A 576,716-nucleotide genomic window follows, 5' to 3' on the forward strand; every position below is an offset into this window, starting at 1 on the left:
GTGAGGTGAGGGTAGCTTAAGCCTGGAATGGGATGGCTAGGGTTATGGGCAAGCTATTTAGAAGCTTAAAATGTCTTCGCATCAAGTTCTACTTTTGCTGTATCAAGTAGAGACTTCTGGGGTGTTTGGGTGTTTGAGATCTCATAATTTTTTATCTTAATGCGGCAAGAAAGCTTTATCAGCAATAAACATTTCCAGAGTGCGAGAACCACACTGTGCTAGGCTTGGCTGAAGCTGGCCTATCACCCGATGGCATGCCTTCCTAGAAATCCAGAGAAAGAGATGGCTTCTGCCAGATCAAATTCCTGCAGAAATTAGCTAAGCCTCACAAGCAGTGATGATCTGGTGAACTGCCCTCAGGTGCCATGCAGAACCCTAAGATCTATAGGGAGACCTTCGCTGCTTGAGTAGACAGATGGAAAGGGCAGCGGAAGAGAGTCAGAAATCTGGGTACGAGGGTGCGTGACCTTTTTTTGATTCCTTTTCTTCAGGTCAGAAGGCAAGAGGAAGGAAGAGTAGGAGGATAGAGGAAAGGACACTGGATAGGGGTGAGCTAGTGTCTGTGGACCATCGCCTGCCTTTCCCACATCATCTCATTCAATCCTCACGATATCAGTCAAGGGTAGACCGTGTTGCCCTCATTTAAGGGAACCCTGAGACACGGAAGAACTTGATCAAAGTCACAAGTTGACTAACAACGGAGTCACAGTTTTCTGAAGCTCATAGCATAGTGCTCACATCCGCTGAGAGAAAATGGACTGCTCGTGTGGGCAGCACAGCTATGAGACTGCAAGTTATATAGACAAGGAGGACGGGGAGAACCTTGAAGGTTTACCTGTCGTCCACACTGGGCTCAGGAGCCAAGTGGGAGAGAGCAGTTGTGGGAAACACTTTACTAGCAATGAATTGACCAGTGAGCAAATGGAGACATCGGTCTTAGGTGGAGAAGAGCCCTCAGGGGCCCTGGCTCTGCCTCTACTTGGTCCCAGGACCACAGGGACTCTAGGGTGTCACCCTGTTTCTGTAAAACCAGATGTGTGCTCTGGTGGAGCTTAGGTCTTGTGTTTTTCAGCTCTGACAGTCAGTCTCCATTTAAAATATGATTTCCACTGGGGAGCCTGGGCGGCTCAGTCGGCTAAGCGTTTGACTCTTGATTTCAGCTCTGGTCATGATCTCACGGTTTGTAAGATTGAGCCCTACATTGGGCTCTGTGCTGACGGTGCAGAGCCTGCTTGGGATTCTCTCTCTCTCCCTCTCTTTCTGCCCCCCCCCCAACTCTTTCTCTCTCTCTCTCTTTTTCTCTCCCTCTCTCAAAATAAACAAACTTAAAAAAAATAAAAATAAAATATGATTTCCACCATATGTTAATTTGCTAGGGCTTCCATAATTAAATACCATGGGCTGGGTGGCTTAAACAGCAGAGATTTTTTCTCTCACAGTTCTGGAGCCTGAGAGTCCAGAGGGTTTAGTCTTTTTTCTTTCTTTCTTTCTTTCTTTCTTTCTTTCTTTCTTTCTTTCTTTCTTTCTTTCTTTCTTTCTTTCTTTCTTTCTTTCTTTCTTTCAACATTTTATTTATTTGATAAAGAGAGAGAGAGAGAGAGAAAGAGAGAGAGAGAATGAGTGGGGGAGGGGAGGAGAGAGAGACACACACACAGAATCCGAAGCAGGTTCTAGGCTCTGAGCCCGACGTGGGGCTCGAACTCACAGACCGCGAGATCATGACCTGAGCTGCAGTCGGACACTCAACACTCTGAGCCACCCAGGTGCCCCTGTTCTTTTTTTTTTTTCCCCATACATTACAATTTTATTTTCATGTACACGTTTATTTAACAGTCACTGAATCTCTTAAGCCAGGGCCAGGTAACTGAAGAGGCTTTATACTTCGCTTGTATCGTCTAGACTCAGGGTCTGCTGCAAACGAAGTCTGGAGCAAAACGGGAAATAACACCTTTCTAAAGCCAGGCTTAGAAATTCTAATCTAGTAAGTTGTTTCCTGTCTCTGGTGTCAGGGCTGATTCCTACCTGGCCGCTAGGCCTCCATTCACAGGTATAGCCAAGAAAATAGAGTACAGACCGCCAAAAACAAGACCAACCAATCACCCTGTGTTGTGGTACCAGCTTGACAGCTCAAGTCCCCTGTATTCAAAGGTAGACTTACAAAGCCTTCATCAGCTGTGTGCGCAGTCAAAAAGGGGATCGCTGCCACGGGTAAGCCAGCAGCTACAGGAGCCTGTGTCACACTTAAGAGGTGTCAAAAAACTATTTGCTGTTTGACCACAGGAAGCAGCATTGTGTCCAATATACGTTCTTCCATGTTCAAGTAGATTCCTTTCTGCTTCTGGGAGTTGGTTAATTTTTCTGGTTATGATATAGAAAATTAAGTTTTCCTTGACAGTATCATCTGGTTCATGATTTTCCATCTGGGGCCTTATATTCTCCTCACAACAGCCGGTGCCTCCATTGGGCTTCCTCGGCCACACTGGGGCTCACTCCAACCTTTGCTTGACTAGCCTGAGTGCAGCCATCTTTGGCCGACATGTGACTTGGGTCCAAGTTTAGTTTCTTTTGAAGCTTGTAGATGGCCGTCTTCTCACTGTGTCCTTAAATGGCCCCTCCTCTGGGCTCACACTTCCCTGGTGTCTCTCCGTATTCTCTAATCTCCTTTTCTTATAAATATACCAGGCATATTGGATTAGGACCTCATTTAATTTAATCGCCTCCTTAAAGGCCCATCTCCAAATATGGGCCACAATCCAAATTTTGAGGATTTGTAGTTTAGGGCTTCAACTCAAGAATTTTAGGGGGGCCCAATTTGTCCATAACACTGTATAATGCAGAATGTCCTAATGTGTTTCCCAAGTTTAGATGTCAAAGGATATAGCATTTGTATGTTAAAGGACACAGCAAAAGTATGGAAGATTAGTTAAAAACTCTTTCACGGAGCACAAAAAAACTTCCAAACACTTTGGAAACCCGATAGGAAATATGTACCATTGGCCTCCACATTTGAAACAAATTTAAACTGGGAAGGTGAGTGAGGAAGATTCCTCTCTCAGTGGTGACCTCGCCAGGGCTCAGATTAGAGTTTACGTCAGTCCTGGAGGGCTGGCCTGGCAAAGCGAGCCCAAGCCTAGGGCTCTAGTTAAACAGGGGCTCCAAAAGGTTTTCATTTGAAAAAAAATGTGATGTTAAGGAAAAAAAAAAAATTGAAGGGAATCACAGCAGTAGGGGGAAAGATGGAAATGGTTAGACTTCCTCAAATTTATTTCAATATTTTTATTTTAATATGTACGGAGAAGACAAGGCATCATCAACGTCTCAGAGCTCCTGCTCTGGTTCCCTGGTTCCCCAGCACTAAATGCCTGCAACGCGTGTCAATAGCTGAATGGCAGGCCCGCGCTGGTTTCTAGACAAACCACAAAGATCAGTGAATGCTGAGAATGAAGGCGTGCGTGTTCTTTGACTATCTAGATTTGGGGGTGAAAAATGGGGCTGGGGGCAGAATCTTATCTTACGTCTGGGCGACAGTTCTGATTTTTAATAACAGCTATTGAGTTTCTTATAAATTTTCGATGTGGAATATTGAGGGAAGTAAGTATACAAAACAAAACTCTTAGGGACCACATTTTTATGTTTCCATCTTGATTATCTATGGTATGTATGTATAACAGGTTTACATATGTGAATATAGGTGTATGTGTGTGTATATACAGTTTTTCAGACAAAAACATTCTATCCCATTCTCCTAATCTGAGTACTTCCCGCACCATTAACTACCATTTGAAAACATGATACTTAATGGCAGCTTAATAGTCTGTTTCATTTTATGAATGGAACAGGGTGTATTTAACCAATTATTTGTATTTGGACCTCTGTGCACTTTCTTCTTTTGCTATTGCCAATAACCCCATGATAAATATACATGGGCATAAAGCTGTGTGGCATCTCTCACCATTTTCTTACAGCTGCATATTCTTACAAAGATGTACATTGTGCGAAAGACAACGCGTCTGCTTGAGGGTAGGCACACTGTGTTTGTGGTGGAACAGAAGCACTTTCTGCCATAACACAGTGGTGCATATAGCTGGTTTCAAAGGTCTCCTGAAAATTTGGCAGAGTTCTGATTTCATTCTCTGTCAGCTAACCAGCAGTCAGATCCTCTAAGCCCAAAGGCCTGACTTTTCCATGCTAATGGGCGTCAGGCATGTCTCTGTCTTTTCTGGAGGGGCAATATTTTGCCAAGGTGTCTCTAAATTCTTCCCATATGGCCCAGGGTAGACAGCCCCGAGGATAGGAAAGCTGTATTAATTGGGAATCTTTTGCATATAAGTGACAGAGACCCAACACAAATGGCTTTGGCAAAAAGGAGCATCTCTACCCAGCTGGGCAGCCCCAGTGAGCACCGGGACGGGGACTATTAGCACTCACTTCGTCCCTCACCTTAGACTTCTTTGTGTCCACTTCATCATCTCAGACCGGCTAATTCCACACAGCTGCTGTGGCTGCTGGTGCCACCTGGCTGACCCCTGTCTAGCTCTGCTGACAAGGAGGAAAGAGACTTCTCTTTCTTCTAATTCCTCAAGGGCTTGGGACGGCTTCTAAGGTGATCTCAATTCATGTCATCTGTCCCCCACGCTACGAGTCCTCACTGTAGCCAGGGAGGAATTGATCGGCTGGGATCAGGGGCCTCCCAACCCCAACAACATTTCTGTGCTGACAGAGGTGAACCCCGTGAGACGGTAGTGTCCGTTGAAGACACAATAGCAGGGGAGGTTGGGAGGGACAAGAGCAGAATCTCCCAGAAAAGGACATAATGCTGGTTCCAGAAGTCCAGAAAGGAGCTGGCCAGGCAACAGTAGAGGTCCTCTGAAGTAATAACTGTGTCCTTTCCCTCTCCACCCGGGCCCCCAGGGAACCAGGGCGGTGACAGTTTGCCTCTCAGTTCTTGAAGGGCCAGCTGACAGCCTTTTCCTGCAAAATGTCTGGTTGTAAGAATAGTCCTTTATTATAGAAGATGAAACGCTCCAATTTAGTATTTTGCCCGACCCCACAAATCCGTCTAGTTGTTGAAGTGAATAGCGATGTTCTCTGGGCATTCGTTATGGGCCGGCTGTGCTGCTAAATGCTTTGCGTGCATATCATTGTTTATTCATTACCAGAACCATAATCCTTATTTTAGAAATGAGGAAGGCGGAACTGGGAGAAAAGGAACTAATTTGCCTAAGTATATGTAACTTAGCAGTTGCACAGCCAGGATTCGAAGCCATGTTCTCCGACTGCCGAGCCCACGTGTTTAACCTATCCATTACACAGTCTTGAAACACTAGAAAATGAACGGGCTCCGTTTCCTTGATCTGCTTAATAATAATTATTAACTGAATACTTTCTATGTGTAGACCTATACCAGGTGCTTCACATATAGTCTGTCTATCTATCTATCTATCTATCTATCTATCTATCTATCTATCCTTAATTATATTTTATATAAATGTACATAATATACAGTTGATCCTTCAACAACGCAGGTTTGAATAGTGCAGATCGACACATAATGGATATTTTACAGTGCCCATAAAATGTATTTCCTCTTCCTTATGATTTTCTTCATAACATTTCTATCTAGCTTACTTTATTTTAAGTGTCAGCTAACCAATAGTCAGATCTCTAGCTTACTTTATTGTAAGCTAGAGAGAATAGGGCATACAAAATATATGTTAATTGACTGTTGATGCTATAGGTAAGGCTTCTAGTCAATAGTAGGCTATAAGTAGTTAAGTTTTTGGGGGAGGCAAAAGTTATACACATATCTTAGACTGTGTGGGGGTACAGTGGGTGGGGGAGGAGGGAGTTTGGTGCCCCAACCCCTATTTTGTTCAAGGGTCAATGGTAGAGTCTAATTATAGGTATGATAAATAATATATATAACTATACTACATAGTATCATACTGTATATAATACATGGTGTTTATATAAATTTCCTTTTATATACATACACTGTGTACAGTATTTCTATATATACTACAGTTTTAGGTTTACAAAAATCTGAGGGGAATATATGGAGAATTCCCATATACTCCCTTACCCCCCATTCAGTTTTTTATTATTAACATCTTGAATTAGTGTGGGACTTTTGCTATAGTTGATGGGCCAATATTTGAACTCTTATTATTAGCTAAATTTCATAGTTTATATTAAGGTTTACCCTTTGTGTTGTACATTCTAGGGATTTTGACAAATGTATAATAACATGTATCCACAACTACAGTAGCCTTTAAAGTAGTTTCACTGCCCTAAAATACCCTGTGCTTCACCTATTCACCCCTCTCCCCTCTTCCCCCCACAAGCCCTTGGCAACTAATGATCTTATTATTGTCACCATAATTTTGCTTTTTCCAGAAGTTGGAATCATACAGCATGTTGCTTTTCAAACTGGCTTCTTTTACTTAGCAATATACCTTTAATGTTCCTCCTTGTCCTTTTATGCCTTGCTAGCTCATTTCTTTTTGTCAAGAAGTAGTATTCCAGGGGCGCCTGGGTGGCTCAGTCGGTTAAACGTCCGACTTCAGCTCAGGTCACGATCTCGCGGTCCGTGAGTTCGAGCCCCGCGTTGGGCTCTGGGCTGATGGCTCAGAGCCTGGAGCCTGCTCAGATTCTGTGTCTCCCTCTCTCTCTGCCCCTCCCCCGTTCATGCTCTGTCTCTCTCTGTCTCAAAAATAAATAAAAACGTTAAAAAAAAAATTAAAAAAAAAAAAAGAAGTAGTAGTATTCTATTGACTGGATGTACCACAGTTTATTTATCCAGTCACTTATTGAAGGGCATCTTGGGTGCTTCCAAGTTGTAACAATTACAAATAAAGCTGCTATAAACATTCATATGTAGGTTTTTGTGTAGACACAACTCACTTGGGTAAATACCAAGGAATGCAATTACTGGCCTGTAGTTTTGTGAGAAATTGCCAAAGTGTCTTCCAAAGTAGCTATTCCAGTTGTCCCTTGCCAGCATTTGGTGGTCTGGCATTTGGGGTTTTTGCTAGTCAATGACTGTGCAGTGGCATCTCATTGTTGTTTTAATTTGCAGTTCCCTAACAACGTATAATGTTAAGTATCTTTTCATATGCTTATTTGCCATCTGTATATCTTCTTCAGTGAGGTGTCTGTTCAGATCTTTTGCCCATTTTTAAAATTGGGTTGTTTTCTCATTGTTGAGTTTTAAGAGTTTTAAGAGTTCATTTAAGAGTTTAAGAGTTCTTAAGGCCAGTACTTTATCAGGTATGTGTTTTGCGAAGATTTTCTCCCAGTCCATGGCTTGTCTCTTCATTCTCTTAACAGTGGCTTTTACAGAGCAGAGGGTTTTAATTTTAACGAAGTCCAACTTACCAATTTTTTCTTTTGTGAATTACGCTTTTGGCATTGTACCTAAAAAGTCATCACTGAACCTAAAGATCACTTAGATTGTCTCCTCTGTTATGTTCTAGCAGTTTTACCGTTTTGCATTTTACACTTAGGTCTATGATTTATCCTGAGTTAACTTTTGTGAAAGGTGTAAGGTCTGTGTCTAGATTGTTGTTGTTGTTGTTTTGCATGCGGCTGTCCAGTTGTTCAGTACCATTCGTTGGAGAGACTATCCTCTCTCCATTGGATTGCGTTTGCCTCTTTGTCAAAGATCAGTTGACTGTTCTGTGGATCTATTTCTGGGATCTCTTTTCCGTTCTACCTTTATACGTATTTTTCTTCCCCCCCCCCCCCAGCTTTCCTGAATACATATTTTTCATTCTCACCACGAAGTTGCACGTATCCAGCAGGTAGTAAAATCCTTACTTTGAAGTTGGGGAAACTGAGGCCGAGAGAGGACAATTTCCCCCGGCCAGCAGCTAGCAGGAAGCAGAGGTAGACGTGAAAACCCCATCCGTCTGACTCTGATTCTCTGCACTTTCTATGTCTCCCTGCTGCCTGATGGTGCTAGGCTGGGACCTGGTCTGTCAAGCTTAACTTTCTAAGATGCTTTGCAGGGCCTAAATTCAAGCATCTCCTTTCCTTAATGGTCTCTGAAATCATGGCTTATTTGCTCCTTGATTCTAATCAAGGTTGCCTGTCACTCATTGGTCCCTTTGGGCCTGCTGTGTGAATCCTAACCTGCCTGAAATTTAGCTTTACTGAAAACATTCAGCCAGTTTGTTTTTTTTTTAAAGCTTTTCCCCTTTTTGCTGAGACCTTGAGCATATTTGTTCTTTCCCTGGTTCACATTGAATCCTTTTTGCCAGGAAGTTGCTTGCTTATGGGCCTTGTCATTGAGGGTCTCCTATTGTCCTCCTGATGACAAAGCCTGCTGGGTTGGATTGCTAAACTGAGCACAGTGCTAAAAATCCCCTTGGATAAGTTCTCCCCCATCAGGGCCTGAAATACTTGCTTTTAGAATGTACACATCTTAACTGTATGTACCCTCTCTGTGTTGTCCAAGCAGGGCACCTCTACAGCCTTCTAAATTCTGTTTTACTGCCAAGAGTCTTAAAAAAAAATCCCACAGTCATATTTCAAACACTAAGGGATGGACTTCTGATAAGAATATAGGGTTTAAAAAAAAAAAAAAAAGAACATAAGGTTTAGATGCTCCAAACAGAGGTGGAATAGCTCAAAGAAGACCACACAGCAAATGGTAGAATTCAGATTCAAATCCAGATCTGGTGCAAAGGCAAAGAGGATGGTCCCTGAATCACACCAGGCTTCCTTCTGTGGGAAGGGGACATCCTTTGATGGCATTATCAGCAAGTGAAGGAAGCTGTGTGGGATTCAGGAAGAGCTCCAGCACGGGAGACCTCCATAATGCAACCCCAGCAGATGGTTTCAGCACCGTACAGCTGAAACTGAAATTCGTTTTGAAACAACACACACCTAGTTGCTTATTAGGACACCAAACACTGTTCACAGTGCATTACCAGTATTAGCCCATTTCTGTGTGTTCATTAAAACCTTTCTGAAGGGGGTGTGTTTAGAAGGTGTGGAAAGGATTCCAAGGTCATGAACACTGTGCTATCGTTTTTCTGTTTTCTTACAAAGTTAGGAGGCTGGCGGGATTCTCTGACCCGTTCATGCCTCCCGTGTCACAGATTACTGGATCTTTATAGGCTGTGATTCTTGCGTGGGTTTTTGCAGCAAAGAGAGACAGTAAACAGGGAGCTTGTTAGGTGAGCACTGTGGGGTTCGGTTCTAAAGTTTTTGCCATCTCCGGAAGAGAAACTCTGGAAGTAAGCCGCTGGGATCAAGCCACCCGGTCAGGTGTGCTTGTCCTACTGCTAAGGGACCCAGGCAGATTCAGGCTTCCTGGCAAAGGGTGAGGATAAGTTGCTTATTAAAAACACAGGAAGAGCAAATGATAAAACAATCCAATGACAAATGAAGATTTATTAAGAACAAAACAAAACGAAACCTTGAAGCGCCTCTCACACGTTTCGTTTCTGGAAAAGGAACACTGGACTCGAGCTCGGTGTCAGCTCCGCTCGGGGTGGCACTGCAGAGCCTGCGGCACCAGCCCTGGCCCGCGCGGACGGGCTGTCAGAGGACGGGAGGATGCGGTCGCGCCGCGGGCTCCGATTGGCTGGGCTATGGCAACAAGAGGGCGGGGCAGCCGCGAAAGCTCCAGGAGGCACCGCCCGGCCGGCCCGCCCGCCGGGGGAACCCCAGGTCCCGGCGCAGGGCGCGAAGACGCCCCGCCCCGCCCCCCGCCCCGCCCCGGCCGCCGCCCCGGGCCCGCCGCCGCCACCGCGCCGCACTCCCATTGGTGCCCGGCGGTGACGCGCGCGAGCGGGCCCGAGGCTGCCAGGGCCCGGGGGCGGGCGCTAGGGGCGGGGGGCCGGGCGCACGGCTGATGAAACCCGGCGCCGGAGCCCGCCCGCCCTCCACGCTCCATTCAGTCAGCGCGGGCAGGTGTGAGCCTCCGGTCATCTGCGGCGCGGGGCGCGAGGCCAGCCGGCATCCGCTCCCCGCAGCTCCCGCTCCCCGCGCGCCGCGCCTCCGTCCGAGCCGCCGTCGTCCGGCCGCGCGTGCCTGAGTCCCTCGGAGGACTGGTCCGCATCCTGCCACCGGCAGTCCGCCCGCCCGCCGCCGCCGCGGTGAGTGCCCGGCCCCCGCCGGCGCCAGGGCGGCTGCCCGGGTCCGGGTCACCTTGGAGGGGCCCCCGGCGCCGCGTGGGGCCGCGGGAGGGCGGCGCGGGGAGCGGGGAGGGGCGGGCGCCCGGGGCGCCGGCATCCTCCGGGGTGGGCGAGGGCAGGGCGGGCGCGGGGCTGTGCGCGCGGGGCCGGTGCCCATGCGGCTGTCTCCTCCACCGGAGTCCATTTTGGTTCCCTGAAGGCGCGGTGTGGTGCATGATGCAACACCGAGTGAGTAAGCGTGGACGACCCGGCGCCGCCGTGATGCCGGCCGCGCGCGCGCGCCGGCCGGCGACCCCGCGCCGGGACGCTCGGGGTGGTCGGAGTGGGCAGGGGGCGAGAGCCGGAGCGGGCACGCGGGCCGGCCCGGGAGGCATCCGGAGGCCTGCCCTTACATGGCGCGGAGCGGAGCACCCCGCCCCGCCACGAGGTCCGCGATGTGTCATCGCAGCGGTGGGAGCCCGCCCTGCGGCCGCGGGGGGGGCGGGTGGTGGTGGTCCCGCGGCAGGTGGCCCGCCTGGGGATAGCGGTTCACCCCCGCACCCTGCCTGCGGCGCCCACCTCTCTTCCCTAGACCTCGTGTCACTCCCCGGCCCGTCGACACCTCTTGTCTGAGTCTCCAGGGTTATTTCGGGCAAGTTCCGCCCCCCCTGGGTGGGCTTCCTCGTGACTAGATTTGACCTGCGAAGGCTGAGTTCTTCAAGCCTTCCAGATGGTCTGGAGCGAGAGGAAGTTCTTCCGGCTTAATAAAGACAACCTATTCGCAGTGTGTTCCTTTCTGCGTAGTAGAAAACGTCCCAGACTGAGCAGGTCAGGCAGGCGTTCTAAACCCGTGTGTACACAGAGCAGCCGTGAGGCTGTAGTACTACAGCAGCGTGCTATTTTATTTTAGCTCCTTCCTCTTTTCAGCGAGTGTGGGAGATAGGAGTGCTGTTTGACTTGTTAAGATTAGGATACAGACATGTGCCTTCAGCAAGAAAACTACACCTCCCAATACACAGGGTCAGGCTCTCCTATAGAATTAACCTACGGTTGTGTTTTATTGCAGGTTTAGGTACAGGAGGAGAGGGTTGGGATTTCAGTCCCTGGTGTATTTCCCTAAAAATGTGCTCTTTAAAATTTGACCGGGCAGAACTGTGTACGTTTGGCCTGTGGTTGAATTTCCTCGTTGTCTTTAATTGGAATTATAATTTATTAGGGAGTTATCGTAACATTTCTTGTCCTTTATGTTTGGTTCAGATAATAGGAAACCATGATACATTTATTCCCCTGATATTTTTAGTTGGTCTCAGTGGAAATTATCGTTATTTTTATATGAACACACCCTCTGTCATTAAAACAAAAGGTCTCATTTAAGTCACACACAATCAGAATAGAAGTTAGGGAACAAAGTCAACAATGGCTTAAAATAGTTTCTAAAGGTTTAGCATATTAAGATCAGATTTGGTCATTATAAAGAAATCTAAAGAGTGTTGAGGGAGTTCTGACTAACAGGACAAAACTTCATAGAGATCAGAAATGTACACGGTTGTTTGAATCTGGATTTGAGCCACCTGAGTGCTCTTATGTGTATAACTATTTGCTGTAGCGGAAAAGGCTTGGAAGACAAGATTGCTGACCTTGGGGAGCTTGAATTCTAAGACACATATTAATTATATTCGGTAAAGATACATGTTTATTGATTGTTCTAGTCTGGAGTTTCTTTTTGCCTAAGGCAAGTAAAAATAATGTAACTATGTTGGAGAGGCCAGCATTGTGTCTAACTGGATTCATCCCTTTTCATTACTATGTATTTGGAGGTACTGGTTTATTAGTCCTAGGGAGGAATTTGAAATAGGAATAAGTCCGTCCTTGTTATAGAGAGAAACATTTTCCTCTAACCCATAGGCATCACGTAGTTATTCATCATTCCACCTGGTTCTCGGTCCTCACTCCAAGCAGGACCTGTGGACGGGACCCTAGTGTTTTTCTGTGTCATTGGCTTCTTTGGGCCTGGGGGCTGTCTCTACCACTGCCTTGTTCCAGTCGAGGGCAGATCTCATGGACCATGAGGACTCTGCTTTTACTTTAGATGAAGCGGAGAACCATCAGAGGTTTACTTGAAATGTTTGTGAAGAAGAGACAGAGGTGGGGGGGGGGGGGGAAGTAGGCAGGCATAGAAGCCTGGAGACCAGTTCAGAGACTTGTGTAACTTAAGTCTGGAATAAAATCCAGCTCCAGGTTATTTGTGCAGAAGAGAGAGTGGCCATATGTCGTTTCCTTGAGAGGTGGTGGCGACGTGGACTGGGGTGGAGGTGGTAGAAACCGGAGGTGGTTGAGTTCTGCCCCAGCTCTAGACTTAGCTCCTTGTTCCATCTGTAGATTTTAAAGGGAGACTCAACAGGCTTGGCCAGTGGATTCCACGTGTGGCGTGAAAGAAGTTAAATACAATTCCAAGGAGTAGAACTGCCGTATTAACGGGATGGGGAAGGTAGAGGAAAGAGCATGTTGGGAAGGACCTTTTTTTTTTTTCCCCCCCCCTTAAGTCACAACTGACCGTTTTTAGGTATTTCCATCCTCAAGGGGCAGAGCTGAACTAGATCTGTCCTCTTGGGGCCCCTTCTCACAAATGCATGACTGTGTCACAGCCACCTCTTCCAGGTTGCTGACCATCTTCCTTTTCACCTAGCTTTCTTGCTGGCTCACACCTAACTGGGGGATCTCTTTGTGCTTGCAGACTCCCTGTGCTTCCCTACCACCCTCCAGTGGACACCTTGGCCGTGGGTTCGTCCCACTGCCGGGATGGGGACCTCTGCCACGTGGGGTGTGCCTCCTTTTTCATTCGTGGGTCTTCAGGGCACCTGCCTTCCAGGGGTTTCTCGTGCCTTGGGTCGCTGGCATCGGATCCCCGGCCAAGGTTCTATCCAGCACAACGATTTAGGTCAAACTTTAGGGGCTTTTCTTTTCTCTTTCTCCATAATCCACCCCCCCCCCCCCCCATCCCCAATGCTGACTCCAAAGAAGCTTTGAATATAAGCACCCCTGCAGTTGTTCAAACTGCGCCCTGATTTATCACGGGAGGTTTAGTGCATTTGCCACCTGTGGGTCAGAAGAATGGGCAACAGATTGGTAAAACGATTTGGTGGACTGCTAAATGTGTTCATTCCATTCTAAAGGCATTCCTTCAGATACGCATTGGCAGCGCTGTGAGTGAAGCCCTTTACGTTACCCATTGGTCTGGATTCATTCCTCCCAGAAGCATAGGCTGTAGGAAAGACCTTTCTGGACATTAGGATTGATTCTGGCATAGAGTTGACCCATCCTGCCACACCCAGTGTCTGTTCTTTGGCTTTCCCCCTCTGTTGATTGTCAGTAACTGTTCGGACTACCAGATCGTACATTTGGTGAACAAACTGTGTAAACAAGTTAGAGCCGTGTGTGGTTAGAGGCCTTTACAGCTTCAGTGGAGCCTGAGATGATGTGCCCTGAAGGAGGTTGCTTTGGGGAGCCCAGGACGAGTAGTACCAACCCTAGGCTTCTGGAGTCCTCGCTTTGCTACTCTGCGTGCAGCTCCCAGAGCATTTAGACTCTCCCAACTCAGTAGACCTGCTCCATCCACAGACTGGGGAAGCCTTCCCTCGGCCTCACAGTAAAGAAGCTCACAAACTATGACTTCCATAGTGTACTTGAGAAGAGTCAAGGTCCCAAATCAATACATTTAGATTTCTTCCGTGGAGTAAGTTCTGTCTATTACCAGTCTGTTATTCTGATTATGGGAACCAGAAGTCAAGCTCAGGGAAGCCTTCAAAGGCTGCTGCCAGGTGGACGTTTCTGGAGGTAGAAGAGCGTCCCTTAGTTGGGCCGTGTGTAGTTCTGTATCCTCTCTCCCTTTTTCCTGAGTGGATTGTCAGCCTTTTCTCCCTTTTTCTGGAGGCGCAGAGGGCATGGGCGGTTGTGTTCCCTTAACGTTCCATATTTCTGCTATAGTGCTTTCTCCAGAATATTTGTTCAGATAACGTTCTTGACTGTGAGAACAACTAAATATTTTTCCGTTTGTTTAGGAATGGGACCTGCATGCTGTGTTCTCCATGCGTAGCGAGTTCTCCATTGTAGAGACCACTTAGCAGGTGGTCTAGAGACTCTGGCTGCAGGGGGGTAGCCTCTGCTCTGCGTGGCCACCCTGAGTTCCCCACGGGGCCATGCACTGCGGGGTCAAAGGAGATGCCATGGATCTTGTCATGCAGAAAGTTCTGGGTCCTGGAGTGCAGTCTGCTTACAGGATAAGTGCCTTTCCTATCGTATTTTTCATACTTAAAGTCTTTTCCATATTGTTGGCGTAATAATCGGCTCTTAGTGCCAACCTTGTAGGATTGAGAGGATTTAAATGAGGTAATCTATGTTATGTACTTGACACGGCTTCTGGTACATACCAAGTGCTTCAAATAAATGGTAACTATTATACTGGAAAGAAAGCTCAGTTCTTTGATTTAGGTGTGGAGAAAAGTAATTCCTAGGACAAGTTTGTTTCAGTCTCCCATTTTGCCAGGGGGTTAAAACATAGTCCCTTTCCCTTGCAATTGTGTCTGTATTGCGGGGCTCGGACATAGTGCCAAGGTTTTGGGGGGACATTGAGCTTTTGAGGCATCTGCTGACCCAGGTCTAGGATCTGTGGATATGACCTTAGTTCCTGTATCATTGTCCCCTTTAGACCTGGAGGGCGGTCTCTACCACTGTCCTTTTACAGTTGAGGTCATTCTGTGGCCTTTTTGCTACAATGGGGAAGGGAGATATGGCGGGGAGGAACCACGGTCTCTGGGGCTGTGTTGGCTCTGACTGCCTCGGTGACCTTGCAACCATAAGCCCTCTGGGGATCAGGGACTGCTCTGGGTGTGTTGGAGGTCAGGTTCCTTTAGATGTCAGATCCACGCACTTTGGGTTTAGCCACTCCTTGTCCCTCTGGAAAGCGGAGCTCACAGCCTCATTCTCGGTGCTTGCTGGTGTGTGTCCGTGTGGGCACGCGTACGTGAGTAACAGTGTGGGTGTGTGTGCGCGTGCGTGCTGGGGTGATCTGCCCTCGTCAGTCATCCTGATCCCCCACATATTTTGTCCAAATTACCCTGACGGCTTTGAGTTTGAAAACCATAGCCAAACAGTTAGAGCCATCTCTGTTTTCCACCTTATTTCCTCTCTTCCTTGAGGTGGCAACGTGGGATCCCCTAAGTGCCTTGGGGTGGAGGTGGTGGACGCTTCGGAGGGGGGGGCAGCAGTGGGAGGGAAGGGCGCAAACCCGCTCTTACCCGCTCTTACTGTTGCTTCATCGCGGTGTTGTAACTGTTGTCTTCCCATCTTAAGGTCAGCTTGGAAATGTTCTTTTCTTCTGTGTCTTCTTATCTGTCTACCAAGTACCATTAGCCAGAGTCTGTTACATCAAATAGGAAGGAAGGGAGAGGCCCAGGGCAGGGTAAGATGAAGAATCACAAGCGCGTGGTGAGTACTCACTGTGTACTTGGCATTCTAGGTCTTTACGGAATCCTCACAGCCGCCCAGTGAGGTTGATGCCACTATTTTGAGAGATGGGAAACGGAAGCCCTGAGAAGTGATGCAAGTTGCCCACAGGCACGCGCTCGGGCAGTCGGTGGCAGAGCGAGGATTGGACCCCTAGGGGCCCGGCTCGGAGTCCCGACCGTCAGTGTGCCTCAGGGCTGTTTGCGGCAGCCTGTACGGGCCCCGGCCTCTCCTGGGACCGCGTTCTGGCACGCACACGCAGCAGGCAGTGCCAGGCCTGAGGTTTCAGCCCGTGCACCCGCGGCCGCTCAGCCCCACACCCCCCTTGTTTCTGAGCGAGTCCCGGAGCTGCGGAGCCCGCCGTGCCACTGGACGGTGCCCTGCTTTTCCTCCACTCCCGCTGGCCTGGAACACAGCGCTTCCTCCCCTCTGTGCCCAGAGCGGAGCCCTGTGTTCGTGGCACGGCTGGAGCTCTGGTGCCCCGGACAGCTGTGCAGGGAGGTGTCCAGACGGGGAGCCGGCGTGGGTGTCGGACGTCAGGAGGGCCGCAGTCTCCCTGGGTCGCAGTTTGGCATCCTCGTCACTGGAGCAGAATGGATATGGGACTTGCCGCCCAGGCCACGGGAGAGCCCTGTTTTACTCCTGCACGTCCAGCCGTCTTGGCTCGAGGAGAGCCCTCTGCGGGAACCAGGGACGGCGTGTGGGACGAAGTCGGCCGCCTTCTGGAGACCCAGGTCTTGACTCTGTTGATCAGTGTGCTGAGGCTGGCTGTCCCAGGCAGGGTAGCAGCCAGGGCCATGAAGCTGGCAGGTGGAGGGAGGGAAGTGTTCCAACCCCCTCCTGCCTTTCTCCATTTCTCCTGTGCTCTCCCCACCTTGTTTGTATAATGTTTCAGACTTAAAAGTTGCAGTAGTACAAGGAAGCCCTGTGTACCCCTTTCTTAAATTAACCCATTCTTTAACTTTTTCCTTCTATTCTTCTATGTAGGTATCTATGGCTTTATCTCCATTGATCTGTCTGCACACACCTATATGCGTTTTTTTTTCCCTGAGTGATTTGAGAGTAAGCTGAAGACATCATGCCTTTTATTTACCCTACCCCTACATCCTTCAGTGTGTATTTCCTAGGAATAAGGATGTTTTCTTGCATGACCACGGTGTGTTATCTGAATCAGGAAACTGAACATTGATACACATTTGATATACGTTGCTATCTAGTCCACGGTCCGTATTCAACTTTCACTTGTCCAGATAATGTCCTTTATAGCCATCTCTCTCTACATATAATTAATGTGTAGATGCATAAAAATATATATGACTTTAGTGTGTATGGGAGGGGATCTTTCAGAGGAACTGTGGTCTTAATTTCTCATAAGCCTCTTTTTAGAAAATGTTTATTTCTGGGGCGCCTGGGTGGCTCAGTCGGTTAAGCGTCCGACTTCAGCTCAGGTCACGATCTCGCGGTCCGTGAGTTCGAGCCCCGCGTCGGGCTCTGGGCTGATGGCTCAGAGCCTGGAGCCTGCTTCCGATTCTGTGTCTCCCTCTCTCTCTGCCCCTCCCCCGTTCATGCTCTGTCTCTCTCTGTCTCAAAAATAAAACGTTAAAAAAAAAAAAATTAAAAAAAAAAAAAAGAAAATGTTTACTTTTGAGAGAGAGAGTGCACACAGGACAGGCCTGGGGTTGGGGGGGAACAGGGGATCCTAAGCGGGCTCTTGCTGACAGCAGAGAGCCTGATGCGGGGCTCGAACTCACCGGCCATGAGATCATGACCTGAGCCAAAGTCTGACCCTTAGTCGACTGAGCCACGCAGGCACTCCAATCTCATAAGGGTCTTTAAGAAAAATTGTTTCTGAGTGTTAGAATGCTCATTGTGAAAAATTTGGAAACCAGAAAAATAGAAGAGAACGGGAAAACAAAAACCATTTGTTATTCCAGTGCAGGAGCTTAGCGCCAGGCTAGGTAAGGGGCTTGCAGAAAGGTGAGTGGAAGACTTCCACTCAGGGTGACCTGGTCACCCAGACCTACACCCCAAACACCCAGGGCAGGAGCCCATGGCATCCTTGGGCTGTGAGGAGGAGCGGGCTCCCTGTCTGGAGCTGGGCAGAGTGGAATCTTTCCTGCTCCTGCCCACTTCTTGGGCGGTCGCCCCCCTGAGCAGCTGAACTGAACCACCTCGGGGCAGGCGAGAGTGGAGATCCTTAGTACCCAGAACTTGTTCAAGACTTGAAAAGAAATGTTGCAGGTCCTCTCTTGTCCGCTATGTACCCCTGACTTCCTAGACTTGGCAGAAGGGGAGGTTGGGTACGGGGCCTCGATCCAAGAAATGGCACTGGCCGCTTGGCAGATAATTTGTGGTTATTTAACATGGTTGTTAGGCTTGCCTGTTGTTGAACCTCTTGGGCCCCCACGAGTGGGCCAGTGGAGAAATCGGGCCAAATTCTTCTTCTTTTTTATTTTTTAATTTATTTTAGAGGGAGTGCACGGACAGGGGAGAGGGCAGAGGCGGGGGAGAGAGAATCTTAAGCAGGCTCTGTGCTCAGTGTGGAGCCTGATGCAGGGCTTGATCTCACGACCCTGGCATCATGACCTGAGCCAAAATCAAGAGTTGGACACTCAACCCACTGAGCCACCTAGGCTCCCAGAGGTGAAATTCTACATTGTGAATTTTGCTCTTTGTTAGTAACTGTGCTGCCCTCAAGTTTCTAGGGGAAAGTTCCAAAACTTCCATGTGAAGGGTGGATCTTGCTCCCGCGTTTCATTTATCCAGGCCACGCCCTTAGTCATTACCAGCAGTAACTGAAAGGGGCTCACTTTTTCCTGGCCCCGAAGGGGACTTTGCTGAGTGGTTTTGTTCCAAGAAGCTGTGACGTCCACGGCTTCCCATCCTTTGGACCTCAGTTTCCCTGAGCTGTAGACCTACATTATGTGTGAAAAAGGGCTTCTGAAGGGCGTGATCAAAAGCCTCAAGTGTTTTTCCATGTGTTTATTTTTTCTTCTCCTGCACCAGACCCTCTCCTTGAAGGAGCTGGCCTTGAGAGTGACACGGTGGGCAGACGCCCAGATGGTGGACGCCCCGCTGAGGCCACGGAACTCCTAACCTGGATGGGCCAGGACCCGGAGGGCTGCTCTTCAAAGAAACCCTTTGAAGTGCAAACATTTCCTTTCCTGAAAAGAAGGGAAATTGAAATGAAAACGTATTGTTCTGTGCAGACAATGTTCTCTTGGATCAAAGAGGGAGTGAGGCTTATAAAGGGAGATTCACAAATTAGACCTTCATGTGGTGCAAGGTGAGGAAGGTGTCGCCGTGTTGACGTCCGCTGCCCGGGGTCTGTGAGTTGGTAAGATTGTATTGGTCTCCCCTACCTAAGGTCCTAAATCTAGGTTTTACATGCTATATTTGACTGTGTCTCTTGTTTGTATTTTTGTCTTGTGGTAAGCATTTAGAAATGTCTTTTGGTAAATTATGACACCATGTAGGATGGAATATTACGTAGCCAATGAAAATTTTTTTTTTTTTTTTTATGTATTTATGTATTTTGAGAGAGAGAGAGAGAGAGAGCACAGGAGAGAGGGAGAGGTAGAGAGAAAGGGAGACAGAATCCCAAGCAGGCTCTGCACTGTCAGCACAGAGCCGGATGCAGGGCTCTAATTCATGAACCGTGAGATCATGACCTGAGCCGAAATCAAGAGTTGGACGCTTAACCGACTGAGCCGTCTACTCGCCCCCAAAATGGTATTTTCTTTCTTTCTTTCTTTCTTTCTTTCTTTCTTTCTTTCTTTCTTTCTTTCTTTCTTTCTTTCTTTCTTTCTTTCTTTCTTTCTTTCTTTCTTTCTTTTTTTAATGTTTACTTTTGAGAGAGAGACAGAGACAGAGACAGAGGGTGAGCAGGGGAGGGGCAGAGAGAGAGCGAGACAAAGAATCCGAAGCAGGCTCCAGGCTCTGAGCTGTCAGCACAGAGCCCGATGTGGGGCTCGAACTCACCAACCGGGAGATCATGACCTGAGCTGAAGTCAGACGCTGAACTGACTGAGCCATCCAGGTGCTCCCAAAAATGGTATTTTCAAAGAATATTTGATGTTATGGAAAAACTTTGCTGTCAAAAGCGAAAGTGAAGTCTGGATACAATTTTCTGTGTTCAGCGTTATCTTATCTGAGGTCTATGTATTTGCGCAGAAAGAAAACACTATTAAAATTGGACTTTGGTTTGTTCACTGCTCTGTACGTAGCACCTAAAGTGGTGCTCTACAAGTATTTGTTAAATAAATATTTTCATAATTAGTGAAACAGTAGTGTTCTAAAGGAGGAAATGTCTTTGGGCTAAATAGTAACATTTTGGCAGGTGGAAAGAATAATAAATATTTAAAATTTTTATTGTACTTTTGCCCTGGCATCTCTGTTTGGGGTTTATTTTGGGGTTTTTTGGGGTACAAATATGTGCCACATTTTGTGCTTCAGTACCAATCAGGCTACGAATGAGTGACTTTGACATTTCTAGTTTTCAAATAATCCTGTTGTGTTGAAATTAGAGTATCAGAATATTAAATTTTTCCTGGGTTGGCTATTAGGCACTTTCACAGATGGGGTAAAATTACAACATCTTTTTACATACTCTGTAGCTGATGTACCATCAGAGTGGCTTGTCCTGTCCTGTTGAGAATTTTTACCTGATTTGTCTAGGATGTCTCATCTTTAAGCATCAGTCCTACCGAGAGACACCTACACGATGTCCTGATTTCTAATTTATAAGTTCTGTAACGACACAGCGTCGCATTCTTACCTGCAAGGTAGGTTAGCTTTGAAAATGGCCCTGATGTCGTGATTTTTTTGCAGGGAGGATGCACGTTCCAGCTGCCCATACCTCTCTCTGGTGATATCGTTTCGTTCTTATCAGAAGGACACAGGTACTTAGTTTTCAGAGCTGTGCTGGCCGCCTTTCCACCTGCCCTCCACACAGGGTTCTGGAAACCTGGTCTTTGGGAAGGCTTCCTTCAGGCTGTGTCGTGCCCGCACAGTGGTTCTCCTGAGGGTGGAGGCTTTCAGACTCCTCTGGCTGCAATCCACAGTAAGAAATCAGTGTATCCTGTGATCAAGTACACACACGGGCACATACACGTCTATAGATCTAAATGAAAGTTTTTGTGAAACAGCACCCATTCTTGTACCTGCGGTGCACTCCAATACTTTCTGTTTCTCTTGCATGAAAAAAAAGTGCTGGTGGCAACTTGCAGTTTGCAAACACTGTTAGGCTTGGGCACGCTAGCCTGCGAACCCACCTGCCACTCCGCCTTGATGTCCTGAATTTCAGGTTCCCTGGGCTTGGGCCTGGGTGTAATTCTCTGTCCAGACTGGTTTGGACAGAGACAGCCAGAGGGTAGAGGTTTCTTTTCGTGGTGGCGTGGGGGTTTCTAACCGAAGTGGACATTTCTTGTGTGTGACGATTCCCAACAAGGTGAATGGGGACACAGGGCAAGACCTGTATGAATTCCTCCTGTGGTTTCCTGCTGATGCAAACTAGATGGCTCTTGCCTTCGCTGACCTCACATGCTGGTGGTTTTGAAGGTGGCCCGGTCAGGCTGTGTGTGAATTTTCAGAGATGGCTCAGAGTTTGTTAGTTTCAGCACTTTGAAAAGCCTTTTTTTTTTTTTTTTTTTAATTTATTGTATTCATTATGAGTTGAAGAAGAACCTATCTGAGCAATGAGCCTTTTAGAGTTAAGGATTTATAGGAAGAAGAGGGAGAAAAGATACTCTAATAGAAATATTAATTTTTGGACTCTTAAGTCTGATGGATTAAAATTGAACAGTGTGTTATAACATTAGCCATAGCAATCGTGCCATTAGTTTTCCTTGAAAAGTTAGAATGGGTTTTACGTAAACGTCAATCTTACCTGAGAATTGTTTGAATTTTTTTTTTTTTTTTTTTTTTGCCTAGAAAATAAATATTTTTCAGGACAAGCCTGTGTATATAATCCTTAAAACAATTATAAATCAAGGGAATTGATTGTAGGAACAAAAGCATGGTAAAAGAACAGAACCAGAAGATAAATTGCCTACTTTGTTGAAACATTGTACAAATATCTGTCCTTGTTTCTTGTAAACTTCTTTTATTTATTATGCTCCTCTATAAAAGCATATAGAGCGCTTAGTTTACAGTCTTTTAAAAACTCTTCGGCAGGATGCAGATATTACCACCACTGTTGATACTGTTTGAGAAGAATCATCATGAACTTGATTTTACGATCTTAGATATGTTAATATTATGCGAATTAGGGGATAATCTATGATTTTAATGGCTTAACACATCCCCCATAAATCTATAATCTCAAATTTGTAGCAGCTAGTTTTGCTTTAAAAAAATACTTTTGTTGGAAGACATTTCTTTCTTTCTAGAGGGCAATTTTGGATGATATTAGGCAAGACCATTCATTAATTCTTTGGGCTATCTGAATTGAACTGGGAAGAAAGTCTTCCTAGTGTCAGAGTTGGGTACAGTCAGAATTTTGGAAAGTTACCAGGTGTAGTTTGTGGTGGGATTCTCTCAGGTCTATGTCTGGTGAGTCAAGGCAGGGGGATTGCCATTCTGGATTTCTTGGGTGACTTCGAATGGGGGCAGAGGCTGGGCAGGAGAACATACTCCGGACGAAGTCCCAGCACATTCCCGTTGCTCCCGGCTGCCTGTTGACTGTTTTGCCTTGAGGATCGATCTGCAAGGGAGCTCTTGCTGAATCACCCTGGAGAGCCTTTGAGCTGGTGGGAGATTTGGGGCCTCTTAAGGGCTTAGGGGTGTTGGCCCCTCAGGAGGGGTCTCTTTCCAGCTAGGTATGTGGCTGTGTGCACAGGAAGGAAATACCATTTGCCCTGGAGAGACGACGGGAGCAAGGAGAGAGGGATGGGAATGATCCCTCCATCCTGATGCGTTGTGGGAACAAGCAATGCAGCCCCAAATTCAAAGGAGCAGTGATTCAGAAACTGTGGTTCCCTCCCCTTCTCCCTAGAATTGTTCTTGCTGCAGGACAACAGCTGCTCTTGAGCTAGCAGGACCGCGTGGTCCACTTTGTTACGTGTGTGGGCATGGATGTAGGCTCCTTTAAAATTCCACAGCCTGGAGGCTCACTTGGTTGAACGTCAGACATCAGCTCAGGTCATGATCTCACGGTTTGTGAGTTCGAGGCCCGCGTTGGGCTCTGTGCTGTCAGCCGAGAGCCTGAAACCTGCTTCAGATTCTGTGTCTCCCCCCCCCCCCCCCCCCGCCCTCTCTGCCCCTCCCGTGCTCATGCTCTGTCTCTCTCTCTCTCTGTGTCAAAAATAAATAAACATTAAAAAAAACAATTTTAATTCCATGGTCTGAGGCCATAGCCCTGCTAGGCCTAGACTTCACTGAAGGCCTGCACCTACAGATGCGGTTGTACACTAATAAAATAGAAATTTGAACCTGGGGTTGAGACTAAGCATGTAGTATTTTGTTTCTGGAAATGTAGTACCCAAAGCAAGAGACTTCCACTGTCACTGGATTTTGCGATACGCCCCTTTGTTATTACTTTTACTCCTCCGTCACTATCTAGAAAGCATGGAGTAGGTACACACATATGGATTGGGCAGATGTAATGGGGCAGGCATTAAAGACAGAGAAAAGGAATACGTTTCAGCAAGCGTGTAAGTGAAATAAAATAGAGGCTTTCATAGCCTAAAGTCAAACTTCAGGTGTCCTTTAACCACCCGGCCCAGTACGTGCACAGAGATCCTCCCCTGGGGAGCCTCCCTGAAAAGCAGGTCCGGGGTGGGCGTGTCTAACCAGCTCCTGGGATCTCTTGGACTAGCAGGCATCCATAAAACTGCCGGAACCTGGAATGAAGCGAGGAGACCTCCAGCTCCCCAGGACAGGGCCCGGGCACATGTGGCTCCAGAACCTGGAAGCGGTCCCTGGTGTGGAGCAGATGCTCAGAAGACACCTTTTCAAGAACTGAGGCGCCTGTCACAGAGCTGCATGCTTCAGTGCCCTTGGGGCGGGAGGGGTGTACTCAGGTCTGACTGGCCTGGTTACCTGTTGACAGCCGACTGCAGGTAGGAAGTGGTAATCGCCAGCAGAGGTGGGGCTCCTCACCATGGGACAAGTGGCAGCTGAGGCCCTGGCAGCAGGAGAGGGACGGCACAACATGAAAGGAGATGCAAGAACTAAATAACAGGGGCGCCTGGGTGGCTCAGTCGGTTGAGCGTCCGACTTCAGCTCAGGTCATGCTCTCACAGTCCGTGAGTTCGAGCCCTGTGTCGGGCTCTGTGCTGACAGCTCAGAGCCTGGAGCCGGCTTCAGATTCTGTGTCTCCCTCTCTCTCTGCCCCTCCCCTGCTCATGCTCTGTCTCTCTCTGTCTCAAAAATAAATACAAACATTAAAAAAAATAATTAAAAAAAACCCACTATGGTTTAGGATGCTTCCGCAAGGTGGCCAGCAACCCGACCCCATTTCAGGAGGTCTGTGTGCACGACCGTCTGCAGCTCCGTGCCTCAGTTTCCCCATTCAAAAAATGGTGAAAGTGACAGTCCCCAAGTCGTAGGCTGTGTTGAGGATCACAGAGGTAAAGTGAGTTTAGAACATTGCCCGGTATTCAATAAATGTGAGCTATGTATTTTATATCAGGGTTGGCTGGCCTATAAAGGGTTAAGCTGCAGTAGGCGTGGGAGGGTCCTGCCAAGTGAAACATCCAGTTCCTGAGGTTGCACATACATGTGTTGTTACTTTGCTGGTGGAGGAGGAGGTGTAAATTAACACTCAAAAGTGATTCCTCCAGAAGGCTGGGGAGTGGTGCACGTGGGCTCAGGAGGGGTTGCTACTTGTTTTCTCTTAGTCAGCAAATTCTTCATGCAAGAGATGGATGTCAGGCGCTTTCTAATTAAGGGGTGGGGGGAGACGTGCCAACGGACGGGGCATGGCGGTGCCAGAGCGGCTGCAGGCGGCGAGGTTCCGCGTCCCCTGCTCGGAAGACCTTAAACCAGGATGCCACTTGGCAAAGGAGGGCCCGTGTCTGGGCGGACGCTCAGGGGTTTAAGCCCCCTTGCGGTTCCGTGTGTTTGGTTTTAGGCAGTCGTAGGAATGGATGGCTGAAGGTAAAAGGGGTGCTTGTCCGTGAATCCTGTCCGCCTTCGGCCTCCCAGAGGCGCTGGCTTGGCCAAGGGGAGAGACTTGGAATAGTTGGGGGAGAACTTACCTGCTTTTGACAGTCTTTCAGTTAGAAGGTTTGTGCTTAGTACACGTATTTGCACTGGGACATTGAAAGTAGGAAAGAAAGCAAGGCAGAACGGTTCCTCCAAAAGCTCTGATATGGTCCTGTTTCCCCATGTTTCACTGCAGATGGGGTGAAAACATCCAGAAGCCCTCCAAAATGTGTTGATACCTTTTCACAAGGATACAAAAGCGTGGGGGGGGGGGGGGGAGGCGTGAGGAAGAAGCAACAGGAATTAAATGGTATTAAATTCAGTGAGTGTGAGTTTTATTTTTGCTGTGTTGTCTGGTTCATTAATTCATATGCTCATTAGAAATCTTTCTGTCAAATGGTATATAAAAGCATCATTTACATTTTTTTTCCTCTAAATTTGGGCTTGTAATCGCTTCTGTAAAAACTCGTGAGCCAAGACCGGACTCTGTAGGGAGGTCCGGGAACGGCGGTGGTGATGGTGCGGTCAGGGTGTGGAGAGGACTGACCGCTGCCCCACACTCCATGCCCTCTCGTACCTTCTGCATTTTGCCTTCTGCATGAAATCCCATGACGGCATCGTTTCTTTGCGAAAACCAGCCTTAATTTATGGCATCTCATACGGGGGTGTAGAGGGTGGTTTACACTTCCCAGTCTGTAGAAACCTGCACGTTGCTTATTTGTCTCACCAGGCCTTCAGATGAGCAATGAATTACCCGGGGGAAACTTTGCAGCTGGGCCTGTGAATAGTCAACCGGCTCTGTAGCACTCATCGCCTTGGCAGAGACAGGGCTTTATAGTTCAGCAAAGCGGCCAGGTAAGGAAATTAAGACCTGTTTCAAGGTATAAAAACGCCTTGTAAAGGAGAAGGCTGTGTATACCATCCAGCGCATGTTCTCTCCATGCCCATCTGTGTGTTGTCTGAATACGAGGGGTAACTTGTAGAATACGGGTTTTGGTTTGTTTTTTTTTTAATTTTTTTAATGTTTATTCATTATTGAGAGATAGAGACTGAGCATGAACAGGGGAGGGGCAGAGAGAGGGGGAAACAGAATCCAGCAGGCTCCAGGATGCAGGCTGTCAGCACAGAGCCCAATGCGGGGCTCGAACTCACAAACTGTGAGATCATGACCTGAGCCGAAGTCGGACGCCCAACCGACTGAGCCACCCAGGCGCCCCAGAATACGGGTTTTTTTTCTGAATGTGCAAGGACGTCAGACGTAGAGAGGAAGCACGGGCTCTAAACATGGCTTGATGAGAGGTGGTTAGCGCCGAAGGTCCTTTGTCTTTTGCTGCCCAGCCGCAGGGTCCCCCTGGGGATTTATCACGTCTTCCTCTCCAAGGAAGGCCACATTTTCTGCTTTCGCATTCAGATGAGATTGGACTAGGAGACTGTCTTTGGGGTTTCCGGCCCTAAGCAGGAAGTTAGTGACGTTCCATGATTATGGAGCTGCTAAAGAGCTCCGTGCGGCTTGGTGTCCATACCATAAAAGTGGGTGTGGAGTGGGAACGGTAGTAATCTGATGTAGTAGAAAACAGATGGTTTGGTGTTAGGTTGGTGCAAAGGTCTTGACTAAGAAGCGTCCCCTTGTCTGTATTAGTCCAGAAATGATGAGCCGGGTGACTACTGCAGCCAGGGGGAACACAATGGCTCCTGTAAGAAAAAAAACAGAAGGACCTGGTAACCAGCATCCCCACGGTCCACCACACTCTCACCCCTTCCCCCTTAGCAGTCTTCCAGAAGAGCCCGTGCTGGTCCGAATTGTGCGTTCCCTAAGTGCATCTCAGGAAAGAGTGAGGAGTTTGGACCAAGTGTTTCGAGGTCCCGCACGGCACTTGTGGATGTTTACCCTTGGGCAAGGGCAAGAACTTTCCAGCAGGGGCAGCCGGCCACCGGTGTCAGGCCCTTGGCAGCAGTGTCCTCTTGTGCGGGGCGTCTCCTGCGGAGGTTCTGGAATGTCGGGATAGGTCATGAGCAGCCCAGTCCCACACTATCTCACCAGGGAGGAAGCTTGAGAGACGTGATTTTTCCCAGGACTCGCCAGCCATACACGTCAAAATATATACAGCCCCCATCAAAGGAAACAGAAAGCAAACTCGCCCGTTAAGCCACCCTGCCTGAGTTTAGGGTGAGCCCTTCAGCAGCAGCAGCAGCAGCGGACGCAGAGCCCCTCTGAGGCTCCGTGTTGTCGTCTCCAGACAGTGGTCTTCTGCTGCGGAAACGGTGTTTATGGAAAACCCTTCACCGTGTTCTTGCTTCTGCTTCTCCCCCACCTCCTCTGAGAGACTTATTTCTCCTTAGTGGAATGAAGAAAAAAGTCTGAAAGAGAAGGGACAGGTTCTTGCCTGCTTCCTCGCATCACATGCAGAGAAAAGGGCACGCGTGACTCTTTTTCATGCTGCTTTTGACAGGCTGTGACAGGGAGCCAGTATGGGGGGTATCGAAGGGTCACTGCTTCTCCGGCGGTGGGTCTTCAGACTGCACGGAGCACCTGACGTCCAGGGAGAAATAGCAGTGGAGGGCGGAGGGTCCCGGACTCGCGTTTGTCTCCTCTTGGGGCAGCTTTCCCTTGGTGGCTGCTTCCTGGGGCAGACCCGCCTGGGGACAGATGGCGGGACATTGGGCACCTTTCGCGGGCTTCAACTTCAAGGACTCCCCCCCCCCCCACCCCCCCTTCTTAAGGGTGTTCTGTCCAAAGTCCTTTAGATTTGCCTTAGTGGACGTGATCCGGCTGATGATCGAGCTTTCTGATTTAGATATGCAGATGTGCGTATATAAAAATAACACACCGGTGTATCAAACAGCACACTCCGCTGTGCCACCGGGTTCATATAAGGTTCAAAGGAGGACAAAGGATGGCAAAGAGTCAAATTTGCAAAAAAAGATTTCACTTGTACAGCTGAAGTTCAGAAGTCTTAAATATCTGCCCTCTGGACAGAAATCCGATAAGGGTTGTATTACAGAAGAGGGGAAATTTTTAGTCTTTGAGTTCCAAAGGCTTTGGCCTTGTTTGAGAATGGAGGAGAGTTTGTAGGAGGGTTTACTGGAAGATTTGGGACTGCCCAGTGTGGCAATACCAGGAAAAAGAGGTGTGACCAGAGTTTGAAGCTCCTGTAGGCCAGGGCAAAGTGAGCCTGCAGATTTATCAGCCATTTCTGGAAGTCAGAGGCTGTCCCTTGTCAGGACTTCAAAATGTCTTAGGATAAATACAAAGCAAATAGTGCTTGGGGCTCTTGGGTGCCTCAGTCGGCTGAGCGTCCAACTCTTGATCTCAGCTCAGGTCTTGATCTCAGGGTCGTGAGTTTGAGCCCCACGTTGGGCTCCATGCTGGGTGCGAAGTTTACTTAAAAAAATAAATTAAAAAATAAATTAAAAAATTATTCTTCAGTAAGAAAATTAAAAAAAAAAAAAATAGTGCTTTCTGCCGCTGGTAACAAATGGACAGAACCAGAGGCAGTAGAGGCAGAAAAGGGCAGCGGGCTCAAGAAGAATGTCCTCTTGACAGTTGGATGGAGCCAGGGATGCTTGGGGTTTATCACCGATCTTTTGCAAATGCTATCGTGGGACGTGCCTGCTTACAAAGCTTGCTTTGTGTGCTTCTCTGAAGACAGGACTCTTGTCCAGAGCACGCCAAGTTTGACTGAGATGTTATTTCTTACGTTCTCGGTTCTCCAGATCTGGGCTGCCTGGCATTTTGGACAGGAGCAGGACAGACTTTGTACCTGGGAGGCCCATCTGAGTTGTCTTTTTTTTTTTTTTTTTTTAATAAATATAATTTTCTGTCAATTTGGTTTCCATACAACACCTAGTGCTCATCCCAACAGGTGCCCTTCTCAATGCCCATCACCCAGTTTCCCTTCTCCCCCACCCCCCATCAACCCTCAGTTTGTTCTCAGTATTTAAAAATAGAGTCTCTTACAGTTTGCCTCCCTCCCTCTCTGTAATTTTTTCCCCCCCTTGAGTTGTCTTACTTACATTCTGTGGTTCTTGTACAGTGAGTTGCAGCCCCAAGATGGACACAGCCCCCTCTTGGAACCAAATTCCAGGAGATTCCTTGGCTCTCTCCTGGGTGTTCTCCACCTTGCCCTCCCTTACCTGGGACCGCAGAAGGCCACCCCCATGCAGGCACTGCTGCCCTGCAGTTAGTGCCTGTTCCTCACTCCTCTGGCTGCTCCGTGCCCTCCACACCCTCTCCCACCCCCAGTGGGGTACTTGCTGCTGGCTCCTGCATTTGGCTCTGACTGTGGGAGCCATTGAGAGAGGTGCCCTGCTCTGACTAACCCTGACCCAGTTGGGTGGCAGCATGGAGTTACAGCTGGAGTGCAGCCAGCTCACTGGCCAGAGCTGCGGAGAAAGCCCAGGATGCCATCAGGAGTGGTCTGCCCTGGAGGGAGGGTGGCCTCAGAGAAGAGGCACAGGCAAAGGGGAGCCTTCAGCCCCATCTGACTGTCGAGTTCGCTGTACCTTTAACCAAAGCAGACTTGTTTAAAAAAAAAAAGAAAGAAAAGAAAAAGGCTACATTATGTTTGGAACTTTATTCGAATTCTAGAATTGACCTGTGTTTCACTGTTGATAGTTTATAAAGTTTCATGTTGGCATTTAAATTTAGGTCATTAATTTAAAAGATCAGCCGTGGATACAAGGGCAGGGACTCTTCTGACCTAGAGCTCCCTGGATGACTTTGGGTCCCAGACAGACCTGGGTTTCGACTTTCGCTCCAGACACGGGGACCTGTACCCAGCCTCGTTCTGCTCATCCTTCAGGCAGCTCCCAGCTCCCAGGGTGTCTGAGAGCCCAGGCAGTGGCTGACCCGTGGTCTCAGCTGCACACTTAGCAGTCGGGCAGTAGATGTTCATTCCCGGTGCAGATCACTCCCTATTTTTCTGTTTGCCTTCTAATGGTGGTAGAGATGATGCATTTGTTGTCCAGGAAAACCCCAGCCCACTCCTCCAACAAGGTTCCCCAGCAAATGAACGGGTACGGCAGCCCGTCAGTGCAGGTGTGTGGCAGACGGCCCTGAGCAGCTCAGCTCCGTTCCAGCGTGGACACTGTGCAGGTCCACAAAGTACAGGTTTGTCGAAGGTGGTATTGTTGGTGTGCCCTTTGGAAGGAGGGAGAGTTTGGGACCCTGGGGAAGCACGTCAGTTGCATGCATTCCCAGCTGTGAGAGAACTGGTCCGTCTTATCTGTCGGAGGCAGTTGGCGGTGCTTTCCACCTGCAGAATGCATAGCGTTTCCTGCCTCTGCCGGGCTCACGAGTTAATGCTCTCATTTACGGCTGCAGTAGGCAGCATTAAGCGTCAGTGATGTTTGGTGAAGAGGATACCAGAAAGCGTACCTTCAGCTCTGCCTCGGGAGCTCTGGAGCCCTTGCTTGGAAGTCACAAGGCAGTGGCAGGCGGCCAGAGCTGGCACCAGTGTCCTCCGTGTCGGGACGCAGATCTATTCCTTGGGACCAACTTTGAAAAAATTAGTACTGAGAACGTAGACTCCGTCTGGCATTTAAACCTTTCAGGTGCTGGTACGAAAAACCTTTGGTTTAATTTGTACATCAACTTCCTTCAAGCCTACGTCTTCTAACTCTGTCATTAAATACCTGAAGTCTGGCGGCAGAGCTATTGAGCGTTTGTTTTATGCCAGGAGTTAGCATATCCATAAGCTAAGTACAGCTTTCACTTTGTCCAGGCAAGGTTTGTTTGTAAATTCTAAATTTGGGGCCTTTTAGCAGAATGGAAAGTTCCACAGTAGCAAAGCAAATAAAGCGTTCTTTTTAAAAATTCAGAATATACTGGGGATTTATCCCAAGTTAGAAGCAGTATACATACAGTACTCTTTATGAAAATATATGTCATTTTTTTTTTTAAGTTTATTGTTTTGGTAAGGCGTCCCTGGGATTCCTTCCAACACAGATCAAGGGAAATTGGTGCAGGGTTGAAAATATTTTTATGTTTAAATAAGAAAATTGTGCTGTTTTTAGATGTTTGTTTGATTAAGCGCTCCTGTAACTGAAGAAAACAGTTGCAACGGTTACACAAAGGGGCCTAGAAAAAAAATTGCGCTCTGAACCAGATTCACTTCAGTTTGGGAGGTGGTGGCCTTTCTTCTCTGCTTGATTCATGTGAATCTTAACATGTGCTTCATCAGGTGGAGTAGCAGGTGTTTTTGTTCATTTGTTTGGTGTAGGCCCAGCACAGACCCTTGTGATCAAAGAGCAAAGAATATTAGCTGGCCACTGTGGTGACACTGCCATGAAACGTTCAGATTTACCCTAGACTCGCGTTTTCGATAAACGTAAGATTTCCAAATTTAGAACAAGCTTTTTGAGAAGTGTAGAGTTTATGCATGCATGCATGCATTCATTCATTCATTCATTCAGCAAGCGCTGTTTGCGTGCCTGTGGGTGCTAACACCGAGTGACCCAAGTGCTTGCCCGTCTGGGGCGTGATTTCTTGGGGTTCTCTGCAGATACTGTGAAGGTGGAAGCAGTTGGCTGGCACCCCTTTTTTTTTTTAATGATGAAGCTAACTAGAGTGAATGTCATGTTCTCACCACCTGCTTTCGCCTGAAAAGTAGGCTCTTATTATTATACTAAAACTGCTTTCCGTTGCCTCTTTTTTCCAGTTAGATTCTGTGATCGGTCATCAGTGCTCACGCCATGTTGTCTCTCTGAAATGTATAATATGGTTGGTCATTCCTTTTTCCTGCAGAATCTCTCCTTTTCTGGGTCTGTTGCAGCAGGCTCCCTGCACTCACAGTGTGTAAGGGGGAGTCCCCCCCTCTCTGCTAGGACTGTGGAAGAGCCTTTGCAGAGAGGTAGTCTGGAAATCAGGGCTGATGGCTGAAGGCAACAAGGTGAGGAGCTCAGACCCGAGCCGTCATCACCAAGCTAGGCTTCCTGGATTTAGCAAATAAAAATACTGGCCGCCCAGTTAAATTTGGGTTATACATAAGCACTGGCTACTTTTTTAGTATCCCGTTTTTTTTAACCACAAAAAGTATTTGTTGGCATATTTGGGACACAATTATGATACATTTAGGACATACTTCTACTAAAGCATTATTCTTTCTTCGCATGAAATTCAGATTTAACTGGATGTCCTATGTCTGATCTAGTAACTCTCTGCCAAGCTGGCATGAATACCCTCCTCTGTGTTGTGGCTTCTGGCCACAAGGTGATGATGTGGCCGGCAGAGAGATGCATGGAGCCGCACCCCTTCCTCCTAGAGGGTCCGTAACTCTTTCTGGAATTGCTCTTTTCCTATTCACTAGTGTGATGCTCCCTCCTTGTCTCCCAGGGACAAGGCCTCTCCCTGTCAACACTCACCTCTCACAGGGAGGCCTCCATTTCGGACTTGCACACGTCCAGCTGTCTGCAGGTAGGCCTCTGGGCTCTGCTGGACACACAGGTTTGATCTGAGGTTATTTTGACTCTGCGAATGTACACATTTTATCAGCAGTATCATCCCAGGTAAATTTTTGATGAAAATTTTTCCCTGAGTGCGCTTCAGCTCAAGTCAGTTATGTTTTTTTGGAGCGCAGATAAGCCACCTAAGTTTTGCAGTTTTCAGAAATTATTCTCATCAGGGTAAATTATTTTCCATTTCCATTTTCAGGAAAGGTTTTTCTGCACACGTCAGCCCTTATCTATAGCAGATTTCACTCCGTTTAGCTTCTGCCCCTCTTTGTTCTGTGCATCTCGTTCCATCCACGTCTGACTTTTCCTAGATCATGGTTTGCAGAGTTGAAGTTTTCACTGAGTTGGCTTCTGTGTGTCCGTGTCAGGTGTTTCTAGATGGTATCCTCGGTCTATTGTGTTGCTAATTCTCTTCCCTCATATGCTTCTAACCCCTTAGTATATTATGAACCAGAGCAAAGAGAGAGTGGCAGACTCAGACCGTCAGGGCCACCTCATCTCACCTCACCTCGGTGCTTCCAAACCCAGACTTGGGATTCGCTGCCCACTTTTGTTTCTGGACATCGCTTCTCGAGGAATCCTCAGTCTCCCTGTCAAGCAGGCTTGCGGTTCTAGAGTTCACTCTATCTTGCTCTCACCTCCTGCCTCTACGTTCAATGTTTCGTTGCATCCCGTTGGCCCTTCCTTCCCCCTCACCACCTGCAACTTCCTTCCTTTCTAGTCCCACTCTCCTTTGGCAGTCCCCTCCATAGGGGTGGCTCTCAGCTCCCCAACCCTCTGTCCTTCTGAAATCCACCTTCGTGTTCTCTCTCTACGCTTCTTCATATGTCCTTTCTTCCCTGTTAAATTACAGGCCCCCCTAGCGCAGGGACCCCGTAGCTTTCTCTGTACCGTGCCGTTCCTAACAGAGTGCACGTGTGATGGAACGCTCAGGAAGTGCCTCTTGGATGAAGGGTCCTACTCTGCCCTGAGGGCCGGGGGCCAGGGCTGGAGGACAGGGCTTTCTGGGGCGTTCGATGAGGTGGTCCAGCTGTGGTGCCTCTTTACCTGCCTTTGGCACCTCGTTGCACACCCCACAGGTAACCTCAGCGCCGGGAGCCGGTGCCCGCCTGGCCTCTGGCCATCTGGCATCCTTCCCGGTGACATTTCACTTTGACCTTTCCTTTGAAGAAGGGTTTTGAAGCAACATTGTACACATAAAGGTCAACAAAGAAGAGTGGATGATGTGCCGACAGAATGTGAGTTAAAAGGCAGGAAGCGAGGCTGCTTGATACAACCAGGTTGGAGGGGATGAGCAAAAAAAAAGCGTCCCTGAAATATTCTTTAATCATTTGTCTTTAGAGACGTAAAGTGGGACATGGAAAACAAACATTTCCATTCAATGTATACACAGTTTGGCAAAACAAATAACTGGGCTTTGTGAGTGTCCAGACCTCCTGGAAGGAGGAAAGTGGCCTCTTGACTGGGCATTCTTTCCCGCCTGAGTTCAGAGTGGAAGAAGTCACAGGAGCCGCCCCTGTGGTAGAGCAGGTGAAGGAAAGCATTTTATTTTTCTAAATGGAGGCGAAAACTTCCAGGTTTGGCCCAAGAGCCAAATCGACGAAAAGGTCTCTGGCTGGTGTGGCGTTGTCCAGGGGGAGTGACACACGGCCTGAAGCATGTGACCTGCCCACTCCTCAAGGGGCACTCACTGAGCATTTCCTGGCACCTCAATGACGCAACTGAGATCTAGAACGGCTACGGTCACTGCCAGCCCCCAACACACACGCTGCAGAGAACATCGGTCTTAGTGCTGCAGAAACCGGGATATTGAAGTATTTTAAAATAAAAGCGAGTGGCTAAAGACCCAGTCATTGTTAATTATATTGCTTATATATATATAATTAATATATTTATATATAAATATTTAAAAGAATTTTTTTTAATGTTTTATTTATTTTTGAGACCGAGAGAAACAGAGCATGAACAGGGGAGGGTCAGAGAGAGTGGGAGACACAGAATCTGAAACAGGCTCCAGGCTCTGAGCTGTCAGCACAGAGCCCGACGCGGGGCCGAACTCACGGACTGTGAAATCATGACCTGACCCGAAGTCGGACGCTCAACCGACTGAGCCACCCAGGTGCCCCAATATATTTATATTTTTAATAGTTTTAAGCCAATTTACGTATTTCTAAGCAATAGCTCTGGAGTCTTTTAGCATCTGAATTAGAGGGTAGATAGAAATAAATCAGACTGTCAACCTATGTTTTAGGTTTTAACCTATGTTAAACCTAAACATACATATGTTAAACCTTAACAAACCTATGTTAAACCTAAACCTAAACATACATAGGTTTAACCTATGTATGTTTTAACCTATATGTTTGTTTTTGTTTTTTAATTTTTAAAAAATGTTTTTATTTGTTTTTGAGACAGAGAGAGACAGAGCATGAGCAGGGGAGGGGCAGAGAGAGAGGGGGACACAGAATCCGAAGCAGGCTCCAGGCTCCAAGCTGTCAGCACAGAGCCCGACGCGGGGCTCGAACTCACGGACTGTGAGATCATGACCTGAGCTGAAGTCGGACGCTTAACCGACTGAGCCACGCAGGCACCCCTTACCTATATATTTGAATAGTGCTTTGTCAATTACCAAATGCCTTCATATAATAAATGCACAGTTATTCTGAGTACTTAATCTTCACATTGCTTCACGAGTTGGCTCTTAATGAGACCTCTTGTAAATTAAGGAACTCATAATAATAGCAAAGATACAGCACTTACTATGTGCCAGGTGCTCTTGTGTGCATTGTACATTTTAATTCATTTGAGCCTCCTCAAACTCTGAAGTAGCTATTATTACTATTCTCTTCATCTTGCAGAGGGGAGGAAGGAAGCTCAGAGAAGTTACTTGCCTACCAAATTTTGAATCCAGTTTCATCTGAGATTTTCATTTCTATCTTGCCTCTGTCTTCCTTGATTTTTCACGGTAGAGAAGAGGCAGCGATGGGGTGAGGTGTAGGTGAGGTAAGTAGTATCCTTATCCCAGTTCTCAGGTGATAAGACTGAAACAGAGAAGTCAAGTGACTTGCCCAAGATCACACAGCTAGGGCCAGGCAGGCCTTCTGATTCCTCAGATCAGTGAGCAGATATAAAATCGGACATAGGAAAATTACCTTCCACTCGGTGTGACTTAAAGTCAGTAATGTAGCTTGATAGGAGTTGCCAGGCCTTCCCACCCAGGTGCACGGAGTCCTGGCATTGTCTTCCAAGCCCAGTTTGTGGGCAGAGAATGTTCAGAAGAGGGACCACTGCACACAGCAGCCATTTCATTTTATACCACAGAGACATTGTGAAGGCACCTGCCTAGGGATTCACACTCAGGTTGGAGGTACCAGATATTTTCACCTGTTGGCTGTCCCAGGGAATGTGGTTGTGTATATGAGGCTGTGAGGGAGCTTCCCTGTTAGGTCAGAAAACTTGCTGACCCTGGTCCTGACCTTGTCTTTCTTGTAACCTGATTTGTGTAATGTGACTGGGCTGGCTGTGGATAGACTGGAGGGTGGCCTTGCTGTGTTTCCTGGTGTGGGCAGGGATGGTGGGGGGGCGGGGAGGGGATTGCTGGCCAGCCAAGAGGTGGGTTTAGGTCGGGGCCTGGCTGAGTGAAGAAGGTGGGGACGACTCTCACATCAGCCACTTAGAGCTCTGGCAAGTACCACAGACTCCCTTTGAGGCTCAGTTTTCTCATTTATAACATGAGGATTGATTGTTGATCTTCTGTGTGTGTGAAACGCCGAGGGCAGTGTCTGTGACGTAGCAGCTGCTCAGATTTTATTAAATTAAGTTGAAGACTTTAAAGAAAAAAGCCTTTTTACAGTGCAGCGTGTTGTTGGAAGTAATCACTAGAATCTCTCTGGGCATTTTTGAGATCACGCAAGGTCTTGGACAGCTCGGGTCCAGCTCGCTTTGGAGGAGGAGGGTGAATCCGCAGGTGGTCCGTGACTCCGTCCGGCTGTGCAGTTCTAGAACAGAGGCATTGTGCTCGGAGTAGGCCTGGATGCCCACATGCCCGAGGTGGCAGAAGCAGCTGCAGGCGCCCGGAGTTCACTGCCCGTGAGGCTGGCGTCATCAGGGCTCCTGCAGGGAGCAGATGGCCATCTCAAGCTGGGTAATTGGCGGCGAGTGTGGTAAAGCCACTGTTTACAAAGGCAAGGCCAGGGTTGGGGTGGTCCGACGGGTTTAGTGGCCTGGGATTGTGAGGGGGTCCTGAGGGGCCCAGCACCCTAGGCTTGGAGGGGCAGGAGAGGGTTTGGTGAGCACAGCTGGCTGTGTGTGTGTGTGGGGGGGGGGGGGAATGTTCCATCACAGAGCCACCCGCCTCCTGCTGGCCCCAGAGAGCTCAGGGTGCACCCAGGTGGGCTCCCAGGGTGTGGTGGAGGAGGGTGGAGGGTGGCTCTGGGGCAAACAGAAGAGGAAGTGATTCAGGCACTGGAGGACAGAGACCATTTAGGTCAGCTGTGCATCCTTACATTTTAGTTTGCTTTAGACGAGGCTCAGTTCTTAAAATACAGTTGAAGTGACCGGACAGAGGCCCATTTTGAAAGGGTCTACACTCATGGCTTCTTTGGGAAGATTCCTTCAGTTACATAGAATCCTGAAGACCCGCATGCAGGTGCTTCTAAGTCATTCAGATGTGGTATTTTGAATAATAATCTTTCTCTTCCTCTTCTTCTTCCTCCTCCTTAAAAAGACAGGGGTGGGGGAGAGAATGACAGACTTACCAGTGAAAACCATTTTGAATTTGGGATTGATACAAAAGTGGGCCAAGTGCCATAGTTTGCCAAGTCATAGATTTGGGCCGCTGTTTTTCGAAGTGCAGCATGTATGTGCCCTGTGTGCAATTTTAGGGAGTGCACAGACATTTTTATATTAATAGGTATGTTAAATGGTAACATAGATTAGAAAAACTAGAGACCTGATGTGTCCAGAGCTCGCTACCTGTACGGCTGTAGCCATCAGGGACCCTGCAGGAAACAGATGGCACTTTTCATTGGGTAATGGAGCTGAGTTTAATGTTTGAGTTCAGATCATTTTTGGTGGTATTCCATTTGGGAGTAATACAAAGCTTTCTACAAAATAATATTTGATTTATAAAGCGGTGGATTCCTTAAAAAAAAATTTTTTTTTTAACGTTTACTTATTTTTGAGACAGAGAGAGACAGAGCATGAACGGGGGAGGGGCAGAGAGAGAGGGAGACACAGAATCGGAAGCAGGCTCCAGGCTCTGAGCCATCAGCCCAGAGCCCGACGCGGGGCTCGAACTCACGAACTGTGAGATCGTGACCCGAGCTGAAGTCGGACGCTCAACCGACTGAGCCACCCAGGTGCCCCTGGATTCCTTTAACAAACAATGTTATAAGTAACAATATGCATGCTACAAAGATACAGCAAAAACTCCCAAAGCAGGTGTGAGAATAGACTGGTTTGGATGTATTAGATGGTCCTGTGACTCTTTCCCAGCACTGGCATTCCTTGATGGTTTCTTATTTGGGGACCATCTTACACAGATGAAAATGTTTTCAAGAAGTGCCTCAAGAAATTTTGTCTAAGTTTATGGGAGGAAAGAGAACAGAGCCATTTTTAAGTGGAGTCCCAACTGATACATGGCAGGTGTGTCTCGTGACCCGTCTGCCCGTCTGCCTGGCCCCCCCGCTTCTCCTGGGGAAACCTGGAACGGTTTCCTGGGTGGGAGCCCCGTGGAGTCATAAATCATTCCTTGCACATTAGGTTTCCCTAACTGTGCTCCTGTGTAGGATTGCAGCAACACAGCCAGCTATTTAGCCCCAGGACAACAAATTAAGTCTATCAAAGTACAGAAATTCAGAGGCTGAGGCCTGCAAGTGCCTGCTTAATTCCTTCTGGTAATCACTGGGCTGGCGCAGGCAGGCTCTTCTCTCCTGGATGTGGGCCGCCCTCCTGGCCACATGCAAGGCTCATTTGTCTTCATACGCTTCTTCAGCACTGCCGTAGGGTTGGGGACACATCTGTGGGAGGGTAGGGGCGGGCTGACACCTGTCTGCAGGGAGTTGTGTACCCAGGGCTTGTAAATGCCCCGGAGAGTAGCATGAACTCACCTGTCAGGTGTGCCTGGGCAGACAAAAGGCCGCCACCAAGCCTCGAGAGCATTCCGAACATTCAGTGCAGAAAGTATCCCGAAATTTGCTTCCCAGGCAGTTTTCCTTCCAGCTCCCCAAGTTGGGCATGTCTTCTCCCTGCCTCACTGGTGATTTCTCTGTCCTGGGAGTGCACCTTGATGATCTTTGGAAATTCTTTGCTAGTGCTAAGAGACCTTCTTAATTTTTTACCGCCTGATGATCTTTTACTTCTGATTACCTACTAAAGCCTTCCTATTTTCTTGAGATCCTGCGCACAGAGAGGCATTTCCTGTCTCCTGTATCTTGAGTTAAAAGCTTTAAGTATGTCATTTAAACCAACAAATGCTGCGCTCTTCCTCGGCTTTATTATTCTGTGCCCTGTCACGATGAAGGATCTTTGCTGTGTGTTAAACCTGGAACTTATGTTTGCAGTGGAACAGAACAAGAAAAGACCCAGAGCTTGCAGGGAGGGTGTATTAAATAGGAGTCACTTTCACCTTGGTGAAATGCTCAAAGCAAAATGACTGTTACACATAATAAGTGGCTTGTGCAAGGAGGTGGAGCTCCTCTCACAACTGCAGCCGGAGCTACAATTATTGATTTCCGGGACGGGGGGGGGGGGGGGAGAATTTTGACTTGAAGCGGAATTAAAGTACACGGAGAACATGCTGCTGTTGCACAGAACTTGTGTAGAGGTCCTGGAATCGGCCCAGGTGCCGTTAATAGAAAACCGTGCTGCGGTCTCTGGCGGATTGGGCTCTTCTTAGCTTTTATTATTTTTTAACGGCTTTATTGAATATACTTTAATACCATAAAGTTAATCCATTTAAAGTATAAATTCCGTGGTTTTGATTATATGCACAGAGTTAAGCAACCATTAGCACATTACGGAACATTTTATTCACCCCTACACGGAAACCCATATGCAGTAACAGTGACTCTGCATTCCCTCCTCCATCCTTAGCCCAGCCCTAGGCAACCAGTAATACACTTTCTGCCTTTATCTGAGACGTTTCATACAAATGGAAGAGCACAATACGTGGCCTCTTGTGCCCGGTTTCTTTCCCTCAGCATGGTGTTTTCAAGGTTCATCCATGTGGTGGCTGGTGTCAGTGCTTCACTCCTTCTAAGGGCTGAATAATATTCCATTGTATAGATATTCTGTGTTCTGTTTATTCATCATTTGATGGACATTTTGGTGGTTTAAGCATTTTGGGGCTATTCTCAGTCATGCTGCTGTGAACATTTGTGTACACATTTATCTTGGTTATAGATCTAGGGGTGAGTTGCCAGGTCATATGGTAAGTGTGTTGTTTTTTGAGGAATTTTCTTGGTTTTAAAAAAATGATGAAAATTTTTTTATTGTACGTTTCAGTGGCATTAAGTACATTCACAATGCTGTGCGGCCATTGCCACATTCCTCCTCCTAGGTTTTTAGGAAACAAGCAACACCATTTCTTGGCCCCCCCGAAGAGAAGTAACTTTAACTTTGATTTGGCAAAGGGAGGGGGACAGATTAGTAAAAAGCCTAGTCACTGTTACTTCCTTTTGAGAGCTAGAACGGGTGAAGGGTCCTTGGCCCCAAACCGTAGGGTCTGTCTCTGCATGGGTGCTACCGCTTTAAAAAATGTTGGTTAAGACCAGCAGCGGGGGGGGGGGGGGGGGGGGGGGGGTGTAACTTGAAGAAGCTGCCCAAGAACTGGGAGTAGGGGGCTAGAGAGGTGGGCTGCTGCCTGCATTCTTGGGGTGCCTCCCGGGTACCTCTCCAGGGCACACAGCAGGAGTACAAGAGGCTTATTTTCCTAGTGGATCAACAAGTCTACCTGGGCTCTGACAGGTGGCCTCAGGGAATCCTGAACGTAAGCGATCACGAGTTCTTTTTTTTTTTAAATTTTTTTTTTTTCAACGTTTTTTATTTATTTTTGGGACAGAGAGAGACAGAGCATGAACGGGGGAGGGGCAGAGAGAGAGGGAGACACAGAATCGGAAACAGGCTCCAGGCTCCGAGCCGTCAGCCCAGAGCCCGACGCGGGGCTCGAACTCACGGACCGCGAGATCGTGACCTGGCCGAAGTCGGACGCTTAACCGACTGCGCCACCCAGGCGCCCCGCGATCACGAGTTCTATTCACCGAGTCTCCATCATAGAACTAGAAGAGATCTTGGAGAAGGTTTGTGTAGGCTGTGGGCAGCAGAGCCCCGACATCCTTCTGCCCATGCCCTGGCAGGCCTGCCCCCTTGCTCTCTCGGGACCCCCTTGTGCTTGTCCATGACTCCAGCTTGCGTGTTGCTCACCCCCCGTCTGAGGAGTGCCTGCCTTCTTCCCTCAGCCTTGTCACGCCTTCACCTTGGCCGCTGCCTCCCCTGACCACTCCCTCCTGGGTCTGTTGCTCCCAAATTCCCCCATGCCTCCTTTCTCTGCTGCCCATTTGGAGAATGCCCTGTAGTGTTTGTATTGTATTCGTATGTTTCACCTCTTTTTTTTTTTTTTTAAATAATACGTCACTTGCTCACTGGCAAAGACTATTTTATTAAACTCTTAAGGTTCAGTTACTGGCAGACAGAAACATCGAATGACCAAAGTCAGGGTAGGTGCCACAGCCTACCCCCTCAGCTTGTTAACGAGATGATTCTTTTAAAATATTGACAAACCATGTAATTAAGAGCCGATTATTCACACATCAAACAGTTGTTCACTTGAACTGGAGAATTTCTTAAAATAGCAGCTCCCCCTGGCTGCATTTATCTATTTGTGTAGCTCATTAGCTGTTTGGCAGAGAAATTTCAAAATGCCACGTAGGAACCAGTGCATTTGAAGAACGGTATGAAATGAAGAGGAAGTATTTCTGAAATATGTCACTTACTCAGAGACAGTCTCCCAGGAACGTATTTACGCTCAAAAGTGCATGATACGTTTATGTGGCTAAATATATTTATTGTTGTTTTTAAACAATTGCATGAGCCTCACAGTAGTTTCCTCTTTGGAGAAGTGAGCAAACTAAGATTCAGAATGATTTGCCCCAACCCATTCACCTGGTCAGCATTTGAGCAGAGATTCAAACCAAAGTCTGTCTCCTTGAAACCCTCTGTGCCCTCATTCCTTTGCATGTCACTGTGACGTGGGGGATCCTCCTCGTGTCTAATTAAAGTCTTGCTGTAATCACGTTATGGCCCATTGCCCTGGGGGACCTATTATAATCCCATGTAGCGTTTCAGTAGCATTAAGCATAATGGAGCATCCAGGTGGGTTTAGAGTCGGATGCGCCAAGGTTTGCACCAAGGCTCTGCTTTATAACTACTTTACACAGCTGGCTTGCCCTGAGTGAAGGGGGTGTGACAGCTGTGTAAACTTCAAGGCCTGGTTTGAGTGTTAGATGGGGTTGTACACATACATACCGTGCCTTCCACGGGGGTGTCGGCACATGGTAGACGTTCACCATGAACGTTAGCCGTTCTTACTGTTGTTATTGCTTATGAGGGGTATGGCTGGCTTCGGATGCGTGTTTACTACTCCAGACTCAGAGGCAGAATTCAGAGGCTGGTGGGTGACAACTGGGAAGGGGGTGGGGGGGCGTGGCTGCCTGGAGCGTCACTTCTTCATGCCTGCCTTCAGTAGCCTGGCTCTTCCTCCCTCCCCCATTCTCCCCTCTCTTTCCTGCCCTGATCAGTGTTTCCTGTGACAGCCTGGGAGGATTTCTGCATCAGATGTGGGATTGGTCCCTTCCGACTCTTAGAACTCGTGATTTCATTTTTTGAATCTCGGGCATTAAAAAATAGATGTCCGTGGCTCCTTGGAGGGCAGAACGTTTCTGGGAGAGGGAGAAACGACCTTCCTCATAGGCTGGACGCTGCCTCATCTCTCTGCTTTCTCGGAACCACAGTGGAGATGTCCTTCCCACTCAGACGCTGAAACAGTGTGTTTGGCGTAACAAGAGGACTTTTTAGTAAAGTGGCCGTGGGCTCTTTCTGTTGTCCTGGTCACTGCTGTTCGGAGCTTCTGTGCCTGCCCCGTGACCTGGGGATGAGGCCTTCTCCCTGGGGGACCTTGTGATCGTGGTGGGGCTTAGCTGGTTGGCTCCTTTCCCTCACAGGGGCCCTGCCTGGCCGTCCCATCAGCCCTTCAAGGTTTGACCTTCACCTTCCAGGCAGAGTCATCAGAGGGCGAGGGTCTCAAGCCTTCTACAAGATACCAATTCACCCTCAGAAGTGAGAACTCAGATTAATAACTCAGATTAATGTCTTAGTCCACACGGCGTTTTTTAACCGTTTACTTTTTCCCTTCGTCTCCTTGCCTCTTAGTTATTCTCAATCCTGGTTTGGGTACCCTGGAGGGTTCTCCAGGGATATGGTGACAAGGTTTTGCTCTCTTGTGAATATGTGCTTGTTTTCAGACACTGTACCTTTTGTTGTTTTTTTTTTTTGATAGAATTATTAAACCAGTTCACTTAAAAAAGAAAATCTATGGAACACTTTGCGGTCTGCAGTTTCACATGTAAGGCAGGCTTTCTCCACCCCAGTGCTCCCGAGCCTCTCTGTTGGAAGGCTGTCCGTGCGGCAGTCCTGGCCTCTGAGCAGTAGATGGCAACGCCTGCTTCCCTCGGCTGTGGCCACCGGAAATGTCTCCAGGCACTGCCTGATGCCCCTTGGTGGGAGCGGAGTCACCCCTGCTTGAGAACTGCATCCCGCAACCTCTGACTGGCCCCCGCTAGCTTCTCCTGCCACCCCTCCTCTTCCCTTGGCATCACCAGGAGACACGGGCCGATGGGGAAGAGCGCCCTTCACTGGCCCGTTGCAGCGCAGAGCAAAGAAGGGGTTTGTGGCCTTTTCCCGGAGTATTTTGCATCTCAGAGGAAGGTTGAATCATCAAATTGTGAGCCCAGCGGTCTTTTCCTTGGTGCAGAATGGCTGGAGTAATTTTAGTTATCAAAGGATAGGGGGTAGGATAAATGTCTTGCTGTTACTTCCTTGACCATGTTTCCTTTAGAGTTTGTCATTTTTTCCCCCCAGTAAGTTTTGTAGAACCACAGTGTGCGGTCTTTCGAACAGCATTTATGCTTAAATGCTATTGCCGTCTCAGGGAGTAGACAGAAACTGGTATAGGTCCCAAATACAGGCGGGATCAGGACGGACGTTGGAAATTGGAAGAAGAGGTGAGTTACTCACATTCTGAGATGGATGCTGGAATCTATTCTGCGAGTTTTCCTGGGGAGCTGCTGAGTAGCAGCTGTAAATCCCATGGTCACGGGTAGAAGACACCCCCCTACCGTTGAGGAGCTGGTAAGCTAGTGTGTGTTGTGCTCCCGTGGAGCTGTGCAAGTCAGGAAGTGTGGGTCCAGTGGAAACATAGGAGAACATAATATTTTGGATGCTGGTACCCTCCAGATCTGCCCCTTGAGGGTATGTTGTTTCAGTTAATAAGGGTCTGATCATTTCTGGGTAGATCTGAAGTGCGGGGTTAAGGCTGGGAGGCCGAAGGAGAGAAGGGATCACTCCCATATTCCTGTGGTTCTCTCAGCGGGTTGCAGGTGCAGCCGGGACAGTCTGGACTGTTCTTGATGCGGTTCCTACAGTGCCCATGCAGCAGGCTCCCCAGGGACCAGGAGAGCCTCTGAGCTCAGTTCTGGATCCTTTCGTGATGCCCGGAAGCCTGCCCTGCTGGTTCTGGGGACACTGCAGGCTCCTTCCTGTACTTGCGGCTTTGGTTCCATCCTCCCTGTCTTTCCTGGAGCAGAAAAGTGGTTTCTGTTTAACTACTCAGCCTCTTAGCCTGTGCTCCCTTTTAACCGACAGAAATCTTATGCTGAAATTTGAAAACTATTCATGCCAAAGAAAACAATTAATTATGATTTGCTTTTTTCAACCACCGATGCTCCCCTTTCAGGATTCTGACAGCCCACACATCCGCTGGAGAACTGCCTTGGGCGTCCCATAGGTTGCTGGGCCTTCCCAGAGGAGCTCCGTTCTTGCCAGCATTCTCGGCGAGAGTCCGTGGACTTAACAGAAATCCCCCGATCGCCTTGAACTGTGCTGTCTGTAGCTTTGTTCCTTACAGTAACCATAACATCTGACCTTCCCGTGTGTAGTTGGGGCTCATCTTACTTCTGGTAATTTCATGCAGTTGCTTTAGGAAACCAGAAGCGTTCTTCCTCCAGTGAATATTTCGTCCATCCTTAGTTTTCAAAGAGGGATTTCCAGTGATAGACTTTAAGAAGTCAGAGATTTTGGTCCAATAAAGGTCACTGCCGCCTCTCTGGTTTCTGAAACTGTATCTGGCGCCCAAGACATTTGTGGAATGAATGGAATAAAATCACATTCGCAGGCAAAGCAGGTACTTAAGTTGCCAAAGAGCTGGGGGTTGTGTCTCATAAATGGGAAAGCATTTTTAGTGGTTCATCAGTGTACTTAATGAAAAGACCTGATTCCCTTTGATGTGTAAATTACTCAGTGGAAGTATGTTTGCTGGTGTTTCCATGTTATTTTACGTACATATTTCCTGTCAGTGTGCCAGGTGCTCCCCGTTACCCAGAGCCACATGGTGTCATAGCCACACCCTTTCAGTGAAGCTTGTCAGGGGTGGTGTTGAAATGTTGCTTGCTGTGTTTATGACACAAGTGAAATTGAATCCTTAAGGTCTGAAGTGTATGTAGCATTCTCCTTCCTTGGTAAAAAGTGAGTCGCCGGATCTGTAGGAGTAGAATGGTCGGTTGGAACATTCTTGGATTAAAGAAAAGCAGTTATAATGAGTTTATTTGCTATGCATTCCAACCCCATTAATCCTGATGAGTTCAGCCTGGATTAACGTATGGCATGCTTTTCTTCCTGACTTCCAGCTTGAGCATTAACTGCTTGTATACCGTGCCAGGAGAATGGGAGCAGAGTGGGGATCCCCTTTAGGCTGCTTCATCATGCCCAAAGAAGCAGGAGAGGACTTTGTGTGATGTGAGCATATACCCAGCTTGGTGCTGTGTTCACTTGATTGGGCGGCCCATAAGGGAGCGGTTCTCAAGCTGTTCGGTCCCAGAACCGCCTTGTGCTCTTACAGACTATTGAGGACTCGAAGGAACTCTTGCTTATGTGGGTGGTATGTATCTACATTTATCATCTTACAAATTTGAGTTTGGATCAGCTTCAAATATTTACGTACTAATCCATCTAAAAATAACAATAAACCATTTTCTGTTAATGTATCATTTCTATGAAAAATAACTAGTTGCTAAATAATTTAATAGGAGTAGTGTCATTTTACATATTTACAAATCTCTTTAATGCTCAGCTTAATAGAAGGCAGCTTGTTATGTCTAATTATGCATCAGTCGGTTTTGATGTCTGTTTTAGTTGAAATATATAAAGAAAATAGTCCTCAGGTAGATACTTGGAAAAGGATAGTAGCCTTTTTGGATAATTACGAGTGTTCTTTTTTTTTTTTTTTTTTTTTAATGTTTATTTATTTTTGAGAGAGAAAGACAGAGTGTGAGCAGGGGAGGGGCAGAGAGAGAGGGAGACACAGAATCCGACGCGGGCTCCAGGCTCTGAGCTGTCCACACAGAGCCCGACGCGGGGCTCGAACTTATGAACCTCGATATTATGACCTGAGCCGAAGTCAGACACTTAACCGACTGAGCCACCCAGGCGCCCCTGAGTGTTCTTTTTCGATACTGCACAAAAACTTGAAAGGAGGTAGTTGGTTCCACAGTGGAATCTAAAACCATATTGACAGGCTTTTTGTACTTGAAAATGTGTCTGTTTTGTACTTTTTTCAAAAATTCCGCTTTGTACTTTGAATCAGTCGTTTGTCCATGTTTCAGTGAAATACTGTCTTACTGAATTATGCAGATCTTCAAACGTTGACAGATTTCATCATGTAATTGTTTTCTAAAAATCGCATTTGTTAACATCACCACCAGTGTCATCAGGAAACTGTTTTAAGTTTTGGGAATCTTTTGAGTTCTTGGTGACGGATGCAAGTTTTCCAAAATTCTATTTTTTTTTGTTTTTTGTTTTTTTTGTTTGAAAGCTCAAATTTTATCGTTGGCAACAAGCATTGTTAGTTATTTTCCTTCTAGCTTCTGCTCCTTTTATTTCAGAGTTTTATTCCTAAGATACAGATCCGATCATGGCTCTTGGCTGTCTCTCCCTTCCCGGAAGAACAAAGTGTAGTTTTCTTGGCTTGGCCACAAGGACTTGGATGAATTTGCCCCCATCTCCCAGCACTTTGATAGTTTCCAGCCTTGTTTCCAGCCTCTGTGTTTTTTTGTTTTTGTTTTTTCATTGGCTTAAAACAGCACACATTTATTGCCTGATGGTTCTGGATGGAGGTCAGAAGTCCGAAATACATCTCACCAGGCTCAAGTCAAGGTGGTGGCAGGGATGTGTTCCTTTCTGAGGACTCTTGAGAGACAGTCTAGTTAGTTCCTTGTCCCTCCCAGCCTGCCTGCCTTCCTTGGCTCCTGGTCCCCTGACACATTCAAAGCCAGCAGTGGCTGATGGTGTCTTTGTCACATTGCATCCCTCTGACACTGACTCTCCCGCCCCCTCTTCCACCTGGTGGACCCTCGTGACTACATCAGGCTCGCCACAGGAAAATCTTCCCATCTCAAGGTCAGCTGATTAGCATCTTTATTCCTCTTGCAACCTTAATTCGTCCTTGCCATGTAACCTAACATATTCACCGATTCCTGGAATTGGGATTTGGATGTTTGGTGGGGGGACTGTATTATTCTGGCAGCCACATTCAAGCCTGTCTAGTTTCACAGTTCAGTTCCTGCTGTGTATATGTTGGCTAGACTTGTCCTTTAGGGCTTCACTGCAAAGGCCTTTCCTCACGTCTTCAGGTGGGGCCAACCACTTTCTCTTCAGCCAAGACAGAGACTCACATATGAGCCACACCACCTCAGTGCCCTTGTCCCCAGTAAGGCATCTGTAGGTCAGTCTCCCCTCCGGGGCCGTGACCCTCTCAGTGCCCTTGTGGTACCTGGCATATGGTAGAGAAAGAGCAACACGCTGTCAATTTGGGCCGTGTTTTAGATGCCATCGACTGCATTTCAGTTTCTTGCTGGAGATGTTGTTCTTAGGAGTGACCAAAATAGAGGTCAAGTGTCACGGTAGCTATTATAGCTCACTATCAAATGGTTCACGAGAAAAGTTTATATAAAAATAAAACGAACATGGCAAAATGAGAAATGTCGGTAAATGTAGATGAAGGGCATGTAAACGTTCCTTTCGTGTTTCTGTAGGTTTGCACATTTTGCAAATAGAAAGCGGAAAAGAACGAAGCCTTGAGTACAATGAGCGTACAAAAGGTGTGGGTCGGGATAGAGTAGGATCTCCGTGGTTGGAAATCTGGTTTGCTGCTGTGGAAGTTCCAAAACTCTGTTGATTAGCGTCTTGACGTGTGTCTTTGGTGTGATGATAATCCGCTCTGGGTCTCATTAGTGCAGATCACGTCAGGAGACTTTAATTAAACCTCTCCAGCTCCTGGGTGAGCGCGTGAGTGTGTGCAGAGTAGAAGTGGTAGGATTGAGGAGACAGAGGACTTTATATCAGCAGAGGTAACTTGCTTTCGGATGGGGGGGCTCCGGCCACTCGATCCCATTCCTTGTGGGACTGCAGGCCACTCCTCTAGGCTCATGGTGACAGCGTGCGTTCTACATTTAGAGCACCCTGGCCCATCCTGAAGTCTCCAGGGCAGGCGTATGTTTGTGCCCATCTGTCAGCCGGTCCAGAGAGTCTTTGGCAAGATGGCCACTCACAGGTGGAGTCTGACTGTTTCCTGAGGGACCCAGATAAGACTTTCTGCCCCCACCACTTTCAGTTCTCAGTGCGGTCGTCAGAGGTGGGGAGGGGGGGTGGATTCTCTCCCCACACGGCTTTGTGCCTTCCCATCTACCACCCATCTACCTTTGTGCCCTAGGTCTGTGGAGGGAGTCTGTCTGGGTGATGCTTGTTTGAGATTTGGTCCTCGTTGGTGGAGGTCACATGGTAAGATCTCTGGTTCGGAGGACATCTCGTCCAGTTTCCCGTCTTGTCCCCTGCCCAGTGGTGCTTCACCATATGCCTGTTCAGTCCCCGTGAAGGGACCCTTACCTGCCTGGCCTCTGATGCCACCTACCTTTGCTTGGTGTTATAGGTCGGGTGTCTTTTCTGACTCCCGAGCTGGACAGAATCATCCCTCGCCTCACAGCCACAGGCATGGAGGTTCTGGGGCCCAGGTGGGTGGCGCCTAACGTCTCTTCTTTGCTTCCCAGGAGCCGGAGGTGCCCATCTCATCCCTCCTGAGACGTCTTTGCTCCAGGACCCAGGCGATCCTCGAGTGACGAGTTGACAAGTCCTCACATCCCGTTCCAGGTACAGTCTGCCCATCTGCACGCTGGCAGGGCAGTCTCTTGGGCACTAGAATGGATTGTCCGTTTAGACCTTCAGTTGGCTGTTGACTTTATAAATTAACTGACAGCTACACCCTGCGTCATCATCTTTTAAAGCTTATCTATCACTGCTCTGCCCCTTCAGAGCCCTTAGCAGTTCAGGCCCATCCCCTCGTCAGAAAACGCGAGTGCCCCTTCACTTTTGCGGGCTTATTAAATTTCTGCATTTCCTTGAGACAGAACTCCCAATACCCTGCCCAATGCAAGGCTTGGGAACTGGGCGGGGGAAAGACCGACATCCCAGGTGAAATCTATGTCCATCAGGGCAGCTGTGGAGAGAGGATCTGCCGAAGCCTGCCGCTCACTCCCGGTGTGGATGCACGGCTGCTGCGTGGTGTGTAGCCCTTGGTGGCCCTCGCTCTGGGCAGCGGCCCCTGGTCTGTCCGTGCTGGTGTGCAATGCCGTGACACTTACGGTTTGCACTGCGGTGCTGCCTTTGACTCTTGGAGCCTTGGTGCTTCTCAGGGTCAAGGGCTGGCTCCAGTTTCCTTCCTGCTCCCAAGCCTTTCCTCCTGCTCCTATCTCTTTATTCCTCTGCTTTCCCCCCCTTTTACTTAGGGATTCTCCCGTAGCTTATTCTTAGGTTCAGGTGCTGTAGTGATCTGCTGTAGGCCAGGGCATTTCAGGCTGGGCCTTGGAGCCGCAGAGTCCTGAGGGGGGGCCAAGGAGCCAGGCAGGGAGGGCGGGGCGGGGGCAGGTCAGGGCTAGCCAGCAGGGCTCAGTGGCTCCCATCTCTCTGTGTAAGAGAGGCTCCACTTTTATTTGATTCTTACATTTGGGTTTGGCAGATGTGGTTTGGGAAAGATGGGTTCCACTATTAAAATACTTGAAAGCTATTACTCCTGTTAGCTTTTGATTAAAATAACAAGTTCACTGAGTATGGGCACTTCATTGTTATTGTTGCTATTTTATGCATCATCAAAAGGAGGCAGTTTTTTCAGGTGTGTGTGTTTACAAAAGAACCTCCCCTGACTTCTCTCCCTCCCTCTCACATTCTTACTGTCCTTTGCGGCCATTCATATTCTTAATTCCAAAAATAGCTGTATTAAGAATGCACACGTAGGGGCGCCTGGGTGGCTCAGTCAGTTAAGCGTCCGACTTCGGCTCAGGTCATGATCTCATGGTTTGTGAGTTCAAGCCCTGTGTCGGGCTCTGTGCTGACAGCGCAGAGCCTGGAGCCTGCTTTGAGTTCTGTGTCTCCCTCTCTGTCTGCCCCTCCCCGCCCCCCAAAAATGAATAAACATTAAAAAAAGTTTTTTCTTTTAATGTTGAAAAAAAGAATGCACACATAATCAGGGTCAGCAGCCCATGCTATCCTTCATCAGAGGAACTTTGTGGGGGATATGGCCAGCGGCCTCTGCCGCAGGTAGGCGTCTTTGAGCAGTGACCTTGAAATAAGAAGGAGGGGCCAGACTCCCCAAAGCTCCTACCGCATAGTTCATAGGGAGGCTCACGGCTGGAAGTACACCGCGTGTTTATGAGGCCCTTGCAACTGTGTAAATGTCAGAAACAAAGGTGCACAGTTACCAGGTGTCCTTTCCCAAAAGACGGTAAATAAAACTGGATCCTTGCCGGCAGGGAAGTGCGGCCGGGGAGGGGGGAACATCCTGTGTGGTGCCAGAAGCCATGGTGAACCTTGAGTGTCCTTTTCTTTCCTCCTCTTTTCAGGGCCTGTTTAGTAAGAGTGCTTAGAGTGAATTCATTCTGCATTCTTCCTCCCCTTCCTGCAGTCGTCAGATGTGTCTCTGCTATCTCAACAGACTAGTTTAGAAACCCTTCCTGTTACCTAATACCAGGGCTTGGCACGTGGTGCTGAGTGTTCACATCGGAATGAAAAGTCTATATCAGATCTGTTTCTCAGGATCAGGATGCTGTGACCGAATGTGTGGGGCAGCCATCGATGGTTCTTAGGTCCTCCGGCACAAGTCCTGAACTGCAACTAAATCGGGGGAATTCACGACCTACTGGAAACCACCATGAGGTTGCCCCTTCTTGAGTGAAGAGATACAGACCAGGTGCCAGATGGCGGCAGAGGTGGTGCATCCCCGGGAGGCTTTTTGGTCTCTGCCATACTTGTTTGTGCGCTTCAGTTTATCATACTGTCTTCCTGCCCAGAGGGCGGACGGCTTTGTTCCGTTCCCTGCGGTTTCATCAGCACTTCGAAGCGGGGGAGGCCTCGAGTAGGCTTAAGGTAACTATTTGTCGAATGGGTAGATGGTTGCTTTAGTCTTTCTTTCCAGACAGTGCGCGCTCTGAGCACAGGGACGGTGCGCTGCTCACCTTTGTAGCTCCCGTAACTCCCAGAAGAGTGACACAGGGCAAATACGCAATTTTGTAAACAATGAAATAATAGTCATTTAGTACCTACCGTGCTTCCAGGGGAGGAAATTGCTTTCAAATCGTTCATCCTTAACCAAGAAGAAATAGCTTCAGGTCCAGAAGAGGTTAACTCCACCATTAAAACAGAGGAGGAGAAATGTTGGGCTCTGGTTTTAAGTCCTTGAAGGTGTAAGAGAGAACGAATGCAGACCCACTCACTGTCTCATGACGGGGCCACGGAGGAGTACTCTGTCACCGCACAACGATCACCACAAACATAGAGACCTAAACAACACACATCTATTGTTCCATTGCTCCTGTGGGCAGAAGTCAGGGCCCGGCCTGGCTCACGAGGCTGCAGTCAACGTGTCGACTAGGGCTTGGTTCTCATCTGGAAGCATGGCTGGGGTAGAATCTGCTTCTACGCTCCCTCAGGTTGTTGGGCAGATCCATGTCCTCATGATTGTACGACCCGGGGCCCTGGCCTCTCTCCGGCCGACCTGGAGGCCACATTCATTGCCATGGGTTTTCCTGGCGTGGCCGCCGGGTTCATTAGGCTGACGAGGAGGACGCTAGCAAGATGGAGCTCACGTAACTTACGTAAGCTCCGCGGAGTGACGGCCAGCACCGTCGCCATGTTCTGTTGACTGGAAGCAAGTCCCGGTTCTACACACACTCCAGGAGATACTGGGAGTGGATCACGGGGCCACCTGAGAGGTCGCGTACCACTGAATGCCTTTCCTTGCTCCTTGAGGAGTGGTTCCCGTCTGCTATCCATTTTTGTGGGAAACTGTTTTGCTCCTTTCTTTTTTCCACGGTGATCCACGATTTTAAATCTGTTAAAGGATCACGACCCTAAAGGGTCCATTTATTCTTCTAACCAATTTGGGTATTCTCCTGCCCTCACTGTCCCTGCCGGGTGGTGGATGCCCAGAGTGCGTGGTTCTACATCAGGAATGTTGGCTTAAGTTGCTGCTGTCTGTGACCCGCCTCGGAACCCAGCTGCAGTTTTCTGGCGTTGTTTGTAAAGGAGAATGTGGTCCTGGATAATTGGATGCTGTCGTATTGACAGGCGCTGGGGTTGAATTCGGGTAGCGTTCTGTAGGACAGTGCGGTTACGGTATTGCTCTGGGGTCTTGCGTTACAACACAGCAGGTGGCACTGCCTGTGACGGACGATGCACCTGTGGTCTGACATGCTTAAAGAGCCCCTGCACACCTAATGCTGCCGTCCAGCTCTCTTGCCCAGTGGGAGTAACTCCATTGGTCCGACTTTGCGGGCTGCTTTGTCCACCTCTGACTTTGGCCTGACCCTCTGCCAGGCCTCCCCTGGCTTTGACCGTTCGGTCCAGCGTTCTGGTACGCACACACCCTTGCGGCACTGGCCATTTGCTTCTGGTGCCTCAGAGTCATTTCAGGCCACGAGAAGCACATTCTCGGCTGTGCTGTCTGTGCTGAGACTGTTCTGTCACCACGCACTAGGGTGTTTCCTCCCAACATATGACATAAAAAAAAAAAATACCTCGTGGTCGAAAAACGCAGCAGGTAGTTGTTTGGACCCAAGACAGGTGAGGTGGCAAATGACACGGGAAGGCTGTGGTGTTTCTTTCAACTTTTACATGCTTTTCTTTGGGGATGAATGCCTGAAATTTTGGCTGCCTGTGAGATATGGGTGTAGGAAGCCATTTCCTGCTTAGGGATTATTTGTGCATGATACACCACATAGATAATTCCCATGGTAACTTTGGGTGTGAGGAGCGTGTGTATTTCAGGGCTCTTTGAGGAAAAAACAGGGAGCAAACGGCAGGTAAATATCAAAGATTATAGCATTTGTTTGCTCAAAAGTGCTTTATTAGTTGGATTAAAATAGCATGCTCAAAAGACAAATATAATTGAATTTGTCCCCCAAAGAAAGAAGGCTGAGCCACGAGCAGTGAGCTGTCCTGGTGCTGTTTCCCGCTCTGGTCTGTCCTTCACAATAAGACCAGATCAAGCCTCCCAAGAAAATACTTCTTTGATGTCCTTCTTTTGCTTAAAATTTTTAGGTCTGAGTATAAATCCCTCAGCTGGCCGTGCAAGACTCCTGTAAATGGACTGTCCTGCCCTGCCCTCCTGCTCTGCTCCGCACAGCCAGCCTCACCTGCGTGGTCCCTGCGGTTCTGCAGGCCTGTGCTTTACCTCCCCTGTGGGGCCACAGCCCGCCCAGTGGTGACAGATGAACCACGACACTGTGCTTGTGTCCCTCGTAGTGTGCAGCACAAACACAGGCTACAGGCCTCTCCCTTTCCCTACAGGTGTCTCTGTTTCAGCAGCTGCCAGCTTCTGAATAACCTACGAATCACTCCTTGTTTCTTGGAACTGTTCTTTGGAACTCAGGCTCCCTTTTCTGATTTCAGTCTCATTCCCCGTGTATGATACAGACCCAAGTCTACATAGGAACGAGACTGCCAAGAGGTAAGACCAGGCCTGCCGATTACGGATTCTTTGCTCTAGGCTGTTTTTATGTAAAACATAGCTGAATACTGATGCTTTTATACGTTTCAACCTAATCCTACATAAAAGACTACTTAACTAATATGTGGCCATGGCTAACAGTGCTGAGGGGCTATCCTGGCCCTGATACAGGTTGTTGAAGCATTTCCTCTTTGTTTTCTGGGTCAGCCCTGGATGAATTCCTTTCTTTTCACATTCACTTCTGGAAATTCCCAAATGTGCACAAATGTAGAGAGAAAGCATAATGAAACCCCGTGTACTCAATTGTCCACGTTTCCAGATAGACTCCTGACATGGTTCAACTTGTCTTTGGACCTTATGCCTTCCTTTTTTTCCACTTACTTGTTTGTTGGTTTTATTAGAATATTTCCTTCTCCTTAACTCAGAAGCAGTACCACACTTCTAGAGAAAATTGTCAAAATGCAGAATCTAAAAAAATGCCCTAAGTCCCCTGTTGAGAAACACCTATTTTAGTTTTCTTTCTAGACCATTCTTTATAAAAACTCATATTCAGTATGTTATTATTTCTCAGGGATGCTATACATGGGTTTTTGTGGGGGTTTTTTGGACACTTTCTCTCCACTTTTATCAGGATGTAATATCTCCAGCATAAGCTTAATCCATCTTCTTTGGCTGGTTGTTTCCTTTCATACTTTTCTAAGCCTTGCTGTCTGTGTGCTTTCCGGAATGCTGCCCGAAGCCCTGGTTGGGCCCTGCAACCCAAATTACTCACTTTTCCTTAGATAAAGCTCCTTATTGACTCGAAGCCAGTGGGTCTTGGCCAATGGGTGGAGTCCGTTGATTCACTCCACCATGTGAATAACTGACTTAATTTTTGCAGAGGAATTATCATTCAGGAAGAGGGTGTCCCTTAATTCTTGTGAATCTTTTATTTGTCGGACCAGGTGACACATGAAGAATCGTCGGCAGCAGGGGGGAATAGGCCTGGTCAAAGTGGAATCCGTTTGGCAGCTGGCATAGAGTAGGGCTTCTGGAATCTGGTGACCTAGGCCAAATCCTGGTGACTGTGGGCAACAGGACCTGCCGCCTGAACTCCACTCTTACTCTCATGAGAGGAGTGACAATCGCTATTGATGGTCTCTGATGTGGATTAAATGAACTCGTATGTGTCTTTTGAGGAGCTGGTGTAGAATGTTGGTTGCTTCCGGCGGACCCCAGCCCCCTGTGCGGCTGCTCTCCAGCTCAGTTCAGGGAGCTGGACCTGGTTTTTCACCGCTTCTTTGTCTGTTTTGGAACCAGCGCGTTTTCTAGAAATTCCAGGTTATTTCCACACAATTGCTTGTGACCATGGGAAGATGGGGGAGGGCGGAGATTACAGGAGCTTGGAGTCTAAATCAGTGAACTGCCTGGCTTTGTCGGGTGGATGCATTAGTAAACGGAAAACTATTGGTCTGGGTGAACGTGCGGTGAAAGATGAGTTTTGCGTAGGATCCTCTGCCTTGTGGTGGTTCCAGATGCCAGTTTTCCTTGTGCTTTTGGAAACAGAGGATGCTTCTGGAAAGAGCCATGGAAAACTCTTGTCTTTCAGGATACCTTAGAGGCCTAGAGAATTAAAGAGGCAATGTTGTGGTAGTAAGTCTGAATTCTAATCTGAGGGGAACTTTCTTTAAGATATTTCTTTTCCATTCGAGAGCCAAATGTACAACAGTTTTTAAGGCCCAAATGAAGTGCTTTACAGCTCATATAAAGCCAATTTCATGAACTCTCCTGCTCCTTAGGACCAGGCTTCTGTTTAGTTCTGGTTTATCAACACTGTACTAGACAGGCAATGGCAGGTCTCCCCCTGGACCTGCCCACAGAGTTTGTAGGTCACCTGGCTTCAGATTGCAGATCCAGAACGCTTTCGTTACACACTACAGAAGTAAGTGTGATTAAAGGCATGTGGCAAAGAAGCTCTGACCTCCCGAGAGAACACATGTTTTTGTTGTAACGCAGTTCTGTACACAGGGTCAGGGCATCTCTCCTGATACAGCACAACCTTCCTGAGTGATGGAAACACCATCCAGAGACCCAAATACTGTCTAATCACATCCTGCCGGCTTAAGAAGGAGCATTTCTAGATCGTGTCTGGGTTTTGTGAAAATGTCCCTAACAATTCTCCCATTGGCTTCTTGTTTTTTATGTCCTTCTTCAAGTTGAGTGGACAATGTTGAAAAGATTTGAGCCTAGTGAAGAAGACAACAGCATCTGTGGCACAGCCTCCGCTCAAGAGGGACAACAGCTGTCGTGACGGGAGCCCTTCACTGATAGGGTTGTCTGCTTCTGCTTTCGGAGGCAGAGACAGCTGACAAACCGAGATGTTGAAGAAAGATTAGAAATACGAGGAATTAGGGCCTACCAGCGTGGCAAAAACAGGAGCTCTTGGCATTCGAAGAAGAACGAATTTGGCCTTCCAGTGTGTTCCCTAATGCATCATCTCATTTGACCCTCATTAGCACCCTGTGATGGTAGGACAGCAGTACTGCCTCACCTTTAGATGTGGAAACAGAGACCCCAAATCCTGACTTAAAGATATGAATTTGGACCTCAGAAAACCCTAGGCAGAGGGTGTCACGGGTACTCAAGCTGTCCCCCAGTGGAGTGGGAAAGCTGTCCTCAGCTGGGGCGAGAAGGAAGGTGGGAGATAGAATACACCCCATAGCAGAAAGTATCTGTGAAGAAAACGGGAACTGTTTCAAATTAGTAAACAAGACTGTGCTGCTTAGGGTGGATTTTAACCCAACTGGCAGCTTTTTACATTTATATTCGTTTAGAGAAGCAGAAAGGTGCTCTTTAGCAAGTGAAACCATGAACTCTTCAGCCAACAAAATCTCCTTTGATTGAGAGACCCTCATAAGCTATTGATAGTTATGGTGGTGATTACCTACGATGAAGTTTCCTGTCAGTTTCTTACCATTTAAGTCAGCCGATGCTTCCCGCGTGTCCCCTGTGGGTGCTCTGCACGTCATGATGCCTCCTGGGTGCTGGGGGACGGAGGCGGGTTAGGATGCGGCCCTTCAGGTGGGACGCATCGGGGGCTCTCCTGTCCGCCAGTCAGCTGGGCCATCTGTCCCCACTTGTCTACAACCTCGCCACGCCCTCCGCGCCCCTCCCCTACACCCGGAGAGCCCGCTTCAGAGGACAGTGCGGGGCTTTGGGGCAGAAAGACTTGGGTTCGAGCCCCGGCTCCATCTTTCGCTGACTACGTGCCCTTGGGCCAGTTACCTGGGGGAATGTGACAGAAGTGACTTAATCTGTGGTAGGCCAGGCGTCGTGGTTTATTTAAAAAACCTCCCCACGTGATCCTCCTCTGCAGCCAGGGTTGAGAATTCCTGAGTCTGGTAATGCTGGCTTCCCTTTTTTCTGGAATGCAGAGTATTGCTGGCCAGATAAAGTGGTGTGAAGGTGAAATACGTGAATTTATGGAAGGGACCTTTCGTTTGGCCAGTGCCCCAAACGTTAGTCGTTATTACTATTGTTATTTTCTGCTTTAAAAAGTAGCACATCTCATTACAGATAGTATGGCAAATACAGAAAAGAAGAAAACAACCCATAATCTGAAAGGTAATCTCAGTAATTTGGTACTTTACACATACACCTCTCCCCCCCAACATACTCACTGGGACAATATACGTAGTAATAATAATACACTTGTTTGCTTGATGTTTTCCCAGGACATTAAAGCTATTGAAAACACTTCTCTGCCTGCACACCATTTCGGCAACAGTTTTGTACTTGACAGATCTTGTTTTAGTTCTTTGATTAACAGCGTTGTCCATTCTCAGCCCCAAGGGTTATCTGCTTGGTCCTCTGCGAGGTGCGAGCTCGTGGGGTGGTGACACCACTTATGGCCCCCGTGGAGCCAGGTTCCTCGCTCCTTAGTGCTTCCTGGCGGGCTGCGAGGCTGGTGCTGTGCTCACGGTCAGTCTCTCCATCCTCGTTTGCCTTGTTCTTTGCCGTTTCTGCACTGGAAGCTCCTTGAGTAGCGTGCTGTTCCCTGGCTGCCTCCCGCCCTGTGCCTGGAAGCTGTCCTGCCCGGATCGGCATGCACCTGAGTGGGGTCCCCGTGGCCTCCTCCTTCTGGGCCTGTCCCCCTGTTGCCTGGAAGTCGGCACTGAGGCAGAACCTCTGCCTTCCTGCCTCCCTGCCACCCCTCTGTCCAGCAGCTCCGCTCTGCAGACTTAGAGCTTATGGCCGTGTGTCGGGCTGTGTACATTGCTGTTGACGGGGCCTCTGGCAGCTTTCTGCATTTAGCCCTGCTGCATCAGTAGAAGGAGGTAGGCCATGGGTGGCAGGTCTGCTGGGGCTTTTTCTGAGATGGCCAAGGTGTTAAAGTCACCGAGGTCTGGAGGACTGTTGGGCACCGTGAGATTCGGCGATCACCTTGGATCTTGTGCCCGCCCGTGCCAGTGAGAAGCCACATTAGCTGTGGGTTGTGATAGAAAAGCATAAAGCATCTTTCTGACTGAGCTTCTGATGGAAGCAAGCACACTCGTAGGCGGACCTGTGGACTTTATGCCTCTGTCCTTGCTTGATGAGACCACACCTCTTTTCCCGTGAAAGCACAGGTGTCCCACACTCTTTGAAGGTTTGCATTGTGCATACATACGCTTAGCCGTTACGAGGACCTACCTGGTTTTTGTTAACCGTAATTGGAAGAGTTTTGCTTATACAAAAGAAGGCGAAAAGCCAGAACAGCATTCAGCATTTGTTTTGCAGCGAGCTGTTACAGAGGCTGCTCAGATCCAGAGTGCCCAGAGCCACGCTCTCCCCAGGAATTGTCCCCTGCATCAAGCCTCACCAGAGCTCTGAACCGTGTCTGTGAGCATCTCTGCTTTATCTTGACCTACTTTGTGCATCCGTTAACAAGATGTGTCCTAGCTAGGGTGTCAGAAAAGCCTAACAGAGGTGATTCTTTTGGGTCTGGGAATGCTCAAAAATTTTTCCATAAAGATTAATGGTTATTGTTTCTTTGCTTTAACCCATTTCACTCACGAAAGATTCCATAGGAACGGATAGCAGGGGAAACCTGAAGTGGCCTTTGAGGTACATTTCTACCTCCTCTGGAGTCCCGTCACCCTGTGGGCCCAGCTCCCGGAGCCGTCGTGTGTGCTCATTTCTTCCCGCCCCCACACTCTGCTTCCTGGAGTAGGACTGTAGCTTTCTGCATTTCCATAAACCCTGACTGGGTCGAGCACAGGGCATCAAAACAGTGTGAGATCAGTGATCTTTGGTGGAATTCAGTTAGATCCCCCAGCATGTCCCTTGTTTGCCTGGGGGCTTTAGAAGAGTCCGGGTTCTGAAGTCATCTCTCACCGCAGGCTGATGGACTCCCACTTCCCCCAGGAGGACGCGTGGTTGTGAGTCAGCCCCTACGGCAAACCCTGACCGTCGCCTGCTTGCTGCATCGCTCGTGACCCACCACCCGGCCCCATACTTCTGGTTCGGTTCTGTCATTTGCACCTCGTTTCATGGCTCCATGCGTGCTTCTTCACATCTCCATCTTTAGTGGTCTGCTGGTCCTGTTTACACTCTGATTTTGTTTTGTTTTGTTTTAATGTAACTTCTTGTTTCTGGGTCTCCTAACATCTGGGGGATGAGGATCCGACGTTGAAAGCAAGAGTACTTCCTCCAAAGCAGGTTGTTTTCCTCCCTGGGAGTCTCGTCTTCTCCCACCACAGCCCGCGTCCTAGAACGCTCTTTTCTTGGACCTCTTCTGCTGCCTGGTTGCAGGTCATGGTTGTGAGCAGTCCGTTCGTTCCCTTCCATGTTGGACTTGCAGGCCCTCTGTCGCCCGCCAGGTGCCTTGGGGCAGCCACCACCACCCCCCCCCCCCCGCCGCGTGATGGGCCAGCTGCTCACGCTTTAGGGAAGCTGAAGCCACTTAATAGGCTCTGTGTGCCCACCCGTTAGTGGTGCCCCACAAGGCCAGCACCTGGCAAGGACCTTCTGCCTCTAGCCTGCTATGGAGGCAGACCCCAGTGTGTGTATGTGGTGTGGGAGCGGTAGATTTCACATGGATTTCACTCTGGATGGCTCCCCCTGGCAGGGGCGGGGCGGGGGTGGGGGTGGGGGTGGGGGTGGGAAGCAGATCATCTGGGGCCCCGGGCCATTCTGAAGACCACTGAAAAGGGGCAGTGAAAGCATTGACCTAGTAAAGATTTCAGTGCTAAGATTTTCTTCAAAGGACGGCGTTTACGAACTTAGTATAAAGGCCTATATCTTATCCCTTCCCTCCCTGCCTCAAGCCTTAATTAAGTTTGAGACTGAAAAAAGTCATACATTCCTATCTGGCCACCTTTATTGGACCTCTTCAAAACAGCGTTTATGTCCACAATCCTGACCCACTGGATCATTTTACTCCTATTGCTACACAGTGATTACTAGAATACAACTCGGAGTGAGAATTTCCATGGGAAAGAGACACATTTTCTTTGCTTTTATTAGGGGATGTACCACCTGAGGTAAGTGCTCTTTAGTAACAAGTGAGCAGGGGGTAAGACAGATCTGAGACTCTCGCTGTTGCAAGATTTCTGTCAAAACCTCAAATAAAAGTGTAGGTGTTGACCATTGTGCAGATTCCTCCCCACAAGAAAGGATAGCCTAATTTTCAGGTAATGCTTTCCAAGCACTGTGGCAAGTTTCTGTCTAAGCCCCCACAGCAGGAAGGCCATGACAACCCCCATTGCAGGGAGTTGAATGGCTAGATTCGTTTTGTACAGATAAGTATTATTTAGTCTCACTGTTGGTTGGATGATGAGCTTTAGGGTCTCAGCACGAACGTAAGTGGTAGCATAATGTGTACAAAAATCCTGACAGATGATGCCACTTGGAGAATGTAATTTTATGCTACTTCTAAGGAGATAGGAAGGATATTTCTTAAAAATAAACATGGACATAGTACATTGCGTGTCAACTGTCCTTCAGTAATAAAGACTGAAAAAGAAGAAAAGCAAAGCAAAGTAACCAAGGTAAAAATAGTGGGATGTTGGTGTCCTGTCAGGGTCCACGCTGTGCTCCCCACGCAGTGGTTCACAGACCACTTTCCCCAGGACTGCTGGGGGCGAGGAACAGCTGAGGACTGTCCCCAGAGAAAAGAGCCACTGCGTGCCTATTTAAAAGAAAAGAACTGCGTCTGTCTGCTCACGTTTTGTACTCTCAACAGAGTTCTCTTTCCACGTTATGTTTGAAAACCAATGTCTGTGTCTAAATTTCTGTGTGCAGTAACCTGCCCCCCTTTGTTTTGAAGACGGTGCTGAGCTCCCAGCATTAGGAAGTGAGTTCTTGGAGCGGGTGTTTGGCTGGCAGACGCGGCCCCCCCCCCCCCACCGGGTGCTGGCGACACACAGGCACCCGGGGCCCCGGGTGCAGCTCCGCACGTCTTGGTGGGTCACTTCGGTCTGAGGTGATCACTGGGCTCTCGTTCGCCTTCCGTCCTAAGGAGGTGCAGAGTGTGTTCCTGGCTTGTGTCTGGGCTCCAGCAGCCTTTCCTCCTGCCCCAGACAAGAAGCTTCGGAGAAAGGAGTGTAAATTACAGAGACAGATGTGTCTGTCCTTCAGGGGAAGGCAGGCTCGTCATAGCCCTCTGGGCCCCCGGGTTGCTTTGCGAGGCCGAGGAGAGAGGATGCTGTTTAAGTACGTCTTTGCCTCGCACTGGCTTTTATTGTTTGGGGGAGAGAATCTACTTATTACTAACCAGACTACATCTAGTTGGGGGTGGGGAGCAGGGAGGCGCTCTCTACATGTCAGTTGCGTTTACCGATCAGCTTGAAAACCGCGCAAGTGCACAGCAGTCCAGGACCTTTCACACTCCGCTTCCGTTTGAGATTCCTGTCTACTTCACATACTCCCCGCCCTGCCAAAAATGATGGCGAGAAGTTATTTTACAGGCATTCTGCACAGCCCCAAGTGCTGCTTTTTCTGCCAGCAGTGGTGTTGAAATGGTGCATCTTTAGTTCATTTTCTGAGCAATCGTTTCCTAAAAGCTTTGTTGTGATTTACAATCCGAGTTGAGTAAATCCAGCTAAATCCTATAAGGAGGAAAAGAAAAGGTGGGTCGGGAGGAATCACGCCCTGGGCTCTCTCAGCAGAGCTGGGACCTTCTCCAGGACCTGAGGTCACTGAGGGCCTCATCTTGACTGTCTGGGAAACCTGTCTTGCCCGGGTATCGCTCGCTGCTGTCCTGGGGCACCTCGGAAGCAGCATGTGGCCTGAAACAGACTGGTGAGCCACTGGTCTCTGTGCCTGCTCTTCCCTTGTTCGCAGCCCCTGCCCTTTTCAGCTCCTGTCACACCCTGGTGTCTGGGGCCTTCCTGCCCCACTGTGGCTCCACAAATAATGTCGTGTTTCCTCATTTCCTCCCCACATCCTCCCCACCTCACTGCACAGTGATGTCATTTCCTTCCCACCTGGAATGCTGGAGCCCTAGATGAGCACTTGGGCCACTGTGCCTTCCCAGCGCCATGACCCTGTTCGACCCTTGGCTCTCTGAGTCATTTTTCTTCATCTTTAGAACAAGGGGATCAGAACACGTGACTGTTACTCCTCATCCTACCTGAAAACTTCCTGAGTCCTGAGATCAACATTTTTTTTTTTTTTACTCTTGGTCGGTCAGATGAAGTATGGAGAGGCCCACCCCTGTTCCTGTGTGACGACACAGAGGGTCCTGGCTGGGGCCGGGGGGGTGCCAGACCAAACTGCGTCCGGAGGCTGAGGTCACAGGGTGTGGGTGAGCAGGTCAGGTCTTCTAGGTGGTTAGGTGTGGACTTTGCTAGGTCTGCCGTTTTCTGTTTAGGTTATTTTGTTTTCCGGTGACTTCATTGTAGCAAGGTTGGGTCAATAAACGCCAGTTGATGATAAAGATGAAAAAGCAGTGATATTTTTTTTGTACCTCGGTAGCTAAAAGTCATGGTGATAGCTTCTCTCTGCACATGGTGTTTTTTAAAAATAAACTCTCCAGTTTAGAACAGTTTTAGATTTATAGAAAAATTGTGAGTATAGAAAAAAGAGTTCCCATATACTCCACACCTCTGTTTGTTTCCTCTGTTGTTAGCACCTTGCCTTCATGTGGATGATCGGTTATAACTAATGACCCGATATTGATACTTGTACTTTATTTAGATTTCCTTAGTTTTCCCCTTACCCTTTTTCTACTTCAGGATCGCACATTACATTTAGTTGTCATGTCTCCCTTAGGGCTCCTCTTGGCTGTGACAGTTTCTTGACCTTCCCTTGTTCTTAAGGACCTGACAGTTACGAGGAACACTGGTCAGGTGTTTTATAGAACGTATCTGTCATTGTTCTGATATTATTCTCATGATTAGACTGGGGTGATGGGTTTGGGGAGAAAGATCAGAGAGATCAAGTGCCCTTCCCGTCACATCACCTAATCAAATGTTTATCCTTGTTGACCATGGCCCCCTGGCCGAGGTAGTGTTGGTTAGGTTTCTCCACTCTTTTCTGCCCTTTCCAGACTGCCTTCTATGGAGGGAAGTCACGTGGGCAATCCCCTTAAGTCTGGGGGGTTACGTTCCATGTGTTTGAGGGTGGGCGCTAATATCCTGGCCAAGTGCCCGCTGGCCCTCTTTGCCCCCTTGGGATGAGCTGCCCAGGCAGGATTGGCCTGTGTGTTATAGGAGAGGGATTGGAATGCTGGCCTGGGATGCTGTCCACGATGTGCACTCATCCTGGGGCCCCACACTGGGCTTGTTCCGGGTGAAATAGGTTGGGGGACATAAGCCATTGGTGAGCACGTGCCCTCTCTTGATCTGTGCTCAGAAGCGTATCATGTAGCACATTTGGCCGATATTTTGGCCCAGAAGAAAAGGGCTTCTTGGAGTGGTAACAGTTACAAAAAAAACCCTAACTTGTAATAATTCAACAATTTTTTCTGCTCTGTACCTAACTCTGTGTTAACTTAAAAGTGGAAGCAGCTTGGTTCTTGCCCTCGGGATCTCAGAAAGGTCTGAAAAGGCATCGTCATTGCTATTCAAGGCCTCTGGGTTTGGATCGGTTTGCCTTCCGTAGCATTCCACTTGGAATAATATCTTCTTTTTCATGGTGCATTGTGTGATTAGTGAGGAAAAGAACAATGCCATTAATTTGTGTTTCTCATACTGTGTAATTTCTGTCCATAGAAGGCTGTCAATTGAGAACTGAAGTAAATGTGGAAGCTCAGAGACCTCAAAGTCCAGGCAGCTGGGTAGACTGGCCTCCGGGGCATTTCTGTCCATGCTGGGTAAGCCTGAGACTGGGCCAAGTTGCCGGTGGATGTTCTGACAGCCGGCTGTGCAATTCTGAGATTTACAACATTTTAGCAGTAAATGAGAGCGAAGGACATGGTGGCCGTCTGTGTTGTGATAAGATGAGGTTAACGGGTGGAATGAAAGGCAATAACGAGCGCTTCCCTTCTCTTTCTCCCGCAGATTTGATCGGCATAATGGGGTGCAGAGTTCTGCTCGGCATTGGCCGTCAGATGCTGCGCCGGAAGGTTGTGGACTGCGGCCGGGAAGAGAGCCGGCTCTCTCGCTGCCTGAACACTTTTGACCTGGTGGCGCTCGGGGTGGGCAGCACGCTGGGTGCTGGCGTGTATGTCCTGGCCGGAGCTGTGGCCCGTGAGGACGCGGGCCCTGCCATCGTCCTCTCCTTCCTGATCGCAGCGCTGGCCTCAGTGCTGGCCGGCCTCTGCTATGGAGAGTTTGGGGCTCGGGTCCCCAAGACAGGCTCGGCCTACCTCTACAGCTACGTCACCGTCGGGGAGCTCTGGGCCTTCATCACTGGTTGGAACCTAATCCTCTCCTACATCATTGGTACGTCCCAGGAGGCCTGGAGCCCGCTCCCTTACCCCTCTGCTGTTTTCACCTCCAAACGGCGGGCCATACTCTGCTTTGCTCTCCAAATGGACTGAGTCTAACTCCTCTCGAAGAGTCTAGCATCCTCCCTTGACTGTTGTCGTCGTACATGTTCCCTTTCCCTTTTATGAAAGGAGGGGGCAGCCTTTGGGTATCGCTGCTCTTTCTGGTCTGTGCCCCTGTTTTTAACTATCAGGCGCACGGACTGTTAGTGACGATAAGCCACACCAACCAGGAGGTCAGTCCTGTTAACACAAGAGATGTAGAATCAATGGGAAGCTGTTGTTACTGAAAAGAGCGTAGTCCCTGTTAGTACTTTTGATTACAATTACTAGCATAAACATACCACTGATAGAGAAAACTTGGGAAATATAGAAAAGCGCAATGCAGAAGGTAGACATTGCCCAGTGTAACAGCCCAGAGAAATTAATTCTTATTCATTCATTCTTTCAACGAATATTCATTGAGTCCATCCCCTGTGCCAGACATTATGCTAGATATTAGGGACCCAAGGGAGGAATAAGACAATCTCTGTTCATAAGAGTTTAGGGATCTAGCTGTCGTTAGTATTTTTGTAAACAGAAATGTATTTTTTTTGTCCAGTATATCTCTTGACTGATAAAGCAATGTATAGTGAGCATTTCTTACAGTGTTAAGGATTTTTCTGCAGTATTATTCCAAATGAGTATATATCCTTATATAGTTTTCTCTATATAGCATAATTTTTTAGATGTCTTTGTAGGGTATTTAGATTGTTTCCAGTTGTGTTATTATTGTTGTAAACAGTTAATCACTTAATGTCTTTGGGCATAGACATGATTTCTTTTTCTTTTAAAATGGTCTTAAGAAGCAGAATGTCTAGGTCAGTGGGCTGCATATTTTAAAAAAATGTTTATTTTGAGAAAGAGAACACAAGGAGGTGAGGGGCAGAGAGAGACGGAGAGAGAGAATCCCAAGCAAGCTCTGTGCTACCAGGGCAGATCCCGACACAGGGCTTGAACCCAGAAACCATGAGATCATGACCTGAGCTGACTCAACTGACTGAGCCACCCAGGTGCCCCAGGCCTGTGTATGTTTTTTTGGTGTTGAGCATGTCAGCCGTTCTTTTTTTCCTTTAAGTTAATTTATTTAGTTTTAAGAGAGAGAGAGTGTAAGTGGGGCAGGGGCAGAGAGAGAGGGGGACAGAGGATCAGAAGTGGGCTCTGCTCAGAGAGCCCAATGTAGGGCTCGAACTCACAAACCCTAAGATCGTGACCTGAGCCAAAGGCTGGCGCTTAACCAACTGAGCCACCCATGCGCCCCTTAGGCTTATATATTTTTAAGGCCCGTGTTATCTGTGATCCTCCAGATGGCCAGGGGCCCCTTTCCTCACGTACTTGCTGACTCTGGGCACTGACATTAGAAACAAGAAACCAACAAAGACACTAAAAATATAAAGTCTTCTCAATTTGGTAGGTGAGAAGGTGTTTCTCTTTATGTTGTTTGTATTTTGAGTACAACCAGAGTTGAACATACCAACTTAAAAGAGACAAACACCTGAATATAAGAATAACCAAAGGATATGAATGGCCAGTTCCTAAAAGTAGAAATATAAATAGCCACTAAACATTCCACCTATATTTCAGCAAGCTTTCTGTAATATCATCAAAACACAGGAGGATGTGGTGAGTGGGTCCTAGCTCGCTCCTGCGTCCCCCGCACTGGGAATGTTGTAGGGGGCCGTGTGCTGCCCTCTGGGTGCTCCCCTCGGCCCCCACTGCCACTTGCCCAGGCCAGCTGGCAGAGGGCTCCCCCCAGGCTCTCTGAGCAGCACCTTCCCTTTCTTTTCAGTGACTGTGGTACCTAACGACAGCCACAACAGCTCACGCTTCTAAGTTCAAAAATAAAATTCCTAATAATGTGGGTTTTTTTTTTTTTTCTTCAGTACAAGAGCACAACTTACAACTGCAAATGCTCGTACAAGCTCAAGTCTCTGAGTGGGAACATAGCTGTCTGAAATGGGCTGTTATGCTCCCAGAGGATTTACCTGGGCCTAAAGCAAAATCACGGGCATGAATTGTCCACGGCTTCCACACTGACAAATGAAAGATTATTTGCCAGAGTGCTGTTTGCTTGTAGGGGACTGACTCATGCATGCGAACTTGTGGGTGATTCTCAGCTTTAACTTTTAGGGAAGGGCCGTTTTTCCTAGCAAATGTGTGTGTGTGTGTGTGTGTGTGTGTGTGTCTCTCTCTCTCTCTCTCTCTTTCTCTTTTTTTTTTAGCCATGTTTCAGAGATAGGGAGTGGGGTAGGCCAGGAAGGAAGGCTGGGCAACCCCTCACCCTGCACAGCAGGCTTCAGAGTCTGATCAGCAGAGAGCTGGCCTCTGTCGGGGAGGTGGTGGGGAGACCAGTTTTCTTCACTGGGGCTGTGGCCTTGATGGACAGAAGTCATAATAGACTAGATGCTGAGGATGAAGAAACATGGTTAAATTTTTGAGTCGATGGAAAAATACTCGGCAAGATAGCAAATAACAACATCGCATCTCTGTAGTTCCCTTTAGCCAAATCCTCTGGATGATCCAGACCACAGTCACCAATAAGGCCCCCTTTGAAAACAAAGGAAAATGCTCTATGTGAGTACTGGAATTTTAGTGACATTTCCTGGAAAAGCAGTGACTTTACTCAGGTTGATAGGAGGAGAGCGCAGTCAACAGTCGTTGGCATTTGTGGGGCCACATCTGATTGTGGTCTTCATGGCGGGGGCGTGGAGCTGGCGTTGTCTGTGGTCAGACACCTGGGGACCCGTGGCCCCCGAGTCAGGCGGTGCGAGTCCAGTCTGGGCACACAAGTGGCAGAGGCGGGTTGACGCCCGCTCCGGGGTGAGCCGGTGACTTTGTCGCTGAGCGTGAGGGTCAGCCTGGGTGGGTCCCCTCCTGCTGGGAGAACAGCGTTCACCTGTGGATGGGGGACCATCAGCTCTGTTGTCCCAGGGTCTTGGAAAAGGAGCTTCCTGAGCCGGGTGTCCCCGGCTGCCGACCGCACCCCGTGAGTGGATCTCAAGATCGATGCTATGGTTTGCCACCAGTATTTCTTTCAGTAACAAAATAAAGTATGTAGAGTTGAATACATACCATCAGAGCGTGTCTCAGGCGATAAGGGTCATAACGCCGTTTTGTAAAACGTTTGTTAGTCAGTCGTAGATTTGGGACACAGTATACGTGCTCACATTGGGTTGTGATGGGAAGTCGTGTTTCTTTCCAGGCCCGTGAAGCCTGCCCTTAAAGCTTCTCACTTCGCTGCAAACACTAATCGAGTCTCATTTCCGAGCTAGCACAGATCGGGGTCCGGCTGCCACCGCCAAGTTCCAGCGCGTCATCTGTGACCCCCGCGCAGAGGCGGAGCTGAGCTCGATGACAAATACTGTTAATCGTTCTTCTTCAGTTTCCTCCGGTACCTGTGTTTCGTGGCAGGTACTTCAAGCGTGGCGAGGGCCTGGAGTGCGACGTTCGACGAGCTGATTGGCAATCCCATCAGAGAGTTCTCACGGATGTACATGGCTCTGAATGCCCCCGGAGTGCTGGCCGAAAACCCAGACATATTTGCTGTGATCATAATTCTTATCTTAACAGGTAAAGCTCCACGGTCACACACACGTCAGGTTGCAGTGAGGGGCCTGAGGGGTAAGACAGGCTCCCATTAGGTCTCTTTCTTCCCTTTCTCTTTCTCCTTTTCCCTCATTTTCTGTTTTTCTTTCTATAACGAATACAGACATCTTTTTTGTCTTAATGGCTTCTGGTACACACAAGGTACTTTAATAGCTGTCAAGGCCACATGTCATTTAATTAAAGGGGAGTCTCGGGTGTTTGTGTAGTGGTTTGTGGAGTAAGATTTTGTGAGGGCCACAAGCTTTTTGTACAAGTGACCCAGGAGTGCAAATTCCCTTGATTCAGTGGATGAGCATCTGGAAAGGAAAGTGGCATTCTTCAGCCCGGAAGATGTAGGGGGTGAGGTCGGTGTGGAGCACCACCGTGTGCCTGGGGTGTTGGAGAAGTCTTAGATGGTTTTACACCGAACAACTGTCAAAACGCCCTTTAAATAGGTAAGTCTCCTGACAGAATTGTGGGTGCAGAATTTTAAAATTCCAAATATTGCTTGAACGCAGCGGATGGCAGCTTGTTCTTAGCGATGTTTGTCTGTGTCTCAGCCTTGAGGATGGGAGTTTTGTTCTATGTGGCATTTACGGTGTAAGCATTAGACTGAATGCAGATAAATTCCCCTTTGAGGTTAGAAAATCTTGGATGGGTTTTATTTTATTTTTTTCAATTTTTTTTTTTTAGTTTATTTTTGAGACAGAGAGAGAGCATGAACGGGGGAGGGTCAGAGAGGGAGACACAGAATCTGAAACAGGCTTCAGGCTCTGAGCGGTCAGCACAGAGCCCGACGCGGGGCTCGAACTCATGGACCGTGAGATCACGACCTGAGCCGAAGCCGGACGCTTAACCGACCGAGCCACCCAGGCGCCCCTTGGGTGGGTTTTAAAAACAACATGCCTTATTTTATGCACCATGTAATTGAAATCATCTTGCACAGGCCAGTCTCAGCAGTATTCTGGTCCAGCTGGCAGAAACACGTGTCAGAAATCAAGTTCGCACTAGTGAGATTTTCATAAACATGAGAGGGAGGGACGCCAAAGAGAAAACAGGGCAGAACACGATGAGGTGTTCGCCGTGATTAATGGCTCACTTCCCTCCTATTGCCTTCACTTCGGAATTCAATCGATTGTGAAATGCATTTTGTATTTTAAGTGTAAAAGGTGTACGTGGCAGGGCAACAGTTTTAAGTCATGAGTGGTGGTCACCTGTCGCCTGGACGCCTTTCCAGGCTTTTCTTAGCTAGCCAGGAGTTTAACCACAGAAGTCCCCAAATGGCACGTTCACCCCAAGGTGATCCTGTGGCCTATATAAGCCTCAGAGACCGTGTTGTCATATGGTTCCTGTGTATTGTTATCACTTACCTTTTTTTTTTAGTGTGCGTTTATGAGCTATAATTAGTCTAGCTTAGACGTTGTTTTACATGCACTGAGTCTGATGACGAACCACATGATCCGTGGTTCCCTAATCATCAAGAGTTGTCATTGCTAACATTCCAAAGTGAGTCTGAATAATTTTCTCATCTGAAGAACTCCCTTCATTCCGCCAAGAAACTGAGCAAAGTGTCTCCTCCTTGGAGAAAAACAATCCTGCCCCACTGAGGCGAGTCCCAGGAAAGTACATTAGTGAGGAGGAGAGGGTACCAGGAGGGGCCTTCTCTTCTTCCCTGGGTGGGGGGCTTGCTCTCCAGGGTGGTTGGCCGTGGTGCTCCCCATCTCTGCAGTCCTTTGGTGCCCCCTGGGTGACATCCTCAACTCCAGAGGGGAGTTGACCTGGAAGGCCAACTTTGACAGCTTTATGAACCACCCATAAAGTAACTTTGGTTATTTTGATACCTACCTCTAGAAAGATTACTGACTCAGCCCCATTCCCAGAGGATCACAGAAATCTTGGGAGGTTTGGTGCCACTTAGATTCTTCTTATAAGTCACCTGCTCGTCCGATCCCCGTTCCTGTCCCAGGAAGGACTTGCCTGGCCCAAAGTCAACACCCTCAGGCCAAATGTTCTTGTTTGTGTGGTTTTTCAGGACTTTTAACTCTCGGTGTGAAGGAGTCAGCCATGGTCAACAAAATATTCACTTGTGTCAATGTTCTGGTCCTGGGCTTCATAATGGTGTCAGGATTCGTGAAAGGATCGATTAAAAACTGGCAGCTCACGGAGGAGGATTTCAAGAACACATCCCATCATCTCTGCCTGAACAAGTGAGTTGTTCGTCTTCCTCTCAGCACGTGACAACTGATTTGTACTTAACAATACACACGTGCATTTGGGGGCATGTAATCGGCTAGAACATATATATGCCTTTTCAGCAAATATAATTTGAATTTGAATTAATTTTTTTTTTTGCAGTAAAATAGCTGAGAATGTTTTATTTGTTTGACATTTGTGTTAGGTTTCATTTCTCTGAACTCGACAGAACATTGTATGATGAGGCTATTCAGGAAAACAAATTTCATTCTAATTCTAAAATTACACGTAGTTGGGGATCTTTGTCAGACTCCGTAAGTTATCTGTTTTTCCTCACATTCTGTTTCATGACCAACCTCTAAGTTTTACATTCAGAGAAGATTTTCTCTGCAAAACCATGGTGATGTCACTTGACCCTGAAATGTCTTCCTATTAATAATGCGGAGGGAAGAAATATGTGAAACTTCTATCACAGGCTTTTATCAGAGGTTTTCAGAATGACTAAAGTGTTGAAATGTGATTATCATGGTCTCTTTCTCCCACCCTCGACTTGGGGTACACCAGCCCTGAAAGCCAGTGGCCCCATCTCCCTTACAGTCTCTGACTCAAGATGCCCAGGATGGGAGGCAGGTGACAGGCCTGCTCTCGGACCTGTGCTCTTTCAGGGCCCTCATTGAAGCCTCGTCAGCAAGCTCAGATTACCTACGAAAGAAAAGCCAGCCAATTAGAATGTTCTCTTTTTGATCTTTTTTTGTCAGATTTTTCAGGTAAATCTTAGGGCTCTAGGATGGACAAGGGGGGAGTGAGGTTTTCTCTGTGATTCTACTTTAATCATGACCAAAGGTTAAACTGCTCTGACAAGGAGACCCTCTTGAAATGCAGTGGCTTTAAAAGGATGTCTCAGATCCTGACATGAGCACACGAGGTTGACTGGCCATCCTGTCTGCACACAGGCTTTCAGGAACCCTGGTCGTCGACCTGATTGTTCTGTCATGCCCTAGGATGTTGTCCTCTTCTGCATGGTCAGACCTGGGCTGTGGGCACAGGCAAGCTCCAGCTGTCCCAGAGGAGGAAGGGGGTGAAAGAGAGCATGCCCAGGGCTCTCAAGGGCAGATCCGGAAGATCCGTGTCCCCTCTGCCAACATTCCACTGGTGGGAATCCAGTAGGTGGCCACATCTAGCTGCGAGGGAGGCTGAGAAACAAGGTCCCATGCTGGGGATCCGAGCGGTCGTGGGGAACTTGGTCTCCGGTTAGGGCCCGGTCATATCTTCCAGTGGTCCGGTCACTGGATAGGCATTGATGCGTGACTAGTTCACTACAGGAAACTATTGAATTGAATGCATGAAATACTATGTGGTTGATGGTTCAAATCGATTACAGAGATATGAGGATTTTTAATTGTTTTTTAAGTGCGCTCTCTGCCCGGTGTGGGGCTTGAACTCATGACCCCAAGATCCAGAGTCACATGCTGTACTGACTGAGCCAGCCGGGCACCCCTGAGAAATGAGGATTTCTAATGTAGCATTCCTGAGCCGCATTTACGCCGCATTTATTGGTGCTCGTTAACTCAGCCTGGAGTGAAGCCAGTTCCAAATACGCTTGGAAGTAACAGTAGATTTCTGAGACGTGGGGGACTATCTTTCTGGTTGCTATTTACAGATCAGGAATTAAATACAGATGGCAGGTCTTATTTCCTGGCTGTCGATCGAGGTGTAATTTTATTGTGTTTACGAAGAGATGGTTTGCGCCAGCTGATGGTATTTATTAGCATTGGTTGTCCTCACAGCCTTTGTGTCCTGGTGGTGATGAACTGTGCTGGCCCCAGCCTCGGGAACACTGCCTCTGCAGTAGAGTGCTGCGGGTCTCGGGTGTAGCTTGCTCTTTCATTTTATTAAAACCTCTAAGCTGCTTTCTCTTCCCCGCCCCCCCCCCCCCCCCCCCAGCCGTAGATTTGTACTTCTGACCATGGCCATGAAATTGCTTGTCTCTCGGAAACGATAGGGCGTTTCCCGACCAAACCACTGAGCGTGGCGGAGCTTCAGCCTGCGTGGCTTTGGTGGCCGTTTGACCACATCGGGTTGTGAGTTTATGATGCTCTCTCCGTGACTGGCTGTAAAGGCCCCCGTGAACCTGGAGTCTGTCTCTTGGTCTGAAGTAGGAATGTCATGCGACAGTCTGGCTGGTTCCCGACTGCCTTCGCCACGTGCTCCCTCTGGCTTTCTTCTCCAGAGTCCGGTAGATGGATAACAGATGTAGTAAGTGTAAAGATACAGCACTGCATAGAAACCTCCTGAGAAGGTTTGGTTGGATAGTCTGTCTTCAGTTGGGATGAAAACCCCAAAATAACATTGGCTTCCACAAGATAAAGGCGTACTTCTCTTAGGTGAACGTCTGCAGGCAGTCCAGCGTACTGCTTTGGCGGTTCTTCCGTCTGATGGCTCTGTCCACGGCCCACATTCCCAAGATCACCCCAGGGTCCACGATGGCTCCCACCAGCAGGAAGAAAAGGGGAAAAGCAGAAGAGCAGCCTTGCTCTCCACTTCACCTGCCTGATGTTTCTCAGGACTTGAGCCCACCAGGCCTGCTTACATCAGGTGGCTCCACCTTGTAGCTGGAGAATCTGAGAAGCATGTTGTTTGTCTTTGTTCTTGGTGTTCCCATGTCTGCCTAGAAGAATTCAGTTTTAGGACTGTGGAGAAGAAGGGGGTGTGGCTTCTGGGGACAACCAGCAGTTTATGTCAGGGTTGGTGGGTGGAAGTGACAGCGGTTGAGTCTTGGTGAAGGATGTTTTCCACTGATGTCGTGGGAAAAGGCCACACAGGGGGAGGACCCCCCCTCACCACCATGGAGGCTCCGTCTCAAGTCCTCACCCCAGGCTCAGGGATGTTTCTGAACACGAGACGTTTCTTCCTTCCTTCCTCTGCCAGTTATTTGCTGACGACTGGGTAACCGGTTGAGTGGGATGCACAGGAGCCGGTCACCCTGGCTGCAGGGGAGGGGACACCGATCTGAGATCTGGCTTCAGCCTGCTCTGTCGCCAGGCGACGTTCGCCACGTGGTGGCACGATCCTGCCTCCCCATTTCTTCGTGTGTAAGTTGCCAGATGCCGAGCGGGCACGACCACCGCTTGCAGATCACGGGTTAATTATTGATCTCTATAAAGAGCCTTTGCAAAATGTTTTGGTTCGAGGCAAAGTAGAACGGGCTCTTTGGTGGTTTCCCAGCGATACGCTGCCACCGAGAGCAGAATCCCCACACTGTTCTTAAACGTTGAACTTAATTTTTTGAGTAGATAATGTTTTCACGTGGTTCGTATGTCATGATGTTATAAAAAGGTTTACACTGAGAAATTCTGTCCCATTCCTTCATCTACCTCACTGTCCCCCTGCCATAGGTGATCATTTTTACTATTTTTTGTGTAAGCTTTTATTTATATAAATACAAGCAATTGTAAGTATACATTTACATTTATTTTGAAACTCATACACGTAATTTATGCGTATATTCCCCTCTCTTTTCACATAAAGAGAGGTACATTCTGCACCTCGCGTGCTTCCCTTGCTAGCATATCCCGCAGGGCTTTTCGTACGCGAGGACCTTGTCCTTTGTTGTCGATACGTGGTGTCCGAGCCCGTGTGGCCAGTGAGTCGAGAAGGGCCCCGGCTGGGGGGGACACACAGTCGGTGGCAACCTGGTTACTCTTGCTGGTGGCCCCGGGAGTTTATGCAGGGACAGACTTTCTGTGTCGCTCCCCTTCCATCGGAGTCCTGCCCCGCTGCGGTCCTGAGGGGGGAGGGAGGATGCCGTTCTTGTGCTCTGCTAGGCATCCCCAGCTCCGCACTCGGTGGTCACCGCTTCGCCTGTTCGCGTGACAAAGGCACGTTCTGGCCCTAGCCCTCTTCTGCGAGGCCTCTTTCCAGGGTTTGATGTTTGTAATGTCCTGCACTTTCCTCTTCCCTTCAAATGGAATTCTTAAAACCTTTGTGGGTGCCTCTGCCTTACAGTTGTTAAAGCAAACCCGTCAGTCCTAGCGCTCATTTATTCTTATTCGCGGCTGTTCCATAGCCCTTGATGTTAGAGGGCTCCGCGGAGGCGGGTAGGCATCTGGAGGCCTTCCACACCTGTCTGTCTGTCCTGGCAGTTACAGGGAAGCTGGGTCTTGACGAAGACCTGAGGTTCTAGCCATGTTTGGAAGTCGAAAGAGTCTTCCGGGAGCCCCCCAGAAGCCCTCTCGATGGTGAGTGCCCCTCGTTTATCTTCTCATCCCTCTCTCCTGAGGGATTTGGCTGTCAGCGGTTTTGTTCTGGGCTTTGGCCTAAAATTTTTTATAATGGGCGTCAGCCCACCAGGGCATTCTATGTTCTTTGTGATGTGTGGATGCAGTGGCTGCGTCCTGTGGCTTCTGACTGACTTGTCCTGGGCTGCCGTTTTTGTACTTGGGTCGTGGGTTTATTTTAGTCCTAGCTTAAACTGACAACTTCCCTTTGAGTCTGGCAGCAACAATTTTTCCTGCGTCTATCACTTGTGTGTTTCTTGGGGTTTCCCTCACGTTGCTACTTACTGAACGGTAGTAGGTGCCAGATTGAGGACTGGCTTCACGCTCTGACTTCCAGTGGCTCAGTGGCAGGTTGTTACCAGGAACCCTCTAGGAATCCGTACCAGGCTCAGTCTTTATTAGGAAATATTGGGTCCAAAGTGGCTGTCTGTTTTATTAGTTGATAAATCCCTCTGAAAGCAAATTTGGCCAACAATTTGCTGACCCAACTGTAACATCTGTAGGACTGGGATATTCTATATTCCTCTTCTTATGTTTGGAAGTCAAGTGGTCTGGGGCAGCTTGCTCTGCAGAGCTGGACAGTTGTCCTCTGGGACTCTGTATTAGGTGACCATGTGACAGAAAGCCTGCAGCCTGGCAGCCAGCTAAATGTATGGCTGATGAAGGGGGCTGGGAGTTCTGCTGATTTTCAGGCGGTGGCAGAGGACCAGGGCGAATGAGGCTTAGAATCACTTGGTGACAGGCAGGGCCTGGAGGAGCCATCCAGGATGATTTGAGTGATGGCCAGCCCCGGGCTCCGTGTGGCTGTTCTGGGCCTGGACACACTATTTAGAGACTCACGTTTCACTTCCTTGGAACTATTTTCTGAATCTTAAAGGACTTACGACATGTGTTGGACTGGGTATTTGTTACCTTGGCAGATATGTCCCGAGCCCCGCCCATGTGCCCGAGCCATGTAGGCGCTGGTCCGCACCCACGTAGGCATCCCTGCTTACCATGTGCGTGTGGGGGCTTAGGAGGCGCTTTCGTCGACTAATAACACAGTTGATTTTTTTTTTTTTAACCTCAGTATCTCTGCTGCTTTTGAGACCTGAGTTACTGGTAAATATGGGAAACTTTTCACATTTGGTTCCTGGGGTGGGGGGCCCTGCACCCAGTTGGCAGCTCTGTGTTCTAAAGTATATGTTGTTCGTTTGAGTGTCCTGGGGGAGAGGCCTCACTTACTGGTTTCTTCCCGCTTTCCCGTTGGACACCCCCCATCTCGTAGTCCCTACCCCCTCCCCGAAGCTGACATTTAGAAGGTGCTTCTGGAAAGGGCTTAGCGACTGCGCCTGTGGCTGGGCCTCACAAAGCAGAGGCCCGTGGCCCACCGGGTGACCGGTGGGGTGACAGCTGTCTCGGGAATCATTCACTAAGGGTCTGGAGTGCCCCTGCCCAGCAGCGGGTGGGGTGACTGGAATGGCTTCTCTTCAGGACCGTGAAGTGGGTGTTCATGGTCTTTGGCTCTTTTCTTCCAGTGACACGAAAGTAGGGAAACCCGGTGATGGTGGATTCATGCCCTTCGGATTCTCTGGCGTCCTCTCAGGTGCAGCAACCTGCTTCTACGCCTTCGTGGGCTTTGACTGCATTGCCACCACAGGTACGCCGCCCGCCGTCCGGAGCCCGGGCGGAGGGTCCTCCTTTCTCGTCAGATGGGCTGGACTGACTTTACCCACCGGTTGCTGTTTTCCTTCCTGCGGGCATGTGCCGGCTGCAGCTCTTTCACACATGAGTACCGTGTAGATTTGTAGCTTCCTGCTAATCTTCCCCCCCCTTTATCACTTCCCCAAGCGGCAGCGCCTGACAGGAAAGTCTGCATCATGAACGTGACTAACCGTTCAGCCGTCAGAATGGGATCATGACAGCCGTAGCTGCAGCCTGATTTCATATCTGTGCATCATCCGGGAGAAATGAGGCCATTAAAAATATTGTTCTTCTTGTGATTGAATAGGCTGGGCTCTATCAGGCCTCCTGAATTTTCTCTGCCAAAGAAAACAAGTCTTTTCCTTGGCTGAACCACGGAGTAAAGGCCTAGAACGCCATCCCTGGGCGTCTGGGTCTTCTGGTCTGTGTTGGGAGAGCCGCCCCCCCCCGCTCCCCGTGGGTCCCAGAAGCCCGAAAGACCGTGTTTCCCACTGGGCCGAGCACTGCAGGGTAGTCATTCATGGGGGGCACGGGCTCTCCGGCCACTGAAAGTCTTCAGGCGTCTTCTGGGTTCGTGGGGATGCCCCTCGCTGGCTCGCCCTCCTGGGCCTGACTCCTTGCTGCTTCCAGGTGAAGAAGTCAAGAACCCTCAGAAGGCCATCCCCGTGGGGATTGTCGCTTCCCTCCTGATTTGCTTTATTGCTTACTTCGGGGTGTCTGCCGCCCTCACACTCATGATGCCGTACTTCTGCCTGGACAAGGACAGCCCCCTGCCCGATGCCTTCAAGCACGTGGGCTGGGAAGGTGCCAAGTATGCGGTGGCTGTCGGCTCCCTCTGTGCTCTCTCTACCAGGTGAGGCCTCTGAAGCTCTTGGGAAGGTAAGCTGCAGCGGGCCGTGTGAGGCCTGACGCACAGGGGGTGCTGTTCGCGTCACTCTTTGCCCTTGAAGTCGAACCAGCACCCCAACCCTGATGATGTGGTTTCTCCCCTTGTTATCCACCAAACCGCGAACTGTTATTGATCTTTCATTCTGGAGAGTCGGGGGCCCACTTTCTAACATCATCTGCTCAGCAAGGCTGGCTTTCTGTCCCCAGCTTTGGCCCCTGGACCAGGCCACCTCTTTGAACACCGTAATTTGGCCATAGAAGAGAGGCTCCCTTGAGAAAGGGAATTGCCTTTTAATAAGAAACATTTTGCCCCTGGAATTCCTATTAGCCTGTATATATAGGGAATATTTGGTAAACATTGATTAACCACAGAGAGATCCTCGTGAACGCAGCAGTCCTTTTATTTTCTGTTTGAACTCGAGTTATCGTGGGAATGAATACAGAATTTCCCTTTCATAAAAATTATGACTAGACCCTACCCTTGTTTACGTTAGACATTTGCAATTCACTGACTCACAGCCACCGTAAGTGCTTTTTCCGGGGTTGATGTATTGAAATTTGTCTTGTAGCCGTGGACTTCACCTGGTTTGGAGGGTGGCAGCTCTTGGCGAGAAGTTCAGGGCTCCCTCTCGGTGGCGTGCGTCATGGCAAACCACACAGTGGTCACATTTGGTGCCTTTTTTCCCGATGAGTTGGTGTCACAGGTGCGCTTTGCCTCTTCCTCCCGTCTAGTCTTTTAGGTTCCATGTTCCCCATGCCTCGAGTTATCTATGCCATGGCTGAAGACGGACTGCTGTTTAAATTTTTGGCCAAAATCAACGATAGGACCAAAACACCAATAATCGCCACGTTGACCTCAGGTGCCATTGCTGGTAAGAATTCCACATGCCAGTATTTTAACTGTTGAGTCCTCAGGGAAATATCTTGAGTTGTATTGGTCTGTGAGAAGTTGGAACTGGCCGTTTTCATGTTTGGTTTTCACCGTTGGAACCTGGATTACTGCCAGATAACTGCCCTTTTGACTTAAGGGGGAGGCCGGTTGTACAGAGGATGTGATGGAATTCTCAAAAAGTTGAATTATTTTATTATTATTGCCCTCTGGGCAGGGCGTGGAACACGTACTGTTTCTTCAGAGCTGTTCACATTGCCCCTTTTCTGAATGTCCCTGAGTAGACTTGGGTGGGGTGACATCTTCGTGCATGGTATAAGCCAGGTGACTTTCTTAGTCCTGGAAAGTCATTGTCCGGGTATCTTCGCCTGGGAATTCTCGGGGAAATGAGAATCCCTTAGTATCAGTGTCTTATGAAGTGTGCTCCTATTTTCCAGGAGATATCAAGGGTGTTGCTGGGGTCAAGTGCCGTATGAGTTTATAAATATTGCAGCCTCAGAGGCTCAGAGGAGATTATCAGGTTATCTTCTCAAATATCAGGTTCCTCACCAAGAGGACAGTTTTGAAGCTGAAATCAGTGCCCACAGAACCTTTGGAGTGATGTGATATTCCAGGGGCTCCTGATAAACAAAAGGGGAGCCTCGAAGGAAACTTACATGCATATACACCATGCTGTTGGTTTTCTGTATTTTCTCCTTTAATAATGGCCCCTCCTAGCCCCATGGGGCAGGCACTATCCCATTGCACAGAGATGCGAAGTGAGGAGGTACACCCACACCCAGTAGATCTGGCTCTTGGTTCCTGGTTTGTCTTTCTGCCAAAGTGGCTGGCTCCTTCCAGGGTGTGAGTGGCGCAGTGGGTCTTTTTGGTATAGTAGGACACGTTCAGTCTGTACCGCGGGGATTGCCATATAGCCATTGGTAAGACATTTGACCACCTTACATGAACGAATTGTTGTTAGTAGTATTTATGCCCTTAGCGAAGTGGGCTTAGTCGTGTGGATTAATGTTATATAATGAAAGAAAGCTGGTGTTTCATTATTTAACACATTTGTTGTGTCATTGTACAATCTTGACAGTGACCTCAGTGGTTAGGTTAAGGGACACCGTATGTCAGGATGTGACCAGTATATTTAAGAGGTTAAGGAATTGGAAATAGCAAATGTTTTTTCAGTATTTACATGCAATTTGATTATATTGAAGACTGGCCTTTAATTTCCTTCCTGTGCTGATCAAGGGAGATCAAATTATAATCTTTCAAGTGACTGGAAAGCACATGCGTTCACCAAACCGGGGATTTGCTCCTTCTTTTCATTTGGCGGGGGTGGGAAATAAGTGTGTGGTTTTCGAAAACCACCCCACGTGGGAACAGTGTGGCTTGAGTTTCTGTGTGAGTGGGAACGTTGGCATCTGCGGCATGCACGGTCGGGTACTATTCTCGTTGTCCATCAGGCCCGGCATTGCTCTTTGATCCTGTTGTTGAGCCCCGGTTTAAATTTCTTGTAGTCGGAGCGATCTATAGGGGCTTGAGAAGCATTTGTGGAAAAGTCATGGCTTTGTGTTGATGTTTTAACTTGCGTTGTTTGCATGTGATATTTGAAAATATCCCAAAGTAGATCTATCCAAGTTTGTTTTTTTTTTTTTTTTTTTTAACGTTTATTTATTTTTGAGACAGAGAGAGACAGAGCATGAACGGGGGAGGGTCAGAGAGAGGGAGACACAGAATCCGAAACAGGCTCCAGGCTCCGAGCCGTCAGCACAGAGCCTGACGTGGGGCTTGAACTCACAGACCGTGAGATCGTGACCTGAGCCGAAGTCGGCCGCTCAACCGACTGAGCCACCCAGGCACCCCTCCAAGTTATTTTTTAAATGGGAAACTTTCCATGTATACCCACATAAATAGAGATATATACTCTCATAAAGATTACAAAAGATTTTCAAATAATCATGCATGCTGTATTTTTTTTTAAGTGGGGGTCATGGTAAAGCTAATGCTATTGTTTGTGGAAGTAACACTGCTTTCCATGCTCATCTGTCTGGGTTAGGAGCCCCTGTGAGTCCTCCCAGAGCACTGGACTTGACTTCACCCACCTGCTCATTACTGTTGCCTGCTGATGCCTAAGTCTTAGATGATTCACTCAGGGAGGCCAGAGACTATCTGGTCTGCCCTGTTTGTTGGTGTACATGTAGTGCTCATTGACTGGCACACCCTCAATGAGTGCTGGGTGGATGGATGATGGATAAGTGGTTGGATGGCTGGCTAGATGGATAGGTGATGGGGGATGGATGGATGGATGGATGGATGGATGGATGGATGGTGGGTAGATAGATGGATAGATACACCTGACTGTGAGTCTGCTTGGTACAGAGAAAGACACCCTGGACTCAGAGCCACAGGCACCTAGCTGAGATCCTGACTTTTCCACTTCCTGCCTATGTGACCTTAGAGAAGTCTCCCAACGTGTTTGACTTCAGTTTCTCCCATCTGTAGAGTAGGGATAGCTTGCAAAGTCGCCGTAAGGATCAATAAAGGTCATGTTGATCAAAGTACTCTCTCTATAAATGTTAATTATCATCACCGTCTGCTGAGGACTGTGTGTGTGATTTAATTCTGAGCTTTTCTTCCTTTTAAGCAATATCACCATGTTTTTGCATGGAAAGGGCTGGGGTGAGAAAGCAAGTAAAAGCAACATCCCCTGTGTGGCCTGGATCACGGATGGGTGGTGGTTCTGGCTGTAAGTGTGTGTAGAGGGCCATCCACGGATCCTGATGTTTGTCTCCTCCCCAGCTGTGATGGCCTTTCTCTTTGACCTGAAGGACTTGGTGGACCTCATGTCAATTGGCACTCTCCTGGCTTACTCTTTGGTGGCTGCCTGTGTGTTGGTCTTACGGTACGTATGGCTCTTCTGGGTTCCGTGGTAGAAAGGTGCCCCCTGTTAGCCTTTTAAAAGATCAAGTGAATGGTTTATACAGTGTAAATTTTAGGTTGTTGGTAGCTCCTTTGGGAACTCTCCTGGAGAGGGTGGGATTTGGTGGTTGAGAGCCTAGTTACAGAGAACGTCGTTGAAGAGGAAGAGTCAGGGCACCCGCCTCTCACTACTATGTGCCCTCATTTTTCTGGTGAGATATTGGGAGGATAGAGACAGGTTCTCCGCCCAACTGTTGGGCCTGGATCCAGGGAACAGAGTTTTTGAAGGCTTAGGGTAATGGTTTCGGTTCGGTCCAGGTTCTTAGTTCGGAGGGCACTGGCACGGGGGACTAGTCTTGGTGGGAATTGGAGGAATCCAAGTTGTGTGGAACTGAGGTCAGTGTGGTGCTTCTCTAGCAGCATTGCACTACCACTGGAGGAGTGAGCTGCTGTGTAGGGCGTGGAGCGGCCAAGGTTGATGATGTTCAATAAGACTTTCCAGGTTCTGGCTGCTTTAGCCTTGTGTGGTCCAGACCAGCCCCAAGGATGGCCATAATAAAGCAGCTCTGGGCCTGGGCTTGGTGTCCCCTTCCCAGCTGCTGCAGTGCCCTGCTCCCAGAGCACCCCCCCCTCCCCGACTCCAATTTTCCTTGCTCTGAAAGGACAGGGCTCTCCTTCCTCACTACCAGGAGTGGCTCAAGGGAGCACTTAGCACGGGAATATGGAGTCATGGAGACTCTCAATGGTGGTCACCTGGAATACCTGCAAGATCGTTAATCCCATTTCTAACGTGCTTAGCATCATAATGTATGTCAGGCCTCAGTTGAGCCTCAACAGGGGCTGTGTAGAATCAGCTGAAACTAGTTTGCTAGTTTTCTGACCACGTATTCCTTCTTAAGGGCTCAACACTGGCGTCTTTTCCGAGGTCCCCTCACATTCTTAATTGACTGGTGTTAACATAAGTGAATCAGTGAAAAACCGGTTAAGTATCTTTATGTTCACTCTTACATTATATGCAAAATAATTCCGCAAGCACTCTTGTTTTTCACAGCTGGTAGAAACGATTTGAGCTCTGTTGTTTTGGGTGGAAGATAAGGAGCCTCATTTAATATGAATGCTTTACTTGCAGGAAGCGTGTGTCTTGGAAATCAGGCCACAGGCTCAGTCCTTCAGCCAGCTGTATAAAGTTATTTATTCTAAGGCATTTGGACTTTTAAAATAAATTGATCCAATTAAGTCTCACAAACAGAATTTCTCAAATCCGTCAGCGTGCAGACACGTTTCTCTGGCTCTCTAGACCAAGTGGGATCCTAATGTTACTGCGTTCTATTTCCGTTTGTATTTTTAGTTCCCTTCAGCCATGGTTCTGTTGGAAGTGGCCTAATATCTTAAGCATCCAAGGGCCAGTGCTACTTCTCAGAGCAAGAGAAACCACGTCAGGACATTCCTCTGGGCTGGTTCACGGGGGAGGTCAAATTGTCTCAAATCCGAGACGCCAAGGAGGGTGTTGCCCGGAAGCGGGAACAGAAGGCGGGGACTCAGCTCCCCTCCTCTGGATCTGCTTGGTCAGAGAATGCGTCATCCTGACCATCTTCTTCCCATTTTATGCTTTGTGTCCTGGGCAACTTAGGACTTGAGTTAGTGTGTGTCCTCCTGCCCTTCTAAAGCACATTTTGGCGGTCATGCACTGCGTTTCTTTACAGGTATCAGCCAGAGCAGCCTAACATGGTATACCAGATGGCCAGAACCACCGATGAACTAGATCACGTGGACCAGAATGAATTGGTGAGCACCAGTGATTCCCAGACAGGCTTTTTACCAGAAGCAGAAAGGTTTTCTTTGAAAACCATACTTTCACCCAGAAATATGGAGCCTTCCAAATTCTCCGGGCTAATTGTGAACATTTCAACCAGCCTCATAGGTAAGAGCCTGCCCTTCCCGTAAGGTGTTTGGGGTCTTGCTCGTCGGCATTGTATGGTTTCTTGTCGCTGGTGGTGGAGGCAAGTGCAGGAAAGGATAAGCCTGTGTCTTGCTGCTGGACCGTGATGGTGGTTGATGGCTGCAGAAGTACAGCCTCCCTCTCCATAGGTTTTGGGGAAACTGAGGATATCTGTGGGGATTTGAAACAAGATTGAATTGCGCCTCTCTCTCTCTCCCTCTCCCCCCTCCTTAGCAATTCTTATCCTCACCTTCTGCATTGTGGCTGTGCTTGGAAAGGAGGCACTGACAAAAGGGGACCTGTGGGCAATCTTTATGCTCACCATATCTGCCCTTCTCTGCTCAGTGGTGACAATCATCATCTGGAGGCAGCCTGAGAGCAAGACCAAGCTCTCCTTTAAGGTGAGCAGCTCTAAGGGGCCCCTAGGGAGCCGCCTGGCAGATTCCCGCACATGTGCCACGGACCGCGGGCTCTGCCAGGCTTGGGTATCTGCGGGGGGGCTTGCCGGCCAGCCTCCGAAAACATGAGACGCAGACAGTACCTGCTGAGGGGGGCCGGTCCTGAAGGAAGGCACCCTTCCCTGCCCTGCCTCTCAGGTGTCACAGCACACCTCTCCGCGGGGGCTTTTCATCCATGGATCCAGCGGGATCGCATGGCGTCACCAAGCCTTGGAGGTGACACAAATAATAAAGCAGTCCACTGTTGGAGATAAGTGGAAGTCCCTCTTCTAGCCCTTTCTTTAGCAGGAGAGTAGGAAGGGGGGGGGGGGAATCAGAATAGAGCTCACTTCGGCACTTAGTAGCTTAGAACCAGACTCCCACCCGCGCTGCCCGCGTGTGGGCACGTCTGTGTGTGTGCATGTGGGCTGGGCTACGCTCACTCCCTCCTCCCCATGTAAATCGCACAGTCCGTCCAAATCTCGGGGACGCTATCGTTTCCTAGGTAGTTTCGCTAAAGGACTCAAAAGGCGTCATCCCCACGCGCCCCTCTCCCTGCAGACTTGACACTCACCTGGTATCTTTGCAGGTGCCTTTCTTGCCCGTACTTCCCGTCCTGAGTATCTTTGTGAACGTCTATCTCATGATGCAGCTGGACCAGGGCACGTGGGTCCGGTTCGCAGTGTGGATGCTAATAGGTACGTGAGATCTTGGATTGCACTGTGACGGCGTCTCTCAGAGCCCCCCCCCCCCCCCCGCCCCCCCACCAGTCCCCAGAGCCGGTGCTGTGCTGCTCAGTCCTCTTTCCTGCAACTTGGCTGGGTGCCTCTTGTCATTGAGCCTCCTTCCCTTCAGATTTCAAAACGTAGTGAAAACACGTCGTCCGCGGTTTTCTCTCAAAAAGGACCTTCTAGTAGATTGTGGGTCCTCCTCTCCCCTTCAGATGCTTTTCATTTTAATAGCTCTTGCCTGAACTAGTTATGTCATTGGGCGCAAGTGGAAGGTAACAAGAGCGAGGCTGTGAGTCTGCTGTTGACAAAGCACCGATTCACCTCCCCTGACACGAGAAGGCCTGGACCGTGCCTCCCCCGGCCCAGCCAGTAGCTGCCCACTGGCCCATGTGGGCTGTGCGTGTTGGTGGGGTCTGTGGGAGGCTTGGGGGTGACCGTGTGGTTGCTGGCCCTGCTGGGGGCTGACCGTGGCCCTCCCCCTCCCTGAGCGTCCGACACCAGGGACTACGGAAAATGGACTCAGACTCCGTCCTTGGCACTGATACCTGGGGAGCGGGCCTCGTCTCTCGCCCCTCGGCGTCCCCGGCAAGAGCAAGGACTCCAGGCCTGTGTTTTCTGCCAAAGCCTTCGGCCCTGCGTCACCACACTTAGGGGCAGATAGCTGCCGCCTCACAGTCGTGCTCTGCAGGCCCCACGTCTGCACGGTGTAGCCTGAGCTGGTTCCACAGATGCCCCCACAGAGCCTTCCTGGGAGAGAGCCGGCTCGGGGGGAGCCGCTCATTCCCGCGTCCCAGACGTGAGCTCCCGGGATGTGCTCCAAGCCGTTGGCTTCTTTCCAGGGCTTTTGGTGGCTGAGCCCTTCCTTTAAGGCCCGCTCTCCTTGCGTCCCTGACATGGGCCCCAGTCCTTAGGTGGCTAGTTAGAAGCTCAGATCTCTGGGCCCCACCACAGACCTTTGGAGCCCCCGACACTGGAATGGACTGAGAAAACAGAGGCAGTCAGGGCCGTGGAGGCCACACGAATAGCCTGGGGAGCCCTGGTTGGAACAGTCCCACCCCTGTTGGAAATCCCACCCTTGCTGGGAACAGTATGACTGCTGGAGCGTCCGTCCTGTCCCCTCCAGTGGCCGCGGGGCACCAACTAGGTGGTCAGTGGATGAAGCTGAGGGACCAGCACCCCTCCGGGGACCCCCAGCTGCTCCCCCTGCTCAGGAACTGCTCCCGTGTGAGGCTGCCCCTGGAGTGTGCCTTCGCTGCCTGGAGGGGCGAGACCGAAACCTTTGCAGGCTGGAGCGGAGGAGTCCCGTGTGTCTCCAGATACAGAAAGTGAGCCCACAAGGGCTGCTTGCTGTGGGCGCAGGCCTGGGTCCGGCAGCACGGAGAGACTTTCCCGCGGGGCCACGTGACTCCCCCAGAGCTGCTCTGCCCTCTGCCCTTGAGCCCTGCCTGCCCTGTTCACTCCCGGTCTCTGCTCTCGGCCCGCAGGCTTCATCATCTACTTTGGCTACGGTCTGTGGCACAGCGAGGAGGCGTCCCTGGCCGCCGAGCAAGCAAGGACTCCTGACGGCAATCTGGACCATTGCAAGTGACACACAGCCCCGCCCCCAGAGGTGGCAGCAGCCCTGAGGGATGCCCGCAGAGGTCCGGGAGCACCTCGCTCTCTCCACCAGTGCATCAGGACCCCCCCCCCCCCCGCATCCAAGCCCCACCGCAGCAGAAGGTGCAGCTACTTGAAACACAGCCTCGGCCCACAGCCCGTGTGTCTTGCACAGACTTGCCCCGTGGCAGGTGGCACCAGGTCCCAGTCACCTCTCTCAGCAACCCGGCTGGGGCCATTTGGCTGTGGTTTCCACTGTGTCTCCTGACATCCCTCTGAACAAAGAGAACAGCTCCCGTCCTCGCCGGCTCTGTGTCCGTGCTGCTGCGGCCACAGAATGGCGGCCACCTTTTCTCGTCACCTTGGGAGTCCAGGCCCCCCCACCCGGGACCGCTCTGGCACTGAACACGTGCATACTCCACACTTTCCGCAGCCACCTCCCTGCTCAACCCTGATGGCCGACCGTACACGCAGGAGGAGTCCCCCAGACAGTGCGTCCCCAGTAGTGCTCCCCCCGGAGCCAAAGGACAGCTTAGAAAGGAGAAGCAGGACTGGTTTCCTTCTCCCACTCCTGTCCTCTGTGCTTCCAGAAGGGGTTGTGAGGAACGTGAGCCCTCCCTCACTTCCTCTTCCTGGCACCGGCTCTGCCCCGACAGCTGACGGAACCCGGCCCGCTCCATGGTGGCACCGAGGCCCTCGCGGGAACCAGGCGGAAGGACCGAGGGCTGGCCGGCTCCGTTCCTCACGCCTGAGCACAGGGCCCTCCGCCAGCTGTACTCCCTCCGGGCCCAGGCCAGTTCTTGCTGCTTCTGGCGTCTTGCACGAAGGCGGCGTGTCCCGAGCAACCCGAACGTGACGCTGCGCTTACGTAGGCCTGGCCTGAGATCAGCAGAGCTTAGAGCGCTGTTCTCTGTGGGTCTCTGTCAAGTGCTGACTCCCTCCCTCTGGCGCGTGCGGGTCGGTTTCTCGAGTGTTGCCAGGCTCCCAAGGCAGGCGTCCACTCCTCCTGACGCGACGGTGGCCGGTCCTCCCAGCTGCTTCTGGCCCCTGAGGTGATCTCTTTGGCCCTTCTCTTCTCTGTAATCAAGCTGAGTCCCGTTAGCATCTGTGAATCGCTCCAAATTAAGTTGGCGCTTAGTATTAACTTGGAAAATGGCCAAATATTTACTCGGTGTGGGGTCCGCGCGTGAGAATTTGGGGTCCTGTTGCTGTCCCTGTCGTGTATCTGTTGTCCACAAGCTGCAGGTTTGTATATGGGTTTGTAGCCCGGGCGCGGACCTCCTGTCTCCGTAAGTTTTAAGCTGGAGAGCCAGCTGGGGTCCCTGTACGCAGCGTGCCCCCTCCCACGCACTGGAGCACTCCATGGCTCACACACTTCTTGCCGATAGGAGCCTGAGGAAACATGAGCCCTGATTCCATCTTCCTTCCCATTCGAGTGTGGCTCAGGAGCCAGAAGGGCTCCCTGTTGATGGCAGGTGAGGGACACAGGCATGTGGATCCCCCGGAAAATGTAAATGCTGCTTTTGAAGCCCAGACTCCCATTTCTTCCCCTTCTGGCCTTTGACACAAATATGGTAGAACGAAGCCTGATAAATCGGCGGCACTTGTCTCCTCTCCCTCGGTGGCTCCTTGAAGAGAATTGCAGGAATTCACGAAGTGGCCAGGTGGCAGGGTCAGTCGGTGGGGGGTGGCGGCCCGCCTCTGCTCTAGGCCCCAGTCGCCTTGCCGGAAGCTTTATTCTAAATTATCGTTTGTGAATGTTACAGAGGGAGGGGCCTAAGAGCCCAAAGTGTGGGTTTCCAAAGAAAGATATTTAAATTTATGTAGATTGGTGCTGTACAATATTTTGATAAATATTAACTTATTTTGTTGGGGTTCTTCTTGTCTGCTGTCTTTTAGGGTTTGTTAGCTATTTGTTTGCTTGATTCGTCTGTTGTTTTTCCACATAGGCAAAGAGAACTTGAGGGAAAGAGAGTGCCCAAGACGGAAGGCGGAGGGAAGAGAAAAAAAATTTTTTTTTAACTTTAATTTCTCTTTCTGAAATGTCTGTGCAAGAGAGCACACAACAGACTGTGTATACAGTTGACGTTTCAGCTGGCATCGTGGATCGTTCTAGCAACCGACAAGGTGTGTTTGCCTGATAACAGACAACATGCCGCGGGGTGAGGGCCTCCTGGCGCGTGAGTCTCCCCCTTCCTCACCCCAAAGCCGGAAAGTGCCTCAGCAAGGCTCACCCGCGCGGTGGTGAAAAGCCCCCGCTGCCTCCCTGTCAGGGCCAGGAGCCTGCCTCCCGTTTAGGACAGGACACCTGAGGGGGCATGGATAAATAGTTGGCGAGGTCACCGCGCTTCTGTTGAGAGTAGCTTCTGTGCGGTTGCCAGAGCTTTCCTCTCCTGTACACGAGGACGGTGATGTCGCGAGTGCCGTTTGGGGTAAGCCTCCCCCGTGTGGACAGGCTTTTTCTTACCCCAGCCTTCATGCCTTCTCCGCAAATACACACACACACACACACACACACACAGGCAAGAAATAACCACCAGAAGCGCCCGACAGTTGGCCTTCCCCCCCCCACCCCCACCCCCACCTCCCCAGTCCAAGCAAGACTGATTCTCAGTGTCCTGGCTTGGCCACTATTTTCCTACATCATCAGAAATCCCACACTTCTAGAGATGCCCTTCGGGGACGTTGTGTCTGCTTTTATCTGTGGCCCAGCCCCAAACAACCCACGTTGGAAAGACCCTTTTGTGTTGAGTAAGCAGCCCTTCCTGCCTCCCGTGGTCCCCCCGCCCTACGTGTTCTCACGACCCCGTGAAGACTCACAAGAAGCGAGCCGTGGAGCCCCAGGACCTCTGCTGAAGAGCAAGGGGCCGCCGGGGAGGCAGTCGGGCTCCGTGGGTGGGGGAGGCCGAGCCTGCTTCCAGGAGGACCGTCAGCAGAAGATTGGGCCTCTGCACACGCCTCAGCCTGCCCCACCGGCTCACACCCCTCAGCCCAACTCTGGGCCCCGTTTGTTTTTCCAAGCCAATAGCGGGGAGCGATAGGGCCATCTTTCCCAAGCTGTTTCGGAAGGACTGCTGAACTGATACTGTTGCCAGAGCCCCTCGGCCCCCTGACTCGTGGTTTTGCTCCACTGAGTCACCTCTGTCAGGACATGGTCCCAGGTGCTGGTGCTGTGGTTCGGGTATCACAGCCCCCCTGCCTGCCACGTGTCCACAGGTGACCGCACCGCGGTGGGGGCTTCACCCACCCCGAGCTCCTCAGGCCCTGGCCCACTCCCGTGTGCACACCCGGACGAGGCACCTGGCGGTCGTTCGTGGGGCTTCCTGCGTAGCTGTGGCCGCGACCTGGGCTCTGCTGTCTCCCCGCCCCTCCGTCCCTGCCATCCCCACCACTGAGCAGGTGTTCTGAATTGACTGAGGTTGGCAGTCTGCCCAGGATGGCCCCGAGCCTGACACCGGTATAGCACAGGGGCAGAATCTGGGCTCTTTGGGGGCGTGTGGGCATGCCTCGTAAAGGCCCCACCTGACTAGGTGGGCTTGTGGGCATTTCAGGGGCCTCGCCAACCTGCTGGCTCTGTGCCAGGACCCATCTTCTGGATTCACGTGTCCTGCTTTCACACATCTAGTACGAGCCGATTGCTCTGTCGGCTCCCTAGGGCCATCTCCGTGCCAGGCCCCGTCCCCGAGGAGTTCTGGCACGGATGGAGAAGTGTTTCCAGGCACGTCGGCACTCTGCCGGACACAGGTGTGTGACGCTTGTGTGCGGAACTGTTACAGAGTTACCAGCAGATGGAACTGAATACATGTTACGTATATTTGTCACGTATAATTTAAGATAGGTGTTTGCCATCATCACGAGAGTATTGTAAGTAAGGCTCCTTAGGGAGAGTGAGAGACCTTTTGTTGGACTCTTGTGGACTTTTTTTTGGTATGAAGTGCTTTATCCAGTGGTGCAAGAGGATGCACTCCGTATTTCATCATCAGAGTTATGATGCCTAATGGGTTTGTAAGGCAAAAAAAAAAAAAAAAAAAAAAAAGTCAACTGACTTTGATACTATATTCATCACTAGAATCCAGAGTGTTTATGTGCCTGTCGCTTCATTGAGCGGCAGTGCTCTCTTTCAAGAGGGACAGGGACCAGCCAAGGGTCTCAGGGCACAGTTATCAAGGACCCCTCCTGGATCACCCTGTAAGTGTGTTGAACTGCCGGCTGAAAAACCCACATGAAATAAAGACCTTGGCTGTGAAGTCCAGATTGAATTTCTCAGGGTATGAGCATGTCCCACAGGGTCAGGAAGATGCGCTAAGACTTTGTTAAATTATTAACAAGGTATATGACTTTGTGTTTCTTGATGACAGACTTTTTTCTTTTTTAAAGTTTGGGATTTATTTTCCCGTTTGAGAAGTTGTAATATATGTATTTAAAATAAGTTTCCCGCTTAAGTTGTGCCTTTCAGCGTCGATGGATCTAAGAAGCACAGAGGGTGATGATCCTGGTGAGGGCTGGTTTATTATCAAACCTGAAGAGCTGTGGTTTCTCCAGTAAACTTTTTCTTCTCCTGAACGTGCAGCCGTTGTTAAAAGAATTGTGTTTCTCATTCTGTAAATTGTATAATGTTTTTTGCTTGTTTGATGTTCTATTTTTCTAATAGTTTTCTTATAGTTTCTTACAATTGTGATACTAGATTAAGATTCTGACACCCAACTGCAAAGCAGCCTGTCTCTGCTGGCCCCTCCTGGTTTTATTTTAAGGACAAGCATATAGGTCATCCATCACCTTTAAAAAAAAAATGTGAAACTCTGCTCTGTATCCCATTTTTGCTGACAACACTGTATGTTGACAACCTTCTACTATATGTTGTAAAATCAAACTATTTTGTGGTACATTATCTCATGCTTCTGCAAACTCTAATAAATTCTGTCTACGGCTACAGCGTGTTCTCAAGCATTGTGGCCGCTCCTGGCTGGGTCCCCAAGCCTGGCAGTGCCCCATAGAGAGTTCCAGATCTCGCCCTTTGCTTCTTGAGTCTTTTCCCGGTTCCCTACAGCCGGATGTTGTAATGCCCCGTTTTCCTTCGGCCATTTGGTGGAAAGCCTCATTCCAGGAAACAGCACCTCAACCAGGGAATTCCCCCCGCCCCAGCACTCATTTAGGATCCCCTGCGGCTATCTCCCCACCTCCCACTCTTTCCAGACTTGGCTTGCGTTTGGGCGGGGAAGGCTTCCCACCAAGGTTTCCGCCAGCCCGGGCGTAAAGCCGCTCATCAGCCCAAGCACTTGGCGCCAATGTGGCCCAACCGCCTTGCATTGCGCACCTTAGCCCGGCGCTTCCCAGGAACTGCCCCTTTCCCCCCCGTTCCCCCCCTGAGGAAGGAAGCATTTGCTTGCACAGGAGACAGATTCGGTCCACTGGCCTTAACTCTCAGACACTACGATGCAATGATTTGGTGATCACGCTGGGAGGTGTGTTGCCCGGGGAAGACAAGGCCCGGCCTTGGCATCTTCTCAGCGGACACCCTGCACCCTAGGAGAGGAAGGGCCAGGGGGCCGCTGCTGGTTTCACATTAGGATCTGGCCGCAAGACCCCCGGACCATCTCGGGCCCCATCCGCCACACGGCGCACCAGGCCACGGAGCTTGGACCTTGCGCGGCATCCCCGCTCCGCACCCGGGGGTGTGCAGTGTGGCCCGGCCGCGGGCAGGCGGGAGTCCCCTTGGTCGTCCCCCGGGCGACTCCCGGCGAGCGATCTCTCCGTCAAAGGCTCTGCTGACAGCTTGCGGACGCCGGGGAGCGCCGCGCGGCAGCGCCCCGCGGTCCCGCACCCGGCGAAGGTCACGTGGGCCGGTCCCTTCCGGCTCCTTTACGCCACCGCCGCCGAGAGGCCGCCCCCGGGAGCGCCAGGCGGAGCCCCGTTCCCGCGGCGCCGCAGCGCCACCTAGCGGCCGGCACGGCGCGGGGCGAGCGGCCCGAGGAGTCCCCAGCCGGGCGTCAGTCGTTTCGCAGGAAAGCCTGAGCCCACAGGGGATTCCAACTCGGGACGCCTGAGGGGGAGCCCCCTGGAGCAAGCCGTGCCTCGCACGGTTTGGTTACGAGACGCTTCCGGCGAATCGAAAGCCGCCTCCGAACAGCTGGGCACCGGCAGCCACGAGGAAGCCTCCCGAACTCCTCGCCGGCCTCCAGCTTGCGGGGGAGGGCGGGGGGGGGGGGCGCGGCCGCCTATTCCAGCGCGGCCCTGCTCGGCCACCGAACAGAGCCGGCGACGGCTGGGCCACCAACCGTGGGCCGCCCTGTCCGCCCCTCTTCCGAAGGGAATAGTTTCGTCTTACAGAGTGCGGCTGCCCCGCGAGCCGGAGACGCCGCTGTTGACGACAGTGCCACGTGGCGGGGGGAGGGGGTGGGGGTGGCGGAAGTGTCGCTGCGTCCGGCACCTAAATCGCGGTGGCTCCGTGGAGGTTTCAGATTCTACTCCTTGGAACGATGACGTTCCGAGCGCCTGCTTAGATGGCAGCCCCCTGCAGGGTGGCGGGAGAGGGGGGACCGGGACACGACCCTGCCACATTAGTGTGGGTGCAGTTAACCCAAGAGACCACTGTGCGCACAGCAGGGGGGGCGGCCCGTGCAGGGGCAGCGTGCTGTGCTCGGGGATCTGGGAGTGTGGGTGCTCCTGGCAGGCGGCCGGGGGGGGGGGGGGGGGGGCGGGGCGGGCAGGACGCACAGAACGCCTGGCGGGGGCCCTCGGTCACGTGCAGCCCGGTGGTCCCAGCTGAGAGCCGCGCATCACCCGACCCCCCGCCCCCCACCTCGTGGTGCCCACACTGGCAAAACTTGCGGATGTGGTGGTGAGGGAGGCCAAATGCACCTGCCCTTCCCCAGCACGTCTAACCTCCAGGCTGAGCGGGAAGAATGGGCCCCCGGCTGTCCTGCCGTTGCCTCCAGGAGTTTAAGAGAAGCCACCTGGCTTTTAAATAAGTGACTCAGCAAACCTCAGTGAATTAACTCCGTCTTCACAACGGGGACAGCTTACCAGCCTTTCATGATTTTTTTTTTTTTTAAGTATTGGACCCAAAGTCTCCGGGACTCTGACTCTCGATGATCCCAGAGGCAATGACAGGGTGTGGTCCTCGAGTCGTCGCTTGGTGGCCGGCCACTGATGCTCCACGATGCAGCACCAGGCGCGGAAACAGCGTGCAGCTCCCACCGGCAGGTGCGAAGTATCCAGCTCTGAGGTTTCTACCCGACGTGAGCTCTTCCATCCCTCCCTTCTCTGAGATGATCCATTTTTTCCTTTGCTTACCTCATGTGTAGGGGCAAGGACACTGGGGAAGTGGTTATTCTGAAAGGGGAGGACCCAAGACACCCCGGAGGAAACTAACAGGTTAGGACCGGTTGACAAGTACCATCGTTAATAAATAGGCAGTTGTCCTCAACAGTCTGGAAGCACGGGTGACCCCGAGGGGACCTGTGGTGTCCCTCTCAGGTCTCTGAGTGACTCGGGATGGATCACTGCAAAAAGTCTCTGGTTCAGCAACTGTTCGGGAGAGCAGACTCGAAGTCTCTCTAAATAGCTGTCCCTGCCACATGCCCTGCAAAACCTCCACGGGGAGCTGGCCTACCCGGGGGGGCTCCCTTGTAATCCCAAGAAGGGGGGAGGCCCCCGTGGACACTCCGGGGTCCGGCTGGCCAGCCTGAGGCCGGGGGATGGTGGGGGCAGGCGCTTTCAGGTTGAAATGAGAGTGTCCTGGCTGCCCTCGGGATGTTGCAGGGAGAGCTGCAGAACTTTCCGGGGTCCTGTGTCCCGCCCCCACCCCCTTGGGGGAAGAAAGCCCAGGATAGGGAATTGCTGTAGCTGTGGACATTGCCACTCAAGGGAAAGGTCAGTGATGATCCAGATAAAACTGGTTGGGATTTAGGACACATCAAACCGTCTGTGGGGTGGAAACATACCCCTGTCTGGGTCTGAATTTGAAATCGATGCTGAGGGGGACTATATACTCAATTTTTTGTGTCCCTTTCCAACCCACTCCAGCCCCCCCCCCCCCCCCCCCCCCAGCCCACCGAAGATGGCCTTGCAGAGCAGAGCCTCCGAGCTCTCTCAAGTCCAGGGCAGGGCTGCTGGAGATCGGGGCTGGGAGACAGCTGTGGGCACCCTGCACCTGCTGCGTCCGGGGAGAGGGGCTCTCGGTGACAGTCAGCTGACCCTGGCACACGCCGAAAAGGAACCCAGCCTGCGAAACACCTCCCTGCCTCCCTGCCTTGGATCCCCGGCCTGAATTTCCTGAAGCCTGAGAGGGCTAACGGTTACATCAAGTGCATGTCACAGAAGGTCCCTCAAGTTAATTTTAATATGCTTCAAACACAAATATGCAACACAGAAACTGGAGGGGCCAGATAAATAGCGTGTGGCCCCATCAAATACTCAGCAAGTGTGCCAGCCCGTCAGCCCCCTCCCCTCCCCTGACACCGCACCCACCCCCCCCCAGAACCTCATCCCACTTGTGGTGGGCGGGGGTGGGTGCAAGGGCACGGACATGTCTCCTGAACACCGGGAAGAGGCTGGTGAGGTTTGGTGGGTATGAGGCAGGCGGGGAAGGCTGCAGCATCCGTATGTGGAAACCATTCCAGCCTGGGAGGGGGCGCCGGGGGGACTTCCATGTCAGAGGTCCAAGTCCTAATGGGTGGGAGGGATGGGGTGGGGGGGGGACGGGGCACAGCGGCTGCCGCCCCCCGCATTTCAGGATAGGAGCGACACGTGACGGGCGTCCGGGAGGAAGGAAGGAGGCCAGAGCAACGTGGGAATTCGCTCAAGTACCCGAGGTCGGGGCCGGTTAGGGCAAAGCTCTAGTCCACCTAGCGAGGGATTACTTAGTTCTAACGTCTCTACAACTTTGCAGTAGGCTACCACGCCGTCTGTCGCACGTTCTAATGGAACACTGAAACGCGTGTTGCCGTGTAACTGCCGTGTTTAGCAGGTGTCGTGATGGAAGCAGTTCCTGACTGGCAGCGCAGGGCTGCTGAACCGTCCTCTGCAGGTGGCACCTGCTAATAGAATAAATAATTGTGTCTTTCGTCAACGTGGCAGGATCTACTCTAACGGAATGCCCAACTCAATATCACAACATCATGCAGAGCCACCAAAGGAAAAAAGAAATGTTTCTTCAATGGGGATCCATCGTGTGGGTCCCTAGGATGGGCAGAGACCCTTGGAGGTTTGCGAGAAAGGAGATGTAGCCGAGGCCAGCCAGCCTCGACTCATGCAAGGACCGCGACGGGCCTGTCTTCAGGCGGGCCGCGTGCGTGCCGAGCAGGTCCCCCCACCCCCACCCCGCAGGCCATCTCTTCCCGGCCCGGAGCATCCCTGCGTGAGTCTGCTGGCCTGGGGCAGGCTCAGAGGCAGCCCTGTGCTCGGGACGATTTTGAGGGGCCATTGGGAGAAAGCGCGGGGTCTTTGTCACCAGCGGGAACCAAAGGCATCAGTGCCGTCACCGTATCGACCGTCAAAACTACGTCTTTCTTTGTGTATTCTGCTCCTATACCTCCATAGCACTTACGGGGACAGCTTGCACGGTCTAAGTCTACCGATTCCGAGATGCATGCCAGTCCAGGAGCCAGGACCGCTGGCTGGCGGTTTCATGGGCTCCTCCATTGGGAAGAACCTCCTGGGCCTAAGAAGGGACCGCCGTCGGCTGTGGTACTGCTTGGTCGTCCGGCAGAAAACACGCCTGGCTTTGCGGGAGGTCATGTGATGGTCTAGCACAGCTTGGAACGGATCCCCCAGGATGGAAGGGCTGGCTTTCTGGAAGCTCCTGCCAGAACCCCTGAGCCACCTCAATGAACAGTGAGGGGGTTGAGTTACAGAACCGAAGGTTGCCTATGACGTGGGGGCCCAGGGTCCCGTTTCGGTGGGTTGACCCTTTATGGAATCGCATGAGAGCAAACGACACGGGGTGCCAGAGGACGCTTTCCTACTCTGTGCTCAGTCAAGATACAGATCGTACTAGCGGTGCTCCTTCCTGAGGATGGAGTGCGGATGGTCTTGGCCAACTCCAAGGCCATCCTCCCCCTCACTCTAGAAGGTCAGGCTCTTCCACATTTTCCCAAGGGTGCAAGAGCGTGACGACGGATTCCAAGATGCCGCTTGGGTAAAAAGCCAAACTCGTGTTTACGAGACTGTAGATGAGCCACTGTCATGAGCGCCGTCCACGAGAAAAGCCAAACCCCCGAGGGGCTCCCCCCACCCCAACCCTTCGCCACTCACGACAGGAGTAGTGATAGTTAAAACTTGTGAATGGGATAATAGTGACCTCACATCATGTTGACTACGAAGCTGACTGTTCCGAAGGCAGTTACCGCTCACAGATCGCTGGTGTTTGTGTTAGAGGACCACTTGGTGGTAGGTTGCAAGGCGCTTCTTCTCTGTATCTTTTTTTTTTTTTTCCTTTTTCTATTTTGGGTAGAAATATTCCTGGGAAGCTAGATAGAAATGCATTTTCATTTCCCAATAATTCTTAGGCACAAGTTAGAAAACTGCTGACCTTCACCAAAATATGTCAGCACTTCGTGTTATAAAAAATGCAATTCAGAACCGCTGCATGTGTATATACGTGTATCTAAATATACACACAGGTCGGTGCAGTACACAAGGATTATTCAATGTATATTCAAAACTGAGCTATTTGTAGCTAACCTGAAATTCTGCAGTGAGAGTTCATTGCTCGGGAACAACTGGAGTTTCTTTCTTTCTTTTGGCTCTAACTACGGTCAAACGTTTGCACATCAGACACTACCGTTTACGCTTTCCTAAGCGCCAACGCCAGGACAGTCTTACAAGAGGATCGGAAGAGGACTTGGCTTAGAATGCAGCTAGGCAGCTACTGAGCATGCGTGCAGGGCCAGCCCCGGGCCGGCCCCTGGTCAATTCTCCCTCCAGGTAGGAGCCCTGGGTGGACAGGAGCCACGGCTCCCGCAGGCGGCGTGGCGGCGGCGTCATCTGGGCGTCGTGCTGACTCTGGCGGGAGAGGAGGGCCCCGAGGAGGAGCCGCGGTAAACAGGGGATGTGGGGGACAGTTTAACCGGGCTGGTCGGGTCCCCGGTTTGGAGCTTCCACAGCAGCTCTTCGTTGGTTCGGCTCAGTCTCTTCTTCTCCTGGGTTTCTTTCTCCACGTATTCCTGGAGATTGGCATTTTCCTCCGACAGTTGTCTGCGGGAAGAGAGTAGGAAACGATCAAGTGGCGATCACGCCGGAAGGCACCTACCTTGAGATCCGCCAGGCCAGTGGGTTTGAGGCAAGCGAGGGGGCTGTATGCGGGGGGACAGGGACAAGGGGGACCACGGTGACCAAGAACCTCGGGTTGAAACGTGAGTTCCGCTCATCCCACGGACACGTCTGTTCCCAGAGTCTCTCCGTCGACACCCGGTCGGCTCCCAGTCCCTCTGCCCGGTCAGGGGGAGGCGCTGGCTGTCCGGCGGACAGAGCAGATGCCAAGCCAGAAGAGGACGGGAGAGGAGTGGGGGGCTGGTGTGGGCGCGCCGCCCAGGAGGCTCACAGACAGTGGCGACCGACAAGGACAGCACAGGGACGGTGCTGTCGGCCTCGGAGCAAATCTCGGCCTCCCTGCCCCTGGCCTGGGTCTCCAGGAGAGCAACCTGCCTTCCCTTTTCCCTTGCTGCAAATGCTCGGTGCGTCGGCCTGCCTGCTGGGCTAGGCGCCCTCGAGGACAGGGGCCACAGCCTTCTTGAGTCCCCGGCGTCCAGCCTGGGCCCTGGCCACAGCAGACGCTCCGTGAACGTCTGCTGACGAGGGACGCCTGATGGAGAATGAATGGATGCGGTCTGTGCCATCTGCCATGAAGTGTGAGTTGCTTGCTCTGTGGCATTAAAAACTGACGGTGCCTTTGAGGACCTGACCGGGATAAGGACCCAGCTGTTTTGCAGCTGGCTGGACTGAGCCTGGGAAGTCACCTCGCTCGCGTAAGGCCCGGACTTGCTCTTTGGACCGGGGTGCCTTTGTGATTTGCAGGGGAGGCACGGGGCTGCCCCGGGCGGGGAGGAGGCTCTGGCTCCCCCCACCCCCGCCCCTCCCCTGCTCAGGCTGTCAGCAGTGGGGTCTTGCCGCCCCTGCTGGAGGGGAGGCCACAGACCTGCTCCCTGCAGTCTCCCCCGTGAGCTTCTGCGGTGGTAATGAAATGCCAGCACCAGGAGCTCAGCTGTGGACACTGTGTGTGCGTGCGTGTGTGTGTGTTTCATGTGTTCTTTTCTTTTCTCTTCTTTTCTTTTCTTTTCTTTTCTTTTTTAATGTTTTTATTTTTGAGACAGAGAGAGACCGTGAGCAGGGGAGGGGCAGAGAGAGAGGGAGACACAGGATCCGAAGCAGGCTCCAGGCTCTGAGCCATCAGCACAGAGCCCGACTCGGGGCTCAAACCCACGGACTGTGAGATCATGACCTGAGCCGAAGTCGGCCGCCTAACCGACTGAGCCACCCAGGCGCCCCCATGTTTCGTGCGTACTGACTGTTCTGTCCACCAGCCAGACGCTCCCCTGTCTCCCTCCCTCTCCTTGGGCCTCCCTGTTCCCCAGGACACGCCAATATTGAAATTAGACCAGAGAACGACCCTACAGTGGCCTCTAAGTGTTCAAGCGAAAGGGAGAGTAACACATTTCTCACTTGAAGTCAAAAGGGTAGCGAGGAAGGCACGTTGAAAGCCTCGACAGGCTGAGAGCTGGGGCCTCTTGCGTCAAATGGGCAGCCAAGTTGTGAGTGCAAAGGGAAGGTTCTTGAAGGGACATTAGAAGGGACACCCCAGTGAACACAAATGATAGGAAAGTGAAACGGCCTTCTTGCTGATGTGGAGAAAGTGTGGGTGGTCCGAATAAAAGATCAGACCAGCTGCAACATCCCCTTAAGCCGAAGCCTACTCCAGAGCAAGGCTCTAACTCCCTTCAATTCTGTGAAAGCAGAGAGAGGTGAGAAAGCTGTAGAAAAAGAGTCTGAAGCTATGGAGGTGGGTTCATGAGGCTTATGAAGGAAGCCATTGCCATAACCTAGAAGTTCAAGGTGAAGCAGCAAGTGTTGGTGCAGCAAGTTACCCAGAAGGTCTGGCTAAGATAATTCATGAAGGTGGCTACACTGCACAACAGGTTTTCAGGGTAGACAAAAGAGCCTTCTGTGGGCAGAGGATGCCATCGAGGACTTTCACAGCCAGAGAGGAGAAGTCAGTGCCTGGCTTCAAAGAACAGATGACGTGCTCGTAAGAGGCTAACGCAGCTGACGACCCGAGTTGAAGCCAGCGCTCACGGACCATCCCGAAAATCCTGGGGCCCTTCAGAATCATGCTAAATCCACTCTGTGCTTTATAAATGGAACAGCAAAGCCTGGATGACAGCACATCTGTTTACAACACGGTTTACTGAATATTTGAAGCCCACTATTGAGATCTGCCCCTCAGAAAAATGATTCCTTTCAAAATATTACTGCTCGTTGACGATGCGCTTGGTCACCCAAGAGCTCTGATGGAGATGTCGAACAAGATTAATGTTGTTTCCGTGCCTGCTACCACAACATCCATTCTGCAGCCCATGGATCAAGAAGTCATTTTGACTTTCAAGTCTTATTCTTGAAGAAATGCGTTTGGTAAGCCTATAGCTGCCATAGGGAGTGATTCCTCTGACAGATCTGGGCAAAATCAGTTGAAAACCTTCTGGAAAGGATTCACCATTCTAGATGTCATTAAGAACATTCACGAGTCATGGGAAGGGGTCAAAATATCAACATGCACAGGCGTTTGGAAGACGTTGATTCCCACCCTCGGGATGACTTTGGCGGGGGGGTCAGGACGTCAGTGGAGGCAGTCGCTGCGGATGCGGTGGAAACAGCGAGAGAACCAGAACTAGAAGCGGGGCCTGAAGGTGGACGGTGTTGCCGCGATCTCGTGATAGGACGTGATCGGGTGAGGACTGCTTCTCGAGGCTGAGCAAGGAACGTGGTTTCTCGAGATGGACTCTGCTCCTGCCGAAGATGCTGTGAAGCTTGTTGAAGCGACAAGGGATTTGGAATATTACACAAACTTGGTAGATAAAGCAGCAGCAGGATTTGAGAGGACTAACTCCAGTTTTGAAAGAAGTTCTACTGTAGGTGAAATGCTATCAAACAGCATCACAGGCTACAGAGCAGTCGTTCGTGAAAGGAAGAGTCCATCAAGGGGGCAAAATTCACTGTCGTCTTAAGAAACTGCCACGGCCACCCCAGCCTCCAGGAAGCCCACCCTGATCGGTCAGCGGCCATCAACATTGAGGCAAGACCCTCTGCCAGCAAAAAGATTCTGAGTCACTGAAACTTTAGATGATGGTTTGCATTTTTTGGCAATAAAGTATTTTTAAGGTAAGGCATGTCCGTTGGGTTTTTAGACACAATGGTATTTCACACTTAACAGATTACAGGAGAGTGTAAACTTCCCTTTTATACGGACTGGGAAACCACTCATTTGGGGAAAATTCATTTGGCTGCTTCCCTGCGACACTTGCTGTCTTGGGGTGGTCTGGAACTGAAACTACAGTATCTCCGAGGTATGCCTATAACCTCCTGCTGGCCGACCGAGCCCCAACCCTGCTTTACTCCACATCCTTCCTGGAGAGTTGGAGCACCTCCGAGCAGGGGACTGAGAGGGGAACACTATTACCCAGAACAGCTAGCTGCATTCGGCTACACGGCTTCCCTCTGGCTTCTGCACCCCCCCCTGTCCGCTGGCCGGGCGGCCCAGGAGAATGGCTCAGTGGCCGAGGGCCCCCCACAGGTCTGCCCAGCTCCGCTCAGGGGCTGCTTAGGTGGTTCTTCTCCTTTGCCTGGGGACGCTCAGCTGGCAGTTCTCTCCAAAACGCCCAGAAAGGAACCTTCCACCTCCCAGCTGCGTTGGAGACCCCTGCCACGCATTTCTGCCGATTTCGCTCGTTTCCCCCAAGGCGGGGACAACCGAGATGCAGACCCAGGGCACAGGCCGGGTGGCAGACGTGGTGGTGTGTTTTGTCCTTCTCTTCATACGGGAAAGGCCGAGAGCCTGCGTGGGGAAGGCCTCACAGCTCGGAGGAGTGAGGCAAATTGGATGCTGGGACAAAAACAGAGCCCTCAAAGAAGTGCTACGGCAAAGCCACTTTGTAGGTGACACGTGCTTTAGGAAGCTCACACAGCCGGGCCCCCCTACCTTGTGACAACGGTGTTCTGGTCGATCCTTGCTTTGAGGTCTTCGTTCTGCTGCTGGAGAACCTGGATCTTTTCTTCTAGAATAATGTTCTTTTCCGCCTATAAAAGACGCAGTGTTAAGAGGTTCTCAGCAAGGCTTCTGGGCTTTGGTTGTCAAGAACAGTGCTTGGCAGACTGCAGTTTGCGATGCCTTAGTGATTACAGAATCAGGTTAGAGGGATGTGAGCAGCCTGTGCCTTTTAAACAGAACAGGACAGAAAATACCAGAGTGCAAACCATACGTAGTAATAAAACTATTATTGTTACACATATTTTAGATATAAACATTTTTTTACCTCTACTGTGCACATGTGTGCGTACATCAGGTTCCCGTGTAGAATACATTTCTCGTGGGGAGTGTCCCTGCTGTCAGAGGGGAGCTGCGAACACCGCTGGGACCTAGGGTGGCTGACGGGTCCCCGGGTTCTTCCTGACGGGTCAACTGCACTACATCACAATCCCTGGCCCGGCGTGTTTGCACAGTATGACATTCTGAATTAACGGAGGGGTGGGAATACAAATGGCGCGGATGCATTTTTTCCTTCTGAGGGTCCGGGCAGCCAGGAACCCAAAGCCCGAGACTGGCTCGGTACATTATCAGAAACTAACGCCATCGATGGTCAGTATCACCCTGCAACTTACACCTTTTTCTCTGTCCGTGTGTCCCCCCAGGGCCCTGCTGAAGTACAGTTCCATTCTAAGATAAATTCAGAAATAAATTTTGTTTTGAAAAGAAAATGACAAATTCACCGCTGGGTAGTTGATCTCGGAAGAGAACGGTCACCCTCCCACGAACAGGGCTGGGCGTCAGAGCCAACGGGCTGGGCTCTGTCGTAGCTCTTTAGTCAGGCCCTTGCCTTCAGCCTGCATCTGTGCTCCCAAGGAATGGGAAGTGACTAAACTGGTCTTTTTTTTTTTTTTAATGCTGAAAGGTTTCTGCAAGGAGAAGTCACGCATGCTGGCAGAATGCCTGGCACATGGCTAAGAACAGCCAAATAAACCCCGAGGCTTGTGGGTGACCAGACAACTGAATGCGGATGGCCCAGCCTGGGGGCGGAGGGTCGTGGGTCTCCGCCTGAGCCGGGCTGCATGGCACGGCTCAGAAGGGCAGGGCTCTGACATTGCTGGGAAGCTCCGTGTGGTCACCATCACCCAGGATGCTGGCTGTGGACAGTCCCACCCCAGTCTGCCCCCATCCTACGCCATACAGCGAGAGACACCTCACAAAGCAGAAGTGCTAGAAAGAGAGGACATGATGGCCGAATACGGCACGTGGTCCTAGATCAGCCCCTGGTGTGGGAAAAGCAGCGGCAAGGGATATCTCAGAGACAAACAGGGACAAACGTTCAAAGGTAAGATGAGATGATCCATCACCGAGACGGCAAGTTAAAGGTCTGCTCGCTGGAAGAGAGCAGGATATGACCATCTGCACGTGGCGGGGGGGGGCACACCGTACAGAGCAAAAACTCTGGAAAGCGTTAGCCGTGGCTGGAAAGACATCTTAATCTCCTTATTTGCGTCTATCTTATAATTTTTTATAATGCACGTATTTTCTTTCTGCAGCGTCAAAGTTAATTTTGAATATAGCAATCAAAAAGGAAGAACATCGGTCTGAGACCCCGAGGCCAACCTCCACCTCCAGACGGTGTCTCCTTGGAAGCACGCTGCTCTGCTTAGTGACTCTGACGACTGTCTCCAGCTCCAGCCCTTGTATGACCCTTGTGCCTGCAGGGGAGGGGAGTGAGCTCTGGGGCGCTCTGTTTCTCCAGCGGGCCCCTTTGCCAGTTCCAAGGCAACCGGGCTGAAGGGGGAGGCAGAGGGCCTCGAGGGCAGGGACGGGAGCCCTGGGGTCAGGGCTCCCGCCCGGGCGGGCCACTTACGGGCTCTGGGTGAGATACACCCCCTTCCTATACATCTGCATATACGTCTGTGAAATGAGGCTCCTGACAACACCCGCTCCAGTGGGTCGCTCCAGTGGGTGGAAGAACCAACATATGGAAAGTGCTCTGCTCAGTCTGGCCACCCATCCTCCCAGGGAGGAGGGAGGAAGCAGCACTCCCCCAGGGCAGGAAGGCCGGATGGGGGGCTGGAGACAGGCCATCAGGAGGGCTCCCAGTTGCACAGAATGAAGCCACTTCAGTTCCCTTATTAGAACTCCTGGCTTCCCAGGGGCGCCTGGGTGGCTCGGACGGTTGAGCGTCCGACTTCGGCTCAGGGTGTATGATCTCGCGGTTTGTGAGTCGGGCTCACTGCTATCAGCACAGAGCCTGCTTTGGATTCTCTGTTCCCCTCTCTCTCTGCCCCTGCCCGCCCCCTCAAAAAAAAAATACATATTTACATATACATATGTACATATACACACACACACACACACACACACACACACACATATATATTAAATAAAAGAAACTCCTGGCTTCCTAAGAAAGGCCTGGAGACCAACCGTGGCGTTTCTGCTCAGGTGTAAGCAAGGGACAGGGAAGGGCCCACCGTCTGCAGGCTGTGAATCCATGATGCCAGTAAGGCATACCATTCAGGTGACTGGAACTCTCCCAAGGACGCAGGCCGACTCACCAGTTTTTCTAGCTCAATGATCTTCTTTTCCTGCTGGTGTATTTGCTGATTCTTCATCTCTAATACCTGCTTCAAACTCTTCATGTCTTCTTCCAAGTGCTGATAGGGAGCCAGTGCAATCTACAGCGGCAGAGAGCGAGAGCCGGTCACCGGCGGTCCCAGCACAGCCCAGTATGCACCGGTGCCGTGAACCCGGTTAAATCTGGCCTTCCATAACAAGCTTCCCAGGAGGCCCCGGAGTGTCAGCATGGGCGCATTCACGGCCTTCCTTGATACAGACGCCCGCTGCTCTCCCCCTGGAAATGCCAGGAGAGACCCAGCTCTCCGGGGAATGAGAGAGGTAAGGCCATCATCCACTGACCAGCCCGGAGGCTGGGATGGTTGGAGGCTGCCAGCCCATCCCCCAAAGGGAGCTCATGGAGGAAAAAGAGCAAACTCGACATTGACTTTTAACATTGGCCCAGACCACTTCATTCAGCAGACAGGTCAGGAGTCACAGGTCTCCCCTGTGTCCACGGGGAGTTGGGGGTGTGTGTGAGGGAGGGATTCTTGCATAGGAAGTCAGCAAAGTGGTTCTGAAAGCAGAAAAGGCATTTCAGAAAAACAAATGCTAGAGTAAGGTTGCCAAGAGGTAATAACTCAACAACAAAATACCGGACATTGAGTTAAGGTTGAATTCCAGATACACCACCTTTTTTTTTTTTTTTAAGTGTCAGTATCACATGGGATGTATTTATGTTAAAAAAAAAAATTCACTTATTTATAATTCACATTACACTGGGCGTCATATATGTTATCTGGCGACCCTCCATCAGAGGGAAGGAGTTTTGCCAGCTTTTCTGGAAAAAACTCCCCTCAAGGTACCAACGCAGCCATCGGGGGTACCTCCTGTGCGGGCCTAAAGGACAGCTGGGGGCGAACGAGTGGAGGGGTGGGTCCCAGCCGGGGGGGGGGGGGGGGGGGCGGGCAGAGAGCTCCCAGGCGGGGTGGAGCCCAGCTCAGGGACAGTGGCTGCGGTGTGGAATCTGGCAAGAAAATCATGCCAACGGAGAACCCCACAGCCGTCCCCTGTGTCAGGACAGAGGCGTTGACGGGGACGTGCCCCGGCCAGCTGTCGCTCCAGCAGTGGATCGACACAGAGGTCCTGTCACCGGGGGAGACTGCAGAGGTGACTCCTGGCGGGGGGGGGGGGCGCCCCGTGGGAGCCGCAAGGCCGGTCGGCGTGGGGAGGGGGGAGGGTATGACTACCTCCAGCTGTTCCTCGGCGTTCTTCCTCAGGGCCTCCTCAAAGCGTCTGGCCCGGTCCCGCAGAGACTGGCTCTGGAAGGTCAGCATGTGTACCTGGTCCTGCGAGGCATGACAAGAAGGCCAGCTTGGTCCGCCAGCTTGGTCACGGCCCGGGGAAGCCGTGAGGCAACGGCCACCCCGCCGGGCCGCAAGGTGGAGGCCGCTTGGATTGCCTGTCCCACGTGGTAAGAGGGGGGTCACGTGGCACCCATGCTGCACATGAAGGGTCCCGACCCCGGGGGAGAACTTGGGGGCCGGCAGCCTGACTCCGAGCACCTCCCAAGATGAGAACACTGCCCCTCGTCCCCAAATAAGGAGCCTGTTGGCGGGAGGCATTTCGTGATTTAATATCTGAATTCATTATTAAGCTATTATTAATTACTTAATATCTGATTCAATGATCTGATTTAGTATCACAGAGGCAAACTACCACCAGAGGGAGGCATCTAGTCCCTGACTTTAGGAAGAACAAGATACCCACCTCAACGGAGAGCTGCCCTCGTTTCTACACCATTGAACCATCCTTGACCTTCACCGTCTGCCTGAGACCCCTCCTCCCACCACCAAACGCACTAATTTCGGGGTCAAGGCTCGAGTCCCGCCAATTCCACCGGCGTAATGTTCCTGGGGTCCGCAAGCTCTCCTGGTCCCTGTCCCTGAAGTTCAGCCACGCGCTGGGCCCTTTCCTGCACCCGGCGTCTGGGGTAGGACCCTTCTGCCTTCAAGGTGGAGTCAGGGGGAGCCTTCGAAAGCACAAACCCGACCCCGTCACCCCCTCCGTGTAAAACCCCACTGGCATCAAGATGAAGCACGGACTTTACACAGTGTCCGTGCATCTTCCGAACAGCCTTTCTTGTCTCCCGGCTCGCTCAGATCTCACTGCCCCCTCCAGCCCCGCCTTTCGTTCCAGCTCTCCCACCAGCGGTGCCTCCACTGGCCAGCCCCCTCTCCTGCTCTGCTCGCTTCTGGCCTCCTCCCCTTGGCCTTCCTGGGCCTCAGGGCCGGATTGCACGTCCCTGGCATGGGCTGCTGTGTGGGCGGAGTCTTTTCCCCTGTGGAGAGCCTCTCCCTGGCTGGACCAAGGCTCCCGGCCCCCGGCTGTCAGGGCAGATGCGACTACACTCAACCTCGCTTGCAACCCCAGCCTGAGCACGGCAGGCGAGCAAAGGGTGCAGGGCAGTGGGCTTTCTCGCGGTGCCCCAGCGCAGCGAGCGACGGGGCCTCGTCCACGCAGCGTATCCCAAGATACTCTGCCCAGTGACGCCGCTTCTGTAACATTAAAACACAGGGACTAGGGTCTCCCCAAGGAACTCTGCCAGCATGAGAAGTGACCTCACCCCACTGATACGAAGAGCTAGGTATTGTAAATGATATAATTCCACATGAAAATACCGTAACGTAGGAAACGCTGGCTTGACTGCTTTCTTCATTTCGCCAGAGGACCCTGTTTTACAAACCATCTTTGGCGGCTTCCTTTTCCATTTTTTGTGTTTTTTTTTTTTGGTTTCCAGTTATTTCCAATTTCATTTTTAAGGCATAAAAGCCCCCACGGTGCCATTAAATGCAAATGCTGGTCCATTCGAGCAATATAGTTATCAGTGGGAGTCTGTACCCACAGGAGCTGGTGAGTGGAGATCACAGCCCCGGGCAAACCCGGCTGGGCCCTGGCACACAGCCATTGGGCAGCCCGGTCACCTTCTAGAACATGCCTCTAAAAATGTACCGCTACGTGGCTCCTATCCCAAACCCGTCTGCGCTGTCGGAGGAAGCATTTCTTTCAAGTCTCTCCCCGTCCGTTAAAAAAACAAAACCGTGAAAAGACGCATCAGGCAAACGCCACTTAGGATAGATCTAAAATGTCAAACTGTGTATTTTCTGCCTTCTTCACCATTACTCAAAACAGATCGCCAGGCACACAACGGTGCCACAGCAATCAGACAGAACGGACTATCTTTCAACTTGGGTTCGCTCCTTTTTGTCCAGCTAAGAGGCAGAAAGGCCCAGCACGGTGACCTGGTGACCTGGCCCAGCACGGGCCACTCAGGAGTTAACCAATGGCATGATAATAATAACAGTAAATGCAGCAATGCTTTAAACTATTATAATAGCAATAGCCACTATTGTTTTTGTATTTTATTTTTTTTAACGCTTATTTATTTTTGAGAGACAGAGCACGAGAAGGAGAGGGAGACACAGAATCCGAAGCAGGCTCCAGGCTCCGAGCTGTCGGCACAGAGACCGACGCGGGACTCGAACTCACAAACTGTGAGATCGTGACCTGAGCCGAAGTCAGACACTCAACTGACTAAGCCACCCGGGCGCCCCTAATAGCTGCTACTTTTTAGCATTTACCTTGAACCCACCTCATGTTAGACACTTTACATACATCATTTCCCTTAATCTGCTCACACCTTGGGGGAGGTCTTATTATCATCCCCATTTTACAGATGAGGAAAGTAAGGTTTACAGAGCTTATGTAACTGTCCACAATTTCAAAGCTAGTAAGAGGGGGTACAGTGGGGATTTAAACTGAAAGCTCCAATCTCTTGCCCCAGACCTGGTTCTCTAGCCACCAGTAGCCCAAAAAGGGGGGCTCGACAATTCCATCCTCTTTGCACCAAATAATCTCCAGCCCAAATGAAATCTGCCCATGGAGAATCACAAGTAAAATACGCGTAATTCATGACGGTTTAATGTCAGCAGCAGCGTGAGGACCCACATATGAAACTAAACTCTCAATTCTTTCTGGTTGTGGACTGGATGGGGTTTTTGTTACATCACAGTATGGTCCTGGTTTGTGCACCTTAGGGGGCGTGCACCTGATGGTGTGGGATGCGGGGTACCCGAAGGCAGTTTGGGGTTCGCGTGCCGAGGATAAGCCGCGTGACGACCGCGCAGGCGACCATCGATGGATCGATGAGTCGGGGGTCGGCTTGCAGCAGGCGGTTTCCCATTTTAACTTCTGAACAGAATGCTCAGTAGTTGTGAGACTGGCTATCTGCACAATCCTGGATGCTCTTCTTGGGGGGCAGGCTCTGGTCAATGAACATTGCCAGGGGAAAGCGCGCCATCAAGGAAGCAAAATCCCCACCTTTGTGTTGCGGTTTTGGTAATCACCTCCCACAATTTCCCCACGTGAGTGTCCCTAATATTTAACAAGTAATCTGGTTGTGATGGTTGGGAAGGGAAGCAGGGCCACCGACCTCACCCCTGCTTCCCAGGCAGCTCTGCCCTAGGGCAGGGGGTGGCCGGGGTCTCTAGAAGGCAGGAGGGAGATGCACGTAGTCTGGGAGACCCTTCATTCTCCCGCAGAGATCAGCAGGAAGCCAGGCGGCTCCCTGGCCTCGGAGACCCACATTTTCTGCAGGTTGGTGGTGGAAGGCAAAGAAGGTTCTTTTCATCTCACCCACTTCCAGGTGATTAAAGTCCCTTCGATAATTCCCAGAACATGTCCTATGATATCTATCCTTCACAACGGGATACCGTTACCCCATTCCCACTGCCTGGAATACTGTCCTCAAGCACTCCCTTCTCCTCAGACACAGCTCAGGTCAGACCATGGCAAGTGGGGACCATCATCTCAGAACCTCTGTGGCGCTCACTAATGGTAGTATTCACTGGGTGTAAGTATTTACCTTTTGTGTTGTCTGTCACTGTTCGGGTCACAGCTGTCTGAGTGGACAGTGACTTCCCAAAGGGCAGGGCATATGTCTCATTTACTTCTACATCCCGATGCTTAGCACAGGATCCTGTACACAGTAGGTGCTAGATAAATGTCTGTGGACAGGCATAATGACACCGCCATCATCGTGAGACCAGAGTGAAGAGAATGAATACTGGGGCACCCGGGTGGCTCAGCTGGTTAAGGGTCCGACTCTTGACTTCGGCTCACATCATGATCTCACGGTTCATGAGATCTGCGCTGACAGCGTGGAGCCTGTTTGGGATTCCCTCTCTCTCTCTCTCTCTCTCTCTCTCTCTCTGTCCCTCCCCTTACTCCCTCACACTCTCTCTCTCAAAACAAATAAACTTTAAGAACAAATGCACCTTTAAGAGAATGAATATTAACCTGTAATGACAGCCGCAGCTTTTCAAAATTTTCTTCCAATTCTTTCTTTTCAAGCTCATGGGCAGACATCAGTTCTGGAGAGAAGAGGTCAAACAGTTAATGTGGTCTCTTGAAAAAGATCAAACAAGACCCCGACAGACTCAGGTAAATAAGGGACACTGGTATATAGCAGGCTGAAGCCTAAACAGACTTCTCCATTATTTTGAAACGATATGCAGTCCCATTTAGAAGACAGCGAAAGAAGGAGCAGGGGAATAGGACAAAGAAAGACAAAGAGGGAAAGAGCAAAGAAACGAACGAGGGAAGCAAACAGCACAGTCGTGCTCGTGAACACACGTCCCCATACACGTGCGTACACACACGCACCATAAACGCACGTGCGCACGAAACACACACACACTCACACACACACACACACACACACACACACACACACACACACGATTCCTACAACCTGCTTTACCACCACCCTGGCCAAGTTGGATTCTTCACGCACAGTACTCATTGATTCTCCAAGCTTTCCTGGGCCATACTCTGGAAACCACCGATCTCTAGGATTTGCTTGAGCAAAGATTCAACATTAAGAAGCTCAGACAGAAGGAAGGACTAATTGGACTGGTTCCTGTCAGACAGTATGGAACAATTCTGTCCCGTGAAAAGTGTCATTCTGGTAATAAGTTGCAAGTTAGGCAGAAAGAGATGTCATGTAAGAGTTATTAAGCGAATGGATTCTATTTTCCTCCAGATGGAAAGAATCTTATTAGCTGGGTGAAGCGCATCTCATTCTGGCCACACAAGCAATTTGTTTTCATGTTATAACTGCAGTGAGGAAAGGTCTCATTAATCAGCCAGGAGCACATGCTCAGAACAGGAGAGCACTGGAGGCCAGCAATTATCATTCGGGCTGGCATGAGCTGCAATTAGGAAAGACTTTGTGGTTTCCATTGACCCAAATCTTTTAAGTAATGATGGCAAAAGCCTCTAAGAAATCTAGTTGTTTATAGCTGAAATTTGCATTCGGGGGGGGGGGGGGACGTCTGTGCTGATTTCATTGATATAAAGCCATGTGGCCTTCTGGTCTACCTGGCTCTGTCTACATGATTAGTTTTAATAGTCATTGAAAGTATCATCCTGACCATAGTAATGCATTTTGGGCTATCATTAAATACATTTACATTGCCTCCACATTTATATATAATTCAAAGGTCTTGGATATGGTGTCTAAGTGAGATTTCATCCATCACAAAAACCTACCAGGTCTATTTTTTACGAAAATACAGAAACAAAAGGCAACCCAATAGCCTTAAATAATTTTAAGGGGCGCCTGGGTGGCTCAGTCCGTTAAGCATCCAACTCTTGATTTTGGCTCAGGTCACGATCTCATGGTTCATGAGATTGGGTCCCACGTGGGGTTCCATGCTGACAGCATAGAGCCTGCTTGGGATTCTCTCTCTCCCTCTCCCCCCACCCCTCCCCCACTTGCTCTCTCTCTCTCTCTCCCTCTCTCCCTCAAAATAAATAAATATTTTTTAAAAATTAAAAAAAGTTTAAACTCTAATGTTTAACTTTCAAATTCTTAAAATTTATTAACCTATGTATTACATTTCATTGTTTTTAACACACTTTTCACAGTCAGCGGACTAGGAGAAAAAAAGGGAGGGGGGTTGAAATCGAAAAAGAAGTTGTAAATATTAACGTACACGCACGTCAAAAAAAAGGTTCCTTGGCAAAGTCAAAATCCTGGTAGTAATTAGTAAATGTTGTTACTGTTGTTACGACCCACAAAAACCTCTACGTATTGGAAGATCATTCAAGTTACAAAAATGTAGAAAGAAATCCCACCGTCTGGAACTCTGTTTAGCCCACGGGGCATACGGTGCGTGGCTATGAGGTGTGGAGACGCAGATCCAGAGGGGCGCTGCTGTGGCCCTGAGCACACCACAAACGTGGGCAAGTGCACGGACCTACAGCGGCTTGCCATTTTGTGTTGAGAGGCGACGAGACAAGGTAAAGCCCAGGATTTCCAGGCGTACTTGGGAATAGTGCTTCTCAAGATTCGAGACCCCATCAGAACCATCTCAGGAGCTCTGAGCCATCGCGACGGCCAGCAGCAGCACCCCAGAGCAGCCACCGAGGAGCCCCAGCTGGGACCCGGGCTGGGTGTGAGCCCCTGGGACGGCTCCCTAGGGTTCTCGTATCCAGGCAGGGCTGAGGGGGGGCTGCTTCTGAGGAACGAAGTGGTTACCTGGATGGATCCTGGATTTCTAGCTCTTCTTGCCACAGGAAGCGACACGGAAGACAGACCGGAAGGAAAGGAAGGGAAAATGGGAAGAGGAGCACGAGAAGAAGGATGGCAGGAAAGGTTGGGCTCACACGACCCACCCCGAAGGGCCGCACATATGGCGGCCGGTAGCTACCTTGGACCTTGTGGTGGTGGTCGTCCTGCAGGATCGCGATGGCTACTGTGTGGTTATTCTCCATCTCCAGGACAGCAGCCTCATGGCTGGCCGTGATGTCTTCTACCTGAAGGAGGCCATGGCTATGGTTACACACAGAGTGGGGGGAGGGGTGGCAGCAGTGTCCTTGCTGCCTGGAGGACAGGTGGAATCCCAACTAGAAAGGTCCGTGGCCCGAAACGCCAAGGACAGGTCATTCTGCCGAGATGACGGCTATCTCGGCCTTGTGCCGAGGCAGGAGAGCCAGGGTCTGGTGATGACGTGGCAGTCCCGGAATCGGGGGAGGTCACGGGGGAGTCACTGCCACAGTCACAGCCCGGCTGTCCGCAGGAAGATGACAGCTCCCCATGGGGGACGGCTGCCCGAGTCATCTCTTCACTGCCCTGGGCCTGGCTTCCGGCCCATCCCCTTCCTCCTCCCATTCCTCCCCCTTCACCAATCACTATGAGGTAATGGTGCCTAAGGAAAAGAAGAGGGTCCTCTACTGGATGCTCTGCTCTCTGTTGCCCAGTGACAGGCGGGAGCGTGAAGGCACAGGGTACGTTAAGTGAACCGACCTCTGTTAACGCACCTGCTATTGGTTACTGCACTTGGCTCTCACAGCAGCATCACGAACCAGGTGTTTTTACGCCCATTTAACAGACAAGGAGACCGAGGCTTAGGGAGGTCTGAAATGTTTTGCCAAGGGCTCGTAAACGGCAGAGCCGGCAGTCGGCGCAGGTCCGTCCGACGCCACAGGCGAAACTCTCTCCAACACACCGTGTCGCCTCCCCCAGCAAGACCGCAGCGAATGTGTCGGGATCCTGTCGCCAGCACCGAGGCAGGCCGGCAGATCTGTGCGTGCTCGCTGCACCTGCTTCCCCGTACCCGTGCCCTCCAGATTACCACCCGGATCTCCCGCCCAGGCAACGTGGAGCTGCTCTGGTTTCTCTGGCTGATTTCCAGAACGTAATCGCAGGTGGTGCAGCTGGTTCAGGATTTTAATTTTCACCCTTCCCGATCGCTGCAACCCAGCACTCCCCACACGTTTACTGTGTTTGTTATTGGTGTGGCTGTTGCTTTAACTTCAAATACACGGCTTTCAGGAGCGATTGCAAAAAAAACCCCCGCCTCTCCTCCTAGTAGCACACCAGGAGAACGTTCTTCTAAATTCTTGGTCCGTGACCCACCGGTAGAAAACACCACAGTGTGTTACATCACGCATGGGCGTGCGCACCCGCGAAACCAAAGTTCCACAAAACAGCACCTTCTCTTCCTATTTGCAATAATCTGGCTTTAACATTTCTGCCTTACTTTGTGTTCCAAAATGCCAGTTACAAACCACTAAATTCATTTCACAACCTACTGTGTCAAAACCTGGCATTTGAAAAACACTGGACCGGGAAATGGGCCCGGGTCCTAAAGCTCTTCGGTGGACCGGTGGCGAATATGTTGCTTCTAGCCAGTCATATTCAGCCACCCGCTTAGAGGGGAGTCTAGGTCCCTCATGTGTCTGCGGATAATTCACAAGCCGACCTCTGCTCTGAAGGGAGGAAGGGTTCTGCACAAGAAAGGAAGCCCACTCGTGAAGTGGAGGCATTGGAGTATTTTTAGTTTTAAATGGGGCCGATTCCTGTTCTGGATACGATAATCGCATAGGAGAATTTGCCTGACTTCTCTCTCCTGCGGAAAATGAAAACTTCATCCGCTAGAAAAGAAGTATCTCTGGCAAAACCAACAGTGAACTCCGCTGTGTGAGGAAAGCTGCCTTATCATAGGAAAACGGACATGGTGTGCAACGATTCTCTTTTATTTACTGGCCATTCTTGGTTAAACGATATTTTCCTTAAGGCTCAGAGCTCTGAAGCCAATCAGCACAATGGCTGATTACCACATTTGTTTAATTGTCCAATTCCTGTTTATATGAGGTTTTTATGGCATCATTGTCCAAAGCCTTTTAGTCTCTTGGAAAAATAAATCCCTGACTTTTTAAAAAAAAAAAAAGGAAATATCTTTTCTTTCTGCTTTATTACTGATGTCAGTGAAGCCCATAGCACACTGTAGAAACAAGTACCCACACATTATTTGGAGTGATGTGACCCGCTTCGGTATAAAGAAAAATCTTTCATCAGACCTTGGTATGATTCAAATGTATCAGGCTCTTCCAGAAACTGCCATGGGTCGTTTCAGGAAAGAGAGATGGATGGAAGGGCTGAGTTCCAGAAGAGTCCCATGCATCCCTGGAGGGGGATGTGCCCTGACTGGCAATGCTACATTATGTTTGTGGCCAGATACCTGGCCCTCTGGTCAGGTGGAAGGCAGGTCTTTGACTTAGTGGTGATAAAACACTGCCCCCAACATGTTAGGAACGGTGGAAGGGCATGATCTAACTGCTACGGCCCCTCAGAGGTGCTTTTACAAATGAATTAGTAAGTCCCTAACTCTGAAAGCCCACATGCAATGAGAGGAAAGCCCAGTAGGTCTTGAAAGAACCCAAGGAGAGCCACTGAGCCCAAATGTGGGCACAGTAATCCTTACTCTTCAGTAATTGAGGTTTCTGTGTGTCTTTATGGGTTTTGAAGAATACGAGGCAGGGGCTGCCCGCTTTTGGCATCCTCCCTCTTGTCATATTAATCCCCGTGACATTTCCCACGGCTGCTGGCTGCCTTCTGGAGCACGGGCTCACGGTCCCAAGGAGCCAGTAAGGGCTCTCAGCCTGAGAAGATGCGAAAACTTCTCAAGGCACGTGAGCAGGTTCAGCCCAGCTGAACCGAGGGAAACGCAAGCTCCTTTCACGCACCGGCCGCCCAGTCAGAGGCAAAAGGCGCTAAACTAGACAGCCCACGGCACACTTGGGCTGGGTGAGGCATCCTTCTTCTCCTTTTAGAACCCCGGGGTAGGGCCCCCCTTGAACCGCTGCTGGACCGCCCTCCTCCCTTCTCCAGGGAGAGGGGGCTGAGGGCTGTGCCACAGGGGCGTCTGTCATCGCGTCCGTCCAACAGTCGCCGTCATGCCGAAATGCCATGTTTACTGTTCTCCAGGGCTCTCTTAATGTTCCTCCCTAGGTAACGAGGAGCCCCCTCCTTCCCTTCCCTTCCATCGCTGCCACAGTGTCCTGGGCATCGACTCAGGGCAGCCTCACGTTCACGGGTGAGCCTCTGTCCCTCTGCAGCTCAGCACGTGGGCACCTGTTCACAGAAGCCCCTATCTTCCCGGTTCCGCCACCCCCCCCGGCGTGTGGGGGCTCTGGTGCTGGAAGAACAGAGGGCCCCCGGGGACCTCATTCTGTCTGATTAGGGAGAGTGTACTTTCCGCTGATGGGAGCTGAATGCCTGCCGAGCAGGACCAAAGAGACATAATGCAAGATGATGGACAAAGCGGCCTCTGTACGTTCTGATTAAGCGTGGGGGACGCTGAGCCTGCCAGCAAGCCTATGAGGATGATTTCTTCGGGAAAGGGCGGAAGGCATGTCCTGGACACGAGACAGAGCGGGCGGAAACTCCAAAGGGCGAGCACCACTGCTCCTCAAGGAGGGCTCTGCTCCCGCTTTGTGGAGCGCAACCCATAACGCAGGTAGGAGCCAGCGGCCCCGGACTCGAGACTTCCGGGACGGGTCAGGGAGTAAGACAGACTGCCAAAGGGTCTTGGAGCAAGGGGGTCAACGGTCACAAATCCGATCCCTGAACACCGGACTGTGTGGCGAAGTATCCTTGGGCGACAGCCACAGGCAGCCCAGAGAGGACGGCTGCAAGCTGGGCAAAGAAGGAACTACGTCTGGGGCGGAAAGGGAAAAAGCACGTGTGTTTACAGTGAAAATCGGTTTTGCATGCTTCGGGAAAGCTCTGGCAAGCTGGCTTCTGTTAATGTGCAGCTGGCCACACATAACAGAATGAGAGGTGATGTTAATGAAACACCTTTTAGTCCCACGTGAAAAGTAAAAGTCGTGCCGTGTCCTGAAGTCACAGAAGAAAGCCAAGGGGTGAGGCCATGCCCCCTGCTCGTGCCCCGAAGCAGAGACCGCAGGACAGGGCCCTGCACGTCCCAGGACACGTGCGGTGCTGGGCCCCGGGAGCCTTCACAAACCACCCCGTGGCAGGACCCACTCAGCAATTCTGATTCAGTTCACGTGGGCCAAGGACGATGAGGTGTGTTTTGTCCCAAGTCGTCCCAAGTGATTCCCATGTGTAGGCAGGGACAGTCTTTGCCCCTCCAGGTGACGGAAGGGCTGGATGTGTCCTGAGGGAGACCCTGCGGTGAACTGAGAGGTCGGCCTGCCTTAACAGTGAGCTCCCGACCTGAGTAAAGCCTCTGAAAACCCCGCACGTCAAAGCTGACGCCGCCTCCCCCCTGCCCGCCGTGCGGCACGGGGGCACGAGGAGAAGGCAGATGGGCTAGCTTGATTTTGAAGGCTCCAGAAGCCCAGAGATGCCGCTACCTGTGGAGATAGCCCTGCCAAACGCAATCGTCCCTGATAAGGAAGACCCACAGAGCGCGGAGATTCCCGCACGGGTAACTGACGCGGGGAGTGGACCATCCAAATCTCCGTCGCACTCATACACTTGACTCTCACCCTGCCCTGAACACATGAGCGTTTTTTCTGTCCGGAAATTGGAATCACTGGACTGAGGCGCGTTTCGCCTTCTTCCTCGCCGCCTGCATTGCTCTCTGCTGGGGAAGGGATATGCAGCTGCAGAATCGGGACCCGAGTCATTCACAGATTTAAATCACCACCCATCCCCCCGCCCCCACCAGTGGAATTTCATAGGCAGGGTTTGCTCACACAGGAAGTCTCGAGACGCTATTTCCACCATAAAGCGTTCCCTTATCTTCACAGCTGGAAGTAATCTAAATTCCTCAACACATCCTCCGTACTTCTCACCCAGTATTACAGCTTCTCGGGCACTTCTGTCGGGACTTTCCCGATCTGTAACCTGAGGGAGTAAATCCACACCTCCCACATCTTGGCATCTCTCGCGGTGGCCTGCCATAATGCCTTGCGGACCGTGGCATTCACTAAATATCCTCTGCCTAGATGAATAAATAAATGAATCACTAGCTGTCTATTCTGAAGGATCAAGGACAGAACTCAGAGCCTTCATAAGACAGAGCACTTCTTAAATACACATAGGTAGCTTACGTAACTCGTCCTCAAGTGGGAAAGTCAGGGCCTTTCTTTCTTTCCAGTAATTCCCAGCATAAAATCTCTACAAGGCTGCTATGTCCCAGCTTAGAAGCCAGGCGAGAGCACATCTCCCGGCATGTGTCTCTGCACTAGTGACACTCGAGTGAGGCCCCAGGTGGCGCCCTGCTGGTGGACGGGCCCGCTAGGCTGTGGCTTGTGCTCCGTGGTTTCCATTCACCACACCCCAACACGAGCTTTTGCTCAGAGGGCTCCCTCCAAGCACCTTCTCCTGCTGGTGACCACAGATCTTCAGACCAGAAGTCTTTTAGTGGACATGGAGGAAAAGGCACTCTGCGTAAAAGCGGGAATGAGCAGCCCACACAGAGGCACAGAACTAGTTGATACCTGCACACGTTTGAGACGTATTGAGGGGCCGGGAGATCGGTAAGGCTACAGCAGGTGCAAACGTCGACTCACGGGAGCTCTGCTCTGCATGCTTAGGAGGAAAGACGCTGGGGCTCAGTTTCTAATCTTAGCAGCAGCAGGGTAACTCTAGCTGTAAGCTATTCTGTTCTCTGATCTCAAGGTCTACAGCACCGCAAGCAGGCAGGTGTGTCCGGTTTCCACAGGCCTCTAGAAAAGGAGAATGCTAACCTGAGAAGCTGAATAAAGTGTTGTCCAAGAGGAGAGTCTAAAGGACAACAACAGTACTTATCATAACTCTGGCCTGGGCCTGGTGCCTCCTGAGTTCCCAAGCCCCCGGGGACCGCCACCATCCAGGATGTTTATTTGGAAGCAGTCCGAGGAGGGCAGCCTGAATGTTCATGATCATGAACGTTCGCAATAATGGAGGGCCACTCAGCGCTCGCCCGAGATTGAAAGGGCGCTCTTCACAAATGCCAGTTTACTTTTGGGATGTCACAAGCAGACGACGTGAAATAACACACCCGTTAGAAGGTGGGCATTGGGGCATCAGAGGCTTGGGGACTTGGAAAGAAGAGCCAAGAATGGGGCTGTGCAGGTGCTCCCAGAAGCACAGCGGACCCCTGTCTCCTTGCATGAAAGGCAGTCCTGGGAGCGGGGAGGGGAGGGCAATGGCTGGGACGGGGGGCAGCACAACCCTGGGCGTCCTCTGTAGTTGCTCTGGGATGCACTGCCCTCTCTGATAAGACGGCCGGGCTGAGGTTAACCAGCGGGATTCATGCCTTCATTCAGCAGGTGCGCGGAGGGCAGGCACGGCCAGGCAGACATCTACCGCTGCCTAAGCAGCCTGGAGGACAACTCTAATTTCGCGCTGGAGAGCACGCTCTCTGGAGCCAGGCCGGGTTCCACCCTGGCTTTTCTGTGACCTCTGGGTCTCGGTTTTCTCAGCCATAAGATGGGGACGATAATGGGACCCACCTCGGAGGGCTGGTGTGAGGACTAAATGAGTTAGTAGAGGTAGAGGGTTAAGAGCAGTCCCTGGAGCCTCACGAGGGCTAGACGTGCGTCTGCTTGTGATTATCGCTGCCCTCGCGGAATACGCAGATGAGAAAGAGAAGACCCGAGGAAAATTAGTCTGTTCGACCGCGATAAGCGCTGAACAAGGAAGGGACACGAAGAGTGTGTAGGCGGGGGTGGGGGTGGGAAGGGGCTGTAATTTTAGACAAGGCAGGGCCTCACTGAGAAAGCGACTGGAGGAAAATCCGGCTGAGACGGAAAGAGGGAGCCACGGAAGGTCCAGAGGGAGACCATTCCAGGCAGAGGGCACAGCAAGTGCGCCAGCGCCCGGAGGCGGGGGGGGGGGGGGGGGGGGGGGGGGGGGGGGAGCCCGCCTGAGAAGAAGGGAGAGGGAGGCCAGGGCGGCCGGAGGAGAGGGAGAGAGAGGACGGCAGGACGCAACGAGGTCGGAGGGAGGGTGAACCGCGCAGGGAAGCTCACCTACGGAGCGGGACTTCTCGCGGGGGGGGGCAGCGCTGGCTCCCCTCCACCTTCCACCTGCGGGTCCCAACAGCACAGCCGGAGCCCGAGCCCGAGACACTGACCTGCTCCTGGTGCTGACACCGGATCCGCAGCAGCTGGGCGTGGTGCCCCTCCTGCAGGCGCATCGCCTCCGCCTGGAACCGCACCTGCAGGCTCTCCTCCAGGTCCTGGAGCTCCGCCTGCTGCCGCCAGCCCAGCTCGCGCACCTGCTCCTCAAACCTCCACTCCAGGTCCTCCTTCTCCTTTTGCAGTTTCTCACACTTGGCCGCGTTGAAGGCTGGTGCGGAGGGGGGAGAATGACATCTTTGTGACAGCTGGTTCGGGGGCAGCCAAAAGGATCGACCCCGAGGGTCTTTAATACCCGCCGGGCGGATCACCGAGGTCAACGTCTGCAGAGCTCCGCGGTTTGCAAAGCGCTTCGCCTCCTACCCCGCTGGATCCTTGCCCCAAACCCCGGGGGTTGAGGTCGAACCTGAGCCCCGGGGAGCTCTGGTGACTTACCCGAGGGCCTTCGGGGTGCGGAGACAGAGCTGCGGAGGCAAACCCGGGCTTTCCGACCGCAAGCCCCGGGTTCCCGCACTAGAGCCGGCTTCCTCTGAGGGTCCGTGGACCCGAGGCATCAAAACATTGGGCATTTGTTCAAAGTGCTAGGTGCACCCTCAAAATATTGGGCATTTTGCTAGGCGCACCCTGAGTGGATTAGAACCCCGAGGGGGAGGGGCTCAGGATGTCAACTTTTCACAAGGTCCCAGGCGACTCTCCTGCCCATCAAGGTTTGGGACCAGGGTGTACCTGGGGGCTGGAGACAGGACAGGACGGGAAGGGGGCGGTGGGGTGAGGGCAGGGGCGAGGGAGGACACGGATCCTTGAAGGCTGTTCCCTCCAGGCCGCATTGCCCGATGGGACTATCTCAAGGCAAGATCGAGGTGGGGACAGTGACGCAGTTTCACGGACACCATTCTTCTCCACCGGAGGGACTATAACCGCTCAGAACCCCTCTGCATGGGCTGCCCCTGCAGCCGCTCTGGCTTAGCGTCTATGCCTCCCCCGGGCTGCAGGCAGGCATGACTGCTTCCGTTTTAAAGACGGCTGCCTCGACTACGAACGGCTTCCAAGAAGGAGAAAACACCTGGACAACCCACCATGGTCAGTTCAAGTGGAGTCGCTAACACCCAGCTCGTGCACACAGATGCCAGGGTGCACGTGCACCCCATGTGCCTTCCACAAAGACTGGGTGCGACCGTGCTCTCCGCTCCGCGCTGCAAGCTGGGGAAACACTGCCATTTACTTTGTAACTGAGTGCGTGGGTATGTGTGCTGGTTAACTGGGAGGGTGGGTTAGGATCAGGAATATACACCCAAGGCTGGTCACACAGCCTTTGAAAACGCCCGAATCAGAAGTCCCTCCCCCCCTGACAAGGCGGCTCATTCAAGGGCTTCTTTGTCGCATTTGGCTCTTAAAAAATTATTTAATTAGCATGGAGATGTTTATTTATTTGTTTTGAAACAGAGAGTGAGCACAAGTTGGGGAGGGGCAGATATAGAGGATCCCAAGCAGAGCCGGACGCAGGGCTTGAACTCACAAGACCACGAGATCATGACCTGAACTGGAACCGAGAGTCAGATGCTTAACCAAAGGAGCCACCCAGGTGCCCCTAGCACGGAGATGTTTCAAAACGTGTTTTCCTTGGTAAAATGAGTGGCGGTTGGCTGGAGGTCACATAGGCACGTTGTCCTGTGTGAACCATGTGTAAGAATCTGGCCAGCCCCGCAGCCTAACACCGTCCCCATGGCCTTCCTGTTCTAGTGTTTTCCCACATCCCACCATCTGATGGAGGGTTCCAGTGCGCAATCTGGAGAGGCTGTCTGCACGATTTACCAACGTGATCAGGGTATACCAAGGGTAGGTCGGTGGGTGCCATCGTGTAAGCTGTCTTAGAGAATTTAAAAGCAATAACCGAATCAACTTTGAAAGCCTTCTCCTTTTTGTTACCTTATACCAGCAATTCTGAAGAATGCCTGTGAAAAATAATCCTCCTCAAAAAAGTCTTTTGTTGGCCTAAGTTCTAAATAATTGCTACAATTACTGTGGAGGTTTTGTTTTGTTTTGTTTTGTTTTCATTTTGTTTTGAACGTTTATTTATTTTTGAGAGACAGAGAGGGACACAGCATGAGCAGGAGAGAGGGGCAGAGAGAGAGGGAGACACAGAATCCGAAGCAGGCTCCAGGCTCCGAGCTGTCAGCACAGAGCCTGACGTGGGGCTCAAACTCACGAACTGTGAGATCATGACCTGGGCCGAAGTCGGACGCTTAACCAACTGAGCCACTCAGGTGCCTCACTGTTGAGGTTTTTAAAAATAGTTTTTGTATTTAAAAAAAAATTACAGACAAAACTTGGCTGTACAGTACAAGTTATTATACATTATTATATAAATGACTTTTTCCTGCTGAACCATTTGAAGTTTATTTTAAAGTTTTAAAAAATATTTTATTTATTTTTGAGAGACAGAGAGGGAGAGAGAGAGAATGAGTGGGGGAGGGGCAGAGAGAGAGAGAGGGAGACACAGAATCCAAAGCAGGCTCCAAGCTGCCAGCACAGAGCCTGAGGCGGGGCTTGAACCCACAAAGCCTGAGATCATGACCTGAGCCGAAGTCAGACGCTCAACCGACTGAGCCACCCAGGCGCCCCTTCCGGCTGAACCATTTGAAAGTAAGACACCGACCTGCTGTCACCAACCCTGAATTCCTTAATGTATATTCCCTACAAACAGGATATTCTCCTCCATAACCACAATAGAATCACTAAAATCGGGACATCAACACAGATCTGATAGTGTTATCCAACGCTCAGACCCATTTAAATTTCACTAACTGTCCCACTAATAACCCTTTCCAGAAAAAAAGGATCTGGGTGCAAAACACGAGTTACATTTAGCTGTATGGTCTCCTTACTCTCCTTCCGTCTGGGGAACTCCTTGGTCTGTTCTGGTCTTTCAGGACCTTGACACTTTTAAAGACGAAAGGCCATTTCTTTCGTAGAATGTCTCTCCATCTGGTTTGTCTGAGGATTCCTCACTACTAGATTTGGGTCACGCGTGTTTGGCAGAAATAGCACAGAAGTGGCACTGTGTTCTTCGCGAATATTAATAACGTGGATCATCTTTAAAACGAAATTTCTTTTTAACGTGTTTACGTAGTGAGTCAGGGAAAGAATGCTTATTACTGATTATCGCAAGGTTACGTTGCAAGTGATTCTGCAGGAGGCCGCACTCCAAATGGCCCATCTAGAGTGTCAAATATGCTAGCGATGCCCCCGAGTGTTGTTGTCACATCTGCTGTGAGTATATCTTTTAGGTGAGGTTTACCTAAGGGACAGATTGCTGGGGGTGCACTGGGCTGACCATCGGGTAGGAAGACGGCCTTTGACTGCTTGCTGATAAATACGAGAATGAATAGTAGACTCAGTGCGAGGCTTTCTGGTGCCTGGCAGTGAGGTTGTGGTGGAAAAAGGTCGAGGGTTCACTGGAGGCGACGGTCCCTGAATGTGACAGTAACTAACAGCCACAGGGGCTCAGCAGCAGTGGGACAATGCCTGCGCCCACAAGGTCTGGCTCCCTGGCTTTAGCAAAGCTCCAGCTTTTCCCAAAGACCCTCCAGCCAGGGAAAAGTTGTTAGGGGTCTCACCGGGGACTGTAGCTGGTGAAAAAAGCTATCAGGATCCACAGGCTAGGTAAGAGGTGCGTATATAACGACAGGTTTACCCGGGGTGACTGGATTTTAATAGCACAGGATGAAGACCATGGAATGTGCATTTAATAAGAGTTCGTAGCTGGTAGATTGAGACAAAGTCAAACTGAGGCAAGCAGAGGGGCAATAATTTTACCTAACGCCCGGGGAGCCCCCCAGTAATGAGCCCCAGGGTGGGTGTCCGGGTGCACGAGGCCTCTCTGGAGGCTTCTCTTGTTTCTGTAATTTGGATGAACTGACTTCACGGTGGTCTTTGCCCCACGTACCACGCACCCGTGGATGAGGTCAAATGAGGCAATGACCATACGCTGCTTGTATTTAAAGTAGGTCTACAGAGCAGGGCACACATAGGTGATCCAAATGACCAAAAAAAAATATACAAATAGATGGCCAGCACCATTCAGGATTAAATACGTGCACACCAAAGCAAAATGCAATTTTTCATCTGTCATCTGTGAGGCTGAGAAAGGTGAAATATTTTGATAACACAGGATGGGTATGAGAAAAATGGCACCCAAAGGACCATTCGTGGGAATATAATCGATTAGCCGTTTTGGAGGGCGAACATAGCTTTCAGCTTTACATGAGAGGGACAGGAGCATTCAGGGGTGACAGCTAAAGAACACGGCATTTCTTTTTGGGGTGATAAAAGTGTTCTAAATAGACCGTGGTGACAGGTGCACAACTCTGTACCAAAACCACTGAATTATACACTTTACATGCTGAACTGTGTGGTATGAAAATTATATCTTGATAAAGTTTTTACAAAAAAAGGGAAAAAATTAAAATATAACATGGGGCGCCTGTGTTGCTCGGTCCATTAAGCATCCAACTCTTGGTTTCGGCTCAGGTCATGATCTCACGGTTCCTGGGTTCAAGCCTCGCGTCGGGCTCTGTGCTGACAGTGCAGAGTCCGCTTGGGATTCTCTCTCTCTCTCTGCCCCTCCCCTGTCTCTCTCTCTCAAAAAAAAAAAAAAAAAAAAATATATATATATATATATATTATGGCAGGGAAAACACCTTAGAGGATAAATGTAGATGTCTTTATAGAAGGAAAGGTCATACTCTGATTTGAACACTCTTTATAACAATAATGAGGATATATGCTGGCAAAATAAAATGAAAATGAAAACCCCACCACTATGCTGTCCTATACACACATACACACATACCCGGATACATGTGGAATATAATAGAACTTCACCATTTTCACCACTTCTTAACTAGAGATAGATTGAGCATACAAAACTCAAATGAAAATAATAAGAAATGCTAATCATGTATTTTGGCCTTGATAAAGTACTACTTTCTCTGAGAAAAAGTTTATATATTACATAGTCATATCAGTATCATTAATTCCAGAAAATCAAGGCAGTAAGTTGACTCTACAGATTGTGTCGACGGAATGAAACAGATCAAAAAGTAAAGAAATAAATAAAAGGAGGGGTGCCTGAGTGGGTCCCTCGGTTAAATGTCCGGCTTTGGCTGAGGTCATGATCTCACAGTTCATGAGTTTGAGCCCCGCTCTGGGCTCCATGCTGGCACTGCAGAGCTGGCTTGGGATTCTCTCCCTCTTCCTCTCTCTCTGTGCCTCCCCCACTCGCACTTTCTCTCTCTCTCAAAAGAAATGCACTTAAAAATTTTTTAAAAAGAAACAGAAGCCCCTTAGTTACGCTGGAAAAAAGAAATTAAATAGAGCATGTCTTTGAACCCAACAATTTCACAAGTGCAGAAAAGAAGTTGATCAAGGAAGATTACCACCACATGATTTGCCTTAGGAGGAAGTGTGGGCTAGTTAGATAAGTGATAAATCCGATACGCATGAACAGTGGGGTCTAGGTAACCAGCAAAAAGATAAGGTAAATCGTTTTGTGCCATTACGGAAGGATATCTGCAACGTGTTGTTAAACAAACAAACAAACAAACAAAGGCAAGATGCAGAAATAATGTGAGAGTGTAATCCTACTTGTAATGAAACTGTATCTATATTTCCACCTCTCTTCCCTCGGGAGGTTGTGTGCTTAATCATAGGACTCACTGTCCAATATGCATTTAATAAACAGCTTTATGATATGTTTGCGTGTTTTTTTTTTAGATGTTTATTTATTTTTGACAGAGAGAGAGACAGAGCACGAGCGGGGGAGGAGCAAGAGAGAGAGGAAGACACAGATTCGGAAGCAGACTCCAGGCTCCGAGCTGTCAGCACAGAGCCCGACGCGGGGCTCGAACTCACACACCGCGAGATCATGACCTGAGCCGAAGTCAGAAGCTCAACTGACTGAGCCACCCAGGCGCCCCTGTGTTTGCATGTTTTAAGAGTTAAAAAAATGCTGAAAAAATTACTATCATAATTAACGAAAAGATGGGGTTTGAAAAGGTTATGGTATCCAGTGGTCAGAACTGACAAGACTCTGATCTTACTTGCTATTTCATTTATATTAGTGACAGGACGATTCACGGGCCTGGCAATCTGCCTGGGGGCTCAGAAACGATTGTTTTCATCCCAGGGCTGTCCCTGACCTGCACTGTTGCCTTAAATAAATGAGCTGTAAAGGCCTCGGTTTTGCTGTCTATAAAGTGGCAAGGTAATTTTTTTTTTTCACAGCTCCAATCCCCAAATTCCTGGTTGTTATCACATACAAGAGGTGAGACTTCTGTTCTTTCCATGCCTCCATGTTGTAAGGCCCAGGCCTGCAGAAGATATTTACTCGGAGGAACAGCTGGGGCCCCAAGGGGGACGGCCCCAATAATGGAGTCTCTAAAGAAATAAATAGCCTCTCTCTTCCGGTAAATCTTCAAAAATGTACCTATTCAGGCATTCTGCGGACAGATGAGTGCCGGCTAATTTAGCAGCCTTAGACAACATCTGGAGTCTCACTCTCCTTCCTTCCTTCTTTCTTACTATTCGTGTGGAAGCAGTTGGTACTTTATAGCGAGACGCAAACACCGTAACAATCAATCCATAGAACCTAGGAGGATAAGAAAATAATTTCAAAAATATCAGGGTTTTGGTTGGCCAAGACAATGTAACGCTTGTAATTCATGAAGCAATGGTTTGAAAGCAAAAGCAGGATTAGAGTCTGTTGTGCAACTTTAAATAATTGAACATATGTATGTAAGAATATATATAGTGGTGTGTACGTATATACTATATTATTAAAGCTGAATTTAGCACATCCTGAGACATACATAATACACAGATACCCATCTATCAACCTGTGAGCGTAACACATGAAGATATGGTGATCTCCGGGACACTGGCAGAGTAAAATTGCCGTGGAACCATTTGTAAAACGAGCATCATCTTTACCACAGTTCATAAATCCACCGAGAGGGGAAAAACTCAGTGAGGAAGATCAGTTTTTATTTTTATTTTTTTGCAAGACAGAGAGAGAGAGAGAGCGCGAGAGCCCTCGTGCACGTGTGAGTGGGGAGGGGCAGAGAGGGAGAGAGAAAATCTTAAGCAGACTCCACGTCCAACATGGCCCTCAACGCGGGGCTCGATCCCATGACTGTGAGATCATGACCTGAGCGGAAATCAAGAGTCAGACGCTTAACCGACTGAGCCACGCGGCCTCCCCAAGATCAGTTTTCTTTAAATAATTGCCCCGAACGTCATTGGACTCGTTACAACTTTTACTGGTTTGCCAAAGAGGGAGCAAACGTGTAGTTACAGCACTGGCTCTGTGATCACGAGAAAAGCTTAAGGGAAAATAGGATACTGCCTTTTGCATCATAAGGAGTGCTTTCGTTAGAACAATTTGTAAAATCATCTAAATATAAAGAGGCAATGCTCTATATAAATAAATGCTCCTATTATAATAGTCACCGAATTCATATGTTGAAGTGTTAACCCCCCAGGACCTCAGGATGTGGCCATGTTTGGAGATAGGATATTTACAGAGGTAATTCGGTTACAACGATGTCATTAGGGCTGGCGCTAATCTAATATGACTGGTGTCTTCATAGGACACAGACGCCTATGGAAAGAAGATGATGTGACAGGGGAAGCCAAGAGGGCAGGGGCCTCAGAAGGAACCGACTCTGCCAACACCTTGATCTTGGCCTGCTAGCCTCCACAGCTGTGAGAAAATTGATCTCGGTTGTTTGAGCCACTCAGCCTACAGGCCTTGGTCACTGCCTAGGAAACTAACCTAGTCACTATCGTTACGTATAGATGGAGGGAGATCCCACAGTCACACAGAAGGTGGGGAATAATTAAACGGACATAATAACTTCCAAGGAAAAAACTGAAAAATTGCCCATCCTCTCGCTACACAGAAAAGATGAAATTTTCAACTGCATGATCGCTTCATAGCTGTTGCACTGGTGTGGATTCTTCGTATTCTGTTAGGCGCTTTCCTTGTCTTTGTGCTCAACATTTTTATGGCTACCTCAGATTCTCACGTTGATGTACCATAATTTACACGCCCTTATTGCTGGAAATTTGGTTCACGTCACCCGTACACTATTTTGATTTTTTCACTGGGATAAATCCCCAGGAGGGCAGTTACAGGGGGTTAAAGTTTATGAGCATCGTTAGGCTAGGAAGTTTTTGTTTTTTGTTGTTGTTGGTTTTTAATGGCAGTGATTCTGTAACAAACCAGTGCCCGCCAGGGGGAGCTATAATGCCTGAAAAATGCCCTTCGGTGGCAACTGCCTTTGTCCACACTTGTCAGATCACCGTGACAAGCAGGAGGCAAACAGGGTCCGTCCACAAACATGGTGCCTGGGATTTGGCCACACTGTCCTCCACAGCCCTGCCCTCGGTTTCTCTCTAAGATCTTCCTTTTGATGAAAATGTCATGGAGAAAGAAAAGGCGGGGCTGGAAACGGAACGTGAAGGGTTCAGGTACTGAGTAGAAATGAGAGAGAAGGAGACAAGGGAGAGAGTCCTGGGTCTCCTATCATCTCTGCAGGTCCGGCAGCATCTCCAGGGCCTGGGGACAAAATGGGCGTTTGTGCAGTTACCAAGTGCCTCCTAGGTGCCAACCACCTGATGCACCTGCCCCACCTGGATAGGTTCTGGTAGCAGCCTGATCTCCATTCGCAAGGGACCAGGCGGGGGCTGAGAAAGGTCAAGGACCGGATCCAAGGCCACCGTGTGAGTGGGCCAGGCCACACAGAGCAGGCGCTGGAGCCCTGGCCGGTGCCTCCCCATTCCCACTGTCCCTCTGGAGGGGGCCGCCCCGGGGGGCCAGGGTTGTAAGATCTCGGCTGTAAGGCAAGCCCCTGGCATTGCACCCTTCAAGCACTCACTGTTTTGAATTGCAGTACATCTCTTGACCTGTCTGTGTCCCTCACCCGGGGGATAGAATCCTGTCCACAGGCAGACCCACAGCCAAGAGGCAGTAACGGAACTTACCGAGCACCCGCCGTTTGCCACACCCGGAAGTAGGCACACTGTGGACAAGACACACTGTCATGGGGGGCAAACAAATGAGCAAGACTTTTACATAGAACTTTAGAGAGCTGAAGCTTTCTTTCAATAGCTGCAGAGAAGTGGAAGAAGGGCCATGCTGGCAAAGGACCAGGGAAAGGGCAGGTTAGTTTGAGCTGCGATGGACAAGGGAGGTCCCTTTAGGAAGGCAGCACCCGAACAGCAGTGAATGATGAGAAAGAGCAGTGCATAGAGAGCTGGAGGGAGGGAGTCTCATGCAGAAGGTACCACCAGTGCAAAGGTCCTGAGCCTGGACCCTTTCGGAGCACAGAAGGAACAGAAAGACTGCCACAGGGTTCGAGTGTCTGTGACGGAGAGCATGGGGGAAGGTGAAGTTCAAGAGACAGACGGGGTCAGATCACTTAGGGCCCACGGTCCCTGGGGAGGAGTTAGGGTTCTACTCTGGTACAGGGGGATGTCCAGATAGTACCAAACAGGGGATAACAAGAGCGAAGTAAGCTTTTGCAAGATCCCTCTGGCGGCTGCATGGACGACAGACTGTAGGAAGCAAGAGGCGGGACAAGAACAGCAGTGAGGAGGATGTATTTGGAGCCCAGGCAAACCTCATGGTGCCTGGGACTAAGGCTATATAATAGGCTGAGGAACGACGGATGTGTGCTGTATTTGGGAAGCAAAGCCACCTTGACCCGCTCGTGGATTAGAGGAGGGAGAGGAAGGAAGTCAGGAAGCATGACTCAGGATACTGGTCTGAGCAACGGCTGGGGGGGGGGGGGGGGGGTCTGCCATTTAAGGAAACGGGAACATAGAGTTAGGAGTTCCACTGGGGAGAAATGCTACGCATTAGGCACCGAACAAACCTCTACTGAACTCACACGTGAATTTATACACATATGAGGGTCCACAGTTCACAGATGCTATGGGGGGATTTTCCTCTGGTCCATGGTACTCAGGAAGGGCTTTCCCGGATGTTGTTGAAAAACACAAAACTCGGGACTCCTGAATTTTGACAAACCCACTTAGTGATTGATGATGGTCCTCTGTATGGCATTGGTTCCTATGCTGTGATCTATTTTATTAAAGTGTTGAGGTGTTAAAAGCCTGAGACCTTGATAGACCCTAGTTATTAAGTCTCTCCCAGCAAAGCAGGGGCAGTTTGACAGACGTGTTTTTCTCCCTGCGGGTGTGTAAATGGTTTCTGGAAGAATGCACAAGGTCTGGCTGCGGTAAGGTAAAGATTTTCCAGATGCTAGGAGTTTTGACTGCTACGTCACAGATCCAGAAAGATTTCTTGTCTAGGAGTGTTTTAAAGTGCACGAACATTTTACTTAGCTGTTCGTCAAATTTTGGGAACACAGCCCCCCAGACTGGATGACCATATATAGGAGACTTCAACAGAGGTCGACCAACAGAGGTCATTATGTGCTAAAGATGCTTTCGCCCAGGCCGATATTAAATAACTCTTTCCACACCCTGATTCCTGAATAGTACAGTTTCCACATGACAGAAGACGAGAGTGGGGGCTGCAGGAGGTGGGGGGAGATATGAAAGTCCAGGGGGAAGGAGAGAGGACACAGGTAGCAAGGAGCCCTCGAGGTGAGGTGGAGGGGGGAGGAACACTGGTCTCCAGGCAGGCCTCTGCTCCAGCCCGTTGACACGGGCTGTGGGAGTTTTAGCATCTCACTCAACCTCTCTGGGCCTCAACAGTCTCATCTGTAAAATGAGGAGGAATGGGCCCTGTTCTGGGCTGAATTGGGTCCTGACCCCAAAATAGTATGTTGAAATCTTAACCCCCAGTACCTCAGGATGTAACTGTTTTGGGAGAAAGGGGCCTTGAAGAGGTGACTGAGTTAAACCAGGGCCATTAGGGTGGGCCTTAATCCAGTGGGACTGCTGTCCTTATAAGAAGAGGAAGAGAGGGGCGCCTGGGTGGCTCAGTCAGTCAAGTGTCTGACTCTTCGTTTCCACTCAGGTCACAATCTCACGGTTCGTGGGATCAAGCCCCGAAGCAGGCTCTGTGCTGACAGCGTGGAGCCTGCTTGGGATTCTCTCTCTCCCCCTCCCTCTGCCTCTCCCCTGCTCACATTTGCTCTCTCTTTCTCTCTCAAAATAAATAAATAAAAACTTAAAAAAAAAAACTGTTTACTAAGAGGAAGAGACATTAGGGATACATGCTCAGAGAGGACACGGGGAGAAGATGTCTGTCTACCTTCAAGCCAAGGAGAGAGGCCTCAGCAGAAGGCAACCCCGAGGCACTCTGCCCTTGACTTCCGGCCTCTGGAAGTGTGAGAAAATAAGCTTCTGTTGTCTAAGCCCCCACGTCCGTGGCGTTTTCCTACAGCAGCCTAACAGACTGATTACTACAGGCACTTTGAGCGCTACGTCCCCTTCGTGTCCTAGCCTTCTAGAATGCTATGGATGTTGTAATGGCGGCACAGGTTGTCAAGAAGATCTTCCCTTGAAGAAGACAGGGAAGCGTATATCATTTGTGTAATTACAATCCCCCTCCCACCCCAAATGGTCCCCTAAAGAGGTCAGTTTCGTCTGCGGAGAAAATGTGCACCATCGGTCATCCCCATGACCTGAGACATGCATAGTGAAATCAGTGCTTGGCATTGGTATGTGCTTTCACGATAAAGTTCTCTAACACACAATACTACCTTGTTTAATCTGCCCAGCACATTTCCTAGTGGGGCAAAATGGGCATTTTTGCTCTGACTTTATAGAAGAGGAGACAGAGGCTTGGGGGGTGAAGTCACTTGTCCGAGTGGACACAGGCAGAGAGGGACAGCCAGGATTCAGTCCATGTGAATCTTGGTAGTGTTCTTTCCCATAATAATAGGGCTGCCATTCTGCTTTACATTTTGGAAGGGAAACAAAAAAATATAAGGAAAAAAAAAATCCATAAAAATCCCAACCCGTGAGGTTCCTTCACGGTAATAAATACTTGGTACCATTTTTATGGGTTCTTTAAGACAAAGGACAAGCATTTCAACCAATGGATAATGACTGATCCTGCATGTGAATATAATGTGCAATGCTTGTAAGGAAGCTGGGTGTGAGAGGAGAAAAACACAAGGATGATTTATGGAGGCGAGAGACGAAATGGAATTAAGAGGATGCTTAGAATCATAAGGTTTGCAAAGCAAAACGATGTGGTCCACACGAGAACTAATAACATCACTGCCCAGATTGAGGAAATGGCTTGATGGGGAAATGGTTTTGCACAGTCGTGCTTCCTTTCCTCCAGGTTAATTTGGGCTTGCAGAGCTTCAAATGCATCTCCACGGCACATGCTCATCTCAGATTCCATTGGGACCATCCTGAAGGCCCAGGCTTCGGACAGCACAGAGAGCATGGCTTCGTGGGGGTTGCAGTGAGTACTGATTGCTTTTAATTTTTTTTTTCTCCTTGCAAAATGGCATTGAGAAGATGACCCTTTAATTTTATCTGAACTTAGCACCTGTTACCTAATTGGTACAAGTCATATCCTCTCCGTGTTGAACATCCCTTTTAGAAGGAGCTTAAGGGACTTTAATAACATCCTGAAAAACGTTTCAATAGAGCATAAGCTGAAGTTCTGGGCTGCCATTCATGGTAGAGAATTTGCCTTACGGAGGGTTCTAGAAAACGAATTCCCAGGACCCCATCATTTAGGAAGCTCCACCGCACGGAGTGGCCCTATTCCACAGCATGGTGCTAGCTTCAATCCTCTGTCCCAGAGCGTGGGTGGCCCGGTCCCCCTTATTTGATCCTAGGTGGGTATGGAGACCAACCGACTGCTAGATAATACATTTTAATGCATTCGGTGGTAGGAGGTTTAAATATATTCCTTCCTTCCTTCAGGTTGTCACATGCAGGCATGCCTTGTGTATGTTGTGTTCTCCACAGGATTCGGGAGATACCTCTCTGAGGCTTTCCCAGACCTATGATTACCTTCATTTCCTGTCCAAGGATTTACTGCTTTTAATTTTTCATGGGAAAGGAGGATTAATGTTTTAGATCTTTAGGAGCTGATGTTTTCAAAGTTGTGCGTTTCCCTATCAACTCCTCTCAGCCTCTCTCCATTACTACCAAATCCATCCAATCAATTCCAAGGAACAATTCCAAGGAACAGTTGTGCCCCAATGCAGGAGCGAACCTTATTGAATTAGTAGCAGTGTCCCCTGGGCCGTGTCTCCAATAGAACAGCCACCTCACTGCTTCCGGGGGAATCATTACTTCCATGGTGGTGGCTTCCTGCCCACATGCAGACTATCGTAATTTATTTATACAGTCGCCAAAACTAAGAGAACATTCGGAGAAGTGACCTTCGACTGAAAAATAAAGACAACTCTACCTCACAGAGTAGAGCCAGGATTAAATATGTGTTTACGTGTATGAAGCACCAGCACGGTGTCTGGCTGGCTTGAGGCCAGCCCTCACTGGCTGTGTGCGGAGGCCTTCCTGCTCACGGTGTGGTCCATACACTCGGGGCTTGTTAGAAATGCAGGAGCCCAGGCCCAGCTCAGACCGACTGAATCAGAAACTGCATGTTAACGAGATCCCAGGAGCTTCCTCTATGGAGTCTGAAATCCATGGGGTACCTGACAGCACGGGGGAGGCGAGATGTCACCCTCAGTGGCTCTCCTCTCTCTGAGCACACAACCGCTAGGTGGGTGAGGAACTGGCTTCAAGACTACTAATAAAATCAAAATTCTCAGGGCTGAAGGCCTACAAGCACATCCTTTGCTCACAGTTAGCCTTCAGTGAGGCTGTGTGGTGCGAAAGCAGCCAGGCTAAACCAATACACCTGCACCGGGGCTGGAGGATGGGAGGTGGGCTGGGGGATCAGCATGGAGGGTGGGGTGGATCTGGCTTCACGAGCTGGTCAGGTAAGAGGAGGAGCGACTGATGAGCTTCTGAGTATGAGGATGGAAAGACAGCAAGTTAGAGAAAATCAAATCTGCGACCAGATGATGAATCACACTGACCCCTTCTCGGGGCAGGAAATAGGGGCTGGGTGTGCAATCCCAAAAAAGAGCCAAACAGAACCGTGAGAAGGTTACAGGTTTAAGGGTAGCCGACCTGTTTGCAGGTATGAAATGTACAAACAGAGACACCTGCCCCTCAGGTGACATTTCATAGTATAATGCAGAAAATACCAAGACAGTGGTGTTGCTGGACAATGTGATGTGAAGGGGGGTACTTTTACCTTGACTTCTTGCCCTGCTTCCCTCTGCTGCTCGGAGACTGTGGAGGACCCTTGTGCATGGGCACAGTCCCTCCTATTAGAGAAAGACAGAAGACTCCTTGATGATGGCGATTCGAAGGGGTTACTACCTCTGGCAATAAATAAGGAGCAAGTCGGGTTGTAGGAGCCTGCGCAGTGCTGATGATACACGACAGGCCTCAGTGGGATTCATCTGTTAGCTCTAGGTGGTTCTTAGAGTGACTTAGAGCAAATTCAAACTCAGAGAGAGCACTGAAGGGACCCTGGAAGAGACAGGAGACCTGGCACACACTGGTACAGGGATGGACAGTGTGGGGCTGAGCACTGGGTCAGCAGGATCCCAGCTGGATTGGGGGGGGGGGGCGTCAATAAGACTACAGGTGTTTTCAGTAGGGGACATCTGGTGATTCATATTACATTCCACCTTGTAGCTCTTAAGACAGGTTATAAGATATCTGTAGTTAAGGAAGCTCTTCAGTTTTTTCACAGAAGAGACTCAGTCATTCTTGGTTAATCCCATTATTGTCTTTACACAGCGCTGAGTTAAAGACCTCCTCCAAGTGCGGTGGCAAGAACATGCACCGTAGTGTCCACCAGACTTGGGGTTGAGCTTCTTGGTTGATGCTCACGTGCAGGGGATGAACCCCATTAAGCCTCAGTTTCCTCATCTGTAAAATGGGGATCGCACAGAGATGACGTCTTAGGGTTAGTGTGAGGTTGCGGCGGGCGAATTCTGAGTAGGTGCCTAGCATCGTGCCTGGTCTCTATCAATCACTGGATAAACACTAGCCATTTATTGTTTTCGAGGGGGGTCGCAGAATCATCGCAATATTACAAATGGGAGTATTTTCCACCCTTCATGAATGTTAGGCTAGGACAAAGCATAAAAAATGCACGTATCTAAATGGAGTGGACGCAATTTGGCCATGGAAGCTAAGACTTGGGTACTCAATGAGGCTGTGGAAGGTAACCTAGCTACATACTATTTTCTTGGAGTTTATTACTGTTTTGGTTTGCTGCACGTCCATAAGCACATATTGTCTGAGGACACAGTTGTCAGATCTGGGGCCACTGTCCTGTGTCTCACAAGAGGCTGGGAAGTGACTGCTTAGGTCCAAGCCAAAGTCCAAGATGGTCATGTCCACCTTACGTAATGGACAAGGGTGGACAAAGGCGGTCCTATCATGCAAAGGCCAGTATGAAAGTGATCTTCATTAGAACTCCCAAGAAGACAAGTTTCCCCCTTTTGTTACTGGCTGGTTAAAATATTACACGTCTGTTTTTAAAAATATAATCACACAGGGGCGCCTGGGTGGCTCAGTCGGTTAAGCGTCCGACTCTGGCTCAGGTCATGATCTTACAGTTTGTGAGTTCAAGCCCCACATCGGGCTCTGTGCTGACAGCAAAGACAGAGCCCCCTTCAGATCCTCTGTCCCCCATCTCTCTCTGCCCCCCTCCCCTGCTTGCACTCTCTCCCTCCCTCTCTCTCTCTCAAAAACATTTTAAAAATATAATCACAAGGAAAGCAAGAGGGGGTTCTTATCACACTAGGTACCAGAAGATGCAACGATTTCTTTCTCTTCCAGTTTTTCAAAAAAAGGTCTCGGGCAGAAAGGAAGGAAAAGCACACCTGAAAAGAGGGGGCCTGAGACAGTCGCTGTCGGTGGCGTCACAGCTCACAGGGACTGGGCACTCTTCCTGGGCTGAGGTGCTGAGTACTCTACATGGGAAGGGTTACCGATCTTCACCAAGTCTCTCCGAACCGGGCGGGTCCAAGTTGGTGGCAACGTCGAGGCCATGCTACCTCGTGATCGTGCCAGCGAGATCGTCACCGTCGCAGGCAGGGCTTGGGATTCAGTGGGGCTGGGGTGGGGTCTGAGAATCTGCATTTCTATCACGGTTCCCCCCGGTGATGGAGACCCTGCAAACAGACGGTGCTTCTGTATTCAACGTTAATACAAATCACCTTGAGGAGCTGTCAAAATGCATACACTGATTCAAGCCACACCAGGTGGTCTAGGATCCTGCTGGTCTAGGGACCACCCTTTGGGTAGCGAGGCCCCGGACCCGGTGCTCAACACTCAGGTCCACAGAGCCCTGCCTCCGCTGGTGCACAGAAGACCCACAGCCTTTACCACCTGCCTGGAATCTACCTCCGGCTGTGGGACCTGCCCCTTGCTGCCATTCTGAGCCATCCGCCTGTGTGAATTCACACCTACCTGTTCTCTCTCACCTGGCCCGAGCAACCAATGCTGACTCTGAACCTGTGTGTTCAAACTTAGCTCTGAGGCGGTGCCCTCCTGGCTAGTCTGGGTCTGACGCTGACTTTCCTTCAAAGTTCCTGCCTGTGGCTTCCCATCCTCCTCACCTTGGAGTTGGAATCATAGAGTGACACCCGCCCCCTCCTCCCCGTCATGCACCCCGGGCAGTATGGAGCCCGGCACCCGCTCGTGGCCTCCTCTCAACACCTATTCCAGCCTCTCGCCATTTACCTGTGACATACCCATGAATGGCCTGTCCGATGCCATGACCTTCGGGTCTCTCCCAGACCCAGCAGCCCCAGCCTCCACCGGCACTCCGCCACGGTGGTCACTGCTGTGCCCTTCACTGGGCTCTGGAGTCCCAGAAATGGCTCCGATGTACCTTTGTCACTGGCCAACACTGTCCCCTTCCAACGCTCTCAGTTCTTTGCTCAGAAGAGGCTACGTGGGGAGGTAGTCAAGAAGGCGGGCTCTGGGGTCACACTGCCTGGGTTCGAATCCAGCCTCTGCTATTTGGGGCTGTGTGAAGTAGGGCAAGTTACCTAACTCTGTGCTTCCTTCCGCTGCCTCATCCATAAAAGGCCCTAACCGGGCGTACGGCCTTGACTTCTACTTTGCTGAGGAAACGGAAGTCAATGGGCACGGAGCCCTACTGTTTCTTATTCCGAAACTTAAAAGACAAACCTTTACTTTGGAAGCTATGTCTTTTCGGAGATGATACTCCTTGATCACTAGTTCCCTCACTCTCCTGTCTATACCCCCTGCGTTAATTTCCTGTAGCTGCTGTAGGAAATCACTACAAAATGAATGGCTTGAAACAACTCAAATTTATTATCTTACTGTTCCGTGAATCGAAAATGGGTCTGACTGGGCTAAAAACAAGGGTGTCGGTAGGTCTGTGTTCCTTTATGGAGACTCCGGGGGACAGTCTGTGTCCCTGTCTTTCCCAGCTTCTAGAGGCTGCCTGCGTTCTTTGACTAGTGGCCCCTTCTTCCATCTTCAAAGCCAATGGCACAGTATCTTCAAATCTCTCTCTGACCCCTGCTCTCATGTCACATCTTTTCTACCTCCCTCTTCTAAGGACCCTCATGATCACATTGGGGCCCCAAAGGACAACGCGCCCCCCCCCCCCCCCCAACTCAGGTTCCTTAATCACACTTGCAAAGTCCCTTTACCACTTGAGGGACATAGAGGCTCTGGGCTTTAGGACGGGGACGTCTCTGGGGGCATCACTGGGACTGCCACACACTCTTGGCTTCTCCTGACCTTGTTTCTGCTATTGTCTCTCTCCCTAGGGTTTCCCCTCTCTGGCTCCACACACACAGCCTCTACAGATGTCTGTCTCTTACCTTTAACAAACAGAACAAATGCACGATCGTCCTTCCTATCCTGTCCTCTGGCTCCCTACCCTCCGTTTCTTACTCTTCAGAGTCCAGCTCGCCACGGAACAGAGGAAAATCTCCTGTCCCTGCCTCCAATCCCTTTTCTCCCGTTTGCTTTTCCAATCACTGCAGTCAGGCAACATGGGCTCTCGCTCCCGCATATGTCTGGGAATTTGGCTACTTCTGTCCTCCTCCCTGCTGCTGACTTGGCTGCAGTCCCCGTCATCCAGGGGACTGTTCTTGCTGCACCAGTGCCTGTCCCTGAACCATTTTGTCTCACGGCGGCAGCCAGAGGGAATCCTCGCAGGACAGCACCTGAACACTCGTGGAAATGCAAATAACCTGGCCCCACCCCCTGCCTGTGACTCAGAGACACCGGGGGCAGGGCCCTACAATCTGTTTCCCAAGCCTTCTCCGTGGTTCCAATGCCTAAGATTGAGGACTGCTGGTCCAGGCACATTCCCACCTCGGGGCCTTTGCACTGGCAGTTCCCTATGCACGGAAACCTCTTCTCAGCTCCTCCCCAGATATCCAGCGCTCTCTCTTTGGTCTGGATCTCAGCCCAGGAGCTCCTCCTCCAACTCAGAGACCAGTGGCCCCCATCAGAGGTCTGAGACTCAGCTCCGTGAAGCGCCTTATCCAAGCTTCTAAGTTTTCATCATTTTAACCTGAATGCCTGCAGCTTTTCCTACAGCTGCTACCTCCATGACACCTCAGAGTTCTTGTCTTACCTTTTTGGTTGCCTACCTAACAATCCTTTATGTTAAATTCTCACTGGTAAAATAACTGGAGTGGTTTCTGCCTGCTGGCTGTGCCCTGACTGGCAGTCAGGTGAACTCAGGGATCTAACTCCTTGCAAACATGGCCAAATGCAATCATCCTGCTCTCCCCAAAATGAACAGTGAAGGGAACGAAGGGAAAACCATTGTCATTCCAACAGGTCTCTGCTGAATGTATTTTGATGTGCACTTTATGTCTGGATATGTGTGGGCTGTGTGTGTGTGTGTGTGTGTGTGTGTGTGTGTATACACTGTGAGGCTGCTTACTGAGATTAAATGATTTATTATCTAAAGTAAAGTGCTTTACTGTTGGTGGGAATGCAAACTGGTGCAGCCACTCTGGAAAACAGTGTAGAGGTTCCTCAAAAACTTAAAAATGGAACGACCCTACAACCCAGCAATAGCATTACTAGGAATTTATCCAAAGGATACAGGAGTGCTGACACAGAGGGGCACTTGGACCCCAATGTTTATAGCAGTGCTTTCAACAATAGCCAAATTGTGGAAGAAGCCTAAATGCCCATCAACTGACGAATGGATAAAGAAGATGTGGTTTATATATACAATGAAATACTACTTGGCACTGAGAAAGAATGAAATCCTGCCATTTGCAGTAACGTGGATGGAACTGGAGGGTATGATGCTGAGTGAAATAAGTCAGTCAGAGAAGGACAGATATCATATGTTTTCACTCATATGTGGATCTTGAGAAACTTAGCAGAAGACCATGGGGGAAGGGAAGGGGAAAAAATAGTTTCAAACAGAGAGGGAGGGAGGCAAACCATAAGAGACTCTCAAACACAGAGAACAAACTGAGGGTTGATGGGGGGTGGGGGAGAGGGGAAAGTGGGTGATGGGCATGGAGGAGGGCACCTGTTGGGATGAGCACTGGGTGTTGTGTGTAAGGAATCGACCCCAAAAACCAAGAGCACACTTTACACACTGTATGTTAGCCAATTTGACAATAAATTCTATTTTAAAAAAATAAACAAAATAACAGGACAGAACATAAAAAAAAATAAAGTGCTTCACAAAAAAAATTTTTTTAAGTTTATTTGAGAGAGAGAGACAGTGTGAGTGGGGGAGGGGCAGAGAGCGAGGGAGAGAGAGAGAATCCCAAGCAGGCTCTGCACTGTTAGCACAGAGCCTGATGTGGGGCTTGAGCTCACAAAACTATGAGATCTTGACCTGAGCAGAAACCGAGTCTGACGCTTAACCGATTGAGCCACCCCGGGGCCCCTAAAGTGCTTTAAAATGGCCCCTAAGAAGCAATCTGAGTTAGAACATCACGGAAGAGAATAATGTTACAGCCAAGCAGGAAACACCGTTCTCAATTTTTGTCCAGATCGTTGACTTGAAGAAAAGGCAGTGGAATTACATTACGTATGATGAATGTTCTGGTGAACAGTTTTTATTAAGAAAAAATCAGTTTATCCCCTGATCTGACTCTACAAATGTTGAATACATGTCAAGAAGGAGTCCCACACTTTTAGCCTTTCCCAGGCACTGTGTGTATCCCATCTAGCACCTTCTGGTCCCTCTCGCTGCCGTTTCTGCCATGACACCGCATCCACGTGACAGGGGAAGCCCTTTGTGAACTCACCCCTGCTGGGAACAACTGCAGAAGAAGACAGCACTTTAAAATGCTTTATATCTTAGCAATAGATCTGTGTTCCGTTTTTCCTATTCATGACGGTAGACCATCCTGAGTCAACCTGGAAGTGTTGCAATTTAGAAGACAGGTCACAAACACAAATGAGGGGTGGGCCAGGAGGGCCGTGGTAACCTTGAGAGGGCCCGTGTCCCCCGGTCAAGGGGGTGGCTGCCATTCGGTAAGAAGACAACTCGCTACAAAATGGGCAACCAACACCCCAGGAAAGATATCCCAATAGCCAATTAGCGCACAAAAAGTGCTCAACATCATTGGTGATGGGGAAATGGAAATTACGAACATGATGAGAGAGTCTTCCCATCTACTGCAGTGACTCAAACAACAACAGGATCACTCAGAATTAGTAAGAAGATCAAATGTTGGCAGGTGGTGGGGGAATTGGAACTCACACACTGCTGAGTGTAGCACAAAATGGCACAAGCATTTGGAGAACTGGCACTTTCTCCTAAAGTTACACGCACATCTGTCCTATGACCCAGGAATTTAGAACGTAGGAACTTATCTGAGAAAATGACAACAAAAGATCGTGCCGGGATCTTCCTAACAGCCTTATTTGTAAGAGCGAAAGTCAACCCAAATGTCCTTCAGCAGACAAAAGGGCAGATTCGTTGTGGCGTGCTCCTGCAAATGAAACACGGCAAACAACAGAAAGGAACACACTACCGATTCACTCAGCCATGTGGGTGCATCTCTCGTGTGGAACAAAAGCCCCCGGATACACGGTAGGGTATAAAATGTCTCGTCTCATTTGTGTGAAATCCCAGAGCAAACAACACTAATCTATGCCGACAGAAATGACTGAGTGGTTGCTGTAGAGGGGAGGGGTGGACTGAGTGGCAAGAGCCATGGAGAAACTTTCTGGAAGGAGGGTAAATGTCCTAGATCTCGTTTTGAGTCTGTGAACGTATTCATAGCAAGACGTCATCAAACTGAACATTTGGAAATAAAAAGTTTAAAAACAACGAAATGAACGGTCTTCTACGTTTCTCCACATATTTACCCTCTTGATAGCCTGACTTCAGGCGTGTATGTCCAAATTTCTATGATTTTTAATTTTTTTTTCAACGTTTTTTTTTTATTTTTGGGACAGAGAGAGACAGAGCATGAACGGGGGAGGGGCAGAGAGAGAGGGAGACACAGAATCGGAAACAGGCTCCAGGCTCCGAGCCATCAGCCCGGAGCCCGACGCGGGGCTCGAACTCACGGACCGCGAGATCGTGACCTGGCTGAAGTCGGACACTTAATCGACTGCGCCACCCAGGCGCCCCAAATTTCTATGATTTTTAAAGGACAATTTCTCTGGATATAAAATTCTGGGTTGAATGGGTTTCTGCCCCTCCCCCCCCCCCCCCCCCCCCGCCTTTTTCTGGCACTTTATAAATGTCAGTCCAGTGCCTTCTGGCCTCTGTGTGTTTCTGATGAGGTTACCTGTTGTTCGTAACCTCGTTCCCCTGTATGTAATGTGTGCCTTTATCTGATTGCCTTCAACATTTTCTTTTTATCCCTGGTGTTCAATAGATGACTAGTATGTGCTTAGGTGTGATTTATTTGTATTGATCCCGTCTGGGGTTCAGTGAGCTTCTTGGGTCCGTGGGTTTATATATAATATATATTATATATATATATATATATATATATATATATATATATATATATATATTAATGTTTATTTATTTTTGACAGAGAGAGAGAGAGATAGAGCATGAGCGGGGGAGGGTCAGAGAGAGAGGGAGACACAGAATCCAAAGCAGGCCTCAGGCTCTGAGTTGTCAGCACAGAGCCCGACACAAGGCTCGAACCCACAGACCGCGAGATCATGACCTGAGCCGAAGTCGGACACTTAACCGACTGAGCCACCCAGGCGCCCTGTGGGTTGCTCTTTAAAATCAAATTTAGGATGTCTATGCCCACCATTTCTTCAAGTATTTTTTCTTCCCAATTTCTCTCTTTCTCTATTCCCTTTTGCCAATCCAACTACACACCTGTTACCCACTTGTCATGCACATTCTGTTCTTAGTTTCAATCTTTCTCTCTGTTCTTCTGACTCGATAATATCTCCTGATTCTCTTGATAATATCTCCTGATTCTCTTCAATTTACTGACCCTTTTTCCTTGCAGTCTCCAATGTGCTGTGAGGCCTATCCAGTGACTTTTTCATTTCAGAGCTTATACTTTTGGGTTCTAATGTTTCCATTTGGTTCTTTTTTTTTTTTTTTTTTAATGTTCATTTATTTTTGAGAGACAGAGCATGGGCAGGGGAGGGGCAGAGAGAGAGGGAGACAGAATCTGAAGCAGGCTCCAAGCTCTGAGCTGTCAGCACAGAGCCTGACGTGGGGCTCAAACTCATGGACCATAAGATCATGACCTGAGCCAAAGTCGGATGCTTAACTGACTGAGTCACCCAGGCGCCCCTCCGTTTGGTTCTTTTTTATCATTTTCATTTCTCTGTTGTGTTTCCCTACCAGTTTACTTATTACGTTCTTCTTTTTCTAGAAATGCTTGAATACGTTTATAATAGTTTTTAAAATTTCTTATCTGCTAGATCTGCTAATTCTAACACCTGAGTTATTTCAATGCCCATTTCTATTGACTAGTATTTTCCTTGATTATGGGTCCTGCTTCTTTGTATGTCTAATTTAAAAAAATATATATGTTCAACATAATGGATAATATGTTCTAAGGAGCTTCCTTGATGATGTTGAGCTTTGTTTGCCGGCAGGTAAACTACCAGACTCCATTGATTCTGTCAGGCTCGGTTTCACTCTTGTTAGTGTGGGTCAATTTCAGTCTGTCTTTGGTCCTAGAGAGACCCTTACTCCAACTAGGTCATGGCCCTTACTCCTAACGCCTGGCTGTTCTCAGGGATCAACGGATTGCTCAAGAGATCTCCCCACCCTCTCTGGGCTGGAGCTCCAATGTCTCCCAGCACTCCGCAGCCTCTGGCACCTCCATTCAGCTCCCAGCCCTGTAGTAGCCGTCCTCTGCCAGACTTCCCTGTGCACACAGCCCACCCTTCATCTAAAAACACAAGGGAAATCCGGCACAAATTCCTGGGGCCCTCCTCCACTCAGCTTACTCCTCACCAGGCTCAGCTTACTCCTCGCCAGGCTCAGCCCCACAATGTCCCACCCCTTCAATTTTGGCATCTGCTCGTTCAGCTTAGCAAGATGGTGGCCGCGACCTGGAGCACCTCTCTGTGCCATGGTCTGGGAAGTGGCCCCAGGCAGAAAGCTGGGGCTAATGTGGGGTCCACTTAGTATGCTTCCCTTTTCCCAAGGACCACAAGTCTGTAGCGTCTATTGCTCAATGTTTGGAAAGAGGTGCCTCATATATTTTGTCTGTCCTATAGCTGTGTACAGTGGGAAGCCCAGTACCGTACTGTGGCTGGAGGCAAAAGTCCAGACAAGCACCCAAGGGATGCTAAGAGGCTCCGTCTCCTCCTACGGGAAGAGGTTCTAAGAACTGAGGTCCCAGAAAAGCGCAAGTCATGGAGATGACTGCCCAAGGCTATCTCAGCCAAGACGCCATTATTATCTACAGCACATCGAGTTTGGTCCAGCATGCAGTGTTCTGATTAGAATTTTAGCTTTCTACATAGATCTGCCTATGGGGGGATAGATTTGTCATCGTCAACTGACAAATTGGCATTTTTATTTTCGTATCAAGCTCTAGTGAACTTAGTTAAAAGCGCTTCCTTGAAAGTCAGAGCCCTTCTTAGTGTACTAACAAAGGAAACAAAACAACTGTGCCAAGTAGATCCACCAAGGTAACCGCCCAGACTCAGCTGCCAGCCGGGTCCCTCTGCCTGGAACCATCATTCTGATTAGCGAAACTCCGACCACATTCCTTATCACTAGCTGTTGTTGGTTGTTTTGTTTTGTTATTTATTTACTTACTTATTATTTTATTTTAGGGAGAGAGAGAGCACAAGTAGGAGAGAAGGGCGGGGGGAGGGGGGAGAGAGAATCTTAAACAAGCTCTATGCTCAGTGTGGAGCTCTACACGGGGCTTAATCCAACAACCCTGGGATCATGACCTGAGCCGAAATCAAGAGTCAGACACTCAACCAAATGAGCCAGCCAGGCACCCCTGTTTTGATTTGTTTTGTTTTGTTTTGTTTTGTTTTGTTTTGTTTTGTTTTTTAAAGACTGTTGTGTTAAGGAGATCTGAGATCAGGATCTGATTCATTATTACTGAAACCTAGTAAGTCTTTACATGGTTGCTTGTAGGGCTGAATTGGTCTGGCTTTCCTCTTCTTCACCAAAATTAACTTCCCCAAAACCTGGCTGAAAAAGTGCAATTCTGGTCAAAAAGAGTGACCTGAATCATAAGTATGCAATATACTGCAATGTATATATTACTTTGTTTATTTTTTTTTAATTTTTATTTTTAACGTTTATTTATTTTTGAGACAGAGAGAGACAGGGCATGAATGGGGGAGGGTCAGAGAGAGAGGGAGACACAGAATGTGAAACAGGCTCCAGGCTCTGAGCTGTCAGCACAGAACCCGATGTGGGGCTTGAACTCACGGACCGCGAGATCGTGACCTGAGCCGAAGTCGGCCGCTTAACCGACTGAGCCACCCAGGCGCCCCTATCTTACTTTGTTTAAATAAACTGCCAAATTAAGCAAATAGATTGACAGTATTCTTGAATACCTGAAGGTTGCCCTGGTGACATTTGTGATTATTTGAATAAATGAGAATTCATCGTGGCACTAGACAAGAAAAATCAAATGTTAAAAAAAAATCTGTGAAAGGCAAATCACTTGAGTTTTATATCCCAAACAAACACTTTTTACACAAATAACTTTAAGAGTTTCATAAACACAAACTCATTCCTTTTCTTGGGGATGGCCACATGGAAAACCTAACTGTCTTCACTATTTTTCCCATTTCCCAAAGGAGAGACCGAGTGAATGGTGCATTAATGCTGTTCCTGTAATTGATTAGGTATATGGAAGAATCACTTCTTCACTGACTCCTTCATTTCCTTTAATACAGCTCAGCTGTCTTACCCCTAAAAGCCTTTCCTGGATCCCTGCCCGGGTTACAACCCCTCTTCTGAGTTCCCATACCTCGAGCACCTTACTCATTACACTGGATTTTAATTAGCTGCTTATGTCTGTCTTTCCAATGCACAGGGGTTCCCCAAAGTCAGAGACCTCGCCACATTCCTCTTCTACTCCTGGCACGCTAATGGGCGCCTCTCCTGGGTACAGTCAAATTCATAAAATGAAGCAGTGAATGGTCCACATTGACCATGCTAAGCCCTGAGCCAGGGTACAAGACACAAAGAAAAAGAAGAGAGAGTCCATGTATGAGAAATTCACAAGTGGGAAGCGATTATGCTCACCCAATTTGTATGTGACTGTCATTTAAAACACATATTTTGCAAAACGCTCTTCAGCAATTTTCGGGTTAAAGCTACAGCAGGTCATGTCTTTCTCTCGGTTTTTTTTGCTGTTGTTGTTGTCTTTTAAATTATCTTCCCTCGATATCAGTTGAGATCTTACAACACAAAGGCAGCAGCGTGCTATGATCATGATAAGACAAGAAGGCCCAGCTCTCTTATTCTGCACAGTTATGGGACTGGGGTTGCTTTTACTTTGTATAGGCAATGTTTACTCACTGTTAAAACAGTGGTGGGATTATCTACCTTACTACCTCCTAGTCAGGATCAAATTAAATAATAAATGAAAGGGCTTTGTAAACCATACCCCACCTTAACTATTAGATTTATAAATATTAGCTTTCTCTTACATTTTACATTTACAGACACATGGCAACAGCAGATTCTGAATTTCAAGAAGCCGCTTGCCCACAGGGTCGTTTACGGTATCCTGATCTATTCGAGTCAGTCAGTTCAGCTTAGCTGAGGATGACACCCACAGATTGAAAAATATTAGCACATACCAGGAAAGAAAATTACCTTTATTCATAAAATAGTATACATTTTAGGGAGTCACAAACAGACTGTGCATTCGTAAGGCACCTGTTTGGGATAGAAAACTACAATGACATTCACTGGAATAAAATCTAACCATGGCAGCTGGCATTACTGGTTTGAATTTTTCCCAGCTCAGAACTAATGTCATCTCCCTATAGGAGGGGTGTGTAATTCCAGAACCCAGTCATGCTGAGCGGGGTCCATCTTGCAGACAAAGTAGTACATGCGAAGCTAGACGGTCATGCTCAAATTTCTGACAGTGGATTAAATTTACTAGATCAAACCTTCTTTCAAATACACTCATCTCCCCACCAGAGAGCTGAGGACAGTGACAGCACACACCGGGTCTCCTCCAAGTTGTCAAGCAAATTTAACAAGATCCCAACCCTGCGGTTCAGAGGGAACTTTGCATCCCAGCGATTTTCACATGTTGGATTTTTATTTTCATTCGGTTCAACACATTTTCTAATTTACTCTGTGGCTTTCTCTCTGACCCGTGGGTTGTTTCGAAGTACGCTGTTTAATTTCTAAATGTTTGGAGTTTTCCTGGATATCTTTGTGTTTGGTTCACAGTCTGCTTCAGTTATAGTCCAGAACATTTTGTGTGGTTTCGATTCTACTTGTTAAGGCTTTGTTTATGGTTCTACTTGTTAAGGTTGTTTATGTTAACATTTTGAATATGTTCTATGTTGCTCAGTATTCCATGTGAATTTGAAAAGAACGTATATTCTGCTTGTCAGATGGAATGTGCTATTAAGGTCAGTTAGGTCAAGGTGGTTGACAGCGTTATTCAGGTTTTCTGTATCCCTACTGATTTTCTGCCTCCTTGTTCTAATGATACCGAGAGAAGAGGGAAGTCTCTAAGCTTACATGTGGATTTGTTTCTGTCTCCTTTCAGTTTTACCCATGTTGGTTGCATGTTATTTGAAGCTCTATTGTTAAGTACATAGATATTTACTATTATTATGTGTTCTTGGTGAGCTAACTCCCTTATCACTATCTCTTGATAATACCACTGGTCTGAAGGTTACTTTGTGTGATATTAAGATAGATACTTCAACACTCTAATTTTCTCTTCATTGGTGTTAGCAGAGCCTATCTTTCCCCCATCCTTTTACTTTCATTTTTAAAGTTTATTTATTTATTTTTGGGAAAGACAGAGAGAGAGGCAGAGAGAGAGAGAGAGAGAGAGAGAGAGAGAGAGAGAGAATCCTAAGCAGACCCCATGTTTGGCATGGGGCCAGACACAGGGCTTGATCCTACGACCCTGGGATCATGACCTGAGCCAAAATCAAGACGCAGGTGTTCAACAGACTGAGCCACCCAGGCACTCCTCCCGTTTTTCTTTGAAGTCATTTATGTCTTTATATTTGAAGGTTTCTTTTAAGCCGCACGTATCTGCGCCTTACTTTTTTCTTTTTATCCAATCTGACAAAACTGTCTTTTAATTGGTGTACTTAGAAGAGATATTTTTATAAATCAGAAAGTGTGCATTATATTTTTGTGATCCCGAGATTAGTTATTTTTTCTGAGATATCTTCTTGGTTTTGCATTTTGACTTGGGTCTTTTTAAAGCTGTGCGAGGAAGGCAGACAGAATCCAATCTGACATGTAAGGTAATTATAACACACTGAGCCCCCACTATTCTGCCAAATACTCTGCTAGATTCCTCTGTTCTCACTCGCCTGCTGTGACAGGACTGTTCTCTCCATCTTATTGACGGAGGCAATGGGGGCCCCATAGCACAGGCTGGCTAACAACCCCCAATATACACTCTCCCCTTCTTTCGTAGTGATAGAGTAATATTTGGGCAAGGTCACCAAGAAAAAATAAAGAGCACATTTCTCAGTCTGTGTCATGGCAAGGTTTGCCTTGGAACTTCGTTCTGGCCAATGAGATATAAACCGAAGTGTAAATCCTGGGACTTTCCCCCAAAGAGAGCTGACCCACCTGTCCCTGGGTGCCCACCTCTGTTCTACATGAGAGAAATAAAACTCTGCTTTGATTAAGTTATAATTTGGGGGGCGGGGGCGGAATCTGTTATTTGTCCTGAACTCAATCCTAACGGATATAGCCTAGGGCCAATTACCATCACACTGTGTTATGTAATTAATTACACTGTCATCCATGTTTAGACAGATTCATACTAACGTCTATCATGGTTTTGTGGGAAAGTACGGAATTGCGAGAAGCAGCTATTTTACTATATCTGATTTTTCAAATTAGAAATTACCAAAAAAAAAAAAAAAAAAAGAAATGGTGGTGGGGAGCCATGGTGAACTTACACACTGTATGTAGAATTCCAGGTTTGGGCCTAAGACCTGACTCTGCCCAAACCAGCTGTATGCACTTAGGGGAGTCCCTTAATCCTTCAGAACCCCAATTTCCTATAAAATAAAGATACCAACACCTACTTCATTCAGTCATCTGAATAAATAAATAAATAAGACATATCATGTAACAGAGCTTGGTAGGTACAAGCACTATATAAACATAAGGTCTTATGGTCATAAAACTAGAAGCCATTTTATATATAACCTTGAAAGGTAAAATCATCTCACAAATACCCTTCCAGTGGTGTGTATATGTATGTGTGTGTTGCTAGTTATAAATGAGATGAAATTGAACATTCTAGTGAGGAACTTAAGAGCATAATAAATAACAATTTAGTGCTTACTGTCACAAACTTATATATATATATATATATATATATATATATATATATATATATCTCAAAGTTCTCAGAATTCTTTAGTATCTCTTTTTGGATATTATAGAAAATATCCAGGTTTTTGGGGTTTTTTTTGCTTTGTTTCAATAAGCTGAATGTGATTTGATTTCAACAATATTTGATTTCAATACTCAAAATGTGGATTTAATAATTTAGCTTTCTGTATAATACCTGAGAAACTCTGCCAGAATGATTGCCTTGTTAAACGCCGCTCGCTGTCTTAAGACTTTATTTCATGTTAAGTATTTTTTAAAGAGTTCGAGAGAGAGAAAAAAGCAAAGCCCATCGCAAGTCTGAGGTTTGCAGAAAGATAAAATGCGTGTGTCTGGCTTGGGACGGGTCTGGCTGGGAGAGCATCAGTGCACCTGGGAGTGTGAACCAGAAGGCGCCATTTAGATACAGCTATGCACTGCATATGTTTTTTTTTCTCTGGTGGAGCTCATCTAATTCAGATTTAAATTCATACATTATTATTTATGAATTATTAATTATTTTTTTAAAGTCATACATTTTTAAGGCTCAGTGTTCCTAATAAGGCAGCTTTGCTGGACAGAGAACCATAAACATCCACCTGACGGTCGTCAACAACTCGAAGCCTAAGGTCTCGAAAGAAAATAACCTGCGTCTAGGAGGAGGAACGTCGTATAAACCCATTTCAGCATTTACAAATATAAGCAGGACCCTTCAATAATTCAATACCTGACTTCCAAATTTGGAGAATGTCACTCTATCCAAAAGTTGAGGCTCATATTTTCAGAACTACATTTTCTGGAAATTTTTAAAAAATGTGATTAAAAAATCAAATATTATATCTATTTCTAGCATCTTGACTCCTCCTCCCCGTGGATGTGGTGGTTTCTGGTCCCCTGGGGATCTAAAATGCCCTTCATCCCACAATCATTGTAGCTTGGCTTTTCCAAGGACAGACCCAAGTAAGGCCAACTCCAAACACAAGGTAAGAGTCAACTCCAAACACAAGGTAAGAGTCAAGCATGAGAAGCTTTCAAGAGGATGACCAGAGATCCCTGTCTCCACATCCACATATGGTGTAACACAGATGATGGCAATTTTAGCCACTCCCCAAGGACTTGACTCCTGGACCACAAAACGCTCTATCCCAAACTGCACCCTGGTACATAATTGGGTATTATGTGTCTCTTCTCAGGTGCGTGTGTGTGTGTGTGAGAGAGAGAGAAAGAGAGAGAGAGAGAGAGACAGATAGAAAGGGATGGGAAGGGAGGAAGGGAGAGAGGAATAGTGATGGGATTTCTTCTTTGTCTACACTGAGATGAAAGCCACCATCATCTTGTATCTTGATTTATAGAGTAAAAATCAAGGATCTTTCACATACAGATGAATTTAGAACAAATGTGAATTTCTTTTTTTTTTTTAATTTTTTTTTTTTTTCAACGTTTTTTTTTTTATTTTTATTTTTGGGACAGAGAGAGACAGAGCATGAACGGGGGAGGGTCAGAGAGAGAGGGAGACACAGAATCGGAAACAGGCTCCAGGCTCTGAGCCATCAGCCCAGAGCCTGACGCGGGGCTCGAACTACGGACCGCGAGATCGTGACCTGGCTGAAGTCGGACGCTTAACCGACTGCGCCACCCAGGCGCCCCCAAATGTGAATTTCTATCCAAAATCTGTCCACACTCTGAGACTAGATTTCCAAGAAAATGACACAAGAGGAAAAAAGCAATTTGCATAATACTGCAAATAATAGCAAAAAACTGGGGCAAATCTAAGTGCTCAAAGGAGAGGAGTGGCTTATTCTAGTGTGCCGCCACGGTTAAATGTTTTATCACTATTAAATGACCATTGTGAATTGTTTTTTTGATACGTGGAGAGGGGAAAAAAAATAGTTTTCCTTCCACAGATGTGCAGAATGGTTAATGCCGGAAGACGGTCACGGCATCTGTTGGCCCAGGGCACGTGCGGTGGGCCAACAGGCATCAGTAGGTGCTCGGTAGGAGATGGTCTCAGAGTTTACCTTGAAATCAACTGCCAGCAAGGTCTACTTAAAAGTGATTATAATCAGAATCCTCCGTCGGCGTGGGTAACACACATCAAAATCTCTGACTGGGGTAATACACCTTCTACAGGATTCTGCTATAGCTCCTTCACCGGACGTGTCCCAGCTGGGAACGTATTGTAAATATGAAGTGTGTCAGCAAATACGCCAGGGGATTAGTTTCTGTGGTCGGTTCCCGAAAGCCCGTCTGACCCAGCTGGGAGCGGACTCAGAGACTGACAGCCCTACAGCCTGACAGGCCGAGGTGAAGGAAGGAAGATGATATTCCTTCCCTTCTTCTGGGAGCCAGGCCAACTCCATGGGGAATGTCAGAGCAGGTGGGATATGTCCTCTGCATCTTTCCTTTCTGCACCCTTTCCCCTCCCTCCTGGGCTTCTCTCCCAAGGCCCTCAGGCTGCCCACAGAGCTCGACTAGGGGACCCCATCCTCCCAGACCTACCCCAAATTCCCTACCGCCCCCCTCCCTGTCCTTGACCCAAATCGAAATCCTCACTCCTTCAATGTAGTTCATTGGTTCTCAAATTTCACTGTACTTCATGAACATCTGGGAAATAAATTTAAAACAAGCCTAGTGGCTCCAGTCCGTTGAGTGTCCAACTTCAGCCCAGGTCATGACCTCATGGTTCGTGAGTTCAAGCCCCGCATAGGGCTGGCTGTTGTCAGCACGGAGCCCGCTTCAGATCCTCTGTCCCCCTCTCTCTGCCCCTCCCTCGCTCATGCTCTCTTCTCTCAAAAATGAACAAACACCTAGAAGAAGAAGAAGAAAAGCCTAGGCCCCAACCTCAAATATTTTGATTCTGTTGCCTTAGAGGTCCTGGGAACTGTTAGTTTAAAAAGCACTGCGGGTGATTCTAATATGCACCAGGGCTGAGAACCCCCGGTCAAGGTGATTCTGGCTAGATGCTAGAAGCCTTTGATTGCATTTCTTCATAGCAAGGATGTAAACAACGGATGGCTGCCTACTAGCAGATACTGGTAGATTCCAGGGCAGCAATTTTAACACATGTGAAAAGTTTGAGCAGCAGGTTTTAGATTTGGGGAACAGGCCAGCCCTGTTCTGGGGATATACAGTAAATGCTGCTAAACTCTTCTGATTTTCGCAGCGTCTTCCTCCTCCGTGTCTGAATTCACATGTGGAAATTCTAGCTCCTCCCACCCCCACCCTGCCCCTCACGGCCCCTCATAGCGCCCAGCTTCGGAAGCCCTCGTCTGACTCCGCTGACAGGGGTCTAAATGAGGGTAGGGATGCTGGGAAGGAGATAGGATCGCCCATCTCTCTTTCTAGACGATCACTCAAAAGTCAGCTTTATAAGCTTAATTCTCTTTTCCCTTTAAGGGTGTTCCTTGCCGGCCACGCTAAACCGGGCAGAACTCGTGGCCTTTACAGTTAATAGTAGATCCCCCCTTCTCCCAAACGCAGGCTCTGCAGTGGCTCGGGTGCTCGCCGCTAAAACATCCGCTGGGCTCACTGCTGGGTGTCATGGCCCTGGCCCTGGGGCTACCAAGGCCTTCCGCCCTCTCCCCTCACCCCGCGGTTTATTCATTTGGCAGATGACTTCTGGTTCTATTCTTAGCACTAATGCAGACCTCAAATAACACCGAAACACAAAAACTCAGCGCAATCCTTGCGTGGTTCCTGCTGCGTTCAGAAGCTTCAGGAAAGGGCCGAGGGAAGCGGGGTTGGATTCGGCATGCCCTATCTAGTTGGGTCAGGGTGCACACCCCAGATCCAAAGTTTGCCCGCGGGGGTGCAGACATCCCTCCGGGGAGGAATTCAGGCTACAATGGAAGATTTTGTCCTCTATTTTCTGATTCAAGGTGCTACACACCTTACTAGGAGAGTCTCCTCCTCAGGCTGCGTTATCAGCATTATCTTCTTTAACCAACTTTCCTTTTTATGAAAGGACACCTGAGGGACAGAGAGGTTAGCCAACTGGCCCTACCTGAACCCGTGTCATTGGCCTGCAAAGTCCATGCTCAGAACCATTCACTCTCAGAACAATCTAAAAACTCATCCATTTGGGATGCCTGGGTGGCTCAGTCGGTTAAGCGTCTGACGCCGGATTTCAGGTCAGGTCACGATCTCACGGACATGAGATCAAGGCCCACATTGGGCTCCGCACTGAGCACGGAGCCTGCTTAAGATTCTGTCTCCCTCTCCCTCTGCCTGCATTTGTGCTCTCTCTCAAAAAAAAAAAAAAAAAAAAAAAAAAAAAAAAAAAAAAAAAAAACCAGCTTAAAAACCCATCCATTTCATGCACACTCGTGGCCCTCGGCTTCCCAAGAGCTCCTCTGTAAGTTCTGCCATTGCTGCTCTTGGCAGACCTCTCTCGGGAAACCTACACCTGGGTTCATGCACTGGGTTCCTCATCCGGGGATGGCCAGGGGCACGGGGCCACCTTGCTGCTCCGGACCACTCACGGGTGAGGCTGGCAAGGAGGGACTGTTATTTACTGCTTTCCCCCAGGGGCCTTAGAGGGGAGAAAAGCCCACTGTTGACCTACCTCAGTGATGAAAGAAGTCACAAAACTCGCAGGGAAGGAAAAAAAAAAACAACTCAGTTAAACAAAAAGGAAAAAATAGAGAGGGGTGATGGGGGTACCGTGTCTGGAAATCACTCCGCAGTTCACCGCACATCCTCGGCACCCATGTTCCCCAGGGAAGTCTGGTCTTCAGCTTCCACGCCTATTCGCACGGCTATTTGCCGGAAGGACCAGCCACAGCCTCTCTGCGTGGCTGGCCGGAAGGAAAGGTGCTGTGCCACCTGCCAAGGATGGCCGGGACCGTCCAAGTCCCCTCACTCATGGAGGGAGCCCCACCGGCACTTGGCAGGCTGCCCCCAGGACCCCAATGGATGGAGGAGATACACTCATTGTAAAGAGAAGACAGCAGGCCGAGGGGACTAGGCCAGGCTGACGTTCCCTTTGCTGACTGATTCCTGAGGAAACACAGTAACGGAACCTCGAGAGAGAACTGAGATCGAGAAATTGGAACGTGGAGAATACGTGCTCTGATCTTTGGCCTAGAGTGTGGAAGCCCACCCGTCTCCATGACACCCCCCGGTCTGGGGATCATCCCATCACTTGCCAGGTCTCCATGTTCAGACTGAGCTCTACCATTTTATTGGCCAAAGGTGAGTGGGAATTTCAACACAGACCCCAGCATATTTAATCCACCCAGGCTTGTGTTTCTGGTCTTGTTCTATATCACAGAGTGTTTCATGGCGAGGCCTGTGGTGGCAGGAAGCCTTGGAATGTCTGCAGAGATCTAGTGCAGAGAGTGCCTCATGTTACCCAGCAAAGCTGTGCTGCTTCCTTGGGAGCTCTGCCCGCCCGGGGGTACCGAGACGGAGGGGCTGTGGTCACAGCTCACAACGCAGACGGATGTATGTCTCGCCATCTGCGAAGAGCGGAGTCGAGGCCAGATCAGTGAGCTGTTACGAAGCTGTCTTTGTAACAACAGAGCTGTAAAAATTATGGCTCCCTGCAAGGCCACACCAACGCACCACTGTGCTGGGTGAGATGCTTCACTTTTCCAGGCAGCTCTGCCCTGGCTGATCGCGTGAGACGTAACTGCTTTTGTGGCACATTCACAGGTATCAGGAAAAGACATTCTTGGCGTTCCTCATTTTCCATGCCCTACTTACCAACTTCATCCCTGACGTTTGCAAGTTCGATTGACAGCTCTTTTTCTTTCACAAGGGCACTTTCATTCTGAAAAAAAAACAAAACGGATACCGAGAGTCCCCTAGTTTTCCGCCAGATAAGCCCCTGTGACATGTTTAATTAATGAATCGTATTAAGCAAATATTTATGAGTCTAGCCCTTAAGGAGATAATTTTCTCATTATATAAGCATAGAAAAAAAAATTACAAAGCCAAGTCCGACTCATTCATTTGTATCACATTCAAATCACAAAGCTCGCAATCTAATAATACCCCGCTCGCGCTTTTCACTCTACTGCACCGTTTACACATCAACCTACAATCCCTTCTTTGCACGTCTATGCCCTGCATGGTCATCAGCTGTTATGTATCATTACACACCGTTAATTATTATCACTAGTACGAGATTTTTGAGCATGAAAACATCCACACCACCTTCTTCTGACGGGCGAATGCTAATTTTACCAACCGTCTCCTTACACGTACCCTTCTGTCCATATGTACGTGGTCGGCTACCGAATAAGTAACGAGCAGAAAGCTTAACGTGAAACATTTTTTTTTTTTGGTAATGAGATCAACACCAAAACTTAAGGTTTCCAAGTTTTTTTTGTTCCACTGTGTGCATCACTAGAAGGAACAAGACGAAAAGTCCCACGTGAGGTACTATTAAGGGCAAAGGACACCCTTTGTAACCACACGGCCCCTGAGTTGTTTTCAGATCATATATATTCTATGACATGAAACCGAGAGGTACCTGAAGATATGCTGACTTTGTAATCTGGGTTGAGTCACCAGAAATAGCTACATTTGTTATGATTTTATTGTGACTAATAATAACTAGAAAAGGTGTGCTATATCAGTTCTCTTCCCATTAGAGATACCAAAAATGTAGGCCTTCAAAGAAAGTCTCTTCATTCGGTTAGAATGTGCTCCCAAAGCAAACATTTCCAAAAAGGGAGTTGAAGCTAAAAATTGTACCAGATCTCTAGCGTGAATATCATCAGGGTCTTGTGAATGTTCTTTCTTGATTAACCTCCTTTGACTTCGATTACAGCACCTCCAAAGAACCTGTTAACCTACCTCAAGGATGAAAGAAGTCATGAAACTCGCCGTGAAGAAAAAAAACTCAATTAAAAAAAAGGAAAAAATGGGGGCGGGATGGTGGTAACACGCAGATCTAGGTAACACGTGTGCTACTTTGGGTTGATGGGACGGACGGTCTCAGGTCATCCAACGGGCATTTGCTACACAATGTCATAATTTCATAGTACCCAAATAAAACTCTATTTGTGTGATAAACTGACAGCTATTTTAGTCACGGGCATCAACAAGGATTAGCTCATGGTTCTTTTAAGAATAATGTAGCAATAACGCATCCTTTGAGGGACGGTGGGCCCCCATTTTATTCATAAAGCTCTCTCCTTCCATCCCAGCCCTCAGCATCCTTGCCTTCCCTAAATCTGAAGTCTAGCAATCACACCCGAGAATAGATAGTTTCCTAATCACTAAGGGATGCTGCCTCTATGCCAGGCCCGCTGCACAGGGTTATAAAGAGGGTTGAAGAAATTAATATATGCAAAGCAATTAGTAATTAGAAGTAATATATGCAGCCTGGCACTTGGCAAGCTCTTTATAAGTGTTAGTCGTTCTTAGAAGTCTTTTCTTTCATTGTATTTGCAACTGACTAATATCCTATAGATACTAGGGTCTTATCCATATTAACGATCTAAATGTGTTTAGGAATATGGCATATTCTTATGCTCTATTCTTTGCTTTGTTTTGCTTTTTGAAAATACCTTCCTGGCTCTGCCCTGATTCTGTTCTCAGTTCGAAGTCTAGATACCTGGGGAAGCGTTCTAATCAGATAGACCACAGGGATTCCCTGCTTGCTCTAACACAGCATAATGTGGCCGGCTGACTTTCAACGTGTTACTACAAATTAAGAAAACCTGGAATTCCAGAGTGGCTAGCTTTCTGTATTCACCCTGAAAGGATCTTAAACTAGTGAAAAAATTAACTTGTTTCTCCTATCAAGAAACACCTGGCTGGCTCAGTTGGTAGAGCATGAAACTCTTGATCTCGAGGTTGTTAAGTTCAAGCCCCACGTTGGGTGTAGAGATTACTTAAAAAAAAAAAAAAAAAAATATATATATATATATATATATATATATATGAATAATAATTTTTAATCCTCAGTTCCTAAGCACAGCCAGAGAAGTGAAGTAAAGCTGACCCTTGACCAACATTGGTTTGAACTGGGTGTGTCCACTCCCACTCCAATTTTTTTCCTTTTTTAAAAATTGTTTTAAATTTTATTTATTTTAGAGAGAGACAGAGAGCAAGAGTGGGAGAGAGAGAGAGAGAGAGAGAGAGAGAGAGCCTCAAGCAGGTTCCATGCCCAGCACAGAGCCCAATGTAAGGCTTCATCCTCCCATAACCCTGGGATCATGACCTGAGCTGAAATCAAAGAGTCGGACGCTCAACCGACTGAGCCACCCAGGCGCCCCTCGAATTGTTTTCAATAAATACAGTATAGTACTGTAAATGTATCTTCTCTTCCTTGTGATTTTTTAAATAATAATTTATTTTCCCTAGTTTATTATAAGAACATAACATATAATACAATATACAAAACGTGTTAATCAACTATTCTTAGTAAGGCTTCTGGTCCACAGTGGATTATTCGCGGTGAAGTTTTTGGGGAGTCACAAGTTATTCACAGATTTTCTACTGTGCAGGAGTTGAGCACCCCAATCCCTGGTTCTTCAAGGGTTAACTGTACTGTACTTATCAGTCTCAAAATAGCATTATTAAAGTATTCACAGTCAGAGTGCTGACAGATGCAAAGATTTAGATGAGGTTAGGCAGTGAACAACCAGAACTTAACAAAACCCCACAAACCAACTCTGATTTCTAACATGAGCCAACGCTTCCCTCAGCTCCCAGCACCCACCACCCCCACCCCGGAAAGAAGCCTTGGGCAGATGTGAACAGTGTCCTACCCAGGGATCTCCCAGATCACAGTAAATCACTCTACACTTTCCGGCCACAGGAGAATGAGATATTTGGGGAAGGAGTGGCTTGGAGGCCCAGTGAGGAGACCGTGCTGATTCTGGTAAAGATTATGGGCAACCTTCAGACCTGAATCACTGTTGTGAAAAGCTACCATTAATACTGACAGCCAGGCTGGACCCACCCATCTTCGCTTTAGGGGAGACACAAGTGAGAGAATAAAAGAAAAGGACCAAGAAAAGAAAGGGAGCAGATGGGAAGAGAAGAGAGATGGAAGGAGAGATAGGAAGGGGACGGGTGAGACCATAGACCCTGCACCCTCTCCATTTGGGGAGACAGTGACGGGGAAAGAGTGAAGGAAGATAAACCAACTCGACCTCAACCTTTTGCAAGCATAGCCTATAAAGCCAACGGCAGTTTCAAACTACAGTCATCAGATGCCTTACCGAGGAAAGACTGGCTGTTAAACATTAGCAACGAACCTGAAGGCTTAAATGTCAAGGTAAACAACGAAACTCTGGTAAGGTCCAGCTAATGACAGCATTAATATTAGTGTGAACATTTCCAAACACTTCGCGAACGTGAGGCACAGCGCTGGGTAGGCCCTTTCCCTCACTTAGTCCTCCAGGTGAGGCTGTCAGGTGGGTGCTGGGTTCTATTTCCCTGCGTGGAGGATGATACGGAAGCTCCAGGCTAAGCAAGCCGCCCGTGCACGACTGGCTGGGAAGCGGTGAAGCCAGAGTCTATACAGACACAGCCTCAGGATCCAAACTGCACCAGTTCTCAGACTGGATAGGAGCACTGATCGGTGGTCAGTGTCAGCTCCTCACCACTTTTTCAATAAAAAAAAATTCCCTGGCTGCATTCACACCCCATCCCACCGTTGGAACTACCTGCCTTTGCCCACGGTATGGATTTGTTGGCCGCACGCCAGTACATTTCCAGCGTGGCCTGCCTGAGGCTGTAACTTCTGAGAGGGTAGCTGTTCAGCTTTCCCCATCAGCGATCCCTAACCCCTGTGAATCCGTTCCTCCTCCTGAAGATGCTGGCTCAGCCCAGCTCTGCTGGCTAAGGCCAGCCTGTGTGGGTTGGCGACAGTCCTTTCTTCTTAAGTGCTTCTTTTTGAAATGATACCAACCCTTCTGATTTATGAATTTTCTGCATCAATTAAGTTACTCTTTGTTTCCTGAAAGCTAAACCAGAATGACTAGTGCTGCCCTGCAGTGGAGTGAGTCAACAACGACAGGACTGCAGGAACTCTCTTCCTTAACGCAAGAAGTGAACTTCAAGGAACCTTCCATTCTCTCCTCCTGCCTCAAGTTACTCTGCCATCCATCATGGCTCAACAGATTCCAAAGGTGATCTCGCAAGGCCGTTAGGTTCCGTTGAACACACAGGAGGAAGGTGGCCCCAAAGACTCCCTCTGAAAGGGTCTCATGCCACGATTCCCCTTCGCTCCCCAACCTAAGCCAGTCCCTCGCGATGACGTGTTGGGATGACTGAAATATGAGCACGGCCCCCTCTGACGGCCCAGTGTGAGATCAGTGCTTCCCTACATGGGGAATGAGTGGAAAATTCCTAACTGGTGCCAAGCACGAGCTCCTGCTTTCACTCTAAAGGTCTAAAAATAGAACTCAGTATTAACCATCCAAACGATCCCGGTGATACAGTCCAGAAATCGCAAAGTCTAAAAGGCCATTCCTCTAAAATTACTGTTTACTCTATGACAGGCTTAACTGGAAATGGACCCTTGGAGAACATTCATCCAAGCCCCATACCAACAGCTGTGTCTTCTTATGCACCTCCTTTATTTGGTCACGTACCTCTCTTTTGCACACTGAGTTCTCTACTCTTTTTAGCATGATACGCTGTATTCACAGATGGAATCCGAGATGAGCTATCCCCATGAAACATCCAAACTCTCCCCCTCTACCTCTAGCCCTAAACACACCGCTGCAAGTCTGGCACAGTGAAGCCTGTACGTCTCACATACGGCTCTCCACGCTAAGGTGCTCAGCGACTCTTGGCAAATGCCACCATGAATCTCTCCCAGCTACACAAACCTGGCAAAGCCTACAAACTGCTAATCATGCCATTGACTTCAAGTAACTGGATGTGTGTGGCCAAGCCTGAAGCCGGCCTGCCACACTCTGTCATTTTAACATGCTTCGTCAATGGGAGTTACCTGTTCAGCTGGTTGATGCCACCCATGAGAACTTGGTGGTGATAGGAAGTGAAAATGCCACTCTTTGTTAGCGTCACCCGCGTGATTCTACACTTGGACATGAGCTCCCTAAGCTCCCCCTCAAATCGGAAACCAAAGGAACAGACTAGTTACTATGAGACCAGAGGAAGAAGGAGCAGGAGGAAAGTGGGAGCACCCAAGGCAAGAGCCAAGAGAACTGTGACCCTAAACAGCACCTGAGGCTATTTCCGGGAACCTGTGTCACCCCCATCATATGGGCCCTTCTCTTTTCCTTGACATGCTCCTGCCTCTGGTCTGTGATTCACCCTGAAGGGGCACTTGATCAGCTACAAGGGGGACTGATGACAATTTTGTAAAATTCACTGCAGTTTCTAAGTGTTTTGATCAGCTCCCTCTTCCCCCCCCCCCAACATTTTTCTTTAAAAACACACACACATGCCCAAGATGATGTGACTTTGATATGATGAGTCAGAAGAAAGAGTGTTTGTACTGGGCCCTCAAATATTTGTTGAAAAGAAATGAATTGATAAATGGAACAGTACTCTACCGTCAAAATAGTAATTTGGCAATAAATTAATTAATTGTAATAAATAAATAGACACACACACACACACACATTAAAAAATATATACATGTAAGTCCACAGACTCCCAACAAATTTCTAATTTTTCCTATCTTTTTAGTCTGCCCTGGAGTCAATGCAGATAAAAAAAAAAAATTCAACCGTGCAAAGCTAGGCCACCTTTTCACAGGCTAAGCAAAAGAACCATACAGGGAATTAAAGAAGAAACCTACAGAATTCTGCTCTTTGAAGAAACTTCCAGATCCTTTTTATTGTGAATTTTGGAAATTCAAAGTGAGATACATACATGCACATGAAATCACAAAGGGGTTAAGGAATTTTTCATTCTTCCTAGAAACAATATTGCTTTTCACTCATGGCTCTGTGAGTTCAGGTGAGGGTTTAATGCTACATGGCAGAACCCTGTTTTAATACGGAAATACGTTCTTTTGTATTTCAAGATGAACCAGCCACAAGGTGACGCCTCCAAGGCTTCTGTGTTGTTTTCATACCACCGTTTGTGAATGCTGCGTTCAATTTCAGCATTAATACTGTGAAGCTTGGCTAGATTCATAATATAGCTCCGTGGAAAATTCCTCTGGGAGGTGGACTGACCTTTTGTTTTTCATTTCAGTTATTATGGCTTTAAGGCAGTGCTGATGGCATGCTTTGACTTCTTCAATAAGTATTATTTCTTTCACATATAATTAACACAGGCCACTGTGTTTTCCTACCAGCTTTTCTCCTCTGCAGTACAATTTAATAGAGACTGGTCAAGGCAAGTATCATTCACATTTAATATTCTTAAATACATGTCATTGTCTACTTGTATGAAAGATAAGCAGAACCACGTCTTGTTTTAAAAGAAATCAGAAGGAATAAACTCAGAGTGCATCATTCTGATCTTTTTCCTGTGCATTTGTGATCGCAAAACATCCAGCTGCCTAAGAAGCCGCACTTAATAACTCAATGCCATAACCCACCCGGATTTTCAACTGACAACTAGAAAGGACAGAGTCTTATGGGGCCCAAGGTGAAGGAATGTGAATCCAAAGACGCAATGCTGGGAAATTCTGGATCTCAGAGTAAGCAAAACAAAGGAAGATTAGCCAGTGCCATGATTTTCAATCCATTTATTTATCACTTCAGAGGTTCTTTGACCTTCTCGGATTTTCTCTTATTACCTTCCCAAATCTATTACTGTCAGATGCCAGATGCCTGGGAGGAACAGTGAGGTGCCTTCTCCTAACTGCCACCCCCACCAAGAATTTAGAGGAAAGGTAAATAAAACCAGCCTTCGAGATTAACATCAATGCAGGTAAGGTTAGGGTGGAGATATGCAAAGTAACCCCTAAAGGGACGAGCAAGACTAAGTGACTTGGAGTCGAGGGAGAAAAAGGAGCCTTAGAAGACACCAAGGCAAGTGACAATCATACAGGCCTTCTCAAGTGCATTTCTAGCTAGAGGGGTGATGGGACGTGGACATATAGGCTCTGAGGCCACCGGAATGCCTAAAGACCGTAACTTGCTGGCTCAGATTCCATTCTTATCAAAGCCTCTTACGAAGCTAGACTTTTGACTCTAAAAAGAGATACGTATTTATCAGCCTTGTTACCATTTGTCAGTTGCATTTCTCACTGTTAAAAAACAAGTTGGCGTTCTAGTTTACATCTAATTTATTTCTCTCAATAACTCAGCATTCCTAAGAATGACTAGCTCTGGAAGGTTAAGGGCAAGGAGTTTCTGTGTGTGCAGAGCGGCCGGCTTGATCCTGGACCAGCCGAGTCCACAGGTGAACAGACTCTGAAATCCATCGGGGTGTTCCAATGGCCTCTCTGGGTCACACTTTTCCTTTCCAAAATACCTACAGAGTGAGTCTTTCCACAGATTGCCTCTCTGTTCAAATCCCAAGATGGATTTCTACTTTCTTGCAACTCAAGTTAAAAAACGTGGGTCTGGCTTTCAGCCTGGAAAATATTTCCCCACACTCCCTCTATGCTTGGATTTCCTACTGTGTTTATGCTCATCTTTCATCAAACTGGGCTAAAGTACCTTTCCTCATGCACTCCCTGCTCAGAATTGCATTCCCGCTCCTCACACAGTTCATTAAAACTCCACCCCCTTCCTCAAAGTGCGGTTCATGTTCCATTTTTTCCAAGAAACCTTGCCTAGGATTCCAGCAGGGGATTTGTCCTTTCACTAGATTCCAGAAACAGGTCCGGCCAGTCCCACGTAACTTTCACACTCCAGGCTTGCACTAATGTGTTAATTGCTGTACATGTGTTATTGTTGCCTAACCCGTTTGTAATTTCTCTGGAAAAGGTGAAAGGACAACCCAAGGAGTAACTGGTAACTCCACAGGTCAGGTTGTGCCCTTCGGAGAATTCTTTGATAGCCCCCATCATAACTGGGCGATAGATACTATAAATACTGTGAGTCGGCAAGAAATGTTGTCAATGAACAGGTTTTTTTTTTTTTTTTTTTTTTTAATTTTTTTTCAACGTTTTAAATTTATTTTTGGGACAGAGAGAGACAGAGCATGAACGGGGGAGGGGCAGAGAGAGAGGGAGACGCAGAATCGGAAACAGGCTCCAGGCTCCGAGCCGTCAGCCCAGAGCCTGACGCGGGGCTCGAACTCACGGACCGCGAGATCGTGACCTGGCTGAAGTCGGACGCTTAACCGACTGCGCCACCCAGGCGCCCCTGAACAGGTTTTTTGAAGAGGTGAAAATACATAAAGCACAATCGCCTTTTAAAAACCGTTTATTCACCTAACACATTTTCATTCATTGAATAACCCTAGGCAAGATTCTGTAGTTTCTCCCAGAAAGCATCTCAGGTTTATATCTCTTAGCCCTATCTCTGAAACTATTACTTAAAAGTATCTTTAATTGTCCGTTGACTCTTTTCAGAACATCTTTAGCTGCACTAGAATTAAGAATGTTTTAACAGTTCACAATTAGGGTCTCAAAATTGAGTTTTTAAATCCTGTATCCATATAAACTTCTAAGGAATTCTTTTTTTTTTTTTTTCTTTTAAGGTTTATGAGGCTGGCCTGAAGTAAGCAGAAACAACTTTATCAACAATTTTATCAGGCCTCTTTCAACGTTGATGTTGGGATTGTTAGAGCTCATGAACAGACTGATGGATTTTACCGTGGGATTTAAAGGGGCTGGAGACTGGAGTGGAATCCCATAACACTCTCCGCATCCCACGCCTGGCCCAATAGGTGACCGCTGAATAAACAAGTGATTTTGGTACACTGCCTGTGAAGGTACCCTGAAAAGCAGACGGCTAAATAAAATAATGACTTTTTTCAATCTTAAAAAAGGAAATCCTCAATTCCTCACATGAGCACCTGTGAATTTACAGTCTCAAAACCTCCCAGGGGAATAGACTCTCAACTATGGCAAAAGACAAGTCAAGAAATGTGGGGGTACACATAATGAGAAAGTTGATTATGTACACTAAGTTTTCATCAGGAAAGACGAGTCTGTATTATGTTTGGAGTTTTAAAGTTGAAACATTTGGAAGTTACTTAAACATCACTCTGGCTGGAGAGATGAAGTATTACTTAGTTGTCTCCCAACATTTCCACATTCAAACATGACACAGGGGTAGATAGTTACTTTCAAGAAATTGATTTGAAACAAAAAAGGAGGAGGAGTTCACTTTAAACTATATTTTCTCAAAGGTCTGCAGATTACAGCTTCTATTTCTAAAACTTCTGTACCACGACTCAGGAAGAGGAACATTATAATATTGTCGTGCATGGAGCAAATCCTTCCTTTTTATTGTAACTATGGTTACAAAGCTTCCTTCAACACCTTTTTGTGACCACTTCTCTTGAAAGAAGGCTTCATCGCTTCAATATTGGATTTGTAGACAATTGAGTGCAAATGTTTTTTATTTCTATTTGGTAAAAGCTCATAAATGTACATATAAATATTTTAGTTCGCACTCATGGTAGTCGAAGCCAAACCCATCGAAATAGTTATTCTTATTGGAACAAAAGTACTGGGTGGGTAACTTTTAAAATATCAGTGCAATTTTCCTAGGTCAAAGTTCACAAACAGAACTGATAAGAAAGATGTTCCCAAGTGGCCTCCTTGTAATGAGCTTTACATTAAGCTATTTATTTTCCTTCACCTGGTCACATATGATACCTCAAGCTATCTATGTAGCTGCTGCCCACGTGGGTAGAAAAGAGACAATTTCAACCCCTTATTAAATCCCATTTCATGCGTCTTGGAAAAATCCAAATGTGTGTGAGAAAAAAAAAAAATCACAGAGACAAGATTTCCTGCCAACATATTTCTAGTAGTGAAATTAAAAGCATCCCCCAGGGGCACCTGGGTGGCTCACTGGGTGAAGCGCCCGGCTTCCGCCCAGGTCATGATCTCACAGTTTGTGAGTTCGAGCCCCGCGTCCGGCTCTTGTGCGGACAGCTCGGAGCCTGGAGCCTGGAGCCTGCTTCGGATTCTGTGTCTTCCCCTCTCTCTGCCCCTTCCCTGCTCATGCTCAGTGTTTCTCTGTCTCTCAATAATAAATAAATGTTAAAAAAAAAAAAACAAAAACACATCATTCCCCCATCTCTCTGTGAGCTCACAGGCAAATGTCAAAAGCAAAGAAAGGCTTTGTGTTGGAATTGCCACACCGCTCTGGCTTGCTCCTTCCTGCTCTAGCCTCCGTTCCCTGGCTGTGAATCTTCCTTCCAGTGAAGACTTGAACACACCCTTGGCCTCTCCGGCTCCTTAAGGTTTCACCTCTCTGGGATACCCCCCCTATGCCACGCAAAGAAGCGCGGCGAAGACAAGCCTACCGGTGCTTTCTTCTCTGACCCTAAGAATGTAAATGGCAAGCATGGATGCCGCTGGTAGAAACGAGTGGTAAACTTTCAGAGTTAGCAGTTGGCCAGAAGAAGCCTGCCTAGCTAAGCGAAATTCCCCGCCGGAACGTCTGGGGTTTCACGGGTACATTAAAACGCACTAAGAATATTCCAGGGCTTGCTCGGCGTTCCGGGTCTCAAGACGTTTGCGTGGAGCCCTAGGGGTTTCGGGAATATGCAACAGCTGCCTGTGCGACTGGAGGGACAGGGAATTATGTAAGGCACTGCAGGGTAGGTGAGGCCGACCGTGTCTGCGGACCGCACTCACGCCTCAGCACACGGGAACCAGCAAGGGCAGCCTGGGGCTCACCAACAAAGCGCACACACACGCGAGGGAAGAGGGGCAGAGGCGGCCGGCTCAGGCTTCCTCTCTGCCCTTGCAAAGGAAGGGGGGAGGAGGAGGAGAGGGAAGGCAAAGTACCGTCTTGTCCAGGCACTGAAGGCAGTTATAAGGCTTGCAGCAACCGTGGCCCATCCCGGCAGGCTGGCTGGCAACGGGCCCTCCTTCATTCAGCGTGTCAGCGGGTGACTCCTAAGGCGAGGTGACGGCTCTGGCGAGAGGGGTGCGCCGCCGGGAGCTGTCACAACTTCCATGTGGCCCCCTCGGCTACCTTATTTCTCCTAATAACTTCAGGAAGCCGCAGCCCGAGGGAACGGGAGGAGGAGCGCGGCGCGGCGGCCGCGTTAGGATCCCGCTGCGGGGAGGGGCAGGGCGGCAGCCGGGAAGGGAGGGTCACTTTGCCACTGGAATCCTCCGAGGGAGGCAAATCAGTTGTCGCAGAGCAATCGAGCATTTCCCGGGGCCAGCTCCCCCGGAGGCCGGCGAGCCCGCCCTTCCCGGGAGCCGCGCCGCTCCCACCCGCCCCGGGCGCGGCCGCGCCTCTGCGCGCCGCAGACACGCCTGGAGAGGACGCAGCAAACACAAAAGAAGAGCCCGGTCTTCCAGGAGTACCCAGGGCTGAGCACTACGGCAGGGGCCCGGGGGACTCGGCTCTGCGCGAATAGCGGCTCTCTGCGTTCCCGGCAAGTACAGACATCTACAGGGTGCAGGGCGCGGTCTTCCCTCCAGCGACTCCTGGTCTCCGGGACCGGTCGCCGCCGGGAACCACCCCCCCCCCCCCCCCCCATGGCTCAGTTTCAGATTCGTGGGCCACGAACAAATTTCGATGAAATCTTTGTAACTGAGATAGACTCGTGAAGTCGCTGGCCCAGGCCGACACTCACAAACCACGCGAGTGGCTTAAGTAATTAAAATCGGGGTTTGGGGCACGTCTGTCTCCTGGGCGTATCAGCATAAAAGCCTTAGAGGACCTGATCTTTCCAGGCAATTCGGAATTTTTCAAACCGTTAAAAATCAAAAAGAGAAGGGGATGGAGACAAAGGTTTGTTTGTTTTTCAGAAGAGACGTGGTATCTAAAAATATATTTATGTAATCTTTTTTTTTTTTTAATTTTTTATGTAATCTTAAAAGAACAAGATGCAAACGTTTAGGAGGTAACTTTGTATTTCCTGGTAACTCAAAGGAGAACTCCTGATCCTGAAATGTACCATCTGCAGAAATAAACAATCACATCTTTGCCCACGAAATTTGCCTAAGACTATGAGCAGGCAATAGTTGTAACATTAGATAATTTTACTAACTTGAGATTTCCCAAGGAGATTTTAATTAAGGAGCACAGGCTATTTCAAATTGCTTGGACAGACAACAAGGATGTCGGGTGATCAAACATGAACAGACTGAAATGTCTGCCTGAAACTTGAAACAGTAAGCTTAAACCTTTCTTCAAAGCTGGCAGGTAAACATTGTATATCAATGATACTAAAAAAAAAAAAAAGAAAAAAAAGCTAACACGTAACTTGGAGCAATTCTTTGTTAAGGCAATATAGCTGTCCTTACCAAAATTGTATGTTTGTGTTTATTTACTTAAATTAAATTCCTATCAGAATTTTAAATGTACATCTATCTTGGGGCCCCTGGATGGCTCAGTCCACTGTATGGAAAGATGATACATTGTTGAGCGAGAACATAAAGTTTTATAAAACACAAAGCAAAACTATACCCATGTACATATTTGTATATGTCTAGAAGAAAGCTTTTGGGAAAATGCACAGTGTTCATATAAGAACATCCTACCCTTGGGGAATGGGAAATAGAAGTGAGAGAGCAAACTTCTACTTCTTTTTTTATTTTTTAATTTTTTTTAACGTTTATTTACTTTTAAGAGATAGAATGCGAGTGGGGGAGGAGCAGAGAGAGAGAGGGAGACGCAGAATCTGAAGCAGGCTCCAGGCTCTGAGCTGCCAGCACAGAGCCTGATGCGGGACTCGAACTCACAGACCTGAACTGAAGTCGGACCTTCATCCGGCTGAGCCGGCCAGGTGCCCCTCTGTTTTTTTTTTTTTTTTTTTTAACCCTCTTTTGAGCATGCATTACTTTTATTGTTTGAAAACAAAGTGTACTGGTGGAAGGCAGCGGGCACCGCCTAGCTCTGTCATGTCAGAGGCACTCAGCTCCCTCCCTCTCACACAGGCTTATCCTCCTCAGCAGGGAGCCTGGGCACTCCTCTCAGAGGGAGAGAAATTCAGGGTACCCTGAGCTGAAACACCGACTGAGAGCTATTCCTGGGACTTTTGCAACCTTGGAAGAAAACCTCTGTATTGCAAAACCTCCTCTATATTGTGAACACACGTTCACAGCAGCATTGCTCACAGTGACCAAAGGTGGAAATAACCCATGTGTCCACTGACTGATGAAGGGACAAACTAAATGTGGTACATCCATACAATGGAATATTATTCAGCCTTACAAGAGGAAGGAAATTCTGACCACATGAGCCTCGTGGACGTTAAATGAAATAAGCCAGTCACAGACAAATACTGTATGATCCTGCTTAGATGAGGTACCCAGAGCAGTCTGATCCATACAGACAGAAAGTAGGATGGTGATTACCAGGGACGGGGTGGGGGGGGGGGGTAGTAGGGAGGAATGGGGAATTGTTTCATGGGTACAGTTTTGGTGTTGCAAGATAAAAAGAATTGTAGAGATTGGCTGCACATAAGGTGAATGTGCCGATGCCCCGAACTTCCACTTAAATGGTTAAAATGGTCAATTTTATGTTAGGTGTATTTTAACTACAATTATACATTAAAAAAAAAAAAGTGGTGGCTTGCATTCTCCCTGGAAACAGAAAGTCCTGGCAGTATAGGTATCTGATCTAGAAGGAACCAGGGCTCCTAGAGGGGATGCCTGGTCCCAGATCTGAAGCAGGAAATATCCTAGATAAGCCAGGGATACTGTGTTGTGTACTGTACTTTAATGATAAAGCAAAGTTCCTATTGTAGAAGGAGCCAGCAGGACTGGGGAGGCTCTAAGAAGCTAAACGTCTCCCCCACAGTGATGTAAAGCATGCTTTCTTTGGCACAATTGTCTTTCTGCACCACAAGAAAAGGTTTCTTTCTCAATTAGAATTTAGATCGCACCGTACTAGAACATTACTTCTTGTTCTTGGATGATGCATGAGCCTACTTGCTTATACAGTGGCCCACAAGACATTAGGATGGGACTCCGGAAGCTGTACAAGGAAGCCAGGACTCTGCTTCCCTTCTTGTGCAGAAGGCACTAAGGGCTGGAGAGTGGGGGTGGCCCTGCCCATCCGCTACAGTGTTGCTGAAATCTCACATGTGGTAAAGCCCTCGGTGCAGATAACCCGGATGTCGAGAGAGGCACCAATGTCCTAGAGTTGTGCCATATCTCTTTCCACGTAAGTTAAAAAGCTTCAAACATACTCAAGAAGAGAGGGATAAACACAAAGGACCTTCACATACCCATTTCCAGTTTTTTAAAAATTTTTTTTAAACATTTATTTTTGAGACAGAGAGAGACAGAGCATGAACGGGGGAGGGTCAGAGAGAGAGGGAGACACGGAATCTGAAACAGGCTCCAGGCTCTGAGCTGGCAGCACAGAGCCCGACGCGGGGCTTGAACTCACGGACCACGAGATCATGACCTGAGCCGAAGTCGGACGCTTAACCGACTGAGCCACCCAGGCGCCCCCCATTTCCAGTTTCAATAGTTGTCAAGATTTGGGGATGCCTCCTCCAAGCCCTTTTTTCCTTTCCATCCATCCATCACCCAGAGTTAGCAATCATGGAGACTTTGTCACTTTATTTCCACGTATCCCTTTTATGTTCTTTGTTAAACTATTTTGAAGCAAAACGCGAACACTTCAGTGTGCATTGCTAAAAATTACGAACACTTTTATATAATCCCAATGCCATTGAAACACCGAACAAAACTGACAGTATATATTGGCATCTAATGCCTCGTTCATAACAAAATCTTCCTGGTTTCTCAAAGAAAAAAATATCTTACAGTAGGTTTTCTTGAGTCAAGACTCAAACTAGGTCCACATATTACATTTGATGTTGCCTCTGAAGCCTCATTTATCAATTTTAGTATATGTGCTGCCGAAGCGAGCACTGAAGCCTCATTTATCAAAGGCAATGCCCACTTCTGCCCTCCCTTCCTCCCCCCTGCCGTTGACTTGTTCAGAAACTCGGTTGACTGGCTTGTAGAATGTCCCACACTCTGGTTTTGCCTCTTTGTTTCCTCATGATACCATTTGACTCATTCCTACATGCCTGTAAGTGAAATGTAGTTCTCGTGGCTGGATGAGACTCAGGTTTGATTTATTTGGGCAACGGTACCTGAGCTGTGATGTGTGCATACTGTGACATCCCCTCGGGAAGCACGCCATGTTCCATTTTTAGTGACGCTGTATGGCTCAGAGGTGACAGCCTCGCCTCCTCCTCTATAATGTTCCCCATCAACCTTTCATCTGATGGTTTCATCTGTTAATGATGACTCCTGAATCAATTATTTCACTGGGACTTACAACGGGATGTTCTGGTGCCATCATCCTTCTCCATTTATTAGCTGGCATTTCCACGCAAGAAAAAAAATTTTCATCATCAACTAGGGTGATTTCATTTCCCTGCAATACAGTTTATACAGGAACGATAGGATTAATGCTGAATCCTTTCGCTTAAAGTGCCAATGTTTTGAATGGAGGCTTGGCGTTGGGATGATACCGAAGGAGGTTTTTGCTTTCTCTCGCTTTTACGAAACATTATAAACATGTTTTTACGTGACTGTACACAATGTGTCTTAGTCGACTGCATTTATTACCCTTTTTATTTTATTCTACTTTTAAAAATATTTTTAATATTTATTTTTGAGAGAGAGAGAGAGAGAGAGAGAGAGAGGCAGACAGAGGACCCAAAGCGGGCTCGGTGCTGACAACAGAGAGCCCAATGCAGGACTCGAACCCACAAACCGCAAGATCATGACCTGAGCCAAAATCAAGAGTTGGAGGCTCAACTGACTAAGCCACTCAGGCGCCCCCAATATTCTTTTTAGATGCTACATTTATTTCCTCTCTGGCTAATGGGAGCACCTTTTTGTTGGCCCCTGGGTCCTTTGGACGTAAGTCTATCTTCCTTTCTGACACAACACAGTATCCCCGGCTCATCTAGGGTATTTCCTGCTTCAGATCTGGGACCAGGCATCCCCTCCGGGAGCCCTGGTTCCTTCTAGTTGGGAATGAGAATTAGGGGCCTAATCTGGGACCTGTTTGTTGTCTTTTAAGGGCCACCTGGTGGGAGGGAGATTTCCCTTGAAGGAAGTGGTCCCTCCTATAGACAAAATGTCCTTTGAAGAGGTCACTGAAGATACCGGCATGGAGCCCTGGACTAGGGCGAGAAAAATGACAGCTCCTTCCTTTGGGGCATTTAGAAGTGGAAAAATACTCAGTGAAACTCACTTTGAGGGAGATAAACTGGACTCTATAACACAAGGGCAAGCCAAGGGCTAGGTAGGGAGGTTCTCTTCGCCTGAAAATTTTCTAAGGAGTCTGCAATGTGTCTGAATATCTGAAAAACAAGACTGAACTTATTGAAGGCATATATAACGGGGGTTTAGACTACTGTGATTTGGCATAAAAGGAAGCTGTGACCTCACAAGCTGATGAAATCTGGGGCATTTTAATGGTTCTCAATGTTTTAAAAAGTTTGAGATGGTTTTAATTCCCTGCATATTTTCTCGCACTGGAATAGGAATGAACATTTAGATACGTTAGAAGTCCTATTGATATGTGTCTCCAGAGAAAATCTTACAAACACTCTACGTTTTGGAGCCATAACTAATAACAAATCTTCCCTGACCATTAACAGATGCCAGGCACTGTGCTTAGGACTTTGTGTGCAATAGCTTGTGTAACCTTCGAGTAACAATGTAAGATAAGCCCTAATACTGCCTGCATTTTGCAGATAAGAAATATCAAGGATCACCCAACCTAACCTGTCAGGTGAACATAAAGTTAGGAAATGATAGAGCGGGGTCTTCAACTCAGATCTGACTCCAAAGCTTATGTCTCCAGCCACTGAGTTGTACTAATTGCTTTGTACTTGTTGGGCCTTTATTATCTGTAAGCCCTACACCATTGCAAGTTTGTGCGATGTAAAAATATAAAAGGCTATTCAAACATATTTATGAAATAAATATTTTCAGAACTTGGGACAAGAGCCTCTATTGTAGTTTTGGTTTTTTGTTTTGTTTTGTTTTGTTTTGTTTTAACATACATTTACAAACCAATGTGCAAATAACCTTAAACTGACAGTAGAAGGTCTCTTGGGTGGCTCAGTTGGTTAAGCAACCGACGTCAGCTCAGGTCCTGATCTCACGAGTTTGAGCCTCGCATCAGGCTCTGTGTTGATGGCTCAGAGCCTGGAACGTGCCTGAGATTCTGTGTTTCCCCCTCTCTCTCCCCTACCCCTGCTCGTGCTCTCTCTCAAAAGTAAATAAACATTTAAAAATTTTTTTTGAAAAAGTAAATTTAAACCGACAAAGTAGAAACCACGGGCCTAAGTCAATGTTACAATGTTCAATTTTATTATTTCTGTTCATCTTCCTGAAAGTTGGACTTCCTGACCCATCTCCCACTCACAATCACCCCCGTCCGACCCAAGTCTTCTGCTCAAACTTGGCTCCCTTGTCCCCGTCAGTGCCACTTTCCTTCTTCTGCCTGATTCTACCACTGAGAGGGAATTTTCTCCCTCTCTGTGCCATCATGTCATTCTGTATCCTTGCTCTTGCTAATGACATTCTGCTTCACGTGATGATAATTGTTCTTCTCTGTCTTCCCCCCCAAGTATCACGGCCCCCTTGCTGTGCCTCACTCGCGTTCATACCCACAACACCTGCCGGGAGAACAGGTCCCAGAGACATTTCCTGAGGGATTTGGGATGGGACTCGAAGGAGTCAAGCTAAGCAAAGGTGGCTTCCTGGCAGAGGCATTTTGGTACTTTGTGGAGTTTGAAAGCCGTGGGGCCATTTGCAGGAGGTCGGCGAGATAAAAATTGTATCACTGTCTCACTGTTTATTTCAAAGGAAAACCATGGAAAATGCTCACGAAAGAGCCTCTTGCAGATTGTCAAGGCAACCATCTGTTTATTTTGGTTCCACCGGCTCTGCCCCTCCTTTGCCCATGCATTGAAAATACGAGCCTTTGCACTGGATTGTAGCAAAGGGGATGGCCAGGAAAATATGCGTAGCTTTTACTGAACACAATCCATCTAGAGATTTTAATGCGGTGAGAATGGGCTGGAAACGGAAAATACAAAACAGAAATCTTTAAACTGCTAGTGGTAGGTGGTTACAATCATCTGCATACAGACAATAGATGCTCTGAAACACCTTTGATGTAAGACCCAGGATCTAGAATATTAAAGGAATAATAGTAAAAAAGAAACCAATGACATACGTACTATTCTCTTCTTAGAGACTTAGAAAAAGAGAACCGTAAAAACGGCATTTTTCTGTAATACCCAAGTGGGAAGGTCGCTACTTATGCAGGACAATCTTGTGTGTTTTTTTTGTTTTTTTTTTTTTATTTCTAGTCTTTTTTTTTTTTTTTCTAGTCTGTCTTTGACAGTAACTTTATTATTCTTTTTTCTGTTAAATCAGGGAGGGGGATGACTCCAAGCGAGGCATCCTCCTTTAAATTTCTGCGTTATATTCAGAAGCAGTGACAACTCTCCTAAAAGCAGTGAAATCCAAAATGATCTCTACTAGCTGGATACACAGGTCGGACACGAGTGGAGAGCTGGTGGGTAGAATGAGATACAGAGATGGACAGTAGCTGGCGAAGCTCCAAAGCACATCTGATTATTTGACACGCATTAGATGAGAAGGCTGATCACAGCGGACATTGAGCTGAACCAACAATGTAACAGCCATTATAAAAAAAAACGGGTGAAAGAAACTGGACACTGGAGTGGTGTCTGTGACCGATCTAGTATCCATTCCAGCCCCCTAATCCTCTAATCCGCCTTACTATACTGCGGGGAACCAGCAATCTCTCCAAGAACAGACTGGGATCATTGCATAAAGGGGAGTAATGTGTCACTGCTCTCAGCATACGGCCTCTTACCTTTGGTAAGACTGGTCCCCTACCCTTCAACCAGGTTGAGGTTCTCAGAGAAACCTCTGTTTCTCCTTTGTAGCATTTCTCACCAGGGAAATTCAATAGTTATGCGATCTGTTACGTGTCTGTCTTCCTACTAGGTCATTAACTTCATGAGAACAGTGACCGCATCTGCCCGGAAAGATACGGCTGTATCCTTATCACTTAGCACAGTGCCAGGTACACAGTAAGTACCATTAAATGTTGAAATAAATACAAGATTGAGTGGATTTACCCTAGTTAAGTTACTCTTCTTTTGCTTTGGCGCTCTGAGAAGTACAAGATTTTAAGGGTGCGGCTTTCCATTATTACTTACACGATATAAGAGCGGAAGAAAGATGTCACAGCCACTTTACCATTTTTCTTCTTTTTCCCACTGATGATAAGACCCTGGCCACCTATCTGTGTGTGTCTATCACCAAATAACACCGTTAGCAATGCTTGCTTTAGACTGCCCCACGGCCTCAAACCAATGATACCACATAACTTTTATTCCGCACCATACACCCAGATTCCCAAATCCTCTGCCACTTCAGGGAAGGAAATGTTAGGTGTCCCCCTACTAGTGATTACATCTGGTGTTTACAAAGAGCCTACGCTTACAGTGAAGGTGGCCACGGTTCTTTGCAAATAGTGTAATGAACTGTAATCTCACATATAATCCAGCGGCAAACCTTGTTTGCTATACCTTAAAAGTAGATCAGTCATGGGACCACCTCCTACACTTCTAAGTATCCTGGTCTAGGCTGCCAACGTATTTCACTTGGATCATGGCAACAGCCTCCCAATTGGCGTTCCTGTATCTATTGTTGCCCCTTCTTCCAGTCTGTTCTCAACAAATTAGACTAAAAGGAATATCAGAAATAAAAGTCATAGTATGTCTCCTCTCTATCCTCTGTCCTCCAAATACTTCTATTCTCACTCAGAATGAAAGCCAAAGTCTTTTCAATGGCCCTTCATGGCCCTTCTCTTACCTCTCTGATCTCATTATGTAGCCCTCTCCCCATCAGCTACCATACTCCAGCCATGCTGGCCTCCCTGCTGTATTTTCCCATGCTGGGCATTTTGTCCCCATTGATCCTTCTGCCTGGAAAACCATTTCCCCAGATAGCCACACCTTGTTCCCTAACCACTGTCGCCGTGTTGGTAAGCCCTTTCTTAACTACCTCTGTACATTCACAACACACCCTCACCTACCCCAGGACTCCCTATGCTCTTTTTCCTGATTTTTTTCTTCTCCAAGGTGCTGACCACAACATGCTTATTGGTTCGTTTATCTCCTTCTACTAGAACGTGCTCCCAGTTAGGTTGGGATTTTGATATTCTGTCACTGTTGCACTCGCCACTTTGAGCAGTGCCTAGTACAGAGTACTACTGAATAAATATTTACTGGGTTAGCGCATAAATGATTAAAGGCCAAAAACGGACTCACGTCAAAGAGAGAAGAGGTAAAAAGTACAAACAAATATCTTTAGGAAAAGCAAGGGGGGGTATATTCTACCAGTACAATAAAGATATATAAAGGGGAGATAGAAGAAAGACAACAGAATCTGCCTCTGTCCGTATCTCCGAATGTTTCTTCAAAATGGACAAGGCGTAACAAGAAGAACAGAATACGTCAAAACCGCATTCTCAGCATAACTTAAGAATACAGAGCCAAGTGTAGCCTAACGAGAAGAGACCTGAAGGTATGTGCGATCTGAAGCAGCAGGTCTTTGCAATGAAGCAAGGCTGGGGAAGCAGAAAGGCACCAAGGAGAGAAGGGCGCTACGGAAACTGGGTGTTGAAGGGGAAAATAAATTTAAGGGGAAATTCAGGGCCCTGCAAGATGAAGAGTATTCAGAAACCAGAGGACACAAATCCCTGGCTCCACTCACTCCCCCCAAACCATGAAAGAATCCAGACTTTGCTACACTGACGGAAGAAGGCGCTAGACCGGCCATCTTGAAAAGCAGCACGATATGACAAAAATGAACAGAAAGCAATGAATAAGCAAATACAAAGATCTCACAAATGATCATAATAACGATCCTTACTACACCTTCACTAGATGGAACTAGAAGGTATTATGCTGAGTGGAATAAGTCAGTCAGAGGAAGACAGATACCATATGTTTTCACTCATATGTGGATCTTGAGAAATTTAACAGAAGACCACGTAGGAAGGGAAGGGGGGAAAAAGCTACAAATAGAGAGGGAGGGAGGCAAACCATAAAAGACTCTCAAATACAGAGAACAAACTGAGGGTGGGGGGTGGAGGAGAGGGGAGGAGAATGGATGATGGGCATTGAGGAGGGCACTTGTTGGGATGAGCACTGGGTGTTGTATGTAAGCGATGAACCACGGGAATCGACCCCAAAAACCAAGAGCGCACTTTACACACTGTATGTTAGCCAACTTGACAATAAATTATATTAAAAAAAAATGGCCTCCAAGAAAGCAGCCACGAAACAGAAGAAATCTATAAAAGAACACTCAAAGCTGTATTAAATATCCAAAAAATAGTATTTGGAAATATGAAAGAAAAGATTTTGAACGAGAAATACATGCCCTAAGAACATAAATGGACAAAGAACAGGAAATAATAAAAAGACAGTGAATTTCAAAACGGAAGAAAAGATAATTATTTCAGAAATGAAGATTAAATTACACGGTGCTCAAGATAAGAAAAAGTAAAATGAAAATTTAACAAGAAATATTTCAAGAAGTAGAAAAACTAAGAAAAGAAAAATGAGAAAAGAAAAGAAGTAAAGTGGGTCATAGAGAAAATACTGAAATGAAAACCAGATCATGAAGAATTAAGACTCACAGTATGAGACTCCTTGAAGAGGGAAAACAAAACAATGGAACAGGTCTAATACTTTAACATTGTAGTGTAAGAAAATTTTCCAGAGAATTGAATCTTCATATTGAAAGGGGCCACTGGGTCCTGGGAAAACGAACCCAGATTTAGCAGTTCTAAGCTGTATCCTATTAAACCTGTTACGATTTAGAGATTAAAAAAAAAAAAAAATCAAGACCTCTAGGTAAAAAGATGACCCAATTACAAGGGCAGAAGTATAAATAAATAAATATTCAAAGCAAGACAGCAATAGAATAGCACTTAAAAATAAATAAACAGAAACATCTTAATTAAAAAAATATATGAGGGGCGCCTGGGTGGCTCAGTCGGTTAAATGTCCAACTTCGGCTCAGGTCATGATCTCGCGGTTTGTGAGTTCAAGCCCTGCGTCCGTCGGGCTCTGGGCTGACAGCTTAGAGCCTGGAGCCTGCTTCCGATTCTGTGTCTCCCTCTCTCTCTGCTCCTCCCCCGCTCATGTTCTGTATCTCTCTGCCTCAAAAATAAATATAAACATTAAAAAATTTTTTTTCATCAAAAAATATATATATGAAACAAGGATTTTCTACAAATTTGAAATCAAAGCTATAGGATAACATGGAAACACACAGGACATGAATCTTTCTTTAGGAACAGCCTAGAGTATGAGCTTCATTGGACTAAGAGGTAACTGGAAAATTTTAGCAGAAGGACTGATGTGAGCATTTATAAAGTGGACTGTAGATCTAAGTCAAAAACAAAGGAGACAATGAGGGTAGAAGACGGATATACAAATGCTATACATCATAACAAATAGAAATAATGCAACTAAAAACTGGTAAGGGGCAGAAGAGAGAATAAAGAAAGTAAAAGAATCTCATTGGTTGCCAGGTAGAAAATAGGTGGGAGTTAAGGATCTAATTTTAAATTGGCAAACCAGATGGTCAAAGGGTAACTAAGAAAACAAGGAAGGTGTGAGTACAAAGGTAACAGCTAGAACAAAAATAAAATGTCCCTAAATTCTGTTCGTTAAAATTAAAGAACCGGCAACATGAATAGACTTTGAGGGTGTTAGGCTAAGGGAAATAAGTCAGACAGAAAAAGACAAATATTGTATGATTTCACTTATATGTGGAATCTGTAACACAAAACAAAATAGAAACAGACTCAGAGATACAGGAAACAAATGGGTGGTCACCACAGGGTAGAGGGGGTTGGATGTGCACAAAATAGGTGAAGGGGATTAAGAGGTGCAAACTTCCACTCATAAAATAAGTAAGTCATGGGGATGCAATGTATGGCATATGAAATATAGTCAGTAATATTATAATAAGTTTTTATGATTATAGATGGCAACTAAACTTACTGTGGAGGCCATAAATTAAATTCAAGGGCAAATAATACACATCTTTAGAAAAAGAAACACAGACTAAATAACATAATACATGCAATTATAAAACATGATAGAAATGAGATCTAACATATCAGCCGTATCAATAAGTGTAATGGACTGAATTTACCAATTAAAAGCACAAAGATCCTCAATTATGCTCACAATGGAAGGCCCAGTTATATCCTATCTCCATGAAATATATAAAAAAAGATTTAAAAAACAAAATACAAATGGATGGATAAAGGTATTTCAGGAAAATGGAAACATTAAGAAAGCAGCAGCAGCAACCCTGATTCAAGCCTAAAAGTGTTAAACACAACAAAGAAGGGCACCTTTTATTGCTGAAAGCCAAATCTCCAATGAAGATATAATACTTATGAATATCTATGCTCCAATAAAATTTATGTCCGAGATTTACCACTCTTAATTCAAGACAGATTAAATGGACAAACAAAACAAAACATAATCAGTTAGGTAGGTCTTATGGATATATATTGAACTTTATATTTTGATAATATAAGTGAACACACCTTTTTTATCAAGGGCTTTTGAACCATTCATAAAAACTGGTCACAAAGAAAATGTCAGTAGGTTCCATGAATTAAAAATATGATGAACAAAACTATCTGATCACAATGCAGTGAAAGTAGAAATTATTAACTAATGAAATAAAAATAGAAATCCTTAACCAAACCAAAAACAAAAGGGTCATCCACCTGAAAAATTTAAAAAGCCTCCTCCTACATGACAACTCTTGGATAACAGTAAAGACATAAAGTGAAATCAAAGGATTTTTTTTTAAGCCATTAAAACAAAATACAAAAACACTAACACATGGGATACATTTAAAGTAGTTTTGGAGAAAAACTCATAGCAGGAGATGCTTTCATAAGTAATAAATAAAAGGATGTAAATGAATGACTCAAATACTTAGCTGAAAAAAAAACCTAGCAAACAACAACAAAGTAGACTGAAAGAAAGCACTAAGAAGAAAATGATAAAGACAAAAGCAGAAATTAATGAAATACAGAATAGGAAACCAGTAGACTTAATTGAAAAAAGTTAACAAAATAGCAAACCACTAGCTAACTTAACAATAAAAAAGAGGGAAAGTACAAATAAAATAAGGAATGACAAAAAGTGAATGGAAAAAAGAATTAAAAGCCTTAAGAGGCTTTGTTTGCCCACCTCTATACAAATAAATTTGAAATCTTACATTAAATCGATAATTTTCTAAAGAAACATAGATTACCAAAATTGAGCCTAAGAGAGGGAAAAGATTCAAATGCACCAAATTTCCAGAGAGGATACAGACACAATTATTATTTTTTCAAATGTTTATTTATTTTTGAGACAGAGCAAGTGAGTGGAGGAGGGACAGAGAGAGGGAGACAGAGAATCTCAAGCAGGCTCCACCCTGTAGGTGCAGAACCTGACATGAGGCTTTAACTCACGAACTATGAGATCATGACCTGAGCCAAAATCCAGAGTCGGATGCTTAACGGCCTTGAGCCACCCAGGTGCCCCTACAGAGCAATTATTAAAGATACCACACAAAAAAAGCATCAGACCCATGAGCGTCTACCAAACCCGCAATAATCAAATATTCTAGTGCTCTGTAAATTGCTCTGGAGCATGAAGATTATGGCCGGCAGAATACTGCCTCTCTTCCCACAAAAGGTGTCTGTATCTAAATCCCCAGTACCTATGACTGTGTCATATACATGGCAAAGAGGAATTAAGGTTGTAAGTAGAAATAAAATCTGCTAATCAGCTGGCCCTGAAGGAGGGAGATTATCCTGGATTATGGGAAGGGCCAATGTAATTACAAGAGTCCTTAAATGTGGAAGAGGGAGACAGGACAGTCAGCAACAGGGAGATGGGATAAAAGAAAAACTAGATCCCTATTGGCTTTGGAAATGGAAGGAAGCCATGAACCAAGGAACATGAGTGGCCTCGAGAAGCAGGCAAAGGCAACAAAACAGATTTTCCCTGAGAGCCTCCAGAAATGAATGCAGCCTGCCAATATCTCAGTTTAGGTCACTGAGACTCACTTTGGACTTTTGACCTCAAGACCTGTTAGATAGTAAATTTGTACTGTTTTAAGCCACTAAGTTTGTGATGATTACAGCAGTAAATAGAAAACTAGTATAAAATACTAATACAAAAATAAAGGAAAACTTCCTTATTCTTTTAATAAATTGAGTATAACCCAATTTTGATACCTAAGCCTGATGAAGACTTTCTCAAAAAAGTAGAAGAAAAAGAAGGCTGCAGACCATTGTCACTCATGAATATTGATGCAAAAAGATTAGCTAAAATATCAGCAAACAGAATCTAATACCACATAAAGAAAATAACATACCATGACGAATTGGGATCTATTCTAGTAATTTAATGTAGTTTCTATATTAGTAAATCCATATTGATAGATCTCAGGAAACAAAATATGGTTATCTCCATAGATGTTCAAAAAGCCTTGGACAAAAATTCAATACCCATTCCAAGTAGCAGCACTCAAGAAAACAGGAATTGAAGGACACTTTCTTAATGTGTTAAAACACCTTAACATGATAAAAAATATATATATTAGTCCTAAAGCTATTATTTTACTTAAATGTGGAAACACAACAAGAATTTCCATACAAATCAGGAACAAGGCAAAAATGTGTACCTCCACGACTATTCAACGCTGTCCTAATGGTATTAGCCAATGCAATTAGAGACGATAAAATAATCGGAGGCAAAATATTTGGTAAAGAAGTCAAACCGTCTCTGTCTTTACTGACACAACAGTATAACTGGAAAGCTCTAGAACATCGATGGTCAATGATAAAACGGACTCAAACAGTATAAGAATTCAGTAAGGTAGCAAGATACAAAATTAACGGACAAGTCAACATAGCTTTCCTATACACAAACACTATCTAGAGAAAATATGAAAGAGAAACCCCAATCTACATTGGCAACAAAGAAGATCAAATACAAAGGAATAAATTTATCAAATAATATGTAAAACTTATATGAGGAAAACTTAAAATTACTCTAGGAAGACATAAAAATAGACAAATGGAGAGAATCTCATGTGATTGAAAGGGTGTTTCAGCATCGTAAGGATGTCAGCTCTCACTTGGTTAATTGATGCAATCCCATTAAAAATACCAACAAGACTTTGTTTTATGGAGTTAGACACATTGGTACAAAGATTATTTGGCAAAACAAACATGCAAGGATACCCAGAAAAAGACTAAAAAAAGGAAATCTGCTCCGGGGGACTAGACATATCAGGCATTAAAACATACTACAAAGCTTCTATAATTAAACAGTGTGGCACTACCATAGGACTAGACCATAGATCGTAGACCAGTGGAACAGAATAGAAACCCCAGAAATAGACCTAAGGATGTAGAGAAATTTAGTGGATGATAAAGATGACATCTCAAATCATTGGGACAATGATAGACCTTTAATAAAGGAGGCTGGGTAGCCATTTTGAAAAAGATACAATTAGATCTATACCTCATGTCATACCCAAGAATAAACTTCAAATGTATCAGGGGTCTAAATTTAAAAGAAAGATCAAGCATACAAGTTCTGAAAGAAAAAAAAAAAAAGAGTGGGTTTCTCTATAACAGTAGTGTGGGAGAGTCTTTCTAACCATGATTAAGTTTACAGAGGAAATAAAATAATAAGTTTGCATGAATTTTTTTATAAGTTTGAGTGGTAAAAACTACCATAGACATAGTCAAAAAACAGTAACAAACCAGAAGAAATCATTTGTGCATGTGTCACAGATAAAGGGTTAATATCCCCAGTATGCAAAGAACGCTTCGAAAATGCAAAACCAAAGGCCAAAAACCCAAAAGGAAAACAGGAAGTCAATGATTTATGAAGAGTAAAAAATAGCCCTTAAACATATGCAAATTGTTCCAAGTTTCTCATAATCAGAGAAGTGCAAACTAACACAATATTGGGATACTATTTCTCATCTATTGGGTTGGTTCAAATGAAAACTATCATGGCATATGTGACTGGCAAAGCTTTGGGAAGTACTCTCCTATGGGGCTGGTGGGAATGCAAACTGGTGCAAATATTTTATTTTTTCATTTATTTAAAAATTTTTTGATGTTTATTTCGTTTTGAGAGAGAGAGAGAGAGAGAGAGAGAGCGCACAAGCAGGGAAGGGACAGAGAGAGGGAGACACAGAATCTTAAGCAGACTCCAGGCTCTGAGCTGTCAGCACTGAGCCTGACGTGGGACTCAAACCCACAAACCATGAGATCATGACCTGAGCTGAAGTTGGATGCTTGACCAACTGAGCTACCCAGGTGCCCCATGGTGCAAATATTTTATAGGAGGACTTGGTAAAACCTAACAGAACTGTATATGTTCTTACTTTTTGACCTAGAAATTGTACATCTGGGATTTTACTTTGAAGATGCATTTCTAACAATACACTGCGTTCATTATAGCATTGTTTGTAGTTGAAAGATATTAAAAAAATAAGCTAAGTGCCCATATATAGGAAAGTCATTTCATAAATTATGATACACAATGGAGTTCTATACAATTATTTTTTTATAAAAGGAATGAAAATTTATATAAATTTATTGAATGAGCTCTAGAATACATTGCTAAATGAAGGAAAAAAAAAACAAGGAGCAAAAGAATATCTATACTGGTAGTGTGCTCTCTTCCAGGTAAGAAAGAAAAGGAAACAAACCTGTACCTGTTCTTTTGTAACAAGAAGAATGGACTGGAAACTAATCTCACCCCTCCCAGGGCACTGATGGGAATGAAGTAGACAGAATGAGGAAAAGGAATGGGATAGGAAGAACAAAGGGAGAGTGACACTTCTCTCTAAGTATACTTTCTCACGTATTCTTTTCAAGCCATGTCAATATACCACACACTCATTAAAGCAAAGAAATAATTGAAACCAACTGGGATGCATAGGCAATTCCAAATGGAATACAAACAACGAGCCTGGTTTCTCTTTTGTTGTTTTGTTCGTTTTTTGTTTTTGTTTTTTTTTCCAAATGAGTAACATACCCACACTGAAGCAAAGGGAGAAGAAGAAAATATAGTAACTGGTAAACAGTATCTTGACTATATAGTAAAAGGCTAACGACAGCACTGTACAGAAGTGGGTGAACAACTGAAACTATTTATACTAGGAAAGGGCAAAAAAAGTAAATATACTGTAGAAAATGAGAGCCATGTTTGTCCCTGTTGGGGGCAGGCCAGAATAAACTCTAGGGTGTTGGGCTGGAATTGGAGGTCTCAGAACTAACTCATGCCTTTAAATATATGTAAGTACACAGATACACACATATAGATACTTGATAAATGACTTTGATTTCATTGCAAACAAGTGAGAAAAGGATGGACTTTTGAGGGGGGATGGTGTTCTGTTGTTGTTGTTTGTTTGTTTTGGTTTTGGTTTTTTACCAAGACAAACAATACAGAAAAATGATAAATCTGACTCCCATTAAAACTAGAAATTTGAGGGGTACCTGGGTGGCTCAGTCGGACACTTAGGCGTTCGACTCCGGCTCAGGTCATGATCTAACATTCATGGGTTCTAGCCCAGCATCAGGCTCTGTGCTGACAGCTCAGAGCCTGGAGCCTGCTTTGGAGTCTGTGTCTCCCTCTCTCTCTGCCCCTCCCCCAACTTGCACTCTGTCTCTCTTCACCTCTCAAAAAATAAAATCAAACATAAAAAAAAAACCCTTTAAAAAAACTGAGAAATTTGATTCATCAAAAGAAACTAAAAACAAAATGATAATCAAGTCGGAAGCTGAAGAAAATTATTGTAATACATATAAACCAGGAATGATTGGTATTCAGAACACATAAAACTTCCATCTGATCGGTAAGAATACGACAAATAACACAATAGAAAACAGAACAAAGAATGTGAAGAGGAAATTCAAATGATCAATAAACATAAAGAATAGACTCTACAAATAATTACTGAATGCAAATAAAAAAATAAATATCAAAAGCAACAATTCACACCAACAGACTGACAAAAACTCAGGTCTGATAGATCTCTGTTGGTCAGCGTGCGGAATAAAGGGACCCCTCATCGTAGCTGGTAGAAAACAACCACTTCGGACAACAATGCAACTATGTAAGAGAGCTGAAGATACATACACATTGTGACTCAGTCTTTTCACTTCCAAATATATATACCTTAGAAAGTTTTGCACATATACATAAGTTGGTATGCTCCAGAACGTTCAGTTCATTCTCAATAGTGAAAAATGAAAACAATCTTTTCATTAAATACTCGATCTCTAAATCATGGTATTCCACACAGTGGAATGCCATACAACAGAGAAAACAGATGAGTAAGATAATATCAACATAGGAACAGCTCAAAAACGTAAGTGCGTGTGTAGGATGATATACACAGTAAGATGTTTATACGATCAAAAACATGCAAAAAAGCAGTGTTACATATTTCTTATGCTATAAATATTTGTGATAAGAATATAAAAACATTTTTGGAGTTGTAGTAGCCAGCCATCAAGATGGCCCCCAATGATTCCCCCTTCTGGTATTCAGAGCGTTGTGGAGTCCTGTCCCATACTGGATCAGGGTTGGTCTCTGTCATCAACAGTACATGGCAGAAATGATGGTGAGTCACCTCCAAATTAGGATGTAAACAACTGTGGGTTCCATATTTAGCAACCCATTTTTGATTTCTCTCTGACTTGTTGCTGGTGGGGAAAAGCAAGCTGCCATATTGTGAGCGGTCCTAGGGAAAGGCCCACGTGGTGAGGACTCAAGTCTCCAGCCAGCGAGGAGCTGAGGTCTGCCAACACGTGAGTGAGTGTGGAGGAGGATTCTTAGCCCCAGTAGGACCCTGAGAAGTTTCAGACAACAGCTTGACAGCAACCTTGTGAGACAGCTGGTCTCTCTACCAGCTAAGTCTATCCTGGACACCTGACCCTCAGGAACTGTGTGAGGTAACAAATGTCTACTGTCTTAAGTCACTAGGTTTTGTGGTAATTTGTTATGCAACATACTTAACACAGAGTAGGTTTCTTATTGAGAGGGAAGGTCATCAGGTCATAGAGAGGTAAAAAGAAGTCTTCGCTTTTAGCTGAAATATTTTATTATTATTTTTTTAATGTTTATTTTTGAGAGAGAGAGAGAGACAGAGACAGAGACAGGGTGCAAACGAAGGTGGGGCAAAGAGAGAGACACACACAGAATCTGAAGCAGGCCCCAGGTTCCGAGCTGTCAGGACAGAACTCGACGTGGGGCTCAAACTCATGGACCGCAAGATCATGACCTGAGCTGAAGTCAGACACTTCACCTACTGAGCCATCCAGGCGCCCCTGAAATATTTTATTTTTAAAATAAAATATCAAAAGCAAACATGGCAAGATGTTAACGTTTATTAAACTAAGATAACAAGCAAGCCGTTTTCATCATGAAATTCTTTGTACATTCTGAATGTCTGGAGTATTTCACATGCAGAAGAACAGTGCTTTGCAGGGTTATATCTCAGGGGCAGCAAGATATCGCCCCTGCCGTGGTAACCTGCAGTGGGTGATCATTCTGCTGTCTTGTAACTAAATATGCAGAGTCTTTCCTGAAAGCTTTTTTTTTTTTAAAGCTTATTTATTTTGAAAGAGAGAGAGACAGAGACAGAGAACAGGGGAGGGGCAGAGGGAGAGAGAGAATCCCAAGTAGGTTCCACACTGTCAGCATGGAGCCCGACATGGGGTTCGATCCCACAAACCATGAGAAAATGACCTGAGCCGAAATCAAGAGTCACACTCTCAGTGAACTGAGTTACCCAGACATCCCTGAAAGCTTTTATAAATCACTTACACCCTGCAGGACTAAAATACAGAACTTCAGAAGCTAATATTTTGGGGTGGGTTGTGCTATGTAATTTGGGTTTCTGTTATGACAAACGAGAAACAGTATTCGATTGGAAATATTTATTTAAAAAATTGTGATGCTCATACACTTTCTAAAAGCCCTCATATTTGGATAATAAATACATCAAGAACAGGTTGTCAATATGATTTAAAGCTGAAAAATCTTACATAGGTTCTGGTGAAATTATTTAATTAAGAAGCAAATCAAAATGCTTAAGCCATAGCTATTTAACATGATTATAAAGTGCTGATTATTCAAATGAAATTAATTAGTCACAAATTCCCCAAGAACATTAAATTACTCCCCAATGGCAGAAACACTGGCAATTTTACTCTTTCATTAAATCTATGCTTGGTTATTTTCTTTTCCTGGAAATATGGACAACAATCAGATGTTTACTAGTCAGTTTATAAAGAAAAATCAGAAACCCTTTAGTTCCACAACCAATACAGGAATGGTGAACAATAAGAAAAGCTTCTTGAGACTTAATAACTGTATGTAAAATTTAATAAAAAGGAAAAAAAAAAGAACCTGTCATGACTGAGCTTGTCTCCAGTGCCCTCCCCCCCTCCCCCCCTTCCCCCCCCCCCCCCACACACACTCTGGAATTAAGTAAGGATTCCAGGAGAATGGGCTTTTGGGAAGGAGGAAGAAAACCTACATTTTTGATTTACTAGAAGTTTAGTTTTTTTTTTTTAATATGAAATTTATTGTCAAATTGGTATCCATACAACACCCAGTGCTCATCCCAACAGGTGCCCTCCTCCATGCCCATCACCCACTTTCCCCTGTCCCCCCCCTCATCAACCCTCAGTTTGTTCTCAGTATTTAAGAGTCTCTTATGGTTTGCCCCTTCCCTCTCTGTAACTTTTTTCCCCCCTTCCCCTCCCCCCTAGTCTTCTGTTGAGTTTCTCAGGATCCACATATGAGTGAAAACATATGGTATCTGTCTTTCTCTGCCTGACTTATTTCACTTAGCATAACACTCTCCAGTTCCATCCACGTTGCTGCAAATGGCCAGATTTCATTCTTTCTCATGGCCAAGTAGTATTCCATTGTGTACATAAACCACATCTTCTTTATCCATTTGTCAGTTGGTGGACATTTAGGCTCTTTCCATAATTTGGCTATTGTTGAGAGTGCTGCTCTAAACATTGGGGTACAAGTGCCCCTATGCATCAGCACTCCTGTATCCCTTGGGTAAATTCCTAGCAGTGCTACTGCTGGGTCATAGGGTAGGTCTATTTTTAATTTTCTGAGGAACCTCCACACTGTTTTTCAGAGCGGCTGCACCAGTTTGCATTCCCACCAACAGTGCAAGAGGGTTCCCGTTTCTCCACATCCTCTCCAGCATCTATAGTCCCCTGATTTGTTCATTTCGGCCACTCTGACTGGCGTGAGGTGGTATCTCAGGGTGGTTTTGATTTGTATTTCCCTGATGAGGAGTGACATTGAGCATCTTTTCATGTGCCTGTTGGCCTAGAAGTTTAGTTTAAAATACAATTTGAGCACACCTGCTTTTGGGGGGTGGCCCCGCTATTTATCCTCGCCTATTCTGTTTTGTTGTGAAGGCAAGTCCTGAGGGGAAGAGGAGAAAGCATATCTTTCCCTGACCCCATCTTTTCCTTTTGTTCACTTTGTTCATAATCTAGGTTTACTCTGTAGAAGCAGTTCTGGAAGGCTGAGATGATATGGGGCTAAACAGGTGTTAGCAGAGAACTGAATCGATCTCCCAGTTGGGTGGCCTCAGTTTGGGGAAAATAAACCATGGAAGCCTCCTGTGGCTGTAAGGGCAATGTTAAAATGGTATCTCTTGGAAAGGAATGAAGCTGGAATCTTAAATCAAGGAGACGGCCCTTTCTTTTGTTGATCCTGTTATCCCAGAGGGCTGCGAGAAGGGTTTGAATAGGGAAAGAGACGCAAGGCTGGCGTTTGAGGTAGCTCCCTGTGGGAAGCAGTCAAGACTTGAGACAGTTAATACACTAGATAGAGGACGGATCGAGTGTCCTGGAAAGATAAATATACACATAAGAATATATATTTATGAGAAAAAAAATTGGAGAAGGATATGGCAAGGAGGGTGTATTAGTCCAGGTTCTCTGGAGGAAAAGAACCAGTACATACATGCACACAGTTATATAGATAATGTATAATATATGTGTATACTGTTACACAGTAAAAAAAAAAACAACCTGCTTTATGTACATAAAGAGATTCATTATGAGGAGTTGGTTAATGCAAATATGGAGGCTAAAATGTCTCATGATCAGCTGTCTGCTAGCTGGAGACTCGGGAGAGCTGATGGTGTGGTTCCCATCTGAGTCTGGGGGCCTGAGAACCAGGAGGGCCAACGTTTCCACTGAGTCTATGGGCAGGAAAAAGCCAGTGTCTCAGCTTGAAGGCAGTTAGGCAGAAGGAATCCTCTCTTACTCAGCCTTTTTTGGGTGAAAGGCTGTTTTGAATCAACTGATTGCACAAGGCCCACCTACTTTGGAGAGGGCATGCTGCCTTACTTAGTCGACTCTTTCAAATGTTAACCTCATCCGGAAACATCCCCACACATACACCAGAATATTGTTTGAGCGAACATCTGGGCACTCCACGGCTTAGGAAGGTTGACACATAAAATGAGCCATCCCAGAGGGCTGCCAGTTTCCTGGTTTCAATGACTGTAGTGCCAAAATGAACCAGAAGAAACAAGGTTAGGAGAAGGGATGACAGGAAACCGATGAGCACCATTTAGGATCTGCTGAATCGATGCTTCCAGCAACAGGTGGAAACAACACGGAGGGAGGTGGATGTACAAACCGGGAGGCTCAGGGCTGGAGTCTGGGGAGCCTTTAGCACACCCGTGCAGTAACCAGGACAGGATTATCCAGGGATGGAAAGAGGAACCCAGTTTAAAAAGAGAGGAAGAGAAGAAATGGTAGAAAACAAGGAAAATCAGAAGAGTGTTGTACCAGAAGCTAAGTTTCCACAATTAAGGAGTGACCACAATGGTCAGCAAAGTGATTCAACTTAGGGGCTGAAAAACATCCTTCAGCACTGGCCACCAAGGCCCTCAACGGGGACGCCCTCAGTGAAAGCAGGGCCCACAGGGAGGAGGCAACAGAAGCTGACAGTGGGTAGAAGGCAGATGGGGGGCAGGGTGTGGAGTGCAGGGGCTGTATTACAGGGAGGTGAGCCTGTTTGGAGCATGAGAGCAGTTCGGAATGAAGGAGAAGGTAAAGAAGCGAGCGGGGGTGATGAATGGAGCAGGGCCCAAAGCAGTAGCTGTGGACTCTGACCAAGAGCACAGGCATGTGTCCGGGGCCAAAGGGGAGAGGAATGTAATCAGAAACAAAGGAGGGTGCCCATCCTCTGAGATGGGTGAGAAACAAACAAGGGTTCACAGAGATGTATATAATTTTGTTGGGGAGCAGGGGTGTGAGAAATTGGGGGAGATCATGCTTAATAGTCTTATCCTTCATGATGAAGTAGAGGGAAATGTTTTCTGCTGAGAGAGAGGTGGGGCCCTCATTTAAGAACGGGGGTGGAGGCCATACAGCTAACTCCTTTCCCTTCCCACCCCCCCCCCCCCTAAAGTTCAGGCTTAAGTTTTTAAGTATTTATTGGAAGGAAATACAGAGAAGTGAAAGAACAGTATCACAGACCAACTTCACAGAGGACTGGATATGTAGAAGACTAGACAGCTCTGAATGGCTCAATAATATAAATTATTCAAGAGGTTGCCCTGGCGATCTTATCATCCCTCAGTAACAGGTGTTTCTTGCTTCCTGCTTTGCAAGTGGGCCATATGCACGATTCAGCATTTTCCTACGTTTTCTATTTGTTTTTCTGCAACTGCTGCCCCCTTGTATCTGTATTCATTTCTCTCTCTCGTGTTTTATTCTTACTCATGAATTGTACTGCTTCTTGGCTTTTGCTTACGGCTTTCTCGTTTGCAGCTTCTGATTCTACTATCATCTGCTGGCTTGATTATTACATCTCAAAAACAAAGTCTTTCAGAGGGAGCCTCTGGCTGGTTCAAGCAGACATGCTCCCGTACAGAACATGCCATTATTCATTGGGTACGGTTCTTTTTTCAGGTGATGGTGAAATTTCTTGGGGCTACGGTGGGGTTTTGGTACCAAGCATAGCGACATAATCAAAAAGCACTCCAGTATCACAGGTAAGTAACTTACATAGGTAGTTGTGGGCAGAAGTTGAAAGGAATAACAAATCCACGCATGTGCAGAACTAACATGAAAAAGGTATGGATATTTACACACACAACACACACACAAACACAATTACTTAAGTCCTGAATAAATGAGGTCAGGCTATGTCTTATTCTTATGTAAATGACCCTATATTGTAAAGATGTCAATTTCTTGCAAATTAATCTATAAATCCAGTGCAATTAAAACTTTAATCCCAAACTTGATAGGGGGGAAATTGAATTGTTTTAACAATTCAGCTGGTAGAGAAAATGTATGAGAATAGCCATGAAAATTAATTCAAAAATAATAATGATGAGGAGAAAATGCTTGAGATCTCTTTCTATCTGTATGTATATACATATGTATATATAGATATGTGTGTGTGTGTGTGTGTGTGTGTGTGTGTGTGGTGTCCTGGCCCAGATGCAGATGTGAATCAATGGAATAAAAAGATAACCAGAAACAGAGCCACGTGTCTTTTAGAACTCAATAATACAAATGGCAATTCAAATCCATGTAAATGATTGAGTAATTCAATCACTGGTGTTGAATCAGTGGGCTACTTATATGGAAAAACAGAAAGGTAAATCTTCTCCCTCAAATCAGGTACCAAAATAAATTGCACAAGGATTTAAAATCTAAACATTAAAATTAAAACTGTCAAGGTATCAGTGGCAAGTATTTAACAGTATCATTGTAACTTGGGGAAGGAGGGGCTTCCGAAGTATAAATCAGACTCATAAGACATAAAAGGAATGGTCTTAGATTTGACTACATAAAAAGCACCATCTTACATATGTTAAAAGACAGCATAACCAAGTCAAAAGAATCTATAGATTGAAGAAAATATTTGCAACACATAAGATAGGAAATGCTAATATCTCTAAAAAGGGAAAAAGAGGGGCAGAGGATGTAGACATGCCCTATCTCCTTTGAATAACAGCAAAGAGTATAAGATTTGAAATGTTAAAAAGGCACACCCATGCCTACTCTGCTGGCATATGCACCTCTAAACTACCAAACATGCTATTTCCTGGGGAGAGGGTTTACTTAACACATGACATTTTAGCCTTCATCCTGGCTATCGTTGACAAAGGGCCATCCTATGACCCTCCATTCAGTCCGTGAAAGAAAAAAGGCCAGATTTCAGATTCTAGAACAGATTATTATCTGCTCTGATTAGATAGTAAGTCTTCTCAGTGTGTTAAACAAATGTCACAGTAATTACATCACACGATCTGCTCTTTCCCAGAATGCTGGGTGTTCACCATTTCATAATTTCTGTGTTGCCCAGAGATATTTTAGGGACTCAACTACAGTCGTATGTCCTTCAAACGCAAAGACCACATCCTTATTTCTTCTTTTTTGCCCCCCCCCCCGCACCGTTTTACTGGAGTTCCTCATTCATACTTCATACATGCTGACTGCTTGCTTATAAACACATCCATTTCCAGACACAACGTTCCTTCTTCTATCTCAGACCTCTCTTTCTGAGACTGATTGTCTTATTTGGAAGTTCCTTTATTGAGAGCCAGTAGGTGGGTAAATCTTTCAGTGTTTGTCTACAAAAGTCCTTATTTTCCCCACATTTTTGAAAGACAATTTTACTGGGAGTACTATAGTAGACTGACGGGTAATTTTCCCAGGATTTTCCATTCCGTTGTCCTCTGCTCTCCATTGCTTCTAAGGAGTTAACTCTTAGCCCACGTTGCTCTGTTAGTAGATATTCCTTTTCCCCCATGATTGCTATAAAAATCTTCTGTTTGTTTTTTATGTTTAGCAATTACACCACACACTATTTAGGGAGTGAATTTCTTTTTATTTACTGCGATTCATTTTTTTCTCAGTCTGAGGATTCATGTCACTTATTAATTCTGAAAAATTCTTGGTCATAATCATTTTCAATAATGCCTCTCCCAATTCTCCCTCTTCCTTCTTTGTGGAATTCTCATGACATATGTTGGCCTATTTCATTCTATTCTCCATGGCTCTTAACCTCTTTGATATTTTCCATTTCTTTATCCTGTTGGGCTACATCCTGGGTAATTTCTTCAAATCTGCAGTTCATGAATTACCTATTCCATCACTGAACTCCTCTATTAAGTTTTAGGTTTAATTATTCTCAAGTTTGAGAATTTCTACTTGATTCTTTGATCGTTTTTGACAGTCTCTGAATCATATTTTGGATTCCGTCTCTTCTAAAACAACATTAATATGCATGCTTTTTTGGAACACTGTTGATGACAACTTTAATATTGGAAGTCTTCTGGATGAGGGTCTGCTGTTTTGTTGTTTCTGCTGACTCTATCATGAGACTTTGTGTGTATGTGTTTTGTGACTTTTAAAAATATTGTGTGCTCCTGTTTCTGGAACTCTATCTGTGAGAATTCTTTGAGGCCTTTGCTTTTATTCAGACCCCAGGTCATTTCAAACTCAAATTCCTGGCTTACAGTTTTTAAGATTAGGCAAATAGTATAATGAGAAACATGTGGGCTGGCCAGTGCCACAAATGATCGGGGAAAGCTTTAAAACTTTTCTTTGTACTGGCATGATCTTTAAATTTCATTTTAAAAGTATACAAAAAGCCAAACACACAGAGAAGTATGGGAAGTAATGCAACAGGTATATGGACATATGATACCAAGATCAAAGCAATGGTTTTTGTTTTACTCGTGCCACTTTTCTAATTTCAAACTGTTTCACAATTCTCTTCCTTTCTTGGAAAGATGTATCAATTCGTATCAACAAAATATAACAATTATGTTCAAAGTGATTGAAAACAAGAGCGAATACGATGATTTCACTCTTAATACATGGGAACCAAAACTAGTTTAAGAGTAGGATTAGGGGTTTGAATCCACGCTGGGAGGAAACGGTAAGCATTCGGAATAGTTGTTGAGAGAAGTTGGAGGAGATGATGAAAACAAGAGGGTTGATAAGCAACAGCCCCGTGAGCTCCACTGTGGCTGGAGGCTTACAGCCATGAGCATCCATGTTGCAGTGTCCACGTATGACCGGGGTTCTGCGTGGTGAGTCTGGTAGAAGGACAAAGAGCCAGGGGACTCACAAGTAGAGTAGTTTACAGAAGTGCTTCTCAGATTTAACGCGCATATAAATCCTGGTATCTTGCTGAAATGCAGGTTCTGATTCAGCGGGTCTGGGATAGGACCTGCGGCTCCACAGTGCTGAAATTTCCCAGGCACTGCCATTCCTGCCAGTTTGGGGTCTACTCTTTCAGTAGCCGACTGGGCCCAAGTGGGCCTCTTCACCGAAGGAGAGTTACAGGAGGAGTGAGAGATGAGCACTGGGCAAGGTGAGGCGGCTTGTCGGAGTGCGATCACGGCTTAGAGCTCACGTTGTGGAGCAGTTCTGGTTTAAGTCGGAAGCTAGGGTGTAATTCCTGGAGCGGGTGGACGAAGGGTAAAGGTACGTGGAGTTGAGAAGGTCCAGGAATTAGAGGTCTGGTTGTTAGTTCTCGGTTGCACTGTCAGCCTAGGGAAACCTCCAGTGGTTACAAGGGGAGCTGGGATGGAGAAGAGGGGAACCTGCCTGCAGGTCTTTAGTTAACGGGGCTGGATGGGATGGTCGTGAGAGCGTTTGAGAAGCTGGCACTAGCAAGGAGGAGCAGAGGGCAGACGTGATCTCAAAACAGGGTGAACTTTGAGGTCTGGGTGGGAGCACAATGAACAGCTGGTGTGTGCACAGCTGGGAGGGCCGGTTAAGCAAAGGACGTAAGCAACATCTTTGGAAAAGGTTGACCAGTAGGAGAGTTTGTTTAAAATGGAATGGAGTCACTAGGGGGGGGGAAGAGGCAAGTGTTAACAGTGAAGGGGTGAGTCTGCAGGAGACGCTTCGGTGCCTTGTCCACCCCCAGCTGCTGTGAGAGCTTATGTCTGTGACCTTCTTTAGCGGAGAAAGGCCATTGGCTGGGAAGAGCTGCATGGGAGGTGAACACTCCTACTCCCCAAAGTAGCTAGTAACCTAACTGATGTGGGAGTATGAAAGCTCTCTGCCTCTGCACAGGTTGACTCTGTGGGGTGATTTATGCTCTAAGGCTCTTTGTGAATGAGACCGAGACTAGCCTTCACTGAGACCACACTCCCGTTCAGTTGCTTCCCTCTCCTTGCCCTGCTTCCCTAGTGGGTTCTTCCTGAAGAGCACGCCCTCCACAAATCACGTGCTCCTGAGTATCTGTCTCAGCTCTGCTTTGGGGAACCTGACGCAAGCCAGGTAGCCCAGAAGTAGTCCTGGGAGGCAGACTCCAAGGATGGATTCTGGAGCTGAATCATCCACTAGCCACTGGCGATGGTGGACTGGAAGAGTAGCAATGGTCACGGAATGTTACAGCACGGGTGGTGACCTGGGATAGGGTACTTGTGGAAAGCAATATAAAGGCTTGTGCGCTGTCTCTGTCCTTTATGCGGCATGAAGGGAAATGGGAATTTTAAGGACTATGGAACTGGGCAGCCATGCTGAGCAGCATGGATGGTTTGAAGAGAAAATGACAGATCAAGGCAATCAGATATCAACCAAAGCAAAGTGTGAAAACCAGAAGGTCTCCTTGGCAGAACGTAAAGAATATAAAGAATCCATCAACCAGGCTCAGGACCTAGTCTAAGCATAGTAGGCATGTCCTTTAAGAGAAGAAAGATTCTCAGTTCTGGCAAGTCTTCTATACTATAGCCATATCTCTGAGCGGGAGGGAGTCGGATCTTGAGACTCAGGATGCAGATATCTGGGTAGAAGTGCTTGAAAATATAAATGCTCCCATTTCCTAAGTCCTATGGCCTGCAGAAGTGATTATCAGCCCTTTGTTGGTGAAGAGTACAGCCTCCACTCCCTCTCAAATGAAGCAGGTGCCTTATTGGACCACACTTGTCTTCTTCATGATCTACCTTATCTCCCCTTTATCAACCAGACCATTAGTCACTAGGGTCAAATCTTGGCATGACCCAATCAGAAAGTGCTGGACCTGCTAAGGGAGGAGAGAGGTTAAAAGCCAAAGGAACTGAAGGAGCTGGCTAACCTTTCATGGCAGGAAAGGGAGAACATGCCTGGAAACGGAGGGTTATAATTGGCTACCAGCTCACAGCAGCTTGGAAAAAGTGATGGCCCACAATGAATGAAGTAGGGACGTCAAAACTGCCATGACAGACCATGGAGAAAGGGACAAAAAGTTAGATAAGTGGGCACGCTAGAATGGACCTTGTATATAAGATCAGAAGACCCACCCAGCTGACTGTATTCCTCAGGAGGGCCTTTTACCAAGGTGATGAGGGCTATATCAGTGTCACTGAGAAACTCAGTCGAGGCTCACTGCTGTAGACCAGGGTTGATAGCAGGAGACATTGTTATAAAACAGGACTTTCCAGTGGCGATGGGAATAAGAGGATCCCAGAATGCCTAAGGCCATGTAGCAGCACTTCACCATCGGCCAGATTGGGATGACAGTATGATGGGATCCCATCGGCCAGATCCCATCCCATCGGCCAGACTGGGATGACAGTATGACAGATGATCTGTGGGGATCTATGGAATAGAACATGGTTCCCCTAAAGGTAAGACATACGGGCATCCAACTGCTTAATATGTATAACCAAAGGAAATCTGGAATGGGTGAGCACCTATGGCTTTGACTTGGATAACTGTATTTTGTAAAAAGGGAAATACCCAGATTTTCTGAGGGACATCAGACACAAGGCCATAGTAGACACTGATACCCACTGTCCAGGTGTAAGCACTATTGTGTACCCCCTGTTAGATCAGGATCATATGGGAGTCAAGTATAATTAATAGAACTGTGACCCAGGTTCAAATAGACGTGAGTCCCCTGAATCCACAGATCTCAGCGATTATTTCCTTAATTTATAAATGTATGATCAGAATGGATGTCCTTAGCAAAAGACCCCTCATATTGGCTCCTTTGCATGTAGAGTAAGACCTATCGAAGTGACGGTCCATGGAACTGTCTAACCCGTGGTGAGATGGCAAATTATGAACACTACCGTATCCTGGCAGGAATGACAGAGGTTAATGCCATTCTCAAAGACTTAAAGAATGCAAGGCTAGTGTTCCTTATTATATTCCCCCATTTAATTTGCTAGGCTGGTCCCTGGGGTGGGGAAGGTGGATCCTGGTGAAAGACACTGTCCCACCCCAAACCTAACCACAGGAGGCTGAATATGCCTGGTGTGGTAATATTTACTAGAGCAGATGAACACAGACTCTGGTGTGCGACATGTGGCTGTTAAGTTGGTAAAGGCAGTCTTCATGCCCGTCAAAGTGAAGGATCTGAAGCAATTAACCCCATACGGGATGAACAACATCACTCAGTGAAACCCTGCCCCAGGGCCATGTTAATTTTTCTGCTCACTGTCATAGTAAGGTCTGAAAGGACTTAGACCATGTGAACACGCACAGGATTGGTCACTAAATTGACAAAATAATCTTAATCCAACGGGATGAGCAAAAAGTGGCAAGCACAGTGAAGATCTTGGGAAGACAGAAGTGCTCCAGAAGGAAGTGATAAACTCTTCAAAGACACAGAGGGCCAACACATCGATAGTGTTCCTAGTGGCCCAGTGGCCTGTGGCAAGGCAGAACATGTCTTCCCTGCTTCTAGAGAACTCAACCTAACACAAATTCATAGAAGGAATGAGGTAGTCACAGGTAAGGGGGGGAGGGCTGGGTTTCATTTGATGGCCAAGGATTACAGGAATGAAGACAAACCATGGCTACATGTGACCGGCCTCAAGTAGCCTGACTGGATGTAGGTCCTGGACAGAGGCTGCCCCCATGGGCCTCGGTGAGGACTGCCTCACGGTGAGTGAACAGGGATCAACATCTCATTCCATTTCTCAGGCACTGGCTTGTCATCTCCCCAGAAGTGTTTGGGTCTGGGAACTGCAGACACACAGTACACATATTTGGAGAAAATATTTCTGAACAGAGGTGTTACAGTCCTTCCAGCCCCACCCGCTGACGTGGATTTCTGATGGTAGAAACCCAAGCTGATGGTATAGGCTACACAAGGAATCCCTCCTGAATTTAATGAATTTCATTTAAAAAGTGTATGTCTACCAAGCACTGTGATGGTCACAATCTTAATTCCTAACATTTCATTTGTAAATGTATGTTACAAATTGCATGGCACTTTGTAGTACTTCTTTTCATGTCATTTATTCAACAAATATTGGTGAATGCTTTCTATACATCGGGCACTATTCTAGGCTAAGCTAATAGTGACTCTTGGATTTTTTCTTTTTCCCCCACACAGCATTTTCCTATACAGATTTAAATGCCAGAGAATTGGGGTGCCTGGGTGGTTCAGTTGGATGAGTGTCTGACTCTTGATTTCAGCTCAGGTCATGATCCCAGGGTTATAGGATAGAGCCTGACAGAGCCATGCACTGGGCTTCATGTTGAGCGTGAGGCCTGCTTAAGATTCTCTCCCCCCCCCCCCCCCGCCCCACTCTGCCCTTCTCTCCCACTCATTCACTCTCTCTCTAAAATAAAAAAAAATGCCAGAGAACTGAAACATATACACCAGAAGTTATTATATATTGATTATATTTTCTCTGTGTTTGTGTTTTTGAGCGTTTGGGGAAGTTGGTACTCTTTCCTTCTTTGGATTATATGCTTCTAGATAATACAAACCATGTGATTACTCTTTTAAAAAGTCTTTCATCATGTCTGGCAGTGTTCTGTCCCCAGTGGGTGACTGAGTGACATCTTAACCACAACTGAGTATAAGTTCATGAGTTCACAAACAATTGTTATTCGTTTTACAGAGTTTGTAGAAACAAGACCCCGAACTGTCTCAGTGTAGCTGGATGTCATTTATTTCATTTCAAATCTGACAGCAAGAGAGGCAGACAAAGACTTTTTTCTTCTCTTCTCAGCTTTCTGCTGCTGAATTCTGCAGGGCACCAATTTTAAAAAGATCTGAAAGACACCGTATTTTGAAAGCACGGCATGACAATGTTTCCCCTACATAATGAATATATTAATGAATTCTGACAAAAAGACTTATGTTCCTGTCTTCTTAAAACAGCCACTTAAGCAAAACAAGTAGCATCCCTGAAGGGTTTGTTACGTTGCAGTACAGCATAGCCTAATGGACTGGTAATAAATATGGGTTTTGGGCATCCTGATTAATAATCCTGGCTCTGCCGTGCATAAATGCTATGGATTTTCTTAATAAAGCAAAAACTCAGCTGGAAGTCCTATAGGTACCTTGAGAGCGAGGACATCCCACCTTTTCCACTGGCCCCTCCCCTGGTTTTCCTCATCTCCGTTAACAGCACCACAGATCACTCACTATCCACACCAAGAACCCAGGAGACATCTCTGATTTCTCTCTTTCCCTTCACCGCCTCTCCGAAATCCAATCCACCCACACTGTCTGCTCCACCTTCAAAATATATCCAAGTTCACCTTTCGCCACCTCCTCCACTGTCATCCTGGTCCAAGCCATCAGACCTTGTACCTGGGTTCTGTTCGCGGTCTCTAACCTGACCTTCCTGCCTCTGCTCCGGTCTCTCCACAATCCATTCTCCACAGAGAGGCCAGGGTGGTCTTTCAAACACATAAATCCGGTCATACACGATCCAGGTCAAAACCTCCCAACAGCACTTACCACAGATAGATGAGCTGAGTCCTGCCTAATGCTTGAGCTTTATTTCCTTCTATCTACCCCCTTATTCCTGGCATCCCAGCCACACTTACTTGCAGTTTCTCGAACACCTCAAACCCATTACTGTCTCCAGACCTGTGCATTTCACGCTTCCTCTGGCTGGAACGTTCTTCCCTCCACATTTTCACAAGGCTGGCTCCTTCACAGCATTCAAGTCACCTCTTCCCTGATTACCCCAAAGTAACCCACCCCCAGATACTCCTTATGCCATTATCCTGGCTTTACTGTCTTTGTAGCATTCATAATTATATGAAATTATGTTATATTGTACATGTGTTTATGTCTTTCCCGCTACAATACAAGGTCATGAAGACAGAAACTCTACTTTGGATCTCCAGAGCCTAGAATAGTGCTGTTATATTGTAAGCATTCAGTAATACTTGTTGAATGAATTCATGATATGAAAAGAATCATTACAAAGTGTTATATAACTTGTAACATACTTTTAAAAACGTAACAGTAAAAATAAGATTGTAACTTTCACAGTGCTTAAAGGAGCTCTGTTTTTTAAATGCAATTGAATTCAGGAAGGATTGATTTCCCGGCTGTGTGTGCTCAGCATGGTATTGACCATGTGGACAAAATCTAATGGAGACACAGCCTGAGTCCCACTTTCAGCGTCATCCAAGAACTGTGGTCCTTACCCCAGGTGCCTCCTGAGTCTTGGTGACTAATTGGCTACGTGATAAGGGGAGAAAGAACTCAACATCTCACTGAGATTCTGAGCATAGCAAACAGGGAGGGCAGCAGGCCCACCAGTACTAATTAGGAAGTTACTGGTTGCATGAGTACCTGTTTTGGGAGAGAGGCTAAGGCAAAAGTTTTCAAAGGTGATAGTTCCACTTGGTATCCAGGAAACAGAAATAAGATTTGCTCAAGGTCCTATCAGGTCACAAAAGGAACAACAAAGGGTCACGGCCTTGGGACTCTGCTATTCTCCAGATTGAAGTTTGCGAGGCTGGGCAGTATTCTGGGCAGCTCTAGGGATCAGTAGAGACTGCAACGTATCGAAACAATAATAAAGAGATCAGGAAGTGTGGGTTGACTGCAAGCTTGTTATCTTGCCTTCTTCCTGGCTTTGCTCACCAGCTGGCCCTAGAAAGGAGGGGTGTGCAGTTATGTTACCATCATTCATGCTTCCTCGAGCGATCCTGTGATTGTCTTATGTATGGATTTCCCTAGTTCAGTCCATGAAAAGGAATAGACTTCTTTTCTTTTTTTGGTTAAAGCCATTCTGGATTCCCAAATACCAGATATCGCTGCACAGATGGTACACTTAAAACCATTTTTAAGTGTACAATTCAGCACCATTAAGTGTGTTCACCTTGTCGTACAGCCACCAGCATCCATCTCCAGAACTTTCTCATCTTCTCAGAATGAAACTCTGCCCCCATTAAACACTAACTCCCTATCCTCTTCTCCCACCCCCAGTCCCTACTTTCTATCTCTATGAACCTCATATATACACTTTGAGTTTTATCAATTGCTGAGCTGGGAGCCCTTAAAAGCATCACTCCATCAAGGGGAGCCTAGGTGGCTGAGTCGGCTAAGCGTCTGACTTCAGCTCAGGTCATGATTTCATAGCTCGTGAGTTCGAGCCCCACAGAGGGTTCTGTGCTGACAGCTCAGAGCCTAGAGCCTGCTTCCAATTCTGTGTCTTCCTCCATCCCTGTGTCTCCCTCTCTCTGTGTATGCCTCCCTCTTTCTCTCTGCCCCTCCCCTGCTCGTGTTCTGTCTCTCTCTGTCTCAAAAATAAACATTAAAAAAAATTAAAAAGCATCACGGCATCAAAACTCATATAAAGTGTACACCCAAAAGTGTGAAATTTTCTGTGTGTAAAGGATTCTCCAACATATTCCTGACTTAATCAAGATTATTGCTTAATTTCCTCAGAACCAGGGTGGTCCGTCCAGAGACAATGTGAGGGGAGTTGAGGACTCTTGCCTCAGCTGGGTGTCCCCATGGTGCTGGGACTCAGCTCTGTTTTCCCAGCACTCTGCACAGATCTCCAAGACCGAAAGTGCACATGTGACAACAGGGATGAACCTGGGGGGCATTATGCTAAGTGAAATGAGCTGGACACAAAAGGATAAATACTGTGGGATTCCACTGCTTTGAGGTACCTGGAATAGTCAAATTCACAGGGACAGAGAGCAGAATGGTGGGTGCCAGGGACTAGGGGGAGGGGAAATGGGGAGTCAGTGTTTAATGGGGATAGAGTTTCTGCTGAGGAAAATGAAAAAGTGACGGATGGTGATGAAGGTTGCACAACCATATGAATGTACTTAACGCAACTGAATTGTACACTTAAAAATGGTCAAATGCTAAATTTTATTTTATTATTTACTATATTTATATTTCACCACAATAAAAAAGATTGAAAGAACGGATTTAAAAAAAAAACAACTGATGGAGGGGTGCCTGAGTGGCTGGGTCGGTTAGGTGGCCAACTCTTGATCTCGACTCAGGTCACAATCTCACCTTTCATGAGCTTGAGCCTCGCATCGGGCTCTTGTTGATGGTGTGGAGACTGCCTGGGATTCTGTCTCTCCTTCTCTCTGCCCCCCTCTCCCCAACCCCGCTTATGCATGCTCTCTCTCTCCCTCTCTCAAAATAAATAAATAAACTTAAAAAAATGTATAAAAGAAAACTGATGGAAGTGTGAAGAAGGTCCCTAAAGCTCTCAAGGCTACCCTCATTCTAGGCTATTTCCCTGAAGCTGTCTGAAGGAAGGAATCAGACCTGTCTAACTTAACACTCCTGCTCACTTCATACTGTACGTTATCACAGTAGAGTCCGGTCACATCATCACCCCAGCAGAGGGCTCGAGAGGGAGGCAGCACTGGTACTGGGACACCTGCTCAGGTGTAACCAAAGCCCTTGGGGTTCCACTGAGCCTGAAACCAACTACAAATATGAATAGCCCTTTAGGAATTTCTCAAAAAGTAATGTAGTGGAACCATCTGCAGGGGCGCTGCTCCCAGCCAACCTATTTCAGCCCAATAGGGACCCCCAAATATCTGATTAGGCTCAATGCAAATGCATCTCACAAATCCATTGTTTGTCTAATACATCAGCTACTCTCCACGGTCTTATAAACCCCTAACCCTACAAACTTTGGGCTTCATGATTCCTTCCAGTAGTTTCTCTTTGTTAAAAAAAAAAAAAAGATTATCATTAAAACAACCTTTGTTTTCTCCTTTCTGTCAGTAAAAGGAAACTATGATTAAAACTCCGATCAATTTCAATGAGAACAGAGGCATTGAGTATGTAACCGTGTCTATGAGAGTTTTAATAAGCTTAATTGATAGGTTGTCACTGCTATAAGAAAAAGAAGGGGGTGCATAGACGCAGGGGGCCCTTTGTAATGGCAGTTCCACTAGGAAATACTTCTGGGGGCAAGACAACAAATGGCCTTGAGCAAGCTATATACAGTGAGACCTAAAATGTTGACCTGGCTTTTTCAGTTCAAATGGATACAAGAGCTGAGAATGTACCCATCAAAACTCCTAAACCAATGGAAACAAACTCAGATTCTACTCAGAGGTGATAATCCCGTATAAGTCATTCATAAATCATGTGTCCTAAAACATTTCCCCTATTTGCACTCCCTGCAAAGGTGGCTTAATTATTTTTTCAGTTTTAAAATAAAATGATCTGCAGTGGGAAAGTCAAAATTGACTTTGATGATTATAAACAACCACCTTTGGGAAAATGAAAATGTCTATTCACGTCTTCTGCCCATTTTTAATCGGATTATTCATATTTTCGGTGTTGAGTTTTATAAGTTCTTTTATATTTTGGATACTAACCCTTTATCAGATATGCTATTTGCAAATATCTTCTTCCATTCCATCGGCTGTCTTTTAGTTTTGTTGATCGTTTCCTTTGCTGTGCAGAAGCTTTTTATTTTGAGGAAGTCCTAATAGTGTATTTTGCTTTTGTTTCCCTTGCCCCAGGAGACATATCTAGTTAAGAAGTTGCTCTGGCTGATGTCAAAGAGGTTACTATCTGTGTTCTCCAGGAGTTTAATGGTTTCCTGTCTCACATTTAGGTCTTTCATCCATTTTTAAATTTTTTATTATTTTTTTGAAGTTTATTTATTTTGAGAGGGAGAGAGTTGGGGGGGGGGGCAGAGAGCGAGGTAGAGACAGAAGCCCAAGCAGGCTCTGCACTGTCAGTGCAGAGCCCGATGTGGGGCTTGAACTCACGAACTCATGACTTGAGCCAAGGTCGGACGCTTAACCAACTGAGCCACCCAGGCACCCAGGTCCGTCATCTGTTTTGAATTTATTTTTGTGTGTAGTGTTAAGAAAGTGGTCCATTTTCATTCTTTTGCATGTTGCTGTCCAGTTTTCCGAACACCACTTATTGAAGAGACCTTTTCCCATCGGATATTCTTTTCTGGGTTGTTGAAGATTAATTGACTATATAGTTGTGGGTTCATCTCTGGGTTTTCTATTCTGTCCCATTGATCTATGTGTCTATTTTTGTGCCAGCACCATACTGTTTTGATCACAACAGCTTTGTAACATAACTCGAAGTCTGAAATCATGATACCCCCAGCTTTGCTTTGCTTTTTCAAGATTGCTTTGGCTATTCAGGGTCTTTTCTGGTTCCATATAAATTCTAGTTGTGCAAAATTCTATACAAATTTTCTTCTCACTCTGTGAAAAACGCTGGTGTTATTTTGATAGGGATGGCATTAAATGTGTAGGTTGCTTTGGGTAGTGTAGACACTTTAACAATACGTTTTCTTCTGATCCATGAGAATACAAGGTCTTTCCATTTCTTGGTTCATCTTCAATTTCTTTCACCAGTGCTTTATAGTTTTCAGAGGACGGGTCTTTCACTTCTTTGTTTGGGTTTATTCCCCGGTATCTTATTATTTTTGGTGCAAGTGTACATGGGATTGATTCCTTAATTTCTCTTTCTGCTGCTTCGTTGTTGGTGTGCAGAAATGCAACAGACTTCTGTACCTTGACTTTGTACCCTCTCACTTCACTGAATTCATTTAACAGTTCTAGCCATGTTTTATAGAGGCGTTGAATGACTAAACTATACACCTGAAACGAATATGACACTGTATGTTAAGTAACTGGAATTTAAATAAACACTTAAAAAAATAAACAACGACTTCAGCTTTGTAGCTGGTCTGATAACTAGGAAGCCAAAATAAAATAAGAATTAAATTCAAGCTCTGTGTGTGTAGACGGACGCCAGACTTTGGATCCCAGAGAACAAAGATTAGTTTCAGTAATCTCTTTTCCTGGGTAGATTACCACGGAAGGGAACTAGATGTCATTTTGCTAGACTTCCATGTGTAGATATGCTGCATTTTACCAAATGCCCCTTCATGTTACCCACAAGATTAACTGAGTAAACTATAAAAAAAAAATAATAATGAGAAAAGAACAAAGCCAACCTTCCTGATCTTAATTTTTCCACTTGTGGTAACAGCGACTTCACAGTCACCTGTCATGATGCTACTGACGAAGGGAAATACACTGGGGCTGAGAACAGACCCGGAATGAGTTGTAACCTCCCCATCCTGGCTGTCTGCCCAACCAGCGGGTTAACTTCACATAGGCTGGTGGATTTGGGGTCAACTCATCTTGGGCGTTGTGTCCTCAGAGCCCCATGGCTGTAACTCCACAGGAGAGTATGACAAAGTTCTGTGCTCCAGTAAACGCATGCTCAGAGTGAAGTACCATGATACAGATATGACATGTATGTGCTCTATTTCTAGGTGTGACAGACTAAGAGAGTTTCTAGTTTTTATATTGATAGCTGGGAATATCACTCACAGGATTTTAAAATGCTGACTGCCACGGATAGGCATATGCACTATATCAGTCTCAGTAAACGGTACCATCAACCACCCGGCTAAGCGATCTGAAGCCAAGCTCCTTAAACACCTCTCCTAAGCAGCCCCATAGCCAGTCCTACCCCCAGTCCTACTGACTGCTGTCGCCCAAGTATCTCCTCATGTCACCTTTCTTCTGCCTTCCACTATTACCCAGGATGTTGTCACCTTTTGGATCCTCACTCCAACAGCCCCCCACCAGTGATCTCCTCGAATTCACTCTGGCCTTTCCGTCCTCTACTCATCCTCTGCAAGAGCAATCTTCATGGGTACACAAAGCGGATGGTTACACATCCCCCCCAAAAGCTTAACCTGCTCTCTAGTGTTCTTAGGATGGAACACCACACCTTAACCTGCTCTGCCTGTCATGTCTCCACGACGCTCCTCTCTCCAGAGTCTCGTGGCCTCTTCTCCATCCATCCCTCATGCTTATGGTTCTGCCAGCCTTCTCCCATTACAGGTGCTTTGTGTTGACACTCCTGTTGCTTGGGATACTCATTCTTTTTCCTCCTCATCTGCTAAAAGGACCCTTTAGTTCTCAGCTCAATCGTTACCCCTTAGAAGTCCCTCCCTCACCTCCCATGAGAGGTCAGCTCTGCTTTTATATGCCCTCCCTATACCATGTGCCACTCCACACACCCACTCGTTACAGTTCTGATCTTACACGTTACCTGTAAGTTCAACGGGTTTATATACAACCTGTTACCCCCTCCCCACCAAGTCCACCCCTTGTGCCTAACCATCCTGCCTAGCACATAGCAAGCTCTCAGTAAATATTTGTGGAGTGGAGAAATGAAAACTTCAAGATTCTAGGGCTTTAAGTCTTTAAGCTCTTGGAATGGAAGATCTACCAGGACACAAATGGCAAGACTTACTAACGAAAGGACTGTCCCAGGGCCCCTTCTTCCCTTGGTGTATGGAGAGAATGGTCCTATCAGGGGACAGTGAGACTGCTTTCCATAAAGTTCTAAGCTCTGCCATGCAACCAGGAAAAAGGTGCCGTGCCTTTTCCGTTTCCAAAATCTCTATTTAGAGTGCAGGCTTACCGGAGTTATTCTCTTTTAGGGGAGTAATTGGTCCTGTCTTCAGCCTGCCTACAACCGTCTGGCCAGCAAGAATCCTACTTCGTCAGTTTACCAAGAACCTCTCCTATCTTTCCCACATTATTGGGGATCCTCCACAACAACAGGCTTCTTTATAAAATGTGCTGTATGTACTGAAGTGGGGTACCCTGTTGGAGACAGCATATACCTTTCCCAGTGTAGAAAGAATGCTGGGAAAGGTTTGATCAGAAAGCTACAATAATCATGACTTTCTCTCAACTGGTGGGAGTTCTACTCTGGCAAACAAAAAAATGTCTCACTTTGGTTCACGTCTGAATGGGATGGTGTTGTGAGTGTCGGCGATTCTACCACTGGCTGACCTGGCACACAGCAGCTCTGTCCTATAGTTCAGTTGCCTCTAAACTGTATGAAAGGACAAACCAGGGAAGGAAGGACTCCAGCAATGGCAGGCAACAGGCAACGTGCACTAGAGATTTCAGTATTGGGCGACACCGGAGACCACTGCCACGTGTTTACGTGACGGGGCAGGGGGTAAAGGAATTCTCCATCTCCCCTTTTCTGAAGTGTAGGTAAGAAAAGGCCTGTAGAAGGACATAATCGAAACCCTCTTGGTTATCCTTGACATCTCTACTTTCTGCCCACTCCCTACCTGGGCACCTGGGCAACAAGGTCAGGGCAACTCAGTCATCTGTGAGTGTGGCATGGCCAGCACCCAGGGCCAGCCCACCATCCTCAGAGGACAGGGATGGGCCGAAGGAGGGGCCACAGGGACAGTGAAACCAGAAATGATCTTCTGGCTGGACTATAAAAGAACATGTGTTGGGAAGGTATTTTGATAGAAGGACCTTGCATTTCTAACAAATGTTGACTCATTTTCAGCCTGCCTTATCATGCTCTTAAACCTTTATCTCATACTGATAAACTGTAGCCTGGAAGCCAGTGTTGGCCTTATTCCCTGCTGGATGTTGCAGCCCTAAGAGCACATCTGGCATACTGTAGACAGAAGAAACAAGTAAGGAATGCACGAATGTAACTGGGATTGGGATTAAACTCTGGCCCTAACACTAGTGTTACAAACTGATATAGTGGTCCCCCCAGTGGTGTTTTAACAACTACAGCTAGATGTCTCTAGGCCACCAGCCCTGCTTCAGCAGGAGCTAGAACCTGTTCTCAGCTGGAAATAACTACGGTTAAATGGCTTAAATTAAGACAGGTTGGACACAGCAGCAGGGCTGGGAGTGTTGCTGGCTGGGGTCCAACGCTGGGGCTGCCATGTTTGAATGATTTCCAGACTGAGAAGATGAGGCCGTGTCTTGTGCAGGCCTTGGCTGCCTGAGGTATGTGTCCCTGGAGCGATGTCAGCAGCTGTGGCTGGACAGGCGTCATGTACCCGAGCTGTTGTCCCGACTGAGATAAGAGAAAAACCATATAGAACATGACACTTTGCAATCACAAGTGACAGAGGCCGTTAGTTTAATCCTGGGGCTCTCAAGGGACCTAGACTATTAATGGACATGGGAATCTAGACTACAGTTTGGACTGAGCTCTTGCCATTGACTGTTTGGATTCCCTCTCGGTGGGCTGAAACGGTACCCAGAGTGCGAATGCACATGCAAATTCTGCATCCCAAGCAGACCTTGGGTTACAAAAAGCTGGTACTTTTGTTGAGTGTGGACATAAATCATGGTTACTTCAGAGATTTCAGATAGTATCAGGAGTCTGATGAACACAGGATTTCCACTGGGCTTGGATAAGGAAATGGACGCTATCATTACTCTATTTTGTTATTTAAAAAAAAAAAAAGTCTCTTCCATTGGAAGAGATGATTCTTCGTTTAGCTGACATTTTCCCTTGCTGTCTAGGTCTCATAAAATATGTTCATGCAAAGAGATGCTTTATAAATACACATAGGGGTTTTTTTTCTCTTTCTTTGGGAATTTTGCTGTAGTGCACTATAGAAAGTATTCATTAGCTTCAAAGCAATTTTCAAAATGCAACCCCAACTCCAGGTTTAATTATATACAATATAGGTCAACTTATTTTAAATGGGCCCCAAAGTGGCTGTCCCTGAACTACTTTGAATGTTCTGCACAAGTTTCCCTATGACTGAGAAAAAGCGGACAGTTAGAAATTAACAAACGCTTCCTCTTTGCAAGTGGCCGGGGGAGGGAAGCCGTCCTTCAGCAAAGGCCATGCCCAAGGCTGCCCTCCCGCTCTGTTCCACGCACAGACCTTCTCGTGGGCTCTACAACCGCAGGGGCCACACCGCTTCTGAGTCCTGAAAGAGGGGACGAAAGATAGCAGGCCTGATGCGGCAGGAGTACAAAGCTGAATTCCCCAGAATGAGAAATCTTCTTTCTCCTGACATACTTTTTATTCAAGTCGGAAGACATTTTTCCACGTGTATGAAAATTTGAAAAGGGCCTTGGTTCTGTACGGCTGTCCATTCCCTCCCACTGCAGGGCCCCCACGTTAGGTTACAGGGTCGCCCCCAGCAGCCCCCCAATAGCAGGGATCGTGCAGAAATAGACATCGTCTCCTTCAGGTCCTCTTGTCTATTTTAAAGCATCATTTCTGCTAACTGTCTAAAGCCTTGCATGAGGGAAAAAAATCATTTAAATATATACACACACTTTACTTTCATGTCATTTGAACTCCTGTTGGCCATTTGCAGTGAGTGATCTATCGTTTCACGAGACCAGAAGCCAGTGAGATAGAAAGCTGACAATTCAAAGAACGCCCGTCTCATCCTCAAAGACTGCTCTAAGTGCCGGACTCTGTGACCCAGAAGCATCTAAACGCACACACTGCAAACCACAGCCAGCTGGTCACCCCACCGCTTCCTGCCTCAGCCCTGTGCTTATTCTCTCTTCTCTTGCTCACCTTGCTGCATCACTTTCTTCTCTGCCACCTGTCCTTCAGCCTGTCGGGGGTCTCCCACGTGGGCCTCGCTTCTTCCAGGAAGCTGCCCCACTCGTTTCCAGCAGGCCCCAATGCTTGATAATTCATCACACACTGACTTACGTTTTCTCACTGTCATGTGTTCACGCAACGTCACAGATGAGGCCAGCTCTCTGAGGGAAGGCTCTGGGTCTTAGGCGAAAGAAGAGTCTGTTTGGGTCCAGACAGTGAATGCCTACAGCAGGGGCTGGGTCGCTTCCTCGCAAAGTGAGTCAGTCAGACAAAATGTCCCAGCCAGGGGTCTTAAGAGTGCCAGTTCTATTTAGCCTACTTGACACCTTCACCTGATGTCTCAGAAGAACCTCAAACTCTCCATGTCTAGCGGCCCAACTCGTGAACCTCGGCAGAGTATGCTCATCTCTTCGTTTTTACTTCAGTAAGCGGTACCCCCGTTCACCTGGCTCCCCAGACAGACACCTAGACCTCGTCCTGGCAGCCACTTTTTCTGTACCCCTATTCCAACACATCACCACTTCCTACTCAACTTCCTCCTAAATATCTCTCCAACCAAGCATCCATAGACTTCTGTCACCACACCCGCCATGCTGGACCCAGGCACTACCATGCGGTCCCATTTGGATTACTTCCATAACCTCCTGTTTGATCTCCCTGCCCATTTGTTCTTGGAATATGAGTCTTCTCAGATCACTCTCTAGGCAGAGACTTCCTCTTACTCTTAGATAAGGACAGGATCTCCATCACCGCTTAGGATCTGCGTGGTGTGACCTGTCAACCACTTTCCCAGCCTAGCGCTCGACTGGCCTCCCCTGGCCTCCTTCTACTCTATGGACCTGCCGTGTCCCCTCCCCTCCATGGTGATTTTTTTCGTGCAGCCACACTCCCCTCCGACCGCACCCCAATCTGCTGGCAATATTATTCCCTGACCTCCTTTTTCGATCTCAGGCCACATCCCTGACCCCCCAGACGACGCCACAGCCTCCCCTGCTGCTTTTTATATTTATTTTTGTGGCAACTTGATCATTCCTTCTGCCGGAATCTGAGCTCTAGGACGACACAGACCACGTCCGTTTTGTGCTCTATCGTATTCCCAGTACTGAGTGCAGTTCCGGTCCAGAGCAAGCACTTGATGGTTATTGTTTGAATAAACAGTCATTGTCACCAAGTGTTGAGGCCACTTTTACGTGTATCGTTATGGTCTCAGTCCATCCTCGTAAGAGCCTCCTTTTACGGATGAAGAAACGGAAAGAGAGAGGGGTTCTGTGAGTCTTCCAGGCCACAGTGCTGTTAAGGAGCAGAGCTGAGTCAGGTTTTCTGATCCCCAATTTTCCTCACCCTATTGTACTAAGTATCATTCCAAATGTAAACTACCGGGAGGCAGCAGAATGCAGTGATGAACCAGGCTTTACCGTTCCAGCCGCCTTGCTTCAGATCTCAGCCCTTCTCTGATTTACTTGTGTGACTTCAGGCAAAGCAACTCACCTCTCAGTAATGACAGGGCCCACTTCAGGGTTGCCGGAAGAATTAAACGGGACTAGGTGCGGGGGGCCTGCACCCAAGTGCCTGGCACGTGGTAAGCTCCCACGACGTTAGCCAACGACAATGATGGGGAAACAGAACAGGAGTCCCTCTTAGTGCCGATGTCTGTAAGTAATTCCTATATTCCGGCAGGTTATTTTCTATGCTGTAACTTGCCCTCTGCTGTAAGTACTGTAGTCTCCTCGCGATAGTTTCCCAGAAGCAGCAGAAAGGTTTCCAGCCAGCTGCAGGTTCTAATTTGGGTTGTGCTACCTCTTTCTCCCCTCGCCAAGTTCAATCCTCCTAAAATCAAGGTAGATGTTCCTAGAAGGGAATGTGAGAGCAGCTCTCCCCCGCAGCATGGGATTTATTCTGTAGCAGCCTAAGCTGACCTCCGTGTTTTCTTTGCTGATAAAGGCAGAGCGCCCCGCAAGCCCATCTCGGATGCATTCCTTCTAGCAGAACAATTTAAAGTATTACAAGTAGAGGTTGATGATGTCACCAACCCAATATACTCACTGGTTATGCCAGATCTAACCCACAGAGAGATGAGTGTGTGTCGACTGTTAGAGTTCTGGGATCTCATCTGGAGCTCGGGACAAAGAAACACTAATGCCATCATTCTTTCCTGTTTTTTCAGTTGTAACAGTTTTTTTTAAAAAGGTATGTTCCAGATATGAACTTCAAAAATTCAAAAGTATTAAAAAAAAAGTTCCTTACTCTCTTAATCTCTATCCTTGAGCCCCCATTTTTCCTAAGCATTGGGAAATGTAATTTACTTGCTTTTAGGTGAGAGCTAATCCCATCATTTCTCAAGGTAGGTTTACATAAATCACTTTCTAGTTTAACCCCCACCCCACCCCCCACCCCCACCCCTGCCCCGTGCGTTTTTCTCTTCTCCACTCCACACTGGATTGATCCCAGGGGACTCATGTCACTGATCATGGTAGGAGCGAGGGCTTGGTGGCTTCTGCTTCTCCTCCCATCTACGTCCTGGGCTGGCAGCCTTTGAGTGATGACTCTTCTGGAAGGATCCTGGGAGTGTCAGCTTTCACATCATACCCGCTGCTGAGTAAAACCATACCCGAAGGGCTGTGGTCCCTGGCTTTGTCCTCATGACATCCCAGGAGGACTGTGCCCTCTGGGGGTTGGATTCACACAGGTCCCCTGCTCCATCTTGTATTGGTGGTGTTTTCTACCCTCTGAAGCTTCCAGGAGACTCGCTCTGCCCCTTAGCACTCTTCGGCAACCTCTGCTCCTCCTCCCTCCATCCACTGTGGCTTGAGAGAAGTCCGTCAAGTTTGTAACTGCCAGGAGTCCAAGTGGGCTGAACAAGATAAGGGTCCCCACCCCTCTGCGATCCTCCAAATTATGGTGGGGGTTCCACTTATTTAAGTCCCTCCTCTAGGACTAAACCCGAGGCAGGTGCAAATAGACTAAGGCTGAATCTTGAGATTCTTTTGGAACATTCCTTCCCCTTTCCAGCTCGGCTCCTCTAAGGAAGAATGGGAGTCTAGACATTAATTTCCACCCAGATTAACTTACTCTGTCAAATCTTTTTTTTTTTTTTTTTTTTTTTTTTTTTTTTTTTTGTCTCTCAGGGTTTTCAAGGTGAAGTTGAGAGTCTGAGTCCTCACTGAGCTCTGTGGCATGCTATGGGGAGGGTGCCTGTGTGCCTGGATGCCCAAATCAGAGGGAACAAATGCTTTGACTATAATTCACCACAAATTAACACTTCACACAGTGTCCTACTGCAGAGGCGACCTATTCCCATAAAGAAGTGAAAATTCACCCCACCGAACACGAAATAGATTTGCCTTCCCTGCAAGTTTCAAATGAGTAAGACCCAAAGGACAATAGGAAAGTGATCACATGAGTTGTCACCTTTTTCTGCTTTAACAAAATTTATTTTAAAAATCAACACAGGGTAATGCTGACTGGGTTATGTGTACATGTGTGGCTTTTTTGTGTATGGTTCTATACGGCGTAAAACATTTATAGATTTATGTAACTACCACCACAACCAGAACACAGAAGTTTCATTACTCAAAAAAAAAGAAAAAAAAAAAGAAAAAAAAAATCCATTCACAACAACTCCCCACCCCCGACACACACACACACACACCTGACCCTTGGCTACTACTAATCTACCTTCTATCACTATAGCTTTATCTTTTGGAAAGTGTCACATACATGGAATCACAGAGTATGTAATTTTTTGAGACGAGCTTAGTTCACTCAGCAGAATGCCTCTGAGAATCACCCAAGCTGTCCCATGTATCAATAGCTTATTCCTTTTTAATATCTGTGTGGTCTATGAGAATATCCCCTCTCTTCATTCCTGGTGCTGGTAAGTTTCTTTCTTTTCTTTCTCTCTTTCTCTTTCTTTCTTTCTTTCTTTCTTTCTTTCTTTCTTTCTTTCTTTCTTTCTTTCTTTTTCTTTTCTCTTCCTTCCTTCCCCCCTCTTTTCTTTCTTCTCTTCCCTTTCTTTCTCTTTTCTTCTCTTTCTTTCTCTTTTCTTCTCTTCCCTTTCTTTCTTTTTCTTTCTTTCTCTTTTCTTCTCTTCCCTTTCTTTCTCTTTCTTTCTTTCTTTCTTTCTTTCTTTCTTTCTTTCTTTCTTTTTCTTTTTCTTCCTTCCTTCCTTCCTTCCTTCCTTCCTTCCTTCCTTCCTTCCTTCCCCCACCTCTTTTCTTTCTTCTCTTCTCTTTCCTTTCTTTTTCTCCCTTTCTTTCTTCTTTCTTTCTTTCTTTCTTTCTTTCTTTCTTTCTTTCTTTCTTTCTTTCTTTCTTTTTCTTCCTTCCTTCCTTCCTTCCTTCCTTCCTTCCTTCCTTCCTTCCCCCACCTCTTTTCTTTCTTCTCTTCTCTTTCCTTTCTTTTTCTCCCTTTCTCTTTCTTTCTTTCTTTCTTTCTTTCTTTCTTTCTTTCTTTCTTTCTTTCTCTCTTTCTCTCTCTCTCTCTACCTTACAATAGGTTTATTCATTTTATTGACTGTTTCAAGGAATCAGTTTGGGATTTCACTGATTCTCTCTTAATTTTTCTATTTTTAATTTCATTGATTTCTCTTCCTACCTTTATTATTTCATTTGCTTGAAGTATGTTTGTGTGATAATTATGCTATATACTATAAGTATACATTGTTTTCATTCAGTCTTCAGGTGGAAGCTTAGATTACTGATTTGAGACCTTTCTTTTCTTCTGAGAACTTAATGCTACAAATATCACTCTAAGCACTATGTTAGCCATGTTCCACAAATTTCTGAATGTTGTGTTATTTTCCTTCAATTTAAAATACTTTCTAATTTCCCTTGAGACTTCTCTTTGATCTATGGACTATTCAGAAGTATGTTAATTTCCAAATGTTTTAAAATTCTGTTATCTTTCTCACACTGATTTTTGTCTAATTGCATCAAGGTCAGACAACATACTTTGTATCATTCCAATTATTTTTAATCTGTTCATTTTATGATCCAGAATATGGTCTATCTTGGCAAATGTTCCATTTTTGTCCACTTGAAAAGAATGTGTATTTTGCTATTGTTGAGTGGAGTATTGTTTCTGTTTGTTCCTTCTGTTCTGGTTCTCCTTTCTCTGCCTTCCTGCCTTCTTTAGGGTTATTTGAACATTTTTTAGTGCTCCATTTTAATTAAAAAATTTTTTTAAATGTCTTTTTTTATTTTGAGAGAGAGACACAGAGTGTGAGCAGGGGGAGGGGCAGAGAGAGAGGGAGACACAGAATCGGAAGCAGGCTCCAGGCTCGGAGCCATCAGCACAGAGCCCGACGCGGGGCTCAAACCCACGAACTGGGAGATGACCTGAGCTCAAGTCAGACGCTCAACCGACTGAGCCACCCAGGTGCCCCTTTGTTAATTTTTTTTATTGCATTTTTGGCCACATCTTGCATAATTTTTCAGTTGTTGATTTGGAAACTACAATATACAAATTTAACTTCTCACAGACTAATTAAAAGCAGTATTTTACTACCATGAGTGGAATGAAGAAATCATACTGCCACATAGAAACTTCTGCCCAATGTCCTCTGTGTAGTAATCTTGTGAATCACATCTCCCTGTGCTGAAAACCCCATTAGACAACATTATAATTTTGGTTTCCAGCTTTTGCTGTATTTTGAGGCACTCACTAGGAAAAGTATGGTCCGTTATACACCCAGATATTTATTATTTCTGTTGCCCCTCATTCCTGTTACTCTAATTCCTTCTGGAACTTGGAGGGGTGTCATCTCTCATCTGTCTGGAGAACTTCCTTTAACCGTTCTCTTAGACCAGGTCTGCGGACAAAGGATTCTTTTGGTTTTCCTTCATCTCAGATTTTCTTTCACCTTTATTTCTAAAGGATCATCTCACTGGGTATAAAATCCTAAGTTGATGGTTGTTTCTTCCCGTACTTTGAAAATGTTCCACTGTCTTGCGTCCTTCATGGTTTATGATGGCAAATACGCAGACATCTGAATTGTCCTTTACAGGTAATGTGAAATTTTCCTCTGAGTGCTTTCATTATTTTTTTCTTTATCTCTAGTTTTCAGCAATTTGATTATGGTATATATGGGCATGGATTTCTTTGGGCTTATTCTGTTTGAAGTTCACTGAGCTTCTAGAATCTGTAGGTTTATGTCTTTCACCGATTTGGGAAGTTTGGGGCCATTATTTCTTCAAATACTTTCTTCTGCACACACTATCTCCTCTTCTTCTGGGATTCCTGTGATGGAAATATTAGGCCTTTTAATATTGTCTCACAGGCTCCCAAGTCTGTTCTTTTGTTTTGTTTTGAATCTATTTTCTTTCTCTTGTTCAGATTGGGTAATTTCTATTGATCTATCTTCAATTTCACTGAGTCTTTCCTCTGTTTTCTCTCTTTACTGAGTTTCTTATCTTGGTTCTTCTATTTTTAAGTTCTAAAGTTTCCATTTAATTCTTCTTTCCATCTCCTATTTCTTTGATAAGACTGCCTATCTTTCCGTTAATTTTATGAGGACTTGGCTTTACTTCTTGGAGCATTTTAGAAATGGTTGAATTTAACGTCTGCCAGTTAAATCCAATATATGTGTCATCCTGACTTGACTGCCTATTTGTTGACTTTTCTCAGACATGTTGACATTTTCCTGGTTTCTTTTATGCTAATCTTCGATGGTGTCCTGGGGACTTTGGGTATTATGACGTAGGACTCTGGGTCCTGTTTGGACCCTATGGAGACTCGTCGGCAGGCAAGTGGACAAGTAAAGTCCGGGCTACTCGTCCCATCCAGCCTTCTGTGGGCCGTGCCTCTAGCGTCACTTTAGTTTGCAAAGACTTTGAAGTGCTGTGAGGATCTGCCCCACGTGTACACCAACAATGGCCAGTCGGGCGCTTGGGTAGTGGACTATCCTGAGTGCATTTCTCAGAGTCGATGTCTGCCTTTAAGGTGACACTCACAAATGCGGCTGAGGGGTGACCCCAGGGGTTTATAAACCAATGTTAAAGGGTCATTTTCTTTCCCAAGTCCCTACTTCTTCCCAACCCCTGCCATTCCTTCAATTCCCTGGGGCTCCCCCTTTTCATCCTGTGGCCAGAGAGCTGGGACCTTGGTTATCCCACTCTGCTGTGCACCTCTCACCCTGCGCTCATATCTGTGGCTAAACGACAGACACACAGGGCAGAAAAGCAATCCGGGTTTGCCTCACCCTCTTGGAATACAACTCCTCCAAGCAGAGAGGAAAGCTCCCCTCCCTCGGGGTCTGGCCGTGGCAAGCGTCTGTCACCACCATTGCTGCAGGCAAGACCACAAGCCACGTACAGATTGGGGGTAGGAGAAAATGAGGTTAAAAAAAAAAGATTTACTTATCCCTCTCTGAGCGCAAGGAGTTCCGTATCTCACTTCTCATAGAACCTTCTGGGCTCATGTCCAGGTCTCCTTCCAGGTCTGCACTGAGGGTAGGCCAGGGAGCACTGGAGGGAAGAGCTTGGCAACCCACTACCAGTTCTGTGATACTTCAAATTCTGGTCTTCGTTCCAACCTGCCTGCTACGTCTTGCTTTTCAGGGTCCTCAAATAGCTTCGTGCATTCTGCTCAGCTCCTATGGCTGCATCAGTGGGAGAGAGGGGGCGGGGTCTGTTTTCTCCATCTCATCCAGAAGCAGAATTCAGTTTTGAATCTTCTGGATCCCCTGCTTAGGTTCTGCATTGGGTCTTCAGGTAAGAAACGGTCATTCTGAAGGGTTGCTCATTGTCAAAAGTAGAACTAAAGACCTGAAGAAGAAAAAAACTCTGACCATACAAAGAAGAAAAAATTCTGAATATCTTAGGTCTGAAAAATTGCTCAGGCCTTTCCTTTTGTGAGGGAGGAAATAGAGCATCTTGTGGTTTTCACTTAACAGCCATCTGAATCTGTTTCATGGCTTGCCTTGGGCATGGTGGACAGCCTTCCAGTGGATGGGTATTTGTCTCTAGGGGTGAAGCATAGCACTGACCCTCGGGCCAACCTCGTAACTTAATTTAGGGCAGTAAGACACCAGAAAGGTACTAGTGTTCCTTCACTCATAGTGCCGGATCGCTGAATGAAGAGTACCTTATCACTGCAGCCACGGACCACTGTTCTCCATTGATTCATCTCAGCATGAAATCAAGATGCTGTTTTGCGCTGAGATTTTGTTCTGTTGGCAGTGCTTGTCATACAGGGATAAGGAAAATCAAGGCAGAAACGCTCTCACCGCTGCTTGCGAAAAGCTTATGTGTTAATACTCCAGTGGTATTCCGGAGAATTGTCACTGTCTGCGCAGCCCTGGTCAGAGGCAGGGGCCGCAATAAATGTCCCACTATAAATGTCCTCCTGCTATGATGCTGACAGATAAGACTCCCCTCTGTGTCATTCTGACCACCGTAAATCAATTTCACGTCTTTGTCAATAAAATATCATGGTTAAAACAGTGCAAGGTGCACTGGGATTGGAGGCGGGAGACCTGCACGAAGTCTTAATTCTACTGCTTACCAGCCATCAGACCCTAAGCCCAGAAACAACTTCTCTTCCTCTGTTTCTTTATCCGGAAAGTGGGAATGCTCTCCTGAGCTCTCCTGCCTGTCTTCCTGCAATGCTAAGAGGATGAAATGAGGTGACCTGGGATATCTGACTGGGATTTTCTTAAGGGAACACCCTGCATCATAGCCACTCTATGATTTTGAGACTTACCGGGTGCTCCTTAAATATTTCATACATGAAATGATACACAAAACATTATGTGATCCAAGCAACCTGAGTTATCTATAAGATGGGCATCGAAACACCTGCATCGAAAGGTTAATGTGAGAATTAAATGAAACAATGCACGTAAAAATTGTAAAGGGCACAGCAGCACCCGGGGCACATGAGATGTTTATAATTCTTCCTCTCCACCCCCCCCCCCCAAATCCTGGAGGCTTTTTAGGAGATTTCTGAGATTAAAGCAACAAGGTTCTCAGGACTGCAACAGCTGAGCATTACCTGAATGTAAAAGTCACTGGACCCAAACAGAGTCAGCCTAAAATGCCAACGACTACTTTAATGGTTTACACGTCTTTGGAGAACTGACCTCTTTATCATTATGTAGTGTTCCTATCTCCAAGAAACTTCCTTGTTCTGGAGTCTCTGTCTCAAATTAATACAGCTCTTCTTTATTTCTCTTGATTAGGGTTAGCGCGGTATATCTTTACCTTTAATCTGGGTCTTTATATTTAAACTGGGTTTCTTGTGAGGGGGTGGGACCTCGGCGGGCCAGTGGCCATCCCACACTCCTGCCGACTCTGTGCAAGCTCCTCAGAACTGGGGGGGGGGGGTCAAGTGCTTCCACACTGGTCTCAGGGACACCTGTCATGCCTGGTCACACACTGGAAGGGCCCTCCATGCTGCCCAGCAGTCCCCTGTGGCTTGGGCCCCCTGAAAGTCCTTCTGCCCCACCAGCTCAACCCCAACTCTGCACTCCATGACCCACCCATCTCTACACTCTTACAGGGGGGCCCCTCACCACTGGAAAAGCAGAGACAGACGGCACAGGGCACCCCTATCTTAGCTCCCTGCCATTAAATTCACAAACAGAAAAAAAAAATAAAAGAAAAAAAAATAAATTGGGTTTCTTGTGGACAACATATAGTTAAGTTTTATTTATTTATTTTTTTTAATTTTTTTTTTCAACGTTTTTTATTTATTTTTGGACAGAGAGAGACAGAGCATGAACGGGGGAGGGGCAGAGAGAGAGGGAGACACAGAATCGGAAGCAGGCTCCAGGCTCCGAGCCATCAGCCCAGAGCCTGACGCGGGGCTCGAACTCACGGACCGCGAGATCGTGACCTGGCTGAAGTCGGACGCTTAACCGACTGCGCCACCCAGGTGCCCCCATATAGTTAAGTTTTAAAACATCATTTTTTAAAACTATCTTTCTTTTTAAAAAATGTTTATTTCTGAGAGAGAGAGAGAGAGAGAGAGAGAGAGAGAGAAGGGGAGGGGCAGAGAGAGGGAGACACAGAATCTGAAGCAAGCTCCAGGCTCTGAGCTGTCAGCACCGAGCCCAACGTGGGGCTTGAACTCGGTCAACTGCGAGATCGTGACCTGAGCTGAAGTCAGACGCTTAACCTACTGAGCCACCCAGGCGCCCTATCTCTGTCTTTTAATTGGTGTATTTAGACCACTCACTTTTAATGTGATTATTGATAGGCCTGGATTAGTATCTACGATCTTTGTAACTTTTCTATTAATTGCATTCTTTCTTCGGCCTCCGTTTTGTTTATAACGTAAATCTATCATTCTGTCTCTGTGTTTCTTTTAAACTCAGCCAAAAATTAGGGAGATGCGATTGAAGGAAAACGTGAGCAGTTACATCACCCCTCATCTATTTTGTTAGCACAGTACTTAGGGTAAGTCTTTGTTTTCAAGAGAACATTGTTACCCGATAAAGTCTCAATGCTTTTGAGTTTTGAATGTTCCTCTTTCTGTTCCTGGTAGAGCGGAAGTGATGGGTTTTCTCTCTCTCTGGGTACTGAATGACAGATACAGAGTGTGTGACTCTTAGGTTTCTGAGATGCGTAATTGCTTTCATGAATTATAGGCAAACTGCTTGCGGTGTATAACATGAATCCTTTTCTTGCTGTCTTAGCGATCGGATTGGCAGGAATCAAATGAAAAATAACAGCTGCTGTGTGCTTTTAAGTTCAAACCTAGTCTCAATTAAGTTTGTGGAATGGGCAGGCCTGTAGTTCACGTGTTAGAACCGCGGGAGGAGAGCAGTATTTGCTTTTTGAGACATCGTCTGGGATGTAACGTAGTGTGGGGCACGCGCCCTCCTCTCCAGGCACAGAGTTTCACTTCCGGACAATGTCCTGTAGATGTCACCATTGCCACTTCTCACAGGGGAAAGTGCCAGGTTCCTGGGTGGAATGAAGAAACACGTCCGACCGCTACACCATTGGATCCTTGAGAAACTAGGACGACCTGTGTCCAGACTCTTCTCTGAAACGGCCAAACTCATTCTGTATCACTTTCACCCTCAGGCTGGCACCTGCTGTTATAAATCACTCTCCCCTTTCAGAAATTCCTCCCTCATTTGGCTTCTGTGAGGGGATTCTCCTGCTTTCCCACCACGTCTTCTCTTTCCTTTCTCTCCTTTTCCTCTGGCCCCACAGCAGCTGTCTTCTTTGCCCCTCTGTACACAGTCTCCTGCCTCTCTCATCCCCTATGTCACTTCCGTATAAATGGCTCCCACGTTTTCTAGCGCTTCCTTTTTCTCTCCTGACATCGAAACCCATGTTTCCCTCCCTAAGGAAGACCCCAGCATCAGAAAGCAGAATCTTGAAAATCAACCAAGGGGGTGAGGCGAGGGCTATGCTGGGTGTGGACGGACGCTGCAGGGAACAGCATCAGCACAGGCGGAATGGTAGTAACCCATAAACTGAGTTGATTTAGGAGAAGCAGAGATTCAGAGCCACAGGTAACTATAAAAACAGAAGCTCCCCCGACCTGAAATTCCTGAGATTGTGGGAGAGACCTAGGATGTTCCCAAAATGTGGAATGGAGTTCTGGACAAGTTCTTCTCAATTTCAAAGGGACAGGTGATATTAGTCTGCAAAGTATACTTTTTGGGGGAAAATGCCCATCCCTACAGGTCCAATGGACCTGGATCCTAAGGGTTCACTGATACACAAAGTGTGCAGTTCCAAAGACACATGAAAAGACAACCTGTGGCCCCTTTAAACGTGTCTGAGCCCCAAACACACATGCGCCTGAAGTTGTTAACAGTTAACACGTCACAGTTCTGTGATTCTTGTTTGTGTTATCAGGGCTGGGGTGGGGGGTTGTCACTCATCCTCTGGAGCATCTCGTCCTAGTTAAAGCCTCAAGAGCCCCCACCCCGGAATTGGCTCACCACCTTGGTCCTCGGTCCTCTACCTCCCCTCTCCTTCCCACCAAGACTTCTGGCCCTTCTCACCTCTTGCCTGGATTATTAGTTACACCAGCAGAGCCTCCTAATTGTTTTCTCTGCCTGGAATTTTCTTTCTACCATCCATCCCTTATGCTGCTGCCATAATGATCTTCCTAAAATGCAGCTTCGAACGCTTCGGTACCCTGTGCAGGACGCCCAGGGCCTCCCGACTGCCTCAAAGAGAGTCCCCAAACCCTTCCTCCTCATGGCGGTCATCATCAGTCCCACACTCCAAGCTTCAGGCAAAGGAGACTCACCCCTTTCCACAGAACCGTCTTGTCCTTGCCCAAGGCTGTGCCTCCCGCAGCACAGGATCTCTCCACCTCTGCCTGATGAAATCTTATTGCTGTCGGAGGCCACTTGGCAAGCATCCGTCCTCTCCGAAGGGCCCCGGTGACCCCGGCTGGAGGAAGACCCTCAGTGCCACACGGCACCCTGCACATCGTGGTGGGAACGAGTGTGTCGCCTCAGGAAGGGGAAGTCAGGGTGTGAGCCTTAGTTTCGAAATGCTCCAGTTAACAAGCAGGTGTTGGTTTCAATGGAACGGTTAGGGTGGACAGCGACGTGCCCCTGGGAGCAGACGTAATTCAGACTGTACGTGCGTTGAGAAGGAGGCAGGGTGGGAGCCGTGGAGGGAGGCTCTCAGCATAACTCACTCCAGGAAACAAACGTCTTACTCAAGTCCGTGCTCTCCGTCTCTCGTGGGAGAGACCTAGGTGGAAAGGCGCAAAACGACCCATCATGGCACTCGCCCCCTTTCAGGAAGCAGACGCCAAAAGGGGGGCGAGGCGAGGGCTCAGCCTCATTAAGCAGCTTTCTCTCTCCGTCTCTCTGTGCTGACCCTGTCCCTGAGAAGCTACAGGAGACAGTGATATCCTGAGACATTCGCTCACGCCTCAAATGTTCCATAGAAGTTGCTTACTTAAAAATGATTTTCCCAAAGAGAAGGCGGATTTGAAGGGGCACATGCACCCCAATGTTTACAGCGGCGCTATCAGCAATAGCCAAACTATGGAAGAAGCTCAAATGTCCATCGACTGACGAATAGATAAGGAAGACTGGTATACACATACAATGGAATATTCCTCAGCCATCAGAAAGAATGAAGTCGTGCCATTTGCAACAACGTGGATGGAACTCGAGTGCATTACGATAAGCAAAACAGTCAGAGAAAGATAGATATAGGATTTCACTCCTATGTGGAATCTGAGAAACACAACAGATGAACATAGGGGAAAGGAAGGAAAAAAAAGACAAAAACAGAGACAAAAACCACCAGGGAGGGAAACCGTAAGAGACTCTTACTGTTTGTTTATTTTTGAGAGAGACAGAGAGACAGACAGAGCATGAGCAGCGGAAGGGCAGAGAGAGAGGGAGACACAGAATGTGAAACAGGCTTCAGGCTCTGAGCTGTCAGCACAGAGCCCGACGCGGGGCTCGAACCCAGGAACCGTGAGATCATGACCCGGGCCGAAGTCAGACGCTTAACCAACTGAGCCACTCAGGTGCCCCCATAAGAGACTCTTAAATACAGAGAACAAACTGAGGGCCGCTTGCAGGGGGTTGGTTGGGGGGGATGGGGTACATGGGTGATGGGCATTAAGGAGGGTTCCTGTGGGGATGAGCACTGGGTGTTATATGCAAGTGATGAATCACTAAATTCTACCCCTGAAACCATTATTACGCCATATGTTAACTAACTTGGATTTAAATGAAAAAATAAATTAAACACGAAAACATAAAACATAAACAAAACACCTCCTGTTTTCTAGACTGTGATTGTCGCCTAGCGACAGATGAACATAGGGGAAAGGAAGGACGCACTTAACGTGCATCACCCATCACCCGAGGAAGGGCTGAGGATGTTCTGGTATTCAAATTATGCCTCACAGAGTTAGAGGGACTCAATGAAATCCCAGACCCCGGAGCATGAGAGCCCCTTCACGCCAGTCTTGTCTCCGAAGTGGCACCATCAATGTCGCCATTTGCTAGAAAAGCCAAGGTCTGGGAGAGTGAACAAACTCGTCTCTCGGAGGCAAGAGGGTCTGGTGCGGAGGCGGCCATACCTCCCATCTCCCCACTGCTGCTTCTTGAAAGTTATCATTGCCTCGACTCCCTTTTACTTGGAGGGGAGTTTGCAGCAATTCATTTATTTTAAAATCAACTTCCAGTGACTCTGAAACAGAGACTTCCTTATCTGTCGGAGGGCATGGGTCTAAATAGGACGAGTCGCCTGGTCTTGCTCTGTGCCACCTTCCCTACGCTGGCTGCCTCCCTGGCCTGGAGGAAAACTGCACTAAATTCTGCATCTTAACATATTATAGAAGCAAGCGCTTTTACTAAAATGCTTTTAACTGGCCGCCAACCAGGGTCTGGGGAAAGCCTGAGGGCTTCCTTTCAAAAGCAGCAAATGAAACTCCTCTTTCTTCTTCCTTGGCATCCATCTGTATTCAGAAGAGGGATCATCTAATTGTAAAACAGAAGCTATTTGTGACAAAGCGTTAAGAGAGGGGAGTTGAATGGGGGCGATTTCTACCTTCCTTAAATATCTCTTCCTATTCTTTTATTATGAAAGTTATATTATCATCAGTGAAGGTGGCTCTTATCAGGAACCAGTACTGGGGCTCTTCCAGAAAAGTTGAGAAGGCTTTGCAGTTTTAAGTTTTATTTTCTACATACCTCAATGCTGTCCATTACTGACACCCTAGGTCCCGGGGTTCTTATGACTTCAAAGAGCTGCTTGGCATGGTTGGGGGTAAGGGAGGATTTCTACCTCTTGATATTGGGAATATTTTGGTATTTGGGGGTTATGCTAAAACTGTCTTAGGCTAGAGCCTTAAGAGAAAAAGCAAACACTCGCTGTAGTCCCAGCAAGGTACTGTGACCACGTTTACTTTTGTGACATATAACTTTCTTCCAGAACAGCAATCACTGCTCTCAATTCACTACATCACCAACATTTCCCACTAGATTAGAGGCAGAAGAACTGCCAGAAGAGCTCACATTTTCTCTAAGCCCTTAGTTATTCAAGGCAAAATTAAGGGAAGAGATGATAGTCACAGGCGTTGTTTATAAGGTGGGGAGGGAGGGCACAAAACACTATTTAAATGGCCATTTCTTTAGGATTTAAGGAGCAACGAAGCTTGCTGTTTTCTGTTTTCGATCCGGTGTAATTCCTGCTCTGAGAGCTCCACTCGATGGAAAAGTCCCTGAAATACAAAATCCCCGGGCTGGTGGACACGATGGCTTCTCTACTGCTTTTGGAGCTCTAGGGCAGACGGTTATCCTGATGAATCCCTGAGTTTAAAATCTGAGCGCAATAAGTGGCTAGATCAAGAAAGCATTTACTTCACAGAGCGATTCGACCTCTGTCTTTTCTCTCTCCTCTCCTTTAGCACACACCCTACTCTGACCAAACAACAAAGCCAAGCGCTCTGACGCAAGAAGTTGAACCTGGGTCGTCCTCACCATGAGGAGGCTCCGACTGTTACAGAGGGATCACTGTACTTTTAGAAACAACTACCAAGTGCCCAGGTCTCTATCCACAAATCATTAATACACCAAGAGCTTAAAGAGAGGCAAGAGGACGCCGCTTGGCGGACAACAGACTTTGAGCGTCCCCTTCCCGTGGGTGCGTATGCTCTCCCTTCCCCTTTACTCATCCAGAATCCCGCCTCTGTCCAGTGTGGCTCCTCCAAGTCTCAGACCATTCCCTTCCCATTCAAAGAACTGGGCTTTCACCTGAGCACAAACCACTTTTTTATGGCAACAGGTTAAATATTACCTCAGACGGTTTTCTGTTAACATCTGTACATGTGTTAACTTTTTGACAATTGTTTTACTTTCTGTTTTATCCAATTCTGTATTTTTTCTCCTTAACGACATTAAAGTACCTTGAGGGTTAGAGGGCAGAGGGAGAGGTGAGGCATCATCTTGTGGAAAAACATGGGTGTTGAATATGGACTAACCTGTTTTTGTATCATGGCTCCATCCGTCTCTAATTATGCTGTCTTTAGAAGGGCTATACAGTCTCCCTAGGCTCAGTTTCTTCAACTGTCATGTGAAAATAATATCTATACCAGGTAAGGGTGTTGTGAGGCTTACAAGAATATCTATTTATAAATAAATACATATACTATACATATAATTATATATATTCTCTATTTTACATAGAATATATTACATACATATTTTAGATAGAATATATTATACATACTATTATATATATGGTATATACTATTCTACACACACACACACACACACACACACACACACACAATATATCTAAAGTGCCTAGGACATCGGAGATGGTCAATAAGCAGGAATGATACCGTTATGAAGAGTTCTGCCTGTTACTTTTTTGAAATCTCTATAGAAACTTTCTTTTTTTTAATCAGAAATGTTTTTAATGGAATGAAAATTAAAACAGAGCATCTCAAAATTTGTGGGTTTTGCTGATACAATTCCTGAAGGGGATTTATAGCTCTACATGGCTTCTAGCAGGAAGAAGAAAATGTTAAAATCAATGATAAAAACTTTCTCCTCAAAAAACAAAAAATCCAATTAAACAAAAAAAAATTGTAAGGACCTAAATAATAAGGATAAGAGTAAATACCGATGAAATAGAAAACAATCAATGGAGAAAATCAATGAAGACACAAGTTACTTCTTTGAAAAGGTTAGTAAAGTTGATAAGCCCGTGGCCAGACTGATCACGAAAATTAGACCAAAGTCACACATTACAAATACTGTGATGTGTGATTTTGGTCTAATTTTCTTCATGGGGAGAGGCTGCGTTGATAAAAATCTTCCACTCACGTAAATGACTTGAAAAGTTGAAGTTGCAATATATAAACTATATTGAAAAATGTGTACCCTTAACTAACAACAAAAACATAGAAGAGTGAATATGATGTGGGAAACAAAGGCAGAAGGAAATGGCGGATAAAATTAAATTTCCTTATAACCTGCAGCCCGTTGACAAATACTTGAGTCAGGCAGAACAAAACGTTTCTCCAGGAACTCCCTACCATTTTAATGCTAATACTTTGCTACAGGGAAAAACCACCTTAGCTTGACAATAGCTAGGCCTCCAGTATCCCGAGTGCGTCTTCTTTAGCATATGAAAATCTCACCGGAAACTTCCCCTGGACTTGACCTACCCCAGCTCCATAGTATATAACCGGTCTCTGCTCTTGGTCCCGGGCAGCTCTTCCTGCCCACGGGTCCTGTCCCCGCACTTTAATGAAATCACCTTTTTGCACCAAAGACGTCTTCAAGGATTCGTTCTTGGCCATTGGCTCTGGACCGCGCGAATGACATTATCACCCCCCACAACCTCATTAAATATAGCAAAATGTTAATAAGTATTAAATATAGATGATGGGTGTTTGGATGTTACACTTTCTACATGTTTGTTTTTAAAATTTTTGTGTGATAGAAGGTCAAATAGTAAAAGCAATATATATATATATATATTATATACACACACATATGTATATATACATATATACATGTACATATATACACATATATACATACATATATGTGTGTGTGTATATGTATATATATATATATATATATATATATATGAAAAAAGGAGGCGGATGCATTATTAATTTTTAATAGGCTTATATAGTACACAAATGTTTGGTGATGATTTTCAAGTCTTTTGTATCTATTTAATAAAAAATTAAAAAAAATTAAAAACCATCGTGTACTATCACATTCATAGAGCTAATGATAAAAATGACACAAATCAATATGAAAAATATTGAACAAATGTAATAAATCTTAGTAAACATAAGATGAAAATAAATACACTCTCAGATATAAATTGTATAAAACTTGCTGCTCTAGAGCAAGGCACGCTTATACGTGCCTTACTTAATACGGGACCCATGTCCGGACTGTTTCCCGGATTGGCCGCCAGGGGATGCTAAAGAGTAATATTCCCTGGAACAAGACAAAGGTAAAAAATCATTCAACTCGACTCTAAAAAGTTCAGAGTCATGCTCATTTCGACACCACCCGGAGGCCTGGGACCACAGATTTCAGCAGGTCTGTTTGTCCTGTGGTGAGGACCATGCCTTGCCACAGGGGTGGAGCTCTCTGGAACCAGCACAAGTGAGAGGCCGATGTTAGCACCTCAATGTGGCATCTTGGAATCCCTGGACACTGGGCTCAGGCTGTGTCACAGCTGACAGTTTTCACAACTGCTCTCCCAGGAGCTGTAAAGCATGGGGCAGCAATGGAAGATTCTTATCTAGGCTTCTACTTCCTTTTTTTCTGGTGACTTCCCATACACTGAGACTTACTTCCAATACATACTTAACAGCATCAGCACATTCTGGGAAAAATATGGAGCAGCAGCTGAATAGCTAGCCTAGAAAATTATTTCTAGCCTTAAAGTACACCCCAGGCCACACTCTTTATGTACATATATAATGCAATAAGGGTGGTTTGCACTGTGTTTTAACTCTGTATGCCTCGTCTATTCATATGTTCATCCTGCTTGAGAGTAAAATATTTGAGGGCAGGGCTTTGTCAGATCTCCTCGTACTCAAAAAGAATGTCTTTTTTTTTTTTTTTTTTTTTTTTTTCAGGGCACCTAGGTGGCTCAGTTGGTTAAGCGTCCAACTTCTACTCAGGTCATGATCTCGCGGTTCATGAGATCGAGCCCCACATGGGGCTCTGTGTTCACAGCTCAGGGCCTGGAGCCTGTTTCTGATTCTGTGTCTCCCTGTCTCTCTGCCCCTCTCTGTCTCGTGCTCTGTCTCTCTCAAAAATAAATAAATAAATGTTAAATTTTTTTTAAAAAAAGAATGTTTTTCTTCAATAATTGTTTGAAGTACTTTAACCCATTAATTTAATACATTCTCACAACAACCTTGCGAAGCACTATTATTAATCCTATTTAAAAATTGCTTTTAACGTTTATTCATCTCTCATCTCTGAGAGACAGAGCATGAGCGGGAAAGGGGCAGAGAGAGGGAGACACAGAATCTGAAGCAGGCTCCAGGCTCTGAGCTGTCAGTACAGAGCCCGACGCAGGGCTTGAACTCATGAGCTGAGAGATCATGACCTGAGCTGAAGTTGGACGCTCAACCGACTGAGTCACCTAGGCGCCCCAATCATTAACCCTATTTAAAACTGAGAAAACCAAGACTCAAGGATGATTGGTCAGAGGGGACTAGCGGAGACCAAGCAAGGGCTGGGATGTTACTCTTTGCGGTGATGTGACAAGGCTCAGAGAGGGGCAGCTACTTGCTCAAGGTCTTGTTCATAGATGGAGGCAAAGAGGGGCTGACTCCTGCTGGCCCTGTACTCTCGCCACGCTTTGCAGGTGGATATGCTCCAGTGTAGAAACCACACGTGTGTAAAGTTCCAAGATACACGGTAGAGTCTTCTAACCAGACAAGAAAAGAGATACTGCCTTTTCACGCTGGCTCTAGGGGTCACACGCTTCACAGCTGGCACGATCTGCTCTGAACATTCCCACGCATAACAACGCGCTGGCCTCCCACGAGAGTGACACGGAGCATCTCAGGATCACCAGACCGTGTGACAGAGGGCTCCATCACTGGAGACTACCTGATGGCCGTGCTTCTATTTCCCCGGGTGCCCCACCCCACATCACACCTCCTGGTCTAATCTGGTTGTTACTGGCAAACTCTCCAATCAATTGTCCTTAGGACACACAGTAGCCTGTGTGAAAGCCACTTATGCTCAGTTACAGACTTTTTTTTTTTTTAAACATGCTCATTTTTAGTTCTGGGGTTTATCTGGAGAGAGAACTGAGATCAGAAATACAGAAAAGCACACAATGTGTGGGAGGTGAAATGCCATGGTCGTTTGCGAGGCCTGTCTGGAGCTGCTGGTTGTGATTTACTGAAAAGAAAATGAAATTCATGTCTGTCATCCATCTTGCTGAAATGTCACGCCGAGTGCAACTCGAGTAGTAGGGAGGTCTGAAGGAGGTGCCTACAAATCACCTGCTAGACCTTTTTGGTCTCTGATTTAAGAGCCATGTGTATGCTGCAGACAAACAAAACTCTTGGTCCATGGGCCAACGGGGAATATGCTGGGGGCACAGAAATACATAACTCCAGGGAACCAACCCTTAATTTCTGCACAGGAACTAACTCCCTTCTCTGCCACAATGCCATGAATGGGGTCCAAGAGTTCCAAATCGGAAACACAGCACATATTACCAAAATGTCGTATCAACGTCTGTTGCCATGCCTACCCATAGGAAACCTTTATCAAGGATTTGTTATGGGATGAGCATCCGGTGATGTATGGACTAGGTGAATCATTACATTGTACCTCTGAAACTAATATCACACTGTATGTTAACTGCAGTGGAATTAAAATGAAAAACAAACAAACAAACAACAAGATTTGTTATGATACCGGATGATGGATGGGAAGGGTGATCCAAGAAGGGCGCAGTAACCACGTAAATGTTATCAGAACCTCGGTGAATAACTCTGTGTTCCTCTCTTTATTAAAGATTTGCCAGTCAGTGCGAAAACGCACCTCTAGCTGAAGAACAACAACAACGACAAAAACCCATGCCACTCTTTCTCTAATAAGGAAACTGCTCAGTATTTACAACGGTGAGTCAGGCCTCTTTGGCACGTCAAAACTGTGGAGGTAATTTTAATTCTCACAGGGTCGGGTCTACAGTTACTTGAGCGGTTCACGGTTGACATCGAGAGCAGCAGACCAGAAAGGAAGGTATAAAATACAAATGGGTCATTCGCTGTCAACGTTTTGGTGGGCAAAGAGGCTGAAACTTGAGAAAACTGCCATCTGTTTTTCTTGTCTTTCCTTACACCAACAAATTGGTAATAGGCTTTCTGCTGAAAGCGTTAAGGGAAGCAGGAAACACCAACAACAAAAGACGGCTCAGACTGGTACACTAGGGGCACGTCGTGTAGGATATCCTCAAAAGCCGGAGTCCTTCACGCTTCTGCGTGCAGAAGACAAACAAAACCAGTGGGCATGGGGCTACTTCACGTTCTTTGGATTTTCTTCTTTAAATTGGCCAGGCATTTAGTTAGTTCATCTTCTTATCTAGAGAGCATTTAGATAGCATTTGTACTTCCTCCCATTTATAGGTACCTGAAGGTCCATATATGAAACTCAAAATGCCCTGTGCGTTCTTAAAATGCAGACTCAATGTTTGAACCTTGAAGGTGAATGTTCATTTCCCCCCCGCCCCCAAACGTGGCTTGGCCACTTCTTGCTGGAGCACAAATGCATTGAATCAGATACCAGGCTCCCTCTAACCTCTGTTCCATGCCGAGAGGTGGGAAAGCTTAGCTACACGATGGCTAATAACAGACTCAGTGTCTGGATGGCCCCAGGAGCCTCTGGACAACTTATGCGCTGAGAAGAAGCCAGCCCCTTTTTGCATTTTCAGGAAGGCCAACGGAGCAGAGAGGACGCCCTCCACCCCGTGCTGCTCTGTGAACACTGGGCTTGGCCGTGACTCCACGGGCCAGATGCCCCCAGGCCTGGCACACCGAATTTCCCATCAAGGGCCAACGTGGAACAGCGCTGTGGCCCTGCCTCCCTCTTATCTGAAATGTGCAGAAATTTCAGAACTCGGCCATTTCATCCCTAAAACGCAAACAATCTCCCATTCTCTTCAAAGCGCTCACCTTTAAAATGTTCCTTTAGGTCATTTTCTATCTCTTTTACATAACTTTCCCTTTTGAAATCAAGGTTACTAAATCACTCTTCCCAGACTGATTTCTTTCACACCTAAAAAAAAAAAGTATCAGCTTGGCTCCCAGAGCATTAGATGCTGCTGCTGGAGACTCTGCAGGATCTTCTGAAAATCGAACGAAATCTCTAACCCCAGACCCAAACTTAAACGCGCACATCCACCCACACACACACACACACACACACACACACCCCGATCACCACTACCGCCCTCCCCTCCAGCAAGAAGCCCCCGGACATTCACCAGACGTGGCCTCACCTTTCTGGAGAAATACTGGGTAGACACGGCAAGGGCCTGGAAGCCGCACACGGCCCTCCGCAGCTCCGCCTGGACCAGGACCAGCTGCCTGGCCTGCTGCTGGCACCTGTCCTTCAGCCGCTGCACCAGCTGCCGCTCGGCTTCGCGCACCTGCAGGTCCGGCTTGGGGGAAAAGCCATTTCGGGGAGCCGCTGTCCTCTGTTTGGGGTATCCTGCAGGGGAAAAACAGTCACTTGTGGAAGAACATCCACCCCCAGCGTGACAACCGCTCTTCGGTGCCGAAGGATTTCATTAAGGGCAGGTGGCCGAGAGGGCACCGCTCATGGTTTGTCATTTCAGGCGCTGAAAGGGGAAAAAAAAAAAAACCAAAAAACCGGACGGGGACTTAAAACATTTGCTCTGTTTACGAGGTTCTCAGTGCAGAGTTTCATCTCAGGAAAAGAATGACAGACAACATTGCCAGATTCCTTCCAGCTCCCTGCATTTCTTCTAGGTTTGCTTAGAGAGACTGATGCAGGGTTTTTTCTTTTTTCTTTTTTTTTTTCTTCAAGGGATTACTCTGTGAAAATGTCTCATGGGAAATGAATCAGTCAATCTAGGTTGAACTCAGAGTTATAAGCTGGCACCCTTCTAATTGGGCATCCAGGAGCAATGCCTACATGCCCCTTCTCTCCCTCACTGTGGTTGCTCTCTTTGGTGGCAGGGTCAGTGGCCTCTGCTCCAGGGATTTCTGGCTTTAAATTCCTATGACATCAATGTTCCCCAAAATACTCCCCCCATGTGACCACTCATGCCACCTCCAGAGCTAAAAGGTCCAGTCCAAGCCACCAGAACCTCTCAGCTTTTAACGCAAAGCCTTTCTTCTTTTACTTCTTCTTCTTCTTCTTCTTCTTTTTTTTTTTTACTTCTTTGACTGCACAACAGCCAGAATGATCTTTGTGACTACAAAACAGCTCTTGACCTGCATGGACCCCTCACTGCGGTGGTGCTCCACTGTGGTATAAAAAAAGTGCTCATTTCTTCCCCTGGCCCACAAACCCTCCGAGATCCTGCTCCTGGATCCAGGCAAACACTATGTGTGGGGAGGCCACTGAAGAAGGAACCAGAAACTCCACCTGGAGCTGGGAACGGGGTGGGGGAGGCTTTCAGGACTGTAACTATTAGGTTGACGCTTCGGGGAGTAAAGGCAAGGCTCCAGGGAAGGGCTCAGAGACAGGCACTGCATCATGGTCTAGACCCAAGGGTAAGCGGGTGTCTTCCTCAGAACCCCCATGCTTCCTGGGTGAGCTGTAGACCAGCATGGCGGTGGTGGACGGTGGGCCTGGGTGCCCTAAGCACGTTCTTCCCTCTGCTCGGGGAGAGAACGTGACACAGACCCTGAGCACACAATCGTGAATAAGCTTCAACATTTCAAAAGTTCTTTCGTCTCCCCCCCTCCCCTCCAAAATATCAGGGAGTAACACAGAAGACACATCAGAAAACGGTCATCTCCTCAGTCCCCACTACACTGAGGCACAGCAGGTAACAGGCTTACTCTACTGAACACCCAAGTGGCCTCATCTTTCAAGGGGAAAAGACGGTTAACTGATCTAAATGCTTCTGATTGTTGACGTAACGGTAACCACGCTAATTTTAATGAAATCTTCCCCTTAAGAAATCATCTGAGATCACAATGCAACCTCACATATGTCTTAGACTATTATGGCTTAATGGAGTAGTAGAATGTGAAATTAATGCTCCCTTAAAACGGTCTTTATGACAGTGCTGTACAGAATAATCCAGGAAAGTCACTTGCTTGTTGGAGGCACATCAATCTTAATATGTGCTTAATCCTAACATTCTCAGTACTGATAACAAAAGAAAAATAATTACTAACAACACGTGGGAGGTTTTACTGCTGCCTGAATGAAACTCTAAGACACAGCCTAAGACCCAGGGTAGATTTTTTTCATGATGACTGTTTACCATTTTATTGGTGCGGCCGGTGATTTTATTGAAAAAAATTGTTTTCGTGTTTATTTATTTTTGAGAAACAGATAGACAGAGAGTGAGCAGGGGAGGGGCAGAGGGAGAGGGAGACACGGAATCCGAAGCAGGCTCCAGACTCTGAGCTGTCGGCACAGAGCGGGATGCGGGGCTCAAACTCACGAACTGTGAGATCACGACCTGAGTCGAAGTCGGACACTCAGCTGACTGAGCCACCCAGGCGCCCCACGTGTGGCTGATTGATCTTCTAAAACCCTCCAGTGTTTCATGGGACCACCAAACTGATGTTCTGAGCCCAGACAGAGGTTCCCCTAAGAACATCAGCACCTGGGATCAACACACAAGTGTGAAATCTGTGGCTTTCAGACGCCCAACTACCTTATGGAACCAATCTTCCTTTGGGATTCTTGGTCAGCTGTCCATCTGGCACCCAACAAAAACCAGTATCGTTTCTTGGGCTGTAGTTTCTATTAAGTATGTCGATAGTTAGCTCCCTGAAGTATTGTTCTGTCGCGTACTTTCCCGTCCACCCACGTGTCACACCGTCCCCAGGACCGTGCGTGAGGACAGCCGCACGGGCTCATCTACCATCTTGGAGACGGAGAGCTTATGCCGAAATGAAATGACTGCACGCAGCCAGCATCGCCTGTCTCGCAAAAGAACAAAAAACAAAAAACAAAAGAAAAATGACTGAGGGTTTTGTTTGCTTGTACTATCTTGTTCTAAAAGCCAGCACGTAATGGAGCTAAAATACCAATCGGCTTAGGAAGTAAGGGGGTGAGGCAGCATGAGGGAAAACTTCCGGAAGGCAGCGATCACGTGTTGCTCATGGAGAACACGCTTGGCACTGACAGGAGGTGTGCTGAGGTGCCTCACTTCTGACCTCTTACACCCGTGTTTGTCTGGAGGAGCCGGAGAAATGCTTTAAATGGGGGAGGGGGGGCATGCCATGTCCCCTGAGGACACCTCCAGGTGCTGGAAGGCTTTGTTATCACCTCCTTCCCTACTCCTTGCAGTATTTATATATAGCTTCTACGGTGGTCGGAGCTTCCAAGCAGGCAGATATGCCACTGGCCTCTCTCCGCAATCAGGCGGAGCCTCTTAGGTGTGTTCGGCCTCTTTCCCCCAAAATCTGTCTCCTACCATAGCCTTCCGATTTCCACTCCATTGAACTAGGAAGCTGATTAATGAATAAAGACTTTCAAATGAGGCTTATTGATGGTTTTGGAGTCTTTAAATGAAGTGGAAAAGAGAGTAGCAATAACCAGTCTTTTAAGGAGTGCCCCTTATACACTTCCCAACTGTTAGTGAGCCTTATCCCCAAGGCCACTCTTCCATACGAAGTCTGTGAACAGAAATACCTAGACCAGTGTCTTGCCACGACCTATAGACAGAGATGATTTCACATGTACACTTCGTGTCGTATGTTTTGTGGGGATCCAAAATGTCTGACAGCTTTTACTGAGCACCTACTCTGTGAGGGACATAGGCAAAGTCCAGTGGGGAGGGCAAAGGAATGAGGCCCCGTCTGTGACGTGAGGCAATCCATTGTCCAGGGGCCCAGCCTGGATTTCAAGCTTCTGAGTCCTTGTCCAGGCCTCCTACCACTTCAGCAAGCTGCTGGCCCACTCCACAGCATCTCTGACAGATCTCACAGGTTTGGGGCACATTCTAAACCCAGAACACTCTCCCATTATCGTAATCTTGCCCCAATCACAATTTCTTTTCAGCCACCTAAGGGCCGGACAGAATCTGTGATCATCCCAGTGACATCTGGCAGCTCAGGGGAAAAAACCAGTAACCTTCTATTCTCACAAAGGTGAATGCAAGCCGCTTGCGTGCAAAGGCAGAGCACTGGGGAGAATGCAGCCCTTAAAAATGGAAAGAGAATATTAAAAATTCATCCGCAGCCATCCGCTCACTATCTAGAGGATTCTAATGGATGGAAAAGCTTGGTTTAATTTTAAAGCTGGAAGCTTAACTGACGTGATAAACAGTACAGCAGTGGAATCTGTGTATTTACAACATCAGAGAAGGCCCATGGCCTTAATCCCTGTAAATAAGAAGGACAGGACACAGCTTAGATAGATAGCCTTCTGACTTAGGGAAAAGCACTTCATGAGTTTGGCCAACATCCTAGCAGAAAGGAAATCTGTTTCTTGCACACTGGCACCAGCAGGACCCCCTAGGTAGCACATCTGCCCAGTTCTTTGTGGTCTTGGATAGGCTCTATGTTCCTGAAGCAGATCTAAATTTATTCCAGAAAATTCTGCCACATAACACAGTATTTTCCGACTTAGTCCTGGCACTTGCTGGCCTGAGGTTGGCTAAGGGCGGGGAAGGTGAAGAACAAATGACAGGAGGGTGGTGGGACATTTCCTTCGAGCCAGTCCTGAGCACGGGTGAGGGCAGGAATTACTAAACTGGGTACCGACCTGCTATGCTCTAGAAAGGAGAGGTTTCCATCTCCCATTCCAAGGAAGGAGTGGATTCTTTTCTATATTGATGGATAAGTGAACAACAACAACAAAAATCCCCAGAAGTTATAATCAGGGTTTCTGAAGCCAACTATAAAAATTTGTTACTATAATCCCTTCTTCTAGACAAAATAAAGAGTGACATAAAAATATTCTCATCTTCGGGAAATTTCTTAGTACTTATAAGAGGTATAGGTAGCAAGGTAAATCTGAACTTCTTTCTCCAAGGGTGAAAATATCATGGTTTAATAGTACTATAGCAATTGCTAAATTTTGATATTCAAAAATGTAACTACTTTCGGCCAAGATGGAGTGAGAAGGATCAGACTTACCTTCTGATCTAAAACAAACCCAAAAAACTCAGCCCAAATATATAAGACAATGGTTTTTAAGACATCAACATTAGGCAATGAAGTACGGGGATCCTGAGCCAGAAAGCAAAGGAGGTGATCCCTATAATTGCCTCAGCCTATTTCCTGGAATGACTTTCCAGGCTGTGGCATGAGTCAGGGAACCCATGTGGGGCCTGGTGGTTACCCCAAGTTGAGAGAACGGAGCTGGGGGTTCAGGGAGCTGAGGGCTCAGAGGTCACAAGGCAGATTTAGCAGAGAGAACGTCACTCCACAGAGAGAGCACTCTGGACACGCGCAGAGGGTCCCCTCGAGTCTTTGGCCAAGTTCTGATCATTGCATGCCTGGGAAGAGAGGGTCCAAGACCAGGGAAAGAATTCCCCAAATGACTGCAGGAAACGATTCCTCAGAGCTCACGGAGGCTCAGAATTTGTTCCTGTTCCCATCAGCCAGAATGGAAAACCTTGTAATTCAGGGGGCAATGGACAGTATACCCAAAAGGGTCTTGGCTGTAATACAGTAAAATTAGCTCTGGACTGATCACTAGTTGGGACCTGCATAACAAAGCCAACAACCAAGCCCCAAAATAACTGAACTCTTTGCAAGTAACATAGTTTTATTTAAGAACAAAGCTTAAGAATATTCATAGGAATTAAAAATCCACTACCCAACAAGGAAAAATTTACAATGTCTGGCATCTAAAAAAACTCTCAGGCACGGAAATAAGCAGGGACATATAACCCATAAGGAGGAGAAACGCAATGAAGTGAGGCCCACAAGAAATGATGCAGATGATTAACAGTTATTTGTGACTGCATTCCATATGTTCAAGAAGCGAGTGGAACGACTGAATATGTCAAGTAGAAACAAAGCAATTTAGGGAAAAAAAGGCCTAAATAAAAATTCTTGAGATTGGAAACTCAAATGTCTGAAGACAAAAAATACACAGAATGGGATTAAGAGTAGATTTAGACATGACATAAGGAAAGATTGTAACATGAATGTTCATAGCAGCATTATCACAGCAGCCCCAACACTGGATACAACCCAAATGTCCATCAATTGATGAATGTAAATTATCGAATGTGATATATCCATGTAATGGAATATTATTCAGCCGAAACTAAGAATAAAATACCGCCTCATGCTTTAACATGAATGAGCCTCAAAAACATTTATGCAAAGTCAAAGAAGCCAATACAAAAGGTCACACACATGTTGTACGATTCCATTTATATGAACTGTCCAGAATAAGCAAACCCATAAAACAGAAAGTACACTGATGGCTGTCAGGGGCCCTACGAGCTGAAAGTGGTCCCCGACTCTAAACAGGAACCTCAGTCTTATAACGACAGTGAACTGGTTCTACCGACAACCTGAATGCATTTGAAAGTGGCTTTTTCCTCCAGAGCCTCCGGTCAAGAACTGAGCCCCGCTGACATATGATTTCAGCCTTGTGATACTTTGAACGGAGAACCCACAGAAGCCACACCTGGACGTCTAACCTACAGAACTGTGACCAGTAGAACAAACAAATGGGTGCTATTTTTTTAAAAAAGAAAGAAAGAAAGAAAGAAAAAGTAAAGGAAAATTAGTAAGAGAAACTATCCAAAATGAAACACTCAGAAAAAAAAGAGTGAAAGAAACAAACAATGTTATCCGTTTGGACAGGAGCTGTGAATCAACTTCAAGTGGCCTGATGTGTATACAGTTGGAGTCCCTGAAGAGGAGGGGTCAGGCCTGAACGTGTCTGAGGAAATGATAGGCAACCCACCTTCAAACCGTATGAAAACTGTATACCCACAGATCTAAGATTCACAGCAAACCTCAAGCACAAAAACCACGAAGGGAAGGACACCAAGGTATAGCGTAATCATGTTGCTCACAACCGGTGCTGAAGAGAACAGCTCTCAAACAGCCAGAGAAGATGCCTTATGTACAGAGAAACAAAGATAAGGAGAGCCGTGGAAACACATCTTTAAATACTTCAGAGGGGGGAAAATGCCAACTTGAATTCTGAACACAATAAAAGTATCTATGAAAAATGAAGGTACACAAACACAGAAAGATCCCACCACCAGAAAAGCTCTGCCACCAAGAAGGTCAGAGAAAATCCTGTAGGTAGAAGAACAATGGGACCAGCTGGGAATCTGGGTCTCCAGAGAGAATGACAACTACAGGGATAAGTCTAAAAGACTTTTTTCTCATTGAAATCTCCTAGAAAGAAAACAGCATCGACAGTCAACAGGAACAGTGCAGTGCTGGTTTAGGACACACGTGGAAGGAAAGTGTTGGAATACAGGAGCACACATGTCAGGAGAGGGACATAAGTGTACAGTTGGGAGATTCTTACATAGTTGAGCCTTGAGCAATGCAGGGGTGAGGGGTAACAGCCCCCTGTGCAGTTGAAAATCCACAGATAACTTTTGACTCCCCCCTCCTCCAAACTTAACTGCTGAGAGACTACTGTTGACTGGAAGCCTTTCTGATGTCACAGTCAACTGATTAACACATAGTTTGTGTGTTGTATGTATCCAACATTGTAGTCTTACGATACAGTAAGCTAGAGAAAAGAAAATGTCATTAAGAAAATCATAAGGAAGAGGAAATATACTTATAATACTGTACTGTATCTACTGAAGAAAATTCATGTGTAAGGGGACCTGCACAGTTCTAACCCATGTTGTTCAAGGATCAACTGCATTATATGTGAAGTGACATGACATTGCCTCAAGGCAGAATGTGAAAAGTTAAAGACAAAAACTAGGAACCCTAAAGCAACCACTAAAATAACCCAATAAGATACAGATCTCTAAGACATCAATAAAGGGGACGAATGGAATAATAAAAAATTAATTAATATAAAAGAAGGTAGCAAAATAGGGAAAAAACGAAAAACCAATATGTGAGATGGCTAGGAAATAATAGGCAGACAGTAGAGTTAATCCCAATCAAATCCATAACATTAAATGTCCATCAAAGGCAAAGCTTTCAGATTAGAGAAGAATACAAGAGCCAATTATATGCTGCCTGTAAGAAACCCACTTAAAAATAGAGAGACACCAGGTGACAGGGAGAAGTGTGCAAGGAGGTACAACCATGCTGAACTAATGGAAGGCTGGAGTGGGACAACTAATACTGAATAAAGTGGATTTCAGGGAAAAGCATATTACCAGGAATAAACAGGGTCATTTCCTAATAATACAGTGGGCAACTCATCAAAATGATAAATGGCTCTAAAGGTTTAAGTACCTAATAGCAGAGCTTCAAAATGCAGGAAGCAAATAATGATAGAACCAGAAGGAGAAATGGACAAGTCCACAATTATACTCTGAGATTTCAACAGCCTTCTCTCAATTCCGAAGAGAACATGTAGACAGAAAATCAGTAAGGATATAGAATACTTGAATTATGCTATCAGCCAACTTGACCCATGACATCTGTAGAATGCTTCACACATACGGTGGACTAGACATTTTCTCAAGTGTGTGTGAGTCATTTAGCGAGACAGACCTTGTTGTGAGTCATAAAACACGTCTCAGTTCATTTAGAAGGATCCAGATAATCCAAAGTATATTCTCCAACCACGATGGGATTAAATTAGAAGTCAAATCAGAGAGATCTGGAAAGTCCCAGATATCTGCAAACACACTTCAAAATAATCATGAGTTAAGAAGAAGTCACAAAAGGAAATTTAAAAATAGTTTGAACCCAATGAAGATGAAACCCAGCACATCAAAATTTGTGCACTATAACTGAAGCAATGCATAAAGGGAAATTTATTGTACTAAACACACACATTAGAAAACGAAGAAAGATTTTATTTTTTATTTTTTTATATTAAATTTTTTCACTGTTTATTTATTTTTGAGACAGAGAGCATGAACAGGAGAGGGGCAGAAAGAGAGGGAGACAGAATCTGAAACAGGCTCCAGGCTCTGAGCTGGCAACTCAGAGCCCAACACGGGGCTCGAACTCACGAACCGTGAGATCGTGACCTGAGCTGAAGTGGGACGCCTAACTGACTGAGCCATCCGGGCACCCTTAAAAAGAAGAAAGGTTTTAAACTAATGATATTAGCTAGTTAAACCCCACATAAACAGAGTAAAATAAATCATAAAGATCAGAGTAGAAATTTGTTGCATGTTACTCTGCAAAAAAAAAAAAGTGAAGCCACACCTCCCTCACACAGTGTACGAAAGCTAACTCAAATGGATCACAGGCTTAAAAATAAAGCCTGGAACTCTAAACCTTTCAGAAGAAAATGTAGGAGAAAATCTTCATGGTCTAGGGTGATGCAAAGATTTTTTTAAGATAACCCCAAAAGCATAGTCCATAAAAGAAAAAATTGTGGACTTCGGGAAACTTAAGAATGTGTATTTTTCTTTTTTAAAAAAATTTTTTTTTCAACATTTATTTATTTTTGGGACAGAGAGAGACAGGGCACGAACGGGGGAGGGACAGAGAGAGAGAGGGAGACACAGAATCGGAAACAGGCTCCAGGCTCTGAGCCATCAGCCCAGAGCCTGACGCGGGGCTCGAACTCACGGACTGTGAGATCGTGACCTGGCTGAAGTCGGACGCTTAACCGACTGCGCCACCCAGGCGCCCAAGAATGTGTATTTTTCAAAAGCTCTTCTGGGAGAACGCAAAATAAGTCACAGATTGTGGGGGGAATGTATACATATACACATATATACATATAAAACCCTTCAAAATTCAGTAAGATGAAAAACCAATAAAAACTATAAATTTTTGAATATTTTACCGAAGAGTATGTACAGATGTCAAATAAACATAAAAAGATGCTCCACATCGTAACATCATTCGTTATTAGGGAAATGCAGATTAAAACCGTGTAAGATACGGGGTGCCTGGGTGACTCAGTCAGTTGAGTCTGACTCCTGATTTCAGCACAGGTTATGATCTTGTGGTTCATGAGATCAAGCCCCGCACTGGGCTCTGTGCTGACAGTGCAGACACTGCTTGCGATTCTCTCTCTCTCTCTCTCTCTCTCTTTCTCTCTCTGCCCCTCCCCGCCTCTCAAAATAAATAAATAAACTTTAAATCTACACAAGATACCATTATACACCTATTACAGTGTCTATGATTTAAAAAAATGGCCATACCACCTATTGGCAAAAAAAAAAAAAAAAAAAATGTGAAGGAACTGGGTCTCTCGCACACACTACCACTGGGAATATAAAACGGTACAACCACCTCGAAAAACAGTTTGGAAAGCCTTTTAACATTTTTAGAAGGTTAAACAAATAACTACCGTATGACTCAGGCATTCCACTCCTAGATACTTCCCAAGAAAATCAGAAGCAGAGGTCCATACCAAGACTTGTACCAACATGCATAGCAGTTTTGTTTACAAGAGCCAAATCCTTGGAGGAAAAGCCCAAAGATGCATGGATAAGTAATGGATCAACCGCGGTATCCACGCACTGGAACTTTACTCAAAGTAATCAAGCTGAGTAAAAGCAGCCAGAGAAAAGTAGAGTGCATACGACATGATTCCATTTATAGAAAGTTTTAGAAAATGCAAACTCATCTATATAGGGACAGAACGGGGACTGGGGTGGGGTGCAGAGGGGTTAGGGGGTTAGGATTCCCAAGGGGCACCGGGATGGTGGATATATTTGCTATCTGGATTGTGGTGATGGTCTCTCGTGTGCATACGTGTCAAAATGTATCAAAATGTTTGCTTTACAAATGTGTGTTTTCCTATTTATTAGTATTACGGTAACACCACAAATTTCCTTTTGTTTCCTATTTATTTGGTATAAATATTTCCTTTCATGTTTAACCTTTTAGTATTCTTACATTTAGATGTGTGCTTTGTAAGCAGTCTGAAACTAGATTTCACAGCATCTCACATGCATCTAATAAATGCTCTTTGACTGTTCAATAGGTGCCCGTTTCACAGTCATTGCAGGCATTTAAATAAATTAATACATTTAAAGAGGTTAGGACAGTACCTGGTACCCCGGTTTACAGTAAGAACTCAAACAGTAACTCCTATGACTGCTACAATTTTTGTGCTTACAGAAAATCTTGTGAGGTTACACTCCATTCTGTTCTACACAGGGGTTAATGCCTACCGTATCAACTTCCATGATAAATGGTTTTCGACTCTCAACTGATGTTACCTCGTTTCTTCATATCTGAAGGTAAATAAATGTCTTCCTCATTGACAAAATTGCAAGGGTTTGATGGCTGTTGGTTTTCTATCTTTCTCTTTTTAGAAGCTATTATTATCTCTTGAGGTCAGATCTTCAAAGGCTGTGTCATTATAAATTACTTCTACGCAGAGAAGACTCTACCTCTTCAAAGCCCGATAACATTTCATTTTTTAACATAAAATGATGCCAACGGCCGGTTCATTTCGTCTAGAGTCAGAACACATCGGTGTACAATCACGTGTATCACAGGGGCCGGCACTGCTCATCAACGACATTTGAACAAAATGAATGACAAGTTCAAGCCTACTCCCTGAATGAACGAACACCCTTCGCACTTCTTAAATACCTGGTGAATGAAGCTTGGTGGTTGCAGCCACTGTTCTCTTAGGAGACGAAACAGCGGGTTTATTAGCATCTTGATCTTTTTGTACTTCTTTCTTGGATCCTAATCAGAGTTTAAAAAGAGAAAAAAAGAAAATGAGCAAGTTACAACTCAAACAGTAACACCAGTCGTTTGTCGAAAGGGAGGTTTAACAAAAGGCAAACGGAACAAAATAACATTTCGGTGATTTGTCGCTATGGTCACCACCCCCTGTGCTTCGGGGATGATGCTCGTTTATAGCACAGGGAATTTAGTAGTGGTGGTCAGGGGAAGAAGCACACTGCTGTCTCCGATGGGATGAAAAACGCCCCTGCCTCTGGAGGTCACTGCACCCCAGTGACTCTGACAAACTATCTGGGAATTAAAGTTGTACTGTCCCTAGCGGCCACCTCGGTCTGCCCGCCTCTTCCTGCCAAAACAAATTTTCAGAAGACAGAGATGGAAGCTGCAGCTGAGCACAACTGCTAATGACCTCAGCATCCCCGAGACCCGAGCCACGGGGGACATGGTCTGCCTCTAATTAATTTCCATGCAGCTGGTCCACAGAGGTGACCTAGAGAGCCTTTTAGCTCTCGCGGCTGCAGCTGAGCCTTCCTGGAACCTGTTGTCAGAGCTGGCCCCAGTGGGATGGAATAGCCTGAGCGCAAGCAATAACTAAGAACAGCAGGTGCACGCTCCTCAAATTATGTCCAGGAGCACAGTGCAGTTCCCCTTGTGTGCTGGCCACAGACACTCACCTTCACCAGAAAGTCAAAGAACAATGGATGGTAGATTAGAGAAATAATACAGACATGGACGTACCTAGACCTGCCTCCACTTTAGCAAGCTTGGGATAGCAAAAAAAAAAAAAAAAAAAGAAAAAAGAGAGAGACAGAGACAGACAGACAGACACACACACACACACACACACACACAGAGAGAGAGGACCCAAATAGATAAAATTACAAATGAAAGAGCAGAGGTCACAACCAACACCACAGAAATACAAACAGATATAAGAGAATACTATGAAAGATTATATGCCAACAAACTGGGCAATCTGGAAGAAATGGACAAATACCTAGAAACTCACAAATTACCATAACAGAAACAGGAAGAAATAGAACATTTGAACAGTCCCATAACCAGCAAAGAAATTGAATCAGTTATCAAAAACCTCCCAACAAAGAGTCTTGGGCCAGATAGCTTCCTGGGGGAATTTTCCCAGACGTTTAAGGAAGAGTTAACACTTATTCTTTTCAAATTGTTCCAAAAAATACGAATGGAAGGAAAGCTTCCAAACTCATCTATGAAGCCAGCATTACCTTGATTCCAAAACCAAAGACCCCACCTATAAAGGAGAATTACAGGCCATTATCTCTGATGTACCTGGATGCAAAAACTCTCAGTAACACATTAGCAAATCAAATTCAACAGTACATTAAAAGAATTATTCACCATGATCAAGTGGGATTCATTCCGGGGCTGCAGGGCTCATTCAATATTCACAAATCAATCAACACGATACACATTAATACAAGAAAGGATAAGAACCATGATCCTCTCAATAGATGCAGAAAAAGCATCTGACAAAACATAGCATCCTTTTTAAATAAAAACCCTCAAAAAGTAGGGATAGGAGGAACATCCCTCAACATCATAAAGACCATATAAGAAAGACCCACAGCTAATATTCTCAATGAGGAAAAACTGAGAGCTTTCCCCCTCAGATCAGGAACATGACAGGGATCCACTCTCACCAGTTTTGCAACATGGTATTAGAAGTCCTAGCCTCAGCAATCAGACAAGAAGAAGAAATAAAAGGCATATAAATTGGCAAAGAAGGCAAACTTTCACTCTTCACAGATGACATGATACTCTACATGGAAAAACCCGAAAGTTTCCACCAGAATACTGCTGGATGAATTCAGCAAAGTCACAAGATATAAAATCAATGTACAGAAATAGGTTGCATTTCTATATACCAATAATGAAGCAGCAGAAAGAGAAATTAAGGAATTGATCCCATTGATAAGTGCGTCCAAACCATAAGATACCTAGGAATAAACCTAAACAAAGAGGTAAAAGATCCGTATGCTGAAAACTATAGAAAGCTTATGAAGGAAATTGAAGAAGACACAAAGAAGTGGAAAAACATTCCATGCTCATAGAACAAATATTGTTAAAATGTCAATACTATCCAAAGCAATCTACACATTCAATGCAGTCTCTATCAAAATAACACCAGCATTCTCCACAGAGCTAGCTAGCTAGCTAGCTAGCATTCTCCACTCTCCAAACAATTCTAAAATTTGTATGGAACATAAAAGGCCCCGAATTGCCAAAGCAATCCTGAAAAAGAAAATCAAAGTTGGAAGCATCACAATTCTGGACTTCAAGCTGTATTACAAAGCTGTAATCATCAAGATAGTATGGTACTGGCACAACAACAGACACATAGATCAATGGAACAGGATAGAGAACCCAGAAATGGACCCACAAATGTATGGTCAACTAATCTTTGACAAAGCAAGAAAGAGTATCCCATGGAAAAAAGACAGTCTCTTTAGCAAACGGTGCTGGGAGGACTGGACAGCAACATGCAGATGAATGAAACTAGACCACTTTCTTTCTTACATCATACACAAAAATAAATTCAGAATGGATGAAAGACCTAAATGTGAGACAGGAAACAATCAAAATTCTAAAGGAGAACACAGGCAGCAACCTCTTTAACCTCGGCCATAGCAACTTCTTACTAGACATGTCTCTGAGGCAAGGGAAATGAAAGCAAAATGAAGCCCTGGGACCTCATCAAGACAAAAAGCTTCTACACAGTGAAGGAAACAATCAATAAAACTAAAAGGCAACCAATGGAATAGGAGAAGATATTTGCAAATGACAAGTCAGTTAAAGGGTTAGTATCCAAAATCTGTAAAGAACTTATCAAACTCACCACCCCAAAACAAATAATCCAGTGAAGAAATGGGTAGAAGACATGAATAGGCACTTTTCCAAAGAAGACATCCAGATGGCCAACTGACACATGAAAAGAGACTCAACGTCATTCATCATCAGGGAAATACAAATCAAAACCACAATTAGGTACTACCTCTCACCTGTCAGAACGGCTAAAATTAACAACTCAGGAAACAACAGATGTTGGCAAGGATGTGGAGAAAGAGGAACCCTTTTGCACCGTTGGTGGGAATGCAAACTGGTGCAGCCACTCTGGAAAACAGTATGGAGGGTCCTCAAAATATTAAAAATAGAACTACCCTACAACTCAGCAATTGCACTACTAGGTATTTATCCAAAGGATACAAAAATGCTAATTCAAAGGGGCACAAGCACCCCAATCTTCAGAGCAATGCTATCAACAGTAGCCAGATTGTGGAAAGAGCCCAAATGTCCATTGACTGATGAATGGATAAAGATGTGATATGGGGTGTGTGTGTGTGTGTGTGTGTGTGTGTGTGTGTGTGCATATGCGTATATGCGTGTGTGTGTGTATGCGTGTATATATATATATACACGCATACACACACACACACATATGTATGGGCATATATACACACACACACAGTGGAATATTACTCGGTGATCAAAAAGACTGAAATCTTGCCATTTGCAACAATATGGACGGAACTAGAGTGTATTGTGCTAAGCAAAATAAGTCAGTCAGAGAAAGACAAATATCATATGACTTCACTCATGTGGAATTTAAGAAACAAAACAGATGAACATAGAGGAAGGGAAGGAAAAACAAGATAAAAATGGAGAGGGAGGCAAACCATAAGAGACTCTCAAAGACAGAGAACAAACAAGGTTGCTGGAGGGGAGGTGTGTAGGATTGGCCAAATGGATGATGGGCATTAAGGAGGACACTTGTTGAGATGAGCACTGGGTGTTGTAAGTGATGAATCACCGGGTTCTACTCCTGAAACCATTACTACATTGTATGTTAATCAACTTGAATTTAAACAAATAAATTATTTACTCTTAAAAAAAAAAGAATAAAAGCGAGTTTTCCTATTGAAGGGGGGAAAAAAAAAAGTAAATCTTGGGGATGGCTCCTTAGATACAGAGCATACGTCCAGTTTCTACTCCCCAAAGCCTACAGGCCACTCCTCTCCCGCAGGTAAACTGCTGATGGCCATTTGGTGGTTCTTCTTCCAGACCTCTTTCTAGGTATTTATAAATACTGTCTACACAAACACAAATACAGATATTGGTTAGCTAAATGAATCCTATTTTGCAATTTCGTTTTACCTACCCACATTTTTAAATATCTTTCTCCTATCAGTGTATTTATAGATCTTTTTTAAATGCCACATATTAATAGGCAAAAATGTACCATAATTCATTTACCCATCCTCCTGTTGATGAACATGTAGACAGTTTGCAAGTTTTAGCCATTAAAATAGCTAATGTGCTACAATATGCATTCTTCTACTTGTTTCTTTGCACACAGGTACCAGTGTCTTGTGCTTCTGCTGGATTAAGAGACTGCTCGTTTGTTGTATTGCTAGACACAGTCCAACCATCTTCCACGAGAGTCACTATTTACACTCCCAACCAACAGTGCATGAGGGCAACTCTCTCTACGTGCCCCACACCCTACTGATATCGGGGTCTCAGTCATCTTAATGTTTGCCAGACACGTAGCGTCTTTTCCGATTGGTCACGTGCATTTCTTTGCTTGAAAATGACCTAATTAAATCCTTTGCCTATTTTTCTTACTGATGTATTGAGAACCCTTCATTTATTCTGGATATTAATCCTTTCTTGGCCTGCCACATAAATTATATTTTCCCAGCCTTCCGCTTTAAAGTTTATTTATAGTATATTTCATTGTACTATGATTTTCAATTTTAGCGTGTTCAAATATGCCAATTTTCCCCTTTACAGTTTTAAAAGCACTATGACAGATTATTCATATGTATGTGAGCATGCATGGGTACGTGTGTGTGTATATATATATATATGATGGTGGGGAGAGATCATCCCAGGAGTCTGGAGGGAGAGGCAGGTATTTGGATCCACCCTCCCCATCTTTCGTTCTCGCCTGGTCTGACTGGGCTCTCACTTTCCCTGCATGAGTGGACCTGCCTCACTGCCTCTCTGTCCTTACTCTTCAGCCTTCTGTTCTTCCACCCACAGACCTATCATCATCTCCTCTGCTTTACCGCTTTTGGAAAGACTCCTTTAATCTCCTTGATGGAACCCTTCTAAAAGCTGAATTCTCTCTTGTATTTCTCCCCTGCTTTTTTTTTTTTTTTCTTCTCACTGTCAATACGCTTCACGGCATTTTAGTTAACATACCCCGCCCCATCTTTCACATCTCAGTAGGTGGCACCATCATTCACTCACTGGGCTCAGGCCCCAATAGTAGGCGTCCTCTTGATTTGTGTCTGCCCCCTGCACCCATTTGGCCCATCAGCAAAGCTTGTGGGCTCTCCTCTGAGTCCATCCCAGGAGCACCCACTTTCCTCCCTTCTGCTGCCTCTGCAGAGCCCAAAGCCACCAATTCTTCTTCCCCTTCTACAGCTTCTGACCCGATCTGCGGCTCCCACTCCTGCTCCCCTACACCTTATTCTTCCACAGGAGCAGATGAATTCCTTCAAGTCTAAATCAGAACAAGTTATTCTCAATCTTGAAACCCTCCAGTCACCGCCCAAGATACTCATAGGGAACTACAGACCCCTTGTCACATCCCTGAGGCCCTACAGACCAGCACGAGCCAAGAGAAATATAATATGAGCTACTTGTATCATTCAAAATTGCCTAGCGGCCACATTTAACAAGTCAAAGGTATAATGCAATTAATTGTAACAACATCTTTGATTTAATCCAACATATTCAGTTATCACTTCAACAGTTGGCCGCCATATTTGAGTTCTCAACAATGGCTCATGGGCCACTGGCCACCATACTGAGCAGCAGCACAGCCCCAGATGATCTGTCCCCTGGCTACTTCACAGGCACACTATGATAGCTAACTTTATGTGTCAGCTTGACTGGGCCACGGGGTGCCCAAACATTTGGTCAAACATTATTCTGGGTGTTTCTAGATGAGATGAAATTTAAATTGGTAGACTTGAGTAAAGCAGACTGCCCTCCCCAATGTGAGTAGGTCTCACAGAAGCTGCCAAAGGCCTGAGCAGAACAAAAGGCTGACTACGAAGGAACTAGGATGGAACTTCACATTATATAATTTATGTTATATATTATATAATGTAGAAGATACATACAACATATACATATTGTCTATATATTTGATCTCTCTGTCTCTATAAAATGTATTACATGTCCAGGTATGTATATCCTATCGGTTCTGTTTCTCTGGAGAACCCTAATACACACGTGGCACCATTCTGCCCTCTGTCCACACACTCCAGCCACACTAGGCCGCCAGCTGTGCAGGTGCTCAAGTAAGCCACACCTCCTTCCTTTCTGGGCTCTTTAGCTTGAGTTCCTCCTGCCCAGAACATGCTTCCCCAAGACCTTGAGCACGGTTCACTCATGGGTTCATTCAAGTCCACACAACCGATAATCTTCAGAGAGGCCGTGCCTGACACGACAGGTGACAGAGGCCTTCCTGCCACCTGCCACTCTCCGGTTCCCTGGCTTCATTTTTCTGCATAGCATTTATCATACTCAGAAATATATGATGTCCTTCTCTGTTTGTGGACGGGCCACCTTCCCCACTAGGTCATCAGCTTCAACCACAGGGCCACACTCATCCCTGGACAGCGTGGCCATTCAGTCAATGCCGCCTCCTCCCGCCTGGGGTCCCCAAAGTGCACCCACCACTTTACTCCATGGAAGCCAGGCCCACCCTTCAGAGTATCCAACGTGTGGCTCATCCATTCTTCTCATCCCTCCTCCCGCTCTGATTTTAGGCATCAACAAATATGGAAGGTATTGAGACTCATGGGAGCTGAGACACGTTAGAGGCCCAAAGCCTGCATTAAACACGATGCTTTAAAAGAAAACGCAACATGAATATTTATTCCGCGTTTCCACATTTTCCTTTCAGCCTTCATGGAGTGCGATTCGGCAGCTTCTATCAAAAACTTAAATATTGATGTACTTGACCTAGCAATGCTGTCTCTACAGATCTCTCTTTGGAAGGCCACCACAAGTATGAAAGGCTTAGGTACAAAGAGACTTTGTACATTATTCACAATAATAAATGAGAGTAAATAATCAAAATGCACCCTGCGGAGTGGTTAAATAAATTATGTTATATCTATTCTATGTAGTTTTCTGTAGCCATTAAAAAGACTGAAGTAGCTCTCTATTGTACTGGCACAGAAGATGTCCATGACGAATAAAAAAGCTAGTTGTTGAACACTGTGCATTGTATTATCCCATTAAAAAAATTCTTTTTTTAACTTTTACTCAGTTTTGAGAGACAGAGACAGAGCGTGAATGGGGGAAGGGCAGAGAGAGAGGTAGATGCAGAATCCAAAGCAGGCTCCAGGCTCCGAGCTGTCAGCACAGAGCCCGATGCAGGGCTCGAACTCATGAACTGTGAGATCATGATCTGAGCCGAAGTCAGACGCTTAACCCGTGAGCCACCCAGGCGCCCCAAATATTATCCCATTTTTTATAACACAAAATGCTATCTGTACTATAGTTTTTAACTATGTAAGCAGATTTGAAAGACACCAAGTTGTTCATAATGGTTACTTCCGAGCAGTAGGATTGGAGGGAATTTTACTTTTTATTTTACTATGCTTCTGCATTACTTTCATTTTTCCATGATGATCACTTATTACTTTTATAATAAGAAAGAAACAATAAGAGGAGTGAAACCAAAACCAAATGAAAATAATTTGTCTGATCCATGAAAGGATTAAGGAGAGAAACCAGCCCAGTGCAACCAATTCTACAAGAACAACTTTGATGGAAGGTTTCACGGTCCCTCCCCCAGGAATGCAACGCTGCCTAGAAAATGCTTGGGTGGTTCTGGGAATTCTTGATGGCATGGAACATTACAGCAATCAGTCAAGACTTTCAGGACTTTTTGCAGTTTTCTTATAGTCCAGCCTCAGCCTAAATGTTTTCTAAGTATACGATATGCTTTCATATAACTCTGTGAGAACTCTGAGTATGGAGAGATGGCAGAGTGGGTTGTGGTCTCATGGTTTTCCTCCTGTCCCTCTGGCCGCTCTCTCCCTCCTTCACTGTGCCTTCCCCCATTGCCTGCACCTGAGTAAAGCTGTCCCAGGCTTCTGCTTCGGCTTCCCCCCGTCCACTCTTCTGGCTGTTCCCGCCCCTCACTATGCTCGCACCAAGCGGCACACACTGATGACTACCAACTCTGTCATTTCCAAACCAGATGGGCCCAGACATCCTTGCTGAGATCCAGACCTGGTTTTCACTGCCAATGAGACATGAGCACAGCCTACGAGACAACCAGATCGCCACGCCCCAAATGGAACGGATCCTCTTCCTCTCAAATGACCCCTCTTCCTGTATTTTCTTTCCTGGCCGGTTGTTCCCCTGGTTGCTGAAACCAGAAGCCAGCGAGACTTCTTTCTGCCTCCATATCTGATCAGCTACTACCTGCTGCCTTGTAAAGCAGCTCCTCGATCTGGCTGTGTACCCATTCTCACTTTTAGCCTCGGCTCAGTTCTCACTAGGCCAGTTAGAAAACGCTCCTAGGTGCTTCCTCTGTCCTGTCTCACCTTCTTCATGTTTACGTAACTCATCCTTCTTGACGGGTGCTAGGATGACTGACCTTTCTTAATCATTCATGGATCACATGATTTTACTTCTGAAGCCTTTCCAAAGCTTTCCGAGGACTTCAGTAGCAAGCCCCAACTCTGTGGCATGGGATGTGTAACCTCCGGGGTCCCGCTTCCTCAGCCACCTGCCCCTGCGGTGACAGTGCAGCATCCATGTGACATTCTGTGTCTTCACCTAGGCTGTTGTCCTAGGCTGGCGTGCTCCATTTCTCCTTGGTCTGGCCGGTCCACTTCTGATCGTCCTCAAATTCAGCTCACCGCTCTTTGCTGAAGGCTTCTGTATCATTCCCTGTGGCTGCTGGGACAAGGGACCACAAACGAGTGGTTTAAAAACAACACAAATGCGTTCCAATTCTGGGAGGCCAGAAGAATGAGGTCGGTCTCACTGGGCTAAAATCAATGTGTCAGCTGGGCTGATTTCTTCTGGAAGTTTCAGGGGAGAATCTGTTTCCTTGCCTTTTTCAGCTTCTAGCGTTCCTTGGCGTGTGGCCCCCTCGTTCACTTTCGAGACACATCCCTCCGATCTTTGTTTTTGTCCTCACATCTCCTCTAACTGCTCCTGCCTTTCTCATACAGGGACACTTGTGATTACACCGGGTCCATCCCGCTAATTCACGATGATCTCCCCATCTCAAGACCCTTCACTTAAGCACACAGCTGCAAAGTCCCTGTGGTCATGGAGGGTTAACACACAGCAGTTCCAATGATTTGGGGGCCGTTATTCAGCCTCTTTGTCTAACCAAGTGAGTAAGTGAGGAAACTCTTTTTACTCACCAAAAAGGCACTACTTTCTTGGTCTGTATTAGTCCCTTGAATCCCTATCACTTATTTATGAAGATTTTACTAATTTCCCCAAGTCTTCTTGAATAGCTGTCTTTCCTTAAACCCCACTCAGCCTCTCCTATTTCTTTCCCCGCAGTGCAGACGGCACACCTCTACGGACGTCTCTTTGGCCTGTTCAGCTTCTTTTAACAGCAGCCGTGCTCACTTGGGCGAACTAACCTTTCCTTCCCCATGGTTCATGTGTCTTGGGGGCGGGGCGCTGACCCCACCTGGATCTGGAGGTGGGCATGTGACCAGCCCTGCCCAATCAGAGCTCTGCATCACGCCGGTGGGACAGAGCATCCTAGTTTGAGAATAAAAACAAAATCCAGGTGGGGATAATGAGAGCCTTCTCTCACAAATTTTGCTGGAATTACTAGAAAAGAATTCCTTTTCTGACGGATGTGTAAACCGGTGGGATGTAAGCCTGAACTGCCATTGACTGTCCCTGTCTCTGCGTGGGGAGGGCCTCTGTAAAGCAGCCAAGCCAGTGGAAAGTAGGGACTGGAGACGAAGAACATTCCCGATGTCGCTATTTAAGGACCTGGGTACAGTCCTACTTCACGGTAGCAGTATCACCTGGGCTTTTCAGTTACACGATCCAAAAATCCTTCTGACCTTTTGCATTCTTTTGTACCTAAGGCAGTTTGATTAGGTTTCTATGAGTTGCAACCAGACAAAGCCTGAAAATGCCAGTCAGAGAAAGTAGCTCCTTCATAAATATATACACATGCTCATGACTTATGGGTTCTTAAGTAGTCAAAACTACTCATGTACCTCCGTGTGGACCTTCTGTACGTGGAGATTCAGAGCTCTACAAAGGAACGCATGTGTATAAAATTCAGAGCCCTACTGGGGGAGCTTTTAGGGTGGGAGGGAGAAGGGGCTGGGAGGGGGAAGAAATACCAGCCTCACTGGTATCAGAGGATAAGTTCAAAGTCTTTTTTTTTTTTTAAAGTGGAATCCACACCCAACGTGGGGCTTGAACTTACGACCCGAAGATCAAGAGTCAGATATTGTACCAACTGAGCCACGGTGGCGCCCCATAAGTTCATAGGTTTTTAAAAAATTTTAGTTATTTATTTATTTTGAAAGAGAAAGTGTGAGTTGGGGAAGAACAGAGAAAAAGAGAGAGAGAGAGAGAGAGAGAGAGAGAGAGAGAGAGAGAGAATCCCAAGCAGGCTCCACACCGTAAGCATGGAGCCTGATGCAGGGCTTGAAGCCATGAACCGTGAGATCATGACCTCAGCCGAAGTCAGACACTTTATCAACTGAGCCATCGAGGCACCCCCAAGGTTCATAGTTTTAATTCGAGACTCTGTTACTGATAATATCCACCCCAGTGCAGGCAATTATTGGAAGTTCAAAGAGTCCTAAAGTGTTTCGCTATGTATAAAGCAGCCAAAAACATCACAAAGGTCTTAAGTTGAAAGGTTCTGCCTAGAAATCCATACACAGCTGCTCAGCAAAAGAAAAAAAAAACAAGAATAGTGTAAAAGGTCAGTTTCTCATGTGGATAGGGCCTTCCACAGTGACACGAGTGAGTGTGGCGACTGCCAGGAGAAGACCCACTTCGTGTTTTGCCCCTGAACGGGACATGGTAAAGTGACTAACACCCCGTTCATCACAGGTACTTGAGGCGGAGGTCATGTGCCTGGGAGCTGTGAGAATATGAGGAAAGCTGCCCAATCGAGAATGATGGGATCGCTCTGAGGGTGAGGCTGTCATCCTAAAAACAGAATGAAATGACAAGTGACAGCGGGTCATTCGGGGTCCTGACTGAGCACTTCAGAATGGGGGAAAAAATCAGATTTAAGATAATGGTCACCAGGATGCTATATACTTGTTTCGTAAAATAAATTTAAAAAATGTCAAAAAATGTCAAAAAAAACCACAATGGGAACTTTTTTATAGGCTCTTAACATGCATGCAAGTAGATCTCAGTGTAAGTGAGAAAAACAAAAAGGATAAAGAAATATACACAGCAATAGACTTTATCCCCCAGCTGTCCAATATTCTTACGCCAGGCACCTGTCAAAGCCGAGGTGATGGGACTGATCCTTTCCCGGCCCCATGGACCCACTCCCAGACAAGGAACATGAAAAGCCATGGAAGGAAGACAGAGAGGAGCCAGAAGAAAAATGAAATGCGAATGTGGCAACAGTGCAAGTAATTATTATTGTGCCAACGTCACTGAAAGGAGGTAAAGCGGAAAAAATGAATGATGTAACCAGGAAGTGGGGATTCTGATGTCACTTATGAGACAAATGGAATGTGGGGACATTTCAAGGGAAGATTCACAGAGTTTGAATAGAATGAAGCACAGAAACGTTATCTGGATAGGAACGCGTCAAAAAATATATCCCCCCCGTGACGTGCTCTCGCTCATCCATTAGAAAACACCAAATAGGCAGCAGGTACTATTCCAGGGAAAGAGAGCGGTGTGAGCTATCACAAAGGTTATGCTTTTGTTGAACGCCTACATCTTTAGCATTTATGCATGCTGGGAACTAGGGGCGCCTAGTTGGATGGCTCAGTCGGTTAAGCATCTGACTTCGGCTCAGGTCACGATCTCCCGGTCTGTGGGTTCGAGCCCTGCGTCAAGCTCTTGCACTGACAGCTCAGAGCCTGGAGCCCGCTTGGGATTCTGTGTCTCGCTCTCTCTCTGCCCCTTCCCCCCACCTCTGAAAAGTAAGTAAACATTAAAAGGATTATTTAAAAAATAATAAACACCGGGAACTAGCTTGCAGCTGCTTCTGTGTATATTGTCTCACTTTACCCCACTCCTAATGAATGAATTAGGAATGAATTCAGGTGAATTCAGGTGAATCGGACCCCTTATGAGGGTCTGAAAGGAAGTAGGATGGGGCCGGGGTGAGAACGCTCAAAGTGGAGTCAGGGGAGAGGGCAGGAGGACGAAGAGGCTGAAGATCTTCTGTTTTGGCTGGGAGACCAGAGAATGGTTCAAGCTATTTGTTTTCTAAATGTGGAGGTCAGTGAATCCTTACCTCCTTTCTATCTGTAATGCAACCTTCCTTTCTCTGACCCTCAGTCCACACTGTGTGGAACTCCTGACCCTTTGGTAAATAATGCCCCTCTTCCACTTTCATGGTCAATCTCTCCCCAGAGCAAACTTCTCAAATGGTCACCACTTGTCCTTACCCTCCTCACCCAATTTATCTTTGAGTTTGGAGGTCCCCTTCAAACTATTAAATATCCCACCAGAACTTGAAGCGTCCACACTCACTTTAAAGCCCTTTTCCTTTGAGGTTCTACAGTTCTGCCTGGTCAACACTAACACTGTTCCCTGTTGTCACCTGCAGGAAGGTTACTGTCTCTCACTCACCCCCAGGTATGGGCTTCCTCCTTACCCCAGGTCCTGCCATCATCCTAGAAATGTGAACGACCTCTTGCATGACCCATCTGCCATCCCAGTTTTTCATTCCTTTGACATCCGATTCTCCTGCCAGGCGCCTTTGATCAGGAACTCTGGGTATCACCCTGGACCCTGTCATCAACCAGAACTTCGCCTCTGAAATTCACATACCCCACTTCTACCCTCCAGTCGTCTCACTTTTCTATTGCCACTCCAAGATGTTCATTTCTCTAATCTAGACTGTGAATCCCTTTACCCCCAGCTAGCAGGCTCTTTCTGTCTTCAACCTCCTTTCCTATCCAATCTAAAGTTGATCCCAGTGTCCTTCACTTCTACTATCCTCCCCTTCACACTCTTGCTCTAATAGCACAGAAACCACCAATGGTCACAACTGTATCCAGAATCTAACCCTAGCTTAACTGAGCTGTCACCTTCCACTAGTCTAGCTGAAGACATAATGACACAGATAGGGCCATCAAATTTATAGTCACCAACTGTAACTGCAGCCACAACACAGGCCAGTAATTCAATTTTTTCTCATTTTTTCTTTCTCCTCTTTTTAACCTATTTAAAAAAAAAACAAAGTTCAACATCTGAGCCTTTCAAAAAGAACATTTCACAGGCTTTAAAAAAAACCCCAGTATCCCACTCTCCATATGCCCAATTCATATTCGTTACTTTCAATTTTCCAGCTATTTTTGCTAGTAGTTATCGCCATATACCTAAGTAAAGGTTTATACTGCTATTTCTTTTTTTAATTAATTAATATTTATTTTTGAAAAGATTTTATTTTTCAGTAATCTCTACACCCAATGTGGTGCTCAAACTCACAAGCCGGAGATCAAGAGTTGCATGCTCTACCTACTGAGCCAGCCAGGCATTTCTTGATATTTACATTTGAGACAATATTGTAATATCTTCCTATTACAGAAAATAATAATTTTGATATTTATAGGTTTGCTTCTAGACTACCTCCCTCATCAATACAGTTGTACCATAATTTTTGGTTAAGTCAAAATTTACTGTTCATCTTGTTACAATTACATAAATATTATTCACAACTGAGTGATTTTCTTACTTGTATGACTTTTTGTTTTTCCTGGATTTAACAGCTGCCTTGGTTTTTGTTTACTTAGATTTCCATATATATTTTGCTAATTCTCCACCAAAACTCTCTATCAGAGCATGAGTCTCTTCTCACAATTATGTAAAAAGTTTCATTTTATTTTCCTGGAGCCCTCAATTCCCCATTTTGTTCTAGCTGGTAATTTCTATGATTATTGCAGGACTGTCATCCTAAAACCTCCCTTCGTCATAATTCTGGAAATTCCTTTGCCTCTTTCCTAAATCTTTTTTTAATGTTTATTTATTTTTGAGAGAGAGAGAAGAAGAGAGAGAAAGATAGAGAGAAAGAGAAGTGTGAGTAGGGGAGGGGCAGAGAGAGAGGGAGACACAGAATCTGAAGCAGGCCCCAGGTCTTAGGCTGTCAGCACAGAGCCTGATGTGGGGCTCAAACTTGCAAACTGCGAGATTATGACCTGAGTCGAAGTTGGACATTTAACCAACTGAGCCACCCAGGCACTCTTCCTTTGCCTCTTTCCTATATTGGGTCCCTTTTTTTCTGGACCTCATGTCTTCCTTTTTCTTGGTCTGCTTCCTTATTCTGGTAAAGCACATTTTGTTTTCAATTCCAGAGAAATGTACATAGGAGGTAAATTATCTCACATCATTCATGGCTAAAGATTTCTTCATACAAATGACTGGCTTAATGCAGAATTCTAATGTGATAATCATCTTCCCCAGAACTGTGAATGCATTTCTCCTTCAGCTTGCAGGGTTGTTACTGAGGAGCTGGATGCCTTTCTAGTTCCAACCTTTTGTATGTGATCTGTTTGTTCTCTCGGGAAGGTCTTGGTGCCTCTTCCTTTTCCCAGTACAACTTCATACTGATGGATCCTGGTGTGGGTCGTTTTGCATTAATTGTACTGGGCACTTGGTAGGTTCTTTTAGTCTGCAGATTGTCATCCTATGAATTCTAGGAAATTTCTTGAAGTATTACTTTGTTAATTCCCTCCCCTCTGACTTCTTTGTTTCCTTTTTATGGAACTCCTACTATTTGTCCTCCATATATATGTGTGTGTGTGTGTGTGTGTGTGTGTGTGTGTGTATGTATATGTGTATGTATATGTATATATATATGTATATATATATATATGTATGTATATATTTGTACTCCATATATATTCTATATATAAATGTCTTTTTTTGGATATCTCCCATGCACATGACACTCAATATAGCCAAAATCGAACTCCTTGTCACCCAACAAAACTTCTTTCCAGTCCTGCCTTCTCTCAGTAAATATGTTTTTTGCCTAAACCAGAAATGTTGATTTCATCCTTGTCCCCTCCCTCTTTCTCACTTCTTCACATGTAATAAAACACCAAATCCTGTGAAACATAATCATGTAGCTCTCTTAAATTTAGTCCACCTCCCTTCTCATAGTTACCGCGACTTAATTCAGACTAGTGTCACTTCTCTTGTGGAATTCTGAAGCAGCTTCCTTCATTCTTTTGTCTCCAGATAGCTCTGCTCCAACTTATCCTTTAGATCTCAACCTAGAGGTTTCTAGATGCTGCTATCATGCTCTGTGGCTACAACTTTATTATACTATAGACCTTCTACCTGTTTATATTTCCCACTAGACAATGCATTATAGGAGAACTGCCCACTCAGTAAACATTTATGAGCAAATGAGTTAGTTGTTCTTCCTAATTATGTTCTTCCTCTGTGGGAAATGAAATCAGCCTTGAGATTAGATGAATTCCTGACATTTTGAAACCTCTCCTTATTGTCTCCTTCTTATTTGTTCTCCAACACCTCCCTCTCCCTACATAATAAACAGGCAAGCCCTGAGTGAGTAATGAGAAATCACTTTACACACTGTTAGAAACAAAATGAGGAAAGCTCTGAAGGTGATGGACTTGTGAGAAGAAAACAAGCAGCTCTCCAGGGGAATCAAGACACCGCATGATCTATTGGGTACTGAGAAAATGTGAATACGTAAGTGGTGGTGGGAAAAATACTTTATATTTTGGAAATTATACAAACAGACATAAGGGTTTTATTTATCGTGGCAGTTTTAGTGAGGTGAGCCTAAATGAAAGAAATGGTCTGGATTGTTGGTCTCATTCGACCCAATAATTTGCTTTCACATTAATTCGAGATCACTACAAAATTGTGCTTTTAAGCGCTAACATTTTCCACATATAAATAAAAATCCCTAGCTCGGTCTATTTAGTATTAAACATCGCCCTCATGTTAGTATTTTGCAGTTTTACTCCACAGGCTGTGTCAGCCCTTCCTGATGTTCTGAACTATTCGTTCCTTAAAAGGTCCTCTGCATTCCTTCCTTCCTTCATTCATCATAGATTTACTGGGTGGCCCCGCTGTACTTTGCATGATATCAGCTAGTGCCGATTTCAAGGTGAAAAGACAAAATCCTCCTTCTGAAATCCACCAATTAGCGGGACATGTAAATAAGTAATGACAAGATAGCCTAGCAAGTGGCAGCTGGGGGCCTGAGGAAAGCTTGCTCTCTGGGAGCTCCAAGAAGGAACGAGGTAGGGCTTCTCCCAAGAAGGTTACTCTTGAGCTAAGATGTGAAGTATGCAGAAGAATCGGCAAGAAGAAAAGGGTACAGTCGGGTGGGGGATCATGTGCAAAGGTTCAAGGGGTACAGGGCCAGCCCACGCAGGACCAGCAGGGAGGAGTATGACACCAGAGGGTTTGTTTGCTTCTTGGGTCCAGCCTACCTCGTCTCTGGCCCTTCACTAGCAAGGTGAATATTCTTACTGTTTCCCTCCAGCATTTCTGAATTCCCCTGAAAAACCCAATGTGAGGCTAAAAAAATACCACTGTTCAGTTAAATACTTAATGTGCTACTTTTCTGTTTTTTTTTTTTTTTTTTTTTTATAAATGGGAAACCATACATGAGATCGAGGTTGCCAATGAATGGAATGATGACTACTGAAAAAAATAGAAAGTACACAGGAAGTAAAACTGTTATGGGCCATTGCATACAGCTTAAGTTGGCTGGCTCATAAGGTGACAGATCAAGACTCAGTCATGACATGTAAATAAATATTTAAGTAAGTCATTTCCTTTTTCATAAAATGACACATGTCCATTGTAGAAAAATGAGAAAATACATGTTTTCTTCATTTTTGCCATTTCCTTACCTAGGAATAACCACTATGAACCCACTGAAATGCATTACTTCACACCATGTTATGTGTGTGTGTGTGTGTGTGTGTGTGTGTATATACATATATATATATGTATATATATATATATATATTTCTTTTCTTAATAAAATATTATAATACAGTTTTAAACGCTTTTTGTTGTGAAAAATACTGCTTAAAACTTAGTTGCGCAGTTTTACAAGTAATTGAAAGCCAACACTCACGAAGTTGTTACTCAGGTCAAGAACTAGAACATTCAAACATTACTGGCACCCAGAGCTTATCATGTCTCAAGCTTCCTCCTTCCCACTCAGGAAAGCCACTGTCATGCTTTAGCCATTATTCCTTGCTTTTCCTTGCTATTCCACATACACCCTTAAGCAATATCCTTAAGTCTATTTATAAACTTTATTTTTACTTTTGAAAGGGGGAGGGGCAGATGGGGAGAAAGAGAGAGAGAGAGAGAGAGAGAGAGAGAGAGAGAGAGAGAGAGAATCTTAAGCAGGCTTCATGCCCATCACGGAGCCAGATGTGGGGCTCAATATCAAGACTGTGAGATCATGACCTGAGCCAAAATCAAGAGTCAGACGCTTAACTGACTGAGCCACCCAGGCGCCCTTCTTTATTAACTGTGTAATCAGTCACTATGCTGTGTCTTGCAATTTTTACTAAACACTGTAACATTCATGCAGCCCTAGTCCACGGTCATTGCCAAATAGGGATCCGTGGTGTGTATATATCACAGCATAGCTGTTCCGACAGAAGTTTGAGGAACTTTTAGCAATGCTGTTTTGAACATACTTGTATGTGTCTCCTGATACACGTGTGTATGCATTTCTCATACACATACATGCAGAAGTCCTAACTTAAGGCAGGTGCAAACATTGTAAGACAATGTCACACTGTTTTCCAAAAAGGCTGGGTCCATTTCCCTGTCTCCTGGCAGGACTGTGGCAATTTGTCATGCTCTATATCTTCACCAACAGTAGAGAAGGTCAGATTTTTTTTTTAACTCTTTTCTTTTGAAGTTAGGTACAAGACCTATGGGGAGGTTGCTTAGCATATGTGGGCTTATCTGTCTGGGGTCCAGACACTTAACTCTATTGTTTCCTTTGTTGTATGACTTCTGGCAGGTTACTTAAACTCTCTGAGCTCCGTTTCCTCAGGTGTAAAATGGAAAAGAGTAACAGTAGCTACCCCACAGGCTGCTGTGAGGGTACAACAGAATATACTAAAAGTGCTTTGCACAATGCCAGGCACTTATCAAGCCTGCAAAAAATGGTACTTACGAGCGGCATTAACTTATTATAAATACTTGTTTAGAACCTATAGATTATAAGCACTGTACTAGTGTATGAAATCATCACTGAACAAGGTTGTTATATTGTCCTTTTTCCAATGAGACATCTGAGGTCAGAAAGGTTAAGTAATCAGATCAGGGTCACAGAGCCATTAGCGGGGTGACCACAACTGGAATCTGCATGTAACTTCAAAGCTATTTCCGGGGCACCTGGGTGGCTCAGTCGGTTAAGCGTCCGACTTTGGCTCAGGTCACGATCTCGCGGTATGTGAGTTCGAGCCCCGCGTCGGGGTCTGTGCTGACTGCTCAGAGCCTGGAGCCTGTTTCAGATTCTGTGTCTCCCTCTCTCTCTGACCCTCCCCCGTTCATGCTCTGTCTCTCTCTGTCTCAAAAATAAATTAACGTTAAAAAAATTAAAAAAAAAAGCTATTTCCTCTGCCATCCGAATTCTACGTGACAGAAATTCAACGCAGCTTACTGATCAAGTCGCTCCATTCACTGGAATAAAAATCACGTGGAGACAGAAAGATGTCCAAGGTGGCTTTTGTTTTTTAAAACCTAAAGAGGTGTAGACAATTTTTTTTTTAAAGGATCCATTTAAAAAAAAATTTTTTTTAAATACAGGTCCAATAACTTGTCATTTTTCCCAGGTCACGGACACAAAAGTGCCCATGCTGGCAGCCGGAGCAGGCTGGTCCTCTGCTGCGTGACACTGGCCACAGCTGCTGGGTGAGGAGGGCCATCACCGTCAGGACCACCCGGTGCCAGGGCTATGAGACGCGCCCTGGGTGCACGTGGGAGCTCTGCAGTCAGTTACCCAGGCTTGAGTCCAACCCCGACATCTGGTTCTGTTACCTGGGGCTAATTATTTGCTTTCTCGAATCCAGCTTCCTCGTCGATAAAAGGGGGTTAAGAAGAGTTACGAGCGACAAAGCAAGGCGATGAGGGGTATGGCTGAGCATACAGTAAGGACTCAATAAGTGCTATTATGACTTGCGGCAGATAAAGTTTACTTTGTGCGACAGCTCCTCCTGGTGTTGTCCCTGCCTGGACTCACCTCGTGTTACAGTTACATGGAGTCTGTGCCTGTGGTTAAGGAGAAGCCACTAAGACGTCCCAAGCGGGAGCGGAACAGGACTAGATTTGCGTTCAGACGGTGAAGTGCGGCTGCCAACTGTGGGGAAGGGCGGGAGGGAGGGATGTGGACTCTTGTCGGCCAGGCTGGTGGGCTGATTACCGATTAGTAACACGGGGCAGTGTTGAGTCGTTCTCAACACAAATAGGCTGATGAAGGGATGAAAAATGAAAGACAGGAAGGCTCTGCAATGTCCAAGAAATGTGCTACTCTTCTTCGTAGAAAATGGATCACCGGCATTTGTCTCTTTCTTATATTTGCATTTTAGACGGTCCCCACGAAGACCGTAATTAGGAGCAGGCGTTTCATCAGTGTAAGTGAGCTAGTAGGATATGTGAATCTGGAAGGAAATGAAAAGTTTTAAACGCTGACATGTAATTAAAAGTTCCATGTTCATCATGCTAAGAGACCGCGCTACATCATGATAGCAATTTGCATAACAATGCATTTACGGCACAGTAGGCAGAGTGCTGAAACACATAAATGTCAGAAATCACAATGGAAAACACAGCTCTAAAGACCATTTGCATTAATTACGGCTGGGCCGGCTCCCATAGCTCCTCGAGGCTGACAAACGGAGTGGGCAAAATACCAGGTGTGTAACCTTTCAGATCCGTGGATATACTCTTAAACGGAAGTTGGGTTTTTGTGCCTTACTTTTGAGGAGTTGCCACAAAACAAAAGGTTTCACACCCTGCGGGTTGCTGAATAGCAAGGTGAGTCACTGCATTTTATAAATTCTCCTCTGGTACTATGGGTTGTCCCAGACGCTTCTCAAATCACCCAAAATATTTTTTTAAGCTTTTATTTATTTATTTTGAGAGAGAGAGAGAGAGAGAGAGTGAGCGAGAGCAAGTGGGGCAGGGGCAGAGAGAGAGAGAGAAAGAGAGAGAGAGAGAGAGAGAGAGAGAACACTAAACAGGCTCTGAACTGTCAGTGCAGGGCCTAATGTGGGGCTTGAACTCATGAACCATGAGATCATGACCTGAGCTGAAGTCAGATGCTCGACTGAGCCACCCAGGTGCCCCTCTTGTTGTTTTAATGAAAGAATTTGAGACATAGCAGAGAAAGAGAAATGTGTCTTCTCCCTTACTTAGATCATTCTGGGGCATTTAATTATAATTGTTAAATAGCACATCACAAAACCGGAAATAGAGGATCAGGTTATTAAGAGTTTAAAACTCAAGTGTCCTAAAAAACAACAACATAAAAAATCAAACTCCCCATGAGCTCCTGAAGGGACAACTTTTATGTAATCATTAAAGTCAAGGTGGACTCACCAATAACATCAGAAACTGATGAAGCAGCTACAGATTTTCTATGCAATTTCTTTTTCGCATATGCTGTCTTTTGACTATTTCACGCTAGCAAGTTCCTCCATAAAAAGGTAAGAAGGGAAAAGTAGGGAGTACGTATTTTCAATTTCAGATCTAATCGTTAGCAGCCCCGATCCAAGATTTTAAGGGGAGGGAGACTTGGGAACCTCTAATATTTACAAAGAGGAAGTTCCCATGGTTCACCCGCACGGAACGCTGTTCCCCACCATTGCGGTCTGGCAACTTCTACTGATCATTTAGATCTGGGCCTATGTGTTTTCTGCACACTACATTATGTCTGTGTAATATACCTTCATTGTATACTCATTTCCCTTTCACAGCACTTAGCATGACTGTAATTAAATAATTAATCATGTACTGATAAGTACAGATTCTATGTTTTTCTCTCCTGTTATACCCTCGGATCCACAGGGGCAAAAACCGTCTGTCTCATACATCATGACTTCCCCAACTACCCAGCACAGGGCTCAACTCAAAGAAGGGGCTCAGTCAACATTTGTTGAAAGAGCTGATGCTCACGCAATCAAATTCCACCCGTCCTCACTCCCCAGGACGACTAAGGGTTGACTCTCGTGTCACAGCTGGTGAATCACAGCACTTCCTGGCTGCCGGGAGGCGCTAGGAACCTCCCCACTGGTGGCCAGAAAGAACAGCAAACAGGCCTTCCGGGACACCCAGGAACATGACTTTTAGAATGATGAAGTGGACAGATCCTCCTTCCAGACATTCCATACATCATCCCCATGATATTTCCCTGTCTCCGTGACCTCACGCAAAGGAATGGTCTCCAATTTATTGCTTTTATCTTTCTCCAACAGAGATTCTTTCTAAACGCTTCTACTCTACTATCGGCTCCCCTGTCCCCCACCTATTGCTGGTTCCCCCTGTTGGCTTCGCGGTGACAAATAAGGGATTGCAACGGAGACTCAGCCTCAGGGAGAACGCAGTCGACACAGAGCAATAACATCTTCCATACTGAAGAGCCCAGCGTAGCCTAATTGCTTCCAACTTGCTTCCTTCAGGTGCCACTCCTGGAGGTTTGTGGACACACGTGAGTCCACAGTGTGGGATGCCATGACTCTTGTGATTAGAAAACAACACGATCTTGGAGCTATTTAGGTTAAAAGGGCATATATTACAGGCTACAGTAACAACAACCCCCCAAATCATCTAGAGCCAAGATTCCAATAGCACTTAAAGCAATCCTTTTACCTGCCCTGTCTTTTCCTGAAGCAGAATATTTTACTTCAGCAAGCTCTTCCTCAACTTTCGTCATTTAAGGTGTGCTCAGAAAGGGGCGATGGTGTTTGGCCGGACCGGAGGGAAGGTGGGAGTATCTGTTTCGGCAGCTCATTGTACATGCCGAAGGGCTCAGTAGACACACTTTAATAATGTTGACCAGATACTTGTACTTTTAAATTACACTGTGCTCAGAAATACCAACATTTGTGGAATTTAATTCAGGAATAAGAATCTACTTTTAAATTTGTCAAACAATTTTTATAATACAAGTGGAGTGACAGCCTTCCTATTCCCAGAGGTTTTTTTTTTTTTCCCTCTGACAAGTTACCAACTGTTCGTTTTCTATATAACCGTAGGAAATCCTTCCATACCGTAGGGTGAATCAAGTAACTGTATTTTCTATAATCCATCACGTCAACATGACAGAATCAGAGGGCATATTGACCCAGAAGTAATCTATCTTCAGATCAATATTTTCAACGGAAAATATTTTCCTATTTGCTACAACAACTGCAAACAAGTATGAAGAGGCAACGGGTAAAGCCGAAATTCACACCGAATTACAGGGATCAAGGCACCATTGAGATTTTGTATTTGACATGAACAGCAGAAAAACTTTTCATGAAAATTTTGAGAAAAAGGACTATTGAAAGACCAAGGCTAAGCTTCTAAAATTCTTGGCAACAGCCACGGACAGGATGTTCAGTATATATCTTTTAACTAACTAGTGTTAGTTTAGCACTAAACACTAGAACTTTCTGTTGTTGCCACACCGAGATCTATGAGGTAATGATCATTATTTAAAAATTTTTTTTTAATGTTTACTTATTCTTGAGAGAGAGAGAGAGAGAGAGAGAGAGATAGTGTGTGTGTGTGTGTGTGTGTGTGTGTGTGTGAGCAGGGGAGGGGCAGAGAGAGAGACAGACACAGAATCGGAAGCAGGTTCCAGGCTCCGAGCTGTCAGCACACAGCCCGACGCGGGGCTCGAACCCACGAACTGCGAGATCATGACCTGAGCCGAAGTCAGATGCTTAACTGACTGAGCCACCCAGGTGCCCCCATCATTCTTTTTGAAAGACTAAACAGCAGTCTAGTGAATAGATGTATCATAGCTTATTTAAATATCTCCATATTGATGCATATTTAGATTGTTTCCAATTTTTTAATATTATAATCATTGTTGCCAAAAAAGTTGTACTTGGATGTCATTGCTGTCTAAGCAAGAATTTTTGTAAGAGAGATTCCCAGAAGCAGAAATGCTGGATTACACATTATACACGCTTAAATTTTTGTTGGTGACCAATTGTCCTCTACAAGCTTGTGCAGATTTATATTCTTGTTAACGAACACTGTAGTGTTCGTTTGCAGTGTTCTCACTAATGCCGGCTGTGATAAACCTTTTTAATTTTTCTAATCTGAATGAAAAAGATGGTATCTCATTTAAAAAGCTAAATGTATTTAGTTATTAGTGCATTTGAACATCTTTTCATATGTTTATGACCACTGACTACTTTGTACTTCTGTGTGAATTACCCATTCATCTCTTCTACCTGTTTTTCCAATTAAGTTGTATCTTTCCTATTTATTTTCATGGAACGCTTTGTTGCAGCATTTTCATTCAGTCTATCTCCTTAATTCTATGTCTTTCATTGTGGAAAATTATAAATTTTTACATAGCTATTTTTATCAGTTTTTAAGCATTTCGAGGTTTCATATCATGTTTAGAAAAGCCTTCCCTATTCCAAAATATTTAAAAATTTTTTTTAATGTTTATTTTTGAGAGAGAGAGAGTGCAAGCAGGGGAGGGGCAGAGAGAGAGAGACACAGGATCCGAAGCGGGCTCCAGGCTCCGAGCTGTCAGCACAGAGCCCGGCATGGAGCTCGAACCCATGAACCACGAGATCGTGACCTGCGCCGAAGTTGGACGCTTAACCCACTGAGCCGCCCAGGCGCCCCTCCCTATTCCGAAATTTTAAACTCTTTTCTAATTATTTTATTATCACAATAGATAGGTTTACAACAAAGTTGTTGTCCACTATGTTGCTCAACATATGTCTTTTTTAATCCACAGAATTAAATCTTAAAAGTGTGTGCTAGGAAATAAGTTTCTCTCTTCCGAAGAAATGACATGCTCTTTTTCCAAACTCTGATTGTATTTCTTCTTTTGCTCCTGAGCCAGGAAACTGAGCCTAGTTTCATCAGGATTTTCCTGGTTTTATTGGAATTTTATCTTTGCAACTGTGTTATTTTGTGCCCTTTACTGCATGCTCCTTTGGATCTTTTCTGAAGTCAGAAAGCAACTAAATAATAAATAAGTTAGAAAATGATTAAATAGACAACAAAGGGAAAGTGATTAAATAAATAATAAAAACCTATCATATTTAATTTAAACTTTTTCAGGTCATTTTTTTCTTCATCCACTTTACTCTGAATGTTTGGTCTGCTAGAATTAACTAGAATCCAGCTGTTAAGACTATAGATCTCTTGCACTCACTCCATTTATTGGTTTATAACTCAGTGTACCATAGTGTAAGCTTCTTAAAAGCAAGAACTTTTCTAATTGTCCTTGAATCCAAGTCACCCTATGGCTGAAAATAAGTACTTAGATGTTTCCTGAATGAATGAACCAGGATGAAATCTAGGTTAAAGGCAACAGCCCAAGCACTCCCAGGGTATTTCTGTTGGGAAACGTGTTGCATCTGCAATTATGGATGACAGTAATTGAGCAGAGGACCCAAAGATACAAGAGCTCTGCCATCATTAGCCTGGAATCACCAGGGGGAAGAAGCAGAGCATTGCAGTTCAGAGATGTTCCCAACAACACGGGTTGAAAAAAACAAGGGTTGGCATTATCTAAGTAATTCACATACCCAGACACCTTACAGTCCCAAGAAATCCAATGATTTGGGATTTGGTGGTAATCTGCATGCCTACCTTCTCATTTTCAAGAGGCTTTGATGACACAAGGCAATGTGAAAGCTGATTTTATTTCTGAAACTAGATCTTATTTAACTTAGAAATTCCAACCCATGGGATAAATGCAAAGCTAACGTGCAGTGATAAAATTCCTCTTTTAGCAATAACTTTGAAATGCAAGAAAGCCTTAGGTGTTAGAATTAGATAAAAGTTGGAAGACAAAGTCCTGACATCTTTAAAATGAGCTTTTGGCTTCATTTTCCCAATCCATACCTTTCCCTGACATCTCAATTCCATTTTCTCTGGGATTTTAAGCAATGTGTGCGCTCTCCTTACCCTAGCTGGGCAACAAAGCAAATATGGCTTCTCCCTCACTGATCTTACTCTCTTGATGGATGGGATGGATGGGGAAAGGAAAGAACATATCTTTCTTTTTCCTTCCTTTTTAATTTTAGTTGGTGGGGCACGAGCTGGGGAGAGGGTCAGAGGGGGACAGAGGGAGAGAGAGAGAGAGAGAGAGAGAGAGAGAGAGAGAGAGAGAGAATCTTAAGCAGGTTCCACACTCTGTGTGGGGCTCAACGTGGAGCTCAATCCCATGACCTTAGGATCATGACCTGAGCTGAAATCAAGAGTTGCATGCTCAACCAACTGAGCCCCCCAGGCATCCTATGACAGAACATACCTTAGACCAGCTAGCACTGCAACATAAACCGCTCCATGAGGTTGGCTGGGCTGAGGCCAAGCAAGATGATCAACATCAGACTGTATAATAATAGTTCATTATAACACTTAACAATGTTTCTGCAACTATTTTTTTGTGCTTCTCTACCACCAGCCTGTGAACCTTTTTGGGACAGGAACTGTGTCTCACTCATCTTTCTATCTCCAGACTATTCTATCCCCAGCACAGATACTCAGGAACCCAGCAACTGAACTGGTCAAGGAAGAGCAACAATACAACGTATGTGGGTCTGGAATAAGGAAGAAAGCAATTATCATCATCATGTTTTTAACTTAGAAGAGCAGGTCCAGTAGATCCACTGGATGCCTCGTAGGTCAGCTTGAAAGAAGGTACACTTGAATTTTTGACAAAGAAAGTGATGGCTCATCATAAGAAGGAACCAAGAAAGTACAGACTTAAATTTTGCCTCTGGAGAAAATCACACACACGTCTCCACTCAGGGAGGGCTAGGCGAGTGTTTTCACACACACACACACACACACACACACACACGATTTCAGCTTCTATGAAAAGGCTCCTACTTCTCTTAAAGGCATTATTTGGAGTTTTAAGGAAAACCTGCAGAATGTGTATCAGGGTGCTGAGCTGCGAGCCAGGAGTAACAAAAGCCAACACAGTGGTCATGGCATCACCCCGAACTCTATACCAGGCCATCTCCAGGAGGACCCAGCCTGAGGCAAGAAGTCCTTGGTGTCATTCTCTTACTACTACCTTCGTGGTAACACGAAACTTGATGTTAATAGACACACTGTGGATGACAGAATTCTGATAGCCCCCATCTGATACAGATAATATTACGGAAAAGGCGCTGGAAACATACACAACATGTGTTTATTTCCGGATGCCATCAGATGACCTTGGACAAGTGTTTCACACTCCGAGTTGTGGTCTGTCCTTCTCTCTTTTGTAAAAGAAAGCTTTCTGCCTTCCTCTCAGAGTTTCTGTGAGGACCAAATTAGATTCAGTGCATTACAATGTTTTATGAAGTAATGCAAAGTGGAAGAGAATTCCTGTTATCAAGATCACATGGCTTTCAGAAATCTCTTATGTAGCCGAACTATTTGAAAAAATAATGAAAGTTTTGAAAAATGTTATGTATTTATTTTGAGAGAGAGGGAGCGAGCACAGGAGCAGGGTAGGGGCACGGAGAGAGGGAGAGAGAGAATCCCAAGGAGGCTCTGCGCTGTCAGGGCAGAGCCAGAGGGAGGGCTCGATCCCATGAATGGAGAGATCACGAACTGAGCTGAAATCAAGAGTCAGACGCTTAACCAACTGAGCCACCCAGATGGCCCGATAATGAAATTCTCATGGGCCTACCATGAGATTGGCACAACCACATGAGATTGGGTTGCTACCACACCTGACATACCTGATTTCCATTTAACCTTCCTTCAACTAAAGCAGCCACTCTGTTGACACAGTTTATCATATTATTATGCAACACTTTATGTATATGCTAGAGTAGAGAGAGCAGTCTAGTTAGTGGAATCTATCCTATTGACCAACTTCAACAACGAGCGATCTGTGGTCAGTGTTGTTTCATCACCGGTAAACTGACTCCACCTGCCATCATCCCAAGTGCCTCTGCAGCAAATCCCAGACAGCGTATCATTTCACGTGTGAATGGCCAAAATAAGACTCTTATAAAAATATAATCACAACGGCCACATCACGCTTAAAATATCAGTACTATGTTCACATTTTCTCAGTTATCTTCCGAAAAAAAGTTTGCGGGTGGTGGGGGCGGGGGGCGGTATATTCGTTTGGATTCCAGCTTTGGTGGCATGAGCCTGGAGCCAGAGGGGAAGGGAGCTCTCAGATCCTTCTGGAGGCAGCGGCTCCCATAGGGTTCCATGACTCACTCCCAGAGGAGTAGTCAGAAGTTTGGTCCTATGGGCCTCCAGAGCCAAATGCCAATCGGCTTAAAATAGCTTGATTCTTGCTTTTTGTTGTTGTTGTTTTGGGTTTTTTTTCCCCCACACAAAACTGCGTGATTCAATGGGTTAAGAGTCTGGGGAGGAGCGAGAGGAAGCTGTGAGAATTTAAACACAGGAATGCGTGAAAGTACCTTGAAAATAGTGGTATTGTTGTTATTATTAATTTTAAATGCCATTTGAAACTCATCCGTCATCCCATCTAAATAACTGATGTACATGGGGAGTCTGAAAAGACTTTTTAAGGCAGAAAAGGCACTCCACTGTAGAGCTTCTCCGAGGCACACAGTCTTACCAGCGGGTATAGATGTGGATTTGGGCGCTGGAAGCAAACTCCGGCGGGGTGTTGTCACACTGGAGGACGCTGGAGGGGTCGCCCGGCTGGCCCCCTTGGGTGCGTCTTTGGAAGGCAGAACCGCCTTCGGAGCTGGCTGGTCTTCATTCCCAAAGGTTGACCCTGTGGGAGGCAGACACGATGTTAATTATAACTTCATGAAAAATGGATTGGGCCTTCCTTGCCACTTGCAATTGCCAACCAATCGTAACGCCGTCATCTGCTTTAGAATTTGACCTGACTCTTCGTGAGTGGCCTTGAAAAGCCTTTCTCTGGGACCGGATGTGGAAAAGAGCTCCCTTTAGGCTCCGAGAAAAGTCTGTCATTCCAATGCTCTGTGCAAGGGACTCCATAAAAGACAAGGGCAGCCTTTGAAGATTTTACACCTGTGTGCAGACACACACAATTTGCTTATGTGGATGTATAATTGTATAATGTGCATATGACACACGTTTATTTAGTGAGTCACAGAGGATAAAACCAGTGTGAGTGACCCAGGAGAGGTGAGAATCAGACCCGTACGTGCATGGCTGGTCCAAGGAGCTTGTGCAGAACTCCCTGCTACCCAAGTTATTTTACCTTTGGAACCAGAGGCTTGGGGTGAAGACAGAGGGGTGAGGACCATGGGCACAGAGAATCTCCTCAAAATCCACAAAGCTTTTTTCTTTTTTTTTTTTTTTTTTCTGGAAAGCCGAGGCCTCATCGAAATACAAAGCCCCTGAATTAGAGCCTAGTTGACGGCAAAGGCAGAAGACGCTTATTGATCATTTCAGTTTGCCATCCAATACAGAAATACAGAGACTCTGTGTCTACGGGACAGTTTGTTTATGAATGACTGCTCTGACATTGTGAGCATATGGCATATGGGGACATGTGTCAGGTTTAAATACGCAAGGTGGTTGTGGTCCCACGCTTTCTTCTAGATCTTCCCCCAAACTGCTATGGTTTATGCATTTGTAATCTCTTAAAGACAATGACAACACCATCCAATCCTTGTGAAAGCATCAGTCCTTTAAATACACCTCTGAGTATAGCTGTGAGCCCTAATCCACGAAACAGAGCCTGAATGTACTGGAACTATAGCTCGTTTGGAATTAAGCTATCCGGTTAGAAACGTGACCATCTACCATGGAAAATATGCAATGACAGCTGGAAGAAGTATACAGAATTTTAGCAGATTAAATTTTTTGTTTTTATCATTTTAAAAGGATAGGCATAACATTCTATTTAGATAGGGCCTGCATAAAAATGATAACATTATTTAAATGGCTTCAGTGTTCGAAACACCCAGGAATTGTATTCACCCACTTAGGGTAAGAGATTGCTGCTTTCCTCCCTCTGAAGACCCAAACGTCTCTTTAAAATTCGTGAGACTTGCTTTGTTTCTAAAGAAAAGTGTATCCGAGAAGGAAAGATAAAGAATGTGCTATTTCCCAGCACAAAACCTACGTCCTATAGCTCTTTTAAGGTCGGCACAAGATTTTAAATAGTTCTAAACAGGGCTAGGAGAATGCTTTTGATCTACGCAAACAACAAATGCATCGAAACTTCACCAAAAGGATCTGCGCTGTATCCTGAATATCAGATAGAAAAGGAAGCATATGATTAATCCAGAAACTTCATCAGGAAAAGGGATGCCACACACCTATAAGACAAGAAGTCTTAGCTTCTGAACCATACGATGAGCTCACCAGTCCAATTGTAGAAAGGATGTCTGGAGGTTTGTAGGACATTTCAGATGGAAGGAGGGGGCTCAGCCACTGGATATATTTCACCTGGAATCATCTACTGTTTAGCCTACTGCTGACATACTGCCCGAATAATCTATCACTAAAACGTGTACTGGAAGCCAAATTGAACATAAAAAGTTTCACAGGGTCTTTTCCTCATTAAAGTTTCTTAAGAAGGGAAATATTTTGTATCTTTGGTAAAGTTCATATGTCCTTTCATCAAACCCTCTTACACCTGGCATCATCCTCTTATGTGAAATTTATCATTCAGAGAACATGTCAACTTAGAGATTCGGCGGCCTTCCAGGCTGGGAAGTAATTCATCTGTTTGAAGAACAAAGTGTCAAGGAAGCTACGTGGGTGATGTACTCTCCTCTGAGTGAGGTCTTGAATGAACGAAAAAAAAAAAAAAAAGAAAAGAAAGTAAAATAAAATAAAATAGAACACTATTCTTATCCACCATTGTGGGATACAGCTGGCAGTTAACAGCATCACTCTTTGAAAACCAGCTTAAGTCAGCCAGTAATTAAAGACTCATTATTTAGTAAGCGAAAAGTACGCAGAATTTGGGAATTACTGCTGCATTCTATAAATGTTCTGGGTACTTCACAATGCAGGCCACATTAAACCACTGCTTGCTAAGAGGAAGGAAACACGTGGAAATAAACAAACGGCTTGTGTAAGCCAGAACAATGTTCCGAAGGATTCAGTCAGTGGAAGTGGTTCATGTGTCTAATCCAGTCCTCTCATTGCCAACCAGCCCCAATCTGGCCTGAACCATCGAGGTTATCACCTGGATAAATGGTGCAGACCGGGGAGCAGAACAACCAGGGGGGTGGATATTATCTCCTCCCCTTCCACCTCCCTGCACCTCAGTTTCTTCATCTATAAGTGGGGATACTGAGCATGGACCTCATAGGGCTATTGTGGGAAGTGAGAGAGCTAAGAAAATGAATTTGTAAACGTTAATGCCAAGAGTGGGCACAAGAAAACAGAATGGTGTCTGTGCATGCTGAACCCTCCTGTGTCAGTTATGAACACACACAGGTTAGTTTTCAACTCAGCGGCCGGTCCTTACAGCCAATCAGTTTTTCTTAGGACTTGGCCAAGTATCCAGAGATTGCTATCAGATGGGCTGCTCTCTGTGAGAAGGAAGGAAAGGACTGAAATAAATCTGACAGCAACAGCAGGATGTAAGACTAAAGAGATCCGGTATGATTGTCCTTAAAACATATGTTGAGCGACTTGAGACCCAGGAAACGGTGAGAATAAGAACAGAAAGGAACACCACGCTTAAGAGATACCGACTATCGCGGGTTCCATCATGACTGAAACTGTTAGGGGGGGTGACTGGGTGGCTCAGTCGGTTAAGCGGCCGACTTCGGCTCAGGTCATGATCTCGTGGTCCGTGAGTTCGAGCCCCGCGTCGGGCTCTGTGCTGACAGCTCAGAGCCTGGAGCCTGTTTCAGATTCTGTGTCTCCTTCTCTCTGACCCTCCCCCGTTCATTCTCTGTCTCTCTCTGTCTCAAAAAATAAATAAACGTTAAAAAAAAAAAAGAAAAGAAACTGTTAGGACACAGGGCATAAGCACGTTCAACTTTCCTAGATGTTCAAAATGGCTTTCCAAAATTGCCTGTTGCAATTCACACCCACCACAGGTCGTGACTGTCAGACTTTCATTAGTTGATGACATTGGTTTTAATTTATAGGTCTCGGGCAGGCAGGGAGGTGGAACATGTTTTTCATATAGTTATTAGCTATTCAAGTTTTTTCTTCTATAAGACGCCCACTCATTTTTCTACTATTTTGCCTTTCTAAATGACATAGAGGAGGTTTTTTTTTTTTTAATATTCTGGATACTGATCCTTTATTGGTATATATTTTAAATTTTCTCCGTCTTTCTTTCTCCACTTGATTGGTACCTTATGAATCTTAGCTTTTCCTTCTCCACGTGAGATAATAAAGATGTTCTTCTGTGTATTCTTCTAAATGGCTTAAAACTTTTTTTTTAACTTTAGATCAATTCATCTGGGATGAAGCATGGAGTAGGGATGGAATATGTTGCTGCTGTTTCTATATAGACAGCCAGTTATCCCAGCCCCGTGCATTGGGCAGTCCCTTCACTGCCAGCTGTTGAGTATCAAGCTTCCATACAAGCCTGATTGTTAGACTAAGCTAACAACCCCCAAATTTCAGTCATTTAACATAAAGAAGTTTCTCTGTCAATCGTGAATCATCTCACACAGGTAATCCGGATGATCTGCTGTGCTGGGGAGCTCTATTCCAGACAGGGACTCGGGCTCCTTCCATCTCCTGCTTTTGCCCTACCCTGGGTCTCTCAAGAGACATTAACACGCAGCTGGGGAGAAAATGAATTGTTCATGGAAGGATTTTATGGGTCAGGCCTAGAAGTGGAGTGCATCACTTCTGCCATGGGCCCACTGGCCGGGGAACGTAAGCTCCGTTTACGCCTAGGAGAAAAGGGAAATCATCTGGTGAACGCCTATCCACTCTGCCTCACGAGGCTCCATTTCTGAACTCTATATTCTGTTTCATTGATCTCTTTGTCTCTCACGATCCCAATACTACACTGATTTACCATCGCGTGAGACAAGGCTGGCACGCTGAACCAGTACAAGACAAGTACCTCCGATTTTGCTCGTTCACTTTACAACGGTCTTGACCCAAATATTCTTGACTCTTTCTCTTGCATATCAATTCTAGAATCTACTTGTCAAGTTCCAAGAAAAGTGGTCAGAATTTCCAACAGATACAATTAAATCTTTTTTTCTGAACTGCAACCAGATCAAAGGAAGAACGCGCACAGATTTCACTCAAGATCAGCAGACATATGCTGAGCTCCGAGTCTACCGTGGGTGGCATGTTAGATGAGAGAGATACAGAGAAGGCAGAGTTCCGTGAAAAAGCAAATACCACGTCAGTGGCAGTACTCCTTAAGGGGCAAAATTTGTGGGGATATTTGGAGTTGAAGCAACATCGGCATTTAGCGGGTAGGGCTGTCAATACCGCCGTTCAGGAGACATGTAGAAATGTAGGAGACCACGGAGAGCAAGGGCTAATAAATGCCAGGTGAGGGGTACGACGCAGGGAGAAAAGGTAACGTTGTTCGTAAACAATCACACGTCATCAAGGGAATCTCCCTATGCCATTCTTAACTTTGTTATGTTATCACCACTGAAGTCTGCAGGTGTTCCCCTGATTGCAGTAACTAAAGGACAAAAGCCTGCTATTTCACTGCTGGATGGTGGCCATCTTTTGCAGATATCCAAATCATCATATCATCCACTTCCTGCTTGGAAGGTAAGATCGCCTTCATCAGAGTGTGAGAATTTGCAAGGTGTATGTTCTGCATGGTTACAGGATCGAGCTGGGTCCAGTTGAATTTATAAACCTAATTGCACTGTATTTTTCTCTTTAAATCACCAGGACAACTATGCTTGGTCAGCACTAAATCCTAGAAGAAAGTGATTGCTCTCTTCTCCCTCCAGGACGGCTCCTAGAGTTCATTACCCACAGTGCTTACATCCTTGAGCTGGTGGATCAAGTCTATCAAACCTTCATGGAGTTGGATGCCTACCTCACACCATATGCAAAACCTAATTTAAAATGGATCAGGGCACCTGGGTGGCTCAGCCGGTTCAGCATCCGACTTCAGCTCAGGTTGTGATCTGGCAGTTCATGGATTCAAGTTCCACATCGGGCTCTGTGCTGACAGTTCAGAGCCTGGAGCCTGCTTCGGATTCTGTGTCTTCCTGTGTCTCTGCCCTTCCCCGCTCACACTCTGTCTCTGTCTCTCTCAAAAATAAATAAACGTTAAAAACAATTAAATGGATTAAAGACCCAATGTATGCACTAAAATTATACATTTTTTAGAAGAAAACACAGATGTAAATCTTAATGACCTTGGGACTAGATAATAATTTCTTAGATATAACATCTAAAGCACAAGTAACTCAAGAAAAAAATAGATAATACGACTTCATCAAAATAAAAGCCTTAGTGCATCAAAGGACACTATGAGTAAAGAGGAAAGACAGCCTACAGAATTGAAGAAAATATTTTCAAATCACTTATCCGAAAAAGGTCTAGGATCCAGAATAAAGATCTATAGCTCAACAATGAAAAGACAAATAATTCAATTAAAACGAACACAGAATTTGAGTAGACATTTCTCCGAAGAACATATACAAATAGCCAATAAGCACATGAAAAGATGCCCGACATCTTTAGACACTAGGGAAACGCAAACCAAAGAAACCACTGTAAACCCACTAGGGTGGCTATAATAAAAAGCACCGACAATAGCCAAGCCGGGGGAGACGTGGGGAAACTGGAACCTTCCACACATCACTGGTGGGATCGCAATGTGGTGTAGGTGCTCCGGGTGATATACTCTTGTACAAGTTCCCACACGAGGAGGATGATACCTAATCCCTCCCTAACCCCCTTCACACTTCTCATCTACTCTCACAAAATCGGGCGTACATCTGATCTACTCCGGTCCTACAGGACAGACAGTGGAAGACACATGCAATTCAGGCCAGAAGAGGCTGCACTAAAGGCAGGCACTGGGAGGAGGAAGTGTGAATGTTTAGGATACCTGACGCGCCCCTGCCAAGTAACGGGTGGTACCTATTCAACCTTCTCGAAAGGGTGACTCTGGCTACGACTGAGGTCAGGATGAGATGTTAGGGCTTCTGATCCATATTCCAATGTGCTCTTTCACTACTTCACCCATTGGAATGCCAAGAAGTTAACCTGAATCTTAAAAAGAAGAAAGGACGGCAATGAGGGACAGACACTAACCAGACCGGAATGAGGTTCTTAAAAGGAAGGCTGTAGAAGGAAAGCAAAGTCATTATTAATACTATCAGGGCATTACAGCCAAACTTTAAGTGACATGTTTCATTGATTTTGAATATTTATACATATTATAATGATTATACTACTCTCTTCACTGATTTTTTTTTTTTTTTAACAATCCCAGGCAATCAAGTTGTATCATGTTCTGGCTGCATGATTGCCTAATTGATGCATATTTGATTGATTTAGCAGCAGTTATCACCTGGTGGCAAAATTTAGTTTAATTATTAACGTACCAACTGAATGTTTTATTTCCCACCTCCTGCATATTTTCACCCACGTGTATGTTTCATTTTGCGCGTTAAAGAGCTTAAAGGAAATCCGCTCTCTTGCGATTTCAGCAAGGCTATTTCTTTGTCAAAAGGAAGTAGACTAAGCCTTCCAGGCTCTACACTAGGCAGGGGTCCCAGGACAAGCATGGTCCAGCCCTCATATACCTTCCGGTGGGGGGGGGGGACACTCACACCCCAAACACATGCCCAGACAGAAACGCCAAGGGGCAGACCTAGAGGGAATCTCAAGGGTGAAGGAGAATGGGTGCTTGGGGACAGCCTCCTGGAAGGGGTGACACTTAATCATTTCCCTCAGCTGCACACTAGCACCTCACCTCTTTTATTCTTTCTTATGAATGACATCATCATTTTTCTAGAAACTTAGGATGGGGTGCCACAGTCACCTTTGAATCTCTCTTTCCCTTTTATCAACCAATGCAAGTCACTGTGCTTCCGTTTCCATTCTGGACTTCAGATTTAAATCCCCTCTCTGCTCCTGTGCCTCCCCCCCCCCCCCCACCCCCAGCGTCTGTCCCTTGGCACTTCTTGGAGAGACAATAGTGTCAGGTCTCCTCCCCCCCCCTCCCCCCCCCCCACTCAGTTCACCCTCCTCACTGTGCCTTGTTATTCTTCCCAAAGCACAAGCATTTCAATGCAGTCTTCCAAGTAAGTACCAATGCTCTCTGGCATTCAAGCTCTTCCACTATCTGGTTCCAGCTAGCTTTCCCGCCTTACCTCCCGCATCAAGACAGTATAAACTGCAGGCAGGATTCCCCAGGGCACTTCCTGCTCTGCCATAATCAAGGCTGTGCTCCAGAAACGCTGTATGAATGAAGAAAGTGCTCGGTGCCGATGTGTCCCATGGCCAGGGCTTCCTGTCATAGGTGCTTCTTTTTCTCGACTTCTGAGCCCGCAGGCTCTCAAAAAGCTCCATGCTTGCCCCAACGGCTCCTGCGAATGTAGTCGCACTGAGCATGGCCACGTTGGGCATTTGTTGCTTAAAGGGCGGGGGTTGTCTATGGTGTGGTATGGTGGATTTTGAGCATTTTTGAAAACAATAAACAGAAAGACAAAAATCAGACCTTAGGCAAAATGGGTGAAGGGGAGTAGGGGGTACAGGCTTCCAGGTGTGGAATGATCAAGTCACGGGGATGAAAGGCACAACGCAGGGGATAAGCCAATGGTACTGGAATAACGTGGTGTGGGGACAGGTGGTGGTGGCACTTGTGGTGAGCAAGCACAGCAAAATGTATAAACTTGTCAAATCACTGTGTTGTGCACCTGTAACTAATGTGGACCATATTCAAATGGAAACACTTTCCTTCAAGTTAACATTTTTTGTCTTTCTGCCTAAGCACCACTACCCTTCTCCCCAAGAGAGGGTACCGTTTACCTAATACTTCTCTAGATCGCATTGCAAATTTTGTTTTAGTCTCACCTTAAGCGTTAATCTCTGGGTTTGATCAAGTTTGAGAGGCTGACAGTTAAGTGGTTAAGACCACCTGGGTTCAAATGCTGGAGCCACTTCTTACCAGTTGTCTGACTTTGGACAAGTTGTTTACCCTCTCTGTGCCTCATTTCTTCATCTTTAAATTGGGGGGGGGGCGGGGATAACAGCAGTACCTACTAACTAGAGTTGTCATATTATGACAGTTATTACATGTTTAGAACAAGGTGTTCAGAATAGCATGTGGCACATATAAGCACTCGGTGAATGGTATCACTGAGGTCTGCCCCCTAACCCAACATGGAGCCTCATTTGAAGCCCATCAGCCCCATCAGCCTATCCCCTCCTCCCTCTTTTTCCAGCCACCCATCCCTTGTGGCTTCCTATCTTTCCAAGGCTTTAACTGGGATCACTTCTGGGGGTCTGGCTCTAACGAGGAAGCTCTAGAGAACGATGGTTCCTTCTATATCCATCTTTCCCCAGGAGCCTAAGTCCTAAGGAAAGAAAGACATATAGGGTACATTTCACTACTCCCTATTGACCTAGAGCAAGTGCTTACTTCTTACTAAGCCAGGAGGTGGCCTCAGAGTCTTTCTCAACACAGCACTCCAGGAGGCCAGTAACTTATTCCAGCCCTAGACCAGAGGACACATCCTCATACACTCAGCATCCTTATGAGGGCGTAGGACACACTTCTGGAGGTCAGGGGCTAGGTGGGAAAGGATTCCTCTAGGTCCACAGGAACTTCCTGGATTCCTGCTGCAGGGACCTCAGCTCCCGAGCTCTTCCGGCTGGGCTTTGGCAGTAAGATAACAGGAAGAAGAAGAAGAAGAAGAAGAAGAAGAAGAAGAAGAAGAAGAAGAAGAAGAAGAAGAAGAAGAAGAAGGAGGAGGAGGAGGAGGAGGAGGAGGAGGAGGAGGAGGAGGAGGAGAAGGAGAAGGAGAAGGAGAAGGAGAAGGAGAAGGAGAAGGAGAAGGAGAAGGAGAAGGAGAAGGAGAAGGAGAAGGAGAAGGAGAAGGAGAAGGAGAAGGAGAAGGAGAAGGAGAAGGAGAAGGAGAAGGAGAAGGAGAAGGAGAAGGAGAAGGAGAAGGAGAAGGAGAAGGAGAAGGAGAAGGAGAAGGAGAAGGAGAAGGAGAAGGAGAAGGAGAAGGAGAAGGAGAAGGAGAAGGAGAAGGAGAAGGAGAAGGAGAAGGAGAAGGAGAAGGAGAAGGAGAAGGAGAAGGAGAAGGAGAAGGAGAAGGAGAAGGAGAAGGAGAAGGAGAAGGAGAAGGAGAAGGAGAAGGAGAAGGAGAAGGAGAAGGAGAAGGAGAAGGAGAAGGAGAAGGAGAAGGAGAAGGAGAAGGAGAAGGAGAAGGAGAAGGAGGAGAAGGAGAAGGAGAAGGAGAAGAGTACCATATATAGCCTAGTCATGACACCACAGGCTCTTCCCAAATTCAATACCAGATTTGAAACTTACTAGTAATAATCTCTTTGCAAATTTAATTAAGCCTCTTTTATGAAATGGCTTATTTATTTATTGGCCCTCTGTGAATCTGAGAATTAAATGAGAACGTGCACAGAAAGCCCTTTGCAAAGTGTCTCGTACCCAGTAAACGTTAGTTGTCGTCAACAGCGGGAGCACCAGCATCTGTAGAAGAAGCTCTCTTATCAGCGAATTTCTTCGAGCTCCCCATCTAGCCCACATGACACCAAATGGCACCGCTTTTTAGGAGATCCTGTTCCATGCAAGCCCTGTGGAAATACCCTTGAGACTTCCCTAACCCTCCCCCTCACCTGCAGAAGCAGATGGCACCTGTAAGTCGTGAATGCGGACATCGATGGCTAACCTCCACCTTCACACATTCCTAAGGCTCCAGCAGACAGTCTCCCCAGGGCCCCGGGACCAGGCAGAATCCCCCATGTTTTCTTCTTTGGACAGCCGTCGCGACTAAATCGTCACAGGAGAAGAAACATACGTCTGTCCCCCCAGTTCTCTATCCCCCCGCTGTCCCCAGGCACTCCAGAAAAGCTTCACCTTCTCCTTCTGGAGTCCATACTAATACACAGCAGAGAGGGTCCTCTTTCCTATTTCTTCTCAGGAAGTAGGGGGAATATGGGTGCAGGTAAGCTGATAAAATGAGATGCTGTCCCCAGGCACTCCAGAAAAGCTTCACCTTCTCCTTCTGGAGTCCATACTAATACACAGCAGAGAGGGTCCTCTTTCCTATTTCTTCTCAGGAAGTAGGGGGAATATGGGTGCAGGTAAGCTGATAAAATGAGATGCATAGTTTTACAAACGTAGGCCTGGTGAATGTGACCCCTGGGTCCCCATCTGAGCGATCTGCGACAGTCTGGAATGTGGGCAAGTCTGTCGGTCCTTCAAAGCCTGGTTAAGTGCCACCTTCTGTACAGTATCTTTTCAACTCCCTTCTAGGTAACAGAGCTACTCTACGAAAGACCCAGCTGGTTAACAAAGAAAGCAAAGGTCAGGGGTAATAAAACCATCTCTCTTAAAATCACAAAAGTAACCAAGGAAGGTGAAAGCCAGCACCACCCAGCCTAGGACTTCTGAGCTCCCAGCACATTAATGACTTAAAGCTTACTTTTAATTTGAGAAATTCTCTTTAATATTTACCAAGGCACATTCGCAAAGGAGAGGACATCGTCAAATATTGATGGAGGTTAGTTACTTAAAAGACCGAGGGCTAATATATGACATATCGAGAGACTTTTGGGTAATTAAAAGCAACGTTTTCCATTCCTTTTTTTATATCAATTAGTCCAGTTGTAACAAATCCCTTTTCCCTATCTGAAGTGCTTAAAAGCTTGAGCCACCGTCCCTGAACGCCTTGGTTCATCACCGTGTGAATCTTTTAGTAGTTAATACCTTGGGGAAAATATTTAAACTGGAGCATTTTAATTATATACTTAATATGGGAGTTGTTAAAAGATAAGCGCATCTGGTTTGAACTCAATTTAAATTCTGCTGAAGTTATTAGTACGGTGTAAGAAATGATAGAAATGATCAAGGGCTTCTGTATCAGCCTTTATTAATAGAGCAATAAGAAAGTTGGGGCGCCTGGGTGGCGCAGTCGGTTAAGCGTCCGACTTCAGCCAGGTCACGATCTCGCGGTCCGTGAGTTCGAGCCCCGCGTCAGGCTCTGGGCTGATGGCTCAGAGCCTGGAGCCTGTTTCCGCTTCTGTGCCTCCCTCTCTCTCTGCCCCTCCCCCGTTCATGCTCTGTCTCTCTCTGTCCCAAAAATAAATAAAAAAAAACGTTGAAAAAAAAAAAAATTAAAAAAAAAAAAAAAAAAAAAAAAAAAAAAAGAAAGTTTAGGTGTTCCATTTCTACAGCTCAGATTTTGTGCTCTATTGTAGTCGCCTTTTTTGTGTCACGGATTTAATTAGCTGCTTCGAGGCACCTGAGGGTCTCATGGATTATTCCATGTCAAACACTGCTTTAGTGAGCCCCAGTTTGGCAGCAACCCAAGTTCAAACCAGGAGAGACCGAGTCCAATGCCGAAAAGTGGCTCACTGCAACTGAGACCCAACCTCCTCTCCCATATATTTACAAACACTGTAGGGACTGCTGGAAGGAGCCGGATTGTTCCATCTAGCCAGGAGTTTTTGCACTCTTCAAAAGAACCATTTCTTTTTTTTTTTTTTTTTTAATTTTTTTAAACGTTTATTTATTTTTGAGAGAGAGAGAGAGAGAGAGAGAGAGAGAGACAGAGCATGAACGGGGGAGGGGCAGAGAGAGAGGGAGACACAGAATCGGAAGCAGGCTCCAGGCTCTGAGCCATCAGCCCAGAGCCCAATGCGGGGCTCAAACTCACGGACGCAAGATCGTGACCTGAGCTGAAGTCGGACGCTTAACCGACTGAGCCACCCAGGCGCCCCCAAAAGAACCATTTCTACCTAGTAGCATCTGGGGAATATGAAACCTTTCAGGGCGAAGTAACTGAAGAGCCTCTTGGGAAATGAACAGCAGAGTGGCTTTAAGGAGGTGTGTTGGCAAGCACCATAATATTCAACACCTGGACTCCAAGAATTTTCTCCCTCCTCCTTGGAGCTAGAAAACTCCCTCTCTCCCTTCAGGGTCCGTGAGGATAGCCATCTTCCTTTTTTTTCCCCCTCTTTCAACATGCCGGTTGTGTCTCTCAACAACTTCAGGGCACTTTCTGTTTAGCCCAGAGTTTTCAACAGAACTGTCCACATCTTAGACCAGGGGAGTCTTTGCTGTGCATTGATTGTAGGATGCTTACACTTTCTCTCCCTGCCCATCCCTGTACTGTGACAATCAAAAAATGTCTGCAGACATTGCCACATATCCTCCAGGGACAAAAACCATCTCCAGTTGAGAACCACTGCTCTAGCTGAAAGACTAAAACATTTAGGCAAAATATACTACTTACCTGTCTTGGTGGAAGACGAAATCAGTAATATCTAAAATCCTGCTGGGTTAGCGTGATAGCTAATTCTTTAATAATTTTTGATTGGAAATTTTTGGTTAACCCTTTAGGCCAATGAGAACTGTATGAATACACTGTCTTTGATATTTAAGAGTATTTTAACAAAGCTCACCTGCTTTTCATGTATATTACTCTGATCAATCGCATTCAAGATTGAGAACCTGGACTGAAATCTTCCTGATGCTGACGGCCTCAGTCCAAAACCTTGAATCCCCAGTTGCCGTACTAAAGTCCAAATAAAAATGTCTTGAGAACATAAATAGCAACTGATTTCAAATGAAATTGCATGGGGAGGGGCACCTGGGTGGCTCAGTCGGTTAAGCGTTTGACTCTTGATTTCAGGTCATGCCATGATCTCATGGTTCATGGGTTTGAGGCCCACATCAGGCTCTGCACATGGAATGTGCCTGGAGTTCTCTCTCCCTGCCCTTCCCTCCCCCCCCACCCCGGTCACATGTGCATTCTCTCTCTCTCAAAATAAATTAAAAAACTTAAAAAATTTATTTTCTTGGGGGCACCTGGGTGGCTCAGTTAAGCATCTGACTTCAGCTCAGGTCATGATCTTGCGGTTTGTGGGTTCAAGCCCCGCGTTGGGCTCTGTGCTGACAGCTCAGAGCCTGGAGCCTGCTTCAGATTCTGTTTCCCTCTCTCTCTCTCTCTCTCTCTGTCCCTCCCCTGTCCACACTCTATCTCTCTCAAAAATAAACAAATATTTTAAAAAAAGTATTTTCTTAAAAAAATAAATTGCATGGGGGAAACCCCAATAGGAGACAAATGGTGATGCTCTTTGAGGAGTTTAAATCATCATGGTTATTGAATAGAGAGGACGTCACTCCTTATAAGAATCCCACTAAGAAATAAACACTTTTTAAAGCACTAAAATTGCTGGACTTACAGAACAAAAGAAAGAGAGTTCTCCTTTTCTTTCCTATGGCTGCCTGTGTGTTTCTGGCTATTGCCTTGGATGAAAGGGGACTATGGTCACTGAACCCCAGGGGAGGTGCTGCTACAGCATTGAGAACATGGCAGTCCTGAGTCAGCCATTACCTTTTTTCATCTGTGTCCTCCTTTGTAACATCAGAGGAACAACCACCACTGGGACCATCAGACCATGTGTATCATATCTCATGCACCGTAAGCACTAAATAAATGGCAGACTCCCCTCTCCATGGTTCTGAAAAACATTATGCTCATTCCTTAGTTTAGGAACACAATCCTCTTCCTGAAAGTCTTTTCTAATACAAAATTTCAAAAGTTGAAAGAGTCCTAGTTCCATTCTTTTTTATGGGTTAAGCTATGTCTGGTTCCTGCTGTCCCCACCATCATTCATGCCCAAAAAAAATCTCCGCTATTTAAAAACTTATCATAAGATCATTCAAGCAAACATCATCCAAACTGTTTTTGCAAATTATCATAAACAACCTAATAAATGTACTTTATAACCTCTTTAAAGCCTTCAAATCTTGTGAGATGCAAGCAAAGATTTAAGTTGGCCACTTTCCACAGGGAAATCCCTTGTGGAAGGTGCCAGCAGCCTCCACACTAGACCCCGAGGCAGGGAAGCCAGGCCTGTCTCTTGCTTTCTGGAATTTAGGAATCTCTGACACCCAGCTTGTGCCCCCATGAGCTTCAACCCTTGTGCATACTCCTATCCCCCTCTTTGAGTCCTCCAACAGAGGACTTGTGCTACTGTGTTGTAGCACAACAGTCTTGTGCTACAGAATGGTGAGGGTGCCCACCAGGCACAGACAAACACCCAGGGTCTCCCTGCATCTCTGGGGGGCTGGGCATCCCACCATCTGCGCTGCGCCCCGCTGTCAGCACACAATCATGCCTTCTCTCCATGTCAGCCCCCAACCAAGCAAGGACCAGCTGATGAGTTCCCTTAAACTTTTTGTTTTTGTGGTTAAAAAAAGATCTAGAAAACCGAAGAATGTTTGTAAATAGAAGACCAAGTATAAATATTATTCATGGAGCTTAAAGTTCATAAATTAAAGTTTATAAGAGGAAACATTTTAACCAATAGTAAAAGCTGGATTCTTCATTAGTCATAACATACAGCTGAAGAAAACAGAATCCTGAGAAAGCTTCACCTTAATTAAGGATCGGTAGCCGTGGGCCAGGTAGGTATGGGGAATAATGGCTGGAACCTTCTTTGTTTTCCAGCCTGAATGGTAAGACACCATAGGCTGTGCACTCAGAAAGGAAAGGATGGGGCAGTCTGCAGCCTTGGGGCTTAAGCCAGATATGGAATAAATTGTTCCCTAAAATATTTATGAAATTCAACACCTGTCAAGGTCTCCTTCCCTTAGGAGGCTTCTGGGGAAGTGCTAGACAGCAGATAGGGACAAAACCCTGGGCCACTCCATTTTTTTTTTTTTTAAATAGTGGCAAATTCTGACCATAAATTTAATCAAGGTGTGCATGGTGAGCAGGATTCTAAGATGTTTCTCAAGACCTCTGGTCCCTGGAGTGCATTCCCTGCATAATCCCCAGGATGGTGAATGTGATAGATTCTACTCCCATGACTAGATTATGTTATATGGCACATTGGCCATTAAGAAATGGAGATCATCTCGGTGTGCCCGACCTAATCACACGAGCCCTTTAAAAGCACAGTGTTTTCTCCAGCTGGAGGCAGAAGAAAAAGTCAGAGACTCAAAGCATGACAAGGGCTCAATACATTGTTGATGGCTTGGAGGTGGAGTGAACCTGTAGCAAGGAATGAGGGCAGCCTCTGGTTGCTGAGGGTAGTTCCTGACTGAGAGCTGGCAAGAAGAGGGGGACCTTAGTCCTATACCTGCAAAGAAGTAAGTTCTGTCAACAATTGCATGAGTTGGGAAGTGGATTCTTTGCCAGAGCTGGGAGATGAGAACTCAGCTCTCTGCATACTTTTTTAAAAAAATACTTTTTAGTGTTTATTTATTTTAGAGAGAGAGAGAAAGAGAAAGAGAGAGAGGTGGTGGGGAGGGGGGGCGTGGCACACAGAGGATCCGAAGCAGGCTCTGCACTGATAGCCGTGAGCCCCAGGGCAGGCTTGAACTCACGAACTGTGGGATCATGACCTGAGCCGAAGTTGGATGCTCAAGTGACTGAGCCACCACCCAGGTGCCCCCGGACACTTTGATTTCAGTCTTTGAGACCTTGAGCAGAGAACTCCACTTTGTCATATGAGAGCTCATAAGTAGGTATTGTTTTAAGCGGGTAGGTTGGTGGTAAGGTGGCAACAGGCAAACCCCTACAGACTACTAGTGCATCTGCTGGTCCAGCCTGCTACAGAGTGGAGGCGGCCTCAGGAGAAGAGGCAGGAACAGACCAGGACCACCTCGGCCACGGTGCCCCACATGGACTTGCGGAGGCAACGCTGACCCCCTGAAGCTGGCAATCCTAGTAGAGAGCACACATAGACCAGACAGTCTCAGAGAAACGTCTCAATCTTTCCGAACGTAAGTTTCCTCATCTGTAAAACGGGTTCTAGCACAAACTTAAATAATCTAGATAAAGCATCTAGCAGACTTCCTGACACACAGCAGATATCCAGTGAAGGCTACCTTCTTTCTCTCTTCCAGTCTCTTTGCCATCCTCCTCGTTGTAAAACACAATGCTAACCATTCCCCAGTTTCCAACCATTCAATGATTCCTCACCTCTTACAAAGTAAAATCCAAGCTCCTCAGGAGTTCAAGGGCCACCCCCTCCTTGCATCTTATGGCCCAACAACACTGGACTAGTTGTCATGCTGTGAATATGCCATGCTGGGTTGTTTTTTGGCCTTGTTGCCTTGAAATAAGTGGTTCTTTCTATCCAGAATGCCTTTCCCACTCCCTCCCACCAGGTGAACTCTGCTTCCTTCTTGAAAACGCAGCTCGGGCATTACAACTGTAGTAAAGCATTCTGGGCAGGCTGCAGACAATGGTCCTCCCAACTTGCTCTGACGTACTAAAGCCCTCTGCACACCTATCGACACTTGGACTTGCTGCATGGTAGTGTTAAGGAGTTTGACAACAGAAAGCCACCGAAGGGTTTCATCAAAGGAATGACATGGTCGGGTGTTCATTTTTGGAAAGATCACCACAGTAGTGGAGCCGGAACACGGGTTTGACCGGGACAAGACCAGAGGCAAGAAGCTAATGTGTAGCTGTTTCAGTACATCAGTGAGATGGACTCAGGGTCACAGTGAAGTAACACCCATTGTAAATACTACTAGGGTACGTCAACTGTTCTGGAATAATGACCGGAGAGCCTCGTGGGAAGAAGGCAACTTTAGGGAGGAAACGTTTAGAAGCAGGTGAGAGATGTGGAAGTGGGATCACTGGCCTGAAAATACCGGCTGGCATTAAGTCTTTTTTTTTTTTTTTTAATTTTTTTTTTAACGTTTTTTTTTTTAATTTATTTTTGAGACAGAGAGAGACAGAGCATGAACGGGGGAGGGTCAGAGAGAGGGAGACACAGAATCCGAAGCAGGATCCGGGCTCTGAGCAGTCAGCACAGAGCCCGACGCGGGGCTCGAACTCACGGACCGTGAGATCGTGACCTGAGCCGAAGTTGGACGCCCAACCGACGGAGCCACCCAGGCGCCCCTGGCATAAGTCTTTAATGGGCTGCCATGTGCTCAGGAGCCCTGATTTGGACCGACGCTAAGTCGCGATAGGATCCTGAGTGAGTGTGAGGGAAGTTCATTTCGCTATAGACAAAGCCAATTTAGAATCGATTAAGACTGGAGCAGATCGTGGCAATCACAAGTGACCTACACGTCCTTCCACAGCGGAGGTACTGTTTGTTTTTTGCAAAGTGTCACACATTTTGAAACACCGGAATTCAGTCTTCTCTTTCTTTCCTTCTCTGGTGTTAGCAAATGAAATACCGGTCTATTCTGTTCAAGACATTCTCAGAGCCACATACGAGTATAGATCTGAAAAAGACCTCGGTAAGGAAAATATAATGGTGACAATAAAAGGCACTTCCTTCTTCACCCCCTGTCCAGGCCCAGCGGTGGCCCTCGCGGCAGTCCCTCCTACCCTGAGCCGTCAGCGCTGGGGCTCAGGCTCACCGACCTCCTCCTTCGAGAGCTGGCACCAAGGTCCTCTTCAATGCCTCAATACCGACCACTGTGCCTCCCAGGGAAGCTGGCTCAGGACCAGATATCCCAGTGTTGGCCACCAGATTCCTGCTCCAGAGTCGCTGTCTGGCAGACACAAAGACACAGCCCTACTATCACTCGGCTCTCCCTTGTTCACTGCCCCTGACTACCACCTTGATAAACTCTGTACACAGCTGGGACACCCAACAAGAACATTTCGTTTCTGATTAGCATAATGCTAATGATCCAGTCCCCTTCCAAGAGAAGGCCTGTCACTGCCCAGCCACCAAAGCCTGGAAGAAACAGGAGCCAATATTAACTGAAGGGCTAATGCCTGTCACACACTCTGATTAAGCATCTACACGGATAAACTCAACACGTCATCTGCTCATTTTGCAAAAAGAGAAACTAAGGCTGGGTAGTTTGAACCACGTCACATTACAAAGGCAATAAATGTGGGGGCTCCTGGGTGGCTCAGTCGGTTAAGTGTCTGACTTTGGCTCAGGTTGTGATCTCACAGTCTACAGTCTGTGGGTTCGAGCCCTGCATCAGGCTCCATGCTGACAGCTCAGAGCCTGGAGCCTGCTTCGGATTCTGTGATTCCCCCTCTCTGCCTCTCCCCTGCTTGCGCTCTGTCTCTCTGTCTCTCTCTCTCAAAAATAAATAAAAAAAACAAAAGGCCGTATATGCAGATTTAGCATTCACGTTCAGGTCTGTCTGACCTCAAAGTCCCAGTTCTTTGAACAGTTCAACACAGCCTGCACAGAAACTGAAGGTGGCTGGGCCTGGCAGCTATGGGTTCTCCATCCGGCTATCACTGCCCGCACCTGGAGTCCTCCTCCTCTCCCGCCGGCTCTGGGCTCAGGCTGACAGCTAACAGATGCTCTGCCTCCCAGACAGCAGTTGTGATTCCAACACATCGTGGACCTGTGCTCCTCTGTCTTCTTCAGATCCCAAAGGGTAAATCCTAGGATTTTAAAAATGTGGTCCTTAGAGATGTCTTGAATTTCTTACAGTGTCACTTGGCCTTTGATCTGATCTTCTAGACAAAGTGTGTAGCCATCACAGAACCATGTCGTCAAATGAGCCAGAAGAAATTTAGAACCAATGATGAATATGGGTGCGTTCTTTTTTACCCATGTGTGGAAACAGTCAGAATTCCAATTCTGGGATGACAGCTTGACAGATGGACCGGAGGGGGGCTGCAGGCAATCCTAATAAAACTCATCTAACAGAGGAAGGAAATCCTGACTTAATCTTGTCGGAAATGAAAAAGCCCCAGGATTAATCCCCCAAACAAAGGCCCCTGGGGGGGGGCGGGTGTGGGGAGTGCTTATCCCCTATCCTTGCCCCACCCCGTCCCTTCTGTCTCCACTCGGCTCCAGAGATGTGGTTCCCTTTACCGGTTCTGCTTACGTGTGCCTCCAGCTACGTGTGCAATTATGGTGGTTGCATTCAGAATATATTCACCTGGGAACAGCTTAATGCCGATGCAAGGGTACACAGGGAACAGAAATCATTTCGTTGGTAAGCTAGGGGACACTCAGAACTTGGCATCTCACAGGGGGGAAAAAAAAAGCAAAGACCATATTTAATTCAAGTAAGCAATTCTGTGGAACAAAACCCCACAACTTTTCAAGTGGAGGCATGGGCCACGGGTATTATAACTTTAAAACCACTGAGCAGGGGAGAGAGGGAGCAACAGGAAAGCAAGTAGCCTGTGATTACGTGGTCTGACTCCTGGCTCCGCGGGCAGTTTTAGGTTTCGGGATCAACGGTACAAAAAGTCGAAAACATGGCACAGTGAGCGGACGTGGAGGTAATACGAGCTGGCAGTGTTTTCATATTCCGCGAAGTGCTCCTCTATTTTCTTGTCACAGGGGAGGAATCACTGGTGCAAACACAGAAAGCTAAATGGACTGGACGTTTAGAAGAGGTAAGAGGCACTTACTTTCAAACCGGGACTGGAAAATTCTTCTCAGAAGGAAAATCCCACCGCCCCTGCTAATGAAGTGCGGAGAAGGCTAAGCACTTTCGACGTGTCTAGCGTCCCCAAAGCAGCAGCCAGTGGGCACGTGGCCCCAGTCTTCCAGAGAGGAGCCCTCAGTGCCACCAAGACTTAACCACAGCACGTCAAGTCAACCGGACTGCCAAATACTTCTGCCCGTTCCTGCATAAAATAGTTCTCGAATCCGTTCTTCCCTTCCATCCCACAGTCCGGGTCTGGGTCCAAGCCATTCTATCTCTGGCTTCATGTTTGCTGTTTGTTTACTCATTCATTCGCTCCCTCGTTCATCTCATTCCATAGACCCTCCTCTGTGCCTGGGGAAGACCACAGAATACAAGACTCGGGGGAACCAAACATACAGCAAGGAAGACATTACACATACAAGAACGCTTGAAATTACTCCCAGGTGGACACAATTACATTACAACCCCCCCCCCCCCCCCCCCGCCCGCCCCAACTTTGTCTCCACCCAAATTCCCTATGTGCTCTGTTTCTTTTCTAGAGCCTGGCTCGCCTTCTAACAGGTGATAGCATTTCTGGGTTTATATGTTTATTTACTTATTTGGGGGTGGGGTGGGGCTCATCCTGTTAGAATGTAAGTCTGCAGGGATGTTGTCTGTTTTGCTCACTGATACATCTCAAGCACCTAGAGCCTGGCCTGGCTCATAGAAGACATCTGTTAAATATCTCTTGAATGGATGAATGAAATGGTAAAGCCTATGGAGTAAAAGTACAAGAGATTTTGGAAAAGAGTAACTATAAATTCTAGCCTAATCTGGGGGTGGGGAAGGTCTGGAAAGACTCTGCAAGAGCCACATTTACACTGAAATGTGAGGGATGAGGTTAGCTAAGTGAATAGGCTGGGAAGCATTCACGCAGATAGGGGAGCATGTGCAAAGGGGTGGGGTTAGGGTTTAATGAGGACAGAGTTTCAGTTCTGGAAGATGAAAAAGTTCTGGAGATGGACGGTGGTGATGGTTGTAGAACAGTATGAATATAATTAATTTTACTGAACTGTACATTTAAAAATGGCTACAATGGTAAGTTTTATGTTATGCATATTTTACAATTAAAAACATACAAGCAAACCAAAAAGCCTCAGCACACCCCAGGTGGTAGGCCTCATCCCAGTTTCACAGGTGAGAAAGCCAAGGCTGAGTGATATTAAGAGACTCACCCGAGTTAAGTGCAGAGCTTGGGTGTTAATTTTATGCCGAATCGTGTGGTTCGTACTAACTGGGCCGAAAGATCTGGTGTTCTCTCTGCAATTTCTGACACAGCCTCACATACACCTTTAAATTATAAATCACCATCTAGTCACTTTCTTCTTTTTCCTCACTTAGAATGGTCAGTAAAAAGAGGGAGCATCTCATGAAATTCAAGAAATCCGTGAACGCATGTCTGATGAACACACACCGTGAGACACACGCTGACATTATCTGTGCTGCCTTGGAGATTAAAGCTCAGTCCACACAGACCGTCTGCTAGGTCTATAGGGCTCTCACATCATCTCAGCACTGAGGATTTTTTTTTTTTTTTCCACAAGCAGGTGTGAAACTGGAATTCATGGACAATAAAACAATTAGAGGGGGCGCCTGGGTGGCTCAGTCGGTTGAGCATCCGACTTCGGCTCAGGTCATGATCTCACAGTTAGTGGGTTTGAGCCCTGCATCGGGCTGTGCTGACAGCTCAGAGCCTAAAGCCTGCTTCAGATTCTGTGTCTCCCTCTTTCTCTGTGCCCTTCCCCTGCTTGTGTGCTCTCTCTCTCTAAAATAAACTTAAAAAAACATTAAAAAAATTAGAATTTCTTGGTATTAGAATTTCTTTCACTAAGAAATTTTCCAACATCATCTCCAACTTGTTCATCTGGAGACTAGCGAGGCCAACGCTGACCAATAGTTTTTCAAACTAGGAAGACATAGTCAAACGAAATGTAAACTACAATTTCTGAAAACCACCATCATTCCCTGCCCTCGGGAAGGGAGCGGGAGGAGAGAAAAGAGAGAGCCTCCACATTACTGAACACCATGCTCTCCCTCTAGCCGGTTGCATTGCCTCCCTGGGGAGTGGATCCCAGTGAGAGGCTCACAGATGATTTGGATGCAAAGTTCAGCCAATGCGGGAAAGAGAAAATGACTGCATGATTTCCAAAGACGGATGAAAACAATGGGACAACTCTTCATTTTTCGAGTAAATGAGAAGCATATTGTTCTGAACAGCTATAATCAATAGCACTGTTCTGAGGCCATGAGGTAGGCGTGCGGGTAGGGAAGCTCACTGACTCTCTTGTTCAAAGTCACCCAACCAAATTCTCTGGGATTTTGGTGACCGAATACAATGCGCCCTGGGCAAGAGCTCATGTCCCACAACATATTCCAAGTGTTTCTACGTAAACATTTTTTCCTCTTCCACCGTGTAGAGTACTATTTTACCACCTGTTTTCCCCTCTCCGTTTCTGTAACAACCTCACCATTGCTCTTGCCCAGTTTCACCGCTGACAAACCCAAGGGCCCTTCAGCAACACTCACTCAGAAACTTGTTCCTGATGAAATGAGTGTTGGGAGGGAAGAAAGCCATAGCCAGGTGCTGGGTGGGTTCAGCGTGGTTATGTCTGCGGTTCTCCCTCTCTTAAGAGAACACAAGAGATGCTCGCTCACTGCTTGGCGGCACAGCCTGGAGAAGTCCCGGATTAGCCGGCTCTTACCTTGTCCCTGGGTCCCAAGGAGTGTGCAGTGTGAGACTGGAGCTGACAGAGCTCTGGGGGCTTCTGGCTCCGGAGACTCTCTTTTGGGGGATGCTGGAGGACCTAAAGGACCTAGGGCCAAGCAATGCTAGTCTCAGGGCACTCCCAGGTCGGTCCTTTCTCTTCCCAGTTTCCATTCTCAGCCTTTCGTTCCGCCATACGTCCCCGCCTACCAGACCCTTCCCTGCACCTTGTCCTCTGTCAACCACCCAATGGGTCAATACTTGCAAAATCTCGGTCATTCCTGTACCACCTCTCTTTGCTGCACTATTATTTACTGAATATTCAAAAAACTCATGTTTTAAGAACTTAAATACATTGTTATAATGGATCTTAGATCACCACATAAGCATACCACTATTGTTTTCCATAAATAGAAGGTAACTGCTCAGGGAAATGCTAATAAGACTATATTAAAATCGAGCTCTATGCCTGAGGCTCTCTCTCTCTCTCTCTCTCTCTCTGCTGAAAAGATTATCAAGTGTTACAGGGGTCTTTAGAGAATGGCAGCAGAAATGAGGACTTTCTCCTTGATTAATGATAAGGACAGAAGGAGAACTGACACAGGGATCAAGTTCTCACAGTTGAGAGTCCCTGTGATCTAACGCAGTCGGCGGTTACTCAAGGCCAAGCTTTGAGAAACACTTCCCTTCCGCACCAGCTCTGCTTAGAACACACTTTGCTTACCCCAAACTGATCTCTTCCAAGGATTCCTTTTTCCCTGCAGCCTTCTCCACCTAAGTGCCTACTCTTCTGCACCCAGACTCCAGGGAGTGGAGCTGGAACACAGATTCGTCATCTCTGCTGTCCTCATTCCAACCTAACCTCCACCGACGTCCTATAAATTCTCCCCTCACCTGAGGCTCATGACTGAGGGGCCACCTTTCCTTGTCCCAATAATCCTGTCCCACTACGATGACTGTTCCCGCTTATTCATCAGAACATTGGCATCTGGCTCATCTTTTAATCCCAAATGAAGCCCTTAACAGGATGTTTCAATCTCCAAATGAATAATACACCCAATACTCTAACCTAGTAGTTCCTTTCCATCTCTAATCCCACTGACTTTTACTTTTAATCTACCTCATTCAACTTAACCACAGTCAAGCACCACACCCTGGAACTAATCCATATCAGATTCCATAAATCCCAATATCCTACACCCACAAATTTCCACCCTTGCGACTTTTTCCTGCCCCTAACCTCGCAAGAGTTTCAATGGAATCTCAGGGTCCCGTTCAGTCTCCCTACCCTTACATTTTCGCGCAATCAGCCTCTTCCCGTTTTTACCGGCTTCCCTGCTTATCCTAGAATCCGTGGCTGAAAACAAGAACTGTTCCATCGGGAGGGTCTTCTGCTCCACCATCCCATCGTCACTGAGCCCCTCCTCGGCAAAATCCGGCCCTCGATCATGAATGTGATTCTCCCTCTCTGCTCTTAGGCTGCCGGAGGAAATGGTCCGGCCATGTCTGTATCTTTATTAGAGCCGCATTGACACTGTGTGTCTCCGACTGTAGGAGGGCTGTCAGCACTGGTCATCTGCCCATCCACCGCCTTCAGCATGTATTCCAAAGTTTTGCCTCTTTCCTCAAGCCATCTAACCTCAACAACCCTCATCGTGCTGTGAGACTCACCCGTCAATTGGGAAGTTGAGGTGAGTAGGCACATAGGACTTCAGCAAGTGTAAACCTGTGACTACACCCATCCTCAACTCTGGTCTCAGAGATTCAGAAACCCTTTCTTGGAATCAAGGCCAAACTGTCCACATTGTTATTAATCCCAACCGCTATCACCTCCTTTAGAATAGCATTCCATCAATCATCCCAGAGCTTTTCAACCCTGCTGTAAATTAGGATCACCTCGGGAGCTATAAAAATTTTATGGATGTCTGAGCCCTACTACCAGACCAGCTGAGTGTGAGTTTATGTTTTTCTTAAGCAGCATCCTCCCCACCTCCCCCAGCCCAGGTGGTTCCAATAAGCAGCCACAGCTGAGAACCTCTGGTTCGTTCCTCACTCTCGTATGGTCAGCACGCTCCCTTCCCTGGCTTCCTGCCCCAAGCTTATAAATATTCTCAAGTCTGGTTTATTGAAAAGAACATCTTTCCTTGATGTTGAGACTTCAAGGCTTTAGTTCTTAAATCTCTTGAAAGAGTGGCCCCTACTTCTGATCCTACCAATCACAGCCTGGTGGTTTCCCATGTGTCCAAAGCTCTGAAAACGTAAGCAATCAACAGCCTCCACATCCCCATACTCAGGAGACACGTTTGTGTTCATCCTCCTGGGTCTCTGTGCCACATTTGCTGCTGTAACCTCCCCCCCCCCCCCCCTTGATGCTCTCTCTGCCCAGGGGCCTCTGTGGCTCCACTCTGCAGGGCAGAAAAAAGAATTCTTCAGAGGCGGGGATGATGACTTATTCATTTTTGCATCTTCAGGGCCTGGCACAAAGGTGCCCAATAAATGTTGGTATGAATAGAAAGAGAACCAGCATGGCTTCCTAAGGGGTCTCTACACTGGAAACCATGCAGGGACAGGTTGGACGATAACCAGGATAACGGTATCAACCAAACAGATAATTCAGAGACAGAAAAGGACACTAAAATAATTATACGGTGGTCTTGAAATATTTATTACCAAAGAATCAGTTTTAAATTATCACATAGCCCTATTGACAGGATAGATTAAATGTGATATACCCGTAAATCTGAATACTACTCAGCCAAAAAAGGAATGAAGTACTAACACATACTATGACACAGACAGACCTCAAAAACATTATCCTCGGTGAAAGAAGCCAGACAGAAGAGATGATATATGGCATGGGTTCACTTATATGAAATTTTCAGAAGTGGAAAATTTACGGAGACAAAAATGTAGATACCTGGCTGGGGGTATAAGTGGGCATGGGCAATCTTACGAGGGTGATGAAAATATGCCAAAAGTGGATGTAGTGATGACTGAACCACGCCGTAAATTTACTAAAAAAAAATGACTGAATTGTACATTTGAAATGGGTGAATTTTATGATATGTAAAATACACCCTAATAAAGCTCTTGAAATTAGGCAAACATATTTTTTTATATTTATAAAAGTTAGAACTGTTCTATCAAAAACTACTTTCAAAAATGAAATGATTTATTATCAAAATGACATATATCTAAGATATGTTATCTAAGATGACCACCACATCGAATGGGGAACCGATGTGAGCGGACGTGAACCGCAGAACGCCTCGCAGACCAACACCCCCTTCCAACCCAGAACTGGGCTGGTCTCCGGGATTAATGCAGCTCCAGGGCATGCATTAAGACTACCATGCCAGCCCAACACCCACAGTTTTTCCTTCACTTAAAAAGTAAACATCTATCATATACTAGGCACCATTCTAGCTGCTAAGGATATGAAGATGAGTAAGAAGGAGTCCTTGGTCTACAGAGGCTTGATAACTTGCAGGACAGAAGAGCCCTAAAACAAACGCAATCAGAGGCAAGATGTGCTGTGTTAGAAATATGTACTGAGCAGGTAGGGGTTTGAAGAGAGACCGAAATGTCAACTCTACCTATTCATCCAAGGGGATGTGACCCCAGAAGGACAAGAGGGGTCCCCAGATGTGACCCCAGAAGGACAAGGCACTTGTTAGGCATTGGGCATGTAAATCCCTGTCCCTGCAAAGTGAATAGATCTACCCTATGACCCAGCAATAGCACTGCTAGGAATTGACCCAAAGGATACAGGAGTGCTGACGCATAGGGGCACGTGTACCCCAATGTTTATAGCAGCACTCTCAACAATAGCCAAATGATGGAAAGAGCCTAAATGTCCATCAACTGATGAATGGATAAAGAAATCGTGGTTTATATACACAATGGAGTACTACTTGGCAATGAGAAAGAATGAAATATGGCCTTTTGTAGCAATGTGGGTGGAAGAGGAGCATGTTATGCTAAGTGAAATAAGTCATAAGAGAAAGACAGATATCATATGTTTTCACTCTAATGTGGATCCTGAGAAACTCAACAGAAGACCAGGGGGGAGGGGAAGGGGGGAAAAAGTTACAGAGAGGGAAGGAAGCAAACCATAAGAGACTCTTAAAAACTGAGAATAAACTGAGGGTTGAGTGGGGGGAGAGGGGGTGAGAGGGAGGGGAAAATGGGTGATGGGCATTGAGGCATCCTGTTGATGGGCATCCTGTTGGGATGAGGAGGGCACACTGGGTGTTGTATGGAAACCAATTTGACAATAAATTTCATATTAGAAAGAAAGAAAGAAAGAAAGAAAGAAAGAAAGAAAGAAAGAAAGAAAGAAAGAAAGAAAGAAAGAAAGAAAGAAAGAAAGAAAAAAAGAAAGAAGCCACACCCAAGTAAAGGACAAATTAATAGATCTTTACAAATGAGCCATTTGTTGACAAAAGAGAAGATTAAGGTGTTGAATGCATCTCATTTTCGTTTAAAGTTGCTATAGAAATATGTCAATTATATAGGCTAGAAAAGAGAAACTGACAGTGGGAAGTGGTTTGCTTAAGGTCGCACAGAAGGTGGCAAAGCCCAGAGCTGGGAACAGCCTCCAGATATTCTAACCCAGGTCTGAAGCTCTTTCAACTTGGTGAAAGTTCTTCTCCTTTTCATAATTTCAGATTAGGGCAACTGCATTTATGTTAAGTTTAAAACTATTTTAACTTTTTCTTCTCTCTTTTGCCAATAATTATAATTTTAAAAAATGCAGTGTCTTTTCAAAAGCTGGTAAGAAGAGAAAACGGAGTTGTGAGGCATCCCTTGTGATTTAAAAGAATTACAATTTTCTTTTCTGTAAGTTTCGATTTTTTATATAAAAGTTCTCATAAAACTGTCATCCCTACTGACTCTTAATTTAAAAAAAAATCAAATCAAAGGGAAAAGGACAGATTAGAGATAAAAACAAAACAAATTCAGCTCATGGAAAATACTCTTCATAAAATAAAATCCTCAGAAAGGTAAAAATTGCATTTGTTTGCTGAGAATGTTCCTCCCACAGTCAGAGCCTCACCAGTTGGGAATTTTAATCATACAAGATCACTCAGCGCCAAATCACCTACAGATAACAAGACACTGAAATTTTTACAGTACATTGAGAATCCAATTAAAGAAAAAACTAATCTTTTATTTATTTTTACCTTCCACTGACAAAGGCTTACTTCTTAGCATTACAATTGTGATTCATGCCATGCAAAGGCAATTAAAAAAAGCAAAAGTGGGAGCAGGCGTTCTCAGACACCGAAAACAAAGATCGGATGCTCGATATCATGCTAAGATTTCTTCCATCATCATTACAACAGCATGAAGTTTGCAGATGGCTTCCGCGGCCTCGCAGCAGGTAGCTGGGATTTTATAGGCTAGAATCCTTACCGTTGACAAGAATGCTAATTAGGCCAAAGTTGTCAGCACACTCTGCCCGCGGGGGGACTGAGTTTACAAACACCTCTGCAGTTTGTCAGTAATGCTTGTGACTGGATTTAGACAGTGTTAGGAATAATAACACATATCCCGATGAAACACTGGTCAGGTTGCCTACAATCCTCACGGCACCTAGGTGTCTGTTCCCCTAGGGAACACCCTGTGTCACCTAGGTGTGCCGCTGACACAAAATTGCTTCTCTTCCCAGAAGGACTTGCCATCCAAACCTGACAGGTTTACTTTTCCTTGACTTCAAGACCTTCTCGACCCTAGGAGGTCCACAGAGGAGCTTTGGAAATCCAGAAGGCACGTGCAAAATGAATATTTTTCTGAGAATAAGGTCCATAGGTATTTTGTTTGTCTTTCAGATTTTCAAAGGAGTCAACTGTCTCTCTCCTCTGGTGAGTTCAACCCCAATAATCCAACAAGTGGCCTGGTCCCTGAGTTACCCCAAGTAGCACAGAAGGAAATATGTACTCTCGCTATTCTGCGTTCTGTCTGTCCCCATCCACTGGATCATGAATCACCGATTGAACTGTTTCTTGTATAGCACCCAATGCAGGGACTGCCCTGTAATAGGTTCTCACTAAGTATTCGTTTGATTTAGCTGAAGTGAATTAATGGAAGAAGGAGTTATGCCATTATAGGTCATACAGCTATATAAAAACTGAGGCCCCAAACTGAACCATTAACCATGAAATGAGTGTAGTCGTCAGTCTAGGCTCCCCGACAATGGTGTGCACAGGCCCGGCATGTAGGGATGCTCTTCTGCCTCTGCCCCTCTGCTTCTTGCATGTGAAACATCTGGATAAAACGGAGCAAAATAATTCTTAAATCACATATGTGAGTTGAAACCAAGAAAGGGAAATTTCCAGCTATAAAAAGTCAAGAAGGAGTCAGTGTCCCAGAAGCGAGTAGGAGCCGAAGCCAAACAACTCACCCACCGGGCATGCCGTTAATGTCTGGGGTCCCGGCAGCTCTGTGGGGGTGGAGTCCAGACCACAGAACATAGGGACCTGGACTGTGCTCCTTGGCTACAACAGGATACGCAAGGACCAGAGAATTCTACCCTCCGTTTGGAGAAACAGCAAAAAAGCCTGCCATGTGCGTGGGGCCTGAGTAGCAGGGTTGCTCAAAGAAACAGGAGCCCCCTTGGCCTGGGATGGGATGGGTATTGGAGAACAGGAAAACCTGACCGAGAAATGATCATAAAAATGGATCCAGACCTAGTGAAAGCCCCTGGGGCCCTTTTAGAGACAAAAAAAATCACAGGCAATTTCTATGGGAGCACACAGGACTGTTCTGGAAAGCCACTCCACGGAACATGAGCTCACAGTCAATAAATTACAAAATGATAAAAACCTTTTAAATCACCTCTAGTGTTCACAGTGCTGTATAACCGGACATAGATACCTAAAATAGAAGCAAACCGGATCCACCGGCAAGTTTTTAAATGGTTTTCTAAACAACTCTTGGATCAAGTAATCATCAAAACCACAACTGCAGAAAATAACAAAATTAAACGACTACAAATGAAGACAGCTGGCCTCTAGGAATGCGTTGGTTTTGGTTTTGGTTTTGATGTTCTGTGTTCATCTTCCTACCCTTTTTCCACCCTTCCCAACACAGAATAAGAATTGGCAATTTTCTTGCTTAACAACACCGTTCTCTGTTTCCATTTCTCATGGTGCCGGTGATCAGGTACGAGACTTTTCTAATATTGTATGGGATTTGGGTTTGTATTTTGAAAGAAGTAACACAGAATAGGCCTCACTATTGCCATTTATCAGAAGCTACGTATGCCTCTTCTGGCTAGGAAAATTAGTGCTCTAAACATAGGAGTTTCCCAGGTTCTTTATACTGGGGCTTGACTCCTTAGGAACCTTGTGGGAAAAGATGATTGGCTGAGGTCAGGATTCTGTGTCTTGGCAGTTTTAGACAATGATATGATTAAATAGCCCCAAACTCACCCTCAGTGTTTAACAAAGTCTACACTCAAAGATATATGCAGGGTCAAATACATCTGTGCTGAGAGAGAATAAAATAAATACACAATCAACATAGAACACTATAAAAATGCAAGAAAACATGCCCATAGAAAGCCAAAAGGCTGATTGATTTTTTTTTATTAAAAAAAATTTTTTTTGAACGTTTATTTATTATTGAGAGACAGAGAGACACAGAGCATGAGCAGGGGAGGGGGTGAGAGATGGAGAGACACAGAATCTGAAGCAGGCTCTAGGCTCCAAGCTGTCAGCACAGAGCCCGACACAGGGCTCGAGCTCACAAACAGCGAGATCATGACCTGAGCCGAAGTTGGACGCTCAACTGACTGAGCCACCCAGGCGCCGCTGATTGAAAGATTTTTTTTAAAAAATAATAAACTAGGAAAAAGAAAAAAATGTACAGATTAATAAATTAGAGGTTTTTTTTAGGAGAAAACTTCAACATACCCTACAAACCTCTAGTTAGCATGAAAAAATGCAAATATATAATATTGGCTATGAGAAGGGAAGACACACAGATAAAGCCTAAAGAACTGTATGCTAACAGGCTAGGAAATTTGAGTGACGTGGCGCATTTCATAGGAAAATATGTTATAGAAATTAACTGGGACACCTAAATAGGCCAAAAAGCAAAGGAATCATCGAAGAAGCTGGAAATCACTGATTTATAATAAGTTCCAGGCCAAGACAGTTTCATGAGTGAATTAGAAAGAATCAGTATGCCAATTAATTAGTTCCAGAATATAGAGAAAAATAACTCAATATTAGAAAATCTAAAAAATTAACGATATCACCAAATCAAGGAGAAAAACCACAGGAGTCAATTATTATTAGTGTTGTTATTGTAACACTTGACAAAATTCAACATTTATTCCTGATTTAAAAAGAAAGACTGAAGAAAAATGGAATTGAGATAATTCCTCAAAATGGTAAAAGCATGCTTTTCACACCATTAGTTTGAACCATTAAGAATACTAAAGGCATTCCCAACAAAGCCCAAAATGACATAAAAGTATTCATTAACATCATCATTATTTAATATTATTTAAAAACTGAAGCTAAAACGAGAATAAAGGCAAACTTTTGAATATCAGAAATAAAAATTAATTATTCTTTGCAGAAGATACACCAACATACCTAGCAGACCCCAAACTAGTGGACTGAAAATATTATAATCCATGAGCATTCCATGAGATGGCCAGGTAAAAATTCAAGCAGCAATGACTCTCTTCGTTTAAGAAGGAACGTAAAAAGATCTCCTTCAAATTGCTGACAGATAAATTTTAAAAATTATATACAAATTTAACTGAAAATGCGTGAGACTAATAATAAAAAGAAGTACTAACTCCTATTTTTTCGGGAGAACTGACCTTGAAAAATGATTTTGAAAGCCCATCTTGAAGAATACATTTGTGAGAATAGCCGGGGACGTGAGGAATAGAAGACAAAGCGTAAAGGGGGCACCACCACCAGAGATAAATGCTACAGTATTATTCGGTGTGAAACAGGCAAATCCATGAAACAGAGAATCCAGAAGGAGACCCCAGCAGGTGATAACAGTGGCATTGCACATCGATAAAATAAGGGCCTAGTCCGTAGGTGCACAATTGGCTAGTTGTTTGCCTCCAGATCAAGCTCGCTCGACCCCATTCTCAGGCTTTCCACAAAAACAAATCCCAGCTGAACCAAAGATTTCTATTTTAAAGACTAGAAGAAAATATGGCTGAACAAAAACCAAGATCCAAATCAAAATACATAACCGAATATGCCAGGAATGGGGAAAATCTTTGTTAGCAATATTTAAAAAAACAACCACAAAAACAGAATTAACCATAAACGTGTATACTTTTTACTACAAGAAATTAAGAAAACTTAAAAATCCTACTGTGAATGAAATTAAAAATATAAACAATATACATGCAGGAAAAACTTTTACAAAGTATCAAGATCCACAGTTTTAATAACCCTAAAATATATTTTCTATAAATTAATAGGACAAAAGATGAACATCCAAATAGAGAAACAGGTGAAAATACAAAGGTAATTTATAAAAGAAGAAATACAAGGGGTGAGGGGCACCTGGGTCGCTCAGTCGGTTGGGCATCGGACTTCAGCTTGGGTCGTGATCTCATGGTTCGTGGGTTCAGGCCCCACGGGTTCAGGCTTTATGCTGACAGCTCAGAGCCTGGAGCCTGGTTCTTGGATTCTGTGTCTCCCTCTCTTTGCTCCCTCACTCGTGCTCTCTCTCCCTCTCACTCAAAAATAAATAAATGTTACAAAAATTAATTAAAAAATTAGAAATACAAGGGGTCAATAAATATGAAAAGATAAGACTCATGGTTAATCAAAAAATGCAGGTAAAATTATGTGTAATCACTTTCGGCTTATCCGACGTGCCAAGATACAAAAGTCTGACAATACTGAGTATTGGGTGGGCGGGGGGTGGGGTGGGGGGCGGGTGGTACATGGAGACAGGAGAACTCATCCATGCTGGTGGGAGTACAGTGACTTTACTGTAAGGCAATTTGGCTTATCATATCAATTAGCATTTTGTCTAATCTTTGATCCACTTAAAAGAATCAATCTGTAGAAGGCAACTGGTCATATATGCAGAGTTGTAGTGTTGTTAATAGTGTAAAAATCCCTAACAAACCATCTCCTCCCCCCATCCCTACACAAAATTGACAGACATGCATTAAACAGACTTTAGTCCAGAACATAAGGAACTTGGAAGTCCTCATTCCCACCCACAAAGCAAGAAAAAGTTGAACAAACTTAAGACCAACGACTCTTCTTAGATCCATCCGAAAACTGAGGTCACAGGGCAAGCAACATCCCCCCAAATTGGAGATGACAGGCAGATACAGAGAATCATAGTATCACAGAGAATCCTGGAGCAGAAGCCTACACACCAGAAATCTTGGTCGAAACCAGCGTGAAAACCTATAACGTAATTGAGAAGTTACTGGAAGCTTAGTGGGGACACGTTTGAGAGTTAAAAACTCCAAGGATACTCTTTCTTAGGGGGCCTCCTATGCTTTTGTGAGTTTTACATCCAGGAGCCCTAGCAAGTTTTCACACTGAAGATCAGAGGAAAATTCCACTGTCCCTCTGGCAGAGGGAGGGGGAAAGTGGGCAATTTCGAATAAGTCCAGAGCATTCCATTCTTGTTAACAAGGCCTGCCCTCAAGAGAAAGGTTTCACTAGAGACGAACCACCTGTTTGAAGTATGAATATTAAAGGTGTACCTGGTAGGTCTCAGATGGGAATGAGGAACATGTTACTGGAAATTGGAGGAAAAGCGATCCTCGTTATAAAGTGGCAGAGAACTTGGCTTAATCGGGCTCTGCAGTGGGGTGGGCGGGAGAACTTGTGAGTGATGAATCTGGATATTTGGCTGAGATGATTTCTAAGCAAAGTGTGCAAGGTGAGGGCTGGTTTCTCTTTGCTGCTTATAGCAAAATACAAGGGGAGAGACAGATAATGAAGAAAGAAGTGCCAAGCAAAAAGGAGCCTAGAACTTGAAGATTTGGAAGATTCTCGGCCCGTCCATGTTGCCACAAATGAGAAAGCATGATCTGGAGAGAACACCATAGGGGCAGCTGGATGACCACTGGCTGAAAGGAGTCGGCATGCAACTTATAGATCCAATCAACCATCTGAGGAGAAGCCTATTGGTTTAAAAAATAGCAAAAGGACAGGGCACCTGGGTGGCTCAGTCAGTTAAGTGTCAGACTTCAGCTCAGGTCATGATCTCGTGGTCTGTGAGTTCAAGCCCCGCGTCGGGCTCTGTGCTGACAGCTCAGAGCCTGGAGCCTGCTTCGGATTCTGTGTCTCCCTCTCTCTCTGCCCCTCCCCTGTTCGTACTCTCTCTCTCTCTCACTCTCAAAAATGAATAAATGTTAATTAAAAAATTTTTTTAAATAGCAAAAGGAGTAAAGTAAAAATCGTAACTCTAGAAACAATCTAAATGTTTTTAAATTGGAGATTGCTCTACCTGAACAACGGTGAAATCACACAGGTGAACACTATGTTGTCATTATAGAGTGTGATACGTGGTTATATTCATCAATAAAGGATCTCCTATCAGATCGTGTCATGCCGTAAAACTGCTCACTTTGGGGAGACAATCTTTTACAAAATTAATTCTCCATCAATCTATGTGCATATATCAGTAGAGAGCAATTGATTCTGGTTCCAGAAGAACCAGGCAGTGAAATGCTCAGGCAGTGGCCAGAGATGCCTGTCTTATATCACGGAATCCCCAACACCCAATCTGCACACAGTAATGGTACTCAAATAGACACTTCTGAAGTGAAAAATTAAAACCAATTCTTTTGTATAATTTTCTATGTTGTTTTGACTTTTTCTTTGAACATGAAATCATATTATCATTATTATTTAGACAAAATTTTTTAACATTTATTTATTTTTGAGAGACAGAGCACGAGCAGGGGAGGGGCAGAGAGAGAGGGAGACACAGAATCGGAAGCAGGCTCCAGGCTCTGAGCTGTCAGCACAGAGCCCGATGGGGGTGGGGGGGGGGGGGAGAGCTCCAACTCACCGGCTGTGAGATCCTGACCTGAGCCTGAGCCAAGTCAGACGCTTAACCTACTGAGCCACCCAGCTGGCCCCAAACCGTATTATCATTATAAAGGAACAGGGACTGAGAGCTATTTTCACTGCAGAAAAGTCAATCTACATACTTCAGGGCCAAACTCATGACTGGCTCCTGACACTGTTTGAAATTCAATGGATAACTGCTCGATTCTGTATTTTACCAATGAATGTAGGTCCGGTCCTAAGTAGCTTTTCTTTCAAGCAGCACCTCACAAAAATAATTGCCTATTACCTCTTTTCAGCATGCGCGGTACAGCGGTGGCAATGTTCCATTTCAACCTTTCAAGTGTCTTTTTCAGATGAGAATAACCTTCTGAAATGGGGATGATAAAATGGCCCATTTTTTTTCCTTCCAAAGCATTCAAAGGACTTGCTTTCCTTCTCTTCCTGTCAACCTCCAGGCGATATGGCAGATTTACCTCTCCCTTTCCAAATGATGGTGGAAATGTTTCCCTGGAAATGGCAACTTCGTAGAATGAAAGAGCTGAGATTAGATCACCACGAATACAAAATGTCTGTGGGCAAGTGAAAATACAAAGTCCCATTTCTCCCGGCATCAGGCATCATGCTTTGAATTATAGCTTGTCATGGCATCTCCAGCAGACAATTGCTGTTAACCATTAGCAGTCATAAAATTGTTTAGCTTTGTGCTCCAGACGATCAAATTTTTACAAAAATATCTATAATGACATCAATGTTGACTGCAATATTACCTGTTTTACTTCTGGGAAAATACACGTAGGGCGCATTTACTGGCTGGGTCCTAAGACGACAGTGGGGTCATATGTCACCGTCTCCGCTGGTGGCTTCATGTCTGTACCCTCTCAGGACCCTGCCTGGGCAAAGTCCACTGCTTATTCACCTGCTTCCCACCGCGCCAGGCTCAGGATGCTTCCAAATCACCAAAACCTTTTTAAAAAAAATTTTTTTTAACGTTTTATTTTATTTTTGAGACAGAGAGAGACAGAGCATGAACAGGGGAGGAGCAGAGAGAGAGGGAAACACAGAATCTGAAACAGGCTCCAGGCTCTGAGCTGTCAGCACAGAGCCCGACGCGGGGCTCGAACTCACAGACCGTGAGATCATGACCTGAGCTGAAGTCGGACGCTTAACCGACCAAGCCACCCAGGCGCCCCACCAAAACCTTTTTTAAAAAAGTGTTGAGGGGCGCCTGGGTGGCGCAGTCGGTCAAGCGTCCGACTTCAGCCAGGTCACGATCTCGCGGTCCGTGAGTTCGAGCCCCGCGTCAGGCTCTGGGCTGATGGCTCGGAGCCTGGAGCCTGTTTCCGATTCTGTGTCTCCCTCTCTCTCTGCCCCTCCCCCGTTCATGCTCTGTCTCTCTCTGTCCCAAAAATAAATAAAAAACATTAAAAAAAAAAATTTAAAAAAAAAAAAAAAAAAAAAAAAGTGTTGAAACCGAACTGCTCACCCCAGGCAATTGTTGAGCCATATCCCGATTGGAAAGAACAGAGTTAGAAAGAAAGGTTAAACCTTGCCAACCAACATAATCGAGCACATATTTCACGGGATATTTGTTAGCTCTGCTGCGAAACAATGTCAGAGTCTGCCCGGCCCAATGCCTTCATGTCCCTCTAGAAAGGAGCCTCTGAACCATTAGGGACATTCACTGTCAAATCCCTCCAGATTCAGTTGAACAACAATGTTAATAGGAATAGGAGGGGCGCCTGGGTGGCTCAGTCGGTCGAGCGTCCGACTTCGGATCAGGTCACGATCTCGCGGTCCGTGAGTTCGAGCCCCGCGTCAGGCTCTGGGCTGATGGCTCAGAGCCTGGAGCCTGCTTCCGATTCTGTGTCTCCCTCTCTCTCTGCCCCTCCCCCGTTCATGCTCTGTCTCTCTCTGTCTCAAAAATAAATAAATGTTAAGAAATTTTTTTTAAAAAAAAGGAATAAGAACAAAAAGGAATTCTAAATTCAAACACTTTAACTCTTGTGAGGAATGCTGTACTCCCACAACATGTAGTGTGGACATTTCTCTTGGAATAGTTAATGCCGCATGTTATTAAAAAAAAAAAAATTAGCTACTTGAAAGAAAGCAGACAGTCATTATTCTGATTAATTCTAGTCCTGGTAATGTGTGGGAAACCCAGGCAGTACTCACTCCCTTTTGCCTCCCAGAGTTGTTATCTATTGAGGTAAAATTGAGCAAAACATTAACAGAACTGTTCAGTTAATTCAGGTAAAAAGCAATTCACTTGCAGCCATCAACCACCGACCCTTGAACTTTTTCTGCTTTGACTATCTGGTCATAGCAGGGCTTTGCATGAATGGTACAGGTCAAAACTACTTTCTACTAAACAAATTAGGCACCTGTAGTGTCCTGAAATGGGACACTACACTAAGTTCTGGTCTCAATTATTTTCCTTATCAGCTGCTTATTTTTAAGGAGCCCTCAGGTTCCTTCCAGCTCCAACATTCTTGGAGTCTATGATCATACAATACTAAGGTTCCAAACAAACACCTGCAAGTCAAACCAGCCCAACAGACACATTCTGTTTGGCCCACACATTGTTTTTGGAGATCATGGAATTAATTAGCAATATTCAAAATTGAGGGATTTCACCCCAAAGCTGAATTTCTGGCTTTTAAAAAAATGTTTATTTATTTTTTGAAAGAGACAGAGTACAAGCGGGGTAGGGGTGCAGAGAGAGGAGACACAGAATCTGAAGCAGGTTCCAGGTTCTGAGCTGTCAGCACAGAGCCCGACGCGGGGCTTGAACTCATCAACGGGGCGATCGTGACCTGGGCTACAAGCTGGATGCTCAACCGACTGAGCCACCTAGACGCCCCAGACTTGCATCTGAACAGGCACTGCCTCTTCAGTTTGCCACAGTGCCACTCTTCTCTACTGTCCACACAAATCAAAGGTCAAAGTTAGGTGACATCCGTCATCAAGCTATGATGTTTCTCTTACCCTTGAATGAAAAGAAAATGAAATATTTCCTGTATCCATATTAAAAGCAGGGAAACGAAAGGTTCAGAGAGCTGAATGTGTCATAAAAAATGTGAGAAAGGAATATTCTTCACTTCCACATAGAAATATGGTAGGTGTTTACTATGCACATAAGCATGTCTGCACCGTAAGAACACAACATAAGCTGCCACTCTGAAATAAACCACAATAAATGCTGGCATAAGGAAAGATTTGTGATGAAAACTTAATAGAATGAGAAAAAGAACTGTTTTATTTCTTTCTATTAGAAACCATGAGGTCTGTTTCTGAATGTGAACAAAATAGCTACTACAACTGTGAAGTGATGGATTAAGTGAAAACGTGGCTGGGCATTCAACCTCTTAGGGATGGTGAGATTACAAAAATATGGATTGAATGTAGCTATAATTATGTATCCTGAACAGATAGAAATAAGTGTAAATATAAGTGGAATGTGAAACAGTTGTTCAGGGTATTAAAGAATTAATGGGAAACTTACAGGACAAGTTGCATGAAAAAGATAAATCATTATTTGTGACATTTTCTAGTGCTGCTGATGAGAGCATCAGCAGCTACATTTATCTGTGGGATGAAGGGTGCTTTGATGTGATTGGACTGTTGGGCATGGTACTCGTGAAATATTAACAGGAAATTATTTACTTTTCTGGGTTGAAAAAAGTTTTTAACTGTTTTGGGTTTTGTTTTCTTAGAAGTTTAGTGTAGTAAAGCACGTTTAAAGACAGTCCTTCTGTGGATGGTAATTTCATACATTATAAAACATAACATATTTTAAAAATATTTATTTACTTATTTTGAGAGAGAGAGAGCAAGAGAGAGAGAGAGAGAGAGAGCATGTGCACAAGCAGGGGAGGGGCAGAGAGAGAAAGAGAGAGAGAGAAAGAGACACACACAGAAAGAGAGAGAGAGAGAGAGAGAGAGAGAGGGAATCCCAAGCAGGCTCCATACTGTCAGCACAGAGCTAGATACGGGGCTCAATATCACGAACTGGGAGATACGACCTGAGCCAAAATCAAGAGTCAGATGCTTAACCGACTGAGCCACCCAGGTGCCCTAACATTTAATAATATTTTTAAGAACAATTTAAGTCAGTTCATTGACTCATTCACCAAGAAAGGCTTTGCACTAGAAAGTTAAAAACAGAACATAATAAAATTATAAATTGGAAACACTTCTATGGCTTGAACCACAGCAATTCAATGTTCGGCTGGATGAACTGGACATAGGACATGGTATTTAACTATATAAAGTCAGGTGGTAGCGCTGGAGAATTTTTTTCAGTGTTGAAAAGAATAAATTTGCTTTTATCGTGCACGTAAAATTGTGAAGGTAAAAAAGTAGATCAAAGACTTGGCATTCTTGGTGATGCGGTAATCCATCTAAATACTTTGATACTCTTCTGCTTAGATATTCACAAGCAGTACATGGATATAGGAACTGATTGGTAAAGTCATCTGGTATGAATGATTCAGTGCACTTTCCTATTTGGAAATCAGTCCCCAGAAATGAAAATGAGGGCCTGAACTCTAGACCCCAAATTAGGAAGTTGAAAACAATTCCTCCAAATCATTGCCTGATTTCACAGTTTATGAGAACAAATTACCAATGTTTAATTGATATTTTTCATTATCATATGTATTCAGTATGCTTCTGCCTTCACACTGAAAATACCAACAACCGACACAAAATCTACAAAATGCAAAATTTAGCTTCTTGAAGCATCAGAGAGCAACCAAAGCAGCTAGCATTTGAGCAGCCACCATACCAGCATGAAGAAAAACATACTAAGATGTGAGCTTGACCTTCCCTGCTCCTTTTCCCTCTGGGAGACTTTGCTGATTTGCAGCACAGGAGACTGAGGCAGGGCACAAAGCAGCAACCTAAGCTTCCAAGCCTCACAAAGTGATATTATCTGATTTTTTTTTTCCTCTCTGTTTTCAGTTATTTGGTCCTCTCTTTTGGACTGCCTGGTAATTTTTAAATCTAATGCCACTTTTTGTGTATGAGACATTTTAGAGGCTCTAGATATTGTTGTCATCAAGAAAGGATCTAGTTTTTACCTGGCTGCTAGTAAGAGCATGGGCAGATAAATGGTTGGATTTAGACTTTACATAAATAAAGAAGAAATGACCATTGATGAAAATGAATCACCTCTGCAGAAGTGTTTCATAAAGGATTGTGGTCAGTGAAGTATAGTTGGATTAAATAACCTTTGAGATTCCCTTACAAAAAAGATTTTGAGTTTTTGAGGCAAAGAAACTAATATGCTAAAATGAGACAGAGTCCAACCCAAACATCCAAATTCAACTCTAGGTTTAATGTTTCTAAAGCAACAGATTCATCTGAATCTCTGTTGTTAGCCATTACGTAGCCGTTTCAGAAAAGTCAAGGGGAAGACAAACTGCATTTAATATAGTACATATTAAAAGTATGCTTGATCTTGGACCAGAGTAAAGTGGATCAAGAAGACAGGCTGTTCTAAATAATGGCCAAGAAGAGAATGAAGGAAAATGTTGAGAATAAAGCACTTTACAACAAAAAAATGGATGGCTTGAATGCAGAAATGACATGAAAGCTAGAGGTCAAGACAGATTAAAGCCAATAGCCAAGGTGGAACTGCAGACAGAACCAGGAATCACTGCCAAAATCTAAAGGTCAAATCAAGGGGTGCCTGGGTGGCTCAGTCAGTTGAACATCTGGCTTCGGCTCAGGTCATGATCTCATGGTTTGTGAGTTCGAGCCCTGTGTCGGGCTCTGTGCTGACACCTCAGAGCTTGGAGCCTGTTTCAGATTGTGTGTCTCCCTCTCTCTCTGTTCCTCCCCTGCTCATGCTCTGTCTCTGTCTCTGTCTCTCTCTCAAAAATAAATAAACATAAAAAAAATTTAAAGGTCAAATCAAGTGATGCATCAAAGGCAGGAGAACCAATAGACATCAAACCGCAGAACCAAGGCACCTGTCTAGGGAACCTTAAAAATGACCACAGCCTGCCTTCGCCAAGAAGCCCCTTTATGTTCACATCATGGCAGGACCCACCAGGACCTCCCAAGAGTACAGGCACTCTAGAAGCTGGAGGCAGTGTGGTGGCTTACAGCCCTCATATCTTCACAGTTTGGATGCTGTCATGTCCATGTTTCTCAAGCCATTGTACAAGGGCTCACAGGCTCATACTGTAATGAGACAGTGAGCCTGAACCTGTGCATTTTCCAAATCCACAAGAAGGAAGGCAAGGTGCTTATTTAAAACTTGTATGACATATTATCCTATATACATTTCTGTGTCCACATAATGGCATAAGTGAAATGGTTTTTTTCTTTTTTTCCTGTTTCTATGTGTCTGCTTCTCTCTTTTTGGCTTCCCTTGTCCCCTTCTCTCCCTGTACCCCTTCTACTGCAGGTAACCTGGTGAGTTACCTAGCTCCTCGTGCAGACGTCATTATTTATAAAACGTATAGAAACACATAGGGTTATTCTGTCGTTGGCTGTTTTATAAATATAGGCTCTTAAATGCACTTTACTCATAGATAGCTCTTCAAGTCATTTGGTAGAGTTCTAATTCATTCTCTTTAGTGGCTCACAACTCCCATGATGAAGTGGCTCCATGATTTATAATGTATTCTTCCACTTCTCTGTTGAATGGAATTCATTAGTCCAATTTTTGCCATGACATATGGTCATAAATATCATTATACATATATCTTATGTACTGATGTTTTTACTTCTATGAGCCAAATTGCCAGGAGTAAGATTGCTGGGGGAAAGGGTACATATATTTTCCATGTTAACAGCTATTGCCAAATTGCCGACCAGAAAGGCTGTAACAGTTTACAAAGGTAGCAGTACAATTCTATTAATCTAAAACTGGATTTATTTTGGAATCAAATGCAAAATTGACATTATTTTTCGGAAAACATAGAAGCCTTCAATGAACCATGGCATGGGACTTGGAGCCACCCGCACCACGGTATTCCCCAGGGAGTAGGTTTTCTCTTCCCTGACGAGTTTGAGAAGTCCCAGATTACACGATCAAAACCACACTTTAACCGGCAGGAGTTGTACTTAAGTCTGGTTCTGGTGGAGTGTACGACAGAAAAGCCTGACACCATTCCCTTCCAAGGATAAAATAACTTCTCTCTCGGAGATATTAAAGTAATAGCAGCCCTGCCTGTCATTTTATCCTCCTGTTTTTCACAGAAGGGAAGAATCTTGTGCCCACGTAGCACAAGAGAGTCCTCAAATTCTCCTGAGCATGATGGAGAGGAAGCTGTCGAGAAACAACTTCAGGATTGGACACTTAGTTCCTCTGTGGCTAGAAGAGAAGTCAAAAAGCTCAGGTCTCTTGCTGCAGCTCCAGGAAACAGGGCCACAGGTCACCTGTCCCTAACAGTACAGATATATCCACTGTGAAAAGGAGACAGTCAACAGACATTCAACCCCCCCCCAACCGTCAGCAGATCTCTCTCACCGTTTCATGACGTAATGGGGATTTTTCTACTTGGGACGGAGCCACCTCTGTTACCTCCAGATTAGGGTCTGAGGCACAAGTGAGGAGGAAAGAGGACTCAGGAATCCTGCTATCGTTCTAAAACCTGTAAGTTCTCTCCTTGAAAGCATTCTAAGATCCAACATCATCTATACAATGCCTTAGTTTTACCATTTAGGTAAACCTTTAAAAGTCACAACACTTAAAAAAATAATAAAAGTCACAAAGCTTATCTGTGTGGTTGTTGATTATCTCCATATAGTCAAATGACTTTCTTAGGCTATTCAAAGTCATAGAGAAATCCCTTTTCCTCAGCAAAGGTTTTGATATCAAAGAGGCTTCAGGTGTAAATAAAGGCAATTCAAGTTTTTAAGAATTTGCTTCCGCATTCTATGACCCCTGAGGATCCCTACTGGATTCTACAGTCTTGAAAGAAGCTTTGGAGAAAAAAATAATTAATGTTTATTTCAGCCTTAAAATTTAAGGACATTAAAGAAAAAGAATGTAGATCCTGTTTGGGGAATTCAAATGGAGCTTCCTTGAAGTTATCAAGCGATGGTGGCCTTCAACAGTGTGTCCAGTGCTCAGAATTCGTCATATAAAAAAGCTTTGATATTTTAATATTTAAAACCTAATGCTGTCATCTTCTCTCTGTGGCATAAATGAGAACATGAAAAACCACTTAAGAAGTTTAGCGGTTACATTCAGCCATAACGTCAAATATTATTCGGCAGAACCCGTAATGAATTATCTCCAAGTACTTCTCATCTTTTAAACGTGCAACTTTTTATTTGAGCTAAAAATGAACAGAAATCTGAAAGATCTGTGAAGAATCTGTAATGTTATCTTTTTAATCTGAGAGGGACTGTTTCATTACCATTTTCTGAGATAGCATGACATGATGATGGAGACACAGGCTAATATTAACTCGGCAAAACACTGGAAAAGTACAGCCAGCAATAACCTAAGACTTACTATGGCATTCGGGGAGACACAACCTTAATTCTAAAGGACATACCAATTCCAGGTTGATTTCTATTGTTACACTAGAATCGTGGAGTGATAAATACAGAGAGTTTATTAAAGAGAAGAACAATTTCTTATTTACTCAGACTGTTCATGTGCTGTTAAAAACAATTACCCAGAATATAGGACATCCCAGATATTAATTATTCTTCATTATAAATGTTATATTATCATTCTTGTTCCAAAAGGTAAACCAGGTATTTTAGCCATAGGAAGTATTCTCTCAATCGGCAAATGAACACAGTGATAATTTATGACCAGCACAGCAGTTGGACTTTTCTGACATCACCTTACCTAAACTGGTAAAAACATTTTGATGCTAATTTGGTAAGACAAGAGAACTAAAGAGAATTCATTTCAGTTATTTAAATCCTGTCACTGATGTCCGTGCCTTATGGCCCAGATAAACTATTCAGATGTCTCTTTCTAATCATGTTTCCTGAATTAATCTTTCAGCTGGTGGATCATGATATGATTCACTGAAAGAATGCCACCCTCAATTCTATGCTCATAAAGACAGACGGGAGCAGGGGTTGAAAGGTACAAAACTGTACTGTTGTGATAGACAAATGTTAGGATAACACCACACAACTTTGAAAATTATTATTATTTTTTAAAATCAGGTCTGAGGACTAGTCAAGAAGGCAAAATATGATCACAGTTTGATGTATATCCTCTGCTCCAAACATATGCCAATGGCAGATTGCAAATAGAATAAATAAATAGAAGTAACAGTGGTCCATCAGAGGAGAATCTGGCCTTGTAAAGAACGCGGAACAAACCTGCTGCTCACTGGAGACCTAGAGAAGTTGGAGGAAGCAGTATCATGGCACAGGGGCCCATGTCACCCGTGCAAACCTTGTTCTACACTGGAGAATCCAGAGTTTGGCAGACACAACCATAAAGGGGGAAGGCAAACACGGTAGAAAAAAGTAAAACCACAGCAAAAACTAAATGAGTTGTAAACCAAAGCTGCAAAACATAGTAACACATTTGACGCTAAGAAAGACAGCCGATCAAATCTACATGAATTTACTGTGAACGAATTCATTTTATGGTCTAGTCTGACAAAGATTTAAAATGAGTACGTTCAAGGGCACCTGGGTGGCCCAGTTGGTTGAGTGTCTGACTTTTGCTCAGGTTGTGATCTCGTGGTTTGTGGGTTCTATCTCCACATTGGGCTCTCTACTATCAGTCCAGAACCCACTTTGGATCCTCTATCCCCCCCTCTCTGCCCCTCCCCCATCTATGCTCACTCTCTCTCTCTCTCAAAAATAAACATTAAAAAAATAATAGGGGCACCTGGGTGGCTCAGTTGGTTAAGTGTCTGACTTTGGCTCAGGTCATGATCTCGCAGTTCGTGGGTTTGAGCCCCACTTCGGGCTCTGTGCTGACAGCTCAGAGTCTAAAGCCTGCTTTGGATTCTGTGTCTCCCTCTCTCTCTCTTCCTCCCCCATTCATGCTCTGTCTCTCTCTGTCTCTTAAAAATAAATAAAAGTTTAAAAAAATTAAAAAAAATAAAATGAGTATGTTCAGAGAAATAAGTTAAAGCATATCCATTAAAAAAATAAACAATAACAAGACATCATGGACTAAAAGGAGGCAAAAATGAAACAACATATGGATACAGAAGAGAATTAACTGGAATTTTTAGAAATGGAAAATTTATTCATTTAGATAAATAAATCCAGTACAGGTGGGATTAACTCTAGTCTGGACAGTGGAAGTGAGATCTGGTGAATTAGAAGAGTTCTGAGGAATTCACCACAGTGAAAAAGACAAAGAGGTAATGAGAATAGTTAAGCAACCTGAAAGAGATGAGACATAGGAGAAATATTTGAAGAAATAGCAGCTGGGAAATTTTAAGTCACCCTAGACTAAATCATATAAAGGATCTGAAGGATCTTTTTGAAGTGAATTACAAAATGCTACTGAGAGACACCAAAGTATATTTGAATATAGGAAACGATATACCATATTCATGGAAAAGAAACTTAATACCATAAATACCAGGTGTCCCAAATCATTCTATTAACTGGAAGAATAATTGTGATAAAAATCCTAATAGTTTTATTGTTTAGCTGAACAAGTTAATCCTGGAAATCACGAAACAAACAAAGATCTAAGCACAGGCAAATGATAGTCAAGAAAAAAGAGTGAAAGAAATTTCCTTGCCATCTCTCAAAACTTAGTGTAGAGCTATAGTAATTAAGAGAGTGTGGTATTAGACACAGACAAACAGAATGCAGCCAGGTAGAGGCTCAGAAACAATCCTACACACATGTAAAAAGCAATGACATGGTGGTGAACCATGGGCATGTGAAAAGAGAGACTACTTAATAAATTGTTCCTGGACCACTGGCTATTTCTAAAAAGGAAAAGGAACGAGACCTCTGCCTCACCAATTGATAAGTTGCAGGAGAAATAAAAACTATAATATGAAAAGTGAAACTTCAAACTTTATAGAAAAACATACTGGGAAAAAAAAAAAGCATGCATGGCCAGAGAAGAATTTCTTTTTTTTTTTTTTTTTTTTAATTTTTTTTTTTAACATTTATTTATTTTTGAGACAGAGAGAGACAGAGCATGAACAGGGGAGGGTCAGAGAGAGGGAGACACAGAATCGGAAACAGGCTCCAGGCTCTGAGCTGTCAGCACAGAGCCTGACACGGGGCTCGAACTCACGGACTGCGAGATCACGACCTGAGCCGAAGTCGGCCGCTTAACCGACTGAGCCACCCAGGCGCCCCCAGAGAAGAATTTCTAAAGAAACACAAAAAGCACACGCCACAAAGGAAAAGATTGATAAATTTGATTAAAATTAAAATTAAAAACTTCTATCCAAAAAGACACCATAAATACATTTAAAACATATTTGATATCCATACAACCAACATAGGATTAGCAATCAGAATATATAAAGAAGCCTAAAGTGAGAAAGAAAAAGACAAAACCTGAATAGAAAAATGGGAAGCATACAAATTATCAATTTATAGAAGAAATCCCAATCACAAAAACTATATATGAAAAAGATGCTCACACAGAGTAATAACCAGAAAAATGAAAATTGAAACAAGATACTATTTGCCCTCAGCTGGCAAAAACAGAAAAATCTAACAGTAGCAACTATCGGCAAAAATGGGGAACAAACTGCTTATCCAGTGCTAGGAAATGTCAACGGACTGGAACGTCCCTTTGAACGGCATTTGGCCATAGCTGGTTGAAAGAAGACCTATGTATGTATCCCCCTACTGATCTAGAGATTGTATCCTTTTTTTCTTAACAAGTGGTTCTCATCTGAACCATGAAACAGAAAATAATTTGCAGGATTATTTTCTCAAATCTCCCAAGGATGCTGCATAACTAGCACCATTATTTTTTTTTAATTTTTTTAATGTTTGTTTATTTTTGAGAGAGAGAGAGAGAGAGAGAGAGAGAGAGTGCAAGGGAGGGGCAGAGAGAGAGGGAGACACAGACTCCGAAGCAGGCTCCAGGCTCTGAGCTGTCAGCACAGAGCCCGACACGGGGCTCGAACACACTGTGAGATCACGACCTGAGCCGAAGTCAGATGCGTAACCGACTGAACCACCCAGGCGTCCTTAACTAGCACCATTCTTGATGCACAAGTGAGAAGCTAATTCATACATATAATGGGTGACATGGGGCATTAAGACTAATTCTCCAGGAAACCCTGGGTAAAGACAGGCTTTGAAGGATGCTCACATCGCCCTTGCTGGAAACAGTCTACGTGAAATCAACTATGTGTCCATCAGCAGGAGAATGGATATACATCTTGTAGTGTACATCAGGAAATGTGCAATAGTCATCAGGAAAAATTCAAGCTCTATACGGATATGGACAAAATAATAGAGAAATTTTTAAAAGCAAGTTACGAAAATTACATTTAGTCTGATACTGTTGGTGTAAAAGTTTGAGGTATGTTAAAAATATATACATTTTAAGAATAGGTACAGATAAGTGTAGCAAAATATAAAACACATGTGAGGGAATGATAAGCAGCAAATTCACGATGGGAGAGACTGGGGCTGACGAGACTTTCACAGGAAAGTTGAGCTGAACTAAAATGTTTCATCTCCTTAAAAATCAAATTATGGAAAATATTAATACCTCCTCAACTGTTTCAGTTGGAACATGGGTGTTTGTATTATTTTCTATACTTTTCTGCATGTTGAAGACAGCTCTTACTTCACGGGCTGGGGCGGGGGGTGGGGGTGGGAACAGACTGTAAAGAAATCCACAAGACATTCACATCCAGAAAATTCACATTTTCTGGTCTGTAACAGCACAGTAGTTTGGTTTGTGTCATGTCACCTTGATTATTTTGACAGCCTCTAGGATTCTGTGCTTGTACCTCTCAAATTCATCTTCCTCCCTTCCTTGCGGCCAGAGTGATCTCTTTAAAATGTAACTCTGCTCACACAGGTCGGCCTGTAGAGGCACCACCATCAGGATCCACGGCAAGCATGCAGGCCTTGGATACAGCCCAGGAATCCTTGTCCAGCCTGATCTCCAAGGTTCCCCCTCATGTGAAGCTCCCAAAATGTCAATTTCTCTTAGTGCCTTTGAACACATCACACTGTCGTGCTATTGTCCTTTTTGCTTTAGGCTGTTTCCCCTCCTGAAACATGGCTCAGACTTTGCCTTCACAAGGATGAACTGCTTGACTGGTTCAGGCTGGGTTGGGTGCCCTCCTCCAGCCTCCATGGAGCCTTCGACATTCCTGTATGTTGGAATTTTCCACCGTAAGTGTCTTTCAACACCAATCTGAAGGACTCTGACTTACTGGCTACTGTAAAGTCTTGAGACTTTCTACAATGCCTGGCCCAGAATTGGGCCATTCAACTGAATTATCCATTCGACTGAACTGAATGGTATTAATAGAATTTCCATAGTTAGAATGCTGGAAATGATCCCTTTCCAATGTTCCTAAAATTGACTCAGTCTCCCGAAAGAGCTAATCCTGGAAGAAAATGCGGAACGTGTTGTCTGATTACATCCTCTCTTCCAGCTCTTCCCGGTGGCTCTTTCCACCCCTTCCCCTCACCCCTGGTGTGCCCAACTGCTATTCTCTTACCTTTCAGCTTACCATACCTCCTTTCATTCACTCTGGGCCTAACATAATAAACTTAAACTGCAGAGTGCTGTTCCCAGACATACTGTAGGCAGCTTGACTATGGCCACAGAGATAATGCACCAGTTTGGGTTTAAAAAGAAAAGACTGAAATGTCAAGTGATGCGTGGGAAATGTGACACGCTTAGCATTTTTACCTAGCAGGTTTCATACCCTGAACAGTCACACACCTATTATTCTGTCTACTTACTAACCCAGACCTTTTCCAAAACAAACATCTCACTAAATCTCCAACGTCTCAGAAAATCGGACCAAAATATTTAAGACCGAGATGAAGTTTATGAGCACACACACAAACTGTAATTACTTAATTTGACTGATTTACTACTCAGGAAACTTCGCCCAAGTACCACCAATGCTATAATAAAATATTTCGGCACAAAGCAAATTTGAGATTTATGGCATCCTTACGGACTTCTTTGCTATTAACATCTCCTTCCAGCTTATTTACCACTTGGGAAATAACTCGCTGCATTATACGCACCACCCCACTGACAAATACGTTTTTACAGGTTGCATGAAACATCTTATTCTCATTGTACTGGGGACTTCACTACGTTAAAGGAGAAGATGTAGAAATCGATGATTATGTAATTTTGTAGTCATTGCCAGCTAGTAAACAACCATAGCCATTCAGAAAACTCAGAGAAGGCACTCAGGGAAAATATACCCTGGGGTATTTATCTTTCTTTCTAGGTCTGAATATGAAGGCTCTTGTGAGCAGGGAATGATGGGTTGACAATTAGCTCCATCTCCAGAATTTCCCAGGACTGTCATCTGGTGAGAAGTATGGGGGTTCAATGCCAGCTTGGTCCAGCTGTGGCCTCTTGGGCATAGCAGCCCAGGCACCCCATAACCCCAGCTCATCATTTGTACTTTGGGTAGCCCACCCTCACAAGCACTGCAGAAGAGCTTCCAGAAGCATAGAGAACACAAACATAGATCCTAGCTGCCAAGATATCAAAATCTCAGTTATGCTGGTACCCAGGGGGACAGTCTTTAATTATCACCTTTCTACCTTAACAACTACTGCTCATCACTGTTTGTATACCTGTAATTCTCTTCCTTCCTAAATCAGAGTTCCCTGTGAGCCAATCATGCAAAAAGAGAAAGAAAGAAAGAAAGAAAGAAAGAAAGAAAGAAAGAAAGAAAGAGAAAGAAAGAGGAAGAAAATGAGGAAGAAAGAAAGGAAGAAAGAAAGAGAAAGAAAGAAAGAAAGAAAGAAAAGAAAGAAAGTAAGAAAGAAAGAAAGAAAGAGGAAGAAAGAAAGGAAGGAAGGAAGGAAGGAAGGAAGGAAGGAAGGAAGGAAGAAAGAAAGAAAGAAAGAAAGAAAGAAAGAAAGAAAAGAACAAAAGAAAGAAAGAAAGAAAGAAAGAGAAAAAGAAAGAAAGAAAGAAAGAGGAAGAAAAAGAGGAAGAAAGAAAGGAAGAAAGAAAGAAAGAAAAGAAAGAAAGAAAGTAAGAAAGAAAGAAAGAAAGAAAGAGGAAGAAAGAAAGGAAGAAAGAAAGAGAAAGAAAGAAAGAAAGAAAGAAAAGAAAGAACAAAAGAAAGAAAGAAAGAAAGAAAAAGAGAAAAAGAAAGAAAGAAAGAAAGAAAGAAAGAAAGAAAGAAAGAAAGAAAGAAAGAAAGAAAAAGAGGAAGAAAGAAAGGAAGAAAGAGGGGCGCCTGGGTGGCGCGGTTGGTTAAGCGTCCGACTTCAGCCAGGTCACGATCTCGCGGTCCGTGAGTTCGAGCCCCGCGTCGGGCTCTGGGCTGATGGCTCGGAGCCTGGAGCCTGTTTCCAATTCTGTGTCTCCCTCTCTCACTGCCCCTCCCCCGTTCATGCTCTGTCTCTCTCTGTCCCAAAAATAAGTAAAAAACGTTGAAAAAAATTAAAAAAAAAAAAAAAGAAAGGAAGAAAGAAAGAAAGAGGAAGAAAGAAAGGAAGAAAGAACAAAAGAAAGAAAGAAAGAAAGAGGAAGAAAGAAAGGAAGGAAGAAAGGGAGGAAGAAAGAGAGGCACATTTATATATTGGAAATGCTAGCAGCAGCTATGTAATGTAAAGCCACCAAGGCACTGAGATTCTTCGGACATTTTCCCATTTTCTATAGCTTATAGTTGTCTAAACAGTTGCCCACAAACTCCAACTGGATTTCTCAAGTCCCTACAACAGCATGGCTAATAAAGAACATAACGAGGGCAAGCTGAAGCAGTCTAAAATTCTGCAAGGCACATCCTTCACAGGTCACGCCTGGGACCGCACCCTTCTGGGCTTCCCCACATCCAGCTGTATGGTAACCGTAGGGCACGGGATTCCCAGGCAGCTCTGCATCAATAAGCACACCTACGTTGGTAGGCTGGCAGCAAGGTACTGATCATTTGAATGTGGTTGTTCTTATTAAAAGGGAAAAATGCAGAATGACCCAAGTCCACTACGGTGATGATGCAGGTCACAGTAAATGCCCACAAGGCCAACCAGTAGTCAAGGTTTCGCAGTCCAGAAATGCCTGGAAAGCAGCCCTTTGTTGACCGATTGCCACAATACGGTCACCCTGGAATGACGATACGCTAAGTCATACACCTGAAATGCTCTGGACTAAGAATGACAGCGTGGAGGCAATCAGGTAAAAACGCGAAAGCAAGACATTTCTCCCCAGGCGACACCGAACTGCTGCACCAGAAGCTACAGCAGTGCCGTTCCCTGTGCTCAGCTGCGCCTACCACCCACAGGCCCCTGAGCTCTCCCGGGAGTCACGGCCGGCCGTGGCCACAGTGAGGCCAAACCAAGTTCAAGACAGGCAGGTTCCCCAACCAACTCTTTGGCACAGGGCTGGGCAAGGGCGGGAGAGCAAGTGGAGCACGGATTCTGGAACTGGGTGAGCTCCATTTGAATCCCAGCTCCACGGCTTCCTAGCTCGATACACCCAACAGGTTACTTTCGCTTTCTTGGCCTCAGGTTTTCCATCCGATTAATGGGGTTCAATAGTGTGTAACCTCTGGGTGGCAGAGGGACTGAATGAATATGTGAAAAGCACTGGGTATTATAAGTGCCATATAAATGTCAGCTACCACTAGGTTCTTTTTCTTCTTACTAGAGCATATGAGAGAAGAGAAAATGGGTAGACCCTCTGAGGTCTTGGCACCGAAGAAACTTTCTCCTCCCCGCTCCATAAGCCTGACCGCCTAGGGTCCACTTCCGCTGTGAAATGGAGCTTCCCAACTTAACTCAAAGGGCAATGAATTACGGCTTAAGTAAAAAAAAAAGAAGCAAAAAGACACGTGGTTGGGCTACATAAAAGAGCAAAAGGTTAGTAAAAAATTGGCAAGTTAAATAATTAGAGGTGAAATATCTCTTTTTCTTTTCTTTTCTTTTTTCTTTTCTTTTCTTTTTCTTTTCTTTTCTTTTTTTTTTACCTCCAGTGACTTTTCTTTTTAACTGTCTTCCTTGCCTGGGCTAGAGAAAATTATTCTCATCCTAGGTGGATATTACCAGCTTTAATGGCTTAACTAAAACAAGAATAGCTTTATAGCCTTAATATTATGAGAAGAACATGGAGAGCTGTTATGATAGTTTAACACATGGGAGCGGGTCTATGATGTGATATAAATATTAGAAATCATAATGGTCTCTTTCCTGAGGAACAAAAAAGATCTCCATAATAAAAATTTTTTTTACTTTTGGTTTTCTATCCGCTGAAGAAATTTCTCAAAGTTCCCCCAAATGAATTCTGGAATCTAACGTTTGCGAAAGTCCTGAACATTCTTTCCCATTATCCTGCCCTATGTGCCACACCTTCTAGAAATGAGATAAACACATGATTTACAGACGCAGCCCAGCAGCCAGGCTTGTGTGAGGGTCCCTGGGGACCCTCTGCACAGTTGACCCCCTCCCTCCTCCCATTTCCTGGTGAGTTCCTGAGTTCCAGCCTGCTGGACACGGAGGTGCTTCCTCAGGGTCAGAGCTGACCTGCCTCTTATCTGGCCACTGGTGCTTCTCAATCTAATGTTTTCTGACTTCCAGAATCTACACATGGTCCCTTTACCCCTATGGTGCCTTTGTAGGGGGATGGAGAGATTTCAGGGCTGAGCAAGGAGAAAGATACGACCACTAGGTGGGAGTAGCACACACATGTGTCACGGGATGATGTTCCGACAGGCTTGTGTGCAGGGCAAGTGTCTCAGCACAACCGTCCAGAGGCCGTTGCACAGGGTTGCTACGCGGAAGGGAAAGAAGGCAGGCACGCTCCTCCGGGAGAGAGGGATGGGAGAGGGTCCTTGTGTGAGGGCGCGGAGGGGCGGCGGCAGCTTGGAGTCCTTACAGCCCATGGCTTTTCTGTGGCTTGTAGGTGTTGGGTACAATTTTGCAGGGTATGCCAAGCAGGCAGGCTCTGAATGGCTAAAAGTCTGCGTATCTGGGTTATGTTTAAAACAATTAGATGTGGGGGGACCTGGGGGGGGGTGCTCAGTCGGTTGAGCGTCTGACCCTTGATTTCAGTCAGGTCACGATCTCAGGGTCATGGGATTGAGCCCCGCATCTGGCTTCGCGCTGAACATGGAGCCTGCAGAAGATTCTTTCTCTCTCTCTGCCCCTCTCCCCTGCTCGTGCTCGCTGACTCTCTCAAATAAGAAATAACAATATAATACAAAAAATTTGATGTGTAAAAATTTAAGTTTGTTGGTGTTGGCCTGCTGTGAAGAAATAAATAGCCTAGGGTATATATCCCAAGGCCATTTTTGGCTCATCTTCCTGGCTAGTATAATTTATACTGAATGGCTAAGTCATTTAACCTAGAGACTTATTGGCAATTTCTGATTCTTTGGCCTTCATCACTTATTCCTCTGATTAAAGCCTTAGCCTCCATGTCTGAAAAGCCTATTTATTACCTATTAGTGTTTATTCCGCTTGTCCTTGATGCCTTGACGTTGACTGGAGTCCTAGAGAAGACACACGAGAAGCATCTGAGTTGCCCGATAAAAATGGGGTTTCCTGGACCCCAGCTGCCCTACCAAATCTGTATTCCTGCGAGGCGACAATCAGTAATCGGTAAATTTCTAAAGTTCTCCAGGTCTGATGGGAAGTCAGACTGGACGCCAAGATTCAAAAAGCCTCTTTGGGGAAATGAAAGATGTGACCTCTGCCCTGAAGAAATTTTCTTATTGTTTCACTGAAACAAGACAAATGCACTTCGGGAACAGGAGTGAGAGGTTCAGGCAATGGAAAATCATGAATAAAGCCAGAGAAGTCGGCACAGACTACCCATGGGGTAATGAGGAAAGGGCCATAACCTCTATCAGAGGTGTATATTGGGGGGCGATGAGATGAGCAGGTTGGGTAAGTAGGCTGGGCCGGAGTCATATTATAAAGAGTCAGTCAGAAATATAAAGCCGCTCACCATGACCAGCAGGTGCACAGAAATGAAATGAAACACATGCTGAAGCTGTGGATTAGAAGAGGTGTTTTTCGTTTTCGTGTGAAATCTATAGTTTTGCGATACTGTACATCTTAAAGAAAAATAAACAAAATACCTATACAACCAATGTGCTATGTGTATGATTATAGACCATATCTGAAATATTAGAGGTACCTGTGGAAGAAGCAAGCACATTGTTCGGTACTTGAAATGTGGCTACTCCAAGTGGAGATGTGCTACGCGAGGAAAATATGAAAACAATAACGTACAGTGTCATATGAATGAGTTTTATATTGAGGACATGTCAAAATGGTAATATGTTAGATCTACTGAACTCAATACACTGTATTTTTAAATTAACTGCACCTGTTCCTTTTTACTTTTTTTTTTTAACGTGACTACCAGAAAATTAAAAGTTATCTGTGTGTGACACACATATTTCTACCAGGAGGTGCTGTCCTAGAAGTTCCCTGTCTTGCTTCTGTGCCACCCTTGAGGATACTGAAAATTTTCTACTGAAACGTCTTTCAGATGGTAAGACTCTAAAGTCATAATGAGATGTTGTGGTAGTAACTTTGGCTCGTGTGGCCCTTCCCTCTGGGTATTTAAGAAAGTTGAGGCACGAGTACTTGTTCCATCCGCATCATTACTGAGTGATGCATTTGTAATAATTACAGGACTTGGAAGCATCCTATGTTCCCAGGAGAGATTAGGATTATACTCTTCCCACACGACCAGAATTCAAAACATACGCAATTTAAAAATGTCCATTACTGCCATTTGGTGAATGCAAGTGAGAATGTTTATCTTTCGGGGTGCCCGGGTGGCTTAGTCAGTCGAGAGCCCAACTCTTGATTTTGGCTCAAGTCATGGTCTCATGGTCATGAGATTCAACCCTGCTTCAGTCACACTCAGCATGGAGCCTGCTTAAGATTCTCTTTCTCCCTCTCCCCCTTTCCTGTTGGCTCGCTCACTCTCTCCCACTCTCTCTCTCTCTCTCTCTCTCTCTCAAAAAAAGTTTATCTTTTAATATCTAGCAGCCAACTGGGAGGTGTTTTTCCTTTAAAGCAAAGCTCTACAAGACTTATTATCAGTTTATATCTTAACAAATCATTGTTTGCTTCACTCCTTCATTATTTTGCTTTTTCATCCTTGCTGCAAAAGATTTTTAAAACATCACACTGAGCAAATGAAAAGTTCTCTCACTTTCTCAGAGTAATATAATCAGCTTTCTCACCTTTCACTGCTTTGTTTAGTTGAGGATACTACTATTAAAGACAAAGCACCTGATTCCAACTTCGTGCACTATTCTCAAGACTTGTGGTCAAACGTTAACCTGGGGTTTAAATAGAAGCGTTATATTATCTGGAGGATAGATATCCTGAAATTCTTTTCCTTATATGATTATATACCACCTGTCCTTCACCCAGTAGAATAAGGAATTGCATTGTTACAGATACCTACATACAATGAGTATTCAATTCTCTCTGAACAAAGTATATTACGTAGTCAAAATATCAACAAAGAAGACATTCCAACAACAAAAAAGGGGAATAATCGTATCTTACGTTGGCAGGATACATCAATTACTTCGAATATTTCATCTCTTCAAAACCTATGAGGTTTGTAATCTAATTTTATTGACGAAGAATTGACTTGCTCAAGGAAAAGGAAATAAACACTTGTTGAAGTGGAGTAAGCACTTTCATAAAATTATTTTGTTTAATCATATCTAATTCCAACAGCTTTGAGACAGGTGCAACTGCCAATTTCTAGTTGACAATACAGAATCTCAGATGGCTAAGTAACTTGTCAACAGCCACATAATGGTGAGGAAGAAATTACAGATATCAACTCAATTCTCTTTGTTCCAAATCCAGTGCTATTCCCAATGTAACGAAACTGAATACATACAAGAATTGCATTAACTCTTTTAAGTACAATAAAACTACTGTGAAAAGGAAAGTAGTCAAAAGTAGAAGATAGAAATGAACCAATTTGGAAATGAATCTATATATGCATATCAGGGTCTTTAAAACCTGTTTTTTTGACGGAGAGCAGTACGATTATTTATTCGGTGACTCAATGGTTCCAAAGGAATAAAATGATAAGAAACAAAGAAACAGATGTAGCAGAAAAGCATAAAGAAGAAAAATGCATAATAAAACCTTGGAAGGTTATCAATACATTCAAAACAGGACATATAGAAAGGGGGACCATTTCTGTTCCTGTTCCTGTCCAGGGGACCATTTCTGTTATAATCCAAACGGGAATTATACCAAACAGGGTTCGGATGTCAAATGCAATCTTGAAATGGGGTAGAAGGCGGGTTAAGTTCTAGCTTCTTCCAGTTATTAGTAAGCCCATCATTAATGATTTTAGGGGAAAAAACTTTCGACACAGATTTTTAATCTTTATACAACCAGGTCTAGAAATGGAGCTAAATTAAATCAATTTTGGTAACAGGTAAAGCAATCTGTAATGGGAACTAAAGTATCTTTATGGAAATGTGTTTCTGAAGTTGTGGTATGAAGATGGCCAGAAATGAAGAAGCCTGCGTATAATACTATAATATAGCTAACATTCATTTAGCAATAAACATGAGCCAGTACCTATAACAATAGCATTATAAACATCTTATTTAATGCTCAATGCAGTTTTCTTTCTAGGAATTTGTCCATTTCATCGACATTACCTAATTCCTGGTATACAATTGGTTATAGTATGCCCTTATAATCCTTTTTATTTCTCTGAGGTTGGTAGTAATGTTCCTCCCTTCTTTCAAATCAGATTTTAGTAACTTGAGTCTTCTCTCTTTTTTTCCCCTTGTTTGCCAATTTTGTTGATTTTTTTTCGAAGAATCCACTTTTGGTTTAACTGACTTTATTGTTTTTTTTTTTTTCTGTTCTTTGTTTCATTTACTTTGTCACGGAGGCTTAATTATTTTTTTATTTTTAATTTTTTAATGCTTTGTGTTTTTGTCTGCTCTTTTCTTAACTTCTAAGCACAGAAGATTATAGGTTTGAGATTTTTCTCGTATGTTAATAGAAGCACCCACAGCTACAAATTTCCCTCTAAGCACGCTTTAGCTGTATTCTATAAGTTCTGGCATGTTTTCATTTCTATTCATCACAAAGTCTTTTCTAATTTTCCCCTTGTGATTCTTTTTTAACTCATTGGTTATTTACAGGTGTTTTTTTTTTAATTCCTCAAATTTCTTTCAGTTACTTATCCTAATTTTATTCCCTTATAACTGAATAAAATGCTTTGTATTAAATTTATAACTAAAAATACCTAATGTTAAATCCATTTTTTATTTTTATTTATTTATTTTAAACTTTTTTTAACGTTAATTTATTTTTGAGACAGAGAGAGACAGAGCATGAACGGGGGAGGGTCAGAGAGAGGGAGACACAGATTCTGAAACAGGCTCCAGGCTCTGAGCTGTCAGCACAGAGCCCGACGCGGGGCTTGAACTCACTGACCGCGAGATCATGACCTGAGCCGAAGTCGGCCGCTTAACCGAGTGAGCCACCCAGGTGCCCCTTAAATCCATTTTTTAAATGTTTATTTGAGAGAGAGAGAGAGGTAGGGGGAGGGGCAGAGAGAGAGGGAGAGCAAGCCTCCCACACAGGCTCCACACTATCAGCACAGAGCTTAATGTAGGGCTCAAAACCCAGGAAGCATGAGATTATGACCTAAGCTGAAATCAAGAGTTGGACACTTAACTGAATGAGCCACGCAGGTGTCCCCATTGAGGCTTGTTTTATAGTTGAACATATGGTATGTCCTGAAGAATGTTCCATGTACCTTTGGGGAAAAAATATGTTCTTCTACTGTTTAGGACAATGTCCTACAGAGTTCTATTAGGTCTAGCAGACTTCTAGTGTTATCAAAAGTTTTCCATTTCCTTATTGATCTGCTCTCCAGGGGCTCCATCGATTATTCCAAGTTGAGTATTGAAGCTTTCAACTATTCTTGTTCAATTCTCTATTTCTCTCTTCAATTTTGTCAGTTGTGGTTTCATGTATTTCAGGGCTCAAGTCATTTGGTGCACATATGTTTAGGAATTGCTATATATTCTCAATACGTTGACCTTTTTATCATTTTATTCTTCTTTCTCTCTAGTAACAATTTTTTATCTTAAAATCTATTTTTGTCTGATATTAGCATAGACACTCCAGTTCTCTTTTAGTATAGTTTGTTTGTATAGCATACCTTTGTCTATCCTTTTATTTTCATCTGTTTGTGCCTAGGTTAAATCTAAAGTCTTTTGTAGATGGCATATAGTTGGATCATGTTTTGTTTTTGTTTTAAAGTTTCTTTTATTTATTTTAAGAGGCAGAGATGGGGGGGGGGGGCGGGGAGAGGGAGAATCCCAAGCAGGCTCCACACTGTCAGCCCAGAGCCTGACACAGGGCTCCAGCCCATGAACTGCGAGATCATGACCTGAGCTGAAACCAAGAGTCAGACACTTAACTGACCGGGCTTCCCAGGGGCCCCTGTTTTTTTTTTGTTTGTTTGTTTGTTTGTTTGTTTTTTGTTTTTTGTTTTAATCCAGTGTTCATTTCTCTGCCTTTTAATTAGGGTGTATAATTAATTTACATTTATTGTGATTATTGATAAGGCAGAATTCATCTTTGCTGTTACTATTTGTTTTCTATATTTTTATGTCCTCTTTATTCCTTTCTTCATAATTGACTGCTCTCTTTTGTGTTAAATAGGTATTTTCCAGTTTACAATATTAACTGCCTTATCATTTCTTTTACTAAAGGATTTTTTTAGTTTTGTGGGGAAGATATATAATAGTGACAAATTCAGTTTTTACCAATGTGGCAATATTTAATTTCTCCTTTATTATTGAAGAATAGATCTGCTGGATATAGAATTTTGGTTTATAACTTTTTATTGGAGAACTTTGACTCACCCACTGCCTTCTAGCTTCCATGGTTTTTGATGAGAAATAAGCTGTTAATATACCTAGGATCCCTTGAATTTGTAATGAATTGCTTCTCTTTTCAAGATTCTTTCTCTTTGGGTTTTGGCAATTTAATTATGATGCCGTCTAGGATAATTCTCTGAGCTTATCCTATTTGGATTAGAGTTTGTTGAGTTTCCTTGGTGTGCAGATTAATGCTTTGAATCAAATTTGGGAAGTGTTTAGCCATTGTTTCATTAAGTACTCTTTATCCTCCTTTTTTCTCCTCTCTTTCTGGGCTCCTATTATGCACATATCGTTATGCCTGATGATGTCCCAAGGTCTGAGACTCTCCACTTTTCTTCAAGTTAGTGATTGTTTGACTTGCTCATATCTGCTCTTGAGCCCTTCTAGTGATTTTTTCATTTCCATTATTGTACTTTTCAGTTCTAGAATTTCTATTACATTTTTTTATAATTGCTATCTCTTTTGATATATTTGGTCAAGGCATTTTTCTCATACTTTATTTATTTAGACATGGTTTCTTTTCATTCTTTAAGTGCCTCTAAAACATCTGCTTTAAAGTCTTTGTCTAGTGCATCCAATGTATGGGCTTCCTCAGGGAGTTTCTACTGACTGCCTCCTCTCAGTGCAACCCCCTCACACTGTGACTGGCCTTACTTTCCTCATTCTTTGTGTATCTCATTTTTTGTTGAACACTGAACATCTTAAACGATGTAATTTGGCAAACTGGAAATCAGACTTTCCTCTTTCCCCAGGGTTTATTTTTGTTGTGGTTTGTTTAGAGACTTTTCTGAGCAAATTCTGTAAAGTCTGTATTCATTGTCATGTGTAGCCACTGAAGTCTTTGATCTATCAGTTTAGCAGGTAGCTAATTATGGAACGGAGATTGCCTTCAATGCCTGAAACTAACAGGTCTCTCAGTCTGTGTGTTACTGGTGCATTTCTCAACTACTCAGCCAGGCAGATTGCACAGCTTCACCTTGGTCTCTACTTCCTGCTCGTCCAATGCCTCAAGGCTATCCAGAAGTGAGCACTTAGGGCCTCCGCAGATCTTCCTTGAACATGTACACCGCTCTGGGAAGATGCATAGACCTAAATACGAGCATGGCCTTTTGGATTCCCAGAAACATATCAGAGCTTTTCAAAGCCTCTTATGCAAACGTCATTCCCCAACTTTGCTACTTTAAGCACTTTGGTTAGCCCACTGTTCGTGGGGCTGTTCTCGCCTAACTCAAAGAGTCACAATGCCTAACAATTGCCTTGGCCTGATTTCAATTAATGTCTCCAAGGGGAAAAAAGCAACACTGGCAAGTTCTCAGTCAGGTCTTCCACAGGACTACCAGAGGGGTTAAATAATGACAAGTCTCTGAGAATGCAGCTCTAAACAGCCTTGTTTTGCTCTCTCCAGTGGCTGACAGGCTGCTAGGTTTTACCAAGCCTACAGCTGGCGGCGGGAGGACATTGAAATAGAGCAAGTAAAAATGCCAGAAAATTCACTGTTGTTACTGAGATTTGGCTGTTTTTCTTGAATAAACACTCCCCAGATTGTGGTAAGCCTTTGGTCAATTTACATAATTCTGAACATGTGGACTGTGATCATTTTTGCCAGTGTTCTCATTGCATTTATGAAGGGAAATATTTTCAGTGATCGCTCCTCTACTATTTTTGTTCACATTACCTGGTCGATTTTTCACAAAAGTACCAAAGCAATTCAATGGGAAAAGGAAAGCATTTCCAAATGTAATGATAAATCAATCAACTGGATATTTCTTTTAAAAAAACCCTTCAGGGGCGCCTGGGTGGCGCAGTCGGTTGAGCGTCTGACTTCAGCCAGGTCACGATCTCGCGGTCCGTGGGTTCGAGCCCCGCGTCGGGCTCTGGGCTGACGGCTCGGAGCCTGGAGCCTGTTTCCGATTCTGTGTCTCCCTCTCTCTCTGCCCCTCCCCCGTTCATGCTCTGTCTCTCTCTGTCCCAAAAATAAATAAAAAACGTTGAAAAAAAAATTAAAAAAAACCCCCTTCATCCTTAATATCCACCATAGACAAAAATGAAGTAACTGAAGAGTTTAAAATATAAAGTTTATAAAAGAAAACATTAGAGAATGTCTTTGCAATGGAAATGGCAGAGGTTTCTTAGACTTGATACAGAAAACAACCAAGAAAATAAAAAATATATATATTTCACTCAAAATTTTAAAATTCTGTCATCAAAAGACACTTGTTAGAAACTGAAGAGACAAACCACAGACTAGGAGGAAATATTTATAAAACATTTATCTGACAGTTTGTTTCTAGAACGTATAAAGAACTCTTACAACTCAGTAGTAAACACAAACCGCCAAATAACAATGGAAAAATGTTTTGACCAGATATTTCACAGAAGAATATATACGGAAAGTCAACACACACAAGAAAAAGTGCTCCATTTTAGCCACCAAGGAAATGCACATTAAAACCAGAAGATAGGGGCACCTGGGTGGCTCAGTCGGTTGAGCATCAGACTCTTGATTTTGGCCTAGGTCATGATTCCAGGGTTGTGGGTTTGAGCCCCCTCTCTCTCTACCTCTGCCTCTCTCCCCCACTCATGCTCGCTCACTCTCAATAAATAAATAAATAAATAAATAAATAAATAAATAAGAAATAAATAAGATAAAACCACAGGATAATACCATAAACTCAACAAAATGGCCAACACTAAAAAGACTGACAACGACAAATGTTGGCAAGGGTCTGGAGCTACTAGAACTCTCATACAGCATCACTCTGAGTATATATGATAAAATGGCCGCAAAAAGTCTGGAGGTTTCTTCTAAAACTAAATATGCACCTATCTAGCAATTCAACTCTCATGGATTTACCCAAAAGAGATAAAAGCAAACGTCTACCAAAAGGTATTAATTAATCATTCATATTAAATAAACATCCTTAAAACCACTAAATTCTAATGCCCAAAGCAAGTGAACTAAGGACCTCTTGGCCCAAAGTCATTTGTTTGGGGATTATAAAGAGCAACACTTTGTCTAGAAGACCTATGGAGCATTGGCATTAAGAACCCACCTTTCTGCATTTACAGTCTGCTAACACCCAGGCTGGGGTCTGATGTGGTAATAATGGGTAGGCTCAGGGGTCCCCAGGAACTCAGGTGTGATATAGCCCATGCAGTAGCCGGCCTCCCTTCCCTTCACACCATTCCAACCAGCTTGTCAGTTTAGTGGGTTCCTGAAGAAAATCACTTACACTTATCACCTGTGGAGATGATGCACTCATCTGTGGGGCCCCCTCTGCCCACTGCGACTGACAGGGGTGCACAGGTAGTCATGAGGACCAAAGTGCAAATGTACTACTGTGACTGCTGGGCTGGTCAGGAGAATGAGGCTGTGGTAATCATGGCATCTAGGCCTCACTCTCTGATACCAGGTCTCCAAAGTTTTTGAAATGATGAAAGGGGATAGAATCGCCCTATTGTTATTCCTGGAAGATTTTAACACCTTCTGGATCTGGCCTGTGAAAATGCTGATTCAAAAGGGCACATGCATCCCACTATTTATAGCAGCGCTTTCAACAATAGCCAAAGTATGGAAAGAGCCCAAATGTCCATCAACTGATGAATGGATAAAGAAGATGTGGGGTGTATGTATACACACACACACACACACATACACACACACACACACACACACACACACACACACACACACAATGGAATACTACTCGGCGATCAAAAAGAATGAAATCCTGCCATTTGCAATAATGTGGATGGAACTAGACTGTATTAGGCTAAAGCCAAATGTCAGCAAAAGATAAATATATGATCTCACTCATAAGTGGAATTTAAGAAACACAACAGATGAACACAGGGGAAGGGAAGGAAAAATAAGATAAAAACAGAGACAGAGTCAAACCATAGGAGACTCTTAAGTACAGAATAAACTGAGGGTTGCTAGAAGGGAGGTGGGTGGAGGGATGGGCTAAATGGGTGGCGGGCATTAAGGAGGGCACTTGTTGGGATGAGCACTGGGTATCACGTAAGTGATGAATCACTGGGTTCTACTCCTGAAACCAATACTATATTGTATGTTAATTAACTTGAATTTAAATAAATAAATTTTAAAAACAAACAACAAAGAAAAAAGAGGAGAGAGTGCAGTTAGAGGTAAGGTAAGGAGTTTTCAAGGAGATACTAAGATGGGTAGACTTAAAAATCAAGTGGATATATATAAGATCACTTTTCAATTAGGCTCTTAAGTCTTGTTATGAATATCTATGTAATAAAGGAGAACATGATTTATGGAAGGTTATACTGTTATCAGAAGACAGGGGCTTCAGTGTCAGAAGGCCTACCCTGAGACATCCCCTCTCATAGAGCACTGTCCTACTAACAGTAGCCAAATTTGATGTCATGTGACCAATCCTGCCTCCCTGTTCACAATGAATTGGACCAGAGGTGGTCGCAATACTCAAGGGAAGCCAGCCTAGAGGCTGGCCAGTGACTTGTAACCAGAACAAAATGACGAGTTGGGATAATCGGAAGCTTGAAGAAAATAGAAAATAGATGAGGAACCACTGTGTCAAAGCTGCAGATTTGTCTAAAGATATGAACATAAGCCATGGATGCCCATGAAAGTCCAGTCTCTCAGGAAAAAGTGCAGGCACTTTGTTTCCCAAATGTGTGGTCTTAACTACTTAAGATCTGCCAAGGTAGGTCCGCAACTTAATTTGCTCTTAGTGAAACACAGCTTCTATCTTTGCTCTACATCCTACTTTTCTTTCTCTACCTTAGGGATGTTTGTTTCTTTATAAAACTTCTGTGTGGCAGTCAAAATCAATACTGTGTATATGTGTTCTGTGGCCTACTTTTTATGTGCTTGAGGTCCCAGGGCTCAGTGGCCCACTAAGTGTGTGTTTCATGGAGGCGTATCATGATTAAGTGGAAAGATCGATCAGCCCTGGCAAAGTGGTTATGAAAAACTAGACTTCAAGGAATAACCTCTTTCTCCAATATTAAAGATGCATGAATTATTCAACCCCATTGAAGAAGGTTTTACAGAGAAGTATTCACAGTTATTACAAATCACTTTTCATTTTTAAAGAACATCTCCATTTGGAAACCAACCAAAGACAAAATAGTTAATCAGCCAAACTTAGGACTGAAAAAGCTTTTTTGTCACTAAACACATTTTGTGTTCTGGTTTCTGGATAAAGTTTGTTCACCTCAAACGCCTACATGGTATTGATGCCCAAGAACACAGCAACTGTTACTAGTTTTTAAATAGTTTATTTATAGCCCATCCATAAAATTTCTCCTCAGTTTGAGGGAAAAAATCCCTACAGATATTTTTTATATACCGAGTGACATAAACCAGAAAATCTGGAAACCTAAAGAACTTGGTCAAAGATCATGGACACAAGTTTTAAGCAAGGTCACGCACACTGGAATCACACTGCAAATCGGCAAAGGAATTTTCAGATTTTCCAAATAAGAATAAAAAAATCACTAAATTTTGAGTTTGTTTTAAATTATTTAAAGAAGATATTTACATTCTGTGGTTTTCATTTTTCTGGAAAAATCCTAAGGGTTGAGAACTCATAGCATCATTGTACAATATTTAGTTTGCTGAGAGTAGGGATAGGAATTTCAGAGCACCTAACTGAAACCCCCCGCCCCCCCCACTCAGTCATCCAGATAGACGCCTTCCTTCTCTCCTCTAAGGAGGAACCCTCCATGGTTATTACCCTAGCTGCTGCTAAAAATTTCCAGTGTCACTGCCCCAAATCACATTTGTTGACAAAATGTAGGCCAGTAATTGATCTGTTGAAATCTTAACTCTCTTTATATACAGGTTGGCTCATTTCTTTTCAGTCCTAAACAACTACTTTGCATCGTACTACACTAACCTATGCTTATCAATCCTTTGCGTGTGCTTAACGTGGAAATAATTTTCTTTTGGGGCCATCAATACCCATGTGTTGTTTTTTCTTTTGAGCTTTGGCCTATGGTATAATGAACCAATACATGCACATACACTACAGAAGTTTCAGACCTTGTGGGTCAAGATTCTCAATCAATAGCATGGTTCTCTGTAAATAAACAGTGATGTAGGAAGCCAGAATCCACTTCTGTGACTGATAGCCAATTTGTTTCAAGTCTGTTGCTCTTGCCAATTGACCCAACCTCATTAAACCTTATTCCACAAGTACAACCCCCTGCCACATAGTCCTAAAAGGCTACCAGATTTTCTTACCATTATGTCAACGGTGATTTGGTCAACCAAAGTCCCCAGTCCATGGTGCTTCTCACATAGCAGGGAAAAGATAAAGCATTTGAGAGCCTTAAAATCTATACATATAAATTAGAATGTCTTAAATATATCTCCTACAGAGATTAAGAAGTCATTTTTTTCCCCATGACACCAGTGGTTCTCAACTAGAAATGATTTTGCCTTGCAGGGCAATGTCTGGAGATATTTTCCACTGTCAAACATGGGGTAAAGGTAACACTAGCCCTTGGAGGGTGGAGGCTAGGGATATTGTTAACAATCCTACAATACACAGGGCAATGCCCCACAGCAATAGTCAATAGCACCAAGCTTTAGAAACCTTGCTTTTACACAATAATTTTCTAACTCTAGTTTTGCAATTCTTAGAATATCTGAGAGTTCAATAATTTTTAGATGATATTTTATTTTTATTTTATTATATTTTTTAACGTTTATTTATTTTTGAGACAGAGAGAGACAGAGCATGAACGGGGGAGGGTCAGAGAGAGGGAGACGCAGAATCCGAAGCAGACTCCAGGCTCTGAGCTGTCAGCACAGAGCCCGGCGCGGGGCTCGAACTCACGGACCGTGAGATCATGACCTGAGCCGAAGTCGGCCGCTTAACTGACTGAGCCACCCAGGCACCCCTAGATGATTTTTAAAAAATTAATCACAATTTATCCTACTTTGGAAAAGAATTTAAGCAATATGATCATTTGGGTGGGCATCACCAAACAGAAGTTGGCAAGGGAACAAAATTTAACAAGTTTGAATTTCATGGATATAAATGTTTTAGCCAAGTTAATTAAAAATTCTATAGCATTTATGTTGCTCAGCATTCAGTGTAGTTTGACCCATAAACCAAATGTCCCATAGTTCATTGTACAGTTCTATAAATATAAAGCAAACCAAGTGATTAGAATGTGCTCTCAAATGAAGGACCGCAGCCTACCATCTGGACTCTCCAGATAAGAATACAGCTCTAAGACTCAGACCTTTTATGTGTTGCCAAGACTGGATCCTAGAGGATTCACTGTCACGTTCAAGGCTCTGGATCTCTTTTAGTTCCAGAAAGAATGGAAAGAAAGCAGTGTGTAAGAGGATTTAAAACATTCTGGGAGATCATGGTTGAAGGTCCCCTTGCCTCTAGATCCTTCCAATGATGTATCTCAGGGTCCTTTTCTGAGCACACATTGGGGATTCTCTATGATGCCATAGGCAGTCTTGTGACCAGAACCATACTGATTGAATCTTAGACTAACAAGGACCCATTCCAGTCTGTGGGTCATGGTTGGGTGTTTTAAAGTGTCTTAGGACCAGAAATCTCCAGGAAGGAAAGAGGTTTACTTTTTAATTGAAACCAATTGCTGCTCTTCCCACTCTAGAATCTATTTCAGAGTCGGCAAATAAGTTTCATTATAAGTGTCAGTTTCAATTAATTGAAAGCCTTGTGTAGAGTAGTATAAGATTCCAGGCCCCGTAGGAAAGAGTCCTGAGATCAGTCACTGAAGGCTGGGTAAGGACAAATGGCTGCCCTGTTAGATCTATTTCCTATAATTTCCAAGAATGAGAATTTAACATCCCACCCAGCTCTTCAGCCTAGAATGATTTTCTTTAAATTATGATTATTATTTACAGTGGCTTCTCAGTTTTTTCCCCTCCTTTTAATGAGTCCATCTCTTCCCTTTTCTATCTACACTTACTCTCCTTGTGATCTCATCCAGTCTCTTACCTGGAAGAATGACTTAAAGGCTAATGACTTCTGAATTCTGCTCTCTAGCCCAGACCTCTCTCCTACACTCTAGACTTGTATATTCAATTGCCTACTCCACCAGTATGCCTACCAGGCATCTCAAATGTAAGATGTTTAAAAGTGGACTTCTGATTTTCCCCTTACAGTTGTTCCCTGTCCCAACATGGTGGCCATAAGGAGAGAGGATGATATCGGGGCAAATCACTGGGGGAGATGACCCACAGCCAAATGCCAATGTGCTGGGGCATGGAAGAAATCTGAAAAATCTTTCTACAATCTCTCTAAGGTAAACAGGAGACAGGTGAGAGTAAGGAGTCACCATGCCTACCAACAGCCATGACACAGGTATGGGAATGGAGGGTCTCAGGGCAGCAGTGGTGACAATGAAAGCCACGATACAGAGATGGTCCAGCCAACCTAGAGAGCTGGTCAAGCCCTGGGAGCAGCACTGTGTACCACTTGCACCAAGAGAATGGAGAATGGATGCCACAGTGGGGGATGTTCCGACGATAAATGCTGATATGAAACACCAAGCAAGACAAGACTATTCACTGCGGTAAGTCCTGGAGGTCAGAACGTAAACCAGACACTTTTGCTTTCTATCATGATGCCACATAACCCACTCCTCTAGCCAGGTGCCAATAGGGCAGGGGGCAACTGGGAGAAAAACTTTTAGAGGAAAAAGCAGTATAGTTAAAGACTTTTAAATCTGCACTGCAAAAAAAAAAAAAAAAGGGGGGGAGAGAAAAAACTGAATGAATTGAGTATTATCCAAAAGACAATATTTTCAACCTGCAAAAAGAGCTATTTGAAGTTACAAAATCATATTCTGTGTTATCCGCATAAATGGTGGTTCATGACCGAGCTGAGTTCAGCTATAGAAAAATGAAGAAAAATGGGACTTTCTTTATGCCCAAGTTGGGACTGCAAATTTCGAACCCATTAAATATATAAAGGGAATATATAAACACATGTGGCTTTGGGTAAAAAGGCCAATTTGTCTCTGTTACAGTTGAATTTTAACGTTTACATAAGTTATAAACTGAAAATATGTATAATATTAAACAAATACTCATCAGCCACAACAGGATGCAACCAAGTCTTTGTTGTAAGTTTCCAGGAAAAAAAATACGTAAAGCATATTATTGAGACCCTGCATAATCGAGCTTTGTACTCACAGAAAGCATTTGTTGGTCACGTGCACATAAAGCCAAAGGTCTATTTCTGTTAGCAACACCCTATTGTCTTGTTCAAAGACAATCATTAGCGAGTTCAATATATCCAGCAATCTCATAAAACACTAGAAATATCATAACCCTCTAATGCCACACCACCTCCCAAAGTCATCGACGTCTGCACAAAGCAGCAACGACAGATATCTACACAGGCTGCTTTCTTTGTTACCATCCTACACCAATTTTTTTTCCCAGCATACATATCAAGTGGAGAACATACATTGTCTAATGGCTATTGCAATGAAGTATTGTCATTTTCTCTTCTGTTACTGCCTATGAAAGTTTCAAATGGAAATGACTATAATTATGAAGGAAGGGACAGCAAATCCACCTCCCTGGGGGAAGGCAGAATCAAACCTCTTTCCTTTATAATTATCCATAAATATTTATGTTTCACTGCCCATTAGTGTTCCCATTCCAAAAATAAGAGGCATATTCTTATAATATGCCTTTTTTATTCAAAGAAAAAATTAAGCTTTATGTTTGTAACATACAAATAATATTGGACTTCCGAGTCAATATTTATGTTTTAAATTGTTTACAGCTTACAATAAAAGAAGGTAAATTTGTTAAGAACAGAATTAAACAAGGATATGTTACGAATATGAAAAGTATGATTCTCAGGTCCTGGATATATATACGACTTACATATTCCACTAAGACTGAAACTACCCATTTGATTTATGAACATGTTATTGACTGAAAATATAATTGAGGCACGAGGAGGTTGAATGATTGTCAGCAAAAGGAGTACTGGGCTGCTCTAATTTAAGTGCTAGAAAGACACTGGCCAGTCACAGTTCAGCATTTTACATTTACTCTGCAAATAGTTAACACTCAGAAAACATAAATCTTAGGGAACTTAATTTTCATGAAACACTGACCATAAATAATCACCATTTGCCCCACGGAGACAAAGGAACAATTCCTTCGAATTATTCCACCCAAGTTCTGCAATACCATGCAGAGGGGAAATTCGTGTCCACATGACCACTTGGGTGGTATGAGAAAACGGTGATTTGCTGCAAAACAAATTAGGGAACAAGTCCTTAATCAATGAAGGGCAGTATGTTTATTAGGCAAACTCAGGGTAATTTTAGAATGCAAAACAGAATGAAGTTTGGCTAATCTGTGATTCATGTATCACTCATTTCTACAGTGCAAATCCAACCCTGTTCCATGGAATGAAATACTTTCAAATTCCATAATTCAATATGGACAACCATGACAAACACTAATGAATAGAGCATACAAGCCACTGTTGTGCTTCTGATGGCTCACTGGCTTTTTTAAACGTCGAGGCTTCAACAGTGTGAAGGATTTCTCAAGGGTAAAACAGTAAATAGAAATGTGCAAGCTACCATGGGACCCTCTTTTCTTTTGTCATCAGGAAATTGGTTTCTTGATCATCTCAGAGGTAAACAGCACACATTAAGAGTGCACCCAGACATGCACTGTGTCACATTATGCAAAATAAATGGGGGAGGCATATGGCTGCATGTCTAGGTAGCATGGAAACATCTGGGATCAACGAAGTGCACTTGCCCATAAAGTAAAGAAAAGCTGATTTAAGGGGGAATGAGGGTGTGATAACTCGTAGGCATGTTGTTTCAAGTCAGTATGAAATCAAATGAAACCAGGCCACCTTTGCTGGCCCAATGTCACCGAGTACAACATGTCTCAGAGGGAAAGGAGAACAGAAGTCTGTATTCCCTTAAGAAAACAAGGAAGTATCATCTAAATATCCACATAGGAAGGCAAGATTAAAAACATCTCAATTAAAATCTGAGTTTAGGTGTAAGAGGCTACTAGAGGGTAATACACACTAATGATACGGTTTTGCAATTTTAATTTCAGGAAATAAAATAAACAAAGGGGGGGGTCTTTTTAAAACAGAAGTTTATTTGAGGCACAAAATAAAAGTGAGAAGAGCAATATAATCTCTTTGGATGTAGTACCTACGCACTCATAATTTTCTCAGAAGGTTTCGAATAATTCATCATCTTGACCTTCCCTAGGAGAGAATCAATATGCTATTTCCATTCTAATCATTCACCCTGAGCTATATTCCCCCCACACCCCCAAGGAAATGGAAGATGTTTAGCACAGTACCAAAGGCCCTGATATCTCAGACTGCTAAGCCTTTCCACTCATGTACGAAAAGTATAGATAGCCAGGAAACAGACCAAAAACTGGAGCTTTATACGCAAATATAGAAATTAAAATGAGAGGTAAAACACAATACCTAAATATTTAGTGTCACACAGATTTCCGAATTTTACTTATTTTCCAAATTTTATTTATTTCGTTAAGACCACTAACCTGTAAGGCCTACAGAGAAAACAAAATAAACTCTAAACTTGAAGCAAGTAATTGGAGAATTCAAGCCAACAAACCCTTCTGGCTTACTTACTTACTTACATATCCTGGGGCTGGAAATGGCTAAGTAACAGCATCCTTTCTCATTTTCTATTCGCAAACCTACAAACGCTGAGAGGAGAATGTCTCACTCCAAGAAGTAAAGATTGAGGACACAGAGATACTGACTTCAATGCATCATGCCAAATCTCAACAAAGAAAAGAAAAAGAAGTTACTGGAAAAAAGTATAATAAAAAAAATAAACAGGTGCAATTATTTGGCCACCAACGCAAGTCCCAGAGAAAAGAATTAGCCGCCTAGAAGGGCGCCTGGCACATGGATAGAAGAATGAACGAAAGAATGTCATCCAGTAATCTATATGCTCTGTGACTGTGATGTAATTTGCAAGCCCTGTGCAAGCCCCCTTGTTTAAACATTATTAAAAATTCCAAGATGGTGAGAACAGGACACTGAACCAAGCAGGACAACCTTCTAAATACAGGGCTCTGCGTAGCTGCATGGGGTGTAACCCCACCAGGCTGGTCCTACTCCTACCCGTATCATCTAAGCTGCCTTCTGCTTCTAGACCACCACGGTTCTGAGTTCAGACACAGCTCTCTCCTCTTCCTCCCCCTCAGGTTCTAAACACACACAGGCTTCATGTCTTAACATGCTCTTTCGGATGTGGTCCTCAAACCTCCTGCCTTCCTTTCTCCTCGCAGAAGAGTGTGATCATGCCAAACCTACTCTCAAACCCTGACCACTTGTCGCTTACCCCCAGATGGCTGCCCCACCCTCCACAACTGCAGCACCCTGCAATTTCTAAATCCAATGAATACTGTTTATTCCTTGCTCATGTGTATATGCATTAATTTGCTCACCACATATTCATTCAACATACACTTCGTAAGGGCCGCTACGCCCCAGATAGACACTAGCCACTTTACGGTGTTTACGGAGGTCAAAAACAATAGTGCACACACACAAACTTGCACGGGCGGCTCCTGGTGGAGGCGCTTCGCCCTGAAGTCTACAAAGTGTTCATCTCCTGAATTCCCACCTCCCTGCCAGCCCTCCTCAACTCTCTACCCTGCTTCTTCTCTACCCTAAATGTTGTTGTCATCCTGATTCCCCCATCTAGGCCATCTTCCTGGGGCTCGGACATTCCCACAACTTACACAGCAATGGCTTCTACGTCTCCATATTTACCCGGAACGTGACCCAGTTCTCTGCTTACATATCCACTTGCCTGCTGCATATTTTCATTTAGATGGCCCACAAACAGCCTGTTCTGATCTGAACTCAGTTGTGCTCCATTTTTCTTCCCTGTGTACATTCTCTAATCGCTGCCTGGGTCACACCTTAATGTGATTTTTGTGCTTGTCTGTGACCCCACACTAGCCTGGAAATGTCTCTTTGGCCCTAATACAGTGCCTGATATTTGGTAGATGCTCAAATTTTTGTTGAGATAAACAATCCCATTGCCTAGGGCTCTTTTTTCAAGCTTCAGTGTGCAATTGAATCTTATTATAATAAATTATAATGCTAATTTCAGTCAGAGCCAAGAATCCTAAATTGAAGAAGACACTGAAGTGGACATCGCCAACATTTAATTCTCCATGAAATATCAGGTCTGACTAATCCTTTAATTCATTACACCATTTTATTCAGTTTATTAAATGCTTCAATTTACTGGGTGACTTTTCTCTTCACAGGCCAAAGTGCATTTACATGGATAATCGTAAATCCTCAATGTATTGGACCCTAAATAACTAAAGTCACGAATCATTTTTGTCTCGTTTTGACAAACCACTTTCTGGAGGATAGAATACGGCATGTCTGAGGGGGAAGTGACCTCAGAGATCATTGGGTTCTGCACATAAACTTCAAAAATGACAGAACTAAGGCTCAGTAAAGTGAACTGGCCTGCCAATGTCACGCAGGGAGTCAATAGCAAAGCAGTCATGAGATTCTAGACACAGATTCCTACTAGACCTACTAGGTGGTGTTCTCATGACCCCCAAATCATCCTTTGTCTCCAAACCTCATGGCAGAGACTGCTGGCTCCTTCTCTGTGTGCATTTTCTCCTTCCACTTAGTAATATATCTCCATAATTTTAGCGTGGCACATCGCCATCTAGAAAAAGAGGACATTTCTCAGTCTCCCTTGCAGCTAAGTAGGACCAAGTGGCTAAATTCTGATCCATGAAATGTAAATGGAACTGTGGTGTGCATCTTTTGGAAACTGCTATTAAAAGAAAGGGACTAGAGCATGTCTGACTTATCTTCCTTCCTACTAACTGGAATGCTGCCATAATGACTAGGGGTCAGGCAGCCATCTTGGACCATGAGGTAGAAGCATTGAACTGAAGTTGGCAAAGAAATATAGTAGAAGGAGTTTGGGTTTCTAACACCAGCCAGTCAAGCCTCCCAGATGTCTCTAGATCCCTTTTATATTAGTTACAAATTCTATCTAGTTTGAGCCCTCATTATAATGGATTTTGTGTCACACGCAGACATACCGAATCCTGACATAACCCATATACCTTCTCTGCCCCTCCCACCACATAAGTCTATCACTGCTCACTCAAAAAAGGAAGGTCTAATACAAATCCTTTTTCAGCCTAATCACCTGCGCTTTCTATGTAAATAGCACACAAAGTCTACTGGTATTGAGAATAAGTACCCTCAGGTCCTGCAAGGTTCTTATTCACTAAGTTAAGATTTAATTGTACTCAATGTTCTACATTTGAAGAGCACAATGAAACACTGCAGAAAGGTTTTTGACTCTGAACAAAAAAAAGAGTCCTGTTGGCTCTATGTTAACTAGAAAATCTAAATACCTAGAAACCACCCGGTCCCCCCAAGCCTTCCAGTGAAATGAAAATCCTGTGTCACCAAATTATCCTAGTAAGAATATGCACAATGACCCACCATTTACATACGGACAAGAGGAAATTGGAAAGCACATTTCTAAGAGTCAAACCACCAGTCACCGAACATCTTATCTCTTGATATAAAGACTAGTAAAATAGTAATCTTTCTCCCTTCCGGTCCAAGCCTGGGAGAGCTGCCACGCTTTAGAAAGATTTTTTTTTTAACGTTTATTTATTTTTGAGACAGAGAGAGACAGAGCATGAACAGGGGAGGGGCAGAGAGAGGGAGACACAGAATCTGAAACAGGCTCCAGGCTCTGAGCTGTCAGCATAGAGCCCGACGCGGGGCTCGAACTCACGGACCGTGAGATCATGACCTGAGCCGAAGTCAGACGCTTACCCGACTGAGCCACCCAGGCGCCCCAAGAAAGTTTTTTTTTAAACCAATGGCCTCTAAATAGAGAAGGCTGTTTCAAAGAACTACTCTAATTGAACAACAAAACAAAAGACACACACTTAATGAGAAGAACATCCCCTCATCGTCTGGGGGCTGGCGAGAAAACTGGGGTCTTCAGCATTTCTCCAAGCTGCCTGTTAGTCCTAACGTGAGCTGAGAGCCCCACAAGACCCACCAGGACCTGAGAGCAAACGCCCAGCCCCATTTGGGAGACCTCAGGGTTCAGGGGCATCGAGGAAACCACATGGGTGAACTCTGTTGGAAATGAACTTAAAATTACTAATATTTGTCCTCAGCTTGATAGATAAGGCATTTCTACATACATTCTGTCCTTTGATTGAAAAAGTTCAGCCCCAGAGTTTTTTCTGGAACAATCACTAACAGCACGGGACTGATGAACCTCGAGTGGAGATTCAGCTCTAATTCAGCAGGGCTCAATTTTGTGTCAGGGTGTCAGTCCCATTTGGGCAGAGTTCATAAAACACTAACAGTGATAAGAGTAATAAAGTCATCATGCAAACTCCCTTGTATTTTGGAAGCTCTCATTATCCTACGTTGTTCTCTTCTCAGGTTCATTGCATTCTTGTAGGTTTTCCTCAGCCTTTTCTAAATTAGTTGGTCTCCTCATGCACCCTAGCATCTAGTATCCCCTCGCATCATCTTCGTCCCCAAGGCTATCTGTCTCTCCCTCACGGTTCTCATTTCTACAGGCAGTTTGTATCAAGCCTTTCCATGTTTCTCCATGCTTTCCCCAATCACTGCATTGGCTCCCCTTTCTACCTTTCCTAATATATCGACATGCTCCTCACAATGAGAGGTCCAGGGGTCTCCTGGCAGGAAAATGCTCAGAGTTGACAGGCTTGGAGGATTTAGCTACAAATGAAAGGCGAGGCAATATGAAAGCCATACACAGTATGTCTGATCTTTGTTCTGGGCGTGTCCGCAACCTGCTTAGCATCACCTTTACTTCCCGCAGATTTGGCTGGACAGTCCTTGTGATGGTCAGCGCATGAGAAATGGATGGGAAGATCCTCAACTCCTTGCCAAAGTGCAGGAGGATAACAGAAAATTAAATACGTATACAGTGAAGAAGTAGAAAAAGTGAGGAATGTGTCTAATTGCAGAACATGCCATTGTATTTTTATGCATAAAACATGCACACGTTATCGATCTATAATTCTGTCCCAGCCCCAGCCCCAGCATAGTCTCCTGTAAACAATGCGCAGATATTTTACTAACACTTCTGACATACGTATAAATCAAAAGCCTGTCTTATGGTTCTAGGAGGCAGAAGCTCACTGCTGCAAGTACTGCCTCTTATATTCCAATATCCAATACGAAAGGATGAATCACACACTCAAGACTATTTTACTTTCAAATGCCAAGAAACTGTTAACGTGGAGGTACATACGCTTTCTACGTGCTTCACTTTTCCCCTGTGAAATAGAAGGACGTTTTACTAGAGGACCTGTGAAACACCCCATCCTCGGGTTAATATTCCACTTTACTATGAAAGCTCGCTTCTAGAAAATGCCAAGCAATATACTTCCTTCTCTTTGACATCCATGCAATTTCATGAGAATTAGCGAGGTCCACTTTGGATTTCATCTGCTGTTTCCCTCCCCGCCCCCACCCCCCAGCCCCCGCCAGCAAGCCTGGGGCACAGAATCAGAACCGAGGCAGCTGTCCTGTCAAAAGCTTTGGGCAGACACATCACAAGCCTAACAGGAAAGTCACCTCATTGGTGAGTACTCCATATATGTATGTTCGAGCTGCTAGGATCAGGGCAGGATTGACATGCGCGTGACCTAGAAATGATACTGACGATACAACATATTCTTTTCACATACACACATGGATTAATCAAATGAGAAGAGCCAAATGCGTGTGATGGTGTATGTAAAACATAAGCATTGTCCCCCCGAGGCAAGGCTTCAATTGCAGAATCAGGATTTCCCAGCTTGAATTCCTCCTCCTGCTTTGAACTTTAATGTAGTGATCCAGGAATAACGGTAATAAAGATTTAGGGAGGAATGAAGAAGGGGCCATTTGTTCACAAGCCTGGAAATAAAATATTTTGGCTGTCAGTTCTGTTACATCTGAATGCCTAGCCTATCTTCCTGCCTGAAAATGAGGCTTCCTTGTTTGTTCTGGAAATTAGCAGATAAACGTGGGTAAAATTAAGTAAGCAAAGGCACACGCAGAGATTTCTGAATTGTGAATTCCTACCCTTGCCCTGGCACTGCCTATGTACTGATAGGTTATTTAACCTCTTCGACTATAGGATGAAAAGCGGAGGGCAATTATGTTCCTTGAAAGAGTGCTGAGGGACAGAATGCACAAAAGAACACACTGGCTGTTGGACTGTCAAAGCCGAAGCTTTTTATAAGAACAGAGCATCATCTACCATTATTTATTGAGGGGCTATGGAACAAGATCCTTTTCTAAGCGCCCATACACGCAGCACTCAGCTGAAGTCTAAAAGGTCATCAACGTCCACAATATGCACAAGTCGTATTCTAGGGCTCTGGGGTTTGGAAAGTCAGCAGTTTCTTGTTTAGTGACCTAAAGTCAAGGACAGTCATTTGTGTAACAAAAAATATTCAGATAGGGGCGCCTGGGTGGCGCAGTCGGTTAAGCGTCCGACTTCAGCCAGGTCACGATCTCGCGGTCCGTGAGTTTGAGCCCCGCGTCGGGCTCTGGGCCGATGGCTCGGAGCCTGGAGCCTGTTTCCGATTCTGTGTCTCCCTCTCTCTCTGCCCCTCCCCCGTTCATGCTCTGTCTCTCTCTGTCCCAAAAATAAAAAAAAATAAAAAAAAAAAAAAACGTTGGAAAAAAAAAAAATATTCAGATAATGTTCAGAATAAACCCTCCTGTCCATTTTCTGGGATTTAGAAGGTGTTTTGGCTTCTTTCAACATTTGCTAATTAATATAAACATCAAATAAATTTGTCATAATAGATACACTCAGTGTTAGTTGATATAATTGAAAATGATATTAGCTCAACAAAATGATACTTTTCAGCCTGTCTCTTTTGTTTTAACTGAAGTATAATTAATACACAGTGCTATATTAGTTTCAGCTGTACAATGTAATGATTCAACAATTCTATACGTTTCTCAGTGCTCATCACAATAAGTGGACTCTTACTCTCAGTCATCTTATTCACCGCCCCCCCCTGACCTACCACCCCCCCCCCCCCCCAACCCCCGGCTCTGGTAACTACCGTTTGTTCTCTCTATTTAAGAATGTGTTGGGTTTTTTTTTTTTTTGTCTCTTTTTCTTTGTTGATTGGCTTTGCTTCTTAAATTCTACACGAGTGAAATCAAATGGTATTTGTTTTTCTCTGACTTATCTCACTTAGCATTAGATCCATCCATGTCGTTGCAAATGGCAAGATTTCATTCTTTTTGATGGCTGAGTAATTTTCCATTGTGTGTATATACCACTTCTTCGCCCATTCATTTGTCAACCGACACCTGGGTTGCTTCCATATCTTGGCTATTGTAAACAACGCTGCAATAAACACAGGAGTGCGTGCATCTTTTTGAATTAGTGCTTTCATTTTCTTTGGATAAAGACCTAGTAGTGGAATTACTGGATCATATGGTAATTTTATTTTTAATGTTTTTTGGTTTTATTTTTCATCTTTGTTATGTTTTTATTTTATTTTTGAGAGAGAGAGAGAGAGAGAGACAGAGTGCTAGTGGGGGGAGGGGCAAGGGAGAAAAGGAGACACAGAATCCGAAGCACGCTCCAGGCTCCGAGCTGTCAGCAGAGAGCCCGATGCGGGGCTCAAACTCACGGATGGTGAGATCATGACCTGAGCCAAAGTCGGACACCCAACCGACTGAGCCACCCAGGCGCCCTTATTTTTAATGTTTTGACGAACCTCCATACTGTTTTCCATAATGGCTGCACAAATTTGCATTCTCACCAACAGTGCATGAGGGTTCCTTTTTCTTAATACCTGTTATTTCCTGTATTTTTGATTTTAGCCATTCTGACAGGGGTAGAGTGATCTTGTGGTTTTAATTTGCATTTCCTTGATAATTAGTGATGTTGAACACCTTTTCACATGCCTGTTAGCCATTGGAATGTCTTCTTTTGAAAATTGCCTGTTCAAATCCTCTGCCCACTTTTAATTAGATTATTGTTTGTGTGTGTGTGTGTGTGTGTGTGTGTGTGTGTGTGCGTGCGTGTGCGTGCGTGTGTGTGTGTGTGTGTGTGTGTTGAACTGGGTAAGTTTTTTTATATATTTTGGATATTAACCCCCATCAGATATATCATTTGCAAATGTTTTCTTCCATTCAGCAGTGGCCTTTTTGTCTTCTCGATAGTTTCCTTCACTGTGCAAAAACTTTCTATTTTGATGTAGTCCCAATAGTTTAATTTTGCTTTTGTTTCCCTTGCCTGAGGAGACATATTTAGAAAAATGTTTCTATGGTCAATGTCAAAGAAATTACTGCCCATGTTTCCTTCTAGGAGTTTTATGGTTTTAGGTCTCACATTTAGGTCTTTAATCCATTTGAGTTTATTTATGTGTATGGTGTAAGAAAGTGGTCCAGTTTCATTCTTTGGCATATAGCTGTTCACTTCTCCCAGCACCATTTATTGAAGAGACTGTCTTTTCCCCATCACACGTTATTGTCTCTTTTGTCATAGATTAATTGACCATATATCACCATGCCCCCTTTGTACTTTGGTAAAAAGGACACAAAAGCATTGGTTTGTCTCTCTGTTCATGTAACCCTTCTATTTCAGTATTATACATGCATGAATTTGAGACAGCAAATGTAATTATCACTTAATTAGGTCCTTTATTGTGGTTTCCACCTAAAATACATTCTAATTTTAACTTTCCTGGTTAAATAAGAAATTTTAAAAGGCTGAATTATTTTCTAATGGTCAAATTTAGAAGCCATGCAGATGTTCTTAGTTATCACTACTGGGGGACATTACAGTACGGTTCAACTTATATAAAGAACTTACCTAGTTTGATTTTGAAAATAATTTCTTTGAGAAAAAAAGAGGCTACATTATTAGAAATACTTTATTTTTAAAAAGCCTAATAATTTGTTCTGGAGAATACTGGAGAATAAAATCTTAAGAACACAAGAACCCATCTGTGGTACTAAATGTAAGATACATGGCCTGATAGATGCTCTTGTTTTTCCACAAAGCCACACACATTACATTGTTAGCAAAACTGAATTAAATGTATAGAGAGGCATACTAAACAGAAAGTGAAATTCATTTACTTTTCATCATTAATTGAGCTGGTTTATTAACAGTAAATTAAATATTATGGTTAATAATGGTAGGCTCTTGATCTGTTAAGTATTTAAATGTCAAACTGTCAAAACTTTTTATACAAGTAAGATCTTAAAAGATATCTGCATAAAGGCTATCTGTTTTGGAAGTCTATATGTAAATACCTATTAAAAACCACTGCCGTAACGGCTACTATTCTGACTTCCCCAATGAAAGCCTATCTATGTAAGTATGCGTTAAACACAGGAAAAAAATAATAAATTTTTGGACATTTATTGCTGAGAATTTGTAGTGGATGAAGAAAACTTCAGGAAGTTGGAGGTGGATAATGGGCATAGAGCTGACGCTCATCAATAGCAGTAGGAAGACACACGTGTCATTCCATGTCTAGAACTACAAGAGCAAGGAAGCCCACAGTATATATTTAGTAAGAAATGACATCTCAGGAAGGTTTGTTGAAAGGTTCATTGGCTGTAAGATTACTATATGGAATTCTAATACCGACTTCCTGTCAGTCTTCCACATCACCCCGTTTTTCTTCTTCAATTCTATGCATCAATAAAATTGTGTTTCAAAGTTCCTATAACGTAAGTTTTCAATCCAGAAGTATCGTTATTTACACATAAAATCCTGGTCCTAGAGAAACAGATATTGCATGAAACTTAAAACTCTGTGTCCTCATTCTAATTAGGTGAGTGGCCAGGCCATTCTTTTGACAGAGCAGCATTCTGTTTTGTCCGGTAGCTGTATGAGTATTTTGGTAAAATACATGCTTTCTCACTGCATCAATTTGGTGGAAATTCAATTTATCATGGTATTTAACTATTCCCTGCTGTCCTTAGTAGAAAAACAAATGCATCAGAGCAGTAGGAATGGCATCTTTCACCCAGAACACGGTGTTATTGTTACATGGATAGCTTAAATGTAATGGCAGCCAAATAAATACAGAAGAAAAGATTCTGCAGTTAGAAGATGAAAGAGATCTAATGCACAGCACGATGATTATAGTCAATAATACTATATTATGTACTTTAAATTGGCAAGAGACTAGATCTTAAATGTTCTCACCACAAAAAAGAAAAGATAATTCTATGATGTGCTAGAGGTGTTAGCTGTATTGAATCAACACATTGTGTACCTTAAAAACACACAATGTTATATGTCAGTTATATCTCAAAAAAACTGTCTCTGCAACAGGGTCTACTCATCAAAATGCAAAACCTTTATCTGAAATACAGCAAGGGTTTTAAAAGAAATTTCTTTATATTAATAAATTAGCCCCTGAAGAAGGATTGGTTGCACACTGATTGGCTTCACTTTCCTTCCAAAATTTTTATTAAGGCATCAGGATAGACAAAAGAGAGTGTCATGATAAGAAAACCAGGCCGAGTTCCAGCTCTTAAGTGACCTTTGGAGTACACAGAGGTTGAGAGAGATTATTAAACAATCTCAAATGTTTAGAACATTTGAGCTCTGATAAGAGCTACAAAGGAAAGAATGTAAAGGGGATATTGTGTGTGTGGCTGGAGTTGGAGGCATGAGGACTAATCTAGTGAAGAAGGTCAGAACGGGCTTCCCTAAAGATGAGATGCTTTAGCTGAGATCTGTCAGCTTGTGTGAAGGATGAAAAGAAACATAAGCCTGGGGTGGGAGCAGAGTATACAAAGGCCCTGGGTGGGCCAGGGGCACACAAGCACCTGAAGGTTGGTCAGGGCTACGTTGGTGGACAGAGGGAGAGCAGCCTCGGGGGAAATGGCACTTGAGAGCAGAGAGGAAAGAGAGCTCATGCTACCTCAGAGCTCCCGCCACACAGAGTAGTTTTTATTCTAGGAGCCATGGCAAGCCATCTAGGTTCAAGCTTTTCAATATTTTCCTGATTACAGAGAAATAGTTTGCCTGTTCTTAAAGGCAAACCTTTAAGAAATTTTTCAGTACTCTGTAATGACACATTTCTACCTTAAGTGAAATTTCTTTTCCATAATTTCAATGCTTATGTAGAAAATATCTATATAGGGGCGCCTGGGTGGCTCAGTCGGTTAAGCGGCCGACTTTGGCTCAGGTCATGATCTCACGGTCCGTGAGTTCGAGCCCCGCGTCGGACTCTGTGGTGACAGCTCAGAGCCTGGAGCCTGTTTCAGAATCTGTGTCTCCCTCTCTCTGACCCTCCCCCGTTCATGCTCTGTCTCTCTCTGTCTCAAAAATAAATAAACGTTAACAAAAATTAAAAAAAATATCTATATAATTATTTTAATCTTTTCTTCTGTTTAAAAAATTTTTTGTTTTTACATTTTTTGTTTATTTTTGAGAGAGAGAGAGAGAGAGCACAAATGGAGGAGGGACAGACAGAGAGGCACAGAATCCGAAGCAGGCTCCAGGCTCTGAGCTAACAGTACAGAGCCCGACGTGGGGCCTAAACTCACAAACTGCGAGATCATGAACTGAGCTGAAGTTGGGCGCTTAACCGACTGAGCTACCCAGGCACCCCTCTTTTCATCTATTATTTATAGTAGAGTACCTAACTTTAAATTATTTTTATGTAAGTTGAACAAAAATGATTTCCTCTTTGAAATTATTTCATAAGACTAATACATAATTATTTGTGGTGGTAGGATTTCCTCAGAAAAATTTTTCTCATGGAAGTACTCTTTCTTTTAAATATTCTGTGAAGGAATCTTGTCTTTATTCATTTTCTCCTTGTGATTATGTTACAAAAATACTGTGAATCACACTCACATGCATGTTATCTCTAGACGAAGGATAGGAATTCCTCAAACTGTAGTACATGATAGACTGACACTAGAAAGGCTCTTCTCCAAAAATGCTGTCGATAACCAACTTTAGAGCGATCATCCTTGAGTGCCCCCATAGTTTATAATCATGGAAATAACATTAAGATTTATGTAAAGCACCTGTCTTCCCACCACAGTGCACATTAGCCAAAATCGCCGTCAAAAATGCAGGCTCAGTGCACGGCGGTGCTAAATTTAAGACAGAAATAGTGACGCAAACAATATGAGCAAAGAGGGGAAAATGCCACAAAGTGCTGAATGGAGCCTGGAAGGTGTGTCTGTCTTATGTGCTGTGAAATCCTGCTCTCCATTTCATCTTCCAGTTACCTTGTCGAACCACCGATAAGACATTTGGGTAGATTTTAAGGCATTGAGAAGGAGGAATGCTGCATAACAACGCTTTTTTCTTTCCCTATTCTCTTGGGGATGGGAGGACCGGCCCGGCAGACTTGCTCGGGCTTCTCAGAGTCACTTTCAGATCAGTTAAGAAAAAGGGAGAACTGGAGTAATCAGCAACATTCAGTGAAAGGGTGCTTGAGCTCCTGGCACACAAAGTCAAGACAAAGGTGTCCCCATCCATGTAAGGATTCAGGACTCATGACTCCTGGGGTGCAGGGAAAGATCACGGAGATTAGTCTCAAGCCATTTCCCTAATATGAATGACTGCATTCACTGTGACGTCCAAGAAGTCCCCCAGGTGGATTGCAATATTGGTTATAATAAGCTAGAGAGACTGGGCTGCATGTCCCTGTGTGTGCCTGCTCTGGGACACCCTGGACCACCTTGGGGTCATCCAGGGTTAATCGGCTGTTGCGGAGCCGCTGAGATGAGGTCAAACCTTGGGGGTCCTCCTAACTTAATCTGACCAACCACTGCATTTGGAGATGTGTCAGAGCCAAACCCAGCATGGGACGTGAACACATAAACACACACACAGGCACATGTGCAAGGACACACACGGACTCTGGTGTGCTGACCCACAGAGAGTGTGAGGCGGAAGGAAATATCTGTGCTCCTTTAGACATTTACCAAAATGTCCTCCCACATTCTGAGCCAAGTGGAAAAAGTTAAAAACTCTACAACAAAGAAATAACTGCACATGATACCTGCTGTGTTCAATCTGTGCCTATACAACTGTCAACCCCCATGAACGTACCTAACAGGGGACAGAACGACTGGCCACATGGACCAGGTAAAACAACACAGGGTCATAGACCAAACTAACAGCTTGTTTGAGTTTAAAAATTTGGTACTGTTTTTGTGTGCATTTTTTAGATTATTTTTGGTTTTCAAAAATATTGCATTAAAATATTAGTTACTTGATTACTCTTGGTGCCCAAGGTGAAGCCTTCACTCGTGCCACCCTAATCCTGGCCTGGCGACGTGCACTCCGTACTCACACATCACCACACACACATCCACATGCACCCCACATACACAAAGGCTGGACTGGACAAGATCTAACTTGTAGGGAGTGGGAGAGACAAGACATAAAGTACTTTATTCATGGCCTTCAGAATCCATTTGGCTCTCCATACTCCTGCCTAGCCCCCAGCAGATAAAGATCAAACCCTTCAGCTGCATTAAGGACCAACAGCCAGCCTCAGGCACACTGAGGTTTGATGGGCTCCAGGAACTCAATGGTCCACTGGAGAGTAGAATATAAGGAAGCTGTCACTTGGAACCCCTTGTTGACAAGCCTCTCTACACTCTGGTTTAGACTCACACTGTCCCTTGTCACCCAGAATTTTAATGAGTAACCGTGAAATTTTCACTTAAAAGGAATAATACGATTTAGAAAACGTAAGCTTTATTTTAAATGGCCAAATGAGGTCTCTGTCTTAACTTGATCACTTAGTAGTTTGCATTTGTCTATTTGTTCAATTAACATTGTCAAAGGAGTTGACTGTCCACATGTAGATCACCACTGAAGGGTGTCAACAAGTCCCTTAAATTCATTACGTGATACGTAAGTGTACTGTTTAACATATTGTGAATCTACCCTTTCCTGGGCAACATACACATCCCCTGAATGTAGGATACGTTTAGGACCAAGCAGGAAAAATTCTTGTCTCTAAGGAAATTAAATCCCGGAACAGGGGTCCACACAGTAACAAAATAAATCAATTATAGAGTTATATGGTATGTGTACTGGTTGCATTGTGTCCTCCCAAAATTTATGACCATTGGGAACCTGTGAATGTGACCTCATTTGGGTGTAGGGTCTTGGCAGGTGCAATCAAGCTAAGCTAGCGTCATACTGGATTAATGTGGACCCTAAATTCGGTAAGACTGATGTCCTTATAAGATGAGGGAAATTTGTAGACAGAGAGACACGCAGGGGAGATAAATGATGCCGTTCGGTCAAAGGAAGTAGGGGCATCATGTTAATATCATGTAGCTCACTGGTCGTCTCAGTATCTTTTGGTAAAATTCGGTAGGTGAAACCCTAATTAAAGTGGGTTCGAAAAAGAATGGAAGAATATGGTACCAAGAGTACAGACAATGCTTTCATAAAGTTTTGCTGAAATGAGGAGCAAATTATTAATTTTATCTTGTAACAGAGTACTGGAAAATTTCAAGTTTGTTGAGACCTTCAGTGATCATATTAGTAGTTAATCTATGTCTTATAAATACCAAGCTATAACAAAATACATATACTATAATAATGTTAGATTGTCTTTTTTTTTTTGAGGGGGGCGGAGGGAGAGGGAGAGAGAGAGAGAGAGAGAGAGAGAGAGAGAGCAGGGGAGGGGCAGAGAGAAAGGGAGAGAAAGAATCCCAAGCAGGCTCCACACCCAGCGCAGAATCTGCCACGGGGCTCGATCTCAGGACTGTGAGATCACAGCCTCAACCAAAATCAAGAGTTGGATGCTTAACCAACTGAGCCAGACAGGTGCACCATTTTAAATTACTTTTTTTTTTTTTGATGGAGAGTATACTATAATAATGTTATAGATAAATAATAGATGCTATATAATTATATAAATATATGCTATATAGTTTATACGAACATAAAAATTATATAATTTTTTAAGTTAAACTTTTTATTTTAAGATAATTACACACTCACATGCAGTCATAAGAAAGAATATGGAGAGATCCTGTTTATCATACAGTTTCCCTCCATGGTAATGTCTTAGAAAATTATAGTACAATATCACAACCAGAATATCAGCATTGATATAATCTACCAATATTGTTCAGATTTCCCTAGTTTTACCTATACTCATTCATGTGTGTGTGTTTGTATGCAATTGTATGACCACCACAATCAAGATACAGAATGACTCCATTACCACAAAGACCTCTAACGTTGGCCTTGTGTGGTTATAACCATACCCACTTTCTTCCCACCACCCCATCTCCTATCCATACCCCTTGACCTGCTGACTGACTGCTAATCTATTCTCCATTTCTATTATTTTGTCAACTTAAGCTTATATAAAGGGAGTCATACAGCATGTAACCTTTGGGGATTGGCCTTGGTCACTCAGCATAATCTCTGAAGATTTCCCTGGGTTGCTGTGTATATCAACAGTATGTCCCTTTTTGACTGCTGAGTAGTATTCTATGGTACGGATGCACCCTGTTGCTTCATCATTTACCTACGAAGGACTTCTGGGTTGTTTCCAGTTGGGGGCTATTACAAATAAAGCTGCCATGAATGTTTGCGTGCTCTATTTTCTGCATGAACATAAACCTTCACTATTGGATAAATGCCCGGGAGTACACCTGCCGGACTGTATGGAAACTGAATGCCTGGTCTCATAGGAAACCACCAAACTGTTACCCAGAGTGGTCATACACTTCGCGTTCCCTCCAGCAGTTTGTAAGTTACCCAGATTTTCTGCATTCACCAGCATGGGGTGTTGTGACTATCTTTTGTTTTAGCTGTCTTGGTTGGTGTGGACAGTGATGTTAGTTACACTGTTGTTTTAATTTGCCTTTCCATAATGGCTACTGAATTTGAATGGGTTTTTTCACATGCTTATACACCATCTGTATATCTTCTTCGGCGAGATGGCTATTCATGGTTTTTTGCCTGTATTCTAACTGTTTGGGTCCTTTTACTATTGAGTTTTAAGAGCTCTTTATGCATACTAGTCCCTTGTTGGACATGTGGTTCACAAATATCTCCTACGAGTCTGTAGCTTGTCTTTCTACCCTCTTAACAGGGTGTTTTGTAAAGCAGAAATGTTTCATTTTTGATGAACTCCAATTTACTAGTTTTTCCTTTTACGGATCATGCTTTTCATGTCCAATCTAAGAGTTATTTGCTTAGTCCTAGGTCCTAAAGCTCTTTCCCCATTTTTTTCTTAAAAGTTTAATAGTTGTATATTTTAAGTCCAGGGTATGCATGTGTATATGCATGTATGTGTATGTATACACACGGACATACGTATGTATACATAGATCATTAAAATGACTCCGAAGCCTATTATAAAATTACTCACTATTTTTTGGTATATGTCCTTCCACACCCGTATTTGTGTTCTAAAGTTTGCATTTATAGATATATTTTTTAAAACTTTACTTATTTTGAGAGTGAGAGAAAGGGAGTGCAAGCAGGGGAGGGGCAGAGAGAGAGGAGAGAGAGAATCCCAAGCAGGCTCTGCACTGATGCGGGGCTGGAACTCAGAACCGTGAGATCATGACCTGAGCTGAAATCAAGAGTCAGGTGCTCAACCGATTGAGCCACCCAGGCGTCCCTAGATGTGCTTTTTAAAAGTTTACACACACACACACACACACACACACACACACACACACACACACACCATGTATATGTAAACTTTTGAAACACAAAATTAGGATTATAGAACCTGAGTTTTTCTTTTTTTTTTTTTTTTTTTTTTTTTTAATTTTTTTCAACGTTTTTTTTTATTTATTTTTGGGACAGAGAGAGACAGAGCATGAACGGGGGAGGGGCAGAGAGAGAGGGAGACACAGAATCAGAAACAGGCTCCAGGCTCCGAGCCATCAGCCCAGAGCCTGACGCGGGGCTCGAACTCACGGACCGCGAGATCGTGACCTGGCTGAAGTCGGACGCTTAACCGACTGCGCCACCCAGGCGCCCCAGAACCTGAGTTTTTCAATAACAATCATGAACCGTCTCTGGGACATTTTTTAAAGTGTCCCACCATACAACTGTTCCATGATCAGTCCCTGAGGTTATTTCCAAACAGCTGTCCTACCAGGCTGAGTCTCCACATCTCCTGGGCTCTGCTGATCCCTGCCAGGGCCCTCTGGTGCTGTGCCTTCTCTGGAGGCAATGGCTTGCTGCACAGGCTGGATGCGCGGAACAGACCCCGGTCCCTATCCTTTCTTCTCATTACTGACATCTTTGGACGTTTCCCTGAACATCTTGAAATTTAAAGAATTCAGAACTCCTTTGGTAACACGCCAGGGGAAAACATGAGGAAGGCTGGGGGCAAGGACACCGGGGCAAATTTGGGAACCAGTCAGCTAGCTGGAAGGAGTTGTTTTTTTTTTCTCTTCTCCCACACATTCTTGAGAGGTGGGCACAGTGTGTCGGTGAATGGACCGAGACGGAAGAGACAGAAACATGTGTACTCCTTATTTCCTTCAGACTCCCTGAGTGTGACTGAAGCCAAGGAAGTGGTTTTTTTCCTTCGATGCCTTCCCTGATTGACAGAAAACAGCTCGCCTGAATTGCTAGACTTTTCTCTCCTAGTGTTCCTGGTGCCACCAGGATCTGGTGAGAGAGCAGTGATTTCAAGCTCGCTGGACTAACCTGGGCTGAGCCCTGGCTCTGTCATTTCCTACTTCTTAACTGGCAAAAATGAAGTAATAACTCACTTCATGGAATCATCCTGAGGATTAAATAAGCAACTAGGCGAAAAGCACCAGTGCCCAGCATTTAGCAGGTCCCCTAGAATTGGCAGTGTTTTGGTTCATCCTGTGGGGGATTGATTCCTTCCAGGGATGAACATGTTCAACCTCCTGGGAGCAGAGACACTTGGGGGGAGACCAGGAGGGCCAGCCCCCTGGAGTGAAGCATTTTGACTGCGCCCGCTGATGGTATTTGCTCACCAGTGAGACTGTGATGCTAAAATCCACCAGGAGGAGGTGCTCACACCACAAATCAGTGTTTAGTTTCAAAAAGTCAGCAGTTCAACCCTGCTTCCACATCTCCTTAGAACTTCTAACTATTTTTATTTGGTCTCTCAGAACTCTTTTAACAGCTTTTTGGAAGTAACACTGATTGACATTATGTCCAGCACTGATCTTTTCTACCTCATTTATTTTTTTATTTTTTTATTTTTTTAATTTTTTTTTTCAACGTTTTTAATTTTTATTTTTGGGACAGAGAGAGACAGAGCATGAATGGGGGAGGGGCAGAGAGAGAGGGAGACACAGAATCGGAAACAGGCTCCAGGCTCCGAGCCATCAGCCCAGAGCCTGACGCGGGGCTCGAACTCACGGACCGCGAGATCGTGACCTGGCTGAAGTCGGACGCTTAACCGACTGCGCCACCCAGGCGCCCCTTTTCTACCTCATTTAAAGAGCCCATGATTTATTTACATATGCTAACCTAGGCGTGGAGATTCACCCCGGGAGTGTGTTGGAGATGCAGATTCCAGGCTTTAGCTTTGGTGATTCCGACTGGTGGCCGCACACAGTATTTCATGTATTCCTCCTGGTTTTGGTAAGGCAACCTCTCTACGACAGAGAGAGACGGCTGAAGCCCACAGTGATCGTGGTCAGGAGAGACAGTGGTGGGGCTTCAATCAGCCTCCGAACTCACTGTTGTACTTCCTCAGGGTAAGTACTGAGTTTGGCCAACGTGGCTCAATGTTGAAACAAAAACGTTACCGTTGTCTAAAGCACATAAAATTTGAGTATCTATCTGAGTTCCAGTTTTCACTTCAAGATGTTAAAAAGTCAAAAACACCAAGGGGGGGGGTGAATATGTGGAGACACTGGAACTCATATACACTGATGGAGGGAGTGGGGCAAATTGTCAGAGCCACTTAAGAGAGCGTTCTGCTGAATCAAGGAAGAGAGGAGATGTGGAGATTCGCACATGACCGCACAATTCCACCTCTAGACCTACAGAGACAGTCACATGCACGCACAAGGAGATATGTGCAGGTACGCACAATACAGCATGGTTTCTAACAGCCCCACGCTGGGCATAGACCTAAACGTCCGCGGGCATGAGGCGAAATATATACAATGGAGTTTGTCGAGTTTCACTGCAGTAGTAAAAATGAGCGGATTGCAACTGTGTGTAGGTACAGGCATGAATCTTGCAAAGGAACAGAATACAGGGCACTTTGATACCTTTATCTAGTATTTAAAGATACAACGCTCTGTGTTATGTGCTGATACAGGTTATTTCCATCACATGCACAGGGAGTACACGCAGCGGTGTGAGACTCCAGGGTGCCTCTGGGGAGAGGCCGAGGGGAGTGGGACCGGGAGAACACGAGGGCTTTCCGCTGTGTCTGTGCTGCTGTATTTGTTTCAAAGGGGATCTGAAACAAATTTGGCAAAAATTAAGATTTACTCATTTTGACTGCTGAGTAGATGGATGTTTGCCTTGCTACTCTCTAGTTTTCGATGTTTCAGAATAATTTTTGTAAGTGATTCACACAGATATTTTGCACTAAGTCATAATTCTTCCTGTTCCAAAGTGCTCTGGACTTTATGGGACCCTCCGCTCGTATCCTCAGAGTAACCCCACAGTAGGCGGGGGAAATGCCTCCCTTTGAAGCTCACAGCAGCTAGTGATTTGCTCCACATCACGCACCCAGCAAAAGGTAAAGCCAGGATTCAGACCCAGGTTCCAAACCTGCAGCTCTTCTCCCCCTCCATCCAACAAGCTTCTTGACCTCTTTATTTGTAACGCGCGCTTCAGCGCCTTAGTATTGTGTCACTTGAGAACCTTCTGTCAATGGTAGGTACGATTTTCATTTGGCAGGCAGAGAAACCAATGTTCGGGATTATACAGTAAAGCAGTGTTGGAACCTGTAACTGCAACCCATCAACACGTAATTCACTTATGATTCTTTTTAACCACTGTCAACTTCCAGTTTTTAGGACTACAAACCAAGCTGATTACCATTTATAATCTAATTCTGAAAAATGCTTTAACATAATTTGTTACATGATTATATAATACTAAAAAATGGCACCACCCTAAATTGTTAACAGTAGGGCAATGGTTAGGTAATTGTCATGGAAACTGTAGCACTGGGTAAGAACAGCATTTAGCCAAGGTGTCTGCGTACTATTTGTGGCTAGGGTCCATTCTGATTAGCTACTGCCCATGCCTCCCGAGTCAGTATCTGTGCCCTACCGGCTGTTAAGTATCTTTAATATCACCCTTCTTATGAGGTAATGCTAAGTGGGGAAAAGCAGAAGCCCAACGATATTATACTATGATGACAATCACAGAGATATGTATACATATAAGAAATATATGTACACACGCAGATCTGAGTCAGGTGCTGGAAAAACTGGACAGATACATGCCGGAGAATGAAACTGGACCACTCTCTTACACCAAACACAAAATAAATTCAGAAGGATTAAAGGCCTAAATGTGAGCCCCGAAACCATAAAACTCGTAAAAGAACACATAGGCAATAATCTCTTGCAACATATTTCTAGATATGTCTCCTCAGACAGAGGAAACAGAAGTAAAAACAAACTATTGGGATGGCACTAAAATAAAGAGCTTTTGCACACAGCAAAAGAAAAGGGACACCTACCAAATGCAAGAAGACATTTGCAAGGGAACGTGTCTGATAAAGAGTTATTATCTAAGATAAAAAAAACTATACAACTCAACACCAACAAAAAAGCACCCACAAAACACAAAAAATAAGTTACCTGCTTGAAAAAAACATAGGCAGAAGGTGTTATAGGACTTCATGGTGACAGATGGCAACTACACTTATGGCGATGAGCACTGAGTAATGTATAGAATCGTCTAATCACTGTATTGTACACCTGAAACATATAACGTTGTATGTCAACTAAACCTCAATCAAAAAAAAAAAAAAAAAAAAAAAAGAAGAAGAGCAACGTTCTGAAAGCAAAATACGTATACACACATAATTGAGTGGGGGTGCTGGGAGTGCTGGTGGTTTTCCCTCCATCTTGCAAATTTTCCACAATCTTAATACTGACTGTGTAATTTGAAGATGGAATACTGGGGTCTTTTTTTGGAGGGTATCTATCCTGAGTCTGCTGCTTTATGATCCTGTCCTTCACTTCCCACTCCATTGTGCTTGTCCCACGAGGGCGCAGTTCGTGTGCTGAGGCGGTGACATGTGATTACTTGCTGGAAGCTGGCAGACAATAGGTTGACTTTGTTTCCAGCGATAAGATCGAACGAACTGGACTTAGTTTATGTGTTCCTATTTTGCTGAGGGCACTACAAATTATATAGAGATATGGAAAGACCAAATGCTATCAGCCCCTTTTAATGAAATTCTGATCCTCTTAAACCCCACAGTTCACTCAAGTCTTATTTTCCCTATTGGGGTGTGACAGAAACCCACACATCTCTTCAAGACCGAAAAGGCGTACTTTGTGCTATTGGAGAAAATAAAGTTTCATCAAACGTAGGTAAACCTTTCAAATCTTCTAAACCCTTGTGGTGGTATTATATTTTATCTTTATCAACCTTCCTAACCATGAGAATTCATCCTTACAGTTCAGGGAAATGAGACTGGAACTTTAAAATCTAGGTCCAGGTTTCTTGTTACAGACCCATTGTGTTCCGGATGCCATTCTCCTGGCATTTTATTCCATCAACAGGAGAAGCCGGCATCAGTTAAACTTAGATTCTTTTTCACTTACCGTGTTGATAGGGGCTTTGTAATGTGATTTACATCTTTGTGCCAACGATTTTTTCTTCTCTTTTTGAAATGATCAGTGTCTTAAAAATTATAGACTCAAGATATAGGGGAAAGCTAAAAGGTTATGAGTTGTTAATAGGTAATACATAAAATTCAATCCAGCTCAGCGATATTACATAATTTGCAGTGGGATAAATCTGTCAGACAATTAAATTTATTAGCAAAAGCTGTAGCATATGGCATGATGATAGGTAATTTGAATTCGTTTCATGCATTGCTTTTCCTGCAGAAGTGTATCTAGTAACGTCCAGACACTTGGCTTTTTATCTGGCATTCTAATATTAGCTATGCAGAAATCCCATTCTGCACTATCACTGCAAAAGTATATTATTTATGACATCGATTCCTGGCACATTGTGTTGTGAGAAGGTTAATGGTTAATTGATTTAGCCAGTGGTAGGATTCGCCATGTTTAATAATGCATGAGATGATGGCCTTTTAATTCATTTATGTTTCTAGTAAGACTATAAACTTCTGCAATATTATAAGAAAGATAAGTAAAATGATTATATAGATTAGCTCGTGATGCTTTTAAATATTTGAAAAGCATCTACAAATTGGAAGAGTAACCAAACAAATGAATTCAGCTATTAAACGATGATATAATTCATGACGAAAATCCATCGTTTAACACTTGTCTTCCCATAAATCTTAAACGTGTTCAACTAAGAATTTATTTTCTACTAAATTGGTCTACAAAACATGATTTGTTTGTGTAATTTTGGTAGTTAGAACCAGTGAGTAATGTGACAGCAAAGCCACAGTCGGAAGGACAGTCATAATGAAGGACCATCAACATTCTAAATGTTACTTTGATTTGCCACCCACCCTTCAAGCCCTTTTGAATGAGGAAGATTAGAATCTTTTACATGCCCCAAGGCCAGTTTTTCTTCCTGCCACCTGGGTACACTTTTGACTCTTAAAACCACTTCTTGGCTGAGTAACAGAGAGTACTGGTCCGTATCAGTAATACGACTCTATTTTCCTTCCAACCAAATAAAACCCAGAGTCTCTAAAGTGTTAAAATCACCTAAGTCTTTTTCAACCCAAGGGAAACACTGTTAAATGAAACCCAAGCGGAGGAGAACTGGGGAGGACAGGCAGGGGGATACAAGGCTCACTCAGCAAGAGCTGAGCCAGACAAAGGGCAGAACGGGGTCAAGTCCGTGGCATGTGGGTAGCCGGAACCACGTGGGGTGGTCCTAGAGCTGGAGGCAGTGCTGTGAAGGGGAACCGGGTTCCAGGCACTCTTCTCCCCCAGGAGACGGAAGCACACAGTGGGCGAGTGTTGAGGGCCAGGAACCTCCTGACACCCTGTTTAAGCATTTGCAGTTGTAACACACTGTGAGGAGAGGCTCCCACAGGATGGTGGAGAGACTTTGACAGAGTGGCTGCAAGGTGGGGTGTGTGTGTGTGTGTGTGTGTGTGTGTGAGTGAGTGTTGGGGGCAAATGGAATCGGCTAATTTGTTTCCAAAGGAGATAAATTATTGTGTTTGAGGGTGGTTTGTTAAAATGTATCAGTTAAATTCCACCACGCAGAACTGGAAAATGTGGTTTTAAACTACAGAGGCGTCCTAGGCTGGTAACAGGTTAACAGTAATGACACGACAATCGCCCTGTTCTGTCTAACCAGACAACCTGGCTTCAGTTGGGACCGCTACAGTTCCCTGAAGGGTCAAGAGCCACTTTAACTGGGGATTTGTCCAGATCAGCCGATTTACAAAGAACTTTGGGCTACTTAAGTGGAAAGCATTATGGAAGTCATCTGGTACGACCCAAGCGTTGTGTACGTAGACTTGAAATTCAGGAAGCTGGGGGATTCTTCCGAGGTCATAGTCTCCTAAGCCCACCAAGCCTCCTACATAAGAAAAATGAAAGCATCTTGAGCATCATTTTTAGGACACCTCTCTCTATCCTAATGCCTCGTAAGATATTTATTATGGCACTTAGTTAGTACGAGTCTTTAAAAAGAAAATTCATTGGAAGCAATTAATTGGATCAAAGTGAATATTAGCATTGTGCTATAAAATCCTCCTTTCACATACTCCGGTCTGGGATACAAGAAGCTCCTGGTTGCAGACTGTGGCTCCAACAGACACTGGTAACTGCAGACATGAGACAGAATCCACTCGCTGCTGGTTCCCATTTGATCAGCTAAGGGAGTTTTCTAAGGAGAAGGTCGGAATGTGGACATTATAAGGTGCCGACTATGAATATAACCTAAATGCTATCACAGGCTTGTCAGACGAACATTACTCCCTCCTAAATGTACTTCACTGATGGTTTAATGCCTTAGAATTGACTGAGTAGCAGAGTCAGTTTTGATCTCACGACATACGGGCTTTATTTGGATTTCTTTTACAATGGGTATTACTATAGTCATCTTGGTAAAGTGAACCAGGGTATGTCCTTGGTTAGTCACCAGTATTTCCATCCTGACTGGAAACTGCCACCCAAGAATAATTCACCAGTGTATCTGTTCATTCTCTCCTTCACTCATTCGTTCTTTCAACAAACGTATATTGCATACTTAATATATCCTATACTGCCCTAGGCACTCTGCACAAATTATCTTTCATTCTCAAAACAATCCCGCAACACGGATAAAATTGTGCTTCCCAAGTTACAAATGGGAGACCCGTGACCTCAGGTCTGCATAGAACAGTGCACCCCATGTGCGTCACCAAGAAATGTGAAGACCATAAGCCAAACATCATTAGTCTTCCTACCGGCACTGAGTCGTACCTGCATAGGTAGTAAGTAGCCTCTCTTGTTGGATAAACGACTTGTCTCAGTTGCCAAGTAAACACTGGACTCTTAGCATGTTTGCCAAACATCAATAAGGAGGTCTGATCTGGAGTTCAGAATGGCAAACACCATACGATCCACAACAGTGATGGCAGCTGCCAATGTTGGTTGCACGACGACCTAGAATATGAATTCCTTGGTGATTTACAACATCTGTGTAAAGAGCTGGTATCTTTGGATCAAGAAATGGGAGTGTAATTCTGTGGTGACTATCGTAGCTGCTTCTCAAAGATTCCATTCCCATATTTGTTCTTTTTTTTTTTTTTTAAATTTTTTTTTTCAACGTTTTTTATTTATTTTTGGGACAGAGAGAGACAGAGCATGAACGGGGGAGGGGCAGAGAAAGAGGGAGACACAGAATCCGAAACAGGCTCCAGGCTCCGAGCCATCAGCCCAGAGCCTGACGCGGGGCTCGAACTCACGGACCGCGAGATCGTGACCTGGCTGAAGTCGGACGCTTAACCGACTGCGCCACCCAGGCGCCCCCCCATATTTGTTCTTAAAAGTATCTCGTTCCAGGAGCACCTGGGTGGCTCAGTCGGTTAAGCGTCCGACTTCGGTTTGGGTCATGATCTCGCGGTTCGTGAGTTCGAGCCCCGCGTCGGGCTCTGTGCTGGCGGCTCGGAGCCTGGAGCCCGCTTCGGATTCTGTGTCTCCCTCTCTATCTCTTTGCCCCTCCCCCAAGTGCACTCTGTCTCTGTCTCTTAAGAATGAATAAATGTTAACAACAAAAAAAGTATCTTGTTCCAAATTGCATAAGCAAACCACATATTGGTATCAGTAGTAAACATCAAAGGCCCGGCACCCCAGGGTCTAAAGTGGTGCTTTGTCCAGAATATCTGCATCTCACGTTGTGGCCGCACACTTCAGCCAGGCCAAAGGAGAGACTCTCAGAAGTTATGGTGCTCTTTTTATTACAAAGGCACTGGTATCCTATGAGTAAAGATTTACTTGACACTTTAACATAAATTTTTATGAAGAGCGTCGTGTAATTAACGGAGAGCTATAACAACTAACAGCGACAACAAAGTTTCGCAACAAATGCAGAAGTAATATTTCAGAGGACGGCGGGAGGAACAGGGGCTGAGAGCATTACCCCCTTGAGTCAGGGGGGCCAGGTTGCCACTTGGGGACAGACCTTTCGCCCTGGTGTCTGAATCAACCGTGTGATGGTGTATTCTTTGTGCTACCATGAATTGGTTATTTTTGCTTCTGAAACTATTTAGGCCAATCACACGTGCCATTGTGGCCGACCTACAAGCACGCGAAGAGAGAGATTTCTACGAAGAGATTGACTGCTCTGACAAAAATGAGAGAGGCGAAGTGCCTAAAAATTCTGTAAGGCTCTGAGAAGGCAATGAGATGGCAGGGGTGGGGGATGGTGCCTGGTGTTAACACTCGAGACGTATTCTTCACTCGGTTTACTTCAAACCTGTTTTTAGGAGCTTGTTCAGTTGAAGAGAAAGCTAAACTGAAGATTATTATTAACTTTTATCAAAGTTCACAGAAGAAAGCCACAGGAGGGGGAGTAAGCCGCACTAGTACAACAGTAAGTTTTCTTATTGCTATTATGTGAACTTCGGTGGAAGTTAATAGCACGGCAGTGAAGTACAACTTAACAGAGACAGTCCCACCAGGTGCAACAATAAAGCCATCCAGTAACTTTAAGTATCAGGATGCAACCAAAAGGGCCAAGGGAGGCAGATGAATCATATATCTGACAACCTTCTGAATATATTTGCTTCAGACGTACTCTTTGCTAAGAAGCCTCTAGTATATTATGGTAGCAGACAGACCCCCAACGTGACCATACCCCATAATTCCACCTCCCGTTGTTTACGCCCCGTGTAGTCGCTTTGTCTTGAGTGCAGGTGGGACCTGTGACTTGTTTATAACAAATACGATGCGGCGAAGGCACGGGAGGGAAGCTGTCTGAAGATGAGGTGAGATTACAGAAGTATCCACCTTAGAGCGGGGCAAGAGATTCTCCTTGCTAATTTGAGGAAGTGAGTGGTTAAGTTGGGCAGGGCCACGTGGCGAAGAATTGCCGATCGCTTGTAGGAACAGCGGGTGAGCTCTAAAATTGCAGGTGGGCTCTAGACAGCAGCAAACAAAAAGCCAAGACCCTCACTTGTACAGCCTCGGGAAGTAAATCCTGCCAGCAGCCTAAGTCAGCATGGGAATGAATTCTCCACTCGGGTGTCAAATGGGGAAACGGCCGGGCGACACCTGCAGTGCGGCCCTCTGAGACCCTGAGCAGAGGGGGGGCCCCGCTCGGCTGTGCCAACACCCCTGACCCATAGGAATTGAGAGAAAAGGTGTGTTGTTTTAAGCCACTAAGTTTGTATGATTTGTTACACAGTAATAGAAAACGAATATAATTAATATTTGGTGGTTTTATAGCCACATTCTGTTTAGCTTCCTATCCCTCTCACTAGACCGTGAGCTAGTTTAAAAATAGGGGCTGTGGGGTGCCCGGGTTGGGGGGTCCGTCGGTTGAGTGTCCGACTTCAGCTCAGGTTGTGATCTCCCGGTTTCTGGGTTCAAGCCCTGCCTCGGGCGTAGTGCTGACAAGCTCGGAGCCTGGAACCTGCTTCTGATTCTCTGTCTCCCTCTCTCTCTGCCCCTCTCCCACTAGTGCACGCTCTCTCTCAAAAATAAACATTTTTAAAAATTAAAAAAAAAAGGGGTGCCTGGGTGGCTCAGTCGGTTAAGCATCTGATGACGGCTCAGGTCAGGATCTCACGGTCCGTGAGTTCGAGCCCCGCATCGGGCTCTGTGCTGACGGCTCAGAGCCTGGAGCCTGCTTCAGATTCTGTGTCTGCCTCTCTCTCTGACCCTCCCCCATTCATGCTCTGTCTCTCTCTGTCTCAAAAATAAATAAATGTTAAAAAAAAATCTTTAAAAAGAAAAAGGAGGGGGTATGCTAAACAAATAATCCACTGAACAGGCGGATGAATGAACAAAGAATGCACACCGTGCTTTGGCCTTTCAGGGCATATGCTGGCCACCATGACAGGCTGTCTTTCCCTCCCTTACCTCTTGATCCTCTTGATTCATCAACATGCAGAGAACACTGAACCTATTTCTGTTTCTAAGCAAGCCATTTATCTTCATTAAAATGGAGCTGCTGTCCTATTTTCTGGTCATACCGTTTGATTAGATCCTTCTGGAATGTTTTGTGGAATTCTCTGTGGTTCTTAGCAGCCTACATAACTTTGTGTCATCCGTTATTTCAAGGAGCTAGCTACTTTTCTCCAACTAATTATTTCAAATGTTAGGCACCAATTCCTGAGGCACCCCATTAAATCCTCTCTGTGCAGGGGATCTGCACAAATTTCCTTTCTCTGAGCCAATTTAAATCCACACGAGAGCTTGATTTCTCATTCTGTCATTAGCGGTGATAATCGTATTCAGACTTTTGGAGGATGAAAGTAATTTATACCAATTATTTTGTTTATTTGTGTTATGCCCAGAGATAGACTTGCTACGTAATCCCCGTATTTTGGATAAGAGAGGCAGAAAATGTCCTTGCGGTTAGCCTGTAAGTCATTTATCTGTTCAGTGAACAATTTATTAAGCAATGACGATATGTGGAACACCGTACTTAGAAACAAAATGAAAGGACGTAAGGAAGGCTGACTGATCTGTCTTGTCTGTCTTATTAAATTATAAGCTCTCCCTAGTTTTATCTGTTTTTCTCGATTTTATTTTGTTTCTGTTAATATTTCCGCACACAAAAGTTAGACCCGAGTCTTCACCACCTTACATCTAGAAAAATACAACAGCTTTCTGCTTGTGTTACTGCTTCTGGTTTATCCTGACTTTTGTTCATCTAACTCAGGACCTAGAGAATGTCTTGCTAAGCACAACTAGAATGCTTCTGAGGACCCGGCAGTGACTTCCTAAAAGCCTATTATTCGAGACACAAATATTTTGGCTTTGTGAGAGACCCATGTGGACGCTTCACTCACCATTCCTTCCCGGCCTAATGTTCTCTGTTAATGTTTTCATTATTTCATAACCAAGAATTCTCTGCATCAGCCAAGACAACTAGCTTACTGGCCCTTGAAGCAAAACTTCTTTACTCGCTTGGCAGTGTGGTCCCTTCAAGCTAACACGGCCCCCTGGCTCATGCTTGAAAATCTGACTTTTCTCTCCTCTAAAAACAGGTACAATACTCACCCGTGACCCACCCTATCCTATTCGGACTGCACCATGACTCTTTTTCCCTCAGACATCTGAACGTTTACAATTTGCACGGATTTGTATCAGTGGTCCCTGGGCCACCAACATTTCGTATCATCCAGGAACTCACTACTGGAAACACAGATTCTTGGGCTCTACCTCCAATACTCTGAATCACAGACGCTAAGGGTAGGTCCCAGAAAATTGTTTTAAGAAGGCCTCCACGTGATTCTGGGGCACTTTAAAGGCTGAGAACCACTGACTGATACATGTCTGTGTAAAAATAGCGGTCAAAATACATATATGCACACAGACACATACACATACACATACAGTTTCCCAAATGGCATGTCCACTTAAGAAAACTGGATACCCATTTATATTGGGAGCTGTTTCGCATGGCAGGAAGCGTATAACAAAATTTAACTAGCAATGTGGTTGTTTTCTTTAATCCTCCTAGCACCTAGCACAGTTTCGTACACAAATTCAATACGCATTACGTATTTGGCTAACTACAACTTGACTCTTGATCTTGATTCATTAACACGTAAGCATCCTTGACCAAAAGGGTGCAAAGGAAAGAAAATAAATGAAGCACATCACTCCTATTAAGTATGTATTTGCAGCTCCGATTAGGGCTGGGAAGAGCACAATTCGTACTGCACACAAAGCTCTTTGTCACGGGGATCCTACGTGCTCGCGTAACTACACCTTCTTCCCAAGGCTCCAGTCACACTGAACTGTTTGGCACCTTCCCCAGTAGCATCTCTAGGCATACCTTCTACCTGGAATGTGCTTCTCTGTCCTTTGTCTGCCTGGCTAATTCTTCCATACTCTTCAAGGCCCATGTCAGGAAGCTTCTCCGCACCCCGTTCCATCATAGTGAGGCATCCTTCCCTCTGCCTCCGGGATACCTTCTATTTACCCCTATCCCGTCACTAACCATACCCTATCATGAAAAAACTTCCCATTTGTTCCACTACACTGTATCGGAAGCACCTTGAAGCCAGGGTCCTCACAGTCGTATTCCAGTGCTGGTCACGCAGTTGGTGCTTGACATTTAGTGGCTGAGAGAAAAACAACTGGTTAAGATTTGCTATGAGGTGTAATAAAGTTTGCTATGCTTTAATGTCCTCAAGAGCCAAACATGAATATATTTTATTCCAGCAACCAGTTTAGTTCAGAATTAGGACGGGATTCAATTTTTTTTAGGTCCCTGAAGGGGTTGGGGAACCCCAAGGCTGTTTCCGTTCCCCTCCTGATACCTAGTGCCCATGGACACTGACCTGTTCCAGCAGGTATACCAGTAGTCCAGAAGCATAATGTCAGGCTTGGGATAAGCACGAACACAGGTTAGGTTGTATTGTCAAGTACGACCTGCGGCCACCATGGGAATGCTTGCGAATGGCTGGTTCCCATGACAAAAGCCTCCCTGACGGTCCGAAGCATGGGCTCTACTTAAAATTGTGCAGATGATGCGTCATCAAGTTCAGCAGAGCATTTGCGATTGATTGGTGGTCTCTAATCCTCTAACAGGGCACACAGGCAGGCAGAGGCAAACAATCAAACACCTTTGGGTGATCATCTTCCACTCCGGTGATCGTCCCATCACTTAGGACAGAGAACAATTTGTTCAGAACACCACCAAGCACTAACAAGTTGGTTTCCTACAAAAGGAAGCCATTCCAAAATTAGCCACGGCATTTAGGACTAATTCCTGTTCTCTTTCACTATCTCTGGCACGCTGTCTGACAGGACATGGGACTGCAGAGAGGTCAACCTCACAGCAAAGTCATGTTTTCCTTGGCTCACAACAGTCTGCGAGCAGGGCCAGAAAATACAGTGGTGCTCAGAACAGCCCAGAGAGTCTTCAGGAGCCGGCACCCCTGGGAGAAGATTACCTTCTCATTATGTGGGCATCAATCTCTTCTTGGCTTATTCCTAACAGTCTGAAGACTCTAAATTTAACATGTTCCCTCATTTATTCTTAAGTGAGGTTATTGTCATCATTTAGGGAAGATGCGCATACTCATAAATAAATTCAATCTCTATTTTGATGGGGAAAAGTTTAAATGAGGATTTAAAATGGCATCTGGTTAGCAGCCCCAGATCTGTGGCGTTTCATCTGTGAAAACTCAAGAGAAAGAAGGAAACCCTCTGCACTGACACCATGAGTGCGGACAACCTAACATTTCAACCAAATGTTTGGGAAAGCAGTTGCTAATTACAGAGCAAGTGATGCTTGATAGAGAAAAGCCAGCCTCGAGAATGCTGACTGGAGAGAGGGCCCAAGGTAAGGGGGGGATTGCTATTCCTCTGCCCCATCCATTCACTGTCTCAGAGACGCAGGACCCACACTAGTCAGAGACTGTGGAGGACAAGAATGAGGAAATCATGACGCAAAAAACACGAGTGCTAAGTGTTGAAACCAAAGAAAACAGACACGAGTCTAAATGATTGTCTTATATATTTGCAACACAGGCAGAGTTTTTCTTTAAAAGTAATTATTACCGAGGGGCACTTGGGTGGCTCAGTCAGTTAAGTGGTTAAGTGTCTGACTTCAGCTGAGGTCATGATCTCAAGGTTTGTGAGTTTGAGCCCTGCATCGGGTTCTGTGCTGACAGCTCAGAGCCTGGAGCCTGCTTGGGATTCTGTGTCTCCCTCTCTCTGCCTCTCCCCCATTTGCCCTCTGTCTCTCCCTTTCTCTGTCTCAAAAATAAACACTAAAAAAATAAAAAATAAACAAAAGTAATTATTACCTAGATCTTAAACCACAAAGACCAAGACGTGGAGTGAAGAGAGCAAGAAAATAGAAGTGTACAAATATCCTTGCCTCAATTCAAGTAAGACTAACTCAGTAAGAACACCACAGTCAGAGGGGAGGAAGATGGGGGGATGGGTAGAATAGGTGATGGGGATTAAGGAGAGCACCTGCTGTGATGACCACTAGGTGATATGTGGAAGGGCTGAATCACTATATTGTATACCTGAAACTAGCATAACACTATGTCAACCAATGGAATTAAAATAAAAACTAAAAGAGAAAAAAAACATTGCCACCTTATCTGCTAGTAAAATTTAAACACAATCTGGAATAATGTGAAATATAATATTAGGTTAATAAAAATTACCAAACTTTTTCTGTTTTTTTAAAAATATTTATTTATTTTTGAGAGAGAGAGAAAGAAAGAGAGAGAGCGCACAAGCAGGGGAGGGGCAGAGAGAGAGAGAGACACAGAATTCAAAGCAGGCTCCAGGCTCTGAGCTGTCAGCACAGAGCCCGATGCGGGGCTCAAACTCATGAACAGTGAGATCATGACCTGAGCCTAAGTCGGATGCTTAATCAATTGAGCCACCCAGGTGCCCCTTAAGAAATAAAAAAATATGTTACTAAAACAAGAACATCATAATCAATAAGTATGTGTTAACTGATGTAAGAATATAGTCATAATGATAATGATAACATCTTGAATCAGTAGAGGAGGAACAGATTATTTTACATACTGTTTTAGAACCACTGGCCAATCATTTATTATAAATTAAAGTTAGAGTCTTGCCTAATTGTGCTCTGACATTCTAGAGAGCTTGGAATTTTAAATGTAAAGAATGCAAAATGCTAGAAGAAAACAGAGGTGAATGATTTAGAAAAGAGCTTTCTGAGCATTACCCCACCATGAAATCCAAGAAGGAAAAAATATTAATGTATGGTCATGGGCTTTGTGCTTGGGTTTTCTCACTTGCAAGATGGGTTATAATAAAAGAACCTCTCTCAGTAGGATTGTCTGTGTATGCAGCTTATATGAGACAACACACAGGAAGTACCAGCGTAAGAGCAGAGACATAGGAATCGATCAATAAATATCAGCAAAAAAAGAGCAGGAAGAAATTGGATATGGCCTAAATCTACAACTAGAATGGCTCCATCTACTTGGTAAATATTATGCATCTGTTAAAAGTTCTTTGGTAGTTGGGGTGCCTCGGTGACTCAGTCGGTTAAGCGACCAACTTCAGCTCAGGTCATGATCTCACAGGTTCATGAATTTGAGCCCCCCATCAGGCTCTGTGCTGATGGCTCAGAGCCTGGAGCCTGCTTTGGATTCTGTGTCTCCCTCTCTCTCTGCTCCTCCCCTGCTCACACTCTGTCTCTCTCTCTCAAAAATGAATAAATGTTAAAAAAATATTTTTTAAAGTTCTTTGATAGCTATATATTTGTTCATATGGATAAATATTTTACTACATATCAATGGGGTTGAAAGGAAGGAGAAAATCAGTTTCCAAAATAGTTGGGGTGCCCTTTTTTTATTTTATAAATTAAATGGCTCTGACACTTATTATTATCTTACTGCCACCTTAATTTTCACTTTTTACATGACTTTGATCATTTTTCAATCTTATTCCAAAATATTATTCATAGGCTTTTGGCTCATTTCCAGAAAAACTGCTATGCATTTAAGTTTTTAAGGGATTTGTGTTGACTTGGCTGAGTTTTTTTAAACACCTTTATTGAGATACAATTTATATACCATAAACTTTACCCACTTAAATAGAAAAATTCAATGGTTTTTAGTATATTTTCAGAGTTTCATGGCTATCACCATAACCTACTTTTAGAACATTTCATGGTCCCAAAAAGAAACCCTGCATTCATTAGTTCCTGCCCACAGCCACCCACCAATTCATTTTTGTTAGTCCTGCTAGTCTTGTGTTTAAATTATGAAGTTTACATTTATAGATTTGTATTTTTTTTAATTAAAAAAATTTTTTTTAATGTTTTATTTATTTTCAAGAGAGAGAGAGAGAGAGAGAGAGAGACAGAGAGACAGAGCTCGAGACGGGAAGGGCCAGAGAGAGAGGGAGACACAGAATCCAAAGCAGGCTCCGGGCTCTGAGCTGTCAGCACAGAGCCCGATGCGGGGCTCGTCCTCATGAACCACGAGATCATGACCTGAGCCAAAGTCGGACGCTTAACCGAGTGAGCCACCCAGGCACCCCTACAGATTTGTATTTTAAAAGTATCCACACACATGTACATACAAAATACATGTTCTGGAGTCACTTTAAGATTTGGTTGAAACCTCGCTGTACGACTTACCAGGAGTGTAGTCTTGGGAGGTCACATAACTGCTCCTTGCCTCATTTTCTCAGCAGTAAAATGGAGGAAATGATACCTACCTCACAGGCTTGTGGGGAGGATTTTTAAAATGAGAAAATCTGCATCCGGTGCTCGGTGCAGCATTTAGAACACAGTAAGCGCTCCACAAATATTAGCTGTAATCATTCTGTTCATCATCAACATCTCTGGATCGGAGAACTATGGAGGATTTTATTTTGTACTGGGCGCACACTGGTATTTTCCAAAGTCTCTACATGAACATGTATTGCTTTTGTGGTGAAATAAGAAAAATAAACTTTGTTTACAGTCATGGAGAGGGATGGTCAAGAAAGTGGGAGGTGAGTGGGGAGCCAGGCTTCTCTGGCTAAAGATTGAAGACAGGCAACTTTCAGAGCAACTCCCTCCCACCCCCACCGCACTCCCTGGAGCTCCCAGAGAGTTTGGACCCCACCCTTGAGGCTATGTGTCCTACAGATGCATCAAGATGGCTTAGGTCCCTTGGAAAGATCCCTCTCTGCCCTGCTGCCATGGCCATGGAGGCAGTGGGTCCGGCCACATCAGGTCGTCCTGATCTGAGCGAGCATCTGTGCCCCTATCTTGCTAGTTGAGCTCCACCCGCAGCACTGCCTGCTGACTCAGGGGTAACATCAACCCAGGGCAGGAGGCATATACTGGTCAAAACTGGGCTTTCGAGTCCATACGACTTGGGTTCAAAACCACACTCTGTTAATTTTCCAAACTTTATAGGCCTCAGCTTCCCTTGTATATAAAATAGGGATAACAATAGCTACTTCCACGACTGGAAAGTGATTAGAGCTCAATGCCAATGTTACTATCAACTGTGCTGTTATTGTTACTATTACTTAATCTGTAAGATTATAACCTGGGGCTTTGAGGGCTCTGAAATAACACCATGCTTTGCTGTTCATGGCATCCCCATGAAACATGCAAGGAATATCATAAGTCCTTAAGTCCATAAGGACATCGAGTCCTTAGTGAATTCCATTCAGCATCTATTTGAGGGCCTAGTACGTGCCACATGCTGTCACAGGCCCTTGGGATACATCAGTAATTTGACAATTTGACAAAGGCTGGAAATAGGAACTGAAGGTCTGGGGGGAAGAGCTTGGGAGGCTTCAAGCAGGGATGAACCTGACACGTGGGCAAAACAAACAGCAAGGAGGCTGAATGGTAAAAAGCAGAGTGAGCAAGAAAGACACTCAGGGAGGAGGAGGGACCCATAACATGGCGGCCATTTCAACTGGGACTCTGGCTTGACTCTGAATGAAGAAACTCTTGGTATCTGAGAGTGGAGAACTTGATCTGACTCAAATGTATTAAAAATGATCACTCTGGCTGCTATGATCCTTGTCCAAGAGCTTGACGTCTGCCTTTTTACTGAAAAGCCAAAGTGCAGCTTCTTCCCCAGCAGTGTTCTGTGATCTGTCTGCCAAACACGGGTATTCTAGGGCGAGAGACCGTGGACACACGGACTACATACGGGCATGCTTAGTTTTATTGCATTTCATTTTTTTTTTTAATTGTGCTTTGCAGATACTGCGTTTTTTTGGTCTGTTTTGTTTTTGTTTGTTTGTTTGTTTTACAATTGAAGGTCTGTGACAACCCTCCACAGAGCAAGTCTATCGGTGCCATGTTATCAAACGGCATTTATTTGCTCACTCTGTGTCTCTGTGTCACATTTTGGTAATTCTTGCAATGTTTCAGACTCTTCCGTTATGATTTGTAATGGTGATCTGTGATTAGTGATCTCTGATGTTACCTCTCTAACTGCTTTGGGGGCACCACGAAAGCATCAATATAAGAAGGTGAAATTAGGCAATAAATGATGTGTGGGTTCTGACTGCTCCATCAACTGGCTGTTCCCCCTTTTCTCTCCCTCTCCTCAGGCCTCCCTGTTCGCTGAGACACAATATTGAAATTAGGCCAATGAATAACCCTACAATGACCTCTAAGTGCTCAAGTGAAAAAAAAAAAAGAGGGGCACCTTTCTTACTTTAAATGAAAAGCTAGAAATGACTGAGCTTAGTGAGGAAGGCAGGTTGAAAGCCAAGATAGGCTGAAAGCTAAGTCTCTTGCACCAAACATCAGCCAAGTTGTGAATGGAAGAAAAAAGTTATTAAGGATATTTTAAAAAATCAACAGTATCGAGAGTTCATGTACATGCAATGATACCTGTTTTTATCCCAACATTCTAGGGTACTCTACAACTGAGAAAGTGTGCTAACACCAAAGTCCTCTTAGACCCCGCCCTTCTGCATCCGGCCACTGCCCAGTAATGGCACCTGCCACCCATCCCTGGCTCCCTTCTGGTTTCTTCTCCTGTAGTTTCGCCTTCCCCAACCCACTCCCCAAACTGTCACTCCTGTGCTCTTCTTTAACTCACAACTCTGAGTCACCCCATGCTGAACCTTCCATGGTCTCCACTGCCCCCTTTCGTTGCCTCTAGTACTGAATGCCTTGCACGGCAGTGAGCCCTTCAGGATCTAGTCCTTCTGGCTTCCCACACATCAGGCCTCTGTGAATTCACACTGCTGTTCTCTCTGTCCCATCTGATAAATGTTGCTGTTCTTTCAAGTTTGTCTCCTCTTCTTCCACTACCTTTCTGACATCCCAAGCAAACTACATACTTTTCCAACAGGCTCACTTTCTCAGTACAGACTTCCATTATAGCATCTTACAGACGTCTGCTTCATTGTTGATCTCCCCACCAGACTGCAGTTCTCAGAAAGTGGGGATAAGGCCTCTTCAGGTTGCTATCTCTAGCTGGGCAAAGCATATGGCATATAGCAAATAGCTCCTAAAAGCATTTGTTGAATATATTAATGTTTTCCCCCCAGTTTCATTGAGGAATAAATGACAAATATAATTGTATATAAAGGGTATAATGCAGTGATGGGATGTATGTATACATCATGGAATGATTACCAAGACCAAGATTATTAGCACATCTGACCCCTCACACAGTTAACTCTTTTTCTTTTCTTTTTTCTTTTCTTTTCTTTTCCTTTCCTTTTCTCTTTCTCTTTTTCTCTTTCTTTCCTTTTTTTCTTTCCTTCCTTCCTTCCTTCTTTCTTTCTGTGGTTGAGGATGCTTAAGATCTACTCTCAGCAACTTTGAAGCATACAATACCATATTAATAACTACAGTCACTCTTTAGATTCTCAGAACTTATTCTTCTTATAACTGAGCGTTTGTACCCTGTGACCTGCATCTCCCCATATCCCCCCTCTCCCAAGTCCCTGGCAACTACCATTCTATTCTGTTTTTATGAAATTGACATTCTCCATTCTCTTAGATTCCACATATAAGTAAAATCATACGGTATTTGTCTTTCTCTGTCTGGCATATTTTACTTAGCATAATGTCGGCCATGCTTATCCATGTTGTCAAAAATGGCAGAATTTCCTTCCTTTTTGTGGGTGAAACATTCCATTGTTGGGGGTGTGTGTATGTGTGTGAATATCACATTTCTTTATCCGTTCATCTGTTGATGGACACTTAGGTTGTTTCCATATCTTGGCTATTGTAAATAGTTCTCTAATGAACATGGGAGTGCAGATACCTCTTTGATATTCTGTTTTCACTTCCTTTGGCTATATACCCCAAGTAGGATTGTTAAATCAAATGATAGTTCTATTTTTAATTTCGTGAGGAACATCTATACTTTTTCCTTAGTGGCTGTTACCAGTTTATATTCCCATCAATAGCCCACAAGGGATCCTTTTTCTCCACATGCTCACCAGCATTAGTCATCTCTTACCCTTTTTTAGAAATATTTATTTATTTTGAGGGGGGAGTACAGAGAGGGAGGGAGGGAGAATCCCAAGCAGGCTCTGGGCTGTCAGCACACAGCCAGACACAGGGCTCGATACCACAAACTGTGAGATCATGACCTGAGCTTAACCAACTGAGCCACCCAGGTGCCCCTCTTGTCTTATTTGATAATAGTCATCCTGATAGGTGTGAGGTGATATCTCATTGTGGTTCTGGTTGTATTAACCTGATTAATGATGTTAACCACCTTTTCGTGTACCTGTTGGTCATCTCTATGTCTTCTTTACAAAAATGTCTGCTCAGATTCTTTGTCCATTTTTCAATTGGGTTTCTGTTTTTTTGCAATTGAGTTGTAGGAGTTCCATACATATTTTGGATATTAACTCCTCATCAGACATGCAGTTCCAAATACGCTCCGTAGGCTGACTTTTAATTTTGTTGATAGTTCCCTCTGCTATGCAGAAGTTTTTTTTTTAGTTTGATATATAACCACTTGTTTATTTTTTTCTTTTGTTGTCTTACACTTAAGACAGTCATAAAACTCAAGTCTTTAATCCACGCTGAGTTGAGTTTTGTGTATGGTGTAAGATAGGGGTCCAATTTCTCCAACACCATTTATTGAAGAAACTATCCTTTCCCCATTGTATATTCTTGGCTCCTATGCCCTAAATTAACTGATAATATATGCATGAGTGTCTGTTTTATGTCATTGACATACTATGTTTATTGCTGCTATAGCTTTGTAATGTAGCTTGAAATCAGGAAGCGTAAAGCCTCCAGCTTTGTTCTTCTCTCTCAACACTGCATTGGCTATTTGGGGTCTTTTGTGGTTCCATACAAGTTTTAGGGTAGTTTTTTCTGTTTCTAACAAAAATGTCATTGGATTTTGATAGAGATTAGATTAAATCTATGGATCGCTTTGGGTAGCATGGACATTTTCATAATATTAATTCTTCCAATCCACGAACATGGAATATCTTTCCATTTATTTGTGTCTTCTTCAATTTCTTTCATCAATGTCTTGTAAGTTTTCAGTGTACAGTTCTTTCATCTCCTTGGTTAAATAAATTGGTTACATTTCATTTAAAAAGTGTTTCACCGGTTTTGGTGGTGTTGTAAATGGGTTTGGTTTCTTAGTTTTTCTTTGAGGAATAGTTTGTTCTTAGTTTGTAAAAATGCACCTGGTTTTTCTATGTTGATTTTGTATATGGTAAGTTTACTAAATTCATTCATTAGTTCTAACAGTTTTTTAGTGAAGTCTTCAGGGCTTTCTATACGAGCCCTGCAAATAGATAATTTTACTTCTTCCTTTCTAATTTGGATACCTCCTATTTCTTTTTCTTGCCTAATTACCATGGCTAGGACTTTCAGTACTAAGTTGAATAGAAATGGCAACAGGGGGCATCCTTGTCTTGTTCGTGATCTTAAAGGAAAGGCTTTTAACTTTGCATCACTGAGTATGATGTCAGCTGTGGGCTTGCCAAACACGGCCTTTATTATGTTGAGGTACATTCCTTTTATAATTTGTTGAGAGTTTTAAATCACACAAGAATGTTGAATTTTTCAAATGCTTTTTCTGCATCTATTGAAATAATCTTGTAATTTTTATTCTTCATTATGTTAATGTGGTATATCTCATTTATTGATTTAGGTATGTTGAACCATATGTTGGGTATGTTGATCATGCTGTATGATCTTTTTATATGCTCTTGAATTCCATTTGCTAGTATTTTGTTAAGGATTTTTGCATCTATCATCATCAGGGTATTGGCTCCTGGTTTTCTTTTCTTGTAGTGCCCATTTTTTTTCTTTTTAACTCAACAATAATTAACATACAGTGTTATATTAGTTTCAGGTGTACAATGCTCATCATGATGTGTATTCTTAATCCCCATTAACTATTTCACTTATCTCCTTACCCAACTCTTCTCTGGCAACCACCAGTTTGTTCTCTATATTTAAATCTATTTTTTTCTCTCTTTGTTTCTTTGTTCATTTGTTTTAATTCTTAAGTTCCACATATAAGTTGAAATTATATGGCATTTGTCCTTCGTTGACTGACTTGTTTCAGTTAGCATTATACCGTCTAGGTCCATCCATATCATTGCAAATGGCAAGATTTTATTCTTCTTTAATGACCAAGTGATATTCCACTGTGTATATGTACATGTGTATGTATATATTCCACACCTTCTGTATCCATTTATCTATCAATAGACCTTTGGGTTGCTTCCACATCTTGGCTATTGTAAATAATGCTGCGATAAACAGAGGGGTGCATATATCTTTTCAAATTAGTGTTTTTGTTTCTTTAAAAAAATTTTTTTAATGTTTTTCCTTATTTTTGAGAGACAGAGAGAGAAAGAATATGAGTGGGGGAGACAGAGACAGAATCCAAAGCAGGATCTAGGCTCTGAGGTGTCAGCACAGAGCCCGATGCAGGGCTTGAACCCATGAACTGTGAGATCATGACCTGAGCTGAAGTTGGCTGCTCAACAGACTGAGCCACCCAGGTGCCCCAATGGTTTTGTGTACTTTGGGTGAATACCTAGCACTGGAATTACTGGATCATATGATAATTCTGTTTATTTTGGGGGGGAACATCCATACTCTTTTCCACAGTGGCTGTAAGAGCCATATTCCCACCCACAGTGCACACACTGTACTTTTTCTCCACATCCCCACCAACACTTGTTGTTTCTTGTGTTTTGGGTTTTGGCCATTTGGACAGGTGTGAGGTGATATCTCATTGTGGTTATGACCTGGATTTGCCTGATGGTTAGTGATGTTGAGCATCTTTTCATGTGTCTGTTGGCCACCTGTATAACTTCCTCTGAAAAATGCCTATTCAGGTCCTCTGCCCATCTTTTAATCGGATTATTTGTTGGTGTTGAGTTGTAGAAGTTTTTCATATATTCTGGGTACTAACCCCTTATCAAATATATCATGTGCAAATATCTTCTCCCATTCAGTAGATTGTTTTGTTGACGGTTTCCTTCACTGTGAAAAATTTTTCATTTTGGTGTAATCCCAATAGCTTGAATTTACAGTGCCCATCTTTAAATTTTATTTGTTTTGAGAAAGAGAGAGAGAGATAGAGAGAGAGGGAGAGAGAGCGAATCCCAAGCAGGCTCTGTGCTGTCAGTGTAGAGCCCACTGCAGGGCTCAATCCCATGAACCATGAGATCATGACCTGAACTAAAATCAAGAGTTGGACAGTTAACAGTATGAGCCACCCAGGCACCCCTGTAATGCCCATCTTTAAAACTACATTGCATAGGGGTGCCTGGTGGCTCAGTCAGTTAAGCATCCGACTTTGGCTCAGGTCATGATCTCGCGGTTCGTGAGTTCAAGCCCCGTGTCGGGCTCTGTACTGACAGCTCAGAGCCTGGAGCCCGCTTCGGATTCTGTGTCTCCCTCTCTCTCTGTTCCTCCCCTGCTCGCACTCTGTATCTCTCTCTCAAAAATAAATAAAGATTAAAAAATTTTAAACTATACTGCATAAGAGGAAAAATTACTTTATTATTCCCATTTTCCACTCGGAATGACTAAAGTACAAGGTGATTTCATAGGCCTTATTTTACAAAGTTGGGATTAACATCCGCAATGCCTAGCTCCAAGCTCAGATCTTTCTATGAGACCAAAGCCAGCCTAAGCTGTTGTTAGGATGGGGAAACTCAACATAATATCCTGGCTCTCTTCTAGGCTTTATGTGGGAATCACATCCATCCCTGTTCAACCTGCATGGGCGATTAGTGCACAAAGCTTACATTCTAGTGGGGGATAAAACTGCTTAATGTCCCATTAGATGACTGAAGGTCAAACCCAGGCCACCTTCGTGTCCTAAGCCTCTCTTTGCCCTCATCTGTGTAGCTATAACCACCTCCTGCCTTCTCAGTCCTATGTTGAGGATATCCCACTAAAGCTATAATGATCCCCTTTGGTTCAGCTCCCTACACACTTTTTTAGTGCCGAGCCCTTCTCTCTTAGGGCCAGGGAAGCACAAGGACTGGACAGGATCCTTGGAAGAGAGAACATTGGGCTCCACGTTCTGAGCCCTCACACCGGGCTCCCCTGGGACTAGAACCAGACACACTGTTTCCCAAAAATCAGGAGACAGAATGAATAGAGCTCCTTCCAAAAGAAGAAATGCCTGATATATTTCTCGCCCTGTGAAGTTATTTTTAGTTCTTCAAGTGTCTCTGAATCCAAACAATTCAAGGAACTGCTCAAGTTCATAGTTTCAACGTGTTCCAACTTTGACAAAAATACATTACATCATGCAGAAAGAGATTCAACCAGTCCTAATTGTCTCACAATGGACCCACAATGCCAGCTCAGAAATAGGATCTTTATCAGTGCTGGCAGTGTTCTACATATGATTTCTAAGTATTGGTGGGCCCCTCAGCAATAAATATCACAAACAACAACGGGGTTTGAGATTGTACTAGACAGATCAATCAACTAAGAAATATCAGGAACAATAATCAGGTTAACTTCCAAACTGAAAATAAAAATGTCATACAATAACATTAAAGAGAAATCTGAACCTTTGAGTAAATACACATCGCAAATCTACACCAGCATCCTCATGAACTAATCTGGCCTCAGCCTGGGTTTCAAAACAAACCTCTTGCCAAAATTTTCAAATAATCCTATTATAGAAAGAGAAAGATTCTTATGAAGGATGAAGTAGGAAAAAAGTCATCCAGCTCTTAACAGTTGTTTATAAACTGTTCTTATCCAAAAGATGCATATGTAGGAAAATTAAAGAGCTAAATCCTGCCATGAGTCATACAGAAGGGAAAAAGATAAATCATGATCTCAAATATCTTTGAGGCCAAAAGGCAAAGCGGAAGGTGAATGCACCAGCTTCAGCCCATAATGACTAAGACAAGGAGTAAGAGAGACATCATTCTCTGTGGACTCCATCTATAGGAGTGATGAGAAATCATCTGCCAATTAGAAGAGTTACTCCCTTCACATATTCTTTCTTTTTTAATATGAAACTTATTGTCAAACTGGTTTCCGTACAACACCCAGTGCTCATCCCAACAGGTGCCCTCCTCAATGTCCATCACCCACTTTCCCCTCCCTCCCACCCCTGATCAACCCTCAGTTTATTCTCAGTTTTTAAGAGTCTCTTACGGTTTGGCTCCCTCCCTCTCTAACTTTTTTTCCCCCATGGTCTTCTGTTAAGTTTCTCAGGATCCACATAAGCGTGAAAACATTTGGTATCTGTCTTTCTCTGGATGACTTATTTCACTTAGCGTAACACTCTCCAGTTCCATCCACATTTCTACAAAAGGCCATATTTCATTCTTTCTCATTGCCAAGTAGTATTCCATTGTGTATATAAACCACAATTTCTTTATCCATTCATCAGTTGATGGACATTTAAGCTCTTTCCATAATTTGGCTATTGTTTAAAGTGCTGCTATAAACATTGGGGTATAAGTGCCCCTATGCATCAGCCCTCCTGTATCCCTTAGGTAAATTCCTAGAAGTGCTATTGCTGGGTCATAGGGTAGATCGATTTTTAATTTTTTGAGGAACCTCCACACTGTTTTCCAGAGTGGCTGCATCAGTTTGCATTCCCACCAACAGTGTGAGAGGGTTCCCGTTTCTCCACATCCTCTCCAGCATCTAGTCTCCTGATTTGTTCATTTTGGCCACTCTGGCTGGTGTGAGTTGTTATCTGTGTGGTTTTGAATTGTAGTTCGCTAATGAGGAGTGACGTTGAGCATCTTTTCATGTGCCTGTTGGCCATCTGGATGTGTCCTTTAGAGAAGTGTCTATTCATGTCTTCTGCCCATTTCTTCACTGGATCATTTGTTTTTCGGGTGTGGAGTTTGGTGAGTTATTTATAGAGTTTGGATACTAGCCCTTTGTTCGATATGTCATTTGCAAATATCTTTTCCCATTCCATCAGTTGCCTTTTAGTTTTGTTGATTGTTTCCTTTGCAGTGCAGAAGGTTTTTATCTTAATGAGGTCCCAATAGTTCATTTTTGCTTTTAATTCCCTTGCCTTTGGAGATGTGTCCAGTAAGAAATTGCTGCGGCTGAGGTCAGAGAGGTTTTTTTCCTGCTTTCTCCTCTAGGGTTTTGATGGTTTCCTGTCTCACATTCAGGTCCTTTATCCATTTTGAGTTTGTTTTTGTGAATGGTGTGAGAAAGTGGTCTAGTTTCAATCTTCTGCATGTTGCTGTCCAGTTCTCCCAGCACCATTTGCTAAAGAGACTGTCTTTTTTCCATTGGATGTTCTTTCCTGCTTTGTCAAAGATTAGTTGGCCATACTTTTGTGGGTCCAATTCTGGAGTCTCTATTCTATTCCACTGGTCTAGTGTCTGTTTTTGTGCCAATACCATGCTGTCTTGATGATGAAAGCTTTGTAGTAGAGGCTAAAGTCTGGGATTGTGATGCCTCCTGCTTTGGTCTTCTTCTTCAATATTACTTTGGCTATTTGGGGTCTTTTGTGGTTCCATACAAATTTTAGGATTGTGTGTTCTAGCTTTAAGAAGAATACTGGTGCAATTTTGATTGGGATTGCATTGAATGTGTAGATTGCTTTGGGTAGTATTGACATTTTAACAATATTTATTCTTCCAATCCATGAGCATGGAATGTTTTTCCATTTCTTTGTATCTATTTCAGTTTCCTTCATAAGCTTCCTATAGTTCTCAGCACACAGATCTTTTACATCTTTGGTTAGGTTTATTCCTAGGTATTTTATGATTCTTGGTGCAATTATGAATGAGATCAGTTTGTTTGTCTTTCTGTTGCTTCATTATTAGTCTGTAAGAATGCAACTGACTTCTGTACATTAATTTTGTATCCTGCGACTTTGCTGAATTCATGTATCAGTTCTAGCAGACTTTTGGTGGAGTCTATCAGGTTTTCCATGTATAATATGTCATCTGCAAAAAGTGAAAGCTTGATTTCATCTTTGCCAATTTGGATGACTGACTTCCTTTTGTTGTCTGATTGCTGATGCTAGAACTTCCAACACTATGTTAAACAACAGCGGTGAGAGTGGACATCCCTGTCGTGTTCCTGATCTCAGGGGGAAAGCTCTCAGTTTTTCCCCACTGAGGATGATATTAGCTGTGGGCTTTTCATAAATGGCTTTTATGATGTTTAAGCATGTTCCTTCTATCCTGACTCTCTCAAGGGTTTTTCTTAAGAGAGGATGCTGAATTTTGTCAAATGCTTTTTCTGCATTGATTGACAGGATCATATGGTTCTTATCTTTTCTTTTATTAATGTGATGTATCACATTGATCAATTTGTGAATATTGAGCCAACCCTACAACCCAGGAATGAATCCCACTTGATCATGGTGAATAATTCTTTTTATATGCTGTTGAATTCGATTTGCTAGTATCTTATTGAGAATTTTTGCATCCATATTCATCAGGGATATTGGCCCATAGTTCTCTTTTTTTGCTGGGTCTCTGTCTGGTTTGGGAATCAAAGTAATGCTGGCTTCATAGAATGAGTCTGGAAGTTTTCCTTCCCTTTCTATTTTTTGGAACAGCTTGAAAAGGATAGGTATTAACTCTGCTTTAAATGTCTGGTTGAATTCCTCAGGGAAGCCATCTGGTCCTGGACTCTTATCTGTTGGGAGATTTTTGATAACTGATTCAATTTCTTTGCTGGGTATGGGTCTGTTCAAGTTTTCTGTTTCTTCCTGTTTGAGTTTTGGAAGTGGGTGGGTGCTTAGGAATTTGTCCATTTCTTCCAGGTTGCCCAGTTTGTTGGCATATAACTTTTCATAGTATTCCCTGATAACTGCTTGTATTTCGGAGGGATTGGTTGTAATAATTCCATTTTCATTCATGATTTTATCTATTTGGGTCATCTCCCTTTTCTTTTTGAGAAGCCTGGCTAGAGGTTTATCAATTTTATTTTTTCAAAAAACCAACTCTTGGTTTCATTGATCTGCTCTATAGTTTTTTTAGATTCTATATTGTTTACTTCTGCTCCAATCTTTATTATTTCTCTTCTTCTGCTGGGTTTGGGATGACTTTGCTGTTCTGCTTCTATTTCCTTTAGGTGTGCTGTTAGACTTTGTATTTGGGATTTTTCTTGTTTCTTGAGATAGGCCTGGATTGCAATGTATTTTCCCTCCCAGGACTGCCTTTGCTGCATCCCAAAGTGTTTGGATGGTTGTATTTTCATCTTCATTTGTTTCCATATATTTTTAAGTTTCTTCTCTAATTGCCTGGTTGACCCATTTACTCTTTAGTAGGGTGTTCTTTAACCTCCATGCTTTTGGAGGTTTTCCAGACTTTTTCCTGTGGTTGATTTCAAGTTTCAGATTTCTGAAGGTAGGCATGGTATGATCGCAATTCTTTCATACTTATGAAGAGCTGTTTTGTGACCCAGTATATGATCTATCTTGGAGAATGTTCCGTGTGCACTCGAGAAGAAAGTATATTCTGTGGCTTTGGGATGCAGAGTTCTAAATATATCTGTCAAGTCCATCTGACCCAATGTATCATTCAGGGCCCTTGTTTCTTTATTGATCGTGTGTCCAGATGATCTATCCATTGTTGTAAGTGGGATATTAAAGTCCCCTGAAATTACCACATTCTTATCCATAAGGTTGCTTATGTTTTTTGAGTAATTGTTTTATATATTTGGGGGCTCCCATATTCGGTGCATAGACATTTATAATTGTTAGGTCTTCCTGATGGATAGACCCTGTAATTACTATATAATGCCCTTCTTCATCTCTTGTTACAGCCTTTAATTTAAAGTCTAGTTTGTCTGATGTAAGTATGGCTACTCCAGCTTTCTTTTGACTTCCAGTGGCATGATAGATAGTTCTCTATCCCCTCACTTTCAATCTGAAGGTGTCCTCAGGTCTAAAACGAGTCTCTTGTGGACAGCAAATAGATGGGTCTTGTTTTTTTTTATCCATTCTGATACCCTATGTCTTTTGGTTGGAGCATTTAGTCTGTTTACATTCAGTGTTATTATTGAAAGATATGGGTTTAGGGGCGCCTGGGTGGCGCAGTCGGTTAAGCGTCCGACTTCAGCCAGGTCACGATCTCACGGTCCGTGAGTTCGAGCCCCGCGTCGGGCTCTGGGCTGATGGCTCGGAGCCTGGAGCCTGTTTCCGATTCTGTGTCTCCCTCTCTCTCTGCCCCTCCCCCGTTCATGCTCTGTTTCTCTCTGTCCCAAAAATAAATTAAAAACGTTGAAAAAAAAAAAAATTAACAAAAGGACAAACGTTTAAAAAAAAAAAAAAAAAAAAAAAAAGAAAGATATGGGTTTAGAGTCATTGTGATGTCTGTAGGTTTCATGCTTGTAGTGATGTGTCTGGTACTTTGTGGTCCTTGCAACACTTCAGTCATGGAGTCCCCCTTAGGATCTCTTGTAGGGCTGGTTTAGTGGTGATGAATTCCTTCAGTTTTTGTTTGGGAAAACGTTTATCTCTCCTATTCTGAATGACAGACTTGCTGGATAAAGGATTCTCGGCTGCATATTTTTCCTGTTCATCACACTGAAGATTACATATTCATTTTTATTATGCTCAATGATAGCATACATTCTAACTTCCCCCAGCATTCATTCATTCAATACAAATTGAGTTGTGGGTCCGGCATGTGGACGAATGTGGCTCCTGCCCGCATGTTGGCTGTCAGAGCAGAGGAGATTCAGAAAGGAAACGGGGTGCAATGCAGTCTGTGCAAGTGAGGAGAGGCGGAAACAGTCGGGCTTCTTCCAGGAAACAGAAGCAGTAGAAAGCGAACATGTGTATACGTGTGTGTACATCAATACATATGTATTCATACAAACGCATATATGTATATCTGTCCCTACACGTACACACAGAGATACACACACACAGATTTCAAGAAACTGCCTGACACAGTTATGCGGGCTGGAAAGTTCAAAATCCACAGCGCAGGCCTGCAGGGCAGAAACTCGGAGGCAGGAGTCTGTGTTGTAGCCTTGGGGCAGAATGTCTTCTCCCTCAGGGAACCCTCAGCTTTGCTCCTATGGCCACTGAAATGATTCAATGAGGCCCATCCAGATTAGAGGGGATAACCTCCTTTACTTAAAGTCAACGGATTACAGATGTCAACCGCGTCTACACAATACCTCCAGAGCAACACCTCGAGTGGTGTTTGACGGAGTAACTGGGTGCTACGGCCTAGCCACGTGGACACACAAAACTATTACAGAAAGGAAGTCAAGGGAGCTATGGGAAGATGGGGGCAACCTCTCACACTTGGGCTAGTGTTGGGGGGAGGCATAAAAATCAAGTAAGGCGTCCCTGTAGGAAGAGCTATCGAAGACTGAAAGGCTGGAAAGCAAGTGTGGGGAAAGCCCACAACTGCTGAAGTCGCGGGCAGGAAGCAAGTGGGCACATGAATGGGATCCCAGGGGCCCAGAACCAGCACCGAAGACAGGAGCTAAGATGCTAACACTGAGCATCAGAGCATCGAACACTGATTGAAAACTACATGCCAGGCACTGCTCAATGTGCTTTACACACATTATCTCTTTGACTCCTCATAATGTAGGATGTGGGTACACTACTCACCACCTTCTGCTGGCAAGAAGCCGCTGTACAGAGAGGCCGATTGACTTGCCAAGGTCACACCGCATCTAAGCAGGATCCTAAACCAGGCTTTCTAACTCAAGAAAGGGTCTGTGGGTTGCAGAAGGAGCTAGAGTCAAGGGCACAGGTGGAAAAAGTACTTTAGCTTTGGAAAGAAACAGGAAAGGAAGAGCTAACGATGAGCGCAGAGAGAGGGGTGGAAAGCAGCTCAAGAGAAATTCCAGACAGCGGTGGAGGTTTGGAGTAGCCACTGTGGGAAAGGGAGTGCAAGAGGCAAGGAGGGGAAGGACAGCCACAGATCAGAATAGGGAGCAGAGAATTCGGTGGCCCACCCCCTTCTTGGCATGCCCATAGGTGGGAGCTGTTAGCGTGGAACTGAAGTGGAGTTCAATTCACAGAGGCAAGGAACCCAGAAGGCGGGGTGCTGGATGGGTCAACCACATGGGCTCTCGGGAAAGGGCAGAATTAAGGTTGAAGAAGTCCCAGTGCTAGGACTTCCCACCAACCCGATTTTTGGCATTAAGAGAAAACAGGTGAGGGTCAAAATTATTCATGTGCTTAACGATACCCCTCACCACTCTGCTCTATATAGTCGGTTAAATAAAGACTATAGTCAGAGCAAAACACACACGTCTTACTGTATAAGGAAAAAGAATCTCCCTTCTTCTTTAGGTATCCCTTGGCCAATCCAGTTGAGTAACGTCAACTTTGTACATTTCTCACAGGCTCTACTTGTGTGGATCACAGGCATTAGTTCTCTCATTTATTCTGGTGCTCTGCACAAAAGTACAATGAGTAATCTAACCATTGTCCTTTTTTTCCCCCTAAGCTTACCCAAAAAGAAGTCTTCTGGATTTAAAAAATCCATTCTTAAAGAAAACGTTTGCCATTTAGTGGCTTTATTTTGCTGGGTGACTTAAGAGCTTCTCCTATAATGATATTAGTCCTCACAGCGTTGAGTCCACATGTTGCCCCCGGTCTCCTGAAAGACTGAGTGTGCTTTGGCAAAGAAAACAAAACACGGGAGCAGCTGCACGAAACACTCTCGTCTTGTAGCAACAGCACGGCACTGCTCTGGACGATCCACGTGTTTGTATTTTTAAAGAGAGTAGGTAGGAATGAAAACATTTAGATTCAACATTTCTTCTAGCATTTTAAGAGATATAAAATTAATGTCAGATTTGCCCCTCTTGACAGCAGTGATCTGTTGCCTGGCAACCCCAAGTGCTTCTTGGGTTGAAACGCCAACTAATGGAGCAGCTACTCATTTTTAAACCTATGAAGCTGCTTAAGAAGCTGAGTGTGATGCCTGTCACATACCCAGATCTCACATTAAATAGCATATTTATATGTTAAGATACTCCCACTATTAGATGTAACAATGATGCCCCATTGGCCCTACAAGCTGTCCCAAAGTTATTGAAATGACGTACTGGTCCAGTTGGTCTAGTTTTCTATTTCCTTAGTAGCTGCTATAGCATTGGCTTTCACCAGATCCCCTCCCCTTTTCTTTTGTAATTGCAGTAAAATACACATAACATTTACCATCTTAACCCTTTTTAAGTGTAGTGAGTGGTATTCAATACGTTCACACTGTCCTGCAACCATCACCATTATCCATCCACAGAACCCTTCTCCTGTTGCAAAACTGAAACTTTGTATCCATTCAATAAGGACTCCCCTTTCCCCCTCTTCTCGATTCTTGGCAGTCACCATTCTAATTTCTAGAAGTTTGACGACTCTAGGTGAATCACATGGTATGTGATTTTGTCTAGCTTATTTCATTTGGTATAACGTCCTCAAGACTGACCCATGTTGTAGCATACTGCAGAATTTCTTCTCTTTTTAAGGCTGAAAAGTATTTCAGTGTATGTATGTGCAACATTTTGCTTCTCCGTTCCATCATCAGTGGACATTTGGGTTGCTTCCACTTTTTGGCTACTGTGAATAATGGTCTATGAACAGAAACACCCAAATCTCTCTTCAAAACCATGCTTTCAATTCTTTGGGATATATGCCCAGAACTGGAATTAATGAATCATAGGGTAATTCTATTATTAATTTTGAGGGGAACAGCCATATTGTTTTCCACAATGGCTGCACCATTTTACATTCCCACTAGCAGTGCGTGCGGGTTTCAATTTTTCTACGTCCTCACCAATGCTTACTTTCTGGTTTTTTTTTTTCTTTTTTTTTTGGGGGGGGTTGTTTGTTTTGTTTTGTTTTTAAAGAGTTTTCTTTTTTATTATTATTTTTTAAACGTTTTTATTTATTTTTATTTTTTTGAGAGACAGAGACAGAGCGCTAGTTGGGGAGGGGCAGAGAGAGAGGGAGACACAGAATCTGAAGACGGCTCCAGGCTCTGAGCTGTCAGCACAGAGCCCAACGTGGGGCTCGAACCCTCGAACTGTGAGATCATGACCTGAGCTGAAGTCGGGCGCTTCACTGACTGAGCCACCCAGGCACCCATGTTTTGTTTTGTTAAGTAGTCATCCTACTGGGTGGAAGTTGGCTACTGGATTTTCTGTATGCTTTATCTTTCATAACTCTACCTCTGCAGGCATTGTACTCTATTGTAAGAATTTACATTAAATGGAGTATCTGTCTCCTCTTCCACTAATCTATGACCTCTTCAATTACAGGAACCAAATCTTTTTTATCCTAAATATGCCTCATTCAACACAGAAAGCCAACCACAAGACTGGCTCTGAATTAGAAATTTCCTGAACATCTTCCCCACTCCTCATTACCAATAGAACATAGTTTTGAGTAATAAATTCACAGGAGATTGAGGAAGATCTTGAATTCCAGGCTAAGATGTTTACTCTATTAATAAGCACAAGCAACTAGCTGTTATTTCCGTAAGAGGTTGTTATAATCAACTGTTTGGAGAAGGTGTGGTGACCAGAGCACCTGGAGTCAAGAAGCCTAATCACCTGTCTTTGCAGTCACATCTAGGGTGGGGGCAATGGGTGTCTTCATGCGGATGGCAGCTTAGGGAATGAAGCAGAAGGGTCCATATGGGGGAGGATTGAGGCTGTGTTCTGAGAAATGATGGTTTTATTCTCTAGGGAAACTCCCAGTTTAAGACAGAGGGTCTCAGTTCATGATTCAAAACAAGTCTTTCCTTCCCATTTTTAGTTTTTGAATATTAAAAGTAGGAATAACAATGTGGTAAGTTAATAAATGATGATAAAACCTCAAAGTGAGAAGAAAAAATGGAAATTCAAATTAAGAACATGATGCATCACAGAGTAATTAAACTATCCATGAAAAATAACACCACGAAATCAGTAAATGATATAAACAAGAAATGATCATTAAATATTAAGTACAGCAAAAGGAAACTAAAGAGATACTTAGTAGAGAAACAAAATCAATGAATGCTGATTGGAAACTTGAATATTTCAGGTATGGATAGAATATTAACATAAAACAGGAGCTTTAAAAAAACTGAGCCATATTAAGGATCAAAGATCAAGAAAACAGACATGGAACGAGGCACTGGGGACACTGCTGACCAGTGACAGAGAAACTGACAGTCTAGCCAGAGGACAAGTGTTTACCACAAAAGCCACATATGACCAATCCCTCCAACAGAGTTTAAAGGGATTCAAGGAAAGGGACAGAGATATGGGGTGGGGGGTGGGGAGTGTGGATTTGTTTAGATGAAGTCTCATCATCTAGTTTCTTGTCTCTGTTTCTCATGGTTAGTTAGGCAGGTAGATGTTTCAACTGCTATAAACACCTCTAAGAGGTAATTCAGCAGCTGTGTTCTGGGCCCGATTCTTTACCTATCTATCCATCTCCCTTCTTCAGCCAGCCAGAGATTAACACAAGTGGAGATACATGAAGTCTATTCTGGACATAATAAAAACATGACTTCTAGTTTCAAGTAACAGATGCCACTGAGGGGAGATTTAAAAGCAACCTAGATCTTTCCAAAGGAGCTGCAAATTTGGGTGGGCCATCGACTCAGAGCCCATTGTCCTCTAAGACCCTGGGTGGGTCAGCACCCTCTAACTCCAAGAAGCTTCAACTACTTACCTGGGATAGGTGCCCCACACTCAGAGGCAGGGACTCAATCCAGGGGCAGGTTTTGCATCAATTGAGTGAAAATTTCTGCCCAGAACGTAGTTGTACAATTTAGTTGTATTTGTACTACATTTTATTTTTATTTTTTATATTAAATATGATTTATTGTCAAATTGGTTTCCATACAACACCCAGTGTTCATCCCAACAGGTGCCCTCCTCCATGCCCATCACCCACTTTCCCCTCTCCCCACCCCCATCAACCCTCAGTTTGTTTTCAGTATTTAAGAGTCTCTTATGGTTTGCCTCCCTCTCTCTCTGTTTGTAACTTTTTCCCCCCTTCCCTTCCCCGCTGGTCTTCTGTTAAGTTTCTCAGGATTTACATATGAGTGAAAACATACGGTATCTGTCTTTCTCTGCCTGACTTGTTTCATTTAGCATAACACCCTCCAGTTCCATCCACATCGCTACAAGTGGCTACATTTTATATTGTTTAGCCCTCAAAGAGCCCCCGATTCATGCTCTCATTCCCACAATGCAGTGGAGCGGGTTTGCCAGTGGGATCTTCTCAATGGAAGTTTTGTGTTCTCTCCACACTGCTGCATTAGCATGAACTACACCTTGTACAGAATTTAAGATTATTACTGCAGTTCTTTATAAGCTTTCCCATATTTATCTAAATGATGCACCTGTACAAAGTCAATACAGATACTTCCTTACATAAAATTAATGCTATAGAGAGAAATCTTTTTTTTTAAAGAAATGCAACAGAAATATAAACTCTTTAATACCCAGATCGTCAACTTCTACTTATATTTCTGCCTCGTTGCTCAAACACCCAGCACAGAATAAACGCACTGGACTCTTAATATTTCCAGAGTTGTTTTTTTCTTCTTAAAATTTTTAAAAACTCTTTGTTTATTTTTGAGAGGGAGACAGAGTGTGAGCAGGGGAGGAGCAGAGACAGAGGGAGACACAGAATGCAAAACAGGCTCCAGGCTCTGAGCTGTCAGCACAGAGCCCGACGCGGGGCTCAAACTCACCAACCGTGAGATCATGGCTCGAGCCGAAGTCAGATGCTTAACCAAGTGAGCGACCCAGGCGCCCCTGTTGTTTTCTTTTTTTTTTTTAATATGAGGGCGATCAAAGACATTTTCAGGGATCCATGCCTGACGATATCTGTCAAACCCGTACTGAGGTAGCTTTCTCAGGGATAAGTGAGAGTTATTTCTTATACGTGTCTCATAAAACACCTACAGCGTCACCTCTTGAGAAGTACTAAGGAATCATGGGGAATTTTATCATCACTGAAATAACGTTCTCTCGAGAAACGGAGAAAGATGCGAAAATTTCAGATACGCTTACATTTTGTTAGGGAAGTAATGTAGCATTTTGTTCCATAGAAGATGGCATAACCTATACAAGAAGCTTTTTATCAAAGTCTTTTCTCGACACAAGCAGGTTCTGCTTTTTTCTTGCTGTATTAATTATTTTATACAGGTTTCTTTCATCTTTTAATTTTTGTCAGAATGTCGTACAGATTATTTCTGCCCTACTTTGATCTCTACCGCCAGAAGTAAGTGAATTCAATCCGAGAGGGAATCCTAATGCAACCAGACTCAGGGGCATCAGGCCACCCTTACGTGGTAAAGACCCCCTCACTGCACACTAAAATGTAACTCCTCAGATCACTGCGAATGAGGGGTCAATTTGCCACTTTTTTTGGTAGGGGGATTTCTTTTTCTACCTTCTTTTAAACAGGCGGTATATTTCTCTCTTTTATTGTTGTTCTTTGCTTCTCCTCACTTCACTCCCCCATGTTTAGAAAATAGAAGGGAACAAATATTTTTAAACGTTTCCAATAATCCTAACTATTAACAGTAAAGTAGAAGTGAATCCAGGCATTTAATTTTCTTATTGCCATATAATGGACATATAACATTGTATTCGTTTTTGGTGTACAACGTAATGGTTTCACAAACGTATATATCATGAAATAACCACCACAACAAGCCGAGGTCACATCCATCACCCCATATAATTACAGCTTTTTTCCTTGTGATGAGAACTTTTAAGATTTACTCTTCTAGAGACTTTCAAAACAAACAACCCCAGGTTCATTCCTACATACTGATTTGATTTTTTCCATTGAAATAATCTTGGACATTTATGAATAAATATGCATCTACAATACCATTTTTAAAGTTTTCATGGTATTCAACCATATGATGTGGATGCTTTGTACAACCAAATACTCTCCTAGTTGTTATAATATTTTGCTGTTATAACAAGAATGAATGGGTATTGCTTTGGATACATCTGTTGGTTTACCTCCTTAAAATAATGCCTTAAGTGGAATTGCTTGCAAAAAGGTATTCATGATATTAAATATTTTAAATTTTATGAAAAGTACCCTCCTTATATATTACACCAACTTGTGAATTCAACATCAGCATATACGACACAGTTTCCCACGTACTTATCATCACTCTATATATTATTCTTTTCAATCGACATCAGCCTAATAATTGGGGAAAATGATATTGTGTTTAACTTGTTTTATTATATATCAATAGTAGGGTTCAAAAAACACTGTAGGTTTGTTGGCTACTGGCTTCACTTTTTGATAAATGTCCTCTGCCCATTTTGCTATTGAACATGGTTTATTTATTTTTTTTTTTTTTTACTAATTTACAAGAGTTCTTTAAATATTAGGGATAATAATTATTGTTCACAGTGGTTAAGTGTTTCCCACTTTATTGCTTGCCTTATAATTCTTTTTATCATCTACAGAGGTTCTTAACTTTATCTGCACTAAAAAAATTGAAAAGAACTCTCTTTTTATATAGGTCAAGGTGACTGAAATGCTCTTTCAATCTTTTCTTTTATGGCTCCTGCTTTTGCTGTCACGATTAGAAAGAACTTTGTCCACCTTAGAATTACACAAGGGGCACCTGGGTGGCTCAGTCGGTTAAGCGTCAGACTCTTGGTTTTGGCTCAGGTCATGATCTCACAGTTCGTGAGTTCAAGCCCCTCATCGGGCTTCTCGCTGACAGTGCAGAGCCTGCTTAAGTTTACCTTTCTCTCTCTCTCTCTCTCTCTCTCTCTGGCCCTCCCCCACTTGCTCTCTATCAAAATAAATAAACTTAAAAAAATTTAGAATTACACAAACATTCACCTATATTCTCTTCCAATGTTTTATTTTTGTTTTTATTTTTATACTTGGGATTCATCTTGAAGTTCTTTCTTTTCCCAATTCTATTTCTTTAAAATCCTGCTTTTTCTATACCAAATACATAACATATAAAATGTGTATAGATACAACATATCTATTACATGTAATTGAAGGAATTGACTGATTAACTGAATGAGTGGCCTCGGCTCATTTATGGATCTGCTATTTCATTCCACTGAGATAACTGTTTATATTTTAATAATTTCACATCTTTCAAAACATTTTAAGCTGGAAGGGCAAGTGCCTTTTCATTACTTTTTATTTTTAAATATTTTCTGGTGATTCTGGTACACTTTCTCTTAGAGATGAATATTAGAACGTTTTTGTTAAGAGGCTTTTGTTGAGCCTGGGTGGCTCAGTCGGTTAAACGTCCGACTTCGGCTCAGGTCATGATCTCACAGCTTGTGAGTTCGAGCCCCGCGTCGGGCTCTGTGCCGACAGCTCGGAGCCTGGAGCCTGCATCCGATTCTGTGTCTCCCTCTCTCTCTGCCCCTCTGCCGCTCACACTCTGTCTCTCTCAAAAATAACATTAAAAAATGTTTATTTTATTTTATTTTATTTTATTTTATTTTTGAGAGACAGAGAGAGACAGCATGAACGGGGGAGGGGCAGAGAGAGAGAGGGAGACACAGAATCCGAAGCAGGCTCCAGGCTCCGAGCTGTCGGCACAGAGCCCGACGCGGGGCTCGAACTCACAAGCTGTGAGATCATGACCTGAGCTGAAGTCGGACGCCTAACCGACTGAGCCACCCAGGCGCCCCCCAAAAATTTTTTTAAAAGAATGGTTTTGTGAAGTCCTACTGGGAATTGTGGTTGCTACTGTAGTCAACACATCCTTCAGTTTAATGGGGGGGGAGCTTTGTACAGTATCTTTCCAGTATTAAGTGTTCCCGTCCAGGAACAAGATATGTGCCTGCATTTATTCAAATCTTCTTCTCCATCCCTCGGCGCAGTTGTGCATTTTCCTTCACATATCCTACTGTCGTGCTCTTTGGAGTTTTGCCTCCTTTGGTCCATGGCTCTTTTTTCCACCTTACGTTTTCGGCACTGACAGAGGAACACTGTTACTTTTTTCACCGTGAACTTTGTAACTGGCCCCTTTGCTAATTGGTTCTGAAAATTTTTCAGTTCTTTGCTTTTCCATGAACAGGACTGTTATCATCAAAATGATTATTTGTCTCCTCCTTTGCAGTATTTCCAGCATGTGCCTCTTCCTTGACTAATTGGCGATGGCCCGCGTTGTAAAAACAAAAGAAACCAACATCAGTAAGAGATTTCCTTGCCTCAGTTTAACCTTCATAGGAAGGATCTGGCCCTCTTCTGACATTTGCTAATTGCATATTTTCATGAACGTGTTTCATCTCCTGGGGCTATAACCATAGACAGATTTTTTGGATAAAATTTTACACAACCATATGCTTAACAACTAGACAAGACACAACAGTGGCAAGCCTGAGGGTACTTTATGGTATCAGACACTGATCTATCACCAGTCACAGAGGCAAGTGAGGGCTCTAGGGGAGACAACACTGAATTAGAAATAAGGAAATTTCTTGCTGTTTCTGATTTTCCTACAGATTTCACTTAAGTTTTTACCTTAATAAGAGCATAATTTCTATGTGTCAAACATGTAAATTTATAAAACTTAATGAAACAAAGTGTTAAAGCTACTAAATATCACAAAATAGGCATTTTTCAAAATGCCAATAAAAGAATATATGAAAACTTTTTGTCACGTGTGTTTCTGGAATTCAAACTTGTAACATTAGATCTTTAAGTACTTTCCAGTATGTATGAGACGATCCCCACACCTTTTTTTATGAAATACATACAAATTACAGCAAGAAAGAAAGCTATCAATATAACCCTGCCAATATTTATTTTTAAGTTGTTTTTTTTTTTTTTAATTTTATTTATTTATTTTGAGAGAGAGAGAGACCGAGCGTGAGCATGCATGCACGGGGGATGGGCAGAGGGAGAGAGAATCCCAAGCAGGCTCCACATTGTCAGCACAGAGCCCAATGTGGGACTCGATCTCACAAACATTGAGATCACGACCTGAGCCGAAACCAAGAGTCCAACGCTTAACCGACTAAGCCACCGAGGCGTCCCGAAAGTTAGTTTTTGAGCAATTTTTCTCTCAGTTAAACTGGCCTGTTGTATACTCATTTACTGAGACTCGGGACTTTATCCTCTTAGCAATATTACCAAAAGAACTTAGATTTTCTTATGTAGGAAAATGCAACATTAGTGCTTTAAGTGTATAGTTCTGTAATTATTTTTACTGACAGTTTTTATATAGAGACAACACAAGTTGCATGGCCTCCTAGTGGGATAAAGGAACATGTATTACGGTTTCTGAACAAAAATGTGAAAAGGAGCAAACCCGTTCTAGGGGCACGGGAACCCTGAGAACTGTCTCTGGGTCTTGGGACCAGAGACACAGAACCCAGAAGGCATTTCAGAAGCCACAGTCCTACTTCTCACTGTATAGGCTGGACATGGGGCACCCACAGGGATCCTGTGGTTTGTCCGAGGGGAATAGCCCAGGTCCATACCTAGATCTGCGTTCTCCTAAACCCGTTACCTTTCATTCCACCTCACTGCCTCCCCAGAAGTCTTTGAGGAGCACCGAGTCCCCGCAATTTCTGTGCTCGGCACACAACGCTCACCGCCCCCCCCTCACTGGCCTCTGAGAGTTGCTCACAGGGAACCTCAACCAGTAGGTACACGGTGCCAGTGGGGTCCCATGCATTGAGGACAGCTGCACTCAGCTAGCTTCCTGCTGATCCCTGGCAAAGGGACCATCACAGGAAATGGGAGATTCTAGTCGCTGCCAATTCCTGTGGTAGGACCTCAATGCTGGAATCTCCTGATCCTTGGGCTCAAGCTATTCCTGGAACAAGTACACTTTTCTCCAGAAGGTCCCGGGGCAGCATTCAGTGCCTTTTGCCCTGGTGTGCACCACGGGATGAGGACATCAAAGCTAAGTTCCAGCCCTTGGCCCATGACTAACTCACGCTGGGATGGTGATAAAAATCATCTCTCCTGTCCCGACATCCATATCCTCCTCTGAGGAGTGATCATGACCGCATGAACGATACCCAAGGGGCCAGTGCGGACGTTCTAGGCTTCTGTGATGGTAAACAAGGAACAGACAACTAAAGACACGTGGAGAAGGAAGACAGTGCCAGGTACAAAGGTGCACAAGGCATATGCCAAGGACTAACCAAAGGGAACCCGCACTTCCTGTACAAGTAACCAGCCTCTAGCCAGTGAGCACATCCTTCCTCAACTGTAATAAAAACCCGAAAAACACAGCACATTTCTCATGCACTTCCGGAGCCACTGTTAGACCCAACGTAGCAGCAACTGCTTGAAACACTGCTCCTTGACCTCTGGCTGAATTAGCCTATCTGTTCAGTGAAGCCGTTTCGACAGGACCCATCCAGGCTCGTTTGCCTTTAATAACATACCTTCCCGGTGGCAAAGGAAGTCTCCTGCATCAGCGCCAACGTTCAAGTCCCACCTTGGGGCTGCCAGGGCCTGAGATGCCCTGGCATTTTCTGTTTTCTAATCAAAGGGGCCAAGGGAAACAGGTGCTGGCAGATGACAGCTGAGGCTGTCTGTGCTGTGAACTCCCTGCCACACACAGTTTCTAATGAAGAGGGCTAGGAAAAAGATGGGAGCCTCAGATTTCTGTCACAGTGGCTGTGGTAGGAGATGCTGGGGTGGCCGTTTTCCTGTCACTCTTACATGTGGCAAGGGCGGGAGGTGGGGGTGGGGGGAGACTTCACTAGGGCTTTTGGCAAACCTGTAGTGAGGGTGTCTGTATATACTCGTATGTCCATCTATGCACACACACGCGCGCGCGCGCACACACACACACACACACACACACACACACACATTCAAGAAAACAAGTGAGGATCCCTGCGTTAGTGCGGTCACATGTTTTGGAACCAACCCTAAAAACCCAGCGCGGGGAAGGAGAAACACCAGTATCTGCCAATACTTACCTTCCCCGCCCCCCCCCCCCCACCCCCAGCCCCATCTCCCCACCATACCACCGGGGCAGTTATGCACAGATGTGGAGGAGAGCAGGGCAACCCTCCCCTCTGCTCTTGGCGCTGCTGGTGGCCCTCTATTGCCACACAGGGCGGGTAAGAGTGACGAGGCCCTGTACCTGCTCAGGCCGGGCAGGGCGTGCTTAACCAGAAGGCCCCCTGAGTGGCAGCAGGGAGATGCGACATGCAGCGGCCGCATCATCCATGTTTCTGTCAGAGGAATAATCCATCCATCCTTACCGCAGACCCATATTAAAAAGCTCCATGAGGGGCGCCTGGGTGGCGCAGTCGGTTAAGCGTCCGACTTCAGCCAGGTCACGATCTCACGGTCCGTGAGTTCGAGCCCCGCGTCAGGCTCTGGGCTGATGGCTCAGAGCCTGGAGCCTGTTTCCGATTCTGTGTCTCCCTCTCTCTCTGTCCCTCCCCCGTTCATGCTCTGTCTCTCTCTGTCCCAAAAATAAATAAACGTTGAAAAAAAAAATTTTAAAAAAAGCTCCATGAGAAAAAGATTAGAAAAATGTTCCATTCTTCGCCCACAGGAAGCGCAATACACGGAAAGGGAAAAAGCACTCAAATTAGAGAAAATGTCATGGACACAGTCAAGAAATGCTGCCATGTGGAAAAGAACAGGAAGAGAGGGAGTTTTCCAGAACTTACTGGGGAAGTAACCCTCCTTAGCAATACTGCAACAGAGCACTTTGCTTTGAGTCAACTTCGAATAGGTACATAAATAAACCACAGACTACGGGCCTTGACATAAGAAACCAAAATTGCAATGCCTTCGCTCTACTGGGAGTGGGTTCTCACCAGCTCCTTAGGGAGGAAGAGCTAGACATTTATATCAAAACCTTCTCCATCTCATCTAAATGTATTATGTGTATTTGGGGTAAAAAGAATACAAAGGGAACACATCTAATACTATCTTGTGTGTTTAATTATTCTCAATGTATCTCTGTTGTCGTCACAAAGTTCTGAGTTGCTTGAAAAGCTGGTATCTGAACTGAACCCCCCGCAGCCCTCATGCAGCAGAGAGATGCTGGGGTCAGCCAGCCACGTGTGGAAGCAGACTTATGGGAGGGTGGCTCACCTCTGATTTATGCCTCGGTGCGCTCCAAGTTCAAGAGAGCACATCATCCATAGACACCTGCACATTAAAACAGTAATGACTCCGTAGCAACTCCGGATCCGGTGGATATCACATTCTGTTATGGCCCTACAACCACCGAGTAGAAAAAACACACACATCCTATTGTTCCACTTAATATGATGAGACTTTTTTTAGAATCTGTATATCCCTGGCTACCAGTTCAGGCCTCTTTACATGTCACTGCTTTGCTAATTACAGGGGAGGAGAAAACCACAATGAACTACATTTGCCTATCCAGTTTAGATAAACAAGATGCAAAAGATACATTATCTTCAGCGTATACAAACAATCTTTCCAAGGCTTCCATCAGTTCTCCTTTTGTGAGTGTGATTTTTGACAAGACCGACTAAATTTAAAGGAAAACAAAGAACAATACTTAGTCTTATGACTCCGGTGATTGGTTACCCTGAAGCGTGTGCCTGGTAGGCTTGCAGCCTGGTCAAAATCATCCTTACGTAACACGGTCAGAAAAGAACTTTCAATGCCAATGTCAAATTCACAAGTGCATACACTGCACAATGATATTCAAACCCCAGCTAGTGAACCTATTTTACTGAAACCACCAAAGGAAGCAAAACTGTCTCCTATAAAACCCGCACACATTCAACTGTGTAAAGAACATTCAACAGAATATGTCAGGTTAGCACCCAAAAGTTCTCACACGCACCAGATAGAAATTTTGATGTCTGCTGGCTGAATAGACACATAATAACAGCAGTAATAGCATTAATGGGATCTAGACATTCTTAATAATGTCTACAATATTCCATTTCAGTTCGTGACTTGCTAGCAGATAAAAATCTATATTTCAATTCATTTATACTGTATGTTTCTCTCACATTTTGTCTTTTTCTTTTTTTTTTTTCAATTCAGGCTGCTCTTGTCCAAGAATGTACGACGTAAGGTACCTAACGTGATTTAACAGTCCTATCATCTGCACAGAAAATTCCCCAGGGTGAGATCTGCATTTCACAAAAATGAAGTTTTCTTTTTATCTCATAAGCACCCACTGAAGAATGTCTTCTGACCATCTGAACAGTATTTCACTAGTCCAGCATCTCCCCGGCTTGAAAATACACATTTCTGCATCTCGAGACCTCCAAAACACTGTCTGGACCTTGGCCTTTTGGGTTAGCTCTCTCTGGGTCTCCACCTCACGGGGAGGCAGGACAGGAGAGCGGCGGAACAGGAAGCCTTCGAGGAAACCAGAAAGAGGCTGATGGAGTACTGACAGCTCTGGAACCCTTAACCAAGGTTATTTCCCGCCACAGATATATTACCATCCGTACTCCACTCCCCTCCCCTTCCTTCCTTCCCCTCCCCCTCCCGCTTTCCTTTGACTTAATATATTTCTCTCCCATTTTTTTCCCTTGTAGTTTGGATACCATCCAACCCTGTCTGGATATAGTGGGATTAAGTTAATATGTCTACATTCTGAGAAAGTATCTTAAGCAAAATGCTAAATTATGAACACTCTTATATTTGTACATTAATATAATGACTCTGATCCCCATCACTATGGGTGATTTATTCCACTTTCTATGACCTAGTCTTATGGTCAGTTGTACGAACTTATGAAACAACTAGTCAGAGGTAGAGGCAGCATCTATGGTTTGAGAAAAGTCTCCTCAGCCCTCACTTCTTTTTAACTTCTTATAACTTCTATACAAGACTAAAGGGATCAAGTAGGAGATATTCATTAGTCATTATGAATCTGAAGGATGCTATGATCAGAAATATTATTATATTGGGGCACTGGGGTAGCTCAGTCGGTTAAGCATCTGACTCTTGATTTTAGCTTAGGCCGTGATCTCATAGTTCGTGAGTTCGAGTCTCACATGGGGCTCCCTGCTGACAGTGCGAAGCCTGCTTGAGAGTCTTTCTCTCTCTCTCTCTCTCAAAATAAGTAAGTAAACTTAAAAAATAATTGTTATATCTTTTAGAAAATCCAAACTGATAATATAATCTAGAATTTCACTAACAGGAGAGCCACTAGCTACAAGTGGCTATTTAAAGTCATTAAAATTAAATACAATTTAGAAGTCAGCTCTTCAGTTACACTAGCCATATTACAACGGCTCAGGAGCACAGACATTGAACATTCCATCATCACAGGAAGTTCTACTGGGCGGCCATGTTCTAGGGACACATGAGGATCCTATTACAAACCTACAAATAAGAAAATGCCTTTCTTGGCAACAATAATTAGGATTTTTAATTTTAGAAAAAAAAATGTTACCCTTTTTCATCACAGTAGTGAATTTTGTCTCCAGTTCCTGAGCCAACTGGACACCTACGCCATAAAACGAGTGATTTCCAACTGTCATCCGTGGAATCTCTTAGGGTTGGTACAGCAAGACTGGACAGGGAAGGGGAAAGGCACAGATGGTTTGAGGCTCCCTGCAACCCTTTCCAACCAGCACCTCTGTTTCCAGGGAGTTGTGTTTGTTTGTTTGTTTGTTTGTTTGTTTTTAAATGTTTATTTATTTTCAGAGAGTGCGCACACGCACACGAGCGGGAGAGGTGCAGGGAGGGAGAGAGAGAATCCCAAACAGGCCCCGCACCCAGCACGGAGCCCAGTGCAGGGCTTGATCCCACAACCATCAGCACACGACCTGAGCTGAAACCAAGAGGTGGACGTTCAACCGACTGAGCCACCCAGGTGCCCTCAAGGAATTGTATTTAAATATTAGTTTACGACTCAAAGAAAGCTCCCGAGAAACAGTATATGCTCACTCTGGAATCTGAGCTGCTCTCACTTACAGTATAACACAGACGAGGCGCTGGAGAGAAGCGTGATCCACCATATCTCTGGAGACAGGCCTAACATCTGGTAGATCGTTTCCAGTATAAAGTCATGTTTTCCAGCCTCAAGTTGGCCTTTATGCAGCCCTGCAATTCTCCCTTCACTTCTTACGGACTCATACTGTATTGCTCTAGGTAACCATTACATGCCTTTCTGCTTTATGAAACCCAATTCCATCATGCTTAATCTTTGTAAAAACCCTACTTTTTAATTACCTCAGACCAATCAAGCTACCTAATGTGAATTCCCTGGAGTTCTTTCCTCCTGCCCAGTATTTCTCTGTACTCATCCTTTACCCCTTTCTTTCTCTCTTCTCCACTTGTGTTTGACGTCATTCTTTCCCGTTTCTTCCAGGAAGCGCTCCATCTATAACCCCCACTTACTTTTATCTTCAATGGCTTCTTCATCACTGGATCCTCCCTCTTGGATCATAAACATTCTTATCTGTGTTTTTAAAAAAGCGGGGGAGGGGGCACCTGGGTGGCTCAGTCGGTTGAGCGTCCGACTTCGGCTCAGGTCATGATCTCACAGTCTGTGAGTTCGAGCCCCACATCGGGCTCTGTGCTGACGGCTCAGAGCCTGGAGCCTGCTTCCGATTCTGTGTCTCCCTCTCTCTCTGCCCCTCCCCTGCTCACGCTCTGTCTGTCTCTGTCTCAAAAATAAATTAAAAAAAAAAACATTAAAAAAAAAAAAAAGAAAAAGAAAAAAGTGGGGGAGGTATGAAACCAAATACAAAACAACTTTCTCTGTTCCTCTACTGAGTCCTTTCTTTTAAAAAAAAAGTGTATGGGGCGCCTGGGTGGCGCAGTCGGTTAAGCGTCCGACTTCAGCCAGGTCACGATCTCGCGGTCTGTGAGTTCGAGCCCCGCGTCGGGCTCTGGGCTGACGGCTCGGAGCCTGGAGCCTGTTTCCGATTCTGTGTCTCCCTCTCTCTCTGCCCCTCCCCCGTTCATGCTCTGTCTCTCTCTGTCCCAAAAATAAAAAATAAAAAAACGTTGAAAAAAAAATTTTTTTAAAAAAAGTGTATGTATTTATTTGGAGAGAGAGAGAGACAATGTGAGTGGGGGAGGGACAGAGAGAGAGGGAGAGACAGAATCCCAAGCAGGCTCCCCACTGTCAGTGCAGAGCCCGAGACACGGGGCTCGAACTCACCAATCGTGAGATCATGACCCGAGCAGACATTAAGAGTCAGACGCTTAACTGACGGAGCCATCCAGGTACCCCTGAGTCCCTTCTTTTTCCTCCACTAAGCATCCTAACATTCACCTCTTTCCTCCATTCTCACCTGCCTTACCCCCTGATAACCCGATTCCTGCCTTCATACATCTTGTTCAAACTAACATCGAAGCTCCCGGTGAGCTCCTAATCATTAAGTCTGCATTTCCATTCTTCCTCATATTGAGATGTCCTCCTCTGCAGCACAGACTGCATTGACTGACCAGGCGCTTTCGGTGAATTCTGTCCTCTCTGGCCTCTCCTGATGTTCCTCCCTCCTCGCTAACCACGCCTTCTCTGGTTGTGCTCCCTGCTCCTGATCCAGAGACAGGCCCTGCTCGTGTCACATCCCTCCTCTCATCTTGTCCTGCTTGCACTCACCAGTGAGGTCAGTCAAGGCTCCTCCCCTTAATGTCATAATGTCAGCCCAGTATGTGTATAAATCCACCAGATGAGTTTCTGTGAATGCTTTTCTGGGACTTTGACCTGACTCGAGACCCTCAGATTCCGGTCCTGAGCCCACAATTCTGAGAGTGGTACCCTCATCCCCCCCTTCCAGGCACTCCACCCTCGCAGGTGCTCTTGACCTGTCAGCTCTGACTCGTTCAGATTTGGCCCTTTCTTTCCCTCCCTACTGCTGACCCCTTACTTCAGGCTCCCACTAAGCCTCTCCTCCCAGCTCCTGCCTGTGATGAGAGCCAAAGAACCCATGGACTTCATGAAATGTATTCTTTCTCACTGAAAGTGGAAGATATTATCAATCTGTGGCCCCTGTCCACTGCCTTAAGGAAGATATTGCAAGGATCTTTATGAACCTTCCCAGCAGACGGCCCCGTGTGTGTTATGGCAATGCAAGAAAGCGTGTACTGTTGGCTAAGTTCCTGTAAGAAGTCAAGATGATTCTAGAAGTTAGGCTCAGTTGCTGTTTACTACTTCTTCTCTGTCATCATCCCCAGTGGTGTTAGTGTCGTGATGGAAGGTCACCCCTGACCTGTCATTTCTGCTACAGCTGAAAGCAATAAAAGGTATGAAAACACCCTCCCCCACACTTCCCATCTCTCATAGCCCAATAATCTGAGATGTGTGGCATCAGGCAGAGTGCAGGGTGCAAGCGGGGCTTCCAAGAACCTCACAGCCCTACATTTTACAGATAAAAAGCAGGGCAGCAAAACCTCCGAGCTGCTGTTTGTCAGCGTTCTGAAATTTCGATCTCCCATGGCAGGGTAAAAATAACAAAAGTAAGGTCTGGCCAGAAGGAAAGCAACTCTAATTTTGGCAGAGCTGAGGTCGCTCATCCCTGGTCTCCCCTATCCAAATGACTTGGCTCACAAATATCATAGTGATTGTTCTCAAATACAATTCTTTTTTTTTTTTTTAACGTTTATTTATTTTCTTGGGACAGAGAGAGACAGAGCATGAACGGGGGAGGGTCAGAGAGACAGGGAGACATGGAATCTGAAACAGGCTCCAGGCTCGGAGCTGTCAGCACGGAGCCTGACGCGGGGCTCCAACCCACGGGCCGCGAGATCATGACCTGAGCCGAAGTCGGACGCTTAACCGACTGAGCCACCCAGGTGCCCCCAAATACACTTCTGATTATTCACCACTTCAGAATCATAAATGGCTGCATAATTTTAACAGAAGAAAGCCACAGGATCCTAGCTCCTGAGAGCCAAAAGTGGGCAATTTATTTAATTCGATCTCTTCCAAGTTTATAACAAAAATCGGAGTCCAGTGAGGTTAACTGACCTTCCTCAGAACTGTCCTATTACCGTAAATGCTGATTTTGATGCATATCTTGCACACAAGTATGGCATATTTCTTATCTTGACCCCTTCCCACAGTCCAAGGATCCTTTCTTCATTAAATATCTTGAATAAGCTAGAACACGCTAGACTATGGCACTTAGAAACCTCTTGAGGGACAATATGATTTCCAACAGTTCTGTCCACATAGCTGAGTCTAGGTGGATAAATTAGATGTTACTTAAGCAATAAAGAAAATGTTTTCACTTACAGGCAATGCTGCATAGTACTCAGAAGAACCATGTTCTCCTTTGTAAATGAGTGTGAAGGAAGCAAAGAAAGAAGAAAAAAGAACTGAGTGGGAAGAATCTGGAAAATTAACAGCAAGAGTCAGTGAACACGATTCTATTTTTTCCTTATAAAGAATACTTTAAATTACATAATTACAGATTCCAGGGAAATAGGTATTTAAATCCATCAGTGACATGTGTTTGACTTCCTCATTTGCAGAGAAAATCAGAAGCTTATTTTGGTTTTTGTTCTCACTCTTCTCTTTTCCCCGCCCACCTAAATCGGATTGAGATATTTGACAAAGTAAGACCCTAGTACAATGGAAATTAGACTCTAGCGAAACGAGAGGCTGCGTGAAGCTCTTTACACACTACAAAATCCAATGTTCCCACTTTTTCCTACAGACATTAGAAAGGCACAGAAATAAAATCAGATCCAACTCCCAGTTTCTATTTTGAGCAGAGGTTTTAAATGCCATCGGCTTAGATTAATGTGCTATGAATTAGTCACCTTGCATAAATATGTTTCATTTAAAGGAAACCCAAATGAATGTGTTTCCTTAAATGATAACATGCTAAGGGCATGGCAGAACCCTTTTAGATAAAGAAAACAAAACAAGACTTTCCTTGCCTGTATTTTATAAATTTCCAAACAGCGTGAAGCTTAAAGCCCAAAAGAGATACCCATGAAAATCTACCGATCGGCTTCTAGAACTGCCACCTTTAATGTTGCATAAATGATAAATGTTTCATCTTAATGTTCAGAGAGGTATTCACCGTACATGACAGAGGGGATTATAAAAATTTAGAAATGAAATAGACATCATCTCCCTGACTTATATGTTATCATTACCACTTTCCCATGCCAGACACAGTTAATCCATCAGGGCCATTTTTCCAAATGAGCTTTTAAATCCTTCTCAACATAGAACTTTATGCACACGGCCAATGAATGGAAATGGTCACTGAACCATTATCATTATTAATATGCAAGGCCCTTTTCTGAGCATTCCATCCTTTCATCCATTCCATTTAATATTCCCAATCCTATGGTGGTTGTTTACACTTATTTCTATTTATTCTTATTTTACAACGGGAAAACAGAGGCCCTGAGAGATTAAATAACTGGCCCCAAGTCATGGAGCTAGTGAATGGTGGAGACGGGACACAAACCCAAGAAGCCTACTTCCTTCACCACTACGCTATCTGGTGTCTTCAGAAATGAAAGCCAATGTGGGGGGGAGATGAGATTTTAACCTTCTTTTATGGAAAAAAAGTAAATAGTGCAATAAGCCTTCATAGTTCCATCATCCAGCTTCAAGGAATATGAACAATTTACCTATCTTTTTTTTATCTTTTTTTGAGGTTTTTTTTTTTTGCCAGATTATTTTATAGCAAAGCCAGAACACTGTCATAACCTAAAATGTGGAATAATGAGATCTGAAGATACAATGCAGTGGTGCTGAGACAGGCGGGGGGGGGGGGGGGGAACAGGGGAGGGGATAAAGGGCGTGAGGGCTTTCCTTACCCTTACCCCCAACTCAGGAGGGTTAGGTGTTCCTCCTTTTATATGCCTCCTCCCCACCCACCACCCACCCACCAAACGCTATGCAGTCTTCAGCCATGGTCACACTCTCAGTTCCCTATGTGGATTTATTTTCACACTCCTGTCTCTCTGCTGGATTCTAACTTTGCTAGAATAAGATCATGGTGTCTCAGTCACAAGAGCTGCAGTGCTGAGCTCTGGGCTTATCCCACAACAGACGCTGAAAGAGGGCTGGTTTGGGGAAGGGAAAGTGGACAATCTGACAGTCACAAAACCAGACAGCCAAGAAAAATGGGGCAGCTCAACTAGACATGATAAAAATATCATCCCCGAAATTTCAGTTTATGTTTCTTACAACGAAAAATGGTCAACTTTTTAAAAAACAAAATGGGATACATTCACGCTCTAATCCCATCTCCAGGTGGACCTGATAATTATTTGAGTGTTTTGAAAAGGAAGTACAAAGATGTCAGTAAGGCTTAATCTCAAATAGGCAAGAGCTTCTCTGAAATCTGACCTCACAGGTCCCTTTCAGCTCCTTTCTCCATGAATAAAAAATGACTCCCTCCTTGCCAATGGAACATGAAATAGATTAATGACTGTTTTAGTAGGAGTTATTAATAATACTTCTTGGCAACTCTGAACTTATTTTGAATTCATGTCAGATACAGAAAATCAAAAGTGTTATTTATGTAAATGTAGTTTATGGTATTCATGAGCATAAATGCTGAAGTTAACATTACAAAAAGCTTTCCTATTAACCCTTAGTTTCATTGATTAATCTTCCAAAAAGGCTAGTGATTTTCCAGTTTAGAATATTATCTCCAGAACCCAAATCCTATTTGATAATTAAAAGAACATCTACTGACTTAAGTACTTCAATAAAAAATAAACTCTAAAACGTAATGAAAATATCTAACCTCTCCAATTAAGATATTTAATTTTGAAGACTCTTAAATTCTCCCATGAAAAGCCTCAATGGTAGGGTTTTATGCCAATTCTTTTAAAGTGGCTAATTATATGCAAGGAGATATATAGGTTATTAGAGATCTATGAAACTATTAAGTCAGTCTACATGATGATTTATCTCTGAATATAATTATACTTTAAATGACCTATTATTTTTTCTACTCTTTGAGTTGTACAGATTATCCATAAGTACACCATGGTCCATAGAAGTAACATTTTAGAGATTCTAGAAAACTATGAAACCTACACTGATGAAGAACTTCGCCAACTATCAAAACCCATGAAAGTCTTAATGAAGTGAAAATAAGTTCCCAGTACAAGATACTTCTGAAAGCTGCTCAGGTTCCTCTAAGGGATCGCTCTTGCTCCATACTCTTACATAAGAGAAAATGATAGAGAATTTCCACTGGGAAAGAATTTCTCTTGACACTGTACTATTGTCAAGGCCATGTTAGGTATAACACGAAGGATACTAAAATTATCAAAGACCTAGCTGCTATCCTCAGGGAGCTGACAATCCGTAGGGGAGACAGGGCATAGAAACAAGTAAGTACCACCAGCCGGTGTGTGATAATCCACAGAAGTGATCCAAGCAAGGGGCCACAGGAGTTCTCAGGAGAAAAGATGGTTTCTGGTTCACAGATGAAGGAAGACTTTTGAGAGGAAGTGGTATTTGAATTACGCCTGAAAAACTTACAGAGAAACTTGGTTGGGAGTAGGGGGAGAGCATTACGCGGATAAATGGTTTACACCAACACCACAAAGGAAAGCACAAAGCCCTCAGAGAAAAAAGTGAACGATTCTGGTTGGCCAGCTGAGGGTGCACATGAGGGGACGGTGTGTGGGATCTGCCAGAGCAGATCATGGAGGACCTAGAACGTCCAGCAAGGAACTGTAGCAAGCACAGGGGCACCATGGAGCAATCATAACAGGGGGGAAAGGGAAAATGATCTGGGACCACGTGCGCTAAGGATTACAGAGTGACGACGCAGTGGGAATGGCTTAGGTGAGAGGTGCTACAGATTTAAAGTAAGGTGAGCAGACGAAAGAGGATGGAGTACATGAGAGAGTGAGAATGGACCAGATGTGATCACTGAATAGAAAGGACCACAAAAAGAAGGTGAGAGGAAATGCTGATCCCGAAATTTCCAGCCTCAGTAGCCCGATCACAGATATCATTAACAGAGTGACCGCGAGAGAAGGTACCGGTCTGGAAACGGTAATAAAAGATTCATTTGGGGGAAATGTTCAGTTTGAGGCAATTTGGGTCGGCCTGTTGGAGGTGTTCGGCGTCGTGTGAAATGCGGGTCAGTGGTTCCAGAGAGAGGTTGAGGCGGCAGATCAGAGTCGGCAGAGTGTTCAAAGTGCTAAGAGCTGATAGTATGGATAAGATGAACCCGGGGAAGCCTAAAGAATTGGCAGAGGGGTTGCCTGGGTGACAGCTCAGGTCACGATCTCACAGTTTGTGAGTCTGAGCCCCGCATCGGGCTCTGCGCGGACGGTGCGAAGCCTGCTTGGGATTTTCTCTCTCCTTCCCTCTCTCTCGGCCCCTCCCCTGCTCTCTCTTGCTCTCTCAAAAATAAATACACTTAAAAAAAAAAAAAAACAATTGGAAGAGATGCCTCGTGAGAACAACTTTGGGGAGCTCAAGCACATAAGGCCTCGGGGTACGGAACACAGATGACTCTACGAGGAACTAACTGGCAGGCACATGAGGGGATATGCCAGATATCGCAACCCCTCAAATTCAGGGGGTTTTCTGGATGCACCAATAGCTCTCCTACAAAAGATCTCCCAGAGCCCATCTCCGCCTCCCAAAATACAAGCCCTCTGAGAAACTCCCCGATCACCCCAATCAGAAATTAACCCTCCACCCCAAGCCAGGAACAATCACCCAACTTTGTATCATTTTGAAGGCTGTAGGCACATATACGCTTGTGTCGTGATCATTTATACAATGCCAGCCTCTCCGTCCACCTCGCCAGCTGTATTCCTACTTCCCCAAACGCTACTACCTCTCTGCACCAGGGAAAGAAACAAGAAGAAAGCCCTCATTTTTCTTTTTTTACTTTTTAAGTTCTTTGTCTCGTGAGCTCTGGTCTTCGCTCACCCCATGGAGAACATGTGGCAGATTCGAATGGAGAAGACGTGGGAAGGAAACCATAAGGGGCCACTGCAAATACCACCATCTATATCATATCCTTTTTAGATAGAGATTTTCTTCTTTCTTGAGCACTCAACACGTTAGGTGCTACTCAGAATACACAATAAGATCCTCTCTAGAAATTATTCTATCTTTCGGTGATACGAACTATTTTCATTAATGGTTAATTCATGAAATCCTCAAGTTTCCCTCCTCCCCTCCATACCCTCCAAAAGTTTACCTTTAAATTGTACCTATCCACTGGGAAAATCAAGTCTACAGCTAATTGCTGATAAATCTGACAACTAGATACAGTTTAGGCTCTAATACATTACCAGCACTAAATTCCACAGTAATTTTTCTTCTCTAAGATTTTTTTTTTTGGTTTGGTCTCTGAAAACTATTAAAAAAAAAAATATGAGCTACACACTGGGTCAGACCTGCTCAAATATATGATTTAAAGTTTAAGCTTAAGTTAGGGAATTACTTTGTCTCTCTTCAGTTTAAATCTTTAAAAAAGCCGTGAGTTGCTAACTAGGGTAATTTGGTATTTTATTTGAGGTTCTAAAGGTACCAGCCTCACAATCTTCACGTGATGAACCTATAAAGGAGTGAAGGGGGCTGGGAGGGCTGTCACCTGCAATACAATGAATGTCAAGGTTCTGTACCAGGCCACAGGAACTGAGTGACTAGTTGGCAATTACAGGGAAGCAGCCTGAACCCACACAGAGCACTGCCTCGTGACGAGAGCTATCCCATCTCAAAGGCAGCTTCTTCACAAGATGAAATGTTCTCTATCATTCAGTGTTTACACAGGGGCTGGCTGACAACCCAGGAAGTGGGGGAAAGGTGAGTTCAGTCTACAGGGTCCCTCCAGGCCACTCTGACTCTAACTTGCTTCACGAACAGGAAGAAAAGACTTTAAATCATGAGTGGTTCTTCACTTTATGTGGCAACTTTAAGGACTACATAGAAGAAGAACACTGGCCCAGGAGCCAGAATGAGTCACTTTGATCTCAGTTTGCTAGCTTTAAAATGAGGGGGTGGACTGGGTCCCAAGATACCCTGATTTTAGGGTCTCTTCAAAGGGCTTCATAATAGAAGTAATATGATCTAAGTACATACAGGCATAATTCATTTCTCTGTGTCTGCTCCATTTGTCAAAACTTTGTGGAAAAGATAAAAAGACACGGAAGGGCCCTTGACTTAGTGCCCAGTGGGCCTGAAGACACGGTAAAGAACCAGAGTCCAGGGTGGAGAGTAGATTCCACACCCAACAGCCAAGACCCAGGTCCAGGGGAGCCCAGGGGTCTCTCCTCTCCACTCTCATTGTCACCTGCCCCTCAGGACCCTTTAGAAAAGCCGCAGGGAGAGCGAGCTGTAGCTAAGCCAAAGTCATCCAGGAAACACTAAGTTCATAATGAATCACTGAAAAGTGTCCTAAATATAGCATGCTTCGGTCATCGTGGACACTGTTCGGACTGTTTATAGGCACATGAATATCTAAAAATATGAGCTGCGCACTTTCAAACAGTTCCTTATTACAGTCATGTTTCAGATTTTGAGACATCTACTGTGCCATAATATAATTCCTAATTACTGTGGTATTCCTAAACGCAATTCTATGTGAATGTACTGTTTGAAGAAAGACCAATGTTCCAAGAAGGAAAAAGGAACCAGCTCTGATATGCTAGCTGTTTCCATGAGCTAAACCAACAAAGCTTTGCTCCTGTGGTTTGATCTAAGGACTTTTGGCTCTTTTGAGTGCCTCATATTTTACTTAATCCTTGTCATCAAAGCATCATCCCTCCACTAAAGAACAGAAACAAAATTTTGACATTACATCTAACAACAAGTATTAGCAGGTGGTTAATGGCACTCAGATATCAATTCAAATAAGTGAGAAATTTTTCTGTGGTTTATTGGTGAAGTATAAATTTTACACATGGTTAGGTGGCAAATCAATTCTAATGCTGCTTTTTTAAAAACTGGAAAAGAATTCTAAATGCATATCTATTATGTATTAATAACTAATGCATTACATATTCATAATTATGTATTAATAATTAATTTATTATTTTACTATGAAGTCTTTAAAGTAGGAGTTATTTTCCTTGGCACATAATGGCTCTTGCCTCCCTGGGTGCTCAGGGTGTCCCTCTCTAGCATCCGTTCAAGCAGATGTGAGAAGAAATGACGTAAGCACACCTGGAATTATTCTGTCCACACCTATCAGCTCTCCTTTAGCAAAAACTGCTACCATGGGAACGAAGCTCAATCATCCCGAGATGATTCTTATTTTTTAAAGAGACCAAGGCCTTAACTACTTCCTCGGAAAGATATATACCGAAAAATACTTTTTTTTTTTTTTATAATTACTCACTCATGCTGCTTCCTCTAAAAGAGAAACATGCCACCAGATATTTTACTACTAAAAAAGATGACAAATAGTTGCTCCTATACTTAAAAATCTTCAGACTGTCAATACGCACACACGTGGGAAAATATGAGTTACACATTTGCAAAGAGCTCTTTCAGATTTTGAGAATCTGGTGAAATCCCTAATGACAAGTGTATTCCTGCGTGAAAGCAGTTCTGAGATGCAGCACCTTTAGGAAACCAAGTGAGCAAAAAACCTCTCAGAAACTGCTTACAAACACATCAAGATAAAGAAAAAGGTAATGCATTATTTTTAGGAATAACTAGGTAGACCAAAATTTAGAACTTTGCAGGTATGAATGTGCCACGCATCATCTCTGTGAACCCAAGAAAGGATAGAGAAAGAGCAAGCTCGGAGAAAAGAAATTTAGAAAATAATATAAATCAATCTTGTTCTCCACCTCTCCCCTCCCATATACCCCATCTTGTCCTCTGTTTCTTTCTCTTGCTACTTACTTCAGCATGATTCAACTACTGTAATCCCTCCCGAACAGCACTCCACATGAAAACCTCTAAGACTTCCCTGGTCCTCTGGCCAGTTCTTGCTAACCAATGTCCGAGATGTCATGGTTTCAGATCCAATAACAATGACTTTGAAGTTGACAGGCTGAGATGGGCTTTGGTCATCAAAGGCTCAGGTCAGTGGGGCGGCCTCCAGGTCTCCTTTAGAATGGTGGCTGTTTGTGACTTGCTCTGAGACTATTAATTCATACTTTAAAACACAGCTTCCAACATCAGTCTCGGGAGCCAGGCCTAGTAGCATCACTCAGCCAATGGGGACCTTTCTGGGCAGAATTGAAGAAGCTCAGCTCTACTTTTCTATTTTTCACACTGTTTAGGTAACTTTGAGAAATCCAGCCAAGTGCTCCACCAAAATGAAGCCATGACAGGTAATCCCAGGTGACTAAAAGGATTCTCACCACTAATATCTAATACATAATATGCTTCATGATAGCACAAGATGGGAACACCTGTGTTGGATCTTTCTTTGACTTCTTACATGGAATCCATGAGCAAAGGGCTCCTGGAATCAGTACCTGGTTAAGTCATTTTCTAGATTTAAGTCTTTTTCTGGCACTCTAATTCCTCATAATTGAAAAAATGATAGTGCCAAACAGGCCTTTTTTCCTTCAGTAGATCATCTTCTAAAGTCCTAACAATGGTAGATTAAGGAAGTAAATAATATAATATAATATAATATAATATAATATAATATAATAGGAAGTCAAATCAACTCTTTCAAACACAAAGAAATGAAGCCGTTATACCCATATGCCCATATTGAAGAAATGCCCATATTGAAGAAATGAAGATATGGCCATTCACCTGCCCCGGTGTGGTCCTAGGGGCGTGTCCCACAGGGAACAACGCAGCCGGCCCCGCCCACCCGCCCCGCCCACTTACGGTTGGCCAGTCTGCTCTGCTCCGGCTGCGCGCTGTCCGCGGACTGGGTGCTGGAGACCGAGGACACGCTGGAGCTCCGCACGAAGCCAAACGCCGCCAGCTTGGCTGCTGGGAGACGTGAGTATCCAGGAGGACGAAGTCCAGATTTTGGTAGATTGGATTTTGCAGCATTTGAACCGGAGGCTTTCTTTAAATCTGCTATAACGAACCCAAACCAAACAAACAAACGAAAAAAATCAGTTGACAACGAGACAGAGGAATACACAGACTATGACTAGTAATCTAACTCTATCATAAACTGAACACAATTGATGTTGTACAGTGCGGTTCAGCATAGTCACAAATACGTCTTTATGAGAAAAGCTCCTCGCTGTGGGCTGGGAGCTTCAGAGAACTTACACAGGAGGAGAGGCAGCAGGCAGATGAGAAAAGAATAGACAACTAGCCCTATTATACGGCCATAAATAAAGGTAGACAGTGCTTAGGACGCTGAATGGAATGAACTTGTACTGTTGCAAGCTACCCTAGAATTGCGAAAGTGACATACACCTTAAAGTCTGACATGCAATGGGTAAAGAGCCCTTGTGGTAAATATTCATCAGCAATTATAAACACTTGGTGAGAAATCATAGAAGCATGTACAAAAGAGTTGTTTGCTAGCATTCCGTTCATTGTAGGAATGAGGTGAGCATAAACTGGGGAACTGGCCAGATTGAAATCCAGTCTGTATGATTTACGGGCTGTGTAACCTTGGGCACTTGACCCAACACTTCAGAACCAATGGAAGGGACTGGTGGTGATAAAACTGGCCTCAAAGATATATTACAAATATTACTGCTTGTAAGAGAACTTGATGGATGCTCCAGTTAACACTACTAGGCTTTTTTTATTCTTTTTCCACGATGTGTTTTTATGTTAAACTAAAATTCAAAAATTAAACTAAGCTTAAAATTAGTTCCCAAATATGTGCAAAGCCGGCTAATTTTGAAATAATAAAACATCATGTTATAAATTTACCATCTCAGCATGATGATGTCTGAATCAGGCTCTGTTCATAGCCACTGCAATGATCATCTCCACACTAAAAGAGCCTTTCAATACCAGATAGAACCAGAATGTTATCACACACAAATGCCCTTTAATAGTCCTTAAAAGGAAAAAGGGGCGGGGCGCATGGGGTGGCTCAGTTGGTTGAGCATCCAACTTCAGCTCAGGTCATGATCTCGCGGTCCATGAGTTTGAGCCCCGAGTCAGGCCCTGTGCTAACAGCTCGGAGCCTGGAGCCTGTTTCAGATTCTGTATCTCCCTCTGTCTCTCTGGCCCTCCCCTGTTCATGCTCTGTCTCTCTCTGTCTCAAAAATAAATGTTAAAAGAAAAAAAGATTAAAAATAAATAAATAAATAAATAAATAAATAAATAAATAAATAATAATAAAAAGGAAAAAGGGGCAAGTGTCCTAATATTCTATATAAATTTCTAGTCAAGCCATTTAGGAACTTTCAGCTGCAGCCATATTTACTGTGAGTGCTTATATGCAGACCGTTCAGCAGCGTTCCTCACTCTGTATTATCTACTAAAAGATTAACCAGGTTGCAAACTAATAATAAAAGAAGCCATTTATTTTTTTTAACGACATCTAAAAATCAATGAAGAATCTACATTAGAAACAGATCTATGTGTGGAAATCTTTTTTTTTTTTCAATATACGAAATTTATTGTCAAACTGGTTTCCATACAACACCCAGTGCTCATCCCAAAAGGTGCCCTCCCCAACACCCATCACCCACCCTCCTCTCCCTCCCACCCCCCATCAACCCTCAGTTTGTTCTCAGTTTTTAAGAGTCTCTTATGTGCTTTGGCTCTCTCCCACTCTAACCTCTTTTTTTTTTTTTTTTCCCTTCCCCTCCTCCATGGGTTTCTGTTAAGTTTCTCGGGATCCTATGTGTGGAAATCTTTAGAGAACCAACAGATGCCATGGTGGACCACTGGTGTCTCTTCCTCTACCGGGAGCTCTCCCTAAGAGTGAGTCTGTAGTCAGTTGCACATCCATGTGAAAACAGAATACGCACAACTCCGGTTTCTTGATTTCTGGGTCAGGAGGAGGAGGAGGAGGAGGAGGAGGAGGAGGAGGAAAAGTTGGGTGAGTGCAGAGAGCTGGGGCTGCAGTATTCCCAATTCAGTTCTGTCCTAATGCTTGGGGGAAAAACGTTCAAATATGATGAGAAATAATCACTGCTTAATAAGTAATAATGGCCCTTCTGTATCAGCAATTAAATGCCATGTCAACGCCTCCAACTGTTCTCCTATCCTTTTGCGTACTTTTAGGTGATATCCCCAGAGCAATGAAAGTATCCCCATGTATCAGATGCCATCTTCACAGTAAGTTTATGCCAACTCAATTTTGAACAGTGCCCGTAAAACAGTAAAAGAGTTGCTAAAAAAATCGGATGCAATTTCAACAGTAAGTATACACTAAACCCACTACATTTGGATACTAGTTTTGGTTACATATAACCTCTTTCCCAGCCCAGTTAGTCAATAACTGACCTAAGGTTACATCAAGTCACATGAGAAGAACGTGGGCTAATTTTTTTCCCAAGAAAACAAACCCATATTTGGGAATGAAGGAAAGTTCAAAATTTCTAACAGAGAACCTTGGCACGTAGTAAACATTCATTTAATATTTAAGAATGAAAACTTAGTTTATTAAATCATTATGTAAGGCAATAAGGGCATGGGAAATGCTCAAGGAGGAATTTGTTCTACCCTACCCTTACCCATATTCAATGATTGTTCGTGCCGTTGGAAGAAAGGTAGCGGCAGAACATGTAGAGAGAGGACTCAACAACGCAGGGACCCAAGTACACCCGAAGTAAGGCTCTGAGTGACTTCCAGGCTTTCACTTTCCCTTCGTCTAGCTCTCCCTTCCAATAAAGGCACATGGGGTGTGTGTGTGTGTGTGTGTGTGTGTGTGTGTGTGTGTGTGTGTGTGTAGGCTACTTGTGGGAGTATGTCTTGCCCCAACTCTCAGTATACATAATTTTTCTAAATTTTATATAATCTATACATCAAGCTACTATCCAACGGTCTCTCTTTCTACCAGATAAATCTCACAAATAGTTTACATACCTCTGGGGTTTGGAAGAGCAGGTCTTATTGTTCTTGAGAAACCACCAGTGTCTAGCACGGTGGTTTTGACGTTATTGTTCAATCAAGTTTAGCTGAAGTTTGCAGTAATCAAGCTTGCACACATTAATGCAGCCTGTGTGTGAGCTGACCTGCACTGGTCTCTCTGCATGAGAATTAGGCTGGGCTGGGGCTCAAAACTCAGTCTTCTAAACAAGCACCTCAGCGATCCTCATTGAGTAGTGCCTGGACCACACTTTGAAAAGGTCCACAGAAGATGACATGCCCACTTGCCCTGTGAAAGGTGCTCTTGTGCATTACATTCAGCTGCTCTGAGTGAATGTGCCTTAGGTTAATCTTAGTTTCTCAAAAAAGGAATTTAATTAGAAAAATGTGCACTCCTTACTATTTTTCAAGTGCAGCATGTCAGGGGAATATGTTTTTGCAATTATTCAGTGTCCTTGGGCTATTTAAGAATATTGACAGAAATAACCTATCAAGGTGCATAATAAGCCCTCGGTAAACAAATGATAACAATTAATGTTAAATAAAACTGAGCACACATAAGAGAGACCTCTTCCACAATGGTGGCACAAGCTCCCTGGACACTTTCTCCAGTGAACCAACCATTATTAGTAAAAATTATTTGATTTTTTATTAAAAAAATGTTAATGTTTATTTTTTGAGAGACAGGGTGCGAGTGGGGGAGGGGCAGAGAGAGAGAGAGAGAGAGAGAGAGCGCCTGATGCGGGGGTTGAACCCATGAATCATGAGATCATGACCTGAGCCAAAGTGGGATGCTTCACCGACTTAGCCACTCAGGTGCCCCAGTAAAAATTATTTTTAAAAAACAACAATCACTTGCAGTTTCTAGAAATTGTTCCAAAGGCATACAGTGAATAAAGAAACATTTACATATGAAAATCTACTAAATCCAGTAAAAATAGATTGGATGGCACTTGAGCCTAATGCACTCCTTTCCTCCTCTGCAACCCTGTCCATCTCAGCATGATGACAGCTCTCATGTGGGTGGCTGTGGCCAAGGCAACAGGTTTCCTCTCCCCCTGGCAAGAGGTACCATATCTCACCGGGAGAGGCAGGCTACCACCATTTCCCACCCTTATCCCTCCCCTAGGTCCATGTTGCAGAGGCTAAATTACATGCAAGCAAGAGGCTAAGAGGTCAGAGGACCCTTCACCCAGTCCCAAGTAAAAGGCAGAGGCACTACCCCAGGCACAAAAGGCCAAAAATCACTGTTGTCCTGGCTTACTTGTAGGCTAGAGGTTCAATATCAGGAGATGTAAAGGGAGAAGACCAGAAGCTACTGCCCCCCCAACCCCCGCCTAGCACCCATTTGTAAATCAGGAGTGCCACTCCTAGAGGGACAGACCACTGTCCCTACCACACCCCCCAGCAGAGTCATGACTAAGAAATTTGCCCAATGGTAGAGATTGGCCATAAGAATGAATATCACTGAAGCACTCTGTAATGCCCACATTAAAAAAGAATGATGGGGCTTCTAGGTGGTTTAATCAGTTGAGTGTCTGACTCTTGGTATCAGCTCAGGTCATGATCTCATGGTTTGTGAGGTTCTGCACTGTCAGCGCAGAGCCTGCTTGGGATTCTCTCTCTCTCTCTCTCTCTCTCTCTCTCTCTCTCTCTCAAAATATATAAACTTTAAAAAAAAGAAGAAAGATGTCGCAGCAACAAAGTAAATCTAAATGGACTAAATGGACTAAAAGTCCATCTAAAGACATTGAAAAAAGATAAGCAAACGAAGTCTGAGCAGAAGGAAGGAAATAATAAATACTAGGATGGTAATAAATATAACAAAATGGAAAAATAAAAGAGAAAGTCAACAAAATCAAAAGTTGGTTTTTAGAAAGATCAACAAAGTCGACAAACCTTTAATTACACTGACCAAGGAAAAAAGAGAGAAGACTCAATTTGTAAAATTAAGAATGAAAGAGGGGACATCACTGCTAATCTTGCAAAAATAAAAAGAATTATAAGGGAATATTATGAACAACTATATCTCAACAAATCAGACAAGCTAGTGAAAGGAACAAATTCCAGAAAAACACAAAGGAAAAAAAAAATAGAAAATCTCAATATACTTACAACACAGAAATTGAATTAGTAATCCAAAAACTTCCCACAAAGAAAAGCCCAGCACAAATGTCTTTGAGAGAGAATTCTATCAAGCATTTAAATAAGAATTGACACCAGTTCTTCACAAATTATTCCAGAGAAACAGAAAGAGAGAGGGAGAGAGAGGACACTTCTACACTCATTCTATAGGCCAGCGTTACCTTGATAACAAAACCAGACAAAAACATCATGAGAAAAGAAAATAATTTCTTCCATATGCAAAATTCTCACCAAATAAATAGCAAACTAAAACCAGCTACATATAAAAAGTATTACATACCGTAACCAAGTGCGATTTATCCCAGGAATGGAAGATTGGGTTAACATGGAAATCAATGTATTGTACCACAGGAAGAAAAACGACATGGCCTTCTCAATAGATGCAGAAAAATCTCTTGACCAATAACAAGATCATCTCATGATAAAACACCTAACAAACCAGAAACAATAGAAAGATGTCCTCAACCTGATGAGTGGATGAAAACAAAATGCATAGCTAACACCATACTCACGGAAAAAGACTAAATGCTTCTCCCATGGATCAAGAACTAGGCCAAGATGTCTGCTTTCACCACTTGTACTCAATATTTTACGGAAGGTTCTAGCCAGGGCAATTGGGCAAGAAAATTAAAAGCCACGCAGGTTGGGAACAAGAAGCAAATCTTTCTCGTTTTGTAGATCACACAATCTTGTATGTAGAAAATCCTGTGAAATTTCTGAAAACGATTAGAATAAACGAGTTCAATGTATAAAAGTCAATTGTATTTCTTATATACTTACAATAAATAATCCAAAAGTGAAATTAAGAAAGTTTCATTTACAACATCAACAAGATAAAATATTTAGGACTGTCAGATTCCCCTTTTTTATGTTTAACTGCGAAGAGTTATCAGGTTTCAAAACCCACGCCCCTCTTATACTCCCTGCCCCCTTGCACCCCACATCTGGGAAAGCTGATAGGAAAGCCCAGGGCTGCCCCCCGAGGCCAAAGAGTGAAACTACACAAGCCCCCGTCCACTTCCAAGGGCACTCTCCCCCCCTGCCCCAACCCCTGACAATACGATAGGCTGAGCCTGGATCCTTCCCTCGCTCATTCAAGTCATTTCACACCTGCAGGAGAGGCCAGCACTGCTCTCCCCAGACACCTCAATTAGTAAGTAAGAAACTCCCTCGTAAACTGCTTTGCGTCTGGCATCGTCAGTCTTGACACCTAAACCAAATTTGGGGTGGGGTCCACCCTGTCTCTTCAGGGTGACCACAACAACAGGTGGCGTGACCAGGATGTGGAGACGGTGACCACCATCACGGGGGGCCTTTCTTCGTGGTTTGCTTGCAAGCTGGCTCTGCTGCCTAACAGAAAACATGCCCTTGGAGTTGCTGCTGGCTGGCTAGCTCCTGCTTTGAGGTATGCTGCTCTGTTCCGCGTTAGAGAGTCCTGCGGAGCCTCTATCAGGGACTAACCTGACCCCAGGGGGAAGTTGCAATAATTACCTGGTTTTTTGGAGACAAGAATATGTGACTGGGGCGGGGTCCTTGGCATGGCCTTGGGACATGTATCTTAGCCTGGACCTCTCTGCATGTCTTACAGCGGAGTCGTAACTGACGCCAGACTCGGGGAAAAGACCACCTTGTGCTGCATACAGGTCCACTGGGTGATCACTCATGAGAAAAGCAGTCATTAGGGGTAAAAAACAAAAAAGAGAAAAAACCATATGTGAAGTGCTGAGGTCGGCACTCCTAACAGCAAATGGCTCAGCAGGACTCTGTTGCTGCTGCTGCTGCCTATGCCTCTGTTGCAACAAAAATCCTGATTTCTCAGGGTTATAGAGAAAAATACCCATGGCATCTCTGCAGTATAGTGAAAGGGGTTAATTCGAATCCTCTTTAAGCCTGGGGTCCTTAAATCCTACAAAGTAACCCCAGCCATGGGGGAAGCCTCCAACCCTGATGATACTGATTTGAAGCTCTCTGGAGGAAATCTAGAAATACAGGCGGAGAAGAGAGAATCCTTAGTAAAAACAAAGGGGAAAGAAAAGAATAGGGTGGTGGGGGAAGGAAGAAGAGAAGAAGTCCGGATTTGGCAGAATAAACAAAAAACGGAAACAGAGGGCTACAGCTGGACCCAAATGGAAATCCACAATTTACTAAAAGAATTTATCCACCAAAAGATACAAGGGCACTGACTTTCACACCTTGACAACATAGCTTCTGAATTAATCTTAACATCTCTTTAAATGTACCAACTGGCAAAACTTTGTGCCTCTAATCAATACTGGGGCTCAAACTACAGCTCTATCTGGGGATCTCATTAAATTTAAAAAATGTATCCCCTATAACATTGTATCATCTTAAGGGAATTACTGAACAAGAAATGAAGGAAACCCAGATATGCTTCACCCTAACCATAAGAATTACCATCTTGCCCAAATTCCCCAGCGTCAGAGCACCCACTGCCCTACGCTATCCCACAGCGGGCATGAACGCTCTATGACTGATACGTTTGAAGAGAGGTAAGTTTTTGACCCATAAAAACTTGGCTTGACAAAATGGGACCCTGCAGGCCATCCCTACAGTTAAGGCAGTGATATGACTTGGTGTACATTAAAGCGAGGCCCGCAAGAATTGAAACCCTTCCTACAGGACCACTGCCGTTCATTTAACAAGCCAATCTGGCCCATTCTTGGCCCCTCAGTCACTGTTTTCCTTCACTTCTGAAGAGACACAGCAGATCTTCATGCAGCGGCTACCCATGGGCTAGCTCAACAGCCTAGCCACCACACAATCTCTGCAGGCTAGGTCTCAACTGGATCCAACCTTTCTCTGGGAGCGTAGGTGCACACACATTACAGTGATAACATCTCCCTTTGAGGACACTCATCTGACACACTCATTCAGAACATATAAATACAAACAGGCTCACTGAAAAGGGATAGGCTACTGTCTTACACACAGCGCAAGGCCCTGCCACTTTAATTAAATTCCTAAAAATTATTTGGTAAACTGGGGGGTACTCCATCCCTGAGACTGTCAAGAAACAGCTAGTGATGTTGTCAGCATCCAAAAAATGAAAAGAAGCCCAGGATCTTTTAGACTCTTTTGGGTTCGGGAGGCAAAATATTCTTCATCTGCAAATTTTACTTAAGCACATTTATGCTGTTACTTGCAAACTGGCTCACCTTTGGTGGGATCCCCTCCAATAAAAGGTTCTAGGGGTGCCTGGGTGGCTCAGTCGGTTAAGCGTCCGACTTCAGCTCAGGTCAGGATCTCGCGGTCCGTGAGTTCGAGCCCCGCGTCAGGCTCTGGGCTGACGGCTCAGAGCCTGGAGCCTGCTTCCGATTCTATGTCTCCCTCTCTCTGCCCCTCCCCTGTTCATGCTCTGTCTCTCTCTGTCTCAAACATAAATAAACGTTAAAAAAAAAAATTTAAAAAAAAGGCTCTAGAATCTGCTCAAATAGCAATCGACACACACTTTCATTAGTGCCCTTGGAGATGCTCTCACTGTGGAGCTTTAGCAACCTCCTCTCATGCCTTCTGGAGTCCCCAGATGACCAATAATGGCTATAAGTTGCTCATGGGATTCCGTGTAAGAAACTGCCCTCATCGGTCCTGCAAGACACCATATTAGAGTGGCACTTGCTAGGTACATACTGTCTCCCCTAAAAAGTAAAGCTCTCATCTACCCTGAACATGTGGCCCTCCACACCAAGGTCCCCAATATGCCTTAGGTTATAGAAGTAGAAGCTCACAAACTCAGCAGATGTAGCTTGGCCTTCTTGCTACAGGGTGGAACCAAACCTGGGTCCTATGGCATAGCCCACCTGCAGAAGGGGGTGGCCTCCTTGTCCTCAGTCCCTTATCTGATGTCACAGTGTGAGAGGAGATCACTACTCCCCCAGACCCACTGGCTACCTGGGGAGCCCGCTAGGATCAACTGATGAACAGCAATGCGAAGTGTGTGTATTTTCCAGGTGGGAACATAACTGACACACACACGACTGAGCTTGTTAAGAGCTACTGCTTTTAATCCTTTAACCAAGATGTTCCTGAACAGGATAAAACCCAACGGTCAGCACACTTAGACAAACCTCAGAGAGTCTTCTAACACAGGATGCTCTGGTCAAAGTCCCATGTGAACATTTGTATACTCTTGAGCCATTGCCATTGGCCTGGCTGTCTGGTCTAGCCAGTGGTAGCAACGGTTGCCCTTTTTAAGGTTAAAAAACCCTCTGAGAATCTTTCTGCACTACAGAGACCCAAAACATAAAATTAAGGTGACACGTGTTTCTGCACTTCCTACAGCCACAATACAAGCTTCCACTATGACAGTCCTTATCCACTTTTGGAGTTCTAAACATGACTAATAGTAAACAAGGCAATCACTTTGTTTCTCAGAAAACATAAAGCTGGGCTCTTGAACAAGGCATTCAATGGAACTTTCACCTTCCTTAATGGCCTCAGGCTGCAAGCCTCAGATGGCACTATAGTGGCTTACTCAACAAGTTCAAATTCAACTAACTATAGTACATTTTAATCATCAAACATCAGGGCTCTCCCTCTCTCCCCATCTAAGAAAGCTCAGAAGCAAGCCTGGTGTCCTCCCCTCGGTGCCTATGACAAAGTCAAACCACACAAGCACCTGCCTGAGTACAGACCACTCACCCTGCCTACTCCCTAACCACAAAAACTTCAAGTGAAGCTCCTTTCCTTGCTCTCTCCCAATCCATATGGACCTGCTTCGAAGGCCTGCTCTGCTCTCTCCAGAAACATGAAATATGTAGATAACCAAGCTTTTTACACACTCTTGAGGTATGTATGCGGCATCATCAATCCCCACTAGGAAAGAGAAGCAAATGAGGGCCTTCCATTTCATTGTCTAAGGTAGCTATGCAATCCCTTCATTGGCAAAGTTCCAAGGACAGTTGACCCTTGAACGATAGAGGTTTGAACTGTGTGGAGCCACTTATACGTGTTTTCTAATAAACGCAGTACAGTACTGTAAAAGTATTTTCTCTTCCTTATGATTTTGTATAACATTTTTCTTGTCTCTAGCTTATCGTAGGAATACAGTATATACTATGTATAACATAAAAAATATGTGTTAATCAACTGTAGGTTATCAATAAGGCTTCTGGCCAATAGTAAGACTTCGGGTTAACAGCTATCAGTAGTGAAATAGTTGGGGAGACAAAAGTCACACACAGATTTTCGACTGCACAGGGGGATCGGTGCTCTTAACCCCCACATTGTTCAAAGGTCAACTATATGGCAGAACCAAAGTAGAGGGTTTTTGGGTTGTGCTTCGTATTAATTTTCCTTACACCAAAGTGCTTGAAAAGTATGAAATACACTGCCTCTAGACTATAAAGCTATTTCATGAAAAGGCCACTCAGTAATATTTCATTTTGCTTTACTATAAATCCAAATTACCTGCCTACTTTCCTAATCCTAAATGAGAATCTAAATAAATTTGGGGGTTCAGGTATACTTTCAAGGCGGCTACATCAGGAATAAATTTAATACGCAAAGTGTAAAACATATTTTCTGAAAACTACAAAACATTATCAAAAGAAATTAGAGAATACACAAAAAAGTAGAAAGCAATCATGGATTAGAACACTCAATGTTGTTAAGATGGTGCCACTCCCCACATTGATCTACAGATGTAGTGCAATCCCTATCAAAATCCTAGCTGGCTTCTTTTCAGAAACTGACAAGTTGATCCTAAAATTCAGATGGAAATTCAAAAAACACAGACTAGTGCAAATCTTGAGAACACAAACAAAAAGTCCCTGATCTTGAAAAAAAAAAAAAAGTTAGAAGATTCACACTTCCCATTTTCAAAACTCAGTACGAAGCTAGAATAATCAAGACTGTGTGGTACTAGCGTAAGGACAGACACAACTTAAAAGAGAACTGAGTTCCCAGAAATAAACTCAACATGTGTGGTCAGCTGAATTTCGACAAAGCTGCCAAAACCATTCAATGGGAGGAAAGAAATCGTTTGTCGACCAAAGGTGCTGGGACAACTGGATACATATGTGTGTAAGAAGGATGTTAGACTACTACCTCTCGGCATATTAAAAACGTTTCAAAAATGGATTAAAGACTTCAATGGAGATGCCAAAACTATAAAACTCTTAGAAGAAAACATAGCTATAAATCCTCATGATGCTACAACTATAAAACTCATAGGGAAAAAAAACATAGCTATAAATCCCCATGACCTCAGATCAGGCAATAATTTCTTATATGTGACACAAAAATCATAAGCAACAAATGAAAAAACTGAGTTTCATTCAAGGTGAAAGCTTTCACAATTAAACCACAATGAGATAGCACCTCGTGCCTGTTAGAATGGCCACCACCAAAAAAGGTAAGAGAGAAATGCTGGTGTGGAAGGGGAGAGAAAGGAACCCTTGTGCACGGCCCCTGGGCTTGGAAATTCGTACAACAACAATGGGGGACAACACTGACAACCTTCAAAAAATTAAAATAACCCAGCAATTCCACTTCTAGGAATATATCCAAAGGCAAAGGACATAAAGAAGATATGTGCACCCCCATATCTATAGCAGCATTATTTACAATGGTCAAGACATGGAAACAAGGGTCTATCAATGGATGAATGGATAAAGAAGTTATTTTACACACACACACACACACACACACACACACACACACACACACGAATATCATTCAGCCATTAAAAATGAGAAAAAAAGTGAAAGGCAAATACTGTATGATCTCAAATCGAGGATCTTAAAACAAAGAACAACAAAAAACCCCAAAACAAACTCACAGAACAAAGAGATCAGACTTGTGGTTACCAGAGGCAGGAGGTTGGGAGAGGGGGAACTGGAGACAGACGGTCAAAAGGTACAAGCTTTTAGTTATAAGATAAATAGGCACTGGAGGTGTAAAGTACAATGCGATGACTAAAGCTAACACCTGCTGCACAATATCCAGGAAAGTTGTCAAGAGTAGATCCGAAAAGTTCTTATCACAAGGAGATGATATTTTCCTGTTTTCTTCCTTCTTTTGTTTTGATTGTATCCATATGGAAGATGGATGTTAGCTGAACCTCTTGTGGTAACCATTTCACAATATATGTAAATCAAACCATCATGCCATAAGCCTTTAACTTATGCAGTGATATATGTCTATCATTTCTCAGTAAAACGGAGAAAAAATGTGAAAAGCTTTTAGGTTGAAAAGACACTACCAAGAAAGTAGTGGGGGGAGGGGCCCCTGGGTGGCTCAGTAGTTAAGCTTCTGACTCTTGACTTCAGCTCAGGTCATGATCTCATGGTCCGTGAGTTTGAGCCCCACTTTGGGTTCTGTACTGACAGTGCAGAGCCTGCTTGGGATATTCTCTCTCTCTCTCTCTCTCTCTCTCTCTCTCTCTCCCTCTCCCTCTCCCTCTCCCTCTCCCTCTCCCACGTGTTTTCTATCTCTCTCTCAAAATAAATAGATAGATAGATAGATAGATAGATAGTGGGGGGAAACAACCTAAGAATGGGAGAACACATTTGCAAAATATATATCTGATGGCTTTCAAGTAAACAAAATGTATGGATAACTATATAACTCAACAATGAGAAGAAAGGTAACCAAATTTTAAAATGAGCCAGGATTTGAGTGGACATTTCTCCAAAGAAAATATACAGAGTGCCAATAAGCATATGGTAGGATGAATGATACCCTTAGGCATCAGGAAAAGGCAAATCAAAACCTTAATGAGACACCACATCACGCCCACTAGAATAACTATGACAAAAAAGACAGACATTACCAAGGATTGGCAAGACAGGGAGAGAACGGTACCTCATACGCTGGTGGTAGGAATGTAAAATGGTGCAGCCACTTTGGAAAACAATCCAGCAGTTCCTCAAAAGGTTAAACACAGAGGTACCATATGACAGAACAATTCTACTTCCAGGTATATTCCCCAGAGAAATGAAAACGTATGTCCATCCACGCAAAAACTTGCACATGAATATTCATAGCGGCATGGCACATAAGAGACAAAGGCAGAAGAACGCAAATATATATCAACTAATGAATAGGTAACCGAAGCATGGAATGCCAATGCCAATACACTGGAATATTTTTTAGTCATTAAAAGGAATTAAGTACTGATACGGGCTACAATATGGATGAACCTCGAAAACATTAACTCAAGTGAAAGAAGTTAGACACGAAAGACCACATATTGTATGATTCTACTATATGAAATGTCCACAACAGGAAGTTCTGTAGACATAGAAAGAAGTTTACTGGTTGCCAGGGGCTGGGGCTTGGGGAAATGAGCAGTGCCTGACAATGGGTACAGGGTTTCTTTCTTTTTGTGGTCATGTAACTATTCTAAAATTGATTGTGGGGGTGGGTGCACAATTCTGCGGGTGTGTGTGTGTGTGTGTGTGTGTGTGTATGTGTGTATCCTTCTAAAGGGTGAATTCTATGTCGCATATGAATACATCTCAATAAAGCTGTTGCATCAAAATAGAAGGCTTTCAAAAAGAACATATAATTCTTGTCTTTGGTTGAGTAACAGGCTTACACTAAGGTAGAGCAACGCTATCATTCCAATCTCTGTCAGCATCACCATTGTCAAAGGGCCTGTATCAGAGAGAATTTGGTCTATCATTGTGTGTCCTCCACAAAAAAAAAACCCTTCTGAGAGACAGGTGAATGACACACTTTGTACAGCAGATCAAAGACCCTTCCAAATGGATTTAATGGTAATGGAGAAATTAATGAAAATAACTTCAAAATTAATAAACATCTATGGAAAAAATCCCCTCTGGGATCAAATATTCAAGTCCCACGCACAGAAGCTGAAGTATACTCGCTTATTTTTATTAAGGCTTTATATTCCTGCAAAATTTTGTCCAAGAAAACCCCATAAAAATAAATTTCTGTTTGAACAACAAAGGAGGTTTTGCTGCTACTGGATGTTTCAATGATGTGTCGCTCTTTCAAAGTGATGCTATTTTTTCTTCCGAGACAGAAATCTCTTGAAGAGTGCAAATCTTCACATTTCAATGAAACTTGAAGGAGTAGGTTTGTTCTTGCCTGTTTCCTTTTTGTATTGATTGTCCTTTGAATATATATTTAAATAAATATTTCTGCTCAAACTATCTCGATCAACTAGGACCAACTGTAGTGCTTTTAAGGTTCAGTACTATATTGATAAAGGTCCATCCATCACTGTCCAACCTTCTTGTCATCCGGGCAGTAAAACAGACTTTAAGAAAGGAAATGGATCTCAGTCCAATCCAATATCCATTCACGGACACCCACCACCGGCAAGCACTTCACGAGGTACTGTGGGAAATTCACAAACGAAGAAAAAGCATCCCCAAGTAGGGCTTACAGCCTACCGAAGTAGAAAGGGGGAGAGCAAGGCCAGAACAGAGGCAGGACCTCGTGCTGGAGGAATAAAAGACCCAAAACGAAGGCAAAATCAAGTAGAGTGGTTCAGAGTTTTTATGCGAGGCCCATTTTTTTCCTTGTAATTTTATGTCGGAGAGGTGGTTTTCTTCCTGGCATATTTATATGTACAAGGCAAGGTATTATTTGAAGCCGTTTTTTTAGATCTTCCTAGATCTTCCTAGTTGCTCTGATAAAGTTTCTTCTTTTGCAGACATTCTGCAGAGAGGCGGTTTGCTTTTTCAAACCGCTGAGAAGCAACTCCTCTTTCACCTTGCTCAGGACTATGCACAAACAGCAACTCTTTTAACCAAGTGTCCTTCACACCGGGAAACCGTAAACAAAATTCTTTAATAACAAGGCCACAACTCTCCCACGGACGGGAGAAAAGAAGGACACAATTAAACAAAGCAAGGGAAGGGGCATTTTTCAGGGTTGTTACCAAAGACGTGGGCTTGATACAATTACCATCAAGGGTATAATCTCAGGCCAGACTCCAAGTCTTTGAGCTTCCAAGATGCCCTCCCCTGCAATGATCTTCACCTCCTCCTATCCATACCCTCCACAGTGAATCCCCTCCTACTGCCTTGTGTGACAAGTAGAACACTGAGGGTGTGAAACTCCTCGGGCTATACTGTAAAAGACATTACAGCTTCCTCCTTGGTCTCTTGATCTCTTTGGGGGAAGCCGAGCACCATGTCACAACATTCAAGCAGCCTTGTGTGGAGACCCACAGACAGGGAACTGAGGCCTCCTGCCAGTAGACAGCACCAACTTCGCAGGTGTGTGTGAGTCAGACACCCGGGAAATGGGTCCTCTAGCCCCCAGTTTTCAGATGACTGCAGATTAGCTAACATCCGACCCTCTGGAATTTGAGGACAAGGCTCAATTCAGTGGGGCATTCTCTCCACCAGCTCAGTGATGCCTCAGCTTTACACAGGGACTGTCCCGGTTTCAGCTGTAGAAGTCCCACATCTTGGGAAACCCCTGAGCACCACCAGGAACACCAGGATGGCTGATCACGCGGGATTTATGGCACCCAGGCTTAACTAGCAACTTCAACATTTATAGAACAGCTGTGAATCTGGATATAAGTGGAGTTCCGGAGCGTGAAGAAGGATGAAAATGAGGGAGACGCACCAACAGGAGTGACATGGAATGAGCTGCCAGCCAGAAGGTAGGGTAAATTCTCTAATCCGGAGATGATTCCATCATCTTAGCAAAGCCAAATCATCAACACTGAAAAGAAAAGCTCCAGTGCTGGGAAAACTTATTAGCCACACGCAAAGGGGTGTAGCTGGACCCTCACCTCCCACCACATGCAAAACTCAACTTGCAATGGATGACCGATCTACATTTAAGAGATAAAACCATAAAACTCTTAGAAGAAAACACAGACAGAAGTCTTCATGAACTTGAGTTAGACAAAGACTTACAACAAAAGGCAAAACAGAGAAACTGGATGTTATCAAGATTGAACACTTTTTTATTTCAAATAAGTCAATCAAGAAAGTCAAAACCACCGAATGGGGGGAAGAAAACATATTGCAAAGCATATACGTGATAAGAGACTTGTATTGAAGATATTCAAAGAACTCTGGAAACTCAATCCAATTTAAAAACAGGCAAAGGGGGAAGCTGCGTGGCTCAATCAGTTGAGCATCTGACTCTTGGTTTGGGCTCAGGTCATGATCTCACAGTTGCTGAAATCAAGTTCAGCACTGGGCCTTGCGCTAACGGTGTGGGTGGAGCCTGCTCGGGATTCTCTCTCTCCTCCTCTCTCTCTGCCCCTCCCTTGCTCATGTGCCCTCTCTCTCTCTCTCAAAATAAATAAAGAAACTTAACAAAATGGGCAAAGAATCCAAGTAGACAATTCTCCAAAGAAGATACACAAATAGCTTATATGCATGTAAATTTTCCAACAAACACATAATCACATGCTCAACATCTCCAGTCACTGAAGAATGTAAATCAAAACTGTAATGAGACACTACTTCACATCAAGAGGAGAGTTAGAATTTAAAGAGCTGATAATACCGAGTGTAGGGGAGGCTACAGAGAAATCAGAATCAAGCCCTGACGGAGGGACTATAAAATGGTACGATGGCTTTGGAAAACAGTCTGGCCGTCCCCCAAAATTTAAATATGGAGTTACCTACAATATCTCAGCAATCCCACTCATAGGGGCACATCCAAAAGTAAAGACAAATATTAACACAAAAACCTGTACGCACATGCTTACGGTGGCATTATGAATAACAACCAAAAGTGGCCAAAAGAAGCCAAATATCCACGTCCCTGATGAATTTACAAATCAATTGTGACATGTCCATTCAATGAAGTATCCTTCAGCAATAAAAAGGAATTGTTAGTAACGGAACTGTGTTCCTCCACCCTGTGTACGTTGAAGCCCTAACCCTCAACGTGAATATATGTGCAGACAGACCTTTAAGGAGGTAATTAAGGTTAAATGAGGTCAGAGGGATGGGGCCCTAATCCAGTAGGACTGGTGTCCTTAAACAAAGAGGAAGAGACACTAGCGATCTCTCTCTGTACATACACACAGAGAAAAGACCATGTGAGGACACAGTGAGAAGGTGGCCATCTGCAAACCAAGAGGAAAGCCCTGGCCAGCAGCTAATCCTGCTGGCACCTTGGTCTTGGGCTTCCAGCCTCCAAAACTGTGAGAAAACACGTTTCTGCTGTTTAAACCACCCAGGCTGTGATTTTCTATTATGACAGCTCAAGCAGACCAATATAGGACGGAGGTAAAACATTAGGGCAAATGAAAGAAGCCAGACACAAAGGGCCACATCTTATAAGACTGCAGTATATGGAATGCCCACAACAAACAGATCCATAGAGGCAGAGAGTAGATGACTGGTTGCCAGGGGCTGGGGCTTAGGGAAAATGAGGAGTGCCTGATAATGAGTATAGGGTTTCTTTCTTTTTAGAGTCACGAAAATGTTCTAAAATTGATGGTGGTGATGGTTGCACAACTCTGTGAACAGACTTAGAACCACCGAATTTACAATTTAAATGAGTGCATTGTATGGTATGTGAATGCTGTTGCAATAAAGCTGTTACTTAAGCTGTTATTAAGAGAGACAGAGAGCACAAGGGCTGGCCAGCTAGTTAACTGGCTTCTGGAAAGGAAAATAAAGAGGCAGGACGGAAGATGCAGAAAATCAGGCAGAAGACGGATGACGCGATCAGACCTTGCTCAACCCAAAAGAGAGATGACTAAAGCAGAGGCACCTGTCTCAGCGAGCCACAGAGCCACCTGAGACCAGCACGGAGGGCCAGGGAATGAAAACCGCCTTGAGGAGGGTAAAACGGGGGAAGCAGGAGAAGGAAGACAAAGAAAAGAGCACAAGGGCACTCAGTTCAGCTGAGCTCAGGAAACACCCACAGAACACACACCGGGTGTCACGCTAGCTCTTGCAAAATAAAAATACATGAGGCCTGGGCCCCGCTAACCCCACTAACACTGGCCTGACACTCACGTGCAGAAAATCCCAATGAAATAGGCACAGTCGTACAACAGACGCAACAGCCCAGTGCCGGTGGCGGGGGGGGGGGGGGGCACAAAGGGAACGAGCCCAGCCTGGGCTCCCTGACAACGGGCTGCCGTTCGAGGGAAGCTTGAGCCGGCTCACAAAGGGTAAACAGGAGAGAGCTGAGTCAGGTACAAGAGGAGGGAAGAGGGTGTCTCAGCCAGGAAGCTGCTTGAGCAAGGCGGGCAGAACCAGGTCTGCTCATGGAGAGGGAGGTTGGAGGAACCTGACTGATATCAAGGCGCTTGGTCTTTCCCCTGACAGCAAGGGAGAGCCAGGAAAGAACTGTAAAGGCAGAAGAATGGGTTTGACTTGCTGTGTGGAGGGTGGGGTCGAGAAGGGCAAAACTGGGGGTAGGGAATTCAGCCGGGAGGTGTAACTGAGGGGACAGATTGTGATGTTCTGAGAGCGGGAAGGGAGTGGAGTGGATGGATTCAAGTTAAAACCCAATCAGGTCTTACTGATTGATTAGTGGGGCGGGGAGGGGGGGGGACAGTGGGGAGGACAAGGAGAAATTAATCCTCTGCTACGGGAACAAAAAGAGGCACGCATACCTGCAAAATCTCAAAGGGAGCCACTGTAGTGAAGCCAGGCCCCACTGAGATCATGTGCACCTGAAAATACAACGTGTGGGGACTTTAGGAAAATCCTTCTCACTTCAAAAAGAGTATTAGCAAGCTTTGGCCAGAAGGGTCCCCTGGAAGGCTTTCTTGCAGAGTGGTTGGGCAGCCTGTGGGGTGACTCTCTGTGCTCAGCAAAGCAAAGCCCAGAAAGGCATGTAAGGAAGAGCAGGTAGGTACATGATGCCTGAAGAGGCAAGGGTGTGGACACGGCGGGGGCAGGGGAGAGGCTCAGATCCCAGACATTACACAGAAACTCTGTCCGGCCAGAGGTAAAGGGTAAAAGTGCGTACACGCACACACACACACACACACACACACACACACACACAAGCTTTTGCTAACCTCATTACAGACGTGTCCATAATCTAGGAACGGTGAGATGAAAAACTGAACTGACAGTGGTGATTTACTGGCATTGTTTCTTACACAGAGCAGAAAGCGAAACTAGTCCAAGTCGCTTGGTCTGGTTTTGTGCATGTTTTGGGAATTATGAAGAGATTGGTCGGAGGCAAAAACAGAACGCTGTGCTAAATGAGCAATATATCATCTGCAGAACCAAACGGTCTCTCCTAGTTATGCAGTGTGTCTTTAACTGAGGTCCAAATCTCAAGATTTAATTTCTTATGATAATCCAAAAACTGAGATTGAGCATTTTTGGATTGTTAGGATCCCCAGGATCTGAGTATCTGCATTTGCATTTCTGTCTGGATCTTGTTCTGTGACTAAAGTGACTGCCTTTACACAAGTATCCAGCGATATACTTTCTACCGTACCGGAATGAAAAAACCACCAGGGAGAGTTAACCTACGTACACGTGTTCGGCGAACGGATAAATGAATCAGAGCCTCCACATAAGAGAAGGGACTTAGAAAGGGGTGGTAGGGTCAGGAACAGGCATAAAAGAGTGCTAGAAACAGGAAGCAAATAAGCACAAGGGACAAGTAATAGGAATACTCCCAATGTCATGCTTTTGTTGCTGGACAGATCCGCTTATAAATAGAAGCTGCTTAAAAAGATAGGTCAAATACAGGTGACCTTGTACTAGCCCACTTCACAGAGTTAGAAGAATTCATTGTTTTTAAGTGATTCCAAATCTGAAGTTACCCAAATACTGGGTTATAAACGTGGACAATTGGTAATGTCCTTGGATCCTGTTCCCATTAGTGAGTCTTGGGGAAATCGGCAGAGGCTCAAAGCTAATTAACAGGCACAACGTTTTTATGAGCAAGTGCAGTTGAATCATCTGTGTCCTGATGAAAGGCTTTAGCGTTTCAGAAGAGGAAAAATGAAAGCACTTCCTCTATGTGCTAAGGAAAAAACTCAGAAAATTATACTGTGATGACGTGACACGTCTTCCACGGAGTGCCTTTAAAAATACAGTTGTCATGATGCTTTTACCAGGCCGATGAAGCGGATTGTTTTTGCAGTGCTGGACAGCACCCTGAGAAGCGCAGGTCCCCAGCTCTGACTAGGTTTAAGGAGACCGCCAGCTCGAGATGGCAGGCAGAACGGGGGTATGTTTCCCCCTGTTAATCAGAGATGCCTTAAAATGGGAGTAATTCAATGTTAAGAGGTACAGTGAATCAGAGTAGCCGACGTTTACTGAATTCCTTCTCCTAAGCACTTTGCATACTGCAGCCTAGAATGACGGAGAGAACAGAGACAGGTACTTACTGAGCCAGATAGGTCAACAATTCTGGAACACAGGTACAGAAAGATGGAAGTCCCTGGCTGACGGGCAGACGAGGAGGGTTGCAGCCTGCAGCAGACGGAAAGGCAGTGCCGCAGTGGAGGAAGCAGCCTGCTGGCCTCTTGGCCCGGGCTGCCAGGGGCACAAAGATGCAGATCCCGGCACCACGGGAGTACAGCGGACAGAGAATGAGCTGCCTCACGGGGGCACGCAGTGTCCAGGACCCAGGTATCTACCCCCCACCTCCCCACCCCTGCCAAGCCCCAGAGGAAGGGCGAAAAGACTTCCAAGGAGTTTGAGCAAATGAACTTCAAGTTCATCTGACTCGGCGCGTGAATGATCACAATGAATTTGAGGAAAGCTTCCAGCGCAAAACAAGAAAAATGAACAAACCAAGGGAAAAAAAACCGGCCCTAAGGATACAGGGAGAACTCAAGCAACAAAATATATCTTTTAAGAAAGATCTAATTAGCATCCTCAGAGAAATTTGGGAAGATATTACAACAATAAAACAAAGAACAATATGCTGTGAAGGCGGCAATCATGAAACCATGAAAGTATTCTCGGAAATTAAAAATACCAGAACAGTTCAATAGCAGGGTTAGAAAAGACATCCAGTAAGGTTGTCTAAAATGAAGAACGAAAGCATGAGGTACGAGAAAACAGGTAAGAAAAAGTTGACTCAAGTTATCACTTTGGGAGGTCCCCAAACCAAATAATAGAAATTCCAGGAAGAAAGAGAAAACGGGGCAGCAGAAATGAACAAAAACAAGACGACTGCCCAAAGTTGAAGGGAGACACAGGTCTTCAAACTGGCAGTTGAAGTGCTTTGCAAGACATATCAATCAAGTCCTCTTTGTCTCCCTTTCTCTGTGCCTGTCTCTCCATCTGTCTCTGTCTTGCTCCCTCCCTCCTTCTCTCCACACACACACCCGGAAATTTCTTAAACACCGAGGACAAGAGAAGATTCTAAAGCTTTCAGAGAGGGGAGAAAACATCAGGTCTGCTACAAGAACGTATTTCTCAGACTGGCATTGGGTTTCTTTTGAGGAACACTGGAAGTCTTTATATTTTGAAAGAAAATCATTTTCAACCGAGGAAATAAATTTTAATGTAGTGAATGCAAACTAAAGGTGGTTTCAAAATGCAAAAACACTGCTGCTTTGCCTTTCTTTAACTCTCTTAAGAAATTACTGAGGGCATATTCCAGCAAAACAAGCAAAGAAACCAGAGGGATGGGGCCACTAGATCCATACCAGGGGGAAAAAAATGAAGGGACGTTCCAGAAGAACAACATCTAGTTGAGAAGGCAAACAGAGCTGCAGGATTCAAAGTCCCAGAGGGAGGAGACCAGGAGAAACAGACAAAGACATGCTGAAATAGAAAGACTTCAGGGCACCAGGGTGGCTCAGTCAATTAAGCATCCGACTTTGGCTCAGGTCATGATCTCATGGTTTGTGGGTTGGAGCCCCACGTAAGGCTCTGTGCTGACGGCTCAGAGCCTGGAGCCTGCTTCGGATTCTGTGTCTCCCTCTGTCTCTCTGCCCCTCCCCCACTCATGCTCTCTCTCCCCCTCTCTCAGAAACAAATAAACATTAACACATTTTTTTTTTTTAGAAAGACTAGGACACAGTGGATGTCCAGAAAATACTTATTGTATGATTCCTTCTCTTACTCCAGTTTTGAGATTCTACCTACCCATACCACTCAATACTCTCCAATTTCTGAACCTGTGCTTTCAAGTCATGTTTTCATATTGTTTTGGATTAAGATAAGGGCACAGCCCCTTGCCATACTATATAAAATCTAGGAAGACAAGCTCTGTGCTAGGTGCTCGTACACAATGATAAATCAGACACACGTCTCGAGATTCCACATCAGCAAAGGTCGAAGATCGCGGAACAGTCAAATCTAGATTATGCATCCTCGTTTTCACCATCAGTTTCAAAAGCAAACAGACGAACCAGGTAATCACAAGGGCCATACACTTCAGCTGAGTCCCTTTAGAATCCGTAGTGGAGTTTTTTTGCCTCTAGAGGTGAGCCAGGGCTGGCATTACTGTCCCTTGCTTTTTATTCTTTAATTATTTCCCCTCCCAGTCTATTCGGGTGCGAACTTGGCTCACAAGTCAGGGAGTCCGTCAAAAGCCACCTCCTAAAATCCATCTACTTCTTTCCATCCTCCACCTGCCACCACCTGGGATGGGCTACCGTTTCTGGTGCCACAGTCTCCTCAAACAGTCTCCCTCTTGCCCCAGTGCACCCCTTCCTGTCCCTAAATCCAGTCTCCAAACTTCAGTCCAACGGATATTTTTAAAAGTGAAACAGAATCCTATCAAGCCATTGGTTAATACCCTTTATGGCACCACCTTTGCTCTTAGGATAAAAGGAAGAATTCCTTAACACAGCTCGCCAGGTTTGCACCAACGTCTTTTTTCTCATCCTTGCCCGACACTCCACCTTCAGTCACACCCATGTGCACATGTCCCACTCTCTCTGCCTCAAAGATCCTTTCTTCTACACCCACGATTGCCACATCCCTCACCCCACACCCTTCCTACCATACTACATCTGAGACTCTTTCCCACGCCCCAATTTAGGCTTAGATTCCCTTCCTGTATTGTGAGCTCAGAACACTGTCATCACGATCTCCATTCACACTGTATCACAACTGCCTGTGGGATCTCTTCTGTCTTGTGCAGGGCTGTATCCTCAGTGCCAAAAGCAACTTGACACAGAGTAAGTGCTCAATAAATGTTTACTAAATATACATGCAGCGTTTGTCCAAATACATAGAAAAAAATAATTGTTATGCTCCAACCCAGAGTCACTGAAGTTGACTTTCTGGGTCTGGGTGGGAGAAACCGAAGTTTGAATAAATGTCTCCAGGGCATTATTAGGCACGCTCAGTTGCAATGAAAGTAAGCCAAAGATAGGACAGCTTTGTTTGCTGAATGACTGCACAATGAAAATACAGCCATTGTCAGCGTCCATTTCAGTAGTAAGTACAAATGGATAATGCTGAGAGATATATGATGACAAATACCAGAACAAATCGAATGGTTCAAGACACATGGCTCTTCTGCAGTCTCCGAGAGAAGTCCCAGGGTCAGCCGGTGTCATTAAGACACCAAAGAACTATATTTAGACCACATTCTCTTGAACCATCTCAGTAACTTACCAGTTTGTCCTGTGGGGATGTTTTCCCATCTGACATAAACCTTCCTTGGTAGATGATATGGTTCTCATGAAATTAAGTAAAACAGTGATAAAAAAAAACAAAAACAAAAAAACAAAACAGTGAAATGGTGGGGCACCTGCCTGGCTCAGTCGGTTAAGCATCTGATTCTCAATTTTGGCTCAGGTCATGATCCCATAATCACGAGATCCAACCCCATGCTGGGCTCCACGCTGGGGGCGGAACCTGCTTAAGACTCTCCCTCCCTCTCCCTCTGCCCCTCCCCCACTCACTTGAGTGCACAATCTCCTCCTTCCAAAAAAAAAAAGTGCACTTAGGTGATGTCAATAAACTGTTCTCATTCTTAACAGAGGAATCAACACTTCTCCCTCTCTGTTCTTCATTCACCTAGTCCTCTTCTTTGTCTTGGACGAATCAATGTCCTACTTCTATTCCAAGATGTACCTGTATGCAGGAGACCTTGATATCATTCTTAACCACTTTTGGGGGATCCTGTTCTCACAGTTACCACCAGCTCTCTCCAACTTCCCTCTGCAGGCCACTCCCTCACATTTCAAACTAGTTACAATCTCTTCCACCACACTCTAAAAAACCAAACAAAACCCAACTCTGCTCCCCGCCCCCTCCAGCTAGCACCTATGGCTCTTTTCTCCACCTGCACATTTTTAGAAACAGCAGGGTCTATTCTCAATGCTTCCATTTCCTCAGTTTTCATTCACTTCTCAGCCTACAAATAGGTGACTTCCACCCCCAGATTTTACTAAAATTGCTCATTCAAAACTAGGTCACCAACTGCTTCCTAATTTCCAATCCCAACAACCTCTTTGCATTTACTTATCCTGTCTTCCATGAGACAGTTTTGATCACTTTCTCTTTTGGAAACTCCCTCTTCCTTAGACTCAAACACTACATTTTCCGGGTGCTCCCCTCCATACTTCCCACAGTGTTCTGTCTCTTGTAGGCTTCTTTCGTCAGTTACTCTTTTTTTTTTTTTTTTTTTTTTTTTTTTAAATGTTTATTTTTTTTTATTTTTGAGAGAGAGAGAGAGAGAAGGTGGGGGTGGGCAGCAGAGAGAGGGAGACACAGAATCGGAAACAGGCTCCAGGCTCCGAGCCATCAGCCCAGAGCCTGACGCGGGGCTCGAACTCACGGACCGGACCGCGAGATCGTGACCTGGCTGAAGTCGGACGCTTAACCGACTGCGCCACCCAGGCGCCCCAGTTACTCTTTAAATTGGGTAGAAAGTTTCCTTTTTGACTTTTTCCTCACTCTGCCCTCCCTGTCTCTTTCCCTGAATCTGCTTATCCATTCTCATGGCTTCAACTCCCACATTTATCTTTGGCTCAGACTTCTCTCCCGCCCCAATTTATGCCTTTTGTAATTTTCAACCTAAATGCCCCCCTAAGAACCTGAAATACTGCATGTGTCACCTAACTGCCCACCACCACTCCTGATTCTACAAGCCATCCCCGGGTGCTCCATACTAAGCAACTGGTCCCTATAAAGGATCTGAGTCACCCCAACTGATGACCTAGAATGGGTATTCATTCTACCTTTACCCCTTCTCAGCCTGGCAAACTCTGATTTATCCTTCAAAATTCAGCTCAACTCACCTCGTTTAAAAAATCTTTTCAGAGCCCCTATCTGCATGAACGGAGTTGGGTACCCATCCTTATATGCATTCTATACACGTCCCCATCAAGCATTCCCCACCTCCTACTAGAATTACAGATTCATCCCTCTGTATCCTCACGAAGTCATGGGCTATACATCTAATCTGCACATCCCGAATACACACGGACCAGCAGCCCAATCCATAAGAGGTCCTCAGAAAATTTCTGAATAGGCGAATAGTTGAATGAATAATAGAGTGAATATAGGAATGAATCTGGTCATCTCAAAGACTGGCAATGCTCTAAAACAGCTGTCCATTGCTCAGCAAACTACCATCACCACCATCACCACCACCAAAGGCTAGTCATTTGTTTTTGCAAAGAGTTTTATTGAAGCACAGCCATGCTCACTCATTTACATGTTGTCCGTGGCTGCTTTCGCACTACATTGGCAGAATTCAGTGGTTCTAACAGAGATGGTATGGCTTACAAAGTTTAAAATATTGACTAACCGTGTTCTACTTCTATCAGTGCTGGAACACGTTTGCTGAGTTCTTTCCATTACTGACATCTGCTAGAATGAGAAGAGACATGGAGGGCTCTGGTGCTCTCCGGGGTGTCCTAAGGACGTCACGCTAATAATCCTTCACAGACACTTAAATTCATTAAAAATGAAAACTTGCCTTCTAACACAAGAAGATTCAGAATATGCTTTGGCAACAAAAAGGCAAAAACCATACGGGAAAATAATGCCATCGCCTTAGAACCCTTACCTTAAAAATACTGAGAATATGACTGAATTTGGCTAAGTACCTGGCATTCTATGACCATTCAGACTTTTCAACAACATTAACTGTGCTTGTGTTTTAAATTGTTCTGACCAAGTTCACTCAATCATTAAGATATGTTACATTAGCGTCGTTATCTGCATTTTAGAATTTGGTAGAATTCATCCTGCCTTTAAAAAAATTAAAGAGGAAAGCCTATACAGTAGGTTGAACTCCAAAATAAAATTTATTTTAATGAGGAGAATTCATAACAAAACTGTATATAAGCTGAGAAAACTTGTCCCAACTCCTCTTATCTGATTGACCTCTTCTGTTTATTTATAGAATAAAGTAGTCTCATCTAGTCTTTTAAAAACTTCTACTCTGACACTTTAACTATTCCTATCAAAAATTATTATAGTTCTTTCAGGTCGCCTTGGCTGACACAAAAATGTCAGGCCCCCAGCAACACTGGGTATATTTATTTCCATGAGCACAAATTATATCCTGACCTGCTGTATGCTGTACAGGTTATCATTTTTTACATAATGTTTTCGGCCACGAGAGATGTTTTTTCTGAGGAAAGAACATAAAATATATGGAGATCTACCAAAAAGGCAGTGTAGAAAAGTACTGCCTTTTTTATTCCTTAGAAGTGAGGGATCTAATAACAAATTGTTTTTATATATGATCTTAGGTTTTCCTAAGACAGATGTCTGCCCACCTGAAGGGAGGTAACAGTCCTGCTGTACTTTGAGCACTTAAACAGTACCCTGAGTTTCATTCCCAGGCCCGATGACAGTAAAACTTGGTAGTCTCATGCGTGACCGTGAAGTGAGCAAATACCCTATCCGAAAACACAGAAATGATGAGGAAGTGCTTAGGTTCATTTATCCTTCAGCAGACAGAGTCACATCAAGATCTGTAAGACTCAAGAGTCTTAGGAAATACTGTTAACTTATGATATTGAAAACCTGAAAGAATGTGTACTACGGAGTAGTATGTATTTATTGTGTGTCCAATTGTCAGGCCACTTTAAAGCCACGGTGCACCTGATGGTACCCACAGAGCCAATGCAGGAGTGGAAACATCAGGAAATCTTCCCGAAGTCTAAGTAACAGCTTACTGGTCCATTAAAGATCTAAGAGTTTTCCTACCTGAGAACTGAATAAATGTATATTTAATAAATGCAATTCCTGTATCAAACCAGGTCTTGGCATTCAGAATAAAGGAAATCACTTGAGGTTGGAAAAGTACAAATACTAAATTTACAGGGTACAGCATTAGGGCTCTTCCTATCTCCAGTTCTCATTTGCCAGCGTGATAGTGCTCAGAGCCTTGAGTGACCACGTCAAATAAAGATACGAGAAGAACCAAAGTAAGAGTGGCAGGGAATCCTGACCTGTTGAATATATGATTTCAAGTAAACACAAAATACAACCGCATATAGACACATTTTTAAACTACTCTCAAAATACCAACCTAAAAATCCAAAAAGAACCACTACATAAATACCCTGAAACTAAAAAAAAAGTAAACACAAAAAGAAAAGAAAGTTTTTATTAGATGCAACACATACCATCTGATGCTAACAATCTTTGGTGAATACGTAAAAAAAAATCCACCCGTGAAATTTTAATTGATATGGAAATCACCATAAAAAAACTAGAAAATAAAACAAAATATATGAAACGAACATTTTCAGGAATTGTACAAGAGATAGCACAGGACTATGATCCCTTAGAAAAGGAAAACAAGTGAGGTAAGCCTTATCATTGCTGACCTCACCGCCTAGAGGAGGAGAAACTCAAAGAGAGTCTGTCCACGACAGTGACCTGAAGACACAGAGATCAAAGTTTGGAAACTCCAAGGTATTAAGAATATGTGGGGCAAAGAGGAGTGAGATAAGCAAACAAAATGTTCCAAAATCTGCATTAGAGCCTCCCCTTGAGTGTTTGGATAAATACCAACTTGTGCATGCATAAAGCGAGACCGAGTGAGAACAGCTTTTGAGCAAAGAACAATTACTAGGGACGTATAAGAAAAACAATTCCCAGAATTTACACAAGCTGGAAATTGTTCCACTTCCCTAAAGGTAGAGTGGAGAGACCCTGTTGAACACATGAGTACTCAAGAGACCCCAGAAATTAGCTCTAGAATAAAGATGACTTTATAGCTACTCAGAAGAACCTAAAGCAAGCCTTAATGGATCACACTAATCAGTAAGTAACCAAATTGCCTGCCAGAAAAAATTTCAATACTCTTTAAGAAAATGGAACAAAATGCAACATCCAACAAGGTAAGATCCAAATGTCCAGAATCAAATAAAATTACTAGAAATAATAATAAAAAGAAATGTTACCCATAAACAAATAAAAGTCAGACTAAAAAAATGACACAGATGATGAGATATCAGAAAACGACATGCCAAGTTATTAAAAATAGGCTGCATATAATTGAGAGGTAGAATCAAACCTGATGGGGAAAGAAGGGAATTATATTTAAAATACCTAGAAGAGAATGCTTAGAGAAGAAATAAAAAATATTTGAAGGAAGCCTGGGTGGCTCAGTTGGTTAAGTGTCCAACTCTTGATTTTAGCTCAGATCACGACCTCATGGTTGTGAGATCGAGCCCTGTGTTGGGCTCCATGCCAGGCATGGAGCCTACTTAAGATTCTCTCTCTTCCTCTCCCTCTGTACCTCCCCAACTTGTGCTCTCTCTCTCTCTCTCTTAAAAAAAAAAACCTGAAATGAAAAAATAGACTGGAAGAAATCAGAAGCAGATTAGACATTGCAAAAGAAAAGATCAGTAAACCTGAAGACATAGCAACAAAAACTATCAAAAAGGAAGCATGGAGAGAAAAAAGAATGACAATAAATTGTCAGAGCTGTAGCAACTTATCAAGCCAACTTATACATTATAAATCTATATCTAAAATATATAACAATATAATAAATATGTAATATATTATAACAGTATAAGATGTAAGATACATTTAATATGTTTACATTATATATATTTTATATTTTCAACATTTGATAACCATAAATATACATATCAAAGAAACCTGATATATACCAAAGAGAATAAACAAAGGAAACTAACCCATTGCCTATGATAAGCAAACTGCTGAAAACCAGTGATAAAGACAACTAGAAAAAAAGAAATACAGAAGCCGTCTTGTCTGCCACTATGTAAACCAAAAGACAATGTAATAAAATCTTCAAAGTGTTGAGAAAAAATTTTCAATGTAGATTTCAATACCCATTGAAAATGTTTAAAAAAAGAACATGGAAGAGTTCGGTAGACTTATAAGTAATGAAAGAACTAATCACTACAAGTCTGCACAACAAGAAATGTTAAAGGAAGCTCTTAAGGTAGATCAAAAATGGTACCAGACAGGGGCACTTGGGTGGCTCAGTCAGTTGAGTGTCTGCCTTCAGCTCAGGTCATGATCTCACAGTTTGTGGGTTCGAGCCCCGCATCAGGCTCTGTGCTGATGGCTCAGAGCCTGGAGCCTGCTACAGATTCTGTGTCTCCTCCTCTCTCTGCCCCTCCCCCGCTCATGCTTTGTCTCACTCTGTTTCTCAAAAATAAATAAATGTAAAAAAAAAATTTTAACAAAAAATGGTACCAGATAGAAACAGGGACCAAAGAAATGAAGAACAGACGCAGTAAATTAGGTAAAAATAAGCAATATTTTTCACATTTTGAAATCTTTTAATAAGATAATAGCTGTTTAAGGCAAAGTTTATTAACAATACATATGTTGGGGATTATAATATATTTGGAAATAAAATGTATAAAAATAGTAACACAAAGAACAGGAGGGGAAATGGAAGTATACTGTAGTGAGGTTCTTAATTATATACATGAAATGGCATAATATTTAAAGATAGACTATGGTAAGTTACAGATGTATTTCAAACTCCAAGAGTATGGATTGATAAACTTTTTCTATAAATAGCAAGATAGTAAATATTTTAGGCTTTTGGAGTCAAACGTCCATGTTGCAACCACTAAAATCTGTCATTGTAGTATACAAGCAGCCAGGAATAATATGAAAATGAAAAAGCATGGCTATGTTCCAATAAATCTCTATTTACCAGTAAATAAAGCCTAATAACAGGTAACACTGTAACAGCGAAACAAGTAACAAGCTTGATTTAACCTATCAAACAGTAGGTCAACAGATGGCTTAAGGCAGTCACTAAAAGAAAATAAAAGACAGAACTGTGTCTAATAAGCCAAAAATGGAGACAAAATGGAATCTAAAAAACAATCAATCTAAATGAAGGCAGTAAAAGAAGAAAAAATGAATCATAAAGAAAAGGGTCAAATAAAAAAACCAACAGCAAGATGATATATTTAAACCCAAACATATTGATAATTTCCTTAAATGTAAATGATTTAGAAGACTTCAATTAAAAGGCAGAGGTTAGCACACTGAATTTTTAAAAGCCTACTTTAAATATAAAATATAAATATATTAAGAATAAAATAATGGAAAAAGATTTACCAGGTAAATACTAATCAAAAGAAAGCTAGAGTGCTATGCTATCAGAGAAAATAGACTTCAGAACAAGGAATATTATCAGGGATAAAGACGTGTATTTCATAATGAAAAGGGGAAGTTTAATAAAAAGACATGAAAATCCCAAATGAGTTCATACAAATAATAGCAAAGCTTTAAAATATGAAGCAAAAATTGGTATCACTGAAAGGAGAATTTTTAAAATGCACAATTACATTTATTAATTTCACCTTTCCTAAGTAATTGCTAGGATAAAATATAGTAAAAATGTAAAAGTCTTAAATGACATTATCTGCTAACTAGACCTTCTTAGTATGTATAGAACAATATACCAAGTATAAGCCTAGTTTTGGTCATCAAATGAACCTCAAGAGTATATAAGGACTCAAATCAAACAAAGGATGTCCCCTGACCACAATGGAACTAAACAGATAACCAACAGAAGGGTATCTGAAAAATCTCTTAATTTGGGGGAATAAGCAATACAACCAAATATAACCTATAGGTCAAAAAAGTCATAAGAGAAATTTAACAATCTTTTTAACTGCATAATAACAAATATGAATACTCTAAATCCATAGGACATAGCTAGAAACTGAAACTTAAAAAAAAAAAACAAAACACAAAACACCTTGGCAGTAATATAAAAGAACATAAAATACACTGAGGATTTTTACTCGTAGTAAGATACACATGACATAAAGTTTATCATCTTAACCATTTTTAATGTTTATTTATTTATTTTGAGAGAAAGAGAGCAAGCAGGGGAGAGAGGAAGAATCCCAAGCAGGCTCCGCACTGCCAGCACAGAGCCCGATGTGGGGCCCCAAATCACAAACTGTGGGATCATGACCTGAGCCAAAATCAGAAGTTGGATGCTTCACTGACTGAGCCACCCAGGTGCACCAAGTAGAATCCTATAGTGATTTTCTTTTTATGATAGCTTTACTTCACTTAATATAATGTCTTCAAGGCTCATGCGTGTTGTAGCATGTGTCAAAATTTTTTTCCTTTTCGAGGTTGGAAAATATTCTATTGTATGTATACACTACATCTTGTTTATCCATTCATACACGGACACATGGACACTTGGGTTGCTTCTTGGCTATTGTGAATAATGCTGCTGTTAATACATAGAGATTCTTTTAAACAATAAACTGAAAAGGCATGCTGAGAGAAATTAAAGGAGGCCCAAATAATTAAGAGATATACTGTGCTTATGGGTTGGAAATCTTAATGTTAAAAATCTCAATTCTTCCCAAATCAATCTGTACATCCAACACAATCTCAATCAAAACTACGGCAAGTATATTTTTTAGAAGTTGGCAAGCTGACTCCAAAATATGTATGGAAGTTTAGATGATCTAAAAGAGTCAATTATGAGAAAGAAGAACAAGTTGTGAAATTTACACAACCTGATTTCAAGACCTACTACAAGTCTACAGTCTCTGGGAGAGTGTGGTATTGGCATGAGGAGAGACATGTAGATCAATGGAACAGAATGCAGGATCCAGAAATAGTCTGAAATTTATATGGTCAATTGATTTTCAATGGAAAAAGGATAATACTTTCAAGAAACAGTGTTGGAAAAATTGGACACTATATGCACCCCCCCCAAAAAAAATGAGCCTTAGTCCATACTTCACACCACCTATAAAGTTAATTCAAAATGGATCATAGGCCTCAAAATAAGAAATAAAACAATGGAACTTCTATAAAATATAGAAAAAAAATCTTTGAGACCTTGGGTTAGGCAAAGTTTCTTAGATAGGAAGCAAAAATCAAAAATCATAAAAAAAGTCTTATAAACTGGAATTTATCAAAATTAAAAGCCTATGTTTTAAAAGACATTGTGAAGAGAATTAAAAGTCAAGACAACTTCTTACTAGACATGTCTCCAGAGGCAAGGGAAATAAAAACAAAAATGAGCTATTAGGATCTCATCCAGATAAAAAGCTTCTGCACTGCAAAGGAAACAATCAACAAAACTAAAAGGCAACTGATGGAATGGGAGAAGATATTTGCAAATGACATATCGAATAAAGGGTCAGTATCCAAAATCTGTAAAGAACTTATCAAACTCAATACCCAAAAAAAATCAAATAAACCAGTGAAGAAAAGGAAAGGAGACATGAATATACACATATCCGAATAAGACATCCAGATGGCTAATAGACACATGAAAAGATGCCCAACCTCACTCATAACAGAGAAATACAAATCCAAAGCACAGTGAGATACCACCTTACACCTGTGAGAATGGCTAAAATGAACGAGTCAGGAAACAACAGGTGTTGGAAAGGATGTGGAGAAAGTAGAACCCTCTTGCACGGTTGGTGAGAATGCAAACTGGTACAGCCGCTCTGGAGGACAGTGTGGAGGGTCCTCAAAAACTTAAAAATAGAATTACCCTACGACCTAGCAATTGCACTACTAGGTATTTATCCAAAGGATAGAAAAATGCTGATTTGAAGGGGCACATGCACCCCCAACGTTTATAGCAGCACTATCAACAATAGCCAGATTATGGAAAAAGCTCAAATGTCCATCAACTGATGAATGGATCAAGAAGATGTGATGGGGCGCCTGGGTGGCGCAGTCAGTTGAGCGTCCGACTTCGGCTCGGGTCACGATCTCGCGGTCCGCGGGTTCGAGCCCCGCGTCGGGCTCTGGGCTGACGGCTCGGAGCCTGGAGCCTGCTTCCGCTTCTGTGTCTCCCTCTCTCTCTGCCCTTCCCCCGTTCATGCTGTGTCTCTCTCTGTCTCAAAAATAAATAAACATTAAAAAAAAATTAAAAAAAAAAAAAAGAAGATGTGATATACACACAAAACGGAATACTACTCAGTGATCAAAAAGAATGAAATCTTGCCATTTGCAACAATATGGACGGAACTAGAGTGTATTGTGCTAAGCAAAATATGCCAGTCAGAGAAAGATGAATTTCGTATGACTTCACTCATATGTGGAATTTAAGAAACACAACAGATGAACATGGGGGAAGGGAAGGAAAAACAAGATAAAAACAGAGAGGTAGGCAAACCATAAGAGACTCTTAACTACAGAGAACAAACTGAGTGTTGCTGGAGGGGTGTTGGGTGATGGGATGGGCTAAATGGGTGATGGGCATTAAGGAGGGCACTCGTCAGGATGGGCGCTGGGTATTATATGTAAGCAATGAATTACTGGGTTCTACTCCTGGAACCAATGCTACACTGTAGGTTAACTAACTTGAATTTAAATAAATAATTTTGTTTGAACGTCAAGGCAAACAGCAGAAGAAAATATTTTTGAAAGGCACATGTCAAAGAAAACTTGTATTCGGAATATATAAAAACATTTTACAACTGAATAAAAAAATAATCAAATAAAAAAGCAATCAAGTAACAATCAAATTTTTTAAATGGTCAAAAGATGGGAACAAATACTTCAAAAAAAGATCTATGAACGCAAATAAACACATGAAAAGATGGCCAGCATCATTAGGTATTAGTGAAATGGAAATTAAAACTGATTATAATTTTATATAGCTGCATGCCCATCAGAATGACGAATATTAAGAAGACTAATAATAGCAAATGTTGGTGAGGATATGAAACAACTGGAACTCACACAGAGTCCGCATGGCAATGTGGGATGGGTAAGCCACTTTGGAAAATAGTTTGACATTTGCATCTAAATTAAACATACTGTGAAAACCTGTACTTCCGCTTCTAGGTATTTGCTCAAGAGAAGTGAAACGATAGATGTCCACAAAAAGACCTATGTACGAACATTCCTAGTATTTTCATTTGTTACAGCCGAAAACCGACAAAGTCCAGCAACAGGTGAATGGATATTCAAACTGTGGTACAGCCATCCATCCAATACTCAGCAATAAAAGTAACGCACTATGGATGAAGGCACCATCCCGGGTGGATCTCAGAAACACGCTGAGCGACAGGCGCCAGATACAAAAAGAGTACATACTGTGTGATTCCGCTTACACGGAAGCCTAGAAAACATAATCTACAACGGCAGAAGGCAGATCGCTGTTTGCCTGGGGTGGGGCAGTAGGAGGGGAGATTGCCTGGTAAGGGGCAGAAGAGAAGTCTGGGGGGCACCGGAAAGATTCTGGGTCGTCGCTGTGGTGACAAAGGTCTATAACAGGTTTGTAAAGGTATTATTGACTTTGACACGCAGCCCTCCCCAAACTGGATCCCGCATTTGCCCTGGGGAAAGAGTGATTTGAGAACACCAGGTGCAGCTCATTGGCGAGGCTCTGTCCACCTGCTGATCAGTGATGGGAACTGTTAACTACGCAGATCTCGATTTGGATACAGGTAGCATTACTCTGCATTACTAGCTTTTGACCTTGTGAATGCTGAGCCTTATCTGAAAAACACAAAAAGATAATGAAAAAAAAAAACCTACCTCGTAAGTTTGTTTGCACAGTAAATACTGTTTTATATTATAATCACTCCTCAGTTGTAATCATCACCTTGGTCATCATTATCCTTAGGTTGTCAAAATAACTCTGCATATGAGCTCAGCCTTAAAACAAGCCATTACTTTCACTAAGGCATGACAGAGTAACTTTTCTCCCCACAGCTTTGCAATAGGCATCTTTCACTGTTCAGACAACGGCTTCCTGAACTTTCATTTATCTTCTGAAGTTCTGTGGCAGTAAGGCATTCAGATGCTTTACTCAATTGTCTGGGCCATTTTCATTTAACTTTCTTATCTAGGCCTTCCTTTCCCAGCTGTTTTGAGTTTCTCAAAGCTGAGGAAATAGACCTCAACAAAATGACTCCAGATACCGTTTTGCATGTTAACAGCAATAAGACAGAAGTATCAATGATCTGCAAAGTTAATAGATTTTTTTGTGTGCGACTCACAACACATTTGAGGTCAGGTGACAGCGTTGTTTCGGTTTGGGTCATATGAGAGGCAGTTTTCTGGGAAATTCTGCACATCAGTGCAGTCATTCCAAATTATCACAAGTATTTTTCAGAAACCCTGATTTTGTTCGGTGAACAAAACAAAATCACTCTGATCTCCTCAAATTATGAAATAACTCCAAGTTTCATCTAGCATTTCTGCTATTTGCTTCTTACATTCCGTAAGCGTGACTTGGTTATACTTGAGGGTCAACTTCCTTTTGTCTATCTGGCTAATCAGTCTTTTGTCCCCACGATTCCATTTATACTGGATAATCAATGACCTCCATGCTGTCAAATTCACTGATCCCTTCTCTGTCCCTATTCATACTACATGGTTCCTCAGTGGCAATCAAAATTATTGGCCATTCCTTGCTTCTTTGATGTATTGTCTTCTCTTGGCTTTCAGGATACCACATTCTCCTGGACTTCCACTTTGTACCCTGGCTGCTGCTTCCCAGGCTAAATGTTGGGATGTAAGGGCCCATGCTGGGACATCTTCTGTTCCCCAGCTATATTCCCTTGGCTTTTACTTTTTTTTTTTTTTTAATTGAGGTACAATTGACATAACATTATAAGAGTTTCAGTATACAATGTAATGTCTCAATATCTGTATGGGTTGCAAAATGCTCACTACAGGAAGTCCCATTAACATCTGTCACTTGACTCCCTTGACTTTAGTAGTATCTGCTGAAGTCCAAATTTTAACCTTTAGCCCTGACTTCTCCTGGGGCTCGGACTCATATATCTAATCGCCTCTGTGACTGCTCCACCAGAATTTCCAGAACAGAACTCTTTGTACTGCCTCCCTGGCCCAGCCCTTCCCCCACTCCCCTGGCTAGTCAATGTCTCTTAATAAATGGCATCACCATCCACCCTGTTGCTCCTGCCAAAATTCTAGAAGTCCTCATTGGCTCCACTCTTTCCCCATCACCCACCCTCAATGTCCAATCCTATGGTCCTATCTCCAACATATATCTCAGCAATTCCATCCCTTTCTTCCTCTATGCCACCAGCTACCAGGATCTCACATCTGTACAAGTGTACCAGCTTTTGACTGGTCTCCCACTCTAGTCTTCCCTCTTCTGTTCTACAGAGACCCCCAAGATGATCTTTGTAAGCCATAAGTCAGATCATGTTTAAAGCTTTTGGGGGCTACTCATCACACTTGGATTCGAACCCAAACTCCCTGCCAGGGCCTCCAAGGTCCTGTGTGATCTGGTAATCGCCTACCTCCCGACTTCTCTCCTCCTAGGCACCTGCCACTTACTCCAGCTCATGCGGAGTTTACTCCTGTTCTCTGACCAAACTAAGCTCATTCCTACCCTAGTGCCTTCATTTGTGCTTTTCTTCTGCTTGGAACACACTTCTCATGCAAGCAGCTAGACAGGAAGACATCACCTCATGAGAGGATGAGTGAAGAGTCCAGAAAGAAACAAAAGATCCTCAAGAAAGTCCAGAGCTTCCCCATCTTTCCCCAGAGGGGACTCAGGACATGGGTAGAACCAGAAAGGAGGGCCTGGCAGTTACTCTGGGTCCTGCGGTGTTGAGGCTGCATATGGGGCAGGGGGAGTTGAAAATAATTCTGTTCCCAATGACTGGGGTGGACATCAGGGAGACCGGGAGCACTCCTGAGGGATATTTGAGAATTGGGGAGAAAGAGAGGAAATCGAGAAAAGTTGTAGAGTAAGAGAGACTGGGAGAGAAAAGGGAAGCAAGATTGTTCAAGTGGTTAGGGACTAGTCTTTAAATGGCTGTACCAAGATTGGTCTATCTGGGGCCCAGAGCTTACTTAAGGGAGAGACCTAGACTCTGCAGTGCTCTTGAACCAGAACAGGGGGAACTGGGAAACTAATTATGGTCATGAGAGGAATAAGAGGAATAATGGTAATAAGAAGGAGGGAGATAAACGGCAAAAGAAAATACTTTCTCTGTTTCCTAGGGTTCCAGGCTCGACAGCCGGGGCCCAGGAAGTGTATGCTGGTGAGAAGCAGAGGTGAACTCATAAGGTGAGTTCTTTCTATCTGCCTAGCTCTCTGCATGAGGTTCATGTAGGGAAAGACTGGAAAGCTGGGTTCAAAACTGGCAAGAATTCTCTTTGGTCCACAGCAAGGTGCTTCGGGACCTGAGGTTGTGTGTGTGAGCACAGGCTTGTGTCTTAACTTATTTCTCTCCCGAGAGAGAAGGTTGGCAGTTGTAGGGTTACTTGTATTATAGACTCTCATGACACCCAACCTCACAGACTGATCATTGCAAAGATGCGTGTGTCCTTCCTCAGCTCTGCCTCCCTGCTGTTTTATGGTAAAAAACAGAGCCGTGGACATTCTTGACTCCTGCCTACGTACCCCACACCACTGTTCCAAGCACAGGTGACCCAAGGAGAGCCCCCTGCTCTGTGGGCTCTGCTGACCTGTCCCCGCCTGCCACTAAAGGCATCCTCTTTAGAGGTTTTCTGCACTTCACAGCCCCTCCTCACTTTTTGTGGTTTGGATACACAGATGTTTCTACATGTGCTTCAGACAGTAACTACACTGTCCTCCTGTCGTTTGAGGGGAAACTTGCGAGAAAAGAAAATGGACTGCAAGAATCTATTGCACATCAGTTGATTGCAAATCAAACACTTTAATTGAGCTAAGCCCAGACTTCTCAAGTCCACCATTTTAAAGTCATCTCCAGAAAACTAGGGTTGTTGAAAGAGAGAGAAGAATAGATTCTTTGCCAAGCATCTCAGCCAAAAACTGTGTAAGACTGACACCTGCACAGCATAGGGGGGCCTGGGTGGCTCAGTCGGTTGAGCGTCCGACTTCGGCTCAGGTCATGATCTCACAGTTCGTGGGTTCAAGCCCCGCGTTGGGCTCCGTGCTGACAGCCCAGAGCCTGGAGCCTGCGTCAGATTCTGTGTCTCCCTCTCATTCTGTCCCTCCCCCTCCCCCGCTTGCACTCTGTCTCTCAAAATGAATAAATGTTAAAAAAAAAAAAAAAAGACTGACATCTACACAGCTTTGATCCCGTGGCTCTGCAGACGTGCATGAACTTCAGATTCTCCAAAGTTTACAGTCCCTGCAACACCCACTGTCCCTTCCTGGAGCATCCCTGACACCAGTACTCCACGATCGTCCCCGTTGCCTCATGCAGTGTCAGCTAACTTCTTCAGGGAGGAAACAAAAAAAAAAAACAGAAATAAAATCAGAAAAAAACAATGGATGTCCTTGGAAATTAAATTTTGGTAAAATCCATTAATCAAATTTAAATTCCCCATGCCTCCCAGATCTAGGCTTTCAGTGTCCAAAGAGTTTCAAAACCTTCTATAATCTTTCACATACTTCTTCAGCCTGAACCTACAGTGACCACTGTAATCCGTCACTGGCATTATACTAAGGCAGAGGGCAACAAACTTTTTTCTTAAAGGGCCAGAGAGTAAATATTTCAGGCTCATGGGCAATATCTTGTCTCAGCTCTGAAAGCAACCATAAGCAAAAGGTTGAGCAAATGGGTGTGGCTGCATTCCAGTAACATTGACTGACAAAAACAGCTGTCCAGCCCGTAGGCCATGGTCTGCCAGAAAATCCACAAACATTGGTCCTAAGCTTGTGTTCGAAAATAAAGATACTTCAGAGTATTATGATTTAACACAGGCAGTTCAAGTACGTAGTCTAGCAGAGGGGTTAAGAACATGAACACGGAGACAGGCTTGAGGTCAACTCTCTGCACTGTGGTTTATAAACTGCAGGGAGATAAGTCATTTCGCCTAAGTTTCACTCATTTCACTTTTAATACAAAAACAAGGATCGCACCTAAGTCAAGGTGGGCGCAGCGCGCGTTACTCAAACTCTCTGGCCACATTCCTTAACCCCACTAACACCTCTGCAGCAGGAAGATGGATATTCACATGAAGCATTAGGAACGAACACACAAATGTTCATGATGATTACAGCCAGGCAGTGCCACCAAATGAATGAAAACCTTTTGTTTTCATAGGTTTTTGAATTTTAGAATTACATAGTTGGGGACTCTTGACTCTTCTTTATTTATCAGTTATATTTTCTTGTTTGTAAACTAATTGTGTATGCCCTTTCACGGTCAATCTGTTGGAATCTGGATGGTTTCCTTCCTCATTTAGCTGACTGCTTCAAAACAAAGAGAAGTCAATTATTTTTAAGTTTATATATTTATTTTTAGAGAGAGAGCGGGGGAAGGGGTGGCAGAGAGAGAGAGAGAGAGAGAATCCCAAAGAGGCTCTGCACTGGCAGCACAGAAGCCGATGTGGGGCTCAAACTCACAGACTGTGAGATCATGACCTGAGCCGAAAACAAGAGTCGGCCGCTCAACCGACTGAGCCACCCAGGCGCCCCAGAAGTCACTTTTAACGTAGCCAGATCTGTCCATGTTTACTTTTGTGATTTGGGATGACACGTAGTAAATGTGCATCCAGGGATTACTGAACAAATGAATACGTTTTCTTTTTCTCCACAGCCCTGTGAATTATAGTCTTGGGTGAACCGCACTCTCCCCAGCTGGAAGACTTCTTGCAGTGAAGGAACAAACCGAGAGACTCCCTACCGAGGTGGTCAGCAGGAAGTCATGGCAGGAGTGAGCATTCAGACCGCTTTAATGTGGTACCCTAGCTGTCTGGCTTTTCTTTGTCCTTTTTCCTCCAGAAGGATGGTATGCAGATATTTGCCTTCATTTCCTGGGAGAGTCTGACGGGTAAGCCCTCCTAGCTGTCAAATGAAGAGACACTATTAACAGTTTTTTTACTGGATCATGACTTTGGTTCTGCATGTAATGGACCCTCGTGAAATTAAAGAAAAAAAAAAGATTGTGTTTGATGAAAAGGGGAGTATCTCCTAGGAAAACATGAAGAAAGATGGAAGGATTTTTGCAGAAAGAAAAGAAATAATTGGGCGGGGGGGGGGGGGCACATGGGTGGCTCAGTCGGTTAAGCAACCAACTTCGGCTCAAGTCATGATCTCGTGGTTCGTGAGTTCGAACCCTGTGTCCGGCTCTGCACTGACAGCTCAGACCCTGGAGCCCCCTTCGGATTCTGTGTCTCCCCCTCTCTCTCTCTGCCCCTCTCTCATTCGCTATTTGTGTCTTCCTCTCTTTCTCTCTCAAAACTAAATAAACATTAGGGGGAAAAAAGAAATAAATCAATCAGGCATATTGCCAGAACAGGTCCTGGTAGCCTGGGGGGGACTCCAGCCAAGTTGCCCAAGACAGGAGAGGGTCTGCTGCCTGGAATAAGCCAGCCAGGCCAAGCAAAGGGCCACTGGCCTGGCTCCGGGGCCCCGGGGCCAATGGGAACACGGCCATCCCCCAAAAGCTCTGGAGCAAGGACTCCTGATTGTCTGTCCCTGAGCCTATGCTGGGCGGTCCTCCCAACAGCACTAAGAAAGGATTTCACATTTTCAGTGTCCCATAGGAGTGACACTCATCATTGTCGCAAGGCTTTGTTGGGTCCCTAATGATGACCCATGTGGACACAATCTCTCTAAATTAAGACCAGATGCCCATGAGAAAGGACTGGAGTCTTGAAGGAGCTGGGACGGAAGAGTCCCTTGTAGGTATGTGCACTTCTGGGGGCCGAGCTGACCTCTGAGGAAGTGTCACCCTCACCACAAAGGTGTGAACACAAATAAGTCATCCTCAGAGGGAACTCAGAATGCCTGTCTCTCTTCCTGGTAGTTGTATTTTTGTGCCACTGGTACATTCTTAAAGACCTTTCATGCCTCAAAACTTGACTGTTGTTAGATAAATCTCAACTAAGTTTATTTTTTAGCACTTTTCAGTTTTTCCAAATTTTATGTGTGAAGTAAAACCATTAATATGTGTTAGATCATGCAATTTCTTTTTTTTTAGTTTTTTCTTTAATGTTTTTATTTATTTTCGAGACAGAGAGAGACAGAGCATGAGCAGGGGAGGGACAGGGAGAGAGGGAGACACAGAATCCGAAACAGGCTCCAGGCTCTGAGCCGTCAGCCCAGAGCCCGACGCGGGGCTCGAACCCACGGACCGCGAGATCGTGACCTGAGCCGAAGTCGGTCGCTTACCCAACTGAGCCACCCAGGCGGCCCTAGATCCTGCTATTTCAAAGCGCATAATTGAAACCCACATCAAGTGTTGAAGTCACCTGGGAAGGTGAAGTCACCTGCGAAGGCACCAGAGAGTGGCGGCCCAGCAGAGGGGGCGTCAGAGCTTCGCACACCATCCATCCACGGACAAATGAACACTCTGGCATCTCCAGCCGGTCCTGTCCTCTCAACTCTGGCCTCCTAGATGCAATGCTTTAGGCTCTAGGACGGCTAAAGGTGTGTCAACCACGACACGCCCTGAATTAGCTCCCACCCTCCCCTCCCTCACCAGCTTCAATCCCACTCTCCGAATGGCAACTCCGCTCTCCAGGAGTCACCTTACACTGCGCTTTCTCTCTCACCTCCTGTGCGCAGTCAGTCGGGAACCCCGTTGTGCTCTACCTTCTCACTGTGCCCCGTCACTGCCTGGACCACTGTGCCACCTCCTGTCTGTTCCCCCTGCGTCACCCTCTGTCCTCGTAGAGCGTGCCTTCAACACGGGATTCAGAGAGATCCTGGGTCCACAAAAGCCAGACCACGCTGCCCTGACTCCAAAGCCTCCAATGGTTTTGTCACTCAGGGTAAATAAGAGTTCAGTCATTCTAATGGCTCTTAGGCCTTAAGCATCCCCCTCCCAAAATCCCTCCCACCCCCCAAGGCCCCCCCCCGAACACACACAGTGCCAACCCCCTCACTTCCCTCCTCTCCTACTCACTCTGCTCCAGCCTCCCAGCCTTCTTGCCACCTCAGGCCTGGACACAGGCTCCTCCCTCTGCCTGGATGCTCTACCCCAGATAGCCACATGCTTCCTTCCCTCACCTCCTTTGGGGACTGGTTGAAGGGTCTGAGGATCTTCTCAGAGGCCTTTTCCAACTACCCTATTGAAAATTGTAATTCCCCTTCTCTAAAGTTTCATTTCCTTCAGTACCAGCTAGTTCTCCCAACAGACCATGTAAATTATCTGCAATTATTTAAAAAAAAAAAAAAATGGCTGCCCCCATTGTAAAACTCAAGTTCCACAGGGGCAAGGATTTTTGTCTGTTGTCACTGTTCTATCCCCCACACCTAGGACTGTGCTGCATGTAACAGTCCCTCAATAATAGTTCTTGAGTGAGGGACTGAATCACATAATTAACTTGCAGCAGGTCTGATAATAACAGATAGTCCCATCACAATGTACATCTATCATGAGAACAATCAAACATAATCTGACCATTATAGAGGTGTTTGTAAAAAAAAAAAAAAACTATTAAGAAAAGCTACTTAAAAATTATAATGCAACAATAATTACCTGAGTAAATGATGATTCATGAAGTAATATAATGGAAAATAGCTTTAAAAATGTTCCCTTCCACTGATAATAAAAGAAATGCAATAATAATGCAAGGAGGAGGCGTAGTGGTGGTAATTCTCAATACTGGCAAGGGGATGGCAAGAAGAAGCACTTCCAAGAAACACTAGTGAGAAAATCGTTGTTACAGGTTTTCTAGAAAATTCCTTGGCCTTAAAAAAAATGTTTGGATATGCTTTTATCCAACCATTACACTTCAAATCACCTATCCTAAGAAAACAATAGGGAAGAAGACACATAAGTATGTACAAAGACACAAATCACAACATTATTGGAAACAGTTGTAAGTAAGCAGAACTCAACTGCCAGGAATTGGACGTTCTGACATTATTCCCCACCTTCCCCCATTCTTCCCACTTCCTCAAAGAGGCTGTCCCTGCAGTACCTCTGTCCCATGCATATCATTCTTCTGGGTGTAATTTCTCAAAATGGTATATTCCTTGCTTTCATACTTACAGGTATGTATTTATTTTGTGCTTTTTTTTGGTCTATTTCATCCATTAGACTGTAAGATGCATAAAGGCAGGAACTCTCTGATTTGTTCGCCAGTGCAATTCTAAATTTACAACTTCTGGCACGAAATAAGCACCCAAGACTTGTTGAATAAATGGATAAATGAACAAAGCAGAATATTACGCTGCCACCAAAATATTTCTGAAACGCCAATGGCCTAGGAAATGCCCACAATACGATATTAGTAGAAAGAAACAAAAGTCACATTCAGCATCATTTCAACTATCGGAAAATGGACAGAAAAAAATCACACTGGAAGAAAACGAAAACAAAAAAACCCCGTAATAGTAAGTCTGGCTGGGTGCTAAAAATACAGAAGTATGATACATTCCTTTTCTATATTTTTCTATGTTCACAATGTTTCACCGTGTTACACAACTAGTAAGATAATACAGAAAGCCTAGAGGAAACCACACGAGCAGAAGCACGGTGAGGGCAAACAAGTGCGTGCAGAGAGCTTCAGGGGGTGGCACCTGCCTGCACCTGCTGAGCAGGAGCAGGATTATGGGCCGGTCCTGACTTGTGGACAGACAAAGAGGGACGTGGTCAGCGCTGGACTGTAGGAAGGTCTCCCTGACAAACTACAGCCTACTATCTGTTTTTGTGAATTAAGCTGTAGTGGAACACAGCTACGTTCATTCACTGGGGTACTGTCTGGGGCTGCTCTCATGCCAAGTAGTTACAACCCACACCATTACGGCCCGGAAAGCCTAAAACACTTACTGTATGGCCCCTTACAGAAAATCTCCCCCGGCCCCTGGCCTAGAGGATCTATTGGAGAAAGGACAAATTACAAGAAGTAAGGAGGTGGCTGCAAAGGCCATCATTGTCTTTTTTTTTCTTAAAAAAAATTTAATGTTTATTTTTGAGAGACAGAGAGACAGAGCATGAGCAGGGGAGGGGCAGAGAGAGAGGGAGACACAGAATCCAGGCTCCGAGCTGTCAGCACAGAGCCCAACACAGGGCTCGAACTCACGGACCGTGAGATCATGACCTGAGCTGAAGTCGGATGCCCAACCAACCACCGTGGCGCCCCAAAGCCCATCATTTTCAAGGTAACATGGAATGTGATGGTGGCAGACAGAGGAGTCTTGACAAGTATCTGTATGGACAGTCAGATAGGCAGAAGAAGGCTCCTCTCAAAGGGTGAGAGGCGTTCCTATTTTAGGCAGTTACTGCCATTTTATATAATTACTATTTAATCGTGCTGCAGGAAAAGCAGTGGCCGTTGGATCGCTTACCTGCCGAATCGGGACTGTAGAGGCCAGCAGCTGCCGCGATGGGTCCTGGTGGGTGGATGGCACTCGCTGAGGACCTCTGACTTGCGATCAGGATCCTGCTCTTTGCAGATGGTAAACGGGACATTGCACCCAATCCCAACTGGGGCTTAAGGAGCATGGCCGACCGGTAGAAAGTTGGAGGAACTTCATAATGAGTATAGGACGGACTGCAAAATTCTTCTTTTCCGGGGCGTTCTGTCACCTACAATGAATGACCAGAAGCTTCATGAAAGGAGCGCACATCATTGGATGAGGACGGAACATGGTCAGGAGACCAAGGCTCCAGCAAAGGCCACTCTGGCACCACTGAGTTGCCCCACCACTGACCACTTAGCTTCTCTGGACCCCAGACTCTTCATCTCTAAGTTAACAACACAACTGGATGACCTCTTAGGTCTCTTCCAGTTCTAACACTCTATGAATCCAAATTTCACTGAGGGGGGGTGGGGAAGAACTCACTGTATAAGACTTTTTAATTTGATTGCTTCAAAATCATTAGAATCTGTGCAAGTAGCCAATCTATAAATACATAATCTCAATGAAACAGGGAAAGAGTTTAGTCTGTGCAAGTAGCCAATCTATACACAATCTCAATGAAACAGAGAAAGAGTGTAGCAAATGTGCATAGAATTATGAGAGTTTCATTATTCCTTTTTAAAAAAAAATTTTTTAACGTTTATTTATTACTGAGAGAGAGAGAGACAGAGCATGAACAGGGGAGGGACAGAGAGAGGCAGAGACACAGAATACGAAGCAGGCTCCAGGCTCTGAGCCGTCAGCACAGAGTCCGACGCGGGGCTTGAACCCACGGACTGTGAGATCATGAGCCGGAGTCTCATGAGCCGAAGTCGGACGCTTAACCGACTGAGCCACCCAGGCACCCTGAAAGTTTCATTATTCCTAAGGAGAAAAGGCACAACAATGTTTACGGTAACCTACTCTTAACATAAGCAGGTGAACTTTACCAATTTATATATTAGGGCTACTTAGGAAATAAAACATGCATTGTTAATGTGGGAGAATAGGCGTTTTGGAAGAATAGAGCAACTGACAGAAAAGTGTGTTTTCAGGCCTCTACAATCTGTTCACATCATTAAAAACGAGAGACTGTGAACTACCTTCTCTGTCTTCCCTAGTAAGGTGCAGTGTCCAGGAATGTTCGACAAGGTTCACTAGAGCAAAGTTCTAGGACAGTCTTGCTGACTGCTGGACCCAGAGCACCTAGAATGGTGTCTATTATGTAGCTAAAGGCAGTAAATATTTATTCATTAAAGGAATCATGTTTCCATTCTTACCTAAGTATTTTTTGGCAGGGGAAGGGGGGCAGAGCACAAGTGGCCGGGGACGGGGGCACAGAGAGAGGGGGACAGAGGATCCGAAGCAGGCTCTGCACGGACAGCAGCGAGCCCGACGTGGGGCTCGAACTCATAGCCTGTGAGATCATGACCTGAGCCAAAGTTGGCCTCTTGACCGACTGAGCCACCCAGATGCCCCCTTGCCTAGATTTCATAACATAACAATCCCATTACTTTTCCTATAGTTAACAGTTTGGGCTAGAATACAGACTATATAGCTTCTATGTATGCAATTCTGTACTCACAAAGCCTATTCATGTTATTAGTGTTTCTTCATACTAAAAATTAAGAAAATGGGGCACCTGGGTGGCTCAGTTAGTTAAGCATCTGACTCCGAATTTCAGCTCAGGTCATGATCTCACAGTCTATGGGATTGAGTCCTGCGTTGGGCTGTCAGCATGGGGCCTGCTTGAGATTCTCTCTCTCTCTGCCCCTCCCTTGCTCTCTCTCAAAATTAAATATACTTAAAAATATCTATATATTAGGGGCGCCTGGGTGGCTCAGTCGGTTGAGCGTCCAACTTCGGCTCAGGTCACGATCTCACGGTTCGTGAGTTCGAGCCCCGTGTCGGGCTCTGGGCTGATGGCTCAGAGCCTGGAGCCTGCTTCCGATTCTGTGTCTCCCTCTCTCTCTCTGCCCCTCCCCCGTTCATGCTCTGTCTCTGTCCCAAAAATAAATAAACGTTAAAAAAAAATTTTTTTTAATATCTATATATTAAAAAATGAAAAAAAAATAAGGCAAATAATCTTATTTCCTTTAAGTTAAAAAAAAAAAGTGCCAGAGGCGATGTGTGAAAAGATACATCTGTTAATTAACTCTGCTTTAAATCACAATATATTTCATGTGTCAAACATTGATCTATTCCTGAATCATAAGTAGTTAACAAAATTCTTTAATAGGGACTTAAAGCTTTGATCCAAGCTGTTGAAGAGAAAAACTCTTAATGTGATACCCTTTTAATGGTGAAAACAGATACAAAGTTTTCCTTGAACTGACATTATTGAAACAAAAGATTAGACCTTTAAAGTTTTATCATAATCACACTGTAACATATACTCGATTGCTATAGCAGACAGACTGAATTCAGGCCCCAACAAATTATATTCTTGCAAAAGACATCCTACCTATGTCTTTTATTCTTGCAAAAGACATATATTCTTGCAAAAGACATCCTGCTTTCCAATAAAATTTTGACCATTCCCTACTTACCCTCTTACTATCAACCTTTGGCTTTTCTTTTTTTTTCTTTCTTTCTTTCTTTTCTTTTTTTTTTTTTTTTTTTTTACTGCTTATTTTTAAGACAGACAGAGACAGTGCATGAGTGGGGGTGGGGCAGAGAGAGAAGGGGACACAGAATCTGAAGCAGGCTCCAGGCTCCGAGCTGTCAGCATAGAGCCCGACGCAGGGCTCGAACCCACAAACTGTGAGATCATGACCTGAGCCAAAGCCGGCCGCTTACCCGACTGAGCCACCCAGGCGCCCTATGGCTTTTCTATTATACTTACATCTCCTCTATTTTTCATTGTAATCTCTCGAAGTTTGGTGCCACTACTCTTTGCTTCCAGCAGGTGCTCTCACGAAGAAATGATTTCTAACCCACATCTGTCAGTATTGCAATATGCTGATCTCGGTAATTACTCAGTTCTCTGAAGCTGGAGAGTTTTCAGGGGTCAAAACCCCTCAAGCTGCCGCTCAAAAATGACCTTATGATTTCAGTAACTTTAATGCCTGTCACTTTGCTGGGTAGTTTGTCTCTGGTAAGATTTAACAAATTTGTTAAGAAGGTGAAAAGTATGCCTACTTTGTGCATTTTTGATAAAAACAAAGGAATCTATAAAACACTTCCCACTTGTTTCCTTCATCTTTGTTGACAGAACAGAATATGTGTCACTGCACAGTCATGAACACATAGAGCTCGGTTTTATTCCTTCTTCTCTGAGTATTTTTTAGAGAAATAATATTGAAGCAAACTAAAAAATCCTTGTGATTTCAAACTCCCCAAATCAATGAAGGTACACAAACAAGTTAAGTTCTTACTAGAAATATGCCCCTTTTCATATTTTCCTGTTTTCAGCAGGTTGGGCTGGTCTGGGCCGACATAGGGCACATGTGGATACTTCAAGAAGCCCCTGGGATAGATACAGGGAGACGTGTGATGGCTAACCTTGACAACTTGGCTAGGCCACGGTACCCAGATACTTGGTCAAAGATTATTCTACATGTTTCTCCAAAGGTATTTTAAAGGTGAGATCAACATTAAAATCAGTAAACCCTGAATAAAGCAGATTATTCTTCACCATGTGGGTGGGCCTCACCTAATCAGTTGAATGCCTTAATGGACCTCCCTCAAAGGACAGGGAATTTTACCAGAAGATGGCCTTTGGAATTTCACTGCAGCATTATCTCCTCCCTAGGTGTCCAGCCTGTGGGCCCATGCTGCATACTTTGGACTTCCCAGTCTCCACAGTTGCACAGACAAATCCCTTCAAGTCTGGGTAGATACTTATATGATACACACATACATACCTGTATTATGGGAGTAGGAAGGGGAACCAGCCCTGATCATATATCTGTATACTGCAAATACACTACCTCGCCCCGTCTTCTCACCGTTGCTCCTTTCTTCCCACCTCCTTACACCAAAAATTAAGAGTTCCCCCAAGGCATCAGTAGCAAGAAATTCCCCAGAGTCCTTAGGATGGGTGAAAGCAGAAAACCGTCTACACAAGTAAGCATATTTTATCATCGTGTCATGACCAGATCCAAGATGATCTTCAGAGCTGCTTCTGAAAGCTCTAAAAGTCTGTATTGTTCCAGACAACCAAGAAGAGCTGCCCTCTCTCAGAAGAGCCCTTACTCTTGACTTCTCCATGTCTACTAATGTTATCTAACCAGGAGGAGTCTGTCAATAATGATGAAAGAGTCTGAAGTCATTGGGGTTTCTACTGTAAACACTTTCTCATTTTATTAAAAAGATACATGATTCTAAAATTTGTATGGCACCAGAAAAGACCTTGAGTAGCCAAAATAATGTTGAAAAAGAAAAGCAAAGTGGGAGGCATCGTAATTCCGGACTTCAAGTCATATTACAAAGCTGCAATCATCAGGACAGTATGGTACTGGCGCGCACACACACACACTCACACACACACACACACACACACACACAAAGACACACAGATCAATGGAACAGAACAGAAAATGCAGAAATGGACCCACAACTATATGGTCAACTCATTTTCAACAAAGCAGGAGAGTATATCCAACGGAAAAAAGTCCCTTTAACAGATAGTGTTGGGAAAACTAGACAGAGACATGCAGAAAAATGAAACTGGGCCACTTTCTTACACCATACACAAAAATAAAGTCAAGATGGATGAAAGATCTAAATGTGAGATGGGAAGCCATCAATACCCTAGAGGAGGAAACAGGCAGCAACCTCTTTGACCTCGGCCCTAGCAAGTTCTTACTAGACATGTCTCTGGAGGCAAGGGAAGCAAAAGCAAAAATGAACTATTGGAACCTCATCAAGATAAAAAGCTTCTGCACGACAAAAGACACAACCAACAAAACTAACAGGCAGTCTATGGAACGGGAAAGATAGTTGCAAATGACATATCTGATAAAGGGTTAGTATCCAACATTTATAAAGAACTTCTCAAACTCAACACCCAAAAGGTAAATAATCCCACTAAGAAAGGGCAGACAACATGAACAGACATTTTCCAAAGACGACATACAAATGGCCAACAGAAGCATGAAGAGATGCTCAACATCACTCATCATCAGGGAAGCACAAATAAACACCACAATGAGATGCCATCTTATACCCGTCAGAATGGCTAAAATTAACAAGTCAGGAAACAACAGATGTTGGTGAGGATGCAGAGAAACGGGGACCCTCTTGCACTGTTGGTGGGAATGCAAACTGGTGCAGCCGCTCTGGAGAATGGTGTGGAGGTTCCTCACAAAATTAAAAACAGAACTACCCTACGACCCAGCAATTGCGCTACTGGGTATTTATTTAAGGATACAAAAATTCTGATTCGAAAGGGCACACGCACCCCAATGTTTATAGCAGTGCTATCGACAATAGCTAGTTATGCAAAGAGCCCAAATGTCCATCGACTGATGAATGGATAAAGAAGATGTGGTGTATATATATAATGGAATATAACTCAGCCACCAAAAAGAATGAAATTTTGCCATTTGCCACTACGTGGATGGAACTAGAGGGTATTATGCCAAGCGAAATAAGTCAGTCAGAGACAAATACCATATGATTTCACTCTTATGTGGAATTTAAGACACAAAGCAGATGAACATAGGGGAAGGGAAGGAAAAATAAGACAAAGGCAGGGAGGGAGGCAAACCATAAAAGACTCTTAAATACAGAGAACAAACAGGGTGCTGGAGGGGTGTTGGGTGCGGGGAGGGGCTAAATGGATGAGGGGCATTAAGGAGGGCACCTGTTGTGATGAGCACTGGGTATCGTATGTAAGTGATGAATCACTGAATTCTACTCTTGAAATCAATAGTACACTATATGTTAACTAACTTAAATGTAAATAAAACCTTGAGGGGGAGAAAAGATATATGGCTTCTACAACTGAAAAACTGTTCCATTGCAATTGGTCAGAAATGTGTTCTTTCCCTGGAGACTGGCTGAGGCCATCCTGTGGCAAGGTGGGACACAGGGCCGGGGAGGTGGCTTGGGGGCCTCCCTGCACCAAGCCTGAACACACGAGGGGGGCCTGCTGGGTTGCACCCACTGGCGACACTTGACAGCAGGTCCCAGCTCTAGGAGCAAAGGCCAAGGGCCAGCCTATTGATGCAAAGAAGATTATGGCAGAAATTAGCCCAGTGCAACACCCGAGGCTCCTCTGCTCTGTCTTACAGCCTGAAGAAAGGGCCTAAGACACTCTGATTATAGCAGGAGACAGTCCCCAGACAGAGTGGCTAGTGGTGCACGGGGGCATTGCTGTCCCCCTACCAGTGAGGTCTCTCCAAACCCCTCAAATTACTAACACCACACAAACACCCGTACTATCCCATTTCCTTGAGACTCAGGGTGGCTTCTAGAGGATTAAGAATATGGGGCGCCTGGGTGGCGCAGTCGGTTAAGCGTCCGACTTCAGCCAGGTCACGATCTCGCGGTCCGTGAGTTCGAGCCCCGCGTCAGGCTCTGGGCTGACGGCTCGGAGCCTGGAGCCTGTTTCCGATTCTGTGTCTCCCTCTCTCTCTGCCCCTCCCCCGTTCATGCTCTGTCTCTCTCTGTCCCCAAAATAAACAAAAAACGTTGAAAAAAAAATTTAAAAAAAAAGAAAAAATATTTGGGGGAAAAACATGCATGTAACTTAGAAATTATTTATATTTTACGGAAGGAGCAGAAGCGATACAGAAAAGAAATACACGAGACCAAAATTAACAAGGCTCACGGAGAAAGAACTGCAGAAGGTAACAGGATGTTTGCCTAGGTCTACAAATGAAATTTCTCTCATGAACGTGTTTTTCAGAGAAAAATCTAGGGGATCTTTTTTTTTTTCGAGCTCCCCCCCTCCAAAAAATTTACTTAATTGAAGAAATGGTTCAAATGAAGAACTTAAGTGGATGGGTTGATACAACTTATAGAATGGGTAAAGGTAACCCCAACATGCTGGCTGACCAGGGAAGTCATCCCAGGGGTCACAGAGAAGCCACCTAAGGGTTAGCTCTCTCTCGTCACAGTTTCCTAGGGTGCGCTTGTCAAAGAGCTACTCTGCCATGCCAGCTTGAAGGGCGCCACCTTGCACAGGTTGGTTTCTTCTGCAGTGATTCGATGAGAAGAAGGGTCTTTGGTTATTTAACCAGCTTTGGTGCCCACAGCCCCCAGGGAGGGTCAGAGGGCTGCCTTTCAAGGTCCTCACGAGGAGCATCCATGTGTCAGCAAAGAGCCTAAGGTCAGAGCCTCATCCTGAGCCTCGGAGGCCCAGGTAGATAAGATGTTAGAACTTTGAGCAAGACTCATTAACCAGCCCAGAGACTGATGTAGAAGACCGAAGTGGCAACGTGTTAACTGTTACTGAAATGCCACTGCCCAGGGCCAGGCTCTTAGCGTCCTCTGGCCAGAATGTTCTCTCCCTGCAGGCCTCTATTTGAGAGGCCCACTTAAAACAGGACGGCATGAAGCCCTGCACAGTGAAATGAGCCCCTACCAAAAAGAATGGACCCCTGGCCTCTCAGGTCAGTATTCTCTCTGCAGAGAAGGGAATTGGGAAGCCACTCCGGCGGGCCCAGAGTTAGAGACAGCAAGCGAGCTGTGCGATGTGAAGCAAACAGCCTGCCCCAGGGGCAGGACAAATGGTCAGCTTTCTGGGGCACCCGGTCAGGGCTAATCTTGGTCAAGCCTTGCTGCTTAGAATCGATTCACCCGCGTTGCTGTGCCAGAGCTGACAACGTCTGCCGTGATCAGTACATCCTGGAAACATGTCAAAATGTTCCATCAACCTAAGGTTCAAACCTGGACTTCGCCTTTCTGTCTCTAAGAAGCTTTGGTTGACGTTTGTCTGGATCCAATACGTAGGAGTTCATAATCCAGCTATCATTCAACATTTTCTGATCAAATATCTATGTCAGCACTGATCCAAACTCTGGGAACCCAGTACGGAACAAAAATAGAAAAAGCCCCTGCTCTTGTGGATTTTACATTCTAGTTGGTGAGGCAAAAACAAAAGAGTATGTATACCAAATGGAATAAGCACTAAGAAAAAATAAATCAGAGAAAGCGTTCTCAGGGAAAGCGAGGCATCTCTCCAACGAAATGACATTTGGACAGAGACAGAAAGTAAAGGAGAGAGCCATTCAGATATCGGGGAGAAGAACATGCCAAGAAGAGAGAGGTGCAAAGGCCCTGAGACAGCAGAGGGAGAGGGGGTGAGCAGAGGAGGGAGAGGAGATCGGGTAGGTTATGGATCCAGACTGAGTACATCCTAAAAGCTGAGCCATCCTATATGCATTATCCTGTGTTCTGAGTGGACTGGGAAGACTTGAAGGGCATTAGGGAGAGGAGTGATCTCCTTTTAACTGATCACTCTGGCCTGAAATTATTTCGGGAGACAAATCTACTTTCTGAGCTCTGGGAGGACAACTCACTATAGCACCCAGAAGTGAAAACGGCAGCACAGTGAAGAACCAGGGAGGGTATAGGCGAGCATCTTAGCACTGTCCTTGTTCTGTGCCTCAAACTGAGTTATTCAAACCCCTCCGGATCTGTTTCTTCATCTACACAGTGATAAAAACTGTAATCCCAACCTTCAGAAAATCACTATAAGGATCCGTGAAGATTGGTAAAGATGAAATATTGCGTTGTGTGGGCTTAAGACATAGTAGGTGCTCAACTAAATGTTAGTTGTAATTGTTATTTTACTTCAAAATAAAGAGCCCATGCCTAATGCGTTCTTTGCTAGTCGCTGTGTTTTTCATATGCGTGAACATGAGATTCTCTCATAAGGAAAATATCCCTCCTGAGAGGATGAAGCCAGGCCAATTTGAACGATACATTTATTTTGGATTTTTGCCCCATTGATCTGGCTTATAAAACACGCATGCTCACTTATTTAAACAGGGAAGCCAATTTAAATGCATACTTACCTAACCTCACATATATTATGCAGAGTGGGAACTTAAATAAGCCTCCTTAGATGTTAGCTACGTCTCATCATATCATCAAATTCTCCTAGTCAAAAATGCCCATTTGTCTACACGCTCCTCTAGATAAAGACCTCCATTTCTGTACAAATATATCCATCAAAATCTGCGATCTGCTAAGAGAGGATATTCTATTCTTACAATTCACACTGGAAATCCATAATAAACTTTGTGATGTTCAACTTACAGATCGGGTCGTGGTGACAGTCTCTTACCTCCTGCAAAAACTTCTCACTCATCTGACTGAAATGGTGTCCTGGGGGCTTGATCCCAGACACCATCAACCCGGAACTGAAGACCCGTGGCTTCTGCAAGTCTGGCTTGAATTTCTCGTACAGGTCACCACCTGCTGCCTTCTCCTCTTTGGGAAGAGGCATGGGACACGTGGGCGGAGCGTAAGGAAGCCCCACTGGCACCAGCGAAGTGTCCACCTGGCCCAGGGCCTGAGGACTCCTCCTGATGTAGGTGATGATCTTGGGCCTCACGTGCTTGGGCTTGGGCAGAACGATGGGCTTGGGTTCTGTCCTTTCTTCCGCTTTTTCAACCTGGTGGTTCTCCATTCCATCCTGTGAGGGAGGGGTGTCTTCAGAAGGTGGGAGGACAGGCTCGGGGACCCCGCTGGGGCAGGTGCTCTTGTCAGGCACTTTTGGGGGGGGGTTCGACAACCGCGCGCTATCGGTGGGGGGGACGGCGGCCGAGGGGGGCCTCGCATCCGCACCCGACGCGCCCGAGTCCTGAAAGCTGCTGCTACTAGCTGGTGTAGGCTGGTGGGTCACATTCGCGGTCGTCTCTGGATGGAGGGGTGACGGGACGCTGCGAAGGGCGCCCGCTCCCCCCGGGGCGCTTTCAGTCTCAGCCGCACTTTCCAGAAGGTTCCTATTTCCTGCAACAGCTGCCGTGACCTCTTTGCCGGCCCCTCCTTCGGAGCTGTTGCTTTGAGGGTCAAAGGGCTCGGGGACCCCGGCGTTGCTCTCTCCAACAGAAGGATCCGAAGTACAAGCCGCAGCACTGTCCACGTGCCCGCCGTCCAGCACTCTCGCCTCACTGACCTCTGAGGGCCTCCTGTCAGGTGGATCATAAAGGATAAGAGGTGCCTGGCCATCTCCCGACGAAACGGCACTGGATGCCATTTCGCCGGGCTTCCTGGCTGCCCCTGCTGAAACTTTACCTGCGGGCTGCTTATCAGCGGCTGCCAAGGAAGCAAGGCCCTGGGTGAGCGTGGGCTGAAGAGCACCCTCCTCAGGTAGGCTGCCCGCTCTCTTGTCCTGCTCGCCCCTGCCTCTTCCCGCCCCGACGTGCTGGAGACCGTTAGGTGACAGGCTAGGTGTGCCACCGGGGGCAGATTCCTGCTGTGCTTTCCCACCAGGCCCCTTCCGTTCCAGGGACAACACAGCCCCTTCCTTCGAGCATCCCGCATACTCCGCCGGGGTTGACTTCAATTCCTGCACGGCCTTGGGGTGGACGACCTTCGGCTCCGGCTGGGGCTCTCCCTTTCCCTGACCTAATTGTGCTTCTGGCTTACTCGGGATTCCCTTCGGGGCTGAAGCCGAATGGGGACCCGGCTCTGCGGGGGCAGAACGTGATGTGCTGTCGTTGCTAACTCTCGGTGCACGTCCCATCTGGGTCTCCGAGGGGGTGGTCTCCTCGGCTGCTGAGGTAGATGGTTTAGGATGACGCACACTCTTTCCCTCTGAGGTACAGTCAGCCGGAAGAAAGGCCGCCCCTAGAGAGGGGGCTGTGGACATCGTCTGCGGCCCGTCCCCGCCACCGGGCTCAGGACGCGGGGCCTCGGGGGAGTCCAGCGGTGTGGGCTGCGGACTCTGCCCGCTGAGGCTCCCACCGTGCTCTCTCGGGGGCACATCCACGACAACAGCAGCGCCTCCAGCCCTTTCCAGAGAATGCCTTCTCAATTCCTCGTTGTCAAGGGTCTTTGCCAACTTATCCTTAGGAGCCTGCCGGGGCGGGTCAGCGTCCCTTTTGGCCGAAACCTCTGGACCGGCCTCAGCCATGACATGCCTCCAACTTGACAGACTTGCTCCCTGAATACTCCAAGGGCTCTGGAGGGTATCTGTGCCTCTCTCCGTTGTGTGCTCTTCGTCCGGTCCTCCGTGAACGGTGGAAGAAAATTTAAAATCTTTCAGGCTGGTGGGGCCAGCCTGCAGTCCCTTCCCAAAGCCCTGAAGTTGATGGAATTCCTTACAGAAGCGGGTACTGTTCTCTGGCTCCCTTGAATTTGCGTTTCTAATTTCATCTGTCGGGTCACCTGTCCCAGACCCATCATGAGAGGAACGGACCTCCAACATGATCTGATTGGCATTTGTATCTCCCAGACTTAGGATACTCTCGTTATTATTTTTCACTCCATTTCTGTTGTCCCGCAACGGAGCGTAACACGATTTCTTCGGAGCCACCGGGACGCTCATTTTCAGCCCTTCAGTGGGGGCGGCTGGCCATGCAGTCCTACTTAATGGAAAGGTGCTTCCTCCGAGCTGCTATTTGTTTCGTGGGAAATTCTCAAGCTGCTTGCTGCCTCCCGACAATGTCACGTTGCAATACTACCTGAACCATTTTCAGAGCGGTTTTAAAACCACTCAAGCATCGTCTTGACATATGGCAGGATGCCTTATCTGTTAGGTTCCTGCTGAATGAGGGCCAATTAGTCCGTGAGACCTAGAGAGAAGTAAAAATAAAACCATGTTATTGGCATCGACAAACAGAGAGTCTCGGGAGAAAAAGGCATGGAGAATACAGCTTTATTCATCACGTTCATATTATTAATTCATTCACTCAGCCCATAAATTTCTCAAAAGCCTTTCTGATAGGTGCCTGCTGGCCAAATCGGGGGAAATTAAAACATAAAAATTATTAATGTTAGAGAGGGATTGTGAAATACGTTAAATCTTAAATTCAAATTTTAAAAATCCACAGGTTCATACGGATGACGATTTAAAGGCTGGAAGAGAAGGGAAAGCTTGTCTTCACCGAGTAATACCCAGACATATAAGAAAAATCATACAGTTAGAAAAATCGCCATTTTGGAATTACACAAGGCAATTCATTATCTTGGGTGTGGGACCCCAACGGTTGCCAACAATATCAGGTGAAAGATTACTGGGGACCAGGATATTCATTCACAGAATCTAAAGGTACCAGTCTCCAGATTACTCTATTTCTTACAAAAGGAAATCTTTATCTTTACAATGGAGATATCTGGTGGACACCACCTTAACCAAGTGATCACGTTTAATGCCAATAATGGAAACTGACACCACGTGTTCCTGCTGTTAGGCAGTTCTCAGTGCCTTGTCACTTAGATCGTATTCTTGCTATACATGTTCAACCTGAAGTTAACCACGAGGAAATAATCAGGCACATTTAAATTGGCGGACAGTTGACAAAATAACTGGCCTAAACCTGCCCCCCAAATGCCAACGGGTATCTACATACAATGCATGAACCTTGGCCAGATCTCGGATTCTAAAAAAATAGTTAGCGAGTGACGTTATTTGGGCAATTAGACATTTAAAATGGGTTGTATATTGGGTCAAGGTATTTCGTCAATGTTAACTTTCCTAGGTGTATAACAGTATGGTGACTATATCTGAGACAGTCTTTTTTCTTGGAAGATCCAAGCTTTTAAACATGATGTGCTTTTTGACATGACACGTGGTAACTTACTCTCCATTGGTTCAGCAAAGTGTGTGTGTGTGTGTGTGTGTGTGTGTGTGTGAGAGAGAGAGAGAGAGAGAGAGAGAGAGAGAGAGTCTGAAAAAGAGAGAGAAAACAGAACTGTGCCAAATGATAATAATTTGAAAATCTAGGCGATCCACTCGATAACACCTGTAACTGTTCTATAGGTTTGAAAATTTCCAAAGTAAGAAGTTGGAGGAAATTCTACCCCAGCCTTCAGGGCCTGCGTGATCCAGTCCCTACGCACCTTTCCAGCCTCACCCCCACCACTCATCCTCTTACTCTCCAGGCTGCAGGCACACTGTCCTCATCCTCCACATTACCGTGCACCTCCTTCCCTGCTTCGGGGCCTTGGCACAAAGTCTACCTTCTACACAGAACATGCGTTCTTCTCCCAGCATTACCTAACTCCTTTGTAATCTTCAGTTTGCAGCATAAATACCTCTTCCCCCGGGAAGCCTTCCTCACCCACTAAAATAGATTAGGTCCTTCTATGATGACCTTTCACAACATCCTGTACTTTTACTTAAAAAAAAAAAAAAACTCTTCAAATGTGCCAGACACTGAAGAAAATATTGTTCAATACCTAGCATATGCATTAGGCACTTAACATGTATCTGTAACATGAATGAATAAATGAATGAATGATGAAGACCTTCTCCATGATGCTATTTCTGCCCTCAAAGAGCTTAAAATCTAATACAGTGTTTCAATTTCTATTAGGGAGATTCACAGATCATCAGGAAACCACTCATTTCAAGGTTAACATTGGTTTATCCACTGCTGGGAGTGCATTTTATTAGGCATGCGGGGGGGGGGGGGGGGTGGCAGCGTTTCAAAGGAACAAGGTTCTGCTCCATCCCCAATCCCCCCGTGGGGATTCAAAGTTAACAGCCTTCTACACCTTCCTCCTCGTCCATACAAGTACACATGTACACGTTTTCCTGAGAAGCCGTTGTTACGTTTCTGCTGAAGTAGGTTACAAGGCAACCCCCTGTCTCCCTTCGTTACTCTTTACTCTGTAATTTCATCTGTTCAAAAGATTACGTGCACATGCATACGTACAGGTATATTCGTGTATATATACACACATACATACATTTGAATGGATGCTACACAGCCGGATGACAGGATGAACACCTGAGAACAATCCCCAATAACACGCGGCCACTTCCATGTTCCTCTCCAGCCCAGCCCCCTCCCCTCCCAACTTTAAAACAAAATTCTTTTAATTATTTATTTTTTGAGAGATAGAGAGAGAGGACGAGCAGGGGAGAGGCAGAGAGAGAGGGAGACACAGAATCCGCAGCAGGCTCCAGGCTCCGAGCTGTCGGCACAGAGCCCGATGCGGGGCTCGAACTCACGAGCCACGAGATCGTGACCTGAGCCGAAGTTGGCCGCTCAACCCACTGAGCCACCTGGGCGCCCCATCCCCTCCTAACTTTTCACTTGGCTACCCGCCACTGGCATCCCGAAAACCTCAGGTGATAAAACTCTCTTTGTTTCTTTCGCATCTACTACAGTCGCACGTATTTTTTACACAAATGAGATCATTTCCTAGAAGCTGAGGTTTTTGTGTGTTTTATTTGTCCCTTCTCCCTCACCCCAAGACACATTAACACCCTGGTCTAGGTCTTGCCATTCCTTCCAACTTATCCTGCCCAAATACACACACCCGTACGTGTGTGGGCACTCTCGTTCCCTGGCATTCCGCCCTTCTGTTCTTCCCATTGGTGCTCACTGTCTTCCTCTCCCCACCCCACCCTCCCCTGCCTCCATCCCTATCTCCCACGTTCCTCTTCTCCCTCTTTGCCTCCTTCCAGTGGCTTCTTCGGTAAGCCACTGATGCTCCGGGTCCAGCTTCACCCCAAGAGAGCCCTCAGGCTTCATCAAGATGCTCACACTCTGATCCCTGACACAGAGGGGATTCTCAGTGAATCCATCTTTATTTCTTTATTCAAGTTAAAACACGTTTTCCTTGAAGACACACATATCCTCTGGGCACAGATACAAAAAGCATGTAGACAAATCAGTAAGACAGCAGTTTAAAAGAACACTGTGCTCTCTGGGTCAGAAAGCAGGCGTCCCAGAAAGCCAAGGAGAGCAAGAAATCCCACAAATATGGGCCATCCACAGAAAGTGAGTGCCTCTAATTCTCTGTGGACAGAATTATAAGCGTGAAGCCAAGAGCCCTCTGGTTTGAATTGTCAAGGCCGGGAGAAAGAAAGAAAGGAGTTATTTTCACCAATGACGGACAAATCCAGAGGGTCATACACAGCAATCCACATGTGATCGTTAGAGACTGACAAACAGGTAGGTGTCAAATCAGTGTCTTGCTAGAAAAGAGCTGCATTTTAATTTTTAAAGAATTACATAAGAAATATCTTTTTCTTTCTCAGTAAGCAATAAAGGTCACTCACTGGTAAGGGAATGGAAAGCTAGGACTTTCTACGGGCCAAGTATTGTTCTTAGCACGAATTCATATTCATAAAATTTAACTTAACTTATAAATTATAACTCATTTTGTTTAATCTTTAACTTTAGTTCAAGTTAAGCTGTTTAATATTTGTGATGGCCTCCAGAGACAGATCTTAACATCCCCTTGCTTTTTCTCTGCTCTCCGAGTAAGGAAATGAAAGCACAGGGAGGGCAACATTCCCAAGGTCGCACAGCCAAGAACGGGCAGAGCAGAAACAGATAGGAAAGTATAATCTGTGCAGAAAGTGGAAGCTTTACAAGGAAAAGCTGCCTTTCGGTGAAGTGGTATAAATCCCAAAGAAAGAATAAAAGGAAAAGATACTGTCATAAGACCAAGAATAGAGAAGCAAAACCAGAATCCAAAAAAAGGAGAGAAAGCTCACATAACAAGAGGAAAGCATTTAAGAACCTTCTTCAGGGGCGCCTGGGTGGCTCAGTCGGTTAAGCGTCTGCCTCTTGATTTTGGCTCAGGTCAGGATGTCACGGTTCTTGAGATGGAGCCAGCTTGGGATTTTCTCTCTCCCTCTCTCTCTCTGCCCCTTCCTCGTGCTCCCTCCCTCCCAAAACAAACAAACAAACAAACAAACAAACAATTTCAAAAGAAGAAGAAAAACAACCCTTCAGTTCTAGAAGGCAAAATGTCGTACAGGAGGTAATGTTTCCTCTTTCCCTTCTTGCCAAGACTCGACATCTCCTCCCTAGAGCTGCATCACATGGCCACAAGTCAATCACAGGGTCAATATGAGCAAAAGTTTTTGTTTTTGTCTTTTTCTGGATCTGGACTTCAATCCAAGGCATCCAACTAAGATAAACATGTTTTCCCCAATATGAAACGTGATCATACAAATTCAGACTCCTACTACAGGATTGTACGATTACACAAGAAACAAAAATATGTCGACCAACCGTGCTAACCGCCCCCACGTGAGGTCCATTTTCCCAGAGCGAGGCATGCAATTTTCATGTACTTCACATGTTACTATAGAAAGTTATGAATGATGACCTGAGAGGTCAGTGAGATTTTATCTAGGAAAAAAAATCCATTAACTCACTCCTGGGTCCAAAAGGAATTTAATGATTTTATAGGTTCCTAGTCTCTCTGATGCTTAATGGTCTTCCAAGGGATCACCCCTGGTGCTAAGGTGAAAATGCCCGTGTTAGGAGATCCACCAGCTTTCTTGGCAGCCTATCAGCCCTCCAGGCAAGGCCACTGTCAAACTAGCCCAGAGTGGAGATCTGCCTCTTTAGAGCAATACAAGGCAATCCTTCTTCCACCAGGGACAACACTTCAGGTCTCTCCGAAGAGCTATTATGCCCCCTTTCTCATCCAAACCTATTCTCTTTGTGAAAGAACTCAGATTCTCCCAATTGTTGGCGCAGGTTTAAGAAACTCCCACCATCTAAGCCCATACCCCAGGCGGCCTATAGTCCCTCCTGAACAGCATACAACTGCACAAAATACTCTTAGCTCTGGGTGCATCATCCAGGGTCCTGCGAAAGCAAGACTTGCATTCACTTAGTTATACCTCTAACCACACGATCTAAAAGAGTGGCCTCTCCATGGATACATGAATAACCCTGTTGATTCCACAGCATCAAATAAAATGCCAAAGTCCTATATGAGTCACTCCTAAACGACAGGGATCAATCCTAGAAATCTGTAACTGGCTTGTAGCATCCACGGGTAGGACCATAAAAGTGTACCTGTGGAGCTTCATCTTGTTGGTCCACTGTTGTCCATTGTTCAATTGTCCCTTGTCCATTGAAGTCCATTGTTCTATGCTGTTTAAAACTTTTTGGGCCCATCCTTAATTTTTTCATCCAAAATCTTTGCAATCCATTCTATTTCCATACCGTCTTCGCAGAGGTAAGTGTGCCTTCCTTATTATCATTTCGCTGTTTTGTCAGCGAAACAGGGTAGGAGGCAAAGCAGCAGGTTCTCATCTGCTGATCAACACTCCATGGGCACATTCACGTAGGCACCCCTCCACCCTCTGGGCCCTGCAGCTACTGCACATGTCCCCACGTGGTCCATGAGAACACTGTAAGAGGAGAAACTTCTGTTGGATGTGTTGCTGAAATAATTATAATACTGCCTCTCTTCCAACAGAGGATGAGAGAAAATCAAAGTAAAGAAAGAAAATGAAACTGTCTCCCTTGGTCTGGTCTACACACTCCCCAAAATTCTCCTAAGGACCACTGTTTATTTTTCTCAGTATTCATAATTTATCCATCACCAACGCTTTTTAAAATTCAACATGGGCTCAGCATCAGGCTCACTAGCATGTAGTTTGAGGACCACATCATCTCCTTGCCAACAGACAAAATGTTTTTGCCTGTCTTTATCAATGAGGCACCGCTTCAGCTCTCCCCAACTCACCGTCTCTGATGATGGGACCTTCTCATCTAGAACTCCTTCAGTTGAATGCATACACATTTCTGAATCAGTAAGTGGACTGATAACCTCTACATGCTCAAATACAATCTCTTCATTCATCTTGCACATCAATTTCTCAGTACCGTGTTAGTTCTGTCCAGTACGGCATGAAAGGCATTCTCAGATAAAGAGAAACCCCCAGCCGATCGACCGTCTCTGTGCCATCTACTACTATGACAATCGTGAACTAACCTGGCTGAATGACAGGTGAAAGCCAAATGTCTCAGCCTGACATTCACGGTCTGATGAATGCTGAGCCCACATGTGCTTCCAGACTTCTCAATCCCCCTCACTCTTCTGTTTAAAACTGCCCCTGCTACCCAACAGCTTCACCTTCTGAACTCAAAGGCCACCTCCTCCATGAAGACTGCTAAATTTTCTCCCCTCTTCCCTCACAAAAAGGTGGAGAAGGGGCTGGATATTGTCTCTCTATGCCTTGAATCCCCAGATGTTTCCTTTTAGCACTATTAAACTATGCCTTTTGTTTTTTATTTTTATTTTTTATTTATTTTGAGAGAGAGGGAGTGAGCATTAGCAGGTGAGGGGCAGAGAGAGACAGGGAGAGAGAGAACCCAAGCAGGCCCTGCACTGTCAGAGTAGAGCCCGACATGGGGCTCGATCTCACGAACCACGAGATCATGACCTGAGCTGAAATCAAGAGTCAGACACTTAACCAACTGAGCCACCCAGGAGCCCCATGCTTTTTAAATTATAGTTATGTATATCCTACCTTATTATAGCTAAGTGTACCTTTTGATTACAGTCATCTATGTCTTATATTTATTATACACACATTATACATGTGTGTCTTCTTTCTTTTTTTTTCTGGCTATATTTACTTATTTAATTTTTTTTTTAAGTTACATCCAAATTAGTTAGCATACAGTGCAACAATGATTTCAGGAGTAGACTCTTTAATGCCCCCTATGCATTTAGCCCATCCCCGCTCCCACAACTCCTCTTTATTAAACTATAAGCTCACTAGGTTGGAGTCTAACAGCTCAGACACTTCTGTTTCCCATGCAGGGTCTGGGACAGGGCTTTACATGCAGTAGGCACTTGTGATGAAGCAATCTCCTTTCACCTTGAGCTCAAAATGGCCAATGTTTACATCACTTTCAGTGCAGCACAGGCTCTACTTTTTTTCTTTTTAGTCTTTTAACACGGACATTCTAAAGCCCCCCTTCCCAGCTGATTAGGCAGCCTCACTCCAGGAGGGTTGTACCAGAATATTCAACAGAGATGATGTAAGAAAAAAAAAGTACATTCTGATCGTCATGATTTGATTTATACTTGCTATAATATTTAATTCAAAAATAAATGAAGTTTGGGGGGACTTTTATGTTATTAAAAAGAGCACTGGGTTTTAAAAGATTGAAAAACAATATTCCACAGCCTTCCTTAGCTGCCAGGTCTGCTGTGGAATGCTTTGCCAGTATGTGACTTTTCACATAAATGTTCAAGCACCGTGCCTTTGAATATAAATGCAATTCCACCCAACTTAATAAAATGTGTCTGCCGAAGAAGTTCCAGCTGCAACTCCTACCATGCGATAAATTATCCTTTGCAACTTTAGCATACAGACAAGTGTGTAAGATACGAGCCCGAAATATAATCTATAATAATATTGCAAATATTGTAAATATAAGAGTAATGCAAAAAAGTCAACATCCCAAATTTCACATTTTAGTTGACATTTTTACGGACCATATATTTGGGGTCTATCATGTTCCACCACATTTAATAAGATAATTTTATATGAAGTTACTTGCAAAGATTTATGTAAAAGTCACTGTATCCATCCGCTTTAGGAAGTTCCACGGTAATCATTCCTCCGCATTTTCTGCAGCAGAATAGCCACGTTCTTGGTCCTCTTTTCTAACGCTGTTTATTTGCAACAGGTACAAGCACAGGTATCCTAAAACTTGGGGCATTGCAGACCCAATGAATGTTTCAAGTCGTTTCACTACAGTATGGTTACGAGCGGTATTGCTGGGTGAGGAACGGTAAATATTGGGGATGCTGTAGCTATCTGTGGTGCTGAATTCTGTGAAAGCTGCAAAATCATGTAGAAATGTAACAGCTCTCTGGAGCCTGCTTTACTCTCCTTATCGATGTACATGACATGAGTTGTACATCACATTTTATTCCAATATAGAAACAGGACAGTGCTCAGAAGGAATATACACATATATATGTTTTAGGTAGCAGAGGCTATTTTGGTTTTATTTTGCTCTGGTAAAAAGAGTGAAGAACAATATATACATAAATGGAATGCTGCTATGTGCCCCGTCACAGAGCCAAGAAAAGCGGCGAGTTGACTCTTCACAGGTTACACCTATGAAAAACATTAAGTTGATGTCTAAAGTGTCTCCAGTAAAAATGCTGCATGTTTCTCTGCAATGAGCTTCATTTGCTTCTGTCAACAAAAAGCACTTCCCTTTAAAAAATGCATCCCTCCCTTCCAGGGCAGAATTTCACCCAGAAAATATAGGGTGTTCATTTCATGCATATTATGCTGAATAATTACTTTTTTAGTGTTTATTTACTTTTGAAAGAGAGAGAGAAAGAGCACGAGCAGGGGAAGGGCAAAGAGAGAGAAGGAGACACAGAATCCAAAGCAGGCTCCAGGCTCTGAGCTGTCAGCACAGAGCCTGGCATGGAGCTCGAACTCACAAACTGTGAGATCATGACCTGAACCAAAGTTGGATGCTTAACTGATTGAGCCACCAGGCACCCCACTTTCTTTTGTTTTTGTCTTGAATGATTTTTTTTTTCCAAAATGGAAATACTGACATAGCCAATTATTTAAAAAATGGATCCTGAATATAAAAAAAAAGGTAAATATACCAAAGTCCCTTACTCTCCCCCCAAGAACAGAGTTGAGTATCCCAGATTTTTTTTTTTTTACACTTACAGAATGAGTTCCATAACTCCAATTTTTCACTTTGCATGTCACGGGCACCTCCTCACATAAATACATGTGATAAATAGCCTATCATTTTTTTAAATGGTCATTTTTTACCATAATTTACCCATCTATTCTCCTACTGTTTAGATTTTAAGTTGTTCTTATTTTGCCTTTTTAAATAATTTTTCACAGAAAACTGCTGAATGCTTATCTTTACTGAACCTCTTATTTCCTTAGTATCTATTCCTAAAGGCAGAACCACTGTGTAAACAGGTGGACGTGTTTGCACGTTCATACGCAACTCTGGGCTCTATGGGAGGCTTGGTTTTGTTTACAGGTGCACGTCCTGTGCTTAGACTATATGCCGGGGCCTGGCACATAAAGGATACCCGTTCGTTACACGAATACGTATTATTCTCAAGAAAAAAGTCTCCGGCTTCATTCTATCTCCCTATTTCTTGCGCTATCTCCTCTCTCTTGAAACTTTGTAACTAGAACGACCAGATCATTTACCATTCAAATAGGGACACTTTTAAGTTCCTGCTAAGTTTCTCAGGATCCACAGATGAGTGCAAACATAGGGTATCTGTCTTTCTCTGCCTGATTTACTTCATTCAGCATAACACTTAACAGAAGACCATGGGGGAGGGGAAGGGGGAAAAAAAGTTACAGAGAGGGAGGGAGGCAAACCGTCAGAGACTCTTGAGTACTGAAAACAAACTGAGGGTTGTTGGAGGGTGGGGAGAGGGGAAAGTGGGTGATGGGCATGGAGGAGAGCACCTGTTGGGATGAGCACTGGGTGTTGTATGGAAACCAACTGGAAAATAAATTATATTTAATCAGAAAAAACCAAATAGGGACAATTTTTTTCTTGCTTAGGAATTTTTTCCAATTTTTTAAATCAGAGTCTAAGTATCCAGCAAAATTCACTCTTTTCTCTGTGCAGTTCTGCAAATTTGGCAAACGTATGCTGTCCTATGACCACCACCAGCACAGTCAAACAAAACGAACACTTCCATGAACTCCAAAAATTGCCCCAAGCCGTTTTGTAGATCAACCATTCCCTGATCCCTAGTCCCTGCCAACCAATAATCCGGTCTCTGTTCCTAGGTTTTGCCTTTTCCAGAATGTCAATTAAATGTAACTACACAGTGTGAAGCCTTTGTATCCAGCTTCTTTCGGCACCGTGCATCCGAGATTCATCACGGTGTTGTGTCTATCCGTAGTTGTTCCCTTTCATGGCTAAATAAGGCTGTGTGCTACGAACCACAGTTTATGTAGCTGTCTTCCAGTTGAGGGACACTGAGTTACTTCCAGGTTTGGGCAACTATAAAGAAAGATACTAGAACATTCACGTACCAGTGTTTGCATGAAACTGGGCCACTCTGGGGAGTTCCAAAACGCTAAACCAGACAGAATGCCATGACACCAAGCATGAACTGTACATATGGTCACTCTGCTTAGAACACACTTCTCACCACCCAAGGTTATCTGATCCTTGTACCCATTTATTATCTGCCTTTCCGCATCCCATATAAGCTCTGGGAGGGCAGGCACCTCCTCCTCTGTTCGCCACTCTATTCTAGAGCCTAGAACAGTAGCTGGCCTGTGGTAGGAACTCAAAAGCATTTTTTAACTGAACACAGTTCGCTCAACCCTAGGAATTTGTTTTCAACACCTAAATGACACTTTCTCTTACCAGGTGCTGTTTTCAGTGTTTTGTTGCACTTAATCCATAACAATCCCAGGACTAGATATTATCGCTGTGTTTTACACAGCGAGGCAGAGAGAAGTGAAATAACTTCTGAGCGTAAGTGCAAGGGCTGGACTCTGAACCCCCATGCGGGCTCTTAAGCCACCAGGCCAAGCTTCAGTGGAATCGTCAGCTTTTAAACTTGATAGGGTGTAAAAAGCCTTATTATTTTGTTACTTTGCCTCTAGTCAAGTTACATTTCATACGCTCTTTGGCCATCTGCATTTCTTCTCTCACACTGTGTGTCTCTGAAGCGAAAATATTTTTAACAGTAGACATGGGAGACAAGCTATTTCCAGAATGCAGGTGATATCGAGAGAGAATGAGATAATCGTGTTTAAGGACCTGTTCCAGAGAATGAGGGCCAGACAGGAGACCTCTTGGCCACGCAATGCCCCTCGCAATGCCCATCCCAGCTCTCCCAAGGCTCCCCTTTTTGGATTATTGGTTCTGTCATCTACCTCACCACCAAAGCCAAAACTAAGAGCTTCCTTGGCCCTTTTAAGTCACGCCCCACCCACCGGTGAGGGCTATCGGATGGGCTTCCCAAAGGCATCACCAGCCCGCCCGCTTTTCTCCCTCTCTGCCTCCACATCATCTCCCACATAAGCCACGTATAAGTCTCCTCCCAGATCTCCTGGCTTCCAATCTTTCTTCTCTAATGAGCCATTTCCCCTTCACAAGGCATCTAGAGTGGTATCTTGGCATGTTAACGGTCACTTCACGGCCACAGACCCTCCCATGGCCTCCTTGCTGGGACCTGTGTGGCCCTGCGAAATCTCCCCTCACTCCCTCCTCCCCTAGCAGCCTGCCCACTGACTCTGCATTGTTCTTCACTGCTTGCACACTCCATGCCTGGCTCTTCACACGGATGGACCCATCTTACATATCAGGGGTCATCTTGAACGTGCCCTCCCCAGACAGACTTTCCTTGAGGTGCATCGTCTTTCCCCAGCCACAGTCTGTGCTTCTTCCCCAGCCTTCTTCCGTTATTCTCCATGTTTATTTGTTCATTGTCTTCCTCTTCCAATAGGACATGAGCTCCGTGAGGATAAGCAAGGGTCGCATCTGCCCTGCTCACCATCGATCCCCGGTGAGTGGAACGGAGTCCAACAACTTCAGGCACTCACTAAATATTGTTGAATTAATACAGTAGCACACGGAATCTCTCCTAACTTACTTGGCTCTCTGGGTAACACCTTGCTGAGAATATATCCGTCACAGAATATCACTGAGTATTTGAGATGGAAAGGAACCGAGACGTGAATTATGTCAAGCCTCTCGTTTTACACGAGGAGGATGAAGCCCAGGGAGACTCGGGCCGAGTCCGCCAGCTGAGACCTGTCACAGCCACACAGGGGCCGGGCGCCCATGCCAAGACTAGCACCTGGCCCCTTCCACAGACCGCGGACTCCCCCAGACAGCCTCCCATGTTAGGAAGATGAGATAAAAAAAGGTTACGTAGAGACAGGACTCAAAGGGCTCTGAGACAGACCCAACTGAGCATCAACTGATACAAAACACAGTACAGGAACAATTAAAAGATGAGTAAAAGAAAAGTCTGGGGGCGCCTGGGTGGCTCAGTCGGTTCAGTGTCTGACTTCGGCTCAGGTCATGATCTCACAGTCCGTGAGTTCAAGCCCCGCGTCGGGCTCTGTGCTGACAGCTCAGAGCCTGGAGCCCGCTTCAGATTCTGTGTCTCCCTCTCTCTCTGCCCCTCCGCTGCTCATGGTCTGTCTCTGTCTCAAAAATAAATAAAAACATTAAAAAATTTAAGGGGCGCCTGAGTGGCCCAGTCGGTTGAGCATCCGACTTCGGCTCAGGTCGTGATCTCACGGTTCATGGGTTCGAGCCCCACATCGGGCTCTGTGCTGACAGCTCAGAGCCCGGAGCCTGCTTCCGATTCTGTGTCTCCCTCTCTCTCTGCCCCTCCCCCGTTCATGCTCTGTCTCTCCCTGTCTCAAAAATAAATAATCATTAAAAAAATTTTTTTTTTACAAGAAAAGTCTGAATCCTTAGGGAAACTGCAATCTCCTGAGGGGAAGGGGATATAACGTGCAGACAGCTAGTAACTGTGGTAACAATAGCAAGGCAGGGTGTGATAAAACATGCAGTTAAGGAGAAATTCTAAGTACCACGTAATGACAAGAAGGAAGCAGAAATTACATCGGAGGGGCTGGGGCAAATTAGATCTTTGCCCCTTCTTGCAACGCATGAATTTGTGCCCCTGCGTTGTGGGTAGGGGTGCGTCTGTCTGTGCATCCGTGTTTGTGGGTAGGGGTGCGTCTGTCTGTGTGTCCGTGTTGGTAGATAGTTTTACAAAGGCCACCCCATGTACCAGACATACATACACCAGACTTATCGTGGCATTCAAGGCCTGGGTATTGGATTTGTAGGTGATGCTGGGGCCACACGTCTCCCTTTCCTCCCCCAGTGACCCACTTCCTCGCTGTCTCTTTACCTGTATTTCCCCCAGTGGCGAAGAGGTAAGAAAAAAAGCCTCTGTGAAACTCAAATCTGTCAAACGCTGCTTGCTCCAAAAAAAGGATTTTGTGATGAAAGGGGACAAAATAATAGCTGAAATGAGACATGGGGACTATCTATGGATTGCACATCTGCTTACCAGAAAAACTGGGAGTTATCTGATCTGGTGAAGGAAGAAAATGCCTGGCATTTTCAAAAGGCAGCAAGAACAACTGAATTTGTCAAGAGCTGGTGATAAATCCTCTGCCATTCTTTGAGACCACTGAGAAAGGCTGATACATTAAAGACTAATATTCCATCTACAAAATACCAGATAAGATCCAAAGTCTTCCAACAACATTTCTCTGTGCTTGTATTTATTAATAAAAGGCTAAAGAGAGAGAGAAACAAGGACTTCAAATCTCGATGAAATCAAACACTTTTCGATCTATGAAAAAGAAAATATATGTAGGCATTTCACGTGGCCTCCCAGGGGCTGAGTCAGACAAGGTTTCTGTTATGGTCTTGTTGGAGGAGAAGGCAGCGGTGTCTTAAAAGTGGAGTTCAAGTGTATGTTTGCAAGGCAGGCACTTTCTCCTTCTCCAGTGGCTATCTGGCCTTTTAACTCACACCTGGTTGCTTCACTCCCTATGCTACCTGCCCGGCACCTAAAGGCAACTGAGGCCCCACTCCCAGAGCACTCTTCTTATCTACCTGCCCAGGTATTGAGATAACACTGATATTCATTAAGTATTTCCTGCTTTGTTTCTAACCACAAATGCCTTATGGGAGTATTCTCCATAAACCCACTCCCTCCTTTCTTTCCTACCACTGGTCTTAGGGCCCAAACCATTTCTATAATGTGGATAATGGGTCAAACAGTTCTAGGGGAATCCTTAAATCTACCCGAGCAGGTGGGCCAGGAGGCCGATTCCTGGGGAGGGTACGGGGGTGACTTCATGGAAGCAGAGAGGGCCGTACAGACACGTCCGCAAACTCCTCTGCTAGGTCCCACTCGACCCAGCTTCTCCCAGTGGGTTCATTTCAACGCGGTAGGCACGCTTGATCTATACATCCCTGACTCTCTGCTGTGTGTTAGGCCCCGAGAATGGACATCAGCACTCACAACAGGGATGGCACATGACCTTCATTTATCTGCAGGACCGCAGGCTGTAAACCTCGGGATTCTCTGCTACCTGAAGAGAAGCAGGAACTCTTTGTAACGTCATCAGGGATAAAGCGAGAATCACCCCCAGCTCACACGCCTGTACCGGGTCACTCAAAACGGGGCTCTTTCAGCTCATTCTCTTTCGGGAAGGTGCGTTTCTTTTTTTTCTCTCATCACAAGCAGACAACCTGTCTTCTGTCAAACGAACGAGACAGCTCGCACGATGAAGATAAACATTTAACACCACGATGCAGCCCAAGCAGAGGCAGTTTGCAAACAACCAGAAAGTAGTAAAATCTACTGCATGGTGACTGCAGAAACCAGCGACTCAACGAAAAGGTACAAAGCTCATGTCCCAGAGACTGGAAGTCTCTGTATTGTCATTAATTATACCATGTAATGAGCTAGGCATTTTGGAACACCATGCTTGGAATGTCTTTATCTTTAAGGAACAGATAAAGAAATGACGATAAACAGAAAAGGAAAGAACACAGCACTTGGTTTGGAACCAATTTGCCCCAGAAACGTGCAAGAGAAACAGATGATCTATGCAGGGGAGAATGAGTCGTGTTTCTATACAATTGAGATAAAGGAATAATATCGCTTTAGTTAACTTGTGGGAAGCCTCATTTCACCAGAGCTTGGTTAAAAAAAAAAAAAAAAATCTTATATTCTCCCCAAAATTCAAGATGGCTTCCTTAAAGAGTAACATGTCGGTATGTATTTGAATAGCACCCAGCCTATAATCCCAGGGTGGAAAACTGGCTTGCCAGCATTTCCGGGATAGGGCACAGGCTGCGTGCATCTTGCTTATCAAAACAGACACATTTCATAAGCAACAGAAATCAAACATTCCCAGAAAGCACAGACTTGAGTGAGCAGGGCTTTTAATGGGCATGCTTTAAAGATCTAAACTCACAGTTTAGAACTTCACGGTTAAATAACACGAGATACCCCCGAATCTATTTTAATCAAAGACTCTCAAAGAAAGGCTGTGAGTCTCATGCTCATTTTTCAAATAAAACTGCCAAGAAGTTGGTTATTGATCCACAATCACATCCTCTCACATGTATGATCTGTGTAGCATGGGGGAAAAAGAAAAAGAGCAATGCGTTAATTTCCCCTCCCTGACGTATGGTCCTGACAGCTTCCAATAAGTCTCCTGACACCGTGTCCCTGGGTACTTCTCCTCTGACCTGGGCAGCTCTCCTGCAGGAGCAAGCCGGACTGCCTTCCATCCAATTTCTGGGACTCGCACATTTACGCACGGACTACCCTCCTCCCAACCAGGGAAATTTGTTCCAGCTTTACTCGTAAGGGCCCTTCCCAATTAAAGTGTGAAGACAGCTCTGAGGGGGAGGAGAAAACCAGAAATCTGTTTGACGTTGCTCTTCACGGGAGCACTCTCTGACCTCAATAGGAGTCGTGCAGCAGCAAGCAAATCACAAGAAAACCTCTCCCCAGCAGCTTCCCGACCACACAGACAGGCTGGGCACAGGACTCCTGAGAGCGTGCCCAACCCCAAGGAAAGGAAGTTAGAGTAGCATTAGCCCAAGGAGGCCGAGGGCTAGAGCCTGAGAATGTGTCAGGAAGGAGGGAGGGACAGAGGTACCCCCGAATGACAGGTCCTCTGATTAATGAGAAAAGAATAAAGTAATAGTGGAAAATTAATACAAATTCTCTATTTTCTGCTCTCAACACGCCAGCTGCAGCAAAGGAACACAACACATAACGCATGGCTCCAGATTCCGATCTCATTCCCAAATGTGAATGAGCAGTTAAGAACTACCAAATATATAAGAAAGCTTATGATAAAAAAAGACAAGGCATTAAAAAATCCCAAAAATGGGGCTCCTGGGTGGCTCAGTCGGTTAAGCGTCCGACTTCGGCTCAGGTCATGATCTCAGGTCCATGAGTTCGAGCCCCGCGTCAGGCTCTGGGCTGACGGCTCGGAGCCTGGAGCCTGTTTCAGATTCTGTGTCTCCCTCTCTCTCTGCCCCTCCCCTCTTCATGCTCTGTCTCTCTCTGCCTCAAAAATAAATAATCATTAAAAAAAATTTTTAATAAAAGAATGCCGAAAATGGAAGAACACCTTTTAGAAATTTGTTTTGATTTACATAAATAAAATACACTTGTTGGCACGCACTTATGAGTTTTGACAGGTGCACAGAGGAACCACCAACACAAGCAAAGTACACAACACGCGCATCACCTCAAAAGCCTCTCGTGTCACTCCCTTGGATTCAGCCCCTCCCCCACCAACACTGGTCTATTCTCCCTCCCTGCAGTTTTGTTTTTTCCAAAATCTTACACAAATGTAGTTATAAAGCATGCAGCCTTTGAAGTCTTCCTTCTTTTACTTTTAATACAGATGAGTGTAGATAACAGCATCATTACTACATTAGTTTATTAATGTGATTTGTTTTGATTATGTTAATATTGTTAATATTCATACAGAATGCATGTCGCATTCTAGATCTATCCGTATTATTACATATATCAGTAGTTTGCTCCTTTTTATTCGCAAGTGGTAGTCCACTGTATGGCTGTACCACAATTTGTTTATCAATTCAGTGGGTGGAAAACAGAAGAAAACATCTCAAAATTCTAATTAATTCCCTCAGAGATAGGAGGGTCCATAAAACAAGAAAGGGACAGTCAGAAAATACATAAGAGCTCAGAGAAATTAAAAATATGATCATTAAAATGTAAAAATCGATAGAAGGCTTTAAGATAAAATCTAAGGAAACCATCAAAACCCTAGAGGAGAAAACAAGAAAAGACCTCTCTGACCTCAGCCGCAGCAATTTCTTACTTGGCACATCCCCAAAGGCAAGGGAATTAAAAGCAAAAATGAACTATTGGGACCTCATGAAGATAAAAAGCTTCTGCACACCAAAGGAAACAATCAACAAAACTAAAAGGCAACCAACGGAATGGGAAAAGATATTTGCAAATGACATATCAGACAAAGGGCTAGTATCCAAAATCTAAAAAGAGCTCACCAAACTCCACACCTGAAAAACAAATATCCAGTGAAGAAATGGGCAAAAAACATGGACACTTCTCTAAAGAAGACATCCGGATGGCCAACAGGCACATGAAAAGATGCTCAACGTCACTCCTCATCAGGGAAATACAAATCAAAACCACACTCAGATATCACCTCATACCAGTCAGAGTGGCCAAAATGAACAAATCAGGAGACAATAAATGCTGGAGAGGATGTGGAGAAACAGGAACCCTTTTACACTGTTGGTGGGAATGCAAACTGGTGCAGCCGCTCTGGAAAACAGTGTGGAGGTTCCACAAAAAATTAAAAATAGACCTACCCTATGACCCAGCAATAGCACTGCTAGGAATTTACCCAAGGGATCCAGGAGTACTGATGCATAGGGGCACCTGCACCCCAATGTTTATAGCAGCACTCTCAACAATAGCCAAATTTGGAAAGAGCCTAAATGTCCATCAACTGATGAATGGATAAAGAAATCGTGGTTTATATACACAATGGAGTACTATGTGGCAATGAGAAAGAATGAAATCTGGCCCTTTGTAGCAACGTGGATGGAACTGGAGAGTGTGATGCTAAGTGAAATAAGCCATACAGAGAAAGACAGATACCATATGTTTTCACACTTATGTGGATCCTGAGAAACTTAACAGGAACCCATGGGGGAGGGGAAGGAAAAAAAAAAGAGAGAGAGAGGGGCTAGAGTGGGAGAGAGCCAAAGCATAAGAGACTCTTTAAAACTGAGAACAAACTGAGGGTTGATGGGGGGTAGGAGGGAGGGGAGGGTGGGTGATGGGTATTGAAGAGGGCATCTTTTGGGATGAGCACTGGGTGTTGTATGGAAACCAATTTGACAATAAATTTCATATATTAAAAAAAAAATTAAAAGAAAAATAAAGATAAAATCTAGGCAATCTCTCTGAAACTAGAACCCAGAAAGGAAAAACTAACCAAGATAGAATAATTAGTGCACAGTGTGGAAGCTCTAAATTCTAACAGAATTGCAGAAAGATGGAAAAAGTGAAGAATCCAAAAAATACAAGGAGAAAATTACCAAAGGAACAGAACAAGAAAATTCTCAGCACTGAAGAACACAAGTTTAGAAAGACCCACCAACAGCCTAGAAAATAAAAACGGCATATTGCAAGGCATAGCATCATGCAATTTTAGTGCCCCACGAGTAAAGAGAAGTTTCAGAGAGATAAACTAGATCACAGATAAAAGGAGTCATTCTGGAAACAGATTTCTAAGCAGTAATAATAAATACTTAAAGTCAGGGGAGCAATGTTAACAGTCCAAGCAATAATGATTTTACTTAGAATTCTATATCCTGCTAAACTATCAACTGAAGTGTGAGTACAGAATAAATTCATTTTCAAACACACAATAATTCAAATAGATAATTTCCCAAACCTCTAAAGGATATGTTTTTGAAAAATGAATATATAAGTGAAGAATAGAGGGGATACAGGACAAGAGGACCAAAAGAAAGCCCTAGGAAGACAAGGGTGCCAGGCCCAGAGATAAACCAGCTCAGGTGTGGGAGGCAGAGCGATCGAGAAAAATGCAACGGGTGGCCCTGTGGCATTTGGATATTTGTGTTTAGTAAGCGTTCTGCTGGTTCTTGGAACTCTTTTCTCCAACTGATAGGAGAGGCCGTTTCTTCTTTGTTTGCCTAAGAACAAAGAAACCTTCCCCACAAACAACCCGTACAGGCTACCCCTTGCAGAGCAGGGGAACTGGGCCATGGTGACTGGCTTGGCATTGAAATGACTGAGTTAAGTGCAAAGGGGTGGACATCAGAACAAAATCAGGCTCCAGCCAGCAAGGAGGAAGAGGAAGTCATTGTTCGATGGCAACAGGCAATGCCCCCACGTCACAGGTATTAACCTTAGAGAGGAAAAAGTTACATGAGAAAATAAACAAATCATCGTAGTACACCAATGGGATCATCAGTGAATTACATGTAATCATGGAAACAGTGTGACCTACCCAAATTTTGGAAGGCTGGGGAAAGGGAAAACATGGGAGTCTGTAGTAGGAGAGCTGAACTCCCCACTGCTTTGAGGAGAAACCAATGGATGATACCCAAAAAAAGACACAGAAGTACAGCATATTAGGACAGCTGTGGGGCTGGTGATCAGAAGAAATCCCCAAATTATCTGAAATCTGTTGCCTCTGTGGAGTAAGTTTTGAAATAGAGAAGGTGGGCAGAGGACCGCAGTTTCTTGTTATAAGCTTTTTATCATGATAAAAGAAGTTAAAAAGATGAAAACCACAATTTCCTTATGGAATATTTAAAGAAAACTGAATCAGAGTGTGAAGATTTAGATCATTTTAATAAAGGACTAAAGTTATACACTCACCAAAAAAATCCAGAGAGTGACTTTTCAGTTTTAATCTAAATTTAAAATTAAGGGATCTAAGACGATCGCTCTATTGGATGCCCAGAAACCAACAGATTGGCTGTTCTTCCTGGAACGACAAGACAGCTGACACTGAAGCTGAGTCAGCAGGACGAAAAACACTCCTAGTTCTGGTTTGTTCAGAGGAGAGCAGACCCCCGAGTCCCCAGTGACCTGAGCAGGTGAATGGAGACGGCATTCCTTCTGCCCCTGAGCTCAACAGGAGGGTTTGGAGGGAACGCTCAGCTTGAATAAGGAAGTCACAGTTTTGGAAGAGAGCCATAGATTTTGATATATCTGAATCAAATTTTAAGATTTTCCAGCTGCCTGTGGAATGGCAACGCAGAATGTCTCTGAATTTCCAGCATGTTCTATCAGAATGCATCATGCTACCTAGAAGACACAGTCCCCCTGTGTCATTCCTTAGCAAGAGAATAAATATTTGCCTAGCGTCAGAATGCCATGCGAGCATCACACAAGTAACTCAGGTCCTCCGGAATAAGGAATAAGGTCCCCTGCAGACAGGAACCCTGCGCTCTGAGTGGCTTCTGCCATCCCCTGGCTATGTTATCACTCACCAACCTCACTCAGCCTATTTCCTCATCGGCATTTGAAGGCGGCCGAAAATAGCAGCTTGTAGTAGCAGGTTCTTGGGCGGCCAGAAGTAAGACGTGTAGCATGTGTGATGGGTATGAAACAAATGATGGAAATGCTGCCCTGCATTAAAGAAGCACGTCCAGCCTCACGGCTACACGGTTGACGGGGCAACAGAAAAGGTACGAGAACAAGTTTTGGTGCTGTTTGCTCCCCCTTGTTCCTATCAGCACCTGGCCGAGCCCCCGGTTCCCACCTAACTTCTGCAGCAGCTCCGCACGGCCTCCCCCTTCCCCTTGCTCTCCCCTCTCTCTGCTCATTCCAGAAGCCAGATCTAGAGCTGCGCTCCCACCCCCACCTACCCTCTGCTCCCCGCTCTAGAACTTGCGCAGCCCGTAACACAGAATGAACACTCAGTCTCCGTTCCAGAGACTCACTCCCTGTATAGAAAGGCCCTGGTGAAAGTGTCCCCTATGCAGGAGCTGCTCTTGAAAATAATTGGCCACAGGGGGCACGCGCGTGGGTGGCTCGGTCGGCTGAGCGTCCGACTTTGGCTCGGGTCGGGATCTCGCGGGTTCTCGCGTGATCACGTCGGGCTCTGTGCTAAGGGGCTCTGTGATCACGTCGGGCACGCGCGTGGGTGGCTCGGTCGGCTGAGCGTCCGACTTTGGCTCGGGTCGGGATCTCGCGGGTTGTCGCGTGATCACGTCGGGCTCTGTGCTAACGGGTTCAGAACGTGAAGCCTGCTTTAGACTCCATCTCTGTCTCTCTCTCCGCCCCTCCCTCCCTCTCTCTCTCTCTCAAAAATAAATAGAAACATTTCTAAAAAATAAAATAAAATAATTGGCTGTTATCAGATAATCCAAGAACCGGTACTACGGGCCATCTGCCAGGACACAGAAGTAGTTTCATTTTGAAAGAACAGATGACATAATACCACCCCTTTCCCACATGATCTCCATGTGCACGTTTCTAGAGACCAGATTCTGTGCCTAGCAGAGTCTCAACAGCACACGGAAGCACCCTGATGAGTACTGCCTACTAGGTTACTAGGTTAATTTTGGTTAGGAAAGAAGCAGGGTGGCAACTGTAACATGAGGACCATAAGATGCCTCATTGCCAAAGCCAAGTTCCCTGCTTGGTTGTGGCCAGAGGCCACGGGCCTACATTCTGTGGCTGTGCCTTGCTCAGGGCACTTAGCCCTTTCTGTCCTTGTTGTGCATCCTGATTGCTGTGTGTGCCCCACCTCCTGCCCCTCCCCGCCCTGCTTTGTTCACAAGACCTGGATGCCGGGTAGGGCAGGGTCCTTGCCTTTCAGCATCTGTGGATCCCTTCACCAGACCTGTCGAGTAACTCAGGCCCTGGATCAAACTTGGCTGAATCGCAGATAAAACTTGTGATTTCTGATGGGGGGGACGGACAACCACTGCCCCTCAAGCCATGTTTGTGAACTGTAGCCCCTCCCCTCTGACTGCTGGGCTTGGCACTCTTCCCTCCCCCAGAGCTCCTGCACCCCTCTTGGTCCACACAAGGCTGTGAGGGGACCCTCCGCCATCATGCTCCAGAGCTGGTGCCCCTGTCTATATCCATTACATATGCAGTGAGCACCTACTTTGTGTCAGAGGTGACAACACTGGGAACAAAGAGGTACAAAGACAGGAATCCTCACTGCGGAAAGGCCCTTCCAGTCTGTAAGCCTGTGCCATCCCCATGGCCTCATCGGCTGCACCAGGGTGCAGGCCAGGTGACAGGGAAATCCTCCCCCCCCCACCCGCCCTCTGAACCCCTCCTCCTTTGTTCTTCAGGACCTCTATCAGGAACCAGGCACCCCCATTCCTCTGAAACCCTACGCATTTCCTTTACTCCTTTCTCATGATCCATATCAGTTTCTATCTGGTACAACTATTTTCTACACCCTTATCTTTTCTTCTCTCCTAGGGTTTCATCTCCTTGAGACCAGGATCCCAGCCTAGTTCACCTCTGTACCCTTCAAACACCCAGAAAACGACCTCATCCAGGGCCAGTCCCCAGGCATATTTGCTGAAATGAACATTCTTGCTTGATGGGCATGAGAAATTAAAACCCTGTTACTTTCTAACAACTGTTGTGGACTTAAACTTTACTAGATAGCTATGTAAACAAACATTCTGGACTATTATATTGGGTACTGTCTGATGATACAATTGGATATTCTGTGTTCAGATGATACAATTGGATATATTGTGTTCATTACACAACAGATTCATACTTTCTTCTTTTTTGCTTATTTTGATGCCAAGGACTACGTGCTATTCTTCTAGGATCTACTTTACAAACAGTCATTTAAAGGCCAGAATTGCAGAAAGGTTTGTCTGGTATATAAATAAAGCATTTCGTGCATAAAAGCGACTCATTGGGAGTATTTTGAATATACTGCACAGAAAACACTGTAGGGCAAGGTTTTCAAAGTGGAATTAATTTAGTAAGTCATGACCCACATTAAAAAAAAATGAGAGTGGAAACGATGAGTTTATCATAGCCATGAGTAAAGTACTGTTTCCTAGATACTTTTTCTTTTTTTTTTTTAATTTTTTTTTAACGTTTTATTTATTTTTGAGACAGAGAGAGACAGAGCATGAACGGGGGAGGGGCAGAGAGAGAGGGAGACACAGAATCAGAAGCAGGCTCCAGGCTCTGAGCCATCAGCCCAGAGCCCGACGCGGGGCTCGAACTCACGGACCGCGAGATCGTGACCTGAGCCGAAGTCGGACGCCCAACCGACTGAGCCACCCAGGCGCCCCATCCTAGATACTTTTTCAATTAAGAGCGTGTGTATGTGTGTGTGCACGTGCATATATCCCTTGCACATCACAGACAAAAATGTTTGAGCAACACCGTCGACAGGATATCTGTCATGGTTTCTGGCTGCTGGGAGTCAAACCAGGTTCCTATTTTTACATAATTCTCAATACCGTCCGTCTTGGTGGAGGCAGGGAATCTCCATCTCATTCAGGAGGCTCATCCCCGCTCCCCCCAGGAAAGTGAGGCAGCCTCAGGCAAATGGACACTCTCACCGGTGACTTTGAATCTCAGCACAATACACAAAGAGGGGACAGCAAGATCAGATGTGAGACAGACCTGTGAGCATCAGAGATGGCACCTGGAGCACAGGCACCCTCTGCCCCTGCTCACTGGCCCCTGCCCGCCCCGCCCAGGCTTCCCCCACGCCCTTCCTGTGCTGCTCAGAGTTACCACAGTGGGCGTCCCTTGCTCGCAACCAAGCGTCTAGAATGATACAAATATCGTGCTAAGGAGTTAAGCCCTTTATTCTGTAGGAGATGGGAAACTCTGGCATAATTTTAAACTAGAAGAACGAAACCAAGTGAGGCAGTCCTACAGAAACTGGATTAGAGCCTAGAAACACAGGGGGTAGAATAGACAGTTGGCCTAGATCAGGCAAAGGTTGGGGACCTGAACCCACAAACGGCACTGAAGACAAATCCCATTAATACCTTCTGCGTGAAATTCACAGCAGCAGAGCAGAAGTGTATGAGACAGGCAATCCAAAAGCACAGTTGACAAGATCTAGTAAGGCCAGCACATAGAAAAGTTAAGAGCATGGACTCTGGAGCCAGACTCTCTAGATTTGGGTCTAGACTGACCAGCTGGGTGAACCTGAGTTACTTGATCTTTCTGCGCCTCAGTTCTGTCATCTGTAAAATGGGAACGATGATAGTGCTTAACTCTATGCTATGAGAATTCAATTAGAAAATATCTGCAAAGGGCTTTAAAAAAATGCTGGGTACCCAGTAAGCAGAGAATGATTGTTGAAGAAATTTAAAGAAAAAAACCTTTTTTTTTTTTTTTAAGCGTCTGACTCTTGATTTAGGCTCAAGTTATGATCTCATGATTGGCAAGATCAAATCCCGCATCGGGCATTGTGCTGACAGCATGGAACCTGCTTGGGATTCTCTCTCTCTGCCCCTCCTCTGCTTGGCATTTTCTCGGTCTCATTCTCAAAATAAATAAATTTAAAAAACAATCCTCTCTCCAATCCATTGTTATAGCAAAGCCGTTGCTTTGGGTCTAATTTGGGAAGTGAACTTCTAGTAGATTGCTCTTTTTTGGGCTACCCTTACCCTACTTTTAGTTATTTAAAATTCTGTAGGGAAAGGCTTTCACAACAGGGTCTATGCACAATTAGAACCTAATTGTCAACCAATGGTTTGTGAATTTATCCAGAGCCGAAGTTCAATGATACCTATTACCTGGCATCACTGGGGAACTAGGGGTTCCACATAAGTTAATTTTCTAGCAATGAAATCATATCTAAGAGCCAGTCTGAATTACATTAACAGTTTATAAGATATGTTGTATGGCTTCCTATTTTCTTAAAGTAGTACATCAAAAATAATTTAGTATTTCCACGTGGACTTGGGTTGATCATTTTAAATGAACACCAGTCATCGGGCTAATGCTGTATTACAGTGATGGTGTTAAGGATTAACCACTATGGTTTAAAGATCCTTTTACCCCTCGGGGCACCTGGGTGTCTCAGTTGGGTAAGCATCCAACTGCTGATTTCAGCCCAGGTCATGATCTCACGGTTCCTGAGATCGAGCCCCATGTCAGGCTCTGTGCTGACAGCATGGAGCCTGCTTGGGACTCTTTCTCTCCCTCTCTCTGCTCCTCCTCCACTCGTGCTGCCTCTCTCAAAATAAATAAATAAATTTTTTAAAAAGTTTTTTAAAAAAGATCCTTTTTGCCCCTAGACTATGAGCTCAAATACAATGGCCTCCCTTTTACTTCAATTTTTCTGCATCTTTCCCTGCTATGACTTAAATATTATGTCTTTGCAGCTCTATTTCTGTTTCAGAATATAACTTTTCCTATTTTTCTATAATCTGAAACCACATTGCTATAGACATTAAAGTTACGTATGAAGAAATATGGGTACATTGTCTGTGGACTATGGTGTGGGCATGAGACTCCAATAATAGGCAGGGAATTTACACTGTGTTATTTTGTGAAATCTATTCAGCACTTGCTAAAAACTCTTCCTGGGTTTTTACTGTTCAGGGTAGCTGCGGATGCCAAAAGGGCATGTTGGTTTGACTTGTGAAGAGTGAGAGCAGAATGCAGGGGAGGCTAGCATTCCCAAGCCCCAGATGCGTACAGAAGGCCACGTACTCCACACCTCCACCGTATCAGTTTCGTGTTGCTTCTGAAGCAAAGCACCACAGCTTAATGGCTTAAAATGAAACAAATTTATTACCTTGTGGTTCTAGAGGTCAGAGTCTTATGGTCTAAAATCAAAGTGTCAGCAGAGCTGGGGCACCCGGGTGACTCAGTCGGTTGAGCGCCCGACTTCAGCTCAGGTCGTGTCTCGCGGTTCATGGGTTCGAGCCCCATGTTGGGCTCTCTGCTGACAGCTCAGAGCCTGGAGTCTGCTTCCGGTTCTGCGTCTCCCTTGCTGTCTGCCCCTCCCCCGCTCATGCTCACTCGCTCGCGCTCTCTCAGAAATAAATAAAAATTTAAAAACAATTCAAAGTGTCAGTAGAGGTATACTCCTTCTGGAGATGCCAGGAGAGAATCTACTTCCTTGCCTTCTCCAGCTAGAAGCTGGAAAAATGGATTCTGGGAAATGCACAAAGGCCACCCACATGGCTTGGCTCATGGCACCTTCCTTCATCGTCAAATCACTTCACTCGACCCCTGCTCTGGTCATCATGGCTCCTTCCCTGACTTTGGCGTGCCTGCCCCCTCCTATATGGACCCTTGTGATGGCACTGGGTCCACCCGCATAACCCAGGATAGGCTCCCACCTCAACATTCTTGACTTTACCACATCTACAAAGCGCCTTTGGACATAAGCATCGTTGGGGCCATTACTCTGCCTGCCACACTTACAGAGGCATTGAATGCATCTCGAATTCAGCACACACAAAACTAAGCTGCTTCTTTTCCCATCCAATCCCACCACCTCTGTCCACATCTGCCTCACCCACAGTCCGCCTGCATTTTGACTGACAGCATGTCCATCCATCCAGTTGGCTTGGGACAGAGAACTTGCAGACATCTGTGACATCAAGTTCTGTCAGGTATCCTTTCAAACACAGTCCCAGCATCTGCCCACCTCTTCCCACCTCCAAGGCCACCATCAGCCCAAACCACCAACTTCTCTCAATGAGATCCCTGCAACAGCTTCCTACAAGGTCTCCAACATCCCACCCTACATTCTAATCTCAACCCTGCAGACAGAGGGAGACTTTTAGAGCACAAATTAGATGGGACGCCTAGGTGACTCAGTTAAGCGTCTGACTCTTGATTTCAGCTCAAGTCATGATCCCAGGGTCCTGAGATTGAGCCCTGCATCAGGCTTCATGCTGAGCATGGAGACTGCTTAAGTCTCTCTCTCTCTCTCTCTCTCTCTCTCTCTCTCTCTCTCTCTCTCTCTCTCTCTCTCCCTCTGCCCCTCTCCCATTCATCTCTCTCTCTCTCTCTCAAAATAAACATTAAAAAATCATAGTAAAATAAATTAAAATACAAATTAGGTCACATCATCCCTCTCTTCAAACCTGTCCAATGGGTCTCCATCCCACTCAGAATAAAAGCCTTATGACAAGTATCCCAGGAAGAAAGAAAAGCTGGGGCAAAGTGAGATCGAAAGCAAGAAAGTGGAGTTTTCCAGGAATTGAAACCCATTCAGTGTCCCGGGCAAGGACTATAAAAGGAAATGAGGAGATGACTATGTGCACATGGGCAAGGGTCTGGTCCCCCCATTAAGTGGCCTGACCCTACCCTAACGGCCATGGGAGCTGGTGATGGGTGTTCAGCAGAGCTGTGGCACAGCCACATCTACACTTCAGGAAGGCAGTTCTCCTGCAGCCTGAGATGGGACAGAATAGAGCGGGGCAGGAAGGATGGAGGTGTTTGGAGGAGCACAGCAGAGGACAGTGGGGATAGAGGAAAGGGGGACAGGGAAGATTCATGGCCATTTAGGAGGCCAAATGTCAAAAATTGGGTCCTGATGTGACTGGACGGGTATCCAATATGGCAGCACTCATCAGCCTGATGGGACACTCAGCAGCAGGACGGACTGGGCGTGACATGGGGAGACTATGTGCGGAAGGTGTTCAAGCCAAAACGCTGGAAGGGGATTGGCCATATGGAATCTGGTGATGAGAAATACTGGCTGGAAATGTGTATTCGGAAGTCTTCGGTTTGGAGAAGGTTATTTATATATGGAAATAGATAAAAGCACCGAGGATGAGCCTTAGAAGGAAAAGAGAAGAGGGCTCAGGGCTGACCTCCTGTAGGGGAAGAGAAGTCTACAAAAGAGACTGAGGAAGAACAGCTGGAGGGCGAGGGGGAAATAGTAGAATCCGGTGGTGTAGACCGTATGTAAAGGAAATCAGAGTTTGTAAGAGGAGCGTTCGCCAGTCTCAGATTCTGCCCACGAGTTAAATTAAAAAGTCCCCCAAATGTTCCACTGGCTCTAGCATCAAGTATACTGTTAGGGGCCCTAACAAAAGCAGTTTCTGCAGAGTTCCAGCCAGACTCCAAGGGATGGAAGGAGAAGGGAAGAAAGCAAGAGAGGACAACTTCACTGGGCATGGCCGGGAGGGGGAGGGGTCCAAGGAGGTTTTCGCTTCTTGCATTTTCTCTCTTTCCTTCCTTTCTTCCTTCCTTACTTCTGAGGGGTCAGTGCTACACATGTGAAATTCTGATCGGGGGAGGCTGTCAAGGAGAAAACAGATCGTCAATGTGTGAGGTCTCTGAGGAGGGGAGAGAATCTGGCACCCAGAACACAGGCCGACAAAGTCACCTTCAGGCCTCTCCTCAAGAGCCACCTTGTCAGAAAACCACTCCCTGACACGGTAAAAGAGCTCACCCGCCTCTGTGCAAGGCACTGGGAATAAAATGGAAAACAAGATACCTCCCCCCACTCCACTCTCTCAAGGAGCTTCCAGCTATCAAGGGGAGTAGAGGCCACTAACCAAGTAACGCTGACATTTCACACACAGTGTGGTAAGTGCTCTGCTGGGGCAACGGGGGTGTGATAAAAGCAGCCAGGACTGGAGTCTTCCAGAGGCCCAGAGGGGCATGGGGCAGGGGGAAGGGTGGTGACAGCCAGACAGAGTCCTAGAACCTTCCAGGACGAGCCAAGCTATGCGGGTGACTATGAACTACTGAAAATACAAGTATGAAAGAAATACCCATTAGCGCCTTCCTGGAAATGTGACAGGCGTGAAATCTGTTTACAGCTTTCGATGCCGCTAACGTCCAGTTTTCATCACTCCCCGTGTATGGGGGAGGCTGAGCTAAGGCCTGCTCTCCTCTCCTGCCCCCCCGTGAGAGCTCACAACCCGTGCTCCTCACCCTGAAGCAAAGAGGCAGCACACACAGCTACAAACACCGTCCTCCAGGGCTGGGCATCCCCCTCCCACAAGCCCTGGGTGGGTGAAGGGGGTAGATCTCCTAACTGGGGCGGCAGCCCGGGACACCAATGCTCCCAAGGAGCACCCGTGCCCAAGGCCAAATGTCCCCATTCTTGTGTGGGTGCAGCAGGTGGAAACCATCCCCTTCCCCCTCTGCTGCTCCCTTCCCCTCCCACCTGCTGGCACAGGCTGCTTAGCCAGGCAGGTCCTGAATCCCCCTCCTCCTCTCCCTCCTCTCCCACAGTCCTCATATCTGCTCCCTTTTGGGTCTGAAGCCAACGGTTACATTCATGTGCCACTGAAAACACATGGGTCGAAACAATCATTTCTTTCCTGTTTCCCCTTTCTCTGCCTGCTTCCCCAGGGCAGCTCGCTGGCTCTACACTGCCCGTCTCAGCAGAGGTCTGTGACTCAGAAGGAGGAGAGCAGGAGCAGCCTGTAAGACGCTTCCCTGCCTAGCTTTTGTTTCGAAATCCTAAACCCACAGAGGGGAAAAGGTTTCAGGCGGAGGAGGAGCCCCCCGCCCCAATCCCCAGTGAGAACTACAGTACAGACAAGCGGGGGGGGGGGGGGGGGGATTCCCCAAAGTCAATTCCAAGGCCTGAGAAGGAGAGAGAGTTGGGTTCCTGGAGGAGGCTGGGCTCTGTCCTGGCCTTGCCTCAAAGCCAGCAGAGCCTGGGAAGGAAGGGCTTCAATGGGGCCTGGGCTGGGCCCTTAGGATGCCTGGTTCCCAGGACAGAAGACAGAGAGGAGAGTGGCTAGGCCAGAGGGACTCTGAGGCATGTCGGAGGGAACTGCTTGGACCCGGGACCCATGACCAGAGGGGTGTCCCTCCTGCCTGGGTGCCGCCTCCAACCCCAGGACATTTGCACTAAGAGGAAGGAGGGAAGACAAAATGTAAAATCTGAGCTCAAAAGAGGCAGAGCTGAGTTTCATAACTGATATACCACCTGGAAGGACATAAACCAGGGAAAACACACTCAGAGGTCAGGTAAAACACCTGTCTGCTTGTGCTGGACAGCACAGTCAAGTGTCCTCACACACATCGTTCTGCAGAGTTCACGTATATCCTCTCCTACATCACCCACAGCCCCACGGAACCCCACTGCACGTGTTAACATAGCTGCGGTCTTAAATGAACCAAAATCTAGTGTAGTTTTTTTTTTTAATGTTCATTTTTCAGAGACAGAGAGAGAGAGACAGAGTGTCAGCAAGGGAGGGACAGAGAGAGAGGGAGACACAGAATCAGAAGCAGGCTCCAGGCTCTGAGCTGTCGGCAAGAACCCGACGCGGGGCTCGAACCCACGAACCGTGAGATCATGACCTGAGCTGAAGCCGGACACTTAACCGACTGAGCCACCCAGGTGCCCCTCTAGTTTCATTTTTAAGTTTTGGATTTTTAAACTTTCAATCTAGCCCTTAAGCTGAGGATGCGCCAGCCTACGTCCCTCCTCTGCCCAGCACCAGCCAGAGGCTTCTTTTTAAATATGTGAATGTGATGTCACCTCTCTGTCAAGGGCTCCCTTTTGTTCACACAGCACAACCCTAACCATAAAGCCCTCGGCTCTCAAGTTAAAATGTAACTTGTCAATATCATGCCCCTCCTCCCCACCCCCATTCTCCCACGTGGGCTTTCTCTAATCACATAGAAACACATCACTCCATGAACATATCAACTCCTTCCAAAGCCCCAGAATGAACTCCAAGATCTCCTTGCCTGGAAGCCCCATGTCCCCGACCCCCAACCCACCTTGCGCCTGGCACAGAGCACATTTGTTAGTCAACCAATGTCACCCGAATGAATCACTCAGTGATGCCCCAAACCACCAGACGTCTCCCAGTGAGTTCACAGTGCCTCACGGGGAAGAAGGTTCTGGTGTGCTCCTTCCACACAAACCCCTGGTAAAGAGGCAGTGGCGGGGGCCGAGATGCAGGCCAGGGGCCAATTCTGCCCTACAGAGGCATTTTTATTTGGTTCTCACAGTGTAATGATGTGACCTCATTATCAGCCAGCCTAATAAATTAGGGAATTCTCCGTAAGTCATCCGGGTTTCTGACTTCCATTGGAAATGAGGCAACCTGGCAAAGGGGGCCCAGCGACTCTGCACGGCAGCCCTCTTGAGGAGTAGTGTCAGTCCTCAGCCCGCCCCACCTCCCCGTCACACTGGCCCCCAACAGAAGGTACAAGGCGGCAACCGCCCATCCTGGTCCTCCCAGCAGGCCTCCCACAGGCGGACCCCCATCTGCGGGCACCCAAACAGGGGCCTCTGGAGCAGGTGAACCAACCCTCATTCCCTGACTTCCTCCGTTCATTCCCATCACCAACAGCCAAATCTAAGCCTCATTCACCTCTTGGAGTTTGCTGCAGGGTATTTTCCTGGGCGCGGGAACCTGAGTATGGATTCTGTTAATGAGGCCAATTTTTTTTTTTAACATTTTTATTTTATTTTTGAGACAGAGAGAGACAGAGCATGAACGCGGGAGGGGCAGAGAGAGAGGGAGACACAGAATCGGAAGCAGGCTGCAGGCTCTGAGCCATCAGCCCAGAGCCCGACGCAGGGCTCGAACTCACGGACTGCGAGATCGTGACCTGAGCCGAAGTCGGACGCTCAACCGACTGAGCCACCCAGGTGCCTTTTTTTTAAATTTCTTAGCTGTATACCTGAACTGCGTACGTTTCCCTAAAACTGCCTCCTACATTGATCCCTTCTCTGAAAAGGTGTCACTGTCACGGCCTCATTTCCTTAAGCTTCTTGCCCCGGTTAGGTCTTGGGCAAGATGAGAATTCATCCCCGGAGGCCCCGATGATCAAGCAGGGATTTTCCTGCGCTGCTGAGGCTCCCTGACTCCTTCTCCAACCAGCAGCCAACTCAGCCGGCAGAATCCCAGCTCCCCGTACTCTCCGGCCTTAAGGATTTTATAATGCGTGCCCGACAGAGCATCTTAAACTACAGGGAATCAATATAAATCTCCCTCGCAGACGCGTCTAAGCCGATGCAACCGTTGACAAGAAAGCATTTGCATCCTTTGATTGGAATCTGGTCCAAGCCCAATTGAATCCAACTACTGCAAAGCTGTTGTGCAAAACAATTGCTTTTGATTACCAGGCGAGGGACAGTTTCGTGCTGCAAAGGGGCTTTCTCATGTTAAACCAATATTTTAGGCATGAGCTTCTATCAAACTACATTCCATCCAGGGGGTAAACGCAACTCCGTCCCCTCCCCCACCGAATTATCCAAAACCTTCCCTAATTTTTAGTACACATAAACACACTCCCCTTTAATAAAAAGCGCTTTCTCTGAGGAACACCTCAGGTCTTTGCCGACACCTAATGCACCTCTCTGAACGTTCGATAATTAACGGACGTTTCACGTGTTTGCACCTCAAGGGAGAATTATATATTTTTTGAAATAACTGTCCAAATTCGGTAAGTACCTTGGACTCGGTCCATTCGCTAAAAGCTCTGTCAGTGGCCCTGTATGTTTAGACTTTCATCTTTTTCCTGACTCGTCTCTCTGCTCACAAATCCCTTTCTCAGATTCTCTGTTTTCCCCAAAGTGAATTCGTAGCTGCTTTAGCAGAGGAGCGGGGATAGACAGCGAAAGACATAGTGAGACTCCTAAAAGGGTGTCACTAAGAGCTGTGACACTTCTGCTTTACAACGCGTGTGTCCAAAACCGGCATCCGAGGTGTAGACGAACGTGGTGGGCTGGACGGGGCGTCTGTCATCTCACCTCACAACTGGGGAAGCCAAGCACGGATTCGACTCCCATCCGGACACGACAGAAGCCTCTGTCCTCTTACAGCAAGAGCCCCGTGCTGCAAATCGGATGCGTACTCTGCACGTATCTTCGCTCTTGTCCCCGCTGTGCTAGAAGCTGGGGGGTCCCCTATACCCGGGTTCTGAGGATACCCCTTCCTGTCTATTCGGGGTCTTTATCCTCCCATTATTTCCTCCTCGACGCCAGAGGCTCTTAACGCCGGTTGTACACAGAAAGCACCTGTTCATGGCTGATGGATGGTCTGAGTCCCACCCCAGACGCTCTGACTTCACTGTCTCAGGGCCTGGCCTGGGCTTTAGGATTTTACTGTTCGGCCAAGAGACAGAGCCCCTGCTCTTCACCGACCTATCCCTCTAGCCCATGAGTTACAAACTCCAGCCTATGTGCCAAAATGGCCCAGGGATGTGGTGGGGAAGAGGGGCGTCAAATACACAGCACATCAAATTTACCACCTTGACCATTTTCAAGTGTACAGTACATTCACAATTCTCAGCAGTGGGGTGTATGTTTTTTATGGAAAAAAACCTGTTACGACATTTTTTTACGGGCTTATAATTAGGGACGCTTCACATAAAAATCCAGACGTCCGGAATGTGGCAACAGAAAGTCACCATGGCCTCCCAGCAAGAGTCACCGGGGACAGTGTGATGGCTGCCCCTTCGGGGCACGTGTCTTGGGGTCACCAGCATCCCCACTGCTCCCCTCGAAGTTACTCCTAGCCTGGTTCCTACAGACAGGCTTAGCTTAGTCCACCAACCACGTCGGACCTGCTCAGCCCTAAAAATGTCCTGTGTCCTTTGACCCCATGTCTCTCCCTAGCTCCCCTGTCTCTTTCTCCTCTCTCCCTTGTCCTGCATTCGCTCCTCAGAGCCCTGGGATCCAGCTTGTTTCCTCTCCCCTGCACTGAGCCCACCTTGGTGAAGATTAACGACCTCATGGCACCAATCCCAGGGACACTGTGATTCCCTGTGCCGTACTGGACAGTCTCAGTCCTGTGCCCTTCTGGAACTGCTGTGTCCTCCCCCTTCACTCTCTCCCCTCTCCTCTACCTTTCCATCCAGGCATCCATCCTTGGCCCAGGGCAAGGGAAGACTCCTTGCACACGTGGGGCTCACCACAACCCACAGGCTGACAAGTCCAGACACAGCGGACTCAGGGGCTCCAGGGGAGTCTGAGAGACCAGGTTTGAGTTCCCAGCTCGGTCACTTTGGAGCTGTCATTCTGGGCCAGTTATTCAGCTCAAGCCCCATCTTTAAAAAAAAAAAAATGGGGATAATAATTCTCACTCCAAAACGCATGAGAGAATGTGTGCAAAGCCCCACAGCAAAAAACATCACTGTCCGATAGAACTTTCTGTGACGATGGGAATGTCCCCCATCTGTGTCGTCTGGAAGTCACTTGCTGCGTGTGTCTACTGAACACCTGACACGTGGACACTGTGACTAAAGAATTAAATTTTTAATTTTACGTAACGTGAGTTCATTTTAAATTTAATAGCATCCTGGGCCAGTGGTCCTCTGGGGACAAGTGGAGCGCTGCAGGGACAAACACTGAACAAACATCAGTGAACACAGACTATTATTGCCACTACTGACAAAGGGCAAGGTGACAATAAGCCTCTCCAGCTCAGACCTCCCACCTGAGTGTCGGGCTGTGCGAGAACAGGCCTCAGGCCACTTGAGGCTGGTCCTGTTCGAAGAGCCTATGCTCAGGAAAGTGACCAACGTTCAGCAGGGGACACAGTGAACATTCAGGAGACGTGGTGTCCCGGTTATTCCCATCTGGTAAGGGGGCAGGCGTGCGGTCTCTAGGACACTTAGGACGGCATCCTCACTATGACCCACTGGGTGGAGGCCCCAGCTGCCGGGCTCCCCTATGGGGCCCGAGGCTGGCGACCCAGCTCCTCCCACACCAGGGACCCCACCTGCGTCAGTTAACGGCCCTCTGTGACTCACTGTCCTCCTGTGATAACCATAATCCAAGTGCCCTCTGGATACCTCCCCGTGGCTTCTCCTCCGGCCATCGCCAGCTGTCAGCTGAGCTCAGTGTCTCCGTCCCCCTGCCAAGGCCCGCCCCCTCTCCTGCCCCAGCCTCCCATCTGATGGCCTGAGCCACCTTGGACACCTTCCGAACACCAAATCCAGCTGCTTTGGATCCAAATATCTTCTCGTGCTGTCAAACAAAACCTTGGAGATAGTTTTCCATCCTCTCGTTGCGTAAATTTAGAAACCAAATGAGGTTAAGAACGAAATGTTCTTCAGAGATCTCTAGAGACACAGAACCAATAGGACAACAGGGTGTGTGTGGGTGCGTGCTCATGCATGGGGGGTGGGTGAGGAGGGAGAACAAGGGAGACTGGTTGACTGATTTCAATGAATTGGCTCACGCAATTATGGAGGCTCGCAAGTCCAAAACCTACAGGACAGGCCAGCAGGCCAGAGACCCAGGGAAGAGCCAGTGTTGCAACATAAGTCCAAAAACCATCTGCTGACGGAATTCCTTCTTGCCAGGGCTTAGGGGTGGGGAGGGAAGGAGGGAAATGAGAGAGGGAAGCCTTTTGGTCTATCCAGACCTTCAACTGATTGGACGAGGCCCACCCACATTAGGGAAGGCACTCTGCTTCACCCCAAGTCAACTAATTTAAATGTTAATCTCATCCAAAAACATCCTCCTTGAAATACCCATAATACTGTTTGACCAAGTATGTGGGTACCAAGGCCCAGCCAAGTTGACACATAAAATTAACCCTCATTAGCCCATTACCAAGGTCATGGAGTTAAAATCGAGGGCAAAGTCTAAAATAAGCTTTAAGAAATACAAAAATATCATTTCCTCCATTGCTAAAAGCATTTTAAACCATAAGCAAATCTTGATAAAAAAATAATTTTATTTGGCAAAGGAATAAGTCGTGTGACTGATTGACATCTACTATTATGTAACAAAATAATACACAGTTAACGTTTACTGAGTTACTAAGGACCACACACTGTGCTTTGTGCTCTATATCCAACCATCGCAGCAAACCTATAACATGGTTGTGTGGTTTTGCAATAACTTTGGGTTACGTTTTTAAATAAGTAAAACTTTGCATAGCTTGTACGTATAGCCAGATTCAAGGATGCATTCAAGTGATTGCTTTTTTCCCTGTCTAAAAATGGAAACCACATTAGTCACCCATATCTGGGAATGTCCACCTCTCCTTCTGCACGCTCAAGTACAGTATTCTAAGGTTGCAAGCATCAGTATCAGCTATTAAAAGTTGCCATATGCCTCAGCTCTTTGGAATTCCCCCTCAATCCAGGGCGTGCCTCAACCATTCCAAAATAAACCAAAGCTGTGCATTTGCTAATCTGAACGTATTCCATTATTCCAGACAACAGAGTCACTACCAAAGTCCACAACCCCTTATCCGCAATCCTGAATGCCAAGAGATCTGAGAACTGAAAGGTTGTTTTTACAAATCGTTTGACAGCGAAACATTACCTAAGCTGATATGAAGCTATACATGGTGTTTTTAAAATCCCATGTAGCGTGGATGTCCACATGCTTTATTTTGGAAATATTAATGCATTTGATTGCAGGATGTTACCCGAAGCCCTACTGGAATGTCATGTTCTGTATGGTAGAAACACAATCCAGAAACCTGAAAGAGTGCAAATTCCTGCGCATTTTTGGCCTCAAGGGTCTTCTAGAAAGTATTAAGGACCTATATTATCCCCATTTTACAAATGAGGTCACCAAGGTTCAGGAAAGAACCCAAATACAGCTTCATTAGATGTCAAAGGCAGCATGGGAACTTTTCATCACTGTACCCTACATACATATGACGCATTTCTACATACAATACAGGAAGTGAGCTCATACGTATGATGCATTTCTACATACAATACAGGAAGTGAGCTCATACGTATGATGCATTTCTACATACAATACAGGAAGTGAGCTCATACCAATGATGCATTTCTACATACAATACAGGAAGTGAGCTCATACGTATGATGCATTTCTACATACAATACAGGAAGTGAGCTGCAAAGCCGCGTGTAACACTGGACACCACGGAGTATGTTTGGTGGACTGAGAGTTAGCAGCACTGAAGAGGCAAAAGATTTGTTCAAATACGTGGGGTCTCATCAAAACCAGATGCAGAACTCTCATAAAGACCCTTTTCATCATTAGGAAGAAATCAAATTTTCCCCATTAGAAATAAAGGGAGGGGGAGAGACTGGGGGGCTCAGTTGGTTAAGCGTCTGACTTTTGATTTCAGTTCAGGTCATGATGTCACAGTTCATGAGATCAAGCCTTGTGTCAGGCTCTGCACTGTCAGATTCTCTCTCTCCCCCTCTCTCTCTCTGCCCCTCCCCTACTCATGCTGTTTCTCACTCTTTCTCTCTCAAAATAAATACAAACTTAAAAAAAAAAAAAGAAAGAAAGGGAGGGAGAGACATTTAGGGGCAGTCTGATTGTCCCCAAGAGACTACATAAGATTTCAAAACTCACTGCAAACTCCCGCCCTTTCCCCGACACAGTCTTCCGAACATCTTCCCCTCCTTTCGTCTAAGCAGGATGAAGACACCACTCAGAATCTAGCAAATTCACGTGACTCCTCAGCAATCACCTCCTCAAGTACATCAAGCGGCAGGAACAGCCCAGGATGAGCGCGAGCCTTTTGATCTCAGTGAGTTTGACTACTCCAGGCTCTCATGTAAGTGGAATCATACTGGCTTATCTTTGCGACTGGCTTTTATTTCGCTTAGCATAACGTCCTCAAGTTTATCCAGGGAAGGATCCCCTTCCTTTCCAAAGCTGAACACTATTCCCCTGTATGGATATGCCACATTCTGTGTACCCCTTCATCTGGATCTTGGGTAGCGTCCACCTTTTGGCTAGCGTGAATAACACCTTCTGGTTATTGTGACTAACACCGCTCTGAACGTGGGTGTGCAAGTATCTGCTTGAGTCCCGGCTTTTTTATGCTGATGTATAGTTGACAATGTTACATTAGTTTCAGGCGTACAACACAGTGATTCAACAAGTCTACACATTTTTATGCTGTGCTCTTCACAAGCGCAGACAACACATGTCACCAGACAACACAATTACGGTACCATTGACCAGCGCCCTATGGTCACACAGACGCACAGCATACCATGCTTTCCTTCTTGTGACTTAGTCATTACATAATTGGAATCCTGTGTCTCCCACTCACCTTAACCCAATCCTGCCCATCCTTCCAACACCCTCCCCTCTGGCAACCATCAGTCTGTTGCTCTGTATTTAAGAGTCTGTTTCTGCTTTTGTTTGTTTTATTGTTCAGATTTCACAGAGAAGCAAAATCATATGCTATTTGTCTTTCTCTGACTTGTTTCACTTAGCATTATACCCTCTAGGTCCAGCCATGTTGTTGCAAATGGCAAGATCTCATTCTTTTTTATGGCCAAGTAGTATTCCATTATACACGTATTTATAGAAATGATGTGTGTCACATCATTTTTATCCATTCATCTGTGGATGAACACCCAGGCTGCTTCTGTATCTTGGCTATTGTAAATAATGCTGCAATAAACATAGGGGTGCATGTATCTTTTCGAACGAGTGTTTTTGTTTTCTTTGGGTAAATACCCAGAAGTGGAATTATGGGATCCTATGGTAGTTCTATTTTTAATTTTTTGAGGAACCTCCATACTGTCCTCCACAGTGGCTGCACCAGTTTGCATTCCCACCAACACTGCACAAGAGTTCCTTTTTCTCCATGTCCTTACCGACACTTGTTGTTTCTTGTGCTTTTGATTCAAGCCGTGCTCTTGGGTTTAAGGTATTATCTTATGGTTTTCATTTTCATCTCCTTGATTAAAAAAAAATGCTCCACATCACAAATCATGTGTCTACTGGCCATGTGTAAGTCTTCCTCTACTCAGCTCCTCTGCCCCTTTTTAAAGTTTATTTATTTTAAGAGAGAGGGTACAAGCAGGGGAGGGGCAGGGAAAGAGGGAGAGAGAGAATTCCCCAGAAGGCTCCACATTGTCAGTGCACAGCCTGACACGGGGCCCAATATCACAAAGCATGAGATCATGACCTGAGCCGAAATCGAGAGTCAGACACTCAACTGACTGAGCCACCCAGGTGCCCTATAATGTGCCCATTTTTAATTGGATTGGGTTTTTTGGCATTGAAGTGGTATAAGTTCTTTATATATTTGGGATATTAACCCCTTATCAAATATATCATTTGCATACAGCTTCTCACATTCAGTAGGTTGTCTTTTTGGGTTTTTTAATGTTTATTTGTTTTTGAGAGAGGGAGAGCGAGCGAGCGAGCGAGAGAGAGAGAGAACAGGCAGAGAGAGAGGAGAGAGAGAATCCCAAGCAGGCTCTACACTGTCGGCGCAGAGCCTGACTCATGGCTCAGTCTCACGAACCATGACATCAGGACCTGGGCCAAAATTGAGAGCAGATGCTTAATGGACAGAACCACCCGTGAGCCCCTGTCTTTTTGTTTTGTTGATGGTTTCCTTTGCTGTGCAAAAGCTTTCTATTTTGATATAGTCCCAATAGTTTATTTTGGCCTTTGTTTCCCTTGCCTGAGGGGATATATCTTGAAAAATTTTGCTAAGGCTGATGTCAAAGACAGTAGTGCCTACCTTTTCTTCTAGTAATTTTCTGGTTTCAAGTCTCCCATTTAGGTCTTTAATCCATTTTGAGTTTATTTTTGTGTATGGTAAAAGAAAGTGGTCCAATTTCATTCTTTTGAATATAGCTGACCAGTTTTCCCAACACTGTTTACTGAATAGAGTGTCTTTTCCCCATTGTATATTCTTGTCTTCTTTGTCATAGATTAACTGATCATACAAGGGTGGGTTTATTTCTGGGTTCTCTGTTCTGTTCCATTGATCTATGTGTCTATTTCCATGCCAGTTCCATAGGGTTTTGATTACTACAGCTTAAGGAATGTGGGATTGTGATACTTCCAGCTTTGTTCTTCTTTCTCAAGACTGTTCTGGCTTTGAGTCCCTGCTTTCAATTCTTTTGGGTATAAACCCAGAAGTGGAACTGCTGGATCATATGGCGGTTTGTTCAATTTGTGAGCAACCCCCATACTGTCTTCCCTAGCAGCCGTACTATTTTCCATTTTTGCCAACAGTGCACAAGGATTCCGATTTCTCCACAACCTCGCCAACCCTTAGTTTCTGTCCCTTTCTGTTTCCTTTTCTTAAGTAATGAGCATGAAGTCGCATCTCTCTGTGGTTTGATTCACATTTCTCTAATGATTAGTGATGTCAGGCACTCCTCTGAATTTTATTCGATTTCTTCTGACTTTGGCGTCTGCCCCCTAGCCTGGGCCCCAGAACCTGCCTTTTTCCATCTGCCTTCACTGTCTTCATTACCATGGACTCTACTCAACTGTGGGACGTCCTGGTCCCCCATCTAAATGGCCATTCACCCTGACACAGTAGTCTCCCTGACCATCAACAGGCACCCTCTGTCACAGCCTAGATGGATTTGCCGTGCCAGAATCCTTTCCCTACCCCAAAAGAAATGAGATAGAATCCTCAGATCATGGGATGGGTGGGGGGCGGGGGGAGGCTGAGCACTGGGACGCAGTCCTCTGACTTCCTCATTCCTTCCAGGTGGAACAGAGAATGAGGTCTGTTCGTACCCACTTGAGCCTTGCAAAGATACCAGTAGCCAGACCAGCCCCAGACTCCCAACACTGTCATCTGCAAGATCCCTGAGCAGGCCGGACAAACCCTCCCGAAGCCAGACTTTCTTGAGGCAGCAGGACCACCAGCAACCAGAAAAATCCGAGTGACACAAGTGGTCCCTGGGCAGGAGGCCCAGCGGCAGATGCCCCTCAGGTCACACTACGCTTGCCCAGAACGGAATGCCAAATCAGGCCTGACATCTTTCCCAAAGCTCGGGGGAAGCAATACAGAGCAGCTTTGCTTTTTAAATTCCATTTCTTTTTACATTTTTTATTAAGGTATACTTTGCATACAGTAAAATGTACCCCTTTGAGTATAAAGTTCAGCAGTTTTAACAAAAACATACAGCATACATGTAATGACTACTACGGTCAAGATAGAGAATAGCGGGGTGCCTGGGTGGCTTGCTTGGGTAAGCGTCCAACTTCAGCTAGATCATGATCTCGTGGTTCACGAGTTCGAGCCCTGCATCGGGCTGTGTGCTGACAGCTCAGAGCCTGGAGCCTGCTTTGGATTCTGTCTGTCAATCTGTCTCTCTCTCTCTCTCTCTCTCTCTCTCTCTCTCTCTGCCCTTCCCCTACTCACTCCATGTCTCTCAAAACTAAATAAACATTAAAAAAAAATTTGTTTTAAGATAGAGAATAGCTCCATCATCCTGCTCCTTTATAGTCCACCCTGCTTACGCCCCCAGATCCCAGAAACCACTGATCCATTTTCTGTTTCTATAGCTTCACCTTATGAATCAAATCATACAACATGTAGCCTTTTGAAACTGCCTTTTGTTATGCATAAGTGCTCAACGTAGATCCACATGATCTCAGGCAACAGTAGATTGTTCTTTTTACTTAGGATTATTTTGTTGTGGCAAAACATACATAAAATTTACCATTTTAACCACATGTAAGTGCACAGTTCAGTGGCATTAAGCACGTTCCCCTTGTTGCCCAGCCGTCATCGGCAACTTCACTTTTAAAGGCTAATCTCATTAAATGATTATTTTTGAACTTTAATTGCATTCAAGGTCCCTGGAGAAAAATGTGAAAGTTTCACGGCACATTCTGTTGGTGACACTGTGAGTAAATCAAGACACATCCCAGGTTGCCAGCAAAGTCTGGCTCATGCCTGTTGCCCCAGTGTGATTATTAATAGACCCACTTTCACTCTTAAAAGTTTGGACGATAAGCTACAATGCCCACCCTTGCCATAGGAAAATAATTCCCCTCGGAGATTGCTCGTGAGAGACTGAAAGAAAAAAAAATTAAATAACAACATCATGATCTATCAAATTAGGACTGTCAAAATTACAAATACGCTTACCTTCAACCCAACAATCTCATTTCTGAGATTTGACCCTACAGATGCACATGCGGTATTGTAAATAAGGGACATCAGAAACAATCCAAGGAGCAGTCCATAGAAAGCTGGTCACACGAACTATGATGAGTCTATCCCCCACCCAGCTGTAAAAAGAATGTGGAAACTCTCTGTGTTCTGATACGGGAAGAGCTCTAGGATGCACCCTCACGTGAGGAAAACGAGGAAGTAAAGAGTGTATGGTGTGCTACCTATAGGGTATAGAGGAGAATGGGAAATATACATGTGTATTTGTTTGCATATGCATAAAGGAACTCCCCCAAAGATACAGGGAATATACACAGATACTGACCCATCTGTCTGCAGCGTGGAGGGGAATGACAAGACGGGGGTGGCAGGAAGGCTTCTAACATCTCTTTAAACTCTTACGACAGTGTAAAGGTATTGGTGGTTCAAATCATTAAATAAAAGGGAAAAAGAAGAAAAAACCAAAAACGACACAAGGTAAAATGTCCCTTGGGAGAACTACTAAGTGTGATGGCCTGAACTGTTTATTATAATTAATTTATTTCCAATATTCACAAAATCGGTATATTCACTGGTCAAACGCTGAATATACCCCCGAAAGGCCTCAAATAACCTAAAAATTACTTCCTTTTCAAAATCCATCATGTAGTTGAACTAAGCACGAGAGGGTTCCTTCTGCTGATATGCTTGAAGTTTAAACACATCCCCACAAAAGAAAAAGGGCGCCTCCCTAACTTACTTCTGGATGCCACGTTCCATTCCTTTGAAGTATCAATGCTTCTTGATAAGTAGAATCAGTTTAAAGCCCTCTAACGAGTTTGCTCCAAACTAAAAAACACTTCCTTAATTTGTTTCAGTTTGTTCATTAAATATTACCATGAAAACAAATTCCTAATATCATGAAGGTTCTATGAAGAGATGAGTACAATACGTTTTTGATGTCTGATAACACCTGAGCTCATTTTTAAGTATGTATTAATACACAAATGTATTAATTTTCTATGGCTATTTTAACAACAACAATCCCCCCACACACACAAACTTAGCAACTTAAGAACAGACACACACACACACACACACACACACACACACACACACTCACACGTTCGTTACCTCACAGTTCTGTAGGACTGTAGTGACAGAAGCCCAGGGATACCACAGCCCGGCCCATTGAGGTCCTCTGCTTACAGTCTCACAGGGCCTAAGTCAAGGGTTGATTTCCTTATTAGAAACCCTGGAGAAGAATCAGCTTCCAAGCTCATTTGCTTGATTATTGGACAAATTAAATTCCTGGCAGTTACAGGACTCAAGTCCTATTTCCTCGCTGGCTGTCAGTAGGCGGCTGGTCTCTACTCCTACCGAGTGCCCATATTCCTTCTCATCCTTTCCGTGTGGCACTCAGTCCCTCGCTTGCATTAAATCTCTGATTTCTCCTCCTTCTGCGTCTCTGACTCCATCCAGAGGGAGGTCTCTGCTTGTAAGGGCTTGTGTGATTGGCCTGGGCTCGCTTCGATAATCTCCCTAACTTAAGGTGCAGAACGTTAATCACATCTGCAACAAATTCACAACAAATTCACAGACACCTCTTCGAGGGGCCATTCGACTTCCCACAATGAATTTTTTAAAATGCAGATGTGATGAAAACCTATAAATATAATGAATAATACAAGGTGGGACATAGGGTGCCACTAACACACTCTAAATATGTGTGTGGTATATATACGTGTCAACCAGACATAAATGGGTTGTGGATATACATGTGTATGCTTCCATATGGGTGGTACTTTTTCATGTGTCCAGTATGTCAAAACCATCAGAGAGAGTGCAAAGAAGAGAAGGAAGAGAGGAGACCTCACAAACCAGAGCTAGACCAAGTCAACTAGTCAAGACAATAGTTATGGGATGAAAATGAATCCCAAGAGGTAAGTCACCACAGCTGTCTAGAATAAAATAATGTCAAGAGAATCAAGGCAGGAATTGCAAAGCTGAAGCCAAAATCGAAGCCCCCAGTTCAAAAGCCGTCTGCTGACGAGGCCGCTGGAAGACACGCATCCCCAGGCCGTTATGCCATAGATCTTGGGAGATTGGGCATTTTCTTTTTTTTTTTTTTTTTTTTTTTTAATTTTTTTTTTTTCAACGTTTTTTATTTATTTTTGGGACAGAGAGAGACAGAGCATGAACGGGGGAGGGGCAGAGAGAGAGGGAGACACAGAATCGGAAACAGGCTCCAGGCTCCGAGCCGTCAGCCCAGAGCCCGACGCGGGGCTCGAACTCACAGACCGCGAGATCGTGACCTGGCTGAAGTCGGACGCTTAACCGACTGCGCCACCCAGGCGCCCCAAAATTGGGCATTTTCTAAGGCACTAAACTCAAAGCCTTATGCATGCCTGCTACTCGTACAGATTCCTTTTCCATTTTGTTTTTTTAAAAATTTTTAAGGCTTATTTATTTTTGAGAGAGAGACAGAGAGAGAGAGAGAGAGAGAGAGAGAGAGCGCGAGCACGGGGGGAGGGGCAGAGTGAGAGGGATACACAGAACCCGAAGCAGTCTCCAGGCTCTGAGCTATCAGCATGGAGTCCGACCTGGGGCTGGAACCCATGAACCATAAGATCATGACCTGACCCAACCGACTGAGCCCCTGAGGCACCCCTGCATTTTGAATCCAGGAATCACTTTGGACCCAACAGGATTGACCCCAAGATCACCATTAAAAAAAAAATTAATTAATGGTGACTACATGTTTCACCTAAATTAAACTCTTAACTTCCAACGTTTTATTTCTGAATCTTGTCCTCAAGGTAATAGAACTAAATCTCCTTTAAAAAATTTTTAAAAAGATTGTTTTCTTAGAAAAACCAGTACACCTTAAAGAAATTCAGTGTGTTCGTCCCCCACCCAGCTGTAATGTTTTCAGGACAAAAAAGTACTATTAATTTTCAACTGTAATTCTTGCTTATAATAGTGATTTTTGGAAAAGGATTAGGCAATATTCTGGTTGAATTTATAAAAATATATATAAGCCAATAACCAGTTGGCCATGAAAGGCATACCTCTCAATTTAGAGTACTTAACAAAGGTTTTAAGTCCTCAACTAGGTTGGTCATGCTACCTCCCTAAAAAAGGCCCTCTCAATTAGGTTTTCCTCAAACCTTCAATTTCTGGGATCTGGAGTCATCCCACATACCCACTGGTGCTCTTCGCGATGTCTGATCCAGCATCTACAGAAGCTCTGAGGGACAAGGGGAGAAGGGACTTGCCACCTTTCTGAATGATTCATGGACTGATGAGCAGGTTGACTTCCACAGCCCAGAGGAAAAGCGGTCACATCGGAAAGGTCATATTGACTGAAATCAGGTGGTAGATCCCAGGAATAGTGCCACCCTGGCTGGCCGGCCTCCAGTGATCTCAGCTGTCAGAGCCTAACAGCCTTTGCTAATGTCCCTGGCAAAGACCTTGGCAGATGGTACAGAGTCCATGTGGCCAGTCATGGGGTGGTGGGGGGGGGGGGGGGTAGTGGTAAACAAGGCTGTAGAGCCAGGAACACAGCCCATTAGGTCACTGGGGCCAGAGGATGTGCTGCTATCTTACAACAAAAGGATACGACCATGAGTAATTACACTTTGCGGGACACACATTCATACAATACATCTGAATTTCCATTTTAAAACAGACTATATTCACAACCTTCCTATCACAGTAATTTCCATTAGATAAGAGTGATAATTCTTTAAAAAAATTTTTTTTAATGTTTATTTATTTTTGAGAGAGAAAGAGACAGAGCATAAGTGGGGGAGGAGCAGAGAGAGAGGGAGACAGAGTCCAAAGTAGGCTCCAGGCTCTGAGCTGTCAGCACAGAACCTGACATGGGGCTCGAACCCATGAGCCGTGAGATCATGACCCGAGCCAAAGTCGGATGCTTAACCGAGTGAGCCACCCAGGTGCCCCAAGAGTGATAATTCTCCATCAAGTTCCAAAGTAAGAAAGCCAAGCCTGCTAAAAACAGACAAGAATGCCATAAGGATTCACATAAGCCCAGGTATCTTATTTCTATATTTTAAGGGGGAAACAAAGGTATAAATTATGCTCCCCTTCCCACTATTTCTTCCTACAAATAATGTTAAGCTGTTTTTTTTTTTAATTTAATGTTTACTTATTTATTTTGAGAGAGAGTGAGAGCATGAGCAGGGGAAGGGCAGAAAGAGAGGGAGAGAGAGAATCCAAGCAGGTTCCATTCTGTCAGCGCAGAGTCCAATGCGGGGCTCACATTCACCAGCCATGAGATCACGACCTGAGCCGAGATCAAGAGTTAGATGCTGAACCGACTGGGCCCCCAGGCGCCCCTGTAAATTAGTATTTTTGAACTAAACACAGTAAGCAGGCAAAGATGATAACTTCCTGGATGTGTAATGTTTGCATGTACCATGAATAAAAAATAGATAAATCCTTCATCTGCTCAGAAACCAAACTAGGAAAGGACTGTTTTAATGATCGTTGTCCCTGCCTGCCTCCCAGTGAAGGGGAGTAAGCTTTGATTATAGTAAAGGTTTTCATCTCTACCTGATAATACAGCAAAACAACGTCATGATGAGTAATGTTCATGTGAAGCCATGCACAGTCCATAAATGTCTATCAGTCACAAAATTCTGTTCTGTCGAGTAACCACTTAACAGGAAGCAAGTAAAGATAGCCACCATTTTGCCAATAAAAATTTGGATATAAGATGTTAGGAACTAAGAAAATATTCTCCCATTAAAAAACAAAAACAAAAACAAACAAACAAAAAACAACATAATGGAGGGGCACCCGGGTGGCTCAGTCCATTAAGCATCTGACTCTTGGTTTCGGCTCAGGTCATGATCTCCCATTTTGTGGGTTCAAGCCACGTGTAGGGCTCCATGCCGACAGCACAGAGCCTGCTTGGGATTCTCGTTCTCCCCCTCTCTCTGCCCATACCCCACTTGCACTCTCTCAAAACAAAACACAGAATAGACAGTGTTTACGTTTCCAGATTAATTCCCCAGAGTCAATTTAACTCATTAATACTTTATTGATTATAATAACTGCTTGAGTTCTGGTCATTAAGATTTTCCTCCCCTTCTCCTAAAAAGACTGTTAGCCTTGGACAAAATTTTTAGAAATGCATCAAGTTTCTTTGCTTTCATCTGAGCTCATTTTTTTTTAATGTTTGTTTTTTATTTTTGAGAGAGAAAGAGCGCCAGCAGGAGAGGAGCAGTGGGGGGGGGGGCGGGGGGGCGGTGGTCAGAGGATCCAAAGAAGCTGGCTCTGTGCTGACAGCAGAGAGCCCGACGCAGGGCTCGAACCCACGAGCTGTGAGATAATGACCTGAGCCGAAGTCAGACGGTCAAGTGACTGAGCCGCCCAGACACCTCCCTCTGTGGCTCACTTTTAAGTACGCCTCCCAGCTCTCCATTCCTGGTGCTGTCACCGACCACCCACCACAGACCACCTTCCCCAAATGGGTCCATGTGCCAAACGGATGTGTGTGCCATTTCTTGATCCCAACCCTCAGGAACCTGTTCCACAGCACCTTGGACCTGGACCACCTCTGATCCCCTCTTTCCTCCAACCTCACTCCCCTGGAAGTAATCCATACCGGTGTAAGCGTGCCTAATCGATTCAGAATCCATCCAATTCAAGACAACGGCATTTTTTAAAAGTTGACTATTAACCCAAAGGATGATGTAATTTATAGAATTCCAGGAAGTGGAAGCAATAAACAAATTCTAAGAACATCTCAGCCATCCACAATATGACATTTGGAACCCAGGACCCCCACAATAGCAGGCCGCCAGGGCCTTAGGATGCCCCCAGCTTCAGGGGAAGGACTTCCAAGGAAGCACCGTTTCTCACAGCTTCTACTTCCCCCACTCGTGAACTCACAGACCACGTAAGAACTTTCCCGGGTTTCACAGGAGCCTACATGGCAGCACAGGTCCTCTGGAAGAAGGGGGCGGAGAGAGAAGGTGGCAAGCAGGGAGTTTAATTCTGGAGTTTACGGAGAGGGCAGGGTGGGAGAGGGGAGGGGCGGATGTTGGTTCTGTTACTGCAGCTAAAAGAGCAGCCCTCCTGGCTGTCTCCTGTCCCGCCAAAAAAAGGAAATCTCTCTAAGCTGAAGCTCCTACTCTCATCAAACTGGTCTGAAACAAGGTTAATTTGCTGGGTTGAAATATCTGAAAATAATACATTAGATAATTTTAATTTTTTTCTTACAGTTTATTTGTTTATTTTGAGAGAGAGAGGGAGAAAGAGAGAGCACAAGCAAGGGAGGGGCAGAGGGAGACAGAGAGAATCCCAAGCAGGCTCTGTGCTGACCGCGCAGAGCCTGATGCAGGGCTTGAACTCACAAACCCCAAGATCGTGACCTGAGCTGAAATCTGGTATTTATCCAAAGGATACAAAAATGCTGATTTGAAGGGGCACATGCACCCCAGTGTTTATAACAGCACTATCAACAACAAATTATGGGAAGAGCCCAAATGCCCATCGATTGATGAATGGATAAAGAAGATGTGGTATATATATATACCATATATATATATATATATCATATATATATATATATCACATATATATATCATATATATATCACATATATATGATATATATATCACATATATATATCATATATATATATCATATATATATATATCACATTCAAGTTCTTCCTCTCCCTCATGCCTCTGACTCTTCATAAGCAGAGATTTGGTAAGAATAAGAAACGTACACCCACGGCACAAAATTCAAAACATTGAAGGATCCATTGGGCACTGATGAAGTCCAAGTCGCCCCCTCCTTCCCTTCCCCCAACCACACACTTGTCCTCAAAGAGGCAGGTACTTCCTTCCAGAGTTAGTCTGTGCTTACTCTTTTTACATGATCAGGATAGCACTGTATGCAAATAGTTCCTACACCTTTCTTCTCATACCCTCTTCCAATATCTTGGAAACTGGTCCCTGCTAGTCCACACGAAGCTGCTGTTTTCTTTGTAACAGCCAGATGTAAGCCCTTGTAGATACGTAACGTAATCTAATCACTCCTTCACCAAGAGTCATTCAGATTCAATTCAACAGGCGTTCATTTCCAATCTGTTGCCCTTAACACGCCCTGCAGATTTTAACTTCTAAATGTTTCTCATACCCACTCTTTCCGGTATCATCCTACCATGCACACTTCCACTGACTTTATCCCGTGCCTCACCAGTCCCCTGTCCCCAAAATCACAACAGCCATGTAACTGATGCCCCTCGATTCTTACCTTCCCCAGCCACCATTCATCCTCCAAAATGAACTACAATCTACCAAACTAAGTGCTGTCCATTTCTGTCCCCAGCTTAAGATTCTTCCACAGCCACCACTACGTCCTCCACAAGGCCCAGCGAACAGCACATTCTACAAGGCCTCTTCCACGTCCCACCCATCGTAGCCCTATCAACTTAGTAATACCAAACCGTATTGACACATACAGCATAAGGATGCTCTGTACCTCTCTGCCTTTGCCTACGCTGTGCCCTCATCCCAGAGCACACTCCCATCTTACGTCCTGAGCCTCCAAGACAGCCATACCACCCCCGACCCCTGCCAGGAAGACGTCTCTAAACCTCAGAATGGGCGATGAGCTTCCACAGCTGCCTGTACCTTCCTCAGTCTTCTGCTGTGTGACGTCACGGTGAAATCTCTCCCCGCCCACCTGCCTTTCCACTGTCAGGTGCAGGAAGGAACCCTGCACCTTATAACCGAACGGCCACCGGTGCTGAAACGTTCACTGCAATGAACCGGTATGGAAACAAAAAAGGAGCTGAGTTTCAAAATGGCAAAGGTGATCAGAATGTCACCGGGCCTCAGTTTTCTCACTGCAACAACTGGGGATAGTGACATTTTCCCCATAGGGCTGTGATAAAGATTAAATGAGGTGATATGTATCAACTCTGTGGGACAGTCCCTGGCCCACAGAGAGCGCTCGATAGATGTGGTTATGGTGTCAAGAAGGAGAAGAACGATTGGAGAAAGACCTTCGGGTTGGTTGGCCAAGCTGTGACCATGGTCCTCTGAAGAATTTTCCCAGCCTAAAGGCAAGCCTGGAGGGGATGCCCGTGGTGCTGGACATGGGACAAGACATTCCTGCTGAGGGACGGCCCAAAGAAGCCACGGTGGAGGAGCGTCGGGGAAGGAGCCAGAAGGAGACCGCCAGAACGTCTGGACTGTGACGCCAAGGGTCCCGCTGCCACACCATGGGGACGCTTCTGTGGCCCAGGCCAGCATGGAATCAAGGTAACAGAAGTGACTGGAGGCTGCCCAGGAGGAGGGTCAGGTCTTGGTGGGGGAGGGGGGTGGGGTGGGAGGCCTGAGGAATGAAGAAGAAAGCACGGAAACCGGCTCCGAAGCCATTTTAGAATCAGGACACTTTCGTGTCATAATTGGGTGGCGCTCGCTGCCAGGGTTGGAAAGGCCGTGGCTAACATTCCCAACTCAACAGGAAGGGTTCCAGTGACATCCTGCTGCCACCAAACCCGTGGGGCTGCCTACTGAGTTAAGTGCGGAAGAGTGTTAATTGTTCTAGAATTTCCTCAGCACTGCAATTTCCTGGGCTTGATCAAATGCCCCATATGGAACTTCATTTTCTCCTTTTATGACTGAAGGATTATCACTTAGTCCCCTCGTTTCCCCTAGGGAAGCAAAGGCTCCAGATGGGCCAGCCCCCGTTCTACGATTTTCCAAGAGCTTTGCATATTTTCTTTGTATACGTAGCTCTGTCATTTATTATTCATTCTACCGACTATCTAATCTATTAATGTGCTGAGCTCTCTTTATAAATCATGAATTAGCTATGTGGCATTTTGGTGAACAGTAAAACTGTCAGGGTGCGACGTGTGGAGAGTCTTGTGCGGCAGAAATTTCTTTATGCCGTTAGACCTCAGAAAATAACGCAGACCCGACAAACAGTAACTACATCTTCTTTTAACTTTAAGAGTGTCAGTTCTAAAAGAACACAGGAGCTGTATGTTTTCATTGTTCATTTATTCATCTGTTCAACAAGCATTTATTACGAACCTACTACCTAACAAGACCGCGTTAGCTGCTACAGAACAAAGACAAACGGTACTCGTGTGTCACAGATCCTTCGACACCCATCTATCTACCTAGGAACAAGGAAAATGACAAACTGGGCCATAAGCCATCAACCTTACTTTTCACGATTTGTAAAATTTAGGTCATTTCGCAACTCTGTTCGCGTAGCACAGAAACTGCACCTTGGTAGCCCACAGACTGAATTCAGATGCGGTCTGCTGGGCCTAATCTCTGTGTGTGTGTGTGTGTGTGTGTGTGTGTGTGTGTGTGTGTGTGTGTGTGTTTTAAACGTGGGTCAGTATCTTAAAAACATAATCAGGAGACTTCACAAGATGAACTGTTAAAAATATTTCCACTTTCTCTAGGAAAACACATGAGAGGCTCTAGCAAGCCTGGGTTCACGTTCCCACACAAAAGTCCCCTACAGGGGGGGCACAGCTGTCCCGCCCTCTCCAGAACCCTCCACTGCCCATCACCGCTCAGCCCGGAAACCTAGTGTCAGCCACCACTCGCCCCCCTCATGCGTTCCCTGCAGTCACACAGGTGTCACACGTGGAAACTAAAGACAGACCGAGAGGGCAACCTGACTCAGGAACACCGGATCACTTCACTTTCCATCAGTGAAGAAGCGTCCTACGTGTTACATGTGCAAATACACCCGACACGCTTTACTCTGTTATACAAAACCGCAGGCTACTGAGGGCATCTGTTTTCACCAAGGGTAACCAGTGCTTATAACACCGTTCCCATAACGTGCTAGACAACGGAGAACACCAGCATCCGAGTCCCTTTCTGTTCCAAGACTGAGGTCCTCAACATCAGATAAAACGCCTTCTTCCCTGCCAAACTAGCAGGAACCCCAACCTCCGCTCTTCACTCGCCTTGGTTCTTTTTCTCATGGCTCTCTAATACTGTGCTAAAATAAAATATACAAACCTGTTCCCTGTTCAGCTCTAACACTTAGAAACAACTTGTTCTCAGTCGCGCCAGTGATCAGGAAAAGCAAGCTAAAATTACAATTAGAAACCCCTGTCACAACAACCCGTGGCTAGAATGTGGTCGAACGGGAAAGAACACTGAAGAGAAAGTCACTTTCAAGAGGAATGTGGCAATAATCAGTAGAGTTGAAGATGTACGTACTCTGTGACCCAGCAGTGGGACTTGTCACGCATGCCCTAGAGGGGTGAGTTTCAACCTTTTCTTACTGTTTTGTTTATTTCTTTATTTTGAGAGAGAGAGGGAGGGAGAGAGAGAGAGTGTGTGCACACACACAAGCGGGGTAGGGGCAGAGAGGGAGGGAGAGAGAGAATCCCGAGCAGGCTACGTGCTGTCAGCACAGAGCCAGACTCCAGGGCTCGACCGCACGAACCGTGAGACCATGACTTGAGCCAAAATCAAGAGACAGATGCTTAACCGACTGAGCCACCCGGTGCCTCACTTTTTCTTACGATTATCCTCGGTGAGAAAAACGGCTGACATCACAACCCAGTGCAACCTGCATACGTGCACACCAAACGAAAAGCTGAACAAAAAAATGTGCCCTTATAATGTGTGGTGAAATTTTATTTTATATAATATATCATTTATAACTCACCCTGATTGTTCTCACTACTTAATGTTGGTTACAATCCACTACATTGATCTCATAACCTCTTAATATGGGATAGTTTGAACACAGACCAGCCTAGAGGGTACCTACTGTATGTGTCCATAAAAGTTGTGTGCATTGGAAATCCTGTTGCATTACTTTTGCTAAAAGTGAAGAGTTAATCTCGATGTTCATCCAAGTAGATGGACAAAATAAGATTCCATGTTCCTATCACGTTCGTATCACAGAGCAGTGGAAAGGAATGCGGTAAAATCCAGGTATCTATTTTAATAGAACTTAAAACTAGTATTAGGTTTTCTTCTGAAAAAACCCAAAAAGCAAATTACATGTACAGAGTGCAGGCTGACTTTAAACACAAAAAATAGAACTGATATTTCTTTGGATACACACATATTAGAGGATAAAACCATGCATGGAGAGGATTCATATCTAGTTCTGAATAGCAGTTTTTGTGTGGAGAGGGGTGTAGGGAAGGGATAAAGATAAGAATCTGAGGCTAGAGCTATATCTGAAACATTTCTTTTAAAGCCTTCAGCAGACGCAAAAATCATAAAAAAAAAATTACAGCAGCTCTTAAATGTGGGTGTGCATACAAGAGAAATGATTTTCTGTCTTTTCACGTGTTTAAAAATTTTTGTAAAATAAATTTAAAAATAATTTTTAAAGAATTACCTTTTTAGGGCACATATTTCTCCCATAAGACAGGAAACAAACCTCAAAGGATGAGAAAGTCATTCCCTGACTGACACACTGAAGCTCTCAAAATTTGGGGCATCAACAAAAGGTCTGACTTGAGGATAATCAGGTCTTCGTGCACCATGAACTAGAAAGTAAAACTAACCAAAGTACTTGTGCTTTTAGAATTATTTACAATTATGGGGCTCTTGGGGGGCTCAGTCCGTTAAGCGTCCAACTTCGGCTCAGGTCGTGATCTCACAGTCCGTGAGTTCAAGCCCCAGGTCGGGTTCTGAGCTGTCAGCACAGAGCCTGGAGCCTGCTTCAGATTCTGTGTCTCCCTCTCTCTCTCTCTCTGCCCCCCACCCCCCTTGCGCTCTGTCTCTCCCTCAAAAATAAGTAAACATTAAAAAAAATTTTCTCTAGAAATATTTACAATTAGACCCTTGAAAAACCTAAGACCATGTGGGATTTTTGAACATTGAAGTGTTCCACTCTCAAATGCATGCTGCTTATTCTGAAGCTTTGGTGGTTGAAATGCTGCCTGGCGCTGAATACGCATGATTTTAGCTGACTCCTCGCAAGGCCACCTGCTAAAATAATGTAGAAGGACTTTGTGGGGACCAATTCCTCTGCAGATTAATAATGCTGACTGTTTTCTGTGGTGCAGGGTCCTGGAAGAATGGGAGGGTCATTTCATCGGAGAAGCCATTCTGGATCATACCTGTGATGGCCCTGATCCCAAGGGCTGGCATCCCCCTCCACATCCCCATCTGTAGACACCATCCACAGACAGCTTTGTTTGTGCAGATCTAAGATGCTAAAAAGTATTCAAAATCAGTTGGATCTAAGCAAATATTCCTTTCTCCTCCACAGGCCATCTGTATGTAGAGTTCTGACACTGCCCAGATTCAATCCTGTCTATATCTTGTGAAATTCAGAAGTTCTCATGAATACTAAAGCCACAATTCATATGTTGGACTTCACCTTGGCTACTAACGCTTGGTATTGGTGTTACCATGAATTGTCTAAGCGTAAAGCACACAAATTTCATCCATTACTTTATTTGCAAAGGAAGCTTTAGTGTCACAGCAAGAAGACGACACCTAAATACATGTCCCATTTCGGTCACATGGAGGCTCTCCAATCTTGGGCAGTCCCTTCACTGCTTGGGACCTCAGTTTCTTTGTCTACACTTCCTTGAATGCTTAATGAGAACTAAATGAGCCCAAGTATGTGGGAAGTTCTGTGTAAAATAGAAAGCATCATAAAAACATAAGGTGGTGGGGCGCCCGGGGTGGCTCAGTTGGCTAAGCGTCCGACCTTGGCTCAGGTCATGATCTCATGGCTCATGAGTTTGAGCCCCACGTCGGCCTCTGTGCTGACGGCTCAGAGCCTGGAGCCTGCTTCAGATTCTGTGTCTCCCTCTCTCTCTGCCCCTCCCCTGCTTGTACTCTGTCTCTCTCAAAAATAAATTTAAAAAGCATTTAAAAAAGCATAAGGCGGTGTTGTGATTAATGGTAGTAGCAGTAAGTGTAATGTCTGTACCCCATTATATAATGCAAATATACATTTGAGATTGTTATTACTATATTTGTACCTTGTGGCTCATTCCATTTTTCTATAGCTCCTATGGTGAGAATATCCTAACGGGTTTAACATTTCTCTCAACTGTTAATTGGAATTCATTAAAATTTCTGTTTCAGCTTGAGAGAATGGTGCACTCCGTTTATTTTTTAGAACAAAACCCTAAGGATCCCTTTGCACATTCCTTTTTTGTATTATTTAAATTCACGTTAGTTAACATGCAGTGTTGTCACGGCTTCAGGAGTAGAACCCAGTGATTCATCCATATCTTACATAGGACGCCCAGTGCCCATCCCAACGAGCGCCCTCCAATGCCCATGTTTCTAAGTCCCTGGCTCATCAAAGACTACGCACGGAGGGCCATGCCAAAATCAGAGGCTTGTTTTCCTCAAGAAACAGCTCATTTTGGTGTTTTCAGTGGCCCTGGACCCTGTGCCTGACCTCAATTCACCCATACTGAGTCACTGTAATATTTTTATGATTTAAAACAACAACAACAAAATACTCTAAATCCAAATTTCTTTAAAATGTTCAAATGACTGAAATCGAGCTTTCCCAAAGCATTTTTTAACTTCCAAATCCAACGCTAATCTCTACTCTCTGATAGTGGGGGCGGGGGGAGTGGTAAGGAACGTACGATACGGATCTGCGAGCAAAGTCTGGATTAAAACACCAGCGATTTAACAAAGTAAATGCAGGGTACTGCTCTTACACCCGTTTGCATGAGCTACCCTTGCAAATCACAGAGCCACATGGGCACGCTCACTCTGGGCCCTGCCCTCAGCACGGGCACACTGGGACCCGTAAGCATCGCCTGTGGTCAGTAACACCAGTGGGGCCCCAGAGAAACGGGTTGTCACACAGCTCTTGCCTCAAATTAAAGCCTCAGGATACAGTGCAGGTGTGGGGGACACACTGCCAGCATGGGGGGGCGGGGTGGGTGCTGCGTCACAGGGCAGGGACGTTCCCCAGGCAGGGACGCTGGGATAGATAGAGAAAAGACGGAGTTTTCAAATCCCTTCTCTCAGATAACACAAATATAATCATGCCATGAATAACAGATTTCCCAGCAGGGTCGAGCCTCCATTGTCTTGCTTCTCTTCACATTCTACTTCATTGTTCTGAAGCAGAGGCAGGCAATTTTCTCCTGCAAAGTATGTATATTATAGTAATGTTTTCTAGTATATACAGTAAATATGTTTACTGAGAGTCAATACTGTAGGCTTTGCCGGCCACATAGTCTCTGTCATGACTATTCTGCTGCTTTGCTGAAGAATAATTTTATTTAGAAATCTGGTATCGTGAACCGTAATCCGTATTTTGCCTTTTTTCGCTCTGTTTGGCGCTCTCCAATGCTTTTTTTTCTCCCACCTGAATTTACTGAGATATAATTGGAATATAACATTGTGTAGGTTTAAGGTGTACAACATGATGATTTGATATATCTGTGTGCTGTGGAACTGTGTGTGTGTGTGTGTGTGTGTGTGTGTGTGTGTGTGTGTGTGAAGAACAGTTAAGATCTACTCTCTCAGCAACTTTCAAGTATACAATACGGTGTTGTTAACTCCAATCACCCTGCTGGACATTAGATCCCCAAAACTTGCTCATCCTAGAAATGAAAGTTTGTACCCTTTGACCGACATCTCCCCATTTTCCCCAGCCCAACCCCAGCCCCTGGCAACCACCACTGAACTCTGTTTCTGTAAGTTTGGATTTTTTTTTTTAAGTTTAGTTTATTTATTTTGACGGAGAGAAAGCGTGCGTGCACGCACGTGTCAGCAGGGGAGGGGCAGAGAGAGAGGGAAGCAGAGAATCCCAAGCAGGCTCCAGGCTGTCAGCGCAGAGCCCGATACGGGGCCCAATCCCACAAACTGGGAGATCATGACCTGAGCCGAAATCAAGAGTCAGACGCAACTGAATGAGCCACCTAGGTGCCCCCAGATTGCCCATTTTTAACTGAATTACTATACCACGACTGCCATTGCTATTATTTTGCTATTGAGTAACAGGAGTCCCTTACGTATTTTGGATATTAACCCCTTCTCAGATACGTGGTTTGCAAATACTGTCTCCCATTCTGTAGGTTGCTTTTTCATTTTGTTTCTTTTACTGTGCAGAAGTTTCTAGTTTGATATAGTGCTACCGGTCTCTTTTTGCTCTTTGCTGCTTGTGATCTTTTTTTAAGTTTATTTATTTATTTTGAGAGAGAGATAGCACAAGTGGGGAAAGGCAGACACAGAGGGAGAGAGAGTCCCAAGCAGGCTCTGCTCTGTCAGCACAGAGCCCGACGCGGGGCTCGAACTCACAGACCGCGAGATCGTGACCTGAGCCGAAGTCGGACGCTTCACCGACGGAGCCACCCAGGCACCCTATTTAATGAATATTTAAAGTCTGAATTTTGAACTGGTCAGATGAAATCCCAGGAACTTTATGCTCTTTACTGAATCAAGATTTAATTATATCACTGGCCCATTATTCTGCATGAAATAGTAACAGTACAAAATAATAAATTCAGTCAAATTTGCTATTTTTTTGACATTCATTCATATAAAAAATTATACCATTACATATTTTTATGTTGCCATTGCAACAACATATTTCTCAAAGTAAGGGAATAAAGTATATTTTATTTAGCAGGTTGTTACCTGAATTTTTTAAATACTTAAGTACATAGTACGAATTTTCCATTCATGCTTTGCCCCAGTTTCATGGTATAAAATATGCTTTGGTTCATCCAGATAATGAAAAATATATAAACATTAATAACTGATTTTTGAATACCATTTTTTATAGAGAAAGATATTCAAGATACAAAATGGTAGCTTAAAATATTAAGAATCATTACTTTATATATAACTATGCGAGAAGAAGATACCTGAAGAGACTTGAAGGTCTCACACCTTCACGTTAGCAGGGATAGTCTTGCAAGGAGGCATCACGGTTAATTTTTATTTACTGAATATTCCGGTTGTGTACACAATAAGCCATTATTTAGATAACCAAAAAAATAAAGCAATAAATGTTATTAAAATAAATAACACAGTAAAGTTTAGTTCTTCCCAGGTCTTCAACATTATCGTGTTCATACATGTTTTTATATGATGTTTATAACATACAGGAATCATGACCATATACAGTTGACCTTTGAACAACACAGGGTAACGGGTACCGACCACCCTGCCACCCGCACAGTCAAAAATCCAAGCATGGTTTCTGATTTCCCAAAAACTTAACTACTACTAATTGCCTACCCTTGACTGGAAGCCTTACCAATAAAAAGTCGATTAACATATATTTTGTATGTTACATGTATGATAAACTGTATTCTTACAATAAAGTAAGCTGGAGAAAAGAAAATATTACTAAGAAAATCATAAGAAGAGAAAATGCGCTCACAGTACTGTGCTGCATTTATTGGAAAAATTCCTCATCTAAGCAGACCTGAGCAGTTCCAACCCATGTGGTTCAAGGATCAACTGTGCTTCCTTTGCAACAAATTGCTCTCTCCGTATACACAGACTCCTGAGTCCTGGAACGTGTGCTGAGCTACTTTTTCCAGTGATGATGAAAGTCTTGCACAGACCAGGTCCTCAGGTGTCAGGGGTAAATGTGGGTAGCTTGGGCAAAGGGAAATGAAATGGCTTCGGGGCTCTATTTCAAGATCCCACCTCCATCTTCACCGATTTCCAATGGAGCCAACCGGCCATGGCAGTGCTTCTGGTGAGGACGAGCTAGAGCGTCACCCAAAACACAAAAGAGACTTTTTCACGACAACGAGGGTGATGGTAACATGGATGACACGAACAGTGGTGCTTTAATCCCTCCACCCTTTCTTCTACTGGGTAAAATCAAGAGTTTCGTAAGAGTCCTAGGAGGGTAAAAGTGGGGAAGAATATGGTTTATTCGATAAACCATAATTACACTTTGTAATTACACTTTAACCCTCCTGGAAAGTTCCTGGCAACGAATAGACAGTTTCAGCAAACGCCTCCCTTGCCCCATTATAAACGGCACCTGCTGAAGGTATGATATTAATAGAGCAATCAGGCTCCGTCCAAAGCAAAAGAAGTTAGATTCATTTGTATAACAATCAACTTAATGACCAAGGACACTACTGATTCCTGCCCGTGATAGGATTAATGCAGTAGCAATTTACTTGAACTACGTAGGCCACGCATGGTAAACACAGTGCCTGGCATCTCTCATATGGAATTTCATGATGCAGTTAATGTTTTCTAGCACATGCAATGCTATTGCCCTGCCAGCCCGCGGTAATGAGTGTTCAGGACTTACGCACATTTACCACACCTCATCAAAGGGAATTTTGCTACTGTTCTCAAAAAATTCAGCTTGTATAGGTTTCCTCTGAGGAAGGTCATCCCCCCACATCAAGAAACGCTGTGCAATTTGTAAACTTCCTAAATATTTCAGAATGGATATTATTTCCCTAGGGTTATGTGTCCACGTTTGTGATGCCAAGCACTGACCAACTTCTGAACTTGAGAAATGTTCAAAAGAGGGTAATCAATTCTTGAGTCAAGAATTAATTACAACACCAAGGGCAAACTAAAGTTTTTTTTTTTTTAATCTAGTAATTTTCAAATCAAAGATGTGCAAGGAAACTGAACATCTCCTCCAAGCAAGCTTTTAAAATAAGCGGTTTTGACCATTAGAATCCACTCTTCTAAGCAACTACAGAATTTTCTAGGAATTGGTAGCTTTTTGCTATTTTGGTGCTGATACAAAAAGGGTGAGGTCATCACTTTAATTGACTAAGTACCATTTGTAGGGTGTCATAAATACAACTATAGGATTAAAGGCTCTTGCTTTTAGCTATTACTTTATTTCACCATTACTGTTTGGTTAACAATGCCAGGACAAGTATAAACATTTTGTTTTTACCAAACATACTAGAATTCTCTTTGTCAAGACACCATCTTTGAGCACTGTCTGGTAAGCCAATGTAATGGTTAATTTTATGTGTCACCTAGGCTGGGTCATGGTACCCAGATTTGGTCAAATACTAGTCTAAACGTTGCTACAAGGACATTTTTAGATGAGATTAATACTGAAATCAGGAGACAGCTGAGTAAACAGATTATCCTCTATAATGCGTGGGCCCCACCCAATCGGATGACGGTCTTAAGGGAAAAAACTGAGGTTTCCTAAGACAGAATTCTGCCCAGTCTGCCATCAGATTCAAGCTGCAACATTATCTCTTCCTTGCATCTCCAGCCCGTTGGCCTGCCTATGGATTTCAGACTTGTTCACTTCCATAATCCCGTGAGTTAATTCCTTAAATTTCTCTCCCTTTCTCCTTCCCTCTGCGCCCCACCCCCGCCATATATATATACCCAGACACATACACACGTATACATATATATACATTTACACACACATCCTATGGATTCTATTTTTCTAGAAAACTCCAGAATTATAGAGGCATGCAGTTCTGAACTGTGGACATTTGATGCAAAGAGGCTTCGAAGTGTCCTTTTTCATAACCAATGTTATGAGCCATTTCATACCATAGATGGGAATCAGTGCACACCTAAAGGGAGCAAAAACTCACTTTAAAGTCCGAACATGGAGACTCTGATGACTGATCATGAATGACAGAACCCGAACAGATGATTTCACAGCCACATCGTAGTTTCCCCGTGCACTGAATGGGGCACCTGCTACCACTTCTGCTTACCTCCCTCTGGAGGCTCTAAATAGGATGAGGTTTACTAAACGAACTTTGTAAACTAGAAGGAAGTGGAACATTGACAGGAAGGGCTAGAAGAGTACAGGCGATAAATCACAATCACCCACCTGAACTTCATTACGATGATGTGGTTATAACAAGAGACTCTTCCTACTTTGTTACTAAAATGGAAAGTGACACACATATGCCACAGGGTGACTGCAATTACTGTGCCGCTCATCAGCTAAAGGGAGCAATCACACACAGACCACATGTTTCTAAAATGGGAGCCACATCGAAACTGAGAGAACATATGGGACTCTCGGATATACATGCAGAGCATGAGACCCTGCCAACACGAAGTGGATTTGAGCTCAGGGGTATAGTGATTCTGTTCGCAAGTGTACAATCATGAAAGGCCAGCCATTACTATGAGGTATGGGACTTTGGGCATTTGGGTTCTCCCAACCCCAAAACAGGTGTTAAAAACACAGAAAACCTTCCTGTACATCCCTTAATTATTTTTTAACGTTTATTTGAGACAGAGAGAGACAGAGCATGAACGGGGGAGGGTCAGAGAGAGAGGGAGACACGGAATCTGAAGCAGGCTCCAGGCTCTGAGCTGTCAGCACAGAGCCCGGCGCGGGGCTGGCTTGAACTCACAGACCGCGAGATCATGACCAAAGCGTCCGAAGTCGGACACTTAACCAACTGAGCCACCCAGGCGCCCCGCTTCCTGTACATTACTAAAGCTCAGACAGCCGAGGATACAAACCCCACTCACTTGAGGTCCCCTAAAGCAATGCACGGAAGGTGGCAACAGAATTGTTCATCTTCAACATCAATTGTAACTCTGTAGACATACTTGCAGTCACTGTTCTTTATCATTCATTTATAAAACTATTTGAGTACCTCCTAGATGCCAAAAACTGCTTAGGTATGGTGGCCTCAACGGTGACCAAGACAAGACTGGCAGGTTCGAGGACATTTCCCCAAAGAAGCCAAACAAAAGGCCAACGGATACGTGAAAAGATGCTCAGACATCACTAATCATCAGGGAAATGCAAGTCAAAACCATAGTGAGATGTCGCCTCGCACCTGTTAAGATGGATATGATCAAAAACGAAAAACAAGAGAAGTATCGTCCAGGATGTGGCAAAACTAAAATCCTGGTACGCTATTGGTAAGATTGTTCAATAGTGCGACCTCGATGGAAAACAGCATGGAGTCTCCTCAAAAGATTAAAAATAGAACTCCCATGTGATCCAACAAGCCCACTATCTTGGTATTCATCCAGGAGAACTGCAAGCAGGATTCACAGAGATATCTGCATTCCTGTGTTAATTACAGTACTAATCACAATAGCGAAGATGTAGAAGCAACCTGAAAATCCATCAGGGGGTGAGTGGATACAGAAAATATGATCTATACATACAATGGGATGTTATTCAGGCTTAAAAGAAAGGAAACCCTGCTTCATGCGACAACACAGACGACCCTTAAGGACGTATTACTAAGTGAGATAAGCGAGTCACAGAAAGATGAACACTGCACGATTCCATGTATTTCAGCTAGCAAAAATAGACAAACGCATAGAGGCAGAAAGGAGAACTGTGGTAGCCAGGGGTAGGGGGTGAGGAGAAAAGGGGAGTTCCTAATCAACGGGTATCCAGTTTCAGTTAGGGACCTCAATTTCTGGTTCCACCTGTAAGGAGCTTGGAAGTCCCCACTCTGTCCTCACAACAAGTAAAAGCTGAACAGACGGAAACAGCCACAGCTCTTCTTGGACCCAGGGAAAACGTCAGCCCCAAGACTGGAGAGGCAGCCAGGCAAACACCCCCTCCCTGAGCAGGGTCTCAAGAGCAGAAACCGCCTCAGGAGCCAGTGCTTGGGTAGGAAACCCTGAACTGTAGTTGACGGCCGCTGGAGGCTCAGTGTGCGACTCCCAGAGTTAAAGACGACAGGAGGCTCCAGCTTGGGGGGTGCCCCACAATACTGTGAGATTTTTACCTCTAGGAGCTCAATCGATCAGGTTCCCACAGACAATATCGGAGGAAAAAAAAAAAAATCCCCTCAGGTTTCCGGTCGGGGAGGTGAAAAAGAAGGATTCTGAATTAAGTCTGAGCACTCTGTTCTTGGCAAGGCTTGTCCTCGGGAAACTAAGCTAACCAGAGCCCAAGGGACTGGGGCATTAAGGGAGTTGAATTGACCTGGGGAAAGGGAAGTACCCAAGTCCAGCCTTCTCTAGCCAACCTGTCCCACCTAAGAGGGTAAAAATAAAGTAACAAATACTTGTGAGGCTCACAGTGGAGAGGCACGGGCTCACTAAAGGACTGAGGCCTGATGCCAGGATGATGGAACGCTTCCCCTCCCCCACACCTCACCACCACAACACCAGAGGCCGATTTCCCACAGCTCTTTTCACCGGGGACATCACGTCTGGCTATCAAGAAGACAATCACAAGGCACACCGAAAGGCAGGAAACACAACTTGAAGAGACAGACCAAGCATCAGAACCAGACATGGCTGGGATGCTGGAATGATCACACCAGGCATTCGAAACGGCTATGATTAATATGCTAAGGGCTCTAACGGATAAAGCTGCAGCCGGCAAGAACAGATGGACGATGTAAGCAGAGGGATGGAAACCCGAAGGGAAAAAAATAAGAAATGCTAGAGATCAAAAACACTGTAACAGAAATGAAGAGTGCCTTTGATGGGCTCATTAGTAGACTGGACATGGCTGAGGAAAGAATCTCTGAGCTTAACATTTAAATCAGGAAGTTCAACAACTGAAAAGCAAAGAGAAAAAGTTTCACTAATGCAAGATGAAGAAATTCCAGAGATGCACCGTAGGACACGACACGTACAGTAAACAATGTGGGGTTGGACGCTGGGTTGCTTTGGGTTGCTCTTATTTAGGGTTCGCTCAGCTTCTTGAATCTGTACATTATGTCTTGTGACAAGTTTAGGAAGTTTTCAGCCATGATTTCGTTAAGTGCTTCTTCAGCCCACTCTTACTTCTTTTCCTTTTGGGACTCTGACCTCAATGTCAGATCTTTTGTTAAGAATCCCACAGGTCTCTGAGGTTCTGCTCATTGATCTATTTTCTCTCTGTTGTTTCGATTAGAGAATTCCTACCATTCTTTTTTTTTAAACATTTATTCATTTTTGAGAGGCAGAGAGACAGAGCATGAACAGGGGACGGGCAGAGAGAAAGGGAGACACCGAATCCAAAGCAGGCTCCAGGCTCTGAGCGGTCAGCACAGAGCCCGACGCGGGGCTCGAACTCACGGACTGTGAGATCATGACCTGAGCCGAAGTGGAACGCTTAACTGACTGCGTCACCCTGGTGCCCCTATATTCCTATTATTCCAGCTTCCAAATTCACTTATTTGTTTTTCCTCTGTCACCTCCATTCTTCTGTTGAGCCCATCCACTGAGTTTTTTACTTCAGTTATATTTTCAGTTCTAAACCCTCCATTTGGTTCTTCTCCATATCTTCTGTTTCTTTGGGGTTTTTTTTTTTCTTTTTCCCCCACTTTTGTGTGTAATTGTTCTTTGAAACACTGCATGTGTTTGTTGAGCTATAATTCACATACCATGAAATTCACCCTTTGAAACTAGAAAATCAGTAGTTCTACTACGTTCAAAGTTCTGCAGCCATCAACTGTTACCTGACTCCAAAACATTTGTAGCACTCCAAAATGAAACCTCCTGCTGATTAGCAACCATTCCTCATTCCCCTTTCTCTCTTGTCTCCAGACACTGTTAATCTTTCTGCCTTTATAGATTTGCTTGTTCTATGCATTCCATATAAATGGAGTCAAACAATATGGGGCTTTTTGTGACTGGTTTCTTTCCCTTAGAGCTTAATGTTTTCAAAGTTCATCCATGTTGTAGCATGCGTCAGTCCTTTATTCCTTTTTATGGCTGAATAATCTTCCATTATACGGACATAAGACATTGTTTATCCATTCATACTGTTTCCAATTTTTAACTATTATGAATATAGGAGCTGCTATGAACATCCACGTACAATTTTATGTGTGGACTCTATGTTCTCAATTCTCTCGGGTGCATAGCTATGGGTGGAGTTACGGAGTCGTACGGTAATTCTTTTTCACTTTTTAAAGAACTGCCAAACAGCTTTCCACAGTGGTTACATTTTGGGGCGCCTGGGTGGCTCAGTCGGTTAGGCGTCCGACTTCGGCTCAGGTCATGATCTCATGGTTCGTGGTTTGAGCCCTGCATCAGGCTCTGTGCTGACAGCTTGGAGCCTGGAGCCTGCTTCAGATTCTGTGTCTCCTTATCTCTGCTCCTCCCCTGCTTGTGCTCTCTCTCTCAAAAAAAAAAAAAAAAAAAAACATTAAAAATTTACAGGGCACCTGGGTGGCTCAGTCAGCTAAGTATCTGACGTCGGCTCAGGTCATGATCTCGCGGTTCGTGAGTGCAAGCCCCGCGTCGGGCTCTGTGCTGATGGCTCAGAGCCTGGAGCCTGCTTCGGATTCTGTGTCTCCCTCTCTCTCTGCCCCTCCCCCACTTGTGTTCTGTCTCTCTGTCTCTCAAAAATAAATAAACATTAAAGAAGATTTTTTTACTGCATTTTCCATTCCTACCAGCAAGGCATGAGGGTTCTAATTTCTTTGCATTCTTGCCTACAGTCTTTCCTGTCTGTCTCTTAGATTACAGCATCTTAGTGGGTGTGAAGGGGTATCTCACTGCAGTTCTGATTTGCCTTTCCCTAATAGTATCGAACACCCTTCCATGTGCTGATGAGGCATTTTTATGATGGCTGCTTTAAAGTCCTTCTCCGATAATTCTAACATCTCTGTCATCTCAAAAGTGGAGTCTCTGATTCTTTTTCCTCTCAGTTTGAGATCTTCCTAGTTCTTGACGTGACAACACCTTGTCATTGAAACCTGGACATTTGGGGTATTGTGTCATGAGAACCTCTCATTTAAACCTTCTGACATTGCTCTGGCAGAAGGCGGGGGGGGGGGGGGACACTTCCTCATTATTTCACTGATAGGCTGGGCTACGAGTCAGGTTTCCCGTGAACCGTGGAAGGGACGTGTGGCCCCATTACCGCTGGGAGGTGGTGAAAGCCCTGACTCTCCCCCAGGCCTTCACTGACACCACCACAGTCGGGAAGCAAAGCGGGGCCTTGTTACTGTCAGCTGAAGTCCAGGCTCCCTACTGAATCTTCTCTGACACCACCCTGGCAGAGGCGTTGGGACACATCAGTACAGCCTCCCCCGGGGAAGGTCGAGGCTCCCCACTGGGTCTCTGCTGGCGGGGATGGGGGCGGGGCCACAAGGTCGTCTGTGATGTCTGGCTACAGCAGAGTGACCACTGCCTAATGGTTTTCCGTCTTGCTGATCTGCTCCCCTCCCGGCCCTTTGGCTACAGAAAGCCAGCTTTTGTCTGGGGTTTTTTAATCAGGGCCCACTGATCGTTCTGGGTTGTTGGCTTCTACCGCTCCAAGTCTGGGGTATAGGAAGGAACAAATGAAGACAACCCAGGAAACTCCCCACTGCCTCATTCCTCAATATCTGTAGCTGACGTGCTCCCTTCCCTCCATCTTTGAGACCCTTCTCCTGTCTGTTTTTTACATAAAGCACAGAGTTTTAAGTTGTGCTTGGGAAGAATATAGAGAAGTATGCCTGTGTCATCTTCCCAGGAGCAGAAGTCTTTTCAAAACTTCCCAGCCTGTCTTTTCAAACCCCAATTTAAAACAAATTTTTTAAAATAATATCTTAAGCCTAGAAATAGCTTTCAAGTGAACTATGCATTCCCTTATCCCTCTGCAACACAGGCACTAAAATGAATTTAGCCTTCCTCACAAAGCTCAACAACACAAACATCCATGGCTACGTATTTATTCCCCGAGACTCACTTCGAGCTTACTATTCAAAAAGCACTCTCCTGTCACATGAAATAGGACCTGTTGACCCAATTTTGGAAGTTCCTGTGACTGCCTGTTCCTTTTTCTATTTCTTGCTTTTGTCAGTGTAACTGCCTCCAGAGAATCCCCACACCTTTTAATCTGCTACTTCTAACAGTGCGCGGGCTGAGAAACCAGACCGTCAAATCTTGGAGAGATATTTTTAAACAGTAGTAAACAGACTAAGAATAACAGGCTCTCCACCTCATACACAAATTTCCCAACATCTATTCGGGCCACTCTGATGTCCTTTTGGCTTACGCACCGCCACCACATTATATCCCAGTTAGCTGAAGTTGGACAATATTTCAAATATCACACGGTGCTGCTCCATGTATAGACCCAGGTCACCTTCACCGAGATCAGACCAAGCAAGCAGTGAGCCTAGGGAAAACAGGAGACCCTTGCCAACTACAGCATGCCGAGGAAAGGTTCTCCGGGTGCCTCTAAAACCCACCACTCTGGGCGGGCAGCCTGAAAGCATGGACAAGCTGGAAACTGAGGATTCTAAACTACTATCTTCACTAAGCAGGAGGAACAAGTTGTATGTGGATATCTAATAAGCATGCTGACATTTTTTCTCTTCCGTTATTACTGTTAGAGCATAACCAAAGCTGACAATTCCAGCCCAATGGGTCAGAGGGCCTGTTAGTATCTGGAAATGTGCTATGCTCAAAAACATGTCCCAGAGGCATGTTTTTTTCAGGAAGGTGCATTTTCACCAAGGTGAATAATTGCTTAAAGGTTGACCTTAGGGCTTAGTCTCATGGCTTCTCCCACGTGCATATCACAAAATATAGACAGACCGCTATGTTCATGAATTCCATGACACATAGAATCAGTTCTCGACATCAGACTTCAGGCCCCATGCCCACCTATGCTCCTGAGAGAGACCACTTGGTCCCGAAGAAGGAGTGTGAAGGTTAAAGTCAGAGGTCTACATTCACCTGTGTAGCCTTGGCAAGTTACCTGAAATAAAGAAAATAACCTAGTTTTACTGAGTTTTGATGAACCACTTGCAAAAGAAACATGGATGGTCAATGAATGGCAAATACCACTACTGATAATGATTTTTATGCATAAGGAAAATTCGACTATCTCTATAAAGGGAAAGATACCAGATGCTATGCCCCAGTTACCAGCATCTGTGGACCCAAGTGCTGAACTGATTTTTGATCTAGTTAGAATCAACCCAGTGTCTCCAAACCCAGAGTTCTTTGTGCCCATGTGGTGCTACCTTTTGGCATGCACAAAAAAGCAGATGCAAAGCCCCAGATCATGGAAATCATCACATCTTCTCTAAGGTGGCCTTCTTCTCACCAGCTCATCTACCCACTTTCCCATGACTGCCTCCTACACTCCCTCCCTCATTCCCTCTCTCTCCCTTTAATCTTCTAACTTACGGGGTCCAGTTTCTTAGTAGTGTTGTTTTCTAATCATGTACACTCTTCCTAGAGTTTGGGTCTTTATTCCACATGTTTTCTACCCATCAGTCCCTCTCCTTTCAGTGTAATCATCTGGCCTTTCCAATCTCCAATTCTACTAGATTCCATTTTCTTTGAAAAGAGAGCCTCTGATGAGAAAACCTACCAAGTCTTGGTGGGATGATCCACACAAAGGTGGAAAACCAACATATAGCAGGGGTGGGGCACGGAGAAAACCAGAAGGAGCAGTGGGTTGCTGCAACCATTCTGAGCTCGTGTGTTAGGACTTACAACCTGTGCAGGGAGAGGAACGTCAAGGGGAATTACTGCTTGGGGGCTAGGGGTTTGGGTTGGCGAAGGCTAGTGATTGAATCAAGACAATCACCTCAAGAGATGCAGAAAAAGTATTTGACAAAGTACAACATCCATTCATGATAAACACTCTCAACAAAGTAAATCTGGAGGGAATATACTTCAACATAATAAAGGCCATATGTGAAAAACCCACAGCTAATACCACACTCCATCGTGAAAAAAATGATCAGAAACATGACAAGGACGTCCATGCTCACCACTTTTATCCAACACAGTACCGGAAGTCCTAGTTGCAGCAACGAGACAAGAAAAAGAAATAAAAGGCATCCAATGTGGTAAGAAAGTAATTCCACCATTTACAGATGACACGATACTACGCACGGTAAAACCTTGGATTGTGAGTAACTTGTTCTGTGAGCGTTCCACAAGACGAGCAAATATTGCTAATAAGTTTTACCTTGATAAATGAGCGAGGTCTTACAACGTGAGTAGTACGTGATGCCAAACATCACATGATCACAACTGATCCAATGGTTCTTGAAATTTGCTTTGATATACACGTGCTTTGGATTACAAGCATGTTTCTGGAATGAATTATGTTTGCAAACCAAGGTTTTACTGTATACAGAATACCCTAAAGACTCCACCAAAAAAACTACTAGAGCTGATATATAAACTCAGTAAAGTCAGAGATACAAAATCAATGTACAGAAATCTGCTGCACTTCTATCCACTAATAATGAAGTAGCAGAAAAAGAAATTAAGAAATCTCATATACAACTGCACCAAAAAGAATAAAATACCTAGGAATAAACTTAACCAAGGAGGAGAAAGACCAATGCCCCCAAAACTATAAAACACTGATGGAAGAAACTGACGATGACACAAACAAATGGAAAGATATTCCATGCTCGTGGATTAAAAGAACCAGTATTTTTTAAATGCCCATACTACCCAAAGCAATCTACAGATTTAATGCAATCCCCATCAAAACACCAATAACGCTTTTCACAAAACTAGAACAAAAAATCCTAAAAATTGTATGGAACCACAAAAGACCCCAAATAGCCACAGCAATATTGAAAAAGAAGAACAAAGCTGGAGGTATCACAATCCCAGATTTCAAGATATACTACAAAGCTATAGTAAACAAGACAGTGTGGTTCTAGCACAAAATAGACACATAGATGAATAGAACAGAATAGAGAGTCCAGAAGTAAATCCACGGTTTTATGGTCAATTAATCTATGACAAAGCAGGCAAGAGCATACAGTGGGAGAAAAAAGCAGTCTCTTCAACAAATAGTGCTGGGAAAACTGAACAGCTATATGCCAAAGAGTGAAACTGGACCACTTTCTTACACCATACACAAAAATAAACTCAAAACAGATTAGAGACCTAAATAGGAGACATAAAACCAGAAAATTCCTGAAACCAGTAATTTCTTTGACATCACTGCAGAAACATCTTTCTAGATATGTGTGCTCTGGAAAGGGAAACAAAAGCAAAATTAAACTATTAGGACTACCTCAAAATAGAAAGCTTTTGTACACTGAAGAAAACCAAAATAAAAAGCTTTTGTACACTGAAGAAAACCATCAGCAAAATCCTAAGGCCACCTACTGAATGGGAAGAGATGTTTGCAAATCATATATCCGGTAAAGGGTTAGTATCCAAAATATATAAAGAACTTCTACAACTCAACACACGCAACAAAAATAATCCAATTAAAAAATGGGCAGAGGACCTAAATAGGCATTTTTCCGAAGAAGACAGACACGCAGGTGGCCAAGAGACACATGAAAAGATGGTCAACATCACTATCATCAGGGAGGTGCAAACTAAAACCACAATGAGATATCACTTTACGTTTATCTGAATGGTTAAAATCAAAAACACGAGAAATAACAAGTGGTGGCAAGGATGTGGAGAAAAAGGAACTCTTGTACATTGCTGGTAGGAATGTAAACTGGTACAGCCACTGTGGAAAAGAGTACGGAGGTTCCTCAAAAAAGTAAAAATAGAACTATCATATGATCCAGAATTCTTTTAAGTATTTCCTCAAAGAAAATGAAAACACCAATTTGAAGAGATAAATGCACCCCAAGTTTATTGCAGCATTATTTACAACAGCCAAGATATGGAAGCAACCCAGCTGTCCATTGGTAGATGAATGAGTACAGAAGGTGTGCTATGCAACTGAATATTACTCAGCCATAGAAATGAATGAGATCTTGTGATGTGCAACAACATGGAGAGAGCTAGAGGGTATAATGCTAAGTGAAATAAGTCAGTTAGAGAAAGACAAATACCATATGATTTCACTCCTATGTGGAATTTAAGAAACAAAACGAGGGAAAAAAAGACAAAAAACCAGACTCTTAAATACAGAGAACTGGTGATTATCAGAGAGGAGGCAGGTGGAGGGATGGGTGAAATAAAGGGGATTAAGAGCACACTTATATATTTTTTTTTTAATATGAAATTTATTGTCAAGTTGGTTTCCATACAACACCCAGTGCTCATCCCAAAAGGTGCCCTCCTCAATACCCATCACCCACCCTCCCCTCCCTCCCACCCCCCATCAACCCTCAGTTTGTTCTCAGTTTTTAAGAGTAAGAGCACACTTCTCTTGATGAGCACTGGGAAATGTATAGAATTGTTGAAATCAATTACATTGTACACCTGAAACGGATATAACACCGTACGTTAATTACACTTGAATTAAAAAAGAAATCATCGATGTCTAGAACAAAGCAAGACATCCAGGTTCCCGTGACTGCCAGACATCGCAGGGAACATGCCATAAAAGCGTGCGGGAGTCCTCTTACGGGCATCAGACTGGGCTCTGGCAGGCACTTCTCTTCCAGTCCCAGGTCAAGTGTACTGAGTCTGTGGCTGAGATGTGAGAGACACAGTGTGCCAGCTACGATCTCACCACAGAGGAGGGCAAAAAGGAATGCGGGAGAGAATGGAATCTGAGGAGAGGTGCGGGTAAGAAATGAAATGGCCTTGAAATTAGGCCTTCATTTCAGCAGAGAAAACCATCTCCTACATGCGCATCAGTTTTCCCAGACACCTAGAAAACATCACATATATGGGTCACTCTGAGCTCCTCAGTTACATCAGTCTTTTTATGGCAGTGCCATTAAGCTATTTATAGCGAGCAATTAAAGATAGCCTAAGTGGGCCACCACATTCCCATCTGGCTGGCTCTGGCCGGTGCAGCGTAAAGCTAACAAGATAAAGGCTTTCCTCAAATGCCATGCCACACAAAAGCCTGCTCTAGATACTTATAAATCTGCCTTAAGTTTGTATTTATACTTTTAATTCAATCTAATTGTTCCTGGGAGGCATTATCCATGAAGTAAGCTACATTATGGGAAACTTCAGAAAAACGGTTCGATGCCAGGTAGGTGGCTGGCATGTGGATGTGACTCACATGAAGCAGATAGTGTGGCAGGGCATAGAGAGCATAGTCTTTGGACCCAAGCAGACCGGAGTCTGAATCATACCTCTGCGAATACACACGACATTGGGAAATTCAGTCTTTCCAACCTCCATTTTCTCACATGTAAAACCGGGACCTACTGACGGACTTTCCAGGGCTTTTGTATAGAAAGTGCCTAATGAATTCTGGCACCTGTCATTGTTCAGTGAATGATGGCTGTTTTAGGGCCAGTCAAGAGAGCACATGACAAATGAAGTCAGGGTTGTGAAGAGACTCCTGGATTATGCCACTTCAAACACCCTCGAGGTGAACTTTCAGAAACCAGCTCAGTCTCATGCGGGAGTCCCCAACTCTGATCACTTCTTCTAACGCGATCACTCCCTCCCCAGCCTCACAGAACTGATCCACCACAGGATCCCACATACACATCTGCTTCCATCATTCATGTCCCTGGAAGGGTGATTTCCCCCAAGCCCCAAATATCTATCTACATGTTCAGACCGAATACCTATGCTTCGTGGCACCACTCAAATGAGATCTTCAGTCTTCAAGGAAATGGCCACCATGATACCCTACAACCCCAAAACTCTCAGAACCGACCACACCCCCCCATAGGGGTCACTATGAATACAACAATAACAAAATGAATAAATCCTCTCTCCTAATTCAGTCTAGTTGTGTTCACTTAGGATATGCTACCAAAGGCTCCAGGAATACAGAATCCCGGGTGGAGAAACTAATGGAACCCAACAATTTTGTTTTGTTTTTAGCACAGAAAACTTGAGCAGTCTGTATCATCCGCAATGCTTTGATATTGAAAAGTGACGCACTGGGATCTTAACTCAGACTTGTCAGCGCTCACGGTGTGAAGCCTGAAAACAAGCTGAGTTTCACTAACATGTTCACTGGAGTACATTTAAGCCTCTGAGAACTTCTTGACTAAAAGGCTCTATGTTTTTCTATGGAACTTACTGGCAAATGACATAAAAATTTATCAGTATAATTAGTAAAGATGAACACACTCTGAAAACTCTACCTTTTTTCTCTGATATTTTAAGAAAATGATACACCTTAAACACCTTCCCAACAGAATTTAAATTTGTCATATATTAAAATTTTACGTATACTGGAATATCTCTGGAGTCTCCATTCTGTCCTAGTGGTGCATTTGCCTATCACTGATTTTATTAGGAAAGCTATTTATAGCCTTTATAGTACGTTTTAATGTCTGGTAAGAGAAGTCTCAACTTTCCCTTCAGTATACTTTTTGGACTTTAACAATCGGCACTGGCACTTTCAACTACTTGGGGTTTTCTAAATTATGTTTATGTATTTTGAGAAAGAGACTGAGATCAGGGGAGGGGCAGAGAGAGAGAGGGGGAGAGAGAGAATCCCAAACAGGCTCTGTGCTGTCAGCGCAGGGCCCAGCGCAGGGCTTGATCTCACAAATCCTGAGATCATGACCTGAACTGAAATCAAGAGCCAGATGCTTAACACACGGAGCCACCCGGGCGCCCCTCAACTATCTGTTTGGAACAAAATAAATTTCTCGCACCACATATAAAAATAAATTACAGATAAAGTAAAGGCTAGATGCCAAAAATAAAGCAATAAACTCTTAAAATAAAATCTAGGATACAGTGTGTATAACCTAAAGATGCACAGAGATCTTCTTATTCAAGAAAATAAAGAAACATAAAACAAAAGATATATTTTACTACATGAAAATTTAAAACTCATGCACAGCAAAAGCTATCATAAGCAAGGTCTAGATACACACAATAAATTTGGAAAAAAAATATTTGCGATAAACATTTTAAATTCTAACATCAATTTTATTTGAAACCCTCTTAGAAACTGATACAAAAAGGAAAATAATCCAATAGAAAAATGTGCAAAAAGATGTGAATAGGCAATTTGCAGAGAAGCTAAGATCCAAAAGACCAAATATATGGAAAACTACTCAGACTCTTTCAAACCAGACTAGCAAAAATTACAGGGAAGATTAACACCTATTGCTAACAGAAATGTCAAGAAAAGGACACTCTTTTAAGTTGCTGGTGGCAGTGTAAATTGTTACAGAAATCCTAGAAGCAATCTAGCAGCATCTATTGCTAAAAATATACTTTGATGAGAGTCCAACTACTATAACATTTTCCTAAAAATAAAAACAGTGCAAAAGAATAGATATGTAAATGATGTTTGTCACAGGAGAAGGAAACAAAATCAATGTTTATTAAATAAGTAATTTGGGGTCTATACCATGGAATATTATACAGCTATAAAAGAAAAAATAGAGCCATCCTAGTTGAATTGGAGGTACTTCTATGAGGTTCTGTTAAATAAGAAAATTAAGTGTGTCAAATATTACACTAAGTTAATAAAGGAAACTACTAGTCCCAAATCCTCATATATTCGCATGTTTGTATGTTCATATATGGTTATCTGGGCATAGTGGAAAGCCCAGGATGATACGTACCAGGTAATTAACATGGGTTACCTACAGTGGTGGAGGGAGAGTAAGGACAAACAGAAAAAAAAAAATCCCAAAGAACACCCAATGTGTATATGATCATATGGATATATACACATACAAGTTGCTCTCATAATTAAAAACAGTTTTGAACATATATATCCTACTACTTAGATCTGTGTTCTTCTATATCCTATAAAACACACACACACACTGCAAGGTGAAAAAGAAAATGAAGCTCAGGGGCGCCTGGGTGGCGCAGTCGGTTAAGCGTCCGACTTCAGCCAGGTCACGATCTCGCAGTCCGTGAGTTCGAGCCCCGCGTCAGGCTCTGGGCCGATGGCTCGGAGCCTGGAGCCTGTTTCCGATTCTGTGTCTCCCTCTCTCTCTGCCCCTCCCCCGTTCATGCTCTGTCTCTCTCTGTCCCAAAAATAAATAAAAAACGTTGAAAAAAAAAATTAAAAAAAAAAAAAAAAGAAAATGAAGCTCAGGCATGTTGAGCAACTCCTAAGATTTAAGAGTTGATAGCACAACAGGGTGGTTGGGGAGGAGCCCCGATCTGTACTTGGACTCCGCACTGCGCTTATGATACAAAAGCTCCAACGAGGGCAGTGGAGAGTGGACATCTGTCACAATACAGACAGCTGTACGCGGGCCCAGAAAAAGCTGGTTCCTTTCCTTCCCCCAACACCTGTGAAACGAGCAACGGCTGACATTATCATGATGAAAGTTACGTGTTACATGTCCACCACAGTGCTCCAAAATATGTTGCCAACGGAGTTATAAAGCCTACTCTGACATTTAAACAGATTGGAAGCAGCGATTTTATGAGATTTATAGGAATAAACAATATTGAAATGAGGAAAAAAGTCTGAGAAGCCAACAAGACTAATTTCCTACCTAATAGTGAATCCCACCCACAGAATCTCTGGCAGGTAGGTGCCTGCCATCTGCTTGAGCACTTCTAATTGAAGGGAATGTCACTATCTAACAAGACAGCCCCTTTTATTTTTGAACAGCCCTGATGAGTTATAAAGTTCCATCCTCTCTAGAACCAAAAATTGCCTCCCTGTAACTTCTACCTTTGACCTGAGCCTTACCTTCTTAAAATAGAGAGATTATTTAAAATTATTTAAGTTATTTAGAACCATCTGAAAACATTCCTATCCACCAGGAGGTAACATTATTTGTGTGGAGGTATGTGTAAAGTCACAAGAGTCAGGAGACAGTCTTTTAGTGAGTATCTGGGCACAAAGTTCCCACTCTGAAGGAGTTTAGAGGTCAGAGTACAGTAAAATTCTCTTGCTAACGAAAACAAGTTAACATCATGCTCAATAATTTTCCTTGCATCCATAGTCTGTGAAAATGAACCGTTATCTTGAAACAAGAAAACGATGGCCTGTAAATTCGGTTCGAATTTCTAAAGAAAAGTTCCCTTAAGGCATAAACAATAATTTCAACCAACTCACTGAAACATACAACTGCCGAGAACAATAACGTGTTTCTCTCTCCCGCTGTCCTCAACAAATTAGTATTAGGAAGGTGTCTTTAAATCCTGTGTAAAACTTTAACCTTGTAGCCAACTCCATCCCATTTTTTTAAAAAAGATTTAATGGGTTAGAGTTCTAAACATCCCCTCCAAACCTTTCTTGAAGGAAGAGTGGCATACAATTATTTACTATTCTCCTTTCTGATGAAGGATATGCAAAGCAAAATCAAACAAAAAATGGACTTCTCACATGTTCCTTAAATATAACGCTTGAAATGTCCATTAACTAGCACAGGCAGGACGGGAGAGGTGATGATAACGGGTGCTATGGGCTAGATTCTTTACACACTAAGAGTGTACTTCAAAAAATGCTTTTTACTAGAGGGCTGCTGTGGGGCCACAGTAACATCTCACTCATTTGTTTCCATTGACAGTTACAAACATTTTTCTTTCTTTTTTTTGGCAAAACCCAAAAGATCCCACGTAACTTTGGTGGATGCCTTGGAGACTCCCCTTTTCAATGAATACATCACTCACAAACATGTTGGATGTGCAATTTTTTGGTACTTCATCAAAATGAAATTATAAAATTACATCCACAATTTTTTTTTTTTCTCAACACTACCTGTCCATAAAATCAACACTGACCTGTGCGTTCCGAAGCAAGAGTCCAGCCCCGATCTTTAACCCCCTCCCTGGTTGCACGTATTTGGCACCTAGGGGCAGAGTGCCAGGCCTTCAAAGCACCCCCTCCTTTCAAGAAGCAGACAGTCCCTCTGTAGCCACATCGCTTAATACCCGAAACATTAAATTCCAGCGAAATTTTAATTAACAAATTCAGGGCTCACATCAGGATGCTCATATAAAGTAATGTTAAGCTGTATGTAAGCCACGGTAATGAGAGTGAACTCGAGCACAATAAAGAAACATATTTAGTTAAGTATTTTAATTATTGCTTATTCAGAGATGTATATACGTGGCATCAAAGGCAATTGAAATTCTCCATGAACAGAAAAAATAGCCCCAGCATGTCTCTCCACTTACCATCCTGTAGCCTCCAGTTAATTCTATTTCCCCAAATAGTTGCTCACAACCTACTCACATAAATGCTGCTCCCTCTTGAAAGAAGTCTGCTCCTTTGGCTCCACCAACATCCCAGCCAAAAAAGGACCAAGTGAGCCACACCTGCCCAGAGCATGAGAGGTGGACGCGTGATACAAGACCAGTCCTGGAGCCTATTGGAAATGCAGACCCATCACCTACCCTCTCCTCCCTCCCACCCCCCATCAGCCCTCAGATTGTTCTCAGCTTTTAAGAGTCTTTTATGGTTTGGCTCCCTCCCTTTTCTTTTTCCCTTCCCCTCCCCCATGGTCTTCTAAGTTTCTCAGGATCCACATAAGAGTGAAAACATATGGTATCTGTCTTTCTCTGTGTGACTTATTTCACTTAGCATAACCGTCTCCAGTTCCATCCACGTTGCTACAAAAGGCCAGATTTCATTCTTTCTCATGGCCACGTAGTATTCCATTGTGTACAGATGAGGAGGGCACCTGTTGGGATGAGCACTGGCTGTTGTATGGAAACCAATTTGACAACAAATTTCATATAAAAAAAAATAAAATAAAAATATAAGACAAACAAAAAAAGAAATGCAGACCCTTAGACTTGATGAATCAAAACCTGCATTTTAACAATATCGCCAAGTGATTCCCAAGCATGTCAAAGTTTAAGTGGCTTCTGCTTTAGACCAGCAGGTCTCAGAGGTGGTCCCAGGACCAGCAGCAGCAGCAGCAGCATCACCTAGGAATTGCTAGAAATGCAAATTCTTGAGCCCTACCCTCTGGAATTAAAATCTCTGGGGGGTGGAGCCTGGCAACTGGTGTTTTAACAAGATGGGTGCCTGGGTGGCTCAGTCAGTTAGGTGGCTGAGTCTTGATTTCAGTTCAGGTCATGATCTCCTGGATCTTGAGATCAAACCCTGAGTCAGGCTCCACCCTGAGCACAGAGCCTGCCTCGGATTCTCTTTTCCCCTCTGTCCCCTCTTGCTCTCTATCTCTAAAATAAAAAATAAATTAAAAGCAGGCATAGACAATATATAAACAAATGACCTTGGCTGTACTCCAATAAAACTTCACTTCTTTGGGGAGCCTGGGTGGCTCAGCTGGTTGAGCGTCTCACTTTGGCTCAGGTCACGATCTCAGGGTCATGATCTCGAGCCCCGTGTTGGGTTCTGTGCTGACAGCTCAGAGCCTGGAGCCTGCTTAGGATTCTGTGTCTCCCTCTCTCTCTGTCCCTCCCCCACTCATGCTCTGTCTCTCTCTCTCAATAATAAACATTAAATTTTTTTTTTAAAAACTTTACTTATGGACACTGGAATTTGAATTGTATATAATTTTCACTTCTCATAGCATATGATTCTTTTGATCTTTTTCCCAACCATTTAAAAATGTAAAACCATTCTTAGTTAACAGGCCACACAAAGACCAGTAGTGAGCCAGACTGCCTATGGGCCCTAATGCACTGATCCTTGCTTTAGACCATGGGATGACTATCCCTAGTTTCCAATGACCAGAGTCCTTAGGGCATCCCACAGGGTCAAGGCAAATCAGAAAGGTAAAGCAACCTTGCCTCTCAACAAAACATTAAGACTTAAACCACATTCTGCAATCTTGCAGAAACCTGGCCGAGGGGGGCTGTCTCAACCCCTCCCCCCTTACTAATAAGGCTCAGGAAATGAGAGTCTGCTGAGGAAAGGTAATGATACTTGTGAGCTTTTCAAAACTTAATTACAAATGTTCACAGGGCTGAAAAAGCAAATGAAAGAATCCAACAGATTCCAGAATCTGAGTCCAGCCCATCTATCTAATCTTATCTCTGTGTCCTAGGCTCCAATTGACAGCAAACCTCTGTACCCAAACCACAGTCTGAGCAGCCCATTGGATCTCTCCCCTCACCCCCCATCCCCATCGGAAGTACCCTGCTCCCCCAGCGCCATGTCGAAATCCCAGCCATTCCTTAACGTCCAGCATCAATACAGTTCCTCCACGAAGCTCTCCCAATCCCCCAGCTAAAAATAATCCCTCTACAGTCTCGTCTCTCCATTATCCTGATGACCACATCCTGCACTTCACTTGCATACTTTATTTATTCACTAAATTATAAGCGCCTTGAGGGCAGGGATATCCGATTCACCTTCTCCTTTATTAAGCATATTAGGCCCCTAGCAGAGGCACACAGTAGTTACTTACATCTTTCCTGACACGATTGGTATTTAGGGAAAACGTTAGCAATCATCACAGAAACAGTAGCACCAGCTACTCTCACTGCGTCCCCATGCCTGCCACTTTACCTCCAACTTCTAACAAAACTTCCTCAAGGTGGGAAACTTTGAGCCTACCGGGCAGAGTTGACACGGGGGGGACTGAGCGCTTAAGTGGGTTGTTCAGTTCACAAGTTCTCAAGGTTTCGACACCAGCAGAACAACACCAGCAGCGGCTGGAAACCTGCCGGGAATGTGAATCCACAAGGCCCACACCCCACTCGGGTGTTTCTTCTTACTTCGGAAACAATATGGAACTTGGCAAGATCCTGCCACAGCCTGTAAGTGAAAATTCAGATAGATAATTGCTTCATACAGTTTCTTTTAGAGACTGTCTTGTTCCACGAATCCTTCTAAAATTTTGAGTTCACCCAGTGCTCACCTATCATCCCAACGTGACCCAACCATCTGGGCGCAGACCTTGTAGGTGAGCAATCCAGCTACCTCCATCAGGTAAATGGTCTAAATGAGCACAGACGTTAGGGAGACTTTTCATTATCTCAGAATGCAGTGATGGAATGAAATGTCAACAAAGCACAGAAAGCAAAAAGTAAAGACAAAGAGATCAGATCACAGAATTATCGATTCCAACTGGTGCCAGTTGAGAAGCCATTATCTGGGAGGGCAAAAGTATTTCCTAGGTCCTGCTTGGGGGGGAAAAAGTTTACTTAGGCTAAGGGTAAAATGCCAAGCTTGAATGTCAACAAGATTTTCACCAAAGAGCTATTTAATTGGGGCACAGTGGTTCTGCCACATCGAGGGGGGACGCTTACTGTGTATTTATGAGTCGCTTTGTTTACCATTTGACCAACAGAAAATGCTAATAAGAAAAATAGTAAGGATTTCCGTCTTTTTAAAAAAATTTTTTAAAGCTCATTTATTTTGAGAGGGAGTGCATGCCTGTGCGTGAGCAGGGGTGGGGCAGAGAGAGAGGGAGTGAGAGAGAGAGAATCTCAACCAGGCTCCACACTGTGAGTGAGGAGCCAGACATGGGGCTCAAACTCACGAACTGTGAGATCATAACTGTGAGGCAAAACCAAGAGTTGGAAGCTTAACTGACTGAGCCACCCAGGAGCCCCAAGGATCTCCCTCTGAGAGAGATTTTACCATGTGTTTTTATTCTCTTTTCCCTAGCCATGCATCTCCCTTCACGGTTATGGTGTGCTCGCGTATTTTAAATTTAGTTAACTGTAAGCACGATCTAAACCCTTTCTGTCACTATTTACCAAAGATATGAAAGAAACATGTCCATATTCATGGACTTTGAGCTATCTTCGTTTGAGACCCGCTTTGCAAAGTCCAAAAGCAAATCCCACCATTACACAACACGAGAGCATCAAAACGAATATTCAGTCATGTAGAAGAGCCCTTGTGAGAGCCACACGGTGAGTGCAGCCCTTCTGGAAAGGACAACTGTAAGAGGTGGTGACATTAAGTGGTGAATGCCTGAAATTTTCTAAAGGCGGGAAATGGAGCAGCCTCATCTATAAAATCATGGGTTCTCTTTCATGCAGCTGATCCAAATGGGCCCGGGGCCCCTTTTCCACAGCCATCTCTAATAAGCAGACAGCAATGGGAAGGCTACGTACGACCAAATTCAAGAGGCTGTCCCCAGGACAGAATCTAAGGGAAAGCTCATCTATATGAATAAAGGGTCCCAAGGAGTGTTCACTACAGTTGTGTGTTTGCAATGCATTTATAATCGCTAATCATTAATGAAAATAAATACGGTCCGCAAAGGGGCAATTTTAAATACAGTTACATCACCAATCTTTATAAACAGGAATAATGGCAACAGATGGGTCACCATTATAATTACAGTGATTCTGTCTGCTTTCATTTTAGAGAAAACCCTGAGGAATAGCTCTGGGGCAACGCTGACAAATCTGAGACATATGGTGGGCAAGAAAGGGAAACTACTCTTGCTTGGGGATGCCTCTTACTCCCTGTCAACCTGGGTTTCCTCCCTTGTAAAACGTACTTAATTTTAATACCTACCTCACAGGTGTGTTGTAAGCATCATCTAGGATAAGGTGAGAAAGGTGCTCTAAGAACGCTAAAGCTCTCTACGAATGAGAGCGATTTCCCCCTGGGAATCGTTCACGTCAAATGAATGAAGGGCAACAATTTAGAACAGTTGGAGGGGCGCCCAGGTGGCTCAGTTGGTTAAGCACCTGACTCTTGATTTCGGCTCGGGTCATGATCTCACATTCTTGGCATCGAGCCCCGCGTTGGGCGCTCAGCACGGAGCTTGTTTGGGATCCTCCCCCCCCCCCCCCCTCTCTCTCTCTCTCTCTCTCTCTCTCTCTCTCTCTCTCTCTCTCTCTCTCTCTCTCTCTCTCTCTCTCTCTCTCTCCCTCCCTCCCTCCCTCCCTCCCTCCATCCCCTGCTCACAGGTGCTGCTCAACTTCTCTCTCACAATAAACAAACTTAGGGGCGCCTGGGTGGCTCGGTCGGTTAAGCGTCCGACTTTGGCTCAGGTCACGATCTCGCTGTCCGTGAGTTCGAGCCCCGTGTCGGGCTCTGTGCTGATGGCTCAGAGCCTGGAGCCTGTTTCGGATTCTGTGTCTCCCTCTCTCTCTGCTCCTCCCCTGTTCATTCTCTGTCTCTCTCTGTGTCTCAAAAATAAATAAAGGTTAAAAAAAATAAAAAATAAATAAACTTAAAAAAATAAAGCAGTTGACTAATTTTTGTAAATGCTATTCCATTTAAACTAAGTGATAATATCTGAATTTCTAACTGAGAAAATAATCTTAAGAGCAACCTCCAAAACATGGACACACCTTCTCGTTACGTAAATGACCTGCCCAAAGGCACACCGTAGACACGTGATACTCAACAGGTGCTGCTCTTGGCCACGTTTAAGGGGTGCTTCGAATGCTGCTCAAGCCACCCGCCTCAAGACCCATGCCGTGGTCCCCTTATGACCCACTGAAGAATTACATTTGTGGATTACCACAGCTTCCACAAGCTCTATTCCTCTGCACCCCTCAACCCCACTCCTCAGCGTGTGCCTGTGCGCATACAGGGGCACGCACACAAATGCCAGGGGAAGGGAAAGCACTGAGGGCAATTCTAGCTAGGCTAGTTCGTGTAAAGCACCCTCCACCTGCCAGGTATTTTTAACTGAGTCTTCCAATCGATAAAACGTCAATAATAAAACTTTTTCTGTATAGCTGACACTGCAGGTTAACACGGTGACAGTGAACTATACAAACGTGAATCTCAAAGGATAACACAGTTACAGAAGATCCTCTCCACTCTCTGTAGGTGTGCACTAAATGCGCCCAAGGAATCACCGTCCATGAGGTGCGGCTGGCTTTTACCAAAAGTCCAGCAGACACATTTTGTAAGATCGACATACCATAAGTGAATGCAGTTTATAGTAAATACCATGCCAGCGTGGACTGCAGGAACACGCCGTAGGATGTAGCCAGCTCAGACCAGTCACTAGGGCTGTGTAATCATGAGTTTCAATTTTCTTTTTTTTTTTTTTATTGACATGTAATTGACATACAATATTAGTTTCAGGTATCCAACCTAGGGATTTATACCCATTACATTTATACCCATTACAAAATGACCACCTTAGGTCCAGTTACCATCTGTCACCATGCAAAGATGATATATCGTCTGATTCTCCATGCTGTGCATTATACCACCATGACTTAGTTATGTAAGTGGAAGTTGGTGCTTCTGACCCTCTGTACCCATTTCGCCCACCCCCTCAGCCTTTCTCTCTTCTGATAATCAGCAGTCTGTTCTCTGGGTCTATGAGTCTGGTTTTTATTTCTTTTGTTTTTTAGGTTCCACATAAGTGAAATCATCTGGTATTGTCTTTCTTTGATTTATTTCACTTAGCAAAATAGCCTCAAGATCCATCTACACTGTTGCAAATGGCAAGATCTCATTCTTTTTTGTGGCTGAGTAATATCCCATTGTGTGTGTTTGTGTGTGTGGTATACAATATATATAATACACATATACATACATATATATACACATATATATACACACATATATATACATATATATATGCATACATGTATATAAACCACACACCTTCTTAATCCATTCACCTACAAAGTACACTTAAGTTACCTCTGTATCTTATAAATAATTGTAAATCATGTTGCAATAAATATGGGAATGCATAGATCTTCACAAGTTAGCGTTATTGTTTTCTTCAGCTATATCCTGAAAAGTGAAATGACTGGATCATATGGTAATTCTATTTTTAATTTTTTGAGGAACCTCCATTATGTTTTCCACAGTGGCTCCATCAGTTTGTGTTCCCACCAACAGTGCACAAAGGTTCCTTCTTCTCCACATCCTTACCAACACTTGTTATTTCTTGCCTTTTTTGATTATAACCATCCTGACAGGAGTGAGGTGATATATCTCATTGTGGTTTTGATTTGCATTACTTTGAGGATTAGTGATGTTGACTGTCTTTTCATGTACCTGTTGGCCATCTATAGGTCTCCTTTGAAAAAAATGTCTATTCAGATCTTGTGCCCATTTTTTAACTGGATTGTTTGTAGTTTCGCTGTTGAGTTGGATGAGCCCTGTATATATTTTGCATTTTCGCCCCTTAACAGATAAATGATTTGCAAATATTTTCTCCCATTCAGTAGGTTGCCTTTTCACTTTACGGATGGCTTCCTTTGCTAAGACCGATGTCAAGAAGCTAACTGCGTATGTTTTCTTCTAAGAGTCTTATGGTTTCAGGGGCACCTGGGTGGCTCAGCTGGTTAAGTGTCTGACTTTGGCTCAGGTCACGATCTGGCAGTTTGTGGGTTCGAGCCCCGCACTGGGGTGTCTGCTGCCAGCACAGAGCCCACTTCGGATCCTCTGTCCTCCCCTCTCTCTGTCCGTCCCTCCCCGCTCATGCACATGCACGTGCGTACTCTCTCTCTCTCTCTCTCTCAAAAAAAGAGTTTTATGGTTTCAGTTCTTAAATTCAAGTCTTTAATATATTTTAGATGAGTTTCAATTTTCAAACAAACATAGAAACAGAAACTAAATGATCATGATTTTTCATTTATACACACAGATATTTAATAAATCTTGTGGCATAAATAAACAATGTTACTTACACTGACACAAGAAAGAGTAATAGAACAGAATAACTCAGAAATAAACCTCATTATACATAAAAATGTGATACATGACAAAGAATCCATCACCGAGAAGGGAAACGTTATTTAATAAATGGTGTAGGGAGTACTAGGCTAGCATTTATACGCATAAGTAACACAAATGTATATACATAATATGTATGTATGCATATGTATTTATATATGTATTTATATATCCTTATCATATATATATAAACTTATGTAGATACATAGTATCTATGTATGTATATAAAACTTAGACGCCCTATTCCAGATATACAAAAATTATTTGACACCATTTTATATTTAAAACTAAAAAAAAAAATAAAACCACAGGAAAACAAAAATAAAACACAATTAAAAATATCTCAGTCTCTTGACAGTAAATTTCATATATTAAAAAATAAATAAATAAATAAATAAATAAATAAATAAATAAATATCTCAGTCTCTAGAAGGGACACTTTGTTTGCTTAGAAACGACAAAGAAAAAGCAGCACAGACTTGCCAACATAAAAATTTACTGCCACCATGTTTTTAAAAAAAGAAAGAAAGAAAAAAGAAAGACTAGGAAGAGTATTTTTTCTCAATAGGACAGTTTTATTTTTGTTAGGTAAAGTGATAAAAGAAACATTAACTCTCAAGACGTAAGCAAAGTAATAGAGCGCTCCTAAGTGTCCTGTAGAAAAACTCCTGACTTAGGCGTCCTCCCCACCCTTCAGAACTGCGTCTGTACCTTCTCTTCCTGTCACATCTCCAAGCCACCACCCTTTGCATTCTGTGTTCCTGGCACCCTGGACTACTTCGGATCTCCAGGCGAGCCAAAGGTCTCTCGAAGCCCCGTGACTTTGTGCTTTCACTGTACGGAGTGGCCTTCTCCCTGTTCTTCCACCTGAAAATCATTTTTCAAAACGGCTCATCTCGCCTCTACCAGAACACCTGTCAGTAGCCACTTCTATCACCATACGCTGACCTGCTCTGTCCTCACCATTCAGCAGAACTTTCTGCAGTGGTGGAAATGTTCCTATCTGCGCGAATATGGTAGCCAGTAGCCACGTATGGCTACAAAAGCGCTTGAAGTGTAGCTAGTACAACTGAGAAATCGAACTTCTAATGTAATTTAATTTTAATCCGAATCGCCATATCTGGATAGCCTCCACGTTGGACAGCACATACAGCTAGACGGAGGCCTCCAGGAGTTCACTCTGTCTTATTTATTTCTGTGTCTCCATCACCAGCCCAATGCCAGGCACATTATTAGAAACTTGGCAAGTGTTTGTCAAATGAATAACTTTAGCCGCTAATTACGAACCACTCTGAGCACACTAAATACATTATCTACCTGACCCTAAAGACAACAGTATGAAATAGGCCCTATTATAACTCTTGTTTTACCAATGAGAAAATGAAGGAACTAAGAGAGCTAAGCAATGTATGCACTAAATGCGTCCCCCCAAAATTCATATGTTGACGCCCTGATCCCAATGTGATGGTATTTGGAGGTGGGGTCTTTGGAGGGGGGGTGGGTAACTAGGTCTAGATGAAGTCATGAGGGTGGAGCCTCCATGACGGGGTTAATGTCCTTATAAGAAGAAGAGACCAGAGGCCACCATATAAAGACACAGTAAGAAGGTGGCCCTCTCCAACCCAAGAAGAGAGCCCTCACCAGGGAACTGAAACTACTCGCACCTTGATCTTGGGCTTCTCAGCCTCCGGACTGTGAGACAATAAGTGTTTATTGTTTAGGCCACCCATTATGTTGTAGCAGCCTTATTTGTAAATGTTTGGGAAGGGATTCTAAACAATATGCCAAAAGAATGACTGTGGGTATCACGTTTAGCTATCCTTGTGAGCTTCCTGCAATATGCATATGGTAACTTTCTAATCTGTACTTCTTTCTTAACTGTAAATGTCTCTTTAGGTAAACTATTTAATTAAAGGATAACATATATAGAAGGGTACAAATAATTAAATCAACCCCAAGTGAATATCCCAGTGCATCCCCGAGTGAAGTCTCCTTATGTGCCCTCCCACACTCCTCCCCCACCCTTATACCACCTTCCCTACATATAACCACTATTATATATATATTATATAATATAATTTTATATATATTATATATATAATATAATATAATTTTATATATATTATATAATAGTTATAACCACTATTATAACTTGCTACACTATAGGTGATTAGTTTTTCATATTTTTGACCTTTTTTAGTTTATTTATTTATTTTGACAGAGAGAGAGAGAACGAGCAGGGGAGGAGCAGAGATAGCGGGGGACAGAGGATCCGAGGTGGGCTCTGGGCTGACAGCCAGGCTCAAATGCATGAACCATGAGATCATGACCTGAGCTGAAGTCGGATGCTTAGCCAACTGAGCCACCCAAGGCGCCCCTCTTTTTGACTCTGATAAACCGTGAAATCATACATTACGTACTCTTCTGTGCCTGGCTTTATTCAATCAACACTGGTTGTGAGATGTATCCGTATCACTGCGTCTAACAATAGTTCTGATTGCTACATGAGATTCCACTGTAAGAATACCCCATGGATTGCTCATCTGTTCTCTTACCGAAGGATATCGGAGTTGTTTCCAGCTTGGAGCTGTTGGGAATAAGGGTGCCATGGACATTGTTACATACGTCTTTTGACACATAGACAGCAGTCCCCTGCTCCTTACCCACGGTTTCACTTTGCGCGATTTCAGTTTCCCTTGGTCAGTCTGGAAGCAGATGACCCTCCTTGTGACATCTCGGCAGAAGGCCAGGGGCAGCCCAACGCCCCATCACAGTGCCTGTGCCATCACCCCACTCATCGCATCCCGGTGGCATCTCATCATCTCACATCATCACAAAAAGCGTGAGTACAACACAATAAGATATTCTGAAACACCACGTTCACATAACTGTTATCACATTATATTATTGTAACTGTTCTATTACTGTTGCTCATCTCTTACAGTGCCTAATTTATGAATTAAACTTCATCAGAGGTACGTATGTATAGGAAAAACATAGCATACATTGGGTCCAGTAGTAACTGTGGTTTCAGCATCCACTGAGGATCTGGAATGTATCTGCCCTGGATACCAGGAGACTGCTGCACCTGCCATATTTATGTTGTTATTATTATGTTAACAATAACATAATGTTAACCATTATGTTATTATAATGGTTATATATATGCCATTATACTCTCAAGAATGGAATCGCTGCATGCAAATATTCAGCATCTAACAGTTTTACATATTGGTGTACCAATTTACACTCCCACCAGCAGAGTATAAGTCCTAATATTCTCCCCTGCTGTCAATAATGATATTTTTATCCCTTTAATTCTGGGGTATGTGTGAGTTAGTATCTCATTGCGCTTTGTTGCATTTTCCTGATGACTAATGAGGCTGAGCATCTTTTCTTTCTTTCTTGGCCATTTGGATATCCTATTTTGTGAAGTGCAACGTCACGTCTTTTGCCTACATTTCTAGTGAGATGTTGGTATTATGGTTGTTGTTGTCAAGGAGTTTTTTTTTTTAATATCGTGAATATTAAATGTCAAGTTGCATATATTACAAATATCTTCTTGTGGCTTGCCATTTCAAACTCAATGATCTTTTCCTGATAAATAGAATGTCATTTTAATGTGGCCCAGTATTTTCTGATAAGACTGACAGTGATGAGAAGCGTCAATATTTGAAAAATCTGCCTGACTCACTGGACGAATATTTTACAAACAACCCAATGCACGGTGTTAAAAAAAATCATGCGTGAGTAAAAGATCATTCAAAATACAAGACAGACAAATGAATTTCATAGTATACTACGAAAAGTTCATTGAAGTGGTTTCAGATTCCACTTTGCAACTAAGCTTTAAGAAATTACAACTTGTCTGGGGAGCCTTGGTGGCTCTGGTGGCTGAGCGTCCAACGTTTTTTGTTTTCAATTTCTTAACTTTTAAAAATTTATTTCTGAGAGACAGAGATAGAGTGTAAGATAGAGAGAGAGGAAGACACAGAACCTAAAGCAGGCTCCAGGCTCTGAGCTTGTCAGCACAGAGTCTGATGTGGGACTCGAACCCACAAGCTGTGAGATCATGACCTGAGCCCAAGTTGGACATTTAACCGACCGAGCCACCACCCAGGTGCTGCCTGAGTGTCCAAATCTTGATTTCAGCTCTGGTCATGATGGCAGGGTTGTGGTGGGATCAAGCCCCATGTCAGGCTCCACGCTGAGCATAGAGCCTGACTGAGATTCTCTCTTCCCCGCTCTGCCCTTATACCCCACTCATGCTCTCTCTCAAATTTGAAAAAGAAAAAAAATTAAAAAAAAAAAAGAAATTAGCACTTGTCAAGTTGGGGTATAAAAGAATACTCACAATAATGGGAAAAGCCATTGGGGCGCCTGGGTGGCGCAGTCGGTTAAGCGTCCGACTTCAGCCAGGTCACGATCTCGCGGTCCGTGAGTTCGAGCCCCGCGTCAGGCTCTGGGCTGATGGCTCGGAGCCTGGAGCCTGTTTCCGATTCTGTGTCTCCCTCTCTCTCTGCCCCTCCCCTGTTCATGCTCTGTCTCTCTCTGTCCCAAAAATAAATTAAAAAAACGTTGAAAAAAAATTAAAAAAAAAAATAATAATGGGAAAAGCCATTAAAACAGCCCTCCCTTTTCCAACTATACATCTTTGTAAAGCTGGATTTTCTTTATATACTTCAACCAAAACAATGCCTTAGAACACACATGTTGTCTTCTGTTTCTATATCTTCTATTCTTCTATGTCCTCTATGAAGCTGGACATTAATAAAATTTTCAAAAATATAAAGTAATGGCACTTCACATTAAAGTTTTGTTTGGAAAATATAGTTCGTTTCCATAAAAATGTGTTATTTATATGAACATGCATTGTGTTTACTATTTTTTTATTTGAGAGAGAGAGGGAATGTGTGCACGAGTGGGGTAGGGGGCACAGGAACAAAGAGAGAATCTTAATCAGGCTCCACACTGAGCACAGAGCCCAATGAGGGGCTCGAGCCCATGACCCTGGGATCATGACCTGAGTCGAAATCAAGAGTTGGACACTCAACCAGCTGAGCCACCCAGAAGCCCCTACTGTTTAAAATACATTTACATATGTTCATAAATATTTTTAAGAGTGTAAAAGGGACCCAAGACCAAAATATTGGGGGACTGCCGATATAGCTGTTCTATCAATTATTGAGAGGGGTATTAAAATTTTTCAATGATGATGATGAATTTATCAATTTCTTCTTTTAGTTCTGATTTTTTATAGCTATTTATTAATTAACTGTATATTTACAATAACTATCCTTCTCTCTTTATCTCTAGTAATGATCCTTGTCTCAGGTCTACTTAGATGACAGTAACTTACACTAGCTTTCTTTTGGCTCATGTTTTCATGGTAAACAATTTTAGCCATTATTATTCACAAGTGCCTTCCCTCTCTCTGTCTCTCCATTTTCTGGGACTATAGGTACACTTACAGTAGACATTTTTACCATGTTCCATATGTCTCTTCTGCTCTTTTCTGTTTGGCATTGTTTTTTTTTTTAATTTTTTTAATGTTTTTATTTATTTTTGAGACAGAGAGAGGCGGAGCATGAGCAGGGGAGGGGGAGAGAGAGAGGGAGACACAGAATCCGAAGCAGGCTCCAGGCTCTGAGCTGTCAGCACAGAGCCCGACGCGGGGCTCGAACTCACGGACCGTGAGATCACGACCTGAGCCGAAGTCGGACACTCAACCGACTGAGCCACCCAGGCGCCCCAGTTTGGCATTGTTTTAATCCTAATTCGTTTTCATCTCCATGCTTCAGCTGGACATTATTTTACTCTCTTTTCCAATGTACCATTTCTCTTTCCTTGTATCGAACTTGTCTGTAAGCCCACTGCTGAGGTCTTAATTTTACTTAATTTTTTACAGCCAGATTTTTTATACTTTCAGTTTCAGTTCTATTCTCTGATAGTCCTAATTCTAATCCAATTTTCCATATTATTTACTTGCTTGAATACGGTAGTCATAGTCAAAGCCTGGTTCTGATAACACCAATAACAGTGTAACCCCAAAATGGGGTCTGTTTCTCTTGTCTGTTTTCTCTCTGTTTTCAGCCAATTCTTACATTTTCCATACTTAACTTTTTTTAAATGTTTATTTCTCAGAGACAGAGAGAGAGAAAGTGTGAGCAAGGCAGGGGCAGAGAGAGAGGGAGAGACAGAATCCCAAGCAGGCTCCAAGCTGTCAGCACAGAACCTGATGTGGGGTTTGATCTCAGAGAGATCATGATCTGAGCCGAAATCAAGAGTCAGATTCCCAACCAACTGAGCCACCCAGGCACCCCTATTTTTTTATTGAAGTCTAGAAACTGGGCATGAAAACTTGTAAAGATAATCGGAGACTCTGAGGAACTGTTATCTTTCTCCAGAGAGAAGTTTACTTTTGCTTCTGGCAGGCAGCTCAGGTAGGGAAGCCTGACCGACTGAATAAGGGATTGTGCCAGGCTTCTGTTCTTGCCACTGTTGGCCTATTTCCTGCTCACTCGTATTTCTAGATCATAATCTTTTAGGTAACCCCAATAAAAGCATGCGTTTATCAGAACCGCTCGTTTTTGGTGGGATCTGAACTGCATTTCTATGTTCTGCCACCCATGAGTCTTCTAGAAGCTTTACTCAGTGTTAAAGGAATATGCCTCAAGGGGAAACGCAGGGCCAATAGTCAGGCTCACTCCTCTGGGATCTTGAGTCCACAGCGCTCCAAAGCACTTCAAAAATCGTTGTTTCTTTAAGTCATTTCAGAGGTAGAATTCAATAAAATGAACCATTTTAAACAACTTAGTGGCATTTATAATGTTGTAAAACCACCACTTTTACCTCGTTCTAAAATACTCCTATCGCTGCAAAAGGAAACCTCATCCCCGTTAAGCAGTTCCTCCTGAGCGCCCCCTGTCCTCAGCTCCTGACAACCACCAACCTGCTGTCTCTACGGATTCACCCACTCTGGCTATTTCATACCAATGAACTCACTCAACATGTGACATCTTGTGTCTGGCTTCTTTCACTTAGCATAATGTCTATGAGGTTCACCCACACCGTAACATGCATCAGTGCTCTATTCCTTTTCTGGCTGAATAATATTCCGTTGTGCGTGTGTGTGTATCTCCACGCGTATGCATATATACCACAATTTGTTTATCCATTCATGCAATCATGGACATTTGCATTGTTTCACCTTCTGGCTACTGTGAACAGCACTATGAAGATGCATGTACAAACACAAGTTTTTGTTTAGATTTGGCCTATTTTTTTTTTTTTTTTAGCTTTTCTAATGCTCATCAGGTGAATTCGTTTGCAGCAAATCAGTCTGCCACTGCCAGAAGTATAAATCAAATTTAAATTTTATTTAAATTATCAAATAAATGTTATTTATTATAAATTTATATATTTACATATGATACATAAGTTATATATGATTATTTATTATATAAATATATGCTTAAGTAATTATATAATATATATCAACAAATATTATATTAATTAGTTATAAATAAATGTATTAATTAATATGATTATTGAATATGATATTAATATTAATCATGAATAATTAAGTATATATTTAAATTACTATATGATATATATTTAATTATATTTATTATATTTTATGTATTTATTATATATAAATATATTTACATACTTATATGTAAATATTCATTATATATATTTTATTTATTATTAAATAAATTTTGAATAAAATTAAATTTTATTTTGAACAGTTACAATATAAAAGAAATCGATCATCAACTAGTCATTAACAGAAAGACATTCTTTGGAGTATAAAACACAGGTTCAATTCTAAATAATTTGATAAACATTTGGAAGCTGCTTTGTTGATGCTTTCAAAGACTATCTAAACTTTCCTTAGGCCTAAATGCAGAAACAATTAGCAGCATAAGCAACTCAGCCCCAGAGACATATGCTACGTGAATTAAAATATGAAAATTCCCTTTTACACAAAAAGATATTCTTGAGGACTTCTCCCTTTATTTCTCAAGTTAAAAATGTGTAGTTTTCAACTGTTGCTCCCACACTAAAAAAGTACAATACTGGCTACAAGATATTGACTTGTAATCGCTTCTTGGCCTTTTGGCTAAGATCAAGTGAAGATATTGACTTGTAAAAATTAACATCTGACAGAAAAGAAACAATGCGATAATGCACAGAACAGCAGTTGGACACAAGCCGCCCAGACGCTCAGCCCAGCTGAGGCTCAGCCCAGGTTGAGAAGCGCAGGCTTAAAGACCGTGAAAACCAAACGTACAGTGCGAGACATTATAAAGTTTGAGAGGGAGAAAAAATGCAAATACAGAAACAGATGTGCTCAACAAAGAAGACAGAGATGGGCAAGGGCTGTACCACATCACTTTGGTTAACTCCTCACGAAGTCTAGAAACATGAAATAGAAGGAAAAAAATCACAAGCGTAGAGATCGGATTTCACACGATTACTGTATAATAATGTAGATTATTGCAATAAGTAAAGAGTTAACTTGAAAAGCACAGCAGTAAACTACGTGTTCACTTTTAGGATTCCCATTCTAAAGTAAATAAAACCATCTTGTGTGCCTTTCAATGTCCGAAATGGAAAGTTTTAGGGGCCCAAAGCACTCAACCCACTGGCTAATTTAGTCTCCGGTGATACGGGTGACTGGTGCAGTTAAGCAAAAACAACTGGTCGTCTTGTGGCTCTCTGTGCCTCAATTTCTCCAGTAATGAATTCCTTCCTACTTCTAGAACTGAAGATCTCATAGGAGTTTGGGGAGGATCTCATGGTTTTGTAAGCACATCTACTAGTAAGAAAGGGAAATGAGGAAAAACTATCTTTAATATAAAATTTTTGATGTTTTTGTTTCCTCCAGACCATGCCCCTTAAAAACTCAAACCCTCTTTGTGATAGACCAACTACTCATTTTAAAGAGAGCAAGAAAACACGGTTATTGTTCTCATATCATAATAATGAAAAGAAGAGAGAAATCCTTCTCTTGCTAAATCCTTTAGGAAAACCCAAATGCATTTTTAATGAATTCAGTCATGTTTCACAACAAATTAAACTTTAATTTTCCTATTTTTAGTGGCCTGCCTGCCCAAGGGGTTGGGTTAGGGAAACATCTTTCTTCCTGCACATATAGAATCGTTGGATAAACAGGGAGATGGAGGGCAGTGGTTGGTCATCTACAAGAGTGGCCCTTGTTTTGAAAGGAGTCAGGTGGCTGAGGCCCCTGGTCTATCCCAACTCGTTGTCTTCTCCCCAAAACATATCACAAGCCCCTGCCTTTGGTCCTAGAGATTAGCAGTCCCACCTACTGGCACGTCTGGTCACAGCAGCCTCTGTGGTCCCTCACTCAGAAAGCATGCCACGGGGAAAGCAACTGGTTCTTGCACCCAAGCTCACTCCCTCTCGGCCACGCTCCCGGGGCACACGGTGGTTCACCTTCACCGGCCCAGTACAGCTGGAAGATTGGGCCTGGTGCCAGGGTGGTGTCCACGGTGGAGAGCTGGGGAGTCCGTCGCGTGGCTTTCTCCTCCTAGGTACCCACTTAGTTTTTGTGGTCTAAAACCACAAGACATTGCTCCCTTCAATTCTCCTTCAACTCAAGCTATTCCCTCCACTACCGTAACAGCTCCCTGAAGGGGAAACAAACTGCATCATATATGGAAGGTCACAATATATTCTTACAGTACATACGAACAGTACCAAGAAAGTGAAGTCAAATAACATTTTAAAGTATTAACAGATGGGCTCTCCCACCCACCCTTGCTCCAGCACAGGGTCCCACTCAAGCAGCCAGGCATCCTGTATCATCTCCCCAGGATCCAGATCTCTGAAGAAAACAGAGACGGTCCAGTCCATTCTCAGCCTTTGGGTTTGCAAAGCCTCGGGTGCACAAGACGATGCCTGACGAGGAAGAGACTAGCTTACCACATGCACACACTCTTTCCACCAATGCTGCGTGTGCCAGACAATCTAGATCCTCTTGCACTGACAGCCTTGGAGGGGAACCCAGGAGGGAGTAGATGCCCTGGTCCCTGATGACGGTGCTCCACACTCTTCCCGCAGGCCACGCTCGGCACTCTAGGCCTCCAGCAAACAAACTCACTGAAAGGCACAGACAGGTGCCTGTGGAAAGAAGTCTGAGCACCACCGTCTTAGCCACGAGCCCCAGACACCCCTAAAGGCTCCTGGTGATAGTCGCAATTGGAGGCAAAAACGAGGTCAGGACAAAAGTCAGAGAAATCATTTCTATCTCCAAGTAAGACACGTAGCCGAGGGAGACCTGTATTACAATCCTAAAAGGAAAAAAAAGGTTACAAATCAAGTTGACTTTCAGGCTCGTTAGAGGGGCTGGGGCTGCTAAAGGCGTGGCGATGCCATGGGCTCCGCCTACTCCCCTGCTATCTTCGCAGAACCCCGCCAGCATCACCTTCGCCGCAGCCTGCAAAGTCTCCCTCGGGCTGTAAAGGAACACGGTGGGACGTAATGTCAAGTCAGAGGAGCTCTCTTTATTTCCCTAGCACAAAATCTGGCCTAAAAACTCACGCCTGGTCTTGGGGCACTTCCCAGGCGGCCAGCAAATGCAATTACAAGCACAGTGACTCCACCTCAACATCCAAACATCTGGGGGCATTCGAAGAGAAGATCACCAGAAAATAATCCGTGGGAGCTTAAGGAAAGGGCTTGCCGGGAACCGCGCAAAATTCAAGAACCTAATCTTAAGGGGACAGCACGTGATAATGACTACTGTCAGCAGAGTAACTGATACAACTCCATACGTGTCTTCAAGAGAACTGATCCACACAAGTTTTTAAACCAGATGAAAAACAAGTGTTGATGAGGATGAAGAACTGGCAGAACTAACTTATATGCTGCTGGGAAGGGTTCAAATTTGAATAGCCGCTTTCAAAACCCGTTTGTCAGTATCTCCTAAAACTAAACATACGTGCACCCTAGGATCAAGCAATCTCACTCCTGATCATATTCTAAGAGGTATAGATACTTACGTTCATAAAAAAAAAAAAAATGCATGCAAAAACATTTGTAACAGCTTTACCCAAAATTACCAAAATGTCCCTCAACAGCAGCACGGGTAAAGTGCATACTACGCTGCTTCACAGTAATGAAGGAAAACAAACAAACAAACAAACAAACAAGCAAACAAAACCAAATGCCATATGCTGCTGACACAATGTTCCACAAAAGAAGCTAGTCACATAAGAGAGTGCTGGGAATATTCTAATTTTTTTTTTAATTTTTTTTTTTCAACGTTTTTTATTTATTTTTGGGACAGAGAGAGGCAGAGCATGAACGGGGGAGGGGCAGAGAGAGAGGGAGACACAGAATCGGAAACAGGCTCCAGGCTCCGAGCCGTCAGCCCAGAGCCCGACGCGGGGCTCGAACTCACGCACCGCGAGATCGTGACCTGGCTGAAGTCGGACGCTTAACCGACTGCGCCACCCAGGCGCCCCAAGGGAATATTCTAGATCTTGATGTGAATACTAGTTACAGAATCACGCATATGGAAAAATACACTGTGCCATGCATTCAAGCTCTGTGCTTTACCGTGTTTTTTATGACTCAAGACCAAAGTATACTTTTAAAAAAGCAAATCACACAACGTAGTCACCACAAAGATGGCCTGCTACCAGCAACATTTAAACAATACCTGTGTCCTTACAGTATAATGGTAAGTGAATCAGAAAGGGCCCTTCCTCTAGATACATGAACTAAAGACACAAGAACATGGGCATCTGAAACCAGTTAATGAGGACACAAAAGGGAGGGAACATGTGAAAACAGGATGCAAACCGGGGGGGGGGGGGGTGGGAACTTTAACAATCAATATCTCCATTTTGCACACGAGGCTGACTTTTCTACTGCAGCGCCCAATTAATCTACTGTTCACAAGGACGTGCAATAGATTTATTTTGGTTTCTGGCAAGAACCTTAACTTAATTATGGTATACGGTAGAAGAGCGAGGTCTGACTCTGTTAACTCCACTCCTGGGAAATGTCATCTGATAATATAAAATGGGCACACAGAAAAGCCTTCAGCATTTGCTGCATTTAAAACTGATATCAATAAATTCCCATTTCATTAATCTAATTGACTAACAGCTATCCAGGCATGAAGTCAAGGAATCCTGAGTCCATTTTCTGCCAGGGAATCCCACAGAAGCGGCATCTCACAGAACGGCGGTGATGCTCATCGGGGGAACATCTCTCCCGAGGGGCGGCACAGGGAACGGAGACGGTAAAAAGGTCCCTGGATCAGACAAACGCGTGGCCTTAGCTAAGTGACTTCCTACCCTGAATCTGGGTTTCTCATTTGGTAAACGGTGGGAAATAAACAATGCACGTCTTTAGAGTTACTTTAGGTTACAGTCCCGGGACTCTGACTCCCTGCCAGCAGGCACCAGAGGTCTATTTGGCTTAATCTCTGTGTGTCCAGTCCAGTAACACAACAGAAAGCCTACAAACACTTGTCATGACGGTTAATTTTGTGTGTCAACCTCGCTAGGCTACTGCACCTCATTGCTTGGTCCGACACCAGTCTAGGTGTTGCTGTGAAGGAGTTTTTTAGACGTAATTCACATTCATTATCGGGTGACTTTAAGGAAAGCAGCTTACCCACATCCGCGTGGGCTTCATGTAACCAGTTGAAAGCCTCAAGGGCAAAGACAGGTTTCCTAGCAAGGAAGGGACTCCACCTCCAGAATGCCATAGAAGCCCGGCCCTACAGATTTCGGACTTGCCAGTCTCCATTGTCCGGAGCCAGCTTTTTAAAACAAGGAAACCAATCCATCCATCAATCGTGAGAAAAAGAGACAGGAGAGGAGAGAAGATACCTATATCTCTCGCCGGCTCTCTTTCTCTGGAGGACCCTTGACTAATACACACATTGAATGAATAAACATTAAGCACCCGGGACCAAAGCGAGCTTACGGTACAGAGACAATTCAATGTCACAGCCCTACCTTTCTTCTCTTTACTAGGTGATGCTCCACCGCGCAGACCGTGTGCCCTTACTTTGCATGTAGATCTCACCTTTTCATTATTAAACACAGTTGCAATGTATTTGTCGCCTGCTTACTAGGAGTTGAGCACTGTACGGACAGGACTGTTTTATTTTAGGCACAGAACAATGGCGCGAAAGGCAGGCAATACTATTCCTGTTTTATAGATGTGGGCACAGCACTGTTAGCTCTCAGCTGCCCCGGTGATACTACAGCTCAAGCCCACAAATCACAGCGGCTTAGGACCGCCATTGATTTTCTCACATGTGTGTCTGTAGCTGCAGTGGCTCCCCTGGTCCACAGGGCTCCAGGTTCGGACGGGTTGGGTCCATCGTGTGTCTCGCCCCACTCCGTGTTCTCAGCGCACGTCACCCGACCGCAAGCCCAAACGCACAAGTCTCCGCCTGTATCCCATTTGCTAATATTTCACTAGCCAAGGCCAAGTCACGCGGCCGTGCCCAAGATCAAGGCCCAGAGGACTGTGCTCCAACTCGACATGTGGCCACGGCACCAAAGTTTAACGCGGTAACAGCAGGTGCAACGGTGGGCTCAATTACTCCATCTACCGCAATCACTTTGTCCAAAGTCATACAGCAGCCACGTGAAAGCAGGACCCAGATCCTCCAGACTCCAGGTCTGCCTACCTGATGGTTATACTTCTTCTGAGACACACAGCTCTATCAAGGCAGTGATTTTCGACCCCACTGACAGGAGCTGTTGCGACTACCTGTGTACTTTTTTCAACCAGCCATGGCCCATCAGCCGTCTTCCATCCGGCAATCCCGCGATCCCACAGGGTCCCTTACGGTCACTACTAGGCGTGCCATCATCCCACAGGTGTGCTAACATTGCTGCTAAACACCGTTAACTATACCCAACCAATTAAAAATGTTCCCATTCTACCCTACTACGGTCCGTGTTCCAGGGGGAATTCTATCAGGGGACAAGGCAGGTAGTCAAAAACCAGTGACTGAACTAAACTAAAAATCACTGGTCTCCTTAAAACCTATCAGTACATGAAGAGGTTTAAAAAAAAAAACAAAACTCAGGGCGCCTGGGTGGCTCAGTCGGTTAAGTGTCCGACTTCAGCTCAGGTCACGATCTCACGGTCCGTGAGTTCGAGCCCCGCGTCGGGCTCTGGGCTGATGGCCCGGAGCCTGGAGCCTGCTTCCGGATCTGTGTCTCCCTCTCTCTCTGCCCCTCCCCCGTTCATGCTCTGTCTCTCTCTATCTCAAAAATAAATAAAAACGTTAAAAAAAAATTTTTTTTAATGACAAAAAAATAAAAAATAAAAAAACCCAAAACTCCTTAGATACGTATTACGTTCGTCTCGGGCAAGTCGCCAACCATGTCCCTGTACAGTGACTTCTTCCATATTCTTCTGCTTCCCTTTTGTTGTTACCAAACAGAAGGACCCCACACTCCAAACCCGCCCGGTAAGGAAACAGAAGTGCTATGGAAGGATCATGACGGGCTTCCACTCCCAGCCCCAAAGGGAGAGAGCAAGGCACGCAGAGCTGCACCCCACCACACAATACCCTCCATGTTCCCAAGCCAGCCTGGCAATAAGCGTATGGATCCACCCAGGTAACAGGGAAGGCCTTCCCTCTACCTACACGATAACTGATAGCTGTCTCAGTGCTGCTGTTGCCCTATTGTGCCCAGACGACCACGTTTTAGAGGATAAAACACAATACCGGTTTGCTCAAAGACCACCTTCTATTTCACAGATAACTGGTCGCAAACGCACCTACTTTTACTACATCAGACGGAAAAGAAGTTATTCTGAAGATGGGAAAATTGGAGACCACAGCTCACAAACATTTTTTTTCCCCCTCGAAAAGGTTCTCGTACTAAAAAGAGGTGGCTCGTGACTGACCTAGACCTTCCAGGTCTCTGCACCGTGGGCGATTCTGCTCCCTCCCTGCTCCACCCCCTGGCCTGCTCCCTAAATCTCCTCACCTCAGGCTTCTCTTTCCCTCCTCGCTGCGTCTGCTGCCTCTTCCTCTGTCCTTTCACCGACTCAGCTCACCAGACCTTTCCTCACGAGGCCCTCGTCAGATCGTATGACTCTCATCCTCAAAAGTACATGATAGCCCCCTAATTCTCACGTCTCCCTCCTGGCCAGACCCTGCACTTCCCCCAGCTCAGCGCCCCAGAGAGCAGGGGTGCGTCCACCGTGACTGTCGCCGCGGCCCATGCAGCCAGCTCCTGGCACCCAGCAGGTGCTGAGAAGTGTCTGAGTGACCGAGCCTGGGTCTCCAGACTCAGCTCCTACTAACTAAAGCTCCCGCTCGAATGCCCCGTACTATACCAAAGTTCTACCGCTCCCGAACTGGGGCCCTCACTCACACCTTTCTTCACGCTGCGCTCTCAGCCTGGAAGGGCCCTGCCAACCTACTTTCTGTGCATCAAAATCCTTCTTTCAGGTCAAGCTCCCATGTCAAGTTTCAGCAGCTCTCAGTTTTTTCCACCGAAATCATTTTACCTCTGTCTGGAACTAATCTCCTCGTGCTTTGTACTATTGTTTCTCTGTCTGCCTCTTCCATTATTGACAAGTTAAAAGCAAGGCCTTTAAAAATAAAAACGCATCTTTCTATCTTGCTTGTGTTTAGCAGAGCAATTCAAAGACAGTAATCTATACAAAATGTTCATTAAAACTCACAGGCTGCTGCAGAATTCATAAGTTACGCTTTTATGGACATCAACCAAAGAATGGCCACGTGCTATACATGCTGTATATTTAAGTGGAAGAAAATTTCAACAAAATCTTAATTATCAGGTACCTCCCAGCCCCCACTATCCTAGTAAAACAAGAATCTAATGAACTAACAAAGATCAGAATCCCATTTATCCCCACACTGCAGCAACCAAAAAACGAACAACAAACAGCACATGTAAAACTAAAAAAGCTTTAATGGGCTACAGAAATCATATTCTAGAATACACTATATTGTTAGGTCAGCATCTAAACAATTTCACCGATATAAATCCCTTACAACAGATTTCATTTTGCATTGCAAATTATACTATAAAATTTTCAGTACATGTTTGTAAAGATGATTTGTGTTTGAAACAAAATTTCAAACACTGAAAAGATGACAAACTATTTTCATTAAAGAGGTTAATTCAGAATGCATAATCAAATACAAAAGTTAATTCTATGGGATTTTTTTTTATACAACTTAGAAAAAGAAACCAGCATGAGACAATGAGATGCCTGGCCTCTAGCTTCTACACCATCCATGACTGAGTTTACGGGATTAAAACGTGAAGGGGAATTTACCTAATTAAAATTAAGTACGACTTGTCTTATTTGATTAGCTCTCTCCTTCACACTCACGGGCCCGTGACGAAATGCCTTGGTGATGGCTCTTATACACAGCTGTCATTTTAATGGAAATATACTTCAGTAAATTCAGCAAATTTCTGTCCACTACCAACTGTTAATCCATGTCAATCTCATTTAACAACCAGAAAAGCCATTACGAACTTGTCGGCACTTTAATTTCCCTAAATGAATTTAATTGATTTTTTATTACTCTTTTGGCATTAACATCATCTTCCCTTAATAACAAAGTACAACAAAATTAGCTGTCATAAATGCCCACTATTTTTAAACCATACCTTTTAGAAACAGATTAGATAGGGATTTGTGTCTTCCATAGTTTGTCTCTGACTTGATTGTTATGAAGAACATAATAATGAGAATCGGAGAATTCCCACCCCTGGGGAAGGAAGGGGGAAGGTAGGGTATCAGATGTGGGGAAGACAGCAACCAAAGCGAGGTGCTATCAACGGAGGCAGGGCAACAAGACATCAAGCTAAATATTAGTACGCAGCATTTTTAGTACTCGTCCAGAGCATCAAGATCCTGGTGATGAATAACAATGCCAAGGTGGCTTTCTCTTTGGTATCTTAATTCCCACAGCCATAGCTACTTACTTTTGGTTTCATAATACCCATAACCATGCACCACAAGAAAAACGCCTAGTATGTGTTTGCTATTAGCATGATATTGTTCTAAGTACTTTGCATACATAGTTTCATTTAAGACTCAAAATACCTCTGTATTTCCACACACTATATATGAGGAAACTGAGGAACCAGAAGTGAGGTACCTTGCCCAAGGCCTGAAATTTGTAAAGGGTGGACGTAGGATTCAATGCCATGCCATGGAATCAGATCAGGGTCCTTAACGGCACGTTACAGCCTCCCTCACCAGTGTGAGAGGCCCTCAGTGTGGGAAGAGCAAGACCCACCACAGAAAAACCGAGTCCCAGGAAGTTGCCCAGATGGCAGTTAGGATTTACAAAACAGTGCCAAATATTTCATGAATGTTTAAGTAGCTTAAAAGTAGCCTACCATTAGTATTTCTTCATGAAGGACAATCAAACGTCAGTTCTTAAAATATTTTAAGTGATTGTACGCGTTTACACACCTTAGTATCAAACTCGTTTTCATTTATTCAATGAAAATATTAGTCTTACCTAAAACAGGAAATACAGGACCTTCACCAGGAATTCAGTAACTGTTTAATCATTCAATGAGTAGAGCCAGGGTCAGTATATTTCCAATTCTTTTCTTAAGGAATCTTCAATCCCACTGACTTCTGCATTAGGGATGGTCAATAGCTTCTTGTGTCAGAGTAATTAAGCACAACGTTCTGATTCTGGGTAAAAAGCAAAACTGATCCCAAACTGCCTTGCTTGACCAAATTGTGCTATGACCCAGAGGCAACCAATGTGTCTCTTGTCTCCTCCTCTCAGCATTAGAAAGAGGATCTAAGATAAGGAGCAGAAATGAAATCCTTTCCTTTGCAATAAAGTACCCAATGAAATAAGTCTTACTCATGGAACACGTCTTGTCTAACAAGACAAAGTTGATGCTGGTTTATCTTTCCAAGCAGAAGGCAACGTGCGTGCCCTATTCTCCAGGAAAGACAGCCATCAGGTAGGGCTCTCATCTGCTGCGGTACTAATTCCCACTAATCTTAAAGTGATTTCCCCACTTTTTCCATTCCTTTTCGGTGCCCCCAAGTATAAGAATTACCTCCAGATAATCTAAAGATAGTCGCCTGACTGAGGGCTACAGGTAGTTCACTGACTGAGTCAAGTGATTGGAACTGGGAGACCAGATGGCCACAACACTCCCCTTGATCTAGGACAAGCACTGACCACATTATGGTGCCACAGAGGAAAAGGTGGTGCCAACTCAGGCCCGCTGCACAGACGCAGTAGCACCTCCCTCTCCTTGATTGCCCAAGCTTGTGGACTTAAACTTTTGTTTTTATGTTTTTAGAAAGAAACGACTCTACACCGGCAAAATAGTCCGTCTACTGGAGTTGTCACCGTGGTCAGATACAGCCGGGCTCCATACATTTGTACCCAAGAATGAGAGGACACTGCTTGATTGCAGGGCTGCTCTCAAAGCTTTTCAAGCAAAAAAAAAGGAGGAGAAAACAAAACAGAAAAGAAATGCAAGCTACACGAAAAATACGAGTCTGGACAAGATGGCATAGACTCGTTTCTCCTTGCCCCTCCCCACTAAATATGAGCAGTGCTTGCAAGGACTTCATAATTTCCAAGAGTTAAAAAAAAAAATAAAGGAAAAAAGAAAAAAAAATCCATTTGATCAACTTAATTTCTTTTCTTTATCTTCCTTCCCTTCCACGTTCTTTTCCAAGCTGTTTTGCTTTACAACATGTTACTGGTAATGAACCCTGGCAATAAAGCAAGAGTGACCCAAAGCAGGATGCTGAAAGGTGTTCAACGGATGCTTAGGGACCCTAGGACTGAAGGAACAACAGTACAGCAGGGTGCCTTAGGATGTCCCACCCAGAAGCAGAAGGCAACCCAGACCTGGCGTTTCCAGATTCTCAACCGAGCAACAGAGGGCATCTACATAGGTCCATTCCTCCCCTGAATCACAAGGTTGTCCTGTAGACAACGCCATGTGAGCCAAGCAAGGGGGACTGAGAGACCCTTGCCGACAGTAAGTGGCCAGTGGAGGGATTCTCCTCCCTGTTAGGCAAGAACACTAGCTTCCACTGAAAAACATGGTGGGGCGGGGAGGGGGGAGGGGGAGAGGGAGGTGGGTCCAACAAGGTTAATTCCACTGCAGAAAGTACTCAGGAAGTATCTTTGTCCCCTGAGGGCCTAAGAGTCCCCTCTCCACCTAGTGGCACAAGGGGCCATGCAGCAGAGGCAAGAGGGATCCCCCCACAACAATATCAATATCCATCCACACAGGCTGGAATCCTGTCACCACAAGTCATCTGGCATGAAAAGCTGCTTTGTTACCATGGGCTGGAGACTCCCTCCCTCATCCAGAGACACTGCATACCTGGGAAGCTCTAGTAAAAGGGATCTCAACACAACCAACAGCCAGTCAGAGGAAGCATCATTGTCCCCACGAACCAGAGACACTCTTCCCCTATGGAGAGGCACAAAGTGTCCTGGTCTTTGTAAGCAACTTCCGCCCCCCCTCAAGCATCACAGCAGGGACCAGTGCGAGTCCCCATGGCACTGGATACACCAAGCACACTTAAAAATTAAATTACCATTAGAACGTGGCCCACAAAAGTAGGTCAGGTTCTGTATACGAAGCCTGAAAAGCGCGACTGCCTTCCAAAATAAAATATTTAAATAGAATTCAGAGACTCGTAACAAAAGAGCCAAAACATCCAAAATACAATTGAAAATCACTCATCATTCCAAGAGCCAAGAAAATCACAACTTGATTTGAGAAAATACAACCAACTGGCACTAACACGGAGGTAAATAATATGTTGCAATTATCTGTCAAGAATTATAAAGCAGCCATGATGAAAATGCCTCAGCAAGAAACTACACGTTTTCTTTAGAAAAATGAAAAAACAGAACTGAAAAATTTAATAACAGAAATAAAAAAACTCAGTGGATGGGATCAATAATAAAGTGGGATGACAGAGGAAAGAAACAGTGAACTTGAGGACAGAACAATAAAATCCACACAATCTCAACACAGAAAAAGTAGACTGACGAAAATCAACAGCGCCTGAGGACAATAAGAAAGGGTCCAACAATCATATCCATTGGAGTCCCAGAAGGAAAGGAGAAAGAGAGTGGGCTAAAAGAGTGTTTTAAGAAATAATGGCTGGGGGCACCTGGGTGGCTCAGTCAGTTAAGCACCGACTTCAGCTCGGGTCAATGAACTCGCAGTTCATGAGTTCAAACCCTGCATCTGGAGCCTGCTTCGGATTCTGTGTGTGTGTGTGTGTGTGTCTCTCTCTCTCTGCTCCTTCCCTACTCGTGCTCTGTCTCTCTCTGTCTCTCAAAAATAAATAAACATTAAAAAATTTTAAGAAAGAAAGAAATAATGGCTGAAAACATCCCAAATTTAGTGAAAAACATAAATCCATCATTCGTTTTCGCTGAAGAGAGGATACTTGCAATCAGGAGGGATGAAGGGGTTGCTTCACACAGCCATGTTTTTCATCAATTCTAGAAAAATAACACTATCCTCAGTGTCGTGCTTAGGATGGAAGGACAAGTCACTGGGTGAAGAGCAGGGCTCTGGCCCCCAACATCGACCCATGATGAATATTCCACACCACAGGACGGCAAAGCTAGTACAGAGAACAAAATTTTTTTAAGTTTATTTATTTTGAGAGAAACAGAAACAGTGTGAGAGGGAGGGGCAGAGAGAGAGAGAGAGAGAGAGAGAGAGAGAGAGAGAGAGAGAGAAAATGAATCCCAAGCAGGTTCCAAGCTGCTAGTGCAGAGCCTGAGGCAAGGCTCAAACCCACGAAACCGTGAGATCATGACCTGAGCCAAAATCAAGACTGAGCCACCCAGGCGCCCCAAGAGCAAATAAAAGTTTTAACTTTTGCTAGAGCTTCTGGTAACATCTCTTAATACTCATCTCTGAGGCGCCTGGGTGGCTCAGTCGGTAAAGCATCCGACTTCGGCTCAGGTCATGATCTCACAGCTGGTGAGTTCAAGGCCCACATCGGGTTCTGTGCTGACAGCTCGGAGCCTGGAGCCTTGCTTTGGATTCCGTGTCTCCCCCTCTCTCTCTGTCCCTCCCCCGCTCTCTTTCTCTCTCAAAAATAAATAAACATTTAAAAAATGTATAAAAAAATACTCATCTTCAGATGTCATTAGAACCTAGTCAGTTTAGCATACGCACCACCCCTCAAGCCAGGGTCAGCTTCACAGGCCACAACCAATTCCAGGGCCCCACGTTTGGCTTAATGCTCTGCTGTCATGGCCTGGAAATTCTTAATAATCTTATAACAAGAGACCCCACGTTTTCGTTTTGCCCCAATTCCCAGAAATGATCCAACTGTTCCTGCCTCAAACACATCTTAGAGTGTCACCCCTTGAGCCCCTTCCCCACAAAACTTTCAACCCATTCTCATAGAATGCCTCCCGTTTCATCCCTGCCTACCAGAATCTAACCAGTTACTTGAACATCCAATAAAAATCTCCCCTCTTCCCTGATCACCTCCGTCTCACATCGTGTGTCACTTACCACCTATAAATTACTCCAGTACTCAATCACACACCACACTGAGACGCTGCTGACAAAATGTTAATTGCATTTTCTTTTGTCGTCTCCTTTTCACATTTTTTTTGGTTCTGGGTCTCAAATAGATTAAAATTCGGCGGGGGCAGAGAAAATGGTCTTGCACAGCACTGTCGGGACTTAACCGCGGTGATGAGAAGTGTTCCACGGCCGTGTGCCGTCTCACAGACACCGGCCTACTGTGGTTAATGAGCACTTGAAATGTGGCTGGTGCAGCTTAGGCAACTGGATTGTGTGTTGTAGTTAAACCGCAATGAACGAAATTTAAGTTTGCATGTGAGCTAGTGGCTATAGCGTCCTGGACTGCACAGCTCCTTGTCGCTTGGGTAAGACCCGCCGCGGAAATATGCCTACAGACTGAGCAGCTCGGCTGTTTCGACGATTTCTCCAGAACTTAACACTCGCCTTCACGGAAAGCACAGCAAAGTTTTTAAGGAGACGAGTTTCGGGTAGGTTGTGTTCTAAATTCCCCTACTGCTTAAAATATTCCCGGTATAGGTAGATGCTATCTGTTAATATTATTTAATCTTAAAAAAAAAAATGAATGTAACTCTCTAACGGCTTGAATTGCTGTGGGGGAGTTGTGTGGCTTCAAATTGAAGATACCTACGGATAATTTTCCTTCGATTACAGAATTCCTCAATATGTCTTTCTATATCCTAAAATGCCACAGAAGCGCAGCTCATTATTGTACAAATTAGGGGGGGAAAAAAGCGCAATAAAACCCATGAAATGCTGCCTGGTACTGTATCAGCCTAGGACAGTGAAAGGCTGGTGATGTGTTCTCTTCCGAGAGGCCTGTGGCGTCAGAGACCCTTGAAACCACCTGCTGGGGACTCCCGCTGTATTTCAGAGCTGGGAGGTACGAGAACGCAGCTGGGACCACCTCCGCATACAGATACGAGCTGCTTTCTCCCTCCACCAGCCCCTCCACCCATTTTGCTAAACAGAACTTGGTACACGCAAGGCTGGGCCTCAGACATTGGGAATAGAGGATTTTTAGGAGAGCTAAAACTGACAGCTGGATTTGTGCCTCTTTGAAACACTCCCAAACTTCTCTTGAGCTTTTCTCTGTTTTGAATGGTTTTATCTTGGGTACTTCTTTTATTGCTACAGGACTCTGACGTCTGAACCTGGTAAATAATCACAAAGCGACCAATGTGTCAATCTTACGGTATATTTAAACATTAAGCCAGTTACGTTAGTTAAGTG

The 576,716-nt window shown here is 44.8% G+C and overlaps 2 protein-coding genes, 3 long non-coding RNA genes, 1 other non-coding gene and 1 pseudogene across 12 annotated transcripts; 4 read left to right on the forward strand and 3 right to left on the reverse strand.

Moving 5' to 3' along the window:
• Window positions 1-1,822: 1,822 nt before the first annotated feature.
• LOC131494508 (transmembrane protein 126A-like) lies at window positions 1,823-2,420 on the reverse strand (annotated as a pseudogene).
• Window positions 2,421-9,803: 7,383 nt separating this feature from the next.
• On the forward strand, window positions 9,804-90,532 carry SLC7A1 (solute carrier family 7 member 1). Of its 5 annotated transcripts, none has more exons than XM_058688707.1 (13): window positions 9,804-10,106; window positions 48,599-48,698; window positions 64,011-64,394; window positions 67,889-68,047; window positions 70,095-70,269; window positions 76,050-76,171; window positions 76,846-77,068; window positions 77,836-77,975; window positions 80,780-80,882; window positions 82,603-82,820; window positions 83,073-83,239; window positions 83,865-83,973; window positions 85,491-90,532. In XM_058688707.1, exons 3-13 carry the CDS (start codon window positions 64,025-64,027, stop codon window positions 85,592-85,594), a joined length of 1,890 nt encoding a protein of 629 aa, XP_058544690.1. In that variant the 5' UTR covers window positions 9,804-10,106; window positions 48,599-48,698; window positions 64,011-64,024; the 3' UTR covers window positions 85,595-90,532. The 5 variants fall into 5 exon arrangements, with proteins under 5 accessions (XP_058544690.1, XP_058544687.1, XP_058544694.1 ...); XM_058688704.1 differs by having other exon boundaries at window positions 48,602-48,698; XM_058688711.1 differs by lacking the exon at window positions 9,804-10,106 and adding an exon at window positions 18,745-18,963.
• Window positions 90,533-96,187: 5,655 nt separating this feature from the next.
• MTUS2 (microtubule associated scaffold protein 2) lies at window positions 96,188-470,064 on the reverse strand. Of its 3 annotated transcripts, none has more exons than XM_058688745.1 (14): window positions 467,736-470,064; window positions 458,441-458,681; window positions 413,657-413,851; window positions 268,573-268,734; window positions 240,453-240,551; window positions 229,106-229,317; window positions 153,087-153,153; window positions 118,342-118,556; window positions 111,178-111,283; window positions 108,761-108,834; window positions 104,653-104,751; window positions 103,405-103,524; window positions 100,793-100,890; window positions 96,188-96,798 (listed from the first exon to the last, which is right to left on the reverse strand). In XM_058688745.1, the coding sequence occupies exons 1-14, from the start codon at window positions 469,941-469,943 to the stop codon at window positions 96,585-96,587; spliced, it is 4,110 nt and encodes a 1,369-aa protein (XP_058544728.1). In that variant the 5' UTR covers window positions 469,944-470,064; the 3' UTR covers window positions 96,188-96,584. The 3 variants fall into 3 exon arrangements, with proteins under 3 accessions (XP_058544728.1, XP_058544719.1, XP_058544733.1); XM_058688736.1 differs by having other exon boundaries at window positions 413,657-413,854; XM_058688750.1 differs by lacking the exons at window positions 229,106-229,317; window positions 240,453-240,551; window positions 268,573-268,734; ... (1 more) ...; window positions 458,441-458,681; window positions 467,736-470,064 and adding an exon at window positions 164,194-164,648.
• TRNAR-UCG (transfer RNA arginine (anticodon UCG)) lies at window positions 120,878-120,962 on the reverse strand. The gene is given in 2 exon segments: window positions 120,878-120,912; window positions 120,926-120,962. It is a non-coding gene; the product is annotated as a tRNA-Arg (tRNA).
• LOC131487779 (uncharacterized) lies at window positions 401,957-405,693 on the forward strand. Its single transcript, XR_009249959.1, has 3 exons — window positions 401,957-402,039; window positions 403,866-404,145; window positions 405,139-405,693. It is a non-coding gene; the product is annotated as an uncharacterized LOC131487779 (long non-coding RNA).
• LOC131487767 (uncharacterized) lies at window positions 413,687-419,964 on the forward strand. Its single transcript, XR_009249952.1, has 4 exons — window positions 413,687-413,773; window positions 415,583-415,678; window positions 415,982-416,117; window positions 419,285-419,964. It is a non-coding gene; the product is annotated as an uncharacterized LOC131487767 (long non-coding RNA).
• A 7,877-nt stretch (window positions 470,065-477,941) lies between the features above and the next one.
• On the forward strand, window positions 477,942-480,194 carry LOC131487773 (uncharacterized). The gene is made up of 2 exons (XR_009249957.1): window positions 477,942-478,131; window positions 479,983-480,194. It is a non-coding gene; the product is annotated as an uncharacterized LOC131487773 (long non-coding RNA).
• The last annotated feature ends 96,522 nt before the right edge of the window (window positions 480,195-576,716 follow it).

Source organism: Neofelis nebulosa, chromosome 1 (genome assembly GCF_028018385.1).
Source record: "Neofelis nebulosa isolate mNeoNeb1 chromosome 1, mNeoNeb1.pri, whole genome shotgun sequence".
NCBI lineage: Eukaryota > Metazoa > Chordata > Mammalia > Carnivora > Felidae > Neofelis > Neofelis nebulosa.

Bases quoted from the DNA above. Each gene is read 5' to 3' on its own strand.
- SLC7A1 (XM_058688707.1), top strand. From the start codon at position 64,025: ATGGGGTGCAGAGTTCTGCTCGGCATTGGCCGTCAGATGCTGCGCCGG. The intron at 82,821-83,072 runs GTAAGAGCCTGC...CCCCCTCCTTAG, and splicing joins CATTTCAACCAGCCTCATAG to CAATTCTTATCCTCACCTTC. The intron at 83,974-85,490 runs GTACGTGAGATC...CTCGGCCCGCAG, and splicing joins CGCAGTGTGGATGCTAATAG to GCTTCATCATCTACTTTGGC.
- MTUS2 (XM_058688736.1), bottom strand. From the start codon at position 469,943: ATGAGCGTCCCGGTGGCTCCGAAGAAATCGTGTTACGCTCCGTTGCGG. The intron at 229,318-240,452 runs GTATTTAAGAAG...TTTCCCCTGCAG, and splicing joins CACCAAGCTTCATTCACCAG to GATACCCCAAACAGAGGACA. The intron at 100,891-103,404 runs GTGAGTCGGCCT...CGTCTTTTATAG, and splicing joins TCATTGAGCTAGAAAAACTG to GCGGAAAAGAACATTATTCT.